Here is a 499,790-nt window from a genome sequence, read left to right on the forward strand (position 1 = left end):
CCTCCAAACTGCCAGTGACCAAGCTGCTGGCGGATCAGTCCTCACATGTACTTAACCCGTTCCTCACTGCAACAGGAGCCAAGCAGTTCTTTTTCTCCTTGCAGTCCAGAATCGAGAAAAGAGCCCCTAGAATTCAAGCACTGGAGCTGAAACTGGGGTCTGAAACCCTCCTTTGACCACAGCAGCAAGAAGGGTGCGAAACCAGGAAGTGGGTGAGGACAAGGAGGTGGGCCAGAGGGAAGACAGAAAACCAGAGCCCCACAGAACACACAACCCAAACCTTCATGGTGCTGTATGGAGGGGTGGAGGGAAAAACCTTTTTTCCTGATCCGGAGGAAGACCTAGGTATTTTGGCACCAGGAGAGACACTGAAGGAGGATCCTATCATTCCTTCCAAGGCATTGCAGGGGAGGTGAAGCACCTGGGCCTAGGTGGCCTCTTCGGGTTGATTTTGATGTGGCAATCCCCATCAGTCTGGATAATGATGAGGCAGGTACAATCTATTTAGTACGTAGCTCCCCAACTCTCCATCCTTTCCCGTCTCCCCTCCAATCGACCCCTCAGCTTCTCTCTACTTTGGGCTCAGCCTCAACTAATAGATGCCCTACGGTTGTTTCTTGATGTTTGACCAAACTCAAACAATAACGAGAAATTTGAAATTTTTGAACCTGAACACTCGCTGAAATATAGAGTGCATTGCTTATAAGTCGCCTCCAACAGAAGGCAGAAGAAATAATACTAATTCCCCTCCCCCAATAGCTCATGAGTCAAAGGTCCTGGCAAGAGGTGATGGGAGGAGTGGCTGAGATGGAAGGGAGGAAGTGGTGGGGAGTTTGGAGATGAGGTCCCCCACGCAAGAATTCAGGAAGGGGGCAAAAGAGCAAAACCCTACTTCCAGGCTCCCCATTTCTCCTTGGCCCCTAGGTAAAATATTTTCTCCCATTTCTCTAGGACAGCTAACAGACAAACACAAGATGAATTAACTCGGCCAATTGAGAGAGAGTAAGCCCCGAACAAGTGGGGTCTATGAATAGCTAAAATTATCTACAAATAAGAGAAGTTGCCCCCTCCCTCCGATTTTTCCTCAAGTGAATCTACCGGTGGGGAAGTGAGCGTTGCTACTTTTGGGGAGTCTGGAAGAGATTTGTTTGTTGCTTGCCTTTTCTGCTTCCCGCGCTGTTCCCGCGTGCAGAATGGTGGTGCTGGGCGGGTGCTCAGCTACAGGGCCAGATCCTAGTTTGGAAAGAAGGGGCTTACAAGTTGGAGGCTGGGTGAAATGGGAGGCTCCGATCCATCCCCCTCTTTCTTCCACACTCACGCGCGTGCGCGCGCGGACACACACACACACACACACACACACCCGCCCCCCACTTGGCCGCTCTGGCCCCCTCCCCCATACCTCTCGAACTTAACCTCCCTTGACTGCCTGCACAGAGCCCTGGGTGCTGGTCTCCAGGAGTGGCGAGTTGCGGGGGAGCAACTGTTCTTGGGCATATTCGTGTGGTTGGGTGGGGGAGGAGTGACGGGTGGGCTTGGTAGGGGGTGGGGAGAGATCTGGAGTTGGAAGGGTCTGAGGTTTGGAGGAGGAGTTTATGGTTCAGACCCGACCCGTCTGAGCAAAGGAGCAAGAAAGGCCCTTCAACCTTGTAAAGATAATCTTAAATTAAAAAATAGACAAGAAAAAAATTAAAGAAAAAGAACAAACAAGAGAGGCTGAAGTATTAACATGTAAAATATAGTGATAAGTCAAATGTTTCGTTTTTTTTTTTTTTTTTCCTGGATCGCTAAGAGAGAAATCAAGGGTAGTAGGTATTGAAGAATACTACTAATTTGGAAGTTCGTTTTGTTTTATTTTGTTTTAAGAGGGGCTTGGAAAAATGACATGGTCCTCGCACTGGTAGCCGGAGAGAAATCGGAGGACGCTGGGGCGCGGGCCTGGGAGGCGCACTTCAAGCGGGACGCGGGGGCGGACTCCGCGGCGCGTAAGGGGTTAAGGCGCTGAGCGCGGAGCCATCTGGCCGGGTTGGCTGGTTATAACCGCGCAGATTATGTTCACGGGACTCAGAGTTGAAGGCTCCTCTCCTTACCGAGCAGCTCTGCGCACCGCCCTGAGAGAGAGCCCGGCGCAACTTTCTTCCCCTCTTCTTTCTTTCTTCTCTCATTTTCCCTCTGCTGGGTAGTGGCTGCGGCGGGTGGGGGAGACTTTGAATGACCCAGCTCACGTCTATCTTTCTCTTCATGTCGACGTCCCTGGAAATAGTCATACGGATGCCATGGTTACTTCTGCCACGGTAAGGGGAGGCGGCGGGCACGTTGGGTGGGCAGGTCCGGGAGTGGGTGGGGGGGGGGGCACGTGTGTGGGGATTTTCCAGTGGGCCAATGCTGGGGGCCCCCAACTCTGCACCCATCCCCACCCCCATCCTACCGCAGGCACTTACTTTCTCTGGCTTGAGCCTCCCCGAAAGTTTGCGCTGGAATCTGCCCAGGCCGAGGCGCAACTACAGCCACCCCACTACAAACACACACGCACACACACACACGCACACGCACAGGCACACGCACACAGCACCCCTCCCCACCTTCTCCTCCCTCTCATCCCTTGGCTGCCCAAGAAGCCGCCCTCAGTCTGGGAAAGTGATCAGGTTTAAGGGACCAGACTTGAAAAATGGGGAGTGGAGGCGAGGGGGAAATGGGGACCCTGGAAGGGCAGGAAAGGGATTCAATAGGACTCCCCACCTCCAACACTTACAACCCCTATTCTCCTTGGAGAAAGCTCCCTGCACATCCTATAACAAAAGCGGGCAGCAGACAGACCTGGCCCGAAAGAGACGAAAATGCCGCCGCCGCGGCAGCTCCCGGCACGCGCCCTGCACCCTGTTAGCCACCGAGCGGGATTTTCATCAGGCCCTGCCACGGTGCTGGCCAGGGCGTGGGGTGGGGTCGGGGGGGCCCAAAGCTCAGAACCTGGACCTTCGCTTCCCAGTTTGTGGAGTTGGGACTCACGCCCCGCGCCACATATTTACGTTGGAGTCCCCAGAAACCTTTTCTCCAAAAGAGCCCTGGGCTCATCTTGGCCAGCTCCCACCCTAGGTCTTTGAGCAGATGTTGGAGTTCCCGCTCTGCCCGCACATCTGGGACCCCGCCACGGTGCGGTGAGCATCAGGGCTCGGCCATCTCTGTCCGTCTCTTCGCAGTTTCTCGGGAGCGAGCGAGTTCTAGGAACTCCAGCGCTCCGATGTGAAAGCTGGGAGACTTGGGGATCCGCGGAGCTAGGTCGGAATTACAAGAACCTACAAGAGACCAAACTGCCCCGTTGCCCCAGAACTCTATTGGATGGATTTTCCTAATGAAATTTGGCACGCTTGAGAACTGAAGGTGCAGGAAAGAAGGGCTGGGGTGGCCAAGGAGCTGGAAGGGGGATAGGGACTCTGCTTGTTGCTTTCGAGCGCGAGTGGGTGCTGGTCCAGGAGGCGCTGCTGCTTTGCGGGAATTTGCTGCGTTCCTCACTTGCGCTTCAGATACACCGCACTGAGACCCCTATGCTGAACAGAATAGGCTAGAAAGGGTCCCTCTCTTGGGAATTGAGCCGTGGGTGTGTTTCCAGGTGAGAAAAACACCCAAAAGACCATTTGGCCTCGACCTCTGGCAGCTGGTGGCAGGTTCAGAGTCAGCGTGGAAGCAGCTCCTAGGGGCGCAGCCCTAGCGAGTGCCGGCTTGGAGCTGGAGACTATGCGCCAGCGGACTTGTTTATGTGTGAGAAGAAGTGGGGACAGGGGCCTGGTGGGGGAGGGGAGGGAACATATAAGGAGTGGGTGTTACTCCCAGAGTCTGATGGAGAACCTGCTCTTTTAGTAAAAAGATGCCCTCTCCCACCCTCTAAAAAACAAGCGAGGAAAGTATGTAAGAGCACTCAGGAAGGGAGACACTTGTAACATAGACGGAACTTTTCAATCGGTGGTTCTGTTTTCACATTTGAAATTCTACAGCTAACAGCCTGCCCCACTCCTGTCTGCAGCTCTTCCCAGACGTGCTTCACAAAGAAAGTGGAGATGTAGAATTTCGGGATAAAAATCCAACTGCTTTTGACTTGATCTCAAACACACAGACCTGGGTATGGCCTTTGGAGCAGGGGGAAGAGGAAAAGAAAAGTAGGCTCCTGTAAATAGTATGAGAGGGAATTGAAAAGTCTTTGGGCCTTTGCTGTAGGGAAAGCATGTAAGATTTTGTGTTGGTGAGGTTGAAGCTTGACTTAGAGGTTGGTTCTGGGTTTCCCAGAGTCTCTCTGTGTGAGAGTAAATATATGGGGTGGTGCTCCATCCTACTCTGCAAGGACTTGGAGGTGTGCAGTCGGGGCAGGGGCTGTTGGATGGGCATCTGTGTGCAAAGCCGGAGATGGGAGCTTGTGAGGACATAGGTGCAGCTAGTGAGAAATCCGTGCCTATAAAGAGTGTCAGAGCTGGAGGAGAGGTGCAGTGTGCTGAGGACAGATGGCTTGTGCATGCCTGCACAGACACATGGAGTGGGTGTGGTGTGGGAGGGTGGCTGTGTGTGGTGCTTGAAAGGTGGACTTGTGTGGAAGAATGGACGCCTGAGGATTACAAAAGGGATGTGGGGGGGTTATTTGAGGAGAGTAGAGTGTGAACTTTATGAGCCTGGGGTGTGGAATTTGGCTGCCATGGCATTTGTACACGTGGGGGTTAGAAAAGTATGGGCTCAGACACTCTTGATGTTGAAAGGAGGCATTGAAGGGAAGGATACTGCTTTGGTCTTTGCTTTTTTTCTCCTGCCTGCCTTCCAAAGAGAATTGGAGAAGGCTTAGAATTAGTGATTATATTTAAGGGGAACCGTGTTTGTGTGTTGGCTCAGGGTGAGGAACAGAAAGGGATGTGTACACAGGAGTAGACTGAGTGGAGGAATATGTTTTGCATGCACAGTAGTAGGTTTGCATGTTGTATAATGTCCTATAACAGCTTTCTTTTAATAGGGGCATTCACTATCACCAATTAATATTGATTATCAATTAAGATTAATGAGATGCCTACTGGATGTTCAGCCTACTTCTGGGTACTGAGGCATGGCAAACTGCCCTGGAAAAAATTCCTTCTCAGGGTTCAACTGGCTGCTGAGTTTTTCCAGGAATGGAGAGAACTCAGTGCCTGTCAAGATTTCTTCAAGGTCCATAATTCAGTTTCTAGAGATGTTTGGGGATCTTGGGGACCAAATAAAAGCTGGCTAGAAATATATGTGTGGCTTTGTAAAAAGGGGCATAAAGATAAAGGATAATATATTCTTTTGTGGGTTGGGAGGGAACTGGTGGATGCCAGTGTTTCTTGTAGGGGGAGTGTGTCTGAGAATTGGAAGGTGCTGGATTCTAAATCAGAAATGCAGGTCCTGATCCATTTGAAGATTTGAGTTTCTGAATGTGTGGTGCCTCCTTCAGAGCAGGAATGGGTCTTGGTACTTGGAGCTGGAGAAGAGTGAAATGTGCTCAGGAAAGATGCGGACAGGGAGTGTTTGTTCATCTTTGATGTTTTCTGGGCTGAATTTAAAGCATGTGTGTGTGTGTGTGTGTGTGTGTGTGTGTGTGTCCACCTGCAAGAACATGCAAGCTGAGGACTAAAGGAACTGGGAGAAAAATCATCAGAAGGATGGAGGGATACATATTCTGGTTCTTGTAAAGGAATTCAGTGACTTTTTTTGCAGGAATTCTGTGTATATAGAGAAGAATGAAAATTGTCTTAGATGCTCAGATATGTATTTTAAGAAAAAAGGTATCGATAAAAGTGAAGCTGTATGTTTTGGAGAGTGAGGGGAAGGTGAAGCTCAGTTGAGGTCATACATTGATATAACTGGTGAGGTAACTGGGTCAGGGAAGGGAAAGAGGAGGCACATATTCACCTTTCTGGACCAAATCATAAGGTCCTTCATTTTTTTTAGGCTCTAATTATATGAGGGCAACTTTATTTGACTCATCAGATTTTTTTGACTCCATGCAATTATAACTGTGTTGTTTTGAGGTACCATCTTATCTTTTAGGAAAATTCATCTCTGTAGGAGACAGATGTTATAGGACTTGACCATTGGTCAGAAGGTCTAGTGGCAGATATTTCAGAGGACAGTGTGGTGCACTGGAAGACTCTCTGCTGGGAAGGAATGCTGTGATTTTAGTCCAGTTCTGCCAATTTGGAACTTTGAAAAGCTTTTCTCATATCTCTGACCCTCCATTTCTCTTTTTGTCCAATAGCAATGTTGATAATGACTCCATGAGAAGGCCAGTTCACTCCCCTTTTCTCCCATCAAAACTTCATGTGTTTTGTTGTACAAAGCTGTATAGTGATGAAATCTAATTGGACACATGTGCTGGCATTTTGTAAGTCATTGTGAAAATGGATTCTTTGCCTCTTCCCTTTTACAATGCAAGCCAGTAGTCCTGATGGCCACTGCGTCTCTGTTACTCACCCAGTGTGTAAACAAAGCTTTCTTTGACTGCCTTAGTTTATTCATTTTCTAACTTGGAGGCAGCCAAACCTAGATTTTTAGTTGATGGAAAGTTGCAATGTCTCCAGTCTACTCAAAAGAAGGAATCACCTACTAGTTCAGAGACATTTTCCTAGTTTTGTTTTTGAACATCAGCTAGGCAGATCACAATGACAAAACAAATGTGACTTTGAGAACAGAGAAAATAGTAATCGTCCCTGGCACAGCCATCCTTTGAATAAAAGAGAAGCAAAGTCCAGTCGCCCTGTATTACTATCAGTGTTTGTTTTCCTTTAGACTATCCGTCCTTGGCAGGCAGGAGCTGCCTGGAAAGACACAGGTCTGGCCTTTGGATTTGTGAAATGCTCATGCAAGTTGGGTACGGCCACTTTCCCTGGAGACAAAGATGGAGACACAGAGGCACTGAAACCTCCTAGTCCTCCCAGAAGTTAGCACATGCTGTCAACTCCTGGCTCAGAGTCAAGGCTCCCATCCTTGAGTTCGGTGGCCATAAATAGTCAGGAGCTAAGCTATTTCCATGAGGCACTAAACCAATTCTGTTGCTTTTCTTGGCGAGATTGGACCAATTAAGTTGATTGGAAGAGGTCACTGCTGATGGGTCTCACATTCCCCAAGCGGGACAGGCCAGCAGAGTTTAATTACATAACATTTCCCATCTCTGCAGTTCTACTCCCAGATGTATCAGATGTTCAGGCCTCTCCTCTTCCCCTCCATCCAGGACGCCTAATTGAGCAGGCGGCAGCGGCTGCAGACTTCCCCAGACCTTTTCCTGAGTAGTTATAGGGTTCCCACCTCAAATGGAGGGGATGTAAATCCATGTGCTGGCTGGAAGTGGAGGGAGGGGATTCCGCCTGACACAGAGAATCTCTAAAACCCACCACCCTGCTTCCAGACTTCGCCAGCTGCTGTTTTACTCTTTAATGAGGCAGACCATTTCTGACGATGGGGATATTGAACTAATGACCGTTGCTAGGATTTGGGATTTAGTATTTAAAATTGACTTTGTTGGAGAGGGACCAAATCTTCTACTGGAGACAAGCTTAAGACCTGTGTAGTGCTGTTGATAAGCTCTGTGTGTGTACTTTGTGCACGGACCGGCATGTACAGAGAAAGGAGAGACCCTGTGTGTTTGTGTGTACACACACGCTGAGGGACACATGAGCCCAGGAGTTGTCCTGGGTGGGCATGAGGTGTTTGCAGAACTTATGTTATGGGTGACAGGTAGGGCATCTGGCTCATACTGGATTGTTGTATTGCTTCTTGCAGGTCAGCCACCTCATGAAAAATTTGGGAGCAGCTTTTTTGAAATCATTTGTATATGGGGATTTTGAGCTTTTAAAGATGAGGCCAGTGTCAATACTACCTCCTCCTTGCCTGGACAGTTTTATGTTAAGATCAAGTCTGGACAGGAAGAAAAAAAAAAAAAAAACTTTTAAAGTACTCACTTCTGAACCTGTGGGAGCACATGTAGATGGCCCAGAGCTTCGTTTTTTGTTGTCATTGATGTTTTTCCATGAAGCAGCCTTTCATTTTACCTAAAAAATACCAAGGGATTAAAGATTACTCCTGCCCCTCCCCCACATGTTCAGGATGCATTTGATGTTTATACCCTGTTCTGTGCCCTGGTCTTTTTCATAATATTGGGGATCACTGAGGTCTGGCCAGGACTCTGGGAATCCTCAGAGGACAAACCTCTGACTATGACTATGGTTTAGCTGGAGATTAGATTTTGAAGTGAAATTTGGTGTGGTCTGTTGTGATTGCTCATTATCTAGCAACATCTCCAGAGAAGACATTTGCCGATCCCCAAATCATATAAATTTGTTCACTCAGGGATTTTGGAAAGAAGTAAAGATCTTGATTGAGCATGCTAAGATTGGAGATACTGGAGTCACATCCCATAAGTGATCTCAGAAAACTCCAGGACAGGTGATCTTAAGCAGCAGGGGGCTTACAGATTTGGAGGTGAAGCACCAGGCTGGGGACTAAGTTCTGTCACTAATTAGACATCTCTCCAGGCTGGGATTTCCCTACCCAAAAGTGAAAGGATCTCAGAATCGCATTCCAGCTCCACCACCTAAGATTCTACTGTATCCCCTTCCTCAGTGCTCATAGGCCTCAATTGGAGCATGCCTTGGCATACACCTATTGAGCTCCTGTTTATTATCTTTGTGGAATGGCTAACTCAAAGGCATAAAGGACATTGAGTGTTTTGTTTTGGCCAAGATCATTCAAGACATTGGCTTAGCCTGCACAGTATGCTGTGTGCAGGGCTGGAAGGGGTTAGGTTTTTGGCTTTCTGGTACACCAGGTGTTAATGATTCAGCTTCTGCTCAAATATCTTTCGGTGTCAGTGTTTCTAAGATAAGCATCCACCTTTTAGATGATTGATGATTATGGTAATGATGACGATAGTGAATATTTGAGTACTTACTGGATACCAGGCATTATTATAAATATTATATGGCATTATCTCAATGCCTTTCAAATAATCCCATTTACAGGTGGGCATACTGAAGTGATGTGAGGTTAAGTGATATATCCATAGTCTCACAACTAAATATCCATATGCTGTCTTTCTCTCCTGAAATCTGCCAGCTGGTTCTGCTTTCTATATTCTGTGATGTCATCCAGATGGGAACTGCTTCGATAGCCTTCTGCAAAGGTTGTCACCCCACAGAGTAACCTGCTCCACCAAAGGTTCTTTTTCATGTGCAAGACAAATGTTTAGGTTTTCTAGCCACCTGCTGGCAAGCATGTGTCAGATCTGTCTTAGCTTCCATCAGCCCCCCCCCCCCCCCCAGGCCCCTTTACTTCCCCTTCTGTTGACAAGGGATTTGCCCTTCCAGAATGTGGGTATTGATTTAAGCCACAATTGCCTCCTTGTAAACTCTATAAGATGGGAGCTGAACATCTGGTTTTGATCCACACGCCCACAAGAGGTGGTAGGTCCTAGCATTCTTGAGCCCTGGGATGAAGATCGCATAGGATCTAAATACAAGAGAATGTGAATGGAGAGAGAGAGAATTCAGAAAATGGTTTCCTTGATAGGCTAGGGAACACACACCATTTAGACTGGGGCCAAAGTTAAGTTGACTTCTAACTGGGTGGTTTCAGGACAGGGATTGCTGCAAAGGACTGAGGTTCCTAGGTTATGTTTGATGCAGATCAGAGCAGCTGTAGAATCCTCCAGCCCTGGTGTTTGCTCTGCATGCTACTTTCTAGGTAGTACCAGAAGTAGGGAAACCAAAGGGGTTCTTGGGGTGGGCATTGCTTTCTTCAGTGAGAATGACTGAAGTTCTTGTTATTTATTCCTGGACTAATATCCCTACTAACACTACCACATACATCAAGACAAGTAATGAGAGATGATTGTGTTCTTCTGCTTAACATATTTGCATTGGGCAAATAACTATGCAACACTAATTTAACAATTATTAGATTTTTAGATTGTAGATGATCAAAAAAATTTTACTTTGTTTAAAAATTTGACATCTAGGGTGACACTTTTCTTCTTCCCTTTGACTTAAAACCTTGGTTTTTGTTTGTTTGTTTGTGTTAAATGATAGCCACATTCTGGCCATTTCCCACACCTCCCTCTCTGCTAGTTTTAAGCCCCCAGTATTTAAAAATATTCTCCCCCTCTGGCTCCAAGTGTTCCCTTGGGGACTATGTTTGAAGTTCTCCATCTGGGATCAGTTCCATTCTGTGCCTCACGGACCTGCTCCTGATGCTTCACAAGGTCCTTACACAGAATTCAAGAGGAAGACACAGCTCTGAAATGCACCTGATTTCACAACACGTGTGTCCCATGGGTGGGAAGATGCCCAGGCCACTTGACACCCAGATGATTTGCTTCATCACATTCCCCACTACAGAGGACTCAGAGTAGCTGTGTGACTCTGAGAGGATCACTTTCCTTCCATGGGCCTCCATCCAAAAGAGTTGGATTCACTAACTGGTCAAAAGGACTCTGCCCATTGTGACCATCCAGAAGTCCTTATGCTGCTCCCTCCACCTCCATGCCCCATCCCTGGGATTTCCAGGTATTCCTGCTGGCCTGGAGGATTTGTGTACAGAAATGTGAAGAGAGTAGAGGAGGAAATGAAGTTATGTGATGCCAGATAAGTTATTGAACATATGGATGAGTGCATGTTTATAAAGTGCTGAAGAAACAAGCTTGCCAGGTTTGTGGCGGATCTTGGATGGGGAGCTGGGAGCATGGGGAGAAGTTTATGTGGGATAAAATTATGGGAAGCTGAATTCATAAGCTAGATCAGAAAGATCCCAAACTATGAGCAAGGAGACCAGATTCCACTTCTAACTCTACCAGAAACTGACGACAGTTGGGGGACATCCCTGAGGCACACACCACCTCCCACTTTCCTCTCCATTAAATAAGAACATTGAGTTACTGCCTTAGATGATTGCTGAAGTCTTTCTTGCCTTCTCATTAAATTATGAGAATCAAAGCCTTGTAGAAAAATCTGGATAGATAAGATGGAGAAGGCTCAAATAACTTACACGTAGAGAGAAATGTCCTGATTGCAAAATGATGGGAGTGGTCAAAATAGGTACCTATTCTTGAATTTAAGATGGCATTGGAGGATATGTTGTATATGCTTTGTTTGGAATGCTTATCCCTCTGCCTTCAGCAGTGATATTAGAATCATCTTTTTAAATCTTTGCTTAACCATTACTTTCCCTGGGAAGCCCCCCTGCACTCCCTCAGAGAACTGAGGGCTCCCTTCCCAGCCTCCCTGTGTTATACCACTTAGCATCCCTATTTTATTTGCATTCCTATCTTCTCAGTAGAATATGAGCTCTGCAAAGAAAGAGATCTGTTCTTTTCATCTTTTTGTCCCCCAACACTTGGGCTAGTGTCTGCCACAGAAATGTGTTGGGTGAATGAATATAGGAATGGCCAGTGAGTTCCTATTGTGCAGCAGTAATAGGACAGTCCCTAGAGATAGGGCTCAGAGAGGAGTGCACCCTGCCAAAGGATCAGAGCTGTTTTCTCTTGTGTCTCTCTTTTTGTCTGTTCCAAGGCTGAGGTCCTGAATGTTCACTGCCTGCTCTCAGGAAAAGCATGTTCTTACTCTTTTTTGAGCCCTCTCTCCCCCATGTCTTAGCCTGCCTAATTTTGCAAATTTGAACTCTTGGTCATGGGAGGAATCTGGTGTCATTGCACATGAATTAGAGTAATCCCTCTTTGGATACTCAGAAAACAGTTTAAAACATGTGTAAAGATGATTTAGCAAGTGTCCTTTTGGTGGCCCTGAGCTAGACATTGGAGAAGATGCAAAGATGAATGAGATGCTGGCCTCAAGGTCTAAGCTGGTAGACAGATAGGTCATGGGGAAAAGGTGAGCCCCATGCTGGTGGCTTTAGTGTTCTTGGATTTCCAGGGCCATCCCAGGGTTAGGGTAATGGATGCTCAGAGCCCATTGTACTGTAAGCCCTTGATTCCACTTAGGGAAAGTTTGGGGACAGATGTGTGGTATGGGGGACAGATGCTGGGCCTTGGAGGATGTGTAGGGGAACCAGCTGATGGGGCACTTTTCAGAAATGTCTTTGCTCATGATTGCAGTCAGCACAGGTGGGGGAGGGTGAGTCCACCTCCTGGCACTGCTGTTCCCTCCTGCCTCCCTGCAGAGTGTATGATCTCTGTGACCACTTCTGACACAGGGACAGACTGCCATCTACTGTCCACTTCTGTCCTCTGAGTCCCTCCTGCTCAGGGAGTTCCTTACCATTTTTTTTTCACATCCTGTTTTCACATCCAGACACCACAGAGAAATAGACATTAGGTCCTTATTTAGTAGTTTCATTATAATTTAGAAGGGAGACTTTAAAAAGCATACCATATCTGTTAGATGGTTTTCTTATCTGCTTAACAAAAGTTTTATTTCAAAGGGACCCCTGGACCTCTCCTGAGTCCTCACCATGTTAGGAACCATGTGATCTAGAATACTAAGAGGTGAAAGGCAAGACCCTACCTTGAGTGGCTTTGCAGTCTCTTTGGGAGTAAGGAGACAGAGACAGTTGGATGTAGCAACTGCATAATAGTATACTGTTAACCAGTGCAGATGAGTGACAGGGACCACAGTGGCTTTGGGAGTTTGGAGAAAGGTCTTGTAGGCTGGAGCGACTGGGAAAGACAAGTGTGGGCAGCCTGACCTAGGTCTGCATTTAGTAACCTCAGTGTTTGGGAAGAGGCTTCTGAAAGCTCTGTGATATCCTGCAACAGGTTCTGCACTGGGAGGGAGTAGGGGGACCTAGAGGGCCTGGGGTCTGGAGGCCTGGTGTTCCTCCTCTCCATAATGGGGTTGTTCTTGACCTCTAGGGCCCTCCCATCCCTGACCTTGCATCCTATTCATGCAGTTGGAGGTGCTTCCTGGTTTCCAGTTTGTCAGGGAGCAGGAGAGCCTTTTAGATCCCATACAGGGAGGACCCCTAGATGTACAGACCCTAGGATGACCACCCTGCATGCAGTGGGAGAGAGAGGACTCCCCAGGGGAATTTCAGGAGTTGTTCAAATATGAAAGGGTGAAACATTTCATGCAGTACTTGTGTGTTCCTTTCTCCATATCCTTTCTAGACTTTCCTTCTAACAGTACATCTTCATGGTGATGGGGGTCAAAGACAGCTCCCCTAAAATAAGTCCCATTAGTGTCCTGGCCTTGGTTATAGCTCAAGTTGAATATTCCTTCATGTTAGAAATTATACTGCCATTGCTGTTTTTTCTTTTTTGAGTATCTGAGACTTTCTTTCACTGCAAAGAGATTTTAAACAGTGCTTTCTCTCTTTTCATGTCTCAGCATTTAAATTACTACAAGGAAATTTATAGGGTGTTTATTTTTTAATGTTCTTGCCTTTGATGTACTCAATGTGTGTATGCCCATGTACACATGTGCACATGTGTGTGTGTTCATGTGTGCGTGTGGGTGTGCGCGCAAGTGTGTGAGTGAGGGGGGAACACTGTGGTGTGTTAGCAAGTCTAGGAAATCAAGTCGAATTTTGGTTGGATTACTAGTTGAGAGACCTCTGCTCATTACTATAATCCTCTGATATTTTCTTTTCCTTTTTGGTTCTTGTTTGAATTGGGAAACATCTTCCTAGTTCTTCTGCCTTTGGTGTTTATATAGTCTTTAGGGACTACTGTATAAAGTTTCCATCTGTGTGCAGAAAGCCTCCGAGTTATCAGGGGACTGTTTGACAGAGGAATGGTCAGAGGGTCTGATTTTTTGTCTAAAAGGGGGAAAAAATGCAAGAGGGTTGAAGAAGGATTCCAGGTATCCATCATACACCTTCTTGTGGTATGATGATCTCTGTGACTTGGGGAAGAGTCACAGGAGCTGTGACAGAGACAAAAGGAAATTTTCCCAGATCAACAGAGGTGGAGGGAGATGATCAGTTTCTAGTAATACACATGGAGCCAACAACCCAGGAAATGACTGGAAAATTTTCTGATGGTCTGTAATTTCATTTATGATCTTTGGTGGAAGTTGAAAAGATGGGGAAGTGAGAATTCCAGGTAGAGGAAGCCTCATGGGAAGAGGCCCCACGTAAGAAGCAGCAGGGCTGAGCCAGCAGCAGGAAGTCCAGATAGATGTTGCCCAGTCAGAACAGCATGGGTCCATGTGCCTTCAGGAGCTTCCTCCTTACCCCAGTGGCTAAGGGAGTTGGGGAAGACAGCAAGGAAGGGACACAGTCACACCTGTGAGCTTAAAAGCATGCAGTATGGAAAATGGCTCTTAACAAATAGCTAGTCAGTGAAAGGACAAATGACTAATGGTGAGATGGACAGAAGAATGAATGAATGAGTATACAACTGGATAGAATGCAGAGTGTGAGCAGTACCCCTGATTGATCTCTCATTGCTCTGACCAGTGCTGGGTCTAGAGGACGTTTTGCCAACTTCAGAGAATAAACAGAATATATTAATTAGGGTGGTTCTGTCTTTGGGAAAACCAGGGATTTAGATAGTGACTCTTAGCATTGAGAGCTGAGAGTGGTTGGCAGTGGGGGGAATCTTCCAACCATTTTCCTTCTGTGCATTTTTATTCTACTTTGATTTCATTCAGGATCATAAAGAAGAAGGTTTTTGAGTTACACCCCAGAAAATTTGAAACCATCTCAGTGACTTGCTCCAGAGGAGGTTTTGTGCACTGGGAGCATTTTTATTTCCCTAGGCTCATAAAGGAATATGGACAGACACAGAAGTTTTTGAAGCATCTGAAGGGCTCCCAGGTTCCTGGATTTCAGCTCCACCCATAGACTACTCCTATGTTAAAGTCTCTCTCACTCTCTATATGTGTACAATAATAGTAGTAGTAGTAGTAGTAGTAGTAGTAGTAGTGTCAAAGTCTCCTAAAAATTACCAAATCTATACTACCTCTTTTGCCAGCAATAGATCTATATGAACAATTTCTTGCAAGGTCACACTGTTTAGTGTATATAAAAGGAGAGGGAGTGTGTGTGACAGTGTGCATGCCATCCAGCAATCTGGGAGGTGGAAAAAAGCTGTTCTTGATAAAGCCCAGTGGAGCGCAAGGTGCATCTCAAAAGCCTGGTGTTTTCTCAAAGGTCTTTGTTCTGACTTAACCATCCTCACCTTGCACTTTGAGATTTTTAAACTCTGGCTGACTGTGGTGTGGTTGCTCAAGATATTTTTCAGGCCAATTAAATTTGAATGTCCATATTTGGGAGAGAGACATCTGTAGTTTTTAAAGTTCATCAGGTGATTCCACTGTGCAGCACAGGTTGAAAACCACTAGCTTACAGTACTATAACTTACTCTGCCCCACTCCCTGACTCTTGGTATCTGTCCCATCCTACCCTTGGTGTACTATGAAAATCCCTCATCCAGTTAAAGATATTCAGCTCATTTGGTCTGAGCCTTTCTATTGCTACCCATCCATCACTGCCTCTGAAATTAGAGACCCAGAAGACAGGTTCTCAGCAGATTCTGAAGTGCTTACCATTCTCCTTCTATTCGGGATATTGGAGGTGAATGGTGAGGTTGAGGGGACAGGAGAGTAGACCATTTTCCATAGGTCATTAATGATGAGTAGGTTTTTTTTTATGTGTGTCATCTCAATAATTCTCTTGATAGCCCACAGAGGCAGGTAACATACCTGGCTGGAGTACACAGTTTGCATAAATGCATACCTAATACAAAATGGCTTGTGACCTCTGAATGATCAGCTTGTGAACGTCGGTTGTCCTTGAGAATTTACATACCCATCAAACAACCTTCTCTTGGGTTAGCTATGGATGAAGGCTGCTGCTTTCTGGCAATCATGGTTCAATGGGAAAGAAAGCACCTGTGTCCTCTCCTTATTCCATGGGATCCAGCGCTACGGTTCAGTTTTAGGGTGGTCCTTCCAAAAGGCCCACTTGAACATATATTTTAACCAAAAGGCCTCCACGTTGAGAAATTAGTTGTTCTTATTATCCTTGCATTTCCCAGGGCCCTGGGAGGACTGGACAGTAGTGGTACGGGGAAAGAGGCTCAGATCAAGACCTGAAACAAGCTATTCCAGCCACATACTCTTGACTTGTAGAATGGACCATATGGAATCATTTCCAACCCTGGGTTCCTTGTTAGCAGCTCTTTAAAAAGATATTACTGTGGATGCTATCAGGCCATGTAGGGGCCAGAAGTCTAGGTTGAATCATTAAGTGTGTGCTTCTGCAAGAGTTTTTGAATTGGGATTCTCTGGACTGTACAGTGGCATAAATGTAGTATAGGAACTATCATGAGCCATGCTAGCCAGCTGTGAAGACTGGATGACAAATTAAAGGGAGAAGGCTGAATTGCGGTACATCCATGATCTCAGGTGAGCAGAGGAATGGGGAAGCATAAGAGACTACTGGGTGAATTGCTTATCGCCAACAGAGACAACTTCTGCCAAAGTTTTCTCTTGTGTATATCATGTAGATGGAACCAAAGTTATTTTTGGCTATTTTGTATCTGCTGCCTTCTTTCCCTCCTCAAACATACAACAATCACCTTCAGCAATGGCTTTTATTTTTTGTAAGCAAGGGACAGTAATGTTTCCAGGAAGTAGGAGGTCAGCAGAAGCATTCATGCTGGACTCTTGATGACTTATTTTGTCTTCTGGATTTTAATGTAGGACATGTTGACAAGGGACCATGGATTGAATAAAAGTTGACTATAGTGTTGAGAAATGTTAGATACAATTAGATACAATTACTCTAAAAGGAGTTAAGAGTGGTTCTTCTCCAGACATACTCCATAAGACTTTGTGAAGTAATTTAGAGCTAATGGTGAAGGAATCAAAACCTAATTACAGTGAACTATATGGAGGAATAATACTTGATCAAGGAAGCTCAGATTCTGTTCCACTTCTGTTCATCCATCACTGATAGTCACAACCTCTGGGAGGCTCTATTTGCTGTTTTGTAAAATAGGAAAATAAACCCTACCTATTTAACACAATTAATGTGGGGGTTCAGATGAGATCTTGCATAGGGAAGTGCTTTGCAAATTTTAAGTTACAAATATATGTTATGGTTTAACCTTGTACTTTCTTATTCAAATAGTACACTGCTCTGCTTCTCAGTCAGGCTTGGAAAATGTTCCCTGAAAAGGTACCACAGGATCTAAATGCTCCTGAAACATTGAGAATATTGGGGGAAATTTCAGGTGGCACCATAAAAAATGGGAAGAAAACTTACAGCTGTGACTGAAAGAACAGCAGTGTATTACTCTGTGTCTTTCTCATGATGTCATCCAGGATATAAGATTCATGGAGCCTCCATTTGTAAGGGGCTGTTCATGGGCCAGAATGTTAAGATGGGTGTGTGCTGGGCAGGAAACATGCTGTCCAGGAAATCTGAGTTTGTTTTAGCGTGGGTTGTCCACTACATCTGCAGAGTAGGTCCCCCGGTTGTTTCCAGCTGTGCTGGCACTCCCTGAACGCAGTTACATCTGCATCTGCAAAACAGATCTTCCCTGTCGCATCATAGTGGATCTGGTGGCAGATCTAATAGCTGACCTCCCCTGCTTTGATGGCTCCTCCTTTTTTATTTTCTTATTATGAAAATCTCCTTGAAGCATCCTTATTCTCATTTTTGTGGGTACAGTGTTTTATGTCTTTGAGATGATTCAATATCCATATTCCTTTCTGATGGCTCCTTGAATGGCTTCCTTGGGTTTTGAGGGTTTTGGTTTGATAAAGTTTGCTCTTTCTTTTCATAAATGCTGGATTTTCTAGGATAGGTCCTGATTATTCTGATTGTCAGCTGATTTTCTGTGACACATTCCTACATATCATAAAGGTAGCTTCTGTGCTTGGCCTTCAGTCTGTGGCTTCCTTAATATTTACCTTCTTTTAGGGATGCCTCAATAGTTCTTGGCAAATGAAAGTTCTGCTTTTTGTTTTTAAGCCTTGGAGGTTATGAATTTGATGTATTTTCTATTGCACACACAGATGTAGTCCAGGGGAAAACTTGCAGTGGGATCTCAGGCTGCCATCTTGAAACAGGAATCTCTTCTAAGTTCTTAAAAATGTTCCTATCAAATGAAAACTAAGAGAGCTAGACCCTTTAGCAAACTGCCTGCCCCATAGTCTGGCTTTAGAGAGAGAAAACTTTCCTTAGCTGTACACTGTTGTAATTTAAAATAGAGGTTCCGTAGCACCAACCTGATTTAAGCGCTATCTTCACCTCTTCTTAGCTGTCGGACCTGGGCAACATCTGTAAGATTCAGGCAGTTTCTGTAAGTATAAAGTGTGGTGAGGAATAGTGCTCTGACCTTTCCCATTACATTGTTGAGAGTCCTGAACAAGATAGAGGAGGTGATTTTCTTGAGTCTGGAACATGGTCAAGGTTCAAAGAATGTTAGCCATTACTGTCCCAAGATTATTGTTTGAATATTATTAATTTACTAGGGAAAAATTAAAGATACAATTACATCTTAGAAAATCCAAGGGTGGGACTCTGAACAGACAAGTGTGACATGAATTTTACATAGTAGTTTAGGAAGATGTAGTTGTCTATGAGGTTTTGGTAGGGTGGGTCCCTCTTAGCTGCCTCTCAGGTGGAGTGATAGCACTTGAGTGTAGAACGTGCCTTTCAGGTGAAAGCCAGCCACTCCACATGTGTACCTTCTTTATCCAAATGCTTAGGCTTTTCTCTAGGAAGCTCCTAAGAGAAGTCCAAACAGTATATACCTGCAAATCCCAGTTGCTATGGACTTTTTTTCCTTTTAATTCCCTGCACTTTCCAAGCCAAATACAAGATTAAACAATGAAGGCCTTAGGGATATCCCAACAGTAAGATTCAGAGCCTTAAATCCTAGATAATTAGATAACCAGTTTTTGATCCAGTATGTTGGTTTTTAATGTGGTAAGTTTTTAAAAATTTGTTGAGGATTTGTTAGCTTATTTATTTACATAGAGGGTCCTGAGCCTGGATATTGTGGTGTGCAAGGTGTCTTAAGTTTCCATAGCAACTCTACATGATAGATATGATCCCCCCCTCTTTACTGATGGGACAATGAGACTCAAGAGAAATTATACCACGTGATCAGAAGCTGGAGCTCTCTAACTCCAAACCTTGGATACTGTCCTTAATGCAAAACTACCTCTTCTCCATTCAGGAGTAGATTTGTCTGCCCAGGTTCCATATGTCCTGCTTTTAAACCACATGCCTTTCTGCAAGAAACACACATTCTCACTTTTGAGATTCTCCTTATTAGAACCTTTATCTAATTATTAGATGAACTGTTTAGTTAACTCCTAAAGGCCTCAAGCTGTATTCTTGCCTTTCCCTTCTCTTTGTTTCCTGCATTCACTGGGACTTTTGTTGGTGAACAATTTTGTTGCTTATGGAAGAAAAGTGTGAATCTACCCAGTAATATGGGAAAATCTCATATTCAAAGAAATAAGATGCAGTAGGAGACTCTTCACCACCTGCAAAGTACAGTCCCAAGATCATTGAACATAACCCACTTTATACACACTTTATGCTGGAGTTTCCTGCCAGCCGGAGACCTTGCTTTTGTGCATGTTGTTCCGGTGCTTAGGATCCTGTGGCTGCCTGCCTTAACTAGGATAGGTGCCGTGGTTCACCAGGAAACCTTCCCCAAAGTCCAACACTTAACCTGTAGTTCTTCACTTGCTACAGTAGGCATGCTCCTGTGTCTCTCTACGAATCTGTACACTCTCTGTAAGGCCATGTTCTAGTCACCTTTATATCCATCAAGACCTAACACAGCATTCAAGCCATCTTGGTCACACTGGACTAGACCCCAACCAAGCAAAGCTTCAACTGCCCCAAGAGTTCTCAGAATTTGGCAAGACGCTTTTCAGTACTGATTGATCTATATTTGTTGATTTTATCTTTGAGGAAAAGTTTGTGGTTGTTTTTGAAATCGTTATTTTACCCCTGGGAAATTTTAGCTAGATAGCTTTAGAAAGGGGTAGAATAAATCCCAATCGGGACTCTAAAGTCTTGGCTTTGAATTTTCGATTTCTAAGGTTTTCTTTTTTTTTTTTTTTTTTAAATATTTTGTTAGTTGTAGCTGGACACATACCTTTATTTTATTTACTTGTTTTTATGTGGTGCTGAGGATCGAACCCAGTGCCCCACACATGTGAGGCAAGCGCTCCACCACTGAGCCACAACCCCAGCCCCCTAAGATTTTCTTTTGGCATTGATATTGACATTAGCCAGAGCTCCCCTACTAGGTAATCCTTACCTCAGTACCCAGAAAGATTCTTCCTTCTATTCAGAAATATTTAGTAAGCTCCTGCTGCATGCTAGACATTTTTCTAGGTACACTAGATATAGTAGCAAACAAGAAAGATTCACCTACCCCGTCCCCTCACAGAGCTTACATTCTGGTGAAGGCCATCCATAAACACAAGCAACCAGGCATATAAATGGAAAGGTTATTTTAAAAATTTCTATGGGAATTAGTGACATGGTGGAAAATAAAACCAAGTGATATGACAGACAGCAGGAAAGAGTGTTTTAGATGGGTATGGTTGGGACACAGCCAGAAGGCTTGTATGGCTGAGACAGATAGGGAGAGAGGCCAGCAGGCCAGATGATGCAGGGCCTTAATGACCATACTCAGAGTATATTTGTGTGATGAACTGAGATGTATGATAGGAAGCCAGAGTTTGTTTGTTTGCTTTGTTTTGTTTGTTTCTCCTCTGAATTGTGATGGGAGATTTTTGATTTGGGGGGCAGAGTATAATATCACCTGATTAATATTTTTAGAAGGTCATCCTAACACATTGTCAGAGATGGGCTGTGGAACAGGGAGTCAGTCAAATCAGATGCCAGTACAATGGGTCAGAGTAATTGGTGGCCTGGACTTGGGTGAGAGCAAGGGAGGGGTTAAGAGGGTTAAGAGGCCAGACGATTTAGGATCTGTTTGGAAGTAGGGCTGGAAGGACTTGCTGATGGATGAAAGGTAGAGGGTGGGAGAAAGAAAGATGTCATAGAAGAGGGAATAATCAAAGTCTCCCTAAAGGATAGAGTGTTGTTCTTGTCTGGCTCCTGAGGCCCTCTAGAAAGAGCTTACTTTCCAATTCTGAATTGATGGCACACAAGGTCTTCAGGCATGGAAAGTAAGAAAGTAAGCATAAGAGAGAGAGAAATGTCAGAATGTTAAGTATGCTTCATTTATCTAATATGAAAAATGAACTCTTCCCACTGACCTAATGGGCATAAACTCTGGTTCATAAAATGCAAATCATTCAGTGACTAGCTTCTTATTGCCTGATATAGTGAGGTATTGTGTTCTGTGCTAGTGAAGAGTATGAAAATGCACAGTTCCTCACCTCCAAAAACTTAGGACAGTGCGTGTAGGAAAAATGGACATGTCCAACTAAATAACACTCAAGATAGCAATGACCAGGGCCATGGGAATGGTACACATAGATGGCAGGTAAAGTTCCAAAGACTTCTGATGGATGATTGATTGATGAGACCCCAGAATCAAGTAAGAAAATTGCAGGGGGTGAGGACAGCACAAGCAGAGGCACAGAGGTACAAAGAAGTGTGGAGTGTCTGGAGCCTGACCCATTTGCGCAGAAGAAAGAGAGTTTATGCAGAACATAGGCAGAACCTGCATCTCTGGGTCACTTCCCCCTTCCCTCCTAGGACACTGTGCTTTGGGAGGTGAAGGGTCAATTGCACCTCCTCATGGCTTCTCTCATTTTTTTCTGTTTTCATTATTTCCCCCTCAGAATGTTCTTTGACTTTTTTGGAAACTCCTTTTGGGCTCTTCTTATCTGTTTCTAGTTTAACACTGTGTTTCCTCTCACGGGGTTCTCCTTTAAAGGTTATAGTACTTGAGAGTCAACCATCCTGAAGGTTTCCTCTGAATTTAGCATTTGGTCTGTGATTTGCTCTTTTGCTGCCATCCCAATCCCAGAAGAGAAAAGACTTACCTGGAGTATAGGCAGGGCTTCAAAGAAAACCGTAATGTTTCCATCTCCCAGGTTTACAGAGTTCTGCCAAACTTGGCCCTATGGGAAAGGGGAAAACCACTTACAAGCTTTCCTTCTTGGTATCAAGGGCAAACAAATCATCTAGCCCCTTCTAGATCTGCCATTTATCAGCTACTGGTTTGGAAACCCCAGGATGATCTGATTGAAACCTCACACTAAGTTATTTAAAACATTCTTGCACATGTGTCTGTTGGCACATGCATATACAAATACATATGTGTATCTCTTTGTGCTTTTTCCTAGCTTCTGATGAGTTCTTTTCCAGAAGGCTGGGATTCAAAGCTTATAAGTCATGATTTCTAGAAGACTTTTGCTTCTCCCCAACCAGGATGCCATTTCTTTCCTCCCCTGGAGAAATGTTAACTGTTGGCCCAGTGGCAGGGCAAGGATCAAATTCACCTTTGTATTCTGAGTCCCTAAAGCCTGGGGTAGGAATCCACATAGTGGTCTACAGTCTGCCTCCAACAGCCTTTGGGAAAACCTTATCCAATCTCATGACTCCTAAATGGCCTCAGAAGTGTGTGGATTCAGAGGAGAGTGGTTTGGTTATCTAGCCACCCCTGGAGATGTGATAGAGAAAATTCTGGCGGAGCAGCGTCCTTGCAGGCAAATCCCAATATCACACCTTTTGCTAAACTCTGTTCTGGAGTGGGACATACCAAAGGAGCAGATACTACTTTTATTAAATGATAGAAGTAATTGATTTCTTGTGAAGTTGGATAAACTCCAGAGTAAGGAAAGTTTTGTTCTTAGTTTTAACCATCTAAAAACTCAAGATCCTGCAGCATGATGGTTGGTTTAATTTTCCTCGTCACTTTGCTTCTGTGATGTCTCAATGGTTGCACCCGTTTCCTATTAACTCCCCATTTTGCCATGCAGGCAAGAAAGATGAATTTAGCTTTTATAACGTTTAAAGAATGGTAATGGTTAATCATTGTTGAACTTGGAACTGTGATCAGACTGTAAATGTGAGCTTTTGAATCCCCACACTACTCCATCACTTCATCCCATTTTGTAGATAAGGCAGCTGAGCTTTCAACAGACTTTTCTACATTGCACCTAAGATCATCTGAGAAATCATATATTTTGATTGTCTAATGCATGATCTGTCTCCCCTTTATAATGTAAATTCCACGAGGGCAGAGCTTTATGTGTATCCTTGCTTCACTGCTACATCTCCTGCACCTGGAACACTTCATGGCACACAGCAGTTGCTCAGTAAATATTTGTTGAATGAACAAGTAATTTGCCCAAGGTTAGATGGCTAGGAAGTGGTGGCACCAAGCTTAGAGTCACTCTTTACTGACTCTGGAGTCTAGGTAGTTACAACCACTATCTCACTCTGACTTTGTTTATTTAAAAATAATTTCCTCCTCTCCTCTCCTCCCCTCCCCTCCCCTCCCCTCCCCTCTCTCCAATGTCACTACTAGCTGTAGTAACTGCAGTACCCCTCTATATGGTAGGGTTATCCTATTCTTCCTCTTTATCACTGTCCTTAAATTGTTAGGTATAGACAACGTGTTTCATTTTGTAATCAGAAACAAGACATTTGCCTCTTTAATTCATGAGTTTGGCTTTTCCTAGATTAAGATTAAGACCAAAGAAGTATCATAGAGCTGTTTGGACCTGTTAGGATTTCCTCCTTTCTTGCACTCAGCAGTGGAAAGATGACCCTAAAGTTTTGGGAGACCTTTTTTAGAAGTAGTTATAGCAAACAGCTTTGTTTTCCGATTGTGCAATAAGTATCTGGTCTAAAATATGTTCAATGTACAGAATTAGGAAAATGTTAAAAAGAACAAGACAATTACCAGAAATTCCATCAGCATTCTAGTAGATATCCTTTGCAGTTCTTTTTCTTTCATTTGTATATGTGTGTGTACATTTCTCTTTTTCAATAAGGGACTTATCATCCTATGTAAATAAATTTTAACTGCCATTTTCCATGTAATATTACATTGTGTGTGTTTCTCCATGCATTTAAATATTCCTGTACAAGGTGATATCCCCGTAATATTCCATCCCGTACCACAGTTTAACCTTTTCATTACTGAGGCACATTTTCATCTTGGTTACAGCTTTTATACTGCAGTTACCATCTTTGACATTATATATAAGTGAGTGGGTGTAGGTATTTATCCTCTTAGAAGAGACTTGTAGAAGTAACCTTTCTGGGATTAAGAAGGTCAACATTTTAAAGAAAGGTGGTGATTCCCGAAAGCTCTGACATCATGGAGTGTGAGAACCTGAGTTGGAGGTTATCACAGGACAGCAGGGAGACCCCAGGGTACCTCCAATGGGGCAGCCTAATGAAGAACGCTGTGCACTATGAGGAAGGCCATCACCTCCTCTTTGCTCCCTTATCTTTTTGTTGTTCTCGTTGTTCTATCTTGATCTTTGAGGCTTATGTGCTTTCTTGATCTAATTTTGGGGTTATTCTCCTCCTGTCTTCCTCTTCACCCATCCCCAGTCTTTCAGCTAAGTGTGCATTTCACATGAGAACTTGGGGGCAGGAGCTAGGCTGCCTGGCCTTCAAATCCAGCTTGATCGCTTACTGTCAGGGTGTCTGTGACCAGGGTGCCTATGCATCTGTCATCCTCAATTTCCTCATCTGTAAAATGGATAACTACCTTATAGGATTGCATAAGAATAAAATGATTATACATAGACTGCTTAGGACAGTGAGACACATAGGAAACATTTAATAAATGATGGATTATTAAATAAATTTTTAGAGAATAAATTAAAAACAGATGATGAATATTATTACTATAAATATTCATATTGTTTTGACTTTTAAAGTCTCTTGCAAGTCTGTTTAACCCTCTGATGTGCATGTGACTTCCTGACAGTGTTTTTTCCAGCCCTCGATACCAGCTCTCTTCCCTTTGGGGGTTTTCCTGTCCTTCTCTCTCCCCTTCTCTAGGAAGCTGGCTGTTTTTCAGAGCATGGGCTTTTCTCTGGCTTCCAGATCTGCCCACATGTGCATGCTTCTCTCTCCCACCCCTCTTGGACTCTCTCCCCTTATCAGTTTATTTGTTCACTTAGGAAGAACTGGAGCCTGGCCGGCAGCTTTTCCTGTTGGCTTTATCTGTGTGCTGCATTGTAAAACTATTCTCTCTGTTACTTAGAAATCTCTTTGATCCATGTTTAGCTGTATTTGTTCTCCCAGCAGATGTTTTGGGTAGTTAGAGGATTTTCTTCTCCCATTTGCCTAGCCTCATGCCTCTTCAGGCCCTCCCCGCACTTGTTTGGGTTCTTTTCCCCAGCTGACCACTGACCAAGGCCATCTGTCAAGAAGGTCTCCTTGGCCTAGCAGCATCAGGAGCAGCCTGGCAACTAGGACTTTCTGAAATGACTTACTTAGAGGTCAAGGGAGGACGATGTTGGGGAACTCTGCAGGGTACAGTTGGAGTTTCCTAGACACATCCCAGGAACTCTTCTGCTCCAAGGTTAACAGGATTTAGCTTGAATTCTGTGACATGGGAACAAAAACTCAGCATTATATGGTGTACTGCAGGCCATAGAGGGAGGCCTAAGGAATTTCAGGAGGACCATTTAGAGTTAGGAAATGAATGAGATTCTTGGGGATACCATAACAGGGTACCATGCATTGGGTGGCTTAAGGCAACAGGGATTTATTGTCTCACAGTTTGGGAGACCAGAAGTCCAAAATCAAGGTGTGGACAGGGCCAAGCTCAGTATGAAGTCACTCAGGAAGCAGTTGCCCTTGCCATTCTCCTAGGATCTGGTTGTCCAGGTAGACCCAGCCCTGATGTCCTCCGTCTTCACATGGCCTCCTTCCTATGTCCTCACCTGCTCTTCTCCCATGCCTATCTGTCCCTGTGTTTATAAGGACACCTATCTCACTGGATTTAGGTCCACCCTAACGCCTTTGCTTAACCTTATTTCCTCATAATCGACATTCTAAGGCCCTGGGGCTAAGACTCCAACAGATGTATTTTGTGGAACACAATTTAACATATAACATGAAGGAAAGACACTGAGGACCTATAGCCCATGAAGTGCAGGTGTAAATAAACAGGAGGAAGAGGAGGAGCAGCAGGAGCCCCTGCTGAGTGGGATCTTATCTACCTCAGCAACAGCCATACCCAGAGAGGAAGGTGTCTCCCTTCCTTGGCTGAGTTCAACCTCTTAAACTTCCAACACAACTCCTGGAGTTCCCTCCCAGCAATTCAGAAGCTTCTGAGAGCCACAGAGAAAGCAGAGCAGTCCACTGACAAAGAATAAAGGGTCTTGGGAAGCAGAGGGCCGAGTTGAGTGTGGAAGGAGTGGAGAGAGCAGGGACAAGAGTGAGTAGAGCCGCAGGTTGGGGAAGGATGTGGAGGGAGGTTCTAGGCAGCTTCAAGTTCTCATCTCAGCCCTGCCCCTGGGCTGCCTGCCTTTGGTCTACACACTTAATTCCTCTAGACCTCCTTTTCTCCATGGGAGAGATTGGGAGGTAAATGGCGCTCTCTAGGATTCCCTGCCTGGACACAAAAGAATTCTCAGTTGGAGCCTAATGTGTGGAGCAAATTGGAGGCCTGGCCCGGCCCCCTGCAGAGAGCACAGCCCCGCCTTCCTGTGGAACTATCTTGGAGCTGGGACAGAGGCTGCCCTGCCCATGGGGGTCACACAGCACGCATCTGGCGCCTGCTAGTGCTTCTTTAAACTGCCCCCACTGCTCCCCTCTGGGCTCCTGTCTCTCTCCACATGGGAGCCTGCTACTCCTTTTCGTGACTCCCATTACTCTTTGACCGCACACATCTGTCTTCGATCGCTGTCAGCTCCGCGAGGCTATGCCAAGCTTCTTGAACGCAGCCCCAGACTGCCTGGGTTATATACTATGTGTCAGCTGCAAGGTGAGAGAAAGATGCCTTCAAGTCGGGGCTGGGGACAGAAGTGCCCAGCCTGGCCCCTGCTCAGACTCCAGGAGGGCTGCCCTCACAGTATAAAAGGATCTTTGCCACCAGGTCACCTGTCTGCCCTACCACAGTACCACAGACATACACCTAGACTAGAAAAATGCAAGCTTGCTCCCCCAAACACACACACACACACACACACACCTCTTTATTTGATGTGCCCCCTGCCCTGTCCGTGCCATCTGGTTTAGCCAACCCGCACCGGTGGAGTGAAGGGCCAAGATTCATATTCTGTTTGTATAGATGATGAAAAAGTGGGTGCAGGGAGGTGTGGCTCAGAGAAGTTATTGCCTTGCTCAAAGCACTCAGCAGCTACACTGGGAACATTCCTGGATGCTGACATGCAGCTCAGTTAGCTATTTGAAGCTTCTTCTGTGGTTGACAGGGACCAAGGTACTGTGAAGGATGCACTGGAAGAAGGGTCAGGAATAAAAGTTAGGATTTAGAATCAGTCAGTCCACACACAGGGTCTAGGAGGGCAGGACCAACTCTGGCAAGCTGGAGGTAATGAAGCCCACCTGCTCTCCTAGACCAGACAGACCTCATTGCTGTGTGAACCTGGAGGATAACCAAGGGGTGTGGTCTACTGCAGGAGAGGCAGGTGGTTCTGTGTCGATGACTTGTTCCTCCAAGTGTCGTGGGAATTCTGCAGTCAGTGACAAGCCTTCAATCACCAGCTAGAATTGACTTTTCCTTAGGAGGGATACTGTGGTCATTTGGGATGGGACAGTTCTTAGTGGTGTAGAATGCAATGTCGGCTTTAAATGCCAGGAGCATCAGCCCTCTTCAGTCACCATGACAACCAGAAACACCTCCATATACACTTCCAAATGCTCTTTAGTCAAACAGTACCAGTCTATTTGAAGATCAAAGAGGTCAGCATTGATTGATGAGTGAACAAATGAAAGAACGGTAGCCTACTTGTTTGATTTTGCAGTGTCCTTGAGCTTTATTTCCTCACCCTCAAAATTGACTGAACACCAGAAGCTGTGCATTCTTCTGCTTTGGGCGGAACCTCACCAATGCTATTTTCTCATCCCCTGCTTGGGGCCAAATGCATCTAACCATCTGAGGCAGGGCTGAAACAGGCTTCTTGGGGCAGGCAGAGACAGGGCAGAGGTGGTCTGCATTCTGTTTGCATCCCTGACTGTGAGCTCTAGGGGCCCACAGCTGCCTCCTCTCTTTCCTTGGCAAGGTTCCTTGGGGTCCGAGCTCTGGCATGAATCTGCTGAGTATCTGGCTGTTGGAGGGGAGGTTTGTGTAAGATTCCCTTCCTGTAGCTCTGTGTATGTGGAATGACAAGGACCAGATTCAGCGTCTGAACTCTAATATTTGCCAAGACTTTTACCAGGCTTCCTGGAATAGACAGGGAAATTGAGCGAGCTCCTTCAGGTCAAGTGATTGGAGCTTGAGCTGACCCAATGTCCCTAAATGACTGCTTTATTACCAGCACAAGGGTGCTGCATGCAGCCCTCAGCTGCTGGTCCAGGGGAGATGCCTGAGGAAGAAGGAGAAACTGCGGAGTGACCGGTCCATCTCCACCACCCACCCACCCGGCAGCAGAGCTGAGGCAGTCTGTGCCTGGGTTTGATCATCATCAAGAGGGGCGAAATAATCATCTCACTCCTTTTGCTACACAGGTATAGAATGACAACAAAGAATAAATTTGCAGTGTTTTGAATTTTAGAAGGAATAGCAACTGTATAATTCCTGGCATTTTAGGAGTTGGGATATGCATGATCAGAAGTTAGTTATTAGCCTAATGCTGTCATTGCCAGGAAGTTCAGGGGACCTGGTGATTCTCCTGCCATTCCTCTGTGCCTCTCCCTGCAGGAGCTCCCTCCACCCCAGCTCCTACCTTATGCTCCTTCTCTTTGCATCCAGACTTCTTTCATGTGGACTCCATTTCCACATTTCCTGTTTGATACTGAAATCTGCCTTCCACCATTGACACAGTGTGGCCCCTTCTCTGGCCTCATCCTGCTTGTCCTTTGGGCTTGCCCCCCTAGGATGTCTTCTTTCTTGAAATTCTTTCTCTCCTTGAGACAATCCCATCATCCTGGTTTTCTTCCTACCCTGTGCTGTTTCTTCCCACTTAACCTAGATGATTTTCTCCTTTACCCTCTCTGTATACTCATGGCCAGTCTCCAACCTTCCATGGAGTGTCTGATGTCTGTATGAGGCAGGCTTCCAAAGACACACATACTTTCAGTTAAGCTACACACCCATATATTCAGCTGCTCCATAGACCCTCCAACCAAGTGTCCTATAGGTATCAATAGCTCAGTGTTCCCCAAACAGAACAGAGGTCCCCTTTGCACTCTAAACCTTTTCATCTCCAGTGGATCATCTCCATTGTTTTCCATCTTAATAAACGGAACCACCTGGTCCTGCATGTTATCAGGTCAGAAGCTTGGGAGTCATCCTCAGCTGGTCTCACTCTCATTCTCCATAATCAGGCAACCCCCAAATCCTTATAACCTCAATCTCCAAGATGTCTCTGGGGTTTGTCCAGATCTCCCCATCTCCTAATCCAAACTACCTTCATCTCTTATCATTCTCCACATTTTGCAGAGCTAACTGAGTCATTTTCTACTGAAATCTTACAGTGTCTCTTCAGTATCTTTGAGTCCTTAATGTGAGTTTCAAGATTAGTCATGATCTCCTTCTTCCCCTTCCTACTTCCCTCCCCAACTCCCCTTCAGCCATGTTGAAATGGATTGTTTCCCAGAATGCACTGCTCTCCTTCTTGCCTTGGAGCCTCAGCACATGCCTTCCCACTACCTGGCCAATTCCTCTCTCTGCCCACCAGGCTTCTTTTGCTGACTCTTATCCCCTTCAGCTTGCATTTGGAGCATCCCCTGTCTTGTGCTACAACCCCCTGCCACATGCTCCCGTGGCATGCCACAGCCTCCCCAATACTCCACATTTCTTACTGTCAGTGACTGCTTCAACACCATTTCTGCTTGATGTTGGACTTCCTGCAGACAGGAAGAATTCCTACTTGTCCATAGCAGGATTTCCGAACTGGTAAAATAGCAGTGCTGGGGCGTGTCCACGTGGGTGAGCATGGCTTGTCAATGTGTGCGCATGTGCATGCATGTGTGGTGCAACGGTGGTGCCTGGCTCACTGTAAATAGTCAACAAATAGCTGTTGAATGAATGGATAAATGAATGAAAGGTGTTTTTCTAGCAGACACCTGGAATAAGATAAAAGACCAGGGCTAGGATTAAGGAAAAACCTTCCCCAGGGTGGCATTATGAATTCCCAGAACAAGTGACTAACCTTCATAAGCTTTGGCAAACATTTATTCCATGCTACACAGCCAGGCAAAAAGTTGAATGAGGATTAATCCCTTCCCACAAGGAGCTTAGTCCTTCTTTAAAAGTCCTTTAAACAAACTCTGAAATGATCTTGGCAGGTAGACAAATTAGTCCTTATTTCATTGTGACTGATGATGTTGAAAAAGGGGGCCCGGCCCGCACACACACATTTGCGCACATGTGCACACATTGACAAGTCATGCTTACCCACGTGGACACACCCCAGAACTGCTGTTTTACCAGATGCAGACCAACTCTTCTGTTGGGGCTCTTGGCATGATGTGGACCCTCCTATTAGCAGAGGATCTGGGAGGCAAATTCAACTCTGATGATGAAATCTGTAGCTTTTCTTCTGTTTACTGACTGGATGTCCCCATTTCTCACTGGATGAGCGCCACTCTGGCACTGTCCTTCTTCCTAAAGTTGACACCAGGTTTGGCTTCCTAGAAAGTGTTCTTTCTGTGCTTAGAATTCGTCTTCTTTTCCTAATCTGAACCTCCAGTGGGATGAGGTCAGAGGATGAAGGCCAGCCACACCCTTCCTCCTTGACCCTGATAAAGTTTCTGCAAAATCCCTAAACCCAGAGGAGCCAGTTCTTGGTGAAGGAGTATCTCAAAGAAGCCTTGGGAAGCTCAAAGCTCAGGGCCTGTCCCCAGGTCCCCAGTTCAGGACACATCTGTCCTTCACTCTCCAAGATGTTGCTGTTACTTCCCTGCGAGGGTGACACACCGACACACCGCACTGCCTCTCCTTCACACTCCTGCAAAATGCTATTTCCTGAATTTTATAAGTGATTCCATCGTCTTCTGGGCTGTTTCTGTATTTGTTATCTTTAGGGAAGAACTTGCATGTTGGATCATTGCCTGGCTGTGAAATTTCATTTCCATTTCTTTACACCTGCAGTTGCAATAAGAGAGAGGAAAGACCAGGGCTCAGTGCATGTCCCAGACCCAGTTTTCAAGGTGCTTTGGCTGTGGTTTCCCAGGGGTGCTGTGGCCCCAGAGCAGCTTTCATCACAGACATTTTGAGGGCTGCATTTCTTCCACTGCCTTTTCTTTTGGGGTCTCTGGCCTCCCATTCCTTGTTCTCCTCAGGCCTGTGAGGTCTGTGCACTTGATGCATGCCTTTAAGTCTGACATTGAAAAAAAAAATACTTGATCAGCCATTCCAGATGCACATTCCAGTTTGCAATATGTCCTACAGGGCCAGCATATCCTCTTGCCATTTCCTTTTTCCTGACCCCACTTCATCACCCTTCCTGTCCTGGGACCTCACAGAAGCAAAACTAGTCTCCATTTCATTATTTCACCCCCACAAAGCCAATTATTCAAGGGATTCGTCCCTTTCCCTGTGCACCTTTCTAGCTATTGCTTGGCATATAGTAAATGCACATTTAACAGCTATTGCCTTCCCTGACCTGGGGTACCTTCCCGTGGACAACAACAACACAAAACAATTGCCCTTGTCACTAGCAGATCCCCCTTACCCCAGATTTAATCTCATTTTTCACAACACACTGGATCAGAACCAGCAGCTCTGTAGGAGTGCATTTCTTTGCCTCAATACCAGGCCCCAGAGAGCATTTGATTCCTTGGAAGAGAGGTATAGGCTTAATTAATTTTTCACTTTTCTTCTTTGAACCTCTTGGAACACACGCATACTCACATTCGTGCACAATTGGGTGTACAAGAATTTTAATGGCAGGTGGTGTTAGCAGTTCTTTTCCTCCTGACACAGACCAGGGTTTTTCCATCTGGACTTTTTAGCAGGACCTAGGAATATTGACTTTCTAACCACTTGGATTTGGGTGGAGTGAGCAGAGTGGAAATGGGGGAGAGGGTTCAGGGGGGAAATCTGCTTATGTATAAATCACATGTGAAGGGAGTTTTGAAGTCATTATTGTTTCAGGATGTGTGAACTGTAATTATTTTTTAAGGTCTTGATTTGCCCAATGAGCATTTCCCAGGGTTTCTGCTCCAAGCATGACGTCTTTGCTGTCAGGGGGTCCAGCCTGGTCTGATACACGTTTAATCACTTTAAAGGGGGCCCAGGGTAGGATCTGGTTTCTCCAGGTTCACAGTCCTACATGTGGTCAGTCCTGCATGTAGCATGACATCCAAATGACTTCAGTGATTAAGACAGTAGAGTTGAAATGAAGAAGAAACATTTTCCCTCTCTGTACAAGGCAGAAAATCACTTTTGGACTACATTGAGCTATTGGCCATTAAACTTGCTCTTTGCTATCTTCAGCTCCCTGCTCAAAGCAGGCAGCGCTGCTTTGCTCAACCTTTGAAAGTGACTTCCCAGCTGCCTCTTCTCTGCCTCTTAACCCTCAAGCCTAGTCCTGCCTCCACTATCCTCTTTCTAGGATCCTGCACACCCTGCTCCCCGCAGCTCCACTCTCCACCCTCCATTAACTACGGCCCTCAGTCAGGAGTGATCATTCCAGAGACTGGTGTTCAATCATCACACAAAGCGTGCTCCCTCTGAGTTTCAAGAATATCTTTCATCTCCAAAGGAACTTTCCCGTTAATGAGGAAGGTTAAACTAGGGCAATTTACACGAAGAAGCCCTTAGAAGGGAACTCTATGGCCATAAGCCATGATGATTCCAAGACTTATTTTGGGGAGGGGGCTAGATATTTAAAGAGAAATGTGAAGTACCTGGAAGACTCAGGGAATGAAAATCAAGAGGATGTCGAACACATTTGAAGGGTAATGTGCATGAGGAACTGTTTAAAAGGACATTGTAGAAAATTGGATCTGTGATAAAGCTTTACAACAGGACAGCCCTGTCCTTTCACAGGATTGATGAGTAAATGCAGCCCTTATTTACCCAATTTCCTTTGCCCACAGTGGACATCACAATCACACCACTCTGTCATACCTTTGTGCGTAGCAGACATCACTCATCAATCACTACTTCAAATCAGAGGGCTTCAAACCTTTTAATCCTTAACACAGGTCTGTAGGTTGCCATATACCAATCAATTTGATTTGGAACTTGGATTGAAACCCACTTGCCACCTCCAGTTTAATGCAAGGAACATTGGGTTTAGAGTTAGAATACCCAAATTCAAGTCACTAATTTAAATAATGACCAATGAACCTATGTTTCCTCCTCTATAATTAGAAACCAATGCTTATCCCAGAGGCCTGAGATAAGGGTTAAGTAAGATAATATATAACATATAGGAAAATGCATGGGATGGTGCCTAGAACTGCCCCTGGCACATTGTACGTACTCAGCAAATAAAAGCAAAATCTGAATTTGAAGTGCCGTGGGCACGTTATGCCAACGCCCACCACTCCCACATATAGAACAATAGATAGTGAGTCTTTCCCCCTCGCTTCTTTTAATGTCCTAAGTGAAGGCAGATGGAGAACAGCTGGGCCCTCTAATTCTCCCTCACTTTAACTTCACATTCTTAAGACTCTTATTAAATCTTTTTCCTGAACTAATATAATGCTCCCTTGTTACCCTGGGAGGGCAGTGTTAACACCCATGTGTTATGACGTGATTGCTAGGTGCACACCACGTGTGTTCATGCAGAGCCATGTGCTACGCCAGGCTGCTTGAGCACTCTGGCTGTCCAGAGCATCTTCACTGTGACAGAGGAGAACAATTATTGATTGTTTTTTCAACTCATTTTCATAATGTCTCTCTTGGCCCAGACAATAGAGAACTGTATGGGAGGAAGCACAGGCTTCTTTGGAAGAGTTTCCACTGTAGTTCATCTTGGTGCAATATCAGAAGAGGGGACAGTGGTCTGCTGGGCATCTCCAGGGTGGTAGATTGGCCCTGGACCCTGGGAAGACTTGGAAGGGTCCATTTTCAGAGCTGTAACCCAGGGAACATTCCTTGAGCAATCAAACTCTTGCAATCATAAATTTACACATCCTGAGATATCAGTGACTTCAAAAGGTCTTTCTCGGATTAAATATATCATATATTTCACCTGTAAATTGGCTCTTTTCTTTCTGCCCTACTGTTTTGTACCAAAAGGGACAAACCGAATAGACCTCTTTTATATGTCTTCAGATTCTGAGTTTTGCCTTGTTTATCCTTTATTCTAATTGGATACTCAGACCAAAGGTAATCCAGGGGGTATTGTCTCCTTCCCTCTGGAATGAAATGCCAGATCATGGCATCAGATTAAGATTCAGTTTAATTAAATAAATGCATATTTAATTTAATAAATGCAATCACCTAAGTGTGTGCTAAACAACAGAGGGGAGGGGATATTGATAGGTGTAAGCAGAGTCCCTGTCCTTACACAGCTTAGAAACAAGTCGTGAGGTATAAATAGATTAAAGACAAGGCAAAATGGAAGAGCTACAAAAGAGATCATCAGGATGCATGGGCGTGGGGAGACAGATGATAAAAGGTAGCCCTGGAGATCTGCCTTACAGCAGGCTATAGATGGATAGGCAGAGAGGGTTGAGGGTGGGAGTGGGGGAGTGACAGGAGGAAGAAACCATGAGAGAGAAAGAGAAGGAGCCCTGAAGGGTGCAGACTGTTATGCAGATGGATTTATATGAGGGGCATGGCCTAAGGGATAGGACTCTTCCTCATGTTGGATTTTTAGAAGAGGAATTCCACTACTACTTAAAGGCACTAGAAAGATTGTGCCGTGGTCTCTTGGCAGGTCTGCAGAATGCTTGGATAACTGCATGGGTGGTTCAGTCTCCTTTCTGTTACTTCACACCATTGGAATGCTTTACTGTGTGATTGTAGTCAAGCGGCTGCCTATCTCTGTGCCTTGGTTTTGTATCTGAAAAATTAGAAGGTTGAATTAGCCCATTCTAAGTCTACAATTTTATGGTGATAGTGAAAAAGTGAGAATAATTTTTAAAATACTTATTTGTATGCTGTTTGAGAAGGAACTGGGGAAGAAGTACTATGTGTTTCCACAGCAAAGTCAAAGATGGGGCCAATTCTGGGTTTGCCTAAACCATGCTTTTTCTGGCTTTTCTGCACTGGCCCAGCATTCTTTGTATTGCTAGAACCCCCTGCAGTAGGTGGACAGCCCCATGTGGGAGCCCCAAGAGATTCTCTGCTGCAGGGACACCAACTTGGAATCAACTGGTAGAACTGGGTTTCCTGAGTCCCAGGCCAGTGACTCCACTGACCTACCTGGTCCATGAAGGGGGTCACAGAAGCGGCTGCTGGAGCAAAGGCTTGGTATGGATCTCACGCCAGCATCTGTGTCTGTCTAATAGGATCCATGCACCAGGACTAGCTACTTAAGAAACATTTATCCTAGAAACTTCTCTTTTTAGCCCCTTGTCAAAACTTGGAACTGACAGGGATTGCTCAAGACCATCCAATTGTAGGTGACAAAGCTGGGGCTGAAAGCAGGTCCCCAGACTCTTGGCCATCCTTATGCCCTCCATGCCTCAGCCCCATTGAAGAACCTCCAGGCCAAGGTGGCCCTGGAAGGGACCCATGGATATCACATGGCTCGGGCAGGCATCTCCAGGCTGAGCCGCCTTTAGCTGGTCTCAGGCACAGGTGTGCACCAGAGCTTTAAATAAAATCCTTGATCCTCCTCCATGCCCTTGAAAGTGGGGTCACGCCACACTCTGTTACCTTTCAGTGCCAAGTTTAGGAAGTTCTTCCTGAATGGTGGACCTAGCTCCGTCTGCTGTGCTCATGGTGAGATGCACTCTGGGAGAGCAGCTATGGTATTCTGCTTCAGCCCAGTCCACAGAGTGGAAATGGAACCAGGGTCTGTCTTGTTTTTGTTTCTGTTGAGTTCTAAAACCATCCTGCCAGGATAATGCTAGAAGAATGTCCTGCCAGCCTCAGGGGTGTCTTTATGACAAGTTCTTGTTCCCTCATAATTCTTCTGACAAATTCTCCTTTTGATCCAGACTTTCCTAGGCATCAATTCATTCCAGAAGTGGTGTGTGTGTGTGAACACATTCACGCTTGAGGGGGGAGACGAGCAGAGGGGAGAAGAGGGGGAAATGGGAACTCTAAATCTGCTCAAATGTGGTAAAGAAATATATCCAGAAAGTACTACCTACTCACCAAAATACTATTTGCTCTTTTTTTTTAATCTTCTTTCCTGGGTAGTTTCCTGTTCAAACTTGAAAATGGAAATTCCTCCACTTCAAAATGAACAGGCAAGAAATGCTGTAGGCTGGGTTTTCCCAGGAGGAAAAGCTGTCTGCCCTGTGACTATAGAACGTGAACTCTTGGTACCAGTAGGTTTTTGTTTATGGGAGGAAGGGAAATAACAGCAAGAACCTGAAAGCCATAGAAATTCTCCAGGCCCTTAGAAGGTGGGGACATGTCACACTCTTTGTTTTGGGATCACTAGAAAGGAAATTTAAGAGGTGTTCCTAGGATTTGCTTTCTGTCACCTGAATGATGGCATTGCACTAAAAGAGAAGTGATCCCCCAAATTTAGACATCTCCATGCCTAGGAGGAAGGAGTCTTCAGTGTTCTGGGTGCTCTTTCTCTATATTTGACTTACCTGACCCTGGGACAAGCTCCCTGGGGTGTCTTCTATTATTGAATTGATTAATTGACAGTGACAAAGCTGATCTCATAAAAACAACACAAAATCTGAAAAGAAAAGAAAAAAGAAACTTCTACTTTAAGTAGAAGCATGGAACCCAGTTTTGATTCAACCATAAACTGGTTATGTGACCTTGGGGTCTCAGTTTCTTCAAATTTAAAATAAAGATTGAGGGTTTCATTGATGTCCAAAGTTCTTCTGATTGCTAAAATCCTGCTCTCTGTAATGACTTTTTAAAATGCCACCATAGTTCAAAGCATGTATTTGGGGAGATCTCCAGGTGAGCATGACCTTGTGCTGTACTGGAGTTCTGTCCTTTGGTCAGGCTATGGTCGCTTTGAGCTGCAAGTGGCTTTGACATAAAAGGATGGAATTCTGAATTTTCTATTTTCTTCTGGGAGTGATTGGCCAAATGCCAGGTTCTTCTCTCCCCCTTCTCACACCCCTCCTCAAATGGTTGTGTCTAAAGAGATTCTTTTGATGCACCCTGCTAGACCTGTCCATTAATCTTGTTTCTTTCAAATCTACACATGATGAGCATCCATTTTTGAATTCCGACAGTTAGAGATGAGGTATGTTTCACTATTGAGTCACCAAATCAGAATGAATTTATTTGTCAGTGTGCAGCAGCAGAGAGATAAACAGATCAATCACTCTTAGTGGCCTTTCCTGTTCCTTTCCTCCCTTTCTTTTTAGGTGTGTCTTTGTCCATCACTGTCCCTCCTAAATTCATCATGCTCTGTACCTTGAACAGAACATCTTTGTTGTAAATCCGAGGGGAGGCAGGGGGAGAATCGGATTCACTTCACTTTCCCAAATGCAGCCATAAAGCCTTCATGCTGTTCCATGCCCCACCTTCCCCCGGCTCCTGCCCCTCCATCCACCAGGTTTTTCCTCTAGTGAGATTTCCTCTCTGGAGGAGTATTTTTGATCCTATTCTCCTTTCCCAAACAAATTCCCCTGGTCCTTTAAATCTGGTTTCAATCAACATAATCACAGTCTGTTCCGTGATATCAACTCTACCTTGATTTGGAAGTGGAACTCATATGCTAAGTCCTCCGCTGTTTTATATATACATGCTTAAGTACATGTATATGGCAGATAATGTTTGTGTGTTACATGGCAAAAGAGAGAGACATTTTCCATCATGCCTGTAATTGCCTTTTATTTCTTTCCAATACAGTATCTTAATGCAGTATCCATTTAAACTGGATTCACTCGAGAGCCCTAGGGGCTCTTTTTACTTTTGAGATTGCCTACCTAATTCTGAGTCAAAATCTAATTATAAAGTGGGGCAGACTCCTTCTGTGCCCCATTAGAAATCTCATCCAAGGAAGAGTTGGATCTTCACATGAGCCACACCTTCCCAGGGCCAGATAGTGTCTCCTCTTGAGTATTTGTTCCTATCCTTTTATAAATCTGCTCTCTTCTTGAGAAGAAAATATTTGAAGTAGTCCGGGGAAGCTCTGCCACAGGGAGACAATGTGGATTTGAACTCGGAAGGGGTGACTTGGCAGTAGATCTCAGTGCACTACTACTGCTTGAATTCTACCCCCGCCTGGTAATTATGCTGACCTAGTTATGCCAGGACATAGGGAAGCACTATTCTAAGAGATAGAGAAGGTTTCCCCTATCCCCAGTCAGCAGGGTCATTAATAGTCATCACCCCTGGAGAGTGGAGATCCTCTAGAACAGAGAAGTCAGTTGAATGGTTGAATCTCTTTTGTAAATCTGTAACAGAAATTTCTGGCAAGTTGTGGTTTTTAACTGCCAGAGCTGGGCACTTAAGAGAAAGAAAAATTTTGTGAATTCCAAAAAAATTTACTATGTGAAAGCTGAAGTATGGAAGAATCAGAGCCTCATACATGAGAGCCATTTTCCCAAAATGCACCAAGGGGAGGGTTGGAGATGACAGCACATAGCTTAGACATTGGGCTCCCTCTGTGCAGGGAGGTGGCGGGTGACACACGTGAAGGACAGCCAGCTGCACAGGAAGCATCTTTGGGGACCCCATCACTGTGTTGGGGTCTGTGGACATTCCCTAGGGCACAGTGATTGTCCTATAATGGACATCATGCTGAGGAGAACTGCACATTCCTTTACTGCTGGCTGTGTATAAACATGGAAGTTTATAATTGACATGGAACTAATCCTGCCCGACTAATAAGACAAAAAGTAGAAACACTAGCCAAACCTTCCTTGAAGGTCATGAATCTTGTCGAATATGTCTGATTCCTTCACATTTTAAAATAGTATAGAAGTAATTTTGAACCATGCATTTTCTTAACATTTAATATTTCCCATTTTTTCTAGACTCATGACATCCATCAATTTTCTAGTGACCCATGTCTTTGACTTAATGAGACAAACAAAAAAGAATGAGAGGGACTCTGTTCCTTTTTTGTGCAGTTACTTGACATCTTGAGAGAGGCTTCTGGCATAGAGTTTGTCATAGAGAGAAAAGATGGTGAGGATTCTTCCCCTTCTGTGACATGAGGACAGGAGTCCTCTCTTATCTCCACTGAGAACAGGAAGCTGGATTAGCTGCCATAAGCTCCAGGCGGGAATGTCTAGTACATCCAAGTTTCATAGCAGGAAAACGCCCCCTCACCCTGAAGATTAATTCTTGAGTCCTGTGTCATGGTCTGGATGCCAAGGCAGAAGCAGGGACATCTGTGTCCCTGGGGCATTCCACTTGGAGTCTCAGCTGTAACCTGAGTGAAGCATTTGTGTAGTTCCTGTTGCTAAATCTCCCTGCCACCTCATCTTCCCATGGTCACAGGGCAGGGAACCATGTCCTCCTCTTCATTTCCTGTCTCTGGACGAATGTGTCCTGCCTTCTCCCAGGTCCGGAGGACCGGAGGTGGCCATACATGGCATGGAGCGCCATCCTTCCTTCCCCTCTGCCTGCTTGCCCATACCTGTCAGTGCAGCTGTAAGATCACCAGACGGTACTCCCCTTACTGTCAAGTCCAGATGCGTGTGCCACGCATGCCCCCAGCCTTGAGGTTCTCTACCTTAAAATACTGATCACAAGATGACTCTGAAGCCCAGATGATCTCCGATAAAGTCTGTTATTTTGAAATGCAAACTGAGAGTCTCTCAGCCACTGATATTCACAGGAGCCGGGCATGCTGTCAACACCTGCTCTGGCTTCCCCACTTCCCCCACCCTTCCTTTTGGCAGTATAAGTTTTAATTCACGTTCCTTTATTTCTGGCCTCCTCTCCTCTCCCCTGTTACCAGATCTTGCAATAAACATTTTAAATAGTTTATTTATCCACAGTGTAATTTGTGTTAATAAACATGGGCTCACTGGCTTTTAGGTCTTTTCTGGCACTAGAAATTCCTCTGGCTTTTCTAGACTGTTTCATGGGTTATTAATGGGGAACAGTCGGCCTTTGGCAACAACAACCCATAAGAGGTAGGGACACCTAGATTCATGTTTCCCTCTGCTGTCCACCAGTGTGAGACCTTAGATACACCACTTTTCCCATTGGGCCTCGGTTTCCTCATCTGACACACAGAGGTACTGACTTGGAAAACTAAGGTAATAATATACTGAAATGTATAAAGTAAAGCTAAAGTGTGAAAGCATGGTCATGTCAGTAATGTGTGTCCCCCAAGAGTGACATTTTGGCAAGATTTTGGGTAAACGGTGGGGAAATCACCAGTACGCAGGGCATGGACTGCTGAGGGGAGTTATGGGCCTTACCAGGAGCTCTCGGGCAGGTCAGTTTATCATGGCATCTTTCTGTAGCCATACTTTTAGGAAGCTCTTCTTTGGCCACAAGGAAAAGGAGTCTGGAAGAAAAACCGCAAGAGTTTCCTTGAAAAGGCTTGGATAGAGGGGAGGACTTCTGGAGAGTCTTGTTGGGTCACCAGGGGTAGATTTCTGGATCTTTGAAGAATTCAGGGACAAACCTCCTGGTGGGAAGCCTCTGCTTCCTGGGGAAGAATAGAGCAAGCTTTAGGCACCTGGACATCTTCTGTCTTGGCAGGTGGTAGAAGGGCTGGGAGAGACAGGAAATCCCATCCCCAGCACAATGAATAATCCCTGCAAGTCTGATGCAGAGGCACATTGTACACAAGACTGAAAACAGGCCAGGGGCCCTGTGTATTGTTAGTTTATACCAGGTTTCATTGTAATAAATAGGAATCCTGGGATCCTGGTCAAGTAAGCATCACCCAGCTAGAAGTATATTTGGCTAATGAGCAAATATAATCGGTACATAATCAGATTCTACAAAAGATTTGGTTCTTAAAAATGTATTAATGGCAATAATTTGAAATTTCAATGCATGGATGACTCTGAATGGAGGTATGCCTGTCTTCCTTGCTGGGCTCACTGCTCCTGGGAGGGGGACAGTAAGGGAGGAAGCCATGCAGTGAAGAATGTCACAAAAAGTAATTTCAAAGCTGGCCTTTACAAAAACAAAACAAAACAAAACAAAAAAAACCTCTAAGCTCTTTTTTGGGGAAAAGAGTAGAGAAAATCCTCGTTATTTTACTTGCAAGACAGATATATACATATATATATATTTTTTTTCCCTCCAAGCTCCCAGCAGCAGAGCTCCTGTATGTATTATTAGTCCTAAAACAGTTCCTTCCCCTTGTTTAAGTGATCTTGCTAAAAACATCTTCCCTCTCCCCAGACCTGAGCCTGTGCCTCAGACTGCTGTCCTCTCATTCTGTCACTGTGAGGATGTCATCCTTTCTTCCCATTGACTTGTCCACCCAGCCTTCCCTAGATGCCTGTACAGCTCCCGGGGAGTGATTTCTTTTCAATCCACACACATAATTGTAGAACTCCTGTAGTGTGAGACACTATTAGGCACTTAGACTGCAGAGATGGATGAAATGTGGGCACTGCTCTCAGTTCCCTGAACTGGAAGGAGGCCCTCCCAGAGCCTGGCCCTTGGACTCTGCCTTCCCACCTATGACTAAGGGACATTTATTGGAGTCCAATACTAGTCTTCTCAGGTCCCCTTGTGATATAGTTTTGATCTGGAATGTCCCCCCAAGACCCACATGTTAAAGGCCTGGATCTCCAGATGGTGCCTTTGGAAGGTGGTAGAACCTTGAAGAGATGTGGAGCCTAATGGGAGCTTTTAGCCCATTGGAGTTGTGCCCTGAAAGAGAACAGTGGAATGCAGGTCTCTTGCTTTCCCTCTTACTTTGCTTCCCAGTTTCCCTGATGTTTTAGTCAGCTTTTTCACTGCTGTGACTAAAAGACCTGAGAAAGAACAAATTTAGAGGAGAAAAAGTTTATTTGGAGGCTCACAGTTTCAGAGGTCTGTCTGTAGACAGCTGGCTAAAGGTGAGGCAGGACATCATGGTGGAAGAGTGTGGTGGAGGGAAGCATCTCACATGATGATCAAGAAGCAAAGAGAGACTCCACATCACAGACACAAAATATATACCCCTAAGATACACCCCCAGTGACCCACCTTCCCAGCCATACCCTACCTGCCTACAGCTACTAGTCAATTAATCCCATCAGGGGGATTAATTCACTGATTGGGTTAAGGGTCTCATAACCCATTTCTCCTTTAAACTTTCTTGTATTGTCTCACACATAAGGTTTCGAGGGACACTTCACATTCCAAACCATAACACATGAGGTGAGCTGCTTCCTCCAACCATGCTCTCCCACCAGGACACACCACCTCCATATAGGCCCCAAAGCAATGGGGCCAACCAACTATGGACTGAAACCTACAAAAAAAGGGGGGGGCTGAATAACCCTTTCTTCTTATCAGTTTGATCATCTCAAATGTTTTGTTACAATAAAGGAAAGCTGCCTTGCCACATCTTGGGTGTTGGTTCCCACTTGCTTTTCTTTGCAGTTCCTCTGTCCTTGTGCCTTCTCTTCTATCCCTAGGAATTTCAAGTCTATTCTTGATCTTATCCCAAAGTAGGGCCAGGAAGTCTTGTTGGCGGAATCATGGTGTAGCAGGGGGCATGTAAGAAAGAGGAGACTCCAGTCCATGAGGGCTTGTGTACATGTTCCTTCCCACCTTAGTATAGATGTTGTCCTCTGTGCATGAGAAAGCTGCCTTTCTCCTTGCCTCTCCTTCCCAAAGTGAGGCAGCCATGCTGCTCTGGATGGTGGACTGGAGCTGTTAGAACTGAAATTTCTATTTGTCTTTGGATATCTGCTATGAACTGGTATCAGTGTAGTGCTGAGTGCGTAGTTCTTCCTTTACACTTGCAGACATGCGCTTCTATAGGTGAGATCTCCTGTGTCCATCCCCCATCTCCCAGGACAGCCAGAAACTCCTTTCCCATCCTTACCCTCACATACACACCCTCAACTGTGTCCCTCTCTGATTCACTCCAACCACTTCATCTCTCTTAACTCTGAATGGAAGTGTGGGCACTCTATAACAAGAGCCTTTGCACTAGAGCGAGCATGAAATTTATTTTATCCAAAGTCTAGCACCCTGGAGAATGAGAAGTAGTGCTAACAATAATGATACCAGGTCAGAAATATCAATGGTCATGTTCCTTGAGAGCTTCATTCATCCCTTTGGTCGAGTGAATTGGAGTCTAGGGATCTTTTATTGAGTTCTGCTATGAACTGGTATCAGTGGAGTGCTGAGATTATCAAAATGCATACAAAGAGAGCTCACAGTTAATTGAGGGAGACATGTGGTGAGTGCTGAGGGGAAGTCTTTCTCAGGGGGTGATATGTGAGCAGGGTCAGATGGATACCAGAAGTTAGGGAAAGAGGAGGAGAAAGGAGATTTGAGGCTCAGGGAGCAGTCAGGGGAATTCTCAGGTGAGAGTACACATGAGGTGTTGGAAGAATTGAAGTCCCCCAGTGCGGCTGTGTGTGCGAGGACAACTGGACATGAGGCTAAGGAGAGAGGCCCAACCAAGAGCCTCATGCCGTCCTGAAGAGGTTTAGCTCCACCTTGAAGGTTGCAGAGAAGAGAAATGTCTCCAGCTGGGGAGTGACCTCATTTGGCTTAACTTTAGAAAGACCATTCCATTCCAGTGTGCAGAAGAAATGATGGAGAAACTGGGAGACGGCTATGTCAGGTCTCAGAAACCATTAACGAGTCTTTGATGTAATCCAGGAAAGAGGAGCATGGGCTATAGAGGCAAGAAGGATGGATTTTGAGAACTAGGAGGAGGCAGAATCAACTGGACCTAAGGATCAATTTGATATGGGGGAAAGGGAAGAGAGAGGACTCAAGCATGATCTCTGGTGCTATCCTTTCCTGAAACAATATGGGGGGGGGGGGCGGTAGGAAGAGCAGGATTTGAGGTAAGATGGTGATTTCAGCTTTGGATATCTGCTCTTGAGATGCCTCCAAAGTTCCCAAGTGGAGATGTCCTGTAGGCAACTGGATCTCCAAGTTCGGAGTGCAGGGCAGAGGCCTCTGCCCAGGTGTGGATGTGGAAGTTATCCACACATGAGCAGGGTGAAGGAGACTGCATTCACCACCACAGAGAAGCTCACCGACAGTGTTGGGGAACCACATGAAACAAGTGAAAAGGTTAGTACTGGCAGTGGTAGGAGGAAAATTGAGGGGAGCTGTCGCAGCAGTTGGAGGAAGAGATCCCCCTGTCCAGATGTGCAGGACGGAAAGAAAACAGAGCCCCTAACATGAGCTCAGTGATATCTGGGGCCATGGGCAGTGTATGTGTGTGTGTGGTGTGTGTGGGGGGGATGTTCATTAAGGACTTGATGCTGGTGGTAATGATGTGAGGGGACAAGGCTCCTGTTCACAAGTAGAGGTCCCTGATGGATATGGTGCTCTTCTCTTATGCAGGCCTAGAATTGAGTAGTTGTAGCTAGAGGTTAATTTTTATTCTCTTTTCCCAAATTTGACAACACCTGGAACATCTTGTAGTAAGGCTGGGAACCCAGTAGAGGGACACGTTGAAGATATGACTGGGAGGGGAGCTCTGATTGTTATGGTGATAAGGAGTAGGCTTCTGAGGAAGTGGGAGGAACAGGTCCCAGAGCGTCAGGGTGGGGGAGTGACAAAGATGACTGCTACTCAGAGGAAGTTAGGGCTATATATATATCCAGGGTGACCACACAACCTGGTTGACCTAGAGCAGTCCAGCTACTGTGCTTTTGTTACTCCAACAAAATTCTTAAGTGCCCCCTTTTGATATTATGCAAGGGCTTGCTGCTTAATGTGCATAGAGGCCAATACAGGCGAACCAAGTTTTTGCAAAAAGAGTTTCTATGAAGGCTGACTGGTGAGGAGACAGGACACATGTTCCCATCTATCTCCCCATCAGTTGGTAGTAAGGGAATATAGAGAGCTGATTGGTTGTACTAGGAATTCTTGGTGGAACAGTCCATACCAATTATTGGGTCCACCTAAAGGTCCTTGCAGTTGTGTCACAATTGAGGAGTTTCTGGTCTCTGTAATTCTGGTCCATCATCAGCTGTTGACTGGATCACTTGTAATCTAGATCAGCGAGGCTCTTGTTCTTCAGGTTCTGCTCAAGGAAGACTTTGGTTCAGCTAGTCTTTAAAGTTCATTTTAGTTTAGGTCCTGGGGTTGTGTGCCTGAAAAAAATCTTGAGTAACTGTTGGAATAGGAAATTTGCCATTTTACGTCTCAGATTCGCTCACTTTCAAAAGTGTACTGGTTTGGATGATGAAGTATCTGGCCACCTTAATTTTACACATTTAAGTAGGTCTGTGACTGGAAACTTGAAGAAGTTTCTGCCTGAGGGACTCCTGCTTGCTTTTTGGTTTGGGGGTTTTTTGTTTGTTTTGGCAAGACTTTTCATATTCTGGTACACATGGCTTGAGCAGACAAGAACTGTTAAAAGGAATAGAAGAAAGACCTCATGTAGGAAAAACAACAATAACAAATTGCTGATCTACAGCAAGGACTGAGCTGACCTTGAGAACTGAAATTTATTTGGTACCAAACAATACATATGCTGCACTTCCCCTTCTGTGCAGGGTGTGTGGGGGCTGGGAGAAGAGATGTTTGAACTGATCTGACAATGGAGAAATGCAAGGCAGATATGACCAGAGCTTAGGGATTGGCTGAAGTGAGGGACCATGAAAATAACTGGGACTCATAGTAAGCTTTGCACAGGAAGAGATTTATTGCAGCATTATGTATGAGAGTGAAGCATTGGAAATAATAGATATCCAACAGGAGGGGGTATCATCCAGTCACTCATGACACCTTGGTATGGAACATTTTATGTTGCCATTAAAATTTTGTCTGGGTAGAATTTTAATATGATGGGAGACTTCTTAGAGTATATTATTGAGCAAAACAAGAAAGTCACAGAATGGTATGTATTAAACAATGTCATCTGTGAAATGCATAGAACAATTTAGCATGTGTTTTACAAAGGCTGGACATAAATATTCCATAAAGATACTTGGAGGAAATGGTAGGCTTCTTTATCAACTTCTGTGTTTTTAAAATGCTTTGTGTTCTTTAATATGCTCACATTACTTTTTTATACTAAGGAAAAATAATCTCTCTAGGAAAATGTATTTAAGGAAAAAATGCTTTGAACATAACAAACTATGCAATCACTGTTTAGTATGATTCCTCAGAAAACCATTTCAAGTTGTGTTCCTTCTCCTTGACCCCATGATGGAGAACATCAGTGCAAGGTCTGGTGCTGGAGAGCATGGAGTTTGGTAACAGACATGCCTAGGTTTTAATCCCAGCCCTGCTACTAGTCATGGCTATAAGAAGTGCACAGTGAGGCCTCAGGCAGGCTCTCCTGGGCTTGGTTTCCTCATTTATCAAATAAAATAGTACACATTCCTAGTCTTTTCTTGACAACTGTGAAACTCACAGGAAGCTCTGAAAACTCAGTCATTTCTAAAGGTTATAGCAAACTCACTGAGCTGCAAAATCTGACCTAAGTTGACATCTTTATTTCACTTAGGTGAATATTTATAATTTTGCAGCAGGAAATTAATGCATTTAATCATGAGATATTACCTCCAATCCCATGGAGGATGTCAGGTATCATACAGGGTTTTAGATAAAAAATTGTAGACTATAGGACCTATCCCAATCAAATCGGATTATGATTGTAGAATTTTTAACATGGTTCCTGGCAGAGGGTAAGTACTCAAGTACAGAGGGGGTGATTTCTTTTCCTTATGTTTCTTACCGGGATGTTTGAGAAGACTGAAGTGTCATATATTATTGGAATTTAGCATAGCATCATTTAAGAGAGGGGTGGAAAAATGGGAACTTACATCAAGAAATTCTTCTGCCTCTTTTCTTCTTCCAGATTTCTAGTCTATTTAGGAATTAGCCAGAGGTAATAATGCACATCAACAGGGCACCCAGATAGTTGAAGAGCTAATAGAAAACTATGTCTTATTCCCTTGGTGAAGACTTTAATCTCAAAGCATATGTGCTCATGATGGAACTATAATGTACTTACAGCATAGTTGCTTCACATTCAGAGGCGTACTTTGTTTTCATCTAAAACTAGTTCAGTATATAATTCTTTAAATTGAAGAATGGTTATGTACTTCTTTCAAGAGAAATTCACAATAGGATTTTTTATTGCAAACTCATAATCTTTAAAATATAATTTGATTCAAGGTTGCATTCAGCCTTTTTGGTGGCATTAATTGGGCACAGACTACAGTCCACCTGCATGGCCATAATGATTACTACTTCTTTTTCTTGGAGGAGTTCAGGCGTCATAAATTCTGTTAGCGTGGTATTAGCCAACTACATTATTAACATCACCAAGGGGAATTAAAATGTATCATGTTATAGGATCAAAAGTTCTACATTCTGAATCAATGCCAGTAATATAAAGGATTTCCAGACCCTTCAGTGAAACCACAGGCAGCAGCAATCCCTTCCCCACCAGCCACATGACTTGCTCCACGTTAGGGTGGAGGTCACTAGCTGTTCTCAGGTCTATGGCCCTGTCCACCTCCTGTGGTGGAATGTGTTGCCTTCACAATGTGAACATAGTATCACAGACCCTCAGGTCTGAAAGAAGCACTTTTGAGGTTTCCTTTAGTCAATCCAGTTAATCTGCTCATTTAGACTGCATGCCTGGGAAATCACAATAGTGTTCTTTGTAATAAACCCAATAGATATCCCTGAAACCAGATGGCTCTAACATTTTGCCCATTGGTCCAGTGGCAGAAGAGCTAGTCTGTTGGCCAGAAATTTGTGCCTACTAGGGGGGCTCAGCCTTCTTTCACTTTAATTCATCAGGTCCTTGTTGGCCCCATGAGCTACACGTCTATCACGGTGTCAGGGCACATTCCTGCACATCCTGGGGTTCCACTTACCCTTCATGTTAATCCATTTATTAGCTCCATATTGCAGGGATCTTTGCCAAGCCCATCAGCATAATTGGGATTTCAGGAGTCAGACCCCCTAATTACATTAGCTGAGTTGTCTCATTAGCCCCCATGCATCATCCAAACCCATCATCAAACGATTTTCCTTTATTATTGTTGCCATTTTCTTAATGCAGGTATTGTTGAGTAGGATTGTTTTTTTTACACCCACTTTTGCTTAACTTGTTGTTTGATCTCCAGAATACAATAAATCTTCAGACTAAATAGAGCCAAGATTGGGGGCAGGGGAGGAAGTGTTAGGTGAGGCTGGGATGCTAACCTTTCGGTTAGAATCAGAGAGAAGTGCATGGGCAACTTGGGCTAATACAGGCAAGAGATGTATATTTTTTTTTTTGTAGTCCAGCTTTGAAAAGAAATGATCCACTTTGTATAAACTGGTGCTTCACAGATAACTGGGGGAAGACAAAAACATGTAACCTGCTTTTTGTCGATGTGGGGGCCTTCTGCCTGAGTTCAGCAGTTGGGTAGAGGGCCTCCACTTCTTCAGTCCTCATAGGCATCTAGAACTTTGATACTATAGGGAGGCATCTTTTATGAAAAGCATAGGCTTAGGAATCAGAAAGCTGGAGTTCTGGTTGTAGTTTTGCCTCTAGCTGTGACAGATTTTAACCATCACTCACTACGCTATGCCCTGGATTTCTCAGTTTTAAAATAGAAACACCCTCTCTTCATAGTTTTCTTAAGTTCTCTCCCCAAAAGCTACAGACAGTGAGATGTAAATTTTAAATCATACCCAACACAGTACAGGTGTTCAATCTGTCATTCTTCCTTTGAGAGAGAGTTGATGGTTCTTCCATGTGTATCCCAGGTGCATCTCTGACCAAGACCTGTATATCTCCTTGGAAATGCTTGATCCTCTCAGGCTGGCCCCTGGGGCCTCCGGTTCACCCACTTGCTCTAGCCTCCTTTTGTAAGGTTGAGGGGTTACCTCCTGCCCATTTCAAAGTGCCCTCTATTTGATCCCTGGAACATCCCTAGGAATGTGAAACCTTCCAAGGAAGAGGAATGACAAGCCATTTTCAGGTTCCCTTGACTAATCTGAAATCATCTCCAGCCCTTGCAACTCCATCCCTCCCAAGGTGCTGAAGCCCACCTTCATCTGACTTTTGGGAACCCACCAAAATTAGTGTGAGGCTGTGCTCTGTATTGATCTCAAACTGTCAAACTCAAATCACACACACACACACAAAGTATGAGAAAGAAAGGAGGGTTGGGATGGTGGTGCCTGGGTTGGGGGTCAGGCACAGAAGTGAGTTTGCATCCACAAAGGGAGCATTGGGAGTTGTGTTGGAAAATTTTCTTCAGCCTTTATTTACCATGGTGGGTCACCTGGTGGGAAAGGAAGACAATAGCATGCTGTGTTGCCTTGCTGGAAAAGCATGCCCTAAGCAAAGAAGGTGGCAAGCTCAGTCAGAGCACTGCTCAATTAGCCCCTGCGCTTAAAGGAGGGTCTCCCTGCAGCTGTCAGCGGAGGGCGGGTGGGAGCAGAGGCCGGCCCACTCTGGGGCCCTTGGGAGGCAGACCTGCAGGAATCCTGAATGGGAGCTGACTTGTGAGGGACAGCAGATTCCCCCTGCCTGATACTGCTCCTTGCGTCTTGGACAAAGGGACCTAAAGGGGGTTTGGGGAAAACTGCTCTGGAGAGAGGCAGTGTGGGGAGACCACGGAGTAAATGATCAGAAAAGTGAGTGCAAACATCTCTTGCAGAGAGTGACCGACATATGGAACATGTTATCCGGAAGGGTTACAGGCTGGAGGAGCTCCTAGGGTTTTTCAGGGGGGTGGGGTGGGGGAGGGGAGCCTTCAGAAACTCAAGGAGCTTTCTAAACAAAAGGAATTTGAGAAGGGTTGGAGAAATAATGAGAAATGCAAACTTGACCCAGAGTTTCTTTCTATCTCCCGGGGCTTTTCTCCTGCCTGTCCTTACATGTTTCCTGTTCTAGGACCCAGGAAAGTCACTAGAGCCAGGTGCCTTGCTCACAATTGGCAGCGCCAGTGGCCTGGGGGGTAAGAAGGACCCCAGAGCCAGCTCACTTCTCTGCTCGAGGGGACCATAGCCTGACTTTAGACCCCTGACAACAGACCCACTCCTGGCACTGAATGGGTCTGGGTGGTTTGCTCTGTTCCCTCACTTTGTACAGGAGCAAACTGATGACTGCAGGGAGTGGCAGAAAGATTCACCCAAGAATTTGCTATGATAGCGTGGAGTGCCGGGAGGAGACCCCAGTTTTCTGATCCCTGCGACCAGTGTGTCATCTCCCCTTTGCAGCAGCCTTCTCCCGACACCCAACACACCACACTCACACCCCCCACGCAGACAGCCAGATACACACAGGCACACCCCCCAGACACATGCATATCCAGATGGACATCCCTCAGACATCCACCACACCCCTGCACACACTTAGACATGCACAGACATGGGCACACACTTACACTCACACTCACACCCACTGGCTGTTTCCCTTTAGCATGTGTATTGTTTGGAGTTCCTCCTCTTCCCAGCCTCTGCTCACAGTGCTACTGGGCATGACCTCAGCCACTCTTAGGACAAGGTGCAGATGGCTTGTTAAGATCATCATGATGGCCTGCTTTGTGGGCCTCTGCAGCACTTCCAGAAAGTTCTTTTTGAAACCCAGTGAAAATGTAAGGTGGTGTGGGAATTGAATTAGCCTGGGGGTAGTGGTGGCCGGTGGAACAGTTTGTAACTCCAGTCTAAGTGCAGACACCTCTGGAGCTGTAGTAGTGGAGCCTTTGTAGGGACAATCTCTCCTACCTTCCCTTATCCCTAGCCAGGTATAAAAAAGCCACCTGTCCAGGGCCTTTGCCTCAGCCGAATGTCCTGTTCATAAAAGCATCTCTCTCTCTCTCTTTCTCTCTCTCTTTCTGTCTCTTCTTTCCTCTGTTTCTTTCTTACACAGACACACACCAGCTTACCCTGAAGTCTTAGGTGGTTCCACACTTTCAGCCAGGCCTGTTAAGGTTATAGAAGCTCAGCTAGGTTCTACCTTCAGATGATTGACAGGACCTGGAACTTCTATGTTCTTCATGCTTTCAGAGTTAAGAAGTTAGTGGTGCACCAGTAATAATCCAGAGATCATTTTAGATCCTCATTCAAGAATTTAATTGGATCTTTCAGAGAAAATTTTACAAAATGTCTTTATTGGCACTCCTCTAATCCCTAGTAGTTTTTTCCAACTGTGGTTGTTTGCCTATCTTTTGCACTATAACAAGCCACCCCAAAACTTAGGAAAACAACTGTTGTAGTATTTCTTTTGATTTCATGGGTCAGAAGTTTGGGCAGAAGTAGGCTGCGTGATTTTTCTGAGTTCACTTGGGGACATTCAGCTGGCAGATAGACTAATCTGGATCATCCAGGTCAGTTTCACTTGCAAGACTAGTGCCTCATCAGGGATGGCCAAAAGACTGAACTGTCCTGGGAACCCTTTTCAACTCAGTGGCCTCTGGACCCTTAGACCCACATGACAGCTCAGAGTTGCATGAACAAGTCCAAAGACATAGAACCTTTTAGGACCTAGCCTTGGAAGTTACATAATATTGATTTTGATATGCCATATTCGTCAAAACAATCATGACTTTGCCCTGATACAAAGGGGTGACCTCTTGGGCTTTGATCCCATTCTAAAAGGGGTCAACAATCCCAAAACAAATAAGTCTCCCAGCACTGTGCTATACGATTCTTAACCAGAAGTGGTAAGGTGTCCCCAGATGGTGTTTAGAAAACTTCACATCATTTATTTTTTTTAAATGGTTGTCACCACGACTGGAGGACATGATAGACAACCTTCCTTGCTGTAGGTGAGAACCTGAGTTACTTGTGTGGGGAGCACAACTGAACAATGAAGACCTGTCCTGCCCAAAATATCAGGTGGCACCCTTGTGGGAGAAAAGTTGCTCTCAGAATCAAGACCCCCTGATAAGCAATTATTCTCCTCCAGATGCAAAGCTAGTTCGTGGAGGAGTTGGCTTAATGAATATATCAAAGCAGGAGATTTTCCAAATGTTCACATTATTTTGCTTGTCCTCATCAACCACAAATACATTGCAACCTGTAAAACCAGAGTCAGAACTGTCTCACCTTCAAAACTCTGGCCAATTTTTAAAAAGAATCCTTGGATTCTTGATTTTCTTTACCATCAGATGAGGAAAGAGGAAAGGAAAAATCTATATTTGAAAAATGAAAGCTTACATAAAAGAGCCCACAAGATGCATGTGGAATAAATACACTTCTCAGCCATAATGAACCAGTGTTGTAGTCTTGGACTATGCGATTCGTCTTTACGTTTCTGAGGACCTGTCTAGAATGTCTTTTCTCTAAAAAAGTGAAAGAAACACTGATGCCAGTAGGGTGCTCACTGCTGAGTGTGCTGCAAGGAAGAGACAGGTGCCTTGGACCACAATGAATTGGGAAGTTGTTATGTGATTTGGCTACACATTTCGGACTGTTGGGTCACACAGATGGGTTTGAATCCTGGCTGTGGTTCTCCATTGATGTGTAAGCCTGAGCAAAATTACTTAATCCCTCTGAGCCTCAGTCTCCTCAGCTGCAAAGTGGGGATAATAATTGTATCTGTGAGGATTAACTGAGATAATCCATGTTAAGTGTTCCACAAAGTCTAGCATATGGTGTGGCTCAGTGAACATTAGCCTTTCTTACAAGGGATCATTACAACTTGTGTCTGTGATTAGAGGCAGCTTTGGGTTTAGCATGTTTATGCCAAAATTGCTTTCAGAGGACCAGCCCTGGGTTGGTTTTTAGTCTTGCCCCGCTGTTAGGAAGTCACCAGACTGCTTAAAATTGGAGTCTGTGTTTATTAAGCACCGGCCACAAGCTTTGATTTGGATGAAAGATTGGTTTTCTCCTGTGTGTACATCTCAGCATCACCACATGAATGGGTCAGAATGGATGTAGAAAATTACCAGCTAGACCTCTATTCTACCTCAGTTTCCAGTCTATAGAAGTGTTCAGGTGAATGATGGTGACCATGGTGAGTGGAGGGAGAGAAATGCAGCAGAGCGAAAGACAGGTGAGGCCCCCACAGTCTTCAGACAGCATGGCTTCCTGGATGGGGCATCCAGACCAGTGCTTCAGTGAGCCGGTGCTCCTCCTAGTGGAAGGAGGCTGGCTGTGCAGGGAGCGGGCAGCGTGATGCAGGCCTGATCATGGAGCGCAAAGGAAGAAGCCCACAGGAGAAGTGTAGCCAAGTCCTCTTGGGCCAAACCAGTGTGGTTTGTTGATCCTGTCCATGCTGGTTTGGGCATTGCCAGGCCAGCTGCAGTCTTGGTTTGGAAGAGGCAACCAGAGAGTGAAAGGAATAGCAGTCCTGCTTTGGGGGTTCCCTTAGCTTCTAACTCTTGAGACATAGTGGCTTTGTTCTTCTGCCATTTTGAAACTCATTCTTGGCTGGGTAGACAAGGTAGATACTTTAGCAGCAGCATCATTATCATCCTTATTTATTCTAAGTATTAAAAAATCAGTTAGCTGCCTACCTTGTGCTAGTATGACTTACAGTGGTACAGCATTTTTCAGGCAAAGGTATATGCCTGAAACCGACTCAAATAAGAAGCATACATATAAAACAAAAAGGTTGACTTGGGGTGTTTTTTTCTGGAGCCAAAGTTATTTGTTAATGCCAATGTATCCAGCAGTCTGTGCATATAAAGCAACTTTCCCTGGTATGTTTTCACCCATAGAGAATGGAGATAACTCAGATGCAGGAAATAACTCAAATCAGAATGTCTGAGACCATGAAATGATACCACTTGAAAATAGACTGACTATAAACCCATCCATCCTCATTTCCATGAGTACCAGACGTGTGTGTGTGTATGTACAAGCCCACGCATGCAACCTTGTGTGCACAGTGGGAGATGAATGTGAATGCCCCAAACAAATAAAAGTAAATTTACTAGATAATACCATTATGGCCAGTGGCTGGATTGACTCAGATTTTCTCCGAAGTCCTTCCTAGTCCACCCTCTGGCCATGTTAGTGGTATGCAAAAGATCAAGTAAATCCAAGTTTCCTGGGGCTCCTGTCGGCATACCAAGCTACTTTCAGATCTCTCTGCCAAGATGGGGCTAAGCCCGAGGGCTCCTTGGCCTGGGGAGTGAGTGCACTACCTTCCGTGCTGGAGCTGCCGGTGCACATTGTTTTGACATGTGCCATACCTTCCATCGCTCACTGCCTTGGGGCCAGAGTTGGGTATGCTTTGAACAATGTAAAAATTCCTCTTCCAGCAGCAGTACAGAGTAAACTCACAGCTTTCTACCTCCATCTCAGTATATACAGCTTTCTTCAGGAATATATTCCTTCTTTTAGGAATATAGGCTCCTTCTCTACCATTCAGGGGACCTATTTATTGTATGGCTCCAGGAAGGACTGATTTTAATACTTCCTTTCTAAGAGAGGTGATTCAACCCTCTGAAGCTATTTCATTTCATTTCATCCTGGAATGTGCCATCTCTTGCACACATGCCCTGTGTTGGCTGGGAAACCGACATCCCCTGAACTTTGAGGACCTTGTCCTGTTTCTGATCTTGGACCCAGGGTTAACCTTGTCAATCAGTTTCTGCACCTGAGTTTCAAGTGTTACACTTTAACGCTGCCTGGAGAATTAAAGTGGATAGAATCTATTTCCCTGGCACTGCTCTTGCCTGTTTGATGCAGACCTGCCCGGTGTCCGGGGATCTCAAATGAGTTCTCGCCAAATATAGGCAGAGAGCGCAGCTGATTTGCTTTTGGTGTTCTGAAAATTTAGAGCATGCTGGTCTGCATCTTTTGGCAGCAGTCACATGACTATGTTCCTTGCCCTCAGGGTTTGTCTGTTTTTGTGCTTCATAAGACAGGAAGTGTCAGGGCACATCCCCCACCCACCACCACCACCACAGTGTGCTAAGAGTGAATGAGATGAAAAACGTAGAACTTGAAGGGAAGGAAGAGGCGCTGTGGAAATCCACCCAGCCCCATTCATGTGAGTTCACTTCTCATTTACTCCTTGTAGCAATTCCAAGTCGCTCCCTCCCTTCATCTTTTACAAGCACTTCCCTCCCTTGTTGGTTTTGGATGCCTCTTGCCCCCAATGAGTCGACCTGCATGTTTCCACTTCGAATCTAACCATGCTATTTCCAGATTGCCAGCCCCCATGGGTGCTGGAGCCTAATTGGTCTGTTCTCACTGGTGTTTGTAGCACCTTCCCTCTGGGCATCATCTGTGCATTTTAATTAATCTGCCACTTTTTCCTCTCTCTACTTCCGGATCATTAATAAAGAGATTAACCCAAACCAGACCAACCCCCCACGGAGAGGCTCCACCAGCATCTCTCTCTCTCTCAGTTCCCAGCCTTGTCATGGGTCAGAACATCTTCATGTGGCCCCACTGACTAATTTTGAAGCCTCAGGACCTGTGATCAGAACAAAGCCAATGTGAATTAATTTGGCAATTAAGATTTGGGGAACAAGCTCAGCTGGTCTTTTATAAGGTCTTAGTTTAATATTTCCACTACATTCCTTTCCTTTTGGTCATTCTACTTTAAATCTATTGCGTTCCCACCTCTCTCCCTTTGCATTCCCTGAGCAAGATATTAGGGTTATCCAGCAGGATGTAGTCTTTGCAGCCCTTAGCATTAGTCAGAGACCATGTCATAGCCACAGAAATTCTCCAGAGAATTAGGCCCTTCTGGATTCAGTTGAACAGTGTCTTCTTTGACCCCAGCCAGAGGACCCAGTTGCCTCCAGAGGATATGGCTGTACAAGAAATAAAGAATTTGCATATTCAGAATTTGGTAAATTTAAAAACTGCTTTCACGTTCGATTTCATGATTCCTCTCTGAGGGAAGCTAAAACAGATCCTTTCTGGCTTTGTAAGTCACCCAGGTTTCCAGGGATGGCCACAAACCCAGGACATGGGTTGGTATATCCAAGTGCTTGGCCCTGTACAACATGTGACTTCTGCAAGGACGGGTGACTTCCAGAGGGACTGCTTTGGACAGTATCAAGCCCAGGAGGGACAGGGGTCAACCAAATTTTGTTTACTCTAATGAGCAAATGCTTTATGGGGAGGAAAATCAGAAGTGGTGGCCTCAAATCCCTAGAAACTCTGCCTAGGACTGAGGCTTCTTGGGGTGGCTCTCAACTTGCTGACTGGCAGCTGTCCTGGTTCCTGGCTCCTGGCTCCCAGCTTGGAACTTGAGCTTTCTCTGGAAATAAATTCTCTAGAATGAAAGCAGAAAAGACAGGCATAGCATAGTATAATCATTAAGAACATGAACTCTAGCACCAGACTTACACAAATCCTGATTCTGTGGCTTACTAGCTAGTTATTTAACTTCCCTGTGCCTCAGTTTTCCCATATGAAATGGAATATGCAAAAATACCTACCTCAGTGAGGTTGCCATCAGGATTAAAGATTTCATGTGCATCAGTCCTCATTCTAACCAGGCCCATAGCATTTTCATTCTTGATCTCATCAGGATAAACATGTACTCCTTACCTGGGCAGCAAAAGGGGTCTATGGGTCCATGGTCAGGAGTGGTGTAGGGAGGCTAGCCCTGGACAGGTGAATTGGAACCCGAAGGAGGCACCCCCATCTCAGCCCATGTCAGGACAGACACAGGTTGCCTTGGCCTCAGATCTTGTACCACTCTCTACCCTGGCTTCCTTTTCCATTTCAGCTGCTTCGTGGATACCCAGAAACCCTCTGTGTGTATTGTAAACTGAGCCAGAAAGGAGGAATCAGAAATTGCTCTCTTTTGAGTATTTTGAGGGATGGTGAAACCTTGTAGGAATGTTGCTCCGGGGACTGAGAAAACACCATATGTGGGAAAGCATTTCTAAGCGAGGAAAACAGCATGTGCATATTGGTCGGGATCTTGGAAAACTCTGAGCAGAGGAAATGGGCACTAGGGAGAGTATAGGAAGGGGGTTTTACTGAGGTCTTTAACAGGTCTTTTTCTAATTATAGCCAAGAAGAGCCTGGGGACCCATGGCCTGCTTCAGAGCCAGGGCCTGTATTTTCTTTGGGAAAAGAAGGCAGAGTTGATTGGCTTCCAAACCCAGACTTGGCAGAAGCCCATGCAGGCCCGTGAGCAGTGCCTTGGGCAGGTCTCGATCCTCACAGGCGCTCATTCAATAAGCAGACATTGAAATTCTGCAGGGTGTGCAGCCCTGTGCTGGGCATGAGGGATCTGTGGGTGAAAACATAATGGTCCCTGCCATCCAGGAGGAGACAGGCTGGCAATACTAATACAGTAGGATAATGGCTTACATGGGGGTTTCTACAAAGGACTGTGAGTACTAGAGAAGTCCCTTTAGGCAGAAACTGCTGTGCCTTACCTGGCTTGAACCACTATTGCCTGTTTCCATTCCCCACTCCAGGGAAATAGTCTCCCAGGAAAATCCCACTCCAGGAGATGGGGTGGGAAATGAAGGTCTTAGTGACCAAAAGAGACCAACTCAGCCTCCTCTCTCTCCCAGCAGGTTCAGAAGCACCCCTTCACATGTCCCTACACTTGTTCCTTACTTTTCCCAGTCTGTGTGCTTCCAGTTCATGATACTTTTCTTCTCCCACAACCAGGGTGGCCAGTCTGAGGTCCTATCACTTATGAGCAATGGCATTTGAGGAAAAGCCTTGTGGAGACCATGCTGGTTCAGATTGCTGCGAGCCAGATGTAGAGAAAGAAATTCTCCAGATGCTTGGTCCCGCACGTGTGCATTCAGCAAGGGCCCCTCCTATTGCCACAGCAAACTCAGGTTCATGTTCAAGTTAACATTTCTAGTGTACACGCTAGGTACTGGTACTGTCCTAAGTGCTTTCATAGGAAGTTCTTTATCAATCCCTCACAGTAACCTGATCACCCACAAGCCACCAGATTTTGTTGAGCCCAAGAACTTAGTTTCCCCTCTCACTCTGTCATTAATTAGCAATCTGACTTCACCACTGCTGCAGACCTCAGTTTCCATATCTATACAAAGGAGGAGGTTGTCTAGATTCTGTGTTTTGGGAAGTCTTGTCACCAACATTCTTGGGCTTGCTCTCTATGAAAACAAAACAAAAAAAACTAATAGCAGATAATCAAAATGGAGCCCACAAAAAGCCTGCAGGGTTTGATGCAGCCTTGCAAATAATTTAGAAACATTCACCAGCCTGCACATGGTGTGGTCCCATTGCTTTTACCAGAGAATCATGGCAAGGTTTTTGATTTGATGGTAAGAAAGAGGATGGATGCAGGATTGGATAGAGCCCACATTAATACTAATTGGGTAATACCCACACTACATAACGCTATGAGGGATGCTTCAATGGCCATTTGGAGAATGGCTGAGAAAAGGCAAAGGAGGCATAGTTGATACTATTGAAGATCTTGGGTGAGCTTTACAGAAAAGTCAGCTTATGAAGAATGAGTACAATTTCAACGAGAGGTCATAAAAGTGAGTAAAATAAAGAGAACAGTACATGCATGTATGTTGTAAAGCTTATTCAAATAGCAAGAAATAGTGATTGAGATTGGAGCATGGGACATATGAGCCCAATCTTACTACAGTTAACAAAAAGAGAAGTCAGGTCCAGAATGCAAAGAACCCTGTCACTTCTCTGTCTCTCTCCTCTTCTTTAAACTGTAGTTAGCGTTTCCCTTATCTATAGAATTGCTACAGCTTGGATCTGGAATGTCTCCCAAAGGCCATGTGTTAAAGACTTGATCCCCAGTTTGGTGTTTTGGGGAGGTAATGAAACTTGAAGAGGTAGATACTAGTAGGAAGTCTTTAGGTCATTGGGAGTGTTTGCTTTGAAGGGGATTGTGGAACCCCGGTGTCCTTCTCTTTTCTCTCCTGGCCTCAAGTGGTTTTGCTCTGCCACGTGCTGCCACACCATGATATGCCACCATAGACCCAAAGCAATAGGGTCAACAAATCATAGACGGAAGCCTCTAAAATCATGGGCCAAAATAAACCTTTCTCTTCTATACGTTGTTTATCTCAGGTATTTGTTATAGTAACAGAAAACCGATTAAAACAAAAATAAAGGCATTAGATTAGATGTTCTTTTTATCTGACCCCTGCCCATCTCCTTGATTTGTTTCCCTATGACTAGGTACCCAGTGTATTCTTACCTTACAGTAGCTGGGCTTTAGAGAGATTAAATATACTTTTTGATAGACTCTCAGTCCCAAATGACTTTATTGTAGCTGTATTCTTTTTTGGCAGGGAGAGAGGGATGGTGATTTTAGTGGCATATATCCCATGTTGTTGGGTTTTTTTTGTTGTTGTTCAAGTTTCATTTTGTTGGTCCTGCAAGACCGCAGGAAATAAAACTTCTCCACCGAGTGTATTAATTATCCCGTGGGAACCATTTTCCTGGGATAATACAATTCCTAGAGCAATCTCTAGGGGTGGGTAGTTATGCTAGAATCCTTCTCTTAGTTTTGACCCTGAAGGAGTCAGCTGTCCAGCGAGTGTTTCCCAGAGAAGGAAGATGGATCCCTTATCACTGAGGCAGGCCAGGAGCCAGGGGGAGGAAATTCCAACACAGTGTCTACAAAATTGCTGGCCTTTGGGGACAAGAGAGCAAGCCAGAATTTCAGACAGACCAGGAAGGAGGCCGTGTCTGTGACCTAGGAGCAGATCTGGTGTTGTGAAGCAGGGCTCCTTTCTTTTTCTCCTGTCATCTTTGTTTATTTCCTCTGTATTTTCCCCCTGGACTTAGTGAAGTCTTTCTGAAAATACCAAAGGTGAACCAAGAGAAGAGTTTTTATTTTCCATGTTTAGGCATCATGTTTAAAAGCAATGATTATTAAAGAATGAAGTGAAGTGGCAGCAATGATTATTAAAGAATGAATACCTCAAGGTGGATATAGGAGGTATGAACCAGGTAGGAACACTAGCTCAGGTACCCCCTCCACCTGAGAGTCTCCTTCTACCGCAAACCTTCGGAAAGTCTGGGCTTTGTTCCACTGAGGGAGAGACCAGCAAGGGAGGTGTCTGGAGATCAGCTCTAGAATTCCACAAGGACTCAACAGGAGCCCTGTGTTGAGGCTCTACTATGGCAACAGAAAGAGAACACTGATAGATTCAAGTGCCGTTTAAACAAGGAGATAGTAGAATTAGAAATAGAACCACTAAAGCAAACACTTTGGAATGAAAACTTGAAACAATCCAAAGGAGGAGAAATGAACCAAGGCTGACCTGCTGTTAAGGGCAAGACTAACCTGTTACAGGGAACTAGTTTTTTCTACATTTCCTTCTTCTTCAGACGGTGCCTTTGCACTGCTGCCGTTTTGAGAAGAGAGTCTCTGGGGGCTGAGCAGTTTGGCTGGGTGGCCTGATGATGCATGTTCCATCTGAGAGCTTAACAGAGCACCCAGAGGCCCTCATGCGGTGTGGGTTGTGGCAAGAGAACAGACTTTACCAGGTTTGGCCTGGCCAGGGGTGGGCCCATTTCTGATCTCATAGAGGCAACTGACCCAATCCCCGGCTTCCATGTGTTCCTTTGAAGACCTCAGGGGCTGGGGTTGGGGAGTCATCGAATTATATTTTTTCAGACAATGATAAATTGTCTGCTGCTGGTAAAGGAATGTAACTACACATTTATATTTCTCAGGTTTAAAGTCTTCAGAGTCTGCCAAGGTAGAGCTGACTTTCCGGGCTCAAGGGATGTTTAAAGAAGTGGCAGGACATCGTCCACGTGCAGCAGAAGGCTGCAGGATAGTGCAGACACCGAATGCAAAGGCAGTCAGTGCTGCCTGTCTAGGAGAGCTATCAGTCAGAAGATCTGGTGTGCATTCCCCAGTGTTTCCCAGGGGTTGGGGAAAGAGCCCCTTCCGAATGTCCAGGGCTTACTTGGGATGGTGGTGCCCTCTCTCTTTCGCCCCCTCTGGAATTCTCAGCCTCAGGTGGCTGGTGCCAGAATGATTTGGACTCCGCTGCTGCAGCCTGCCGTTAACACCCGTTATTTCCTTTTCAGATCTTACAGGTGAACAAGGTGATGTCCATCTTGTTTTATGTGATATTTCTCGCTTATCTCCGTGGCATCCAAGGTAACAACATGGATCAAAGGAATTTGCCGGAAGACTCACTCAACTCCCTGATTATTAAGCTGATCCAGGCAGATATTTTGAAAAACAAGCTCTCCAAGCAGATGGTGGATGTTAAAGAAAATTACCAGAACGTCCTGCCGAAAGCAGAGGCAGCCCGAGAGCCAGAGCAGGGAGAACCTGCCAGGTCAGAATTCCAGCCAATGATTGCGACAGACACCGAATTGCTGCGACAACAGAGACGCTACAGTTCCCCCCGAGTCCTGCTAAGCGACAGTACCCCCTTGGAGCCTCCTCCCTTGTATCTCATGGAGGATTACGTGGGCAACCCCGTGGTGGCCAACAGAACGTCACGGCGGAAACGGTATGCAGAGCATAAGAGTCACCGAGGGGAGTACTCGGTGTGTGACAGTGAGAGTCTGTGGGTGACCGACAAGTCGTCGGCCATCGACATTCGGGGACACCAGGTCACGGTGCTGGGGGAGATCAAAACCGGCAACTCTCCCGTCAAACAATATTTTTATGAAACGAGATGTAAAGAAGCCAGGCCAGTCAAAAACGGTTGCAGGGGGATCGATGACAAACACTGGAACTCTCAGTGCAAAACGTCCCAAACCTACGTCCGAGCACTGACTTCAGAAAACAACAAACTCGTAGGCTGGCGCTGGATACGAATAGACACTTCCTGTGTGTGTGCCTTGTCGAGAAAAATCGGAAGAACATGAATTGGCATCTCTCCCCATATATAAATTATTACTTTAAATTATATGATATGCATGTAGCATATAAATGTTTATATTGTTTTTATATATTATAAGTTGACCTTTATTTATTAAACTTCAGCAACCCTACAGTATATAAGCTTTTTTCTCAATAAAGTCAGTGTGCTTGCCTCCCCCCAGGCCTCTCCCATCTGTTAATCTTGTTTTGTGATCTGGCTCTCAGGAGCCTTTCTGTAAAATCTGTGTACACCAGTACTTTGCATTCAGTATTGTCAAGGCCATGACTGTCGCTTTAGTAAACTTGTTAAAATCAGATGATGTCGGCGTTGTGTATAAACACAGTGATATCCGCCTTCTGGTATATTCCATGTTGGATTAATTAATTAAAAGAACTGTTATGGCCTCCATTGAAATTATACCCTGTAGCTTTGAGCTTAGCATTTCCTCCTGGCCAGCAAGCACACCACCAAGTACTTACTTGTTTTTTTTTTTTTTCTACTCTTGGTCTTGCCAATTAGAATTATGATTTGTGCCAATAACAACGAACCTGGCAATTTTAGTTTTGTAAGTTTCTTTTTAGCACATTTGTTGTTTGGGGGTTGTTTAAGGGTTGGATTTTTTTTTTTTCTTTTTTGGCTTTGGATTTGTTTTGCTTTTGGTAAGTGGTTTTCATCCTTTTAGGCACATAGGAAAAAATTTCTAGATATTCGTAACAGAATAATTTGTGTGCGTGTGATGCCGGGGATCGAACTGTAACAGGATAATTACATGGCTACCCAGAAGCAAACTGAAATGGCTCATGAATAATCTATACACAGAAAATAAATTTTCTCATTATAAACTCTCTTGGCCCATGGCCTTCCCCACTGATCTGTGAGTGGTTGGAAAGGGCTCTGGCTTTGGAGTCAGACTTCAGTCCAATTTCCAGCTCCTCCCTTCTGACCTGATCAACCCTGGGAGCCTGGGTTTCCTGGGGGTCAGAATCTGATGGGGATTCTGGCCTACCTCCCAGGAAACCTGACAGGCCAGTTAAGTACCCAACTCTGAACTTTCCAGCATGGAGTAGGCATTTGAGAGTTCCTTTCCTTCCCTCCTCTTTCTTCCTTTTTTAGATATTATGTTCAACCTTTGTATTATTGTTGGTTGATTTTCCACCTTGAGATATAAGAGGTCCAAACATAAGAGACTTTCTTGGTGCCCACAGAGTCCCAGCAGAGGTCTTTACAGGCAAGGGGTCACTGTGGTGATGGCATCCCCTGTCCTGTCTATTCAGGATGGAGGGGACACCCATAGTGACCCCCAAGGAGTTTGCTGATGCCCTGTCCCATTGAGAAGCAGTTGGAACTCTTAGGGCTGAAGCATATGGGCGCTCATCTCCATTTGCCAGAGGTAAAGGTGTCCACTAGTCTAACACAGAAGCTATCCTTACTGCCCCGAACCCCTGCTCTGTGCCTGAACTGGGTTACCCTGCCTTCATTTAAAGCCTATGTGTGCTCTGTCTTCCTGAGACCTCTAACACTCACCCCTGTAGAGCACGTGTCCTTTATGTGACATGAGCTTTCAAGACAGACTCAGCAAATGAGAGCAGCTTTGGTTAAGAGCATCATGATAAGAGCTTGATTCTGAATGCCCAACGTGGAGGCAGGAAATGAGCCTGCCATGTCCCCACTATGTGCCAGGCACTTTCAAACACTGCCACCATTATTTGCCGCAAATCCTTTGAGGGAGCCATTTGTCATCTCCGGTTTACAGGTGAAGAAACGGAGGCTTGTGGGTTTAACTTGACCATGGTTATTTAGCAGAAAATTGGCGGAGTGAAGAGGTAGATCCATGTTTGGATGATAACAAGCCTCCCTCCCCTTTCATTCATCCCTCTCCCTCCTGCTTCTAGCTGGCAGCATCACAGTTTAACGTGAACACTGCTGTCCTAGAGAATGAAAAGCACAGTTCTCTGCCTGCCAGCGTCTGTAGCTGCTGTTTCCCTGAGCCTACATCAATGTCAGGATAAGCCTGATGATAGGATTCTGGGAGTCTCTTGATGACGCAGGCCCCGTTCTCAGGAGCTCATCACTGGGTGGTGCCTGGTAAGCCTTCCCCTTGGCCTCCAGTGAGGGTGTGGCACCCTCCAGCAGGCTGTGAGATGCTGCAGCTGGGGGCATCTATATACCTGGTGTCTGGATGTTAGACTAGCACTGTGGTAGAGACGATTCCAGTACAAGGACCTAAAATAGGAGTGGTACAATCCAGTTGACAGTGGATTCTGGGATGCTGGAGCAACCTGTGAAAGTGCTGCAGTAAGCTGCCCAGGCTGTCTGTCACAAGGCCGTCCTCAGGGTCATGAGTTAAGGAGCCCATAGATTCCTCTTTTGGAACTTCTATTCCAGAACCTGCCTAGAGGGTCCAGCTGACTGGCTTGAGTGATAGAAGTCGGAGACCCCAACTTTGGAAGGCAAGGACCCTCAACAGCAGGGCTGAGTCCTGGGCCCTGCCTTGAATGCAAGGAGTTTGTCAGCCTGTCAAGAACACGTTTGGAGCAACACACTCCTGGCAAAAATGCAGGTTGGAGAAGACAGTGGACCTGGAGAGAGATTCTGAAAACATTCTCTGAGCTGCAGGCTGTCTGATGGCCCAGCCTCTTCCATTCTGGGTGGCAAGGCAATGAAGCATTTTCCAGCTCCATTTCAGAAACTGCGTTGGCATAAGAGGGAGTTCAGGTGCTGCCAAAGCCAACACGCTAGGCTTCTGGGCCCAGGGAAGAGGCTTCCTAGAGGTTGAAAGATGTTTCAACCACTGTATACATCCACTGTATACAATTGCCATTATGATTGACTGAAAAATAAACCCATCTCTGAGACAGGATTTGGGAGATCCCCACACCTTGGAAGACTGGTGTGTGGATCTCCCAAAATTCCACGCTTTGCTCACCATATCGTTTAGTTTCTTGTTGAAGCTGTGAAGAACTTGACTAGATAAGAGAAAATGGACTCTGAGCCACTGTGTTGCCCACAGCTGTGTGGCCTTGGATGAGTCCTTATGCTAACTTGAGTATCATGAGATTCTACTGCAGAGAGGATGGTGTCTGGACTGGATGGTTCTCAGTTCCTTAATGTCATTGTGGAAAGTCCCACTGGCCACTGATGGGGGCTTTTTTTCTCCCCTCGTCTCAAGTCTCTAAGATTCTCCACATTTGGAGACTGTGAACTTGAACAGGTTACTTACTGTGCCATTGTTTACTTGTCCATAAAATGGGGAGAGCGTCTGTTTGTAGGATTGTTTTGCAAAAATCATCCATTCCCTGGCACATGAGAAACCCCCTTAAGTGTTACTGATGATGATGATGAGCGTTGGGAGAGGGGATTGCAGGAACCCTCATTCTAGAATCTGGTGGGAATTTCTAAACTGGGTGGTAGAAGATTCATCCTGAATCCATCTCCTACTCCACGAGAGGTGGACCTTAGGGTAGTATTTGCCCATTTCCCTTCTGCAGGTCTCTAACAAAACTACTGACCCAGTCTTCTAATAGGCCTTTAATCCTTCTCTGTTTATACACCAGAGAAGGCGGTCCTAATTCTTCCAATAAATTTTGTAGAAATTCCGCCTAGTACTTTTCTGATGTGTGTGTGTGTGTGTGTTGTTTTCTTTTTCAAATTTATTAGACAACTTTGTTCTTGTGTGTGTTCTCCCCCCACCCCTTCTCTCTCCAGGTTGGTATTGATGTTTTAGGGTTTGGCACTTTTTAAGATTTTTTCCCTTTCCCTTTCCCGTGTGTGTGAGTGCATGTGTGTCTATGTGTGCTTTATAGTTCATTTAGTCAATGTAAAAGTCCCTCCACTGAGGCTTGGAGAGACCATCTGCATTTATTTTATCACCTTTGAACATGTGTTCAGGAACAAAGTCCGTGTAGCCAGTTTATGGTCACCTGGAGACTTCTCTGGCTTCACCAGGAAGACGCATCCCCCAGTCTTCAAGCTCTGAGGCCCTGGGTGTGCAAAGCCAATACCAGGCCCTTGGCTAAGCCAGGCCTCACAGCTCCAGCTCTGCTCGACCACACTGCCAGCTTTGCCTCCACGAGGGAGCTGTGAAACTGGGGCGCAACCAACTGCTCGCAACGGCCACTCCTCCCTCTGAACACAGGCCTGAGGGCCTTGGGCATGCTCTGTTCACAAACTCAGTCACTGAAGTCTGATTCAACTGGAACCTTCTCCCTCAAGATCCCCACCCCCAAATCTAAGGAGACCCAAACTCCTTACACATGCCCTTCTCAAGTTACAGCAGGCTGGTGGGCTACTCAAAAAGCACATGTGTTTCACAGCAAGTCCAAGTGCAAATGCTTCTGTCTTGACCAGAGCCCCTAGTTTTTCCCTTGGCTGTGGGTGGAGGTTGGCCCAGCTCAGAAGAGCAGAATCCCAGAACAGGTCAGAAGGACTCTGAATTTCAGTCTATGGATTTGTTTTCTTCAGTCCTTGGCCTCCTGAGTGACAGAGCATGGGGGCTCAAGAAACAAGCACTAATGTGCCTGGTGGGGGGCAGCAAGGGGAAGAAGTAGAGAAGAGGAATGGTCCAAAGACATCAAAATCCTTCTCTTGGAAGAAGTGGCCTCCACGGGTGAGTTTGGCTGGGTTGAATTGTCATAGAGTTCAGTAATGACATTGATGGTTAAATTATAGAAGTCTCTGCAGCAAAAAAAAAAAAAAAAAAAAAAAAAATTAAAGTTTATTGTGAAAAACAGACAAATGAGTTAGACGGCTTTTCCCCTGTACTGTGAGTGGGTGGGTGCTGTCATATCCTAACCATGGATGTACTGCATTTTTTTAAGGAAAGGTAATGCTTCAGAAAGAATGCTCCTGAATACAAGTTTAACCTTCAGAAGGGTGAACTGGGAGCCAGCTGGGAAGCATATGGGTAATGAACATTCTTGAGGCTAGCAAACAGGCAGACCAGGATGGAAAATTTACAAACAGAAAAGGCATCAGGCAGAGTCTGTCGGCCAAAACAGAAGGGGTTGCAGTTGTGGGCCCTCCAGGTTGGTAAAAAAGTGTTAGAATCTGGTACTGGGACTCAGGTTGGAAAACAAGATGAAACCAAAGAATTAATAATAGTCATAATGGTTATCATTTATGGACTGCTTGCTTCGTGTTAGGCACTAGGCATGCATCTCCATGGAGTGTTGTGCCATTCCTGGTTATTTTAACCCTTTTGTGCAGTTGAGGACATTGGTCGAGAGAAGTAACTTTCCTGAGGTCATAAGCTGGTAAAGGGAAGTGCCCAGATAGGGACCTGAGAGGTCTATGGGCCCCAGAAGCACATTGATCTAAGCATTTAAGACAGTGGAAAGGACGCTAAGTGCTTTCTAGGACCCTGGCCACCAGATTTCAGTGGGGTAAGGTGAGTGAGGAAGATATGCACTCTTGGCACACAGGGAGTGGTTATAAGGGTACAGGTACAGTTCTTCTACCTGAGGGCAGAGGCAGAAGCAGATTTTTTGGTAAGGTGTGGAAGAAGAGTGGGGTTCCTATACCACACCTGCCATCCTTTACCCAACACTTAAGACTCACCCAGACTGCGGGAAAGTGGTTATTGCTCCTGCTTGGAAGGTAAAGATTAGTCCTTCTATAATGTTCCTTTGGGGCTTTTGCAAATAGAAGGCAGGAATTCTAGATTTGGACATGAACTCTAAGATCCAGCAATCCATGTTCCCTTATAAGGCAGAAATCTATTTTTATTCATTTGATACTTTAATTTTTTTTTTTTTTGTCTAATGCCTACTAGGTATTGGGCACTATGCCCAACTCTATAGACTCAGCACAAGAGGTGTCATTCCCACTTAGAAGAGCTCTGAGTAAAAAGGGTGGGGCCTTCAGGTATAGCAGTTTGGAGTATCCTTGACAATTTCCATGCCCCGTGATAAGCACCTCCTCACCAGCCAGCTTGCTCTATTTTAAAATAACTCTAATTATCTGATAGAAAGCTTTTCCCTATGTTGAAGCCAAATCTACAGGTTAAAATGGTTTAATGAAGTTATCAAAAAAAGAGCCGCTGCAGGAACCCAGAAAATGGGCAACTAATTGGCTGCCTGGGACAGTCTGGGAAGACTTCATTGAGAGGGTGGCTCTCAAGAGTTGGAGTCTCACAGGGAAGAAGGAGGATATTCCAGACAGGAACAGCCTACAAAAGTGGAGACTAGGAAAGAATGGAAGATACGTAGAGGAAAGCAAAAAGTGTGTCTTAACAAGAAATTTAGGGGACTGGAGAGCAAAGTCAGGAGGGGCTAATTCAAGGCCAGGTAGGAAGGGCTATGAAGTTTGGAGTTTATGGTTTGGGTGCTCTTATTTTAACTTGCAGGAGAATCACCTGGACAACTTGTTAAGACTGATTGCTGAGCCCCATCACCTGAGCCTCTGACTCATTAGATCTGGGGTGAGGCAGGAGGATTTGCATTTCTAAGATGGTCCCAGGTGATGTAGCTGCACACACACTAGGAGAATCTCTGGTTTATTAAGCAATGAGGAGTCCACAGGGTGTTTACAGTGGGTTTTTGTTTTGTTTTGTTTTTTTCTTTTCTTTTTAGAAGATCATTTTGGTGGCAGTTTAATTGAGGGATGGACACAGTGCTGCAGTGATCAAATGAAGGCCTGCAAGGAGAAGGCGTAGATCTAGGGAGTACAACAGATTAGAGCAGCAGATCTGGGGGTGCAATCAACGAGATTTGGTAACCAGTGGAGTGTGGAGGTGAGCAAGGAAGGCGTTAGGAAAATGACCCCACCATGTCTGGAGGTCTAATGGTTCTAAAACAAATTCAAGAAGACAGCAAGATGAAGGATTTTAGATGTCCAGGGTGTCAAGAAAAAGAATAGCCAATAGATAATTGATTATCAAGATAGATATGAACTTAAAAATTATGAAAGAACAGATCTTACTTATTCATAAATAACCCAGCATAAATGAGCCTCTGCATTTACAAATGGGCCTAGACTAGGCTCTTGGAAGCCAAAATCATAAGCTCATTAGCAAATCAGGGAAGGGGAGTCAGGACTCCCTGGGACCTAGGATTCAGGCCTCCATTTCAGAAGGGCTGGATGCCTACCCACAGCATCACTTGGAAGCTCTGAAAAGTGCTAGGAGATTTCTGAGGAGAAGGAAATGAATATATTGAGGCCTGAGGTAGCTCCATCCCCAGGTAACCATCATGACATGAGGCCTTAGCAGTCAGCTTTCATACCAGCATCAGAGACATTTCAGGTTATATTTTGAAGGAAAAGTTCTGGGGAAGCTACTATGGCTTGAGTGTTCATATGTTAGAAAACTAATCCCCAAATTCATATGATAACAGTATTTGTAGATTAAGGGTACTTGAGAAGTAATTAAGATTGGATGAAGCCATGAGGGTGGAGTCCCATGGATGGCACTAATGACTTAAGAAGAAAAGGAAGAGGGACCTGAGCTTTCTCTTTCATACCATGTGACTCCCACAGCCATGTGATGCCACAGGAAGGCCCTCACCAGAGGCTGGCACCTTGCTCCTGTTTCTGAGCCTCTACCTGGTCTCAGGTATTATGTAATAGCAGCAGAAAACAGACTAAGACCCAAGCTGACATTTAAAGATCTTGGTCAAAAATGAACTTACTGCCGCTCTGTTTTCTGGGCTAGAACTTTTCCTGGGTATTGAGTCCTGGGAAGCTAAGAAAATAAAATGTCCTCTCTGTTAGTAAAATCCTGGGAGAAGGCAAACACCCTTTCCATTCCGGAGCTTTCAGGCATGACTCCCTCTGTCTTAAATACTCCTCCTTTGTCCTCAGTTCCCCTCATCTGATTCAAGCCTACTCTGCCTTCTGGTCTTAGTTTAAAAATTCCTTTTCTTCAGGGACATCTCTTGAGTTATTTGTGGTCTAGCCTCTCCTCCCGCATTTTATATTCTCATTGGACCCAGCCTTTTATTTCCTATCACATAACACAACTGAAATTATAGATATATGGTAATTTGTGTAATTACTTTACCATTTTGCCCCAGTTAGCTATAATCTCCATGTGTCCGCAGGTCATCCTGGTTTGAGCCCAAACTTTACCCCAAATGCTAAGCACAGCACCTGGGCTATCAGTAAGCACTCAATTCATTGTACAAATTAATGAATGAATCCCCTTAATAAACTGGGATTATGACAGAAAGAGGATTTGCACCAAACTTCAGAGAGAATGGATTAGCGAGAAGGGCTGTGCTGCTCATTGGCTGTTCAGAAATCTATGATGAACTGGGGGAGGCAAGAATCTCAACAATGTGAACTCATAATGTGCTTTATTGCCCAAAGATTTGAGACTCCATTATTCCATGGGTGAACTATTGAAAGGGGACTCAAATTGAAAGAAAACAACTTTTTTCCATATTTTATATTGATGCATTATTATTGTACATAATGGTGGGATTTGCTACATATTCTTACAAGTAAACAATATAACAATATAATTTGGCCAATATCATTCCTCAGTCGTCCCCCTTTCCCTCTCTTCTTCTGTCTCCCTGGTCCCTTTTCTTTACTGATTTCCTTTGATTTTCATGAGATCCCCCACACGCACCACTTTCTTTTCCTTTTCTCACTCTAGCCTCCAAGTATGAGAGAAAACATATGTCCCTTGACTTTCTGAATGTGGCTTATCTCATTTAACAGAATGTTCTCAAGTTCCATCTATTTTCCTGCAAATGACATAATTTCATTCTTCTTTATGGCTGAATAAAACTCCATTGTGTGTATATACCACATTTTCCATATCCATAGACAAAAACAAGTTTTAAATGTAGTTAAGAAAACCAAAATCCAAGGTCATGAACCAGGGTTATGCTTACACTTCAGAGACAAAGGACATCTTGTATTGATTTGGCAGTCACTCATCCATTCAGCCATTCCTCCATTTCACACACGAGGAATCATGACCCACTCTTCCTAGGTATGGATTAATGCAATGACAAATTTGAACAGATGAGGCTCAGGCCTTCATGGAGCTTACTACCTTGAGGGTATGGCAGGAAAAAATTAAGAAAATATATAGATAAGATAATGTCAGGTAGAAGAAATGTAACAGCAAAAGACAGAGAAGGAGTAGTGAACAGTTTGGGAGGGCGACGGTGGTATTGTGTAATTATGTTTTCATGGATAAAATGCTTGCTGCTGTGAAATTCAAGGCATGAAATGTCAGTATGCCTAAGGGAAGTCAAACATATTTTCCTAGACTGTGAGCAATTAATGGTCCTAATTAAGGCCTAGGATCTTCAACCAAAAATCCAAAGCCAAGCTTTGGCAATAGAAGTGCAAACCAGGCCCAATTCATGAATGAATCACCTCTCTGTCCTTCAGCTGAGTAAAATTTTTTATCAGAAAGCTTGGACACCTAGTTCTCACCATAACAGGCAGGCGCAGTGCAGCCTCTGTCCACAGAGGGACTTTTTACCCTGTCAAACCTGTTCCATTCCAGAGGAACAAGATGCAGTCACTCTCCTGCTGTCAGGGTGGGGCCTCTGGTCCCCCTCCAGATGCTCAAAGGCCTGGGGGAGCAGGCGGTGGGCAGGGCCACTCCTTCTGAATTCCTGTGCCTCTGGCTCCTGCTGGCAGCTGCCCAACCAGATAGATGGGGAGGTTGGCCCAACCCAGGCCTAGGATTTTGCCTCTGGCACCCCAAGGGAACACATCAAGAAAACTACTCAGGTGACTTTCCTTAAGACTGTAGTGAGTTGTTTGTACTCAACAACCCTGAGATTTCTTTCCCCGCAAAAAAGGTTATAAAAGCATTCCTGATTCAATTAAAGTATTCTTGGACTCAGGCTACCTTAAGAATGAGTGGCAGGAATGAGAGCTTTGAGATTGTACAAGAAAAAGGGTCAAGCTGAGTGGGCTTTGGGAAGCTTCAGAAAAGCCACTGGAACTCGGTTCAATCCCAACCTACTAAGCCAGCTAGAGAGGTTAGGCAACCCAGTCAAAGTCACACAGCTAACAGAGGGCAGAGCTGGGATGAGAATCAGATCATCCATCATCTAGTACGGAACATTCTATTATTCCACTCGGCCTTAAGAGGGCCAGTAGAAGAACATTTGCAAGAGCCCTGCAGATCTCACCTGGCATCTACTTTGCCAACCATCTCTATATTCTCAGGCACTTCTCAGAAACCTGGATTTTTCCACATGCAATCTCCAGTCTGTGGTCATCTGACCTCCAGAGGCTGTCTCTGTGGCTGGTATGCAATGACAAGTCAGGCAGCATGAAACCTAATCCCACCACCATATTAATCATGTGACCTAATTTCAAACTTCTATAAAATGGCATTAATGCTGATTCCGACCTCTGGGGTGATAGTGAAAGTGTGTTTAATTGAAACAGGTGGTCTGAACACCAGTGTGTGGCTGTAGGCTGCAGAAGGGTCCTGAAGGCCTCCTCAGGGTCTCCTTTGAATTATAAGGAATTCCTGAGGCTCTCAAGGAAATGCTGTAGTAGCCAGGGAAGACGGAGATCACTAGTAGGCTCAGGTGACAGTCATCTAATTGATATGGTAGTCATTTGGCATTTTAATAACTGGTTCCGCTGGACTAACACCTCCCAGCCTGTCATCTACTCTGCCTATCTTTCAAGGATGTTGTCAGGATAGCAGACAGACACACAGGGCACTTGGCATTTAGAAAGTTCCAGAGCATCCACTTCTGTCCTGAGAAATGGAACCTGAACCTTCAGGCTCTGAGAAGAGGAAATCCAGAGGCCAGACCTACAAATTCTACTGCTTATTGCCACCTTCACTTGAAGGGCGTGTTACTTTTTTCTTGCCTAATTCCCTCCCATGGTAGCCCAAGTCAGTTCTTCCAGTGCTTTTGATTTTTAAGTCCAGATTAAATCTGAAAGATTTTTTTAAACCCTTACAAAATTACACTCAAAATCATGACACCAAAGGAGGTGGGAAGCAGAGGATCCTGGTTTCCATGAGTTTCCTTTGCAATATTTGCCCTCTGTCCTCTTGTGTTCTGCCCCTGCTCCTGAGGGGTTGGAAGGGCACCGGCCCTCTTCTGCTCCTTTCAGGTCAGTTTCACAGTGCGAAACACATGGAGGACCTGCTGGTGCTAGCTCCTGCTTAAGGCTGGTTGAGCTGATTGCTACTAGATTTTTGTAATTTGCTGTCTGCCCTCAGACCCTGTTAGCCACCACAGGATAGCAGAGGTGGGAGAGATACAGTGCACACGAGTGAAAGCCTGTGTTATGGTTTGGATGTGAGGTGTCTCCCAAAACCTCAAGTGTGAGACAATGCAAGCAGACTCAGAGGTGAAATGATTGGGTTATGAGGGTCTTAAATCAATCAGTGAATTAATCCCCTGATGGGATGAACTGAGAGGTGACTGAAGGCAGATAGGGTGTGGCTGGAGGAAGTGGGTCACTGGGGGTGTAGCTTTAGGGTATATATTTTGTATCTGGCAAATGGAGTCTCTCTCTCTGCTTTCTGGTCATCATGCAAGTTGCTTCCCTCTGCTACATTCCTCCCCCATGCTGTTCTGCCTCACCTCAAGCTCTGAGGAAGAGAGCCAGCCTTCTGAAGACTGAGACCTCTGAAACCATGAGCCCTCAAATAAACTTTTCCTGCTCTACAATTGTTCTGGCCAGATCTTTTAGTCACAGTAGTGAAAAAGCAGACTAAGACAGCCTGCTGTGTCCATCCTGAGCCCCGGATGTGAGTCCTGGAACCTGGTCCCACTGCACAACCCCTCCTTCAGCACTTGCTCTGTGTCAGACCCTTCTTGACAGATTGCAGCCCAAACTCCTGGAGGAATAAGACACAAGGTGATCAATGTTTCCATGGTTGTATATTAGGGAACAATGGCTTGCTCTTAGGACAATAAGAGGCTCATCACCTCACCTAAAGGGAGATGGGACAAGGGAGGGGAAGGTTTCCTGGAGGAGATGGTGCCTACAGAGAAATAAGAGAGGGTATTCCAGATACTGCAAAGAGTACCTGAGAGCAAATATATAGGCTTGAGGTGTTGGGACTCAGAGAATTCAAAAGGCAGCACGCAGAAATCCAACATGCATACTGGAGAGCTTGGACAGGTCCCCTGCAGAAACGTGCCATGAGGTCGTAAAGCAGGAGAACAGCTGTCAATAGATGGGCCACCATGGGCCCAAGGATCTCATTTGTCAAGAAGGGATCTGAGCTTCCTCTGCCTGCCCTTAGGTTCTCTGTACCATGTGCACTTGCCCCTGGGTTGTGGTCAGTCAGATCTAGGTCCATCTGGAGACAGAAAACAGATGTATTAGCCCCTGTGTAGATCCCAAGATTCTCTACTATATCCCCTGGAAAGAAGAAAAATTCAAAGTCACATGGAAGGGAAAAAACCTGGACAGGCATCCTGGCAGGTTGGAAACCAGGTTTGGAGAAGGTCAGTGACTTGGGAAGAACTTCTTCCTTTCTCATTCCCCTCATCTGGGTTTGACACATCACTCAGCATCACCCTGGCTATTCACTAGTCCCCTTTCCCTGGTGGGAGGCCCACTTCTGTCCGTGCTTTTTCTATTGCAGTTGGAAATCCAGATGCTGGGTCTCAATCTGAGAGTAACCTAGCCATCCATATTGCTCCCTCCCCTCTTATCCTGTCATGCTTCCTTCTGAACTTTTGACACAGATCCTGCTTCATGTCAGCACATATGTCAGGCCTGGTGAAGGCAGCATCTTCAGGGTGGGTCTTGCACCCTGCACTCATACCACCTACTCCCCTTCTTGCCCAACAGTCAGAGCAGAAAAGCTGCAACTCCTGAGGAGGGTAGGAAGACAGCAGAGGCCTGGCCTGAGGAGCACAGGGCTCCTTGCTGCCCTCTGCATTTCTTTGCACTGGGATGCAGCTGACAAGGGAGGTAGGGGCTCATGCCAAGCTGTAGCAGGCCCACAGCAAAGCTGACTTTCTTCCCTCCCTATCCAGCATTCTAAAGGAGCAGAATGAGAATAATCTCTGAATTTTCATCAAATGTCACTCTCATCAGGCCACACCCACTCTCTACAGTCCAAGATGTGTTGTTGGGTATTTAGGACCATTGACAGTGTAGCCACAGCCTGTGTTCTAGCCTTTTCTCTCTCATGCTAACACTGAGCCCAACTCCCCTGACTTTTTCCCTTTGTCTCATACCTTGCTTGCACTTCCCCACCTCCAAACCTTGGCAGGGTCCACCCTGTGCCTCCATGGGTCATTTTCTGACCCAGCATTCATCCTGCACAACAGCCTCTCACCACCTGGCTCAAAAGTAATGCCAGAAAAAGAGATAGTGCACTTACGGAATCCTGACTCTTGGATTTACAGCTTTCTCCTTTGACAGATGAGGAGGCCAGGCTCCAAGAGAGGCAGTGATTCCTTGATAAACAGTGGATAAACAAGAGAGCTGGCACTCAGACCTTGCCCCAACTTCAGAGCTCAAATCTCAAATAGTTGCCATGAGGAATTTTCTTCTTTTATTCATGAGGAGGGAGAGAATTCTAGATTACAGTAATTAGTACTTCTTGGAGTGTTTGACCCCCACATTTTCTGAAGGGAAAACCTCCTAGAGCTTACTTGGGCTATAATCAGAAGCTGGATCCATTCCTCTTCTCAAGACCAGCTATGTCATTTTGTTAGGTAGAAATTCAGAACCCCAAGATGGCGGAGGCTGGGTATAAGAAGAAAGCCACTGGAGGATATGACAGGAAGACAAGTCATGTCATGTTTATGATAAGCCCCATTACCATGACAACTTCCACCACGGAGGACTTACCACCATGACAACTTTGGCCACAGGTTTTGTTATTTTAAAATGACCAATGGGCTTAATTGGAGAGTATTTTAATTAGGTCTTTTAAAGTAACCAATGGGGGAATATTGGATACGATTCTAATCAAGTATCATAAGGTAACCAGTGGGGTCAAGTGGCACAAGGTCTTCAATCAGGTAGAAATAGGGAAGAGAATACCTCACAGTTCAGCATAGAAGACGCCAATTTCCAGACATCAGGGTCACGAGTTTCTCCCTCTCGCTCCACCCACTCCACTCTACCTTACAGAGTGCTACTTCCACCTTCACCTTCAATAAATCTGTACTTTGTCAGATTTACTGTGTTTGTGTTGCTCAATTCTTTGTTCAGGAGACCAAGGACCTGGACCCCAACTGGGCACCCTGATGATAACCATTTGGGGGGCCCAGTGTAAAATGCAAACATGGGGTTCCTGTTCATAAAGGATTAAGAATTTCAAAATTCCAACAGCAAAATATTAAATGCCAAATACAGGTCCTTCTGCACTCAGTGCCTCATGTGGCCACTGGTCCTAGCAAGTTTCTTTCATATAACAGCTATAAAAGGCCAGAACATTTCTAATTTTCCCTTTCTTTTCATTTCTTTCCTTTTGTTATTTCTTCCGTCATGGAGCTGGGGGATAGAACCCAGGGCCTGTGCATTCTAGGCAAGCACTTTACCACTGAGCTGCCTGTCAGCCCTCATTTTTCTTTTAATATAGTGATTTATCCTAAATGCTCCTTGAATTGCCAATATTCATTAACCAGTCTGTAATCAATGACCCAGTGTTCTTTTATCTTTGTCAATGTTAATGTTTTATGTTGAATCAGCAAAAGCAGGAAAATCTTTTTTCTAATGTGAATGTATAATTCACTCCTTTTTTCTATTGCCTTATATCATAATCCATGCTAGAAGTCATTACTTGTATTGAAAATGCATCATTTCCATTGAAAAAATATCTGTTCTTCTTAATGAATTAATACTACTAGTGTGATCTGAGAGACTTTTTTGTTACAATTTGTTTCTAGATATCAGGAAAACTTCAATCTTACTTCAAAGAAATTTTAAATCCACAGAATCATGTGAATACACAGCCAGGGGGATTCCCAGCGTTTGGGGAGGGCCAGGGCCAGAGGTTGAGGTTTTATTAGCGTTGTGGTTGAGGTTGGAGGCTGGGACTCTGAACTACTAAACCAACAGATCTTTCCAGCTGCACACTCCCCCTCCCCACAGCCAGCAACATCCACTCTTCAGACCCACACTTTCAGCCTACAGCAGAGTGCTGAGAGGAGAGGATGGAGCAATGCACATTTTCTGCAATTGTATGTTGAGAAAGACAGAAACAATTTCCTTGAGCCAAAATGAAGTTGGGCTGGATTACGGCCTACTCTATACATTTGATCTATCAAATCAGGCAAGATTTTCCTCTCATTTAGAGGGCAAGGTTTATGCATTTGTCTTTTCAGAAGTTTAGTCTTTAAAGGTTTGGGTTTTTGTTATCAATTCCACACAGAACCTCTGAGCTCCTTTGGGGTCAGGGAGTTGTTAGAGGTGGGCAGGGGAATCCCACGTGAAGTCCCACAGCATGGCCCTTGGCCAATATGGCTTCATGAGCAAGATGAAGCATTGCTGCCTGTGGGCCTTTGAGCCAGCAGAGGAGCTCCGATCCTAACTCCATCCCGTAGGAACCTGGTAGCCTCGCGCACGCTTACTGCTCAGTTCTTTCCTTTCCTCTTCTGTAAATGGAAGGGAAATACCTAACAGCACAGAGTGTTTTTAAGAATGAAGTAAACTCTTGCTGTGAAGTGCTTGGTAGGTGGCCTAGTGCTTCCCAAGTGCCACTACAGAATCATTCATGTGTTTGTTAAGGGTTTCATCCAGAAAATCAAGGCAAAGTTTGTCCCTGTGCCAGGGCCTCCTCCCCTTGCCTTCCCACAGAGCTTCACTGAGAGATGCCCACTCTGCTCCTCTGGCCTGGCAGGACAGCCTCCTGTCTTCTTGTTTCTTATCTCTTGTTTCCCATCAATGAGGGTGTTATGGTTTGGATGTGAGGTGTCCCCCAAAAGCTCACAAGTGAGACAATGCAAGAAGGTTGAGAGGAGAAAAGATTGGACTGTGAGAGTCTTGACCCAATCAGTGAATTAATCACTTGATAGGGATGAACTGAGTGGTAATTGAGGTGATGGGGTGTGGCTGGAGGAGGTAAGAATTGGGGGTGTGGCTTGCGGTATATATTTGTATTTGGCAAGTGGAGACCTCTCTCTCTGCTTCTGATCATCATGTGAGCTGCTTCTCTCCACCACACTCTTCCACCATGATGTTCTACCTCACTTTTGAGTCCCAAGGAATGGAGCCTGCTATCTGTGGATTGAGACTTCTGAAATCCTGAGCCCTCAAATAAACTTTTCCTCCTCTACAATTGTTCTGGTCAGATCCTTTAGTCACAGCAGCAAAAAAAGCTGACTAAAACAGAGGGCTTCCTGCCTGTGACTCAGCCCCAACTCCTTCCTGGCTGAGTGAATGAAGCAGCTTTACCTGCCACAAAGGGCCAACTAGCAAACCCCTACTGACTATTCCACACTAGCCCTGGCTACATTTCCCAGGCCATCTATGACTGGCAGGAGTCTGCCGTAAAACTTGGCCCAAGATAGGCAAATGTTCACCACCAGAAGGACAGGTCCCGTTGCTTCATCCCAGAAGTCTCCCAGCTTTTATCTTCCAGTCTTGCGCCTGGCCAGTACCCTGTGCCTCCTCAAATTTGGGACTCAACTTATTGAAAACCTGTCCCCTATTATTAGGTATGGTGTATTTCTGAAACTGTGCACCAAAATCAGATGTTCAAAAGCACAGTCATTCAGTCATTGACTTAAATGGCATAGGGATATATTTTCCCAAGGATAGAAAAGAAATTGTAAAATTATATTTATACCAATATTTTTCATGATTGTTGTAATATACTACTCATATATTGAATATATTTGTTTATTTCTGCTACAATTCAACATTCATTCATTCAATAGGTATTTAATGAGCACCTCCTAGACTCAAGGCACCATTCTAAGTGTCTGAGATCCATTTATCATGTAGTCTACATTCTAGTAATGGTGGGGGATGGGCAATAAAAAGTTCATGCGATGAATGAGTATGATCTGCTAGATCACGATAAGCACCATGGCAAGGGGGGGAGGTTAGGGGAGAGAGAGAGAGAGAGAGAGAGAGAGAGAAGCAAGTACAGCGAATCCTAAATGTAGATGGAGGGTGGAGTACAGGTTGAAATTTTTATCAGGAAAACCCTCACTGGTAATGCTGAGTTTTGAGCAATGACTTGGAAAGGAGGTGAGGGAGTAAGCCATGTGGAAATCCAGGGGAAGAGCATTCTGGGTAGAGGGCCCGAGGCAGGAGGCAGGAACGTGTCTGGCATACATTGGAACAGTCAATCATCTTAATTCTGGTGAGCATCTGAATGGGCTTCATGAATCTTCTTTGGGCGTGCCTAATAACTCCTATCTTTTTCTCATTTATATTATGCTAATACGATCTGTGCTTTCTACCCTAGTTTCCTACTCGTTTTTATAAAGCATTAAGGCCAAAATTAGATGAAATGTGCAAAACAACTGTACATACTCTGTGCTGGAGGTGGAGGGTGACCACTGAGGCTGAAGCATGGGCTGGCACGCTGCGCCCCCACGTGGAAGCTTGCAATGTTTGGCCCCTTAGGCATGGGTGTTCCAATCTGGCACTTGGAAGGAAGTCCAGGGGTATCTGCCTTCGATGTCCAAACGTGCATTCTGTGCAAATGGGAAACTTATGAAGTCAGGGACTTCTTGGTGCCTTAGAGAAGAGCTTGAAGGCAGAGGGGGCAGGGTGGGTGCAGACCTGATGGGAATGTGGACCACGCCTGCTTGCTTTCCTCTCTGAGCCAGAGAGGGCTTCCCTGCCTTTGAACAAGAGAGCAGACAGCTCACTCACTCAGGCAGCTGAGCGTATGGGCTGGGGAAGTGGGGGGTTCTGCGGAGGACGAGGTGTCAGGGAGGGTGTGAGCAGATGGCCCACAATACGAATGTGCTTTTGTACGCCCTCAGCCAAGTTCCTCCTGGACACTGGGTGTGCATGTCCTTTTCTGTACTACCATGTTGAGCAGGGACATCTTGAAGCACCCATGCTGCAAGTTCCCAGAGGCTTAAGGACAGGCTGTGGGACATGTGGGCGTCTGGACTGGCGAGCCTGGGAATTGGGGAGGGGGTGTCTGTGCAAGGAAGCCGGCCCACCCCAGTCATAAATGCCATACCCTTAAGGACACGCAGGAGTATTTTATTGTTTCATTGAAAACTGAGCCCCCCGTGCAGCTGTTCTGCCCATGAATTCCAGGGGGCAGGGACATGGCGAGCGGGGAAGGAAGGGAAGCCAGAGGGAAGTGGGGAGAGGGCCTGCTTGTCAAGTCTGTGAGATCTTGTTACCTGGGTTTGGGGGAAATTGGATGCGGTTCCAGGGTTCACATCTTTCTTGCCCCACACAACAGGGCGCTGGCTCCTCTAAAGGCTATGGAGACACAAGGGCCTGCGTGTTTATTCCCCTGACAGCCATGCAAATGGTTTCTGAGCCAACTTTGACAGTCTGTTTTCCAATAGGAAAAAATGTTTTAAGAAACTCTTTGTTTGGAGAGCAAAACCTGCGATGTGTTAGAGGTGACAAGTTAGGCCCTGCTGCAGGTGTACAGGGCTCTGCCTCATACCAGCTGGTCTGTCTGCCTTGAATGCTCTTTCTTTCAGGTGGCCGCTTTGCAGGTCACCTCCTCAGGGCACCTTTCTTGACCAGCCAAGTTAGAACGGTCAGCCCACCACTACATGGCTGGCTTCTGTGCTGCTTCACCCTCTCCTGGCCGTTCTCTTGCCCTGATGTCTTGCGCCCTTTGATTGATCATGAGCATTCAAGCTCCTTGAGAGCAAGGATTGTGTCCATTCTTTTTGTTTTACATCTACCAGCACCTAGAAGATCACCCAGCCTATATCAAGCATTCCACAAATAGATGTTATGTTGAATTAAAAAAATGGCGTTAAAGTCCCAGCTTAGGCATTTTCTTTGTCGAAGAGATGGAGAAAATATACAGTGGTGGAATAGAAGGGAGGTTGAGGACAGAAATCTAAATTAGCAAAGAAAAATAATGCTAATATTTTTTTTCCTACAAGGTCAACCTGATCATAGTCAAAAGCCTTGAAACCAAACCCCACTATGGTTGCTGCCAGGCAGCTTGGAGACCCTTTAATGGTCTGACCTCTGACCTCAGTGTTTGATTCCTTTGAAAATTACATCTCTACCTCATGCAGTTCTGAAATCCCGTTCTCATTTCTAAAATGTTTTTTTTATAACCTAGTAATTTTGACATTATGCTTTGTTTTTGAAAGGGTTGTCATTCCGCCTTTTTAAAGTGAAAAAGAAAAGTGTTCCCGAGTTTTCACATATCTAGATTTTCCTGGAACCAAGAGAAACTGTTTGACCTTGAATGAGTCATTTCTCTTCTCTGGGTTTCTGTTTTCTGCAAAGGGCAGAGATGGTGTTGAGTGATGTCCAGACCCATGTCAGCTAGAGAAAACTGGGAGCTTCTGATGCCCACACCTGGGTAGCATCCACAAAGGGGCTGATCCTCTGATGAGAAGCCCTATAGTGGAGAATTCCTGGGGATTGCCGGAAGTAAAAAGCCTCTTTCCTGGTGCCCATGCCCGTCTGCTTACACCCTGGGGCTGTCCTTCCCCTGGAGTATGTCACTACCATCTACCATGCATCATGAGGACCCTGTGTGACAGAAGACAAAAAGCCAAGTTGTTTCCCAGAGTAAATGGAATGCAAATTTTGGCCCCAATTCTCTACCTCACCTCGTGTCCGAGTCCCTTGCAATATGAGTTCACACTTCTCCCATCGCGAAGTAGAACCTATTCCCCCACTTCTTCAACTTGGACTGGTTTTGTGGCTTCTTTGATTAAAAGAATGTACTCAAAGTATCATTGTGTAAGTTTTAGGCCCAAATTTCAAGAGGCCCTGTGCAGCCCTTCTATTTCTCTTGGACCTCTCTAACTAGCCTGTGGGGGGGATGAAACATCCGGAACAATGCCAGCTGGCCCAGCTGTGGCCATTCTAGAGTAGTCAACAGCCACCAGCCAACCAAGGATCAGACATATGTGAGTGAGTCCCAGCCAAGACCAGAAGAGCCACATAGACCAATCATGCCTGGTTCAGGATTGTCCACTTTTTTTGCTTCACATCAGCAAAATGGTGCAGCTGACCATTCTGTCTTGTGTATAATGATAAGTGGTTGTTTTGGAATAGTTTGTTATGCAGCTGTACCTAATTGATGATATACTCTGGATTTATCTCACAGGTATCCTGGTCCTCCCTTATTATATATCCTTGAGTATTGCACATGTTGGTTCTTCCTGCCTTTGTACTGCCTAAGTTATTTCTTAAAAGTGCAACTTTCTTCCTGTAAGTCCATTATGCTAGCTTTCTGTTACTATAACAAAATACCTGAGATAATCAGCTTAAGAAGCAAGGTTTATTTTGGTTCATAGTTTTGATGGTTTTAGATGTTAGTTGTTGGTCCTGTTGCCTTGGGGCCTGTGCTAAGGCAGCACATCATGCAGGAGAGCACTGGGGAGGAAGCTGCTCACCTCATGGTGGCCAGCAAATGCAAAAAAAAGAAAAAAAAAAAGAGAAAGAGGAAGGGCTGGAGTACCAATATCTCCTCAAGAACATTTCCCCATCACCTAATTTCTTCCCATTAGGCTGTACCTTTTAAAACCTCCACCACCTCCCAATAGTGTCACTGACTAGGAACCGAGCCTCTAACACATGGTCCTTTCAGGGACATTTAAGATCCCAACTATAGCACCTACATATAAAGGCATACAAGCAATCACCTACATGATATAATTTTATTTTCAGAATCTCTTAAAAGCTGGGTGACATAAAGTATCAGCTACCAGGCTCACCGTGGTATCTGAACTTGTGACCAGAAAATCAGTCCTTTGAATAACAATATGCCTTCTACATCCCAGATAGATGAGCTGTCATCCCACCTCCCACCCCAGGGCAGGAGCCATCTGGCAGAGTGGAAAGCAGGTGCAGGGATGACATTTTTATAACTGGGAGAGGACTCCTGTGAGGATGGAGACCTGGAGAGTGCTCCAGCAGAGGACTCCGTGGGGTCCCTGGAAGCACATGGGCAGGGAGCTGGAGACCTAAGGTACATCCACATCTTAAGAGTTTGCTGAGGTTGACCCTGTTCTTGTGCGATCATTCCGTTTCCCTCTGATAAGTTCACATTGAGGAGAGTTGTGTTATGGCTTTGGCAGGCACTAGGCTAAACCTCATGCTGAAAAGGATACAATAAAGAGTGCCTGTCCTCAAGCGTCTTCCTTGTTCATCATCCCAAAGGTGCCGAAAAACACCAGGAGCATGTGCCAATCAACCATTAGATGTGGGTTTAGTTGTTTCCTCTAAAAGGCTGGAGATGAAGTCAGACAAATCAATGACCAACAATTTAAATGGTCAATGGCAAAGATCTGTCTCTTACTTCTGAGTTGATAGTTCTTCAAAATTTCCTCAAATAGCATTTCTCTTTGGAAATACTGATAATATTCAAAGCTAAACTCCTAGTTCCCATTCTTTCCCCACCCCATCCTCCCACATCTTCATCCTCCTTCTATAGTTAAATCAGAAATGTCCCCCAAGAGCCTGTATGAGAGAGACAAAGTATCATTGTGTAAGTTTTAGGCCCAAATTTCAAGAGGCCCTATGCAACCCTTCTCTTGGACCCCTCTAACTAGCCTGTGGGGGGATGAGACACATGGAACAATGCCAACTGGACCAGCCATGGCCATTCTAGAGTAGTCAACAGCTACCAGGCAACCAAGAATCAGACATATGTGAGTGAGTTCCAGCCCAGACCAGAAGAGTCACCTAGACCAATCATGCCTGGTTCAGGATTGTCCACTTTTTTTGCTTCACATCAGCAGAATGGTGCAGCTGACCATTCTGACTTGTATATAATGATAGCAGTTGGCCCTGGTGGGAAGTGGCAGAATCTTTAGGAGGTGGAGACCAGTGGGAGGAAGTTAGGTCATTAGGGTCACATCCTTAAAGGGGGAGGGAGACCCCTGCTGCTTCCCATCAATCTTTGCTTCCCAGCCACCACTAGGTGGACAAGCCTTCTCTACCATGCCCTCAGCTATAATGGGCTGCCTCCCCCCAGGCCCAAAGCAGCAAGGCCAAGTGAGCAGGGACTGACACTCCTGAGGCCATGAGCCAGAATAAATCTTTCCTCTTAAATCCATTGTCACAGTAATGGAAAACTGACTGGCACACTTCCGTTCACCTGGCATTATAGCATGTCTTTCCCACTGTGCCTCCTGTAGCTTTGCCCTCACAGTATGGACAGTTCTACCCAGTGCTCACCAGCACTCCCAACATCACCCCAGTGCAACCCCATCGATACCTCCCACCTCTGCTTTTGCAAACATTTCATGACTAGTTTTTCTTCTTCCATTCTCCCTTCTCCCCTACATTCTATCCTAATCAGTAGGCAGCAAGATCCTGTTCAAACACACATCAGATTATGTTAACCATCAATTCAACAAACCTCCAATGGCTTCTCATCACATTTAAAATAAAATGCAAATTTTTCATCAGCGCCTGCCAGGCCCCAGAAGACCTGGCCTGCTGAGTCACCTCTCTAACCCAGCTCCAGTCACAGTGACAGCATCGCTTCACCTTGAATCCAGCAAACATTTCTAACACAGGTAGGTCATTTACACTTGCTCTGCATTCCCTCATTTATTTCTTAAAATACAACTTCCCTAAGTTCAGCCCCATGTATAAAGGCATACAAGTAATTGTCTGCATGATGTAATTCTGTTTTTCAGGGTATAGAAGGTAAAATTATATCATGTAGGCATACCCTCTGCCTGTGACCTTCCAGATCCAGATTGTCTTGTGGATCATTATTTCATGACATTCTAATCTCTGCTCAAATTCCAACTCTATAAAGAACTTCTTTGTCCTCCACAGCTAAAATAGCCACCGTTACCATTTCCCTATCCTTCCCTCCCTTGACATCCTTTCCTCTCTCTCTCTTTACCCTGCTCTATTTTTCTTCACAGTGCTTCCAACCACCTTATATTATACTGTGTATTTGTTTATCTTCTTTGTTGCTGGTTATGAGCTGCCTGAGTGCAGAGGTCTTGGCTGTTTTATGTGCTACCATATACTTTGAATAGTACTCTTCTCTGAGCATCGGAATAATTAATAGTTGTGGAATGAATACCTAAACATTCACATTAATATTCCTATCATTTTAAAATATCTCATTTTGTAAAATAATCATTAAGTGAATGGGCAAATCCACAGCACAGCTCAAACAACATTAATCTTAGAATTCAGAAAAATGTAAATCAAATTCCATTACACCCCTAATAATCATAACATGATTTGACTTTGGACAATTCACTCTTCTCTGAGTATTTGTTTTCTTCTTTAAATTGGGCAAAATCATCTCTTCTCCACCCCAACCTAAGAGGTGGGTACAAGAGTTACTTTCCATTTTGCCAATGAAATCTAGGAAAGGTAAGCCAGTCTTTGCTGTCTTATAGAGAGGGTAAATTCTGCTCAGAAATTGCAACTAAAGAAAGTCATTCTGTTGATGACTTTTGAAGCAAGACTCCTGCACTTCGTGTTTTTTAGCTCCTGCAGCAGGGGAGGAGAACCCCATTCCAGGCCCCTCCTCTGCTCAGGCTGTCCGCACCCCCCACCCCCCACAGGCAGGGTGGAACTTCTCTATATCTGTGAACAAGCTCCTAGTGTGTGGGTCTCTGGCTCCCTAGGAGCACTTCCAGCCTCAGGATCCCCAAGGCCTGCACTCTCCAGCGCCTTCTGTCAGGCACAAGTAAACAGTTGTTAATGTCTTCCTGGACTTATGTGCTTGAGGTCATCACAAACGGGATCTGTGCAATTTGCACAGGCTGGGGTGCAGACACTTGAGTCCTCCAGGCTGACAGCTGCATGGAGTCATTTTCAATTAGAGGATGACTTGGAAAAGAAAAAAGCAAATCCAGCATCAAAACCTCTCCAGAAGTCTGCCTGCCCAAGGCCTGGGGACTCCCAGGTGGAGCCAGGGCTCGGTCACTCTTCTGCTTGTAAGGAAAGCAGCCAGCAGTGTGCCTGGCCTGGGAGAGAGCTTGTGGAATCAGGCCTGGCTCAGGCTCTATTTCTGGACTGGAGAGGATGGACAGGTGCCTCAGGGAGCTGCCTGAGCCCTGGACAGCCATGCTTTAGGCAAGTCCTGCTTTCATGAGGGAGGCCATAACACAGAGGCAAGCACTTTAGACCCTGAGAAGTGGGTTTAAAACCTTGCCTCCTTACGTGCCAACTGTGTGACCTTGGGTAAGTGCATTCACATTTTTGTATGGACAGGAATCAGAGGCACAGTCAAATTAGGCAAGTTGAGAAGAACATGAAGGTACTCTCATGCCCTGCTATCCATGAGAGATATGTTCCAAGACCTCCAGTAGACGCCTGAAGCCATGCATAGTATCCAATCCCATATAGACCAGGATTTTTTCCTATACATGTACCCCCAGGATAAAGTTTAATTTACAAATTAGGTACAGTAAGAGATTGACAACAATAATAATTAAATAGAATAATTATAACAATACACTGTAATGAAAGTTCTTTAAAATATATGTATTGTTATTTCTGGAATTTTCCATTTAATATTTTTGGACCATGATGGATCACAGGAAACTGAGCCCACAGAAAGCAAATAATGGGTAAGTGGGCAAGACTGCATTCTTTAAAAAGGCATGGCTCTGAGGCTGTGCAGTGCCCTGGGACAAGGACCAGCAAGATCCCATTGCTCGGGGTGAGACAAATGAGCCACTTGCTCTGTATGCAAAACTTAAGGGAAGCCCAAAAACTCAGCAATCAGATTAATAATGTTTAAGGTATTTTTTTAAATTGAAATTTATGTAAAAAAATCCATGCTGGACAATATATCAAAATCTTAATAAAAAAATAGCCTCTGCCATGCCATGCCAAGCATATGGGAACCTGATGCAAAAGGGAAAATATGTTTATGTATTTGTGCATGTTTAATGGTTAATTTTCCCCCACAACATTAGAAGAGTTTTAAAAGCATTGAAAAGTAAATGTATAAAACTCACAACACTATTTTAAATTTAAATATTCTATTTATATCAAAACAAGAATGTACTATAATTTTACTTTGCTGGCTTAAAATGGAAACAAACTCATTAGTACTATTTTTAGGATCCACGTATTTACTTAAGTCATATTCAGTTGAAAGAATTGCTATGTTTGACAATTTCTCTTGACTAAGTGACTATCTTAAATAATTGCTAATCAGCTTCAGTTTACCAAAATTCTTTAGCAGGGCAATATTATAACTGGTATTAAAAAAAGAATTCCCAAGGCCACTTCCAAATTTGTATAACATTACATGAAGTAAAATTCATGAATTCAATTTAGAAGATCCAAACCCAATACTGATTTTACATTATAAATTATTGATACTTCATTTCAGTCAAAGCTATTTCAAATAGAATTTCAGCAGGAGTTACAGCATTAGACTATCTAAAGAGCCACATTAATGACTGCTTTTTGTATAGCAGGTGTATTTGTGGAAAGTTTTCGACAGCGTTCTTATTTTTCTATCGTTAGAAATTTGAGCAACTTTATTTAATTTGTTATCTCTATTTCAAATGTGAAATGGAGACATTTAAAATCTTAATTATCATTTGATATATACAAGTCATATAATTAAAACTCTTTGCTGTGATTCATATATTTACAGTACTATACTTTTTCTTTCACTGATTTCCAAACTAAGAAAGCATATTTATAGCTCTTGCTAAAGTTTTACATTTATCAAACATATTTTCAATGTTATTTCCCCTCTTTTATTATAACTTACAATTCTCACTTGAAAAAGTTAAGGAAAGCAGTACATTTTCAAAGTATAGTTGATGAATTTGCTTCCATTAAAGAGAGGAAAATGAAATTATAATATATTCAATTAATATTTGATAAAATGAAATATTTAAATAAAGTGAGATTTACAATGTTTTTTCTTTTTCTTTTCTTTTCTTTTCTTTCTTTCTTTTTTTTTTTTTTTGAGAAGGAAGTTCATTTTGGTTCAGTTTCAGAGGTTCCAGTAGACGCCTAAAGCCATGCATAGTACCCAATCCAGTCCATTGTTATCTGAAGAAATATCATTGCAGAGGGCATGGTGGATGAAAGCTGCTCAGTTCATGGCAGCTGGGAAGCAGAAATAGAGAAAGAGATTGAGAGGAAGGAGCCAGGGACAAGATATAGTCTCCAAGGACCAGGCCCAGTGATACATACCTCTTATCCCAGTGACTCGGGAGGCTGAGGCAGGATCAATATTTTTTTCAGATAATATTCTGAAAAAAAATAACATCATAAAAACATTCACTGCAGGAACACTCAATTTTCTTGTTTCTTCCACTCCAGTATGGACTTGTAGGACATTGCTACTGCTACATGTTGGTTTAAAGAGGTGGGGAGGAGGTGCTTCCTAGAACTTGTAGAGAGGAAGGGAGGGAGCTGATTGACAGGAGCTGGGACCTCTGCAGGAAGAAGGGGAGCAGGGGCTATCTCAATGTCCACCACCCTTCCTCACATATCTTCTTGCAATTCTGCTTGAGCTGGACCCAACTTATGCCTGAAAGGTTTGGGAGCCCAGCCCATTGTCCAGTGGATCAGCCAGAGCAAGAAGAAAGAGGTTAGAAAAATAGATGTGGGGAGCAAATAGCAGCCCTACAGAACATTCTTGGTCTCAGTGTATCTACTAAAAATTGGAAGACAGTAACTACCTTGCAAAGTCTTCATATGGGGGAAATGGGGTAATGTATATGCCCATTGACTGAAATTGTCATTTCCCAAAATGGAATCAATATTACAGCTGAATGGAAGGAATTAACCCTGCTGGTGGCAAAGGAAGATTGAGGGACTTCTGATTAGGGAGGAGGCATGGATAGAACAGGGTCTTGAGGTCAGTGGAACCACTAGAGCAGGACTGACCTCCAGAAGGAGTCTTTGCCTTCAGAGAGACAGAGTGGTGGGATGGAAGGAAATTGAATTCCTTGACCCTCAGTTTCCTCATTTGAAGAGAGAATTTGATAGTAATAGAGCAATGCCTATCATGTAGGATTTTGAAAGCCAAGAGTGATAATACATGTGAAAGTATTTTGTAAACTATGAAACATGTTAATTTTGTATTTGGGGTGGGAAGGCTGGTGCTTGTTTCATCCTCAAAACAGAAAACCACATAAAAGCTATGGGGACATATTGTCTTCTTTACTATGAAATCAGATGCAGAAAATATTTTCCTTACGTTAGGATGCCATGTGGATCATCCTTGTTTGACAAAATGTTAACTGTGCAGAAGTAAGAAATTGATTCTAATACCAACTCTAACCCTTTCCACTGAGATATTGTATTTTGTCTTTCAGCTTCTCTGGATTCAAAACATTGACTGTGATATTCAACAGAGTACTTTCTGCCTTGGGGAAGATGAAAAGAATCATCTTGGTAATTCAAGATTTTGTCAGCCCAAGTGGCCTGCCCCAAGAGGAACATATATTCAATGGCAGAGTTCAGAAATACAGAAGAATGCAGACACATCTTAAAAAATTCAAGAATTGGAATGGCACATGGAATTATTTTCCAGGGCCTGTTCTCCTGGAGGCGAAACTAGTTGGAAAGATCCCATACTTGGAACCCATTGGCAGAGCCCAGAAGACCCCCTGGGTAGAATCAGAAGAAACTAGAAACTACATGGCCACCCACAATTCACAGATGAAAGATGGCACTTACAGCTGCTAGGTGACCTCAGAGTCCTAGCACTGGTGGCCACAGGAAAAACTACGTGCAGGAATGGGTCTGTGCAAAAGAGATGGAATTGTAGAGAGCAAGGGGATCATTCTGTGGGACTACCCAGTCCCTCTGGACTTGGTTCTTACCCTGAGCAAGCCCCCTCATCCCTTGGCCTCCATAACTCATCTGGATGGTAAGAGAATTGGGCAAGGGCAGGGGTACTCTAATGCTCTAGAGAATAACCTAGGAGTTTCTGAAATTCAGTTTCCCAGGCTTCTTATCTTGGAGGTTCAAAGTCAATGGACTTGAGTATACCCCAGGAATCTGTATTGTTATAAGCACCTGTGATGATTTTTGAGGACACAGCCATGCTGGGGCCCCAGAGCCTAGGGGGTCTCTTGGGTCCTACCAGCACTAAAACTGCACCCATGGGTGAGAACTTCAGGAGAAACAGGAGATAGGTACACAAATTAAATGGATGGGTAGGAGGGAGACAGAGTTTCTTTGGCATAAGGATAGTGCAACTGTGGTAAGTGCAAAGATTGAACTTATTTGTTTTTTTTGTTTATTTAAATCTTATCTTTTTAGCTTCTTCTTTGAATCTGGGTTGGTTTGTATTGATAATATCTTGCTAGATTATCACACTATCTTGACTGTTCCCATGCTTCAGATATCATAATTTGTCACCTAACCCCAATAAAATCCAATCAAAATTGATCTAACGAGTTTACAGTAATATCAGTTCTTGAAATATTGTGTGCACCCTTGGGTCTGCCAAAAATTCCCCTGTGGCCTGAAAACAACCTGTATAAATTTCTTCAATTGGCTGTTTCATAAGCCAGCAGGTATCCCCAGGGGTTGTGTCTTCACATGAATAGTGGTCCATTGGCCAAATGGAGACTACAAGAGCTTGTAGGGAATTGGGCAGGGGTGAAGAAACAGAAGATCAAGGGAATGCAGAGATCCACAGGATGGTCTGGGTCTTGGCGTGGCCCCACTGGGCAGATTGAGATGGGATGCTGCAGAAACTTTATACGTAAGGCATCAGGATGCTTTATACATAAGGCACACATTAGTTAGGCTCTATCCTGGAGACAGGGCGGAAGAAAGGACCTTCATGCAGCAGACAGTGCTCAGTGCCACTGCCCTGGCCACTATTGGGCACCAGGGTCTATCCCTTGGCATAAAGACTGGGGCAGCTCATGTACTGGGGCCTCCTGAGGAAGAGTCTATCACAACCTGCACAGCTGAACCCAAAAGAGGGGCAATGAGGGATCAAAGAAAATGCATGCACACATACACACACACACACACACACACACACAGAGAGATTGATAGAAATCTAGGATTAGGTAGAACACTGCATCCTGATGGAGATACAGTGGCAGAGTTGGCCCAGCAAGTTTATTATATAGGGTCTCATAATCAGCAAGTTAAAGGCTATTGAGGCATTGTTGTTTATGCACTAGAAAGTTACAGGGCTAGAAACATTATTAGAGTTATTTCACTGTTGCAATGCTAAGAGCATCCTGTGGCATCCAGGAAGCCCATTGTTCAAAGTTTCTCTAAGTAGGCAGGCTTGGAGGTTACAGCCTGGGTAGAACATTTGGGTTATCTCACTATGCTCAGAATCCTCTATCCACCTGGAGCTGTCATTAGAAATATAAGCCAAGATTGACCTGACACAGCATCCATGCTTTGCACAGAGCTTTTTGTGGTCAGGGTATCACCATAGCAAACTGGGCTATCCTGACCCATATACTTTTTGTACAAGAAGTTCCCAGTGTTTGCAGGTGCACCACAGCCATGAGACAATCCAGGGTTCTGATCCAGATCACCGTACTCCACAGGAGTCCACTTTGAGGAGCTCCCTTCAAGCAGTCCTATCTTATGCTATCTACTGTCCTATGCTCCTTTATTCTTCAAAACAACACTCCGAAGTAACATGATCCCATTTGATGGGTGAAGAATCTGAAGTTAGAGAGGTCCAAAGACAAAGCTAGAGTGGCAAAGCCGGTGTTTGAATTCAAGTCTATGTGACTACAAAGATGGTGCTCTTGGTCATGAGGCTAATAAGAGCCAGGAGAGGGAGGTTGGCCAGAAACCATTCCCTAATATGTGCCCCAAGACTGGAGCTGGTGGTGGGAAGGGAGTCACGTGGATCCTCATGGGTTTCTTGAGCGTTCCAGACCTTGGGCAGTGCTGGATACACTGAACGCTGGATAGTGGTGGGGTGGGGGGAGGGGGTGATGCTGGATCCTATTCTCTCTCCAGCAGGATACACTTGGTATCTCAGACTTTTAGGTAGGCCTGGGAGAGCTAGAGGAAGTCAGGACTGTGGTGACAAGAACAGCATGGTAGATATGTCCAACCTCACCAGTCTTCAGATAGAAAACTAAGGTTCAGAACCTGCGCCCAATTCCACCCAGCATCAGTCAACATTAACCCAATGTCTGCAGGGAAATTTTACAGTAAAGACAAGTGCAGTCTGGTAAGAAGCGAGGAGTAAGGAGCCTGCTGGAAAAGAATGATCATTTTTCCAGGATAATGATGTTGGTGAGAGTTGATCAAAGTTTGAAAGGTGGAGAAGGACATACCTGGCAAAGAAACCGAGGAGACACAGTCGGGTTGGGGCAAGAATGGTGTGTGGGATGGCTCAGGGATAGAGGCAAGTGAGAGGCCTGTGCTGGATTTGAGCCAAGCCAGGTTCAGATCCCAGGCTGTCACTCAGTGAGCTGAGGGACCATGCATGAGTCCCTCCGTGATTTATCCAAGTCTCTATTCCTTTACCTGTAAAACTGGAAGGAATGACACAAAATTCTTTGGGTTGTTGTTTTGAGAAAAATAAGATCATACACGTCAAGTATCCAGCCTAGTGCTTGCCATGAGCTAGGGCTCCAAAACAGAACTGTTATTAGATAGTTGATGGTGCTGAGATTCCTGGCAGCCAAGGTGAAAGGAAAGAAGAGGCACAGGGATGCTGATGGGGAGTTGACAGTTTTCCTCACAAGGGGACCATAAAATACATGACATGTGGGGGGACTGCCCCACATGGAACAAGACAGGAACAAACACAGGGTTTGCAGCCAGCCTTCAAAGGTGGCCTTTAAAATCCAAGAGGAGCTGGGTGCAGTGGTGCACTCCAGTAATCCCAGCTGTTTGGGAGGCCAAGGCAGGAGGATTGAAAGTTCAAAGCCTGCCTCAGCAACTTAGAGAGAACTTAAGCAATTTAGCAAGAACCTATCTCTAAATAAAACCAAAAAAGTAATGGGGATGTGGCTAGATGTTTAAGCACCCCTGGGTTCGATTCCCAGTACCTAAAATAAAATAAAATAAAATAAATCCAAGAGGACAGAGCTGACTTCTCAGCCTGGGGTTGCTGTTCCTCCACACCAAGGGACTTGGGATCCCCACCTGCCTAGGCTCCTTGGACAGTTTCCAGAATGCCAGGCAGCCAGACATGAGGTCATGTATTTACTGCAGGAAGCCGTGCAGCTGGGGTGGAGAGGAGGGGGCCAGAGGGCTTTGCCATCCCCACGCCCAAGATGTTCCAGAGGGACTTGATTGGAGGCCTTCTAGGAAAGCATGCATTAGGTGCCAAGGTCGGGGGAAAGCCCTGCTGCTCTGCCTTCTCCACTGCTATCTCTGTTTCCTCCTCACTGACCTGGGCCTACTGGCCTCCCCTGAATGAGGCTCCTGGGCTCAGAAGGGTGTTGGTGCAGACAGGGTGACAGGTCTGACAGGCGCCACATGAGAACGCAGGGCTGCTCAAGCCCACCTTTCAGTGACTAGCCCCAACACCTAAGGCAATTGTGACTCCCCAGGAAATGGCCCTGAACGGGAAGCAGAATGTGCCCCCTACCCCAGACACGGCTCCAGGGCTGAGGGGAGAGGCAAGATCAGGAACAGCTGCCCTAGCAGCTTGGGTTATGAGGCAAGGTAAAGTCGTAAAACTATAGGGGCTTCAAAGGTCATCTAGCCCGGCCATCTTATGTCATAAATGGGTAAACCAATGCCCAGAGAAGTGAAATTCTCAAACAGCTCAGTAGAAGAACAGTTCAGTAGAAGACTGGAAAACAATACCCCACAAAGATATCTGCATTTTGATACATGGAATGTGTCAATGCTACCTTACTTGGGGGAGATCTTTGCAGATGTGAACAAATGAAGGCTCTTGAGATGGGGAGATGATTAGGTAGGCCTTGAAAGCAATCACCCTTGTACCTAGCAAGGCAGAGAGATTTGAAGACACACAGAGAACTAATATGAAGATGAACTGAGGTTAGAAGGCTCTGGTTTTGAAGATTGAGATGATATGGCCCCAAACCACTTGACCCTGAGAGAGACAAGAATCAGACCCCCCAGAGACAGAACTGCTCTGACAACATCTAGACTTTGGCCCAGTGAAATTGATTACAGAACTCTGGTCCCTAGAACTGTGAGAGAATAGATTTCTGCTATGTTAAGCCAGCAAGCTTGTAGTCATTTGTTAGAGCAGTCATGAGAAACTCAGAGAGCTTACCAGGACCAGATCTAGCTTGGAGCTATCATTACCCACTAACCTGGTAAGAGGGAGGGATGGTGGGATCTGGGAAGTCAGGGATCCATGCTCTCTCCACCAGCCCTGCTCAAGGATAATGATAGAGATCCACATTTTGGGAGATGTGGGGCTGGTTGGTGAAGAAAAAGCCACAGGAAACTAATGACGAGCATGGGTTCACTTGGTCCTGTGTGACAATGGGAGGGGGAGACCTATATGACCTGGATGGAGGCAGGGCCCTAAACCCAGGCTTCCCACTGTTACCAGTACTTCACTGTGGTATAAATACAGTTCGGGGTATTTACAGTTGACAAGTCTACTGTGTTGCACAAGGCACTTGGCAGTATCACCCCTGGTCCTGGAAGACTCTCACTTCTGCTAAACTGGACAGGTTAGAGGCCTGGGGCACAGAATTTGCAAAAAATCAAGGGGACAGACAGTGAGCATTCCACTCACAAGAACTAGGCAGCAGTCAGTTGCCTTGGCATAGCTGAGAGGTCAATTCAGAAATCGGGAAATCCAACCTGCTTCTGCCACTCGCTAGCTGCTGCACAGCCTTGGGTAAGGTCCTCAGCCTCCGGAAGCTGCAATAGTTAAAGGGAAACATGCATGTGAAAGGGCTTTTGTAAACTCCCACATTAGCTTTGTGGGTTTTTCTAACCAGTTCCTGCTACAGCCTGGTCAAGTCTGGGAGTCGGGAAGGTGAGAAAGCCCTCATGAGGAGGTCCACCTGACTCTGGACAAGTGGAAAATAGCAAAACAAACATGATTCTAGGACATGTACACACACACACACACACACACACATACACACACACACACACACTTCCAAGGAATTGAGGTTGGGACAGCCTGGTCCCTTGAGACCTATCAGTCTAGCAGGGGATACTAAGTATATACACACAGAATGACCTTATTAGAAAGCAACACATTCAAAAGTGCCAAGTGACACAGCCCAGGCTGAACATGGACATGCTCAAGGCCCACACAGCTGGTGCCCAAAAGCCAGCTGAGACCAAGCGAAAGCATACTGGAAATTCTACTGACTTAAACTCCAAGGCCTGGCCCACATGTGATGGAAGTGGGGGAGTGGTGCCTGGAAGAAATGCCTTTCCTGCAAAGGGCAGGGAGCAGGACAGGCGTCTCTAGGTGGCAAGAGAAAAAGGTGGTTCTAGGTTGGTGAGGCTGTGGTCCCCTGAGCATATAGAGCAGTAGTGGCAGTTGTACAGGTGAGAGGCCTCTGCTGAGCTTGGCACTAGCTGGGTGGGATGGTGCAGGGTGGGACCTGGGTGAGGAGGACCCATGCTCCTCTGAAGTACCATCCTGGTGGGACATAACTGTGTCAACACTGTCAGCACTGGCCACTGGGGACAGAGGCCCAGCCTTGCCCATCACCAAGGTTCACATTCTGTGGGTAATATGGGAAAGGGAAGCTATGCCTCACAGAGCATGTTGGGGTCAGGCCATAGCCACACAGGTACAACAGACTGGCACTGTATGGGCTGGCAGCTCTGGAGACTTGCCGTGCCTGGGGGTGGGGGAGTTGAACGTGAAGTATAGAAGTTAGAGTTAACCGGGCTCCTCACCGACCCTGGCAAACTATGCCCCTGCTAAAGCACTCACTGGTTTTATTACACTGATCTTTGTCTACTTTACCCTTGATTCCCCCATCCTCTTCCCCACCCCTAAACTGCCTGGTATACATCTTGGAATAGGAAAGTACTTTCTAAAATACATTTTAAGGACACTGGAAATGTGTAGGGTATACACTTATGCATTTCATCAACATAAATGACATTGTGCAGTGAACTTTCTCTTTTTTCTTCTTTATTTAGTATTATGTTTTGCTGTTGTTGTTGCTGCTGTTGTGATTTTTGTTTTGTTTGTTTTTGTTTTTTGGTTTATTTTGTACCAGGGATTGAACACAGGGGGTCTTGACCTTGAGCCCATCCCCAGCCCTTTTTATATTTTATTTTGAGACAGGGTCTTGCTAAATTGCTTAGGGCCTCACTAAATTGCTGATGCTGGCCTTGAACTCATGATCCTCCTGCCTCAGCCTCCTGAGGCACTTGGATTACAGGCATGCACCACCATGCTGTATCATCTGCTGCTGATGCTGTGTGTCCCTATAAGTCCTGGTTTTGACGGCCACTGCCTTCTCACCTATGCCCCTGGGGATTTGTACCTAGTCTGCATCTCACCCCTTTTTCACATTTCTTGGTGACCAGGGCTTGAATCATAGTGTCAAAGCATAGTTGTACTTAACAATCCCAGATTTTTCTCCAGAATATCAGCACCAGTCCATATTCCTGCCAGAAGTTCACGAATCTTTTTGTTCCCCTCATCCATATCAATATCCTTGACAATTTCATAGATATAAAGTTTTGGGTTTTGCTATAGTTACCAGTGTGGATTCAGATTTTCACTTACCAGCTATGTAACCACATAGAACCAGGTAAGCCACATCTCTGTAACTTATATCTTCTATAAAATGAGATTGTAAATCAGAAAGCCAATAGAATAAGCAAAACCTAACTTTCCTATGTTCATATATGAATACATGACCACTGTAACTCCACATCATGTTCAACCACAAGAATGGGAAGTTAGACTTCATGTATGTGTGATATGTCAAATGCATTCTACTGCCATGGAGAACTAAAAAGAACAAATTATTAAAAAAAAATTAAAGATGAGGATTTATACCTATGTGTTTGTTCGTGAAAATGTGTTGTATGTAAGTACTTAGTAATACTATCACTAGCAGTGTTTGCTGCTGCAACAGTGGTACCATGACTTTTCACTTCAGAGACTTGGTAGTCATTTGGCTTCCCTATCATGAATTCCTTTAGTCATCTCCTTTTCTCACTATTCCACTGGGTTCTCAGGTTCTGATTGTTCTGATTTGTTCTGATTTTCAAGTGTTCGTTGAACATTCTAGGTACTTATCTCTTGCTTATTTTTTATTGTTGCAAATAGCTTCTCTCAATCTGTTACTGATTTGTTAACTTTGACAGCAGTGTCATTTATGACACAAGAATTCTGATAAAGTCAAATCAACGTCTTAAAAAATGTTCTTGTCTTGCTTTTGGAGTATTATTTAATAATCCCTTTTCACCCAAAGTTACAAATATGATATTTATTTCTTTTATTAACATTATAGTTTATTTTTCATGTATAGATCATTAATTCATCAAAAGCCACTATTTATTTCTGTTAAGATAGCTATGCACTTTTATTTTTCTCATTGTAATTCTTCTTTATGATTTTGTGCTGATTGATATACATGTATTTAGGAAAAGAGTATATAATATGATATAATAAGGGGTTTTTTTAGCATTCAGTTATATTGCATTGGTCTCTTTAACACATTGCTGTAATAACTACATTCTACAGTTCAAATATGGTTCAAATGTGTCCCACCCAAATATCCATGTTTTTAAAGGCTTCATCCCAGAGTGCTGGTGTTGGAAGATGGTACAGAACTTTTCAGAGGTGAGACCTCAAAGGAGGTCCTTCAGTCGATAAAGGTGCTGCCCTTGGAAGAGATGCTGGTATGCTGGAATGAGTTCTCACAAGAATTAGTTGTTCCAATAGCCTGAGCCTGTGCTCACCCAGATCTCTGCTCCTTGCCTTGCTGTGTGATCCTTTCTCCCCTGAGAGCTCCATCATCTGCCATGAGGACCTCACCAAACTGCCTACAACGTGCCTGCAACATGCCCTGGAATCTTCAGGATTGTGAGATAGATAAAACTTTTTTCTTCATAAGTAGCCTGCTCAGGTATTTTGTTATAATGACAAAAAAGAAAAAAATGACCAATACAATAAACTACTGTAGGTTTGTGGAGTTCTCATATTTTCCTTGAGTACAATGATCTGACTTAATTTACTTTTTTTACAACATTTAATTTGCAATTTGTGGTATCTCTATTATTTGATACACATTTTAGAATAATTTTTTATGTTTCTCAAAAATTCCTTATTTAACAGATTTACCAGAATTGCAAAGAATTCATAGGTTACTTTGGAGGAAATTACAATAATATAATTGTCCAAGATACATTTCTTCATTAATTTTAATTCTTTCTTTTTTATTTTGACTTTTTTTCTTGCCTTTTGTCTACATGAAGATCTTATGTATCTTTTTAAAAGCAACTTTTAGTTTTACCAATATTTTAATAGACACATTTATTTATATATATTTCTAATTGGGCTTTTTGCAGAAATAATGTAACTGATTTTTACAAATTGACTTTACATGTGTAGATGTTGAACTGTCTTGTTAGTTCCAACAGTTTGGCTCATGGTTATATTAGTTTCTCTATGTGAAGGATTCTACCATCTGCCAAAAATACAGTTTTTGCTATTTTTTCTATTGCTATTTCTCATACTTATTTTTTTTGCCTTTTGAATTGACATGCAATTCTGTATAAGTTGACCAGCCCTAATCCGAAAATCTGAAATCTCAAATGCATCAAAATCTAAAACATTCTGAATACCAACATGATGACACAATTTTGAGGGGTCAACATATATAAACTTTATTTCATGCACAAAATTATTAAAAAGATTGTATAACTTCTATAAAGTTTCTCTGTGGAGAATAATGTTTATTGTGGGATAATTTTTGATATATATTATAAATCAAGTAACGAGATTTCTATTTCTAGTTTTATGGGACATGTAACTGTTTTTACTTACTATTATTTGCAAAAGGTGTTGAAATGTATTGTTTTTTCTGTGTCTAGCAAGATACTCATTTGTTCTCTCCTTAGTCCATTAATTTCATGAATAACTTTGAAATAATTTTTATATCATTATTTCCTGGAAATATTCACTTTGATTATAATGAATTTATTAATTTGTTTATTTGTGCTGGGGACTGAACTCAGGGCTTCATGCATGTTAAGCATGCACTCTATCACTGAGCCTTGATGTATTTTTAAAATACATTAACTATCTTATATTAGACAAAAGTGCCAAAAACATGCATTGGAGAAAAGATAGCCTCTTCAACAAATGGTGCTGGGAAAACTGGAAATCCATAGGCAACAAAATGAAATTAAATCCCTATCTCTCACCATGCACAAACTCAACTCAAAATAGATCAAGGACTTAGGATTAAAACCAGAGACCTTGCATCTAATAGAAGAAAAAGTAGGCCCTAATCGCCATCATGTGGGATTAGGTCCCAACTTCCTTAATAAGACTCCTGTGGCACAAGAATTAAAAACAAGAATCAATAAATGGGATGGACTCAAACTAAAAAGTTTCTTCTCAGCAAAAGAAACAATCTGTGAGGTGAAAAGAGAACCTACGTCTTAGGATCAAATCTTTACCCCTCACACATCAGATAGAGCACTAATCTCTAGAGTATATAAAGAACTCAAAAAGTTAAACACCAAATAAACAAATAACCCAGTCAATAAATGGGCCAAGGACCTGAACAGACACTTCTCAGTTGATGATATACAATCAATCAACAAATATATGAAAAAATGTTCATTATCACTAGCAATTAGAGAAATGCAAATCAAAACCACTTGAGGATTTCATCTCACTCCAATCAGAATGGCACCTATTAAGAATACAAATAACAATAAGGGTTGGCGAGGATGTGGGGGAAAAGGCACACTCATATATTGCTAGTGGGACTGCATATTGGTGCAGCCAATATGGAAAGCAGTATGTAGATTTCTTAGAAAATTGGGAATGGAACCATTTGACCTCGGTCTATACCCAAAAAACTTAAAAACAGCATACTACAGGGACATAGCCCTATCAATATTTATAGCAGCACAATTCACAATAGCTAAATTGTGGAACCATCCAAGATGCCCTTCAATAGATGAATGGATAAAATAATGTGGCATATATACACAATGAAATATTGCTTAGCAATAAAATAGAGTAAAATCATGGCATTTGCAGGTAAATAGATGGAGTTAGAGAAGATAATGCTAAGTGAAGTTAGCCAATCCCCCCAAAATGAATGCTGAATGTTTTCTCTGATATAAGGAGGGTGATTCTTAGTGGGATAGGGAAAGGGAGCATGGGAAGAATAGACAAAACTCTAGATAGGGCAGAGGGGTTAGAGGGGATGTTGTTGTACTTAACAGTGGTGACTGGAAGAAGTGTCTTTCCTTCTAAGGGTAGGGAGCAGGACAGGTGTCTCTAGGTGGCAAGAGAAAAAGGAGGTTCTAGGTTGGTGAGGCTGTGGTCCCCTCAGGTTTTTGTTCTGATTTGAAAGTTCGTTGAACATTCTAGGTACTTATCTCTTGCTTATTTTTTATTGTTGCAAATAGCTTCTCTCAATCTGTTACTGGCTTGTTAATTTTGACAGCAGTGTCATTTGCACTGGGGTTAGAAATGATGGTGGAATGTGATGGTCATGATTATCCAAAGTACAGGTATGAAGACACAAATGGTGTGAATATACTTTGTATACAACCAGAGATATGAAAAATTGTGCTTTATATGTGTAATAAGAATTATAATGAATTCTGCTGTCATATATAAATAAAAAAGTGACAATAAATAAATATCTTAAAAAATACATCATCAGGTTCCATTAACAAATACTCTGGGATGGGGAGGGGTGGTGCATGTGTAGTCCTATATATGCTCCAGAAATGAAAGGAATCTTTCAAATTATCATTTGCCTACTTTAGAATCAAGGTTATTATAGGGGCATCATACAAAATTGGATTGCTTTGTTTCTCTCTTCATCCCAGAACAACTGGCATATGATTGATTTTATATATATATATATATAGTTTGAAGTTTAATAATACTCTCCTGTAAAACTTTTTTTGAGTTTTGAGCATTATTGAAACATATATGAATTTGGGAAAACACATAGTATTTTAATTAAAAAAATAATGATTATCATATACATTTTTTCTTCTACCAGTTGTGCTTTATTTATCAAAATTTTATTAATCATATGTTTTCAAATATTTTTCTATACTAGCCTATAACAGTCTTTTATTGTTTTAAAATCCCTATTGCAATTACTATGTATAATTATAATGCACTAATAATATGAAAAAAATAAATAAATAACAATAAGCCCTATTGTATCTTTGGTTCTTCTTTTTTTTTTTTTTGATCATTTTGTATTTTTTATTTGTAGCTCCTCTTCTTGCCTTTAAAATTTGGATATTTTTTCCAGAGACTTATCAGATATATATAAACTTTTTCACAAAACCAACTGTTTGCTTTGTCAATTTCTGCTTTTTTAGAGTTTCTTTTGTTGATAATTTTTGCCATCGTTTTTATTTTCTCTTTCCTTCTTAGTTCTGTGGGTTTATTCAACTGCATCTGCTCTTTTTCTAACATTTGAGTTTGAAAACTTAGCTCATTTGTTTTTGTTCCTTCTGGCTTTTTGATAAATGTATTTAAAGTAATAAATCTCTCTCAAAGAAGTGATTTAGTTATGTCTCACAAATTTTGATATATGGCACTCTTATTCATTCCTAAGTATTTCATACTTTTCCTGATGATTCCACTTTAACCAAAGCGTTGTTAATTAGTCTTCTTTTGGTTTCCAGGCATGTGAGACTTTTAAAAGCTCTTCTTTTGTTATCAGCTCCTAATTTCATAGTGCTGTGGTCAGAGAGTATACTCCGGGTGGTGATGTTGGTTCTTTGGAATTTAGTGGAGCTTCCTTTGTCACTCAAGTTCAATGTTGACTTTTGAGAATGTTGCATGTGTTCTTTAAAAGAATATGTGCTCTGTTTTATTAGGTGTGAAATATGTGTGTTCAGGCTTATTAAATTGTGGAATTCAAATCTGCCATATCTTTTTTTTGTTGTTGTTGGTGGGATTGGTCTCATAGAGGAGTGTGTTAAAATCACTAAATTTAAAAAAAATGCAATCTAGTACTGTCATGTATAACTAATGAGAACAAATTAAAATTTTTAAATGACTCATTTTATTAATCCAGTAGTTGTGTCGAAGTTTTATAATTTATGTATTTCCAGTCTTTATTATGGTTATCATTGTATTATCTTTTTTATTGTTCATTTTAATGATATATGGTATCTCTTTGCTCCTTTTGATGAAATTTACCTTTAAATCCATTTTGTCTGCTAAAATTGATGCTGTTGCTTTGTTCTTGGTACATGTTTGCATGATATGTATTTTTAAAAAATGTTTATTTTTATATTCTGAGTATAAACAAGGATATTCCTACCACAACAGAAGGACATAAAAATCAATAAAATATGGTCACAGAGCTGCTTCCAGCTCAGGCAATAGAATATTAGCTCCCTGTGTGCTTCTCCTTGATCCAAGTACTCTCTCTTCAGGAAAAGGTAACCCGAATTTTACCCTATGGTTTATTCTTTTTCTTTATATTTTTCATATATTCACGTATCCCCAAATAGTAAATCATACGGTTTTCATAATTTTGATATTATACATATCTTTCTGTAAGTTGAACTTTTTGTTCATAATTATTTTAATGACTCATATTTTATGTCAAAATAATATTAACTCATTAATTTTTACTTCTTAATAGAACTCCACAATCATAATATGATTTATGTATAATGTGCACATATAAAATATATGTTGCATTTTATTTATCTATTTTTCCATTACTGTTTAGCTTTTGGTTTCCTTGGGTTATTTCAAGCATTGCTGTCTTTAAAATTCTTAACTATCTCTCCTCTTACAAATATGTGCAAGACTTCTATCTTGTTTGAGAATTAAAAGACTGAGAAAGACTTGGGTCATAATTGCTGGGTATGAAATTCCTCAAAATCATGCACATCCTCAAAATAATGCAAATAATAGAGTTTCTCAGTCCATGTATTTTAATGTATCTTTCAAGAATTGTTTTTCTCTATTTTGGAAAATTTCATCAATTCTGTCTTCTATATCATTAGTTTTCTCTTTAGCAGTCTAATTTACTATTTAATCCATCTGCCAAATTTTTCATTCTTGGAATTTTTAGTTTGTAAAAGTTCCATTGGATTCATTAGTAAAATCTGATTAACTTCTTCTATAAACTTTGGTCTTACTAATTTTTAAAGTCTAATTTTTATATCTTTAAACTTGGAAATATTGGGGGATGATATTGGCTAAATTATACTGTGTGCATGTATGAATATACAACAATGAATCCCACCATTGCAAACAATTATAATGCATATAATATTTTAATAAAAATATGAAAAAAACAAGGAAACATTTTTTCATTTTCCTTTTGTTATGATTTCAATATCTAAAATATTTTTCAGGTGTGATTTTGATGTCTTTTTTTCTGAGGCTTGATATAATAAAGACAAAAGAAACAGTTGCTGTAGGAGATTTAATCAAAGAAATGGGCTTATTTCTGGGATGGGATTGTAGACATGGAGCTAGAGGGATTAAGCCCAGGAATTTGGCTTAACGAGAAGCACAAAGGCCCCAAGCTAGGGCTTTCTATCTTTTTTCTTTCTTTATGATATCAACATTGAAAAACACAAAATGGGCCAGTCATTTATCTCTCAGACTGATCCTCTGACAAGCAATCATCTTTCAGAATCTGGAATGCTACCTGCTTTTCCAACTTTATTGAAGAACCTAGAAAGACATCAGATGTGTAGAGCCTGAGATTGATCTCATTTTCTATTTGCACATGGAGAAGTTTGTCATTTTCATGCTTGCTATATCTTGCCATACCCTTGGAATTGTACTAGAGAAATATCACATTCTCCCTCTCTGCTAATTAGGCAGCACAAAGAATCAGGGCTCTGAGAAAAAGGAAGATGCTTTATGGGGAACAAAATACAAGTGGAATTGTAAGCAAAACAAGTGAATTGCCTGTCCAATAGTCTTTTCTCCCTTGTCCTTTCAAAGAACCCTAATAACTCCAGCTTTCTAACTTCTGAGTATCATTGCTCTTCAGGGAAGACTATGACAGTTTCCTCATTCTTAAAAGAGATATAAGAAAAAATTTTCCACTACTCTCCAGTTAGGGGTGTCCTGTCTGGATGAGATGCCTGGAACTACTACAGCCAACTTATGACCATGAGACCAAGGAGGCTGAAGAAGAAGCCAACCTGTGGAAGGAAAACATAGAGGTGAGAAGAAAGAGTCCTTGATCTGGTTTGCTCTGTGAACTTCCTGCATTGGAAAATAAATCCCCTTATTTTTAGAAACTCCAGAGTCAGCGTTGTCTGTAACTTGCAATCAAAATATTTGAACTGATTCAGTTTTAGGAGAGAATACTTCAGAATCAGAGCCATAGAATAGAAGAGAGCTAAGAGATTGTCTAATGCCCAAGACTTTCCAGATAAGGAAACTGATCCTGGGTGCATGGCTAATACTGGCACCACCATTAATACTAGATTTGACTATGTGGCTATTTTGGCCAGTCACTGTGATAATTTGACCATTTAATTCATACTTGAAGAATTAATGCATGATTTTACAACTTATTTCTTCTGCAAGAAAAGATTATTCCTTCAACCTGGCCCAGAGAAGACTGGTGGAACAAAGCAGAGCTGCAGCCTTCCTATCTTATTAAGGACAGTAAGTATGGGTAAAAATACAAGAAATTGTGTTTTGGGGAGGGTGATGAGTGTTACTATAGTGATTGTTTCATTATAGTGAAGGCTGATGAGTGCATTAAAGTTAATTCATAATTCATTAATTGCTTTCCCCTAGAACTATTTAAGTTGGGTTTCTGTCATTTTTAGCCAACTCTATTATATTGCTTTAATTTGTTAAAGAAATGACCTTCACCTTTTCCTCCAGAGTTGGAGGAGAGACATGGTTTTATTTATCATTGCATCCCCAGGGTCAAGGTTGTCATGTGCTCACTATATTTCTGCATTTTTATTATTAGGTCCCTACTTCTATGATCAAGTCATTCAAGATAGAAGCAGGGGATGGAGCTTCAGTAGCTCCATATTAGAGTTATTCTCAATCAGTTATGAACAATCCATGCTTCCATCTCCACTAACCGAATCTGTCTGATTACAATTAAGAAATAGCAAAGTGGCTTCAGGCCAAGGAGTTCTGCCAATGTGCCAGAGAATCTGGGACAAAGAAGCGCAAACTGGAGACAGACATCAACCAAGCTTTCTGGGCTCTTCTGAAGCACCCATTGTTCTATATGGAAACCTGACAGTTACTGATTTTTCAGCTGAGGGTGGTTTATTTTGGTTTTCAGATTAAAGTGAATATTTGGGAGCTATCAAGAAGTTCAAACCTTCTGTGAATAACAGATGGGGAAAGATGAGAAAGTTCAAGAAGATAATCAGTGGCAGTGTGGTCCTGGTGGATGGATGATGTAAGAGCTGAGGAACAAGCCCAAGAGGGAGGACCTCATTGGCTCAGCCAATAACCTTGAAGAGGAGTTGGCTCCAGTGCCTTCGCTGTGGTCTGGTGGGCACTAGGACAAAACAGAGAGCAGCACTATCCTCCAGGCATGCCAACTCCAGTCAACTGATTTTTGTGGAAGAAAGATAGGATCAAGCCATGTGCCGTGGTGCACACCTGTAATCCCAGTAATTTGGGAGGCTGAGGCCAGAGGATCACAAATTCAAAGCCAGCCTTAGAAATTTAGCAGGTCCCTGAGCAACTTAGCAAGACCCTATCTCAAAATACATAAGTAAATAAATAAGGGCTGGGGATGTGGTTCAATGGTTACACATCTCTGTATTTAAGTCCTGGTACCAAAAAAGAAAAAGAAAAAAGGAAGGAAGGAAGGAGGGAGGGAGGGAGGGGGAGAGGGAGGGAGGGAAGGAAGGAAGGAAGGAAGGAAGGAAGGAAGGAAGGAAGGAAGGAAGGAAGGAAGGAAGGAAGGAAAGGACACTTCTCAGAATAATGTTGTATAAATACGTTGAACATACCCAAACAGGATTTAAAATGAAAGCAGTGATATTAAAACAGTTATCATGTGAAAGATAAAAATTTCTTTAGTCATGAGTTAGATAAGATTTTGAAGTGATTCTAAAACCAAACATTATCAAAGTAGTGATGAGTATGAATGATGCATTTAGACACCTGCAACAGCTGGCACATGGCATGAAACTATCTGTGAATTCTAGTGATGACAAAGTCAAGGAGCCACTAATGGTAATGTGATTTATTGTCTATATCCAAAATGCAAGGACACTCTACACTTCAGTTAGAAGATTCTAAAAATAGAGATGTACTTTTTTACTTTTCCACATTCTTGCACCCCCTGAATTCTACCCTCAGATGGGAGTCATCATCTTTTGGGTGAAAATTCTGGGTTTAGAGATAATTCACTTGCATTCAAACAAAAATATATAGTCTCTTCATGAGGTCCCACTCACCCTATCAATTCAGAACCAAAAGACCAATTTACTCAGAGTTTGGCTTAAGGAGGAAAGCTGTTACCTGTTTTGTTGCCCTAGCTCATTGTGCCAGGGGACCAGAACGGGCTTTGAATGTGCATGACCTGGGTTAGCAGTCATCACTTCTCTCACAGCATCACATAAAGCCTGGAGGCACCAATGGGACCTGCTCTGTGCTCTCCAGCTCAGTGGGCCTGGGAGCCGTCCCAGCAGGAGCAATGGCACTAATCTCTGCCCCCACCTGTCTCCAAACCCTACCTGAATCTATGTCTCCCACCTTCTCTTGAGTCTGTGAAGCTGTATTTCCATCTGAGGACCATTATGCCCCTGCAGGGATGAGAAAAGTTAAGGGTAGGAGACCAACCTACCCACCTAAGATATGCTGGACATTGATTAGCATATTGCATACACTTTCACCCTAACCCTGTGACATGGGTGATACTGCCCATCTTGAAGATGCAGACACAGAGCCTGGAAGGCTCTAACTATATTGCATAAGGTGAAACTCAGGTTGGTGGAGCCCAGATTTCCTTCATGCAGATTCAAAACTTTAAGCATCTCTTTGAAACAGCTTATTCCAAATTTGAGTAGTTCTGAATCTCCAAAAGTTCTTCTTTATTCCGAGTTTTAACCCATGAAAAGGATTATTGGTATTAATTATAGCTGTATTTAATGACAGAGTGCTCATTTCTTTATGCATTTCATATTATCATTGAAGGTCTCTTAGGTGCAAGCACCAGAGATATAGAAGAGAAAAAAACATAGCCCTTTCTCCCTTCAATCTCACATTCTGGTGGAAGAAAAATAGGGTACAAGAAGTTGTCAAGTAAGTATACAGAATATCAGATTGTTGACAGAATTCTGGAGAACAATAGAATCAACACTCCGTACCTTCAGGTTTTACATCTATAATTTCAACAACCTTGGATCAAAAATATTCAAAAACATTGCATCTGTACTGAAGATGTATAGACTGTTTTTTCTTGTCATTATTCCATGAAAAATACAGTATAACAACTATTTATATAGCATTTACATTATGTTAGTACCATTTTGTGCTGTTTAACCTTTGGAATAGTACCCTGTATAGCAGTAATCTAGAGATGATTTAAAGTATATGGATGTATGTACATAGATTACATGCAAATATAACACCATTTCATATAATAGACTTGAGCATGCATGGCTGTTAGTATCTGTAGTATGTACTGAAATCAGTCCCCTGATGTACTGATCAGACTGATAGATACAACTATTGGGGATGCCCTGGTGGTCATGATGGTCTTCTCTTAGGAAGGTGATATTTGAATGGAAATCTGCAGGAGTGAGGGAGTAAGAAGAATCTCACACACGGGGAAACCATAGCCAAAGCAGGGAAGTTTGTCACAGGACAGTCAGAAAGGCAATGGGACAGAAGCAGAGAGAGCAAGGAAGAAAATGGCTGATATTTGGCCCAAATGCAGCTATTTAGGAACACTAATCATTTAACTATTGAAAAACTTGCATGCTGTTTGATAAACCACCACTCTTCCGAGCTTTCAAGTCCTATGCTGCCATCTGTTTGGCCACATCAGTGCTTCCTCTCCACCTGGTAACTCTTCATAGCCAGCACCTACTGGAGGAGCTCCTGGCAGAGCTGGAAACTTCAGGACCCTCCTCCAACTATACAGTCTGTACCCGTTTAGAATTGGTCAGCATCAATGCTGAACCATTTTGTGCTGTTTAACCTTTGGATTAGTACCCTCTGTAGCAGACAAAATTGGAGAGAGAACTGGGATCCAGGTCAGATGGTGAGGAGGTTGCTCTTTACTTTGAGCAGCATGGAGGCCCCTCAGTAGCTCTGAATAGAGGAGCAGCATGGGTAGCTTCCATGTGCAAATGGCCACTCTGGCTGTGAGGTGGAGAATGTTGAGGACAGACTGTAAGGAAGCCGGGGACTGAAGCAGAGAGATCAGTGAGTTGTTGTACTAATCCTGCAGAGAAGGCAGCAGCTAAGGAGTGTTGAAACTGGTGAGAAGTGATCAGATTCTGGATATAGTATGAAAGCAGAGCTGATGGTATTTGCGGATGGTACAAATGTGGGGCATAAAAGGGAGAGAGAAAAGGAATGATGATGTCAATGTTTTTGATCTGAGCAACTGAAAGGATGGAATTTCCATCAGCAAAAATGGGGAAAACTGTGGGTGGCCTTTAAATCTTTGTCTGTTTGGCACTTTGATGAAAGATGGACCTTTCATACTGAGTAAGGAACTAGAGGGTTGAGATAATTCAAGGTTTTGGACCTAAGCAATTGGAAAGCAAAGGTTGCTATTTTCAGTCATGGGAATCATGCAGGAGGAATCTGGTTTAGGACATATTAAATTTGAGATAAAATTAAGTAGTCATAGAATGTTCAATAGGCATTTAGACACTCAAGTCTGGGGTTTATGTTTAAAACCCTGAGACCGGAGGACATAGCAGTGCACACCCATAACCCCCAGCTACTGAAGCTGAGGCAGGAGACCACAAGTTCAAGGCCAACCTGGGAAACTTAGGCCTTGTCTCAAACAAAAGTATAAAGTATGGGAACATAGCTCAGTGGTAGAGTATGCGGAGGCTGCCAGTGCCTCGCCAGGGAGTCCTTCTTCCTGCCCAAGTAGGGTTAAGCCACAGGAGAAAATACGCCAGAAATAATTAGTGAAAAACAAAAGACAGAGTCAGAATTATAGTTTTGAAGTAGAGGGCCTGATAGATCCAGTCCACACAGGAGCTGGAGCTGGACAATTACAAAATGGGTCCTATGGTTTATTTAAGTGGGTACATCAAAGGCAGGGATAAGGTTTCAGGGGTGGAGTCTTGCTTCATGATGTCTTGCAATCAGCAGGTTGATTGGCATCTTGGCAAGTCACACCCATCTCAGAGAGGCTGTGTAGCTACAGCAGGTCACCCTATCTCCTGTGCTGTGTGGGACCAGGCAGAGCTGAATAGGGTTCACAATGTGTTTGGGTGGTCTTTGTCAGAGAAAATTTCCACTGGAAGTTCCCAGACACCAGATTCTCCTATTCACTAGCTTCAATGCCACTGTAGTCCACACATAGCCCACGGATGGCTCTCAACAGTAGAGGACTTGCTTAGCACATGCAAGGCCCTGGTTTCCATCCCATACTGCTGAATAAATAAAACTCTGAGACTAGGTTAGAAATAATAGAGGAAAAGATAGGAAGAGAAAAAAATTGGAGGAATATATTGCCTTGGGGCAGAGGTAGAAAGTAGAGAAGGAGATAGAGCAGGAGTGGTCAGGGAGGAAGGAGGAAAATCAAGAGGGAGGGATGCCCCAGCAGTCAGATGGGGAAAGCATATTAAGAAGGAAGAGAGTGCAACCCACTGTCCCAAATGCTGATGGTTATTAACTAAGACAATGACAGAGAGCTGACGATTGGATGGAGCAATACGGAGCTCTTTCATAACCTTGACAAGAGTTATTTAGGTCAAGTGGTGGGGACAAAAACTTTATGGGTGAGAGTCCAAGAGAACATAGGAGAAAATTATTCTCAGGGCAGACAATAAAAACTCAAAACTCTTTGAGGGAAATTTGCTCTAAAGAGGAACCAATAAACAGGGCAATAATTGAAGGGAGAGGTTTTTATACATTTTTATATTAATAGGAGATGGTATCCCAGCTTGTTTCTGTGCTGGTGGGAAGGATCCAAGACAAAGAAGAAATTGATGATGGAGGAGAAGAGGGGTGGCTACCTACCTGAGAACTAACTAAAGGGTGGGGTCTGGTATGGCCAGATGGGACCCTGAAGAGCACAGGGAGGCAGATTGTGAAGGCTCAAAGGCAGATGTGGGGCTCAGAGGATGTGGGGACAAAAGAAGAGAGAGGTTTTCCTCTCTAGTTCCTACTTCTCAGTGAAGGGGAAGGATGAGGGAGGAGTTACTGAGGGGTGGAAGGATAAGAGAGACCATGGAATAGTGACCCAGAGAAGTTGAGAATGAGTGGACTGGGGATACATTGGACAAATAGCATAATGACCACAGCAGGATTGGGTGGTCCAAGGTGTCCACATCTCTGGGGAATAGGAGTTCTAGCTTCCTTCCTTTGGAGATACCAATCTGCTCTTCTACAGAAGGGATGAAGGGTAAGGCCAAGAGCTACCCATGTGAATTTGAGCTGGGACATCTATCTTCATCTGTTCTCAGACATGGTGGTGCTCCTGGTTCTCTGGGCCTTTGGACTCAGACTAGGACTTACACCATGTCTCCTCTCAGACCTTCAGAATTGAAGGTTTCTGGGGCCTCCAGCTGAGAGCAGAAGATTGCAGGACTTCTTGGCCTCCATAATCATGTGAGCCAGTTGCTCTTAATGAATCTCTTTCTATATATCTCAAACATCCTATTAGTCTATTTTTCTGGAGAACACTGATCATATATAAACATAACCAGTTGGCCCAGACTTTACTCAGAGGAGACATCCTGGTCTTCCTGTCACTCATCTTCAGTCCCTGTGCTCTTCCTGGAGGAATATGGGATCTGCTTGGGTGACGACAGAGAACTTCCAACCCTGATTTCTACGTTCAGTAGATTGCTGCTGATGGAAAAAGTAGCAACATAGGAAAGGAAAAGGGACCCTGAGGAAAGAGACAGTAGGGGTAGTGGTAGATACAATGAAAGACCAGGAGAAGAATTCAGCATCTCAACCTGGTCTGGAGAGAGCACCCATTGTAGTTTGCCCGGGACTAGTGCATGGCAGAGGAAAGTGTGTGCTTTGGATTCTGGTGCAGATGGGAGAAAAACAGGCTTCACTACTCATAAATTTTGATAAGACACTAGACAGCCTTGATTTCATCTTCATCTCCATCTTTAAACGGAAACCATAAAGCTTATCTTGTAGTATTGTTGTTAGGATGTGTATAAAGCTCTTAACACAGCAAACTCAAAGCAGAGGAAACCACCACCTCCCTGGAGCCTCAGAAGGCAAGCCTGGGGCATCTGTGCTCCTCTCAATGTGGAGAGCAAGGCTGGGTGTCTCCTGGGACCCCCTGCACTCACACCTTCCAATAGTGCTTCTTCTTACCCTGACCTTCAAGATCCATCTTTTCCTCCTCTATTTACAGGCTCAGGAGATATGTGAGGGGAAAGGGGTACAGGCTACTCATTGCCTCTGAAAACCCCTTTTCTTCTTTCCCTCACCCTAGTTTTGTTGGGGAATGGGGCAATGTTCCTAGCAAAGAACTACTTCTCTGGGATCCCTTCCTAAATACCAGAAAATAATATGTAAACCAAAGTCATAGGGTGGGACTTCCAGAAAGCTGTTAAGAAGAAAGGCCAACCTACCTTTATCTGGCAGCCTTCTTGTTTTACCTCCCCGCATTGCTCTCTTTTCCCTAGTATAAAGGGATGTCTAGCACAGAGGCCATCTTGCCTCTGTGATGTAGCCTTGAGGAGAGAAGCCAGAGTTGATACTTCCTCTTGAGTTTGTCCCAACTGTCTTCCAGCCATGCCCCTCCCCACACAATGAGACATGCCCCCATTCCAGACTACTAGTCATATACTCAGTCCCAGAATTGTCTGACTATGGGGTCCCAAACCCATGCGTGGTCTTCCCTGGGTCTGTCTTCCCAGGAATAGGCCATGTCTTTATTGTGTACACCCCTAGGTCCTAGGGTGCACCCCAGGAAGATGGCCAGGCAAGGCCTTTCTGAGAGAATAGTAGTTGAGCAGAGACCCACGTTAAGTGCAGGAACAAGGATGTCATGTGAGAATCTCAGGCACTAGCTCCTCAAGCACAGAGAGGGGCAGGCCGTTCTAAGAAAATGATGTTGGCACTGAAGTGCTGATGGTGGTCCAGAATCCACCTGCTGACTTCCACAGAGGCAGCCACACCACCAGACCTACTTCAGAGTGGCTGTGGAGATATAGCTCCTGAAAACAATCTTGAATCAGATGTATTCTGAAATTAAATTCTAAATAATTAGCCCTTTTCTTCTCTCAAATATTTTCAAGTGTTGCTCCTACCCTTACCAAAGCCATGATGATGGCCTCCAGTGTGTCCTCCTCTGGCCTGGGCAAGACAGTGTCAGGAGCTGCTCTGTATTACTTGTTCTAGTTGTAATCTTGAGTAAATTTATTACAGATTCTGGGTTCAATTGCCCATTTGGGCTCTGGCATATCAGTCTGGGATGAGACCATTGTTTCCTGGCCTTGAGGTATGGGGATGAATACAGTGACCTCCAGAGGAATCCAAAAGCCACTGGAATTATCAGTGTCTCTGAGTCATGTCTCCACAGGATCCTTTCTCTGCAGGAGGGAGAGGGGATGAGAGTGGATTAGGTGGAATGCTTCAAGCTCTGTCTTCATGCTCCTGGAGAAGATTTGTTGCATGGAGAAGACAACAGGTGTTTATTAAAGTGGGCTTCAAATCCATTATGTAGTGCTGAAAGAAACCTAAGTTGTCTTGAATGCAGAAGCAACTTAGCCACTCAGTCTCCCTGGGAAAAGACTCTAGTTGGCTCAGAGTAAATTCAGTAGAATGGAATAGAAGCAGAGGATGTATCTCTAGGGCTTTGAGGAGGTGATGTAGGGCCGCCAGTGATTAGTTCATTTCCTCAGGATCTGATTAGAAACAGTAATTACCTCCTCCTCTAGGAGAGACCAAGATTCGAGGAGGTAGGAGAGGGGAAGAAGAAGGAACCTGAGAAAGTGGAGACACACAAACTTTCATCTTTGCAAAAGTCTTGTCAGGAAATCTGGAAGGTCCTAAATACTTTGATAAAATTCCTACAGAGAAGCCACATTGACGGATGCCCAGTTTTTCCATCTTGGATCTCACTTTAGTTCTCCAATCAAGGCAAAGGTGGGCAGCCACCCTGCTTGTTTCCTTTGGAATGAACTCAGGCAAATTTCTCCTGAGTGTGTTTATCTTGGCTGCCTACAGTGGCTTGAGAGCCTGGCGGCAAGAGGGTGTGCAACTCTGCAATGATTCTAATGCTAGTTTCTGGGTGGGGCGGGGTTTGGTAGAGGGCAAGTGGGAATTGATGGAACTTCCAGGATTCGGCTTCCAGGAATTGGCAACTTTTTAAGTACAGGTATTCAACTGTTTTGTACTCGGTACTACGTAGACGCTACAAATTTCAGGGTCCCAAGGCCCCTGCTGTAAAAAGTATCTGGCCTTTATTGACTTCCAATATTATAGGGAGGACTAAGTTGCCTTAAGGGAGGAATTGGGATAGACTGGGGAACCACTTGGAGAACTTGGGGGCTATTCATAATGGAGTGCAAAGTTATTTCAACATTTTAGTCCCCAGAATGGTCCTGCTGGTGTGTGTCAGAGAGACATCAGTTCTGAATCGCTACAATGTAGCAATAAAGAGCTAGGAGGTTAGGGCATAAGAAAGAAAGCAGGGGCCTGTCACTGCTGTTTTCTAATTAAAGCCTCATAGCCAGCCTAGAATGGTGTTCCTTGTGCTCAGACAACAGAGATCACGTACTCAACGGGTCCACTTAAATATCCAAGTGGAATAACGCAGTCTCTGTATTGTCAGGAAACTTGCTGAATTGGTAATCTGTGACCTCTGTGACACTCTGCATATCGTCTCTGATCTCAGTCTCTACAACTTAACTATGTTGTTTACTCTAATAATAATTCCAAATCTCTTTTTAAAGTGGATGATATATTTTTTTCAAAGCATTTAAGAATATGCTTTTATCTGACCTCTTGATTTCCAAACCACATCCCATTCCCCTCATCTCCCAATAAGAGGAAGAGAAATGCCTACATAATATCTTTCCAAAGATGAATTCTCATTTGAGTTGGTGCCTTTTAATGTGTGTCTGATTCTTCATTTCTATGCTTATTGGGGATAAATTTGGGACTACAGATCTTCACCATTAGATGGAACACATTTTGTCATAAATCCACTATACATTGTTTCTGTTGCTAACTCTCTCAAGGTCCTCTGGCATTTTCAGACAGTTTAATTGTATCCATATGACATCCCTAACCAGCAGTGGTATGCCTAGTGTTACCATCTTGGATTCTAGATGTGTCTTGATGCTCTGAAGAAATCATCCAAAGATCAAGAGAAAAGCCAGTTTTCTTCTGAAGAGAAGCATTTCAATCCAGAAATCTACCCTCCCCCACAAAAAAAACAAACAAACAAACAAACACAAACCTCTGTTTACTTTGGTTGATATTTATAAGGAACCACTCAAGGAAACCACAAAAACCATGAAAAATTAGTTTAGATTAATACATTTTATGAAGATTATGGCCTACCAACTAAAACTTCTACTTGGCCATCACTTGATATGTTTTTAATGGAGTCGGGGCAAGGTTTTCTAAAAACCACAGTGTACTTATTCAATAACGAAGCAAGACATTTGTTTCAAAAGCCAAGGCATGGTAACAGAAGTGGGGTAAAGAAGATAATAATTATTTAGTGAATCCTGGGCAGTGATATTTCATTTGAGTTCTTCCTCAATCATTTACACATCTGGAAGCCCCGTGCCAAAACAGAATTAAGCGACTGTAGTAATGTCAAGAATAATAAGCAGGCAGTGACCGACCTCTGTAGAGGTTACTATATCCCACAAAGGCTCCATTTCCTAGGATATATGCCACCCTCTTAGAACAGCACTACCTGGACTTAGGTTCACTGTTGGCCACAATAGTCTCTGCTCATGGATCGCATGCTAGACATAAACTTCTTAAGTCATTGATGATAATATGCTCATCTTCTTAGATATGTATGTATTACTTTATAATACCATCCTGATATTGGTCTAGTGCTCTATGGCTTACCAAGAACAAACCTACAGAGAAGGCAAGAAAAGTATCCATCTTCCAATGGGAAAGCAGCTCAGTGGGAGAGTTGGGTCTAGAATCCAAGTCTGGCTCCAAAACAGAGTGCATTTTCCACTAGAGTATTCTTCCTCGTTGCCAAATGAGCACTTGTCCCCATGAACATGCCTTCTTTCCCCTTCTCCAATGAGTGGGAGGAGCACCAATTCTGGAGTGGGGTACACTGCAGGCTAACTTCCATCTCTGCTGCTTACTTGTCTCTAGAGCAGGGGCCAAGCCTCTCTGAGCCATAGTTTCGTCACCCACACATGACAGTGTTAGAACTCCTTTCCCCCACTGCACGCACTCTCTCTGCCTGGGCAGACAGGAGGCTGTGGTTTTGCCAGGGCTGAAGTAGGAGGTTTCCTTTTAGGTAAATGTGTAATAACGTGTGCCCTGGTTATAAACCATCCCTCACATTCATCTTGGTTTGGAGGCTGTTTTCTAGGAGGAAGGTAGGCTGATTCTCTGTGATAGTCTGAACCCCCACTATTAACTTCAAATTGGTCTTTCTCAGAGCAGACCTGCCTCAGGGGTGACACCCCAGTACTGAAGGGAAGTCTAGGCTGGAGAACCTGGATTAATATGAAGCTCTGAGAGTTCTCATGGAAGGGCTGGGCTTGGTCCATATGTGGTCAAGAGCCCTCTAAGATTCAGCTCTCTGGCACAATGGAGCAATGGCAATGGGGCCGAGTGTGGGTCATGACCTTGTTATGATCAGCAATATGGTCAGCAAGGGCAAATATGGTGTGAGCAAATGTCGCCAGAGGCTCCCTATGGGGCATTCACCAAAGAGGACTCTCAGTACTCTCCTGGGATCTCTATAGGGCTGGGGCAGGGGAGTCTCTAAAAACTTCCCTTTGGTGAGAGACAAGACCTAATGAACTGGGACAAATCTATTGCAGGAGGCCTCATAAAGAAGATATGAATGACCTTTTGACTGAGCTCTGTCAAAAACTATATGAGTGAATGAGTGACTCATGGGAAAAAAGAAGGATTTGCCATCCAAATTGGTGGTGTGGATCATTCTGGAAAGTGTAAAATGGGGAAGAAAAACCCTTCACAGGAGTACATGAAGGTTGAACAAGGTGACAATTGTACAGTTCTTAGCCCAGATTGTGGCCCATACCCAGTGTTCCACCAGTAATTATCACCAGTGTGCTATCCTGTGTCCCTGTCACATCTCTACGGGAAAGAGTGACACGGGCAGTGAGTGTCAAGTCCAGCAGCATCCCGAGAAAGGCAGGCTGGAGTCTGAACCCCTGTGGGGAAGTCCTCATAGCTGTGTGGAGAGGGTAAGTTATTTAACCTCTCCAGGCTTCAGTTCAGTGACTATTAAAACAAGGGTAGTGATGACAAGCAAATTTACAGTGATCTAGTATAGTTTGGCCTCAAGGACCATTTCAAGGGTACACAGTACTATAAGGATATAGAAACAGTTTGAAGTGGAAGGAAAATTCTTTCAAATCTTAGAGCAGTATAAACTCTATGAGAAAATAATTAAAAATATAAACTCCTTTACAAGGAAAGACATTTGATATAAGTTTCTCCAAATTTGAAAATAATATTAAGATTCATAGGCATTATTGAGTTGGAAGAAACTTTTCTACATGGATATTTTCTATCAGAAATGCAAAACAAATGTTGATCAAACTTGAATTGCCTTCCCTTTTCCTTATTGAAAACATTGTTATGAAAAGGAAATAAAAAACAAATACCCAGCCAAAGATGTGAAGGAGAAAATATTAGAATATTATGTGTTTGGCTAATAAAAAATGAAGTTATTTGTTAGAGAGTTTGTGATACTTAAAATATTAGTATACAAAGTGTATTTTTTTGTCATTTCTATTTTTGTGCTAAATATTCATCTTTGTACCTAATTATATTTCATAGTTTTGGGTACTTTTTCTTAGAAAGTGTTCCTAAAAACTGTAGACACTTCTTTCCCCACAAAGCCAGAATCCGCCCATATTAATAATACAACTTACTTTTGACGTAATGCATATGGAAAAGTGCCCTCCAGGGGCTGCTGGTGGACATGGACAGACTCTTAGGAGGGGTTTCTGGAAGGAAGACAGATGAAGGGAAAAAACTCTGCCTTTTGAAAAAATAATAGGCAATAAATTGAGGCAGGGGAAAAATGAATCAAGAGACAGGTGGATATTGTGATGTCAGGAGTTGGCAGTTAAGAAATCCAAGTTTGAAGTTGATAGGGTAGGGGCTGAGGAAAGTTTCCCAGTGTAGGAAATGAGGTCTGTGGAAAAGAGATGAAGAGGCCTGTTTTAGGGGCCTCATCTGTTTCTCAACTAGCAGCCTCATTCAAACCAAGCAGATGTGGTTCTTGATAGAAGTTGACATATGCTCTCTGCAGAATTCGGTTCAGGCCAACCAGAGTCCAATCATGCTGGGAGCAAACTAGGAGCAGGTTATGATGTGGGATCCATGTCAAAAGAATGCCTCTTCCCCTTAGGGCCTGTGGCTTCATTCCCCTAATTGAGGAAGACGTCCTGCCCGTCCAAAGCTCTTCCCTGTCAGGCTGACAGGAAGAGAGAGAAAGGTGGGGCAATCAAGCAGAAGGTTCCTAATCTGTAGAGCTGTCTTTTTAAATTCCCATCTGGATTCTGCCTTGTAACTTTTTTTCTAGAGATAAAGCTGCAGAAGTCATGGGGAGGTCAGAAGAATAAGTGAGTTCCACTGTGTCTTCTAGCCTGGTTCTGAAGGAATCTGTCCCTGGGGACACTGCCATTCACTGCTATGGAGGCGAACAGCAAAAAAGAATGGGGGTAGGAGGGCCAGATGTGCAAACGGGGCTGCCTTCTGAGGAAACATCTGTCCTGAAGAATGTGTGTGGCTAAACTGAAGAGTGGGTTCTGCTCTCTGGCGCCCTCTGCTGTAGCTGTGCAAATCAGTATTGCAATGGGTGGGGGCAGGAGTGGAAATTGAGGGCAATCCTTTTCTTGTCTGGTTTAGATTAGGGTACCTGAGACACAGGTGGCCAGAGCCTGTGTTACAAAAGATGGGTAGAACGGTAAGGTGAAAGATACGAGTGAGTCAGCAACAGTGGTTCATACTTTTCACCATGGCCCTGTTGTAGGGAATCTAGACTTCATACATCAGAACAGTGAAAGAATGAACTTACCCCATCTAATCCCTTGGTTTGCTAGCCAAGGAATGGAAAATGCTCATTGCAGGTGAAGGTCAGGGCATCACTGGAACAAGAGAGCAGGATTGTAGTGCCACAGGTAGTTTGTGGGAGTCATTACCCCTCTTCCAGATTTATCCATGAGTGTTTCAGTTAGGAAGTTTTTGATGCTGCTTGGATAATAAGTTGGAAGTTAAAAATGAATTATTTCAGGGGAAAGTGTACAGGGGAAAGAGTGACACGGTATTCTGGGAAGAGTATATACCTGAAGTATAGAGGAATAAGACAAGGACATTAAATGTTGAGAAAGAAGATGGTGGCAAAAGTGCACACATTGTATGATCCCATTTATATCAACTTCTAGAAAATAAATATCAATATGTAGTGCCTGGGAAGTACGTTGGTGGCTAAGTTTTTGCAGAAAGGGCTAAGATAAAAAAGGAGGAGGAGGAAGATGAGAAGGAGGAGGAAGACAAGGAGGAGGGCATGAAATTTAAAAGCTGGATGGCCAACCTAGAACGTCAATGTTTTCCTGAAGCAACCAAATCAGCTGGAATCTGTATACTGGAATCCATTCCCATACTGGATGAATACTTTTAAAAGAGATGAAAATGAAGTAAACATACAGATTAAATGTGATCTTCACATTTCAGGTACTTTAAAGAAATTTTTAAAAAAACTGTCATGGAGGCACATCCTGGTGAAATTTCTGAATTATAAGAATGAATTTTAAAATCCCACTAGCACCAGTAACAGGGTAGGAGGATTACAAAGGGATATCAATCAGGCTTACTCCAGAGGCTCTTCCTCTGAAGCCCTGGAAGAGCGTGGATTAATTGCCATAGCCACAATGTTTTGAAAGAAAAGATGATGACCTGAGAATGGTGAATCCAGCCAAGCCCTCATTCCAACATGAAAGCAGTTTCAGAAATGCATATGCTCAGAGAATACACCACTCGCATACCCCATGCCTTAGATCAGACTCTCTGGAAAGCAGCCTCTGAGATGAGACCCACATACCTTCCTTGCAGGAGGTTTCCTGGGGAGCTGCTTTGAGCAACACCTGGGGAGAGGGAGGAAAGTACACTGGGCAGAGGGAGAAATGGAGCTGGGGGAAATTGCAGAAGTGACCTTGGCCAAGCCCACAGGGAGCTCTGGAGCTAGGGGAGCCCTTAGTGGACCTAAAAAGAGGCAGGCTGATCCCTACTCCCTGCAGTGCCGAGAGTCACTGGGCGTTGGCTGCCCCAGGACAGGGACATGTCCTTGGCCCGGCCTGGAAGCTTCCTTCCACTACAGGCAATTTTGAGAGGGTGTCAGTTGTGACTACCACTGGCCATGGGAATGAGGGCCTAAATCCTGAAAGGACTTTGGTGGCCTCTTTACCTTCATCTAAATATTTTTTTCTTTACCTTGAAGGTGTACTCTGGTCAACTAAGGGATGGATTTGACAATATAAAAATGGCAAAGAGTTTTCTTAATTCATTCTTAACCCAAAACCCTGCTTCGATATGTATTTTAATGAAGCCATAAGGTAAAGATTCGTCCTTTATTCCCCATCTTGTTCTCTTGCTCCCTGAAAGGCCTTCCATAGCCCTGTAGAAACTCCTTCTACAGTTTAGAAACTGGGATGTTTACTTTCATTTTTCTTTTTTTAACAATGGCTAATGTATGTACAAGGTTAGAAGATTTTGCGGGGAGGATTAGCTAAACAAAAGACTTCCATTTCTCTCACAGAAAAAAATACAGTGAAATCATGGCCATCTTCTATTATTTTTTTAAAAAGTTGTTCTTTTTAGTTATTACATGACAGTAGAATGTATTTTGACCTATCATACATACATGGAGTACAACCTCCCATTCCTGTGGTTTAACATGACGTGGAGTTACACTGGTCGTGTATTCACATATGAACATAGAAAAGTTAGGTTCAATTCATTCTATTGTCTTTCCCATTCCCACCCCTCCTTCCTTCCCCCATTCCTATCTGTCCAATCTGGTGAACCTCTACTCCTTTTGCCCCCCAACCCCCCACCTATTTCATGACCATTTTCTCATGCAGTAATTTAGTGATGATTTCCTGCATCCTTCAAAGCCTTATTGAGAATAGTGTAACTCCACTTTCACCAGAGGGATGATAGCAAGTGGTGCCCATCCAGCAGGGTGGCCAGGAGGCAGAGAGCGAAGGAAAGTCTCACCTTGTGTTTTTTACTCTTCTTTTCCTCCACCCAGCCCTCTGCCAAGAAAATAGTCATGAAGTTAGTTTATTTCAATCAAGTTGATTCCATTAATTTCCTTTTTTTTTCATAAGGAAAGATTAATGGACCACTCAGTGGTGGATACTTTATCTCCCTAAGCACTTCTGCCTAATAACCAGGACTAGGGCTTGTGGATGTTTCTCAGTACTAAGTCCAAAAGTTAATATGTGCAAAGTAATATCAACTGTTAAGTGAAAAGAAAAAGGCTGATGGTAAATTCTGTCTTGGAGGTGAAAACTTGGGTGATTTAAAGTTTTGCTTTTTTTCATTTTCTTTCTTTTTTTTTAATTTTTTGGTCCTGGGATTAAACTCAGGGATGCTTTACCACTGAGCTTCATCCCCAGCCCTCTTTATTTTTAATTTTTAGATAGATAGGGTCTTGCTAAGTTGGTGAAGCTGGCCTCAAACTTTCAATCTTCCTACATCTCAGCCACCCAAATTGCTGGGATTATGTCTGGCTTCACTCTTTAAATTAGACAAAATAAATATTACTCTAAATCAATATAGGTGGCTGCTTATTCACTATGGGAACACAACTTAAAGTGAAATTAACTATTATTATTTCTGGGAAAGGGGAAGAGGACAATGAGTGATTTTTCTTTCTTCAGTGTTTCACATTTTCATCTACAATAATTCTTTGCATGCTACAATGGTAGAGAACATATTATTTCTGTAAAGAGCCTGGAGAACAAACTTTTATTGTTTGTTTTGCTTTTAAGTTAAGACTGTGCCCACCAACTCTTGACCCAGGTTAAAAACGGCTTTGGAAAGTTCTGTTTCTTACCCTCACCCAACCTCTGCCACTGCTAGGTTGCAGCAGGCACATTTGGAGATCTTGCTAGTAATAAGCACACTCCTGAAATCATCTGGGCCCAAGGATGGGGGCAAATAATAAAATTCCTAATTCACTTGCAGGGGGATAATGGGAGAAAGGTGAGTCTTTTCAGAGCAGAAACTTGTTCATAGTCAGATTAGGTCTCCTTCTTTGTGTAGTGTAGTCCTCTCCAGATGGTTCTGTTTGACTTGGTCACAAGGATTTGATTATTGGCCACCACAAGCTTCTACACCCAGCTGATGAAGGGGAATAAGAATAAAGCAAAAGCCCCATCTGTATGATGGAAATAAAATGGAGCCCCAATCCCACCTCTAATTCCTCTTCCATTCCTTCCCTTTTTCTTTTTGCTGTAACACTTATCACCTTTCTTTTACTTTCCTTTTTATCTATTGTTCTGATCCACACAGGACTTGAGATCCGTGAGGGCAGGAATTTTCTTTTGTGGGGTGATATATCCCTACATGCCTACCACAGAGCCTGGACATAGTGCATGCTCAGTACATACTTTAGAATGAGTGAATCTATATTTATTGGGATAAAGGGGTTGGTGACATAATGAAGTGAGGATAGGTAACAAGGCAGCACATACAGCATAATTGTCACTAAAACAAAGAGATGCATGTGACAGGGAATCCAAGTTGGGAAGACTTGTCAAAGTTGATTATAGATCTGGGGATTTTGAGTGGTTTTCTTTTCATCTTCATTGCTTTTGGGGCTGTCTGAATCTGTCTTGTGAAAAAGTTTTACCTTTATGGTCATATAAAAATGTTCCTTTCAGTTTAAAAAAGAAGAATAAAAGTGGGACCCTGACTAACACCGGCAGCCAATGGGAATGGGGGTGGCTCATTCAGTGCCAAGTGGGCATCTTGGTGAGGGAGACAACCCTTGAGTCTGGCTGGGCACTGCTTCCAGGGCATGTTAACACCCCCCACGCTGGTGTGAATCCCTAGGGGCAACCTCTTGCTATGGGCCTGGACTCTCCATATGGTTACTGCTCTGTGAATTGCAGTTTTCCTCCCATGGCCCACTACTACCTCCAAATGAGTGAAGCCTGTTGTAAGATAATATTATTATGCCTTTGGAATTCAAATCTAGGCTCCAGTGGTGATTGTGAATATTAGGGTGTGCTGTAGTTGCAACTGATTGTAGGATTATTTGTATAGGCTCATGGTGTCTGGAAACTCTGGGGTGGAGAGACCCCAATGGGGTAACAATCCCCCCAAAAGGATATAACCCAAAATAGGGTCTACAAGAAACTTAAGCTTGAAGTTACTGAAAAGCAGCATTATGTCTCTTCCTTCTAGTACTCATTCTGTTGCTCTCTCAATTTTCTTCTTTCCCTTTCACACATGTGACATGACTACCTGCTGCTCTCGCTGACAGTTATATCTATGCCCTGTTGTTCCCACAAGAGGAGGGGCTGCTTTCTATAGCAAGTGTTGGTGGTCAATGCAACCCTATATGTGGCCAGAAGGGAACTAAAAACTGTGGTGGACAGTGCTGGTGACCTGCCATACCAGAGGCCCTCCCCTACCAGGCACCTGAAATATCAGAATAACTCTTTGTCTCCTCTAGTCATCTCGCTTGTGAGAAACTGAAGACAGGTGTGGATGGGGTGGCCATGACACTGGTTTCTGGACAGCAGAAGGGGTCCAGTGAGTGATGATGATCTGTTTGGCCTTTACTTCTAACTATGCATGGAAATCTCACCACAGAGCCCTGGGAAGCTGCTACCAACTGAATGCATTAGCACTACAAGATGTGACCTCTTCACCAGCTGGGGTTTGATGTTAATTCATATATAAAATGTCAGAACCCCTCACCTCTTGAGCCCCATTTCCTGTCTCCTTTGTCCTATCTAATATTTCTCCATTGCACTTATTTCTATCTAAAGTACTATATACTCACTGGTTTATTATCTGTCTCTCTCCAGAGTTGTAAGCTCCCTGGGGCAGGGATTTTTCTCTCCTTTGTTCTCTGCTATATCTTTAGTCTAAGAATAATGTCTGGCATATACTAGGGGCTCAATAAATATTCCTACAAAGGAAGGGAGGGGAGAAAGAGAGAGAAGAGAAGAGAGAGGAGAGAGAATAGAGTAGGAAGGGAGGGAGAAAGGAGGGAAGAAAAGAGAATGAATGACAAGGCACCAAAGACAAGAGATGTATCTTTAAAAAGAATGTGGCCATTTATTTTATTATTTAAAATTGGAACTTGCATAAAATGACAGTTGCACTGAACTCCACACGTCCCTGTGACATGAACTGTAGACAAGACCAGGCTGGACCTTTGCTCACCATTCTCAGGTCCAGTGGCCACAGCAGTCCGCTCTATAACTTAATTTGCATCCACCGCAATGTGTGACAGCCCCAGTTGCCAGTGTCCCAGAGCGGTTTTCTCAGGGTGACAGCAGGAAGGGGGTGGTGATCATGTACCATGGGGACTAGGATGTGGCTCTTGCTGCACTTCTCTCACAGCCTGTGGTCATCTGAAATAATGGTGAAGTACAAGAGGGAGCCCCAGGGGACAAGGGAAGGTTCAAGGTGTCTGGAAACTCTGGGGTGGAGAGACCCCAATGGGGTAATAATCCCCCAAAAGGATATAACTCAAAATAGGATCTACAAGAAACTTAAGCTTGAAGTTTCTGAAAAGCAGCATTATGTCTCTTCCTTCTAGTACTCATTCTGTTGATCTCTCAATTTTCTTCTCTCCCTTTCACACATACTTCGAGACGCCATCAGGCCGGTCCGGGAAGATTCAGAACACGCTCCTGCGGGTGTACAAGTGTGCTCCTGCGCATGCGTCTAGCTGCTGCCACGCCCTCCTCCGCGGTGGGGTGGGATGCGCAGCTCACACGTTGGTGTGCTGGGAACCTGCGGATGCTATGCTGCCTGGCTGGCTTCGGTTGGAGGGTGCTGAGCTGGCAGCCCTGCTCCTCCTGCTCTGATCCCCGCCTCCCTCGCTCTTCTGGGCTGGCTCTTCAGAGAGCTTGAGCTTCTCATGCTCCTCTTTCAAAAAGAAGTCCACTAACAAGCTCTTCTCTTTCTTGATCTGGTCGCTGATGTCTGTTGGGATATCTGGTATCATCCAGTCCACCAGAACACTCAGGAACATCACAAGGTTCTGCCAAAAGCAAGGGAGAGAGGGGCTGAGTGGAGAGGCAGACACGTCCAATATCAATGATGGTGCCTGTGTGTAGCGAGGCTTCATTTGATAATTGGTGGCTATTGCTCCTTCCCTTCAGCAGGGCTTGTTCTTGTCCTCCAATCCTCCAGGTCCTCCCTGCTCCAGAACCTTCTGGGATATGGCCACAGAGTGCAGTGGCCTCTCTAGAGCTGTAACTGTGACCCTTACTCCTTTCTCCCCTCTAGCTGCCTCTCTCTGTCCTCTCTGAGATGGGCTGTTGGTATTTGCATTGACTCCTGGTTTCAGTCTCCCTCACCTATAACTCACATCCACTGCATTCTGCCCTCAGTGCATCAACAGCCATCTGACCTGACTGGGACTTCCTGCCTCCAGCTCTCCTTGATCAATTCTAAGCTTTTGTGCACATTTGCATAGGGCTTCCTTCTTCTGGCTGCTGAGCCACATCCTTTCCCTTGGGTACACAGGTAAGAAAGGGCCATCTTTTCCTGGAAACATTTTCAGTTGAGCAAATGAGTATGTGACAACAGTTCCTGGCATGGTCTGATACATGCCAGCTACCCTTCATACACATTTACCGAACAACCTTCTCCAATTGTGATATTTTTCCCTGGCTGCAGATTTCACATCAATGTAGCTTCACCCTTCTAAGATCTCAAGGCAGTGACTGAGCCCTTGAAAGGTATGTGCTCCTAGGACTCAGGAGGAAGATTTTGGGGACCACCTTCTGCTTTCAGAGGCACCTTAGGTGTCAGAGAACTGTCTCATCATATTCTCTTCCTCAAAGCATCTTCTACAGCATGAGCAATCTGTCACATGTGACATACGGGAAAGAGAGAAGACTCCTGCAGGTGGGGCAGCAAGGGGGATATCTGAGTGGTTTTTCAAATGTATCACCTCATCTCTGCAGAGAAAGAATGGCAGTCTTCTTTAGGTGAAAGACTAGCCGATGGGCTTCTCTACTTCCTGGGCTGGGGTCTGGGGGCAGGATATTTTAGAGTCCTCCAGAGATCTGTCTTCAGGGAATACAAAAGCCTAAGGGAGTCCAAGAGAAAAGGATCTGGGCTTGTGTGCTGGCCCCACTTGAAGACCCACAGGACCCCTAGTGGGAATTGGGGGCCCCTTAGTTTGGAGAATCTCAGCGATGCAATTGGAGCTGAGGCTATTGTCAAAGATAGGAATCACTGGGCTCAGTTTGCTATTCATTCAGGGATGGCTAGATGGCTCTGGGGGCCCTTCCCACCAGATGTCTCAGTGGCTAAACAGCATTAACAAAGGAAGGCCCCAAGAGCATAAGAAGAAAGGCTTAGAACTTGAGCCTTTCTGGGGCTGCAGAAATGAGGTGGGCTGTTTGTCTGCACAGGGGCTGAGACTCTGGTTTCAATTGCCCTTCCCACTTTCCTTTCTTCATCTTAGATTTAAATTGGAAATTATCTCTACCCGGCAACTTACTCCACATCTGTCCGGTAACCTTACTCTGTGTTTTATTCTCCTGCAAAGTCCATCCATTAAAAGAAGCCCTCTTAGGAGTCCTCCTGCTTCACCCAGGGAAGGGAACGTTCACTTCTGCCTGCCACATGTGAAGACCCCTTGTGTCACAGAGTACAGTCAGCACTCCATCTCTGTGGGCTCTTTTGATCCAACTATGGATCAAAAATATTAGAAAACAAAATTGGATTTGTACTGAACATGTACAGTTTTTTTCCTTGTCATCAATACCTAAACAATACAGCATAGCACCTGTTTACATAGAACTTACATTATCTTATCTAGAAATATAGATGTATAGGAGAGGTTGTGTATAGTTTATATGCAAATGCAACACTTTATATAAGGGACTTGGGCCTCTTTGGATTTTAATTATCTGAGGAGGGCCCAGAAACCAGACCCATGTGAATATCAAGAGACAGTACCATGGAAACCTGGAGGTAAGTGGCAGCCAGGTAGTCATGACTCTCTTTATCCCTGTCTCCCGGCTCCTAAGTGCCATTCCTTATCTGAACAACTCACCTGGAAGATGATGACAAAAGCCAGACGGGCAGACAGAACAGACCAGTACTGTTTGGAAAACTCATATGGGTTTGGTGCCCATGGTGGTTCTCGGTAATCCTTGAACCTGTCCAAAGAGATAGAGGAAAGGTAGTAAAAACTCAAGGATTTGAGTATTGGACAAGCTCTTAATTATTAGATATGGGAAATGGGAGAAATTAGACTTGGGGAGGGGAAAATCTATGACCCAACCAGCAAATATGCACGGAGTAAAAGAATCAAAGTCCATAAAAGCCAATGTCAGCCTAGAAATGTCCTTTTCCTACTCGTTTTCCCTAACAATCCCCAGAGCTTCCTCTGGTATCCAAATTCAATTTCCAGATGATCCCAAGAATCATAATAATAACCCAGGCCAGTGGGTCCACCTGGGATCCCCACTATCCTGTGGGCTGAGAGAGTAGGGAGGCCCCCAGATGCCTCCTCTAGAACTCTGTGGCAGCCTGAGGCTCCCTGAAGATGCAGCACAGCAGGTTATCCTGGGCTTCCCCAGCCAGCTTCTTTGGGATTCCAGCTACCCAGAGGGGCTGGCCTTGCTTTCTGACTGCACTATTGAACCCAAAGGAAGGCTGGCTGATCCAGACCAAGTTGAAAGTAGGTAAATTTGGAGTGAGAGGGTCAATAATCAAAGTTGATCAGTATTTCTGTTTTATTAGCCATAATATCTAAAAAAAAAAATGATGTTAGAGCCTAATGTGAGTTCATGTCTCCTTTTCAGATGGGAGAGAAGCCTTGGGTTTTCCCTCACTCTTGCCTTTTCACCCCCATTCTGGAATGATTCATGTTAGAACAAGCTCATTTTCTCAGATACAAAACAAGCCCTATCCTGGAGGAAGATGGGGTGGCATCAGGCCACCAAGCAGCGTGGTGTGGCTGCTATGCAAGGCAGAGTAGGGACTCAGTCTGGGAGGGATGGAAAACCATCACACTCTGAACATGAAGTATGTGTCCATCCCTAAGAAAAGGGCTTCTCTGTAAGATGCATCATTGCATCCCTCAGGCAGGCATCGTTATCTCTGCATAACACAGGAGGAAGCTGACGCTCAGAGCTAAGTTCAAGTGCTTGGCCAGAGTCTCATGGCCAGCAAGATGTGGAGGCAAGGAAAGAATGCATGTCTGGCTGAATCCAGGCTTCTCTCCCATTATCATAGAGTAGCTCACCAACAGCTGCATTGGGGGGAAATATTCATAAATGGGGGCTCTTTTGTCCCTTTCCCTGTCCTGAATGAACCAGCTGCTCCAAAAGATCTATGTAAAACCATGATGGCTTCCAATTGTCCAAGGAGAGATGAGAGAGAGAGAAAAAAAGATGGAGAGGAAAGCTATGCACACACAGAGATAGAAAAAGGCACAGCAATAGTGAGCAATAGAGACAAACTGAATGGCGGACACTGAGCTTTCAACCAGGGTTTGGCAAGAGACCAGGAGCTTCCCCCTTCCCACCCAGCTCCCCCTCTCCTAACAGCTGATCACAGCTGTTGCAAGCTTGGTTTGACATCCGGGTGAAAAGCAAAGCTAACTGCAGCCCAGCAGAGCACCACGGGATTCATCAAATCCATCCGTGGCTAAGGACAGAAGCACAGCCAGCTCCAGATTATCCTTGTTAAGGGGAGAGAGACCTGCACAAATGAAGGAGGGCATTTTGGGGTGGGAAAATACTCAGATTCACCTATCCCCTTGCTGTCCACAGAAACAACCCTACAGCAGAAGGCAATTGATCATCCTCCTCTAGAAACCTCCAGGGAAGGAGATGAGGCACACAGGCAGGCATGGGCACACAAGCGGGCTTGGGCACACGCATCAGTGTGGGCTTGGGCACACGCATCAGTACGAGCATGCGTGCGCGCGCGCGCACACACACACACACACACATACACACACTCCTTACCGCAGGGCAATCCCTTCCCAGGTTCAGCCCAATCCCTCCTGATACCATGAAAGTCCCTTTCTTTTCTTCTCTAGCTCTATCGATGAAGGAACAGCTGCTCACTGACCTTGGTATGAGAGTCACTGCTCACTCCTCTTTTTTCCAGTCTGAAAAGAATCCATAAATAATCTAATTCTGGTTCCACCTCAGCTACTAACTTACCAAAGCTTTTGGAAACGTCACTTTACCCTCCCTGTGTGTCCAAAGCATGTTTTGAATCTAACAGGCACATCCATTTAACTGAAGGTCGGGGGGAAGATTAACAGAGAGATCTGTCCCAAAAACTCTGGTTGAAAATACCTCTATCCAGATAAGCTAAGGCTGCCTCTGTTAGGTACTAAGGGGAAAGCCACACCACGAAAAAGAGCAGTGAAGGATTTAATGAATTTTGCATCTGCTCACATTGTTCTTTCCAAAGCTAGCTTTTTAAAAACTATGACTTAACCTAAGAAGTATATTTAAATGAAAATTACACAAAACATACTTATGCTTTCTCTATACAATGTACTGACCTAGCCTAATCTAGCCTATCCTGTCCTGTTCTTTGAATTGCTGTTTGAAGCCTGGATGGTGGTACAGAGCTATAATCCCAGCTACTCAGGAAGCTGAGACAGGAGGATTGCCAAGTTTATGGCCAGTCTGGGCAACTTAGTGAGACTCTGTCTCAAAATAAAAATATAAAGGACTGTGAATGTTACTCAGTGGTAGAACATCCTTGGGCTTAGTCCCCAATACCACAAAAACAAAGCAACAACAAACATTATTTGTGATCTACTGGAATGATTTTATAACCCATTAATGAACCATGATTCATCATTTGAAAAACATTGATTCCAGTAATCTTCTGCCACCAGGTAAATAATTGGCTGTTTACATGCCAATGTAAGTTCAGATTTCACAATTTTTTAAAAAATTTCATCCTAAAAAGTCAGAATTATCAAATGTTTTCACTAAATAACTAGAAAACACTAATTAAACAAAGAAATAATTAGCTTTAAGAAAAAAAAATACAAAAGACCAGCGGTTAATGGACTTAATCTTTTCCACTACTGGGACAATGGTTTCTGTTGTTCGTTTTGTTTCTAAGCCCAGTGTTCAGCATTGATGAGAGAGTGTGCTTCGGAGACAGCAGATGAGGGTCTGAATGCCATATCCCCACTTTGCTCCTTTGTCCTTGCTCTTGTTTGGTTCTTGAATGTCCCCCAAAGGCCCATGTGCTAAGGATTGGTCCCTAAGGGGTACTATTGGGAGGTAATGGACCTTTAAGAGGTGGGGCCTAGTGGGAGGTCTATAGGTCATTAAGGGTGTGCCTGTGAAGGGGATCATGGAACCCTGTCCCTTCCTCTCCTTCTCTTTTGCTTCCTGGTCATCAAGTGAGCGGCTTTGCTCTGCCACTCACTACGATGTTGTACTTTCTCACAACAAGCCTGTAGCAACAGGGTTAATCAATAAAGGACTGGAATCTCCAAAACTAGAAGCTGAAATATTTTTTTTCTCTTCAGGAGTTGATTATCAGGTATTTGTTACAGTGATGGAAAACTAACTAATACATTCCTCTTACAAGTTACTCAATATTATGAAACCCAATGTTCTCATGTATGAATTGGCCCAAACTTTCTCTCAGAGGTGTTATGAAGATGAAATATCAATGCAAAGAATTCAGCACAATAGAGGAACCTAATAAATATAGGTTGAATATCTCTTATCTGAAATGCTTGGGACCAGAGGTATTTCAGATTTCAGAATTTTTCAGATTTTGAAATATTTGTATATAAATAAGGCACTGTCTTGGGGTAGGACTCAAATTAAACATGAAATTCATTTATGTTTAATACATATCTCATACACACAGCCTGGAGGTAATTTATACAAAATTTTTTAATAATTTTTCACATGAAACAAAAGTTTCACAATGCTAAATTTTCCACTTGTGACATCATATCAGCAATAAAATAGTTTTAGATTTTAGAGCATTTTAGGTTTTAGATGCTAATCTGTAGGAGTTATTCTTTCTCTTTTTATTGAAAGTAACTTATAACTGGCACTTCTTCTGCTCCATGAGGCCAGAGCACACAGACTGCTACTTCCAGTTCCTTCTGGCTTTCCAGGAGGATTCTGAGCACTTGGGTACCAAACACCCAAGTTACCCATGGTGCTGATGAGAATCTAAGGCAGTCACACACCCATGTGGCTGTAGGAGCTTCTCTCAGGACCCCCGTCCAGGTAAATGGCAAAAAACAGGCAAGCCTCAGGCTGATAGGTGGTGGCCATGAGATCCAGGAAGCAGAACTTCTTTCTGATCCCTTCCCATTAGCTCAAATGATATTCCTAGATCTCACCCTCACCTACCCAATCCTCCTTTAGTTTCCTTAAGTGTGAACATTGATTTTGAGGGTTTCTCAAGTCTTCCAAGAAAGACATTCAATAAGGCGACAACCAGAGTGTCTAAAAAGCAAGCATGAACTTGAAGTGGCTATGCCTCTTACTAACTGTAAGAGCCTAAGTAAGTGATTGCACATCTCTGAACCTCAGCATCCTAATCCATAAAACGAAACCAACACAATGGGTAACACAGTGTCAAGTGCATAGAAGTGCATACTTGGGTTCTCTTAGCCCAACCATAAATAAATGAACATGTGTATGCATGTGTATATGTGCTCAATATTAAAGGAAGCAACATTACCTTTTCATAAGACAATACGATGAATTCTGAATGTGATTTTTAGAGTCTTCAAAGGAAAATGGACACATGAGTTCTCCTGGGAGATGACTGAGGAGAGAACTAAGAAAAGAACTTTTTCTTTTACGTATATGTATGTGTATATACAATATGTCATATTGTAAAACAAGCCTGCTATATAATATTTTAAAGGAATCTTTGGAAATTACTTTAAGGCCCTCCCTAGTACACATGAGGAAACTGAAGTACAGAGAGGGAAGAGACACTACTGGCTCAGATGTCCCCATTCCCAACCTCATCTTCATCTGCAAGACGACCAGTGACTCTGACATCTGCCACAGTCATCAAAATACAAAAATCACTGTGAACAAGGAAGGAGCCAAAGCCAGACACTAAGAGTTTGGTCATCAACCATTGGTAATGGCTTTTCTTTTTAAACGAGGTGTTAGTTATATAATGAATCAGTTAGTAAATGTCTTTCTCAACTCTGAACAGTGGTACATAAGGAAATTTTTAAAATATCCCCACTGGAAATGAATGTCATGTTAATGCTGAATACAATTACATACAAAATTTTCATACCATCTGAGTTACTTAAAACTGCCTTCTGAAACTGGCATTTTAGCAAAGGAAAATGGTACAGGCAATTAGGAACTAATGAGAACCATGCCAATCCAGTGGTTGGTAAAGATCAGGAAAACCAACACCTGGAAAAGTTGACTCTCCCTCTGGTGTCAGTATGGAACAGATGTGAAGAAACCATGGCCTGGAAAGGAACTCACCTCTTCAAAGACTTTTCACAGGACCTTGGAATATGGAAGTACTTAGGGCCTGGAGAAAAATCTGGCAGGACCACCTGAGGATGCTGTTTCTGGATGTTCAACACCTCCAAACAGACCCTGTGGGTTGATCATGCCCATGTGGGCTCCTTGAGTTCTGTTCTGGGACCAGATCCCTGGCCATGCCCTGCCCAGGCGAGCTCTTTGCACCCTTCCAGCTGAGCCAGGAACTAAGCTGGCATCCATCCTCCAAGATGTGGTGGCTCTGTCAAATGGTCACTAATCATACCTATAGTGTGATGTTACAATACTGTTTACAAAGCAGCCCTGCAGGAGAAGGGCTGAGGCAAGCATCACTCTAAGAATTCTGGGAATACAATCTCAAAATCTAAAATGGGCAGCCAGAGACTCGTCCTAACTTTTATTGACATTGTTAAGATACCTCTATCCCTAGTGTGGTTGGGTTAAAGCCCAAGACCTCAGTTTTATTCAACTACATTTACCTTTAGAGATCATTGAAAGCTAAGAATAAGAAAGGTCATCATGTTCCCAACACTATTTGCCAGAAAATCAGGGCGAACTTCGCTTCCCACCATGGAAGAAATGATAAAAACCAGCTCTTGGGGCAAGCTGTAGTGTTGTCTCTGATTTTTCATAGCATTTCTCTGTCATAGTCCTTTTTTTTCTTTTTTATCTTGGAGTAGTGGATAGGACCCCATGAGGTTGAGATTTCCCATCAACAATCTTATTGATCTAGGAATTGTAGCCTCCAAGTATACTTATTTGATATATTGTAAATTAAGTGCTGACCCCATTCTCTGAACATCTGCTTACACTTTATTTTTATCTCTTTATTTTTATTTTCATTAGAATCCGATAGCCTTCACACTATGGATAGAGAGAAAACATTCAGGAAAATTCTATCTCATCACTGTTCTCTTAAACCCCTCTGGGGGACCCCATGGCCCTAGACACTCCACACACCTCAAAGTGACCACCATATTCTTGATCTAGTGTTCTTCCAATTTTTCCTCCTCACTCTAGCCCTTCTCTCTGCAATAGTGTTCTCCCTGGACTTCCTTTGATGCCTGAAACCCCCCTTTGTGCCCCATTCTCCACCACTCTCACCCCCACCCTTCTCCACCAACCAGATGCCTTGCTCATATGAATTAGGAGCTCTGGCCATGCTTGTATTCCTCACCCTTCAACTTCCCCTGAATGCTTATGTGCTTAAATCTGGATTGGGTCAGTGGCTCCTCCTCAGGACTCACATAGCTCCCTGCACTCCATTGCAAATTATTAAAGCTATATTTTAATTGCTTGTTTACCTACCTACTCATCTGTTTCCTGACTTATTAAGAGAAGCAGCATGTCCTGTTCTCTATTAACTGAGGTCCCCCCCCCCAATATCTGCATAATAAACCTATAATCCTCACTGGTACTAAGAGTAAGAAATATAATGAATGCTCCCAAAGTCACATTGGTTTGATTTTAGGATGATTTACTTTCTGCAGATAAATTTTCTTGGCAGAAACATAGAATTAAAGTGCACTTCCTATGCATGTACCCACTGATAATTCTGCCACTCAGTGGCAGAATTTTTTTTTTTTTTTTTTGTAAATGGACAAGAGACCAGCCCTGATCCCAGCTACTTGCGTCTACTTGCATGGAAAAAATGGAGACAGACTATCACAGCTTCACACAGGGCTGTAAATCCAGTGACCTAAAGGCAAATTCAAGAGCAGTTCACATGTACCAATAGTGCCTGGTATCCTGGGCATTTGTTGTTAGGGCTGAGTAGTAGTGCCTATTAATCTTGATTTCTCACTACAGTGGATACAATTCAGAGTGAGCTTGAAAATGCAATTGACATTGACTGAAGTAGAGTTGGGAGATAGATTGAATTTGAGCCTACCTATCTGAATAAAGCCTTGTCTAAATTTAGACCTTCCCTCAACTTTCAGTATGGGGGCCATTAAAGTCCCTTCTTGTTCAAGCCAATTTAAAGCACTGATGAATCTGGAAAACACATTCATAAGTGCTACTGAGAGATCTGATGGTCAGAGGGAAGGCACAATCCTATAGGTCCCTATGGCAGATACGTTCTTCCAGTCCAACTAAGGAAACAGTGTTAGCCTTGCTTTCCCCCACGAGGCCCACTGAGCTTTTTCCCACCACACATGGGAGTGGAGGCCTGTACTCCTGGACAGATGTCTTTAGGATCTGTTGCTAGAAACTTCTGTCTTAGAGAACTTCTCAGCTTTCTAAACCTCAGTTTCTTTTCTTTTTTTTTGTAGAATGAGGAGCTTCAATGAGGTAATCTCTGGGTTCACTTCCAGTTATGAAATGATTTTGTAATTCTCACTGTTTGTGCCTGTTTGTTTAGTTAGTGTAAATCTGTTGATTTATTTCATAATCCAGATGCTATTGGAAGATAGCACTAGCACAGACACTCTGTATTATGAAATTAGGCCTTTGGATCTGCAGACCAGCACCATGGACAGACAGTCTGGTATGCCAGCCAGGTAGAGGAGTGACCCCTGGGTAGTGCAGAGTCTGAATTTGCCAGCAATAGGACTTTAGTCCAAGAATTACTCTTTGTAGTCCCAGATGTGAAAAAAAAATCTGAAACATCTAGGCTGATATAAATTGATGAATAAATTTATTCATCTGTTATTAGATCTGGTCCCTAATTTTTCATATTGGTTGGCTAGAGTAAACCCTGAAGTTAATGTGCCTGAGACCAAGATGTTCTTTTATTTAAATCATAGATTGGTAAGGTTGTTTAACCCAGACATCCATCTGAATTGGAAAGACCAAATCATTTTCTTTTTGTGTTCTTCAACTCAGAATATGAACCTAAGCAGCAGCCTCAAAAATGATGGGCCTTGGGTCCCATGTGTCCTAGGTGGGAAAACAAGACAGACATGCTGGGTCACCACTGCTGCAAACATTACAGAAAACACTCTTTTTCAGTGGAGACACCAGCAGCTTTTACATGAGACACTACTGGGGTCTTAGGAAGACAGTGGTTCCAGAGGCTCTTTTCTTGGGCTTTTTTGTTGTTGTTGTTGTAGTTACTATTATTTTTTAAATATATGCAATATGATCTTTGCTCCATGGCTTCAATGATCCCTGTGTGATGGATTTCAGTCACCTCTCCAGAATTCAGCTTAGTGTGGTCAGGAATTAGGATTGACCTCTTGGACTTCATACCATGTTTTAAATTAAACAGGACTGAAATCAAATCCATCATTTGTACAGTAAGATTAGATTCTCATTAGACATGGTGACACACGCCTGTAATCTCAGCAGCTCAGGAGGCTGAGGCAGGAGGATCACAAATTCAAAGCCAGCCTCAGCAACTTAGTGAGGCCCTAAGCAATTAATGAGACCCTGTCTCAAAATAAAAACAAAAATGGGGTGGGGATGTGGTTCAGTGGTTAAGTGCTTCTGGCTTCAATCCCTGGAGGGGAAGAGGGAGGGGGAGGGGGAGGGAGGAGGAGGAGGAGACATTTTCCCTATCCCAGTCAATGAACCCACAATTTCCTGGTTGTATGGCCTCATCACAGATTTTTGAGATATCCTTAAGTCAACCCCTCTCCATAACTGTTGTCACCAGGTTTGTGGTGTATCATATGAAATAGCTCACCTTTCTCCTTTTTTAAAATTATTTCCACCACCTGTTCTATGCTTTAAACAGTTTATGTCTAAATGATGTGGCCACTCAGTTGTTCTCCTTGAATTCTCAGCTCTAGTCCATCTTCCTCTTTGAGAGCAGATCAATTTTCCTAAAACTGCCCTCCATCCCATCATTCATGACCTCATATTAAAATTCCTGTCATATTTCAAGACTTCCCATTACAGATTTCATCCTATCCAAATTCAACAAGGATTTGACTCATACACTATCCTAGGAGTTTCCACATATGCTGTATTTCCTATGTTACATTATTATCTTCCAAACATCCTCATTACTAACTATATTGCTTAGCCCCTAAGTGATTGTCTAATAGCCCCCACCACCATGTTTTGGCCAGTGCTAGAATATTCTCCCTTTCTATCCTACAAATCCCAGCAGCCCTTCCAGGAAGCCTACATTTTCCATTATAGTCCCCAGTAATCTCCCTAACCTCTGAACACTCACAGCACTCATTGTCCATACTGCCTGTGATTCCATATAATTACTGACCAACCTGCCATTTCCAAATTCTTGATGAGGAGGACACAGTTAAATAGTTCGTGGTCTGCTGAATGGTGTCTAGCAAAAGGCACTCAATAAATATTTTCTGATCAATTCAAACTGATTTGTAAATTACTGGTGGGGAGGAACAGGAGACGCAAGCAGGGAGAATGATGTAATTCCAGGTCATCCAGGTAATTAGCTGAATCTATTGCTCCTGGTCTTTTGGGGCCCTCCTCCTCAGGATGAATTTACCTGCAGAACTGAACCTCCTGGTCGAAATGTGAGTTTTCTGGCTGTGTTCCCTCCTTCAGCTGGCTGACGTTGAAAAAGGAGAGGGTGTGGTTCACAAAGCCGTGCAGAGTCCCATTATGACTATAGGAATACTGGTACACGAGGCGGGGGATAAAGTCAGAGGTAACAGCGATGACAAAAGCCTACAGGACGGAACCACAAGCACTGAGGAATAGTCAGGGTGGATGCTGTCTGGATGGCACAGGGCCCATGTGACTGTGCAATTGTCTGCTTCTGGGCTCTCCTTTAAGAGGTGCAGCATGCTCAGGTGCCTGTCCCTGAGCTCATGTGGCTGACACACCTGGCTTTTCCATCTCTGATAAGCACAAGTAAATCCACCTGATAGTGGCTATCAAGAGGGTGAATTATAACTACAGTAGCAAAGGATTCAAGGCCAGACTGAGCCGTTGGGTGCTGGAAGCATTAATCCACCTCTGAGATGTTTGAATTGACATTGGCCAAGCCAAAACATGGTACAAGATATTCTAAGAAAGTCACCCTTCATGATGGGAGAGCCACTTCAATGCAGTGAACCAGGAAGCTGGATGGCCAGGTATGTCTGCCCTGAGGGACACCAGAGAGCCAGGAGCATGATTCCTCTGTTTCCTCAATATGACTATTATCTCTAAACACTTCATAGCACACAATGCAATAGAAGTCGGTTTTTATCCGTTTTACTTAGGGAAAGTAAGATCCAGAGGGGGAGGATAGGTCCTGCGAGAGCTATACACACCTAATGTGGCATCTGGCATATCTAAGTGCTCTATAAATGTCTATGAAGCAAACCAAATGACAAATGAATGATTGCATGTTTGAACATGGAGGTACTTTCTGCAAAGAAAATCTTAAATCTTTTTGGCAGGTGTTTATATTGCATTCTGCACCAACAATTAAGGTCCCTTTAAAAATGTAGTTTAGATATTGTTTTCTCAATGTATATGTGAGTGTGGATGGTTGTGACCATATTTGAGAAGGAATAACACATTTATAATAATCAGAGCTACAACTTACTGAGCACTTGTTTATGGCTTCTCTTTATCTTATTTAATTTCCAGAACGATCCTATTTTGTGGGTACTATTCTGATGTACCAATTTACAGATAAGTAAACAAGCCTTAGAGAAGCCAGGGGAATAAAATTTCACATCATTTTGTACTATAGATAGTTAATACTAAGGGCTTCTATTCTAGTGGACACAACTGCACAACTGCAGACCTGTCTTCCAAATTGTAGTTTATTTCTAAGGTTCAAGATGTCTGCAAACATTCAAAATGCACTGGGCTGATTTTCTCTGCCTCTCCTTGCACATCTCTTATTATTTTCCTGTGTTCTTAGCAGGAACCAGGTTAAAGCCAGAGTCAATGTTTCTCTCCCAAGGCAATAGTGGCTTTCTTGACATGCAGCAAGCTGGCTGATATTTTCTTGGGAGGTGGAACAGGAGGCCCTGCCTGGCCACCATCCATCCAGAATGCGAAAGCAGAGGGGCTGTTGGATGGGGCCCAGCAGGATTTCCTCTGCAGTGTGGACATGTCTGGCAAGGCAGTTAAGGAGGTCACAACAGGTAGGACCCCTCTCCTTCCAGGGCCTATCTGAATCTACGCACTGCCATAGTCCATGGGGATAATTAATTGACAGTTCAGAGGAACAGTAATTAGGAATTGCAGCCTGGGCAATACTCCAGGTATTGTTTAACTCAGGAGTAGAAAAAGAAAGGAAAGAGATGGATAGATATGTAGAATTCTTTCCTCATTATTCTTGGCTCTGAGAAAAGATCTGATTTTGACTCTTAAGGCCAAGGTATATATTCTAATGGGTAATCACCTTTCTCTTAGTGAAATTAAAAAAGAAAGGGCTCAGCTCTGGTGACAGTCTTCTGGTTAACTAAAAGTTAAAAGTTACCATTAACCAGGAGACTGTCTATGAAATAAAGTTGCAAATGGAAAAGGCTGGGAGGAAACACAGGCTGGTTTCCTGCTTTGAAGACCTCAGCTCTTTTGAAAGAGCCTCCCACAGAGCCAGGGGTCCTGATTAAATGCACTTACATTGATGATAACAGAGAACTTGCCGATTCCGGAGAGAATGTCAAACCAAATTCCTAAAAGACAGAAAGAAGGGTGTCTGTCTCACTCCCACCCTTGCCCCAGAGATGACAAGGCTGCAGCTTAGGGTGACGTTTTACAAGCAAGCGACCAGGGGAGGTTTGCAGGGCCCCCAAGGAGTGGGTTTGTCTGGGAAGGCTTAGGTGTCCCACTGTCTGGAAGTTTGGGGGATCACTGGGGTGGATAATAGGGTCTGCAAAGACCTCCCTGCATCCAAGGATGTACAGATGAGAACCTGGAAGGGCGAAGAGGCAAGGGCTTTGCCCAACCTTCTTATTCCTGACACGTGAGGGTGGAGGCTGCAGCCACAGGCAGGGGGAGCTGGACCTGCGGTGGCCCCTTTGCCAGACACATACCAATGTCTTTGGTTCTCACAGCGTCTGGCCGTCTCAGCTCCGTAACAAACTTCTTTGCATCCAGTCGCACTTCAATGACATTGTTGAGGAGGGCAAACACAGGTGCCAAGGGAAAGGAGGCCACAAAGAGGGTGACGAAACCAAACTGGATGACTAGGAGAGAGAACAGCATGACCAGCTTCACCAGTGAGAAGCAGAACCCCTGCACTACGGCCCGTGTGCTCTCTTACCAGGGCCTCCCCTTTCCTCCTGTACCACACTTAAACAGTACTTTCTTCTGAATACCTGCACCCCAAGGCTTACTACTGTCACTTGAGCAAAGCTCTGGTATTGCCAAGGAAAAGTCCTGACTCTCCTATCTGCCACCCTTCACCTCCAGGCACGAAGCCTACTCACCTCTCTCTGGTGGGCAAACTTACTCAGCAAAGAGCCAGAGAGTTAATATTTGGGGATTTGGGGCCGTATGCTCTTGTCACAATGATTTACCTCGGCCACGGTAGAGTAAAAGCTACCATAGACAACATGCAAATGCATGGACTTGGCTGTGTTCCAATAAAACTTTATTTACAAAAGCAGAAAATAAAGCAGGCTGGATCTGGCCTTCGGACCGTAGCTTGCCAATTCTTGAGATAACTTAAAACAACACCTCCCAAATGTGGGCTCTTTTTCCATAACTATAGTCCCTGCCTTTGTTTAGTAAGTTTTGTTCATTCATCACACATTTATTGGGAGCTCGCTAAATGCCAGGCACTGTGCCAACTATTTAAGAAGGCAAAGGTCTGGTTCTGCCTTTGAGGAGCTGGGTTTAGAGGGGGAGAGAGAAATATACACAAATATGTGCAACAGGATATTTTTGTACTTCTTTTAAAAAATGTGTTCCAAGAAAGAAAAATGTACCAGAGGACAGAGGAGAACCTAGGGAGCCAAGTTCTAGTCTGCTCAGGGTGGGGACTAAGGAAACTGTCCATGCATGGTATCTAAGCACCATCTCTAAGGACACCATCTTCTTGTGGTATGCAGGAAGACTGACTTGCAGAGAGCATTCCAAGCCATAGCAGCAATGTGAGCAGCGCTGTCAAGTGGTAGCCTAAGAGAGTCTGATGGCCAGCAGGTGTCTGGGCCCTGCCTGGGACTTCTTGTTTTCCTTGCTGTCAGTCTTCCCCAGCTCCCAGCCTGCAACCCTTGTGCTCTCTCACCTAAGTTACTCATAAAAAATTTCCCTGGGTCTTCTCTATTTACTGAATATAACCCATATTCCTTATCTTGGCATACAGCACTTAGGGTCTGCTCCCAACCTGCTGCTTTAGCCTTATCTCTGAAATCTCTCCCATAGTGATCCTCCTCCTGCTTTGAATCCTCTGAACTTCTCACTCTAGAATTTTCCCTGATGCACAGGCCTTTCTGTTCTTGTGTACCCAGCACCCATTCTCTACTTGGCAGACTCCTATGCATCCCCAAGACCGCTCCAATGCCACCTGCCTGGTGAAGCCCATTACTCCCTCCTCTGAACACTCTCTGTCCTGTGTTCAGGCCTCTGCTGCAGCCACCACTGAGTGCTGTGCCTGACAAACTCACATGTCTATTTTTTTCCTCTGTGGTAAGGCAAGGGCTCTGTATATTCCAGGGCTGAGTACATATTTGCTGAAGAAAACAGCCCTGAGTCTCAGGAAAGTCAAAGTTTAACTGAACTTTTCTACATACTGAGGGCAAGTTATTAAACTTTCTATGCCTTATTATAGCAATTGTAAATTGAAGATAATAAAGTAAAAATAACCACCTAAGAGATTTCTCATAAGGATAAATAATATTAAATATGTAAAGTGTTTAGAACAATGTCTGAGACCTAATAATTGTTCAATAAATATTATGTATTATGTCTAATTTTATTCTTATGGGAATAAATATCAACATGTACATATGGCAGCAATGTATACTGTGTACACATATATGCTAAACAGATGTAAGGTTTTAAGCATAGAATGAAAGTCAGGAGACCTGAATTCTGGACCCAGATGTTTTCTAATGAGCCACAGGCCTTTGGTCAGACCCTTCTGTTTTGGTGGTATTGGCATTTTCATTGGTAAATTGAAGGGACTAATTTAAACTCCCTACTGGTCTGATTTGTTTTGATGCTGTGATACTTGTCCTCCCAGACAAGCTTTAAGATTCTAGGATATTCAAATAAAGAATGAAAAACCAAGACAGACAGACAGACATATATATATATATATATATATATATATATATATATATATATATATACACACACACAAATGTATGTGTGTGTGTGTGTGTGCCCATATACATGCAAAAGAATAAGCCAACTGCAACAGAAATTTCAAGAAAAAATACACGTGGGAACCAGGCATGGTGGCGCATGCCTCTAACCCTTGCTACTTGGGAGGCCAAAGCAGGAGGATCACAAATTTGAGGCCAGCCTGGATGAATAGTGAGACACTGTCTCAAAATATAAAATAACAATTTAAAAGGGCTGGGGAGGTATGTAGTTCAGTGGTAGAGCACTTGGCTAGCATGCGTAAGGGCTCTGTATTGCAAAGAAAATAAAGAGAGAGAATATACACGGGAAACAGACTAATTTCTTTTGATGTGGCCATTTTCTAGGCTCACAGATGTGAGTCAGCATTCTTGCTAATACAACACTGTCCTCTGCCATTGTCCCTGGGGCCCAGTGGATTCTCAGCAGGCTCTAGGAAGCCAGCAGGAATCATTCAGTGGCAAGACACTTACACTAGAAGGCTCAGATTTATCAAGTTTGGGCCGTTGGGATAAGTACTTGGCTAGCTGGTTGGCAAATAGGAATGGAACGAGCTCCCAGATCCAGTTCAAAAATGTAGGTTCAATTGTACCTTTTAAATGAGGTTGTGCTGAGCGATTCACTTTGGAGTGAGGGCTAGAGATAAGGGCAGAGGAGGTGAAGGGGGTGGAATTAGGAAAGCAGAACAGATGTTGGACTGGTTTTCTAAACCTGTAAAACGTCTGTATTTTAGTACATAAATGGATGTACCTTTACTTATGGAGCTCAAAGTTGGTCTCCTTGATTCTAATGAACTCAGTTTAAGAAGGCAAATAATCTTATCACAAATTATTTCCTCCAGCAGAACTATGTAAACTCTTCAAAGTCTTAGTAAGAGTTTGGCAAGGAGACTGGTGGGAATGGAAAGGGTAGTTTACTTCTGAGTGACTGCAAATGTATACAGTATGCCCTCACCACACTCAGGCAAATAGCACTCAGCAATCTAATGTTCTGCTAGGTGTTGTGGGGTGGCACGCACCTGTAATTCCAGTTAGTTGGAAGGCTGAAACAGAAGGACTGCAAGTCCAAGGCCAGTCTGGGCAACTTAGTGAGACCTTGTCTCAAAATTAAAATTTTAAAAGGGCTGCAGCCAAGCTCAGTAGTGTCACCTATAATCCCAACAACTTGTGAGGCTGAAGCAGAAGTATAACAAGTTTGAGGCCAGACTTGCAGTTTCACAAGACCCTAATAAGCAAGTCAGTGAGACCCTTCTTCAAAATAAATAAACAAAAAGGGGTGGGGATGTAGCTCATTGGTCAAGTGCTCCTGGGTTCAACCCCAAATTAAAGAAAAAAAGAAAGAAAAGACAAGAAAAAAAAAAAAGAAGAGAAATCCAACATCCTTCCAGGATTTGGGGAAAATGGTACTTTTCATTATCGCTTCTCTCCTATGAACTCCAGAGGCAGTGACAAACCGCTGTCCTATAAGGATGCCCGTTGCTTTTTACCTTCCCAAACTCTCCAGACACAAGCTCTCTGTTGTTCTTCCTCTCTAAACACAATCATCTTCCAGAGCTCTCTCAGAACTCTCTAATAGTTCCTTTCATTTATTCTATTCCCATAACTAAACATCTCATGTTCTTCCCTATGTCACGTAAGTCTATGTGGTCAGCCCTGGACAACCTCAGGAGCAAAGGCCAGCAATGCTGGACCTGCAGTGAGAGAATACTCCTGTTCCCTCTTCTTCTGGGACCCTGGGGTATCCTGGGCCAAGAAAAGCTCTTCTCTGCAGATGCACTACTGCTGCAGGCTGCCTGCTCAGACGGGGTACCCTGAGCATTTCCAGGATTCAATCCAAAGAGGCAGAAACAAACAACAAGCTTTGTTTTAATCTTCAGGAGAAAAAATATATATAAAACCATAATCTTCCAGCATGTGAATGCCAAATCCAAGACTTGATCTTTTCAGTCAAAGGTCTGAAATACTGTATCAGATGGGAATCCTTCTGGGTTCATTTCACAGGACACAGTGATACCAGCCTTCATCAACTCTAAGGTTTGTTTCTAAAAACAGCAAGTCTCCATTAGGATAAGAGCAACACCGGAAATCCTCCGTGTGCTGCATAATAGAAGCCAGGCTGCCTTGACCAATAACAGATTAAACCTGGCCAAGACAATTAGGGAAGAATCCATAAGTTGATTTTCAACTAAATCTGCACAAAGCCTGTTGTAAAGTGCTGCAGAAATGTTGAACTGGAAGCACAAAAGCTGAAAATATTTCTGGGCATAAACTCCTTTGGTTTTCTCTTCTCACACTCCAGCAGCCAAGAACCTTCTAAAATAACCACCAGTCCTACACCGCCTGATGCTCGAGGCAATTAAAATCCTGAGTGATTACCTGGTCTTAGGTTAAAATAACGAGGAGGAGTGGATTAAACTAAATGGACAGCAAGGACATTCCAGGACAGTCTCCCCAGAGAAGGAAAAGAGTAGAGAAGGACAGGGCTGGTGAAAGATGTTGATGGGACAAAGCTCTGATTTTTCCTCATTTACTTAAAATTCTCCAATGAAAATATCTACTCTTCATTCAATTCGTTCTCTCTCTCTCTCTCTCTCTCTCTCACACACACACACACACACACACACACACACACACACACACACGACTCAGGGCTCATCTTTTCCTTTCCATAATGCATTGCAAATGCCTCTCTGTTTCTGTGACCTGCTCTCCGGATGATCAGCCCAATGACACCAGGGGCCATGTTTGACCTTTTTCTGAGTCCTCATCATCTTCTGCTAGGCCTATTACCACAGAAGCAGATGTTTAAAGGACATCTGTCCCATAAATAGGAACTTATTTTTGCCAGGTGTGAAACACACACACACACACACACACACACACAGGTTGAAAACGTAAAATATGTGAATTGAAAGCATTGTATTTAACCAGGATGTGAAGACAGACACATAAAGTCTTCACACCTCCGCACAGTAATTCTCGTTGTTGTAATCTGTACAGATGCTTTAAAGAAAGCTGGAGTAAAAACATTCCAATTCCACTGAAAACCATAATGGCTCTCTTTTATTCTTCTAACTTTCTATAGTTTAGTAAAAGCAACACATTCTGCTTAGAGGGAATGAAAACTCAGACCTAAAAATGCTCCCTTTTGTGAGCCACTAATGAGCAAGGCAAGGGAACAACTGAGGGACACATTGGTGTGAGTTTGTCTCACTCAGGAGGCAGTTTTTGAAAAGATTCTGCCAGAAACCGTCCATTAATAGAAACACTGGTGGAAAGCACAGCCAGGGCAGGTCATCACTATCTGTTTCATCAGCTCATATTTCAAGGCTCTACCCAGTGACCTCCTTCTCCTAAAGGCAAGGGATGCCAACTGTGCTCTGCACTGAAAGTCTCTGCCATACAAAAAGAATCCTAAGTGTTGATGGACCATGTCAGTAGAAAGAGAGAGGAAAAGGCATGAGCTATAGTCTCTGCCTAGGCCTCTGTGTCCTGGGAAAACAGGAAATATGAGTCCTCAATACTACTATTCACTCACTCACTCATTCATTCATTCAACAAGCATTAACGGAGCACATTCTACATACTGACTCCATGTCCACTGCTAGGAAACAAAGATTATCAATGCTGTGGCTTGAAGGGGTACCCCAAAGCTCATGTGATAGAACTGAATCTCCTGTGCAACGGTGCTAAGAGGCAGGACTAGTGAAGTGACTAGGTCAAGAGGACTCAGTCCTCAGTGAATGGATTCAGGAGGAGACTTGCTGTGAGAGGGGCTTGTAATAAAAGCCACTGGACCATCCTCTTGCAATTCTGCCTTCCACAAATGGGTGATGCAGCATGAAAGCCTTCACCACAAACCAGAGCCATTGCTCTAGGACTTCCCAGCCTCTAGAACCATAAGCCAAATAAACTTTTATTGTTTATAAATTTTCCAGTCTCAGGTATTCTGTTACAGCAACACAAAACAGACCAAGACAAATAGATTACTACGTTATCTTTCCAAGAACTCAGAGGATTCAGTGGGGAAGAGAAAATGTAAGAGCAAACCTTGACAGTGTCATTGAGTTAGAACAATAATGGTGGCATCAACAGGATGTTATGGAGCACTGACAGGAATAACTTGCTCTCACCAGCATATTGTGGAGGCTTTGCAGAATTCATGATCTTTGGACTTGAAGAACAAGTAAAAGAGGTATGTGAATGTTCGCTATATGGTTGGTAGCTAAGATCTTTCCTGCTCCACTAGTCCAAATTCACAGACTACTTAGGAAATAAGGACAATAAGTGGAATTCCCTTTCAATCTGTATGGAGTCACCTGGGGTTTATACAATGGATCGGGCTCCATTCAGAAACCCTGAGAAGTCACAACAGGAAGGGACAGGCTTGAAGCAACAGCTTAAGCACTGAAAGAGGACTGCTTGAAAACCAATGTGAACACAAGGACAAATCAGCAAGGCGCATTTGGCTCTAGTTTTTCTTCATTTCCTCTGTTCTTAAAGGAGACTTGATCACTACTTTTTACCCGAGCCTTACAACAAGATGAGGGAGAACCGAGTTGGTAAGAGCTACTGATTCACCTTTTTGAGAACAACCTGGTGGATTTCCAGTGAAGGTTTATTAAATGAACAAATGAATGGATGGGCTTTGTCACCCCTGTTTACTTTATCCACCTGCAAGATGAGCATGTGTAGGCCACTGAGACATTTGTCCTTCTTCCCACCCACCCACGTGGACTGTGGTCATGCAGTGAGGGAGGGAGGGGCAAGGAACACAGTCATGATTGGAAAGAAGCATCCAAGCCGCAAATCATTACTGAGGACATTTGTTTACTTTATTCCTTGTCCTCTACCTCTTCCCAAAATGTTGTGGAAAAGTCAACACAATGAAAATGCAATTGGGTTTATGGAATTTTACAAGAAGGAAAAAGAAGTCCTCAGATGTAAAAGAGGGCAAAACAAATAAGCAGACTCTGGGGACCCATAATGCAGTGATGATGGAGGGACAAAGTTCACCCTGAACTTCCTCATTGTTAGAGGAGAAATGGGAAGGCAGCACAGTTCTCCAAATTAAAAGAGTTCTCCAAATTAAATTAAAAGAGTGCCTTTCATTCATTCCTCCCTTCACTCACTCACTCACTCACTTCTCCAACACTGACAAGGCATATTCTGCATATCAGGAGCCTTCTGGAGTTAACTGAGGGGCGCCCTATCCAGAGGTAGCCTTGCTTTTTCTCTTAAGCGTGCGTGGGAGGCGGAGCCCCCAGTACAGATAATGCCAATCAATGCCTGGCTCAGAAGCTAAAGGAGACAAATGACCGGGGACTCACCCTACTTCCCAGAAATGTTGGAACAAGACCCTGGATGCTGCCTGAACTGTGTTTAAATGCCATTTGGAGAAGGTGGCAGGTGGCTAATTATCTAGTGGAATGACTCAGTTCATATAAACAGGATGGTTCAGGGAAAGGAATTTCCTGGTTCTTTGAGCCCCTGGCTCATAGCACACACACTTGGAGTTACATGTGACAAAAGATTTGGGCTTTGGTGCTATTGGCTTTGCAGATATTCTGGAATACACTGACATTCAGCCTGGATGTAAATCTGGAAATTACCCAGCATAGTCCTCACCAAAGACGAGTAGAGTTGAAAGGCATCTTGAGTGTCACCTAAGTCATCTCTCCATGGGAAGTGTCAATCCTTTCCCCACTCTTTCTTTGATAAGTGGCCACTTTTCACCTAGTCATTTCTAGGTAGGGTACTCAATGAGCCAGCCCTTTTTATTGTTCTTTATTCTCTTTCTCAGTTGTAAGTCACTGAGACTTTGGGGTACATATTATAAAGCAGTAGTTGTGGACTAATCCATGGGATTATTTTGCCTAAACTTTCTAGATAATTTTACAAGCTCATTAATTGATCATGCTGCTCTTAGGAGAAATCTTAGGAAATCTGCTCTTAGGGGGACAGCATTCCCACAAGCAGTTCAAAACAAGGAGTCTTTGCAGCTTGAGGGGTGGGGTAGACTGTCCCAGTGAAAGCAACATGGCAAGGGGTCTGGAGAACTTTGATGAAAAGTGATGTCTGTGCTTGTCATTTCCTCCTCAAGATCCTCACTATGGAATCATTTGTTCTTTACACTTGCTCAGCAAACATTTAAGGAATATGTACAGTATACCAGACTGTGTGTGTGGGAGGGGTGGAGGTGAATGCTGAGACATAAAATTTGCCCTCCTGAAGCTTCCCTCAGGATTTAGTGACTCTCAGGAAGACAGGCCATCAGTCTTCAGGTGTGAAAAACCGACAATGGTATCATGTATTTATCTGGATAAAAAGGTGATAAAACTTTATCAAGAAATTCATTTGTCACGAAACTCCTCTTATAGGATTACACTCAGGCCTACTTTTTTCTACCGAATTCTGCCTTGTAGGAAAAATCTAACCACTGCACACTGCAAGCGTCCAGCTTGCAGCTCTTAAAGTAAGAGAAGAATCCTTTCTCCTGGGGCCCTGAGGGAGACCCCCTAGCTGGGCTGTGAGGGGCCTGCAATGATGGAGCTTTGAAGCCCCACAGTGGGGTCAGGGACAATGATGATTAATGCCACAGCCTGCTCCTGGCCAGCATTCTTGCTCCCCTCAGAGATGGGGGATGGGAGGCTACCCTTGAAGTCCTTCTTAGTAAGCTCTTCAGGAAAAGGGTTTGATATTGGAGATTCCCTCGAAAGCTAGGGCTCTGGCTGCTCCCCTCACAGGTCTCCCAGCTTAATCCCTCACTCTCAGGTTTCTCTTTGTCTGGAGCCAGCCCATCCCCACAGCCACTCCTGCCCAGAGGTAGCTCCCTGCCCCCCCACCAAGCCCACTCCCAGCTTCCCCTTCTCCTCACAGCCCCTCCCCCAGGCTGCCCAGCCTGGGCCCTACCTCCAGCTCAATTTAGAAAAATGTGAACATAATACATCTCTCCCTGCTGCCTCCCTCCACTGATGACCTGCCCTACCATTACAACTGCTCAGAGTGGGCTCAACGCACTTCCTGTCTGCATGGGTGGTCCTGGGGATCACGGGGAAGGAAGCTGACAGCTGAGAGCTGGGCCAGGGATCACCATGTCAGGCACACCAGAGGGAGCAGGCAGCTTTGGTTTCACTGCTCTCATTTTTGCTCTAAGTCCAAGACAAGAGCCCTTCTGGAATTGGGGAGGTCTAGTCAGTTGGGAAGGAAGGAAGAAACCTCACTCTATTCCTCCACTGAATCCAAAGTTCCTATGGGTCCTGATGCAATTGTCTCCTGGAATGGTCTGGAAAGGAGCTCTAGTCTCAGTTCTACTAATGAGTCATCGGAGTGACTTTAGGCAGCTCACGTCACCCTGGGCCTGTTGGCTTTGAGGTGCATTATCCAGCTGATATGTTTGACCTAGAATGCCGGCACTGGAAGGGACCCTGGAGGTCCCCAGGCCCAGTGGTTTGAAACAACTTTGTTCTTGTCAAAAAGGCAATGAAAAATCATTTTCTTTGCCATTCACTTCCATGTGTGTGCTGAAACTCCCCCAGTTCTCATACTCAAAAGAACCATCTAGGCAACATTGACTCTGTTTTTCTTTATGTTTCCAAAATATCAGGAGTTCTGCCATACTTGTGACATACTGCACAGACCTGACCATAGACCAGTGAGTTACATCATGGCGGTAAAAGAACTCATCCTTTTGTTTAATTCACTGCAAGATCTAGGAAGAAGGAGAGGCCCCCGAGAGATGACATGCCTGAGACCACACCACTAGAGAGGGGCAGAGCTGGGGGATGGGGGTGTAGCTCAGTGGTAGACCACTTGTCTACTATGGGTAGGCAAAGTTCTGGGCTCCCTCCCTCCTAGCACTGCAAAAAACAGAAGGCGGGGGAAAAAAAAAAGAGTTTGAAGCAGAGCTAGATTCTCACTCAAGTCTCATCTGACACTGGAAATATGGGGCAGAGGGATATTGCTCACTTTACCCTGCAATGATATCTACAGGTAAAAGGACTTCTACTTCAAAGGCACAGAGAAAGCAGAAGTGGTGGCATGGTGACACATCACCAAGTGCTATTAGTTTTCCACAGGGATGGCAGAAACTGCTACCTCCAATGAGGTTTTGATGTTTGCTGTGGACTTCAGTGTTCTCTGTCTCACAGAGCCATTTCCCACAGCAGCCATCAGAAGCAGCACAGATGGGTTCACATTACACCTTCTCTTATTTCCCTGGCTTGCCTGTGGGGGGGGGGGGGCGGAGGAGAGCACAATAGCCAGGGGTGGGGGAGGGAGGGAAAAGGCAGAAGTTAAGGGGAGGAAGGGAAGGGGCATGGAAGTGGGAGGAGGGGGCAGGGAAAGAGAAACTTGGTTAACCACCACTCTAGATAATCCACTCACTGGATTATCAGCCCATAAATAAATGAGAATCGGCATAGCATTACTACAAAGTGAGATTCCTTCAGCCTAGATAAGAGAGTTGTAGACAGATAAACACCCTCATTTATGAGGTCACTCACATTTACCCTGTGTGTTCCTAGTGTCAGTGTCGGCCCTGGGCATGGTATTGCTATTCAAGAAGCCTGATGTGGAGAGCAGGCTGTGTCCTGCTCCAGAGTGACTCCACTGTGATTAAAATAATAGTTCTCAGACTCCTATTGTGCTGTGCCAAACCCTGAGTTACTCCATTTTGTAAAGTGGTAGTTTGTTATGAGTTGTTCCATTTTGAGTACAAGTGCCAAAGTAGAATGACTCTATACCTGTTTGTACAACTGAACAACCACTGTTTGCATAACACAACCACACAGGCACAAACGGATAAATTGTGCTGAATACAAATGACTACCTGTGAGCTTCCCAAATTAAATTCAAAGCACATAGATGCATGGGCATATCCACCCATATCAGAAAAACTAGGCCCATGATCTTATCAAGCCCATGGGACCACTGGATAAAACAACCTTCTCACCTGAGATCTATGAATGGAGGTGCACCCCAAGACTGGCTACTGCAGCACACACGTGACCGTCATCAGACCTTATGGTGAATGCATCACAGGGTCAACAGGCCATGAACCTTTGACTTTCTGCCCCCAGGATTCAGGTCTTTGGCTCAGCTGGATCTTTTATTTTTTTTTTAATTTTTCTTGATACTGGGAATTGAACTTGGGACACTCAATCACTGAGCCACATCCCCAGCCCTATATATATATATATATATATATATTTTTTTTTTTTTTTTCTTAGAGAAGAGGTCTGAGTTGTTTAGCGCCTCACTTTTCATGAGGCTGGCTTTGAATTTGCGATCCTCCTGCCTCAGCCTCTCGAACCACTAGGATTATAGGCATGTACCACTGGTTCAGCTATATTTTTCTTTTTGAAATGACCCATTCTAAAACACCCTGTCCTTCGAACCCTGGCCTAGAATAAGTTCCCAGGTCTGACAGCTCTGGGTCCTGAACAAATTCTTTGGCAGGTTCTATCTGGCAACCTGTGATGACTTAATCTTGCAATTGTTATCTGCCTTTGAGGTCAGTGAAGACTTCCAAAACCCTGGGGCCACCTTAACCTTTCTGTAACCTATATCTATCATTGTGTAAAGTGTGATGTGTGCTTTGAGTGTTATAAATATTAGTCATTAAGACTGGAATGAAAGATTTGCAATTTCCCAGCTTACGACTACCAAGCAACCCATGAATACTCAGTGAATAGCAACTGGTGAAAGTGGTGAAGCTTGTGAATTTGTTACTCCATAAATTCTGATGTTGTGGAAAGACACAAACAAATGTTTGTTCTGTTAATGGCATAACTCACTCAGGACACCTGCCCTCAGGAATTAATTATTGATTCTCTTCTTGGACCGTCCCTGCTTCCTCTGAAGTCTCAAAACAAACCTGAGGTGGTAACTGGGTGATGAGCCTCCTTTGTTTGGTCCAGTTTGTGGTTTCTAAAACCCAAGGAAGTTTGGTGAGTGGATAATTATGGGCTGGAAGCAGGAAGAGAATGGGGTTAAGGCTACATTGAGGGGCTAAAGACAAGCTGCAGAGCCACAGCCTCTCGGAAGTCGGCAAAGCCAGGGGAATTTTCTTCCAAGCCAGACCTTCCAGGTGACTGTCTGCCTGCCCATTAGTCTCTGCCACCAGATCCTGAAGCCCTGGAGGGCATGGGCCACATCTGTTATCTGTGTCCCCAGTGCCCAGCACTGGTCCTGACACGATAGCACTGCCCTCAGGATGGTAAGGAGGGGATGCTGCAGAGGAAAGATGTGGATATGGAGTGGAGGTCAAAGCCAAATCTTTGAAGCCAAGTCTGTGGTCCAAGCCAAGACAACCTCAGAGGCAGAGCATTCTACCCTGTCCATTTCCATGAAGGACTTGATTCCTAAAAGGAAAGGTATAAATTAAAACCAGAGGTAACTTGTTCTTTGAAAGAAACCTTGATAATAGACATGACCTAGCTTCACCTTGGAAGATGAAAACTGCTTCATACAAAGAAATATCTAAATATGTCCATGGTGGAGAGGGAGGCCCAAATATCTTGGGATCAAGAGAAGTGGGACTTTTATTTCTTTGCCACTGAAAGCTAGTCACTCAAATATTTTATGGAGCTTTTACTGTGTTCCAGGAAATGGTGCTCAGTGGTGTGCTAAAAAGAACTAAGACAGTCCCTGTGCCCAAAGCACTCACACTTTCTAAAGGGCATAGGTTCAGGAGAAGACAGAAGAACAGAGGATGAGAGAATCAGCAAGTCATCTTCTCCAAAAGCAAATGTGATAGAGCCTGAATAACTCAGTAAGAATTTGTAGGCAGACAGAAGAAAGAGCACAGGCAAATGCAGACATGGTAGAGTCAATTACCCAGATATGCATCTGTGGACCTGTAAGGACAGTTAAACAAGAGTCAGTTCACAGGTGTCCCTGTGTTTTATACTGGGGGATATGAACCTTAAGTCAGTAGCACTAAAGGAGGTAAGATACACACACACACACAAATGGTCTGGTTTGTATTTTACGAAAGTCATCCTATTCTAAAAAGTAAGAAGGAAAGGCAGAAAGAGGAATAGGAAAGGTTATCAGTGATCTAAGAAGTTAGGATACAGTTGTAGTCACTCAAAGGAGAACAGGTAAGGGCTTCAATAGTAATTTAAAATTCTCAGTAGAGGCAAAGTCAGTGCAGGGAAGGAACCATGAATAAATAAGGCTCAGACTCATACCAAACAGGCTTCTCTACAGCTATCGTTGATGCAAAGCTGAAAATAAATCAGAAGAACAAGACAGGATCTATACCAGTCATGGTTGTTCCTTCTGAACCCAGCAGTTCAGACTTCTACTTTCATAAGACAACTCAGATGTGATCCCAAGCGCTTTGATGTCCTGGGTTATGATTCTTATACACCTTGGTGGACATTTCCAGAGTGTAGGAGAGACTGGGGGCCTGGGGCTCTTCACAGTAATTATCTGACTTTCACGTCAAATGAAAAGTGAATAAATAGGCCTTCCCCCTATGCACCTCTTTTCTATTAGAGTTTAACAGGATTTAAGTTCATGACTGAGAAAAAATGAGATTTTTGTCTAATGACTGTGAGTGACAGAAGAAATGCATCTCACCACCCACCTTAAGGGCCCTAAGGACTCAATGTTTGGGTTGCATTTGGGAAGCTGGAAGAAGGCTTTAAGGGGGATAATTGAATTCCTGAGGTAGGAAGACAATAGCGATTAAGTTTTGGATGACTGGAGGGTTTTAGATAAACAGATGACAAAAAGAACCCATTTGAGATTCCAGTCTTTTCAAGTAGGGCCCCAGGGGCTTAGAATTTTCTGAAAGGACAAATATCTCAGAGTATTTATAGCTCATGCTTCTGAATATAATTCTCAGGTGTGTCTTGGAGCCCAGTACCCTCATTCTTTAAACAATTATACACAATCCTAACACTGATGGGCGTACTATATTCTGGACTTTCAGAATGCTTTCAGTCAAAAAGCTTTCTAGATTCAACAGAAATTGGACTCATGACAGTAATAATGGCTAATGAGAGTCTACGTATATACTGTTTTTTAATTACTTTTTGTTTTGAACTGTGGATGGAACCCACAGGCACTCTACCACTGAGTCACACCCCCAGCCCTTTTTATTTTTTGAGATAGGGTTTCACTAAATTGCGCAGGCTGAACCTCAAATTTGTGATCCTCCTACCTCAGTCTCCTAAGTAGCTTGGATTGCAGCACCTGGCTACTTGGTATCCAGCACCTAATTTGTATAACAGTCCTGTGAGGTAGATGTTATCAACAAACCCACAATTTAGATGGGAAAATTGGGTCTGATAACTTTAAGCCTCAAGCTCAGAGTCACATTAGTATTGGAAGTATTGATTTGACTCCCAGGCTCACCCCTAACCATGGTGCATGGAGGTGCAGGAGTGCCGCTTAATGAAGCTTGGTGGACTCTATCCTGAAGCCCAGTCTTTAATTGTACATGAAAACTCCCTTGAAAGGTGAAGAGGAGAGTCTAAAGATAAAAGTAATGAAAGAGACCTTACCCCAGAAAACATCGTCCTTACACTTACATGAAATATTAAGTTAGATAGTAATGTTTCTTTTTTAAAAATATTTTTTTAGTTGTACGTGGACACAATATTTTTATTTTATTTATTTATATGTAGTGCTGAGAATTGAACCCAGGGCCTCACACGTGCTAGGTGAGCACTCTACTGCTGAGCCCCCGCCCCAGCCCCTAGATAGTAATGTTCCTTAAATAATTGAAATTCTTAATGAAATGGCCTAAAGATTTTTTGTAGAACCTAGCTTGGAAAATCCATACATGATCCAGGCTGCTTCCTCTTCCAGATAAGTCTGCATTAATATCTATTGGATATGTTGACTGGATTAATGTCAATGTCACTCTGAATTGATGAAGAGACTGTTCTGGTTTCCAAACTTGTTCCTCCATCTAGGTGCTGAATAAAATTTGATGAATGCGCCAGGTGTGGTGGTATAGACCTATATTCCCAGTAGCTCGGGTGGCTGAGGCAGGAGGATTGCGAGTTCAAAGCCAGCCTCAGCAGCTTAGCAAGGCCCTAATCAACTTAGTGAGACCTTGTCTCTAAGTAAAATATAAAAAGGGCTGGGGATGTGGCTCAATGGTACCCTGGTTCAATCCCCAGAAAAAATAAATTGATGAATGAAAGAATAAATGAATCATCAAATAAATAGCCTGTGTTTCCCCATTTCTTCCTTAGTCTTATGACCCCCTTCTTTGCTGCCTATTTGCCTAAGGGAAATGAAGAATTTTTAGCATAATGGTGAAGATTTTACCATCACTTCCTCTGTCTTCAGGACTGTCTGCTAATCCCAGGTCTGTACTGAAACCTTTCCTATCCCAAACTACCATTTGATTGTCTTTGTCTCATTTGCCAGTCCCTCTTCCTTAGAATGCACTTCTCTGCTTTTATCACTGATATGTAGATCCTTGAAACCAAAGAGGATCTCATACCCAAACTGGAAACCTCTTCATAACATCTCTAATCCACCATCCACCCAGTGCTGCTTGGAAAATGATCCTTCGTTTGTTCATAAAATTATTATTATTATTAACTCATCATGTAAAAAAACTTTTCCATTAATTAGTATATTCATTCATAGTTGATTCCATGAACTTATTTTTGTTTTTCAGATGCACTTGAGAGCTTGTTATGTGCCAAGAAATGTGCCAGATTCCAGGGGATACAAAGACAAATAAGCCTTGGTCCCGTCTCACTGCTCTTTCTAGAACATAACAGACCAGACCAGGTCTGCTGGAAAACAGATACGTGAGCTGTTATGGTTTGGATGAGGCGTCCCTGGAAAGCTCATACGAGATAATGCAGGAAGGTTTGGAGGAGAAATGATTGGATTATAGCCTTGGCCTAATCAGTGACTTAATCCCTGATGGAATAACAGAAGTGCTAGGGTGCGGCTGGAGGAGATGGGGATTGGGGTGTGGCTTTGGGTATATGTTTGTATTTGGAGAATGGAGTTTCTCTCTCTGCTTTCTGATCACTGTGATATGAACTGCTTCTCTCTGCCACACTCTTCCATCATGATGTTTTGCCTCACCTCAAGCCCTGAGGAATGGAGCCAGCCTTCTATGGACTAAAACCTCTGAAATTATGAACCCTTAAATAAACTTTTCCTCCCTTAAGATTGTTCTGGTCAGATCCTTAGTCATAGCAGCAAAAAAGCTGACTAAAACCTGAGCCATGAGCAATAATACCATAATTCAGTAAGAACCCATCAGTGTGTACACTAAATGCAAGACTAGGGCAGAAAAGCTAATAAATAATGAAATCACACAGGACCAACTGCAGGTTGGCCTGGAATGACTTCAGAGAAAGCACTATATGAAGTGAAGCTAGGGATGAGTTTGGAATGTTCGGGTCAACAGGGTGGAATGGGGTGTGCACAGAGGGTTGGGAGTCTCAAGCTTACTATAGACTGATAATTCTTCCATATCATGTGACGTCAGGAAGTAGAATATGTAAGAGTATTTGCTAAAAGGGAGTTTTCATGAACTGTCTTTGTCTAGGTGAACTGGTCTAATCCTTTCGGAAAGTAAATTGATAATATGAATCAAGAACAACAAAATGAACAAATCTCAGCCCAGTCAATCACACCTTTGTAAATCTACCTTGATGAAATGATACTGAATGTGGAAAAGATTATATGCACAAAGATAGTGTATACTGTTTTAGAGTATTAAAATAGGGGAGAATTGAGGAATAAGCCTCCATACCCTGAACTGGGAGATAAACAATGCTACATTTATTAGAGGGACTATCATGAAGCCATTAATTTTGAATATTATGTGACAACTTGGAAGCATTTATTCTTATATTGTTGAATAAAAAAGAACAGTATGTGATCACAACCTTATTTTAAAAATCTTATATATAACAAAATGTGTCTAAGAAATGGAACCAAAATGCTTTAAAAAGTTAGGTTAGAATGAGGGGAGTTTGGGGAGAAACTTTCCTATTTTTACTCTATTTTCAAACTTTCTTATATATATATGGTTGTTTTATTCACTTATAACCTGTTAAATATTTGAATTTTTGTTTGGTTTTGTTTTTAATCTGTGCTGTGAATTTCACTTTAAATTTTGCTGGAAATTTCTTCCACAAATAACTAGGTCTTCTACTTCTTTTTGTTCCTCTTCCCATTACTTTGTAAATATTCAAAATCTAAACACATCGTGGATTTATACTTAGCCATACAAAGCTGTCAAAGTTGAGCATATTTCCTATTCTCTGCTTTCCTAGGACCTCAAGGTCATGAAAATAATCAACACTGACACCTCATACTGTGTCTGTTTAGATATGAGGTGTCTCCCAAAAGATCATGTGTGAGACAATGCAAGAATTTTCAGAGGCGAATGATTAGATTATGAAAAGTGTAACCCCATAAGTGGATTAATCCACTAATATGGATTAACTGGGAGGTAAATGTAGGCAGGTAGGGTGTGGCTGGAGGAAGTTGATCTCTGGGAATGTACCTTTGGGGTTTATATTTTGTCTCTGGTAAGTGGAGTTCTCTCTCTCTGCTTCCTGATTGCCATGTCGTGATATGCTTTCCTCTTCCAGGCCCTTGCACCATAGTGTTCTGCCTCGCCTCAGAGTTGGCTGATCATGGACTGAATGGCTGAAACCATGAGCTAACATAACTTTTTTCCTCTACATTGTTCTTGTTAGAATTCTTTCTGGTCAGAGAGAAGAAAAAGCTAACTAAAACATATAGTTTTCATATGTAAAGACACTCTTTTAAGACCTTCACAGCTATTAATTCATTGAGTACTCACAACAATCCCATGGAGTAAATATTATTATCCTTTTTTTTCCACAACTAAGTAAATAGACACTTAAAAGGTTAACCATTCTCCCAAGGTCATCTAGCTAGTCAGACACAGAGTCAGGAATTTGAACCCAGGGAATACAGTTCAAGGGTCTTTGCCCTTAATCACACAAAGGAAGGTTTGCAATAGCCAACTAGCGGAACAGACAAGTAGCAGGCATGGCAATCTACACAGATAATTGGTGGTGGTGTGGGGACCAGGGGTGGAGGTTGGAGGTATACAGAACTCAAGGATTCCTAGTGGAAGCTTGATCTCTGGCAGTAACTCTTTTTTTTTTTTTCCCTAGGTGAGAGGATGGCAGATGTAGAATGGCAATCTGAAGTATGAGCAGTCACCCCTTTGGAAATACCTGGCTCAGAGTCAGGATGGATTAGAGGTAGGACTTAGCTAAATGTGAAAAGCATGAGAAAACTGATTTCTATAAATTGGGTGGGTCTTGATATTTTCTATAGCAATTGTTCCTGAAGCACACATTATGACTATTTCTTTTCTGATAAGTAGATTAAGGTTAAAAAGCTCAGGTTTTGCCCATAACCAGGGCTAGACCTCTCCTGACTATCTAATCTAGAACCTGCCCCTCCTGCCATCCCTAACTTACATACATACATTCTTATAACAGAATAGAATAAATATCCACTAGAAATAATGAGTAAGGCACCTGGTGCACAGAGAGACATTGATAGCCCCTATTAAAAGTGAATAACCAAAAGGGTCAGGAGTCACTGTGCAAACATAATGGTAGGTGCAATTATATTAAGTATTGAATTACGTATTGACTGATTTTCTTCTGTTGACTCTGATTGATGTTTCTCTATAATCTCTAGATTGAACAAATGTTTCAATGCTGTACCTGGGCTGTTTATCACTGGTGTCCTATCCCTTTAATTCATTAGTTCAAAGCCTTGGAAAAAAGTTTCTCAAATGTCTACCCCAACAGAAGATGAGAATTATTCTCAAGTGGCCAAGAGTTTGAAGGCAGCTGGTCTAAACTGAAACACTTCTCATAATGCAGCACTGGCTTTCAAGCCACATCTGAAATGAGTAGCTTCTACCTGCCTGTACTGACCTGTACTGTTGCCTTCAAGCCTTATATAAAATAACCAGAGGCTCTGCAACTGGAAATCTACCTCTCACCCTTACACAAAATGTCCTCAACGTTTTTGTTGATAAGTGGGTGTGTTACCCAGCCCTGCCTGATCAGAGTAGGGCTCCTTGTCAAAGATGTATATATCCTTGACACAAGTATAATAGGTTACTTTTCTTTCACAGAAACTTGATTCTTAAATTCCAGATTTCACAATTTACCTCTTGATTTTATCAGTAAGAGAAGCTTTGGGAGGAGACCTAAGAGACCAAACTTTGATTTCATGATGAGCAGAGGAGGCCCAAGGGGAAGAAGGCATCACCCTGGTATCATCTATCCATTGGTGACAGCTGCTTTTGTTTTGCATTCCAGGGCACTTTTTGCCCCATGTTTCTTAACTTTCACATGGCACTGAAGGGGACATTGAGAAGCCATGAAACCCACGAAGGAGCAGAGGCTGTCTCAATCATTTCCCCATTCCCTCTATCCCTCTACACAAGATCCCTCGTCTGAACCTGCTTTCAGTGGAAGGAAAGACCATGGGCTCTTACTCATTTCCATGTATTCTGGAGTGAGTCCTGTATATGGTTCCAAGCTATAGTCTAGGTCCCACTGTTCTGGACGTTTTGAATGGTCAGGGTCAGTTTCTCCAGGTTCTGTTTCATCTTTCAACTTCCGAAATAGTTTCTTTAGTTTCCTGGAAAAGAAATGGAATAGTCACCAACAGTCTCTGGAGAGGGTTAATTCTGCAGATAGAAAGGAGGAAAACACTAATTTTGAGACTGAAGCCATCTCTAATCTAAGGACAGATATACAGACACAGGGAGACTACTTTTCTCCAAAAGTCAGCCTGAGGATATCTTTAATGAAGATAATGAAAGAGAACAACCTCCCCCAAAGATCAGTTGCTTCAAACCCAATGAAACTTTAAATTCTTCCTATTGTTTGATAAGCAACAGAGAGTTGGTCCTTCCTGATAAATATGAAGCCAGTCCTATTGCCCAATGGGTGATATTTTCAACTTCTTCCTGGAGAACAGAGGGGTTTTCTAGAGAGTAGAAGAAGGGTGCTCTCTTCACAGGTCAAACATTTTGGGGGTCTCAATAACATGAAAGGCATCATTTCTATTAAAGCCAAGCTGAACACTAGCCACCATAAACACATATGCTGGAATTCTAATGCTCAATGTGAGTATATTTGGAGATAGGGCTTCTAGGAGGTAATTAAGATTAAATGAGGCCATAAGAGTGGGGTTCCTAATCCACTAGGAATAGTGGTCTTACAAGAAGAGGATGAGCTCTTTTACTCTCTCTCTTTCCACAATGTGTGGACATATAGAAAGCATCCATCAGTGAGCCAGAAAGAGCACTCACCAGGAATTTAATCCTTCTGGACTTTGTTCTTAGACTTTCCAGCCTTCAGAACTACAGAAAAACAAACTTCTGTTGGTTAAGCCACCTATCTGTGGTATTTCATTATAGCATCCTGACTGATGAAGACAACCACATTTAATATTTTTTGATCTAGAATGATTAACAAGATAATAATGGTCCAACCTATAAGGGTTGGTAGAAGATTAGGAGACACGATCCTAGCCATGATATTTGGAGACAGTGAGCACTGAATAAATTATATATATATATATATATATATATATATATATATATATATATGGCAGAGGACACAGGGTTTTCATACTTTTCCCAATGCATAGAGAATAAAAAATTGGTGAAAGTGCTAGGTGCCAGTGTTGCTGACCAGCTTAAGAGGAAGTTTCCAGGAGACAGAAGAATTCATAGAACATTCTGAATCACAGCCTTGAAAAGGTCCAAGGGGATTTTGGAGTCCAAGCTTTGTCCTTGGATGGGGCAGGCCTCCCCACCATCTCCCAGTATTCACCCAAGACCACCTAACTTCTATGTAGGTGTAACCTAACATGACCACACACCTCCTTCTATTGTTAGAAACTGCTTCTGTCAGCTAGTGAAAGTCTAATGGTTTAAAGCAGAGCTCTCAGCGGGTCTTAGCTAATATAATTTGAAACAAAGGTGATAAAAGCCTAATCTTTAGTGTAGAATACAGTTGCATAAAACCAAGTTTCCTATCTTTAAAATGAAGAAATAAATATTAACTTGCCAGAGGGTCAGTTAAAGAAGATGAACTATGTGACAAGCTCAAATTAAGACCTGGTACGTGCCAAGAGGTCAATAAATGTATCTATCATTATCCCTCTCATCATCTTCACCATCATCACAATAACATCCTAATCACAAGATTTAAACTATGAGCTGAGATCCATTAGAAGCAGCAGTAGAGCTAGGCATGATGGTGCATACCTGTAAACCGAGCTACTAGAGAGGCTCAGGCAGCAGGATCTCAAGTTCAAGGTCAGCATCAGCAATTTAGTGAGACCCTTGTCTCAAAATAAAAAGGGCTGGGGCTTTGACTCCATAATAGAGTGACCCTGGTTGAAATCAATGGTACTTGGGAAAAACAAACATTTAAAAAATTTTCAAGAGCTTTGTAATGTTTTGAACAACCAATAAATTTTTTTTTTCATATAAAAAATAGCCAGTATGGTGGCACATACCTGTAATCCCAGCAGCTCGGGAGGCTTAGACAGGAGGATCATGGGTTCAAAGCCAGCCTCAGTAATGGCGAGACTAAGCAACTCAGTGATACCCTATCTTTAATACATAGGGCTGGGGATGTGGCTCAGTGGTTTAGTGCCTCTGAGCTCAATCCCTGGTACGCCCCCTCCAAAAAGTCAATAATTCTGTGATAATGAGAAAGTGAGAAAAACTAGACACAGCCTAAAGATGCTGAAGTCAAATTGTGTGGACTAGTTGAGACCTTGTCTGAAAATAAGGACAGAAGGAGACAGTCAAAGAAAATAAAAAAGAAGAAAGAAAAAAATGAATGGATAAAGAAAATGTGGTATCTATACACAATGGAATATTATTCAGCATTAAAAGAGAATAAAATGATGGCAGGTAAATAGATGGAGCTGGAGAATACAATGCTAAGTGAAGTTAGTCAATCCCAAAAAAACAAATACCAAATGATTTCTCTGATTTAAGGAGGCTGATTCTTAATATGCCGCGGGGGATGGGGGGTGGAGGATTAAATGAACTCTAGATAGGGCAAAGGGGAAAAGGGGAGGGAGGGGAAGGGAGGGGGAATAGGAGTAGGAAAGACAGTGGAATGTGATGGTGATCATTACCCTAACTACATGTATGAAGACACGAAGGATGTGACTCTACTTTGTGTACAACCATAGATATAAAAAATCATGCTTTATATGTGTAATATGAATTGTAATGCATTCTGTTGTCATATATAACAAATTAAAATTTAAAAAAAGGAAAAGTGGGGAGAGAAAATTTAGCACCAAAATTAAAATGAGACTTTTCTTGTAGATACCAATAATCAGAAAACTTGCCCAAATCTTTAATAAAGACCAAACAGTGATTTGATTATAAAAAAATTGAACACAGGTGTATATATATATATTATATCCCTATCCACTTCTGAATGAATAAAAGTATATAAAACTAAAAAGTAATGAAAATAGCTTTGAATAAGAAGTGTGTGAGGGTTGTTAATGAGTATCTTAAAAGATGGATCAGATGTAAAGGAGTTAGCAAAGCTGTGGTGGCTGAATAAGTGCCTATGGTCAAAGGTGGCAGAGAAAAGCACACCAACTCATGCTGCAGAATCTCACAACTGGAGGCATCATATATCCCAAAAGGTAAGGAATAAAAACCGGTCACAGCTCTGTTGAAGGAACAGCAGATCCGAATGTCTCTGTACCCAGGTTGCCCAGAAAACTAGGATTCCTAATACTTGCAGAAGGGAGACATTTATTCTTAAGAGAAAATGAACCAGGGAAACTCCAGATCTGAAATAGCTCCAATAAAATCAGGCAGAGAAACCCACAGACAATGGAGTAGGCAACTGTATAGATGTGCACGGAGCGCTGGGCTGGAGGCAAAGATCCGAGAACTGCCATGGAGAGAATGAAGCCATGGCAATGCACACCAACTATGGACAGAGCAGAGGGTCAGCAAAGAGCCCTGAGGAATATCAGACCTTTCCAGAGAGGAAAGTCATCTTAGAAGGAGCTGCCCAGGAACATTATTTAGGGCAGTAGTGCTTAAAACAATTCAGCTCCTCTCTGGAAAGCAGTTAAGGGGAGGAGGAGTGGGGGACAGGAGCCTCCAAAGGAGACAAAAAAGGAAAGTCATGGGAGCAGAAGGCCAAGGCCAAGTCTGTGTGGCAAAGGTGGCAAAGGAAGAGGAAGGAGGGGCTTCAAAATCCTTTCAAGTGTGGATAGGGCCCCCCCCCAAAAAAAATCCCCAAATAGTTCTTATGAGCCCATCATTCCCACAAGTTTTCCTCCTGGATATCTTGGTGACTATTAAAAAAATTAATAAAGTCTCTCTACAGCAGGATTTAAGAGGAATCCTACAAACTGTATAACATACAGATGGGCGGTTTGGAAAATTTAGTATTATGATTCTGACCGTATGATGCACTCGCTTGTTAAAGTAAGTCCTTTGATGTTACCCCTTGTCCTTTTCTTCTGCTATTTTTTCCGTCCCTTTTTAATGACAAGTCTTAGAAACTCTTTGGAAGGCTCCCATTTCCTTCTCTGCCTGTGCCCTATGGGCTCATACCCAAGAAAATGGTGATTGTCACACTTTGGGCCTTCTTGCCACAGGAATCTGGGCCCTAGGCCATCCTATTATTCCATGAACCCTGAACCCCATAAAAGAAGGCAGAACCTAACCATAAATGGGCCAAAGGGGAGGAACATATCAACCACAGGGTGTTGCTCAACACCAGTCATGGTTCAAACTTATTCTTTAAACTTTTGATTCAGGGTCAGACTCCACTGTATTTGAGCAGAACACAGACCTTCTGTGATGTCTTTAAAGAGAGAGTGTTTTATGTCTTGAAATGTTAAACTTAGTACATTTACACAAAGAAAGCAGACAGTTTATAAAATCTTACTAGCTGAGTCCAACCATCTCTTACAACTCTTTGGGGATGTGATCTGGTGCTTTTAGTAAGAATAAGGATGGAAGGACATTTGCCAGTGGAAGTATTGATCTGTCTGTCTGGTTGGTCCATTTCAATGTATGCCAGGCGAAAGAATGTAGCACATGAGAAAGGTGGTATTTATCCTTTGAAAGACCAAATTGAAAAAAAAAAAAAAGCCATCTTTGGATGATAACAGGCCCATTTTAGTTTTGCTTCAAAAAGGAAGAACCATTCTTGGGGATTCTAAGAATGGAGCTAAATTTGAGATCAAATGATAGCAAAGAGTCATGATGTGGTATGGTGTGTTTTAAGAATACTGCACAGTTTTGATCCAAGGTCTATTTTGCAGAGACACATTTGGGAAAGCTGTGGGATAAGGAAAATTCCACCAATGGGCACAGGTAATAAACAACACAGGATCGAATTCTGCCACACTGTTAGCATGTCTGAAGTCATCTCAGAAGGAGCTGCCTATGAACATTTTTCTGGGACAGTTCTGTTTAAAACCATTAGCTCCTCTCTGGAAAGCATCTGTCACAACTGCGTCAGGCCCCGGGAGCCTGGCATTGCGTGAGGAAGGATAGTCTGAGAACACGCAACCAAGTTTTATCTATTATCATTGTGTTAGTTACAGAGATGATTTAAACTACTCAGTTTTAGGGCCTTCCTTAGAAGCATTTCATTTTTCTATCTCCAGAGTCTCTGATTCAGGTCCAGAAAAGAGGACAGGGGGTTGGGGGACGCTGTTGCCTGGTAGAAGATGCCTGAACAGAGGCCTCAGTTGGTTCACAAATGACTGAAGACTGGGAAACAGTATTCTAGTTTGAGACTCTGCTGGGTTGTAAGATTCTCAAGGCCCTACAATTGTGTCATGTTAATTTTTGCAGTAGGCACACCCAGAGTCTACTGAGGATGTCACAACCTCAGGGAGAGAGGTGACTACAGTTGTCTGGACTAATGGATAGAGATCAATTAGACAGTCTTCATGTTTTTTAGAAAATTGTAAGAATAAGAATCAGAAAATTTTTTGCAAACCTAGATGATGAAGCCGGGCCTGGCACACGCCTGTAATCCAGCGACTCGAGAGGCAGAGGCTGGAGGATCATAAGCTCCAGGCTAGCCTCAGCAACTTAAAAAGACCCTGTCTCAAAATTAAATATGAAAGGAGCTGGGGATACGGCTCAGTGGTAAAACACATCTGGGATCAATCCCCAGTAACTCCCCACCCAAAAAATGTCAACGATGAATTAAAGATGATCAGTGTTGTGAACTTTATTGTTATCATGCTTTTTTTTTAACCCCCAGCATTCTTAGTACAACCACCTGAAATTCTTAGTCTTATTTCCATTTTTAATTTTAATTTTCATTGGTGCATTATAATAACGTAGACGAGTGGAATTCATTATGCCATATTCGTACACACACATTAACGTAATTTTATCAATCCATGTTCCCCAGTACAGTTTTCAAAGGTCAAATCTGACCTATTAGATCAATATTTATCTCCTTGCAGAAAAATTTGAAGGGGAAGGCTCTGGAGGTAATGACAAGGTATACTATAATCCAAAAGCCATCAGGCTTAGAACAGAAGAGGAAAAGAGTGCTCCTGAGCGGGATCTTTTCAGGCTGACTCTCTGGACTTGCAACATTTAAAAAGTATCACCAGCCACATAACAGCCCATGACATACAGTAAAATCTTGGCTACCTGGAGCCCCAAGAATGATTTCTTCTTTCTCTGCTGTTTATATATTTTAGATGGCCGAGCAGTTATCCAAGCCGTTTGCCTTACATGACCACGTTGGAGGCAGATTTTTTGAGAATAACTTTCCAATGGTCACATAGTAAGTATGTTTTACAGCTGGATTTAAACTTGAATCTGTTTAGCCACTAAATTTCTGCCCTATAGAGACACCCTATAACTTTTATAATTTACCTGACTCCTTCTTTGCTGTCGGAATCAACTGTCATTTCTCTTTTGACTCGAAAAGAGTCTCTTTTTCATTGCTTATTCCAGGTTTTTCAACTGTCATACATCAATGTACTGTCAAGTGCTTAAATTCTGGATGGAAGGAGTGTAATTAATGAATAATGTACCCTGAGTGGGAAGTAAAGGTCCAGTAATCATAATCATAGTGATTTTATGGACCAAACTCAAAATACAACCTGTAGGATCATAGAGAACTTTGGATTTGGTGGAATCTTTGTTCTACATCCCTAATGTTACCTATGTGCTTATGTCATATGTGTCCTATTGCAGATTAGAAACTGAAATGAGGAAGCATGTTTTAAAATGGAGCGACTTGTATTTGAAATCAATAGAGACCAGCTTCACTCAGTGGAAGAGAGGTTATTGGGATGCTAGACCTATAAGGCACCTTTTGAAAAGACTATAATGCCACCAAGTTTACCAAGAGACGTGGACAGCAAGACTTAGAGAAGTGACTTACCTGTAGCTTCATGAGTTACTATGCAATTTCCATTAATTAAACACACATCAAGTAATAAACAAGAAAATTAAGCCTTCAAGGCAAACCACCATGCATTATTTTCATCTGTTAGGGAGCTGATGGAATTGATGGGTAGGAAATGTGCCAACACACTGTCCAAATATATGCCTGTTTTGTTTTTTTTCTCTCTTACACTCTATAAAAGGCTTCTGGGTCCAGAAAGAATGGGCTAAGTGGTAGAACAGATGTCCAGATGAAAACACGGTCATCTCATGCCTAGAAGCAATCTATAATTCCACCCAATGCAGAATAACAATGCAATGGAAGTGCAGGTGTCTTCTCCAGATGTTTGGAGGGAAATGAGACTTTCCTTGCAGGAGTGGTGGAGGGGCCGGCCACATAGCTTCAAAGGGGCCAGATGTGGCTTTGGTATCTTCTGTGTATTCTCTCAATGTTGGTTCCTAACAAATAGTGTCTCTGTAAGATGCTAAGCTCCTAGAGAACAAGAACCATCTGTTCTTGCTTGATTATCAATACACAGCTTTTGGTCAGAAATCAGGGAATAGAATGAAGCTTCAGTTTCTTGAGACTGGTGCTTTTCTGACTGCTGACTACAGGCTGTTTAAGCAGGGGAAAGGAATGAGGCATCTAGACACTTATGTTCACATCAGTCCTTCTCTAGAAAAAGTGTCTGGCTAGGTGCCACCTGAAGCTGTCCCAGTATGTGGGCAGAAAATAACACTAGGTGTTCCATCTAATTAATGGTATGTGATGGCAAGACCCAACTGGAGAACTGGAACAAAACAATGTTATGAAGAAATGTCAAGGATTGTCATTTCATAAATTACAGCTCCATTTAAAATGGGGTTTTTCCCCAGGTAAACTAAATTTTCTTTATTATAACTTTAGCTGTCTGTTTCTGAGGAAGACTAGAAAGTATCTTTCAGAGAGTGATAGCTCCCATGGTGGCAGGTGTATAATGTAGAATTTTACATGGAGAAAGAGATCGGGCCATATCTCTTCTAGTGTCTCCATTCAACCCAAGGAACCTAGGACTTAGTGAACTTTAAGTGGATTTAACTGGTTTCTGGCTCTTGCCTTTGCCACGTCCCTGACATGTCCCAACATCTTGGTCAAGGAGCTGCCATCTCTATGAGATTTACCTTTTCCACCTGTAGCAACACCTATTGTGGGGCAGTGTTTGTGAGAAGACCAGAGTTAATCTATTGATTGTTTATAAAAAATATCCACATGCAATGGTTTCTTTAAGAGAAATTATGGCAGACCATCTTGTAACAAATGATGGTGATATTTCCTTTCAAGACACAGACTCACCCTGGAAGAAACCCCTCTGCTTTTGAAGCTTCTCAAACTGCCTCCAAATTCTTGACCTTTACTCTGAAGGAGTTCAGATTACATACAGAGCACCCAGTAACTACAGGCTATTTTGTCTCCCAAACTAAAAATCTTTGGGAAGAAAAGAATCATTCCATATATGATTTTTCTTTCCACATTTCAGCCATGTAAGCCAAGAGATGGAGGCAGTGGTATTCCTTGAAAGCCCTCCTGCAGTATGGACAGTGTTATTCCTAGCCATGTAGTTCAGAGCCAGATTCTCTGGCCCTTAAAAAAAACATTCTGGTAGCCACTTGTTAAATTATTTGGCCACTTAAACTAGTCAGAATGATTCCAATGGCTGCAATTAAGAACCCTAAGCAATAACATGTTCAAGTTCAGTTGGAAAGAAAGGAATTAACCAAAGATTTTTTTCTTGGAGGACTTTTAGAACCATTAGTATAATATGCATAGTAAGTTTCTAACAGGGAGATAGAGCATATCACACAATCTTCAACTAGCCCTACAGGCACCCTCTGGCGGTTGCACCCCAGAATGGTCAAATCTTGCAATTGGTCCTCAAGACAGCTGACCCACCCTCTTAGCATTTCCTCTGATTATCCCTGGCTCTGTGATGCTGGCTGCCTTAAAAGGTCCCCTGAAATAGATTCTTCTTTAAAACTACAAAGCAATAGAAGGAAAACATAGAAGAGGTTACATTTTTCTTGGACCTGTAGGTAGGTTTTAATTCGTTCCATCTTTTTTTCTTTGGGGGCCTGCGGTTCAGTGTTTATTTTCATGACCATTTCCATGCAAAGCCTGATTGAAAGAAGTCCTTCTATGAAACATGCATAAAACCATGGAGAAAGGGTAAAGAATCTACATGAAAACAACTCATTCTGTGTTTCACCAACTATTCATCCTTCCCTTCCTGAGATTATATCTTTAACATTTACTTTTCTGAGATTTTTCGAAATGATTCCATCATGCGTCAAACTTTCATACTCATCTTTCCACCATCCTCAGAGACCAAATAGGATTAAAAATATTATTCACTTTAGGATCTGAGATACCTAACTTCTATCTCTGCCATTTCTTCGTTCTGTGAATTTAAGCAAGTGCTAAATCTTTCTGAGCCACTAACATCCCAGGTCAGATTGGCACACAAGGTCAGTGGGAGTGGAATTACTCCATGGGAAAATTTATTGACAAGAAGACAGAGGAAGTAAATAGCCAAGCTAAATGATAAGAGGAGAGACCATAAAAATTGTGCTCAAAGTCTGGTACTTCTGGGCTAGCCTCTGGCAGCAAAGAGAAAGTGAAATTTGTTACTTACGGGACTCCAATCTCAAAGATGTTGTTCTGGATCAACTGCTTCCCCAACATGATGATGCTGAGCTGAATGCAGAGTTCCATGAGGCAGCCCCCTGGAGCACACTGCGGGAAGGAGACGACAAAGAAAGAAGCAGTTAGGTCAAGTGGAGCTCAGAGAAGCAAGGGCCCCGAAATGCTGTGATGGGGATAAAAATGGGGCCGGGATGGGGATACATCTATAAAACGCTAGCCAGACAGGAAACACCAGTGGCTGTACTTGCCTCTTCCATGCGGTAACCATCAAACACATAGACGTAGCTTCCAGGTCTGCCCACAAACCTGAAATCAAAAGGTATGGGAAGAGTTACAGAAGATGGAACGTGCCAGGGCTGCTTGAGGATGTGCATTCTCATCCAATGTCCTCCTTGAGAGTACAGGGAGGTAGCACATCACTCTGGGATAGGCAACCAATTATCACCTAAAACACTAAAGTTCACTTCTTAACCTCTTAACCCAGTCAAATTGTAGTGGACAGAAGTAAAGCTGGGCAGGGGCTAAGACTGAGTGTGGTGTGGAGCTGAGAAGGGGTACGAGGAGTGTGTATGTGTTTGTGGGTGTGGATGTGATCTCTGAGACTAAGCACAATGATGTCTGGAGTCGAAGTGTATTCTCTATGCACCTTCTTCTCTTCACCAGTGTCAAGAATTGAATTGTGTGCAGCTCTTTATTGAGGGCTTATGACTTCCCAAGGAAATCAAGGTTTGACTGACTAAAGTTGCCAGTGGAAATTCCCGAGATCAGAAAAGAAAGAATATCTTGATTTTTTTTTTCTCACTAAAAATATTTAAATGAAAGGAAGTCTGTCTCATTCCCCTTCTATATAGATGATATTTTATTCAGGGATAAGATGACTGGACAGATGGGGAATTAGATAGGTAAAAGCCAGCCAATGAAGCCAGACAGATGATCAAAAGTCTTGCTTATTTAAAATGGCATCCCCTTATCCACCCATTGAAATCCTATTCATCCATGGAAAGCTCCACTTGAATCTTTCCTTATCTGAGGTCTTCTTGTTTCTGTTTATAATTATATGGTTTCACACCCTTTCCTTTCCTTTCTTCTTGTGGTATTGGGAATGGAACTCAGGGTCTCACACATGCTAGGCAAGCACTGTACCGCAGCCCCCCAACACTTTAACACCTCTTCCTATAGCACTTGTCACAGTTTACAGTGGTATTGTTGCCAAGACTATCTCTTCCAATATACCACAGATTTACCTAAACATCAAACACCCTTTTGTCTGAACTATGTGTGTGATTTGCCCTTGCTATCAAATCTAGATAGAAAGCACTAGAAAAATATATACTCATTAATTTCTCATTAATATGGATGATTCCCAGCGTGTGTGTGTGTGCGTGTGTGTGTGTGTTACTGGGAATTGAAACCAGGGACACTTTACCACTGAGTGACATCCCCAGTCCTTTTAATTTCTTATTGTGAGACAGGGTCTTGCTAAGTTGCCCAGGTTGACCTTGCACTTGGGTCTTCCTGACTAGGCTTCTCAAGTAGTTGGGATAATCCTATAATAGGTGTGTATCACCATAGCTGGCTCTGCTACTATACTTTCATTAGAAGCCAAGGGCAGAGGTCCTGCAGAGCGGTTTGTGTTTTGAGTCACAAACACTTATAAAATACTACCCAATGTGAATAATGACAGTTCCTAATAGCACTGCCTGGTTGATGAACTTCCAGTTCTAGGGAAGCTTGTCTAATACAGTTGGTATATGTCTCCTGGGAAATCTGCTTGTAGTAGCCAACTGGCCTGACCACAAAAAGTAATTTATCATAAATTATTTTATTTCCAGATCTATTGTACAATAAAGAATTTATTAGTTTTATCCCTGGTTCTTGAGAGAAGCCCCTAAATCCTTGGAATTTCCAGAGTGATAGGACTGTTTTTCATGGTGGGCTATTGGGACTACACCTACATTCATGCTAATGAGATTACTCAGGATGAAGTCAGAGGAGGCCAGAAAGACTAACCAATTGGTTGGGGCTTTTAGCCAAGTGATAGCATTATATCCTCAGTGGGGGAAGGAAACTAGAGATTGAGCTCAACTACATGGTAAGTGATTCAATCAATTATGTCTAAGTAAAGAAATCCCAATTAAACTTCTGGATACCAAAACTTAGGTGAGCTTTCTAGTTGTTGATACACATGGATGTACCAGGAGGGTGACGAGTCTTACAGACATGATTAGGACCCTCTGAAACCGCAACCTATCTCCTCTCCCATGTGCATGTTTAGATTTGTATCCTTTTACTACAATAAAAGTGTAAGTGTAAATATAGCTCATTGTGAGTTCTGTGAGTCATTCTAATGAATTAATATACCTGAGAGGAGAGTGGGAATCCTGGAATTTATAACCAGTGGATCAGAATTGCTAACATCCTGAGAATCTCAGAGTTAGCATATGGTATATGAAGTGAGGACAGTCTTGTGAAGGACAGTGGCCTTAACCTGTGAAGTCTATCTTAATTTCAAGTAGTTAGCACCACAATTGCATTGCAAGAACCAAGCGCCACTGAGTGCTAGACATGCAATGCCCTCCACTCCCTGCCTTGTCCTCAAAGGAGACACCAAATTCCAGTATAGTTTCCCTGGTTGTCAGACTCTGAAGACGCTAATTCAGAATGATTTACTGCTCCAAGAGGAGACGAAGTTGGAGAACCGGAATGAGGATGTGAGTAGACAATGGGGATGGACTAGCCTTACATGTCCTGACAGTGAAGGACCCAGAATTGGTGACAAAATCACTTTTCCACGAGATACCATTATACTCACCTCCCCTTGAAAAAGGCCACATAGAAGATGGGTGAATAGGCATTGACAAATTTTAGCAAGAAAGCCTTGAGTATCAGGCGCTCTTCAAAAGTCTGTTCTGTTTTTGGAACCTCTACAAGAGAAGACCAAATTTGATTAGAGAGAAATGAGATTTCTCACCTCTCCAGAGTCTTGACCTTAGCCTGAGTCATTGTCTCCCAATTTACTCCTTCCAAATTGAAACCAAGAGACCCATCTCTCTGGCATGTTAGAACTGAATTCATCTGGAAGGCCCAAATATTTCATCAGAGAATCTGAGGCTATAGAAAGCAAAAACTACATTCTTCACTTTTCTCCTTCAACCTCCCTCTTCTTGACACTCAAGCAATGGTTTCACACTGTGCTCCTCAAAGAAGAGCCTGAGAAAGCAGAATTTCCAACTCCCATTCTTTGCTCTGTCAAAGGGAACTCCAATTATACCTGTATAACTTCAGCTTCTACAAGATTTTACTGAAACGAAGGTCTCCAACTAAAACGACTTGTTGACCACTGAACTAGAGCCAATAGGGCAGCTAGGCCTTGTTCTTTTTACTCCTTCTTCATTTTTGTCAGGTAACCATTCATTGGCATGTCCTCTGGATAGGCTGAGACACCTTGTCATCATTTCTCAAATGACGGAGGCTTCTCAGATGAGTGAGACAAACACAGCCTGAGCCTAGGGTCCCCAGCTCACAGGTTACAGCCCTTGTGTGTTCTATCAGGTCCAGGAGTGAGCTGACATTCCAGGATCCTGAGGAGCCCTGAGCAGAAACCCCACCAGTGCCTTCAGAAGACTTGAGACACCTGGGAAGCTTCAGTAGGCAACTGTGTGGGATGCACGGTGGGGACTCTACAGATTGACAAATGACTTGGCAAAAATCAGAGGCTACAGAGTATTAATTTGGGCTGCTATAATGAAATGAAATAACCTAGGTAGCTTATAAAAATCAGAAAATTATTTCTTATAATTCAGAAGGTTTAGAAGTCAAGATCAAGGAAGATTCAGTGTTCGGGAAGGTATGCTTTCTGGTTCATAGAGAGCCCATCATTGCCCTGACCTCACTTACATGGCATTCCCTTGGAATGCCCTTCTCGGATCCATATTCTCATGTACACCACCTTTGCATTCTTGAACGTCTAGAATAAATGTTACCCATAATCTTCTCCAGGAAGCTTTCCCAGATGCCTTCAGCTAGGAGTAATATTTTTTCTGTTTTCTTTTATAGTGTTTATATCTCTCTGTATTAACTATATATATTCATGTATTTTGAAAATTAATAGTAATATAGCTGTCACAATGTCCATGTACACTTATCCAGATCCCAGTAAGTCAGAGATTTAGGAATTGGTAGTTTATTTGGGAGGTTCTCCATGGAAGCAAGGTGAGGGAATGGGATGGTGGGACAGAGAAGGGAGGGAAGACACAGGGTATGCTCATGAGCAGGTTGATGCTGCACGCAACTGGGACTCACAGGTTAATGTTCCAGGTGGTTGGAGCTCAGTTTCACTGAGGACTTTCTAGGGAGCTCTGTGAATTCACACTGAGGGGAGAGCAAGTGGGAGTGCCTCCTGACTGAAAGTCACTGTCAAACTTAGCTCCCTGGCACTTCTACTCTGTCTTATACATGGGCTGAGAATATTCCTAGAACCAGAGAATGTCTGCAGACAGACAGCTATAGGAAGTCATTGGTGTGAATTGACAATGTCTGAAGGTGACCTTTAGAGTGGTTCAAGGGGCTGTGAGTACTGCATAAGAGTGTTGGCTCCAAGCTGCTCCACAGATGGCACTGTACACAGGTGTATAGTTTGCTATGTCACTTAATCCTCAGCTATCTATGTGAGGTGGGTATTATCTTTCAGTTTTATATATGAAGGCCCAGAGGCCCAGAGATTAGAACCTCACTCAAAATCACAAAACCAGTAAGCAATAGAGGTAAGATTTGAACCTAAATCTGTCCACCTCTAAAGACATTTTTTATATTGTATTTTAAAATCAGGATCTTTGACATCAATGTTTGCATCTTATGTTCTCTCTCACCTCCCCATCCTAACATGAAGCACCTGAGAAATGTTTGTCACTGTTGAGTTCACTGATTTCGTGCCTGTTACCATGCTGAGATGCATAAAGCCTGCACCCTGTCCTTCTATGAACTTCACTGAGCAAATTCTTTGTGGAAAACTTCTCACACAAGGTCAAGTCTCTTCCAGATTTAACTAGAAACGTAGGGTGTTATCTCCCCTATCCCGGAAGAAGGGGCTCTTAGAAAAGCCTGCATATCCATAATCTTATTTCCTACATGGCACAGTGAGTCCTTAATTCATGTCAATGCTGGGTCTCAGGCTTGAGTATTTGTAGATAATTAGTAGCAACCTCCTTCTCACTGAACAACTGCCTGCATAAAGATCATTCTTTGGTGGAAATCAAAAGCACCTAACCTCTACCCCAAGTCTTGGAGAACCTCCAAGGTGCCCTTGACTTCTACAGATGCAGCTTGAAGATCACCTAGACATGATTTATGTGTGGGGACCCAGTTGCCAGAGAACACGCCTGGAGACTGAGAACCATAGAGAATCATATTACTTTCTTGAGCATTTTCAACTTCATAAGGCTTTGTTTAGAAAATATTACATTTGGTAAATATTTCTTATTGATTTAAAAAAAATTGACAGTGGAATGCATTACAAATCTTATTACACATATATACCACAATTTTTCATATCTCTGCTTATATATAAATATGTTGACACCCAATTTGTGTCTTCATACATGTACTTTGGATAATGATGTCTATCACATTCAATTATTTTAAATATTATGTTTGGTAACTATTTTAAGTAAATTTGAAATTCATATATACATACATATATGAAATACATATACATACATATATGTATATATACATGTGTGTGTAGGTGAACACAAACTTTAACACTAAAAATCCATCTAGAGTAAGGCCTGTGGTGGGGAGAAGACCCAGGGGACATAAGAGCACACCTGTAGGGGTCCTGCTTGTGTGGGGCCTCCCATGCTCCCTGGGGGAGACTGTGACACAGACATTGGCCTAGGCTCATCAAGCTCCTCCCCTCCTCTTGGATACATACCAGGTAAGGGCAATGTGAATGAGTGGTAGCCAGTGAGATATGAGTGGAAGTGAAGTCTGCCACTTCCAAGCCTTGTCCCTCACATCTCCTGCGAGGTCTTCTCTGTCTCTCTTCCCTCACCTCCCAGGGAAGACTTCCAGCCCCTAGAGCATAACAGTGCCACCCAAAGGAGAAATTTCAGATCTCCCAACTGAAGACCCTCCAATCATCTGGCTGTGACATGAGCAAGAAATCAATCTTGGAGGTTTACAACATATCTACAGAACAGGCTTCATGGCTAGAGTTGCTCAATTGACTAATGAAGGTGGTATTCTGGGATATAAGTTCTGAGACACTAGCTTACATTTCTAAATGAAGGGAAAGGCCCACTCCAACGGGGGTCCTTGGGAAGTAGGGGCAGTGCTTCTGAGCAGGCTGAGAGGTCACTGGGAGCAGCCTGAAAGGCAAAGCTCTGTGAATCTGTTCAGCCAGTGATTGACAATAGGTGAGGAGAAATGTGTGTGAGAGACAAAGTATTTGAGTGTGATACTCTTATCCTTTAGAATAAGTCATTGAGAATTTATTATAACATCCTCCAAACAGCATATCCTCCAAAACTGAGAGAGCAACAACTTTTTGGAGGTCCAAGAAATATTTGCAATAATTCAGAGAGGACTCTTCTAAGATGGAGATGGAGGAGTAAAACAGTATTAGTCCTAATGATAGGAGAACAACAGAAGGAACCTCTAACAAACACGAGCAGGGGACTACTAAGGAGACTCCACAGGAAGAGACAAGTCCCATGGGCTTGGAGGGGGTCTGAGGATGGGAACGCTCAGAGATTCTTTTTCACTATATTGGCAATAGCATTGCCTGCTATGAAATCTGGACAGTATTGTAACTGTATAGGAAATGAAGCTGGAAAAATCTACCTTAGCTGATTGATCGTTTTGCGGTTTTCTCCTTCTTGACATGCCTGAATGGATAGCCTCATAGATAAAAGATCTGAGTGATCTCACACTGTTTCACCAAATAATCATTCAGATAATGACTTGTACTCACCATTTACAGCCAACTCTGCCACTTCTGTTGTTTCTTCCTTAGTTCATGCATGTTAGTAAGTGCCCTAGATCTTAAATTTCTAAGGTCTTTCCTTCCCCTGCTACAAATCTTGCCCCAACAAAGGCCAGTGCCTTGCTGTTTGATTTATGTGCATCAGGTCTTCACTGGCCCTACGATCCCACATCACCTTCCTCAACCTGATCCTTTTTGCCCTTGATAGAGGAAACAATTCTGAGGCCCAAGTGGAAACGCCTGCTATTGATTTCTAAGGTCACTTTCAGTTTAGATCTCATAGCAGTGATCTCTTCTGTGGCTCTTCACCTGATCATTTTTTCTCCCTCCTGCCCCGGCCCTGCCACATACAGTTACAGGCTTTAAAAAAAAAAATTACAATAAACAAGATCACGGAGATACATCTGGACAGGTCACAGCTGTTGCCAGACATATTCTATGAGGTGCAGGTACTGAATAAACGAATGAATGAAAGCCAGGAAAAAATATTTGGAAGAATAAAAAAATTATCATATACCACAATTACATTCAAGGAGGAGCCAGGCGCAATGCCTGTAATCCTAGCAGCTAGGGAGGCTGAGACAGCCTCAGCAACAGTGAGGTGCTAAGCAACGCGGTAAGACCCTGTCTATAAATAAAATATAAAATAGGGCTAAGACATGGCTCAATGGTCAAGGTGCCCCTGAGTTCAATCCCCAGTACTAAAAAAAAAAAAATCCAAAGGAGGGAACTTTCTTTGCTGAGTAGGATAACAGGTGTGAAGATGCAAAAGCAGCAGCATAAAGAGAGCTAAACTTTCCTAAGTAAGAGAAGGTCTATGAAATTAGTTGTAGGATGCAGAAAAGGAGGAGGAGTTGGTGCAGTGGGAGGGGAAGGGCAGACAGGGCAATGAGACAGCTGAGCCAGAGGAGAAATGGGTGGAGACACCCAGTACAAATCTTTATTAGCTTCTTCTGTGAGATTTTTAGTATGACAACTTTATTTAGTTTCCCACAAAATATTCATTAAGATTCATCTTTAGTGAAAGATTCACCCTTCACTAAAAATTCATAATATTCTAGGTTTGCCCTTGTAGGATGTGCTAAAGGACTAAGTCTTACTTCAGGATAGGCACAGGGGCATGAATAGAGACTGTCCACAGGATGCTGTTGTGTCTGGGTTACAAACCAGAGAGAATAGAATGGGGTAGGAGAGATGGAAATGATGATGGTGGAGAAGGAAGAGGAGGGGCAGGAGGGGAGGTGGGGAAAGAGGAGGTAGAGGAAGGAGGGAAGGAAGGAGAGAAGGAAGGAAGAAAAGAAGGAAGAAAGGAAAGAAGGGACTTTCCCATAGGATATTTTTCTTTAAAAAAAAAAAAAAAAGAAAGAAAGAAAAGGAATTTGAGCCTCTGCTCAGCATGCCTGAGACATTCAATTGAAAAGTAACTTAACTACAATTCATCTCTCTTAAATTTTGGAGTAAGGAAATTAAAACCAATATCACCAAAAAAATAAATAATCAGGTCTGAGGGTCTGAAAAATTAGAAAATTTGTCTTGTAAATATGTCTGGAAGGGGATTAGGAAGAGGTATCGAGTGGCACGTGTCTTTAATTTCCTTTCATAATCCCCTTTGAACTGTCTGTACTCAGATCTTCTACTCCCTACAGGAATTTCCTCCAGTTCTCTGAAAAAGAGAATCTGTTGCTTTCAGACCTATTTGCTCCAAATAGAAATGAATGGCTCCCTTCCTCTATACTGATAAATTATGGGCCAGACTATTATTTATTAGTTTTATTTCTAAAAGCAGCATTTGCCTGTGGTTTTAGGGCCATGAGCCACCATAAATAATGGGCATTTCCAATAAACAATTCAAATCCACTTGATAGGCCACTAAATCAGCTGGGTCCCCCCACCTCAGAAAGGCCCTGTGGCCATGGTGTGCACTTGTTGAGCCTTTTGGGGAAGGAGGACCTCAGGGAACACCTCACAGTGAGAGACAATGGAGCTTTGGAATGCTAAAGGCTGGAGCTCCAGTATGGCTTTTGGATCTCCTTCAACAGCCAACACAGGGCACCTCAACTGCCTGTGACAGAACCCGTGCGGCTGAAAACATGAAACAGAGTCCATTTGGGGTGGAATTATGCCTACAGGTTAGGTAGGGCAATCTGCTTTTCAGGCCTGGAGCAGGATCTCCTCACAAGACTCTGGATGGTCTGAGACCATGAGGGAATGGTCTAGTGCTGTGCTTCACAGAACTCCAAATACAATGCTTCTAGAAACCATTGCTATGGGCATATAAAGGAGGAGAGTCAAGTGGTAGCAGTGTGAGTCCACAGGCAGGCAGCCCCTCACCATCATTTATGTGCCCCTGAAATCCCACCTCCCCCAGGAAGCTCCCAAGGTTAATTAGAAGTCATCTGAAGGTTTCATCTAGCTCTCAACCTGTGCGGGCAGATTTCCAACAGGACTGCATCTCAAACCAGAATGGATGATCAGATAGCACTCCCATGATCAGACACCAACCCCCTTTCTTTTAAGGATTAAACCTCGTTGCATTGTGTCATGAAAAAATATGAGTGCAAATGATCCAGCTGTAAGCTGCCTTGGAAAATAATTAGTATGAAAGCCTAAGTTAGTCCCAGGGGCCAGCTTAGGACTCCAAGTCCCCAGAGTTCCTTCCTAATCATATGGAAACAGCATGGCTAGCAAAAGCATACCAGCTGCAGGATCTAAATCCTGGAAAAGCATCCCATCAAAACTGGTTTCCCCAATAGCCCCTAGCCAGCAGATGCATAATGATGGCCAAAAGATAAAGTGAAGAGATGCCTAAGAGTGTATTTACACTAGTCCACCCTGGCTCTGCTCTGCACGGAGGCAGGGAGGGTCTGAGCCTATGTGACTGAGCCCAAGAGCAAAGGCGCCTGTTCTCCCTGCCTCTCCCCCAGGGCAATGGAACTTTGGCAAATAGCACTGTTTTCTGACAGCCCAACCATCTGGTCCTCCTCCATTTGTGTGTGAATGGGTGGGTGGAGGGACTGTCTGAGCCTTGAGTGAGATGCTGCTGCCTTGTCTGCGCCATGGGAGGGAATCACCAGAGGAGAAGCCAGCCAACTGGGTCAGTAGGCAGCCAGCACATTGGCTAAGGGAAGTGAGGGCACCTGAGGTGCTCCTGCTTCCCTGGAGAGCTTCTTAGTACAAGGAACCCTTACAACCAGGAGGATAGCTTTCACCCCAGACTAAGGGACATGTGTGGGCTAGCAGCCTGCTTCACTGCTACCCAGGGATATCTGGACCCTGGGGCATCTCATTTTGAGAAAAAGAGGTTCTAAACAAGAGAGTAAGGGGCGGGGGAGAGAGAACCCTGAGAGTGAGACTGACAGACAGAGGAAGCGATAAAGAAACAGAGACAGAGAGATACAGAGATTGATGGAGAATTTGTCGTGTTCTTTTATGGGCCATCACTAGAACCCCCATGCAGCACCCATCAGGAGCCACGTGCTGTTTAGGCACTGGACTTGGATGTAACATTTGAATGTTCCAATTGCCCTATGAAGACTCTCCCTATGGCAAGGACAGGAGCAGTGGGAGAGCCGGTGTCATTTTTGTAGTCTCAGAAAGTCCCATGACACCAATGGGTCACCTTATAAATATCTACACTGGTCTGGAAACCAAGACACCCTTGTCCCTCAGGTCTTTTTCAGGGAAGATAACCCCAAGGGAACGCTTTCACTTTTCCCCTCGCTGTCTCTTTTCTTTCAACGTTTATCTATCCAGTGATGATTATATGCCAGGCACTGGGGACTCGGAGTACAATGGTGAACAAACCAATAAGTTCCCTGTCATGTGAAGCTCATGCTCTAGAGGGAGACAAACAAGAGCATTTTACAGAGTCATGCATATTAAAGGAACATGGAGAGAGATGAGAAGAAAAGTGGGTAGAAGACTTGAAGGTGGAGTGGTCAAGAAAGAGTTCTGAAGAGGTGACCACTAAGCTATGGCCTGAAGGATCAGGGCCAGCACTGAGCAGCTAGCAGTGTTCCAGGTGTCGATGGCAAGAGGAAAGGGCTGGGGGCAGGATAGAACTAATACTGTGCAGGAAGAGACAGGGCCAAGTGACAGGAGCTGGGAGGAAGTATGGTGTGGAATTAGAGATGGAGGAGGAGCTAGTTCATCTGGGGCCCTGTAGGCTACACAATGGGAAGCCTATGTGACTGAGCAGGGAAGGGATTTGGTGAAATAAAATTTTAAAATCACAGAGAATAAACTGTGATTTCATGGGGAAGGGGGACAAAAGTGGAGGCAGAGAGATGAAGTAGGAGTGGACTGACCAACCCTAGGTTGGAACCTGGGCAACTCAGTCAGATCTAGGATAGATCTAAAACGGAATAGACGATATTCACCAACACTGAATTCTAGTGGTGAACGAGGGAAAGAAATCCAGAATAACACCTGGGTTTTGGCAGGAGCATTTGAATGGTTGATGTTGCCTTTTCTTGAGTTGGAAAAAAAATGAGTGAAAAGTAACAGATGTGGAGGAAAAATTAAGAGCTCCAAGCTGGACACACTGAGTCCTTGGTCCGCTATGCATTTGTCTCCTTGAGTCACGACCCAAGGAGCTGGAGCACGGTGTGAACTGAGAACCCTCCTTCAAGGTATCCAGGTAACTTTGAGGAATCAGAACCTCAGGCAAGTGGGGGTCTCAGTGTCATAGGTCCGACTGGGTGGTTTCCCAAGTCTTTTTCCAAGATTAATTTCTGGTCTTCTAATTTCTGTATTCTATGGTGAAACTCACAAGGTTATGATGAAGAATAGAGGAAAGCCCTGGGCTGGAAACCCAGAGACCTTTTCTGCCAAGAGTTCCCAAATACATGAGTCTATCTTCCTGAGCCTTGGCATCTTAATCTGCGCCCCCCTGCTCCGCCCCGCCTTTTTAACAATAATGTTTAAAACACACTTATTTACAAAATCACTTGATGATGACTTATATAATTTCAACAAATAAAAGTATTTAGTGAAAAATCATGGTATACAATGTACTTGTCTCTAGAAAAAAATGTCTTATTTATAAGTTGAGAAACAAAGGTATTTCTTTTAATTAAATGCAGACTTTAGAAAAGCATTCATTATGTAGTACTGCCATAATAAGAACTGATTTCTAAAGAATTGCTCAAGTACCCAGTGAAATAAAGAAGTGAATTACAATTATTTCAATCATATTTAGAAAAATCTAATGTATTTACTTTCTTCTTGAGTCTTTGCCAGTTTGATCTTTTTGGCTTTGGTGATTAACTTCTCAGTGTCTCTTCTTTTCCTGAGGCTGATTAACCTTGGCCTGTCTATCTCACTCTGTTCATGAACACAAGAAAGGAGCTTGAGTTTCCAGGAATGCTTCCTTTTAATTTTGGTATACTGATATCCTAATTCCTAAAATGGCACTTTCCTTAAGCATTTGCTGTAAAGACCCAGAAAAATAAAACCCAGGCAGCACCAAGCAGAGTGTAAGGCTCAAACACTATTACACTGTATCCAGGAGCATTATGAGAGACTTAGTGGAGAGGTGCCAGTGGGTCACCTGAAAATCCCAGACAAAGCCCTCTTAGAAAGTCAGGGATGGGCATTCCAGCATCACTGGGGGTGGCGGCATCCCCTGGAGTTACCAAGGGCCTCCTCCCCCTGGAGAGGTGGAAATAGTGTGTCACCAGATCTGTTGTGTTTTTCAGGTTGATGAATTCAAGCTCTGTGCTCCTAGGGAGGGTTTCTAGGGAGAGAGGAGAGCCCTTTGTCTTGCTACTCTGTTAGGATCATCTTGAAGATGAAAGGGGAGGTGTGCATATGTGTCCTGATAGTGGGAACCTTGGCAGTGGCAGCCCCTTAACTGACCCCCACCACCACCACAAAGGAGAAGGTCATCCTTCCTTGAAGAGCCCAGAAGTCTGTCCAGGACCTGCAGCATGGAGAGGCCATCTCAGCAGTGGTCCAGCTTTTTCTGTGGGTCCAACTACAATGTGGTAGAACAATGCAACCTGAAGGACCAAGGGCTGTTCACATCTCAGGTGGCTCCCTGTTCAAGTGTGGACATTGGCCCCACCCCTTCTACTATCCAGCAAGAAACAGAATCCAGCTCCAATGGGTCAAAGGACATGATTCTAAGGAAGAAGCTACTTATAGCGGTGAAGGGACAAGGAGAGAAAATGGTATCACTGGAATCTAAAGAGGACCAAGGAGGAGGACTCATCCTGCAGGAGCTGTGATTATGAAGGATTATAGGTCTGCCAGAGATGTGGCAGAGTCAGGGAGAAGCAGGAAAGAGACACCCCAAATTCCCTATCCAGGTGGAGAAGGAATCCAGAGAGAAGAGGTGGCAAACAGAGAATGACCACCATAGCTCCTTTCCTTCCTGGCTGGTCTAGGTCTCCAGGTTCTTAGCAAATTCAGAGGGAAGGAATATATGGGATGTCTTACTAAGAGGAGAGATGAGTGCTTTAGTTATTAAGCAGGAAAAAGGAATGAGTTGTGTTCATAGCAATAGCTCATGTTGGGAAGGACTCCTGAGCAGTTATTCTAAACTATTGTAGGTAGCATTGTTACTTACAATGGTTCATCAAAATAGTATGAACTGCTCTACAAACATGGGCTGTAACCATGATCACGTCTTTTTTTTTTTTAATTATAACAACCTCCTCTCAATAATTTGCACTGACATCATGGAGGGGTCTTCAGACAATGGTAGAATCCCCTGTCATTACATCCTTTCACAGCCTCCACAGATGGGGCAGCCTAGTCTCCTCACCCTATTGCCTGAGGCTACCCAGTGAGTCAGGAGCTGGTGGCAGAGAAAGAAAGGAAGGAAATATCTTCCTGCAGACCTGAATCTTAGGCAAGATTTCAAATTCCCAGCAATCTAGGCATCACGCATAATGTCTCACTCCAACCCATGCTCTCAGCCCCTTGCCTTGGACCCCTGCTCCTGGGCAGGCTGACTGCAACTTCCACACCCCTGTCCAGAGCCCTCGGTCTAATAAAGCCAAGGTTTTCACCATGCAAAACTCCCAAAACACATTGTCTACATTTTATGGAAAATTAGACCCATCCCCATACACCCCAAATGTTCTTTTTTAGAAAGTTTTGATGCCCTGACAGTCATTGGTGTCTTTGGTATTGATTTTTCCCCTTCCTTTTTCCTTTCTTCCCTCTCTTCTCTCCTTACTACTAATATATTATAGCCTTTTGCTGAGGACAGCTTAAAATAGGAAGACATGTTTTACAATCAAGACTTCCTGGTGGAAATTTCTTCAAAACTCCTTTCATTTTTAAAACTTAATAAAGCATGTGGAACCCCTAAGCCTATGAACCTACTTGTGCTTGCAGGCCTTTGAGGCAGGTGCCTGGAATCAGAGCATGTCCCCAAAGCCATCCTCCCAGAATGGGGCACCTGATCCACTCAGTTGTCACCATCCTCTGAGCCATCCGACCACCTTCATTCACATTGCATTTTAAATCTCCTGGGTCCTTTGCCGTATTTTCTTTTGTTTTCCCAGTATATTTAAGATTTCCTGATTCACACTTCCTGCTTAGAGTTGCTTTTGCTATTCTGGGTCTTTTATTTTTCCATATGAATTTCATGATTGCTTTATCTATTTCTACAAGAAATGCCATTGGGATTTTGATTGGCATTGCATTAAACCTATAGAGAACTTTTGGTAATATCGCCATCTTGATGATGTTAGTTCTGCCTATCCATGAACAGGGTATATTTTTCCATCTTCTAAGATCTCCTTCTATTTCTCTCTTTAGGGTTCTGTAGTTTTCATTGTATAAATCTTTCACCTCTTTTGTTAGGCTGATTCCCAAGTATTTTATTTTTTTTTGAGGATATTGTGAATGGGGTGTTTTTCCTCATTTCCATTTCAGAAGTTTTGTCGCTGATACACAGAAATGCCTTTGATTTATGCGTGTTGATTTCATATCCTGCCACTTTGCTGAATTCATTTATTAGTTCTGGTAGTTTCTTTGTAGATCCTTTTGGGTCTTCTAGGTATAGAATCATGTCCTCCGCAAATAGTGATAATTTAAGTTCTTCTTTTCCTATTTTTATGCCTTTAATTTTTTTCGTCTAATTGCTCTGGCCAGTGTTTCGAGAACTATATTGAATAGAAGTGGTGATAGAGGGCATCCCTGTCTTGTTCCAGATTTTAGAGGGAATGCCTTCAATTTTTCTCCATTCAGAATGATGCTAGCCTGAGGCTTAGCATAGATAGCTTTTACGATGTTGAGGTAAGTTCCTGTTATCCCTAGTTTTTCTAATGTTTTAAACATAAAGGGATGCTGTACTTTGTTGAATGCTTTTTCTGCATCTATCGAGATTATCATATGGTTCTTATCTTTAAGTCTATTGATGTGGTGAATAACATTTATTGATTTCCGTATATTGAACCATCCTTGCATCCCAGGGATGAATCCTACGTGATCACGGTGCACAATTTTTTTGATGTGTTTTTGTATCTGATTCGCCAGAATTTTATTGAGGATTTTTGCATATAGGTTCATTAGAGATATTAGTCTGTAGTTCTCTTTCTTTAAGGTGTCTTTGTCTGGTTTCAGAATCAGGGTGATGTTGGCCTCATATAATGTATTTGGAAGAGCTCCCTCTTTTTCTATTTCCTGAAATAACTTGAAAAGTATTGGTATTAATTCTTCTTTAAAGGTTTTGTAAAACTCCGCTGTATACCCATCCGGTCCTGGGCTTTTCTTGGTTGGTAGTCTTTTGATTGCTTCTTCTATTTCATCCATTGATATTGGTCTGTTCAAATTGTGTGTATCCTCCTGACTCAGTCTGGGCAGTGTGAATCAGGCGGTATAGCGATACCAGATTTCAAACTATACTACAGAGCAATAGTAACAAAAACAGCATGGTACTGGTACCAAAACAGGAGGGTGGACCAATGGTACAGAATAGAGGACACAGAGACTAATCCACAAAGTTACAACTATCTTATATTTGATAAAGGGGATAAAAGCATGCAATGGAGGAAGGATAGCATCTTCAACAAATGGTGCTGGGAAAACTGGAAATCCATATGCAACAAAATGAAACTGAATCCCCTTCTCTCAACATGCACAAAAGTTAACTCAAAATGGATCAAGGAGCTTGATATCAAATCAGAGACTCTGCATCTAATAGAAGAAAAAGTTGGCTCCGATCTACATATTGTGGGGTTGGGCTCCAAATTCCTTAATAGAACACCCATAGCACAAGAGTTAATAACAAGAATCAACAAATGGGACTTACTTAAACTAAAAAGTTTTTTCTCAGCAAGAGAAACAATAAGAGAGGTAAATAGGGAGCTTACATCATGGGAATAAATTTTTACTCCTCACACTTCAGATAGAGCCCTAATATCCAGAGTATACAAAGAACTCAAAAAATTAAACAATAAGATAACAAATAACCCAATCAACAAATGGGCCAAGGACCTGAACAGACACTTCTCAGAGGAGGACATACAATCAATCAACAAGTACATGAAAAAATGCTCACCATCTCTAGCAGTCAGAAAAATGCAAATTAAAACCACCCTAAGATACCATCTCACTCCAGTTAGATTGGCAGCCATTATGAAGTCAAACAACAACAAGTGCTGGCGAGGATGTGGGGAAAAGGGTACACTTGTACATTGCTGGTGGGGCTGCAAATTGGTGTGACCAATTTGGAAAGCAGTATGGAGATTCCTTGGAAAGCTGGGAATGGAACCACCATTTGACCCAGCTATTCCCCTTCTTGGACTATTCCCTAAAGACCTTAAAAGAGCGTACTATAGGGATACTGCTACAACGATGTTCATAGCAGCACAATTCACAATAGCTAGACTGTGGAACCAACCTAGATGCCCTTCAATAGATGAATGGATAAAACAAATGTTGCATTTGTACACAATGGAGTATTACTCTGCACTAAAAAATGACAAAATCATGGAATTTGCAGGGAAATGGATGGCACTAGAGCAGATTATGCTAAGTGAAACTAGCCAATCCCTAAAAAACAAATGCCAAATGTCATCTTTGACATAAGGAGAGCAACTAAGAACAGAATAGGGGGGAAGAGCATGAGAAGAAGATCACCTTTAAACAGGGACGAGAGCGGGGAGGGAAAGAGAGAGAGAAGGGAAATTGCATGGTAAAGGAAGGAGACCCTCATTGTTATACAAAATTACATATAAGAGGAAGTGAGGGGAAAGGGGAAAAAAACAAGAGAGAGAAATGAATTACAGTAGATGGGGTAGAGAGAGAAGATGGGAGGGGAGGGGAGGGGAGGGGGGATAGTAGAGGATAGGAAAGGCAGCAGAATACAACAGACACTAGTATGGCAGTATGTAAAAAAGTGGATGTGTAACCGATGTGAATCTGCAATATGTATACGGGGTAAAAATGGGAGTTCATAATCTGCTTGAATAAAATGTATGGAATATGATATGTCAAGAGCTTTGTAATGTTTCGAACAACTAATAATAAAAAAAGAAGAAAAAAAAGATTTCCTGATGAACAAGGACAGCTACTAGACAGTCAGACATCGAAGTGTCAGCAAGGGCACTGAGGCCAGACTCACACTACTCACTACCTGTGACCTGGGGACTAATGTTTACCTCTCTTCTGTTGTCTCTCTGTGTCTCAGTCTCCTCATCTTCCGAATGGAAGTGTTAGGATTACTTACCCCATTGGGGTTGCTTTGAAGATTAAATATACAGATGGTCCCCAACTGGCAATATTTCAACCTCATGATTGTTCCAAATCATACTAAAGAGAAACTATACATCAAGTTTTGAATTTTGATCTTTTCCAGGGTTCCACAAACCACTCAGTACTTTGCATACCATTTTAAAAGGAAGAGGAAGCGGAGGATCAGAAGGAGGAAGAGGAAGAGGAGGAGGAGGATGCCTATAAGGTAAGCCTTTGTCATTCTGATGATTTAATCTAGAAGCCTGCTGCCAGCCCAGAGCCTCACCTCCTGCCTTTGACTAGCAAAATGGAGTAAGGACAGGCCCCCTTCCAAACCAAGCATGACACAGGCCTTTGTTGGCCATGAGAGCCTGTAGTTTTCAGACAGCCTGCTTCCAAATGTGCTGCTCAGAAGCCTCTTGCTTGAAATGCACAGGAGGCCCCTGAGTGCTGACCCAAAGGGGAAGCAAGCCTCAATCTGGCCAACTTGATTTCTGCTTCCTGGTTTCATGCCTTGGCCTCTCACCACACCGAGCCTGTCCTATTTGCCTGTGGGTCTGGGATCCTGATGTCCTATCCAGCTCTTGCTCACTTCCTCCCCCAGGATTTGGATCTTTTCTCTATAACCACCACCTATCATCCCTCCAAAAATTGTAGTGGTTACTACAGACCATTAGGAATGAGGAAAGACCTCATTCCACCCACTCCCTAGAATCCTTGCCCCGTAGATACCAATTCCAATTACTGGTGCTTGCTGAAACTGGCTGCACACTTCGTACACTGGCAGCCTTGGCTGGCCAGGTTCCCTGTCTGACAAGGCTTCAGAGCTTCACCCATTCCCCCAGCTACCTCCAGTTTTTGCACAACCCCATTTCACCAGTGTTGAGCTGCCTCTGTATTTTAGGGTGTTTTGCACCCAAGCTTATTACCACTGTCACAGTAGAAGCCAGGGAGAAAATGGCAGTCCTTATCTACCACTGCTGAGTTGATTATTCACAAGGCATCTGACATTTTTGTCATAAATATTTGGGGCAAAGATGAACCTCCAATAGGCCTGATGCCTGCACCCATGGAGGGATACTCCCAGAAAATTGGTCTTCATCACTCAGCCTTGTAGGAAACTCTTGAGAACTTGTTGGGGTTGTTTACACCAGCTGTTTGCACCTGGTAAGTAAAGCACATTGTCACAGCCTCCTCAACTATCAGGAGATCTGGGGCAGGAAGCCAGATGGGTATTAAACCCAGCGTGAGAATGGCAAAGCAAGCCCCTAAGCCTAGCAGACTTCTCATTCCATTAGGTGGCATTATTCACAGCTTTATGTCCCTGCAGAGGCCTGTGGTGACCCTGAAACCATACCTCAGCCTGCTAGTATACTGGGCACCTGCTTTTGTATGATAATCTCTGCTAGTATGAGTGTTCTTTGACATCAAGGAAAGTTCTGATACCCCTGTTGCAACTGTCAGTTCTATCCTATTGGGACAACTTTGCCATTGTCTTGTTCTTCTCAAAATTTCCTCCAATCCTTATGCAGACAAGCTGAGTCAAAAGTAGTGAATACTTAAATGCTCATGGCAGCCTCTACTGTGACTTACAGAATGCCTAACCTGTGGGATTTCTTGAAAAAAGTTCTTCTTGATTGCATGAGTGAAGAGAGAGATGCATTTTCCCAAAAATTTCCACAAATATGTGCTAAGATCCACCATGAGCCAAATACTATAGGTCATATAAATAAATATAAGACAGAGTCACTACCCTGAAGAGCCTTGCAGTCTGATGGGAGCAAGTGATAGAGACTTGTCTTGCTCACAGGATGGCCACAATCTTCCACACATGTTCCAACTGTTTCATCATTAGGCTGGTTCTAGCCAGTGAAATGTGATCAGAAGGTATGATGATGCTTCCAGAAGGAGGTATCTGATAGCCTCTATAGACCTTCAAGCTCTAATTTCTTGACATGGTGTTCTCCACGGGCTCTATCAGTCTGAGTCACTGAGTGGCAGCAGGCACACTGGACATGTAGTGTGAGCAAGAACACACACTACTTTATATTATGTGGCCAATATTTGAAGACGATATGTTACCCTAGCATGGCTTAGTCTATTCTAATATGGGAATACATGCAAATATGAGCAATAAGATCCAACAGCACATGACCCCCTCCAAGGTTATCCCCACCTGTAGCCTTTGTCTTTGCTGCTCTGTGTTCCTTGAGTGCTCCTTCCAGATCCTTGTGTGGAAGTTTCCCCCCTCTCATTTGGGTCTCACCTACAAAGTTACCACCTTGAAGGCCCTTCCTGACCACCTGGTCCTATACGCAGGGCCCCATCACATCACACATTTCTTAGGCTCTGTAAAATATTCTTCTTTACTGAATTTCTCTTACCACAATGAAAACATCATCACAACAGCGTCTGGACTCTTATTATTGCTGTGTTCCCCAAATAGTGGCTGGCACAAAGTAAGCACTCCAGGAACAACTGATTGATGAACAAGTTGAATGAAAGGTCTATGCCAGAGAGTTCAGAAAGGGAGGAAAATCACTGAGGGAGGAGTGCCCACAGAGAAGGAAGCTTTAAGTGCACTTTATAGGGAGGGTTGCCCAGGGTGGTGATAGCAGCTACAGCAGCATGAGCCAGGCCCAGGGGTGGGAGGTTAGAGAGTGGCCTGGAGTGACAGTGAGTTGAGTGGGTTGGCTGGCGTGCAGCAGGACAGTGAGGGTAGGTGGTTGAGATCCTCAAATCCAGGTTTATATCTGTCATAGGAGCAAAGGACAGTGCTCTGGGAGCCTGAATAGTGGTGATGTCCCCAAATCCACTGTTTAAGAAAGGATGACTGTGTGAGGATTTCCAAAATAGAGGCCCACAGAGAGAGGCTGAAGACAAAAGCATAGAGGTTAAGATGTGAAATTGCCCAACAGGGTGGTGATTCATGGATAGAGGATGGAAAATTATTCATATGAAGAAAGGATCCGTAAAACTTGACCCAGAAAAATTCCCTGCTGCCCAATGCTACACAATTGAGGGATGGGAAGAAAGAGGAACTCAAAGATTCTTCCACTGGATTCTTGAATTTAGTGATCTCCTACTACACAACAGTGCCTTTCTGAGCACTCTGGGAGCATCCAATATAAGACAAACAAGAGCGGCAACCCAAGACAACACCCACATGGTCCCTAAGCAGATACCCAATGTAACAATTCCATATAGATGGTGGGAAACTTACACCAAAATAGGATTTAAAGTATCTGCATGTTAAAGGCAGAATCTGAGTTTGAATCTTAATAAAATTAGGACATAATACTTCCCTTATAGGCTATAGTTTTTATGAAGACAAAATGGGCTAAAAGAAAAATTTTGTAGTTTAAAAACACATTTGAGTATCTTTGCCACAAAGAACAAAAGAATGCCATCTCTTTTCCAGTGTGTAGATTGTTTTCTTTAATGGAGCATGGGGCATTGGCTTAACAAACTGAAGTATCCTGAACTTTTTGGGTGATTGGGAGAGTACTGATAGAAACAGCAGATACAGCTTCACAGAGTAGAAATTGGTATGTGGCCATTTTGCTTATGATTTAGACAAAAGAGTTTAAGGCACAGGGAAGTGTTAGTTAAACTTTTGTTAATGAGTTTCTGATAGTTGATCAATCTCCATATCTCCCATCTTTACAACTAATTGAAGCTGTGTAAGAAAACTCAAATGGAGGGTAAGAAGAAATTTCTACATCACTGACTTCCTCTTTCTCTTTTCCTTACTTCCTGTCCATGCACTCAGTAACCTCCCTTACATTAGGTCTTCCTGCCTTTCTCTATTCTATTGTTTTTATACCCTGGCCTGAGTAATTTTGCAAGCAATATTTCCAGCACATCATATTCTTAGAAAACTCCTCAGTAGTATTGGATTGGGGCCAGGTATAGAGGACCAGGACATTTCTTTTCACTCCTGATATTCCTCCATGTGGAGAGGCATGGTCTCTCCACATGGAGTAATATCAGGAGTGAAAAGCTTGGCTTAGTTTGTCTCCCCATCTCACTCACTTCTCCTCTTCAGTGATAGAAAGTATGGAGGGTGACACTGGCATTCCTTGCCAGTCAGCTGTCTCTGCCCTTCCTTTGAAGCAAACTACCAGAAGAAAGCAAATGTCCTGTGATCTTCCCTGTGCAAAGACTGGTAAAGCTGCCTGTGCACCCTGTCCTGCCGTGGAAAGATAAATCTGTCAGGAATTTGGTACTAGGAAGCTTATCTGGCTTTCCTACAGAGGACTTCCTTCAATGCAGACTTTTTCAGTTTTAAAGCTCCTATCTTGGCTTGTATCTACTTCTGCCTTTGTTTTATTTCTCTCCTGGCTCAGTAATCAAACCAGAAGGATGGTACTCCTGCTCAGATTCACCTTTGAACTCCAGAAAATGCTTCCTGAGCCTGGAACTTAAAGTCTTCCACTGAAAAATAAAGCCCGGTATTGGCCAACTCCCTGGGCCCAGTTTCCCACCCCTGGGTATGCCATGGGTCCCAGAGATCCACCATCCTGGGATACTCTGGCTTCCTGGACATACATCATGCTCTTTTTCCTGTATGCTAAGCTTGGTTCTTTTGTTCCTCTGGCATTAAGATCCACCAAAATTCTCTTAGTGGTCCACGTGGCCCACATGCCACCTACCTCTCTGTGAACCCAAGGGATTGGAACTGTCCCTTCAGTGCCACACTTCCCTTTGTTTCCTCTTCCAGGAACCTTCCACTTCTCCTGCCCACTCCCTCCTTCCTACACACAGGCCCACCCAACACTACTTTTCTGAGCTCTCCAGTTAGGTCCCTCTATCTCCAAGACTCCCCTAAGCCCCCTAAAGTATTCCTGAGTACTCCTATAGACTACTATATAGTAAATTGCCAAACACACTGAATTAAATTTTTTTTCCTCAAGAATCTTAGAAGGAACACAGATGATATTTATAATTATGTAGATACTTAACACAGAAAATACTTATAACTCTTTAGGTCAGACCTGCATTCCAGATGGTATACTGCCTAGACCAACATGGAAGTCAGACATAGGTGCTGCTGTATATAGTCTAAGAGGAAAGGCCATGCTGGGGAAAGTCACCAACATAGTAGCCTTCTGGAATTCTCTGGTCTTCTTGGGAAGGCTCTCTTGAGGAGTTTTATGGAGTGTCTAACTTCTGATTGGTCGGTGAATTAAAGACATTATACCATTCATTCCACTTCTCTATGAGGTGAGCAAGAGGCTGAGACTCCTAGCCCCTACAGTCAAAAAAGAAATCCCCAAATTCAAGAAAGAAAGGTGTATTCAGGCCACCCAGAGTACAATGAGGAAAGGGTCTCGACTCTCAGGCCTCCCCCATCTAATAAGTACAAATGCCAATGTGTGGTGCTCAGGCAACAGCAGGACGCAGCTCAAATGACATGTCTGCATGTTGAGGCCACTACATTTTTCTCACTGGTTTGAAGCTTGGGAAGTTTGATATGTCTCTTTGAAGTCTGCTCAGTGCCTGGGGAATGCATGGATTTTTCTGGGATAGATAAGACCCTCTTGGGCTCAAGTATCAGAAGGCTTTCCTCCACTTTATTAATGCTGCTGGGAAAATGAGGAGAACTAAACTCTATAATTTTCAACAGGAAGCGTTGAATCTACCTTGCTCAAAAGAATAGACCCCATGGATTATCCTTAGGGGATAGTGAGTTCCCTGTCACATGAGGCAATCAACATGGGCCACAGGACTATCAATCAAGCATGCTACAGGAAGGATTCCCATCTTTAGGGAAAGCCCTTTGGTGAGCCCTATAAGAACACAGTTTTTGCACTTCTGCATTCTTCTAATTAAAATGCACTGTGCAAAGCATCCTGTTCCCATCCCTTTTGAGATTTGGAGTCATTATTACTGGATACCTTCCACACATTGGATTGATCATATTCAAGTACTTCCAACACAAATACAGGATTGGCGACACAGTACCAATTTTGGTGAGCCACTTGGCCACAACACCATAGATCTCGTCCAGGATGAGGATGACCACGAGGTTGATGATGACTGCTGTTGCTGTCACTGTCACCCGGACATTGGAGCGTGTGGCTTTGTTGAGAGACAGAGCAGCTGCAGTTGTGATCCGATACACAATGACCCCAAAGACAATGGAGAATGTCAGGGCAATCTGTTCATGGCAAACAGTGAGAGACACACATCAGCAAGCAATTCTTGAGCACCTACTATTTGTTCAGTTTAGAGTACTGTCTGTTACATAAGGTGTTATTAAGCCGCAATCCTTCAGTGCACAATAAAGGAACTGCAAACCCACCAAATCCTTATGCAGAATCCTGAGTGTAGCTATATTTTCCAGGGGAGAATATCTTTAGTTTTAAAGCAGATTCTGAACAATCTAAAATACACACACACATGCATACACATATACACACACACAAATCTGGAGGAAAACTGTGCAGGGTACAACACACCCTGTAATTTCTTTCATTAAGTATGTTTCAATTGACTATATTATTGTTCACTTTTTGAACAATAATAAATAATATTTAAGAATGCATTAAGTGCTAAATAAAGAGCATAGTTGCTGAAAGAACTCAGGGGACCAAGCAGATCTGGTGGGCCAGGGAGTATTTATAGAGGAAGTGGGATGTGAGCTAGACCATCCATGAAATGAAATAGGAAGCCACAGAAAAAGGTGTTTGAGCTGCAAAGGGATGAGCTATGGCTTGTTGGTTACTCAAAAGGGGAAATAAATCAGGAGTGATATTTTCAAACTCAGTCCTCAGGATGATTTCTCTATCAGGTGACTTAAAATGGGAGCGGCATATTTTTCACTTGGTACGTAAATCTCTTGCTGCTGTGTTCCAAAAGGAAATGTACCAGCCACTTGACCTCCAAGTCCCCTATTTCCTATTTCTAGAACTAAGAATAATAAGGGATTCTCCTAGACCTACATCAGCCCAAGAGCCCCACTCCTTTCCTATATCCCCACTCTCCTTCCTCTCCCCATCACAACCAAGGATGGACCATTTACAGGATGCTGTGAGAAGAAAGTGCCCTGGGTAAACATTTCTGAGAGCACAGAGGGAGGAAAGGCAACTGCTAGGTGCATCCTGTGCTCAGAGTGAATTCTAATTTGCTTCAGTCTCTTGAAGCCTTTTCTTTTTTTTTTTTAGCATTTTTTCTGCAAATGAGGCTGTGGGTCCTATTCCCTCTAGGGAACTGGGGACTGTGGCACTGGCTATGGAGGCTAAATGGGAAAAGTAGGGGGAGAAAAGGGCAGGTATAAGTTTCTGAAAGCAGAACCTATGCTGGACTACATGTTCTGGAGGGAGGGAAGAAGGAGAGGGGGGGCTGAGGCTTGGGCAGGGCTTCACAGGCAGTGTGAATGACACTCTGGTGGGCTGGAAATGGGTTGCAGATGTGTCCAGATATAGACACCTTCAGAGCTCCAGAGAGTGCTGGCGATGCTGAAACTGGGGGTACTGATGGCAGACTCAGCTTTTTATCCTGTTGTTATGCTTTATAAATATTAGTATATGCCCTGTGGACCATGGTGTGAGAAAGAAGCCCTTGCTAAGAGAGGCAGGAAGGTAGTGTTCTCTGGGTAAAATGTGTGTGTGTGTGTGTGTGTGTATGTGTAGGGGAGTATAGATGGGGAATACACTTTGTGGGAGGCCTGACTTAGGGTTCAGGGTGGGGGTGGGAACAACAGAGACACCAGCCTGCAGGACAAAGGAGGGACGACTACCATGTGAGTGGGAAGACCTGGACATGACATCACCCTGCTCCAACAATGTAGACATTTCACTTCCTGCTCCTCTGGGATTGTCACCGCCAGACAGTAAGGGCCTGGAAAATGTGGTGTGAGATTCTTTTCCCCCAAAATCACTTTTGCAGTGAAGACCAGTGATGGAAGTATTGATGAAGCAGTGGAGGTCAGGTCATTGAGGAGTGAGTGTGTTGTGTGTTGTGTGTGTGTGTGTGTGTGTGTACTCATGCATGCATGATTGGGTGAACGATGGAAGAAAAAAAAATAGCAAAAACATCCTTTGCTTTAGGGTTTTGGGGTAGGGACATGGAGGACCCAAAGGGGAGGAGATGAGCTGTTGGGCTTCTCTGAAAGGCTGGCTGCTAGAGTCAGAAACAAAAGAACACCCTTCCTTGCCATTCAAAGTGTGGTCCAGTTCAGTTACACCAGCTCGAGCTGATAGAGATGGAAAATCTCATATACAACTCCAGGCCTACTGACCTGGAATCTGCATTTTAACAAGATCCCTATTCAGGTCCAAAAGCACCTCTGTGCTCACTTTCGGAAGCCCGCTTCATCCCTAGCCTCTCTTTCCCTGTATCCCTATCTCCAACACCCTCTCTCCAGTCTCTGATTATTCTTTGCAGCCTTATTTTCTCTGGTCTTTGTTTTCTATCCCTTGAAAAAATCAGGTTCTGAACCTCTCCTTTGCTATTTCCAAGAGCATCTCTAGCTTCTACAGTTTTCAAGCTGGGAAAACTTGAAGAGCACCAACTCAGTCCTGTGATCATTTTGCAGACCAAGAAGCAGGCATTGCAAAGGGAAGGGATTTGCTCAAAGCCACTGGTATGGCTCTACTCCTAGTCTCCTGGATTGTGGTAGGAATTAAAGAATTTTAACATTTAGGAATCATTCTCATATAGGCTTTTGCGGGAAACCATCTGTAAATTACATGAGGATCTTCTCTCAGTATGGAAGCCAGGGAGATTTAGGTTTGGCATTGCGAACTATCGGTGGCTCTCCCATGGGCAATAGATTATCCAATGCATGTAAACTTTATATCTGCTCTGCTAGGAAGATCCCTCATCGTAGCTCTGGAGATGGGAGTAGTAACCTGTTGGGAACTGGACAGCCCACCTTTAACCTTTTTTGGAGAAGAACATTCCATGGAAGGCCTTTGATGTTTCCTGATATAAATAAAGCAGGCACAGGCTCCATTTTGCCATAATCTAGAAGCTCAATCCATCTGATCGGCTTGCCCATCCTGCCCCGCTTTTGAAACTACTTTCTGTGTTCTGTGGTTTTTTTCACCATTCTATTTTTCTTAGCTTTTATTTCTCAACCAGCCCATTCCACCGAGGGGAACCCCATTTCCACCACCAGCATGGGACATGGGTGAGAGGCTTTGGTCTTGTACAAAAGGAAACTGAGGTCCAAGAAGCAACAATCTAATTGATCTAAGGCCTAGAGGGGACATGGCAGAGCTGAGATGCTAAGGGTGCCTTCCTGATGTCGTTATTCAATGCACATCTTCCCCTGCACTAATCACTACAATGGCCATGCAAGATATGCTTTTTATAAATGAGATCTAATGATGATCCAACCCTGCTCTATAGTTCCTAAGTCTACAATCCCACCCTGATATTAAAACTCAGGTCTTCTGGCAAAATCCAATACCATGTCCATTACTTGTGTCTGTATGATATAATTAACTTCATTTATTAAATATAACAATTTTATTGATCATCTATTGTGTAAACCACTGCACTGGGTATATTATTACATGTTTGTGATCAGTCTCCCACAACTATATTGAAAGAAAATTGGTTTGGGGTCACATTCTATGGCTTATGCCGTTTCAGTGTGGAGGCAGCTTGGTAAAAATTTGCTGATTCTCAGCTATGGGTGACCTGGTCACCTTGCATATGATCACATTAGCATAGTTCCTGTGGCCTTTTGTGTTTTAATCCCATAACTTGATCTCTGGGGCATAAAAAAATGGTACTGCAATGTTAAATCAAGCTACAGATCCCAGAGTACTATCTGACACTACAAAAAAGGAAGAAGAAATAGCCTTGTCCCTACACTCCAGGACTTCCACTCTGAAGCAAAGTTGAGAAACCATTGCACACATACAACAGGGTAACCCTAGTAAGTAGCTAATCCGTCACAGGCCTCGCTTGGTTCATGAGCTTCTGGTAAGCTTTCAGCCGAGAGTAGAATAGTCAGAGGAAACCTTGTGGAAAAAAGTTTAAGATAGATTCCTATGGGCTTCTCTGAAAGAATAAGGAAGAGGAAGAACTTTCCAGAAAAGAGAGGAGAAGCATGCAGGAATAAGGCAGAAGCAACCTCTGCTGATCCAGTGGGAGATTGTCCAACCTAGGATACAATGCAGTAGTCTAGTAGCTTAAAAAACAAAAAACAAAACCAAACCAAAAGCCTCAACACACACACACACACACACACACACACACACACACACACACATATATATCATGGCTTTATCACTGACATAAGAAGTTTCCCCTGACATCATTCATTCTAACACATGTCTGAAGCACTTCCTATCTTCCAATCACAGTAATAAGTGTCAGGAATATAGCAGTAAAAAAAATTATAAGAAGAAATACAAATGTTCAATGAACATATGAAAAAATGCTCAATATCATTAGCCACCAGGGAAATGGAAATCAAAACCACAATGAGATTCTATCTCACTCCATTTACAACAGCTATTGTCAAAAAGACAAAAAATAATAAAAGTTGGCAAGATTGTAGAGAAAAAAAGAGCTCATACATTGTTGGCAGAAATGTAAATTAGTACAGACGCTATTGAAAACAATATGGAGGTTCATATAAAAAAAAGTAAAAATAGAACCACCATATGTTTCACCTATCCCACTCCTGAGTATATATCCAAAGGAAATGAAGTTGGCATACAAGAAATACCTACATGCCCATGTTTATTATAGCACTATTCACAATGGCTAAGCCATGGAATCAGCCTAGGTGCCCATCAGCAGATGAACAGGTAAAGAAAATGTGGTATATATACATAATGGAGTATTATCCAGCCATAAAGAAGAATGAAATCCTGTTATTTACAGTAACATGGATGGAACTAGAGAATGCTGTGTTAAAAAAAATATGCCAGACATAGGAAAACAAGCATCACATATTCTCTCTCATATGTAGAAACTATTTTTAAAAGAGTCAATCTGAAAGCAGAAGAGATATTACTAGAGAATAGGAAGGGAGGAGAGCTAGGGTGAGAGTGGAAGAAGTGTGGTTGAATAAGATCAATGCATGCTTTATGCATGTCTGGAAATACCACGTGGACTCCCGTTAATATGTATAACTAACGTGTTAATAAAAATTTTACAACAGAAATTATTCCCTTTGTGTAGTTGATCTTCTAGTGGGAAAAGACAGACAATAACCACATAGATAGATAAAATATACAATAACTCTAATGTGATAAAAACTGTGGGGACAAATGAGTTAAACAGGAATATGGGGATAGTGTGCAATTTAAATAGGGTTGTTGAGAAAGGCCAAGGTGAGAAGGGGACCTCTCATCAAGCACCTGAAGGAAGGAATGAGAGGGAAGGTGTTGAGGCAGATGGTGGCTGGTACAGAGTGAGCAAGGAGAGAGTCGGGTAGGAGATGGGTGGCCAGGAGGAGGGGTCAGCCCTGCTCATTGGCTTCTGTACATCAGGAAATGAGAAGCCAAAAGTTTTAAACAGAGGAGTGTTAGGATTTGAATTAAGTTTTAAAAAATAAAACTCAGTGTGCTGATGATCTGTAAGGGGCAGTGCAAAAGCAGGGAGTTGATGTAAGGTGCTATTGTAGCCATCCAGGCAAGGGAGTAGGAGTAGGTTTCCAATGGTGGTTCCCCAGCCCACAGGTGTAAGTAAATGATCATATTGGGCATGAGGGGAAAGCTCAGGCTTTAGAAGGATATGGCCTCTGACAATAACCCACCTTATAAAGAGAAAGTAGAAGGAAGGGAACCAGAGGAGGGAAGCAGAGAGGGAAAGGGAAAGTACTGCAAAATGAAATTGACCAGATTATATCGTCACTGTGTGCATGCATAAGTATGTAACAATGAAGCCCACTATTATGTATAATTTTTAACAATTAAAAATAATAACAAAAAGAGAAAACAAAGAGTTAATTCTAAAAAGGAGAAAGAAAAAAAACCTTATAACTCAAGAAGATTGGAAAAGAAAGAAAATTCATCTTTGTTCAAGCCGTCTTCCAACATGACAGGGCAAATGAAACGGCAAAGGGATTTTCTTTGCTCTTGTCACCCCATAAAAATTATACCCAACTGGCATATAGTACCTCTAAATCTCTCCTAGTAGCTGTGATCCTGCCACCTTCTGCCAAGGAGCAGTCACAAATGGTGGAGGAAGGAAGGAGATGAGAGATACTCATCTTTATTGGTCTTTATTGAAGTAGGTGCTCTGGGTAGACCATCATTTCCTGACAAAATATTATTCTTTCCTAACCACCACCCTAGCTCCTTGATTTCATGCTCCACACCTTGTTTAGGATAATTGTAAGCTCCTCTTTTTGTTCCTCCTTTTTGTTTCTAGAAGACTGCGCTTTTTAAAAAAACATAAAGAAACAAGGGAAAGATAGTACCAAAAAAGAATTTTTAGCTGGGCACAGAGGCACATGCCTGTCATCCCAGCAGCTCAGGAGGCCGAGGGAAGAGGATTGTAAGTTCAAGGTCAGATTCAGCAACTTAGCAAGGCCCAAAGCAACTTGGTGAGACCCTGTCTTAAACTTAAAAATAAAAAGGGCCAGGGATGTGGCTCAGTGGTAAAGTGCCTCTGGATTCAACCCTCAGTACCAAAAAATAAAAAATAAATAAAAATCTAATAGGTAGGGAACCACATAATTTATTGTACAACTTGGATTATTATCCAACCTAAATTACTTCTGAAAGCAAAAAAAAAAAAAAAAAGAGGTACTATAAAAATTGTCCCAGGTCAGTAAGCTTAGACCAGGCTTGAGGACTGGACTATAAAAGGCTGATCCAGAGGGGGCTACCTGCTTCCCCTGCAATCTTACACTCCACGCCCAGCCCCCACTCACACATCCTGGGCTCAGCACTTGCTCATGGCAGATGGGGAAACCCCAAACATGGCATGATGATCAGTTAGTTCTTGGTTCTGAAAAAGAATCTTGCATTTATCTCAAGATTAGGAGTTGAGTGGGTTGAAAATGGGTTTGGTTTTGTTTTTTAAAGGCAATCACATATTATTTCTAAACAACACACACACAAAATTCCCATCCTCAGTCTAGCTTTAGAAGATCTCTATCGAAGTAAAAAACAACAACAAAAACAACCTTTCAAGATGATCCACCATTGACTTGGTTTTCAGCATTTGTCAGATGGTGGTCAGTGATTTATATGTTGATGAGCTGAAAATGATGGTACAAGGTCTTTTCCCAGACAATAGATAAGCTAGTTTCAGTCTCTTCTTCCTTGGCTTCTCAGTTACATGTGATGCAATGGATTGCCCCCCTCTTGATACACTTTCTTGACCCCTAGCTCTCTCTTAGCTATTCCTTTTCAATCTTCTTTCTGGCTTTTTCCTCGTGTGTTCCCAAACTATAACATTGAACTTTTTCTTCCCTATTTACCTCACTCCCCTGGTGATCTCATGCAATTTCTTGCCTTTAAATACCATCCATAACCTATTATGTCTCCAGCCTGGATGAGAAGCTGAGCTCTAGAGTCACATCCGTTCATGAGAACAACTCTAGAATTTCTCTCCATCCCAGTAAGTGATACGTGCAGCCTTTTTATTTGTTTAAAGATAGAAGCATAGAGCCATGCTCCATTTCTCTGCATTTTATATAACAAGATCAAATTCTTTCAGGTCCACTTTTGAAATGGAACCAGCACCTGACCACTTTTCACTATCACCCCAGCCTGGCCACCATACTTATTGAATTATTGCAATCGCTTCCCATGCAATCTCCCTCTTCCTAACTGTGCTTTCCTAACAACATTTCTCACTACAGCAGAATGACCTTTCTGATGTCAGAATGGGTCACTCCTCTACAAAACCTCTCGCTGGAATTCCCATATCACTTAGGTAAGTCCAGTCCTTGCTGTGGCCTGCGGGGCCCATATATCCTGGCTCCCTATGATCTCTCTGACCACATTCCTTCCACCTGTCCCTTTCTCTAGGGTACTCAGCTCCAGTCACACTCTAGCTACTGCTTGCTGTTCCTCTACACACCAAACTCCACCTACCTCGGAGCCTCTCCCCTCACTCTTTCCTTTGCTTAGAATATTCCCCTAGAATTCCCATGTGACTGGCTCTTTCCCCTCATCCAGATCCCTGATAAAAATCTCTTTACTGAGAACTTCCCTGACCAACCTATTTAATACATGCATATTGTGTATTTTTAAATTTTATTGTGAACATATGGACAAATTCCTTTTACACATATACATGCACACACGGCTGAATGAACAAAGAAAACTCCAATACAACCCAGATCAACAGCCAGCATCTCTGCATGCCCTCCTTCCTATTCCCTGGTACCCAATGCCCACTTTCACTAGCTTCTCTTTTTAGATTTGACCACTGTGCTGAATTTTGTGGCAATCATTTCCTTGCTTACCTTTATAGTTCTGTCACTTGGGTATGTACCCCTAAACAGCAGAGTTAGGATTGTTTCTTTCTGAACTTTGATTAGAATCAAACCACATTTATTCTTCTGTTTTGGTTTCTTTCACCCATGTTGCCATTAGTTTGTTCAATTCCATGACTATGTAGGACTTAATTGTATAAATATACCTCGATTTGTTTATCCATTCTAGTGGGGATAGGCATTTGGATTATTTCCAGTTTGGGGTTATTATAAACAGTGCTTCCATAGACATTTTTTTTGTACATGCATTTTCTGTGCATGCAAATAAGTTTTTCCAGGGCATATACCCAGGAGTGGAATTTCAGGCCATAAATTTCAGTTTTACTAGATAATGCCAGCCTATTTCTAAAGTGTCTTTTGTTAAAAATTTCCACTCCCACCAGCAGCGTATAAAAGTTTCTTTTGATCTATATCTTTTCCAACACTTGTTATTGACAGACTTTTTAATGGCATATTATCTGTTGGGTACATGTGGTATTTTACTGTGGCTTAAATTAGAATTTCCATGATTACTAATGAGATTGCATACTCTTTTCTAGATTTATTGGCCATTTGAATTTCCTCTCTTACGAAGTACCTATTTTTCCAGTTTTTTAATTGCACTGTCCTTTTCATTGGTTTATGATTATTCATGTTTTGAGGCTAATTCTTTGCATTACAGTGTTGTGAAATATTCTTCCATTTTGAAACAGTCATAGTCCCTGATTTCTATCTTCTTCATTCCTATAAAACCAGAAAAACCAAAGGCTAAGTTTGCCTAGATGGGAAATTGTCCTTAAGGTAAAATCAGTATTAGGGCCAAAGTTTATTTCCTTGGTTCCTATTTCCATTTGAATTTCAACCTAGTGTTATTACTATCCTGCCAGTCTTTCAAGGCTTTAATAAGATTGGAAAATACTTTTATCCAAACTTTTTCATCAATTATAGCAAAATGAGATGTTACAAACCCCACCTCTACTAGAGATGGAAGTCTGTTTTACTTATTGTCTATAAACTCCTTAAGGAAGAAATTGTTTATTGCTTTATTCAGTGACTAATAATAATGCCAAGCACATAGTTGCATGCTTTAAGTACTTCTTGAATGAATGGATAAACTCTTGGATAGCAATATGCATATTGTAGGAGGCTTTGAGAGCTAAATTAAACTTTATATCATTTCAGCTTAATACACTGCAACTCACCACATATTCTTGAATATATTCTATATGCTTTATACTTAGGCAACGAGAAGACAACAAATTTAGCTGCTAAGCTTTGACAACTCTGCACTTCATCTGCAAAATGAGAAGCTGAATTAGGTGGTATCTAAGCTTCCTTCACTTCTTAAATACCTGGGATTAGGATGTGGCTCCTGTCTTCTATAATCAAGATGGTAAAAATAATCGCCATTATAATCTCAAACCAGGGTCAGAGGTATCTCTGGCCACTGGGCCCATAAAATTATGATGCTTTTCCAGTCCTAATTTTTGGAATAAGTTATTCCTCTTCCACCCTGCAACTAATGTGTATTCCAGCTTAGAAATACTCTGAGATGTAAGTGCACATTCTCCTTACACAGAGACACTTGAATACTAAATAAATAAATATAATATCCCCATAAAGAGGGACAGGTGTGTTTGTGACTCTAACTTGCTCCTTTGATGTTCAGCTTTCCTGAGGTCTTGTAGCTTAAGTTACTATTGTCTTATCCATCTTGGCTCCTAAGAACGAACTCCTCCCGCTGATCTGATTTGAACAGGAATCAAAGACTCCTCCCTCCTTCAGCTGTCCCTGACATAGCTGAGATTACCCAGGTCTTGCAAAAATGATTTGCCAAACTCCACGGTAGAATACAGGGAAATCAACTCAGCATCTATAGGGATACTGTTACATCAGACTTAGAGTTCCAGCTGGCTATTTCCTTTGGCTTCTGGGTACTGGTCCATTCCACAAATCATCAGAGAGAGCCACCCACAGTCCAAATAGGCTGCCACAGCTCTGCACCCTTAGCCTTCGAAGCAGTATTACTCCTCCACATTCTCAGTCTGAGGACATGGGAAGGCACTCTCTCACAACCCTCTCTATGGAAGTTCCAACTTCAAACATGTGTGGTCAATGGCCTCACTGTTTTCTAAGATCCCGCTTCTCTATGCAGGACTTTGGCTTCACCTTTACCCGCCCCTCATTATTGCTATAGCATAAGAGAATAAAATACCCACAGCATTCACATAACAGGATACACACACACACACACACAGTCATAGCCACATGATCCCTCAAGGGAATTACCATGAACAAGATGGAGGCAAAGTTCATCAAGTAACCTGGGAACCGATCTTTCCAAGTCAGTTTATCTTCATCATCCTGGGAAGAAACAGAAGAGTAGAGACAATCATAAGTCACAAATAACATACTTTGTTCTTAATTTTTTACACATCATTAATCATATGTCACTCTGTACAGATATTTTTCTAGCCACAGATGCCTTATCTTCTATGTCAACAACGGCCCTCCTAATTTTTGTGGTTTCTAAATGAGCTGACATAGCCCAGAAAATGATAGTGAGATGAAGACAAGATTTTATTTCACCCTTACTCTGGTCTCAAGTTCTAGTGTAATCACTCATCAACTGTGTGATGTTGGACATGTATCTTTATATTTTTGACCCTCTATTTCTTCATCTGTAAAGTGGGCACAGTAGTTACACCTGCCCTGTCTTCTGCACTGGATGGTTTTATTTATTTGTTTTCATGAATCAAGAAAAGGAATAGACAAGGGCAGATGCAACCCAATCACAAAGCAGCATTCTCTAAATAGATTATCCTCTAAATAAAATATCAACTACTGACCTCAGTTCTAATAACTATATGAATTAGCCACAATTTTTATTCTTTAAAAAAGCCTGTATATAGTATCATTTTTAATTCTCCAAAGCAACTGTATTATCTCTTTGTGTCAAATGCAAACACTTTGAGGCACAGGTTAAGCTGAGCCATTCAACAGATGTGATTAAGAACCCTACGTTTTCCCCTCAGACTGGGTACAGTTCACCCAGGCTGCTCTCCTGGGATAAACATATTACCCACCAGAGTCCTCTTTCAGCATACTCTGAAGACCCACCCTTCTTTAGTTGGGGGATGCCAACAGGCATGAATCATAAAAAGTTCTGTTGTATAATTGTGGTATACTTAGGGTCCAGGCACTTGCTCTCGATGAGCTACAATTCTGTAAAATTAGAACCAAGACAGCTGTCCTGACTACCACACGTGATTGTTGTGAAGATCTTCTGAAGCCACATTTATGAAGGTGCAAAGCACACTGTACCAGCAGGTCGGCATCTGCAGGGAGTCTGAGACAAATTCAGCAAGGGAGGGCTCCTGGCCCCCTGCTCTGTTTTCTCTCTCCACTGGTACTTTGGAACACACCTGATTTGGCTCTAGCAACAGTGCCATCTAGCATTTGAAAGCCTGTACTGTAAGCTAAGGACCTTGGCCTAAAAGACTCCTTTCCCAAATCCTCTGTGTGCCCGCTCCGTATAGACTTTGGAGGCAAGCACAATGAGGAGACAGAATAAAGACTATATGGTCACTGGCCCCAGAGTCTCACAGGCTAATGAAATAGAGAAGACACCAGCATACCCAAAAGGCAAGAATCAGTCAGCTTGGGAGCGAGGGTTGTCTTAGGAGGGAGCAGATGGGGACTGGAGGAAAGAAATGGTCTCATTTCTGGAACCAAGCATAGGATTTTGCTGGCTTAATAAATGGACTAGAAAGTATTAAGGTTGAAATCATTTAGTAATTAGTATATTGACTTACAGATATGTAAACAAATCATATACTTAGATTTGCATAACTAGGGGTCTCTGGACCCCTAGTCCCATAGATTGCTGCATCATATGGTGAGAACAAGGAAACTATGGTGGTGACCATTCCAAATAGAGGGGAGCATAATCCTATTAGAAATAATTCTATTTCTAATGGGGTTGGAAGAGGACTCACTCATAATCTTCTAACTTAGGTCAGATATCAAAAAGAAGGGAATTTCCTTCATTTTCCTTCAGTATTAATTCTTAGTGTCACTCATTGTTTTCCTGATGTTTCACTGGTGTTTTCCTTAAAGTATCTTGGAAGCATTTTCTTTTAAGTTATCCATAAGGAAAACTGAAGATAGGCTGGTGACTGACAACATCAGTGGGGATTCTGAAGACACCGAGGGGCTCTCACTGAGGCCTCCCTAATTATAATCAAGGTCTTGGTGAATGAGTCTGGATTTAGTTCCACTCAATAAACACGGTCTGAGCATTTCGATAGACCAGGCTGTGGGCTAGATTCTGAAGACACAGTGAGGAAAGGGCTCAGCCTGCCCAGGAGGAGCTCAGAGACCAGCAAGAACACAAGGACAAGGGCCCCAGAGCTAAATCTGATCAGGAAACTGGCATGACTATTTTGAATACAAAGGAGAAAAAAATTAAAAAGCAACTGAGTTGGAGGGTCTCTCAAAGCAACTATATTGAAAAATACTCATTTTGATGTACATATTGTAGTATTTGTTGAAAAATCCTTGTTATGTTTACAGTGATTAGCTTTCTTTTTTTTTTTTTTTTTGGAAGGCAGAGCTTCCAACATACACACAGTGCTCACACATCAAGATACTATCCAAACACTAGAAGCCAAGAGAAAACTCAAAGATTACAGACTGCATTCCAGCTCACGAAATTACTAGTAAAGGGAACAGTGAAGAAAGCAGTTTTTACTCATAATAATCTGGCTGTAACAATGAAAACCAATTAAAACTCCCCAGTCACCAGTACATTGAAGATGTGAAGATTTATGGCAAAATACCCTTAACTTAAGTGCATTCTTCCTAAAAGTCACATCACCAACATATGGGACAGCAGAAAGGGAACTTTCTTGGAAGCAGACATCTCATTCTGAACTCTTAGAGCTAATACTTACTAGGCAAATGAGGTTAGGAGATTCTTAGAACCTGTTTCTTTATCTGTCAAATAATTATATTCCTTTTCTATAAAATATGTAAACTAGTTGTATCCATTACACTAAATGACCATGTGTTTTAAGTTAGTCAACCTATGGAGAGGGCCAAGAGAATGCAAGCGTGCAGAGGTAAGAACTCTGAGCATCTTCCTCTCCTTCTAAGAGATGACAGGACTAGGCGTATTGTTTAGTGGTAGAGTGCTTACCTAGTATGCTCAAGGCCCGGGGGTCGATCCCTAGCACCAAAACAATAAATAAAATGTGGATCACATGAGTGAATGCACATGAGAGAGCTTTGTAAACTGCAAGGCTTATACAAAAGTAAGGTCTCATCAGCTTCATGATTATATTAAAAGCAGGTGATTATGAAGCACTTAGCTAATGTCACCATTGTTCAGGCATGAGCCTAGCTGTTGTCTGTGCTAATTTCTTTGTTTCTGCTGTCTGTGTCTATGTCCCTGCATTATGGGTCCTGCTTATAAGTCTCCAAGCAGCAGGTAGCACAATAGTATTCACAATAAAACCACACAAGTAAGTGCCCCTTTCAGCAAACGTAAAATTTAGAAATAAAATCAATGAAAAGGCAGTAGGTGAGAATATTATCTACACAAATCCCTTGGAGAAAAATGATTTTGAAAAGTGGCAATTATCCCTAAGATTATTTGTCTTTCCATTTTTAATTAAGGAATACTTTACAGATATGTAGTCAAATTAACCTTTGCAAATGTGAAGTTTTGCAAATTTTGATAAATATATAATCATGTAAACATAACAACACTGAAGACATAGAACAATTCTAATACTTCCCGATATACTCCCCATGCCGCTTTCTAGTCTATCTCCTACCCAATCCCCAGAACCTACCAAGATCTGTTTTATGTCCCTCTTGTTTGCCTTTTCCAAAATTTTATATAAGTGTATCCATGCAGTATGTAGCCTGTTTTGAGTCTGTCTTCTCTGACTTAGAGCAGTGCACTTGAAATTCATCCATGTTGTTTTATAGCTCAGTAGTTCATTCCCTTTTATTGGAGAATAGAACAGATTTCACTGTATGGATGTACTTTAGTTCATTTATCCATTTATTACACAAGGGAATGTTTGCATTGTTTCTTTCTCTACTTTATTTCTTTAAATGAATATCATTATAGAATAGTTTTAGATTTAAAGAAAAACTTCAACAATACAGGGAGACCCTATACTCTGCACTCAGTTTCTTCCACAAACACAGAATACTTTTCAAGACTAATGAACCTATATTGTATACTATTATTAACAAAAGTTCACATTTCATTTGTATTTCCTTAGTTTTTACCTAATGTCCATTGTATGTTTCAGGATTGCATCCAGGATGACACATTTAGTCTCCAAGATTCTTTAGGCTTCTATAGACTGTGGAACTTTCTCAGACTGTCCTTATGGTTGATGACCTTATGATGAACTTATCAGTTTTGAGATGTACTGGTCAAATTTTTTGTAGAATAACCCTCAATATAAACCCATTTGACTTTTTTTTGCATGATTAGACTGAAGTTTTGGACTTGAGGGAGGAAGACCACAGAGGTGAAGGACCACTTTCATGGGGCTAGGTGTGTAGCTCTGTGGTAGAGTGCTTGCCTCACACATTTAAGGCCCTGGGTTGATCACTAATACTGATTTAAAAAAAGAAAAAACTCATCTCTAGCAATTGGAGAAAGGCAAATCAAAACTATTCTGATATTTCATCTCACTCCAGTCAGAATGGCAGCTAGTAAGAATACAAATAACAATAAGTGTTGGTGAGGATGTGGAGAGAAAAGCACACTCAAACTTCACTGGTGGGACTGCAAATTATGCAAATTGTGCAACAATATGGAAAGCAATATGGAGATTCCTTGGAAAACTTGGAATGAAACCACAATTTGACCCAGCTATCCCACTCCTTGGTTTATACACAAAGGATTTTAAAACAGCATACTACAGTAACACAGCCACATCAATGTTTATAGCAGCATAATTCACAATACCTAAATTGTGGAATCAACCTAGATGCCCTTCAGTAGATTAATAGTTACATAAACTGTAGTATATTTACACATTGGAATATCACTCAGCATTAAAAGAGAATAAAATCATGGCATTTGCAGGAAAATGGACAGAGTTGGAGAATATTATGCAACGTGAAGTAAGCCAATCCCAAAAAACTAAACTCTGAATGTTTTCTCTGATATGAGGATGCTGATCCATAATGGGGATGGGAGGAGCATGGGAGGAATGGAGGAACTTTAGAACTTTAGAGAGGGCAAAGGGGAGAAGGGGAAGGGAAGGAATGGGGGGCAGGTAGGAAAGATGGTGGAATGAGATAGACATCATTACCCCAAGTGTGTGTGACTCTACTTTTTGTACAACCAAAGACATGAAAAATTGTGCTCTATATGTGTATTATGAATTGAAATGCAGTCTTCTATCATTAAAACAAATTAGAATAAATAAAAAAATTTTTAAAAGACGACTTCCATCACATCATATCTCATAACAAAGGGTATAGGCTATGGTGTAACCATCATTGATGATATTGCCTTTGACTTCCTGGTAGAGATAGGGTTTGTTGCATTTCTCTATTTTAATGTTTCTTTTTCCCCTTTCTATACTTTACTCTTCAGAAAGAAGTCACCATTTGCCGTATTTAAAGGGTGAGGAGTTACACTCCACATTTCTGAGGGCCCAGGATCTACAGATACCTCTAGGTTTTCAATTTAGATTTTTATATTTTGAATATACTTAAGCCAGGCTGTAGAGAAGAGATGCTCAATCACACTAATGTCAAGCTGACACAGATGACTTCAAACACTAAAATAAAAAGAACAAAGATGATAAATGCCAAGTGATAGTAAACATTATGCTAGGCAAAGAACTGAGCTGGGCTTCAATGAAAACAGACTGTAATCCTCTTTCTTCTGGGAAGCCTACAAGGGGCAGGAAGCCAAGCAGCAGCAGCATTACTAGCAGCTTCATCCCCTACCTGACTGCCTCCAGTTAAGAACAAGAGGGTCTCAAATGGGGTCAACCTGGTTTTATTAGAATGTTCACACATTTAACTTATTTGTGAACAATTATTTGGGAGCAATGTCACAGAGAAGGAAAAATGAATAAATTTAGAAATGCAATACTTGGGCCTCATTTCCTCTATCTCCCTATGAGTTCAATTTCTCTGAGCCTTCATAGCTTCATCTATAATGGGACAACTGGTAAACCTGTCCTATTAAGCACTCAAAGGAGAATATCATACATGTGACAGTTCTTAGAAAATTATCAGTTCTTTTTAGAGAGAAATGTGAGACATATTACTTCTGCATTCATTGAACATCAAAACATGCACAGAATGTTGTGTTAACATTAAGTACTGGAGATATATAAAATAGCTCACATTGTTTCCCCTTAAGGAATATCTTAACTAGTAGAAGAAACGAGAGAGATGAACACAAATTGTGATAAGATATGACACATGCAACGTATCATAGAAACAGAAGAGAGAGAGACTACCAGCCTAGGGGTATAAGAGAACACTCCAAGATGAGAGGACATTTTCCTTGTGATTAAATAATGATGTGAAGTTTCAAAGTTTGACTTTTTTCTCCTAAACGTCAAACTCAGATCAGTAGAAGAAAGGGAACAAGGGCTGAAAGGAAGGGAGGGGGAAATGCTGAGGAGTGAAATTGACCAAATTACGTTGTTACATTGTGTGCATGTATGAATACGTAGCAACAAATCACACATTAAGTACAACTATATTGCACCAATAAAAATGTGGAAAAGAACAAAAAGAATGATGTGACTTTTCCAAAACAAAAGGAGGGATGGGGGTATTCTAGAGAAAGTACCAGGTATAAAAGAACTGAAATATCAGAACATATGGTACCATCAAATGGTTCACTATAACAAGAAGAAAGTGTGTGGATGTTATCAGGGTTTTAGGTGGAGAAGAAAGTTGACTCAAGTGCCTGGCAATACACAATGCATTTCTCACCATGATATAAAAGAACAAAAATCAGAACAGAATGATTCTTTTATCTGGCAGATAATGGGCCATCTAATGCAAGACTGGCTGGGGTCTTAGGAAACAAATAATCCATTCCCTCATTTTTCAGATCAGTCCTGAGGTACAAGGGAAGAAGTGATGCTCCCGTGGTTAGCCAGCTACGTATTTTCAGAGAAAACTACAATATGTTCCCTGACCTTTCTGCATAGTTGCTGAGAAATCAAGCTGATTTTTCCAAAATGAAGAATTGCTTCTAGATTTTAATTCTAAATAATATTTAGAGGCATTTAAACCATGAATTATGTTTTAACACTATAATAAATTTGTTCTGATGGTGGTTGGTATTGAAAGCAACTGCTTATTTGCATTCACTTCCATGTTTAAGGAGAAGAGCTAAACAGCTGGCCACCTATTATTTCTAAGCCTTTGCTCATCTGTCTATAGGAATCTCTCTTTTGAGCTGCATGCCATTCAGCCATGCAACTTGATTGTGGTTATCAAGTGCACCTCATCTTCTGTCACACCCTAATCCTGCCACCATCACAAAAAATCAGATCCAGAACATAAAAAAAGGAGGGATGCTCATGCAAAGCTTTGTCATCCTTTATATGCTTCCTGTCAATCTTAGTTCACTTTGGCCAGCTATTCCTGACCCAAGCCTATGAAGGCGATGTTGCTATCAGAACCCTTCAGTTCCTGCTACTCCACTATGCTCATGCTCTTCTTTTTTAAAAATTTTATTTGTTATTTTTAGATATACATTAGAGTGCATTTTGACATATTATACCTACATGAAGTATAACTTATTCTATTTAAGATCCCATTCTTGTGGTTGTACATAATGTGGAGTTTCATTGGTCATGTATTCATATATGAACATAGGAGAGTTATGTTCAATTCCTTCCACTGTCTTTCGTATTCCTGTGCCCCTTCCCTTCCTTTCATTCCCCCTTGTCTGATCCAGTGGACTTCTATTCTTCTCCTTCTTACGCTCCCTTTTTATGGGTTAGCATCCACATATCAGAGAGAGCATTCAGCCTTTGGTTTCCACTCCCTTAACCACTCTATTTTCTCTCAAGCAATTAGTTCTCCCTGGTTGTTTCCTGCTCTATTGAGCCCAGATTGCTGGTCTGTCATTACAGTGATATACAACATCACACATGCTTCATGCCTTATTCTTCCAACTGATCCACACCACACTGTTTTGCATTGGATCAGAACAGTCGTCCCACTTCTCCATAAATAGATATGGAATTCTGAGCACGAGTGAAAAAAACCACATGACTGTGTCAATTGGTGCCACAAAACAGTCACAACCAGCCACGTCAGCTGTGTCCCCATTGCTGCCTGACCATGCTTCTCATTTTTCTTCCACACTCCATCAGTTGTTTCCAAATTGCCCCTTTCTATGAAAGCCCTCTAATAGCCCTTCCCTCACACTCATTGTTTAGCCTTTTATCTTATGAGAATCTCACCTTCTCCCTTTGCCATCTAAAATTCACCTTCAGTCTTTCTCTTCTGATCTTTCCATCTCATTTGAAGAGATGCTCCTCCCCATCTTGACTACCAGTCTTTCCACTTTCCACTTCAAGGACTTTGCTCTCCTTTATTCTTTTCAGACTTTAGCATGCACTTTCAAAACCACCTGTAGGAATTGTGAAAACAGATTCATGGACCCTACTCATAAAAAGCCTAACTCAGTCGATATGTAATGGGGTCTAAGAATTTGCTTTTGTAATAAATTTCTATGTAAAGCTAGTGCTGGTGATGCTGATTCTGCAAGACAGAGGCTCACATTTTGAGAATCATCCTAATTAAACCATTTTCTTTCTGCTGGGTATTGTCATTCAGCCTACAAACACACTATGCAATATGAGCCACCACTTTAATATTGCTTTTGATGTGACTTCCTATCAGCTAAGTGCCTTAGACATATTCCACTTAATTCTTGCCAAATCCCTCACAGTTGCAATTACGATAACTATGCCATTGCTGGGGGAACTGACAATCCCAAGAGATTAAGAAATTTGCTCAACATGAAAAAAGTGCCTATAGAATGGGAGAAAATGTTGGCCAGCTAATCCTCTGATAGGGGATTAATATCCAAAATGTATAAAGAACTCAAAAAACTTATAATAAGACAAAAAACAAATAATTCAATCAATAAATGGGCAAAAGAACTAAACAGAAACTTCTCAATAAAAGAAACACAGAAGGTCCATAAATACATTAAAAAATGTTCAATATCTCTAGCAATCAGGGAAATGCAAATCAAAACTATACTAACATTTCATCTCACTCCAGTCAGAATGACAATGATCAAAAATACAAACAATAATTAAAGCTGGTGAGATTGTGAGGAGAAAGAAACACTTGTTGTACCTTGTTGGTAGAATTTTAGACTATTAGTTCACTCTTGATAGCAGCTTGCAGATTCCTTGAAAAACTACGGATGGAACCACCATATGACCCAGCTATCTCACTCCTGGGTACTTTCCCAAAAGATCTAAAATCAACATATGACAGCCATATTGAGAAGTTTTTATTGAGAAGTTTCTGTTTAGTTCTTTTGCTCGTTTATTGATTGAAGTTTTTTGAGTTCTTTGTATCTTTTAGATATTAATCCCCTATCAGACGATTAGCTGGCCAAGATTTTCTGTCATTCTGTAGGCTCTTTCTTCATGTTGAGCAAATTTCTTAATCTCCTGGGATTGTCAGTTCCCCCAGCAATGGCATAGGTATCATAATTGCAACTTTGAGGGAATTGGCAAGAATTAAGTGGAATATGTCTAAAGTACTTAGCTGATAGGAAGTCACATCAAAACATCATATTGATGTTTATGGCAGCACAATTCACAATAGCTAAATTATGGAATCAACCCAGATTTTCGTCAATGGGTGAATGTATTAAAAATATTGTGGTAAACACACATACACACACATACACACAATGGAGTTCTATTCAGCCACAAAAAAGAAAGAAATTATGGCATTTTCTGGTAAATGGATGGAAACAAAGAATATCATGCTAAGTGAAATTGGCCAATCTCAGAAACTAAAAGGTCAAATGTTTTTCTCTCATATGCAGAAGTTAAAATAAAATAAAGGAAAGGGAGAGGGAAGGATAAGATTACATAAAGGACCAATCAAATACAAATAATAGACAAGCAAAGGAAGTCTAGTAGAATAAAGGAAGGAGAAGAGGGGGAGGACAGGAGGGAAAAGAGGGGGATCGTGAATTAAAATTAATTTCTATGCATATATGAGTATGTCATGATAACCCAATTACTATGTATAACAAAAAGCTCTAATAAAAAAGAGCTTTGCTCAAGGAATAGAATTTACAACTCCAAAGTGTCTAAATCATGTGCCCTGCACTCTATATGTCCCATATTACTCCCTCTGCAGAGCTCTGTCATCTAAAAATGCATAAACCAAGGAAACCAGAAAAGAGGAATATAAGCAAAATCCATGGAGGTTTCAAGAAGGGGACCCAAAGAATCCATTTAATAAGTTAAAAAAAATGTGGTACCTAAATTAAATGGAATACTATTCAGTCACAAAAAGAATAAAAGACAAATACTGCATGATCTAACTCTTATTTGAAATCTAAAAAGGTTGATCTCATTGAAATTGAGAGTAAAATAGTGGTTAATAGAGGCTTGGAGGGGAAGGGAGAAGACACAGGTGGAGGGAGGTTAGTCAATCAATAGGAAGTTAAATGGAGGAATAAATTCTGATTCTATTGCATAGTGGGATGACTACAACTAACAAAAATGCATATTTTTTAAAATACAGAAAATTTTTATATCCTCACCATAAATACAAAAAAATGGAGTTGGAGTCTGCAAATAATCTTGGAGATACTTCATCAGCCTCACCTAGGTCCCTCTCTGTTTATGAAGGAAAGCAGGGCATGCATGGCTCAGGCACCATTAGTATTCACTGAAGCCAATACTAGGCAGAAATAAGATTGTAGTTTCTCATTCTTGTCTTCAGGAATGCTTTGTCTACCATGACTTCCTGCAACAGGGTATCCAACCATTACATCAGGTCTTCTATCAATCTGGAGGAGACGGAAGCCAAATACTTTTGCTAAGCTGGGAACTAGGAGGGTTGGCAGTACTTGGATGGGGTTGAGGGAAATCACTTGAGGAACTCCCTGCTTCCAACAATGACTTGGGTAAACCATGGATGGTTAAATTGCATGACACATGAAATTCATCCCATCTGGTGCCCACACAAGAGGTCCTATGGTAAAATGAGATGGGGAGACTGATGTAAAGTGGGGATCAGGTAGAAGACTACAGATAAGTCTTATCCCAGGTTTAACTGTGTCAGAGAAAGGGCCGCCTAGCAGGAGTTTATTCCAATGTCTTCATCAGGAACACAAGTTCCCAAAGTTGGCCAACTACTTCTGACATTCCTGTGCTGGATGCCTCCATGATATGTAATGACTTGACACAGCTAGGAGGAGAGCTGAATACAAGGAAGACTTGGAAGAGGAAGGGTTGAGAAGGGAGAAACACTGAAAAAAGAGAGAAAATGTGAAAAAAGAACAAGATACTTTTCCAAGCAAGGGTCTTTGGGACACTGTTAAAGATAAAATACAAAAAAAATACAGGCACTCCTAGCTCTGGGAAGAGGTGAGGAACAACAACCTGGTCTTATGTTGCTGAAGGTCTCAGGTTTAATGAACATTATTCACTTGTATGAGCTAGCCATTGTGGACGGTGGACGTCAATTCACCTGGAATTGTGGGTCACCTCTGTGTAATTTCAGTCAGCCAATATCATCAATTCTACCACTCACAGGACGACACATGAGCAGAGATGAGATTCAGACTGCTCTCACTAAATAAAGGAAACCAATTAATTGAAAGGACTTTTGATGTGAATTCTTGACCTGTGACTTCAGGTCATGTCGGTCCTCCACATATATGTTGAAGGGAACAAAGGAGACAGACAGCAAGGCTCAAGGCTGGGGCCAAAAATATGTGAAATAAGGCCATAAAGTTACATTTGAGAAAGAAATGTCCTTTGTTCATTTATCTTTCTCTTCTTCTCCTCATCCCTCTTTTCTCCTTTCTTGCTAGAGCTGGGCATCCCATCAGCTTGGTTGGGAAGGCCAGTGGACCTGAAGGAATATTGCAGTATAGTCCGGTCTGGGGTAGCTGCCAGGGTTCAATTCCTAGCTCACATATTTATTGTCAGTATAACCTCAGGCACATTGCCAACCTCTCTACACCTCCATTTTCTTACCTATAAAAAGAGACTAGAGGTAGTGCCAACAGTACAAGATCGCTGCTGTGAAGATGAAATGGGATACCACATGGAACACACATAATCGGTGCCTGGAACACAGTCTGAATCCAAAACGTGTTACCTAATACCATATCATCACCAGCTTCATCACCATCATTGCTTCACCCACCAGGAATCTAGATCCTTATGTGGATGCAGTAGGTGAAGCTTCTCTGTCAAACGGACAACAAAATCCAAGTTCAGTGCAGTCAATATTTTCTATAGTTCAGACCCAGGGGCTGTTCTTCCCATTCCAAAACCTCATAACCATCCTGTGTGACCTCATTCTGCCATTTGCTACCACCCTTCCCCAGACACACTGACTGATGCTCTCTGTGTTGGGTGAACCTTCAAGACCTCTGAGACCTCTCACAAACCACACCTATTCTAACAGCAGAGATTCCCCACCAACCATGTCTCTCTCCTAAAATAATCCCTCCAGCAGGAAGCCTTCATGTCCTGACCAGAAGAGTGGGGTCAACATTTGACCCTATATCCCCCCTTCACTCAGTGTGTGTCCCCCACAGCTCCTGTCACCAGACATCAGCCCACAAAATGGTCTTGGTTCCTACAGCTCAAGCATAAACCATCTCTCTGGGCTGAGCTTCTAAGTCTTAACCCTGCACATTGTAGATTCAGCCCAAACAGATCCCCAGAGTCTTCTAGAGATAAACTTTTAGGGATAAGACCTCAGTCCAGGAGAGGAATCTTGGCAAAGGGACAGGAGGCAGTCACGTGGCACAGCACCTAAGTCCTCAGGCATGTCTAAAGCCCAGGACAAAACGTAATGTAATTTGTGGCTAAAATGGAAAACATTATTTATTCCTCCCACTGCTTGGATTTTTGCAGCCACAGAAAAAAACACTCTGGCTCCCTGAGGTCCAGCTCATTTACTCTGCTCCCTCTGGCTCCCCAGAGAGCTTGTAGTTTCACCATCTAAGTCTCTCAGCTATCTGTCTTGTCCTCCCTGGCTACTGGTACTGGGATGAGTTTCTCTCCCTTCACTTCCCTAACCCCAGATAGGCTGCCTCCAAAGAGAGTGCCTGCAGCAAGCAAGTCAATCCCTTTCCAGGTCTCCTTGTCTATAAAAGGAGGCAGCTGGATGAAGCCATCAGCACCCCCCCCCCTCCATTGGTACAGTATGTGTGAATTGTTGGTATATTACTGTATCTAGAACATCACACAAACATTTTAAAGCAAATGTTTATAGACTTAGACTACATCCAAACTCTGTGCTGTGTCCTCCAAGGTTTAATATGATCCGGGATCTGGCTCCTCTCACACTCCATCTCCTACCAAGCAATCCTCTGGCTACTCCATTCCAGCCACACTAGCTTCCTTCCTGTTCTTTCAACATACTGAGCTGGTTTCCACATCGAGAACTTTATGGGACTCCTCTCAGACCTTTGGACCCAGATGGGTTCACTACACATTCTTCCAAGGAGGGAATTCTCCAAATCTCCTAGCCCATCCTCTGGACCTTATTATTCTCCATCACAACACTTATCACTACCTGAAGCTATATTGTTTATTTCTTCATTCTTATCTGTATCCTTCAGGAAAACATTAGCTCTCTGAAAGCAAGAGCCTCCACATGTAGTTCACCATGGATGCCAGCACTTAGATCATCCTGTTCCACCGGCTTCATGCATGGATGACTCAGTGAGTCGATGTCAGTTTGGAAATGACAATTCCATTTTGGTTTCCTCATTTTGGTTCTGCTCAATTCTCATAAGGTTGGGATTGAGTACTGGGTCACTGGGTGGGTCAAATCTACTTTTCTACAGTAAAATCCCACAATATAACTTGGTACCTAAAGTTCAGAGGAAAGTGTAAAAGGTTTGACACTTTAAGAAATATAGTCAACTGCATGTCCCATAGGCATGTGCTATTAACTAGGAAGACCTCTGCAACTGTGACCTCGCAGCCACACTTAGCTCCTCCTTCTAGTATTTCTTGCCCCTTTAGCTCAAACAGTATTTCTCAGTCTAACTTCCAGATTTATGTGGGTTCCTTTCCTTATATTTTAGCCCACAAAACGGAGAACTTCAGAGAATCTGTTTGCAGACTAGAAGTTCTTCATGATCCCTGTCTTATTCTTGTTTTCTTCATATTCAATATTTCTAATTCCTACAATTAGTTTTCCTACTAAATAATTATAGAAGGAAGTTAGCGGCTCTGCATTCCTGTCTGCATCTATTCCTCTCTGTACCATGATGGCTCTCTAAGAGGCATCCACACCTAACTCTGCTGAGGGGCTGGAAAAGCTGGTCATGAGCCCTGGAGAATGCAAAACGTAGCACTCAGTCAATGCTCAGGCTACAGACAAGGAGGCGGCCCTTATATGAGGCTGAGGTTGGGATGGGACACTTAGGGCAGTGTCAACTGATCACACATTAGCTGACCAACTTAGAAGTTTTTAAAAAATAAGTTCTACTCTCTTGGAATCTTAGAGGTGAAAGAATCTATTTTTGAAAACGCTTCATGAGTAATGCTGAAGTTCAGCTCATTTTGAGAAATATTCTTCTTCAAGAATCACCCCTCCCTTGCTCTTTCTGCTCCAGGGCCTATATTCCTGTGGCTTGTTGCTGTGTGAACAGATACTCTGAGAGGAGCTCATGGGTAGAAATGAGCTTGGAGACACTTCCCTCAAGCACAGAGTGTGAGTACAGAATCCATCTTGTCAGCTGCACCAATGGCCCAGCCAACTTGCCAACTGCTCCCACCTTTGCCCCTTCCCCTGCTCTCCCCCAACCCTCCAGCTGATTCCAGGGTTGGAGCAGACACTGAGTAAACTTGAGTCCAGGGATACTGTACTATCATGGTAACTCATGGGCAAGAAGTGAAGAGAAGAGCACTGCTTAGGCATCCGCCACTTTGGGAGGCCACATATGAAGCATAGATTTTCAACCATTTGCTTTACATACTGAAGCATAGATTTTCAACCATTTGCTTTACGTACTGGAGCACCTAATTATATTAATTTAGACAGTCACCTTGCATTCCATTAGTTTTAGGGCTTTAAAATTCCCCCTCATGCACAAAGCACCTTAGCATCACCTTATCACCTTTATACTTTAAGCAATGCTCATTGCCTTCCAGCCATCAGCAAAGGTGGCAGTTTTCTCAAAGTGGAAAAAAAAATGACATTTTTAACTATTTTGGTAGTTTTTATTTAAAGACTGCTGCCCTTTGAAATCCATTTCACGTGCAAATGAATAAATCATGAGTCTTGCCAGTACCCATGTGTTCTGGTCAGAAGAGTAAAGGAACATTGTTCATTGTTTTGTTAACACCATCAATCAGTCCTAGCCTCAACCCACAGACAATCATCACTGTTATACCAGGGTGCAGACAGCATACATCCCAAGCAGTGCATGTTTTTAACTAGGGCTACAGAAGAAACTATTTTCAGCAACTTGCAACAATAGCAAACTAGCATAAGAAGCACTGCAATTAGCCTTCACCAGGGTATCTGGTAACACTGAACTAGGGTGCAATGTTTGTCAACTTGTTTTTAGATTCTGTTAACTTAGAGAGAATATGTTGTCCTTCTTCTACATTCAAAATAGGTCAGAACAAATGGGATGGGACTCCAACAAGGAAAGTTGGGTAAAACATGGGGAAATACTTCCTAGATCTTCCCCAAACCTGAGAATACCAGTCAAGGAAGGAGCCCTTCATTATGCTTCAGAACAGAATAATTTCCCAAGCTGGGGCTGGCACTGCCTGTAAACATACCCAGATCCACTATAGTACATATTGCTCATTAACCAGTTCTGAAATTCATGAGGGAGACCGTCCATAACAAGTATCCATCCTTCCCTCATGTATGGTAGGTGAGGAGAGATGATGCCCCAGCCCCTCAGGTATTTTGTTTGGGTTTGGTGCTCTCTATGAAGATGCAGTGGCAGAAGTTTGTGTCCTTGGTATAGGCATGGTTTCACTCACCAGACCCTGGTGTGGAAAGAAAAATGAAGTCGAAGAAAGGAAGAAAAATATAGGAAAAAAAAGAGAGGACAGCTGCTCCATGGGTGAATGTGCCAGCAGAGTCTCTGCCCAGCTTTCTCCTTTCTTACTGTGGCACACAGGGGGCCCAGAAGGAGGCGCTGCACTCAGAGAACTACTGGATACCATAGTATTTACAGGTCCCAGCAGGAGGGTGGATTGGGCAGGATCCATGGAAACAACCAGTCCACAGCTGCTTCTGCATGTATTCATCCACCATCCCATGTGGTAAAGAAGAGAAGGACCCAAGGCCCAAGCCCAGAATTCCAAACCCTTACCGTGCAGGGCTGACTGTAAAGTCCACTGTGCTGTAGTTGCCCCCAGAATTCATCTCATCTACTCCATAAACCACCCTTCTTATTAGCCCCCTCCAGTTCCCTAATCAGTGTTGAGTTCAAAGGAATTACTCTTGGCCCTCAAGAGAACTTGAGATACAATGTCAGGCTTGGTAGGTCAGGCCTCTCAATGCCACTGTGCAGTAGCCCTTCTGCCCAAGAAATTGAGAAAAGGTACTAACAGGTCATTTTCCAATGATTTTATAAGCAGCTGCTATGTTTCAGGAACTGTACTGTGGCCTTTGTGTTCCAAGACTCTCACTCAGTGTCACAGGAGAGACAGATGTATAGTTAGTTAGACTGCAGTGAGTAGCTGTTGTCATGGCCAAGATGTTATAGAAGCGTAGTGTAGGAGCTCCTAAATTTTATATCTTTGGAAAAAATTCAGGAAAATCATACATGAGTGCTTGCATGCACCTGTGTGTGCACACACAAACCCATGCTTGGAGGTTCAGGTGTGCCCCAAGACAATAATCCAGCTTAGTTTAGCTGTGGTCCAAGACCAATTATTCCACCATCTACCCATCAATTATTATATGCTTTCTATATTACATGCACTTTTCAGTATTCTTCACATATCTTGATCTCATTTAGTCCTCACAATAACTTTATAAGAATTATTACTCCTACTTTATAACTGAGGAAATTAAAACCTAGGAAGTTTAGTTATTTGACCATGGTTATATTAGTACATTAGTAAATAGCTGAGCTGGGATTTTAATCCAAATTCGAATAATTCCAATGATCTTTTCTGCATCATCCAGACAGTGTTCTTCAGCAAACTGGATTTTCCAGGTACTTAGTGATGCTCCATATATGTAATTTCTCTTTCTCTCTCTTAGGAAATTTACCATGTCAATTCGGATTAAAGGTCCTGAAAAGTCATATAGTATTCTCAGGTTATTCTATCATTCAATGCCTTATTTAATCATGGAATTTCTTGGCAGAAAACTAGTCAGATCTGTGGCAGTTTGAGAAAAGTTGCTTTATCCCTTACCTGGCCTAGGAGCACCTGCCACCCAGTACTTTGGTTTATTGTTTTCAGCCGCTGAATAATGATTTGACCTTAAGCCCATCGACTTCCGTCTCTTGCCTCTCAGTGATGTTCGTTCTTTCCCTGAATTGCAGCGTGTCTTCACAAAGCAAGAGGATACAGGGGTTTCTAGACCTCTGAGAAGTGATGAATTTGGTCTGCAAGTTACACCTTAAGAGGTGATCACTGACCTCCATTGGCCCCATACAAGGGGACCATCTCATCTTGTTTCTTGGGTCTGAGTCTTACACAATAACTGGCCCAGGGCAAGGGCCCATCTCCAGTGTTATTCAAGTTTCATGCCACCCCCTCCTGCTGTGCTAATGGGCCTCTGCTTTCTAAGCTCTGCCTCTCCTCCCCCAGCTTCTGCATCAGGGAGGATGTCCCTCTGCACTTATTTCCCCATGGTTATCTGCCTGAAAAGAGACACAGTGCAGAACTCACCCAGAGATGGGTACTCTGTGCTCATCAGGACTTCACTTGTGCTCCCGAAAGAGAAACTGCTCCCTGCTCTTCCACCTGAAGCAGCAGGTGACAGTGGTGTGTTCACCTGGAGGAAGGCCACTACCCTGCAGCCGGCCCCACATCCCCATCCTGCCACCCAGGGAGTCAACACACATCATCTCCTCATACTCTAGCCATGACTCACTGCATTGTTGGGAAGTGACAGTCAGGAAATCTGCAGCCTCAGCTACTCCAACCAGGCCTGCTGCTCTGTACCGCAGGGTACAGAGCCACCTCCCTGTGTCACTAGCCTGGGGGATTTTTTCCAATGATTTCAAATTATCTCAAATGCTTAACTCCCAGAAGTAGCTGGAGTTGGCCCCCAGAATTTGCCAAGGGCAGCTCTTTACCTAATGAACAAACTGCACAGCTAAGCAAAAGTACTTACCCTGTCCTTGGTCTCCTCATTCATTTATCTCTAGACCCTGGGCAAAGGGCAGGCAGGGTTCTCTGGGATCTCATACAAACTGGACCAGAAATTATGAATGCTGATTATATTTTGATTGTCTTCTGATACAGAAACAGAATCATGAAGACTGAGGCTGGGAAGGAGAAGGAAAACCTACCTCCCTCAAAAGAATAGGCAACTTGGAAGACAGCTGTCAGAATGGCAAATACCTAATAGAAATGAGGAGACTATCCTTTCCTTCCTTCTATCCTTATTCATCATGCAGTCAATAAACATTGAAGGGAGGGGAGAAGGGAAGGCAGAAGGGAAGGAAAGAGAGAGTCACATTCTGCTCTCTCTAGAGAGAGCCCTCCTTGCTTGAGTCTGAGGAGGAAAATACCAGACAGTTTCCCTAGGGCTGCCTAAGAGTCAGGGCTCACCATGTTGAGGAAGCACTTAAAAGGCCTAGCCTCAGCTCTGCAATTTGCAGGTTGCTAAGGTTTGATATGGTTCCAGTTTGCTCCCCTAAGGTTTCATGTGTTTAAATTTGTCCCCACTGTGAAGCATCAAGAGGCTAGAAACTTCATCTGACTACAGCTTTTAGACATGAAGCCTTGGGAAGGCGATACGGTCATCATGGTAAAGCTCTCATGACTGAACACTGGTGGCTTTAGAAGAAGAAGGAGAGAGACCTGAAGACAGACAGACAGACACATACATATACCCTGTCTCTCACTTTACTGACTGTCACCAAGAAGGTCATGAGCAGATGCAACCCCTTGGATCTCTAGAACTGTGATCTAAATAAATCTATTCTTCATAAAGTTCCCCAGCAAACTGATGTGATTCTGCAATCTGTATATGGGGTAAAAATGGGAGCTCATAACCCACTTGAATCAAATTGTGAAATATGATATATCAAGAACTATGTAATGTTTTGAACAACCAACAATAAAAAATTAAAAAAAAAATAAATAAAAAATAAAGTTCCCCAGCTTCAAGTACTTTGTTATAGTAGCAGAAAGTGGACTAATAAACTGGCTGTGTGACTTTCATGGGCCAGAAGGAAAAAAAATTGTTCAATCTCCTCATTATCAATTGTACCTTGAAAACATAAAATGATTTTCAGAACTATGCTCATTATTCTGTCTTCTTTATATCTCACGGATGAGAAAGCACTGCTAGGCTTTCAAGTAAAGACTCTTTGGTGGTTGTATAGTAAAGAACCATTCTTAACCACAGGGAGGTGTGGTCTTTGCCAGCAGCCTTTGAGAAGTGAGCTCCAGACCCTTGGATCACCTGCCTAAGCATGTGCTCTATGGTAGGGGTTTTAAGCCATGCTATATCTGCTCCCAGAAGGGCTGAGACTAAAGGTCAGCTATTCCAGTGGTATGTGATCTATCCCCAGTAAAAACTCTGGACATCCAGGAGTGGATGAATGTCCTGGTTTGCAATATTGTCACACAATGTTGCTGGGAAAGTCATGATGGCCTGATTCCATAGGGAGAGGACAACTAGAAGTTCCATGTTTTCTTGGACTCCACCCTATCCACTGATTGCCCTTCACTGATTTCAACCTGTGTCTTTTCATTTACCACTACTTTGAGTATAATAGCTTTCAGTGAATTCTGTAAGCCCTTCTAATAAAGTATCAGGCCCTCAGAACTTGAAAATGGTGTCAGAAGTAAGAGTGGTCTTGGGTGGTCAGGCCTAAACTTTCACAATGGCTACTGATTAACAGATTAACAGATGATACTTCCTCCATTGGTGTGTCCATTATTAATCTAGTCATCTGTAAAACCAAACCCACAGACATCCCTAAACTTTGTAGTCAGCTTTTAGAATTGAGTAAATGCAAGCACAAACTGCTACAGTGTCAGGGTGACAATTTGTGTAATTACTGATAATCCTTAATGGAGACAGCAGCTATGAGTTGGCAAACAACCTTCCTCCATGCACCTGTCACCACACACTCATCCCTTCCCACTCTGTCAGTTATCATGCATCTCAGTGCATAGGAGACTATGAGCTCCCTGAGAGCAGCAATTTTTATTTATTTCTACTCTCTGGCAATCAGGGCATAAAGAAACACATAAAGTATTTGATGAACTGAAATGGGTTGTTGATCCTTTGGAGACAAAAGCAGTTGTGATCATGAATACATGATTACCATAACCCTGTGAACAGGTGCTATTTAAGCTGTGAGCTTACATAAAATTTCACAAGTCTCCTGTTCCTCCCTAAGAAGATATTCAAAAGGAAAAAAATATACACAGAGGCAGCAGAGATAACACAGAGCCAAGAACAAATGTGGGAACTGGAAGGCATATTTCTAGTGATTGCTCCAGTCTTTGATGGCTGCCTGACCTTAAATAAGTCACTTGGCCTGAGTCTAGGTCTTCTCATCTATCAGACAGAGGAAAATGCTATGCTCTCTTGCCATCCCACAGAAGTTCTGGGAGATAATAATTATAAAACTCATACTATTATCAGTGCAAATTCCACCAATATTTGCTAACCATGTCCTTTGCACTAGGGGTCCTGGATGGGCACCTCCATGCCATTGTTTCATTCCATGAAGTCCTCATATTGGAGGGTAATAATGAGGGAGCTGTGTGCATGGATAGGTGACACAGGACTGGTCATGAGTTGAAAATTATTGAAGTTGGGTGAGGGAACTTGAAGGTTCACTATATTAATTTCCCTATTTTTGTGCATATTTGAAATGTTCCATAATGAAACATGTACTTAAAGTAGCCTTGGCAACTATGTGGGGTGATTATTAGTCTTCTTAATTTTATTTTAACTATGGGAAACTGAGGCTCAAGAGCTACAGAAACCTGTAGGACCCATGGGATGTTAGAGGCAGAGTCAGGTCTAGCATGCAGGATCCCTACCTTCCATGCAATTTCCTCCACTTCCCAGTTTCCCGGCCCTGGGAGATGATTGTCATGTCTAGCTGACACCTGCTCATTCAGAACCACACCTGTCCTCAGACAGGAACCCTTTCAAGGTTTAGGTGTATGTCCACAGGTGGTGGGTCACTATAAGGAAGAAATAAGGGAAAATAGCTCTCCTCTCTGTTTTGCTCTAGGGACTCCTTTCTAGTCACCATTTCAAAAAAAAATCAAGGAACATAGGAAAACTTTAAGTTTCTTCAAAGTCATTGTCATTATCTGCAAACTTCTGAGGCCTCAAAGGCATGGGGAAGGTATTGACAGATGCAAAAGTATCTACAACAGAGAGCTGACCCTCAGCAACTCCCTCAAACCCACTCAGAATAATAATTTTTTAATTCATTAGAAATATGTTCAAAGAGGAAAAAAATACCATCACAACCCATAGAGGAGACAGAGGTTTTCCCCTCTCTTCTGCAAAGGAAGGAACTCTACTATGGGGGACAGATAGGACTGAGCAAAAGGAGACCCACCTTTCCCTAAGGTTGCTTGAAGGATGTGCCTGTCTGCAGCCCTGGGACTGCAACCACATACAGATGTATACAATTGTTCCTAAATAGCCCCTTGAAGAAAAAAATAACAGGGTGCAAGTGATACCAACAATACTTGAAAACCTGAGATATATTCAACCATTTTCCTTATTATCATCATATTTTGCCAAAGCCCATGTTTTGGAAATCTCTCCCCATCCATTAAGGGAATGTCACCAAATAGATTAATTTGTCATCCTGTCATTTTTTTTTTTTTTGAGGTCTTGCAGCAACACAAAGTTGGCCAAACCAGAATAAATTGGAGGGCTTGGAAAACATTGCCTGGACACCCCTCCACTCCCAGAAACTGCCGCTGGTGCCTGTGGTGTGTCATGGCATATCCACACTCGTCACTGCGCATGGCACTCCAAGAATTTCATCCTGTTGGGATCTGGAAGAGACAAACCTGTCCTGGTCTCTAGGTCAATGATCTCTTCTAAATCATGCCTTGGTTCCCCATGGCATTTCCAGGTTTTCAGAGCCAAGAGACTATCTACATAGCAAAGGCTAAACTCCAAACCATGTCCCCTGCCCTCCCATCCAAGGATATGTAAAAATATGTCAACTTGAAGGCACTGGAAAGAGAGTCAGACCCAAGGCCTATAATTGTGGTCCATTTTTAAGGCATGCTGTGTGTCAGTGCATTCTCGGGGAGGCTGTTCATGGGTATACACAAGCAACTGTTTTCAGGGATAAGGAAATAGAGAAAGCAGAAGAGACTCAGTACACTGAAAATCTCTGCCCAAGGACCTGGCACTGAGAAATAGCATCCATCTAAAGCAAGAGTCTAGAAGTCAGCAATTAAAAAGAGTTTGGGAGCTCTTTGAAAGGGAAATCATCATCAGAAAGAGCCAAAAATACTATCAGAACAGGTAAAGCCAATGTAACTTCTCTTTTGTTTGGAAGTTCCACCAAGTATTACGTGTAAATTTCAGGAGACCTTTTCGTAAATTGAAGTTTAAATAGGTAACAGATTCCTGTAGTTAAAAAATATAATAATGTATCCATGATGAGGAGTCTTCCTCCTTCCTATGCCTCATCTACTCCGTTTGCATTCCTACATCCCCCTTTCCCCTAGGTAACCAGTATTACTAATTTCTTAAAGAAGCCTGAAGAATGTCTAAATAGATATGGAAGCAAATACTAATGTGTGTGCATACTGATTCATATTTTCTATCTTTTGTACACAGAAGGAGGCATGCTATTTGGACTGGATGTCACTGCTATGACAGGGACATGGCAAGTTCAACGCAGAACTAGAAACAGAATCTGCTTCTGTTGGCTTTTTGCCCTGAGTCTTCCCACGGCATGGCTTTGTCCCCTGGGTCTGTTGATTGCCCATATGAGAAAAGACTTACGACACTGTCTGGGGAGCAGTTTGTCCTCTTAAGTAGTTTAAAAATCTCCCCTGGAAATCTTGCACACACCACTCACTTGCTTAGTAAACCTTTTCCTCATAGATCCTGCAAAGATAAACGTTGAGTTCTTTGTTCTTTAAATGACAAATAGACCTTCCTCTGCAAAAGCCCTTGCCCAGAGCTTGGCTCATAGTAGCCACTTCATAAAATAAACACCAGTTGAATCTGAATGATCGCTAAATTCCAGTTTAATGGCACCTGGATTAAGGAGATTCATCATAGAGACGGAGAATTGGCACATTTCAGAGTCAGGCCAGGGATGGTTTACTTTGGTAGCAGAAGCCTTTCTTACGCCAGTGGTCATTTCCTACTCTATTGCCAGAGAGCAGAAATAATAGCTTTTCTAGTATTTAATATTCCTCTTGGAGATCACATGCATTCCACCTCCTGTAAGGCCCATGGATAGAACTGAGCTGGAAGAATAGGGGTCATGTGAGGTCAAGGGATAGCAAGGTTTGGGGGAAGAAATGAGGAATCTGCCTTTCCTACTCCCTTTCTGATTCTCTGAGACAACCTCTTCCCCTTATCTCCCCTGAGATATCCTTACCAACCGCAGCTCCTCCAGTCTATGGTAAGATGGAATCCAGGGAAGTCATGCTTCTTCAAGATGTGACTCAGTCACATGCATAAGAAGGTGATTCCCCCAAGGGGAAAATTATTTAACCAAGATTCCAAAACTGGAGGAGAACTCCCTTGGAATTTGCTGTTTCAGACATAGGCCATTTCTACCCACCACTTCACGGGTGTAGCTAATGGGCAAAGGAGAGTAGAATACTGAAAAACTGTGTGGGCTAGTAACTTTCTAAATGAATCTGCAAAGTATACATCTTTTCCAGGGCCCTGGAGGATCACAATTCAAGTCCCCAAACAGTAAACTGGGCTTTCATCCTAATCTTTCCTTAGGGAGCCAACACAGTCATTACCTCTACATAAACATGTCAGCCCTCCCCACATACGACCCTGGGAACTCTCTCCCAGCCAGCCAGAACTGATGCAACCGAACAGCTCCTGGCAAGCAGCACTGTCTTAAACACAGAAAACGCTTGGCATGAGGCTCCCTCCCGGGTCACAGCCTTCTGTTGGCAGTAGGGGCCACCTCTTCCTAGAATATTCCCTCCCTGAGAGAAGTGCAGAGCTCTGTGAAGACAAGAGACCTCCCCAGATGCCAGTGACCACAGCCCTGTATCACACTCCAGGTAAGCCACCTAAATGAAGTAGTTGTAACCGCTGGGTTTGAATCCCAGCTGTCACTTGATTCTGGGTCATTATTTTAATTCTCTACACCTCCATTAGTTCATCTGTCAATCCCCGTCTCCTGGGAAAGCTATGAGGGATAAATAAAATTATCCTTGTAAAAAGCTGAGTATTGGGTTGGTCACTAATGCTGATAAATATTGTGTCTTTTATCATCATAGTTGCCTCTTAGAACCTATAGCTTGTGATGTGGGAGACAGTAAAGTGAAGGGACAGATGGTCGACTTGCTCAGTCCACTTTGTAGTCCTACCAGAAGATAAGCTTGGTGAGGGCAGGGGGGTATTTGTTATGTCTTTTGTGTTCCCCAAACCCAGAACAGTTCCTGGTCCTAGATAAATATTAACTGAATAAAAGAGTGAATGGGTGAATGAATGTATCTGAGAAGATCGAATGGGAGCCTAGGTAAGTGGGACTCCGTGGGTGGATGTTACACTCTTCCTGCTACCTGCCCACACATACAGTCAGTCCTCCACGTCTGTGGGTTCTGTATCCACAGATTCAACAACCACAGGCCAAAATTTTGGAAAAAATATGCATTTGAACACTGACAGACTTTTTTCCTGTCATTATGCCTCAAGCAACAATATAAAACCTATTTACACAGCATTTACACTGTATTAAGTGTTATAAGTAATCTAGAGATGATTTAAAATATACAGGAGAATCTGGGTGGGTTGTGTGCAGATACTGTGCCATTTTATAATAAGGATTTTGGTATCTTCAGAGGGTCCTGGTTCTGGTTGCAACTCCTCATACCCATCTTCTCCATTGTGATTCCATAACTAGAAAGTATCTTCCACATGATAGAGCAATTTATTAGGTCTTACATGTCTTATAACATTTCTTAGCCACTGGTCTTCTTGGTCTCAGTCTCAGCTTGAAATCAGGCCCTGGAGAGATACTTTCTGGTTGACTGGCTTCTTTGGGGTAAAGGAACACTAGTTATCACTTCCTTTAGATGCCTATATCCCCAATGCCAGGTCTTCTTATAGGAAAAAGGAAGTGAACTAAGCTTTACTATAGAACCTACACTTGCCCTTGATCTCCTAACCTAGTGGTTTCTGCTCCCTATTACCAGTTCTTAGATTTGTCCCAATATTGGACTACAGCAATAACTCTATACTGGGAGTCAGGAGACATGGTCCCAAGACCCGTCACTGTCAATACTTGCTACAAAACTTCTGCATTCTGGGACTCAGTTTTCCTATCTATAAAATAAAGACCTTGATGACCTCTACATTCTCACCTGCCTTGGCCGCTTGTGCAACTCTTAGGCATGCCCCATTATCAAAGTCACAGAGAAAAGGCAACTCTACTTGCAACTGAACCACTTTCTGTCTATGCCCCACTTCAGCATCCTCTTTCCCTTTATTAAATGCTCCTCATTTCTTGCCAGACCTCTCCTAAACAGACAGCTCCTGGACCAAGAGCCACATTGCAACTCCCAGGATGGTACCTCTGTGCTCTGTTTTGTTATCCTTCCTCACCGAGGATGAAATGTACTATTTTCCCAGTCACAGGATCAAGAGCAGACAAAAGGGAAGCAGGGTTGTTAGTAAAGAATTACTAATGATCTCTCCTAGAGGGAAAGGTGATCTCTGAGAACCTATACACTATAGTAAGAAATATGCTTTAGAAAGATGTCAAGCCACAGAAATCAGACCTCATGGACATATGGAGACAAATAAAAGGAACGCTTAGCCATGACCCAGCTAAAAGGCAAACATGCTGGGCAGTCATCTTGTACTGACAGGGGGTAAACACACAAGGACACCATGCTGGTGTGAGAACCATCATGCCAACAGCAAAGCTAAGCATGGCTCACTCTTCAAAATAACTATTGGGTGAAAAACTCAGGTCACAAAATGTACAGAACATATCATTTAATTTACACCTACACATATACAATTGTGCACAAAAATTAGAAGGAACTATATACCAAATTGTTAACAGTGATCAAATCAGGAATGATTATTCTTTGCTTTTTTTTCTTTAAAACTTATCTGCAGTTTCTTATTTTTTTCCCTGCAGTGAAGAAGGGCTATTTTGTAAAGGGAAAAAATATAGTCAGTTATTTTCAAATGCTACTCATTATAAGATTTTGAAAACAGAAATGCTAAAAATAAGAGGTTTTTCCTCTTATTTCCTTTTAAAATGTACTGCAAAGATGATACCAATTCAAAAGAAGAAACATGAACTGCAGGCACAGGAGAAGACACAGGGCTCTCAGGATCGAGGATGTGGTACAGAAAAAACAGGGGGCTCTGTGAAGCATCAGGGAACAGTGGGTGGTTCTGGTAAGGCCTTGGGCACCCACTAGAAAGGACAAGGCGGCACAGAGGAATTGGAGACAAAGGAGAAATGCAAATGATATGCCCCCAAAGGCAGCAGGGTCAAGCTCACCATTTCAGAATATCAGCAAGGAGAACATTATTCTATCCCTAGAGTTTGAAGACTCATAAAGGCACCACAATCCATGTAGAGATTTGAGGAAGAAGAAAGGTTAGAGAACCCTTCCTCTTCACTCTCTTTATCAGGAATGAGTTTGCAGAAAGATAAATAGCAGATGTCCCAGTTCTGCCAGGGCTCCTGGTTAAGTGCCCTGGGTGAGCAGGGGGATTTCTTCATGCCATTGCCTCCTCTGAAGAGCAGAGATCATGAGAGTCTTATCCACCTTCATCCCTCACCACATCCTCATGCCACCCATATGATCCTATTACAGGTCCTCTAACAGCATGCAGAGCAGAGGAGGGCTCAGCTACCTTACCCAAAGGCACTGACCACTACTGAGGATTTACATCTTTCAAAAAGTGCCTCATTCCTGGAAAAAGGAACACTCCTCCCAGCTCCTCTTCAATGGAAAATAAGATCCTCTTCCCTGGTGCTCCCTTTTCCAGCATGGTGGCAATATCCTTAGATGGCTCCGAGCTCTCCCACAGTGGACACCCTTTGGCATCTTGTGGAAGGAAAAGCAGAGTAGACAGTGGAGCAGCCAGTGATAGAGTGTGTGCTTGGCATGTGCCAGGCCCTGGGTTCTAACATCAACACAAAAGATATAAAGAGGAAGGAAGGAAATAAAAGAAAAAGAAAGTGTAGTAGGGTTTTGAATGAAAGGCTCTGAAAACAAATCTGCAGAGTTTAGACAAGATAAGCAGGAGGTAAGATCAGAGAGGGAGGAGAGAAAGAGTAAGAATGTAGATACACCACTTCCCTCCTGTAAGCCATCAAACGGCTCTGCCTCAATGGGGCCAGGTTCCCCACCGAAAAACTCTACTTTTCAGTCTTGCATCAGAGGTAGTGGCCCCTGGATAATTGAAGCTGGCAGATTTTGACATGTTGTTTCCTGGGGTGGCCTTGAAGATGTCCTGATGCTAATTTAGAAAGACTCAGTTTGGAACACTGGCTGCATAGCTTGATCGCTATAAACCCACCCTCTACCAGATGTGACAGCATCATTTAAGTTAGGAATTCTGAAGGGCTGTCCAACCAGAACTCTGGACTGGTGCCTGGCAGTTGGCTCCAAGCCTGCCCATGCTTGGGCTGAAATCCTCAAGGCACCAACTGGGTGGCACCAACGGGGCTCTGGTTTAGGAAGCCAAATTATCAGCCCCCTTTGTGCCAAAGGAAAGACTGACACATGAGGGACCACAGTTTCTGTGTAAAAAGACATATAAAGGCAAATACTGGGGACTGGGGTTAAAATTTTCCAAGTGATTTACGGGAACAAATTGCTGAGGTGGGCTGAACACCATCTTCTGTGTGGCAATCTTCTGTGCTATGTGGGCTTAGATGGACTTATAAATTGGCTGAGTAAATATACCTAAAGAATAATGAGTTACGAAATAATTAAGGAAGCTCCTAGATGGTCTGACACTCTCTTTTGCCTTCTCTGGTTTTAATTTTTGTCAATGTTAAGGACAATAATAAGAAAAGCTTAAATTTACAGATATCACAAGTTAGAAAGAACAGATAAAACAGTGATTGGCAGTTGAGTATTCATGGAGGATCAATAGCTGCCTAGCAAGATTGGCTGAAAACAGGATGGGTTTGGATGGGACCATTGTGAGGACCTATGTTTAGGAGCAGAAAAGCATGTGGGTGAGTTCAGCCCATGTGAACGACAGCTCATATGAACAAGGCCTAGGGGGGTCTCCTGGACATGAGTTCGGCATAAACTAAAAGTGTACTATGGCCTCTAAAATTTAGATAGCACTGACAGATATGTAATATTTGGGATAAATACGAGACTACCTGTACCCACTTTGGTAGATTTTATGAGATATCCTCTTATTAAGAAGGATATTGACAACTAGAAGAGGGTAACCCAGATAGAAGAGGAAGGAAGCCTTGTCAAGTAATGAGCGGCTGAAATAAATGGAGATGCTTAGGTTGAACACTCCAGTGAGGCAGGATGGCTGCCTTCAAGCATCTGAAGAACTGCCTGTGAGGATGGGTCTGCCCCCTCTGGGCAGGTACAGAGAACAGCATGAGCACCCACTGGTGGACATCATGGGATTCCTGACCAAAAAGGGAACAAACTACATTGTAGAGTAGTGAATTTGCCATCCCTAGAAGCATTCAAAGAGAGGCTAAATAAGAACCTACCAGAGATGTGATTTTAAAAAGTTACTAAAACCACCTAAGTTGTCCCATTTGACTCTGGGGCTCTTTAAATTCAGGGTCATATAATGATGGGAGAAAAGAGCCCAGAAAATGATAAGAAGCTGTTCTAGCTTATGGGTGGCTAGCCACCAACTGGTGTTCTGGTGACTGATGAATTAATGGGAAGAGACTCAGTGACAGTCTTAGGGTAGGGAAACAGACAACTTCTTCTAGGCATTAGCCTATGAATGGTAGACATCCTCAGTAGAGCTGTTTGCCCAGGGTCAAGGCCAAACACAATGGAGAAGAGAAGGGCATGTGTTTCTTGTCTAAGGCTCTGGTAAGCAGAAGTATCCTCTCTTCCCCTGACATTGGTACCAGCCATGGAACCCGCACAGAGGGCTTTGCACCAGGGCATGAGCAACTGCTTCACATGGAAAGATAGCCACTAAGCAGCAAAGATAGCTGAGATAATATCAGGAAAACCATGTAGGATTTCAGCCCAGTACCTGGGGTGGAGTCAAACTGTCAACCATCTGACTTCAAGGAAGGGAAGCTATTCCCCTGTCTGGCTTTGGTGACCCTTTTGCAAAGTAAGGGGAGGATGGTAAGATATAAGGTTGATTCCTTAGAGTTCTCATATTTTCTAAGAATTTTATGGATTTCTGGACTTCTGTTACAGTGATAGAAGAATCAGGGTAAGGCAGAGTACCCGTGCTACAGTCAATTTCACACCAGAATGAAGCTAAAGCAGGATATCCCCATAGAAAAGCTCCTTGAGCACAATTTTTGGAGCTGGGGCTAGGCAAGAAGGAGACTCAATGGCTGAGAAGTTCTGACTCCATTTATTGTCCCATCCACATCCCCGGAAATAATGCTAAAAGTGCAAGTTCCATTAAAAGTTAAAGAACCAGTGCCCTGCTGCTGCCCGCATCACTTCACCTGAGGGAAATTTACTCTCCTCTAACCCTCTCCTTCCTCACTCAGCTCCATGTCTCCTCTTCTTACTCCCCATAGACCCCTGTGGTGGCTCTTCTCTCCTCTTTGATCAACAGGTCATTTATTATTCCCTTGCATCTCTTCCTTGACAACCCTGCTTTTCTCTCACTTCTCTGTTTGACCCACAAACCTATACTTTCTTTTGACTAAACCCCAAGAAAGCAGAAGGGTCAGGCTTGGAAGTTTCCTTCATGGGTCCAAAGGACAGGAATAGACTGCTGGAAAACAGAGGGGTATGAGGATAACTAGAGAAAATTATGGAAAGAAAGGTCCCTTGTGGGTTTTTTTTAGCAGCTTATTTTGTTTAAATGAGACCAATTCCTTCTCTTTGATCAAGTTTCCTTTTAGCCAAGGAATAAGGGAGGAATCAGATATATAGAGACACACATTAATATCAATGGTTCTTGAATTCTTTTTTTTTTTTTTGTAAGACTCCTGCCGCTTGTTCTAGGTCCTCTATCCAATCGTTTTAGATTCTTAAATTCATAAACAACGAAATATGCACTGATATTCTGAACTTTTGAGATTTTAAAGGGTTAAATGAATATTTCTAGTAGGTAGAGTTATGGGTCTTAGTTATGGTCTGGAGTCTTGGATCTCTTTCTTTCTCTCTTTCTCTTTCTCAAGTCTCTCTCTCAGATGGGTCTACGTGGGAAATATGGAAGGTCTGTGGTGACAAGGGGAGCTGAAGGCCTGGATAGTGATCCATGGGAGTTGAGAAGCTGTGTTAATTGCAGCCATGACACAGGTAGGAGGCAAAGGTAAATGCTCCTGAGGCTCATGTTATTCAGTTCCATGGAACTTTCTGTCCCCAGCTCAGGTCATGTCCTGCAATCCAACATGCATTGTGAAGAACACTAGAAGAGCCCTATTTGTAAAGGAATGGAGGAGGCCATAATTGGAGCAGGTGACAGAAGAATTCAGCCATCTCTTTCCATCTGTAAGAAGAATTTATTAAACTTCTGCTATGTTTATAGCCATGCCAATTAAAGTGGGGAATGAACTGATGAACTATGGTTCTCCACCTTCAAGAAGCTGACCATCTGATTGATACCATCTTGGAGCATTCAAAAAAAATACTCACCTGAGTGTACTGGGTGCTGTGTGTTAGTTGGAGGCAGATACAAAGACACGAGGACCCCGAGTTGTTCTTTTCCACATTTTGGAAAGCAGAGAGGAATAGAGACCTATATGGGGACCCCACTGGGGCTATGAGACTGTCACCAATATTCCCTAGAGCTGTCCCCTCTCTGTTGTCCTCCTGGATCTCAGCTGTCCCCCTGTGCATTTGGAAGGTTATCTCTATCCTGGATTATGGGACATCCTATCTCCAGCTCTATGCCCTATATATATCATAAGCCCTCTAAAGTCATTATGGTTACTCAATCCCACAATTAAAGAGGGAAAACATCTCAGGTAAGATCCTGAATTACCTTATTTTTGAGGGAAAAGTCAAGTAACGAAGGAAGGATTTATATGTCTCTCTTCCACCAACAAAAGTATGTATGAACCAGCACATATTTTTAAGTTATTAAAAAATATCAAGAAAATTCAATGTACACCTCTTTCCCTCAAAGGGTCTTTAGACCAGTCGAACAGACAAGGCTTAGACAAGTGAAAACTCTAGAAATAAACAAACTAATCAGACCAGATTTCAATAGACATTGGAGGGGACCACTGAGTCATCTGGGTGTTGGTCATATACACTGGATTTTTTTTTGGAAACCTCCATTTTAACATTTGGTCTCATTGTTAGATCACATATCCTCGTTTTCAGTTTAGAAAATTCACTATAAATATATCCAGAGAGTCAAGCAGATGATAAGTATAAGAGAATCTCAAAGGAGAAGAGGGGGAGGATGAAGAGGGAGGGCTCAAGAAGGGCAGGGGAGGCCAGCAAAGGCTTCACGGAGGAGAAGGGGATATCAATCACACCAGACAAGCTAGTATGGTTCTCCCAAGACTCAGTCTCCTGACTACCTCACCTCCACTCTTACTATCTTCTCTTCTCAGGTCTGCACCACATAGGCCCTTCCTCTGCTCACATGTGGCACAGTATCCCAATATCTATAATTCACCATGGCAGATGTGTGCAGGCCCAGGAGGGAGTGGAGAGGGGGAGACTATACGTAACTCCCCTCCACAACCCCACCCCAGTCACCCTCAAAGCACAGGCAGCCCAGCATTTGCCTAGGGGCCCTCTGTGCCAGGTGTCCCTCCCACACCTCCACAAAGCCCTGGGACTCTCTGTCTCCCAATGTGGCACCAGTATCTGTCAGCAAGCTGCCCCACCAGAAATGCCAGCTGCTCTCTGGTTTCAGCAGCTCAAGTCACTGCCAACAGCAGGACCACTGTTTCTCAGGGTGATAAGAGCACAGACTCAACACCTACTCACCAAGTTCCTAAAATGGGCTAGACACAGGCAATCCAACGACAAACCATGGAAGGCCTTTGCCATTGGGGAGTTGATAATCCAGCAAAAGAAACAGATGAGTGACAAGAAGGTAGCATGTAGAGGCTAGACGCTCTGCGGAAAGCTGATTCTTGCGGGCCACGGGAGGTCTGGTGGCCTTGGTTGAAAGTAAGCCAACTGCTCACCTGGCCATATCACTCCATCATGGAGTCTTTCACAATAATTTTACTTGTTCTTGTTCCAACTTTAAAAATCTTCCTCAAAAACGTCACCTATCCCAATGAAGCACATTCCATGCAAGGTCTCTGTGTCCCTCTGAGCATGTGGGACATGACATGCCACCTCAGTCTGTAGATTTTTTTCAGGGCCTCCTTCCTATGTGCCATACTGACTCCCATTCTGACCATGACTCATCTGAGAATAGGTCCATCCTGTTTACTAATGTCCATCCCTCTGGAGATCCCACAAAGGCCAGTATGCCAATAGTGGTTCAGAGCAAAGGCTTTGGAGTCTAGGGCCCTGGTTGCAGACACTGGCTTTCGTATTTGTTAGCTTTAGTATTTTTTAGGGAGATTCAGGCACATTCTCATTTTGGTTTTATGTTTCCCTATGTACATAATAGTCTACTCCCAAAGACGATGTAAGAGTATTAATTGAGATAATATAGGCCAAAGCTCCAATGCTGAGTGAAACACATAGTAGGTTCCCAGGAAAGTTTCTTTTGCTGCCAGATCTATACACCGTGGAGACTCATATGACCAGCCATTTATGTGCCACCTTGGCTTGATTATAAGAAATAAGTCCCTTCTATTCTTGGTCAGGCCAATAGGAGGAAAGACAAAGAAGGCTCCAGTATTTGCTGAGCTGCCCCAGAGGACGGCCTAGCCTTGGCAGAGGCTCAGGGGGCTGCCTCTGAACTTGGCCATTTAGAAGAAAACTGGGAAGAGTGACAAGACAGAATACTGGGCACAGTGGCACATGCCTGTAATCCCAGCAGCTTGGGAGTCTGAGGCAAGAGGGTCTCAAGTGCAAAACCAACCTCAGCAACTTAGCAAGGTCCTAAGCAACTTAGTGAGACCCTGTCTCAAAATAAAAAAGGGCTGGAGATATGGCTCAGAGATTAAGAGTTTCTGGGTTCAATTTCTGATACCAAAAGAGAGTGAGAGTAACAGGACAAAATGGGCGAGTTGCAAGGTATAATTATGACCCTTGGCAAGGCCCCAAAAGTCTCTATGGAAGTGGGGAAGAACGGAGGAGGGGGGCAAGATTGCACAACAGACCACCCACCTCTGCCTTTCAGATGAAGTCCTTTCCTTCACTCCCAGCTCCTCTTTCACCATCCTACCCCCCCCGCCCCCCACCTAACTGAAAACAGAAGAGAGGCCACAGGGAAACCAACGGTAGGACAGACAACTGCAGCTTTTTCCAGCACAGTGGCAATGGCAGCCTTCTCTCACGGGCCTGGCTTCTGGAAATAGCTTCTCTGCCCACAGAGGAGTTGGCCGTTTCCCCACTCCTTTGGCTGGAGCAGCACTCCCCTCAAGTGGCAGAAGAGATCACTCTATTGAGACTGGCTTCTTCCCATCTTAAAAAGGTGGCATCAGACATGCTTAGGAAGCAGGTGAGTAAACTCCCACAGGAGCAGGTCTCGGGGTAGCTATGTAGAAAGGCATGGTTCCAATTCTTCTCCCCTTGCAGAGCCCTCCACAGCCTTCCCCACAGCATCCCCAAAAAATGGAAAGCACACCTTTGCTCTCAGGCCATCAGTCGATTCCGTTGACCCTTACAGGACCACTACTTACATCATCTGCAAGGAATTTCTTAAATTCCATCTGTGTGTGGTGCTAACTAGGTATCCTGGATAGAAAGGTCCAACATTTCCTTTTTGAACTTCCATGTCTACAATTCCAGTTTTCCTTTTTCTTTCCTAAATATTTATTAAGCCTTTCTTACATACTGGATTAATAGACAAAGACAAATTAGACTCAGTTCCTTCAAGGAAGGCAAGTAAACTCATGCCATTGAACAGTAAGTATAGATACAGTCAATTATTAGGAGTAATAAAATACAAGTACATATAAGTACCCAAGAAGCACAGAGGAGGAGGAATTGATCCTGTTGAAGGCCCATAGACATCTTAGTAAAAAGCTGAGGGCCTTTAAATCAGGGCCTTTATACCATCCTCCCTCTGGGTTCTTTGGGAAGCAATTTCTTTGCTTGTTTTTATCACCAAAGCCTGACACAGACAGCCCTTCTGACATAGCCAACTGCTCTTTGGACAGGCAGTGGTATAGGAACACTCTCTTCCTAGGGATTTCCACTACTCATCCCATAAAAACTCCTTATCTCCTGTCCGTATGCAAACAGTGGAAATTCAATTATCCCACTTTGTTGCCTAGGTCCTTTTTTGCATCTACCAAGCCCCACTGTGTGTGTCTGAAAATGTGAATGTTGTGCAGAAATGTTCTTGACAGCACAGGTAAAAGATCCAGGTTCTAGCAGAGGAGGCTCAAGGCACATGGGGGTAGGTGTGCATTCACATGTCCTCACTCTAACACGAATGGAGGGAAAGCATTGGGTGCACCATTGCACGGAGGAGAATGTGAAGGAAAAGAGGGAAGCCACCTAGAAAATATTAAAAAACATCTTAACCAACTGAGTTAAGCACTTGATATGTCATGGACAGAACAGTTGAGAAACATTGGTTTAATCAACTGGATTGAGCTAGGTTACCAAATAATTGGATAAGACACTATCTCTACCTGTGAGATTTATACACATTTCCTATTACACACTCCAATCATTTGCCTTTCCCACTGAATCCTCCCCTCTGTTAGAATCTGCTTGTTCACCATTGCCCATGGCTGCCTGAGAACAGTTGTTAAATAAGTGTGAATGAATAATCTTGAGTTCTTACATCCCATTGAATATGGAACAGAAGGAAGCAAGAATTCAGTATAGCTGCACATGGAGAAGACCACCATACAGGCAGGATTTCTGAGACCCTGGGATATACTTCCAATCAGGCCTGTGCAATTTCCTTGCTTAACAAACTCTAGATCAGGTTGGCATGCATCACTCTGAGGCTCTGGTCAGGTGGGGTCCTGCATGGAGGCTGGGGACATCCAGTCCCTCTTGCATGTTATGGACGCTGGGGCTCTATGCCAAATGCTAGCAGCATGCAAGGTCCTATGCACAAGGCCCTGTTTTCCAAGAACTCGGAGTGCTACACGAATACCCAACATCTGTGAATTTCTACAGCACCTTTCTCCAAGGAATTCAACACACTTACAGACATGATCTCATTCATCCTCTCATTCCCTCTGAGGCAGGGAGGGAACCAGCATGATTACCTCTGTTAAAACATGTGGGGGGAACAAGGCACAGAGATGGAGAGAAACCTTCTTGAGAATACACAGCAAGCCTAGGATTACTGACAAGAAACACAGGAGGTCTTTCTGGCCCCATACCCTGTACCCATTCCCTCTTCTGACTTTGTTTGGACATTGTTTTGAGAGTTAAAAGCACTAAAGGAAGGTACACATTACAAGCAGTGTTGTATTATCATGATGAAAATCTGGTAAAATCCAACAAGACCACTAAAAAATAGCATTAGTCATCGCTCCAATCTCTATTCCTCTTCCAGGTTCCTATTCCAATGATTAGGACCTTGTGGGGAACAGAAATGAAGAATAAAATGAAACCCAGAAACAACAACTGTGGTGGGGAAGGTGCCAAAACTTGAACTCAAATCAGAGCCTGAGCAGTGGGGCTAGCCCATTAATTTTCTTGGGGAGTGGGGATGGCTTTGGAACATGCAATGCTTTGGGAAATTAATAAAGGAAAGGAAGCCTGGACTGAATGGAAGCCCAAGGGTCAAAGACCAGCTGAGTGCTACAAGAGGCCTGGAGCAAGGACAAGCTCACAGAGAGGACCACTCACCCTTCTCTGCTTCAATCAGAGGGCTTTCTTAATTAGTCCAAAACCATGGCTATAACCATCACAAAGGATTTTCTTTCAGCCAGGCATTAATGCCCCAGCTGTCTCTAAACAAAGGCTTGACTCCTGCTCTCCCTTTCAAGGGAGGCTTAGAATACAGACTAATCCTATCTCCTTCTACTCAAATCCTTGGGAACTGGATATAAAGGGCTAAAACCCAAAAGGTGAACATCTCAATTAGACATGCTGCTTTATCCAAACATAAGGGACAATCCAGATTTGCTTAATATTCTGCAAAAAGGTCAAAGTGTGGTGGGGTCTGAACAGCACCCAGCCCATCTACATCTGGCATCCTCTAACTTTGTCCTTCACTAAGGCGAAAATCCTGACTCATCGAGTGACCCTGTAATGTCAAAGATTTTCAAATACCAAGGAATGCTCTCTCCCATGCCTGACATGTTCCAGAATGGTTCACACACCCATCTCCTGGGTCTTTTCCTTCGGTTCTGTATAAGTCTTCCCTGACCAAGGTCATGGCCAAGGTGATCTGGTCTCTCTAGTGTGAAATAGAATGAGGAAGAATAAGGAAAGAGAAAGTGAAGGCAGCAGGTGAACAGATTAGGAAGGTAACTAACTAATGACAAGTTTCAGAAGATTTGTGGAGGAAAACAAATTGCAAGATTATTTTTTTTTTAATTTTTTATTGTTGGTTGTTCAAAACATTACATAGTTCTTGATATATCATATTTCACACTTTGATTCAAGCGGGTTATGAACTCCCATTTTTACCCCATATACAGATTGCAGAATCACATCAGTTACACATCCATTGATTTACATATTGCCATACTAGTGTCTGTTGTGTTCTGCTGCCTTTCCTATCCTCTACTATCCCCCCTCCCCTCCCCTCCCCTCCCCTCTTCTCTCTCTGCCCCCTCTACTGTCATTCATTTGTCTCCCTTGTATTATTTTTCCCTTTCCCCTCACTTCCTCTTGTATGTACTTTTGTATAACCCTGAGGGTCTCCTTCCATTTCCATGCAATTTCCCTTCTCTCTCCCTTTCCCTCCCACCTCTCATCCCTGTTTAATGTTAATCTTCTTCTCATGCTCTTCGACCCTACTCTGTTCTTAGTTACTCTCCTTATATCAAAGAAGACATTTGGCATTTGTTTTTTAGGGATTGGCTAAATTCACTTAGCATAATCTGCTCTAATGCCATCCATTTCCCTGCAAATTCTATGATTTTGTCATTTTTTAATGCAGAGTAATACTCCATTGTGTATAAATGCCACATTTTTTTAATCCATTCGTCTATTGAAGGGCATCTAGGTTGGTTCCACAGTCTTGCTATTGTGAATTGTGCTGCTATGAACATCGATGTAGCAGTGTCCCTGTAGCATGCTCTTTTTAGGTCTTTAGGGAATAGACCGAGGAGGGGAATAGCTGGGTCAAATGGTGGCTCCATTCCAAGCTTTCCAAGAAATCTAAATACTGCTTTCCAAATTGGCTGCACCAATTTGCAGTCCCACCAGCAATGTACAAGTGTACCCTTTTCCCCACATCCTCGCCAGCACTTGTTGTTTGACTTCATAATGGCTGCCAATCTTACTGGAGTGAGATGGTATCTTAGAGTGGTTTTGATTTGCATTTCTCTGACTGCTAGAGATGGTGAGCATTTTTTCATGTACTTGTTGATTGATTGTATGTCCTCCTCTGAGAAGTGTCTGTTCAGGTCCTTGGCCCATTTGTTGATTGGGTTGTTTGTTCTCTTATTGTCTAATTTTTTGAGTTCTTTGTATACTCTGGATATTAGGGCTCTATCTGAAGTGTGAGGAGTAAAGATTTGTTCCCAGGATGTAGGCTCCCTATTTACCTCTCTTATTGTTTCTTTGGCTGAGAAAAAACTTTTTAGTTTGAGTAAGTCCCATTTGTTGATTCTAGTTATTAACTTTTGTGCTATGGGTGTCCTATTGAGGAATTTGGAGCCCGACCCCACAGTATGTAGATCGTAGCCAACTTTTTCTTCTATCAGACGGCGTGTCTCTGATTTGATATCAAGCTCCTTGATCCATTTTGAATTAACTTTTGTGCATGGCGAGAGAAAGGGATTCAGTTTCATTTTGTTGCATATGGATTTCCAGTTTTCCCAGCACCATTTGTTGAAGATGCTATCCTTCCTCCATTGCATGCTTTTAGCCCCTTTATCAAATATAAGATAGTTGTAGATTTGTGGATTGGTTTCTGTGTCCTCTATTCTGTACCATTGGTCCACCCTCCTGTTTTGGTACCAGTACCATGCTGTTTTTGTTACTATTGCTCTGTAGTATAGTTTGAAGTCTGGTATCGCTATACCGCCTGATTCACACTTCCTGCTTAGCGTTGTTTTTGCTATTCTGGGTCTTTTATTTTTCCATATGAATTTCATGATTGCTTTCTCTATTTCTACAAGAAATGCCGTTGGGATTTTGATTGGCATTGCATTAAACCTATAGAGAACTTTTGGTAATATCGCCATTTTGATGATGTTAGTTCTGCCTATCCATGAACAGGGTATATTTTTCCATCTTCTAAGATCTTCTTCTATTTCTCTCTTTAGGGTTCTGTAGTTTTCATTGTATAAGTCTTTCACCTCTTTTGTTAGGTTGATTCCCAAGTATTTTTTTTTTTTGAAGATATTGTGAATGCATTGGTTGTCCTCATTTCCATTTCAGAGGATTTGTCGCTGATATACAGGAATGCCTTTGATTTATGCGTGTTGATTTTATATCCTGCCACTTTGCTGAATTCATTTATTAGCTCTAATAGTTTCTTTGTAGACCCTTTTGGGTCTGCTAGGTATAGAATTATGTCACCTGCAAATAGTGATAATTTAAATTCTTCTTTTCCTATTTTTATGCCTTTAATTTCTTTCGTCTGTCTAATTGCTCTGGCCAGTGTTTCGAGAACTATGTTGAACAGAAGTGGTGAGAGAGGGCATCCCTGTCTTGTTCCAGATTTTAGAGGGAATGCCTTCAATTTTTCTCCATTCAGAATGATGCTAGACTGAGGCTTAGCATAGATTGCTTTTACAATATTGAGGTATGTTCCTGTTATCCCTAGTTTTTCTAGAGTTTTGAACATAAAGGGATGCTGTACTTTGTCGAATGCTTTTTCCACATCTATCGAGATGATCATATGGTTCTTATTTTTAAGTCTATTGATGTGGTGAATAACATTTATTGATTTCCGTATATTGAACCAGCCTTGCATCCCAGGGATGAATCCTACCTGATCATGGTGCACAATTTTTTTGATATGTTTTTGTATCCGATTCGCCAGAATTTTATTGAGGATTTTTGCATCTAGGTTCATTAGAGATATTGGTCTGTAGTTTTCTTTCTTTGAAGTGTCTTTGTCTGGTTTAGGTATCAGGGTGATGTTGGCCTCGTAGAATGAATTTGGAAGATCTCCCTCTTTTTCTATTTCCTGAAGTAGCTTGAAAACTATTGGTATTAGTTCCTCTTTAAAGGTTTTGTAAAACTCTGCTGTATACCCATCCGGTCCTGGGCTTTTCTTAGTTGGTAGGCTTTTGATGGTTTCTTCTATTTCCTCAATTGATATTGGTCTGTTTAGGTTGTCTATATCCTCCTGACTCAATCTGGGCAGATCATATGACTTAAGAAATTTATTGATGCCTTCACTATCTTCTAATTTATTGGAGTATAAGGATTCAAAATAATTTTTGATTATCTTCTGTATTTCTGAAGTGTCTGTTGTGATATTGCCTTTTTCATCCCGTATGCTAGTAATTTGAGTTCTCTCTCTTCTTCTCTTTGCTAGCATGGCTAAGGGTCTGTCGATTTTGTTTATTTTTTCAAAGAACCAACTTTTAGTTTTGTCAATTTTTTCAATTGTTTCTTTTGTTTCGATTTCATTAATTTCAGCTCTGATTTTAATTATTTCATGCCTTCTACTTCTTTTGCTGTTGTTTTGCTCTTCTTTTTCTAGGATTTTGAGATGAAGTATGAAATCATTTATTTGTTGGTTTTTTCTTTTTTTAAGGAATGAACTCCATGCAATGAATTTTCCTCTTAGAACTGCTTTCAATGTGTCCCATAGATTCCGATATGTTGTGTCTGTGTTTTCATTTATCTCTAAGAATTTTTTAATTTCCTCCTTGATGTCTTCTATAACCCATTGATCATTCAGTAACCTATTGTTCATTCTCCAAGTGATGTATGCTTTTTCCTTCCTTCTTTTATCGTTGATTTTCAGTTTCATTCCATTATGATCAGATAAGATGCATGGTATTATCTCTACTCCTTTATATTGTCTAAGAGTTGCCCTGTGACATAATATATGATCTATTTTTGAGAAGGATCCATGTGCTGCTGAGAAAAAAGTGTAACTGCTTGATGTTGGGTAGTATATTCTATATATGTCAATTAAGTCTAGGTTATTAATTGTGTTATTGAGTTCTATAGTTTCCTTATTCAACTTTTGTTTGGAAGATCTGTCCATTGGTGAGAGAGGTGTGTTGAAGTCTCCCATGATTATTGTATGGTGGTCTATTAGACTCTTGAACTTGAGAAGAGTTTGTTTGATGAACATAGCTGCACCATTGTTAGGGGCATATACATTTATGTGTAGAAGGCCGGCTGGCTGCAAAATAACCGGGGGGTGACGAACAACTTGTGTATGTTGATACAGCAGGAGTAGGAGCCATTTATTGCAGGACAGGAGCAGTATTTATACATTCCACACAGCTTATCTAATTAACATAAACTAGATACATCAGTCAACCAATAAGGAATCTCCACACTTAATGGCTTGTTTTTGTTACTTCTCAAACCACTCCCTCTGGCATTTTGCCAGGCATCATCCAGACTTGTTTATGAACTCTAACATTCCCCTGGCAAAATGCCAGGTGTTATTTTGACTTGTTTGCAGACTCTAACATTTATGATTGTTATGTCTTGTTGGTGTATGGTTCCCTTGAGCAGTATGTAGTGTCCCTCTTTATCCCTTTTGATTAACTTGGGCTTGAAATCTATTTTATTTGATATGAGTATGGACACACCTGCTTGTTTCCGAAGTCCATATGAGTGATATGATTTTTCCTAACCTTTCACCTTCAGCCTATGTATGTCTTTTCCTATCAAATGTGTCTCCTGTAGGCAGCATATTGTTGGGTCTTGTTTTGTGATCCATTCTACTAGCCTGTGTCTCTTAATTGGTGAGTTTAAGCCATTAACATTTAGGGTTATTATTGAGATATGGGTTGTTCTTCCAGCCATATTTGTTTATTTATGTTACTAAACATGGTTTGTTTTCCTCTTTGATTATTTTTCTCCCCTTTACTGTCCTACCTCCCACTGTTGGTTTTCATTGCTATTTTCCATTTCCTCTTCCTGTAATGTTTTGCCAAGGATGTTTTGAAGAGATGGTTTTCTAGCTGCAAATTCTTTTAACTTTTGTTTATCGTGGAAGGTTTTAATTTCATCTTCCATCCTGAAGCTTAATTTCGCTGGATACACAAGTCTTGGTTGGAACCCATTTTCTTTCAGTGTTTGAAATTTGTTATTCCAGGATCTTCTAGCTTTCAGAGTCCGTGTTGAAAGATCAGCTGTTATCCTGATTGGCTTACCCCTAAATGTAATCTGCTTCCTTTCTCTTGTAACTTTTAAAATTCTCTCCTTATTCTGTATGTTGGGCATCTTCATTATAATGTGTCTAGGTGTGGATCTCTTATGATTTTGCACATTCGGCGTCCTGTAGGCTTCTAGGATTTGGGATTCTGTCTCATTCTTCAAGTCTGGGAAGTTTTCTCGTATTATTTCATTGAATAGATTGCTCATTCCTTTGGTTTGAAACTCTGTCCCTTCCTGTATCCCAATGACTCTTAAATTTGGTCTCTTGATGTTATCCCATATGTCTTGGATGTTCTGCTCATGGTTTCTTAACAGTCTTGCTGAGCTGTCTATGTTCTTTTCAAGTTGAAATACTTTATCTTCATTGTCTGATGTTCTATCTTCTAAGTGTTCTACTCTGCTGGTAGTATTCTCCATTGAGTTTTTAAGTTGGTTTATTGCTTCCTGCATTTCAAGGATTTCTGATTGTTTGTTTTTCATAACCTCTATCTCCCTGTATAGTTGATCTTTTGCTTCTTGGATTTGTTTATGTAATTCATTGTTGAAGTGATCTTTCATTGTCTGATTTTGCTGTCTGATGTCTTCCTTGAGACTCCAGATCATCTGAAGCATGTATATCCTGAATTCTTTATCTGACATTCCATCTGCTGCACATATTACCTCTTCTAACATTGAGTTGACCTGCATTGCTTGTGGTCCTTTCTTTCCTTGTCTCTTCATACTGTTCGCGTTCCTTTCTTCTTGGTGAAACTGTTGTGCTATTGAATTTTCCCCCTATATATTTATATTGGTCTTGTATAGTTGCAAAGTCTCCCTCGCAGGCGCGGGCAGCGGCTCTGCCCCTCCTCCAATTGGGGCAATGTGCCTACCACGCCGGCAGGCCGCTGGGCCTGTTCTGCCGGTCGGTAGCAGGTCCGCCTACCTTGCAGGCGCGGGCAGCGGCTCTGTCCCTCTGCGGGCCGCTAGGCTTGTTCTGTCGGTGGTCGCAGTTCTGCCTACTTTGCAGGCGCAGGCAGTGGCACTGCCCCTCTGCAGGCCTCTGGGGCTGTTCTGCCGGTGGGTCGCAGGTCCGCCTACCTTGGAGGCGCGGGGGGGAGGGCGGCTCTACCCTTCCGCAGGCCGCTGGGCCTCTTCTGTCTGTCGGTTGCAGGTCTGGCCTGTTCTGTTGGTGGTCACAGTTCTGCCTACCTTGCAGGCGTGGGGGGGGGGGGCTCTGCCTCTCAGCAGGCCGCTGCTCCTGTTCTGCTGGTGGGTCGCAGGCCCGCCTACCTTGCAGGAGTGGTTCAAAATTGCAAGATTATTAAGGGGCAAATGGAGTGGAAGGAAACCCAGGTGGGAATTTCAAGAATAAGAGAAAAAGGAAGATAAAGGTATCCAAAGCAAGATAACTTTAGGTGAGCATGTATTTTGAGGGAGAATGTCATTAAGAGAGCAGAATTTTTTACCTGACTGGGCAGGGGGCAGGTAGGGACAAGAAGATATTGAGGAGTCAAGATTATAAAAAAAAAAAAAGTGATCATTTTAGAGTAAAAGCCCAGGAGTAGACAAGGAGAGATGAGGTCAATCACACAGAGACCACAGAGACAGTCTTTTTCTTACAGGTGGGAATTGGATTCGTTTCAGTACCCTCTTGGTAGGACCTGAGGCCTGATATTCTAAACATGGCCTGGCCTCTCAGCTCCTCACTAGGTGTGATCTCCGTGCTCACCGTGTTGACCAAGGCCCTGCCTCTGAGCTCTCACTGCTGCTGGCTTCCTCTCTTCACTTTCCCTTCCCTTCCCTTCCAACATCACCTAGGATTTCTGAGTTTGGCTGTTTGCCTCTCCTCAAAGACATGCTCACCTTTAATCCAATATGAACACAGACTCCTGCAAGGGGCATCTGTGGCAGTGGGTAGGTTTAAGTAATGACCATCTTACCATAGTCTTCTATCTTCCTTGTGGCTCAGCTTAGGATATGACCTGTTTAGTCTAGAACCCGGTGTCCAGAGCCTAGTAAGCACTTGAGCAATGGTTGTTGAACTTAAGCCTATTTTGCATTCTTCTTTCCTTCTCTGAAACTTCTAAAGGGGAATAATTTTCCCAAAGTAAGGGAACAAAAATATTTCTTGTGCAAGCTGCTGGCATGAGACAAACTTCTACAGTGACGGCCCAACGTGGGCCATGGTGGGGTTAGTTATGGTGTGTATGTTAAAGGCCACTTACAGAAACCAGCTCTCTGTAGACCTTACACAACCTCACACAGCAGGGCAAAGTCAATTCTAAGTGACTCAAGAAAATTCTTGCTCGGAGGATCAATTGACTGCCTGAACTTAGTGATGAAGTCATCCCTCAAAGTAGGCCTCCTCAATAGAACTCACAGGATTGATGGAGACATTGATACACTGAGGGGAAGGTGGCAGGGATCTCAAATACTAGTCTCAATCTACTCCCAAAGTCAGCATCAAAACCATAGCTTTGGAATCACCCACCTCTGAGTTTCAATATTATCTCACTCAGGTTTCCCCTGAAGCATCACACGCTTAATAAAACAAAAGTCAAGGAAGAGTGGGGGCTCTGAAATTAGGGAATCCTAGTTGCTGCTGACTTTGGATCTCCAGGAGGAAAACGAGGCAGGCCAAAGTTCTTGGCCAGTTTTGTGTTAACATGACTTGGCCGGCTCTGTGGATTCCTGAAAGTCTACTTCCTCAGCAGGGTGAAACTCACTGTGGCTCTGTGCCTGGCTTCTTCTAGCCAAGTCACCCCAGGGCAAGAGTTCCAAAGTGTGGTTGTCCAGTGTTCCCTCCTGTCCCAGGGAGACTTGAAGCATTCCAAGTATCACCTGGCCTAGTGACACTGCTTAATGAGAACACACAGGCTGGAGGTGAAAGGGAGTGTACCCACTAAAGAGAAGGGAGGAAGGGAGGGCCTCTACTCCAGGTCTCAACTGACTAGTAGGCTTAGGAAGAATCACCTGCTTTCCATCCTGGGCATAAAATCAGAGGCCTACTGAAAATAAGATAAATCAAAAATAATTTCATAAATTCAGACTGTTGGCATTTATTTCTTGAATACCTACTAAATTCTCTGCACTACCCCACACAGGCAGCCATATGGTACCGAAAAGTCTGACAGAATTCCTGTCTTACAGGATCTTATATACTCAAAGACAGATAGTAAAGAGACAAGTAAATAAATAAGACTACTTTAGGTCACATTGTTGAGTTCTTCATCATCTCAGTCTAACTTTAGACAGACCCAGGCCTCATTTGGGTTATCTCTCTTCACTGTCTATATTTACCCATTTGGTGAGTTTGAAGAATCTCATGGTTCAAATATCATCTAAATGCCAGTGACTATCCACTTGGACCTTGCCTTGAGTGGCCTTTTCCTTATCACCACATGATTGTAACAGATGTCACAAATTAAACATGTTCACAACTAAATCACTTGATTTCTTCCTCCCTCACCAATACTCTTCAGTTGTGCAAACCAAAATCTTGGTGTCATTCTCAACCTTTCTTTCTCATATCTCACACTCACCTCATCAACAAATATTGAGGGATTTGCCTGAATATTTGTAGCCAGAATCTGAATCTTTTTCATCTTCTCCATGGCTACCACCCTAATTCAGGCCACTGTCACCTCCCTTTGGGGCCACTGCGGCATCTTCCTACTGGCTCCCCACTCTGCCCTTGCCATTCATAACCTAGTCTCCCCTAGCAACTGAAGCAAACACTGGACAATGTCAGTCTAAACATGTCGTCCTCTGCTCAGAGCGCCAAATGACTTCACATCTCATTCAGAGTATTGAGAGTATGTCCAGAATCCTCCAGTGAACTGAAGCCTCCATGACCTGGCTCCTGCCTCCCTTCCTTCCTTTGCATCTAGTTTCTGCTCAGAAAGACCATTCACTTTCTCCTCCCTTACTTTGCTTTGTTTTCTTCATAAAAAATTTTACTAATGAATACATTCCATATGTATTTGTTTATTACTGTGTCTCTATTCTAGACTGCAAATCCCTTAAGGGCATGGATTTTTCTCTTTATTTCATGCTACATATCCAGAGAGTCTCCACCCATGCCTGATGCAGAATGGAACTCGGTCAAAGTATGTTGTTGTTGTTGTTGTTGTTAACAGGTACCAAGAGCTTTACAAATATTCTTTCATTTGGTCCTCTCAGTGATACTACAAGCTAGTATTATTATGCTTCTTTTTATTGACAAGAAAAGTGGGAGGAATAAGTCACAGTCCAATACGACAAAGTCAAAGGTAGCAGGTCTGGGATTTGAATCACATTCATTCATGTTGTTTTTTATTTTTTCTTTTTAAACATGAAAATGCAAGTTTACTGATTTATACCTCATTGTTTGAAATTACAAAAACTATTAAACCTATTGAGCTTCATTTTATATCAATGTAAAATGCATAGGATAGCTTTAGTTCATCACTATTTCATTTTGCATGTTTAATTCTTATATATTATTTGATATTATAATTAAATTACATAAATTTCTGGATTTTTTAGAAAATAAAGTATATCATGTAGCTAAATCTATATACCAGATATATATGATTACTTTAAAATAAGCAAGCCAGCTATGCTTAAATGCAGCATCTGAAAAATGATGTTAAAATATAGAAAGCAGGATGGCAAGTGACATCACACTAAAGGAAATAACTTTGGGAAATTCTGAAACAGGAACACAACCATAATATTAGTTAGCTATGATATGTTAATAAATAATATATGACTGTAAACAATAAAGTGGAATTATTTAAACCTATATTCAAAACTTCTAGCTCAACTCTCTCACCCAAATTACCTTCTCTAATAATTTTTTTCTGTGAATGTCAGGGCAGAGTTGTTTTGTTTTAAACAGATTCACTCATGTTTTAGTCAGCTTTCATGTCACTGTGACCAGAATACCTGACAAGAACAACTTAGAGGACAAAAGCAATTAGCTCATTGTTTCAAAGGTTCCATCTATAGTCGACCTTTCCATAGCTCTGGGCTGAGGTGAGACAGAACATCATAGCAGAAGGGCCTAGCAAAGGTAAGCAGCCCAGGACATGACAGGAAGCAGAGAGAACTCTGCTTACCAGGTACAAAATATAAACCCCAAATGCATGCCCTCAGTCACCTACTTCCTCCAGTCACACCCTCTCTACCTATAGTATGCACTTAGTTAATGCATATCCATGGATTAACTAATTAGGTTCCACGTCTAACAGTCTAATCATTTCACTTATGAAGATTATTGCATTGTTTCACACAAGAGTTTTGGGGGTGACATCCATGTCTAAACCATAATGAACTTGATTCTAACACTCCACTAGAGAAGAAATGGATGCCAACAGCCCACACCAATTCCCCAAATTTCCAGGGTGTCTGCTTTGATTCTTTAATAGAGGACTTTTCCAGAGAGAGAGAGAGAGAGAGAGAGAGAGAGAGAGAGAGAGAGATCAATCCAAACAGCTATCAGCTCTATGTGGATTCTCCCTGGGAAAGAATGAGCTACTCAGATCCACAAGCACTTGGTGGGCCAGGTCTCCTAGGGCAATGCTAAGCTTCCTAAGTTCCCCTGCAACACCTGCAGAGCTTACACAAGGCAAGTTTTATGTGCCATTAACTGATGAAACCCCTGGCTATGATAAGCATAGCCAGACAGTGGTTCCAAAACCTGGATCTGGAAATGTGTGGATAATTATTCAGATTTTAAAATTTTACCTCTGGAGAGGCAGCATCATGGAGCAGTTGAGAGCATGGTCCCTGGGATCAGAGACTGCCCAAATTCATCCCTGATTTGCCATTTACTGTCTATGAGACCTTAGGACCTCATTTATCAATTGTTGATTTCTTCTTCAAAGAAATGGGAATAATCATGGCAACTCTGTCAAGGACTGCTGTGAGATTAAATGAGATGGCATGTATAAAAACACTCAGAACAGCTCACAGCACAAACTGAAGTGCTACCTAAGTGTCTGCTGACTAATTGCTCAAGCTGCTAGGCTGCTGCTGGCTGTGGACAACCGCAAACAGATTTTTCTGATATTCCATGATTCTCTGCCCTACAGTTCCTCAGAAGAAAAAGGGAACGGTCCTCATTAAACTCTTGTGTTAGAGTAGAGGGCACTCCAAACACCACTCCCAACAGCCTATTGAATCAACCTCTACACGAATTAGACCCTTTTAACCACGACTTTGAACAACACGCCAAACCAGGCAGGGTTATTTGACTTTGACATGGAACCATTGAATCGCCAAGTTGAAAGGATCTTAAGATCATTGGTCGGCATTCTTTTCAAGCACACATGGAACTTTTACAAAAAAAATAACCGCATTCCAGGTCACAAAGCAAATCTGAAAAGTACCCCAAAAATCAGTATCAGACATGCCACATTCTCTAAACAAAACACAATTAGAAATATCCAAGAGACAAACTTCCCCACCCCCACAGCAATGGAAATGTGGAGACTCTTTTAAATAATTCATGATATAAAAATTCATACTCCAAATTTTAAAATATGGGAGTGCTTTTATGATTGTTTTGCTCACTGATGAATCCGTAGTACCTAGAACAGTGCATGGGAGCTAAATATTTGTTGAATGGTGGGGGGGGGGATGAGTAAATGAACATGTTTTGTGATAAGACATTTATATACTTTTACTAGAAAAGAAATAAGGTATTCAACAACTAAGAACAGCAGAAAGACAAAGCAAGTAAAGACAAAAAATAAGAAGCATAAATAAGATCAAAGTTTGATTTTTGAAAAGACAAATAAAATAGTTTAAACATATATACTAACCAGATTTTGAAAAAGAAAAGACACAAATTATTTAGAATCACAAAGACAATATCATTACAGTTACAGCAAAGGTTAATAACTTCAAAAGATAAGACTATAGAGAATTTCCTACCAAGAAATTAAAAATGCACAAAAATGGATAATTTCCTAGAAAAATATTAGTAAACAACATGGGATCAAAAAGAAAATGAAAAACTAAAAGCACAAAACCATGGGTGGGGGGAGCCTGAAATTAAAATCTAACCACAAAACCCAGCAGTTGGCCTAGACATTTTTAAAATGAGTTTTATCAAACTCTTGAGAAACAAATAATCCTTTCTATAATGTATTCCAGATAATAGAAAAGGAGGGAACACTCCAAACCCATGCCGTGCAGCTTGAACGACCTTGGCATCAAAACCAGACACATAGCACGAGAAAGGAAAACTTTAGGTCAACTTCACTCATAAATGTAGACACAAAAATCCTAAATAAAACCTAAACAAAGCAAATATAGCAATATACCAAAACCAGTACTTGATGACCAAGTTGGTTTTGATCAGAATTACATGTATAGTTTTTAACTTAAGAGTTTATTAATGAAGTTCATTCAGTACATTCCAGATTAAAGGAGAAAAGTCACATGGCAATTTGAATCAGTGCGCAAAAAGCATTTGATAATTTAATTTAAATTATCCTCACAAAATAGGAACAGATGGGAACTCCCTTTAATCTGATAAATGTTATCAACAAAGAAAACACAGCAAAAATTCTACTTATGGATAAATATTTAAAGCATCCATTTACAACCAGGAATAAAATCAGCATACTCACTACCTACATTTCCTCTCCATGCCATACTAAAGACACTGGCCATAGAGTAGAATAAGAAAAAGAAATAAAGGAATTGGAAAGGTAGAAATCAAAATTGTCAATACTTATATGAAAGGTGATTGTCTACACAGAAAATGTAAGAGATACTTGCAGTTCTGGCAGTATGGCAAACTAGATGTGGAGAAGACCACTTCTTAGTACAGGAAATGTACTGAAGCTTATCAACCATGATAAATGACACTGTCTTTAAGCATGGTGGAATTGTTGTTACAATAAGGACTAATTCTAAGTGAATGTACCAATCTATTAGTTCTAAATGAATAGACAACTAATAATAATGAAAAATTGAACTATTAGAGAAATTGACAAATTCAATATTTGACTGTCACCCCTAAACACCAATTATTTTCGCATTTCACTTCTGGTCCATGAGGTTTTGGGGAATTTTTTTTTCAATTTCAAATATATAGGGATAATTTTGGTAATCTCTAAAAATTTATTTCTTCATTAATTGCATGATAGTCAGAGACCTTGATATTTATGGGAAAAATTCTGTGAAATATGTTCGGACTTGTTTGTTCAGACCTGGCTTGGTATATGATCAGTGTTCATAAATGTTCCCTTACAGGAGAGATTCTAATACAACACACTTAGTAAATTGATCATGCAGGTATACAGCATATTTGAGAATAATGATTAGCAAACCTGATATAATAAATCAATAAGGAATACCATATGAATTGCTGCAGAATGCATGTTGTACAAGTAAGTTCTAACAACAAAAACAATCAATATTCATCTTAAGATAACATAATCATAGTAAAAACAGGCCACAGACTGGAAGAAGATATTTTCAATGCATATTACTAAGAATGGATAATAGTCATAATATATAAAGAACTCCTATAAATCAATAGACGAACTATCCAACATAAAAATGAGAAAATTAGAAGACCAAATAGTTCACATGGTCAATAAACATAGGAAAATATGTCTATTCTTACCAGTAACTCAGAAAATTTAAAATAAAATCATCATATAGAAAACAATGAACTGCACTGGTTGATTCCTACTACACTTCATATACAAGAATAAATTGCACATAGTTCCAAGATTCATAGGGAAAAGAATCTCTTTTAAAAATTTTAAAATGCTATGTTGAAATGCCATTTATATTTATCAACTGGCAAGAATTAAAATCTGTTATCAACAAGAGCTGGTAAGGATATGGAAAATAGGAATTTTCATACAATGTTGGTAGGAGTATAAATTAGTCCAATCATTTTGAGAAGAGTTTGAGTAAATCTTGTAAAGATGTGAACACTCTAAGAGTATTTCTATTCCCAGAGAAATTCTTACTTAAATGCTCCCAAACACACGTGTGAGAGGATTCATAACTATACAGCTGATAGTAGAAAAACAAGAAAACGAACCTCCATGCTCTTAAAGAAGAAAGTGAATAAATGATGGTATGTTAATACATGTAATATGATGATTTAGTTGAAATAAAGCTCTAGAATTGCACTTATCAAAACAAATATATTAAAAAGCAAGGTTAACCAAAAAACCAAGCTATAAAATAATATGTACTGTATGATATCATTTATTTATTTATTTATTTTAATATTTATTTATTTATTTATTTATTTAATTTTTATTGTTGGTTGTTCAAAACATTACATAGTTCTTGACAAATCATATTTCACACTTTGATTCAAGTGGGTTATCATTTAGATAAAGTTTTCAAACACAAAAATACTTTATAATACTTTTATACATGTAGAGGCAATAAATACACACAAATGACATGAAAATGGTAAATACAAATTCAGAATAGTGGTAACCTTTAGGAAGAGAATGAGTGGGATGGGAACGTAAGGACTACTCTATACATATGTTCCAATTCTATTTATAATGACATTTTAACATAATTTGATGAAATTAGGATAAATGTTCTTTAGTGAAGCAATGCCCTTGCTATATGGGTATTCATTAGCTTATTCTTTAGAGTATTCTGTGTCCACAAAATAAGCATCTTATCGACTTTCTTCTAACCACCCAATGTTTCTGGGACTATCTGTTCATCTCTGTGGCAACTCTTGATATATTTGATATCTTCCCTAATTGGGGAGCTTACTACAATAGAACAGTATTTTTTCAGAATGCCCAGTTTCTGAGCTGAAAAGGATGAGTGCTATTTTTGGAGTTTCTTTGTCTCAGAGCCCCAAAAGGAAAAAGGTTGGAGGGAGTAGGGAAGAGGGACTCTTTAGCATATAATATTTGCACAATTGCAATTAAATACTTCCAAGAATTACCTACTTGCCAAAATACATAAATGTCTGAGATCCCTCATGGTTCCTGCATTTCAAGACTGCCACAGTGATCAATTACAGTCTGTACCTTCTTCCACACAGTGTGGCTTCTGCCACACTGCCAACCTAGTCATTCACAGCTCAGCAGGTCACACATTCCCCATGTGCTGAGAGATCAACTTGTTCTTTATTTTTTATAATAACATGGTTTTTAAATGGACGGGCATCAACTGAATGCTTTTTTTATAATAATCCTGTCATTGAAAGCTTCTGGTATTTACAAAGTCCTGGAAAAAAACAACCTTTTACTGAACTTTATGAGGCAGCCAATTCTGTCAGTGGGCAGATTTGACAGTGACAAAATTCTTCCCCAAGGAGTCTGAAATCTGTTGTCACTGAAATTTCCACCACTTGGACTTGATTCTGCCCTTGGAAACCCCCAGGATGAGCTTCTCTAGCAAGAGTAAATGCATGGTGTGTGTGTGTTTTCCTACGTACATACACAACATATATCTCCTATACATATTTCCAATTGTACCCTATGTTTTCTGTCCTTTTAGAGAAAAATTATAATTTCTGAGTCTGCCAAGATTCCAATATGAAGGAATTGCAGATAAAGAAACTTTAAGTAACAAGAATTATTTGAAAAATATGGAGACCTAAAGGTGGCTATGTTTTTAAAACATGTCGACTTCAAGTAATTAAAATTGGAATATCACTTGTCTGTTACTTCCAAAAAAAAAAAAATCATACCTTAGGGTAAGGAACACAATTTCACAAACAGATTGTACATCATTATGGTTTTTCTATAGTTAGAATCCAAAAAAGTTTCACTGAAAAAAAAAACAAAACTATGCTTTATTTCCTTAAGAGTAGATGATTTATGAAGATTACTTAGTAGCCACATAGCATATATTTTATTGGGAATGGAGAATCCCCGTTGAGGTTTCCTCTTGGGGGTGTGTTCTGGGTGAATGATACATGGGTAGTGATCTTATGAACAATTATAAATTTAATAGAGATCAAATCAAGCATTAGTTAATGTTTTCTACTCATGGCAGGAAAGGGGAGAAAAAAAAAAGCAGAAAGAGATAGAGGAGGAGGGCAGAGAGAAAAAGAAGAGAATGAGCACAAACCATCCTCGACAAACAGCAAAGGTTCAAGGTGCCGGATTCCATCCCTGGGCTCCGCAGCCAGGAACCATAACTTAGCCTTCCCTCCTCACCCACAGGAACCACATGAAGCTGTCCACACTCAGGGAGGGCCAGGGCCAACCCTAGGTCAGAGGCACTCACTACAGGAGCTGGTCCTCCAGAGGGGGGCACATAATACAAGGTCACTTCTGTCCCAATTCATGCACTGTTACATCTCCTTAACCCATGCCTAATACTATATAAACAAAGATGAATTCCTATAAATTCTAACTCTATTGTTTTTGGCCACTCTGTGGCTTCCTAACTAGATATTAATGGAGTTCTCCATATGCTAGCATAACTGTTGGTTTTTCCTCTTAATTTCCTGATGTTTTAGCTTCTCTAGCCCAACCCTGAGCAGAGAAGGCCTGTGTTTAATTTATGACAATCTCGACTGCCCAGGCTCAAATTGCCTCAGACTATTCCAGCTCCCTATTCCAGCTCCCTTCTGTCTACCATTTGAAATCGATCACAAGCTCCTGTACCTCCTTCCAAAAGACAAATGTTGCCAGGACAATGAGACCCCTGGCTTGAGAAGGAGGAAATGTCTTTAACATTATTCAAGAGTGACACTGTGAGGAAGATTCAGTATGCCATACAGAAAAGGGTGGCCTGGGGTTCAGGGCAGTGCCTTCTTTGCTAGCTCTACAATTGTCTGCCAATTATTTCACCCTGGAAGTATTCTTCAATCTAACTTCCCAGTTCGTAAAGCAATTTAATGCTTGTTACCTCTTTTGCCTCACAATATTTTATCAACAGGACAAATGTAATCACTCATTTCTCTGCTGAATGTAGCTGCCCTTCTCACTCAGAAAAAAAATTCAAAGTTCTGACTAATGAGGAGACCCTTCATGACCCCGTCTCTAGCTACTCTCTGGCATCTTCTCCTTCCCCTCTCCCTTTTCCTCCTTCTGTTACTGTCACACTTGCCTCCTGCTTGTTCCTCAACTACATCTAGGAGGTATATGCTCCAAGGCCTTTGCATATACTGATCTCTCTGCCTGTATGTTTTTTCCCCAGTTATCTATACTGTTCTCTTAGTTCATGATGGTGTCTGCTCAATTTTTATTTATCAAAGACCTTTCCCTTACTCTGTTTCATGTCTCTTTATAGTATTTATTACCCTCTGACACATTATATGTTTATTTGCCTCAGTCATGTCTATCCTCCTATCATAAGAACATAAACTCATTGAGAACACTTTGCTTTGCTTGTTGCTATAATCTGATGGTCTAGAATAGCACCTGACACATAGTAAACAAGCAAGAAATGCTTAATATTTGAGTTAATGGTATTAGCTCCTAAATTATATATAAGGAACTTGAGAATGAGAAGAGTTAAACACCAAGAACATGGAGTTATCAATCCATAGCAATGTTAATTTTTCTAAATTGTAAGTACAAAGATCTACACCCAGCTTAGCCATTTGCCAATCAGGTGACCTTGGGATAATGACCTATGTACTTTGAATTTTGAATTTTATATAACAAATATGCTTTTCAAATTTGCATAATTTTAAAATGTACAGTTCATATTTAAAGTCCCCACCACTGTGAGTTATATAGAATGGGTAACCAAAGTGTCTTTTATAAAGATCAGAAGTCAGTGTGACCCATTTAGGAAGTGGAGAAAACAAGCCTTCCAACCAATCCAGGGTTCTGAAGTTCTCTGTAGATCCAAAGTGCTCCCAGATTTTACCCTTAGAAGATGCTCAATCAACTTTCTAGAACATCAATCCAATTATCCAAACCCCGCCTATTTTCTGGACTTATCTTGGAAATGCTTACAACACTTCCAGCCTCCTCAGATTCCCACTTCTTCCTTTGGACAGACAGTCCTCTTGGAATTTGCACCGCTCTATTTGACACTGGTAAACTGTCTTGGGTTCATTTTATTCTAAATGATACATTCTAAATAATAAGATACTTGTTGATAGACAAGATATCTCAATTTGTCCACTCCTGTGTTTCTAATACCATCTGAACGCCAAATTTACATCTCTGGCCCAGACCTCTGAGCTCTGGACCCAAATACCTAAATGTCTTATCCAAGTGGATATTTTATAAAAACTCTATTTGACATGTCCAAAGTTGAATATTTCCCTCAAGCTGTCCAGTCTCTCATCTCAGTAAATAAAATCACCACCAACCAGCTGCTTACACTAGACATACACACAGTTCTTTCCCTTTCTCCTAGCCAAACCCATGAACTCTGCTCCCTAAATACCTTGCTACTTTCTTATTCTAGAAGATACTATCATCATCTGCTGAAGGAATCCCTACCCATATCCCTGAACATAGTATTACATTCCCCAACCCCTTCCACAGAGCATTTTCACATGAAAATATGATCATACAGTGTCCCTGTTTTTCAAATCCTTCAGTAAATTTCCATTGGTATTAAAAAGAAAGGTCAAGCTCTCAGCCAGCCCTACAAAGCTGTGCATGATCTGGCTCCCCCTTGACCTTGAGCCACATCTGGAGCCACTCTCCCAACTCAGGCATCCTTTCACCTCCTTGACCTGCAAAGCATGCTCCCTATTCTCAGTGACACAGCAGAGTAGTTCAGGGAACGAGCTCCACGTCAGACTGCCCTGGTGTCAAGCCAGGGTTTTGAAGTGCTCTGTAGATCCAAAGTGCTCCCAGCTTTTACCCTCATGGCCTGTGACATCAGATACATTGCTTAAACAATTCCCTTATCTGTTTGATGGGGGTAATAAAGGGGCCAACCTTACATGTCCCATGCCATAAAGATTAAAAGTACTTCCCACAGGGCCTAGCACTTAGTAGGGTGCACAGTACCTGTAGTTTAATCTCAGCTCTTCCCTTCTCTTTCCCTCACCAACTTCTACTCATCCATCAATTCTGAACTGAATATCAAATCATCATCAGAGCCTTCTTTAACCCTTTGGACTAGGCTAGTTTCTTCCATTATGTGTCACTGAATAAAATGATGATAAATAATATTTCCTTTTAATGCCTGTTTTTCCATAGACTGTAAGCTTGCTGAAGGCACAGAACAAATTTGTCTTACTCCCTTTTGCATCCACAGCTCTTAGCAGTGTCTGGCACATAGCAGGTACCCAAAAAATACTTTTTAAGAAAATTATTCAATAAAATATCACTTGGGATCATTTGCAAATCCCCCAAGGCCTCCACTTAGGTACTGTACTTAGTACATGATTAACTAAATCAACGAAGTGTATTGCTCCCCCCAAAGGTTACTGGTTGTGCCCCAGTACCCATTTCTACTCTCATGGTGTTAGAGCTACTGGTTTTAGCTAGGTTCAAGGCTGTCCAGATAAAAACTGTAGACTCCAGCTTCCTTTCCATTAGGAGTAAGCTTCCTAAGTTCTGATTTACTGGCTATGAGTAGAAATAAGGTGTACAAATTCCAGATAGTTACTTTAAGAGGAAGGACAATGCCTTCCTCTTCAGTCTTCTCCCTTCTCAGTATCTTTCCCAAAATATTTTTAATTTCACCTCCTTCCAAGTATTCACACCTCTTCAATACTGTTCAATCAAAAGAGGGTCAAATATTGGACCAGAATCAGGTTCTATCTATTCTAGAATTTGGCAACCAGAGTCCTGCCAGGTAAGTCATGGAGAAGGGCATGAAGTTCCTGCCTAGCATCCTCATCCACTGAGTATATCCCAGGTTTTTTGTTTGCCATTTATGGCTCTGGATTCATTCATATGTTGGCCAGTCCCTTTGAGAACCTATTTCCATTTTCTGAAAGCAACACTTCAGGGCAAATGAGTGAGCCTGTTACCATCATTACTGTCCTCCTTCCTTAGCCTCTCCTCACTAATGGAGTGATCTAACTGTGAAAAATTCTGGGGTTGCCTGAACCTCCATGGACTTGGAGGTGCCCTTGGCTAGCAACCAGAATTAACAACCCAGCCAAACGTTTTATAAAAACAAGTAGCATCTTGGGCCAGAAGGTCACAGGGCTGTGAATTAAACTGCAGAAGAAAATGGATGGGGGTAGGATGAGGGTCCAGGGTTCCAGGACAGTGGTAGGAGTTAGAAACATTATATAAAATAAAAGTAATAATAGAGCTAGAGGGCAGAACCTGAACATCCTTTGTGTTGAGTAAGCTGAGTTGCATAGCTGGAGTTGAGGACTCCATAATAAGGGAAATAATGGGCAGGAGGCCAGTGAGTAAAAATGTTGTTAAGAAGGAAGAAAAGCTGAAAGTGAGATTAGTGGAAATATAAGTTTTCTATGCAGATGCAAAGACTTCCATTAAAACTCAAAAGAATGGCGGCTCTGCTTTCAAATTGGCATTGGTAATAAGTGATTGTCACAGAGAGATGGCTGCTGCATCCAGGACACTAATGGTAAAGTCAGATCTCCATAGAGAAAGGGGTATTCAGGTCTCTTCTCTGTAGTGATGCAGGACAGAGATGGCTGAGAACACTGCTTAATCAATTTCTTTATTTGCTCGATGGAGGTAACAAAGAATCCTACCTTATAAGTTCCATGTTCTAAACTTTTGTGAAGAGTTTACCCAACATTAAGAATCAGTTTATGTAGTCAGACACAGTGACACATGCCTGTAAGTAGCTCAGGTGGCTAAAGCAGGAGGATCTCAATTTCAAAGCTAACCTCAGCAACTTAGCAAGGCCCTAAGCAACTAAGCGATACCCTGTCTCTAAATAAAATATAAAAAGGGCTGAAGATGTGGTTCAGTGGTTAAGCACTCCTGAATTAAATCCCTGGTACCAAAAAAAAAAATCAGTTTGTGCAGCTGGGGATATAGCTCAGTGCATAGAGTATTTGCCTAGCATGCACAAGTTCATGAGTTTAACCTTTAAATCCCTAGCACCACCCCCCAAAAAGAATCTGTTTGCATCCTCTCTTTTCCAAAAGAACAGTCTGATATTATAGGTTGTCTCACAAAAACATAATTGTTAATATGGGTTGTGACAGGGTAGCTCAGAAAGTAAAGGCACTAAACAGGAGCTATAAGTCTCTTGCCAAAGGCCTTTCACATTTGCCTTTCAAGACCAAAGATGAAAACAAGATAAGCCTTATGGTCTAAAGGACATCTTCAAAGAACAGCTTTACTTACCTAGGCCTATGGGAAAGTTTATGGCATATAATTGGGCCACATTCATCATTTGTAAACTGATAGGTAGATAAGAGTTCTGACTCTTAGAGCAAATACCAACCATAAGCAAATATACAAAATCAGGGAGTCAGGGTCATGTTCTTATTAGTTCTGCTTAAAGAAAAAAGAAAATAAACTGAAGCCTAGAGAATAAAAGTAGCATAACTTATATGCATAGGGAACTTTAACTTACCAGTTCCCCACGACTTGATCATCTTTTGAAAGCCAAGCTCTCACTTGAAATACGGAGAATCCAGGCAATGCCTATGCATGCTCAAAAATGTTTTACCACCCTCTTTCAGCCATTTGGTAACTTTAAAAAATGTGCCCACAATCATCACACATTAAACAAAATACATCAGAATGTAGGTTGACTGGATCAAGCTCCTCCTTATGTTTTGTTATATTCTGAGGCCTTCCTTTGGTTATTCCTTAAAATCAAATAGCCTAAAAATGTATGCCTGAATCAGACAAAACTGCATAATCTGTTTCCTTGACTGGACAGGCTTTCTAGGAGTCCAGCAGTCCAAACCCTGCCTTCAAGCATGTCTGTCTGTGTCCAGCCACACTGAGGATAAGTACCTATTGTCAGCTCTTAAGGAGTTATTTCTTACAGTCAATGGAAGTGTCATGCTGAGATACAGCAAGGTCAGGAACTAGAAGCCAGAGGTACAAGGCCAAAAAGACCTGTCGTCAAAGACATTTCATCTTGAGAGAGAAATAAGAATATCAATGAATGTTTAAAAATGTCTATGGAAAAGTTTCTCCCAAAAGGAGAGTATTCAGAGCCAGGCAGACACAATGGTGCACACCTGTAATCCCTGCGACTCAGGAAGCTGAGGCAGGAAGATGGCAAGTTCAAGACTAGCCTCAGTTATTAACCAAGACCCTGTCTCAAAAACAGGGCTGGGGATGTTTCTTGGCACTAGAGCACCCCTACGTTCCATCCCCCCACCATACACACACACACACACACACACACACACACAAGGAATATATAGGTTTCTATGAGATTGTAATAGGCTGAATGGTGGCCCCAAAATGATATGTCTAAGTCTTCAGCTCAAAACCTTTAAATGTCACCTCACTTGGCAAAAAAAAAAAAAAAAAAAACATGTCTTTGTAGATATAACTGAGTTCAGGATCTCAGGGTGAAATAATCATGGATTCAGGGTGGACTCTAAATTCAATGATCAGTGTCCATATAACAGAGAACAGAGAGAGATGAAGGGAAGAAGGTCATGTGGAGATGGAGGCAGAGATCAGAGTTAAGCTGCTGTAACCAAGGACTGCCTGCAGCTACCAGAAGCTGGCACAGGCCAGGGGGTCGTTCTCCCTAGAGTCTTCAGAGGCAGCACAGCCCTGCCTAAACCTTCATTTTGGACTTCTGGCCTCCATAATCATGACAAAAAAAATATTTTTATTGTTTTAAGCTACCCAGTTTGAGATCATTTGCTGCGGCAGTCCCAGGAAATGAATACAAGGACCAGTAGTTCAGTCTGCTCCAGAGAGTGAGGGAGGCCTCTCAGAGGAGATGACAGCAGCCCTGAGTTTTCTAGGATAGAAAAGAGAAAGCACATTCCAAGCAAAGAGATGCACGTGTGCAGAACCATTGAGGCATGACACGGTAAGATACACTCAGAGAGCTTCGAGGCAGAGAGGGCTCATGTCCGGGAGCAGGAGGTGAAGCTGGAGAGGTGGTCATGTAGGACCTCATGGGTAAGGCCCAGAAATTAAAAAATTATCCCCAAAACTTTGGAGAGCATTAGCAGGTTTTAATCAAGACAGTATCATAATCAGATCTGCATTCCAGGCGGACCCCTAATACAATGTGGAGAATGGAGCCTGACAAACTGGAAAGAGATCAGTTAAGAGCCACTGAAGCAATCTGGGCACTAGGCAGTGAGGGCCTGACTCAGAGATAAAAAAAAAAAAAAGGAACACATACAAGAGAGACCATGGCAGATATATGGCTTGTTAGGTGTGGAAGGTGAGATGGAAGGAACAATGTGTAACCCTCCAAGGTTTCTGGCTTGGACAACTGGGTCTTAAGAATGAAGCACATGCATGTCTTCTTTCCTTTTTTTTAACATGTTTTTTAACCCAAACATATAGATATGAGATAAATTTTTGTGTCAAAGTACTTTAAACATTTCCTTCCAGAAATCAGAAGGTGAAGACATGGTTCCTGTTTGGGAAAACTCAACCAGGTGGTTGAGAAAAATGCTAAATCCCCTTTACCCTGTGTGCCAAAATAACCATCTGGGCTGTGATCAACTAACGAGTTAAATGGTGGCTGAGAGGGGTCAGCACAGAGAGGGAAGGCTATGGATCTCCCTGGAAGAAAGGGAAGATGACACAGGGCAGCTCTGGGAAATTGGGAACTCCCAGCTTATTTATGGAGCTGTTGTTTCTAAGGCCCCTGTGGAGTGACTCAAACTGGCAGCCCACCACCTTCTAGATTTCAAGTCACAAAACTCCTCTGCTGGATCCAAAACCAGGAAAACCCAGACAGAATCTCAAATCCTTATAGGGTATAAGAGACTGATGGGGAGGGAGCATTACCATCTCCACCTTTCCCCTCTGGGCTCAAGCTAGCCCAAAGACACTAATCACATTTTCCTGCTGATCCATCTGTGGCCCTCCCTCTGTCTGCCAGCTCCACAGTTCTGCCAGAGAAAAGGAGACAGACGAGGGATGTTAAAATTGGAAGAAGTAAGATCCAATATCAAGATCTGGTCCAGATCTGTGATTTGGAGGAACCTCCCTGCTCCTCTTAGACCTGCTGTGTTCTTTTAACACTGCCAACTATTTAAAGGTCTGGGCCATTCTTTTCACTATCCCACAAGTAGATTATCTGCCCCTTTACCAGATCACTCCAAAGGGGTCTTCACTTGACAAAGGCTTGAAGAAGAACACAACATCATTTTAGCCAAGTTCATTCTAGTCCCTAATCTCTGTTTACACATCTCAGTCTGAATCTAAAGGAAAGTCAAAAAGGAACCTTGAATAAAGAGGAACCCACTCCTCTTCCTGTCATCCAAATTTGCATGAAACCAGGACAGAATAAGCAAGGAGGCTGGAGCTAAGGTCATGGTGAATCTTAACCAAGTCCAAGAAACACCAGCCAAACACCAAGTCTGACAAGTTTGGTGCTCCCACCAGCTTTGTTTCCTGCCTGGGTCTCCCAAAGAGCTAGGCATAGCCTGGAACACTCCATTTATGGATAAAAGCTGAAACAAATATTGAAAATTGGATTTTAATAGGATATCATTGTTACCCGTGTGTAATAGTCATTGTCATTCCTTCTTTTCCCCCTCCTATTCTTCTTTATCTTTATTCTCCTCTGTCTTCCTCCTTCTCCTTTTTCATCTTCCTTTAAAAGGAGATCTCTTTATACTTTCAGCTCTGATTAAGAATTTACCTTTTCAGAAGTTCATAGGTACCCAGTTTAGAGTCAAAGCATGAAATAGTTAAGAACCCCAAATCTAAACCATATATAATTGCAAAACAAAGATAGGAAAATGAATGAAATGCATTCCCAATTCAAAGAACACTCTTAGGTCAGTTTTAGGGTAATACCACATTTTCATGTTTCATAAAGAGGGCGTCAAAGGAAACACTAGGACTACAGAAAGATAAAGCAGCTATCAATGAAGAATTCATTATCAAATGAAAAATGGTATCAAAGCAAAGAACATTATATTAAAGCATTTATCAAGTGCTCTTCTGTGGATTAATAATACTTTCCATAGGTCAACACTGTTTGTGTGTACATGTTATGAAACTGAAGGAAAAACCAGCATCAAAACAAGAAAAACTTTCCCTTTCTGGGAAGTCAGACTGACCCTACTTGTCCTCTAAATTGTTTCCAGAAGTCAAAGTTATCAAAAAGAGTTTCATGCATTTTTGGATGCTCATTTACCAACCGGGACACATTTTCTTGGAGCTAAAACCACAGCTCACGATTTGTCCCACTGATTCCCCTGCCAAAACCCTGGCCTTAGTTCAACTGAGGAAATATCTTCAATGGAGAAGCACTCATGATACATCCATTGCTCCAGAATCATTTTTCCATATTAGTTATGGGGTTGGAATATGTAGAAAGTTCCATGATTCCATACAAGTGACCCACCCATTCCCAGGATGAGATAAGTAGTTCCTGGCCAAAACTAGACCCCAACGCCTAAGATAGTGACTCACCTACGCTCTAGGACATCTGCTCTCCACATTACACATGCAAGAACAGCAAAGGTCTCCTGCTCTCCAAAAGGGGCACCTGAGTTGATGGAAGAATTCTAGGATATGGCTTTAGTGACCTCACCCACCTTCACTTGGAGTCAACAATTGAGCACTAGCAAAACAAACAATTGCATTAGAGCTGCCTCCATATACCAGTCATATGACAAGGGTCATAACTATGAAGTTCCTTCACCCCAAGCACAAAAGCATGTACAATCAGAAGCCCAGTGAATGTAAAGATGCAATCTATTATTTAATTCTCCTAAAATAGTCCCAAAATTATGAGCACAAGTGTGTTCATCACATGTTCAACCATAAGGTAAGAGCTAAGAAAACTATAATATAGCCATTTGATGAAATATGATGCAGTTGTTGAAATGAGCATACTGTGAATGACATTTAATAAGGTTGAGAACTTATGTTCTGAGACAAAGTAAAAAAATCATTACCCAAAATTAAGTATATGTTTTTTTTAACAATCAGTTACTAAATAACAATTGTTACTTTAATGATAATCAGTTATTATAAAAGAGTTTATAAGAACTTTTACATAAATAAAAAATAAGAGATGACTTACTTTTCATTTTTATATGTTACTTTCTTTTTTAGATTTTCTACTTAACACATATTACTTTTATATTCTAAAAAGTAAGCTACTAAATACTGTGGAATTAAATATGGTCATGGCCAAGGTGGCCTGATCCCCAGAGCTGTCTGCTCATTGCTGATTCCCATGATACTCAAACACTGGAGGTAGAAGTGGCAGAGTGGCCCCAGCTCCATTCAACCTGGAGTCTAGTCTCTCTGGTGGTACATATAATATTTGATGATTCAATAAAGACCCCTGGGCTGGTCAACTCCCTTAAAATAATCCAGCTGGCAGAGAGCATTTGGTGGTGTTGGGTGGATTAATTCATTCATGTTTATAGACAAGCTCACTGAAATTCTTGGATGGGAGTCATTCCATGCTAAGGAGTGCAAGTATTCGGCTGAGTACATTTCCAGGGCAAACTTCCTACCACAAATTCACTAAACTCAATGCAGATGCCCAAATCCTGGATAAAATTTATGTAAGTTGGCCAGTGGACTGTGCAACATTATAATAAAAATGAATTGGACATCAAATCTCTACAGCCAATTTAACATCACCACGTCTGGCCTTCCTGGGGAATCATCAAAGCTGGATCCAATGGGCCCAGAGGTGGACAAACCTCAGGCCACTGATGAGGAAGATTTCTTGGCCCTGGGTGGGTACTGATTTTTCCAAGGTTATGTATATGTCCCACCACAGTCACATAAATGGTCCAGAGGAATCATGGAGACCAATACAGGCCCATGAGACCTAGACAGAGCACAAATAAAATAATGGTGCAAAAAACTGTGGATGTGGCAAGAGTACCAGCTCCCTAGAGGAAGAACTGATGTTGGACAGTCTGTGGATAGAGACAGCCACGCCCCCTGCAAAGGTCAGAGCTTCCTGCAGGCCTTGCAGCAGCCAGTTTCTGACAGTGGGAGAAGACAGGTGAGAGGACCACATGCAGAGTTTACAAAGGCCTGGGGTACTGCTCAAGGCCAACCATTTCTCCCCACCCTTCCTACCAGCTGGAGGACAAGTCAATGTTCATTTGTTAGAGAAAATGAAATATCTAAATCTCCCAGAGGCTGTGGAATTGCATTTCAGAGGGTGCTCCTTAACCACACCTCAGGGATTTCAGCTGAAAGTGGAAAAAAAAGAAAAAAAAAAAAAAAAACAGAAATAAGAGATACCCCAAGGGGAGTCTGTTTGAATCATTGTCTTTTAAAGAGGTTTAATTTAAAGAGGTTACAGGTGTGAAAGACAAGTTAAGTCATAGATGGCCTCCTTCCCTGCATTCCCCTGCTTCAGTCTCTAAAACTTGAAGACCATATGAGGCATGAAACTAGCAATATCCCCCTTTTACCTCTCCCATGAAGAGACCTCTTTCTCTTGCCTCTAGAGTTAGCGTTTCCACTGACCCCATTTTCAGTGTATTTTCCAACCTGAACTACAGATCTGACCTGTGTGGAACAGAAGTATCTCATAGCCTAGAGAGACTTACAGAAGCCAAAATAAATGACTTCTCTTAGGTCTATAGATGCCCAATGAGTAACTAAGTACATGATAAAGCTTGCCGTCTCTGTTTTCATTTTGTGCCTGTCTCCTTTATTACCTTAAACTTTGGGTCAGAACCTTGCTAAGCCCTACACACAGTGTTTTAATCAGTTTTTTCACTGTTGTGACCAAAAGACCTGACAAGATCAATTTTAATAAAAGTTTATTTGGGGGATCACGGTTTCAGAAGTCTCATCCATAGACAACCAGCTCCATACCTCAGGGCCTGGGATAAGGCAGAACATCATGGTGGAAGAGTTCACAGGAGGAAAGCAGCTAGGAGAATGGACCAGGAAGGGGGGAGAGAGAGAGAGAAGAGAGAAGAGAGAAGAGACAGAAGAGAGAACTCCACACAACAAAGACAAAATACATATCCCAAAGGCACCTCTCCAGGGACCCTCCTCCTCTAGCCACACCCTACTTGCCTGCAGTTACCACCCAGTTAATCCCTATCAGGGGATTAATACACTAAGGGTTAAAACTCTCATAACTCAATCATTTCAATTTTAAATTTTCTTTCATTGTCTCACACATGAGCTTTTGGGGGATACCTAATCTATACCATAACAAGCAGTGTTCATCTACATCCTGGTAATACGAGGCTTATTAACTCTAAATGCACCTGATCTATGTCATCCCCCTTCAAGACTGAGGCAAAATTTGTAGGGACACTTGACATCAGCTTCCACAGATGGCCTCCTGGAGTGGTGCCTAGAAGTCCCCAGTCATCAACTTTTCCAGGATCACAAGGTCTGATAGATAAACATCCTACACCCTGTGAAGCCTCAACATGTGATGAGGACTCTTCTGGAGTCACTTCGCAGAACCAGAATTTAGAGAATGTTCAAGCAGACCACAGTTTGACCAAGACTGCTTAATTATGCAGACCTCTCCCTCCTGATCAATTCTTTTTTTTTTTTTCCAGTGGAGGAAGGGTATATGCGGAATTGAATCCAGGGGCGCTTAACCACTTAGCCACATCCCCAGCCCTTTTTTAATATTTTATTTAGAGACAGGGTCTCACTGAATTGCTTAGGGCCTTGCTTAATTGGTGAGGCTGGCTTTGAACTTGTGATCCTCCTGCCTCAGCCTCCTGAGTCGCTGGGATTACAGGCTTGTACCACTGTGCCACCTGCCTCAATTCTTCCTCTATTTAAACTTAAAGCTCCTATCAGCAATGCTTGGCCTTCTCAAAATGGCCATATTGTTAAAACTTTCTTTCCTGCTTTTCACCACTACCTTTTCAGTTTGATTTTGGGGACAAGCAGTCAAACCTAGATAGTCCTAGGACTCCAGTCTCCAGTCACACTAGGACTATGAAACATACACTATATCTGACTTTGAATGTTGGGGGCAGGGAGAGGGAGAGAGAAAGAGAGGTGGGTAGGGAGAGAAAGTTCTTGTGTTCTTGAGCTTATAATGAATTGTCAATTAGTAAGTGAACCCAAAGATATAACCCTGGAAACTGGACATCAAATTTCCTCTGTACTTTCCTCTGTGACACTCTCACTTGGGCTTCCCCTTCTAAAGGAACAGGGGGCTACAGGGACACACCTCTTTCCAGGAAGGCTGCAAGAGTAAATGAGGAACACATGGGGAGTCCAGGGGGAGAGGCAGGGAGGGCCCAAGGTTGGCACCAGTTCAGAGTGCTATTTTCAAATGTTGGCATTTGGGTTCATGAAAATGATAAACATGACATGTTTAAATGGCAATACCTTCAGAGAGAGAAAGAACGTTAAGTGTGCTCCAGGTTCTCAAACAGTCTTCAAAATATAAGGGCACTTACTCCCCAGAAATAGCAAGATATCAAATCTTGGCAAGCCTGAGTAAGGGGGAAGAGTTAAAGGGCATATTTAAGAACTGGTAGTTCCTCAATGACCCCACATGATCAAGACAGGGAGTCTAAAGCCCTGCGGCTGCTCAGCTACAACTGAAAGATTTTGACTAGCACCATGTTTTCTGTTTTCTCTCAGATCTGCCATTTTCTTGCTCTAATGCATGATACAGGGGAGTGATCTCTGGAAATATAATTCCCATCTTCCCTTCCCAACTGGCTTTGGCTATACTCAGCCAATGGGAGGTCCAGGTGCAAGGTTGGCAGGTATATATGAAAAGGATGAACCAGGGTATCCCCCAACACACACACACACTCTCTCTGCTTGGTGCAGTAGTTGCAACATCTCCATATGTTCGCTACCCGCTGTGCTGTGCTTTCCTTGGGCAGGGTCCCATCTTCACCATGCAATGTCTGCCGTAATTCCAGTTCATGCCAGGTGTCCCCAGCCATGGGCTCAGTAGTACCACCTCCTTGCTTAGTCTCTGGCTTCCTGCTACTACTTGTCTCTGAGTTGCTCTATCACTCTAGTGTGGCTTGGCAGCCCTTCTGACACCTTTACTAGTTCCCTGAATGAGATTCCACCTACTGGATTCACAGATTTCTGATTTTCTGGCTAGACCTTGACTCAGGCACTTCAAGACTTGGGGACACTTGATACTGACAACATTTGCCCCAAATCTCTGAATCTTACCATTATAATTTGGAATCCAACTTCCAATTGCCAAGCCTATGTATTTCTTTGAGGCTTTTTTTGATGGTCTGAGCCTTCTCTGCCATGTGTTTGCTCAAGGCAGACCAGAAGCACAGGAGATCTCTCTCTCTCTCTCTCTCTCTCTCTCTCTCTCTCTCTCTCTCACACACACACACACACACAACATACACACACACACAGTCATACTTGGTGACTCCAGTGATTGACAGGATCTGGTATATACCCAGCTGTCTCATTGTTATGGTTAGAATATGTACATTCCTCCAAAATTCATGTTGGAACTAAAATCCCAAGGTGATATTAGCAAGAGGTGGGGACTTGGAGTAATCCACCCTCAGGAATGGATTAGTGCTCTTATAAATGAGGGTAAAGGATTACTCTGGTACCCTTTAAGCTTTCTGTCTTCACACGTGAAGACATAGCAACAGGCACCATTTTGGAAGCAGAGAGCAACTCTCATAGACACCAGATCTACTGGCATCTTGATCTTGAACTTCTCAGACTCCAAGACTGTGATAAATTAATTTCTGTTGCTTATAAATCACCAAATGTAAGGTAATTTGTATTAGCAGCAGAAACAAAAAACACTCATCCTTGAGGCAATAAAACTCTAAAGTACACATTCCATATAAGCTTCTAGAATTTTCTAATGAAACCAAGTCCTGATTGCCCACAGGGGCAACCTGACTGACAAGTCACCCTTCATTGGCTGCTTTCCCATTTCTTATTGCCTCATTCTACTAATGGGGTTTCCACCTCCCAAATAAATTCTGCATGTGAATCATTGGCTCAGGGTTGGAATCTGGATGAGTCTAAAGTAAGGAACCATTTTTCTTTTTCTTCCTAGTTATTTGTTCTTCATGAGAGTTAATGCTCAGAAAGGACAGAGTCCATCAGTGATGGGGCTACAGATGCTTTGGGTGATAACCCCTTCTAGAGCATGGCCAAGTAGAACATGGCCGTGGAAGGACAGGGAAGTTCCTGCCTCCTGTATCTTAGGCAATTGTTGTCAGGTCAGTCTCAAGGGCTCTTCTTCTCCATCCACAAAAGGACAACTCCATTGGTTTTGTTTGAAAACTCCTTTTGACCATCATGTCAAAAGGATCACAGGAAACCCAAACACCTTTTGACTCTAGAGGACTATTTTCAACCAGCACTTTTGATTTTCCAGAAGGCTCATTAACAGAGAAAGAGCGGGGAACCTGAAGGGCGTGTGTGTGCTTCCACTGAATTCTAGGGAAGTGAAAAAATCATCTTGGCCCTGATAGCAAAAGACAAATTTAATTTACATGTTTCAGGCCATATAAGGAAAAATCATTTAAACTGCAACAAGAAAAGTCCAAACTGCAAGTCAGTAGTGGCTAACATCGCACACCCCAATGGTATGTGCTGGCCTCTATTAGCAACTATGCTATTCCAACATTCCCAATCACTGAACATATTTGGGCCTTGTGTTTTCTGAGAAGCTATGAGGGTCTGGTCTGAAATACCATCTTGACTGTGCCCAGCTTTAGCTTCAAGCTTAGACTGGCTGCATCTCCTCTCCCACTGAATTCTCATTTTATGGGCTGCCTATCTCTCTCTAGCTTTTCTCCCACAATCCAAGCCTCAGAGCTCTCCTTATTTGTAACTTCTTAATTTAGACCCAGGCCAGTAGAAATGTATACAGTGAGCAGAAGAGAAGGTCTCATTTTAGCCAGAACTTCTGATGCTGAGAATGGGCTGTCAGTTGAAGAGGGCCAGAGCCCCCATTCTGATGGCCTGGGCCACCCGAGGAGTCTCTACTTGGAATGAGTAATTCACAGGCTCCATGCAGAGAGATGTTTATGGACACATTCTACACTTCTCTGGCATCCTTTTCCGTGAAACCTAAACCACCCTGGAGATTTTGAGTAAAGCAAGGATTTAAAAGGATGTTCATGACCAGTAACCTTCAATGCCCTCCTTCCTCCCCCCCACGCCCCCCCCCCACACACATACGTATTCACATACATAAAAAAGAAGAGATGATAAAAGAAAGACAGAAACAGAAAAACAATATACTGGGCCAGATCTACCTTAACACCCAAGAGTCAAGTTACTGGGAGTCTCAAGGAGCAGGTACAGCCCCACAGTTTGCTGTGGGTGTAGCCCAGTTTGCCATCCCAAAATAAATCCCTGCAACTTTGAAACACTATCTTTTAAAGCTTTTCTGCTCTTGGCTGTCTCCATTACTCTTAAATTTTGGTTGAACCTTTTAAGCCATTCCCAAATTTTCACTATGCCCTTAGTGACTCAGCAATTTTGATAGAGTGCCATTAGGGAAAATACACAAAAATACATGATAGTTTATTTCATCCTTAACCCTAATTACTTACTGATAGAATTATGCACTTTTTAACACTCTCCTTGTTCTCATCCTTGCAGTCAGACTGGATGTCACTCATGCTTCGTGTTCCAATTTTGTGCTACAACCATGGCAAACTCAGATTCACTAAGATACGCCAATAAAAGACACTCAGTATTAAAGTTGACCACCTCTGAGGTAATATTATGGGATGTAGAGTTAATGTCAAGTATTGTTGGGCTTCTCTCAAAGATGTTTAAAAATTAATATCACAACTGTGAATTCATTCGGGTACCCTGGGTGCCTTAGGGCACAGTTTGGAAACTATGGTTTGATGAAACCATTTGTCCATGATTTTTTTCCTGTGTATGTGTAAAAAAAATCCATAACCAAAGCAAACATGAATTCACACATGTTCAAAAATACCCAAGAAAAAGTCCTGAAGGATCCAAACCATACTGGTACCTGTAATTATATCTAGGGGGGAAAAAAAAAAAAACATTGGGAGGAGACAGATCCAAGGAGACTTTTACTTTATCTCTATTGTCAGGATTTTTCTCAAGAAGAAATGTTTTTATGTATTTCTTAGGTAATTAAAGAAATGGGCACAGAAGAAAAAAAAACTTTACCTACAATATACTATAAGATAGTACTAAATTCTGTTCAGAGGAGATCAGTCCTAAGCCCCAGTGAAGGAAACTTATTTCTTGAGGTACAGCTGGGACAATGTGATACAGATGGATGTATGCTTTTCATGCACTGAAATTCCTGACAGCATTTTCCTTTCTAAAAACTTTTTCTTCTCATTTTCTACCATAGCAATTCTCAGGAGGTGAGAGTCAGCCAGAATCACCTGTAGCCTCTTCCAAACTAAACCTGTCCTACCATCTTGCCAGAGTCTAATGGCCTACATTTTATTCCCATCACATATTCGTGCTGTGGGTATAGAATGTTTCTTTCGTGTTTGGAGCTGTGGCTTGGAGGCTGCTAGCCAAGAGCTGTTATTTCCCAGACTTTCTTCATGTAGGAGGAGCCATGTGACTACATTCCACCAATGAGGGAAAGGGATACGGAATCCAATTCCAAACTGCAGTCCTTCAGTCCTCCTAAGAAGACACATCTGACAATCTGAGAGGCCTGACCACCCCTCCCCTCCTCACCCCAATTCTCTCGCTCCAGCTCCATCCGTTTCTCTGCTCCTTTGCACGGCCATTTCTCTTGGCTTGAATGTCCCAGTGAGGATGGGACTATAGGTGAGAAATGGAAGCCACTCTATGAGAGACGGAAGAGAGAGGAAGAAGAGAGAGGGAGAGTAGAAGGGAGAAGAGCCAGAGTCAGAAACAATAATTTAGAAGCAAAAGTAAAATAAAAAAATAATAGTCCATAAAATTGTCAGGGGGCAGCCTTCAGGAACAATTCTAATTTGCAAACTATGGTTCAGCCAGACAGTTACACTGTTTCCTTATCTTTATCACCAAATATGAGAAACTCAAGGAGGGAAGGAATCAATACCTTACAATCATTTCAGAGCTGAAACAACCTCCAGCTGCCTGTCTTTATCGGATGAGCTCAGGGGCTAGTCTGAGAACCTAGGAACCAGTCTCCTTCCCAGATGTCCTTCAGCTTGGGCTGGAACCCAGGCTTCCCTCCTGACACTCATTCCTCAGTTCATGCAATAGCATAGAAGAGAACATTGTACCCAGTGATTCAGAAGTCAGCCCTTTACAGTGAGGATCCACAAAACACTCAGATGATTAGTGACTCTGGGCACAGTGCAAATAAAAAGAGTTTAGAAATGGAACCAGGCTCACCTCCACTTGTCACTGTGGAAATCTTAGGCAAATTGAGTCCCTTTCTCTGCCCCAGAATTTCCCTTGGCCAATGAGCAACATTCTTAACCCCAAAGAAAAATTTGAGATAATTACTTAGTCTCTATATTTTTGACCCTGAAGTGGTTATTAAGTCATGTAGTGCCTTCAAAACAGAGCCCAAGGGAACTTTGCTCCACAGAACATTCTGGTAAATCACAGAGGGTCTACATGGAAAGCCTGGACCATGTCCTCCTTGGCCCCGGGGAAGAGCCTCAGACAGGACCCCTCCACCCTGCTTCCCGGGCCTCCCTTCTCCCACACACACTCTGACAATCTCCTGGCTTCCGGTTGCTGTTGTCCCAGCCTCGTCAGAGACCATACACTTATGCATAATTTATTCCACATGTTTGTTTGTTGCGCCTGCCAGAGGCATCTGTCGTAAACGTTTCAATGCCTTAACTTTAGATGAGTTTTCTTTTGAAATAATTGTCCCCAGGGTGGTGCACTGAACAGTAAATTAACACCCATCTATCCCCAGGCCTCCTCTTGGCACAGGCCCCCCATTAACTTCAGTGCGCCCCATAAAACATTCATTAAACAGAACCTTGCAGGCAGCGCCAGGCAGAGAGGGGAGGACTGCTGCCTGCACCCACCCTGGGTCAAAGATTTGGGTGACAACAAGTTCCATGAGGCAACTCCTGGGAATAAATAGACTTTTGTTTGAAAGTCCTTGCAGGGACATGTTTTATAGGAAATGTCTCTTCTAAGACCCACATTTTTCCTCCCCCAGCTTGCTTCATGCTCCCTGAATCTTGACCCAACAGTATGGTTTCCCTCTTCCTTGAAGGCTTGGGTTATCTGACTTCACCTTTGACATTCCAATGCCTCCACCTCCCCGCCGCTCCTCTTCCTTCACACCAGTACTCGCTCAGCAGTTCAGAAATGGTCCGTGTGTATTTGTTCATTATGTTAGTGGCAAGCACACTTGGGCTCTTTCTCAATTTCTTCTCTCTGTTCCCCAATAGCCTCTCAGCTCTCCCAAGCAGGTAGCCAGCTGGCCAGTAATCTGACAACAGGCTGACGTACACTGGACCTTTGTCCTGGTCCTCTGCCAGTTGCTCTCAGATTCACTCACTGTCCTTCCTTACTCTACTCCCATCAAAGGTGTTTTAGTCAGCATTTTCTCTGCTGTGACCACAAGACCTGACAAGAACAACACAGAGGAGAAAAAAGTTTACTTGGGGGGCTCGTGGTTTTAGAGGTCTCAGTCCGTAGATGGCTGGCTTCAAACCTCAGGGCTAAGGTAAAGTAGGACATCATGGTGGAAGAAAGAGGCTCAGGACATGACCTCCAAGAAGCAGAGAGTGGGATGCCACCCGTAAGGTACAAAATATAAAACCCAAAGGTATGCACCCAGGGACCCACCTACTCCAGCCACATCCTACCAACATTCAGTTAATCCCTATTAGGGGATGAATTTACTGATTAGGTTAAGGCTCTCATAACCCAATCCTGTCATCTCTAAATCCTCTTGCATTGTATCACACATGAGCTTTGGGGAGAACACCTCATATCTAAACCCTAACATCAGGGCCCTAACCCTGGAAGCTGTATTTCCCAGAATAATTTATCAACTGACTTTTGGTTACATTTGGCCAATGGGAGGTGCTAGTGAGAGCCTGGAGGGCAGGCAGGGGAAAGTCATGGTGTCTCTCCCAACTCCCTACCTGCATCAGACCTCATTTCCAGAAGCGCTCCTCCTGCTGGGTTCCATCTCCTGGCTCCTGGACTTTGGTAACCTCACCTCCCTTCTTGTCCTTCCAGCCCCAAGAGTGATAGCCACTCCCCACTGTTACTAACCCTTCACTGCTTCACCACCACCCCATTTGCCTCAACATTGCTTCTTCTAACACTTTTGTGATTAGTTCCTCATTATTTTCCCCTCTATTGCTCTACACAGCATAAGCTTTGTTGTTTGGCTGTTCTTAATTAATACAAAGTTTCTGGAAGGAGAAGAGACATGGGTTGGAATTAAAGGGAGCTGAGTGAAATGTCAAAGGGATAAGACCAGCACAGTTGCTCAGTCCTGACAACACAAGCACCTTGCCTCAACTTAGAGCTCTGCCATCTTACATGGACAGAGAAAAAGCTTGCCCTGTAGGGAAACTACAGGAAACCTCCAAATCTGTTGAGGACAGGCTATTCCAGAAAAGGTTTCTTCTGATACAGGGAGGGAAAAAAAAAACAGCCTATTCTTTGATTAATAGTTCCAGACTCCATATTTTTCCTGTGAAACACAATGAATATCTGTGTCTATATTCCTGAATTTCCCCAACTGTCTGTCGACCCTCTTGCTGCAAATTGAGCTAATACCACTCCCTGTTGTCCTCAGTGGAATAGAGCCTCACTCCACCAAAATTTACACAAAACCACTAACACAAGGTAGCAGTTTGTCCCTCACCTACTTTCCAACAAGCACCATAGTCCTTCCTGTCTATAATTTAGGGAAGAAGAACTAAACATGTATTTTTAGGGAGTATATGAGGATCTGTTTAAGAAAACATTGAGAGGTGAAGAAACTCAGGGTTAAGAATACCGCTTTCAAGTCAGACTGCCTGGCACACACTCTGTCCACATATTATATCAAGCAAATGACCTCTCTCCCTAAACCTCAGTTTTCTCACCTGTGAATAGGGAATCAAAATTGTTTTGAGACTTAAATAATACTTGTGGAATCTTACACATATGGAACATTCCCTAAATGTTATTGTTATCATTATTAACATTCCTCTCATTCCTACTACCTAGAAAGTCAATTAGAGTAGTTAAAAGAATAGCCAAATTTATAATGTATAAGATAAATAAGGGTTAGTCCCCAGGGAGATGGGTTGATGGCCAACATTTCTGCACATCAACGAAGAAAACCACTGACTCTCAATATCGCAGAGGCTATAAAATCCAATTTCTCCATATGACAGCTGGGGCAGAAGAGACTCAGAGAAAGGCTCAGCCACCTGAGGAAGCACCATGATTACTCCCTTAGGGTTCTGACTCCTCCTCTGCCAACCTTTAAGTCTTACCATGTTGTATCTCCCCAACATGGATTTGTAGCTGTCACCTCATTACAGTATAGAACACTCATAGAAAGGTTTGTTTTCTAATAAGAGTACTGGATACAGTGAACATCATACTTAATGATGAAAGATTACATTTTTTCCCTCATTCCATTGGAAACAAGACTAGGAAATCCACTCTCACCACCACTATTCAACATTGTACAGAAGATTCTAGTCAGGACAATTAGTTAAGAAAGAGAAAACATCCAAATTGGAAAGGAAAAAGTGAAACAATCTCTACTCACAGAAGCCATGACCTTGTAAATAAAAAATCCTAGGGAATCCATTAATGAGATAAGAAGAAGAAGATGCAAGACCTATACACTGAATACTATAAAACATTGCTGAAAAATAATCATCTAAATAAATGGGAAGATATACCATGTTCATAGATTTAAAAACTTATGTTGTTAAGATGGAAATACTCTTCAAATTAATCTACGGATTCAATTGAATCCCTACTATATTCCTAATAATAATTATTATTAGGAATTATTATTATTATTATTATTTGGAATATAGTAGGGAATATATTATTTGGAATTATTATTATTATTATTATTATTATCCTTCTTCTTTTCTTCTCCTTCTCTTTCTCCTGCTCCTTCTCCTTCTTCCCCTCTCCTCCTCCTTTACTCTTTCTTCTTCCTTACTCTTTCCCCCTCCACTTTTACTCTTTATTCTTCCTTCTTCCTATTCTTTCCTCCTCTTCCTTCTCCTCCTCTCTTCCCCATTGCCCTCCTTCTTCTCCTTCTTTATAAGCTGATCATGAAATTCATTTGGAGATGCAAGGCATCCAAAATTGTCAAAACAATTTCAAAAAAAAAAAGTACAAAGTCAAAAGACTTGTACTTCTCAACCTTGAAATTTATTACACAGGTGCCATAATCAAGACAATATGGTACTGGCATAAGGACAAATATTGATCAATGGAATGTATTTATTGTCTAGAAATAAACTCTTGCATTTATGGTTGAGTGATTTGTATATTAGTGTGTCAAGATAATTCAAAGGGGAAATTTTTTTTTTAACAATAGTGCTTGGACAAGTGAATATCCACATGCAAAATAAATAAATAAATAAATTTGGACTCCTCTATATAATATTCAAAATTTAATTCAACATGGATCAAAGACCTAGCTCTAGGTATTACAACTTTAAAATTCAGGGGAAAACCCAGGAATACATCAATGAGCTAGGTAATAATTTCTTAGATATAAGAAAAGTATAAGTGACAAAAGGAAAAATAGATAAACTAAACTACTTCAAAATTTAACTTTTGGGCTTTGAATAATATCATCAATAAAGTATGAAGATAATCTACAGAATTAGAACATTTGTAGATTATATTATCTCCAAAAAGACTGGTGTCCAAAACATATAAAGAACCTTATAACCTGATAATAGCCAATTGACACATTTTTTTAAGAAATGGGAAAAGAATTTGAATAGACTTTTTTTACAAAGAATATGAACTACCCACCAGCATATGAACATTATTGGTTGTTAAGGAAATGCAAATTAAAACCACTATGAAATACCACTTCACATTACTACAATGAATAAAATTTAAAAGACAGGTAATAATGGATGTGGAAATATTTAAGCCTCATATGTTGCTGGATAGAATATCAAATAAAAAGCTACTTCAAAAACCAGTACAATAGTTCTTCAAAATGTTAAGCATAGACTTAACCTATGACTCTACTTCTAGGCATTTACCCAAGAGAAATGAAGACATATAGTCAAACAAAAACCATGCAGAAGTGTTCATAGCAGCATTATTTATAATAATAAAAATACAGAGACCACTCAAATATCCATCACCTGATAAATGGATAAATAAAAGGAGGCAAATCCAAAAATGGAATATTACTAGTCAAGAAAGAAGAATAAATGAAGTACTTCTATATGCCATGACATGGATATAAAGCTGTCCTAAGTGAAAAAAGCTAAAGGCCACATACCAAACGATTTCATTATTTACATGACAATCCAGAATAAGCCAATCTACAGAGACAGAAAGTAGATTAGTTGTTGCTCAGGGTTTGGAAACTATAGGGTACACAATTTTGGAGGAGGGGGATTTTAAATTTAGATTGTGGGGACAGTTGGACACATCAATGAATAAACAAAATACCACTGAATTGTATATTTTAAATGGGTGGATTTTAAGAGTATAGAATTAAATCTCAATAAAATATTTTAAAAATAAATGAACTTGATATCTTTAAAATTAAAAAAAAAAGACAGCAATAGTCCTTGGGGATTAAGCAGAACTGGATTTGATTACCACATGCCTCCCCACAACTAGCTGTGTGGTCTTGGGGAAGTTCCTCTACCAATCTGGGCTTTAATGGTAGCTTTTTACACTCAACAGGAAGAAAAGTAAGAGAGCAGGAAATACATGCAGCCCCAGGGTTACAATGAAGGCAGAATGTAGGTGACTCTCAAAGGACGAAAGAAGTACATCCAAGGCGACCAGCTAGACTTAGATCCCTAACCCCTGTCTGTACACCAGAAGAGGTGCCTTTCCTAAATGTCACACACACCAGGGTGCCCCAGAACCCTGCTATGCAGTGGGCACTGACCACAACTTGTCCCCCAGGTGAAACCTGCTTCCCTTCACCAGACAGCTGCAATTTGTGCTCCATTGTTATCTCCCATCAATGGCTAGGTTTACAGCAAGAACAGAGGCATTTACAATAATCAAAGAATGGCGGAAATGCAAGAAGGATCCTGATGATGAAATTCTAGGCCATTTTTATCTTACACTGCTGCTCATTGGGAAGGTCATTTCCTCCCAGGGCCTATAAGGCATTAGATGCTTTGAGCTTTGCATTCTCAATAGTGTAATGAAAATAGATGTTGAATGCTAAAACATAAACATATGTATCATTCATAATGCATTCAGATGTTTTTTAATTATTCATGTTTCCTGAAAGTTATTTGACCTATCATGCATATATATCCAAGCAATGTTTATATTAGAACCATGTACGCAATTCCAGCTCTTTGGCATTCCCGTCGATGGAATTAAAATTAAATGAGTCAGTGGTCAATAAAAGTTACATGTGATTTCCATAAAATTATCCATTGTATATTGCTCTTTGGTGGAGGAAGAAGGTTGCATGGAGTTGCCGAAGCTGACAGAACACAGAACGCTTGCTTTCTGATGAAGGCAGCTGTGATGATTAGTCTTTCCTGAGTATGAATTCATTATTTCCCTGAATAATTGGTGGACTTGGATGTGTTCTTTGTCTAGGAAAAAAAATAACTCAGAGGTCCACCCTCTCTATTTCCTGTTTTGTTTTGTTTTGAAAAATGCTGGTATTCTGGGCTCAAAAACACTACACACTTCTGTTTTGTTACTTGCATAAATTTGCACATCAAAATGAATGGTTCCAACTGAAAGGATGCAAAATAAAACGAAATTTGAATTCAAATCCAAGATGGGGAAAAGACATATGTAAAAAACAAACAGATTTTTTGATCTTAACTTTTTTTCAGAAATCAGATTGAAGAAAGACAAAACCACACACATACTCTTTAGATTTCAAAGGAGGGTGGCACTCAGAGACAGGTACTACCAAAGAGTATTCCCCACATACACTTGCACACCAAGAGTACTTACAGATCACAGCAAATTTCAAAGCTCAGAAATGTGACTCTGAAGACATGCTCACCATCACATTCCTACTTTTGGAAGCCCACCCAGAAAAATGAAATGTAAGGAACATTATGAAAAAACCTCAACCAAATACAAGCATGAATTTGCTTCTGTTAGCCTTAAGAGCCATTTCTTGCTTCATCCTTTGATTTCCCCCTCCATTTAGGAGGCAGTGTGACTACTGGTTGGATGCATAGACCCAGGTTAGAACCTTTTACTGGCTGTGTGACCTCTGGAAAATGACTTAATCTGTAGACATACGTTTTTTCCATTATTTTTCATTTACATAACAATAGTACGAGCCTCATGGATTTACTGTGAAAATAAACAAGATAATGTAGTACCCTTAGAATAGTGCCTGGCCTACAGCAAGCCTTCTGTAAGGGCTAGCTGCCGATGTGGGGCTTGTTAGTGGTGATGGTACCCAGAGGAACCAGGCTGGAGACGTTCTTTCTCCCCCAACCTGACCTCTTTGTCAGTTCTCCAGAAGAGGTGCCTTTCCTAAACATCCCGCACACCCTGATGACCCCAGAGCTAGTTATGCAATGGGTATTGACCAGACAGTAAGAACCACCAGGAAAGAAACGGATCCTGTCAGGGAGAGAGCCTGCTACCCAAGAGTTCCCGCTGCAGGATGAGGGGAGATGCCAGGCTCTCACTTGATCCAGTCCCGCATAACTCCCTCTCACAGCCCAGTCTCCCTTCACTAAGACAGTCCAGATACCATGACAACAGGATCTTAACAGATAAAGAGGACAATGAGCAATCAGCACAGCATCTTACCTCATCCTCATTCTCAGTCATATTTGTTTCCAATTTCTGCACGACCGACTTGTCGCTCTCCTTTAGCATTTTTTCTCGAACTTTGGTTTCATACTCAGGCCGGGAGTGTTCCTAAACCAAAGAGTCAGAGAGCAGTTAGTAAACAGGAAGAACGATGACCTTGGCCTCCGGGTTATAGGCAGACACATGGAGTACATCAAAGTCAGGGTTTAGGATTGGATGTTACTGTACATGAACTGCCACACCACACACAATCACAAAAAGTCTAGACCAGGAACACAATGTGGAAGACACAGGGTGAGAGGGGACACATGACACTTTTTGTCACACTGAAAACCAAACCTGGGCACGGTCCTGGGAATGGCACCGGTGTTGAGAAAGGAGAGAGGAAATGTTAACTGGGCAGCTGACACAAAGAGAAGCCATGTGCTTTGCATAGCAGTTTGACAAAGGCAGAGGCATACACCTGGTCATCCCACTAGCTATCCTCAGACCTCAAACTTCCGAGGAGTCAAATCCCAGCTGGAGAAACAGATGTGCCCCCACAGCTGGGAGTTAGGGCAACAACAACACTTCTTCCCCATTCCATTATTCTGTAAGCTAAAATGGCGACCAATAAACATCAAAGTCAACAGTTACCACAGGGAATCTTAAAACTCACTTGCCTGAACCTGTTTCCTGCACGGCATAGGTGAGTAACTCATTGGCAAGTACATCAATGCTCAAGAGACACCGCTGGGCCATTCAGCCATACAGACCTGCATAGTGAGTCACCAGGCATACGAAAGAGCACCTAACTCATCAAGAGAACCATGATCAAACCAAATCAATGCAGATGCTGGGGCAGGAAGATGCATGAGTCACTTCAAAGGGAATTTAACAGTGGACACCTGGCCTCACTGGCAGGCCTTCCCTGCAGCTTCTAGTTCCAGGACAAATATCAAGAGGTATGAGGACTTCACGTTCCTGCCTCATTTACTCCTAGGGATTCGGGCGCTGGCTCTCAGTGGACTTGGCTATTCAGAGAACACACATTTTCTTATCACTGCCTGCATGTCAGAGATTCCAGAGGTCAACAATATAGGCTCCTGACCTGTCTCTGGTTTTCCCAAGTCAAGCCATGATGTTAGAGAAACCATGTAACTAATAAGTATGACAGGACAGTAGGTGACGCTGTTCACAGGCTTTAGAGGGTCCTCCATCTCAGCCAGTCTTCCAGGGTTGGTCAGTCCCACCCCTTCCAGGAGCCCTTCTCTTGACTGTTGCAACATACCTACAGGCTAGCCAGGGTCTCCTCCCTCTCCAAATTCCTTGAGTTTTATAACTTACGCCACACACTGTAGCTCTAGATTACATATTTGTCTCTTATTTCCTAGCTGTTTGGCTTGCAAGAATCTTCTTATCCTAACATAAGGGTTGGCTACCTGCTCTGTATCATGTTGTGTTTCTCACAAACTGGTACCATGCGGAAAACACAGAATTCTTGAAATGCTGGTGAAGTTCATTGGATTCTGTCTCTCACCTTCATCCATTCTCCCACACAGCATTTTCCAAGGTGTGTTCCAAACGAGTTTTAGCTAAAAAGTGATTTTAGCATCCAAAATATTGGAAAATACCGCTCAATGTATTATCTTTCCAAGAGACACAATAAGTAAATTATAAATCTCTGAGAAATGCTGTAAAGATATTTGGTTTGAAGTTTTCCTCCTTGGGCCCTAAAATCTGGTCACTTTCTTTCCTACATTATTCCAATGAAAGATTTTAATTTAAACTCCTGATTGACTGATAGGATGTTTCCCACCAGTCTCTGGTTTTCCAAAACATGCTATGATACCACACAGAGTTTCCTTGTATCCCTCTAGTTATTATAGAGGGATACAGTTGTAGCTGTGGCCCACCTCACCCCATGCTAGGGACCAGTTCAGATCTCTCCTATCTATTTAGAACAAGTCCAGCTTTTCAGCACATGGACAAGAGTCTGAAACTCAAAGCAGAGCCAAGGTGTCCTTCAATCTGCTGAGGTAGATTAGGCAAGGATCTCCCCATTTGCTGTCAAGCAGCTCTGATGAGGTTTTAAAATCCTTCAAAAACTCCTGATAAAAGCAGAATCTAAGCCTGTAAGGACTTTTTTGACACATCCAGCCAAGGGCAGATTAACCTAACCATCCCCAAACACAACCTCCCTGGGTGGGTAATCTGATGTCAACTTATCACAAATACATAATCCTTCCCACCAACTACTGGGAACTATTTCCATCTGGTGAAAGAACTCAGGCCATCTCAGAACCAACCACCTTTGGCTGATCTGAAGAGGTAAATCTAAAGATGCTTCAACAAATGTCCTCAACAAGGAGTTATCAAGCACCTACTACACTCTGAGTTCTTTTCGAGGCACTGGCTACACTACTGCATTGACCCTATAGAGCCAGCCCCTCCTACCATACAGCTCATCTTCAAGTAGAGGAAACAGAAAGAAAGCTGTGCCAAAAAAGAGAAACTAGCTGATGGGGATAAGAGAATAAGAACAACAGAAGAAAGAAGCAGACCAGGGAGTCGGGGGAGGACAAGCTGAGGAGGGTAATGCTTCCTGAGAGAAAAGGCCATGTGGACACTGGGGGAAATGCATTCCATGCAGCAGAAATAGCAGGAATGAACTTGGGACAGGATGGAGGCCTGTGTGGCTGGAAGTTCTCAGCAAGGAAGACAATGACACAAGCTCTAACCAGGAAGGTAGGCAATGGGAAGCCACTGAAGATATCTACAGCTCCATGTGATAGGTGAGGGGTGGGATAGAGAGAGATGGGCAGGCATGAGAGGCCTCCCTACAACAAGGTCATCCAGGGTCCAAAGAAGTCCTTCAACAAGTCCCTTGGTGATGTCCATAAAAACATCCCAACATTGGGACTGTACTGGGTCAGTGAGTGGGCTCTGGGGCCTGGCTGCTTGCCTCTTTCTCTTCTCTCATAAGAAAGCAATCTCCATCTTGTGTCTGCACTCAGGTTGACCAGATGGACTTGAGCCAATGTGCTTGTTCCACTTCTCTGGTGGGGGATGGGGAGTGCAATATGCTGGGGACACCCATGGAAGAAGGACCAAAGATGAAGAATGGGCTTTGGTCTATATGTGTGTTAGCACTCTTCTTCTTCCGAGTAGGAAAGTGCTAGTGAATACCACAGGGAGGAATAACACCTTGAGTTCCAAATAGCTAGGCTTTGGAGTATTTCTGGTACTGAAAAAAGGAATCTAATTAAAATAGAAAAAGCTTCTAACCATGGCTTTTCAGGACACCTGCCTTCCTCTCCCCAACACCCAATGTTATCTGCCTTTCTTTTGTCCCACATTTGGATGTGTGCACTTCGACATACAATGCTTCATATAAGTTCTAGGAATTAGATATAAGTCACACATACCTTTCCTAGCCTGCCTTTCATCCCTTCCCATGGCCTACAGTAGATGATAAGAAATCAGTGACCACCCTGACCTGGTCACCAGCCTGGCCAAAGCACATACGTGTTCCTTTGTTCCTTACTGCATCCAAATCCCTGTCTCCTGCAGCCAACAGGACTTTTCTAGTGATCTTGCTTTTTCTGATCTATACCCCTAGTTTTCCTGGGCTCCTGCTTGCTGTTGTCTCCTCATGGGTGCCCCCCTTTCCCTTTGCTGCCCATTAAAATTCAACCAGTTTTCAAAACCCTGCTTTAAAAAAAGCATTTTCTCTTTTTACATTAGCCAGAAGGAAATTCTCCCACATATTTTCCATTCTATTCTAAATATTTATAGACCAGATATAGGGATGCAACCCTTTGGAGATCAAAGAGATTGTTCCTAAGGTAGTTTCATACCCCATACCAAAATCTGATGCATAGCAGGTACTTAATGGATATGCTCAAAATTGGACTGGATTTTTAGGTGTGCTTGATATTATAGTCCAAAATAGAAATGCATTAACAGAAAAAAGGTTGACCTCCATTCCTCTCTCATGTTGACCCTGGGCTGTCCACTTGTGGGCTACACCAAGCATGCTGAACCAACCAGCAGGAACCTCACATAGAGATCCCATTAGGAACATTAGGCCCCAAATAAAGAAACAGATAAACCCAGTTGTGGTCAGGCCCCTCAGCCTACACAAGAGTTCCTTAGTCACATACCTGAACTTACCATGGATCATTGGGTTAAACAGAAAAACAGGAAATCTGGCTATACGGAAAAAATGAATTATAATTCCACTCCTGCCAGGAACCTGTTACAGAGATTTCAGGACATTGAGTCATAACTGATGCTTCTTTGTGTGCAAGTATGTTTACTTTTCTTCTTTAACAGGGAGATGTTCTGGCTTCTTCAGCTCTACTTAGCAGACACACTTAGCTTATCTCTAGCCCACACAGACTTGGATCCCAGGGTATTTCTTCTGTTCCTTGAAGACATCCTACTCCCTAGAATAAGGAGAGTAAGACCTATTCCCTGTTTACCTCCCCACACGATAAACCACATTCCCTCCTTCTCCCTCCCAACCCACCCTCTCTGTATATCTTGACATATTTTAGCTGAATAAAATGGGACCAAGAGGACAATTATGTCCCTACTAGATCACCCACACCAAACTAATTTCTGTAACTCTTTCTATTGGGAGAACCAGTTCAGGCATTTATCTCTGAGAAATGAAATTGCTTTATTATTCTCTTGCTTATATTCCTGACTAATTTGAATCCCTCTCTAAAGGCAGAATCCATATGGACATTCTTTTTTGTCACAGAATCCATGATGGTGTTAATTTCAGGGCCTATGCTTAACATATAGGATGGGTGGATGGGGTTCAATCAATTGAAAACCAATTTTAACTGAAGAAAATCTACATTATTGCAGATTTCATTCCATGCAACTGTCCTGCAGGCCCTACTATTTCTCAGCTCATCTGTTCAAAGGCAACTGGGACTAATTAGAGCATTAAAGAGAAGAAACGAAATACACTAGACTTGGGAATACAGAGGCGTGGAAACAATACTGAATTGGAGGTTTCATTTTTCTTGCTTATAAAACATCAGGACCACAAAGCCAGTGGTCCCCAGTTCAAGGCAGAGAACATCAGTTAGTGAGGAAAAGACTCACTCTCCATGCAGCCACCTATGGCTCATAGCCAGCCTTTGCAAGCGAGGACTCAGGTAACTCAAAGTGCTTCCTAGTCCTCTAGACACAGTTCCTAGCACTTCGTCCATAATATCCACAGTATTGGAAGTTCCACTCCAATATTCATATTTGCTTTCCTGCCCATGGTGGCATGTGATATCAGTAGCTCTTGAAAGTTGTAATGGTCACCACAGAGGGAGCTAACTGAGCTTGGAAGGGAAACAAGAGGGAATAGAAAGCTAAGTGAGGTTGCTGTCTGAGGAAGGAGGATAACCATGAGCAACCATGACACACTGTCCATCATCACCTCACCAGCATCAAGACTAGGGCACTAGCTCTCAAAAGAGCTGCAAGAAAAGGCTGATTTGTTGATGTCCTTTAAATATCCTCTTCCAAAATAAATAAAATCAGCATACTATCATGACATAGACACATCAATATTTATAGCAGCACAATTCACAATAGCCAAATTATGGAACCAGCACAGAAGCCCATCAACAGACAAATGTATAAAGAGACTGTGGTCTATACACACAATGGATTTTTACTCAGCCATAAAGATGAATGAAATGACAACATCTGCCATTGAATGGAACTGGAGAACATCATGCTAAGTGAAATACGACAGACACAGAAAGTAAAGGATCCAGTGTTTTCTCTCATTTCTCCCAAATGTGGAAACTTGAACTAAATCCGGGGGAAGAAGCAGGGTGGTTGAGGGGAATCCATAAAAATAGAAGAATCAGTGGAGTAGAAGAAGGGGATTGAGGAGCAGGGAGGAAGGACTGGAAAGGAGGAACTGCAGAATAAAAGTCACCAGATTATGCTGCATACATATATGAATATACCACAGTGGAGTCTACCTTCATCTATATCTATAAAGCACTCATTAAAATTAGATAGATAGATAGATAGATAGAGATAAAGGGAAGGGGAAGGGAGTAGAGGTGGGAGTGATGGAAGGGGAACACTTTACCTCTTAAGAAGGGAGAGAAAGTTGAAGTACTGGGGATCGAAATTCACGGAGCAAATTATATTCCATGCATGTATGGCAATGTCAAAAGGAACCCCACTATTAGTATAACTCGAATGCACTAATAAAAACATTTTTAAAAATCATCTTCCCAGAAGACTCAATTCTAGAAGAATCTATCCTTTACCCTCAAGCTTACCTTCCAGTTTCACACACAGAGTTCCACCTCACACCATAGTAGTTAAGAGGTCTTTCTTTGTCCTCAGGTATCAATGGTCTGGCATCCATGCCTCTCCAGTGGCCCTCAGTAGGCCCACAGAGGCATTCTGACACAATCCTGCTCTGGGCTACATAGGAGTGATTCCTATTCTCTGGCTTCATGCTCTCAAGTCTGCCTCTTGCCTCTTGCATCTTATGCCATCTCTTTTCCCAGAGTAGGGTCCTGGTACATATGACTATCCATTAGCCCATGTCTTACAGCTTGAAGGAAGAAGGAACCCTTGAACCTTCAGCCTCAATGCCTATCAACCATGCTCTAGCCCATATAGCCACGCTGCAAAAGCAGCCACTGTTTGACCCAACTAGGGCTGGCTGATGAGACAGCAAACATCCATGGCTATCCTACAGAAGATAGTCTATTTCCAGGGTCAAAGCAAAGCAAGGGCCCAGAGAAGTACACAAGGGAACTCACTTCTTCCTCTTCTATACCAGTCAGGTCCCAGAAATAGCCTAGTCGCATCTGTAGTCTCTTCCAGTTTTCCAGAAACATGGTAGCTTAAAAAGAAGGAAAAAGTTCAATTATTTTTGAAGGGTGGATTCTGAGTAGCCTTTTCACTTTCACCAGTAAAAGGAGGGAATACATTATATAGATTTCACATTTATAAGCTTTCTTTAAATTTTAGCTCACTTCTAGCTGAGCTTCTTAAAATATTCCACATCCTTGAATGGTATGTAGATACACAGTCATGTGTCACTTAACAAGAAGGGGAAACATTCTGAGAAGTATGCATTAGGCAATTGTATCAATGTATGAACATCATAGGGTGTATGTACACAAACAGCTATGGTGTCACTAGATGATACAATCTTCTGTGCCCACCATTGTATAAGTGGTCCTTTGTTGACCAAAACATCATTATACAGTGTGTGGCTATATTAAAGGGACACATTCATACACACCTCTTTCCCTACTTCTAAGTTATGAGGAAAGGATTAGATTTGATCCTACAAAATTAAGAAAAGATGTAACACCAAAAAAAATCAAATAACCCAATCAGTAAATGGCCCAAGGAAATGAACTGATCCTTCTCAGAAGATGATATACAATCAACAAATATATGAAAAAATGTTCAACATCTCTAGAAATTAGAGAACACAAATCAAAATTATTCTAGATTTCATCTCACTCCAGGAAGAATGGCAGCTATTAAGAATATGAACAACAATAAGTGTTGGTGAGGATATGGGAAAAAGGCACGTATATACATTGCTGGTCAGACTGCAAATTGGTGCAATCTATCTGGAGAAAAGTATGGAGATTCCTTGGAAAACTTGAACTGGAACCACCATTTGACCCAGATATCCCATTCCTCAGTTTATACCCAAAGGACTTAAAAACAACATATACAGGACACAGCCACATCAATGTTTGTAGCAGCACAATTCACAATAGCTAAATTGTGAAACTAACCTATATGCCCTTCAATAGATGAATGGATAAAGTAACTTTGGTAGATATACATAATAGAATATTATTCAGCATTCAAAGAGAATAAAATCATGGCATTTGCAGGTAAATGGATAGAGTTGAAGAATATTATGCTAAGCAATGTAAACCAATCTCAAAAAACCAAAGGCTGAATGTGTTCTCTGCTATGTGGATGCTGATCCATAATGGGGATGCAGGGGGAGCATTGGAGGAATGGAGGAACTTTAGATAGGGCAAAGGGGAGAGAGGGGAAGGGAGGAAGCATTGGGTAGGAAAGATGGTGGGATGAGATGGACATCATTACCCTAAGAACATGTATGAAGACACAAATGGTGTGACTCTACTTTGGAGAGACATAGAAAATTTTGCTCTATATGTGTACTATGAGTTGAAATGCATTCTGCTGTCATATATAAGAAATTAGAATAAATAAATAAATTTTAAAAAATTAAAGGAAGATGGAAGATTGAAGAAAATAAAAATGGAGGGATTTGTAGCCTTTTGACCAGCCTCATCTTGCCTATGCATGGATTCTTCCTGAACCTTTGTCAGCATCTCTCTCCCTCATCTCTTTCTTTCTGTCCCCAGCACCACTTCCTTTCTATTGGCCATAATCATCTGATTCTGAGATGATGTAACAGCCTCTTAACAGTTCTATCTGACTCAAGAGTCTGGAGACTCAACTATAGATTTAATCTATGTAGAATAATCTCCATAAGTAGCATTCACTCATTTTTTCATTTGTTCAGAAAAGATCTGTAGAACGTCTACCATCCCAACCCATCTGTCAAGTTTGCCCATGGCTTTTCCAAGGGCATACACAACATGCTCTAGGCAAAGCTTGCTATCTACTACAATCCTAAAGTCAAAGCTGGTCCTATCAGGATTGAACACCTGATCTAGGTTCTGCTGATGGACTAGTCAGAGTCTCTCTTTAGAATATTGAAAAGAAGAAACAAAAAGAGAAGCAGAGATGAGAGAAACCACACAGCACCTGAAAAAGGAGGGAAGGCTCTGGTTTCTGATTACTTCCCCAGCTCCAGTTCCCAGGAAGCCTGGCTATATTTCATTTCCTACATCCTTGAGTTTGTCTCTTGCTATCTTACAATAAATCTTTGTGTTTTAAGCAAGCCTGAGTGGATTTCTAATCCTGCAAAAATAATACCCCCAATTAAGGTATCTGTGATGTACAAAACACTGTTCTAGACATTGTGGGGGAGATGAGGTGAATCTGATACAGATTTTGCTTTCAAGTCATTTGCAGTCTATAAAGATAGATTGTAAACAACTATAATACAAGGCATAAAAATAACAGAGACTTAAGAATGATACAGACAGAAAACTATGGGTATGCAAAAGAGGAATGTTAGCTGTCAGAGGAGGCATGAGTTGGGCTTTAGCCAGCAATGGGATTTAGGCAGTGAAAAGTGGGAGAATGCCAACACTCCCCTACATAAACTTTCAGTGGCTCCTTATGGTCTGAGTCTTCTCTGGATGTCAGGACCACGAAAATCTGACCCACTCCTCTATTGAAATCTCCCACTATTTATCAACACATACCTCATGCCTGCATTGCTGCTAAGCTCCTCACTGTCCTCTGTACCCCCAATTTGTGCAAAATGTACCCTTCTCCTATCCTATCCTATCCTCTCATCCCCAGTCAGTCCAAGTCCCCTCTTTCTCCACACTCATACTGTCCTTTTGGTCACAGCACAAAAGGAAAGGGAAGGAATGTGATACTCCCCAAGGTCATCCCTCCAGCTTTACACCATCCCTGGTAGGGACCTACACAGACCTCACTGCATGCTGGGCTTGACTGCTGTCTGCTATTTCAGGTCTGCTGTGCTCTATCAGGGCTATCAACTCTTCCTGGGCTCATGGTTGTCCATGTTTAACTTGGGCATAGCACAGAACTGGGAATGGCAAACACCTATGTACTAGTTGGCCATGTGATGACTTAAAGCTACATTTATTTACTTGCAACTACATTAGAATACACTAGTATATATGTTTTCCTCCCTTGTATTTGAAGTATTTCTCATGAGTGCCACCTGACCTCTTGACACTGACATTGGCCTGGAGACACTCTGAGATCAGGGGAAAGTCTTTCCTTTACCTATTATTCTTCATGGTGCTGAGAAGAGTGTGCATACAGCAGGGCTCAGAGTGCTGACCAAATAGGGTCTCCATGAGAATAGGAAGTCAGACTGCGGGATCACACGAGAGGAACAAAGCAATAATGGGAAGAGGAGTCATGGGGGCAAGGGAAGGCCATCATGCCAGGAAGAGTAGCTCACAGCTCCTGGGTGCATGCTGTAAGCCAAGAATTATGCTAATTGCTGTGCATATATCTCATTCACCTGGCATAAAAACACAAAAGAGTAGGTATTGTTTTGCACCATTTACAGAAGTGATGTTCAAAGATTAACATGCCCAAGATAACATGGCACCCTGGTTATGAGTATTGATTTTAAGACACAAAGCTTTTTAAGAGCACTAACTTTAGTGACAAAGGATTAGGTCTACATGTACTTGCTACAGAATCCAAAGATGATGAGGAGAAGATTTGGAACATCCATTGAGGACAGTCTGACCTCTAACTTGGTGTCCTTAACCTCTATTCAGAAAAGATTTCAGAAACCCTCTCTCTCTACTTCCTCTTCAATAGGGCTTCACTGCCCTAAATTTTCTTGGAGTTTAAAGCCAGACTGCAGCAGGTGTGCCTGAAGTTTCCTGCAGACTCCCATCCTGCTGACCAGGATGGGAGTATCCTCAAGACCAGTTACATCAAGACCCCAAGTTTCCACAAACTTCATCCTCACTGCCACCAAGACAGCTCGAGTCTCTCTCTACACAGAGCCACTTCTTCCCAGTCTATTCCTGGCAGACCTGGGCCCTGGCCCAGGCCCACCCAACACAACACCACTAATCATAATAATCATGATAATGAGAAGCATTGCTATAATTTTTAATTGTAATTTGTAGGCAATCATGCCTAGGGCTCTTGGCTGCTGTAACCAAATACATAATCACATAAAACACAACAAGGCTGTTAAAAAAATAAAAACCTCTCCAAAGCCAGGAAGCTTGGGCCCAATCCCACCATCTTTGTATTTTACAGGGGTGGAGGCAGTAAATGATTGAGGATTTTAGAAGGGGTGGAGGTATACATCTGCTTATCATGGCTTTTGAGGAAACACAAAAGACACTTGTTGGGGCTTAAACCCATAAAGTACAAGTGAAAATCACAATTCTCTACAAGATATCATGTGTCCTAGGAAGGTTCTTGAGGGATCATGGGCCCAGAGTCATTATGTTTTAGCTACTCAGTGGTGGTAATATCCACAAGATGAATTATTGGGAATTAGGGTTGTAATATATCAAAAAACTAATGTGTATTCCAGGTTCCAAATCAGTTCAAGTGGATCTCAGGGTAATTACAAGATGCCCTGCTTGATGAAGAGACACAGAGCTGCCCATGACCTACCAGACAACAAGTCCAACTTCTCTTAGCTCTCCTGACCCTTCTTGTAGACAATTCCAGAGCTGTATGGCCATTTCCTGCTGTTTACTGTTTCTACTTTTGACTACCCATATGCTCTTGGGAAGCTGTTGTTCTTCCTGGAAACCAGCGTGCCCCCTTGGAAGTTTTCTGTGGTGGCTTAGCCATGCAGGATTTTTTCCAGCTAAGTTCTGTCTCCACCCAAGTACAGGTCCCCACAGGGAATGGAGAAAGTTTGTGTTCCTGTTCTCCCAGCACTACTGAGAACAGACCTCTCCCTCTCCTCCTTCTCACACTTTTAGGGATGTGTGACTCAGGGCCCCATCTTGGCATGTCCTCCAGACCCTGCGGAGGCAGTGATAAATCAAGCGGCTTCTAAAGCAGGATCAAGATCCTGCTGGTCTGTGATCCTGTGGGAGCACTAGGAGCCTGCACATTCAATGATGAGCAAAGAGCAGGTGGCTACTCAAATGGACTGAAACATGTTGACTTTGTCCTTTTGAAAATACACATGGGTGTGTCATTTTAGAAACATTTAGTTACCATGGGTGGTTGTTCCAGGTTAGTTTTTAAGACTAGGAGTGTGTATGTGTGTGAGAGAGAGTGAGTGTGTGAGTGTGTGTGTGTGTGTGTGTGTGTGTGTTTTCATGATCTGATAAGTGTGGCTCAGAGCAAGTTTGTTACCCTGATACTCTTGGGAGGAAAAGAGGAGGAGGAAAGTGAAGAAACTATTTGTTCTTTCCTTCTCAAATCTCTCTGGTGGAAATACAGAAAACACCACTCTGGTACTCAATAAAATCTCTACAGTCTATATTCATGGTGTCCTAAATATAGCATTGAGCCGGGGTCAGGAGGCCAGATCTTAGCCCACTTTTACCACCAGCTAACTCTCCAACCACGGGGGTTACAGCACTACTCTGTGTCTTACATAGCACAACATCTATGATTTTACATGACTAAGGAAATGTGCCTAGAGGATCCCATGGGTATGATAGGTGCTTTCAAATCATGAAATCATACATGAGGCCAGTATGGGGTTGACATTACCGTATCTAAGAGAAAACAGATAAGGTCATGAAGGATATTTTTTATTTTCTGTTCATATGAATGAGTAAAGAAGAGAAAGGAATTGTCCTTAAAAAGCTTCTTGAGATATGAAAAAAAATCTACTAAAGAGAGCAAACTGAAGACTATGAATTGGAAGCCCTTTTCTAAGAACATTCACTGAATGGCCATTTTTAGAGTTTGATAGCTCTACAGAGAGTCCCCATATAAGCTGCATAATGACCCACTTACCCCACAGAGCCATGAAGATGGAGAAGACAACGGTGGCAGGGTTGTCAAACAGGTGGCTGGCCCGTGCAGTCCCACAGGCTGAGCTGAGGTTCCAGTAGTCACAGGACTTGTCACACAGGGGACACATGGTAAAGGCATTCTGCTGGTCACACATCTCTTTGCTGCAGTGGACAGATGTTGGGTCAGACGGAGCTCAGGTAGGGCCCAATTATAGGCAAGTCACTCTCAAAAGATCTCCCATTTCCAAATCTGTGGTTGAGTTTATCAAGTCCATAAGTAAATAATATCAAAAAAGTTAGGATTGGATTGTTCATCTGAGAGTGTTACTCATATTTTGTCAAAAAAAAAAAGAGACAAATGGTCCATCTTTTAAGGTATGGAACTCCCTGTCACTAGATGTATCCCAGAAAGTTAGTGACTGCATGTCAGAGATATTGGGCTTTGAATGATACCCTAGAAAGTTCATTCAAAATGTGTTGAGTTTGTGAGGTTGGTAGCAAGCATCAACAATTGTGAATTAATCACCTGCCTGAAACTGGATTTCATCACCCATTCTTCAAATATGTGCTTTCTTCTTAAACCCTACTGAATGACTCACAGATGTGTGGAATGGGTCACAAGTAGAATCAAACAAGTATGTATGGTTGGACTAGCACAAGCTCTAAAAAAATCCATGGGAAACAAATGTAATAAAGCTGGGTTGGAAGCCCTTTTCTAAGAACATTCACTGCATGGCCATTTGTAGAATAGAGATTAATAACCTCAATCTAATAAGAATTATCATTACCATGAAATAGGATTAGGGAGAAAGAAAAATTCTTCCAAAGTCTAGATCCTCTGGTACTTGGGAAAGAAGCATGAGCCAGAAAATATCAAGTGCCCATATTCTACCCCATTCCAAGGACACTTCTACTTAGTGGGTGGACGAGTATATATGAAATTCCATTCATTTATTAGGTTATTAGGTGAATCCAACAAATTTGGGTTCATATAAAAACTTACAAATAAGATTCAAAGAATTACCAGCACTGTCAGGCTTCCTCAATATCCCTTCAAACCACATCGTGGCAGGAAAATGAATGAACTCATCACTTTAGTGTGTAACAAGTGGATTGTTAAGCTCATGGCTTTGGTGGGGAGAGGGTGGAGAACTCAAGAGTTCATGAAAACGAGACTTTGCCTGTTCCCACAGAGCAGCTGGAACCATGGTGATGGGGAGGCAGGGTATCCTGGGCTGAAAACCACAGTTCTGTTTTCTATAGAAAGAGGCGGCAGAGGGCGCTGCAGAGCATGGCTGACAAGAGGGAGTCCACTGTCCCATGGGGGAGCTGGTGCCCTGTTCAAAGAAGGGCCTCCATGAAACCTGTAAAGTTGAGGAACACTGTGTCCATTTCCCCATCATTAAGAAGTTGAAGAGAGAGAGATTTACTGAGAACTGTCACTTTCTGTCAAGTTCCAGCTTCTAGGCTTCTGTTTTTAATGAGCTATTAAGTCCCCATCAGGGAAAGGCCTTCTGTGTGAGAGAATGGAAACTCTAGGTCTCTGAGGATAAATCCTAGTTCCTCCACTGACTTGCTGCTAAGCCCTCCACTGGCAAGTGTCAATAAAAATGACTCATTCACATTGAAAATATTAAATGGTAATATCTTAGTAATAAGTTCAGCTGTGCTAGTTTCACCTGGGCACGTTCTTATTGGCAAGTACAGAACAAGGTCTATTTTAGTCTTCTGAGTCAGGCAAATGTTCACAAGGTGGATGAGAAGGAATTGCTACTTTCAGAAAAGAAAATGTCCTCTTAGAAAACAGATTTATAAAGAAAATAGTTTGACCATATAAGTTCTTGTAAAAAGCTTTGTTTTTAAGCCATGTCTCAGTGCTGCCCTTCAAGTAAGGACTTCACCTTGTTCAGAGTTTTTTAAGCCAGGACTGGGAAGACAGATAATCCTAGTTAAACTAATCTTAGTTAAATCTAGTCAATGCTAAAAGGTCAAGAATGAAGAAAGTATTAGCAACCAACTTGGTGCAAAGCACTTTGAAACATAAGTGCTGTGTAAATTATTGGTTTTTTAAATTAGAGTGCAGGCAGCTGTCAATCACTTGTACAAAATAGCAGCCAAAGTAGCATGGATTATTCTCTATTCATCTAAATTTGAAGTCGGAATGCTTGCTATGTATTTTTTGATACAAGCGATTTTAACAAAATTCTAGAGATGTTCTGTCTCAAAATGACATTAAAATGACTTTGTATCCCCTGAAAGAGGCTGCCTCTGGACAAGTTGAAGAATGAGGAAGTTCACCAAGAATTGAAATCATGTCTGAGTTACTCACTAGCTATATGAAAAATTCAGATCTCCAGTGAGAAGTAATGGTGGCCATAAATCTAATGGCATATTTTTTCAACCCATCATTTTCTTTAGAAAGCATAGGAAGGTTGATAAATGATCTGACAATCAGTTGAACCAAGACCCTAAAGCAATTGGGGTTCTTAAGAGTGAATCACTGCTCACAAGTTGGGTAAGGCAGAACTTGCTAGCACAAAGTAGGAAGGTACAAAGAGGCAATTATTCAGACAAAACATCTGCTATTAAGGTCTCAGGCCTAAAGTAACAACCTTTTTTACTCCAATATGGTTTGGATTAATCAGCTTTTCCAAAAAATGTTCCAATCTTCCCTATCCATGGAAGTAAGTGCTTAACAAATGAAATCAGTCCCTTGGTAAGTAAAGTTCTATAGATGTATCACATGCACATGGAATTATTACTTACCAACTTTTGAATATATCTTTCATATCAAAGTTATTAGTGTGGAATAAAGGGTGCATTTAATATCACATAAAATCTAAAACAATCCCAAAAATAGTGCAAGTTTTTAATCACATTTAGGAGTGACTGGGCTGATAGACACAGACCCATAAAGAATATGAATTTATTTAGATTCAATATTGGGATTTAGTGAATATTCCTCTGTTGATGAAGAGTGGCATTTTGTGTGTTTCCATCAGGCCCATAAATCTTGGGCTCTTGATAGATATGCAATTATGTTTAAAGAGCAGTCCTTTTTTTAAAAAAACACTTATATATAAAATACTTATTTTTTCTATTATTTTCATCCTTCCCAATTTACCACACTCTATCCTGAGTCTGAAAAACAACACCCAAATTTCAATTTTACATTAGTCAATTTCAAACTTTCTTTACTGTTATTTACAGTTTAAAAAACATAAGACTCCAGTATGCAAATACATTCACCCTTGACCCTCACACTTATATCGCTGAAATTTATCTCAATAAACATTTGTCCTTCCTGCTTGTAATGAATAATAATGTAATACTATCCTATCTCATCATAGTTCATTTAAAAAATAACCCATCGAATTGATTCCACAACCCACCCGTGGGTTGCTCTTCATAGGTGGTAGAATATGACATGCTCTAAGGGGCACAACATGTCAGCAATGATAACAACTGCATTTTACATGTGTATATCCCTGCACATATGTTAGTGGTGTGAATGTGTGGTGTGCGTGCCTCTAGCTAGATATATAACTTTGTAGCATGTGCAGACCGTGGCCATTTCCAGCTGCAGTGGTTGCTCGCCACATGTATTCCCATATGGGGATCCAGGGCACAAGTTCTAAGTCCTGATGTGACCCAGCATGTGGACGCCCCACCCACCACACTGCTTTGTTTCCCTGTGCACACTATGGGGCTTTCCTGTTTTGATCAACCTGAGACCAGACATCTAGGAATCACAACTAGACAAAGAAAACAAGAGGACATACCTAGGCAAGCTCCCAGTGAAGCTACTGAGCTGCCAAGGAGGGTTTGAGCCTTCTGAAGACTTCACTGTTGCAAAAGGTAAAGACTTTAAACCAGGAAGCAAAAAAGTTCACCTCCCATCCCTGAAGACTATTAGCAGTTGGACTTGGACAATTTAGGTAATCTCACTGGGCATGAGTTTCTCCATCTCTAAGTGAGAATAAAACTATTATCATATAGATTTTACAACACTGATCTCTTACGGGATCAAAGAAACTAGTAAATAAAAATCACCTAGCACTATGCCTGGCAAAAGATAGGTATTTGAATATTATTTCTTCCTTCATAATAGATGGACTAGGGAAGGCAGCCCTAAAACCAATTAGAACCCTAATAACCAACTTCTTATCACAAAGGTCCCAGAACTCCCAATCAAGAATACTTGACAGATGATAGTAAAGTTTTATACACAAAATATACAAGCTCTTGTCTCTTACACCAAATTATTTAGCTTTATTCTACAGACCATTTCTATAGAGTGAGAGTGGCAAGAAGAACCATCTGGATCCTGCCTACTGATGGATACATTTTCCTCAACAAGTACAATTCTGGGTCCTTCCTTCAGAACAGCCACTATATCCCCCCCAAAAAATAGTAGGTACTCATAATCTCCCCAGCCTTCTTATCTACCTGGCTACTGGAAGAACAGCACGTTGCTACAGACGGATTGTGCCCATGACCACCATTGATTGGTCCAGGACCTCTACCTAAGACAAACTGAGCCAATAGGACCTTCTCACTTGAGATCCATTGAGTATAAAGCTCTAGAACATTCATGACCTACTAGCAACACTGTTTACATTAAATAGAGAAAATCTGTAGTGAAACCAATAAATACTAGAAAGAACCAGAGTCAGGAGATAAACAGGAGACCCCGTTTATCCTTAGGTCATCCACAAGCCTGCAACTGGGTTCCTTGAAGTCACCCTAGAACCCTTATAATAAAGTCTCTTTTTTTACTCAATCTAGTTCAACTTGCATTTCTATCATTTGCAACCAAAAGAATATTATAATATGCTAGCCATTCATCAGTTTGCAATGCTAGTTCTAAAGATAGCCAGAGATTTACATTCTAAAAATTAGCTAAGCATTTTGTCTCTTGTACTTTTCCCATATATTTTGATTCATTTAATAGTTATTTATTGATTCTCGGCTATGTGCCAGATACTGTCTCCTTTAAGCTTCAACACCATGAGTTAGCCTTTATTATTACTGTTTTATAGCCAGAAAACTAAGACCCAGAGAGTGAACAATCCAGTCACACAGTTAATATGTAACACTGTCATTCCTAAAGAGCTCCTTTCCTTTGTAGGTTGACTCTCTCTCTTACAAGGACCATTCTTTGGTCTATCCCAGCACTGCAAGAGCCTCTCCATGGGTTCTGTCACTTCCTGCAGTTTCTGATTCCTGAACCATCCACTAACCTTCCTCGGTTTTAGAAGATCCTGTTTCTTCACACATTTTATTCCAACAGTGTTTGACCACACAGATATGTGATTTCTATCCAATGCTACTCTACACACCCTACCTTAGGTCTTATGAGAAACTAGAGAAAAAAGTCAAGAAGAGGAAAAAAAATCATTTCTCTGGCATTTTCCTCCCATCTGGTATTATTGACCTGCCCAGACCCTGGCACTGGGGAAAAGGTCCACTAGGAAAGGAAGAGGGTCAAGCCCAGCACGGCTCTGAAGCCATTCCCAGAATCCATAGCTCCCTAATCTCTCTGGAGAGAAGTTACCTGTGTGGTAAGAGAAGGAAGCATGTGAAATGTACTTGCAACTGGAGGAAACTCCAAACTACCAATGTTTTGAACAACCAATAAAAAATGAATAAATAAAAAAATAAATGGGCTAAAAAAAAAAAAACAACATGTGAGAACTGAGCCTTTTTCTTTAAAACTGTCTTACCTGGGAATATCTTCTTCGATAGTTGCACATCCATAAAGAAAGACAATCACCCCAATTACAGAAGATGGGATGAGGAATGATGTATATAACCCCAGCCAGGCAAAATACAGCCCAATTTTTTCTCCAAAATATTTTCTAGGAAAAAAAGAAAGGAAAAGGAAATACATATTAAGAACATCATATATTTTCCTTATTTGTATTTGTTCTATGTCTAGCAGTGGTCAGTGCAAATACTCATTAGTTCTTGTAATAAACACAAAAGGATGTAGGTTACATGGGAAAGGGTGCACTTTGATGCAAAGAATCAACAACTGGTCTGTCTTCTCTGAAATTAACTGTATTCCATTGGAATCACATACAGACACCTGTCTTAGCTGTTCATGTGAAACAGAGGGCTGCAAGAAAAAATCCAACCTTACCAGCAAACTAGAAATATACTGTACTTATTTTATGTTTGGATTACCTCTCTACTGGTGGGAGAGATATGTTGAAGTTATCTGGTATTATTGTTTTGATGGGAAAAGAAAGGAACCGTAGAATGAAGTAGGTCAAATTATGCTATCATATATAAATGTTTCATAGTGAATTCTACCTTTATGCATATCTATAATGTGCCATGTTAAAACTGATAGATAAATAGAAGGAATACCAATTGGGTAGAGGAAGAAGAATGGGAGGATGAAGGAGGGGAAGGGAAAAGGAAGTACTGGAAACTCCATATAATAGTTCATACATGTATGATTATTGAAAATGAGTCTCACTGTTATACATAATTATAATGCAGTAATAAGAACATTCAAAAATAAAATGAAGTTATTTTACCCACACATACACCATAAGTGTTGGCAATTTTTACCAAACATTAATAATACATTATCATTTCAATCTACAGACACCTGCACCTTCTTGGAATCAACTTATAGAAACAAAACACACAAATTGTGTATTTGGACATGCATACTTACATACAGACATACACACACTCCTCAGAAAATCATTACAAGAAATTCAACAAAATATTAGTTATGGTTTCTTTGGATGATAAGATTATGGGTGATTTTTATTTATTTTTGAAACTTCTTTTTTTTTTTTAATTTTTTTTTATTGGTTGTTAAAAACATTATAAAGCTCTTGACATATCATATTTCATACATTAGATTCAAGTTGGTTATGAAACTTCTTTACTGAGGTATGATTGGTGTACAAAAGTTATACATAATTAACTTGTACGGTATGCGGAGATACCTGTGAGCACAATCAGACATTTATGAAATGTATCCTTCACCTCCAAGTTTCCTTCTGCCTCTGCTCTTTTTTTTTTTTTCATTTTATTTTTTTCTTTTGTGTGATGAACACTTAACCTAAGATTTACCCTACTAGGATAATTTTAATTACACAATACACTATTGTTAACTACAGGGTCTAGGTTGTACAAAGAATTTCAGAATTTATGTACTTTCCATAATGAAATCTTTTTACCCTGTGTCTTTCTGTTTTTCCCTTCTTGCAATCCCTGGAAATCACTCTTCTACTCTTTAGTTCTATGAGTTTGATAATTTTAAAATTCTTCCCAGAGGTGAGATCATGCAATATTTGTCCCTTTGTATCTGTTTTATTTCACTTAGCATAATGTCCACCACCAAGTCCATCCATATTGTCACTAATAGCAGGATTTCTTATTTTGTAAGGCTGAATAGTCTTCCACTGTATGTGTATAGATCTTTTGTTTACTCATATATCTATGGATGTACACTTGAGCTGTTTCTACATTTTGGCAATTGTGAATGACAAGGAGGCTATAAACATTTTTTTATTTTTATTTTTTTTACTAATGACTTGTAGGAATCTTCTATTTTTGGATAAAATCTCTTACCAGATGTATGGTTTACAGATACATGCTCCCATTCTTTATGTTGTCTTTCACTCTTTGATTGTTTCCTTTGCTTGTACAGAAGCTTTTCAATTTGCTATAATCAAATTTATCTATTTATACATTTGGTTATCTATGCTTTGGATGTTATATGCAAGAAACCATTGCTATTTCCAATGTTTACCAGCTTTTCCCCCATGTTCTCCTAAGAGTTATATCATTTCAGGTTTTACATTAAGTCTTTTGAATTGACTTTTTTGTATGGCATAAGACAACTGTCCACTGTTACACTTTTGCAAGCAGACATCCAGTTTTCCCAACACCATTTATTGAACATTAGGTAGTATGGACATTTTAATAACATTAATTCTTCCAATCCCTGAACACAAGATTTCTGTCCTTTTATTTTTGCCTTTTAAAATCATTTTTAATAGTTTTCTGTGTGAAAATTTTTTACCTCCTTGAATAAGTTTGTTACTAGGTATTTTTTTCTTTTTGATGCATTTGTGAGACATTTTTTTCCTTAAATTTTCTTTTTAGATAGGTCATTGTTAGTATATAGAAGTGCAACTGATTTTTATATGTTGATTTTGAATGCTGAAACTTTTCTGAATTTGTTTATTCTACCAGATTTTTGGATGGCATTTTTAGGGTTTTCTATAGTTAAGATCAGGTTATTTGAAAAGCAGAAAAAAAAGTTAATCTTTTATTTCCAATTTGAATTCCTTCCATTTCTTTCTCTTAATTAATTGTTCTGGCTAAGATTTCTAGTACCACATTGAATAGGAGAGGCAAGAGTGAGCATCTTTACTTTATTCCAGACTTTAGAAGAAAAGCTTTCATTTTTCATCATTAAATATGATATTATCTGTGTGGTTTTCATATACGTCTTCTATTATATTAGGTAAATTCCTCCTAAATCTAATTTGTTGAAATTTTCATCAAAAAACAATGTTGGATTTTGTTAGATATTTTTCTGCTTCTATTTATATTATCATGTGATTTTTATCTTCACTCTGTTTCTATGAATATTATGATTTAGATATGAGGTGTTCCCCCAAAAGCTCATTTGTGAGATAATGCAAGAAAGTTTAGAGGCAGTAAGAGCCTTAACCTAATCACTGCAGTACTCCACTTGAATGGAGTAATTTATTTGTATTGCAGTAATTTATTTGTAAGGTGCTATGGTCCTCAAATTTCTGGGTTCAATTTATTTGGGTACACTGAAGCTTTATGAACCTGAAAGTACATTTCTCTCCCTAGATTTTGGTAGTTTTCATCTATTATTTTTTTAAATAAACCACCTTCTTCTCTCTCTCTCTCTTCTCTATCTGAAACTTTCATAACACATATATTGGTTCACTTAATGATGCTGTTTAAATCCCTTAAGATTTCTTCATTCCTTTTCTATTTAATTTTTCTTCTTCTGATTGGACAATTTCAAAGGACTTGTCTTTAAGTTCACTGATTCTTTCTTCTGCTTATTGAGTCTGCTACTGAAGCTGTCTCTTGAATTTTTCAGTTCTGTAACTGTATAGTTTAGTTCCAGAATTTCAGTTTGGTTATTTTTTATGGTTTCTTTGTAGAATTTTTCATTTTGTTCAAATATCATGCTTCTGGTTTTGATTTTGATTTTAAGTTGTCTATATGTGTTCTCTTGGCGCTCAGTGAGATTCTTTAATATTATTAATTTTAATTACTTGTCAAGCAGATTGTGGATTTCAATTTTAAAAAGGATCACTTACTGGAGCTTTATTGGGCTCCTTTGTTAGTGTCACGTTTGCATGATTCTTGTGGCCTTCAGTTGGCAGATGTGAATTTTAGAAGCAGTCACTTTTCCAGTTGTTACTGAACAGTTTTATCAGTTAAAGATCTTAATAAAACATGAAAGTAAGAAATTATGGGAAGGTCATCAGCCAGCATGGTGAGCCAGCTAGCAGTAAATGGGAAGACCTAAGCCAAGATCTAAAATTGTATATGCTGTCAGGATCCACGGGTAGGAGTGTTTCAAGAGTGTATGGGCAGATGGGCCTATTGAAAGGGTTTAGAAGTGGACTGGGCTTCTATTCTACAGATGGGTATGGCTGTTGAGATCCACACACAGGTCAGGTTGCCTTTGGCCTAATGGGCAGGCAAGGCTGCTTATAGGTCTATGGGAGAATGGGTAGAGCTTTTACCATGTCTTCTAGTTTGTGGTAATGGGCATGCCACCAGAGGTACATGTGAACAGGATTCTTGTATGATATGCACTCAGAGACAGCTACTTCTGGATCTGGTGGTCTATGGTTGGCTAGTCTTCCACAGGGGTGCATGTGGGTGGGACTGCTATCAGAGGGCACAGGCCCACCTTCTTAATGGAACACCAGCTGGTTAATAAGTTATTAAGAAAAAGTGATTCCTTTCTACCTACTCACATCTTTTGATTCCCAGCTTATATTTAACAAATTATCACACTAAACCTCTAAAAAGCAATTTCCTGGCTGGGCACATTGGCACACACTGTAATCCCACTGGCTTCAGAGGTTGAGGCAGGAGGATCACAAGTTCAAAGCCAGCTTCATCAACAATGAGGCACTAAGCAACTCAGTGAGACCCTGTCTATAAATAAAACACAAAAAGGGCTCAGGATTTGGCTCAGTGGTTGAGTGTCCCTGAGTTCAATTTCCATTACCCTTCTGCCATTAAAAGCAATTTCCTTCTAGATAAATACTGATCATAGATTTCTGGTGAGGAAAAGTACAGTCTACAGAGAAGCAATATACTTCATTTCTCAAGAGCCACTGATATAAAACATAGGAGAGAAATGGAATACTTGCCCATACTTTGATGGAAGGACTGGAGGATAAGTAGGACAGTGTCATAATCTATTTACCCACCATCAGGGGCTGACTTCTACTTAAGATTTAGACAGTTGAAAGAATGCAGTTTCCACTGCCCCAAGAGAAATCTGGAAAATCTGTCAAATAAGTCTGCTGCCATGGGAGAAGGGCAAGAAACTCTTCCACCCAATAAATCCCACAAATAAAAGGCACAAATTGACTATGAGTAGTAGAGGGAGAACATGAATGCTGAGAAAGCCTCATTATTGAGGCTTAGGTGTAACAAGAATTAGTGCTCTGCTCCTGAGGAAGAAGTGGGGACATGGTGAGAGTCCCCTCTACGCCACAGTGGCAGGACGACTTCTGAAAGGTAAGGATGGAAGATGAACAATAAGGACAATTTTTTTTAGAACTTCAGGGCCCAGGAAAATCATAAAGTAGTATCAGGCCATTACTAAAGGAATTTGAAGTTTGTGATATACTGAAAGTGACTCTAGCAGCAACAAAATTTGGACCCATCTCAACCTCTGATTAGACTGATTCAGCTCCCCTAATCAGAGGCATACATATTTCTAGATATAAATACTATTTACTTGGTTCTACTGTCCTATCAGATATAGCGTCTGGCATTCAGTAAAAATTACAAGATACATAAAAAAACAAAATCTTGTGGTCAAGAAATAAGGGAATTAATGAAATTGAAGGTCATTTGGATATTTGCCCAGATAAGGAATTCAAAATAGCCATAATTTATACATTAGAGATGACTCCACCACAAAGGATGAATTAAACACAAAGAGAAAAGAAGTAGACAATGAAAATAATAGAGCAATCAAGAGCTAACAGGACAATATCAAAGGTACTATCATACATATAATTTGAGTCCCCAAAGAATAAGAGAAAGACAGCAGAAGTATTTGAATGCAGTGTGGCTAAAATTTTTCCAAAAGTAATGAAAAGCAACAAATATGAATCAAAGAAGTTCAGAGCACCCCAAGCATAATAAACACCAAAAAATAAATAAAATATAAAGAACTACTTACATAGATTCATCATAGTCAAATTTTGAAAATCAGAGATAGAAAAAGAAAATCTTTAAACAAGCTGAGTGAGGTGGGTGGGGTATTAGAAACAGAGAGGAAAATGTCTAGCCAATTCATGTAGTTGCAGCCAATTTCTTGGCAGAATCTATGCAAGCCGGAAGGTATGGAAAGAATAACAAACTTATTTCAGAATATTATACATAAAGAAAATATCTTTCAAAAAGGAAACAAAACAAACACTATTTCATCAAGTAAAAGCTGAAAGAATTCATTGCCAGTAAATCTACATTACAAGAAATGTTGAAGGACATTCTTTAGTCAAATAAACTAGTTATAGAAAAGATCAAAATTCAAAATTTGAAGTGTGGTTTCCCCTGAATGAATATCATTTTCACACAACCATAAACTCAAAAAATCATTAAGTCAAATCATTTTAAGTCAGGGACCATCTGTAGAGACACTAAACTTCTCTTTCAGTAATTAAGCAAACAAGTAAACATATAAACAAGTAAACATACAAACCAACTCAACCAAGAATACTCCACTTAGCAACAGAAGAAAATACAGTCTTTTCAATACATTTGCACCAAGATAGACCACATTTTGAATCATAAAACCAATTTAACAAATTTAAGAAGTTTAAAAAGATGGAAGCAATAAATATTTTGCTCTCTGACTACAACAAAATTAAACTAAAAATTGACAACAGAAAGAGATCTGGGAAAATTCCCAAATATTTGGAAATTAAACAGTTTCCTTCTAAACCGCCCATGGATCAAAGAAGAAACCATCAAGTAAATTAAAAAGTATTTTCAAATGAGTAAAAATGAAAACATAACAAACCAAAATTTGTGGGATGGCACTGAAATCAGGTTTACAGGGAAATTTATAGCATTAAATACTCACATTAAAAAACAAGAGAGTTTTGAATTCGTAATCTAACCTCATACTGTAACTGGGGGGAAAAGGAGTACATTCAGTCCAAAGCAAGCAGAAGGAAGGAAATAATAAAGCTGAGAGTATAAATCAATAATTTTCAAATATTGGCAACTAATTCAATTGAAAAAGATTGTGCAAGTCAATCAAAAGATGTACAAGAACTGGACAATGTCCCTGGTATAGCCACTGGCACTTTCTATAGAATAGCAAAAACAACAGAACACAGCTCTGAAACAGAAAGGTCTGGATGTGAAACTTGCCTCTGCTATTTCCTGACCTGGAAAAGTTTCTCAACTTCTCCAACCTCCATTATTCCCATTTAAAATTTTATTAGTGTGAAAATTAAATGAGCAAATTTTATGAGAGCATGGTAAACGAACAATAAATGTTAACTGTTATTGATCCTATTATTCTGAAATTCTATTAACATGAAGAACTTCTGTCCATCCACTAACACCACAAGTGAAAAAAAGGGCTACATAATGGCAAGATATTTGCATATAACTGTTCAATAAAGGGAATGTTATCAAAACACATAAAAATTTCTTCCATTGAGAAATAGGCAGATAACCAATAGAAATCTGGGCAAAAGACTCGACTCAAACTTCACAAGAAAGGATATGCAAGTGAACAATACATACAAAAGTGCTCAATTTCTTTAATTAATCATCAGGGAAATGCCAACAAGGCATATTCCTGAGGAGATAGCCCTGCTAACTGGAGGGAGAGAGTCATGTGCTCAATTCCTGCCAAGCCCACGTCAACCTGGTAAGATAGCAGACACACATCTTCCTTCTTGTCCTTACAAAAAAAATTCATGTTTTACTAACCTTGCTGGAATTGGATTAAAGGCACATTTGGTGACCTTAGGCATGTTGTAAGCAGGTACAGGCATTCTGGAGAAAATGTTCTAAGTTTTTAATGAAAGTTCATAATCATTGGTTCTCTGGAAGGCAGCATGGAAATTCCCAGCTATAGTAGAAGCCAGGGAAGCCAGAAAAAACCTCTCCATAGTGAACTGAGTGATAGGCCAATGTAGGTTTTATATTCAAAATTATAAACATTATTTTTCTCTACTCTCAACTCTTTGAGATAATATAAATGAACTATGGTTGATAAGGAACCAGCATTGGAGAAAAAGGGAGGAAATGTAACATTTATTTAGCTTGGACCATATGCCCAGGCCTGAATGAAGGACTTTCTACATAGCATTTCATTTAATACTTCCTGAACATTGTGCAACTGGTTAAAAATTAATGTTGTGGTTGTCTTTAAAAAATTAATGTTAAGATTCAACTATGGTTATATTTAGATGTGCAAGAGTTAAAGTCATCTTGATCTTTTTATGTTTTTAAAAACAGTCTCTTTGGGATAAATCCAATCCTCATTAGTATCTTATTCAAATCTTTTCTAATCAAGGTGTTTCTACCTGTTTATATATCCCCTTTAATGAATGGAAGGACTTGCTAACAGCCATGCCTCCACAGTAGGATAGATAGGAATGGAATGGAATAGAATGAAATGGAATAAAATGGATAAGGTGGAATGAAATAAAATGGAATGGGATGGGATGGGATACAATAGTTAGAAATGAATATAATAAAATAAAGTGTCTCTGTTTATTAGTGCCTACTTTATTCCTGGTATGCTATTGAATACACATTATCTCTGATGGTCCTCACAAGAATCTTACAAAAGGATATAAGGTCTTGGCAAGCAAATGATGTCCTCACATCCTTGTGTGAATGAAAAGGTTCATTTCACAGGAATATAGTCCCATATAATTCACAGGCTTGGAGTGGAGTATGATCTGGATTTCAGCTTCCACTTACCCCCTCAGCCAGGTGTGTGTGGGCCAGCTACAAAATTCACAAGCCTGTGGAAGCCCCAGAAGTAGAACTGTATCTGCCATAAATAAGAGAATGGACCTTACCAGTAAATACCTTGCCTCAGTTAATGAAGCAGTACTGTATTCCTAAGGACCAAAAGACCTTGCTCTTCACTACTATACAACACCACAGAAGCAGGCAGAAATATCTTTCAGGTTAGCATTACAAATGTCAATGGCTGTAGGTTCCAAATGACCCAAAATAATACAGAAGCCCTATTTTCTAGTTTTGTGATTTGTACCCTAAACCCCATTTATGGGAATAGAATGACAGGATATCATAGTAATTCATATTCTTTCAGCTTATTGGTTGCTAGTCTTAGGGTTCCACCAGCCTACTCAATTTTTTTCCCCTATGGATGGCTAGTAACAGTCAAGGTTGATGAAGTAGAACTACTGAAGTAGAACTCTTGATATCTGGTCCACTTAAACCTGCACTTAAACTCTTTCCCACCAGGCTTCTAGATATTGGGTATACAGAAACACAATCCAGTTGCTCAGGATAAAACCATTGAAATAATAATCCTTTACTCTTTTATCAAATTCTATTACCAACCCTTCAGCAAAACCTATAAACTTGACTTGCAAAAATGCACCAAATCCAACCATACCTCACCATCCCCAACAACAACAACCTGAACTAACTCTTCTCCTGTCTTTTCTGAGGCTAATGGGTGACCTGATCTATACCCTGCTTCTATCCTTGCCCTCTAGTTTCTTTGCTACACAGCATCTGGAAGAATACTTTTATTCTTTTGTCAGATTTATCATTTCTCTGCACAAAATGATTGTCTGCACGTAGACTAAACCCCAAAATTGGAGAGAAAGTCTGCATTTCCAGTTACTCTGTGATTTGAGATTCAAGCAGTGGGAGTAATGCTTCTCAGCAAGGCGAGTAAAAGAGGGAATTCACTGAAATTCAACACTGGAAAGAGTCTCTTAGAGACTCAGAAATTCATGTGCATTGAACAAAGAATAAGAAAGAGTACATTGAAGTTGAGTTAGTTGTGACAGCAGTGGCACTGGTTAACTGAAGAGGGCAGGAATAACACAGAGAGAGAAAAAAGTAGACAAATTTGGTACAGAAAAACCTGTAGATAAGAAAAGCACCCTGAATTTAACTAATCCAGAGGCTGCACAGTGAACTGGTGTTTGAAAAGTCCTTTATTTCTAAACTGGCAAATGGAGAGCCAAGGCAGGAGCCACCTTGAGGAGGCCAGGAGACCATAGCAAACACTGTCATACAGTCCTTGCAAGTACCTACTGTGTGGCCTAGGGTGTGCCTAGTAGAATGTGTGTGAAACAGGCACAAAGAAGATCCTACCAAGGAATTCAAGTCGGAAAAATGGAGGAATGTGCTACTTCTTTTCCCTTTGAGTCTAGTAGCTCTTGTAAGCTAAAGAGGATCAGGAAATTGAACAGACAGATGTGAATACACCCAGGAATTAAGCCTGGGATGGCTGTATTTGTGGAGGGTTGGCTCCCCTGCCCTGTGAGTAGAATTCTTGGGAGGCAGCTGAGATTCAGATTCTCATCAGAGATTGACATCGTCCTGGCTCTAGGGTCTGTATTAATATCTCTAGGGCAGATAACACCCAACACAATCTCGAAGGCCTAGTTAGACATAAACCCGAGCTTCTGGAACTCTCCTCACAGAACTCTGTAGCAGTCCTACCCTTGGAGTGCACAGATCTGGTCTGTGCAGACAAAATTCTAATTGAGGGGCTGGGGTGTGGCTCAGTGATAGAGCACTTGCCTAGCACATATGAGGCACTGGGTTGAACATCAGCATCACATAAGAATAAATAAATAACATAAAGGATTAAAAAATGCTTAAAAAATCTGAAGTACTTCCCATTTTATCTTACCTTATATTGGTAAGAAGAGAATCTGAGAACTATTTCAACCAACTTCAATTTTTTTGTTTTGTTGTGTTTTATTGATTACCTTTTTATTTTTAAATTTATTTATTCTAATTAGGTATATATGACAGCAGAATGCATTTTGATTCATTGTACACAACTGCAGCACAACTTTTCATTTCTCTGGTTGCACATGATGTAGCATTGCATCATATGTGTAGTCATACATGTACCTAGGCTAATGAAGTACCTCTCATTCCACCAAAATTTCTGCCCCCACCAACTTCAATTTTAGGTTACTCCAACTGGCAGCTAAGTGAGCAACACAAAGAGGGAGGGGTTAATAATCCCCAGCCCTCCTTATTCATATTCATATTCATTCATTCATATTCCGCCCCCTCAAATTCTCTCTTCTTAACTCAAGAAGAAATGGAAAGAACAGGTCAGGCAGGCATAGGCAATGACCAACCTGATCAACTGTTTTGATTGCCACCATCTCAGTGGAGACAATTCTTTTATTTTTCATTAAGAATTGTTTTTCTTTATTTTTTTCTCTTTTAGTGTTCTTACTGTGCTGATTGGTTCAAGGATATGTAAGCATTTTTTCTCATTTTAGCACTTTTTATGATAGTTATTTTTCCTTGTCTTGTTTTTGAGCATTAGGATTCTTGGTTTGCTAATTTTGATCTTACTTTATTTTGTTTTTGTAATATTGTTTCTCTTCTCTCTCTCCATTCTTCTCCTGCTAACAGACAAATTCTCTTGCAACATGCAAAGTAACATGATGCTTCCCAAAGTCATAATCCCCTAGCAACTAACTCAAGGATTTTGATACAAATGAAATATCAGACAAAAAATCAGAATAATAATTATAAAAATGATCAATTAATTCCCAGAGAACACAGGAAAAACAACTATATAAATTAAAGATGTAAGTATCAAATATGAATGAGAATTTCAATAAGGAGATAGAGATATTGAAAAAGAGCCAAACAGAAATCTTGGAAATGAAAGACATAATAAATCAAGTAAAGTGTTCAGTTAAAAGTGTCTCTAATAGAATAGACCATGATAGAGGCAGAATCTCAAAGTTGAAAGACAAAGTAGTCGGTCTTGGACATTCAGACAGTATTAAAGTAAAGAAAATAAGTATCCATAATCAGAAAATACAAGAACTCTGGGACAATATTAAGAAACTAAATTTAAGAATCATTGTTAATTGAAGAGGGTTGTGAGATGCAGGTTAATGGCATGAATAACCTCTTTGGGAAATAATAATAGAAAATTTTCCCAACCTTAAAAAATGAGATGGACATCTAGATAGAGGATGAATTTAGAATCTCAAATCAACAAAATAAAAAATAAGATCCTCTCCACACACATTATAATTAAAATGCTTAACATATAGAACAAGAATAGAATTTCAGAAGTCTCAAGAGAAAATGTCAGGTCACATTTAGAGGCAAGTCAATCAGAATTATATATGATTTCTCCTCCCAAACTTAAAAAACCATAAAGACTTGAAATATGTTCTAAGTCCTGAAAGAAAATAACTGTCAACCAAGATTACCATATCCAGCAAATCTATCCTTCAGAATTGAATAAGAAATGCAACCTTTCCAAGATAAGCAGAAACTAAAAGAATTCATGATGACTAAGCCAGCACTATAGAAAACAATTAAGGAACTATTTTACACTGAAGAAATTGAAAATAAACCCCACAGCTCACAAATGAACCAATTTCCTGTGAAAAGTGGCCAAGCAAATTTGGGACCAAATTGAACATTAGAAATAAATCAAAATAGCAGGAATTAATAAACACAACTCTGTAATAACACTGAATGTAAATGGTCTCGACTCTCCAACTACAGACATAGGCTGGCAGAATGGATTAAAAACAAGACCCAAATGTATGTTGCTTGCAAAAGACTCCCTTACAGGCAAAGTCAGTCTCGGATTGAAAGTGAAAGGATGGATATTGATATACTATGCAAATGGAGTTGCAAACAAGCAGGGGTAGCTATTCTCATATCTGACAGATTTCAAATCTTTTTAAAATTTATTTCTTTTAATTAGGTATGATGACAGTAGAATGCATTTTGATTAATTGTACACAATAACAGCACAACTCTTCATTTCTCTGATTGTACACAATGTAACATTGCACCATATGTACAGCCATACATGCACCTAGGGTAATAATGTACATCAAATTCCACCATCTTTCCTGGCCCATATGTCCTCCTCTCCCCTCCCTTTGCCCAATCAAAGTTCCTCCAATTTTCTCATGACCTCCCCCATAGTAGATCAGTATCCACTTATCAGAACATTCGGCCTTTGGATTTTTGGGATTGGCTTATTTCGCTTAGCATGATATTCTCCAATTCCATTCATTTACCTGCAAATGCCAGAATTTTATTCTTTTAATGTTGAGTAATCTTCCATTTTATATATATATATATATATATATATATATATATATATATATATATATATATATATATCTCACAGTTTCTTTATCCATTCATCTACTGAAGGGCATCTAGGCCTCTTCAGTTTAGCTCCTGTGAATTGAGCTGCTATAAACATTTATGTGGCTGCATTACTATAGTATGCTGATTTTACATCCTTTGGGTATAGACTAAGGAGTAGGATAGCTGAGATTTCAAGTCTTCAGAGAGACAAAAAGTTCACATAATACTGGTAAAGGGCATAATTGAACAAGAAGATATAATGATAGTAAATATTTATGTCACAAATATCTGTGCACATAATTATATAAAGCACACACTACTTGAATTAAAAGCTCAGACCCAAATACAATAATACTGGGTTATTTCAACATACCTCTCTGATCAATAGATAGGTCATTGTTTTAGATCAAAAGACCTGACAAGAACAATTATAGGAGAAAAAGTGTATTTGGGCTCACAGTTTCAGAGGTTTAGTCCACAGTTGACTGATCCCATAGTTCTGGGCCAGATAGATAAATTCTTATTATTAGCAAATCATATTAACAGCATATGAAGAAGATTGTACATTATGACCAAGTTGGTTTTATCCCAGGGATGCAAGGATAGTCTTAACATACACAAATCAATAAATGTAATTCATCAGATAAATAAAATTAAGGACAAAAGTCACTTAATCAATAGATGCAGAGGAAAGCCTTCAACAAAATCAGTACCCATTCATGATAAAATCACGGAAGAAACTAGAGACAGAAGGAACTTATCTCAACATCATAAAGAATATATATATATAATAAACTCAAAGCCAATATGATAGTGAATGGGAAAAAACTGAAAGCATTTCCTTTAAAATATGGAACAAGACAAGGAAATCCACTCTTAACACTGCTATTCAATATAGTACTAGAAATTCTAGCCAAAGAAATTAAGCAAGAGAAGGAATTAAAAGGGATAAAAATAGGGAAGGAATAAATCAAATTGCCAGTGTTCACAGATGACATTATCCTTCACTTTGAAGACCCAAAAAACTCCAGAAAAGAATGCTAGAGCTAATAAAGAAATTCAGCAAGGTAGCTGATTTCAAAATCAACATACAAAAGTCAACAGCTTTCCTATACAGCAGTAATGAATCTACTGAGAAGCACATCTGAAAAATAATCCCATTCACAATAGCCTCAAAAAATATCTAGGAACAAATCTAACCAAATAGCTGAAAGACCTCTACAATGATAACTATAGAACACTGAAGAGAGAAATTGAAGAAGACACAAGAGGATAGAAATACTGCCCATGTTCATGTACAGGCAGAATTAATATTGTTCAAATGGGCATATTACTGGAAGAAAGATACACATTCAATGCAAAATGCCAATGATGCTCTTCACAGAACCAGAAAAAAAAATAGTCCTAAAATTTATTTGGAAAAATAAAAGACCCAGAAAAGCCAAAGCAATTTTAAGCTAAGAAAGCAATTCTGGAAGCATCACATTACTTAACTTCAAATTATACTATAGAGCTATAAAAACAAAAAGTGTATTGTACTAGCATAAAAACAGTCAAATAGACCAATGGTGCAGAATATCAGACAGAAATAAATCCACACAGATACAGTCTTCTGATTCTTGACAAAGGTGTCAAAAACATATCTTCGAGAAAAGACAGCCTTGTTAACAAATGGTATTGTAAAAACTGGTTATCCATATGTAGAAGACAAAACAAAACTAGATCTTTATCTCTCATCCTACACAAAAGTCAACTCAAAATTGAATCAAAGACCTAGGAATTAGACCAGAAACTATGCAACTCTAAAAGAAAATGTAGGGTCAACACTCCAACATTTATAGGAAAGGTCAATGTCTTTCTTAGGAGAAACCCTAAAGCTCAGGAAATAATGCCAAGGATTAATAAATGTTATGGCATCAAATTAACAAGCTTCTACATAGCAAAGTAAACAAATAAGAATGTGAAGAGAGAACCTACAGTATGATGAAAATTTTTGCTAGCTATTCTTCTAATGAAATTCAAATGACCAACAAATACATGAAAAAATGTTCATCGTTAGCTATTAGAGAAATGTAAATTGAAACTACACTCTAGTCAGAATAGCAGCCATCAAGAATACAATAATAAGTGCTGGAGAGGATGTAAGAAAAGGGGAATACTTGTTCACTGTTGCTGGGATTGTAAACTAGTACAACCACAGTGGAAATCAATATGGAGGTTCCTCAAAAGAGTAGGCATGGAACCACCATATAACCTAGCTATACCACTCCTTGGTACTTATCCTAAAGAATTAGAATCCTATGTTCATATATGAATACATGATCAGTGAAACTCCACATGATGTACAACCACAAGAATGGTATCCTCATTAGAATAAGTTATAGTCCATGTATATATAATATGTCACAACACACTCTACTGTCATTTGTATCTAAAAAGAACAAATTTTCAAAAAGAATAAATAATAAAAGTCATCATACTACAGTGATGCATGCATACTCATGTTTACAGCAGCACAATTCACAATAGCCAAACTATGGAACCAGCCTAGGTGTCCATTAAATGAATAAATAGATAAAGAAAATGTGGTATATATACACAATGGAGTTTTATTCAACCATAAAGAAGAATGAAAGGATGTCATTTGCAGAATGACATTTTGTTAAGTGAAATAAGCCAAACTCCTAAAGTCAAAGATGGTGTGTTTTCTCTCACATATACAAACTTGAGAGGAAAAAAGAAAAGAAAGGCAGTAGGGGGCACGAAGAACATGAAAATCAAAGAGAGATCAGTAGAATAGAGGAAAGGGACTGTGGATGGGAAGAGAAGAAGGAAAGGGGAAATACCCGGGAATGATATTGGCCAAATTATTATTACATTGTGTACAAGTGTGAATATGTATCAACGAAATGCCACTATTATGTTCAGCTATAATGTACCAATAAAAAAAGTCAAAAATAAATAAATAAAATAAACCCCAAATTATTTTCATGACCAGCAAAGTCCTATTTGATCTGGTCATCTTTGGCTCTGTAGTTCCACTAAGGGACCCTCAAACATGCCGTGTCTGCTCTTGCCTGGGGGCCTTTGCCACGGATGTACCCTCGGCCTGGAACACCCTTCCTTAGACCTCCCTATACTTGATTCCTCACTTCCACTGCCTGCTCCAATATCAGACAGACCTTCTCTCATCACCCCACCCCAAATGACACCAATCTTGTCATTCATTTTTCCTCATAATATTTATCAGTACCTAACATGGTTTTCCACATGTATTGTGCTTTGGTCCATCTCCACTGCCAGAATGCTAGCTCCATGAAAGCAGAGAATTTTCCCTGTCCTGTTCACTGCTATATTCTCAGTGCCTAGAACCTGCCTAACACATTGCTGTGGTTTAAAAAGCATTTGTTGAGAGAATGACTAAATTCTCACAAAAACCCCACCAGGAGGTTACTAGGCTGATCTGTTCTGCACATGAAGTAAGCGCAGCTCAGAGAAACAGTCCTGTGTAAGGCCACTTAGCTAACAAGAGAAGAATCCAGGCTGCAACTGAAAGCTGTCTGATTTCAACTTGTACTTTTACCTATGACATATTTTTTTTAGGTGACAGTACAGATGATAAGATAGATTGGAGGCTCTAATCTTAAAAAGCATTATTATCTATTTTCTATTTGAATAAAAAACTGGAAGGAACCCTCAGGACCGCCTTAAATGAAATTCTTCATCGCGTGGTTTATAAAACACTGTGACTTCCAGAGTGGAGTTTACATCAGGAAAGACAGTAAGACAGTGATGGTATCTGTTCCAATTTCTACTTGTAAAAAAAAAAATCAATAGAGAAAGTGATTAAACAGTTTATTAGTGAACAGCATGAGAACTTCCAAGCACATGTCAAGTGGTGATTGGAGACACATGTTCATGCCTAGTTCCATGATCCTTTGTGCCTAGTGGTTTGGGCCATTTTACATTATCTTTATTCTCATTCTTAAATAAGGCTTACTTCTTACCCATAGAATTTTCATATAAAGATTAAAACAACAAGCACTGATGGGGAGATATAGCATGTTAATGTATAATATAAAAATAGTGAGAAAGAAATCCATAAATCTGCCTCTAGATGATATTCACATACATTCATAAATTGCAATGCTGCAGTTTGTATCTCATATGTCCAGTGGTCCATGTGCTAAAGGCTTGGTCCCAGCCAATGGTATATTCTGAGATGGTGGAACCTTTAAGAGGTGAGTCCTAGAGAGAGGTCTTGGGTCATTGAAGGTATTTCCTTGGAGGGAACTGTGGGAACCTTGATCTCTTCCTTTTTTTCCTTATAAAGTGATTAGCTCAGGTGTTTTTATAGTAATTGAGAAGTAACACATCCATCTAATTATTATCAAAATTAGCATATGACATTTAAAGACTTTTCCTTACCAAAACCCAATGCTTAAAGGGAAGGAACTATAATTATCAACTGTATCCCAATGGCTTTTCATTTACTGAGAATTAAAGACTGACCCCAACCACAAGTATAATCTATGGTGAGCCCTTACAATAGTAGCCTAAAGCCTTCTCTGTTAGCTCATCATTTGGAAATGAAAGATAAATATTAGGTCATAAACCAGTTAAATATTTAACTCAAAGGGAAAATATATCAAAATTCAGGTTACAGAGGGGTTTTTTTAATTTGAGGTTTATAGTATGATAAATTTAATCTATTTTTTATACGTATCATTCCTCAAGCCAAAGATGATTTATTTACTCTGCTACTTTAAAAATATATTTTTAGAACAACTTCATTTTTTTCTTACATTATTTAATGTGACAACATAAACAGCAATGTGCCACCTTTGTTAGAAAGGAAATGGATAAGTGACTTTTTGTAGAGTGAGTAGTGGGAAAGTTCACATGTAAGTGGATTTTATAATAAAATATCTATATATCTCTATATCTACAGTTGTACTAAAATCATGTCTTCATAATATACCACATAGGATGAACTCAAAAATAATTCCTGAGGGAGTTCAGGGCACTAAGCCTATTTTGTGAATATGGCCTGTGAGGACACCTTCTCTACTCTGCTGCCTCTGCTCTTGTCCCAGGAGGCTGATATCTGTAGATTTCATCAACAAATCCCTTGGCACCTTGGCTTCTGGATTGGCCAATAGGAGGCCTGAGCCAGAATCAGACGGTGAGAGAATAAGGACAGTGAGGCATTTATTTCCCTCAGATTTCTGGCCACAGAGCCCTGGGCTGGCAGCTGGTGCCATAGCTCCTATCAGAGGCCTCCCCTGTGTGACAGCCCCAGCCAAGGCTCCTCTGGGTAGGGTCTGCACTCCTTCCTTCCTCCTTCACCTTTGGGTTTAGAGATGATAACGATTCCTCCCTTTTCCCTGATCTCTAGGATGCTTTCAATTCCTGCAGTCTCAATTAACAATTTGAATATGTCACCTCTTTCCTGCCAGGATCCTAATACTACAAGGCTCAAAAGTCAGAAGGAGGGGTGGATGTTGTTGGAATTTACTGGTCTGTTCTGATCCTCTCACTTTACAGACTAGGGAACTGAGACTGAGGGAAATTACAAGACTTGTCTAACAATAAAGCAGAGCCACAGTTAGAAGCCAGATCTTGGACTGTGAGAAGATTTATATGAGTTAATTTATATAGTGAATGCTCAAAATAGCACATGATAAAACTCAGGAATTTTAGTAAGCATCATCATCATCATCATCATATCATCCTCGTTATCATTATCAGCATGCATTAATTCCTATTACAATTAAGGAAAAAGGGAAAACACACTTAAAATGCCACAGACTTTTTAGCATGAGGATTCAAAAATTAATAGTAGTTGATAGATGGAAAAATTAAAGTCAAAAAAGTTTGTGTCCAAGGCAGGGCCACAACCTTTTATAACATGAATGAGAAAGAGGTACCAAGGTTTAGAACTTGGTAAGTGAGCATGGGATACATGCCAGCTCCCTTGGGCCCCAATGGCCAGGAACCTTGCTCAGTGAACAACCTGCACAGCTGTCACACACTGGCTCTGGTTCAGGTTCCCAGCAAGTTGGTGTCACTGTTAAACAAAAAATAACTCCATCTCATGGAATTGTTGTGAATGTCCACTGCGAGCCTATGAAAAGTGCTTTGAAAACTCTACAGCAGAGGATTTCAGCCTGAATTACCATGGCTTCCTAAGGCCACATTTTTAGGAGAGGTCAGAGACTACAATGAGACGAGGCAAAATAACTGTTTTGAATTTGCTATTCCCCAATGTGTGGGAGGGAAGGGTGAAAAAAGCTTTCTTCCCTTATGATAAAACATTGTTTTACAATGTTCTAGAGGGGAAAGAAAGGCCAGTACTGTGATGTTTCACAATCACCAAGGAAAGACTTTTAATTTTATGTTGAAAGACTGATGAAGGAGGGCCTTGGTACAAAGCACAGCTCTTACTGGAAACTCACAGGCAATGTTTGTAATAACATTTTCAGAGAACACCTTGGGGGACCCTCAATGACACCTGGGTCAGAACCTAGCCGTTTTAGTCAGCTTTTGCATCTCTGTGACCAAAATGCCCAACAACAACAACTTAGAAGAGGAAATGTTTATTTGGGGCTTGCAGTTTCAGAGATTTCAGTCTATAGACAGCTACTCCATTGCTCTGGCCCAAGATGAGGGAGCATATCATTGGCATAAGGGCCCAGCAGAGGGAAACTTCTCAGCTCATGGCAGAGTCAGGAAGCAGAGGAAGAGAGGAAAGATCACACCCTCAGTGATCACACCCTCAGTGACCCATGTCCTCTAGCTATGCCCCACCTGCTCCCAGTGATCAGTTGGTCCATTCAAACTACAATAGACTGGTGAGGGTACAGCTCTTGTGATCCAATCATTTACCACTAAATATTCCTGCATTAACAGGAGCTTCTGGGGGACACCTCACATCCAAACTATAAACCAGGTGCTCTTCATCAAAACACTCTGAGATTCTACAGTGCATACTTCTTCCTCCATGTTCACCCACATGAAATTGCAACGGAGACATGGTTCTTTCTCTTTCAAATTCACTGTGGGATTGTTTGTCACATTACAAAAAACTCTGCCAGTTCTGTCCATAGGTACTGTATCTCTGCTTTATGAGTTTTCTTTTTTCCAAATTTGCTCTCCCTTCCTTCACTAAGCCAGAAAAGGGAAAAGGTTTTTTTTTTTTTTTTTTTTTTTTGAGCACTTACACTACTTCTTACATACACAGATGGTTTAATCCCCATACTATGCATTAGAAAGCATTCTAGCAAATTCCAGCTTTAAAAAAAAAAAAAAAGCTATACCCCTTTCCAAAGGTCACACATCCAGTTAGCTACCATCTGGATTTCCAACCCAGGCCTATCTATTTTGAGAGCCTTTGATCTCTTCTACTGCACTACTATTTTGCCAATTCCAAATTGTTCTTTTCCACTATTAACTTCGTCATCCTCTCTACCACTAGAATATCATTAATGAATGAAAGAATAGGAATAATTATGTACACACAGGGAAAAAGAAAAATAATCTCACAAAGCAGGAACAATCCTCATTCTTTCATCTTAACCCAAAAGGTCACATATTCTCATATGAGTCATGTTAAAAATTATGGAAGAATAAAGATGAAACACTTCCAAATTGTTTTTTCCAAATATTAAGATGCATTATCCTGAGTACCATAAATCTTTTCTTTAGGAGTTTTTCAAAATAGTTTTCTCCTTATAATCTCTCCAGAGTGGACCTTGATTGCCTCTGAGCCACGTGCTCCCTTACTCACAAGCCTTTCCCATCAGTGACTTGCCCATTCCCAACCACAATCTTCTGGGTGGTGAACAGTTAGCCATAGTGATGAATAGAGGAACATGAATTGAGCACTTTGATATAAAATAAGCTTTAAAAACTGTCAAAACCTACACCAGCTAAACCTGAATCTTGACTATCCTCTTTGGGGTTAAAGATATTCAGATATGCTAATCACGTGAAAATCAATTGAAAACATCTTCCACCAAGCCAATCAGTCCTTCCCCACACCACACAGCAGCACTATTGGCCAACGTATGCCTGCATAGCTCACCTGTCACATTCTAGAAATGGTCTCACTCCACATTGCACCACTGCTTTGGTATGACTAACAATACTGAAATTTTGCACAGCTCTTTATACTTTCCAAAGTACCTTCAGCCACTCTGGTACATGCAATCTTCCTAACCACTCTCAGAAAGTGATGATCAGGGATGTTCAACATCTGGCCAAAAGTCAGATAACTATGATGAGCAAACACTGCACTTCCACCAGGTCTTAGGCCCCGTTGCCTGAGCGTTTTCAACTCTACTGCTATCATGGTATTTAACTAGCTGTACCTTGTCTCCTCAGCCTGACTTCAAGCACCTCAAGGGACTATACATCTTTTTTCCCCACAAGGCTCTGTCCATCCCCAATCCCTGCTAAAGGCATGAATGAATGAGTGAAGTGGACACCTGCTGGGTCAGGTAGTGGCAAGTGGAGGAGAACCTCATCTGAGTCACAGCAGACACATTTAGGAATAAAGCTATCCAAAAGTATTGCCAGCTTCTGTCACCAGGCTCCTAGTTTTCTGGAAGAATCTATGTATGGGTAACCTTTGTATCTGGCAAGCTTTCTCCCAGCATTTTTTAGCTTAAATATTAGAGGGTATGGAACCTCCTTTGATCTTAAACATAATTTTGGTCCCATTTCTAACTTTTCATTGATAGAATTCTTTTAATTATTAAATTTTATTTGTTCTTTTTAATTACACATGACATTAGAGTCTATTTTGACATATTTATACAAACATGGGGGTATATCTATTATTTATTCTAATTAGGATCCCAGTCTTGTGGCTGTACATGATGTTGATAGTTGGTAGAATTTTAACACTACCTAAGGCTTAAGTTGAAGCCGCGTGCTTTTAGATCCTTGACACACATGGCTCCTGAGGTGCAGGACACCATAGCTGGAGGACCACTCTAAGCATCAGGAGAGGAGCTTCTGAATTTGGCAGCCCCCTAGAACTTACCTGCCAGATATGAGAAAAAGTTCACGCTCCCCAGTGTGCATTCAGAACCCAGGGTACCTGTTGGTTTGTGTGCAAACAAATCAAAAATAACTATTTCTTTAAATATACAAAAATAATTGAGGGGAAAGAAATGTGATGGCTTAAAAATAATCAAATGTAAAATCTGACATGAGCTTGGAGGAAATAAAAAGAGCCATCATATACATAAAATCAAGGAGCTTACAGAGGCCAACTAGCTATAGCCTGAGGCACTGACATACACCATGAGTCCTCAGCAACGCAGACAATAAAAAGGTTGGTCTCTAGATAGGAAGTGAGATGTCAGGGGGCAATAACCAGCTATGGCCTCACTAATGCCCCAGATAGAATTGAAGGTTCAATCACTTGTCCTTCACTTCATGTGTAGAATACAGAAGAGACCAAGTCTTCAGGTACAAAGACAGCAAGAGACTGAATGAAAGAGGAGAGCTGTGTCCCAAGGTGAGCTGGAGGCTCTCAAAGCCTGGTAAGTGGCAACACAGGCAGAGGAGATCAAAAGGCCAAGGTAGGGCTTGCCAAAATGGCGCCTAGAACACCCAAACTCTCTCTCCCAAAAAGGCATTCTTATTTTTTCAGGACAAATGCATTGCTAACATATGGATTTAATTCCACTTCCCCACCCCCATCTTCCTCTCCTTATGCCAGAAAAACACATACAGATTTCAAAATGAAAAGGAAAAAACAAAAGAGCAGTCAGGGACCAAAATGCGTAGTATGGTTTTAAGCAAGCTTGGAACATGCTAGGAAAATAATTGTAGCTGGTCAACAAATCCAAATGGCAGTGGCACCCAGCCCTGTCATTAACGTTCACAGCCAGGAAAGTAACTGCAATTAGGTGGGAGCAGACGTTTGGTTTGCCGGAGGGGACTGAAAAGAAATGGCCCCCAAATGTCAAGCATTCAGATGGGAGAGATGACGCATCCCTCCCCTACAGCTTCAAGACCATTGTGTAAGGGAGACTCCACCTTTGTCCTCAGACTTTATCAGAGGTTTGGTGTCCAGCTGTTCTCCATCTCCACTGGAAACGGAACAAAACAGCTTCCATGAGACTGAAAGGAATGTAATTTAGACATCAAAAGGAACGCCCAATTATAGTGCATTCTTATAACCAGGGATATTCATCATACACCTGTAAGTCAATCCATTAATTTCTATAAATTGAGCACCTTCTCTAGTAACACCGGCATTGTGTGTCAGGCACTAGGCTAGATAATTTTAAATATTATTTCCGGTCTTTACAACAGCATAACAAGATGAATATTATTAACCCCATATTATATATTAGGATTAAGAAATAGAGAAATTTATTGAGTTTCCTAACATTAGGAAACAATGGGACTGGCATTCACACTCAAGTGTTTCTAAGTCCATTTTTCTATTCTCTTAAATTTCATAAAGGTTAAAGGATATTCTTTCTATCTCCCCACAAAAAGCAGTACCTCAGTCTACATTTATATAATTGTTGAATGAATGAATAAGTGAGTACAAATAATGAATTTCTCCACTGGTGCTTTAAGGGTATATTTCATCAATTTAAATATAGACACATTTTTCACATCTTAATACCTCTAAACCAGAATGCAATTACCAGAGATGGCCTGGCATAAGGTAATTGGCAACATTCTCTTTTTATGATATTACATGAAATAAATAAGCTACTTACCACCAGTAGATACTTAGAATCTATGAAGATGGTTATCTTGAACCATGACCAGTTCTATATGAAAGCATAATGCACAATAGGCAGTGAATGTCAAAGGCCAGATAAGGTACATTGTCTTAGGAGACCAAGTGAGAGTGGGAAGAAAAATATTTGGAGCCCAGAAAAGTCTTGAAAACAGCAGTGGGATCAACTTTAGATTTAAAAGCTGATACTATTTTGATGGGGATGGAGGAGTGGTTAATTGAGGCATCTCTCAGGAGACTGAACATTTCTTAAAGGTAGGAATCACATTTTTTGTCTGTTTTGTTCTCTAGGTTCCCAGTTGTGCTTTCTTTGAGAAAGAATGGTGGTATCTCCCCTGTGAAAGTATTGAAATGTAAAGTCCAACACATGTGACATTTCTGGTGATTCCTGCCCAAGAGGGGAAGGGTTGAATCAAGTAACTTCTGGCAAATCCTTCTAGATCCAGGATTATGCATCTAAAATATGAAACCTTATTCGTTTCTGGTCTGATTAATCAGGCTGTGCACTGACAATACCAAATCAAGAGCTCAGTCCATAAGGAAACTTTGCCCAGTCCCTTCTATCTAGTCAAGCTTCTTTCTTCCCTTTCCACATTTTTAATCCCTCTGAAATACACACAAACACTGACATTTGAAGGTAAGTTATATCCCTCCTCTAGATTTAAGTTAAATCATCTAAAAAGCCTGTTTTCTCCAGGAATACTCACTCCATGGCTCCAGGGGACAAAGAACTTTTGATAAAGAATTCCTCCAAACTTTCTTCCTTCAAAATCCCACCCCAAAAGATACAACAAACCCCAAACAATTACTGTATGCCTGAAGTAATGAGTGAATATCTAACAAGAAACAGAAGAGTCCCACAGTCTCAAAGACTCTTCTCATAAATTGTGTAATAATTTTGAAGGAAAACCAGTAACCTCAGAGTGGCGGAATCTAGTAGGTATCACCATATTCAATGACCAGAAAAAGGATTCACAGACAACATGAGCCTCCTGCTGTGATATTTCCTAAAGGATGAACATGTATGTCACTTGGGGTAGATCTCTGCTGGGAATGCACTATCTGAGCCCACTCTAGAGGCAACATCAAACAAGTCCAAACAGACCATCTTCAAAAGTTCAGTGTCATGAAAGACAAAGGAAGGATTCCAGATTAAAGGATACTGCTTGGATTTTGAATTGAAAAAAAAAATACATTTCAATATAGGACATTGTTGAGACCATTGAAATTTCTATATGAGTTGTAGAATAGATAATGTTATTGCATCAATGCTCAATTTACTGATTTTGAAAATCATAGGGTAAAAAAAATTCTGCTTTTTAGAAATTACACACTGATGTATTTTGGTATGAAGGGTGAGATGTCTGCCACATACTCTTAAGAATTAAATAATAATGTGTTCATATTATTATTTATTTATTATTATTCATATACATATATGCACGCATTCTTAGATTCATATATAATATTCAAATATATATTCATGTGTATCTATAAAAGTAAATATGGCAAATTGAACAACTGATGAATTGGAGTACTAACAACACAGAGTTCTTTTCGAAGTATTTCTCTGAGTTTGAAATTGTTTCCAAATAAAAAAATTAAAATAAAATAAACAATTTGTCGTGTTTTACAAAAGATGTTTAGCCCATGCCTTGGCCCTAAGCAGTGGTGTCTGATTTCTTAGGCTCTAATCACAATCAACCTCAGAACAAAACACAGAAGCTTCCATTAGCACATCCAAGCTATTAGCACATCAGTCCTTTCTCTGATTTCAGTAGAGACTGCAAGTGAACAAAGTGATAGTTGGAAATAATTATCTGAGCATAAAACAATTAGCAGGATAACCACAGAGAGAAAGTTAATAGCCATGTACGTGGCAGCAGGACAATCCTTCCCTAATAAACACACCAACTGTGAAACTGGGCCAAACCCACTCTCTGCCCTCAGGAACTGCAAGTCTTAAATCAAAGTTACAAGGAAGGGCAGGCAGAAGGGCTGTGCACATTTTGAAGAAGGCTCTGAAAACAAGAATAAATCTGTTCCTGGAAACAGTTCTGGAAGGGAGAGAAGGAAACCGTGATGACTATGAGATACTGGAATAGGTTGCAAGGAGAGGCCAGCGGGCATCCTTCCCTGGACATGTTTAAAAGAGAACACCGTTTAGGAAAATATTACAATGTGTAGAATTTTTCTTTCAAATAGTTCATCATATAAAGTGCGAAAGTATTGTCTTACTTGACTGAAGCTATAGCTCAGATGGCAATCAGGAATGCCCAGAGCCAGGTTTCAGCTCACTCTTGATCTAGAAGGCACATTTCAGAGCAGCTACTACAAGCATTTCTGCTCTGCTGCTATCAACAATCAAAACAGGGGCTAGGGTGTGGCTTAGCAGTACAGTACTTGCCTAACATGTACTGTACTGGTCAATCCCCAGCAAAAGAATAAAATAAAATAAAAAATGATTAATTACTATGCAGAGTGTCAAATATATTTTCAATGCCATGTTGAATGTTAGGAAAGGGCTCTCCTGTGATGAAATCAGAGGTATGGGAATGATAGGGACTGTCTTGACATGATCCCACCCTTGCTTATAAGTATCTATGGAGGCCTCAGGGATAAAGCCTTAGACTATAAACCCTACATGGCCCTGTGGCTAGCTGAGTCTCTGGATTCTGCTTTCCTGACACTAGTTATGAGAATGACAAAGGACTGTAGAATTGAGGTGTCTGCTAGAATTAAATCTTTCAAGCAAGGAGATGGTGGAGAATATAAAAGAATAGTAAGTTGTGGTGTCCTGAAGAGATTTATGAACTACTTTTTTCACACAGGTCAATAAAATATTTAATTAATAACTCACTTATTTCAAAATATCTTCAGGAGTCACCATTGTCAAAATAAAGAATTGTGCGTGACTGATGGCTGAGGTCTGCTTACAGCAGAGGCATGAGGTGTGGTTCTGCTTAAAGGGAGGGGCAGCAGGCAAGATGGTCTGAAGAGATATGCTATATGGTCTCGATCCTTTAAAATTATTGGAAATTGTTTTATGGCTATGAATTGAAAAAAAATACATTTAAATATAGGACATTGTTGAGACCATTGAAATTTCTATATGAACTGTAGAATAGATAATGATATTGCATCAATGTTCAATTTCCTGATTTTGAAAAAATCAGGGAAAAGATTCACATGCACATGAAAAATAATGTATTTGCTGTAGTTTGGCTACAGTGTTCTCTAAACAGTGGCAAATTCATTCATAAATGTTTTTCTAGCCTACCATAGTCTTACTGATTGTCTACTGTTATATCAATTACTAAGAAAGCTTAAATCACCAAATATAATCAAAATATCTATTTTACTTTTTGTCTTGTCATTTTTTTTGAAGATCTGTTAATAGGTACACATATATTTAAGGCTATTGAATCTTTTGTCAAAATAAATATTATCTGTATCTTTGATAATACTCCTATCCTGAAGGCTTCTTTATTTGACATTAACAAAACCACTTCAATTTTCTTTTAATTAGTGTTGACACTAATATATTTTTCATCCATGTTAAAATTAACATGTCTGTGCCCTGATATTTTAGAGATGTTTCCAGTAGGTAGCATATAATTGGGTATTAAGTTTTTTATTAAATCTGACAATTTCTAGCTCTTAATTTTGATGTTTAGGCCACTTATACTTATGTACTCAATATGGTTGAGTTTAAATCTACCATTCACTCTCTTATTTTGTACTTGTTCAGAGCCACTATAAGGTCAAACTTGTTCTTTCAGAGATTATACCTGCATGTTGCCTAATATCTTAAAACAATTACACACACACACACACACATTTCTAGTTGTTTTGGGTAGAAAAGTTAGTCCTATACCAGTCACACTTCACCATGGCCAATGTAGAGGTAGGGAATCTGTATTTTAAATGTTTCTCGGGTGATTCTGTTGTACTGCTAGAGTTGGGAATCATTGCTTTAACCCAAGGGCCCAAGTTTAAATGGAATATTGGAAATGTGGGCTGCTAGATTGGCTATAAAGTAATAAGGGATATTAGGAGCTGTAAGGAAACTAAAGAGTTGGGACTCCAACTAAAAATTGTTACATTTTATGTTTTAAAATATTTCGAAGCAAATTTTAAAACATATCTACTGGCTGAAATCTTCCCTAGATCCATTCATTGACAACATCTGTGAATATTCTCTAGAGTCAACTGACCACTTAAAACGGGGTGCCAGAGCCAAGTGTGTTGGCTCATGCCTATAATCCCAGCAGTTCAAGAGGCTGAGACAGAAGGATCACAAGTTCAAAGCCAGCCTCAGCAAAAGTGAGGTGCTAAGCAACTCAGTGAGACCCTGTCACTAAATAAAATACAAAATAGGGTTGGGGATGTGGTTCAATGGTGGAATGCCTCTGAGTTCAATCCCCAGTACCAAAAAAAAAAAAAAAAAAAAAAAAAAAATTGAGTGCCAGAATAGAGCACCATCTTCCATGGTAAACTGACTGCTCAAGGTGTTGGTTCATCATAATTATCTATAATCTGTATCCCACAGACCCCTTACTTCAGTGTAGGACAAGTTCATGTTTGACATCAGGGAGTTCAGGGAGCTGTGCTCCCATCTCTCTCACACAAAGGCCCACCAAACCAGATCTCTCTGTCCTGCATGGTATTAACAGACTTTCCTTCTGCCACTACTAAATTTCACTTTTTTGGTTTGGGCTCAAGGTTTTATCCTGCCAAGAACATTCTGAATCTTGGTTCTATTATCTTTCAAGGTAACTACTTTAACCAGATGTGTACCAATTCAAAATCTGGTGTGTGTGCCTTCCATTCTCAAGTACCCAGAGCTGGTAAGTAGACCCCAGAACTCAGCTCACTGACTATCACCGGCCAATGAGTCCTAACTTTGTTCTTTATAGTCTCCACTTCCAGGGAACACAGAACTAAAGGAGATGAAATACAAACCAGCAAACCTAGTTCTCAGGAAGTATCATGGCAAAATGCCAGGGTGATGGTGAATTTGTAGTCTTCATATGGATTTTGAACAAACATTTCCATGAATATTTTTGCCATTCATTTCCACAGGTAACAGGTGATGTTGAAATGGAGAGGACAGGGCCACCCTTGAGCAAGGTAGAGAGATCTTCTGTTCTGTTTGGCTCTCACCAGAAGACCCAGCTCTGGTACTAATTAAATGCATGATCTTGACCTATTGAGTTTTCTTTCCTGAGCCTCAGTTTACTTATTTGAGGTTTCTCTCTCAGGAAGCCACTGTCCTCTGTGCTCGCATTCTCTCCCCTACAGGGGTCCCAACCTACTCCTCTCTACTCCACAAGGCCATGCTTTTCAAACCAACATTGACATTTTTCTGGGAAAAGCAGTTAGAGGGAACTTTTATGACCCCTCAAATAAAGTTTATCTTACTAGTTTCTTACTTAAAATTCTTCCACATCACTTTAAATGCTGATAGAAGCTGGCTTTCTTATCTGACTCTTGCCCCACATTTCATCCCATCCTCACACACACTCCTCATTCCACCTGCTACTTGAAACTCCTTTAAAAAAAAAGACTGTGCTTTTTCTCACCCCTTCATGCCTTAATTCATGCTGTCATCCCTGCCTGGTATGTCCATCCCTTATTCTACACTCAACTTATATCAGTTCATGACTAAAAACTTAATTCAGCCATTGCATCCCCAGGAGGCCCCATTTGATGGACTCAGACACCATTCTTTGGTACTGTCAAGATCTCACTGTATGTGTTCTGTCCCACCACCCATCTTGCATCTGTAGGGATTAGCTGACTTATCTTTTTCTCCAACTTGACTCTAAGCTCCTTGTAGGTCAGGATTTTTCGTTACTATTGTCTGAGCCAGTTCCTGTGGAAGTGTAGGTGCTGTTCAGACACTGAATAGACTGAATGCCAAGCAAATTAATGAGTGAGCCAGTCATACCACACAGGTGGCTGTCCATTTCCTCACCAGAGGGGCTGTTCTGTCACACCTGAGCCTACCTCACAACATCCTCGACTCAGACTCAGCATCTTGGAATCGGCTCAAAGTAAGGATCTAAATGTCAGAGGTTTCCCTCATGGGACTCCACACTCTGTTCACTCAGCTTTCTGCCTTCTTTATAAATTCCCTCCCTAAGCAAGGCAAATTAAATGGAATAAAAACTAGGAAATCTTCCTTCCTCTCTTTGCTTACCACCTCACAACCAAGGGGGAGCCACACTCCCAGATGTGCTGCCCAGGAGAGATGCTCTAGTCCCTGGAATCCAAGAAGTCAGGAAAGCCTCCTGGAAAGACATCAATTGGAAAAATCCATCTCTGGCCAGCCCTTCACCAGGCCTCTCCCCTGCTGAGTTTGCTCATTGCTTGAAGTCTACAACTCACCAGTTGTTTATGTTCTTAACCCCAAGTTCAGGGGCATCTGCAATTTAATTTGAGCCATGGGTAGACAGAGCAGTTCTCTGCTGGAGTTGCAAGAGCATAAACAACCTTCCAGACTGAACTCTGCTTGGCATTCCCCAGCCTCAATCCTCCCCTGGACCTATAAATACCTTCTATCGCTTTCTAAGACCACCTCCAGCAGGCCCAGATGGTAATGACTAGTCTCCAAGGCTGGAGGGTGTCACTCAGGATGAATGGAAACAGAGTGGCTAGAGCTGAAAGGTAAGGATGGGATGGAGAGAAAAAGTATTACTGAGGAGAAAGGAGGAGAACATTTAAGGGATCAGGGAGAGAACTAGAGAGAGACTCAAGATGAATTCTTCAGGCTCTGGAGGGTGTGAGAAGGGCTAAGCCAGCCTCTGAAACACCTCTCCAGACAAATGGCTGACTGGGTTCACCTTCACCACCCTGCCATCCATGAAAAGGAGAAATAAAAGAAAGAGTAGGGCAAATATGCCATCAGAATCACTCTCACAGAGTCTGTGTGTTTCTATGCCACCATCCTTCCTGCCAAAATCATCTTCACTTTTGTAGAATCACCCTGACTCCATCTCACCCATCCATGTGGACACTGAGAATGAACAGCCAACATGGGTGAGGAGGATAATGAGGGACAGCAAAGCGAGCTCTGAACAGGGTATGTTGGGATAGGCCTGTTCCCTGTTAAGCTCCTGTGGGAAGCCCAATGGTCCTGCCACTCCATAGAGGCGATCACTGCCACCTTTCACACCACATTCATAACTCACTGTCCACCTACAGGTGGTACCCTTTGTGTGTGTGTCAGCAGGATGCAGAGATAAGACTCCCTGGTACAATGAAGAACAGTATCCTGTGGCAATAAGGCAGAGGAACCATTCCAATAAATTCCCCAACCACCCCACCCCCTTCCCACACACTATCCTCACTTAACTCAAAGCCATTTGGAGCAGTGGTCTCCAGGCTGGACCTCTGGGCCGTCCCAGAGAGTCAGCTGCCCTTCATGCTAGATCCCTGCCATGCAGCTGCCACCCACACTCCAGGCCAGCAGCCTCTGAGATGCCATGCAGACTTTTCCACTCCTCCAGAGCTTCTTAAGTGCCTCTGATACACACCATGTGTCCCAACAGGAAAACACATTCATCAACTTTACAAAATGCTCCAGATGTGATCAAAGCTAGAGAAGCTAAAGAAAACAGAGATGGGGGTATTGGGGAAGTGGGCCAGTTGGGGAAAAGAAGACAGAAAGCCAGGGACCTGGGTGGGAGGTGCCTGACATGCGGGCGAGTCCAATGGATGAAGTCCAGAATCAGGGTCCCGACTTCTGTGTTCCAATCCCTATTTCAACTGGCCTCCCCTGGGCCATCTCCCCAGATCAACTTCAAGACTGAGATTTCATCTTTGTAGAACCATAGAACATTAGTTCTGGGATACTATATATCACCTGTCTAAACTGATTTTTTTTTTAAGGTGAGGAAGGTAACGTAAAAGTCTACCTGCCCAAAGCACCATCACCTCTAATCCCACACATCCTTCTACCCAGGTCACCACTGTCTGCACTTATTTGAGTAGGCTCTACCTCTAACCCCTCATATCCATCCACCTCCCAGGTAGACTGTTTGCATTAAATCTGAGAAGGTTCTAGGGACACAGGTGAAAGATTCCTCATTTGGAAGTTGCCTTAGACATGACACCTCTGTGTCCTAGCCTCCTGAGTTCTGTTAGAGGATTTTAATTCCCCTTTTTTATAAGCCAAGGGGTTGAGTCTAAATGACTTTCAAGAATGCTCTCAGACCTAAGATTCCTAATCTCTCCTTATCCATGGCAGTGCCTTCTTAAGGAACTGGATCCATTTTGTCCTAGAAGTTCCTAGAGTCTTCACTATCACATCTGAATATGTCTGACCATATGCTCCCACAACCCCTCCTCAGGGCATAGTCTGTGCATCTCACCAGAGCAGTCATCCTTCCTGAAAGTATAGCAAATTAGGGAAGGTATTGGGTTCTAGTGTCATACTTACTAGTATTTGGGGAAAGAGATTTTTCTGCTCTGTGCTAAAGTGTCCTCATCTTGAAAATGACAATGATTGTGCTAATAGGGTTTAGAACTGATCCATGAGGTGTGTTTAGTAAACAGTGTCTCACTGATGGTTACAGACATCCCCACTCACACAACCACCACTGATGAACAGCAGGAGATGCTTCAGAGCATTGGATCACAACCCAGGGAGCCTGTGGGTGAGCTGGGATGTGGAGAGGTGAGAATAGGAAGAGAAAAGGGGATCTGGAGATCCAGACTGTCCTCTCTGAAAGAGAACATCACCCCAGACCTATCACCTGACCCCTCCATCTGTTATACACATAAAGTACAATCCCAGTTCTTTCCCAGTGCCCCCCAAAGAACACCTTCAGGTCCTTCAAAAGCAAAAGGTAAATTGATCAAGATCATCACCAGCACATGTAAACCTACAGGAGCCAAATCCTTCAAGGAGGTACTCTTTCCCACAGGGTTATCCCAAATGATTTCCAGAATCCTTTAACCAGTCCCCAAGATGGTCAACCACCTGTCTCTTCTTCCCTCCCCAGCCTCATTAGTCACTGCAGGACTAGTGCTTCAGCTCCCAGGTTCCCTCCGCCAGCAGTAGGGCAGTATACACAGTAATGAACCAGACTTGAAAAGTTCAGATCCTATCTCCAGCGCTTGCAAACTGTGTGACTTCACAGCACTTAATCACCTCTGTGTGCTTCAATTCCCGCTTCTATAAAATGAGAATAGTATCTATCGCAAGATGTTGTTGTGACATAGCAAATGCAAAGGTCTTAGGACAATGCCTGCCACACAGTATCATCTAACTGTAGCTATTATCATAATTTTCCTCATCTTTGCTCGACTCATCTTTGCTCTGACTCAACTACCAAATTTTAATTTAAATGACACTTCCTCAGAAAGGCCATCTCCAACTAGATTGGACTGCCCTCTGTCTGTATTCCCAGTATACTCCTTTACCCGCTATGGTAACCTGTGACACACTTAGGATTAACTATACATTCTCTCTCTTCTATTAGATCATACGTTCCTTGAGGTCAACCAGGATAGGCCACAAGTACAGATTTCCTCGTACAGTCCTGGCTTGCACCTGTTGTTTCAGTGTGATAAGTTGCATTGGCATTCATTAAATGTTAATTTCTGTCTACTTAAGTATACATCCTAGATCCATGGACTGCGCTTAGCCATGTGATTTGCTTTGACCGATGGAATGCTAATGATGGGATGTCGGCATATGTCTTTAGAGACATAGCATGTTTCCATTGCTTTCCTGTGCCTTTATGATTCCCATGGGAGGACCATGTCCCAGGTAGCTGCTAATCTAAGCAGAATGTGAAGCCTGGTGGAGAACTAAACACAGTCAGAATCCTAGAGCTAAACCCTTCTCACATTGGAACAGAGCTTTCCCACTCAATTCTAAGCATATGAACAAAAAAATAAATGACTGTTGTTGTAAGCTTGCTGACTCTGGGGAGGTTTATTCTACAGTATTTATGTGAAAATAGCTAACTAGTATATTTGGCATCATTATCCATAGTAGTGGCTTTCACGGACAAGTGTCCCAAGTTAGAAGTTAAATTATCTAATTTCCCAAGATTGGCATATATTGATGTTGTGCACACTGTAACTCCAGCACCTAAAAGAGTGCCTGGCACAGAGAAGGTGCTCAATAAATATATTGAATCAAACTGAACTACATTCTCTTAAAGCTCTTTCCCAAAACACCTGAGTTTCATCCCAGCTGAATAGTGAGAGGTCTAAGTCTGGGGGCTCTGTCTTAACTCTGTCTTAAATTTCACACTGGCCCCATAGACATGCTCCTGACATTTCTGGTTACCTGATGGACTGTCTGAGGTCTTAACTTCCTTCATTCCCCAAAGTCAAACCCTCAGAGAAGAGTTAGTTTATCCAAATGGGACATGGACCCACAGTATTGGACAAAAGTGGAAGCAGACCCTGCTAAGCAGAACACCCCATTGAAGACCGAACAAAAGTGAAAGGGACAGAACCACAGTAAGAGAATTCTACATGAACTATCAGGTGAGGCTTTCCAGGGACCCAGTGTCCCCTGAGTGGGGCAAACAGACCCCCTTCAAAAATGGCTGATTTACTTCTCTCTTGCAGAGCAGCTTGACTTCCTGCCCCAGGGCTAAGGATTGGGCAGAACATTGATCCAAGTAATGGGTGCCATTTTGTTAGAATTGATGGCAGCTGGAAATTATGCCATTGCTCCTACCCTCTCTCCTCCTGATTAAAATGATCAAATGAAAAGTTCAAAATTCTGTCTTCAACCTACTCTCTCTCTCTCTCTCTCTCTCGACTACATTCAGTTGAATATGGTTTCCAAGAAAGAAAGTGGTGAGGTGATGCCGACTACTCTGAGGCCCGAGTCCTCAAGAGGGTTTCCCAAGTCCCATCTCCAGGCTGAGTGACTAAGGCTGAGGTCCACAAACCTCATTTCATCTGAGCCAACCAGTGTGCCAGGACAGACAGCAATCCCCGGCAGTTATCCACTGTCTACATCTTTTAAGTACCTTGACATAACCCCAACAAGGTTCTAGAGAACAGCAGTCTTCCAGGCATAGATCTTGAAGTTTTTTTCACATTTTTTTTCTTTTTTATGTCTGTGACTTCCAGACTCACAAAATGCTGTGGTTTTCCGTTTCTAAAACAGAGGCATGTGCCTGTGCAAAAAGCCTGGGCGTGCCGGGCTAATTAAATTTAGCTATCTTGCGGTTGTTGTTGTAACGTGTGTTCTGCCGATGTTATTCAATGTGTTAAGACATTTTCTGTTTATGTTGGTTACAGACCCATGTGGTGTGGGTGGAGAACATCACTCCAGGGAATATCATTAGCAGGAGTGGGGAGCTCAGGGGTTCCAGAGACACGTGGCAAAACAGTGGCTCACGGGATCAAACAGTTGGGCCGTGTCCATGGTAACACAACCCAATGCCAGTCTCCGGGCTCCTTCCAGGGCAAGATCAGTCCCTCAGCTCTACCTGAGGTCCTTGACTTCTGCAGACAGAACTGCACCTGCCATCCCACAGCATGGAGGTTTTATGGAGGAATGAGACTATCAGGGAGAGGCAGTGTAGCAGGCCTGTGGAAGACTTGCCCAGAATTTTCCCAGAAAAAGTGTGAGTGAAGAACATCCATGGGCCTACTCATTCTCACTGGACATCTGGGAACCTTCCAGGAACCCTCTGTTCTGCCATCTGCCTAAATTCCAGAGTGGCCACTTGCAAGCCTCTCTGTTATTCTCCATCATCACTATCCCTTTGTCTAGCCCCCTTCCCATGCACAGTTTCAAACATGTCCTCCAGTCATTTCCCTCAGCCCCAGTGCTTTCTCCTCTGCCCTCCTGCCTCAGTCCACTCTTGAACATCTCCATTTGATATCTCCCGACCAAGTGTGCTTTAACCCAAATCTTGCAAATCCCCCAGCCATATTTCAAACCTCTGCTGCAAACCTCAAACCCTTTAAACCTCTGCTTTCTACTTTAAACTCACCTGGGTCATTTTGCTCTAATCAACCACACCAAAGCCAGTCACTAAGGCCTTCAAAACCTTGCACCATGTTGCCCCGGCACTGCCGTGCACAGTTTTGTATTTCCCTGTTGGGTATGACTTTACAGCTCAGTGACCCACATAAAAAGGTTTCTTTTATGAGAACTTTGTGTCCCATCATTATACCCTCAGCTCTCTGTTTCCCTCTTATTTGAGGCATGGACACCCAGTACAAAGCTTGGCATCTAGTAGGCTCTTAATGCCCAGACTGACTCCTGCATTGTTAATAGACTCTGAGCTCTATTTTAAGAAAAAAAAAAATATTTGATAGGCTGGACCTCCCAAAATAATCAAGGAGGGCAAAGGACAGTCCTTGACAGTGAAGGTATTTTGTTGTATCATGCTCATCCTGATACTGTTCTGAGGCCTCTTGTGCTTCAGAAAACATTTCCATTGCACAGGTAGATCCCTTCCCAATATACCATGCAATAGCCAGGCTCTGGGACCAGCTGTGGAGGCATCTTACTTTGTACACAGAGCTAACGGGCCTGGGAATCCGGTTGCTGAAGCTGCAACCTAGACAAAGCAGCAGAGTTTGAAAGAGAGCTACTCCACTGACAAAAAGTAGAAAGTGAGTTGGGCACAATGGCACACGCCTGTAATCCCAGCGGCTCAGGAGGCTGAGGTAGGAGGATCATGAGTTCAAAGCCAGAATTAGCAATGGCCAAACACCAAGCAACTCAGTAAGACCCTGTCTCTAAATAAAATACAAAATAGGCTGGGGATGTGGCTCAGTGGCTGAGTGCCCCTGAGTTCAATCCCTGATACAAAAAAAAAAAAAAAGAAGAAGAAGAAGAAGCAGCAGGAAGTGACAGCTAACAACCTGACACAGCATAGAAGGAGTCAGGGGGAAAAAACATCATAAAAAATAGAAATCAAAAACATGGCCCTGAGAGTGCCATATTACTCCTGCTAAGGACAAAGAGGAATGTTCACAAAGATGACCCCCTCTTATAGCAGGGGTTGACTATGGTCAATGCACCATGCTTACCAACTGATCACACCACAGTTTGCCTGAGGAGATCAGTAATTAAAGGAATAAACACTAGAGAGCTGGAGACTCAGGTAACTTGCCAACAGCTGGGCAGGGCTCTACAGCACCTTCAGCCATAAGGAACAATGGAAATTTAAAAAAATAAATAAATAAAGTTCCTGGAGTCTGGCAAGTCTTGGTTTGAATTTCAGATGAGCTTTCTCTGTATCTTTGGGAAAGCTTTACCTCACTGAGCACCTTGTCCTTATCTGGAAAATGAAAATGCTCACTTTGCAAGGTTGCTATAGAGCATATGGATCACATATATGAAGTAATACAAAGAACTGTATAAAATTCTTCCACTTCAGGGATTATTTAATCCCCTTCCCCAATAGAATAGATAAATAATAGCTCATTTAACCAGACCTGCAGCCACCATCATAACATTTGTGCAACCCTTCATCTATCTTATTCCTTATGGTAATATTGTGGGAGGTAGGACAGATGTTATAGCCTCCACTTGACAGCTGAGGAAACTAAGACTTATGAGAGAATAGTTCGCCCCGGACATTACATCAACCAGAAGCAAAGCTGGAGCTAAAACTCATTCTTGACCCACCACTGCTAGCCTAAAGGAACATCCTGAGACAGGTACCTCGAGGCTTGAAGAAGACACACATGGTCCCTCCACCCATTTTCTAATTTAACAAATGTCAGCCTCCTCCTTCCTCACTTTCTTCCTAGAGTTGAGAGTTTGTATTAGCCTGTCGCTATGGATGTTCCTCAAGTCTTCAATCATATTACTTTTCCTTCTGTGAAATATTTACAGTCCAGCAGTTTTCTCTAGGAGCAATGATCTACGTTGGACATGAGACTTTGCCATAACTTGGGAAATCACTAAGTGATGTGATTGTAATTTGGTTTCCAAAATGTTTTCTGAGAATTTCAAGGACCAGTGATGCTACAAGACATCACATGGATGATTCTAGAAAGAGTTACAGTCACCCTCCCACCATGATCTTTGCCAATACCCCTGAGCCCATCATCACAGAGGATAGTTTGGGAGTCAGTTTTCACCCATGGTCTTTTCCACAATCTTATAGTTACTTTACAAACTTTCTCCATCAGTTTATCGCTTCATTTTTGGGGGACTTCCCAGAAAAGCCCAGTAGTCCCTTACAAACTTGAAGATTCCCCTTTGAACTTAAGCTCCTTGACAGTAGGGCCATACTTAGTCTCCATATTCCCAGCATGGTGTCTACCGTTCACAACATGTACTGACTTCCAAACATGAGGGGAGGGGAGTGCAAGCTCCTCCTCTTAGGAGCCCAGACCAGTAGGTCCCAAGGAGGATGATCACACTGCTCAGGCTGTTAGAAGAGCCAGTGTGACATGAGGAAATGTTGAAAGGCCCAGGAGTGTTTAGGTAGAAGAAAGAAAGCTTAAGTAAATCAGAACTGTGGTGAACACAATCAACATTTTTAAATATTTAAAGGGTTGACCTGTACAACAGGCTTCTGTTAGATTTTTTTTTTCACTGTGGCAAAATACCTGAAATAATCCATTTTAAAGCAGGAAAGATTTATTTTCACAGTTTTAGAGGTTTCTGTCCATGTTAAGCTGGACCGGTGGCAAGGTAGAACATCATGGCAGCTGGAAGGCAAAGGGAGAGAGCAAGAAGAGGCTGGGGTCCCAACAACCCCATGCAATGGCACATCTTCCAATGACCTAACTTCTCCCCACTAAGTCCTACCTCTTCAAGTTTCCACCATCTCCCAGATCGACTAAATGCATTTTGAATCATGAGGTAGACATGAGTTCTTGGGATCTAGTGATGGAATGCTATGATTCAGAAGTGTCCCCCAAAGGCCCATGTGTTAAAGGCTTGATTGCCAACCTGTGACACTATTGGAACATGGAAAAAACTCTAAGAGGTGGAGCCTAGAGGGAGGTAGTTAGGTCATTGGATGTGCCCTTGAAGGGCCTACTGGAATAGCAGCCCCTTCTGTCTCCTCCTGTGCTTCTCAGCCACCTAGAGATAAACAAGCCTCCTCTATCCTACCATGGTGTTCTGTGCAGCCTCAGATCCAAAGCAATAAGGCATGCCAAATGAACTGAAGCTTCTGAAATAATGAGTCAAAATTAAAAATTCTCCCTTTATCTCAGGCATGCTGTCACAGTGATGGGAAGCTGACTAGGGTATTCCTGTTCTGTGTGGCTCCAGGAAGCAGGAGTAGAACCAAGAAAGGAAGGCAATCAGCAAAGTTCTCATTCTCTCCATGACCTCCTAGTGGCTAGATGTGTCCAACAGAGAAACAGCTGTCCATGAAATAAGGTTCTATTACAAGGGAAAAAATCAAGCAGAAACTGGGGAAAGTATCCACCATTCCTTCATTCCAGAGCTGGGCACTGAACTTTCTGACCTATAAAGTTTTACCCACTTTTATGATGCCATGGTTTGTTCCTAGGGGTTCTGGATAACTGAACGTTCATTGCACCCAAAGGCCAAAGTCTACAACTTGTCAATTTTTTGAGATTAACATCAGCTTCTCATTGTCTCTGGGAAATAGGACATGAGTCAAGGAGGCAATGAGCTGATGACTCAGATGGCTCCTTCTTTCTAGATCTGCCCATGGAATGCTGGGTGGCTATGGGGAACGTGCATAGCCTGTTGGTGCCTTGGAATACAATATCTATACCATGTGGCTGACGTTACAGGAAGGAAGGTTAAAAATTTGATCTAAAACAGGAGCCCCATCTATGGAAGGCTGTTGTGAGGCTGAGAAGGCCACCTTCAGAACCTGTGTCCATTGATCAACAAAACCATCAACAGCCTTCCCTGTGAAAGGGTACAAACTGGAGTCAGTGGAGGAAATGGGGAAAAGGCTACTTTGCTAGACATTTTTACACTTAGATTTAGCTTACAGCCTAACTTGCATCCTGAGCTATAAAATGGACCTGAATATAGCAGCACAGAACATTCTCATCCTTGTTTCTGCCTCATATCTACCAGCTGTTGCTTTACTCTGTCTGTTCTGCTTTCATAGCCTCAGAGAGATATTCTTCAGGCTCATGAGTTATTATTTCTTCCCAGTCTGCAAGACATTTCCCAGGTAAATCCAACCCTCAAATGCAAAGACCAATCAAAAGCCACGGTGCTGATTCATGTAGTCACTCTTTAGCTGCCTCTTGAGGATCCAGCTTCCCTTCCTTCCAAGCCTGGACTCCCTGCTAGCTCACAGGACAGAGCAAGGGTCATGGGACATGGAGGCACAGAATCCTTACAAAAGAACCCTGCATGTCAAATACCTGAGCTAACCATTCCCAATCAACAGAAAAGTAGGATCTGGTTTGGGGGTCGACATGATTTTTTTGCCCTCTTTATTAAGCTAAACAAATCCACATAAAGGGCACATATGGTGGACAACCAGAGAAATGAAAAGTTGTGCTGCAATTGTGTATTCTGAATCAAAATGCATTCTGTCATATATACATAATTAGAATAAATAAGTATTATTTTAGAAAGGGTAATTCAGAGTGGCAATTAAGGCACACTCTTTAACTTCAGTCCTACAGAAAGTGATATTTCTGAATCAAGTGCCACCTCTACCAGGAAGTCTTACCTTATTCTGCTAGAAACAAATACTCTTCATCTGTGACTCCATAATATTACACTTGTCCATTATTACAGTCCTTATTGTCTTCGCTTCATCCAGTCTTGCACATAGTTGTCTCCCTACATAACTGCTAGATCTTAAAAACCATAGGCTCCACCTTAACCAATTATGTACCTTCCATATTTCTGAGCAAAGGTATTTGCTCATTGTAAGCATCAGTATTTGTTTATTGCATTAACCTGAATTACCTTTCTAAATCCCAAGGATGGATCCAGGAGAAGACGGCAGGGCTCAGGAAATAATTAATCATGGCTCAATCAACATTTTTCTCTCTGAATTCCCTCCCCCAAATCAGCTATGGCCTGTCCTTCCTAAGAAAGACTGTCAGGAAATCTCCTGGGGAAAATGGCCTCCCCTGTCTCCTTGTTGAAGAGATTTGGATGGGTCACATTTCAGGAGGGTGGATGTGGGCCCAGAGACCAGGAGCAACGGATCAATTCACACAGCCTGCGGAAGGCAATCTTGGAGAATACTGGCAAAAACAATGACCTGTGTCTGGCAATAGAAGGGAGAGCCAATTCCCATGAGGCCAGGGTTCTGGAAGGTTCTCCAGAGCAAAGCTGGAGAGGGATGGAATTTTAAGATGGTGGAGACCAGTAACAAAATGGGTACAGGGGACCACCCAAAGTCTCTTGAAATAATCCCTCCCCATAGATATCACATGGAGCCTGCTCCATGTTCCAAGGCTTCAAGCTGAGACATTTCTAAGAGACTTCAGGACTGCCACATGGATGTGGCATGTGCTTTATTCCTGAAACCTGGTTTTAACTGCAGGAAACTTCACTCATGAACCAAGCATCCCTAAAGGTGGGAATGAGCAAGGGTCAGTACCCTCTCCAGACTATAATCCTGGCTGGGTATAGTGAATGCTCCCCCTGCGTTATCCCCTTGGTGAATTGTCCTAAATAAACAGGTTGAGATCCTATAAAGCCTAGCAGACTTTCAGAACCCACTCTTTCCCACCTGTCACAAGCAGGCAGTGTCAGCTGCTTAAAAATAAAATTGAAAAGTTTTGGATTTGGGGGTGTTTTTGTTTGTGGGGTTGTTGGTTTTGTGCAGCAACAGAACCCAGGGGCACTTTACCACTGAGCTATATCTCCAGTCCTTTTTATATTTTGTTTTGAGAAAGGGTCTCACTAAGTTGCTAAGTTGCTGAGGCTGGCCTTGAAATTGTAATCCTCCTGCCTCAGCCTCCTGAGTTGTTCAAATTTCAGGCATGTGCCACCATACATGGCAAATATTTTTTTAAAAAAGTTTTATATATCAGTTTCAGCAAACTATAGTCAGGAGCTAAGTCAAACTCAGAAGATAAAGTCTATTATTTTGTCTCATCCATAACAAAACCTGTAAGCTAAGAAAAATCAGCCTTTGAGCAGACATTAATTTTAGTGAAAAGATAAGTCATGGCACTGAGAAATATTTAAATCAGACTTGTATAAACCTCAGGTTCCCCCAAGTTCTCCCAGAAAATAAAAGGCTCTCACAGCATTAGCCAGACAGAAACTCACTCTGCTAGCTATGAAGACTCTCTATCCTCTCTGAGGGACTGGAAGAGCCATTTCCCTATATTCTTATTTACAAACTGTTTCTTCCAGGGCACAAGTACTACAGGCTGAAAGCTCCCAGAGGGATCTTCTGAGTTGGGTTGCATTCATACACCTGGGTCCCTGCTAGATCCCTCCCTAGGAAACTCTCAGGCAACTCTCTCACACACACGTGTGTGTGTGCATGCACATGTACACATACACATACATACACACACACACACACACACACACACACACACACACACACAAACACTGGGCCAAGGCCTAGAGACCCTAAAGTTTCTAGAGAAAAGACAGGATACACACTGGAGAGCCCTGTTGGGCTGGGTGAGACTCATCAGCAGTCTCACAGTGCAGCCTGCTGGGCAGGAATGATGGTGCACCTAGGAGAGGCAGGGGTGAGGGGTGCAGGGAAGGGCATCTTGCCTCCCTTCTGTTGACCTTCATCATCCAGAAATGAAGCCCCAAAGCCCAAGATTCAAGGTTAGTCTTTAAGGCCTACAGAAGCTGAAGGATAGCTAGTCCTGGGGCTGAGAACATGCAGACAGACCTCCTACCCGCCAAAGGTGTCAACTGCTCTTGCAAGAGTTTTATATTTTAATTTAAATATTTTTAAAAATTAATTTATTTATTTGTTCTAATTTGTTATACATGACAGCAGAATGCATTTCAATTCACAATATACAAATGGAGCACAATTTTTCATTTCTCTGGTTGTACACAAAGTAGAGTCACATACATATACCTAGGGTAATGATGTCCATCTCATTCCACCATCTTTCCTACCCTCATGTGCCCTCCCTTTCCCTCCTTCCCCTTTGCCCTATCCAAAGTTCCTCCATTCTTCCCATGCTCCCACACCAACCCCAATTATGGATCAGCATCCACTTATCAAAGAAAACATTCAACCTTTGGTTTTTTGGGATTGGCTCACTTCACTTAGCATGAATTCTCCAACTCCATCCATTTATCTGCAAATGCCATGATTTTATTCTCTTTTAATGCTGAGTATTATCCCATTGTATATGTATATATACCACACATCTCCCTCCAGTCAGAATAGCAGTTATTAATAATACAAGCAGCAATAAGTATTGGCAAGAATGTGGGGGAAAAGGAACACTCTTACATTGCTGATAGGACTGCAAATTGGTGCAACCAATCTGGAAAGCAGTACAGAGATTCCTTAGAAAATTTGGAAGGGAACTACCATTTGTTCCAATTATCCCACACCTCAGTTTAATGGATAAAGAGTTTTAAAATGTGCCAAGCAACTATCACAGGGGAGGAGCACTAGGGCTTCAGAGAAGAAACACTATCTCAATGCTAAAATAAGGAACAGAGTGCCCCAGGGAATGGGTGGGAAATACCGTGGCCAGACATTTGCATTAATATCATATTCAACTGTCTAAGATTTCCCCTGCTTCTGTCCATCTTTCAAAAGGGACCACATGAATGCAACTTCTACATGGGCACAAATCACAATAGTAAGTAGCGATGGAGTAAAATAGACACAAGGAGGAGCTCCTGGTGGCCCAGAGGAGGAGCTGCAGACTGGGCTCTGTGCGCTGAGCAAGTCCTCCCAGGTGGTGGTGGGAAAGGAGGAAGAGGAGAGGCAGGAGAAAGAAACAGTGTGCAGCAAGACTTGGAGTCAGATTAGGGAGTGAGAAGAGAAAGAGAGGGAATCACTAAGGTCCTGAAGCCACCGTGATGATGCAGAGGAGGGAGAAGAGGCCTTCAACAGAATCAGAAAAGGCAAGAGGGGGCCATTTGGGGGGCAGAAAGGAAAATGATGAATCCCATCTGGAGCTGTTCCCCACATGCTCCACCTGTTTTCCCTTTACTTATGAAGACTCTGGGCACCTGCTGGTGACGTTCCCAGCTCAGTTTACCCTCCTATGTCCCTATAGACCCTGCTGTTTCCCTCTCCCTCATACCTTCCCTAATGCCATCACTTCTTGTTCCAGTGGCTCCTTGAGGTCAGAAAGTTCCCTATGTGACGGGGTAGACCACAACAACCTGTCCTATTAAGCACCCCCATACACATTACCCAGTGTTCAGTCCTCATTTCCTGCCCAACCAGGCTCAGCCTTCCCTTCCTTGCCCAGCAACCCACTGGCTCCGCCCAGGGGCTGTGTGAGCACCTCAGCATCTGATCTATGAGGCCCTGTGGACAGCCTCCAGCTCCACTCCAGCTCTCTGTGCCCCGTATAGACAGATCTGAGCTGTCCAAACCTATCAGGCCCCAGAGCAGGGCTCTGCTCCAAGGTCAATTCTTCCCTAGCAGGTGAGGCTGCTTTGGTGGCCAAAACTGAATGCATACTGGAACCATTCCTCATTTAGCTGGCAGGCAAATCACCTGAAATCTCTGGGGGGAAAATAGGGCTCTCTGGTAGAGAGAATTTTTATTTTTTTATTCATATATTTAAAGAAGGAATGGGTAGTGGACAAAACAGGTGACAGAGGTGGGTGGCCACTTGAGACCCAGAGGAATAGATCAAAGCCTACCAAGAATGAAGGAAGCTGCCTTGGTGTGGCCCCAAAAACATTCTAGGTGGCCCATGTAGCAAAAAGGCAGCCAGGGAACAAACATGCTGGGTGAGGAGCCTCAGGCACAGACACCCCACACCCTTGCTCTCAGACCCAAACATTGCATTAAAAGTCTTCAGCTGGAACAAACACCTGCTTTTCCCAGTTCCCTGGGAGGGCCACCACATCTTAGCGTAGGAGGCGAGCCTGCCCAAACTCTGGCCCCGGTGCTGCTTTCTTCGTCCAAGAAGCTGGAATTCCTCCCTTTGGACTCAGTCCTCCTGGAGGCTGCCCTCTCACAATTCCAGCCCAGGGCAATCAGCCAGGAATTCTTTCAGTATTTGCAGACTGCCTAATTAGATTATTAAAAGAGCCACAAGTGACTACGTGGCAGAGAGGCCACTATGTCAATCATGAGACATCCTCCTGTAAGCTCAGTCTGCCATCTTTTCCAAATTAGCCTGTTCACCAAGCTACCTCATAGTTTCTTCAACTCAACCTCCCAATTTTTGGCCATGACAACCCTGAAGACCAAAGAAGGAACGTGGCTGATCCAAAAAAACACAGCACATAGTGGCCAGATCTAGACTAGAATCCAGGTTTCCAGACTCTCTGCCCAGCACCTCCCAACTTCCCAGTGTTGCCACCCAACATTCCAGCTAGGGAAGATTGTGACCTCTAGGAGAATATTGGATTTTTTAGGATAGGAGACCCTACTACATTCTAGTAAGTTCTTTCGAAGGAATTTTCATCAATATGCAAGAGAAGCTAGGGCTATCTCCAAGGTGCCAGCAAAAGGACATCATTCTGGGGAAACAGTGAAGGGATAGATTTCAGGATCCAGTCTTTCCTCCCTTCTAGAGAAACTATAAAAAGCACACAATCCCTGTCCAACCAGGCATCTTATTCCCATTGACCTTCCAGATCTTCCCTTCCCTTAGACAATGCTGTGACCACTTGGGCATCATCCAAGGTTCTTCTTTGCTCAAGTATTTCCCTAAAACAAGTTTAAGGAAAAAAAATAAGAGAGACAGCTCTTCCACTCTCAAAGAGGAGGCAGGAAAAGACAGACAATGTTGAGAATCTCAAGACAGAAGTCACGAGATGACAATCAATTGTATCTTGTACTGAACAGTCTCCATTTCCTATCCATGAGACACAGAGAAGAGGATCATACACCCTAGAAAAGCAGACGTCCTCCATTTGAACAACAACAGACTCCCAGGGACTCAAGTGGTTAACAAGCTGTATTTCAGGATTTGCATCTTGAACATCCTCTCAAAAGTCTCCTTCTACAACTTACCTGATGAGGTCAATTGGCTGAAACTTATAAAACACTCCATAGCGAGCCCACTCCTGATATAGCAGCTGAAAAGAAAAATAGGGAGACAAATTAGGGGTAAAGGCAGGTAACAGTTCATCTTATTTTGTTCATCCTAGCAAGTCAAAATTTGTCCCCAAAGCCCAACTTTGAAAAGGCTCATGAACCATCTACAAGGGAGATGTTCAAAGATAGAAGACTAGAGAGATGTCTCCTTCTTCTTCAAATAATAGAAGTTATTTTTATCACACTCAGGGTCAGTCCTGTACCTAATAAGTATAACCTTTCCTTCTTGATTCCCTTGTCTTGCCTAGTCCAGCAAAATGAGCCCTGGAATTTATTATTCACTCATTTGACCAGTACTCATTGAACATTTCCTATATCCTAGGTTCTGCATCAAGGAACTTACACCTGGTGTGGAGAAAGAAATATAAATACATAACATATAAAATTTACAAACACAATAAGAAATAAATCAAGGTAAGGTGTTATGTTAAGGAGGGAGAGGATGCTATTTGAAGTAGGATGGCCAAAGGAGACCTCTCTGAGAAGGTGACATTTGAGCTGAGACCAGAAGAAAATTGGGGAGTGTTCTAGGGAGAACACTCCTCCTATACACATCCCCTGAGACAAACATATATGGTATATCCTAGGAAAAACAAGAAAACTATGTGTAGGGCAAAAAGAGCACAGGGAGGATAATGGGATATAATATCAGGGGGCCAGATCATTCCAGAGGATGGTAGGCTATGCTAAAATCTCTGGACTCTGAAGGAAATCACTGAGAAATTTGTAGCTGAAAGGAGAAACAATCTGAGTTAGGTTGTAGAAGGTTCACTTCGGCTGCTGTAAAGAGAAGTAAGAGTGAACAGAGGAGTAGGATGCTATTGGAATGGTCTGGGTGAAGTATGATGGCTGGAACCACAGGGGTGGTAGGAGACATAATGAAAAGTAATTGATACTGCTGATCAATTTACTGTTGGATTGCATGTGAGAAAATAAGAACTTGGCCTGAGTGTTTGAGTAATATTGATGACATTTACTGAAATGGGAAGACTGTGAGGAAACCAGATTAAGAGAAGCAGACCTAAGAGTCCACTTTGGGATGACTTAATTTGAGATGCTCTTTAGTCATCCACATGGGAATGCTGACTAAGCAGCTGGGTTTAAAAATCTGGAGTACAAAGGGGAGTTCAGCCTGGAAATGAAAATTTGGGAGTTATTGGAGAAGAAATGATATGTAAAGTCATTACACTCTGGACATAATCACCAAAGAAGAAATAATAAATAGAAAAGAGGCCTGATGTCTAGAACCTGGGCACTAGAACATTTTGAGGACAAATAGATGATAAAGAAACAGCAAACAGACAGAAGGAGCAGCTGACAGTGTGGAAGAAGAGCAAAAGAATGTGGGTCCCTGGAAAACAAGAGAAGAAATGATTTCCAAGAGAAGAAAATGACAAAATGTGTCAAATGCTGCTGATGGGACAGGTCCAATGAGAGTAAAGAAGTGGCCACTGGATTCAGCAACTTGACAGTCACTGATGACTTTGATATGAGAGGTCGGGATGAAACTTCATTGCAACACACACAAGATGCTAAGAAGAAAGATACCACAATCAACACCTCAGGCCATGCTATCTTGTGAGAATTATGTAGCAACTTTGGCAAAAGTCCCGGTGGACAAAATCTGTATATCATAAATAAATCCAATATTTTAGATTCAAATATCTGGTCCGCAAACTTCACAAGCAAGCATCCACTGATAAATAATTTAGTAATGGACTACTAGACTTCATTTAGATATCCATGCTGAATCGGTACTCAACAATTATAGACTTATTATAATAAGTCTATAATTGACAGACTTACAATACAGATGTTATGTTGTTGTGTTTCTTAGGCTCCTAACGCATCATCCTTTCTTACACATTATACAGGATTCACAAGGAAGTCTTTCTAGGAGAACCTACTTTAGTCAGGTATTTTGGATATCCAGCTTACAGGAAGCCATCATCTTCACTTAAGAATATATAAAGACAAGATATTAAAACTGAAATAAGAATGTCACTCCTACTTAATGGATATACAATTTTATTGTCATAATATCTCCCAGAAACTGTGAAATACAACCAAAAACCACTCAGATTGTGATGAGGCAAACTACACTCACAGTTACATTTGCAAAGGAGGAAACTCAGACACATAGAAAGTGTGCTAGCAGAATAAGATCTGAATTTATGGGTACTGATTCTGCTCATTACAAAGTGGTACCTCCTAACCCACTCTTATGGATATCAATATGTCTTCCCCCATATTTCAAAAATTATGTTATTAGTGCAGTATAGTCACACATAATATTGGGGTTCATTTTGACAATCATACATGCATGGATTATAATTTGCTCCACTTCAGTTCCCAGCACCTCTTCTTTCCCTTCCTTCCTCTCTCTGATTCCTTCCTCTACTCTACTGATTTTTCTTCTATTTATTCATAGTTTTTAAATGGGTGTTTTACAGATATGCCCAAAGGTGAAGTTCACTGTGGTATATTCATATCTGTACATAGTATAATTTGGTCAATTTCATGCCTCAGTTCTTCCATCATCCTGTTCCCTCTTTCTTCCCCTTTATCCCCTCTCTCTATTGCACTGATCTCCCTTCTACCTTCATGGGATATCCCAATTCTTTCCTCTTGTTTTCTTCTAGCTTCTGCATAAGAGAAAAAAAACATTCGACCCTTGACTTTCTGAGTCAGGTTTATTTCCCTTAGCATGATATACACCAGTGCCATCCATTAACCATTTGCTTGGGCTCTGACCTCTCCTATGAAAACTCTAAATGCTATAACTGCATTCTTCTTTAGGGATGAGTAAAACCCCATTGTGTATATAAACTACATTTTCTTTATCCATTCATTTGCTGACAGGCACCTGGGCTGTTTTCATAACTTGACTATTGTGAATTGCACTGCTACAAACATTGATGTACCTGCATCACTATAGTATGCTGCTCTGATACTCAACAAAGGTGCCAAACATGTACTTTGGAAAAAAAGCCTTTTAAACAAATGGTCCTGGGGAAACTGGATATCCATATATAAAAGAATGTAACTATATCCCTATGTTTCACTCTGCACAAAATTCAACTCAAAGTGGACCTAGAAATTAGACCAGAAACTTGGCAACTGCTAGAAGAAAACAGTTAACACCAGCATATTGATTGGCACAGACACAAATTTCTTTAACAAGACCCCTAAAGCTCAAGAAGTAAAATCAAGAATCAATAGGTAGGACAGCATCAAATTTAAAAGCTTCTACACAGCAAAGGAAACAATTAAGAGCATGAAGAGAGAGCCTGCAGCACAGGAAAACATCTTTTCCCACTGCTGCTCTGACAGGGTATTAATATCCAGAATATATAAAGAACTCAAAAAACCTAACATCAAACAAACAAAAGATAACCCAGTCAATAAATGGACAAAAGAACTAAACAGATACCTCTCAAAGAAGGAATACAAATGGCCCACAAATACATGAAAAAATATGCAACATCCCTGCAATCAAGGAAATGCAAATCAAAACCACATTGAGATTTCATCTCACTCCAGTTAGAATGGTAATTATCAAGAACATAAATAATAATAAATGTTGTCAAGGATGTAGGGGGGAAAATACACTCATACATGCAAATTGGAGAGCAGTATAAAGATTCCTCAAAATACGAGGAATGGAACCGTGATATGACCCGGCAATCCCACTCCTTGGTATTTATTCTAAAGAGCTAAAATCGGCATTCCCCCATCTTCAGTACTTCTACTGCCCTGGGTTTTGGATTTTCTCTCCCATATGCAAACCATGGCTTCTCCAGCACCTTGTTATCACAGTGACATTTTTTGTGGCCCAAAGGGAGGCCAGCCTACATCAGGAGATAATTGGCAAGAACCCCCACGAGGACTGTGGATGTCACTGCCTGCCTCATAGTTCTTAACCTTGGAGCAAATTCCTACCCAAGTTACATGGCCAGCCAAAACCTGAGCCTGAGTATGCCCATTTGTCACTACATTGCAGGAAAAAACTAAAAATGATCCAAGAAACAAGAATGGCCCAATCATCTCCAGCCCAAACTGAGAAGCAAACTCGGAAGCTTCCCCAGCTTGGATTCTGTACCTGTTCTATGAAACCTCCAAAGTCCCTATAGTCAGTGTAGTAGCCACTAAACACAAAGCTATACCTGCAGCTGTGGGTTTAAGCAACGATGAGCCAAGAAGACTGCTTGACTTGATACAGAAGGGCTAGATGGCTATAGAGGAGGAAATAATTTGGCAGTCCCTAAAAAAACTCGCTAGAGCTGTGTACAGAGCACTAAATCAGGGAGCTGGTGCAATAGTCATGCCTGGACGTTCTCGTGGACCTGACCAGGCCAGACCACACACCCTCTGTCACTTGCAGAGGAGCCAGAAAGCGGGTAGAGAAGGCTTCAGACTCTTCCCCCACCTCTAAGAATTTTCAGTCACACATAATTAAGACAGAGTGGATCATGATACACTCCAGACTCCAGGGTCCCAGAAGAGACTAGCCGTCAGTGTGAAGGGAGGCATGCTCTGGAGTCTCTGCCCCATGAGTGTGATTAAAGTGCAGGGGGACAACTATGGTAACTTACAACAGTCCCTTTCAACAACTTGCAGGCTCTAGAACTTTCCAGCATAGCTCTTAGCAAATGTACTTTCTCCCTAATGTTACACCACATCTTCTCTTCAACAACTGGCCAATATTCCAAATAAATCAAAAAGAGGCTACAAGTCCTTCCAGTGAGAGTCACATTGTCGAGGCCCCGGATGTAATTCCAGGCATGTCTGTCTGACCTCAAGCCTTTATGGCAGGAAACAACAACCCCAGCAAGGCCTGTCCCATCTGACAGATCAAAGCATATAAGCAGCAAGTTTGGCTCCCTGGGGGATCATATTTAACAATGGGTCATTGACTTAAGTATTTCTTAAGACTATAAAGGAACTCAGGTGTTAAAACCCTTTGCAAAAACCCTTTACAATGATAGAGAACAGCATGGTGTTTAGGAATCACGATTCCCTCTGCAGCCACAAGCTCCTCAAAAACTAGAGCTAGCACAGTGGTGCACCCCTGTAATCCCAGGAACTCTGGAGGCTGAGGCAGGAGGATCACAAGTTCCAGGACAACCTTGCAACATAGCAAGATCTCCAAGAACTAAGCAAGCTCCTGTTTCAAAACTTTTTAAAAAGGATTAGATATATAGCTCAGTGGTAAAAACACCCCTGGTCTCAATGCCCAGAGAAAGAGAAACTGGGGTAAGATGGGCAGAAAGATATCAGCTATAGGTACCTCAGAAACATCCATGGGACAGAGGTGGGCCTGAATGAAAGAGATTTGGATTCTATTCCCAGATCCTGCAGTGGCCTGTTTAAACATTTGACAACTGACATCAATTTATCTAGGTCTTGACTTCTCTATATAGTAAAACCAAAGTTGTGCAGCATGGTAAGTTATTTCTCACGTGAACCACTGAGGGAAAACACCTGCCTTAGGGCTGAGGCTGTGGCTCAGTGGCAGAGCGCTTGCCTAGTTCACATGAGGCACTGGGTTCGATCCTCAGTACCACATAAAAATAAATAAAATAAAGGTATTGTATCCATCTACAACTAAAAAAAAAAGAAACCAATATTTAAAAATGAAAAGAAAAGAAGGACTGACTCTTTTCACACCTTTTCAGCAGGTTACTTACTAACTCTCCACTAGAGAAGCCTGCTACCTGCAAAGGCTAGAGAACTAGAACCAAGGATTTTTAGAAAGTTCTAAAGAAAGTCAATCACATTCCAGTTGTGGATGAGGAAGCCACAGGGAGCCATCAGAGGCAAGGCACTCCTCAGAAGATGGTGGAAGTCACTTCTTTGGGGTCCTTCAGAAAAGTAGGCCTCTTTGGCAGATGTAGAACTAAGCAGATGCTGGAAGCCAGGTGGCATCCACCTGACCCCAAGTGCTTCCTCTCTTGCTGCTCTGGCTTCTAAGAAGGCAGGAAACCCTTTTTCTCCAGAGGGAGAGAGAGCCTCTTCTTAATTACTTTCCAGGAGGAGTGAGGGAGATTTCCAGTCCCTACCTGGAGCTGAGTCATGAGTCTGCACAGCTTCATAGGCAAGCTGGAGGGGAAGGAGACTGCCATCCTCCAGGGCCTCCAGGCTTGCCTAGAGTCTCACTGAAACAAGCCTGGGCCTTGGGGAGATCATGGAAGCCACCACAAATTGCAAGGAGAGAGTGAAGAAAAAGACTCAGGCACTGTCAGTGTTGGAAGTTTGAGATACAATTACAAATTATCCCGAAAGTCCCCAGAGAGGCCATCGTACAATCTACAAATGTAGGGACCCTTCTCTTGAACCTAACCAAAATACTTCCTGCAGCCCTCTCAAAGAAGAGTTAACTATTATAATGTCAAAACCAAAACTAGCAAATATGCTATATGTATTCCGAAGGTTTTGCCCTTTCTTCTTAAGATACAATGTAGGTACTATTCATATCAACGTCCACATGACTGAAGAATAGTGATTGGGATTTGGACAACAGGTTTTAGTTTTGACTTCACAATCATTTACGAACATTGCAACCAGTCCTCTGTCCTGGCTAGGCATCAGTTTCCCAACTCAGATGGACAGGAAAAAAGCTCTCGTTCTCCCTCATGGCTTTTCTTATCCCCCATCATGACAAAGCTCACTTCCTAAACCATGCCCTGAGCAAAGAAAGATCACTAGCTCTGTCCAGCAAATCCAAGGAAAAGCTACAAAATAAGGTCCTTGTCTTTCAAAGACACTTGTTCACCTTCAAGGAGCATCCTTCTGACCTCAGCTTTGAGAATTTTCCAAGATGCAACTCCATCCTGGCAGGTCCTTCACTATATCTCAGCTCTGACATACTCTATCAAATAGGGGCATGCACCAACATCATAATATTAGCCTAAGCAAAATGTTTTTTTTAAAAGGAAAATATTTTGTTAAAAGGAATTATTGTTGCTGTTTTAACAATAACATCATTCCAAATACAAAAAAATACACATATATTTTGGATGATTTACAATTTGCTTCTGTCCACTAGTGCAGATAACAGAGGGGTATCTGATTTCTCTGATGAGTTACTGTGTATTCCTGGTCTCTGCAGTGTTCCTGGACAGGCTGGGATCACCACCACCCAGCAGGAGATTTCTTAGACAGGCAGTGGGTGGTGATTGCCATTTAAAGGGGAGAGACATGAAATTAGAGTATGGGAGGACAGAAAATGGTTGGGTGAGAGAGGTGAGATGTGGGGAGAAATGCTTCCTCCTTTTCCTTTAAATCTGATGCGAGACTTTTCAGGAAATTAAACACCGAGACTATTAGCATCAGATAGAAAACAGATGAGGTTAAGACATCGAAATACTACAGCAGATTCCCTGGGCAGGCAGAGAGGAGACATGTGTAAGCAATCACAGCAGTATTTCTGGAAAAGACCTTTTATGTTTTTAATACTTAACACTTCATAACAGGGACTAATAGGCAGGATAAAAAGAAGACTGCTCAAAAGGCAACTTGGGGGATGAATGGTTTTCCAGACAACAGAGCTGGGGGAGGGAAACTTCTTGAGCTTCAGTTCCTCGTCCCTCCCACCGGCGCCCACCCTCCTCTGCTCACTCAAGCTGCTGAAGGCTGGGCGGGAGGATGGCATGAGGAGCTCACAGATGTGTCCCCATTAAAGAGGCTGGACCACTCTTTTGAGTGCTGGGCCATGGCTGAGGAGGAGGTACAGCCATGACCCCAGAGAAACAGCAAACAAAATCAACAGATCTAGGTGGGGGTCTAAGGAGAGGGCTGCACGGTCAGGAGCTGTGACTGCCATTGGAGGGACATCTAAAGGGACCACTGCTGTCCCTTAAATGTAACCTCTAATTCCTAGATTCTTGGCATATGAAGTGTGATGAGCCACCTCCTCTCTCCACTTTCTCATCTATAATTGGGAAGTAGGTATATTCCACTTACCTGCCTAGAGGAAGAGAACAACAAAGATCACCAATCCCCTCTCCAATAAAAAGAAAAAGCAACCAAAATGATACGGATAATCATGCATTTTTGGTAGGGACACTGGATTTAAGGGACAATGGTGTTCTGAATTTCCTCTGTGTTGTGTGATCCTGGGCAAAGTACTCAGCTTGTGTCTCGGTTTCTGCATCTGTAAATTAAGGAATCTGGACTGTCACTGTTTCTCCACGGGTGCTCTATTGTCATTAGAGAGTGAGATAAGGGCCTAGTGGGGGACTGCTGGATATATTTCAGGAATGTTGGCATCTCTGGCCGCCCAGGCACTAAATGCCAGGTGTGTCCCTTTAACACAAACAGTTGTGATGATGCGCTGAAGTGTACCTCACATTTCCTAATGCCTGGTGGCCGGTGGCTATGGAAAAACTGTTGACAATAGATAAATGGGTAAAGAAAACATGTAGAACACTTGTAGCCAGTTCCTTACCCGTCTGTAGTTTTACGTGACCAATGCACCCCGGCAGCACAAAGTAGACTTACCTTTCTGTCATTCATGTCATCCCCTGGACTATCATATTCACCCTGTAGGAGAGAAAAAGGGATGCCAGATAAACCAATGGAATTGTCAAAAACAGATGCCAAATGAGAGCAAGTTTTCTTTTTTCCATTTTCTAATATCATCTCTTTCTTTCATTTCTATTTAGAGAAGGTCAAAAACCTGGCACAGTAAGGAGCTGATGTTCCATTTTCTTAGTCACCAACACTTGAAATGTTTACCCTCATAATATCACACGTGAAGATGATCCCTCTCTATGCTTCAGAGGTGAACCATGATGCAATACAATGATATTTTTGAATGAATATCTTGCCTTGCAGATATTCACCCACTACTTCTATAAGTGGTTTTCAACTTGTGGACGACTACTTCAGTGAAGCCAGGAAATATTTAGCTCCAGGGCCAATTGTAATCTGCATTTGCAAGGCTCTGTATAAGCAACAAATCTAGACCACATTTTCTCAATAATATGGATAATGTTCTACCTCCAGTTCTCACCCAATGCTCCACCCACACATTCAGAGACTCAAACAATCCTGTCTCCTCTATCAGTCCCCTCTTCCTGCACCTACCCACAGCAAAAGCGATGGCAGGGACTGTGCCTATAGAGGGGTCAGCACATCATGTAAAAGCCACCTGGGCATGACATGCTCACCCTTGTCCACAACAGGCAGAACTTAGCTTTGTATACACCACAGCAAAGATGTCGGGAAGAAGGTCCCCATCTGAGAACGTCTTGTCTGACCATCTCATTTGGCACCATATCTCAGCAGTCTCACATGGATGGCACTACTATATGACAGATGCTAAAGACATGACCAATGAGATGGTCAGGGAAGCCAGAAGGCATTTAGTTCAAGGGTCACTCAAGTTCTTCATGAATTGTCTTCAAAAATATCATTGCGTTGCAACATTAAGATGTTCATAACATCATTCCCACCAAGGACAGTCAGTGATAGTCCAGTGACAGGCTTCAAGTCTCCATTCATGCCCATTCACCCACCTCCATCAATATCTCCTCCCTTTAATCATCTAGGTGCTGTACCTGTATTTTCACACTTTTACCAAAACCAAAGGCAGAGAGTTAGGGAAAGCTCAAACAAAAACCAGTTCCTTTTCCATCTAGAGTCATCATGGGAGAGATAGGTTAAGACCATGGACAAAACCAAACTGGGCATCACTGTCAGCATGAGTGATCCAGAAACAGCCAAATTGTTTCAATGCCTCTCCTGCCTTGCCTTGCAGATATTCACCCACTACTTCTATAATTGGTTTTCAACTTGTAGAAGACTAGAGAGAGAATGTGGATATACATGGTACTCACATCATGAAGCGGGTAGGCAGCCTCATAGATATTGTTTGCTATCAGGGAGTTAATACCTACAGCAGAAAGGAACAGAAAGAAGATGAGAATAGTAACTCTAGGGCAGGGGTTCTCACCTTACCTCCCCACACTTTTTTTTTATAAATATTAAACCTTCACGTGTCTCCCAGCCAAGAGTCACTGCATTCTCCTCTACATACTTCCCAATCTAGAAGTTTTGTCAAGCTTAAGTTTTTAGTATAAGAATAATGTTTTTCAGTTCCCAAATACTAAGTCCTATTTTAAAATCAAATACACTATCTCAAACTTCATATTCCTCCTGTCCTCAAAGATTCAGATCACTCTAGTCCAAGAAACCTCTACTTCCACCAGTACCACCACAACCATATCATCAGCTGGGAATATGTGTTCAGAGACAGCAGAGGTGTGGTTAAAAGGATTACTATAATTATGATCAAAAGAGGATATGTCAGAGTCTCATCCACACCTTACCTGAGCTCACATTTCTGGCACCTTGCTGTTCCTTCACAGGGCAGTGTTCATATACTGCCTGTGACTGACCTGCCCACCCAGATCATGACATCCCTGAGGTCAGGGGAAGTAGGACAGTAGTTCTAGGGAGCCCTGGGAGTCCCTAAGACCCTTTCAGGGGATTTATGAAGTCAAAACTATTTTTGTAATAGTACTAAGACAATATTTGCTTTTTACTCTCTTATTCTCTCACAAGAGATACCACCCACCCATGGCTCAAGGAATGGACGCATATATAGTCTTGTGCTTTAGAAAATTCTCAGTTTTAACTTCTAACACAATAAATGTTCAACCACAGAACTCACCTAAATAAAAGTTCCCTGGGTTTCCCCAGTAATATTTAAAAGTGTAAAGGTGCCCTGAGATCACAAAGTTTGAAACCTACACCAGGGATTCAGTTTTGAATTCCAACAGTGTCTCATACTACCTTCACATAATAGATGCTACTGAACAAATGTCTTGTCCCTCTAACTTCAGCTTCAGCTCAACATAATATCATTGTTACTTGCTTGTTTCATTCTTGGTTTTATTCAGAGACTATCTGTATGTTCTACCTGAGTCAGGATAGGCTGTGCTGGGTCACTGGCTTCCAGATGGGAGGGATCATGCCTCACCAACACACAGTGCCAGGGATCTCACCATACAAGATCCACATTTGCTCATGGAGAGGGAGGAGGAGGAGGAAGTTCCCGGTACACAGGGATTCCCCTTGTCTTGCACACATTCCTTCCAGAGAGACTGTAGACAGTAGTAAGATGAGGAGATAATTGATTTTGGAGGGAAAGACACATGATATACAAATGCTAAGCATTTGCAAGGCTCTGGATAAGCAACAAAGTTGGATAACAAATCTAGACAACATTTACTCATTAATATGGATAATGTTCTACCTCCCGTACTCACCCAACACTCCACCCACACATTCAGAGACCCAAACAATCCTATCTCCTCTATCAGTCCCCTCTTCCTCAAATTTTGCCTAGATTCACCACAGTTCTAGGATGTAGGATGTCACAATGAGGATGCCACAGGCCCCACATAGGAGTGGAGGCCTATGGGAGGCTGCAGGGGACACTCAGTGCCTGGCCACTTTTCCCATGAGTTGAAAGCTGAGTGCTTGGGTGCTGCTGTGTCACCAAAGAGCCAGCAGTCCTTTTCTGATTTTAAGTTTCCTCTTTGGCAAGAACATAAAATATGCAAAATAATGTTGGGAGGTGAGAGGACTAAAGGGTGAGTAAAGGGAGTACAGATGGGGGGTGCCTGGGAGGTTGGCTAAGCTGCAGGTTTTTTTTTTTTTTTTTTTTTTTAACTCACAAGACTACAATTTCACTCAGAACATCATTAATCAGTTCAAGAGCTCTAACCACAGCAATGCGAAGCCACCCTACAATAATCAAAGGGAGGAGTCCCAAGTTGGGAGGGGGTTCAGAGGAAGGGGGTTAGTTCAAAGCTACAAGACTGCTGTCGACATGGATAGAGGCTGAAGCATCACAGGCAAGTCAGGCCCCAGCTAGACTGCACCCCACGAACTAACCATCCAGTCCCTGAACTCATGCCCTATGGTTGCCATGGCAGCTCTGTATACCATAAAGACAGTCCCAAGACTGCATGGAAGAAGTTAAACAGGTGTTTCACCTTACTTAACTCTTCTGCTTATTCTCAGCTTTTCTTAGCACAGTAGCCAAATGTCTGTAAGCATTAGATTGACAACCTGAATTCCTGGGTCCAGCTGCCACAGCCTCAGAAAGATCTCAGATCCTTGGGAGTCTAATGCTATATACCTAAACCCCCATCTCAAATAAGGCTCCTATGTGCAATACAGCCTAAAGCAGGTAGCTGGATTCACTTCTAGGATATCATTTGCTTGCTATTGTATCGCCAAAAAATCCTACATGGTACCTGGGTCAGAGAGAGCATTTTTCCTTCACTCACATCCCTCAAAGCACTTAGCTCACTGCTGGGAACACAGACAGGATGACCGTCAAGAGAGTCACCAGCCCTTTGGCTATGGTTTTTGTATCTCTTCTTGTTTATCAAGGGCACTGCCCTCCTCACTACTTTGTTCGGCATCCTATGCTGATGAGGAAACATTAGACTCCAGTTGATTAGTCTGCCTCCTAAGACAGGAAGTCCAGACAAATGGTCCTTTGCCTTGGAGCAAAGATTCAAGTTACGAAATCTGAGTTGTCCAAACTCTGAAATCCAGGGCCTCAAATGATGTAAATGAATGTCTCTCTCACCCGTGGCTGTGAACCTCCAGCATGAGACCTAGGTGGTTTCGTATGGGTGCTCCCCATCAATGACTGCTGGGGGAAGGGAGGGGAGACTACATGAAAGAAAGGGGGAGGAGGGGGAGAGTTGAAAAACAACTACTCATCCACAGCTTCATTCTAATGGAGATTGCTTTGGCCTCTTGCTTCACTCTCAGACTTCAGAAACCAAGATTCTACCCCCAAACAAGCATGGAAATCAGTTTGAAAGGAGAAGAAAATAATCAAACGTTTTTTTAAAAAAAGAGTCCTTGCTTTGAAAATTGAAATTCTGATTTTTTTTCCTTTCTTTTCAGCAAAAATGGGTTAATTGGTTCCATCATGTGCTATTCTTATGGCCATAATGGCAACGCTTTCTTCTTCAGGATAACGTCTATATTCTTTGCTCCCTGCTCTAGACCCTGAAAAAGAGAGTGAGGGGGAGAGAGAGAGAGAAAGAAAAGAGACCTAAGCTTTTATCCTATTACTCCTAGAATAATGGGGGCCATGAAGCCATGAACAAGAAGAAAGGGTATAAGGACATTTTCCTTACCCCCTGTCCCCCAAAAGAAGCAGTGCCTTGACTCAAAATATAACCTCTGAGGGACCCTTGCTGATTCCCAAGGTCTCCATGCCCATCTCTCCTTCAAATCTCCAGGTACTTCACACCTGTTGCTTCAAACTCTAACCCCCAAAGAAAAGAAACTGTGCTTCTTTATTGGCCAGCAATAAAACATACCTCTAGATGGCCTGATCTAACCTGGCCCAGCATCACTGTCTACATCCAGAGGCAGCAGGGCCAAGAAACATGACCTTGGTAGGCTCAGGCCCAGACACTGGTCCCTGAAAACACATACTCATCATCCCAAACCCAAAGCCTAGCATTCGGCTTCAGCGACATCTCTGTTTCCTGGACACAAAGGAACCACCAAAGCACAGGGGTTAATGGTCTGCCTCCCAAAGTGAGTCTCATTAAATCTGTAAGTGCTGCTGGGTGACAGGGACTACAGCTCTACTCCCTGCAGGCCAAACTCAAAGGAAACTTTCATCCACTGGGACAGGCACTTAGAGGAATGGTGCCTTACTCCTGAAAACCCATTTGGTTTTGATTCCCCCCAGAACAGGGCCCAGTCCTCCCGGCATTCCGCTTTCATCCCGGCACTCCAGCCGGACGTAAATCTAAACCAGAGCCCCCAGACGGTGCATTTAACAGAGACTATATTTACCCATCACCAAATTGTCTTGACGTGTGCTTAATTACTTAAATGCCTTTAATCCCAAGCCTTTTCTTCTAACAAAATAGAAACCAGTTCAGCTGGATGAATGATAAACCAGATGTTTACAACACACAACATGGTCTGGCTTCGGTCAAAATAATTAAGACATCGTCTCCTGAGTGGGAGGGGGGATGCCCAAAGCATACATTTGTTTAAATGCTCTGACACCACAATGTCCATGAAAATGTAGCCCCATCAATCTGTAATTTTCTGTCCATGAAAAGGCAATAATAACTTCCATATGAAGGAACAAGAAAGGTGTTTGTCCTCATCTGATATGGTCAAGGAGGCTTGGGTTTCTTTCCATGGCAAAGCACGCTTTAAAGTCATTTGATGATGGAGTAAACTTCCAGGGCCCTAAAGGCTGACCTTAGGAAACGTGACATTGATTAAGAAGGCATCACAGGGCTAGACCAAGTTTACGATCACTCACACACGTCCACCACCAGGCAGAACCCAAATTGCAAATATTTTAGTCTCTGAACAATGTGTGTGCTTTAGCCCATAATCTCTCCCTTCCAGGGGGTGAATAAGGAGAAGTTGAACTGTCCCTCCAGAGGGTTGTGGAAGACACCTAAAAAATTAAAATGTAGATCATCACCAAACACCAGTTCACCCCACCTTTTCAAGGTCAGCTCCACTTGCTTTATCTTTGTATACTAATTTTAACATCCTCATCTCCAAGAGAGGAAGGAAGGAGGGGAGGGAGGGAAGGAGATAGGGAGGGAGGGAGGCATTGAAGAGTCTTAGCTGCTAGTGGCTACAACATTAAAAGGGACTAAATGCTATATGTTCATATAGCAAATTTTAGAAAAGCAACAGCAAAAACTAAACCTTTACAAACAGACTTGGTTATCCTTAGTACTTCAGAAAATGAATGGTCAGATTCCCAAGAGGCAGAGCACTTTGCAATATTTTTTAAATTCCCATATGTAAGTAGGTCAAGCAGCCTGCAACTGCCCACCCTATCTGCATTTTTATGTTTATCTTTTTCTTTAGCTAACTTTAGAATTCCTAAGAATCACCTGGGTAGATGGTTCAGGACCTGAGGATCTTGCTTCTGCACATTCTGATTAGCACATCTGGCATGAAGTCCCAGCAGCCGAGGCTTTAACCAGTGCACCAGGTAATTCTAATGCCAATTGAGTGCAACCACACCTCAGCAATGTAACCTATGGTCAGATTATAGAGGATCTATACAGGAGTACAAAGTTTTCTTCCAACCATCCTCACTAACTCATCTGAATCCTCACTTGCATTTTTCCTCCCGCTGTAATTGTCTACTCCATCCTCTCTGAGGTCTGAGGATATCATTTGACCCCAGGTCCAGGGCATAGCCTGGAATCTGCTCTCTGTGAACTTACAGAAAAGTGAGTTCACTGGTTTCTTGGACTCATATGTAAAGGAGGTCACCTGACTCCTCTGAATCACATGGTTTAGGAAATATCAGAGCTAGAAAGGAACTTCAAGAACATCGAGAAGCCCCCATTATTTGATGGGGAGAGAAACAGGTCCAGAGAGAGCATGTGACTTGGAACTGGCACCCACTTCTCTAGCCTCACCAGGCGTGTGCCTACCATCCATTTCCCCTTCTAGGCCTGCCCTCTCCATCTTATATGAGTGGGCTCCCATGGTCTGTGGCTTCCTCCTGTGTTCAGCAGGTCAAGGGGAGAGAGTATTTAGACCCCTGGATTCTGCCCAGTCACCTACACAGGGCCAGTCCTCTACCTAGTTCCCTCTTTCCATGTCCACTGACCTCTCCTTATGGTCCTAGGGATGGTGAGAGGTCTGCTACTATCAACTCTAGATTAGTACACTGTTCCTGAGATTCCTCAACTCCATGCCTAGATCTTTGAAAATGATCTCTATATGTGCATGCCTTGAATTATCCTGAGTGTACTATTTGCTACTGTTGGAATCCTAACTGACTCTTTGGAATTGCTACCATTAGATCTTCTGTCTTATTTGCTGTTCTTGCACGTCTCTCTCTTTCTAGGCACCATGTGGCTTATGTCCCCTTCTCAAATATTTATATCATCTGGAAAGCCTTCTCTGACTACGCTATTTTTTTCAAATTTTTTGGTACTATAGGTATTGAACCTAGAGGCACTTAACCACTGAGCATATCCCCACACTTTTTATTTTTTATTTTGAGACAGGATCTCACTAAATTGCTCAAGCCCTCGCTAAGTTGCTGAGGCTGGCTTTGAACTTGCAATCCTTCTGCCTCAGCCTCCTGAGCCACTGGGATTACAGGTATGCACCACTATACCCAGCTAACTACACTAATTACAATACTCTCCACTCCCATTTCCTCTCTAGCTCCTTTCCTTGCTTTATTTTTTCCTTTCTATTATAAATCCCTACCTGACATATTATCCTTCTTATTTTTTGGTTTATTTTCTGTCTCCCATCACTAGACTACAAGCCCCATGACAACAAGGATTTTTGTCTAACAAACTTCTCTATTTCCCAGTTCTAAAATAGGAATAACACAGTAGATGCTTGATAAATAGTTATTGAATGAATCAATGGGCATTACACTGGGAAGAGTTCAGTTTCCATCTCCTCTGGGAAATCTTTCCCGATAACTTCATCGATTTGCCAACTGATTAACTTACAGAGCACTGAAAAAGAGCCAAGAAACCCAGGTTCAAAATCTTGTTCTAAATATCCCACTGCGGGCATGCCAGTTAATCCCTCTGTTGTGAAATTAGTTAACATCTGTTGAGCCTACTTTGCATGGTAAATTAAAAGATCAAATGAGATAATGAGTCTGAAAGTGCTTTGAAAAACACACAACCATATGCAAGCAAGGATTCATTATTTTGAAACAGAAATATCTTATTTGTAGAGAAATCTCTTACCTGGTTATCTAAGTTCTCATAACAGAACACCCAGGAGCAAGAGAAAATATCTGTAAACAGCCAATACAGATTTCATGAAACCTGCTCTCCCTAATGTTAAATGTACCTTAACCACAGGAGAATCCTCAGACCCTCCCTCAATGCATTTTCACTCTCTTTACCCAAAATTCTAATTAGCATGTTTTCCTGCTTCTCAAACTGCAAAGCAAAACCAAAATAGCAAAGCCTTAGGAGAGAGGTTCCCAGAGTCAAGAATTGAAGAAATCAGAGCAGCATAGGGCAGTTAATTCTAATGACACTCTGATAATTCCTGAGGAAACATTTAAAAATATTTGTTCTCATCAATGCTGCTGAATTATCCAGAAAAGTTTACATATGCACTTATACAGAGAATATATTTAGACACATTCAACATAGAAAGCAGGGACTTTTGAGATAGATTCTGGAAGAATTTCTATACAAGAAGATGTTACTGCAACTAGGAAAAATTACAACACTGACCATATTCCCCTTTCTCTTTAGGTTGGGGTTAAATTTTCAGCTCAACTACAGAAACTCAAGGACTTTATGGTTTGAATATTTTTATTCTATTTTTTCCTCCTAGTTTTGACATTCTATTTCAATTTGTGTTTTTCCTGGTTCCTGTTTTCTTTAATTTATTATTTATATTAGGCTGTTTTATTGTTTTCCTTGTAAGCCATCTCAGAAATTTTGTGGAACAAGGCAGAAATATAAATAAATCAGTACCTACAACTTGTATGTAGTTGGAAGCTTTGCAAAAGTAGACATTCAATAAATACATACTGTCTACAAAGGAAAAAAAGTGATGATACTAAACAGAAATATTGCTGAATTCTTATTATCTTCACTATCCTTTCCATTTTCTAATTTTTGAATTAGATATAATGTGAAAGAATAAATTTTTGTAGGTTTGTCACAAAAATAATAAGCAATGGTGAGGGAATTTATGGAAATAACTGTAATCACAAGTACAATCCTGATAACCTCTTTTCTCTTCATGACACAATAGGGCTCTGGAGGAATTTAACACAACTATAGCCATTTGTGCTTCTGTTCTCCCCTTATAAACCAGAAAGAAGGGCAATAAATTCTAAAAGATCCATATTGTGGATCTTGTTCCTCATTGTTTCTGATCTTCTAAGAAAGACTGACATGTTAGCCAAAGAGCTTATAGGGACCTTGACTTTTATAGGAGGAGGTCAAACCACTTGAAAACTGGTCTTTGGGGTTCTCTGCTGAAAAGTGGAGTTCAGTCATGTGCCCCTTGTTACAAAACTCTTAAGCAGCTACTGTGGAATTAATAGAATTTTAAAGACTTGATCTAAGGCAACCCCTAGTTGATAGCATCCCAAAGTAGTGGAAATAGGGAAATAGGATTGGAGCAAGGATATCCAAGTTCTAGACCTACTTTTGGTGACTGTGACTCAATATTTGACCCTGAACGAGTTACCTCTTCTCTTTGTGTCCATTCACAGTTAGAGATGATAATTCCTGACATATCTACTTTCCCTAGGAGCAATGAAACTAATATTAGATAATTTCTGTTGATATTTAGAAGCATACATGGAAGTTAATTGCTTCCTGATCTGTGACTCCATTCCACTTTACATGTCTATTATACCACCTGCCACATTATCTCATAATTACCTGTATGCAAGTCTGTCTGCATGGCTACACTAAGGGTCCCTCAAGGGTAGAAAATAGTCAAATTCATCTTGGCATCCCTGGGATTCTGTAACATCATTTGACACATAGCAGGTACTCAATAAATGTTTTTCAATGTCAAAAAGGAAATTAACAAATTGTGAACACTACTCAACAATGACAAAATCCTAATGATGTTTGACTTTGAGACAAAAAAAAAAAAAAAAAAAAGCTTCAGATCCTCAAAGGAAAAATACAACCTTCAAAATTAGAGCTAAGGGCTTCCAGGGACTTTGTGACAACCTACAGATTGTCCCCCCAAATAAACTTTAGTTTTTAAGGACTTTCCAGTATACAAAACAAACAGCTGTCTGTTTAATCTTTTAAAAAAACTCTGCAAGAGAGATATTATTTCTATTTTTCATAAAAGAAAGCTGAGTTGCAGAGAAGTTAAATCAGTTGTCCATGAACACACATAGTCAGAAATTTACAACAACTGATGTGGGACTAGCAGGTTTAGCATTTTTTAACTAATTAGCTAAATTGAATCAACTAAATAGAATGTGCAAAGCAGATATCTAGGTGCATTAGTGCATAAAAGATGATTCAGACACATCTCTTGGACTTAGTGTCTTGGGAGTCAAAGCCATTGACATAAATAATGAGCAAGAAAGAGACTGCGTTTGATGGAAATTCCAGTTAGAAGCCATTAAGGGAGAATCACTGGGTCAGTGACTTGTTCTGGGGATGGACAAGAATGAGACTGGGGAGGATGGGTAGGATATTCAGGTAAAGGAAACAGAAGGAGCAAAAATGGAGAGGTCAGTAGTCACATTAACAGGAAGAGAAGTAGGGAAAAAAGAGAGAAAGAAAATATATCAGACAGCAGTGAACATATTGACTTTGAAGTTCTAGTGAACATCTAAATGGAGGTGTCCACTCAGCCACTGGAAATGCTGGTCTGGAATTGGTGAGAGAATCAGGAATAAAAATACATGGTTGCAAGTTCTCTGTATGGTAGGGGGGGAGAGAGAGAGAGAGAGAGAGAGAGAGAGAGAGAGAGAAGAGAGAAGAGAGAATATAGGAGCAAAGAGGAAGGAAAGGAGGGGAGGTACAGGGAGGCACTTGGAGAAGATAACATCTAAAATGTGGAAGAGGACAAAGTCCATGAGGTAAACACAACAGCAGTTCAGCAGACCAGCAGGAAGGTGCCAACTATCAGCAGTGTGTCATCCATCAGAGGAGGTTCAGTAAAGAAGCTTCAGAAGGATATAGAAAGTTAAGAAGAAGATGATGACTGAGAAAAAGGCCATGAAATAGGGAAAGAAGTCACTAATAACATCTGAAGGAGAAATTTGGGTCAAACTGGGAAGGATAGGAGAGGGTAAAAGTCACATTAATGGAATTGAGATGTGGGCTGGTCAATAAGTGAAGGAGAATACAAGAAAACTGAGAGCAGCTACAAAAAAATTATAAAATACATCTCAGATTTCTTGACTCGTCTTGTTGACTGTGGGACAAAATGGCCTCTTGAGTGAGAGCTTCCATCTACCTGTGGAATTGGGCTGGGATAATGGTCTCTGTGCTGACTCATTTTTGCCTCATCAGCACCATGCTCCACACAAATAACAAGGCATGAAAGATTTGAGTTTAAAATGTGAGTGTTTTTTGGAAATCTGCAGCAAGATGAATACATCAAAGCAAACATGAGCAGACATAACTGCCCTTTAAGCACTTTTCTAAAATTCCTGTCAATAATACAAAACCTGTTTTAATACCTTCCCCAGAACTGTTTCCTTGATCTCAAGGCAATTCTTGAGCCCCAAAATGTAAGTTGTTATTGTTGTCATCATCATTATTTCTTAGCTTGATGGCCTTCTCCACTCAATAGACATGACTCTAAATAACACTGGACTCTTTTCAATCAAAGATGCTGCAAAAGCCAAAAACTGGTCACCACAGGGCATATTCTAAAGTTGGTTCTCCCTATGGGCTCAAAAGCTGTTTTGAGATGGGCACCTTAGGAACTGTAAGGTCATGGTCACAACTCAGGATTTCCCCTTGGCCACCAGGTATATCCACAATCCGTCAGCATCAGGGCAGACTACCTTATACTGCAAGCTCCCAAATGCTGAGATTCCTGCTTCCAAGGTATTTTCTAAAGACCCTCAAATTTGAAAAACAAACCACAAGGTAAACAGCCAGATGCCGTGGGAGAAAGCTGAACCTAGAAGAGGCACATTCAGACCCCACCATCCTTCACTGTATGATTAGTTCCTTTTATATAGCGAGCAGGTTGGACTAAAGGCCTTCTAAAATGCTTTCTTCTTAAAATTAAATAAAAATTGGCCATGTTTTAGGTGATTGTTAAAAGCTACTGGAGATGGGGCAGGCGAGGGGCAGTGGAATTATCAGGAGAAAATAAAAGTGCAAGCAGTACAGAGAGAGAGAACCTTCCACAGCCTGAAGAGCAGCCTCGGCTCCACCAAGAAACGGGGCACCCCCTGCTCCTCGGGACCCAGGCGATGCTTCTCCAACTAAGCGAAGGCAGCTCCTCCATGTGGGGGGTGCGTGTCTGCTGTTCCCTGCTCACCACCAAGGGAGCTGTTGAAAGGGCAGGGGAGGGAGGGCTCCTTACCCATCGTGTTGTTGGCTCGAGAACAGGCGGTGCGCTTCAGAATCTCGTGCACCTAAAAGGGGACGACAGCAGAGCTGTGAACGCCTTGACCACCGTGCGTCACCGCCGCCTGTGTGGTGCGTGGGCGGGCGTGGACAGCAGTGTGGGGACCCTGTGGGGGGAGAAGGAAGCCCAGCATGTGCCGAGCTCATGGACCGCTTGTCAAACCCATTCAAACTTGAATACTTTGAGAAAACAAAGAATTTAAACACACACACACACACCTTTGACCTCACTAAAATAAATAAATAAATAAAAGACTATAAACTGACTGCAGTTACAGGAGGTAAGTAAAACACTGAGGCAAGCCCGGAGCAAAGAGCGCTCTGGAGGACTGGGAGGAAGCTCCTCACCCTCAACCCTACCTTAGTCCCTAAGGGAACAGGATTTGACTCCCACGTGGGTACCTTCCTCCCTGCAGGTCCTAGGGAGGTATGCCTCCTACACTAGCCTAGAGCACATGCAGACTGGGAGCACTCAGGAGGCACAGTCAGGTACAGAGGGGCCCAGAGCCAACCCTCAAGGGCTCTGCCTTGCTTTGTCCCCTGATGGAGCCTTCTGGGGAGTCACCCCAAGAGCCCACAAGAAAGTGCTTGGTAAAATGGAAAAGGGCTGCCAGTATATTGGCCAGCGGTATTCTTATTTCTTTAAGTCACTACTGAGTCTTCATTCGGCCTCCCTAATGGAAACATAACCTACACTTCTTTCAGGACTTTCTGCCTTAGAGCATCTCTCACATGGAGGAAAGGGGTGTCCCCTGCAGAAGAATTTTAGATATAGGTGAGTCAGTGTACAAGTAGTGGCCTCTGCCGGGCACAATGGTGCATACCTGTAATCCCAGTGGCTTGGGAGGCTGAGGAAAGAAGATCACGAGTTCAAAGCTAGCCTTAGCAACTTAGTGAGGCCCTAAGCAACTTAGCAAGACCCTGTCTCAAAATAAAAAATAAAAAGAGCTGGGGATGTGACTCAGTGGTTAAGCACCCCTGGGTTCAATCACAAAAATAAAACAACAATAAACAAACAAAAAACCTACTGACTTCCCCATAGGCCCCAAGCCTAAGGTAGGCTATAAAGAGGCAATGACATCTACTTTGGGACAAACAGCTGAACTGGTCAGTCACCAACAAAACGGGACAGGAAGACCTTTACAGATGCAAGGGAGGTCCTTGAACAAAAGTACAGGACAGAGCAGTCTCCAGGATGAAATTCAAGGTTCTTTCTGACCCTTCTCTCAGTGAACTGAGGAAAGGGCAGAAGGGGAAGAAAGAAGCTTCCAGAAGGAGGGAGGAATGAGAGAAGATATGTTACCCCATCATTATTCACATTCCCATATTCTAGCCACAGACCTAAAGGGAGTGGTAAATGAATAACTTCCAAGAGAATGGGGCCCAAGAGTGTTTAATTCTGCTTCTAATACAGTACAGTAATTCAACAGCAATAATAATTAGGAACAGAATTTATATGGCATTGTATTATTTTACAGGCACTTTGCAATTATCGGGTAATCTCCACAACACCCTATAACTCTCCCACAGTCATGGGACCCAAGCCACAGTAAGATTTAATTGGCTTGTAAGAGCATCAAAGAAAATGGGAAGTTCACACTTTTTTCCTTAAAAAGAAAAAAGGAATCATATGTCCATTTTTAACCCTTCCTACAACACCAGGCTGGGGAACCTGAGATGTTTTTCTTGCACATCCTGAAGGCAAGAGTCAAGGCCATGTTTTCCTCTGTACATTTCTCTAGTCACCTGTCCCTTCTTCCTTATCCTTTCTTATCACTCAGTTGGCAAGGAGGTCCTTCTAGGTCTTTATCACTTATTTCTTCTCCAATGGAAACTTAAGCTCTTTCCTAGGATCATTGGAATCACACTTCCATTTCCAGTGTTGTCCCAAGAAACTTCTAGCATGTCCTGGGGCCCTCCCTCTTTCTTTCCTCTACCCATAGGCTTAATGACCTCTAAGTGGTACAGAATTAACTAATGGGTAAATGGAGGTTCTATAGGGCTCACATAGGGCCACAGGGACATATGCTATATGCAGATTTTTATGAGAATCAAGCATCCTATACAATTCAAAACCTTCATGTAAAAGACAAAAAGACTATAGAAGAAGGGCTACAGTCACAAATGTGTGTCTGTTGAATGGGCTGATGACTTTATTCTTGGATAAGTTGGTTAACTAGTATTTCCTGTGATATAAATTCACACCATCATGGGGAATGGAAGGAAGGAAAATGCCTAAAGAACATAGTGGCCCTGCAATCAGGATTGCTTCTAGTCCTTGTTCTAACACTAATAATCGCTAGGATTTTTTTCAATACATGGTTTCTCAGAGCCTCAGTTCTCTCAACTATGCAAGGGGGTCACCTAATTGTTTAAAGTTCCCATCAGCTTTGGCTCTCTCTGTTTTGTGATTCTAAGAAGGGCTTTAGCAGAAATGCTCCTCTCAACCTATAGTGATAGAATTTTTTGTTGGTTTTGGCTTGTTGGTTGGTTTTTTATATTGGGATAGGGAAGCTCTTAGATACTGCACTTAGTTGCTAGGCAACTCCAAGGAAATGATGAGGAGAGGTAGCAGAGAATACCCTCCAACCACATACTCAGTCTTTCCCAAACCCCCTTTCTAACCCAGCACATCCATTTACTTACAATGCGGCTACGAGTAGCATTGTCAAAGAAGGTGTCCTTTTCCTGAATGTTGTACCTGGAGACACCAAGAAAGCAGGTGGAAAACTCATTTCATTACACTCACACTGATACCACTGCTACCCCCAGCCCAAAGCAAACCTTTTAGAAAGCAACACATCAAGATGTGTAAAACTCACACTCTCACACGGTGCCTCTGCTCTTTTTGACACAATAGTTCTGAAAATTCACAGTAGGAATGTATCGTAAAGAATAAATTGAAAAGACGAAAAAAACCAAAATATTCTTTACAAAGTTATTTATCATAAAGAGTATGGAGTTAAAAAGCAATTCCAAAATCAATACAATAGATTATCATTCCACCACTGAAAATTATAACTATAAAAATGTTGTAAAAAGGAAAAGATTATATGATTATTGAAAAATATTGTTTAAAGATAAGTTTTCTAAATAAAAGTATGCATGAAGTATACCTGTGCCTGGATAAAGATAGTAAAAATACAAAAAACAAAACTCTTCATTTTTCAAAAATTCATTTCATTATATTTCACAAAATTATAATTCACCAACACAATTTTTAAAATAAATAAAAACTTCATTTTCTGAGTAAGAACAGACATATATAAAAGCAAAAACTCATAAAAATTATTGCAACATAAAAAAATGTAAATGGTTGGAAAGCAAATATGCTTCCCTTAAATTAAATCCATCATTTTTTTTCAAATTAAATGAATTTGGTTGCTTGAGAGTGTGAAAGATAAGCATATGTATATTTCATCAATCATGTTGATTTCATCTTTGGCACTTTTATGACTATACACATCAAGTTTTAAGGTATTCTTAGACCCTTTGTAGAAAAAAAATGAATCATATAATCATTTTATAAAAAATTAATTCATTTTATGTTCGCACCATCATCTCATCAATTAGATACCAAACTCTTAATTATGCAAGGTTCATGTCTATTCTAAGTTTCATGAATTGCACTCAAAAAAGGCATCCATGGAGTGTTCCCTGTGCTCAGGGCACTGTGCAGGAGGACACATATTTGAATAAAGTGCTCCCAGCTCCCCAGAGCCACAGCCACCACCTGGAGATGTTTGTCTCCAAGTCAAGGATGCAGAGTAGAGTGTGACGCTATATAGATCATGGCTGTGAAAGCTCAGAGGATGGAGAGCAGACTCTTGGATTTCCAGTGGGAAGAACAGAATTTTCTCTAAAGGAAGGTGTTGATGACTGGCCTTGTGAGATAGCAAAAAATGAAATGAATGGAGGGGTGCGGGAGGTGGCTGCTCAGAGGCCAGCATCAGCATAAATGAAGGCCCATGGCAGAGGAAGCCTGGAAGAATCCAGGGTACAAAAAGAGCAGGAGGCAAGGAGCCACCAATGCCAGGTCTGGCACAGCCACTTACAGCCTCATGACCCTGAACTGCCTCGGGAACTCATTTCTGCTCTATACCAGAAGGATAGGTACATCTGACAGGTCACCTCACAGGGGAATAGGAGGACTCACTGAGGGAATATCTGCAAAAGCCACAGCAGATACTTATGTACAGTTATTATCTAATGGGGCAAAGATAGGTGTGAAACACAGAAACTGCTCCATGACTCCCACCTCCTAAAAAAGTCCTCTTTGCTTTTCCAGATCCCTTCCTTGCCTTCTCTCACTCAATTCCTTATCACTCCTGACAGCCACACGTTCCCCCCTTAGTTCCTAAAGCAGAATTAATGTTTGACTGCTGCATCTCTTACTTCCTGACCATGGGTCCCCCTTCCAGATGTTTCCCAAACGGATATTCCTATAAAGAGATTCTATTTTCTCTGGTGGGAATTGGGGACAGCATCTCCTGAGTCAATGAGTACATGAGCAAGCAATGGGAATATACAACTAAGCTTTGTCCATCCTGTGTCTGGTTTATCACATGATGCCAAAAGCCCCATTTAGAATGGGAACTGGGCAGATGGCCTCCCCACAGAAGGTACACAGGTGTCTGATCACTTTCTCATGAGAGTTCTACAGTTCATAACTGGCTGATCCCTGGTTCCCCTTTCATCATGCACAGTGGCCAAATGGCAAATGTTCCCACTGGAGAGATGCCCAGGGACAATCTCACATGGGGAAAGGGAGTCACAGGCACAGGGACCATTTCACTGTGAAACCATTCTTCCTCTCTTCTCTCCCAGAGCTTAGGCACAGAAAAGTACTCAATAATTCCTCCTCCCCATCCCCTCTTGCATGCCTGCACCTGTGGCTCCCATACTCACAGGTACATTTTCTCTCTGGAGAATGGGTAGGAGAGGTTTTTCATCCTGTTGTGACTGTGCTCTGGAACTCTGGGCTGCAGGGGTGAGCTCAGCTTCTGCAGAATCGCATTGAACTTCTTTGCAATGCTGCCTCCTGCTTTGATCTCATACATCTATGAAAAACAAAGCCACAGGTCTTAAAAGGGGGCCACATGCAACACTCAGAGAAGAATGACTTTGTGACCAAAGCTGCTTGGGACACAAAGCTGGGGGTGCAGAGGTTGTGGTGTGTGCACTCCAGATCTGGAGAAATGAGGCAATTGGGAGAAATAAGTACAGTGCTTTTCTTCCCCCATTGCTTTCACAAGGACCCTGTCTTGATTATGTGTACTGATGGAGGTGACCAGTGTAGAGAAACAAACAGAGACCCAACTATCTGTATGACTTTGTCACGTATCCTAAAAGAAAATGCATGCCCACTTAGTTATGGTCACCCTATCCTCACTGGACAAATGCATATAGAAATAAATAGATAACATTAGGTGCTTAACCAGAAGTAGCTTCAAGCTCACAAGAACTCAGCTATATAGGTAATATTATAACCACATTATGATGAGGAAATTAAGACTCTAACAGGTGAGACAAGACAATCAAGGCTGCACAGATACTAATGGGTGACAGAGCTTGGGTTTCACTCAAGTCAACCTAATCCCAAGTCCGTATTGTACAGCTATGCCATGCTTCTGTGACCATCTGGTACCACATTCTTTGTGTTTCTCTCAAGGCATATCTATGTTTAAATGAGTTTGCCTTCAGAATATTAACATTCAATGAGAATCTGTCTGGAGCGGTGCAACACCAAGATAATCATTAATAATCATAGTTTTTTATAAGCACAGAATGCTACTTTGCTACATTATAACTTTTGGTCTTTCTAATTTGTAAATGTAGTAATTGAGGCAGAGTTTTCACTTCTAACGGCAAAACTAATAAATTAATGATGGTCACTTTTTTTGGGGGGGGGGGGTACTGGGGATTGAACCAGGAGCACCAAACTACATCCTCTATCCATTTATTTTGAGATAGGTTCTCACTAACTTACTGAGGCTGTCTTCAAACTTGCAATCCTCCTGCCTCAGTCTCATGAGTTGATGGGATTACAGGTATACAGCACTGTACCTAGCAGCCACACATTAAAAAAAAAAATCCCTTTCAAGATGTAGCATCTCTATTCCCACCCTTCCCCCTGGAATTTGGGAGGGTTTCGTGCCCACTTGACCAGTAGAGTACAGTAGACTATGCCAGCTCCATCCTTTAAAATCAGCTGCTTCTGCCTTATCCCTTGAAGCCCTGAGCCATGCTATAAAGTGTCTATAAAGGAGTTCCAAAAGGATCAGAGGCCCAGGCTTCAAGCTGCCCTACTAAGCATCAGGCATGAGAGTAAAGACCCTTGAACTCCAAGCCACCAAATGACCTCAGTTGATACCATATGGAGCAGTTGGTACCATATGATACCTAGCCTACCTCTGCTCAAGTTCCTGCCCCAAAAGTCATGAGATATAATACAATGAGTGTTAAGCTACTAGCTGAGGTTTATTTGTCATCTTGCTATAGATAACTGGAACAAAAGTCAACATCCAGATCTTCTGACTTGAAAGTCTGCTTTACCATGATAGACTCAAGTTGCTGGAATCTACATGGGCAAAAAGACATGTACAAAATACTTATGAGCTAGGCTGAGATAAAGTACATCAAATATTCGCAAAGAGCTTTGGGGGTTCAAGGGAAAGAGGCAGCACAACCAGTTAAAGAATCAGAAAAGCATTTCCAAGGGGATGCATTCCAGCTGGGTTTAGCAGATGGAGTAAACTCCTTTCTATTATAATTTTGTTCTTTACATCTAGAGCTGTCTTCATGAGTTCATAGTATATTGCACAGTAAATGTGAATCATAATTTATCTAGCTATCTACCCAGCAATGGACATTTATCTTGTTCTCTACACATTTTACTTCATTTTCTATTAAAATTACCTTGTAGATACTTTTAATGAATAAAGCTTGAACGGATATAAGCAAAGACATTGCAGAAAGACAAAAATAAAGCAGAGGAATTTAAGTTGGATTTCAGGAGACTCAATGAGTTTGCCATAGTTTGGACCTTAACTTTTCCCAAAAAGTCCATATAACGAATGGTCTTGGTTGAGGTGTGGCATTTTTGGAAGCTGATGAAACCCCTAAGAGGTAGAGAGGTTTTTAGGTCATTAAGATGTGGGAGGTCTTCAGGTCATTGGAGGTATGCCCTAGGAGGAAATTTGGGGACCCTGTCCCCTTCCTCCCTCTTATTTCTCTTCCCAGTGATGAGGTGAGTGTTTTATTCCACCAAACACTCTGTGTTGATGTGCTGCCTAGCCACAGGCCAAAGCAACAGGGCCAATCAATCATGGACTGAAATCTCTAAAACCATGAGCCAAAATAAAACTTTTCTCTTTGTAAGTTGACTAGCTCATGTATTATTATACTATAAAGGAAAGCTGATGAACACATGGCAACTTTTTTGGAGCATGGGGAATATGACAGTCATGGCAGAAGGGCAAACTGAGGCCAGCAGATGAAGATCCTGCTGCACACAGCAACAAAAATTAAGCAAACAGTCATGGCAAAAACATACCTGTGAGTTGAGAAAATATTTGAATGAGTTTGTGTAAGAAGAGGGAGCCTGTTTTCTGAAATAAGGGGAATGTTTACTTCTAGATGGCTAGAAATAAACTATTCTTCTTAATAAGGGTCTCCTATGTGTCTGGCTCTCAATGTACATAAGTGCTAATCTTGAAGATAGGCTGCAAAGCCAAGAGCACTGAAGGACATCAGCCAAGATCATGCAGACAGTGCAGACCAGTTAATAATCATTGGGACCTTGAGCCTATGTTCTCAACTGCTTTATGCTACTGCTTCATTTGCCAAAATGTGGATATCATGGAGGAGAACACTGAGAAACTTACAATATTTCCTTTGTTGTTATAAAGATCCTGCCAAATCTCTCCTTCACACTCTGCATTGTAAAAAGCTCACCTCTCAGGCATCTCTGGTTCTGGAGGGAAAAGGTGGGAAAATGACCCCCTCATATTGTTCCAGAACATAGCTTAAAGGTTATTGGGGCAAGCACTGATCAAGTACATGCCCTGCACTGAAACTACAGTGTAAACCAAACCCACAGCCATTCTTCTCTAAATGTTATGAATGTGGAAACTAAAGTTTCAGAGCAGAAATGAAGCTGGTAGACTGTCCTCTTCATACCTTGGCATGACAGACTTGAACCAACCAAAGGTATTTCTACTTTGTCCACATCTCTACAATTCCATCTCTGATGTCCCGGTCTAAGGAACCTCAGCTACAGCAATGATTAAAATCCCTATATCTTTTCTCACTTAGAGCTTTTATTGTTTTTTAACAATAAATACACAAAATGTCCAATTAAATTTGAAATGCAGATAAACAATAAACATTTGTTAGTGTCCTATGCAATACACTAAAAAATTATATTAGTATAATATTTTTAGTATAAGTATGTTCCATTCAGTAATGGGGATGTGTTTAAACTAAAAAAAAATCATTGTTTATCCAAAATTAAAATTAAATGGGTGCTATGGTTTGGATAAGTGTCCCCAAAAGGGTCACATGTAAAGACTTCATCCCCAGGGTGGTACTATTGGGAGATGCTGTGGACCTTGAAGAGATGAGGCCTAGTGAGAGATCCTTAGGTCATTGGTTAGTGGCATGCCCTCAGAATAGATTGTGGGACTCTACCTGTCTTTTTTTTTTCTCTCTCTCCCTCCCTCATAGCTTGAGACATGAGCATGCACTCTAGGTCTCACTGCATCTGGGACTGAACCTTCAGAACCATAAGCTTCTGTTTACTTCATAATTAGCTTGTGTCAGGTATTTTATTATAGTGAAGGAAAGCTGACTAATGCACTGGACATCATGTATTATATCATGTATATAACTTATCTGGCAACTGTACCATTACTCACCTCCACACTAGAGCCAGAGTGATATTTCTGAGGCAAAATCTAATCATATTGCCTCCCATAAAAAGCTTTCAATGGTTACCCATTACTTATAGAATAAAGACAATTTTTTTTTAACATAGCCCATAGGACCCCATAGACGTCCCCATATTTACCTTGTCCCACAGTCCTTTGCTCCCTGTTCCTTTGTAGCCACAGGCCTTTTCAATTCTTCCTACATACTGAGCCCTCCATATGCTGCATCTCCTCCCTCTCCCTTCTTAAACTCCATTCACATTTGAGGCCTCACTCAAATGTCACTTCCTGTGAAAAGCCTTTCCTGGCCTCCAGACAAGGTCAAATCCTACCTTCATGGTATATCATGGGTCCAAGTTCCTTCAAAGAACTCAGCACAGTTTTAATTTTTATATTTACTTGAGAGATTATTTGATTAATTTCTAGCCGCCTCCCCATTAAACCATAATCTCCATGAAGGCAGGATACCCCAAATGTCCCGTCTTTGAATGAATGATAAATCTCTGGAGAAACAGCACTGACAGCAGTGGTTATGTCACTGGAGGAGTCCAGGCTGAAGTCTGAGCACCATAAGATGATTGGCCTTGGTGGAAACTAACCCAGCAGGGGAATAACGCCAAAAACCTAAAGCCTCTGGCTGGCTAAAATGCTTCCCTTCCTGTCCCCACCAGGTGCAAAGGCACTCAGGAGCCCAGCACAGCAGGGACCAGGAATGCCTGCATTGAGTTGGTGCAGATTTATGACCCAGCAATTGTCTCAGGGCTGTGTTCTGGCAGAAGGTTAGCTGGGACTTCCAAGCAGTTCCTGAGCCTCAACTTGGCAATGAAGCTCGTAGAACTTGCTTCAAGAAATGAGTTAAAGGCAGTGGGCTCCTGTGCTATGTCTTTAGTGGGACCAGGAATGAAATCTGATTAAATTTTGACCATTTCTTGATGGGGGATGCTCCAAAACATTGGAGGTGATATCATCATCTGCCTTCTGGAAAATGTCAAGGGTGTGAAGTCCTGAATCCCACCAGATACCTCAGGGTAACATCTACTTCATAACTCCAAACAAGATCCTACAGGAACCGTCTCACCAGATTTAGGGTGGAAAGAAGTTTCTCAGACTTCAAGGGCTCTCTGGGGAATGGAGTCAGATACAAACCCACAATAAAGTACGTGTAGCTGTCTCCATGTACAATATCACGACACCAGGTTTGGAAGGCAAGGAACCCTTTTCTTACCTCCATACGTTTGTATGTGTTGCATTTATTTCTGAATAATGAGCAATCATAAGATGATTGGCCTTGGTAGAAACTTCCTCATTCTCTTTTTTAAAACCTGGATAATTCCTACCTCTCCTTCATTATGAATGCTTAACTATCAATTTTCCCAGGAAAGCTTCCTTGCCCACTCACTTCCTATTGTGCATCCTTGATACCCTGTGAATGAATACCTGCATCATAAAATTTTTCATGGTTCACTTCTCTGTCTCTAATTCTTAGTTTATTGGCCTATCTCCCCAAAGGACTGTGGACTTGTAAAGAGCAAGGACAGCTCCCTATGTGCCTCACACCGAGTAAGAACACAGTAAAACATTCTGAGTGAACGGCCTGCATCTTGGTTCTTGCCAATACTAACTAGCTGTGTAACTATGGGCAAGACACTCTCCCCCTTTATTTATTCACCTCTCAGTAAAGAACTGGAAATTTTCCACTCCCTAGCCTGAGAGAGTAACAGGGCCAGATTAGATTTACCCTCTCACCTGGAAAAAAAAACCACCCAGACAAAATACATGAGATGATGGTTTTCAAGATCCTGAACATCGGGCAAAAAGGGCAGTGACGAATCACAGTGATCAATCACACGTGAACCTTGTGATTGCTCCATGTTCCTGCCTTGGGAGGGGAAGAGGAAACAGGGAGAGCCCTGAGTTGAGGAGACAGAGCTATATTTCTGGGGAGACTAAGGAGACTAAAATTCATAGGACAGGGTAACCAAGAGAAGAGAGGGACCCAGAGAACCCCATAATCTGCAAAAGGTCCCCCTTGAGTATTCAGTAGCGTGGATGTGAAGAAATTACCCAAGAATGGAGAAAGAACAATCTAGAAGGACTGGGAATGGCACCTATTCGCCCTGGCCAGATAGGAAAATTCCATAACTCATGGGACACTGGATGAACTCAGGTTTACTTAGCAGGGGCGGCTAATTAACCTTCGAGTAAGCATTGCTCCAGGTACACTTAACAAATCATAAAAGGGGGAACTGGATTAAATGGCTAAAGTACTGGCAAATCTAACATTCTATTACTTCAAATACTTAATGAAAAAGAAACATTTATTCACGGAACAAACCTTTCCAAGCACCTCCTGGAAGTCAGGTCCTAAGCCTGGTGATTCCTTGTGCCAAGTGCTGGAGAAGCACAAGGATGAAAATAACCCCTGCTGCCTGCCCACTGTGTCTAGTTCCTCCATGGGCAGCATTTCACGGGGGACCCTGAAAGCTCTGCAAGGTGGACATGCCAGGCCGTGCGAGCTTCTCTAGCTTTAGAAAAGAGCACTAAGGCTTTGGCAGAGAATTGCCAGAGTCAGTGGTAAAATCAGGCTTGGAACCCAGGTTTCCCAGCTCCTCCTCAGGGCTCTTTCCTTGGACATTCTGCCCTTTGATCTTTGGCAGAGCACCATGAGAAGGAAGCTCCTCCTTCAGCCCCCACCAAACCCAGCAGCCCAAGCTTTCCTTCTGCCTCCTGCAAGGGACCCAGAGAGGCACCCCAATCTCCTTTATTATTATTAATACAATCAGCAGTGGCATTGTTATTACTGTTATTCTTGGACATCAGAGAATTATGAACATCCTCAGAAATGGCAAGACACATGTTAGCCAGCTGTTCCCCATTATGCCCTCCCTGGGTACATGATACACCTTTCATGTGCTTAAAATCATAAATAATTTTTAAAGTATGTTGCTCTTATTTTTTATTCCCGGGCTTAAATGTGGTTCTCATAAAAGTTCACTTTGGCCTCACTGTCATAGTATGAGGGGTTTACTGAAATTTCTCTCTTTTTTTTTTTCCTTACTTTTTCTTCCTCCTTGTCTCCCTCAGCCTCTCCCCTCCAGAGGGGCACAGCAGTGTGGTCTAAAGACTGATTTGTTTCCTCTCTGCATTAAAATCATGTGCTTTTCTGGTAGGCAGAGAAACAAGAGTATAGTGATTTCTATCTTGGATGGTGTACATGACACTATTCCCATTTTACAGCTAAGGAAACTGAGGTGACATAGAAAGTTTAACTAACATGTCCAATGATGCATGAACATTTAGAGAGCCAGTGACTCCAAACTTCAGGGAACAGGTGTAACAACATAAGATGTAAACGATACAATCCTGATGGTCCACAAGTCACTTATATCCACAGTAGCCTAAAAGAACCTGTCCCTGCAGGAAGAATACAGGCAAGGGATAAAGATGGATGGTGTACCTGAGCTGGGAACATGGGTATTAACAGAAATTAATCCAGATTAGCTGCCTTTTTTATTTATTTGTGCTTTCCTCTGCTCCCACACCAGTTCCTGAATCTTTGAGGTTCAACTGTTACTGTTTATGGCCTCTCACTCATCTCGGGAGTTAAGGCTGATCTGAAGATTATCTCATCCCCTTCTCCTCCCTTTTAATTTCAAAAGGCTCAGTCACACAGAGATATTGGGCAGTATAGAAGGTGTACCACAAGTCATTAGCTGGACAAAGACGAAGGTTCTGGAGCTAAAGAAGTGAGGAGCAGGAGAAGCCAAAGATAGAGCAGAACTCATCCACTGTTCTCATCTCTAGTTGGTGCCTGAGAGATAAACACATACAGGCACTGAACCAGGATGCGAGGAGTTCCATGCCACTGAACATCTGTCCTCGCTCACTGCCCATAGCACATTTACCCATGTGAGTGGGTGTTAAGCCATTCACCGGTCAAAATGGAAACAGCAGCAGGAGCCGCTAAGAGCAGCTGCAATCTACAGCCAAAAGGGAGACTTTCCATAGGCACATCAAGGAAAGAGGCCCGCCACTCCCTTCATCCCCACCCGTGCCTACAGGTAAGTTTCCAGTCAGCAGCCACACTGGATGTGGACAGTGGTGTATTTACAAAATGCACATTCTCTGTTGTCTAATTCTGTATTTGTTCATGGTTTATATTTCTGTTGTCAACATGTCCTCTGCACATGAATGAATGTTTGCTGACTTTTAAATTTTGGGATAAAATCCAAACCTTTAAAATTACATGGCTGACAAGGCCCCTTAGGAGACATGCCTCCCGCCTTCCTCCTCCATCCCAACCTCCCCACCTAAATCTGTGCTGTACCCACACTGCCTCCCCTCAATTCCTCTCACAAGCCAGGGGTTTTAGACCTTTAGTCCTGAGGACAGGTCATTCCCTCTTATGGATGGTTCTTACCCACCCTCCCCACCTGCCAAACTCCCCCCAGCTCTCAGGTATCAGCTCAGATGATGCCTTCACCCACACCCATCTAAATGAGCTTCCTCTAGTTGACTCTCATCATACACCACTCTTGTTTATCCATGGATGCCTCCCAATTCAAACTAGCCATACAATGCCATACCAAAGCCCAGGAAACCAGGGAACAGTTATAGTTACTACTGTACAACCAGCCAAAGCATCTGGTACATAATGGTGCCAAATAAATTTCATTGAATGGACAGATGATAGATGGATGGATGGACAGACAGATGGATGAGTGGGTAAATAAATCAATCAATGGATGGATAATGAATATATGGATGGCTGGATCAATCAATCAGTGGGTCAATGGATGAAGATAAATGATGGATAGATGGAAAATATAACTAATCAAAGGGCTAGAGCTTCTTATACTCAACCTAGCCATATCCCAGGTACAACTAGACTTCTTAAATATTTTTTGTCAACTGAAAAGGCTACTAAGAACCAGATCAAGGATGGCTACAAATGGTAAGTGTACTACCAGATGCACACTCGGATAGAGTCTCAGAACTCATCTCAGCATCCCTCTGGCAAGCCACCCAGACACTCCCAGTGGGTGAAATCTGGTTGTGTGACTCATTTGTTCACCCATTGACAACAATGGGCCTGGTCTATATGGGACACTGTTCTAGGTGTTGCATATACAGCACAGCATGATCCCTGCCCTCATGTGTCCAATGCAGTGGGGACACAGACAATAAACAGAAACAAAGACATGACTCAGTATTAAGTTGTGCTAAGTGTTAGAATAAATAAGTAAGAGGAAGGAGAGTGGAAGGGGCTATGTGACTATTTTACACACAGGATGGTCAGGAGAGGCCTGTCTGAGGGAAGGGACATTTGAAAAGAGACTCCAGAGATGTGAGGGAGCAAGTTCTGAAGGTATCAAGACAAGGTCTAACAGAGAGAGGGAAAGGCAGGCAGAAAAACCCTAAGGGAAACAGGCTTGGCATCCGGAGGCACAACAAATTCTGTGGTTCTGTGGTTGGAGCAGAACAAGCAGGTGGGAGGAGCAATGGGGAATTAATTTCTGCTTTCAAGGCAGCAAATACAGAATCCATTCAGAGTTCCTGACATACATTTTGTCATTACTGGCCCTCCTCCGACCAGTAGCCCTTTGGTGACCAGGGCAAGAGTCTAACGACATCAGGCTCCACCTTGCCCCCACTGTGAGTTGGAGTCTCCCATTCCCATGGCTGGTATGAGTGTAACAGCCTCCTGGGAATGTGGATGCAGGTGGGGAGGCGGTGAGGATATGTACCAGTTGCTGAGTTCCACAGTGCAAATATTCCCACCATAGTTAATTCCAAGCTGCAAATGGTTTAATAACCAGTTTTCAAAATTCCTGAAAATTTAACAACTAAATCTTGAGAGCTGTGTGAGCAAGACAGGATATTATGAGGTAAAAACTCTGTCCATAAGCTCAAGTGCAGGCAGTTGACTGTCCCTGCCTGTTTCTCTGCCCCTCCTGTATGCCAGCTCCTTCCCACCCATCCACTGGAGCTGCCATGGATAAGTTGGGACCCTTTTTCCATATTGTTTATGGGTAGAGGGTGACTGTATGTCCCAGTGACTCAGGACAGTCTTGGTTTATTACTGCTATGCTGCATAATTATTACTAACAGTTCCTTCACTCTCAAAACTGCCCCAGTTTGGATGATAGTTTCAATGTTCAGCCTATCCACACTCTCCATTCTTAGCCCACCAGCTGAGAATGGAGAGTCCAGGGACCAGGCCCCAGCCATTCCCAACTGGCATACACTCTCCATTTCAGACAGACAAGACTTTAACAAAGAAAACCACCACTTCGATCTTATTTTTTTTTTCCCATTATAAGTCTAAACACAACAAAGTTAAAATTCATTTCCTATGACATTCTCATGTTTTTAACTTCATTGTCCTTGAACCCTGGGTCAGGCTTGTCCATTCCAAGTCCTGTACATGGTCTGACCAGGCCTGTCTGTATGTCTAGAACATGGTTTTGTGCCATCTCAGTTTTGTCCCCGGAACCACAACACTTAGGTGCCATCAATTTTGATCCTCTCTGATTTTTGAAGATGAGAAGCATTACAGAAAACAAAGGAATAAAAAGTCAAAGCATTCTGCACTTTTTCCACCCTATTTAAATAGTAATCAAAGAGCATGCACCAAAAAGCCCATAAAGATATGAAATGTAAACCCTACCCTCTCAGCTGTGCCTCTATTAAAAACAAATGTTTGAGAACAGGCAATGACAACAAGAGGAAGGCCCCCACCTATAGCCAGCCAGCCCTATGTAAACAGCTACAGTTCTGGTTCGTTTAAAAATTATTGATGATAATAATAAAAAGAATATGTCCAGAGAAGTATCTTGAAGGCTAAGTAGATGGCAAAGACTACATGTTCACTGCCTTAATAAAACTCACAGCTCCTCCTAATCTTTATTTCCTAGATTTACTCAAGTATCACAATAGTTCCAAGGAGTAACTAAATTGTCACCTGGCAAAAAAAGAAGTTGGTCATGGTAAGAAGGGAGTGAGGGTGACTGCTTGTTGAATTTCATAATGACTGCAGACAGCTGTAAACTAAAACATCTATTATTATGCTGAGGGACTCTGCTGAGAATCATGACCAAAAGAAGGTCCTGGGGATGGGAAAACAAGAATTATTTGGCATCACTGGGCCAATCAATCTAGTATTTATTGAGCAACAATTATTTATGGAACACCATGCTATAGTTACATGGAACACCATTCTAAAGTTGCAGGGAACACCTCAGAAATATAAAATATAGTTACAACTCCCAGGGGACTTATGGTACACTTGAAGGTACCCAAAACAGTTGAAGATATTTGAGTAAGACACATATCAACTGTACATTGATTAAGAACCCAGAAAAGGGGAGATCAATTCAAGCTGAAGAAATAAAACAGGGTCGATGAGAGGGTCAAAGTGATCTGGGATGCAAAAGATGAGTAGTATTTGTTTATTCAAGGAAAAATGGAGAGAACATTCTAAGACCAGGGATAAATATTTAAAACACCTGAGAGGGCTCCATCCCATAGGAACAAAAGAGGAAAGTACTCTGCTTTTGACAAGAATCTGTATCAGGGAGCACAATATATGCTTCACAGAGAGACATGGTTTGGGAGGGAGCAGTCCAGCATGGGTAGGAAAACTCAGAGAAAACCCAGGGGTGTTACCAGATTCAGGGATACTGTGAAGCTGCAAATGCAGAATAGGCAGCTACAGGCTAAATGTACTTCCTCACTTATGACTTTGCTTAAACATGTGGCAGACACGAACATTTTTACACTTAGATATTTGTACACAATCAGAATATGAATAATAATAATAATAAAAAGTCCTCCAGTCCCTCTTCTAACATCAATAATGGGAGGGGGTAACAAATTCACAAATTGTCATTTGGTTTATATGTGGGCCACAGCATTTTAAAACTATGATAGGGAATTGAGGGTCCAACTTCCTTACTTTATAGGTAAGAAAACTATAATCCAGGAATGATAAGAAATTGACCGAGATAGTTTATAGCAACAAAAAGTAGAAACTTAAATGTGTAGCCTCTTCCAGTCCAGGATTATTTAATCTAAGACGGAATTCCACAGAGCATGTTCTGCCTAACATTATCTATTAATCACATTTGATATTAATAGGTGTTCAGGAGGAAAAAGGCTCAACAACAAACCATTTTCTTACTGTAAGACTTCTCAGAACTTCTAATTATTCAAGTAAAATGTAATAATTAGTGATCTTGAGTTTGTTCTTGGTAAAAACAGACTATTTTTCTATAGAATACCCTTTGAGAAACCACATCACCTAATACCTCAAGTCCAATTGTGGATTTTTAGTAAAGTAACAGAGCAGAATCATAGCTGTGGAGTCATATAGACATGGTTTTGATTCCCTGGATCTATCTCCTTCAAGCTGTGTGAGCTGGGAAGTTTCTTAACCTCCCTGAGTCTCAGTTTCCTCAACTATAAAACGAGGCTAAAATTAATGCCTACCTCATAGTGTTTTGAAGATAGAAACAAAATAATGTACATAATGCTCTAATCAATTAACCCAGCAACTGGGAAGCATTAACTACATATTAAATTCAATTATTATCTACATATGAACTATTACTACAAATCTTTCAACTTTAAGATACTTAGTTTTGGTTGACATTGTTAAGAGTGATTTTATGAACCTTCCTTCTCAAAGTCAAATGTGAAAATTGTGAATTATTTGAAGACACTTCTTAAGAAGATAGAAGCTCTTACTTAATCAAACCACTAATTATCTCTGAAAATAGAGGTATCAGTGGGAAAATCCTTGTTGAATTGAATAAACAGCTCTTCCTGATATTTGCCATGCTGGATCTCCTTCTACCACCCATGCCATGGTGAGCCTCTCCCAGACCCTCCTGCCTCCTCCAAACAGGAATGTAATGTGGAGAAGTATTCATGAAGGCCAAGGTCATGCAGGAAGATCCATGCACAAAGATCCTTCCTTACAACCCCAAGCCCAATGGCAATGAGTGGAGAGGGCTATTCCAAGTCATCTCAGAAGTTGAAAAGTGGATTCCTAGAATGCAGAGCAAGTCAATGAGCCCATGAGATCCAGATCTTAAATTGCTTGTTTATTGCTTACAGCCCAAAGAAAAGGTGTAGTTATTTCCTAGGGTTGCTATAATAACTTGTCACAAGCTGGGTGGTTCAAGAAATTTATTCTCCCATAGCTGTGAAAGCCACAAGTCTAAACTCAAGGTGTCTGTGGGGCTGTATCCCGTTTGAAGGTTCTAGAGGAAAATTCTTCCCTGCCTCCTGTAGCTTCTGGTAGCCCCGGGCATCCCTGGGCTTGTATTGCCTCACACCAACCTCTTCAAATAGCCTTCTCCTTGTTTCTCTCTCCAATCATTTTCTGTCTTTCTCCCATAAGTACACCAGCCACTGGATATAGGGCTATTCTAAATCCAGGATGATATACTTAACTAGATCTTCAAAGACCCTTTTTCCAAATAAGATCACATTCATGGGTTCCAAAGTTAGGACCTAAACATATCTTTCTGATTACCACTATCCATTCCTTTATGAAGAGTGTTATGGACTTTAAAAGTACAAGTCTTATGAGGATTCATTTTATATACCAATCAGACTGAGCCATGGGACACCCAGATATTTAGTCAAACATTATTTGGTGTTTATCTATGAGGGAGTCTAAGGATGAGATTAATATTTGAATCAATAGACTAAATAAAGCAGATTGCCCTCACCACTGTGTGGGAACTTGTCCAACCAGTTAAAGGTCTAAATAGAGCAAAAGATGTATATGAGGGGACTCTTCTACCTGAGTGCCTTAAGATGGGATAGCAATCTTTTTCTGTCTTTGGACTTGAATGGAAACATCAGTGCGTGGGTGTTGAGATTGCTGACTTTCAGACAAGAAGTCCATCAGCTCTCCTGGTTCTCAGGCCTTTGGACTTGGACTGGAACTGGTTCTCTTGGGAATCCAGCTTGCAGATGGCAGATCTCAGAACTTCTCAGCCTCCATATCACATAAGCCAATTCCTTATAATCTCATTTCTTTATCTCTCTCTCTCTCCCTCTCTCCCGTTTTTCTGGAAAACTTTGATTAATACAATCCTCAAATGCTGTGAAGCAAGAGATGCTGTGGCCCTGGCCAAGCAGAGACCCTGAGGCACAGTAGGTAACATGAGCCAGGGGATGGCCTTCCTGCAAGACTTTTGCAAAACCATAGCTACCAAATCATAATCCCTAGAAAGGCAGGAACATGTTTCTGAAAACAATTTCCAATGATTTATTAATCTTAATGGAATTAATATTTCCTCTTAAGGAGACACTAAAGCTAATTAAAACATCAAGTTTCTTTGCTTAAACTGGAATTGTATCAGGTCAGTGTGGAAACATGGGTTTTCTCAAACTAATTAGAAATCCTTAATGGCAATTTTATGTATTTTCCACGAGTGAAAAGGAGACAATGAGTTATTCTTTAATAAATGCAATTTAGTAGATACAAATATCTCAAAATATGGGTTCCACAGGGGAGATTAAAGTACCAGTGGCATTTCTGCTCTAGTCTTTTAATCAAATAAGCTCATCAGAAATTTGCATATAGTGCTTTGCAATACAGCACCCTATCATGAACTACAGCTTAACATTTCTTCCTCAGTTTTTATGCAAATTTAGCTTAAGAAGTGGCCATATGAAGAACATTCCAGAACCTTATAGGAACTTATTGCTGAAAACATAGTCCCTTAGATAAAAATTATACTTTAGCAACAGAAAAATATTTGCCTCTTCTGACAAATGAGCTACTTATTTCTATAGATGATGTGAGCCATAGTCTTTCCTCTGCTTTACTACCAGAATTAAATGAAATTTTGATTCATGTGCATCATTCACCCTTATTTTTTAATTTCTTTTTTTTTGGAGGGGGGTGCTATTGGGGATTGAACCCAGGGGCACTTAACCACTGAGCTACATCACATCTCCAGCCTTTTTCTTTTTTTGTATTTTATTTAGAGACAGGGTCTCATTGAGTTGCTTAGGGCCTTGCTAATTTGCTTAGGCTGGATTTGAACTCACAGTCCTCCTGCCTCAGCCTCCCAAGGCACTGGGATTATAGACATTCACCACCACTCCAGCCTTATCTTTTAATTTCTACTATCATTATTTCCCCACTTCCCCCAATCATGATTCTTTTTCACTTGTCTTCTTTTCTAAATGATCAATTCACATTCATTTTTTTTTCATTATAACCTATCTTGAGTCTCATTTTGAAAAAAAAAAAAACTAAGATATGAACCAAATAAAGCCAGGTTCATGAGGGCAGGGACCACGTTAGAGCTCACACTTGCTTTCTCTCCCTTGCTCTCTCTTCCTTGAAATGGGTGACTTCAAGCTCTCCTTCCTGCACAGCAGGGCCTGAGCAGTTCTCCTGCTGGCTTTTCCTGGGGACTGCATTGCAGACCTTGCACATGGAACCATCATGTTTAGGAATGTCCCAAGGTCCCGTGCTCTGAGAAGCAGAAATCCCCCAGGATGTAGTCTAAAGGCCATCTGTCCCTGCCTTCCCACAGATTCCATGTCTGGGCTTCTGGCTGCCTTGGCAGAATAAAGAGACAGGGGCTGCAGATGCTGGCTGTGAAGGAAGAGAGAAGGGAAAAAGCATCACTATGAACAACACAGTAATAATGGTGGCTATCATGTGGGGCATGCCTCTATGCCAAGTCTTCTACCCATACCTTCACTGTTCCCTGCTACAGCCCTCCAAAATAATCATTACTCTTGTTTGGGTGATGTGCAGGACTCTTGAGACTGCATTCCTAAAGACGTATAACCTGCTGGAAATTGAGAGCATTTTCATGCACACAAAGGATACATAGGCAAAGTCCTTACAGGATCCCCAGGACAGTGAACAAAGCTGGCAGATTGAGCAAAAGTGATATTCACCCAACCCAGGCATGTCACATGTCTGTTCTTCCAAATTTGGATGGATCAATATGATTTCATTGACAAGAAATTTCCTTCTAATAGCCTCCACTATCAACCCTTCATCCAATCTCAGGCTAATCTAGGGGTTTGGGGAATGTAGATGTCAAGGGAGGAAAAAAAGGGTGTTCATTCATACAAGTAAACAAGTGAAAGAGAAAGAAACATCACTGTTGACTATAATCTAGGAGGAGTCAAAAGCACCTGCCCCAGAAACACCCGTTTCAAACCTTCTCAGCCTGTTCGGGGCCAAAAGGCCAGGTCTTCCCACCCTCCTGTGCATAGACTTTTGAGTGTCCCTCACAAAATTCTGGCTGTTTTGCTGTTGTTTTTGGAAAACAAATGCTTCCTTCCAAGATTCTCCCTCCCAGTTAATATCTATGCTCAGGACTCTGAGTCCCTGGATGCATTACCATGGATTTGTCCAGGTTTGCGATCGACTTTGTGATTTCCTCCCCGTCTTCTCAGTCTCTCTGGACCCTGTTGGGTTATGATCCAAACCCCACCGGCTTGGAGGATGCTTTACTGATCCCAACCCATGCCTCATTCTTCCTTCACATTCCACCCGCTAGAATGCAGCTCTCTGCAAATGTGATTTATTCTCATTTTACTCCCATCCCAAACCCAATGAAAAAGTGAAAATGCCACTGAGCCCAATGCTGGCCCTCCACAGACTACCCTGTCCTTCCTTCCTTCTCCATGCCCCTCTCTTGCTACAGGTACATAAGTCAGCCCACATCACAACACTGGGATCAGAGTTTCAGGTTAGTTTTTACAAACACATGCATCTTACCCAGCATACCAAGCTGTATCCTCCTCATTTGCTTAAAATGCCCAAAGTGAGATCAACTACAAGCCACTGCAATCTATGAGTACACAGAGGACCTGGGGCCATGTGGCTGAACCTGCAGAAGGATGCCAAAATAGTCCACCTGTGTCAAGTCTGGGACCCAGAAACACTGGGGAAAGTCTTTTCTGTTATATCTGCAGCCTGTAGGAGCAAGACAAGGCTTAGCCTCACCCCAGGCTCCCTAATCCACCAGACTCACAGACTGAATCTGTGCTCTGCTGATGGGCTGCTGTTGACATAGGATTTGATCACTGCTCTGAAGTCTGGGTCTGTGTACTCTTCCTGTCACCCTGTGACTATCAGCTCCCTGAGGGCCTGAGCTATTTCCTTAGCCTCAGTGCCTCTCCAAAGACTTTGCACAGCCAGAGCTCCAGCAGTGTTGGCTGCCTATTTGGTCAGGAAGGAAGTTCACTGGGGGACTAGGAATTGAGTGTACACATAAAAATGTTTGAGAAAACAGACACAATGACAAACCCTAGCATTTCAACAGCACTCATTGGATTCTTATAATCACCTAGAGAAGAATGAGGAAACTGAGGCACTGAAAGAGAAAGTAACATCTCCAAATCACACATTAATAAGGGCAAAACAGAGGCTAAAAGTCTGTTTTGAAGATTTGTCCATTGCAGTTTCCATTACCTTATGCCACCAGAATAAAAAGGCAGGAGGGAAACCAAGACATGGCTGCTTTATCATCTGTCCTTGCCTATGTCGACTCATGTACAAATTCAGGTCTAACCTAAACTATAGATGGTCAGTTCCAAATAGCTGGTGTATAGGGGCACTGAACCTCTGAGGGCAAATATGTCCTTTATGTAAAACTAGGTTCTGAAGATCTGAGCCTGTGACCGGACAAAGCAGAGACTAGAGATAGGAATGACTGAGGGCTGAGCCTGGGAATGAGGAGGAGAAGGTGGCAGAGAAATGAGAGGGGCAGAGTTCTGACTGATTATGCACAGAATAGAGAGGGAGGCTAAGGAAGTTGGAAGGGAAAGAGAAAAGGAGAAGGAAAGCCTGAGAGTGAAGGAAGGTTGAGGAGGAGGGCAAAGAGGAAAGGCAGGCTGAGTTGGGGCTGGGCGAGGGTAGGTTCCCTGCCATAAGGATCATCCTTGGAGGTAAAAATGTCATGGGATACAGAATTTTGCTCACCTACTTTCCAAGGATCAGCCAGCAAAGATTAAAACAGAAAACTACATTCAAATAGAATGAGATTAAGAGAACATTAGCTGTTCAGATAAATCAAAAAAGAAAGAAGAAGAACATGTAGGAATTAGAAAGAAAAGAGAAGCAAAAGAGAAATGAAAGGATTGGCCAAGTTAGGTGCCCAACAGAGGGGAGCAGAAGCCTCCACCCAAGGCTGAGAGTTGGGTCGCATTGCCAGGAGACTGGGAGACTGTCAGCTGAAGGGGAGCAAAGGTCCAGAACAAAGATGTGCCTGCATCTGAGAGCAGTGATATTAGGAATGAGAGGACAACGGAGATGAAGCACACAGCAGTGAGACTGAGGAGGAAAGATCAGTGCAGTCCTTGTGGATACTCCAGCAGGCAACACCCCCACCCCACTTACCTTTTAGAGGCAAAACACTTGTAGCTAAAATTCATATTTTTATTTGTTCATTGTTTAATAGGCATTTGTCCATCTGCCATTGAGGTATGGTTCATCTTAATAAATCTTTAAGAACAGAATCTACTGCTTTTTTTCTTTTTAAGCAGGGGATTCATGATGGCCCACTCACATGTTAGTATTTAAGGAGTGATTTTTGATGGAGACAGTAGATCTGCTGGCAATAAAGATGGCATTAGCATAGCCAACAATATAAATCAGAATGGTGTTTGTTACAATTTGGATATGAAGTGTCCATCAAAGACTCCTGGGTCCCAAGTGCAGCAACATTCAGAAGCAGAGATTTGGGAAAGTGATTTAATCATGAGGGCTCTGATCTCACCAATGGGTTAATCCATGGGAAATTTCATAGCTGCACAGATTATTAGAAGATGGTGAAAACTGTAGGGAGTGGAACCTAATTGAAAGGAGTGTGTCCTTGGAGGTATGTCCCTAGACCCTTTCTCTCTTTTTGCTTCCCTGCTGCCATGAGCTGAACAGCTTTCTTCCACCACACCCTTCCTGCATGATGTGCTGCCTCATCTCAGGCCCAAAACAATGGAGCCAGCCAACCATGGACTGAAGCCAAGAGTCAAAATAAATCTTATATCCTTTAAATTGTTTTTCTCAGGTATTTTGTCACAGTGATAAAAAACTCACTAACACAGTGTCGCTGAATGTAGTGGGAAGTGGTAGTACAGAATGCAATAAATATGGACTTCTAGTAAAGGTTGGGAACCTAAAAATCATGGTAATGATAGTATGATGAAGAGAATCCCTGAAAAACTGTTACCACTTCTGAAACAACACTACGGGAATATGAGAGAGACAGAAAGAAAGTGAAAGAGAGAGAGATCATCCACAGAGCACCCACAGTTAACCACATTACCATCTGCCCCAGGACCCTCCCTAAGAGACATCTCAGGTGGTCAGAATCAATCACAACCACTCCTTTCCCCTAAAATGCCTTTTAAAAAAAGTGAAATCTGTAAACACACTTCCTTTCTCTTTGGAGCTGTTTGGTGGATTTTTTTTTTTTACACAAAGAGACATGTCACCTAGGAATTCCATGGGGAGATTTTTAAGTTGTATGTAGACCATTCTAACTGAAAACTACCCGACATATCATCTCTACTGTGTGACTCTCAACCCAGGTGAGCAGCTGAACCTCCTGGTATTTTTCACAATACTGACACCAGAACCTCATTCCATGCCAACAGACTGAAACAAAACCCCAGAGGTGGGACACTGGCCTGAACACGTTGAAAACATATCCCAGATAATTTTAATCAGTTCACCTTCCATTTCATGAAAGAGATAAGTGAAACTCACCATTGCACAATCTCCAGTGATAGAATCAGGACCAAAATAGGTATCCCCACAGCAAGTTGGGTGCTGTTTTCCCTGCACACTGATGACCCAGTCAGCATGGCTTGCCATCTACTCTCATTGCTATATTCACTCTAGAGAAGTGCCTGGCATTTCTGGGACCCCAAGAAAAGCAGGAAAGGAGTTGTGACAGAAATGGAAAATGGGCTATGTTTGGTTTCTCAGGAAGGACAGCCCAGACAGATCTCTGAAATGGAAAGATTTCTCTCCTCATACTTCCCCATCCCACCCATCTCATGGCCACATACTTAGGATCCCCAGGGAGATAAGTGTGATTTCAATTCCACAAAACCCACATCCCACCTGGCCCTAGTCCCAAACTATTCACATCCATCCAGCCCTCAGGAAGCCCAGAACCCAAGAGAAACATTGTCATACTTTTTTGGTGGGAACTTTGATCTTCAAGAATTCTGCCTCTCTGGCCAGCACCTGCCACGGGGCGTGTATCCGGACAAAGATGGATCCCTGGCTTTTATTCTGTAAGGTACAAAGAAGGAAGAAATGGAAACACTTGTAAGGACATAGCTTAAATTCCTTGTTCCCCAACTCTAGAAGCCCAGATTTGTTATTCTTCGGTTTCTGGTTTTGTTTCCTTTAAACTTCATTAGGAACCAGTTCCCTCCCACCCCATATCCAATTCATATGTTTCAGAAATGTGCTCATCAAAAAAACCATAGGGTTGTGTTCCCAAAGTGTGGTCCCTGGAAGTGTAGAGACTTCAGAAGGAAAGAAAAAGAGTTGAGACAATTTTTTTCACAGATTTCAAACATAAGCAATTATAATTTTCACAGAAATTGCTTTACACTCTTAATAACCATTGGTCAGTTTACCACTGGCTAGCATGCAGCAAATAGCCTGCAATTTGTCTTCATCCACATGTGTTTATTATTCATTGTTCAAGTTTGTTTTTCTGTTCTACTATTGCACTGTGTTATAGTTCCAAATCACACATGTGGTCTAGCTAAGCCTAAGAGTCGTGATATAAATAATAATGCAAATAGTACAACCCAAAACAATATCATAAACAAGAATTCTAAGCAGGGCTCCAATGAAAACACAGAACATGAATCTACATCCCAGAGCAAGTGATTGTGCCATGTTGATGTCACTCAAAAATGAAAAGGAAAGAAACTGTGGTGATGAATATTAGAAAATTAGGTTTTATTAACTGAGTAATCCATTTGGCCTTGGCTATTATAAATATTTGTCATATCACAACAGGGATTCATCCTTTTCCTCAAATGAAACCAATTTTTTCCCCAAACACACACAGGAAGAGAAATACTTTCTAATATTAATTTGTGTGTGTGTGTGGTGCTGGGAATTAGACCCAGAGCCTTGTGCATGCAAGGTAAGCACTCTACCAACTGAGTCATACCCTCAGCTGCAATATTAATTTAATCAATTTTGTCACTAAAGAATAAAAGAGGACCAAAACCAATCAGGAAAAACTGGCAAAAGTCTCATTACTGGTGAGACACTTCTAAAACTATTTAACTGCAAGACTCATCACCAATATTATGTCCAGAGAGAAAGTAGAACAGACTGATGGCCATTCCTTCATCAAATGGCTATTGGAAGTCACCATAAAATCCATACAGCACAGTGGAAAGATGTGCTGGCGTGCTGTGTCATTCACATTAGGATAGAGCCACTGAGGGACAGAGTGGAGATCAGGACTCAGCAAGGGTGCCGCACAGAGAGAAGTGCTCCACAGCTCTGGTTCCATTTACCTGCTGAATATCCATGCTCCAGGGAAAGGAGGTTTTCTGAATTTTTTATTTATTTTTTTGGTACCAGGGATTGAACCCAAGGGTGCTCCACCATTGAGCCACATCCCAGCCCTTTTTAAAATTATTATTATTATTTTGAGATAAGTCTCACTAGGTTGCTTACAGCCTCACTGAGTTGCTGAGGCTGGCTTTGAATTTGTGATCCTCCTGCCTCAGCCTCTGAGTCCTGGGATTACAGGCATGTGCCACCATACCCAGTTTACCATGTATTTTATGAAGCAGGATGCACAGAAGTCAGTGCCAAGAAGGAACCAACTCTGTTTACAGCAAACACATGCAGGTGTTCCTTTTGAAAATCATTCCCTGGCTTCATTCACAGAGACCACTTTTGGTTCATCAATAATGCCCTCTGATCTTGGTTTAATGTTAAAAATAATGGTGGAAACCATCTCAACTCACAGCCTCTGACTGTGCCTTTCCAGTGTGCTGGGTAGAGAAACAGGTGGCATGTGGAAGACTGTTTTCCCCAATGAAGGACACTAAGAAGCTACATATGTTTTTGAAGTGAAGATAAAAAGATATTTTATGGAACTCATAATGCAAAGGAAGATTATTTCTATTATTTTTAAGTGTTGGCCCCAAAGTACACAATCTCAGTAAGTCGAACAGACAGAACACATCCCACTTCAGGGATAAAAGCTCATGTTGATAAGGTAGAAGAATGGGCACTAAACCATCCAAGATTTCCCAAGACAAATGTGAAAGAATCACATAATCTAGAGTTTGCAAATACCTAAAAATAATAACAAATGGCCACAATGCACATTTATCAATGGTATATTATGTGCCTGAACTGAGCTAAGTGGTTACATGCTTTAGCTCAACACAATATTCACAACCGTGATGTAAGGCCAGGCTAGCATCATCTCTATTTCTCAGAGCTAAGGAAACTGAGGCAGGGAACATTTAAATGATTTTTCCTAAAGTTATACAGGTAGTGAAATAAAAATACTTTTCAAATCCAGGAAGTTCTTGCTCTGGTGGTTTTCTCCTCTCATTGAAGAGAGACATGCCATGTTACTGACCGTAGTTAAAAACCACATCTAAGAGTTGTAAAAGCACAAACACTCATTTCAGACTATTATCAAATCACAGGGTAGATAAGGAATCTGTACAGCAGCCCTAAGATGAAGCACTCAACCTTCCAGCTCCCAAGCGTGACTTTGTTCTTCTAACAACACATTGAAATTGGCCTTTAGCAAGAAACCTCTCCAGTTTCCAGGTCCATCTCTGGTTGGAATCTCCCAGACTACTAGGCAGAGTCATCGATCACTTGCTGCTTTTCTAACTGCAATTTAAGCTTTTCTGATTCAGTAATAAATGAAGGATAAGAAAAGAAGCCATCTACAAGGTGGACCTGAAGCCCCAGTTCTCTCTCTCATAGCTCCAGAATTGATGCTTTTGGTGAAAGATGGCAGACAGTATCATCCCTTTCACTAAAACGAAATCAAGACATCATTAATTGTAATACATTATGGTTTGTCTTTATTTCCTAATTGGGATGAATGCCTTTTTAACCTTATCTAGACTTGGTGGTTTGAGAGTGTGCCAAATGTCCATTAAGTGGGTGCAGATGTTCAAAGTTTGAGAAAGAGTAGGGACGCCAAGGGTCAAATTCCATGACCTTAGTGGCAGATTTCTAGCTGTCCCCTGACAGTCATTCTCATTTTTCTTTTCCAGTTCCAGGAATTGAACCCAGAGCCTCACACATGCTAGGCAAGTTCTCTACCCCTGAGCTACACCTGCCACTCCTCATTTTCTTCATCTCTGACTAAGCAGACGACCATCTAAAATCAAGAGTACATCTTCCTCACAGTGAGGTATTTCCATAACAGTAATTCTTGGCTGATGTGGTGTAGGTAAAATTGTGAAGCAGCTTCTGTCAGTCTTCTTCAAAGACAGCAAGTAGAAGCCCTTCGTCTTCTTCCCTCCCCTTAATCTCCTGCCTGGAACATGGATATGAGCACCGTAGACTCCGCAGTCAAACTCCAGACCAACAACAGCAAAGGGTCAAGAGAGAAGCTGAGTTTGACCCCATGGAGTATGGTAGCAGCCTGGGACTGCCTCCTAGATTTTTTTATGAGAAAGAAAAAAATTCTACCTCATTTAGCCCATATGAATATAGAGGCTCTGACCATTTCAGCCTAACCTTATCCTAATGCAAAACGGCTTCCCAATCTGGGGACATTAATTTTCTCCAACAAAGCAGGCTGCTTCTCCATTTTCCCCAAATAGAACTTGTTTGAAATGAAAATAAAAGCTGGAATGCCATTTTTGTGGTGCTAACATCTACTCATCATGTTCCTTTCATGTCATGCAATATTGTTACCTTCTCATAAAAAGAAAAACATGCTCTGATGTGAAATATTAGCTGATGTGAAATATTAGCTGGTGTGACTGCCTATGTCTCCTGAAGCACAAACAAATGCATGAAAAACCCTGAGTAGAAACATCACCAAATGCGGAAGCTCTTTTTCACTAACCCAGGGATCTAAAATTGGAGGTTAACATGTGTTAAGAAAAAAAAAAGTTCCGTTGTTTTCTAGGTCCAACTGATGTCCATCCTTCCATTTTTGGAGTTGGATTCTTTCAGGCCAAGTAACTGAATGAAAAGAGCTTGGAGCTTCTGATTCAAACAGATTACGATTTGTACCCTGGGTTTTACAGCTGTGGGACCTTGGGCAAGTCATTTAACCAAATGATCTTGTTTCTTTACCTGCATAAGGAGAATGAGAAACATTGAAAGACTGTTGGAAGGATTAAAGAAAAGTAGGTGAGCATGCTTGTCTTCCCAGCAGCTTGGGAGGCTAAGGCAGGAGGATCATGAGTTCAAAGCCAGTCTCAGCAAAAGTGAGGCACTAAGCAACTCAGTGAGAACCTGTCTCTAAATAAAATATAAAATAGGGCTGGGGATGTGTCTCAAAGATTGAGTGTTCCCTAATTCAGTCGCCAGTACCTCCCCCCAACACACATACGCCAAATTTTTTTCCATCTATTATCTTTTTTTAAATTGGTTTTTAAAAAATAAATGACAGCAGAACGCATTATAATTCTTATTACACATATACAGCACAATTTTTCATATCTCTGGTTGTATATAAAGTATGTTCACACCAATTCGTGTCTTTATACATGTATTTTGGATAATGATGTCCATCATATTCCACCATCCTTGCTATCCCCCTGCTCCCTCCGTCCCCCTCCAACCCCTCTGCCCTATCTAGAGTTTGTCTATTCCTCCCATGCTCCCCTCCCAACCCCACTATGAATCAGCCTCCTTATATCAGAGAAAATATTCGGTGTTTGTTTTTTGGGGATTGACACACCAAAATTGAAGGGAGATAGGGAATAGAGAATAAGGAGCAGGGGGAATGAGGAGGGAAGGGAAAGAGGAACTATTGGGAAATAATACTGGCCAAATTTTTTTGATATATTGAATGCATGTATGAATATATAATAATAAATCCCACCACTATATATAAATAACTATATTTATTAGTACCAATAAAAATATGGAAAGAAAAATGTTTCCAGAATTCAAGGACAAGGTCAGAAGACTTTCTGAAACTGACATGCAAGTTGGCATAAAGTGTGAGATTGGAGGATACAACCCATCCCTAAAAGAGGTTTCATAAATAAATAATGTGTAATCAATATGGTTGGGGGAAGCTCCCAAATCTCTTCAGGCAATTAAGATTAAAGTTTATGCAAAATGAGCTATAACTATAATTTGATTCTGGTCATCAGAGAAAGGAAAATCAGTGCATAAATATTTCTGCAGGAGAGCCCAAGCATGTCCATCTATGGCACACAACCATTCCAGGGGCAAGAAATATGATTTTGCATATTATGACAGAGCAGTTGAAATGTCCCACAAAACCCAGGAAACTATATATAAATATTTGGATCTCAAATTAAATATTCTTTCCTTGGGGTGGGCTTTCTTGTACCTCCGGATTATAGTTGGTCCTCTGCTCTTGCCTGCATAGTTCCTTGCCCTTCTCCTTCATAGCAGTGACCCATCAGTTATCAGTAGGTGTTGACACCTTCCTGGCTAGACCTGATGCTCCAGAAGGATGGAGAAAGCATGTATCTTATTGATTGCTTTGTCCTCAGCAGCCAATACAGTACCTGTCATGGAGTTAATGCTCCATAAATTTTTACTGCAACTTTAATACATATACACCTGGTGGTTCTATTTGGATTCTGTGACCACTTTCCAAAAACTGGCAATCATAGCCCAGAAAGTAATTGGGATGTTGTGGCCAACAGAATTAAACCTAATTTAGTTTTGATGAAATCATTTAATTATTTGTCTTTTCTGAATATTTCTCTCATGCCAATTAACTAAAGTTACTCAAGTCTTCACCTGATCATGAACTTTATAAAAAACTGAGAGAGCTTCTCCAGTCCAATTGGTAGCCCCAAGTCCTCACTGCATTTGCAGTCCCTGCTCCCTGTGCAATTGCACAAACTCATTCTTGTGCTCATGAAAGCCATCCTAAACAGAACTGAAGCTGCATAGACCTGGAATCTCTCTGCCATAATTATCAGCTTATAGAGGTATTGTAACATTAAAGAGATGTATCGGGGATACTCTGGAAAATAAGAGAGACTTCCAGTGTAAAGATTTTGGGTATCTTAACTCATCAAGCATTAGAGTGCTATGGTGTCATCCAACATCCCCATGCTGACAGCTCAGAGTTGAGCCAGAGAGAAATTTCACTGGAGTGAATTGATTTGGCCACAGGACTCTTGAGTCAGAAAGCTCTCCAAGGATACCAACATTTCTCAGAACAAATGAAGACCTGGATCCTTGTAGGGTGATTGTCTGGACTTGGACACACAGCTAAGCACCAGCAGAGCCAAGAATGAAATCCAGGTTGCCTGGCACCAGGATCCATCCACACTGTCCATAAGGGACAGGCAATTCTGCAGCCTCTCCCTTCCCGAAACATTAGGTAGCTAGGGCTGGAGAGTAGAGTGGACTTCTACCCCCAACCGACTCTCTCAGCACTCCTGCTGCTGCTCCAGGCTCTTGTTGAGATTGTGCTGATTGTTTGTCTTCTTGTAATCCAAAGATTGCATGTGGCTTCACAAGACCACGTCTTCCCTCTAGAGAGACAAGAGTGAATGGGAGGCAGCCCCAGCCAAACATTGGAAACTGATACTCCACAAGCCTCCTTCCCCACAGTCCTGCCAAGCCACCTCAGTGCTGACCCCAGAGGCCTCCGTGTACTCTGGTCCCAAGCCCTGCTGTGAGCTGAGAACATCAGCTGCAGCATATCATGGCCTGAGAATGGGACTGTCAGAGGAAGGGCGGGGAGAGGAGCATGGAAGGAACAAAGGGGGAGAAAAGAAAGACAGGCTCCCATAGACTCCTCCAAGATATTACCAACCTAGGTACCTGGGATCAGCAGGGACCAAAAAAACATGGTCCCACAGTGAGAGTGAGAGAACCCCAGGGAACCCCACACAGATGGAGGAGCTCTACCAGGCAGTGCTGAGGTTGCAGCCAGGAAGCCATTATCATGGAATAAGGAGGAGTATGGATAGCCTTGGGATGGAGGTCTTCTGACACAAGAACAGGGATTTATCTGAGATGGGTCTCACAACTGCTTTGCTCAAGGAACACTGTCATCTATCCATGTCATTGCCTTAATCTCCAAAGCCTTAACTTTATTGCAGCTCCAGAAACTCCCAATATACAATGAGGGACCTCCCAGAGACACCACAAGTTGGCATTAGGCACAGGGAAGAACTCCCTGTCAAAGGGAAGAAAGATGAAAACTTGCTCCTGGGAACTTCTTGGGTGAGAGCAAGGAAATCACCTCTCCAGGATGAGGATGATGGTTCATGATCAGCAAAGGCAGAGAGCAGATCCAAAAACTCACCAAGCCCTGTCCCAGACCCTAAAAGACCAGAAATATGACCCTTATTATGAAAAAGGCTTCCCTTAGTCCCTGACTAAAGACTGGAAACTACCCAACCGGAGACTCTTGGAAATGGAAACTTAGCCACTCTTGCCATACTTCTGGGCACCAAAATGGGTGGGCACCCAGAAGAAATGATCTCTGGAACTGTCATCACACTCAGTACTCTTTGTAGAGCTTCTCAGTGCACTCCAGACAGGAGCCACCCAGGAACCACTGCTCAAAGTCCAGCTGAATCAGCAGCAGCAAGGTGCAAACCAGGGAAATGGAACTCAGACCCACCACCACAAGGATTAAGAGAACCTACTCCCCACTTAATCCCTGAGCTACAGATCCCCCTGAGGGCAACCCAGCACCCTGAAAGGATCCACATGGGCAGTCAGCAGCAGAGTGTGACGTGTTCTCTGAGCTTCATTCTACTTCAGAAACCCTACAACTAGAAGAAACAGGGAATATTCTTCACCACCACACAAGATAGGCCACGGGGAGGCCATGGATTCCAGGACCAGAGGACCTAGCCTTGGGCACCAATTCTGTTACATACCAGCTGGGCCATTTTTGACAAACCACCATAACTCTCTGAGATGAAGGAATATTGTTAAAATAACTGCCAGTAATAATACCACTTGCAGGAGGGTCTGGGGTTGTATCTCAGTGGTAGAGCACTTGCCTAGCACTGTGAGACACTGGGCTCAATTCTCGCACTGCATATAAATACATAATAAATAAATAAATAAATAAAGGTCCATCAACAACTAAGAAAATATTTTTTAAAAAAATACCACTTGGAGGAGAGAAGAATAGACTACAAAAGGACATGTGGAAATGTTGGAGGTGGTAATATATTCATTATCTTGACTGTGGTGATAGTTTCACAAGTATATACATTTGCCCAGGCTCAGTAGATTACATACTTTAAATATTTGCAGTTTATTTTATATCAATTATAATCTCAATAAAGGCAGAGGAGAAAGACATACAAGAGTATAAAAGAATGCCACAACTTCCCACAACTTTTTTGTTTAAAAATATGATTTTTAATGAAATGTATTATTTGTTAAATAAATATACTCATTTAAATATATTATATGTTTTTAATTAACAAATATTCAGAAATGAAGAATGATTCCATGGTATCTCAAGATCAAATGAGATTATTTAGGTACTTTGTAAACATGCCCCTTGGCCTTTTTAGTAATCCCACCATGGGGGAAATCACAGCTAAGCCCACTGAGGCAATAGTCCCTGAGACATAACTGAACAAACCAATGTTTCTCTTGGGAGTTTGCACTGCTGAAAGTAACAGACTGATTAAAATCTAGTAGCCAGAGATAAAATTTCTACCAAAAAAAAAAAAAAATCTAAGAATCCGTAGTCCCTGAAGATGTTGTCAGAAAGGACAGGGCCTCTCCCAAAACTAAAGAAGGCTAACCACTGGGCTTCAGGTACATAGAACCAGCTGCAAACAGAGGAGAAAAGGTCATAGATAACCATTTGGAGAAAGCTGTCCTTTCCCATTCATCTCAGTAAAACTATTTTGAACAGTCAACATCCTGCAAGTGGAATCAGATGCTGCAGACTCCAAACTCTGTGTGGGCTTCCCACTCGCCCCCAGCAGGACACTAGGAGTATTTCACTCTGGAAGAAATGGAAGGCAGATGGAGAATGGGCAAAGGATACCCCAATTGGTGACTAGGAGATATTCAGACCACATAGGACCAGTGGGTCCTGGTTGGCCTGGGATGGTCCCAATTTATTTCCCTTGTCTCATCATCCCATCTAGTCTAACATCTAGCACTTAAAAAAATGCCTTGGATTGGATAATAAATCACAGAGTCATTCTAGGGGTCAGCAATGAGCACCACTAAGTTCAACAGCCATCAAATCTATGGGTAGGAATGTCCATTATCTCCTTCATGGCCTTCATTTCTTTGACCAATATGAAAATAGATGCTTCAGAGAGCAGCCTTTCCAAGCATTTAAAGGTCCATTATATTATCCCTAAAAGTACCCCTATCCCAACTCAAAACTTATGATTCTTAAATTGTACTACCTTCTTTCCACTCCTCAAGACACTTCTATAAAACTTTCATGTTATCAGTAATGAACTCCTCACCCCAGTGATGGGCCCCAGCCTTCTCTTGGTGGTGACTCACCTCTCCCCTAAGGAATATCTTCACTATTTTCCTATGATTCAATCATTCCAACATTTTTCAACTCAAAAAGTATGTATTGTGTAGTAACCGTGTGCTCAGAAATGTGCTAAAAGTCAAGGACACACAAAAGAAATAAAAGCCATCATACCATCACACAGTCTTCAATCTTTTTGGAAACCAGATAAATGATATCTAATACAGGAGGAAAATGACAATCATGACTAGGGTTATTAATGTCCAAAGGGACAAGAAAACTAATGAATGGTCATTTGTTCTTTGTCTCCCCTTTCACGCATCAGATTTTTTTTTTCATCTCCTAGATCTCAGTTGTATGTTTTTAGTAGAATTGTTCCCTTCAACTCCAGAGAGAAGGCTGAATAGCTTGCAAACTCACCTCATCCATCCCCTTGACCACAATGATTGCATTACAAGCATATTTCAGAACTCATCAAAACCAACAGGATTCAAGGAAATGTTGGCCAGGGTTTTGGGGGAGAGAAACTTTCTCTGTCAGACTCTGAAGAGGATGGGGCAGTCAATTCACTTGATAAAGGAAAGGTCTTGGCCAGCCAAGGGGTTATTCAGTAAACAAGGGATGAAGTGGACCATACAGAAGGTTAAGCCCAAAGATTTCTGGAGAAGCAGGGGATCTTTGGGGCTATTATTTAAGCTGCTGGATCAAGTCTCACCAGCCCTGATGGTGGGCTTTCTGGTAACCTGAATTTATATGTCTCCTTTGTTGTTTAAGCCAGTTTAAGTTGGTTTTGTATCAATGCAACAAAGAGTTATGGACTAGAGGGGGCAGAGGCAATGTTATAGAGAGTTATACTTTGAATGCCTTGTGATAGGATTTTCACAAGCAGAAAGGACTGTGGATGGCACAGAAGAGAACGAACAAGATGGGCAAAGTTTCAATGAGGAAAGAGCACACATATGGAGACCAGCCTGCCTGAAGCAGAGAAGAAGCAGGAGAGCCAGGATGCTGAGATATGGGCTGTGATGGCCATATTGTCCACCAGGTGGCTGTTGCTCATGAACCTCACAGTAGTGAACTTGATGGATCAACCTGTTACTTTCACCCAGATTCATTATATCTTCAGTGAGATAAACAATGATGAGAGAGTCCCCTTAGTTATAGGACCCTTGAAGAAACGTCTTTTCCTTTCTCAAGAGTGCTCAAGTTAGGAACTTCCACCCATTCTGCAGTGAGACAAACAACAGTCCATCTGCTCTGGAACTGGTCTAGCTGTGGCCCAACAAAATAAAGGAACAAGCTTGCCTGTGACCCTCTGCTGATCATGGAGGCAGGGTTCTGAAGTCAGGGCTCTGACTTTCCTTCTGGGGACCATCAATCCTTCACAACAGAGATCCAACAGAGAGGCAGGGTGGACTTCAGCATGTACAAACAAGCTTTAAAACCTTCCACAAAAACTGATTACATTCCGGCTTGGCAGCACACATCTATTATCCCAGTGACTTGGGAGGCTGAGTCAGGAGGATCACATGTTTGAGGCCAACCTGGACAACTTAGCGAAACCCTGTTTTAAAAAATAGAAAGGCCTAGGGGTATAGCTCAGTGGTAAAGCACCCCTGGGTTCAATCCCAAGTACCAAGCAAGTAAACAAAACTGATTATAAGCTTTCATCAGCTGAAGAACTCTCTTAAAACAATATTTCAAGAGGTTACATGTTTGAATTTAGGAGGGACACAGCCCCACCTGCTCAGCTCCTCTGGAGCCTTGATGTAGCCTCCGTGGCACAAACCTCAAGAGCAGCACCATCCCCTTTAGAAATGGGTGGAGGCTCTCAATTGTCATAGTGGCTGGGGAGCAGCATTAATATTTAGCAGGTAAAGGGAAGGACATCAAACATTAAGAAAAATTATCCTTCCTGATATATGGGACTCCCCTGAGTCTCTATGCTCAGGGAGCTGTTGTTGAAAAACACTTGTGCTGCCCTGCAGACTCATCAGCCTGACATTAGCTCTGGTATTTGCAATTATCACACCAGTTCCCTGCCTCCATCCCACCACACTCTGATTTGAGAGATTTTAAGGTAGAGTTCAAAGAAGTCAGTTTAATAATGAAAGCCACTGAGATAGCTAATGTCTATATCTAGGATCTGATATTAATGAACTGATCAGGTACACTCAGGAAAAGTCCTATCGCTGTGATGAAAATAATAAATAGTGGAATCATTTTGTGGACTCCCCAAAATACCCAGATACGCCCACCTGCCTAGAGTGCTACAAAAATAATCCATTAGCCTAGAGTGGTTTTGGTGACAGGAGAAGAAGTAGCTAGACTTGCTGAGAAGCAGAGTACCTTAAAGAAACTCAGATGAAAATCTCATTCTTTTTCTCCCTCCCTCTATAATCAGGGATCGATAACATAATCCCTCTGAGTTTCAGTTTCCTTTTTTGTAAAATAGGAAAAAATAATAATAATTGAAGCAGCAGTGACCTCACAGAGTTCTTGTGAAGATCAGCGGTAATGGAGGGAAGGCACCTAGCACAATGCCTGGCACACAACAGGTACTCAATGCTAATAATTAGATTCTGCAGATGGTGTTCTCTGGCCAGAGGAATTTGAATTAAAGGGGTTTGTGCAATCCAGTTTCCAGCATCCTCCCTTTTTTCCCAGAAAAACCTGGCTCCTGGGGCATTTTTCCCTATATGAGGTGAGAGACCAGTTTGGAACTTGTCCCCCCCACACAGCCAAAACAGGCTCTTCCACAGCCGTGACCCAGTGCACACACACTTGGATCTAGCCCTGCCTGAGACTGCCTGTCCTTCCCCATAGCCTCTGGTCTGGAAGAGAGGGGTCATCAACCATGCTAATTAAATCTGCAGATGATAACAAACTGGGCGGTGTGCAAACAGCACCAGAGAGGATGGGGAAATAAATGAGAAGGGACCTGGGGAGTTTAGAAAATATGGGACAGGAAATAACAAAATGAGATTCAATGCAGAAGAATGCAAGTCACTCCAACTGGGGGAAATAATTAGAAACATAGACAGAGGAGGGGAAGGAGATGCTGAAAAAAGACTGAGGACATGAGTTGGATAGACACAGGCGGCAAAAGAGTGAATGAGCAAGAAGTAAGAAAGAAAGCTGGGCATGGTGGCGCACACCTGTAATCCCAGCTGCTCAGGAGGCTGAGGCAGGAAGATCGTGAGTTCAGAGCCAGCCTCAGCAACAGCAAGGCACTCAGCAACTGAGTGAGGTCCTGTCTCTAAACAAAATACAAAAAGAGCTGGGGATGTGTCTCAGTGGTCAATTGCCCCCGAGTTCAATCCCTGGTACAAACAGACACACAAAAAGAAGTAAGAAGAAGTGGGGGCCAAGAAGCCTGGAGGTAAGGCCACACAGAGAAGGTGCTGGTCATGACTAAGCTGCTCCCTTATGCCCCCTCCAGCAGAGCCACTCGCCATTCTCCAAGGCTCTCTTCCAAAGACCATCTCCACAGAGCCTCAAGCTCAAGTCGCACCTTCTGCAAGAAGCTTCTTCCAGTCTCTTCACTTAGCACTCACCTATGATAACAGTGCTGATTGTGGGCACCTTCTCATGTCTGACTCTCCTGTCTGCCTCCAGGGGGCAAAGACCTAGCTGTGCAGCTTGCTAAGCCCATGGTAGACTTTCATTAAAAAATGAGGGTTGACGTTATCTCGACTAACATGACAAAGAGTTGCTCTCTCCAAACTCTCATGGGTCAAAAGTGTACCCGAGGCCCCTCTGTGGTTATCTCTGTGCTCTCAACTCCAAGACAATGCCTAGTGCATGGTATCCCTGAATCAAATACATGTGGTATGTTTAGCCCTTACTTGTGCCAGAACACAAAGCAGGAGTCACCTGGGGTCCAGGAGAAAGAAGATAACTAACCAGTTGAGGAAAAATGATGGGGCAGATGCATGTCTCATGTGACAATGGCTCCTCCAATTTAGCCATGACACAGTTGGTGTCTTCTCCAAGACTGTGCTCCCTGAGGCACCTGCTGTCTTTCATTTGAAAACTTCGTGATCAATAAAATAATCAGGAGAATAAGGTATAACTCATGCTCAGGGAATTTGTAGAAGTCTCTCTGGCCTAGAGAGAAATCTAATTACTATCTTGGGTCACTTTCAAATCAATGTTGTTTTAGTCAGCTTTTTCACTGCTGTGACTAAAGGATCTGACCAGAACAACTGTAAGGAGGAAAAGTTTATTTGAGGGCTCAAGGTTTCAGAGGTCTTAGTCCATAGAAGGCTGGCTCCATTTCTTGGGGCTTGAGATGAGACTGAACATCATGGTGGAGTGTGTGGTAGAGGGAAGCAGCTCACATCATGGTGATCACAAAGCACAGAGACTCCACTGTCTAATACAAATTAGATACTCCAGAGCCATGCCCCCAATTAACCACTTCCTCCAGCCACACTCCACCTGCCTCCAGTTACCACTCAGTTAATCCCACCAGGGATTAATTCACTAATTAGGTTAAAACTCTCACAACCCAATCATTTCTCCTCTGAACCTTCTCAAGTATTGAGCTTTTGGAGGACACTCACATCCAAACCGTAACAAATATCTTGTGAAGAAAAGCAGAAGTCCCTTCATAAGTTCAAGAATACCACGGTTCTCAATAAACCTGTGTGTTTAAAGAGATGAAGAAAGCAAATACTAAAAACTTGCTTTGGCTCAGCCTCCTCTGGCACTAGGAAAAACAGGAGGGGAAAGTAAAACATGAACCAACCGTGATGAACAACCCCCTTAGAGAAACTCAGGGATGAGGCTGTCCAAGCCAACAGGCCTCTCCACCACTGTGAAAGCCCACAGTCTGTTCTGCACCTCTGAAGCCACACTATTCCAGTGGTGCTGGCCTCCCTGGGGCAGTGAGGAAGACAAAAGACACACTGACGAGACATAGAGACCAGGTCCTGAAGCCAAGTCTGGCACTTCTCATTGTGGCACCTTAGGAGTGATACACCTGAGCCTTCCCAGAGCTCTGGTTTCTGCTTACCTGTGAACCTCTGAAAGTCCCCTTCCCCTGAAAGGTCCTTGATCCTCATGAAGGGCAGGAATTCTCTCCATACCTCAAACTAAAGAACTTTGCTTTCAAGCATTTGGCTGCAAATATAATGTGATGGGCTGCAGAGTTCCCAGCCTCCTGGAAAGACTCAAGAGTGAGCCAGTGCAGAGACCAAGCCTGGATTCCTTCTTCTTTCCCCCAAGAGTCCCTTCCCTTCTCATATTCTAAAACTTGAAAGAATCAAAGATCCTTACTCAGGGTAAGGCATCACTGCTGAATGAAAAATACAACAGATACCAGCTGCAAATACCACTATTTATTATGCTTACCAATAATACTACTAAGGCTACATGCAGGTGTATAGATCATGCACTGAACAGAAGAACTCTGTTCGGGGGCATGAACTATAGAGAAGGTATCTTTTATTTAAGTATATTTACTATGATAGCATTCTGATAGATAACAGTAAAAAGTCCTGATCAAACAGAAGCAAAGCATTAAGACAGTTTTCAAAAAATATACACTATTTTTTTTTCAAAAACAGCATCTTATTAAATGACCCAAAGACACCATGTGAGCCATCTTTACCATGGATGCTGACCCTCAGAGAAACAGCCAGAGAGAGATGATAGGAGCATTTTATATCCTTACTTCTGCCCCAAAGCAAAACCTATACTCAGGAATATAATCTGAAAAGTCATCCATACAGGTTGTAAATGACAGGAAGACCAAAGCCAAACCAGGGGATATTTACATTTTCTAAAGGATCAAATAAAATAATGATTCCTAAAGTCTGAGTCTTTGTCTTGCTCATCACTAAATCCCAAGCACCCAGGCACCTAGCACAGTGCCCATAACAGAGTAAACACTCAAACAGCCCACTATAACAAATGGAACCAAAGGAAATGTACGGAAATCCAGATGATTTCAGAAACACACAGTGGGTGATAGAAGAATCCAGGTCTCCTGAACTCATCACCCAAGAGATGCACACTGGCCCAGATGGAAGTCCAGCTTATCCTACTTAGAGTCCTTGATGGTCTTCCCATAGCACATGTTCAGGAAAGCTGCATACATGTGTCTTAGACCAGAGAAAGTTCAGAATGTATGGTCTTCTAAGCTCTTTTAATTCAACCTCCAATCAACAGAATCAAAGAAGCAGTGCAGAAACTAGTCCTGGGATGTCAGCCAGCTTCTACTAGGACCAGGCAAATAAAATATGAGGAAAATACATTTTCAGTTACTCCATTGCTCCCTCTCATGATACCCAGCTGTTTTCCAGAGCTCCCCATCACAGCTTCCACTTGCCTGTAGCCTTACTCTGAAGGGTCTATGTCCTGCATATTCCCTCACCTGGGATTACCTGTCATTCAATCCACATCCTTTCCAGGTAAGAAGGCCCTAGGATGACTGCAAGGAACTCATACTGTGACCCCAGGTTTCCTTACTTGGGACTTACCAAGTGACTGTTTTATCCATTGGTGACAATGGCCTTAGAGGCTACTAAAGATCAGACCTTGCCCAGCCATACTGTGACAGGGGCTTCCAGTGATTAATGGCAGACATCAGGGCCCACTAGGAGCCTGTCAGGAGAAAGGGTTTAGGTCCTTGGATCCTTCTGAAGAGGTCCAAATCATGCTGCCTCAGGGCAATTGCACAACTTCATGAAAACTCTAAAAACCACTGGATTGCATATTTTAGAAGGGTGGATTTAATTATATTAAAATACTCTGAGCTATTCATCACACAATACATAAATGCACCAAAATATCATATTGCACTTACAGGATGTACAATTATTATCTGTCAATTTTTTTTAATTATGCTATCTATATCTCCATTTCTACCCACAAAGAGGGCCAGGTTTGTCAGGGCTCTGTGCAAGTTCATTGAATAATATGCTTGGTGTAATAAGAAATGGGCCATGAAACCCGATAACCCTAAAACCCTCTACCTGTGTGACCTTGACAGTTACTTAATAATTCTGAGACCTGATCCACATATGGGTAAAATAATGTCGTTTGCTGCATTATTATGAAGATTCAATGTGCAGAGGTGAGGGAAACCACCCACAGGTGTGTGTGTGGCAGGTGCAAGTGTATCTTAGGTTCCTTCATTGATAGTAAAATCCCCAATGCAAACAGTACCCTATATTCAACATTTGGTAACTTAGGTTGGTCAGCATTCCACCCTTACTTGCAAAGCTACTATAAATGACTGTTTTCTATATTGTTATTAAAAGACCAGATAAAAGGGATGAAAGAGAAGGGATGAGGACTGAAGAGTTCATGGGTCCTACCAGGATCAGACAGAACTATGTTAATTTTTCCTTTAAGTGTGTAAGGCAGCTTGCTTGTTTTTTCTCTCTCAATACACCTGGTGTCCCCTGGCTCTTGAATTTTGGCTTCATGTTCTCTGGCTCTCTTGCTGAGCCAGTTACGCCACTGGCTCAGGGCAACTTTTGGGCCAATGTACAGACAAAAAATGAATCTGGGACTCTGTGGGCAAATACTGTCCAACTCACTTTCCACCATAGCTCCCCCGCCCACTCCACGTTTCCCATCTCTGCCTCACTGGAGGAATTTGGACTGGGGCCCATCCAGCATGTTGTGGGAAGCCAAGGAGAGTCTTCTCACAGCTTAAAGGAACCTGGGAGGAGCGTGTCCTGTCAATTAGGGATGGGCTGAGCTGGAGAGTCCTCTCTGGCTGCTCCTCTGGTCTTTCCATCAACACATCAGGACAAATGAGGTGTTTCTGTCAATCATGGAAGATGCATGGCATCCCAGCTGAATCCTCCCTGAGCGAATGGGGCTGCTGGGAGATGTTCAACACATAAAGAAGCTCTTTGTTTAAGGGTGGTGAGTGTTTTGGAGGAAAGGCTCCGCAGGTGGCCATAAAGCATGTGACCGACAACACGGGAAGCTAAAACAATGGTCCAGGGCTCAGTGGCTCCGTTTCAGCCCTAGTGACATAAGCCAGAGCTATGAAGCAACATTGATATACCCAAGCCCAACCAAGAGAGGCCCATGGAAATCCAGATCTCCACCCTATGACAGATGGGCCAGGCAGAGGCCTCAATGTTCAGTGCTTTTATACACATTCATGGAGTCCCCAGTAAAACCAAGGAGGAACTCACAGACACAGCCTGCCCTCAAGTAGCCCACAGGTGGCAGAACCATCCAAGAGGCTAGGAAAAAAAGAGTAGGATCTGAAGGGCTACTGAAATCTAAAATAGAAATATTTGGATGAGACTTGAGCTTCATAGCTCTTTCCCCTAAAGAAAAAGACCAAAAGGCCAGTATCCAAGGGCTTAACTCACAACTGGAGAAGAGAGCCCTGAGTGAGTCAGAACAGGACTTAGCCCTGATCTTCCCAGCTCACTGCCTAGGTGAACTTAGCAAGTGTCTTCCTTTCCCTTCACTCTTCTTCACTCATGTAATGAAGGAGTTGGGGTAGATGATCTCTGAGGACTTTTCCAATTCCAGAGTTGTGTGTTGCTTTGATTATTTATACAGAACCATCCTTGTTACCACATCATGGCTTTGAGACTATAAAATCCCCTCTATCTTCACAGCCTTCCAAGCTTTGCTTGGTCTCTGTTCTTGAGTTTCCCATCATCCCCAGCTTGTCTGCATACCTGTGTATACCTGTATACCTGTGAAGGTGTACCTATCGACTCTCAGCCTCCTCCAAGTCCCTCATGCTACATGCACACTTACTATGCTTTGTGGCACCCCCTTCCCAATCAGAAACCTCACACACATCTCCAAAGTTCTCCCCCAGTCGGCTCCTCATTCATGCTCCCCTAAATTCTGTGTGTGAGCTGCAAATACAGAAATACCCTAAGGATAAGGATCATGTCTATTCTTCATTTGGCACACTCCCACCTGCTGACCCATTGTCTAGTACAGAGGTTAACAAACTTTTAGGCTTTGCAGGTCACTTGGTTTCTCTAACAACGACTCAACCTAACATTGAATCACAAAAGCAGTTATAAACAATAGTAAGTAATGAGTGTTCCTGAATCCTAGTAAAATTTTATTTATAAAAGTAAGTGGTAGGCTGTATTCAGCCTGCAGGCCATAATTTGCTAACTCTTACTCTAAGGCAGTCCTTACTGATGGACATGTCTTCATCTGGCCTTTCCCTCACAACTGTTATTGTTTGCATGTCTGCTATACTGAACTGTGAAATAGCTCTGTGTCCTCTAATCTTTTTTTTTTTTTTTTTGTCTCTTAACCTTTGAACATGTATGTCTTCTACTGAATCTTATATATGATAGGTATCCAATAAATGTTTGTTCTGTCACACCCCATGACCTAAGGAGATTAACACTAGAACAGACCAGGAGATATCAAGAGGCAGATCAGCCCCAATGGGAGGTTGGCCCAGGGATAAAACCCAGCCACATCAGTGTGGGTTGTACCTGCCAAAGGATGCAAAGAAAAGCAGACTGGCCCATTAGCCTGAGCATTTCTCTTGGAGGGAACTCCGTCTGGTACATCAAAGGATACATCTTCTGATCAAAAGTTTGGACCAGACAGTCCACCTTCTGGATTCATGCCTCTATCCTCTCCCACGCTAACTCTCCCCGACTGATAGCCCTCCAGGGGCTGGGATGAACCCAAGGAGACAGACATCTGCGTGAGCTTCCAGTTCCTTTAATCTGAAGCTGCAGCAGATGCCTTAATATATACCACTCACACATTCATTATGCTTTGCAGGTAACAGAGACTATGCAAACACACCAGACCCCTGGAGTCTCTCAATGCATTTGAGATTAAGTGCAAGGAGAGGCTGTGACTAGCTCAAGAACTCTGCGTACATAGCATGATATGGCAACTATAAAATGCTGATGTGATCTGTTTTTTGTTTTTGTTTGTTTGTTTGTTTTGGGTACCAGGAATAGAACCAAGGGGCACTTAGCCACTGAGCCACAAGCCACATCCCCAGACCTTTTCATATTTTTTTTTATTTAGAGATAGGGTCTTGCTAAGTTGCAGAGGCCTCACCAAATTGCTGAGACTAGCTTTGAACTCATAATCCTCCTGTTTCTGCCTCCCAAACTGCTGGGATTACAAATATGAGCCACCACAACCAGAATCTACTAGTTCATTTCAAGAGCTCAAACAAATCAGAGCTCATTCAGAGGACAGAAATGAGTAAGTAATAGAAATCAAGGCCCCACGCATGAAAAACAGATCTTGAGGTGTTTGACCAACTAGAAAGAAGCCCAGGGCAAAGGTGTGTATGACATTTGGCTTCAAATAGTCTCTGCAGACAGCAATCAGCCTTAGTCACCTTAGTCATATGGTGCCTCAAGGAAGGTCCAGGGCCATCTGAGGAGGAAGTGAATGTCCCCTTCAGTCCACTGTTCTGCCATGGCCCAAACACCAGTCAGAATTATGTTCTAAAATACGATCAAGTTCTTAAAGTATTATTTTAATCCCTTCACCTGAGTTTTTGGAATAAGACCATAAACATACATTCCTTCATGGAATCTCCTTTTAAGTGAAGAGCAAATGATTATTATAGTATGTTGAACAGTACCTCCTGCCAAAAAAAAAAAAAAATCATGTCCATTGAGACCTCAGGAGGTAATTTTATTTGAAGGAGTCTTTGAAGATACAATTAGTTAATATGAGATCATATAGCATTAGGTGAAGCAAGACAGATTAGGGACCCTTGACCCTGCTCCCCCTACCTTGATTAGCCACACTGATATGAGCCTAAGAACCTCCTTTTCAACCCACTCCTTTGCAGGTATTAGAGAAGCTACCTCCTGGAAGTATAAACAGCAAGATCCTGCTTTTCAAAAGATTGCCCAACGATCCTGAGGAACATGCATGGAAGCTCCCAAGTTTGAACTAAAGTAACCTAAGAAGGGAAAGGGCCTGTATAATACCTCATGTATATTACCCACATCTCATACATCTGATTTTAAACCTGGGAATGAGCATTTGTCACATGCCCACTATGCATTGTGTGCAAGGGACAGGAATCTGTCAATCACTCCTCTTTTAACATAAACCAATTCCAGCAAAAAGCCCACCAAAGGCAAAAAAAAAAAAAAAAGCAAAGCACATACAAGCACAGATTCTCTTGTCACTTTTGTGCCCATGGGAAGACATCTTTGTCATATCTGTTCTGCACCCTTGTAGCACATCTTCCTCCAATAAACTCTCTTAGCTACTTCTCTTTACCTTGATGAATTCTTCTCACAACTCATACACCAAACATACCCAGGTTCCATGCCATTAGGGTGGTCTCAAATCCAATGACTGTTATCTTTATCAATAGAGGAAAGAACACACAAAGACATGCACACAAGAAGAAGGCAAAGCAAAGATGGAGGTAGAGATGGCTGGTGGGCATAATTAAAGCCAAGGCATGTCAAAGATCATCAGTAACCACCAAAAGCTCATCACAAGCATGGGTGCATCTTGTTCAGAAGGTACCAACCCTGCTGACACCCTGATCCTGGGTGTCTGGACACCAGAATTGTGAGAAAATAAATTTTAATTGTTTTAAGTCAACAAGTTTAAGGTAATTTGTTATGGAAGACTTAGGAAAATAATATGACTGGTAACTTAGGAATATGATTAGAGCATTTCATGAAGAGGCAGCATAGTACAGTGGTTAAAGGTTGTAATGTAAAGGACAACTGGCTAGGTTCAAATCCCCAGCCAACCATTCACTAGTTGTATGGCCTTGGGTAAGTTATTAAACTTTCCTATGCCTTAATTTTTCTTTCTACAAAATAATAGAAGTATCAACCTCATAAGATTGTTCAAAGTGTTGATACATCTGAAGTGCTAAGAGACAGGTATCTGTATCACAGAATGAACCACTGTGTATTTTAGCTATCACTATAAGCTAAAGCAGACCAAAGAGAATTCTGCTTTTGTATTTTACTACAATTAGTAATATATATATATATATATATATATATATATATATATATATATATATATATGAATGACAGTGTCCCAACCAGATTATATCTGATGTATTCTCTAATTCTTACAATACTGCTATAAAGGAAATAAAATAATCCTCATTTATAGATGAAGAAGTTGGGCTCAGAAATGTTGAAGAACTTATCCAGGATCACAAAGTAAAAATTGATAGAATCAAGACTTGTATTCAGATCTGTTCAGCTTTAAGGTTTTCCCCTTGGATTGGGACCGATTCTGTTCCCCGTTGTATTGCCAGCCCTAGCACAATACCTGGGTCAGACTAAGTGTGCCCAAAACACTTAAATTAATTAATTGATTCACTATAGATGAATTGCCAATATTAGCATTATTGACTTTCTTTTTTATATTTTTTTAGTTGTACTTGGACACAATATCTTTATTTTATTTATTTAATTATTTCTATGTGGTGCTGAGGATCAAACCCAGGGCCTCACACGTGCTAGGCGAGCACTCTCCTGCTGAGCCACAATCCAAGACCCAGCATTATTGACTTTCTTTTAAACTGAATCCAGTATAGAAAATAAATAAAAACCAAACTATAGATCAAGTGAGCCAACAGATTACTGGGAACATCAGGTTCCCAGGTTGATCTATATAGCATCCTATGGGGACATACAAACTTGTTAGAAATAGGATCTGTCGTTACAGAAGCCAGAAGATAATCCTGAGATTTGGCACTCCCCTAAAGGACTACATGGTCTGACAGTATGGTTAGAGTTCAATTTTCCATGCAAAATGGAGTAGAGTAAAGGCATTCCTTCTCAAATCTTAACTTGAAGCTGATTGCTAGTCATTCTCTGTTCAAGCTACCATTTGGTTTGAAGAAAAAAAGGAGGAATTGATTACCAGTACATTAAAAATGATTAAAAGTGTTGCATCCACAAGTATGAAAGGTCTGCATGCATTTGACAGCATTTCTTGATTCTTCTGCTCTTAAAACAGCCTGTTTGCATTTCCTATTCCCCAGATGGGAGGATGGGAGCCATGGAACAGAAGCAGCCACAGGTCAGGACTAACAAGCCAAGTAAGGCCAAGTCCGCAATGAAACTACTTCTTCAAACAGTCAAAACAGCAGGTGAGGATGCAGGAAGGTAAGAGTTGACTATACCCAAACATGAGAAACAAAGCCAGATTCAGATTTCTGGTGGATCTCTAACATGTTGATATTGAAGACTAGTCTAAGCAAACAGGTTACTGTAGCTCAGCTACAGATCAGAGGAAAAACAATCTAGGGGGCTGTATATTCATAAATAGGTACTGATCCACAAGTACAAGACCCATGTGAAGCTCTCACATTATGGGGATAAAAGACAACACCCACACTCTTAAGGATCTCTCTGTCTAGTAGGGAAACAGACATGAAAACAAATAATGTTTTAAGGTGGAGGAAACCAGCAGAATAGAGGAAGGAGATCAGGAAGGGAGGGAAGGGAAAGAGAAGGAACTGAGGAACAAAAAGAATCACATTATATTGTTACGTCATGTATGTGTACAAATATGCAATAATGAATCCCACTATTATATATAATTACAATACACCAATAAAAATCTGGGAAAATAGGAAAACAAATTATTACATTTGTAGTGTACAGTGAAGATGAGGAGGAGGAAACTGAAGATTTCACAGAAGGGACAATGCTAACACCAGCACAGAAAGAGGAGAAAAGAGCGTTCCAATGGAGGGAAGGGCATAGGCAAAGACCTGCAGGCAAGAAGCAGCCCAACTAGGGATTGGATAGGACTGGAGCCTGGGGTGAGTGGCCATGCGCAAATCAGAGACTGGAGAGACTTGTTGAAGACTGAAAAATGGTGGGCGAGAAACTAATCATGAGGATCTAGGACAACAGGCTTAAGGAGTATGAATTTGCCTCTAGGTGCTTAGAAGTCAATGAAAGTTTTCACATAAGGGGGTGGCTCATTCAGATCTGCATCTATAATGATCACATAAAGTACCTATAGAACAACATAAAGATGGTTTGGACCAGTTAAGAGATATTGCAGTGTAGGCTAGGGACATAGATTAGTGATAGAGAGCTGTCCTACCATGCATGGGGCCCAGGGTTAGATCCCTAGCACAAAAAGGAGGAGGTGGGAGGAGGAAGGGAGCAGGAGAAAGAAGACAAAGAATAGAAGAAGGAAGGAAGGAAGGAGAAGTAAAAACAACATATACATAGAAAAAAGGAGTTGTTTCAATAATTCAAGGGAAGACAGTGCTAGAATTAGAAGAGGGCAGTGGGGAAGGTGAGGACATGGGACTAGGGAGGTTCCAGATTATGGAGTGAATGACAGGGAGAATAGTTAGGACAGCCACCAGACAGGTAACAAAGATGGTGCGGGTTTGACAGGGAAGATACTGAGTTCTTTTATGAACACGTTAGGTTTGAAATGTCTCGGGACCCCAGGTATTTATGTTAAGGAGACAGACTTCAATGAGAACACACAGGACAAGTGCAGGTCACATGAGAACTTTTGAGAAACATACGTGTAAGTAGATAACATGAGCCGTAGATGTGGGTAAAATTTCCCAGAAAGAGTGCATACGATGAAGAGAAAAGGAAAGGGAAAAGGAAGTAAGAAAGCTGAAAATGACTTTATGACATTTACCAGCAAATGGATGGATCTGGAGAATATCATGCTAAGTGAAGTAAGCCAGTTCCAAAAAAAAACAAAGATCAAGTGATTTTCTCTGATATGTGGGTGTTAACCTAGAGTAAGGGGATGGGGTGAGGGGAAGAAGAGAGGTGCAGTAGATTAGATAACTGAGAATGGAGGGAAGGGAGGGGGATAGGAAAAGGAAAGACAGTGGAATGAATCTGACATAGTTTTCCCATGTATGTAAACATGAAAACAACACAGTGAATCCCACCACCATGTACATCCGTAAGAATGGGACTCTTAACTAGAATAAGGTGTATTTCATGCTTGTGCAATTATATCAAAATGGATTCTGCTATCATATATAACTAAAAAGAATCAATAAAAAATAAATCACAAATTAAATTTTCTTTAAATAAGAACTCTGAGAACACTAAAAAATCAATGGTGGATAAAGGGGCAAGAACACAGGAAAGAGAATAAAAAGGATGGTGATGGATAAAATAATAAAGAGAGGAATAATAAAAGATCCAGCATCTTAGGAGGCTGAGGCAGGAGGATTGTGAGTTCAAAGCCAGCCTCAGAAAAAAGCAAGGGGCTAAGCAACTCAGTGAGACCCTGTCCCTGAATAAAATACAAAATAGGGCTATTGATGTGGCTCAGTGGTCAAGTGCTCCTGAGTTCAATCCTTCCCCCAAAAAAAGAATAAAATAATGAGAGGTCAAGGAAATTCAGGGAAGAATCATATTGCAAACCCAGAAAACCTGAGGAAGAGAAAATAACAAAAGGAAAGAAGTGGTCAACTGTGTCCAATGCAGTGGAGAGAGCAAGCAAAGAAAGAATTGAAATGGTTTTCTATTCTTGATGAGTAAAAAATACCAAAAGAAATTTAATAATGGAGAGCACATTAGCTTATTTCCTAGGATGGAGTCGGTATTTGGTAAGGCTGGAAGGAAGAAAGTCAGGGCTTCCGTATTGATGACTGATAATTGAGCCCATTGTCTGCTTCACAGATTGTATTTGTGATGGTTCTCACCAGAGCCAGTGAAATGGACAAAGGTGATCCCAGAGCATCCCTTTCAGTAGTTAGACATGTATCTACAGAGAAAAAAGAAATGTATATTTCATAGAAACACAAGAAAAACCTTTATAACTATTCTACCAAGAAGGATCTTCCAGAGGTCATTCCATCTATCCTCTTGCGTCTGGCAGAATGTCAGGAGCAATCTTTAACACATGCCATCTAATCTAAAGAAACCCACGTATGCATGCCTCCAAATCAGACTTTCCAGAAGGAAGGGAGGAGCAAGCATGCATCTACCCTACCATCTCTCGCCTTCTGGCGGGGGGAACGGAAAATCTCGTCATCAGCATAGCTGCTGCCCCTGGAGCCAACAGCACAGCCACAGAGCCAAGTCTCTGTGAAATGCATCAGATCAAACTCAATGATCAATAATAAAATCAACAGCCTTCTCAAAGCCAACAGGGTTGAAATTCAGAAGGGGCAATCCTGTAATTTCTCCCAGGACTATACAGCACACTCATTTATGTGAGATTTACATCCTTAACTATTTCTCTGGATGCAGGCATGATGTTACAGAAGTCAAACCATTTTACGAGGTAAGGGGTCAGGGTCAAGGGAACTAATGATATAACAATTAAAGGGGCTCATGGGCCCCTAGGCCCCCACTCCCTCCAGTTCTAACAGGAGAAAAACAAACCCCTTACGAGGGTTAACCAATCAAACCAGAAAATCCAATAGCCATACAGTTCAGCTGGAAGAATGCTCCGTTGTTAAACAAACAATGTGTCTGGAACACTTTTAGTCTCATTGTTCCATTCCAGGATGGAGATTGAAGCTATAGAAATAAATTAGCAATTTCAATAATGCTCATCCTGGCCTGACCTTACTGGAAGATAGAAACTTCCTGGCTGGAGCAAGAGAATTGAATTAACTCCTTCAGGCTATGGTTGGAGATGGAGGGTGGTGTGGGTTGGTGACTAGGGAAAGCAGAAAAAGAGGATTCCAGCTGGAAGTAACTATTGAAAGAGAAAGATAAGAGCTGAATGGCACTGAAAATGGACAAGGAGACTTTTTCTTCAAGGATCTTAAGAATGGGAAGGAAAGAAACAGGCAAAAATATTGGATTTACACTGAGATTTTATCCAACCTGTATCAGTATGGTCACTGCAGTCTGTTACCTCTCCTATGATCTGAAAAACAAATGCTTCTCTCTCCAACACAAGCCCCCATCAGGGACCCAGGTTCACACAAGGACGTGGTACTGAGCATAGGCTTGTGTTGTCCATGTTACAAATGGGATATTCAAGTGTGGAGAGATTTCCTGGGATGAACCTCCATTCTGGACTTGAGAACCTTCTGCTCTGCTTTATCTTCACTTCTTGAGAGCCACAGACCTTAATGGTGCCTTCAAACAGGCTAGGATCTGCACTTCCCCTCAGAGGCATGGAGCAGGGACAGTGCCAGCTGCAGGTCCTGACCTGCTGGCTGGACAGAGGATATTCACACTTGTCCCTTGGTCAGACATCAGAGGGACTAGTGGCCAAAGAACTAGAGTCATGTGACAAATCTTCTTTTCCAAAATTTGGAGGAAACCGACATCAAAGATGGGACAGACATTAGCTGGGTGGTCTGAGACAGCAATCAGGGAGGAGCAAAGGATGGAGAAAGGACACGACCGGGTCGCCCACATCCCCAAACAGGGCTCTCTTTGTTTTCCTGACTCAAAGTCCACCGCAACAGACTAAGGTCCAGGGAGAAAAGGCAGAGACCTTGATCCAACCGGAGCCAGGAGGCATTGCTTAGACCTCTCTGGAGTCCACAGAGCCACACAGGGCTTCCCAGAGGAGAGAGGCTGGACAGGAAAATTCCAAAGAGGAGGATGAGGTTAAGAACTGGATGGGGAAACAGGAGAGCAAAGTTTGCCACGTGAACAAAGACACCGTCCTGTAGCTCTCCTGCTAGGGGTCTATATAATCTGCTTACCAGGGAGCATTAACCACCCACCATGTTCTCTGCTGGCAACCCACCAACATACCCAACTTGTGTCAGCCTGAAATCTCATTAGTGCCTCCATTTTCCCTTTCCCAGCCGTCAGTTCCCAACTAGGCATTGAAGACTGAGATCAATTAAATGTCTGAGTCTCAGATACAGAGCGTATACCTACTCCATTGGAAATCAGGTTCACCCAGGTAGAAAACACACATCTCCCAGGAGCAGGTTCACCTACTCTGTTGCTGAACCAGAGCTAGAGATGCCTTCTATCTCAACAGTCGCTTATAAATTTATAAGCACTCTGTATAAACACTCATGGAAATACCTTTCACTGTCCGTTTAATATTCATCCTGAGTGACTTTCTCTTGCTCAGTCATTTATGCTGTCAGTTGGAAATAGCACAAACACTTGGGTGAATTTGTGCATATATGTGTATTTGATGTCTGCTCAGCTGTCCAGGTCTCTGGATGTTCTGCACAACTCTCTTCAAGGTTGGAGAGGTGGGTCCCATGGTGAACAGTGTGTGAAAGGAGCCTTAGGCTAGAAACTCAAGCCTGCCTTCCAAGTCCCAGCTCCTCTACAGCCAAAAACTGGGGTTTGGCAAATGCTATGGCTTGAGTGAAAGTCCCCAAAAAGTCCTTGTGTTAAAGGGTTGATACCTAGCATAGTGCTATTGGGAGGTGCTGTGGACCTTCAGGAGCAAGGTTCAGTGGGAAGCCTTTTAGTCGTCAGGAGCATGCATTCAAAAGGGATTGTAAGTCCTTGCCCTCTTCCTCTCTCTCTCCTTGCTCTCTGGTTCATGAGTTGAGTGGTTTTGCTCTACTATACATTCCTGCCATGATGTGCTACTTGGTCACAGGCCCAAAACTAAGGGGGCCACTCAATCGTTGACTAGAACCTCCAAAACTGTGAGCCAAAATAAGTCTTCTCTTTTTAAGTTAATTATCTCAGATATTTTGTTACAGTAATAGAAAGCTAACACAAAAATATACAGTGCCTTCCTGACTTTGTTTTTTCTATCTATGAAATGAGAAGTTTGGATGAGATAACTGGTCTCATGAGTCATTTCTAATTCTGACACGTTCTGATTTTATTTAATGCACTTGAAACAATGCCCTGTATTTATAATTAACCATTATAAAAGCCAACATTGATTGACTTGACCACTGTTGTTACAAATAATTCTGTAGGTACTTTCCATGCATTATCTAATTTAGTCCTAACACTAGTCCTATCAGGTATATAGGAGAATCCCATTTTACACATAAAGAAACTGGGCACAGAAAACGTAAGGAAACCTAAGGTCACCCGAGTAGTAAATAATAGAGATGCGAAACCAGCTGTCCACTTCTAGACCCTGCCCACTCCACTATGCAGTCTCATGGACCCCTAGCAGTAAATAAAGGAAAGGACATTTTTTAATCTGGGCCTCTCACCAGTCAAGGTGCAAAGCAATCCTATGTAACAGCCATGGTGGGCAGTGATTCTAGCTGACACTGTAAAATTCATGAGAGAAGAGGATGAAATTACTAGTCCCTGTTCAGAGCACAAGGGCAGCTCAGTTTCCAAGGTGTTACGCAGGCTGATATGAAAGCCAAGCACAGATATAAAAGCCTGTCCTTTCTTCCCTTTCCCACCACTTTTTACTGCTGCTATCATGCAAACAGCTCAGAAGAGTAGTCTTTGCAGGATGGCAAGGCAGCCTGAAGGCAAAATCAGATCCCTTAGACCCAGAGGCCATCTTTGTCCCAGCCCAGGACAGCTGTACCTCCTGTACCCTCCCCAGAGGTGGTGAGCTGGCAACAGAAACTCAGACCCAGGACACCCCTCCTGGATCCAGGTGGAGGTTCCCTGCCTGCTGTGGTTGGCACTGGGTACTGTGTGCACTAGAAGAAAACCATGAGCACCTAAGTTCTCTAACCTGTGCCCCAGGGCAACATGCTGGGCCTTCAGATGGTTCTAGATCATCTGGCCAGTAAATGAACCAAACAGAAATGAAAGGAAGCCAGCAGGCAGACCCACAGACCCACTCTCTTCCTACAGCGTGGTGAAGAGGGTGAGCCCAGTCCCAGGGAAGGCCTGCTAATGTAGAGCACAGGAGACCCCAACACAAACACGACCATCAGAGCCATGTTTTAAACAATCTGCTTCCGATTTGTTGCAGCCATCCATTGCCTGACTCTACCAGAAAGCTCTACATTCTTGCTCCACTATTTCATCTCCCTCTGGTCCAGTGTGCTCTGGCCTTATGTCAGATTAATATTCCTATCCTGTGGAAACAGACAACATTTTCTTTGGTGGGATTGACCTCTCCAATTGGCCCCAGCTGCCTGGAAGCTTACAAAGCCAGTGGCAGCCACTACCCCTTCCCCACCCCAGGGGTCCAGATATGTAAACACCCAGGGTGGCCCCTGACTCATATAGAAAGTTATTAGGCAGGAGTGAGGCTTTACAAGGTGTCAGAGCTTTCACCAAGCTTTCAGGATTCAAAGCTGATCTCAAGGTGTTGCAGACACAGAGCAACTCCATGGGAAAGGCACCAAAGATGCAGCCCAGCCTATGGTTGCCACAAACTGATGACCAAGGCTGGGCAAAGGGAGGTGTCTGTAAGAATAAAAGCTACTAATGATAATAATAGCTCATATTTAATTTACCATATGTTGGTTACTGTACTGAGAGTGTTAGTGCATTATCCCATTTAGTTTTCTCAATACACTCAGCAAGTAGACACTGTTCTTTTTCCCCACTTTAAAGATAGAAAAAAAAAGTACACCTAAGAAAGATTTGGTGACTTGTCCAGAATAGCAATCAATAAGGGGCAGAGCTATGATCTGAGTCTGTAAACACTGAATAGCATGTCCTGAATTCTGAGGAGTGCCCCCTTAGCACCATGCAGCCCTTAATGAGCTGTGGTGAGAATGATTTTGAGGATTGTCCATGGCTAATTAGGACCCCTGAGCCAGCATATTCTTGCCTTCTGGATTACAGAGCCTGACCACAAATCTATACATATTCAAGAAATGATCCCTCCAGGCTAACCCCAATAGAAGCCACTTTCCCTTTTCTGTCTTTCTGGAGATCTACACTACTTGCCTTATTCTGGGAGCAAGGGTGACTAGAAGAAACCACAGATTCTATTACCAATGATGTCTGGAGTGGACCAGGAGAAATCCAAATAGCATCATGACCTGAGATAGCACCTGTATTGCTGGAGGAGAGGCCCTGGAAAGAGAGTTACTCCCAGGCCCTTCTTGGCCTATGAATCTAAAGCAGAGAGGATAAATAGGCATTCTACAGATATTGGTACACCCATGTTCACAGCAGCATTATTCACAATAGCCAAAATATGGAAGCAAAGCAAGTGTCCATGGATGGGTGAGGAGATAAATGAAATGTGGCGCACATACAATGGAATGTGACTCCATCTTAGAAAGGAAAAAACCCTGCCATTTGCAATGACATCACCGAACCTCGTAGACATCACATTTAGTGGAACAAGCCAGTCATAGAAGGACAAATATTTCATGATTCACTTATATGAAGCATCTTTAATAGTCAAACGCATCTAAGCAGAGAATATAGTAGTGGTTGCCAGCGGCTGAGGGGTGGGGGAAATGAGGAGTTATTGTTCAGTAGGTATAAAGTTTCAGTCACATCAGGTGAGTAAGCTCTAGAGGTCTGCCATACAACACAGTACCTACAGTTAGCAAGATGGAATCTTGCACTTTGGAATCTGTTAAGATGGTATATCTCATGTTTATGACAAAAATAAAAACAAAACAAAACAAAGAACACAAAGAATCTTTGGGAGATGATAGACATGTCTCTTCTACCAATTGCAGTGATAGTGGTATTGTGGGTGTTTGCATATATCCAAACTCATAAACTGTACATATTAAATGTGCCCATTTCTTTGTATGTCAATTATGCCCCAATAAATTGGCTTTTATAAAAGGAAATTCTGATACATGCTATAACATGGGTGAACTTTGAAGACATTTTTCTAAGTGCAATTAAAGGACATGGGAGAAAAAGTACTATATGATTCCACTTACATTAGGTACCTAGAGTAGTCAAATTCATAGGGACAGAAAGTGAAATGGTGGGTTCCAGGGACTGGTGTTGTGGGGAGGGATGGGGAGTTAGTGTTTAATGGGTGCAGAGTTTCAGTTGGGAAGATGAAAAAGTGTTTGGAGATGGGGCCCTAAGCAAATTAGCGAGACCCTGTCTCTAAATAAAATATAAAAAGGGCTGGAGATATTGCTCAGTGGTTAAGCACCCCTGGGTTCAATCCCCAGTACCAAAAAAAAAAAAGTCTCCTGGAGATATGGAGATGGGTAATAATGTTTGCCCAGCAATGTGAATGTTCTTAAATGCCAATTAAAATGGCTAAAATGGAAAATTTCGTGTTAAGTATATTGAATCACAATTTTTAAAATATTTACAGTAAATGTTATTTTTCAAATACAATAATAATTAAAACTTGTGCTTAGATCTTTAAAAAAGAAAACAAGCAGAGAGGAAAATCCACAGATGGAAAGGAACCGCAAACCTCAATGAAATGTAATGACAGGTTCACTGAAATATGGGAGAGTGAAAGTTAAATCTTCCAATATTAAATTATTTATGTAAGTAACCCTACCTGACACAGCAGCACCCTCAGTAAAAATGTATGATTCGAGATCACTCACGAAAGGGCCTGACACCAGCTCTGAGCAGCCACCTCTCCCCACGGGAGTCTGGTCTCTAGGGTTACGCCCCCCAGGCCCCACAGCAGTACCAAGCCAACACAGTGCCAAGCACAGAGAGAAACGTCCCTGGAAGGCTCGACCTGCATACTGCTAAGTCACGGTTTCTCTCTTCAGTCATTTTCTTAGTCATTCAATTAATGTTTTGGACATCAATTGTTTTAAGCACCATGTGAAGCTCTGGAAATGAAACAGGAGAGGAAGGAAGGAAGGAGACACTCAGGAAAGAGACAACAAAAAAGCTAACTTTTCTTTGAGTACTTGCAATATGCCAAGCACAGCTCTAAGCTCCTTATAAGTATTATTATCCAAAGTACATGTATGAAGACACAAATTGGTGTGAGTATACTCATTCCACCATCTTTCCTATCCCCATGCCCCCTCCCCTTCCCTTTGTCCTATCCAAAGTTCCCATGCCCCTCCCTCCATTATGGATCAGCATCCACTTATCAGAGAGAACATTTGGCCTTTGGTTTTTGGGATTGCCTTACTTCGCTTAGCATGAATTCTCCAACTCCATCCATTTACCTGAAAATGCCAGAATTTTATTCTCTTTTAATGCTGAGTAATATTCCGTTGTGTTTATATACTACAGTTTCTTTATCCATTCATCTATTAAAGGGCATCTTGGTTGATTCCACAGTTTAACTATTGTGAATTGAGCTGCTATAAATGTTGACATGGCTGTGTCACTGTAGTATGCTGATCTTAAATCCTTTGGGTATAGACCGAGGAATGGGATACCTGGGTCAAATGGTAGTTCCATTCCAAGTTTTCTAAGGGATCTCCATACTGCTTTCCAGAGTGGTTGCACCATTTTGCAGTGCCACAACATTAATTTTTTTAATTGCTTCGTTAAAACAATAAAATATCAGAACCATGATTAGCTTTTATTTTTTTAATAGCTAAACCTGTGATGTATGGTCACAATGGTAATTCTTAAGTCGCCTTTCAGTAATTTGGAGGTAGCCTTGACTAGGTCAAATTGGTGGAAGCCACCACACTTGGGCCCCGCCAACTGATGGATGTCTTTTGACAACAGAGAGTCAAAATGGCACCAATAAATCATGCTAACGCCACCATTTTCTGAATGCAGAAAATGAGAACCGGGAAATTGATTGTACATGTGCAAGCCACTAATTACTTCACCCTGCCTTGTTTCCAGTCACATCCCCTCATGCCTCAATCCACCCTGCTTCTTTATTTCATACATACCCTAAACTTTCTCCTTTGGAGGCAGATTTGAGACTTTCTCTCCTGTTGCCACACTCTTGGCCACCTTGCAAATAAACTCTCTTTTGCAAAACTTGTCATTTCCGTGATTGGCATACTGTGAAGCAGGCAAAGTGGCCCTGATTCAGTAACATAAGCAATCAATCACATTCCAAAAAAGATACCTGCTAAAACATGGGTCAATGTGATGAGTGTCCAGGAGCCAGGTGGAGGGATCAGGACAGCTCCTCAAGGATGTGACTCCTACAATAAGTATCTTACAATCTCTTTGCATTCAGATCTCATCATATTCCAGACTCTCTCTTGGGAGGACCAGGTCTCCTCTGCTCCACAGCTCCCAGTGACACTGACAGTTGTGATAAGCTGGCCACCTAATAGACAATCAACTTAGGAATGAAAAAGAAGCATTCCCAGGCAAGGGGAAATGAAACTTTTTAGGTCAGTGCCTGAGAAATAAATCCTTTTTTAGGCAGAATTAACCTTTTATGCTTTGTATAATTTCTCTCAGTGCCAAGCCACTCTGAGGCTTTCCCACCCCCTGGTGGCCTGGAGGACTCATGACAGTTTTATGAATAGTGCAGGCCCTTAGTTCACAAAGGACAGACAATCTGTGGACAAGCAAGGGCAGATAAACCAATGGAAAATAGGACTCATCAGATCTCTGGTTTGTAGCCCCTAGAGCTTAAAATTCCGCTCTTTCTTTTTTGCCCAGACCTGCATCTTGGGAATACCAGTTTTACCCAGAAGTAATAATTCCCACCAGTACTGAGTCTTTGGCAGTATGGAAAATGTCCTCCAGGGACCTGGGGAAAGAAGCAAGACCTCTTATGGCCACAAAGTTCATTCCTCTACTATGACAGTCACTCTGAGATGCTGGCAGGCCTAATGCTAATCCAGAGGCCAAGACAGAATATGCCTTCAAGCTGTCCCAGCACCCACTGTGGAACAAGACTCTACCCAAAGCCCTTTGGGACCCCATTAGAAGAGGGGTCCCACAGCTCAGGACAGAGATACACATGTCAGACTAAATGAAGAAAATGCTTTGTCTGTATAAATTGCCTACATTAAAGTTGATTATTCTTCAGCCACCCTATTTTTTAGGATTTTCCTAGACACATGGGGATTTCCTAGAGATCTAGGAAACCCAGGGATTCCTTACAAGACCTTAGCTTAAGACTAGGGATTGATATTGAAAAACACAGAATCCCCATGCTCAAGATAGAAGTGAACATGATCTTTACTTATGTTCCAACTTAATAAGGTCCATAATAAAGGGATGTATGAGAAAGAGCTGCAGAGGATGGGGAGGATTCTCAAGAGCACACCCAAACTAGCACGCAATCAACTGAGTCTCTGTTGGACTAGTAACTTGCACAACTGCCCACAAAAGTTGGGCATACATCCTTTCCCTCCAGTAACTCTTCTTCTCCAGCATGAAATGTCCATTATGCACTCCTAGGCATGGTTACCTGCTGCTTCCTTCCTTGCAGTGACACAGACACCATGGGCCTTACCTCATTTCACTCAGAACTTGGGCCTCCTGACCCACTTCGTCCTAAGCATTTGCCTGTCTCCTTGCATTCAGACTTCATCACACCCCATACTCCCCATCTGTCCAGATGTCCTTTCACACTCCTGGTAGGCTATGCAGTACACTTCTCTTCAGACTCCTTCTCTTTTTGTGCCATCATAAGATTATGTACCATTGTCTAAATATCATTTTTATAAAATTCTGATTCCTTTGATGCACATTTAGATAATATCTACCTTGTCTCTGCTTTCTAAAAGTCCATCTGCAGAGTATAGTACATAAATATGACCACACCCCATGTTCTATCCTTTCATTATTGCCAAGGTGTTGTGGACATTGGGAATGCCTCTTTTGTCAACCAGCTTTATCTTGTTATTCAGAATTAAGACTACAATGTAGTTCCTCTTGTTATCTCCCCTAGAGTATGGACATAGCTTACAAACAAAACAATTCGAGAGTTACCAGATGTCCCATTATGGTTTGCTTTTAAAATACATACTTAAAGCAGATACTGTGGAAATTCCCCCAACACATCTTTCAGTGTAAAGCATCAATCATAGTTCCTGCTTAGCCAAACTATCTATAGTATACTGTATAATACTTTATTTCATTTAATCTCCTCACCTGCTCAACCAAAGGATTTCTTTCCACTGCCATTTCTCTCTCAGCTTGTTAAATATCAAGCACTGGGTACTTAATGTTTTTAAAGTAAGGAATTTGATTTTATTCTACCTTGGATGAAAAGTTTCCCCATCTCTAAATCACAGTAGATAATGGGTCTCAAAATGTGTTTCTGAGACAAAAAAAAAAAAATCAGCATCATTTGGGAACTTGTAAGAAATACAAATTTCAGAGTCACCTGAGACTGATTGGAACAGAAACTCTTCTGAAAGCTGAGTTTGAACAAAACCCCAAGGGTTAGTCCTCCGTGAGACGGTGTAAGCATGTTGCCCTGTGTCTTTCCCTCCAGATGCAGCTACAAAACCAAATGTAATGTATGGATAAGTTATTTGAGAACTCTTAAAAGTAATTAGTATTAAGTCAATTAGGGAAAAAAGGAATCTGAGCTAACATCAAACTGGTGAGAAGTTTGGGCACTCTTTTCTTCCATTATACTCCAACTTAGTAGACTCAAGGAAGTCCAAAACCTAGAAGTGAGCATCAGCATAGACAGAGAGAGCCCCAGAAGCCCTCTAACTCTGGCTTGAGAAATTTTTTAAAAGTATTAAGAGACAGTGTAGAAAGCCACCATTGTTTTCTCTAATCTTTTATGCTCTAATCCACAGACAGACCCCAAAAATTCTGAGATAAACTCAGGAACTTTCTCTCTGTGCTCCCAAGAGGTCAGCAAACCTCAGTTGCTTCTCTCCCGTGCCCCCATCACTTGGCCATTGTGTGATTTTGGAGTATGTGGCAGGGGAGGGTAAGCAGATTCCAAGGTTTATGGCTAAGGGATGAACTTCCCAGGGAGCTTTAAGGTTCTAGAAAGATCACACAGAGGAGAGATCTCTAAGGGACCCTATGGATACTATAGTATATCACACAGTATAAAGCATAAGCTTCGTAGTTTAAGGTTGAACTATGTGGTGTAGGTATATCCAGGTCCCAAACTAGCCATTTGGTAGCATCTGCAGGACAGATCCAAATAGCATAAAGCTTTAAAAATGAAACTGATATTGAAAACACAACCAAAAGCACCTTGGTCATAACTTGCAGAGTGAACCCAACCAGATCAATTGCCTACTAACACACAAACAGGATTTAAATAAGACCCAGAATTTCATAATAATTTTGAAAATGGTCAGGATAAAACTTAAAATTACTGAGCCCACATATACATGAAAAACAACAGAAAATATGGGAAAAGACAATCAACAGATGTCAATGACAAGCAAACAAAGATATTGGAATTATCTGACAAATACTTTAAAGTAGTTATTAATATACATACTCCCAAAGAAGAACATTCTTAAAATAAATAGATTGCTAGGGATGTTGAACATTATTTTTCATATATTTCTTGGCCACTTGTATTTCTTCTTTTGAGAAGTATCTGTTTAGTTCTTTTGCCCATTTATTGTTTCTTGTGGTGGTAAGTTTTTTGAGTTTTGTATATATTGTGAATATTAATCCCCTGTCAGAGGAATAGCTGGCAAAGAACTTCTCCCATTCTGTAGTCTCTCTCTTTATATTCTTGTTTCCTTTTTAATTTGATGCTGTCCCACTTATTGTATCTTGGTTCTATTTGGTCTTATTTCTTGCACAAGTAAATGCAAATCAAAACAACATAGAGAGTTCATCTCCCACTCCAGCCAGAATGGCAATCATCAAGAATACAAATAATACTAATCCTGGCGAGGATATTGGGGAGAAAGGTACACTCGTACATTGGTGATGGGACTACAAATTAGTACAACCACTCTGGAAAGCAGTATGGAGATTCCTTTAAAAAAAAAACTACAAATGTAACCACCATATAACCCAGCTCTCCCACTCCTCAGTATTTATCCAAAAGAACTAAAATCAGCAACAAAATACTACAATGGAACAAATTAACACTCCATGCTTGTTTGATTATGTCAAGATGAACCCCAACAATATGTATAACTATAATACACTAATAAAAACAAATAAACAAACACATATCCAGCAAAAAAATAGAAGACAAAAAGAAAAAAGGGAACCAAATGGGGCCTCCCTCAGTGTCTGCTATGGTGACTGGTAGTGGCACCAGGGCACCAGCAGCAGTGACAAATCAGATAGCAGTGAGGCAGACCATGGATGTTCTGCTTGAAATCTCAAGAACTTTGAATACTGGCCAAGATAAGGAGACACTAGACAGTGTGTGAACAAAAAATTAACCCAGAAGTTTTATGAGCAGTTATTAAGGAACTATGCAAGGCTATTGAAGCACTAAAGGCTGCTGAAAATATGATAAGCCAACTTTCCGGAGAAATCCTGATGAGATAGATCAAGCTCATTTGGATGGTACTGTAGTCAAGGATGTACAGTGAACTTATTCCACGAATCAGTGTAGAAACATTTTCCTTTTAAAAAGAATTATAAAGCCACAGCTTTATAAGTCTGTGGAAGGTGGCTTATACAGAGAACTATCAAATGTGTTTGCATCACATCTTACTCACTATTTTTTAAATGGCCCTAGTGTTTTGGCATTGATGTTTGTTTTATGTATTCCCTATTTATAGTCTGACAGAAAAGGCCTAGAAAATTAAAGCTATCAGATGTGCACATCTGCTGTGCCTGGTTGAAGTATAGTGGAATCCATCAGTAGAGATGTGTCTGGTTATGACTTGTTGACATTTCCATTATAAGCTTTAATTTTGAATTGTTTGTACACAATAACTGGTAGATTTTATTGTATCAGGCTGGAAATTGACTGGATTTTAGCCATCACTTGTGAATTTTTATTTAAATACTTTATGTATACCAGAATCTTGTTTTTAAAATATGAGTATAGAAAATAATTCCTTCTTATAATCTGCTTCTTAACAGAGAATATTTAGCTTTTAAACAGTTTGGGGGCAGTCAGTAGTGTGATCTGTATCATTTTTTTATTGACTGAAAAGTCAAACTTCTAGAGACTTAGATTTTAGTGCTTAGCTTAGTATTATTTGTAGTTTGCATCATTTACATTGAATGAGAATATTAGTTGAAAACATTTTCCTAAGTTTTATATTCTATAAAGAACTAAAAAATAATGTGTAAAATTAAACATCGTCAACATTCAAAATTTCTTTTTACTTTTATGACACAAAACTAATTGGCATGCTTACCTAATAAATAAAGAGTAGATGTTTAATAAATTACTAGATAGGTGGTGTGTTTCAACAAATATGTAATATTTTCTGAAGAAATAAGGATTTCTAGTCATTAAACAAAAAATAGTGAAATGGAATTATGTCTAAAGTCATTTTGTGTGTCATCATTATTACTCTTAAAGTATTAATTCATCAACATGATGATTCAAAACTAAATTTTAAAAAATTTAGGATGGTATTGATTCTGTTCCTATAACAGAATCTCAGTGGAATTATTTTTTATAAGACTAATATAAATTTTTCTTTATTGTTTCTTAAATTTTAGACTTTGTTGGACATCATTTAAATGATGGTACAGGCATTCATTCTTCAGTAGTATTTTTTAACATTTTATTTTTTAGTTGTAGTTGGGTACAATACCTTTATTTATTCATTTATTTATTTTTATGTGGTGCTGAGGACCAAACCCAGGGCCTCACACGTGCTAGGCGAGCGCTCTACCGCTGAGCCACAACCCCAACCCTTCAGTAGTATTTTTTGTTGTTCAGACAAGCTGATAAATCTTATTAAAGATTGTTAAAGACAAATTTATCATTTTTCTCGAACTGAAAAATGTGTATGTACTTCTAAGCCATCAGAGTTGATAGTTTTACTTGTTTTATAAATTAAGTTTTACTTGTTCTATAGATTAATTTATCTATATATAAGCAAAGTAGGAAAATACATTAGGAAAGAATTATGTTTACTGAGTTCTTTTTTTTTCTTTTAGTATTTGAACAGCTTTATACTTATCCACTAAGGGAATTTATCATCTCTATTTCCCTCCAAATAATTATACTGTAACAGTTCAATGAGTTCTTAATGGTCATATTTCTTGAATATTTTTTTTGGCAGCACTGAAAATTAAACCCAGGGACAGTCCACTGAGCCATATCTGTCATATTTATTTATTTATTTATATTCAAGACTGGGTCTGGCTACATTGCCCAGGCTGACTTTGAACTTGTGATCTCAGCCTTCAGGATAGTTGGGATTATAGGTGTGTGTCACTGCTCCTGACTTTAAACACATCTCTTTAACGCATACTTAAGTAATATTTAAAGAAATAAAACAAAATGACACAATTCCAGTGTTGTGTATGATGTCTCTGACAAAAATAAAATGATTTTGATGGTATCCACACGTATATTTTTTAATTTAATATATGCTTCTGTGAATTCAATTGTATTTCTGTAGGTTGTCTATAAATATTAAGGTGCTTATTATTATGTGTTGAAGACTACTTAAAGATAGACTATGTAATTTACAATTTAAACTTGAGATATAAAACAGAATACTTTTCCCCCTGGTGGTGAACGGAGACAGCTATATTAACATTGTCTCAGGTGTTAAAACAAAATTGGCAATTCAAGTAAGTGTGAGATGATATTTTTTTTCTATACTCAAATAAGAGCTTCTTTATGAAGTAAATCATTACTGTAAAGTTTAGATACATGTTGTTCAAATATGCATAAGTTTTCCAAAAATTTAATCAAATACCAGTGTTAAATAATTAATATTTAAAATTATTAAAAATGAACCAAATGGAAATTTTAGAACTGAAAAATGCAATGACTGAAATTATAAGTTTACTAGATGGGCTCAATAAAAGAACAGAGGCAACAGATGAAAGAATCAATACATTTAAAGAAATGAGTAGAAATAATCTAATCTGAACAACCCAGAGAAGCAAAGTTTAAACATTGCCAACATTCAAAATTTCTTTTTACTTTTATGACACAAAACTAATTGGCATGCTTACCTAATAAATACAGAGTAGATGTTTAATAAATTACTAGATAGGTGAACAGAACCTCAGAATCCTATTGAATAATACCAAAAACATCTAACACTAATGCCATTGAAGCTCCCGAAGGATGGAAAAATGAATACAGTACAGTAAAAAATATTTCAAAATACAATGGCTAAGAACTTTCTTAGTGAAAGACATAAACCTACAGACTCAAGAAATTCAGCAAACTCTAAAAGGCTGAATTCAAATAAATCCTTGCCCAATCACATCATAATTCATCTATTGAAAACTAAAGACAAAGAAAAACATCTTGAAAGTATCAAGAGATAAACAATACATTATTTATAGGGAATATGATTTGGAATGACGACCGATTTCTCATCAGGAACCATGGAGGCCAGAAGGTAAGTAAAACATTTGAAAATGCTAAAAGAAAATAATTGTCAACTCTGAAGTCTTTACATCCAGACTGCTCAGATTAACGAAAAAATAAGAAAATTATTGATAATACACTTGTTCTGAAATAATTGAAAATGAAAATTCTTCAGACAGAAGAAAAAAGTACTGAAAGGCAACTTAGAATATCAGGAATAAAGGAAGAAATACAAAAAAAAATGGTAACTGAGAAAATAAAATATATTATTCTTTTTTATTTCTTTAAAATATGTTTGACAGTTGAAAAATAAAAATATAATACATTCTGATAGCATTTTCAACTTACATAACTATAATATATGAGGCAACTAAAGCAGGGGAGACTTATAGTAAGTTTTCTACATTCTACCTAAAGTAGTTAAGTTTATTCTAATAGACTAAGAAAAAAATAAGTATATCTTTTATAAGTTGTAGGACATACCACTAATAAAATCATACATAGAGATGTATTAATAAATAAATTATCCAAGTGATCCTGACAATGCTCACATTTAAGAACTGGTAGACTACAGGAACCTTAACTCTAATTGAAATGCTGACTCATATTCACTTGTGACACTGAGTGAGACTCCAGCTTTAAGAGACACAGTGGATAACTTTGGCCTAGAAAGGGTGGACTATGATATGGATTGGAGGAATCATAGAGCTTAAGCAGTGAGCAAGTCAATAGACACTTCTCTGTAGTATCAATACTTTTCTGTTCCTCATTCCCACAGATAAGTGAAGGGGCAGCTCTTTCATTCCTCCTTCTCTCCCCAGGACTAGTAATCAAGGTTGGAGATTGGACATTTGCACCTCTGGGTTTCTAAGGATCACCCATGTTCTGTGTCTTTGATGGGAAAAGTTAAGGGGTTTATTGTGTGTCTGCATTCCGGTTGTTGTGGGAAGAATTCACTTGCTATTTCTGTGCCTTTGTTTTCCCATCTAGATGATCAAAATGAAGATGAAAATAGGATCTCTGGAGATGACAGATGATTAATAGGAATTTAAAGTGAGATGATAACTAACATCTTACAGGGATAATATCCATCTCTAAAAACAGTATAGAAATTTACAGCAGTAACTCAGATTACTCTCTTTTGCAGAGAAGAGAAATCATTTCCCCTATTAATGATTTTTAACAACTGAATCTCAACAAAATCCCTTGTTTGAAGACCCAACTGGCTGGGATACACAGAGAAAAGATGGGAAGGTTTAAAAAACTATTCATTGAAAGAAATAATTCAGTAAGAGATCACTAAAGAAAAAAAACTCTAAATAATCCAAGGTTTAGACCTATAAAGAAAATTCAAACTGGAAATACACATACTAGAGCTCTCTTACCATAAATAAGGCATCAAAACATTGAAAATAAAAATCACCTGAAGAGTGACTGCAAAACAAGAAGAGGGCTTAAGAATGATCTTTGAAGAAGTCCAACAATTAGAAATCAGAGCAGAACAACTCAGCCCAGAGGAATCAACTAGAGAAGCTGTAGGGAAATCAGGAAAGCACAGTATCACGGGAGGTAGGCTTTCTAGGTGTGCTGGATGATGCTGAAGACTCACAGAAGCTGAGAACTAAAATGTTTCTGTTCACTTTAGCACCTACGAGAGGACCCTGATCATCTGTGCAAGAGCATCTGGGGCAGAGCGGTAGAACTGGAAAGTAGATAGGAACAGGCTAGGTGAGTGGTAATGACAGGGGAATTGTTAATAAGAATGACTTTGGAGAAATTCTGTCAGATATCCATACCTATTATAAAGTGCACTGATTAAGACGATGACGCATTGGCACAAATAAACCAATGGAATAAAATGAAGTGCAGAAGATGACCTACACAGAGAAAGACACCTGATTCCCGACAAAGGTAACTCTACAGAGCATTGAAAGAAAAAGGTCCTTTAATAAGTGATGTTGGATCAACTGGATAGCCAAGAGGGGCAACAATTAACCTTGACTCACACTTCATTTCACACAAGAAACACAAGGAGGAGAAGTCATCAATTCTATGAGGATTATAGACCTACATGTAAATGGTTAACCAATAAAAGTTCTGGAAGATAACATTAAAGAATAGATTCATGACTTGGATAGGTGATGATTTCTTAAACAGGACACACAAAGCCCTAATCATAAAGAAAAAGACCAAGAATTTGGTCTAAAACAAAATTCTGTCCACCAAAAGACATAAGTGAAAAGGAAAATCACAGAATGGAAATAAGATATTCATAAAACATGTATTTAACAAAGGCTTGAACAAGAATACGTGAAGTACCCCTTCAAATCAATAAGGAAAAGGCAGATGAGCCATTTATTTAAATGGTCAAAAGACTCAAGTAGGCAATTGTAAAGGGCTGGGAAAAAACATGAAAGATTTTCATCTCATTATTCATTACAGATACCACTATTAGACTGCTTAAAATTAAAATAACTGAAAATACTAAGTGTCTGTGGGATGTGGAGACACTGGAACACTCATAAATATAAATTGGTATAAACACTTTGGGAACTGTTCAGTAGTGCCTACTAAAAGCTGAACATAAACTTACCATATGACCCAGCACACCCTTTAGAAATGCATTCACCCAGACATGTCAAAGAAGAGCCATAACAATGCTATTCATAATTGCCTAAAACAAGAAACAATCCCAATGTCCATCAACAGTAGAATGAATGTAGCACATTTTACTTACCCAAACAGCAAAATGCTATATAAACCACTACTATACACGATATAAATGAATCTCACACACTTAATGTTGAGGGGAAAAAAACAGACCAAATACATACTGTATGTTTCCCTTTGTGCAAAGTTCAAAAGAGGAAAAGCTCATCTGTGATGCTGGAGGCCAGGATAGGCACCCAGGATAGGGTGGGTGACATGACTCGAAGATTCCGCAAAGTTTCAAGTGCCCTACCTCTTCATCTGGGTGGTAATTAAACACATGAGCACACTTAGTAATATTCACCAAGTTGTACAATTGCCATTGGTGCACTTTTCTAATATACATTGTACTTCAATAAAAGTTTTTTTTTTAAAAGCCTAGATATGAAGGAGGGGAACGTAAGTCCGTGAAAGCTGGAGAGGGTAGTAGGGTTAGAAGAAGGGTTTCTAAAAAAGAGATTGGGCATGACCAATGAAGCTGCAGCCCATAATCTATGGCCAAGCTGGGACTTCACAGTTCTCCCCAGCACAGAGGCCATGCCTAGTAACTGCTTAGCAAACCCAGGGATTGAAAAGATCATCTCTGGGTGACACTTCCAGTTAAGTGGACTGACAAATCTCTCTTTAATAGTCTTTTCTAACCCTACCTCAAAGGACTAGACACCTGTGTGATTAAAAAATTCTAATAACCCAGACAAATAGCCCATTTGATTTCCATCTTCAGAGAGGAAACAGAAGCAGCATTTGGGTGAACAGCTGCCTCCACAAATCACATGGCTCCTCAAAGACTGGGGATCTGAAGACTTCAGTCAGATAAGTCCATTACATAGGCTCTGCCTAATCCCCCAAAGCCTCGATTTCTATAAAATGGGAATAATAATTTAATAATAATTACTACCTATTTCACAGCAGTCTTTTTAAGAAAACACAAGTCTGCATGTACTCAGGTGACCAATGAATGTCCCCTTTCTCCTGCCTGTTCCCTGAGGAAGTAGAAGGTTCTTAGAAGAGAGAAGCAGCTCTGCTTTTACAGAGTTCTGCAAACCACGGATGTAAAGCTCCCTCCGATTCCAGACAACCGTTCTTAAAACCATGCAGTCTCTTGTTGTGGAATTTGCCAGTCTAGAGGACAGCTAATCCCTCTTCCTTTGCACAGCGGTCATTCGGATCGTTCACATGGGTCTCTGTGTTGCTCCATGAACTGGGTCACACACTTTTCCCAGATCAGGGGAAGCAGGACAGGGAGAGACGTGGACAGAGCAGCACAAGTGTGTGCGTCTGTGTTTCAGGCTGCAGCTGTTTATTTCCCCAGATGAATTTTAAAATCACTCCAAATTCATCAGCATCTTCTGAGGCACCCTGCTAACAAGCAACATGTTCTACACGGAGAAGTTGTGGTGGGCAGGAAGGAAGAGAACCGGGGAGGGGGACAGCAGGCGTGAATTCAGTTTCTAAGCCAGTTCCACCTGCCACCCAAGTTCTGACAGTCTCTCAGGAGCAGTAATCAACTCTCCTCGCCCCCCAGCCTGGATCTCAATTTAATCATAGTCAACCAAGAGCATGGTGGGGTGGGGGAGTGGGGGACAGGACACGACTCCACCCAGCTTCACCTAGCTCTGGTGCAGGGTATAAAGTGTGGGAAAAGGCAGGCACAATGAGACAGCCCCTTGAAGACAGGGTTGTCTGGATCAGGCTTCCGTTTCCAAGTCCCTCGCCAACCCCAGAGACCTCCTTTCCATGCCTAATCCTTAGCACCCATCTAGAAGGCAGAGGAGAATTCAAAATGCTTTTGTGAACTTCAGTTACGGAACTTCTACAGGCCTCCATCTGTAAAATGAGACGTGAATTAAAGACTCTCGAAGGGCCCTTCCAACTCTGACTTTCTGAGTCATCAAGGGCTTTACAATAAAACAAAGTGGGGGTGGGGTGGGGGGCGAAAATGAACTCTCTCTTTTAGAGAAAATGAGGGAAGCGTTCACTCTACCTCTTCATTTAACTTGTGGCCTCTGCCAGAATGGCACAGCATTGGCAGGGCCCCTTCCCAACGATGGGTCCCTGGCGGGAAGTGACCAAGTACACAGCACAGCCCCCACCCCCTCATCTGGCACCAGGTCACTTCATCTGCTGACTATTTAATTAGAACTGGTGATGGCTGTTTGCAAGGCCAAGAGGGCAGGAAGGCGTCTCCTTGTTCTCTGCTCAGGAGAGCCAGAGAAAGCCGAACAGCTGGGACAGGTCTCCGTCTAGGTCATTCCCCCGCTAGAAGCACTTTGATGGCTTTTTGTGCTCATCAATTCAGACGTTCTCCTGGGGAAGGCCTTGGCTTCAGACAGGGTGGGGCCCGCTCGGCAGGGTAACTGGCTTTCCCCTGTCCCATCCCATCTCTATCCACATTTCCACCCCGAGTAAGGCTGCATCGGTGGTTGCAAAAGGGACCTGGAGATGTTAACAAACCCAGGCAGGAAGTAACAATGAGCAGATTCAACCTGGAAAAATGTGGCCGATGCATCTGGGGATAAATAATCAGAAACACAAATACTCAGGTGGGAGGGAGATGCCTGGAACAGGAAGCAGCCAGACAGCATTTGGACAGGAGCTTGCAATGTGATCTAGTGACAAAGAAATTGCTGGGGGATTCGTGAGCAGGACGCATGGAGGTGATACCCCAAAGAGAACACGGAAGGAACAGGGGTGGAGCCAAGCAGCTGTTCTTTGCCTCTCTGGAGGCCAGGACCAAGTGGACCAAGAGGCTGAGATGGCAGCAAGAGAGGTCTGGGTCAGACTCTAGAAAACATAGGCAATACTATCTTAGGTGATGGAGATGTCCGAAGGCCTGGCACAGGGGCAGCCTATTTCAGAGGTGGATGGTGGGCAAAAAAAAAAAAAAAAAAACCCTTCAGACATCTGAGGCAGAGGAGTGTGTGATTCTGCAGAATGTGGAGCACTGACAGGCTTCTAGATGCCCACAGGAGACAGGAGATGGAAGAACCCCAACCATTAGAAAACCCTGAAATTCAAGATGTGGGGAAAGTCACGTGACCTATCCTGAGTCTGAGAGAAAGCTGAGAAAAGAGCTCTGATCTGCAGACAGCCAGACTCTCTCCTCCCCACAGGAAGATATTTTCTTTTTTTTTTTAATTTTTTTTAAGTTTACTTTCTATATTCTTTATTTTATTTATTTATTTATTTATTTTTTAATTTTTTTAATTTTTTATTGTTGGTTGTTCAAAACAGGAAGATATTTTCCAATCCTCCTGTTGCTCCATTGCCTGAGACACAGGAGCCTCAAGATGAAGCTCTTGAGACAAATCTCTACGTACATTAGACCCAGCGGGGCCAATCAAATACCTGCTATCTGACCTCCTCTTTGCCATCATATAGTTGCTCTGGAGGGATTTAGGTTAGACCTTAAGAAGAACTTCCCTCTTGAGTTTTGAAACACTGCATGAGTAAGCAAAACAGCCAGTTTGTAAGTCTCTATTTCTAGAGTGGGTTTATAGGCTGGATTGTGCTTAGAGTTGTATAAAGAGGAGGTACCCTCTTCAACCAAAGCACAGTAAGAAAGTCATAGTTTTACCTCATTTTAAACAAATTTGATACCTGAAAGTTCAGGTTCAAAAAAACAGATAAATCAGGTTGATTGATCATGAAAAAGGGACTCACTATAACAAGCTACATTAATACACTTTAATTTTGATGTGATTTTTGTAAATGGTGTTCTGCAAGTAAGCTAGACTTGTAGCTCAAATCAGGGCACAAAAAAATGGATGACTTATCCAGGGGCCCAAAAATAAAAGATCTCTGTGATTCCAGGTGAGTCTTTCCTGAGACCACCCACCCTCCTGGGAAGGTGTCTGATGTGGGGTCTAACTTGAAGAAATTCCTAGGGACTCTAGAAAGAGCAAAGGGAAAAAGCAGCTGTCCTGCAGGCGGGGTCTCTCCGGGGCACCTGAGCAAGCAGGCAGGCTCTGGAGTCTCGCCCTAGTCCGTGAGCCAGGACAGGAGAGGAAGGAGGAGTAAATAGCATAGAAGATCACGTCTAACTCAAGGGTAGGTCATCCTGGAGGCCAGAAATACAGACAAGTTTTTGATGGGGCTTTGGGTTTGAGATGAAGGAACTAGCTTCTAACATACCCCAGTGGGCGCTGTGACAAGCATTATCTCACTTCATCATTTGTTTCCTTAGCAAATATTAAGCTCCCTCTGTGTGATGTGCCAGTCTTCTTCAAAATAACCCAACCCAATTATTTTTACAGACAAGAAAACTGAAGTGATCTGAGACATCCTATGATTTGTACAAAGATTTGCATCACTTACTGGCTGAGCTAGGATTCAGATTCAATCCAGCATTTGAATGGGGTTTTCCACCAGAACTTTCTCCTTCGGAAACCCTCCCTCGCTCCACCACCCTTGGTTCTAGTCATTACAGCAAGAGAGTTAAGATGTGTATAGATACACATACAGATATGGATATATGCACACAAACGCCGAGGTCTATACACACAACTTTCAATTACCCAAAACCATAGAGGTGACAGTACAGATAAGCCATAGCCTGGAGGGAATTACATTCTGCACTTGGGGGAGGGAGATCCCAGCATATCTGTGTAACTCCATCTGGCTTAGGCTCGGATTAATGACTGAATTAGCTTCCATTTCCCCAGCATCCTAGCAGCAGGAGGGAATGACCCAGAATGCAAGAAACAGGGGTAGATTAAGCACTTGCCCTCCGTAGTCAGCCCCTGCATGGAGAAAACCTGCATGTTTATGTGGGTCATCTTGTATGACCCCCCAGCAATTCCCTGCCACCTGTTTTCTTCTTTAAACACTGACCTCCCCGAATATGCCCTCCATGTGATCATCCTCTCCTTCATCCCAGGGCTCACATGAGCCTCTCGGCACTTAAGGGGTGTTCCATGCTAAATACTGCCAGGTTGATAACGGCATTAGGTGCAATGTGAGCGGCTTATGGAAGCCGAGATAAAGCAAGGGGGGGGGGGGCGCTCTCAAGGGCCATGACCCTTGCAAAAGGGAAGAGCCGGCCAACATGGTATGGTTTCCAGGACTCTCCTCCACCTGTCAATGCCTGATACACCATATACTGATAGCTTTGATCCCTATTGGAAATGCAGCTGTAGCAACAGGGCCAGACTAAGGAGTCTGAACAAGAGACCTGAGCATGCCCTGGAAGGAGGAGGGGAGCATAGAAGAGGGAGGCTGAGCACGCCCAGGACAAATGTCTCGGCCCCACCATTATCTCTCCTGATGCTCAAGGGCAGGACTGAGCAGGACACACTTCCAAGGATCATCCCAGCCCTGTTCCCAGTGGGCTGACATTCCACACTGGCTATTTTGTCCTCCCTGCCAGAGGCCCAAGGAGACTCTGGGCACCACACGACCCTGACACTTCACAGCACTGGGTGATCTCTCATGGCTTGCAGTGTGGTCCCCAGCCTCGCCCTCCTGGGAACACTGGCTGCCTCTCACCCCTGCCAACTGGCTCCAGGTCCACACAGTTGTCTCAGGGGTAGTCCTGAGCAGATTGAGCCCTCCCCACAAAAACAGCCTGTGGGTGATTAGAAGCTATTTGCAGAGATCCAGCAGCTCCTCACCCCACAATCTCCCATGGAGTCTGACTGGAGTGAAGGTCAGCATAACAGAGGGAACAAGCAAGAAGGTTTAGTAGAGAACAGTCTCCAGTTCAGAGCTCTTCTTTCTGGAGGAAGTGGAGTCCCCCTGCCAGAGAACCCCTGAGGACAAGCCAGGGGTGGTGGAGACCGCTCCTGACACAAGTCCATGGGAAACAGTGTCTGAGGATTTTTTGCTGAAGCATTTTATAATCAGATCAAGGAGACTGGACTGACGTGAACACTGCCATCATCAAAGCCATGACAACAGTAACCATCATGCCCCATGGAATTAGGTGCCGAAGGTAAACAGGGAAGGAGAGACGTGGAGAGAAAGGAAGGGTGGGAAGACAAAGAAGAACCCGCTAACGACCCTCAGTGCTAGACTCTGGTGACCCTAGCAGGTCACCAAATCTCTGTAACATTGGACCAGAGGACAACCTGTGCCGGGGCTCAGTTTACCCACAGGTCTCCTGACCACCAGCCCTTTTCCTCCTCTCTTCTGTCTTCCCCCGTCCTTTGTCACACCTCTGGTTCGGTTTTGCTGCCGTCAGCCCTCTCCTCCAGTGGGCGGCTGTACGGGGGCTGCAGAGGCTCCAAATTGTTATGGTATTTTCTCCCCTGATTGGAAAAGGAGATACGAGAACCAGGCCAGTGCTGCTACTGAAGAAGTAGGACTAGGAGAGGGTGCACGCTGAGAGACGGGAGCAACCTGCTGAGCACGGCTAAGGAAAAGACAAGAGGGGCTCCCTTTCCTTTGGAAAGCATTCCCACCAACCCCCACACCTGGGACCTCTTCCTTCTAGAACAACTCCGCAATGCACTGTCTTTGCTAGAGGTTATGTTTGCGTCGATTCAATAATATCGAGTATGTATTATGTGTCAAACACTGTCCCCCAAAATTAATACAATACAATCCCTATCCTCAGAGTCTTCAGTCTATCCAGGGACAAGCATGGCTATAGATGCGGTACTAAGCATTTTGGGGAGGTTGCCCAGCTGTGAAATAAGGGCAACAGATTATGGACAGGTACAACATAGTATCAAATGTTACTAATAAAATCATGAGAAAGGAAAGTCTCTTTCCAATTATCCTGCAAAGATTGAGTCTCAGTTTGATGGCAAGGCCTCTAAGACATTAGCTAAGCTCCTTAACAAAGAGTGAACAGGCTCCAGCCTCAGACCCTCTACAGCCAACAGTGTCTGGCTAGAAATCAGCAATGTCATTTGCCTCTGTGTGTTTATTTTTGTAGTCATTGTCTACTTATCATCCAGTGATATGGGTTCTTCATTGTTTGGTTTTTTTTAAAGTACTCAGAATTGAACCCAGAGGTGCTTAACCATTGAGCCACAACCTCAGCCCTTTTAATTTTTTTTGTTCGAGACAGGGTCTTACTGAGTTGCTTAGGGCCTCTCTAAGTTGCTGTGATTGGCTTTGAACTTGCCATCCTCCTGGCTCAGTCACTGTGGGTTTTCCATTTCTGATAGACACAATATTCCCTTTCAAAACAAATTTGTTTCAAAAGTGAGCCAGATTAACAAAAGTATTCAGCAAATAATGGTACAGACAGTAGCAAATGGCTATGCCTAAAATCATGACACTGGTAAGCAACGATATTCAAAATCAGAATGATGGGTTCCAAATTGCTGAAAATTGTAAATCCTTTTGCTCAGGAAACAGAGAAAGAAGCAATTAGAATATGTGTCTTGAATAGTTAACTCTCTGTTGGTGTTTCTCTTGTTTCCCAACTAGATGGTGTGCCTCCTCCTTTGGGGATGCCTAATCCATTCATTAGACAGTTTCATTCATTCCGAAAATGAAGAAAAGTCAACTCAGCTCCTAGGGTGGGAAAAAACGGAAAATTAAAGCACAAAGGAGAACAGGGTGAAGGAGCCAACTTGGGTCTATAGTTGATGAAGTATTTTATCCTTGGAAGGTATTGGCTACTGATCTCAGGTAAGAAAATGGACCCAGCATGGCTAAGAACCTTACACAAAGACATCAGCGAAGCCAGCTCTTCACTCTCCACACCTGAAGTTCTTCCTACTGTGTCACACTGCTGGAGAAGTCCAGGTGTAGAAGGACAGAAGTCACCTCCCAAAATAACCACTCGTTCTTGAATCTTCCGCAGCACAGCTGGGACACCCAGACCCTACTCACAGGCCGTGGTCTGGGCGCGTCCTTCCCAACTCCACAGTGCATAGTGAGAACAGTACATAGCAACACACATAACACTGTAACCACGGATGGGCAGTGAGTTCAGGGAGCCAGCAACAAACCCATGCAAACTCCAAGGGCCCCAGGGTTTCTGTTCTGAAGCCTTTGGGGGCCCCTGTGTTTGCATCTGACAACAGAAAACAAAACAACAGAACAGCACACTGATCAAATCCCACCCCTGACTTCCTATTCCTGAAAAGGTGCTAAACCCCATAGGCCTTCTCTGAGGCCTGAGCAACCTCGACCCCACAAAGGCCTGTGGATGAGCTAAGTGTAAGTTCCCTGGGCTGCAAGAGCTCTGAGGGAAGGAAGGAACACAGCTTGGACAGAAATAGCCTCAGCCAGACAGACCGCAGCCCTTGACACCAGAGAATAATCCATTCCTCAGTGGAAACCCAGTGATCACCTCGTCCAGACCTGACTCTGACCCCTGGACAGCTGGGCTGGATAGAGAGTCCAGCAGCTGGCCACATCAGAGTGGAACATAGCAGATGAAACTGCCAAACCCGCAACGCCCCAGGACTGGGGTTCACATTCTGGGAGGCATCAGAATGTGCAGGATTCTCTAAGAGCCATGAATGACAATGTCTATCAATCTTGCTGGGAAGATTTACATATCCTCTGATTTTATTTTAATTTTTATTTATTTATTTATTTATTTATTGGTAGCGGGGATTGAACCCAGGAGCACTTAACCACTGAGCCACATCCTCAGCCCTTTTTATTTTTTATTTTGAGACAGGGTCTCAATAAGTTGCTTAGGGTCTCTCTAAGTTGCTGAGGCTGGCTTTGAACTTGCGATCGATCCTCCTGTCTCAGCCTCACAAGCTGCTTGGATTACAGGCGTGCACCACCTTGCCCAGGTATATCCTCTGATTTTAGCTGAATCCCTGGGCAATTCAAGAGGGAGGAGGGAAGGCAGGTTCTCCAAAGTGCACCTGCTCTGTTCTGTACACAGTGACGTGGCTGACTCTGCCTGCTTTCTTCCTTTTACCTCCATTCTAACATCAGTTTGTTTTCTCTTACAATCACAGTACACAGACAAGGGAAGGCTGGAGTACATTAGGTGACCCATAGCTTGTGTTGGTGGCCTGGATGTAAACAGAAGCATTATCACCCCTAGAGATAATGTCACTCCACAGCAACCCTCCAATCCATTTGCCCCTTTGTTCATCTAGAACAGGAGTCAGCCTTTCAAACAGCATGCATCGTTCAGTGCTGTAGGTCACAGAAGGGCAGAGCAAGGGGCCTTGGAGACACACAGAAGATAGCAGGACACCCACAGGTCATGGTGTTCCTCACTAAACCCTTTACAAAGAGCCTTAAAATAGCAATATGCTTAATTCCAACATTCAAACAAGAAACAACTTAGAAAAATCTATAAGAATATGTGATCAAAACAAAAATCACAACCTGAACTAAGTTGTGAAGTTAAACATAATCAGCCAATTCCACATCTTTTCCATGAATGTTCTTTCCCTTCTCCACTCTCCTTCTTCCCCTCTATAAGTACTTACTGGCAGACAAGGAGTAATAGCCAGGGGGTGGCAGAGCAGAACCTGGAACCTGCATATCCAGTGCTCAGCTCACTCTCAGATTGGGTCCAGTCATAGCAAGGACCAAACCACAAGTTTCCAAGTGCAGATAGTCATGCTGGCCCAGTGTGGCAGCTGTAGTGAGTAGGAGCTCAGCTGATGCCAAGTGACCCACAAACCAAACCCCTGCAGAGAGACAACTCAGGAGCCTTCTCTGAGCCAGGCAGTTCCCAGACAGCAGCTGGGGTTGTCCCCATCTGGTCTCTCTTCACAGGCAGCCAGGCAAGACTGCCACCAACTGTCTGAGGCCTCTCCTAGGTTTTGCGAGATATGATCAAGGGTCTCTATTTTTGAGCCATGGAACCCTAGGACAGACAGATGGAACACATGGACCACTTCTCAGAAAGCTTTTAAATGTATAAAATAGCCATGAAAGCTAACAAAACAAAATTTGTACTTATCAAAATTTTAACAAATTTGTGATAGAGTAATATTCTTACTTCTTTATCAGTGCATTAAATAATAAGACCTAGCAGCACATCTAAGAAGTGTCCTAATTTGAAAGTAGAGGAGAATGCAAATGTTTTTGAAGGTATGTGCAATGACTACAATATGACAAATCTACATGTCACTTCCATAGGTGACAAAATCATAGACACTTGAAATACTATAGGATTTTGTCTACATCCTCATTTGTGATAACTGCTAAATTTTAGTTAAATGTTAATGAAAATAAAGATGCAGTTTCCTACCATCCAAGTTTATGAATTCTACCCCTGAATTCTATTCACAAAAATCATTAAGATTTATGTAAATCAATGGATGTGTAACTGATGTGATTCTGCAATCAGTATACAGGGTAAAAATGGGAGTTCATAACCCACTTGAATCAAAGTGTGAAATATGATATATCAAGAAATATGTAATGTTTTGAACAACCAACAATAAAAATTTTTTTAAAAAAAGGAATTTCCTTCCTGATACTGATATCCTCTGAACTAGAACATTGGCTCTATCTGGGTCTTGAGCCTGCTGGATTCCAATTGGAACTATACCATTGGCCTTCCTGAGTCCCCAATTTGCTAACCTATGGTCTTGGAATTTGCTGGCCTCTATAGTAATGTGAGTCAATTTCTTATAATAAATATTTATCTGTTTTCTCCAAGAAAAAAAAAATCATTAAGATTTAAGATTTAATCATTAAGCCCTGTTGCTGCCACATTGGTCCCAGGGTCATCGGTGACAAGATGAGCAGGGGTAGCAATGAGACCTTTCCTGCAGTGAAGGGGCACTTAAGGCTGAAGCAGCCCCAAGCACCACCTTCGACATCTATCAAACACCAAACAGATCCACCGTGTTTATCTTCACACCAGAAAGGGCCAAAGACTCTGCCACACCCCACAAACACTTCGGCTAAACCCTCTAAACGTGCATGGTCCACACTGGCATCTCAGCATGCTGAAGGTGATCAGATAAGGACAGGGAACACAGTCCAAATTCCCCTCTGTGGGGACCCCCAGCATCTGGGGTAGGGACAAGGAAGGTGATTTAGCCAACAGCTCTAAGGCAGGGTCAAGACCTCCTCGAGTCACACCCCCCCACACACTCCCAGGATTCTCTCCACAGCACTTTTAGACCTCATCATGTGATTCTCCCCTATCAATTCGGCCTCCCCTTGAAGACAGGGACCATGTCTCTTTTTCACTTCTGTGTCATCTCCCAGCCCAGCACCTGGCTCCTAAGAGGTGCTCCATAAATCACTAAAGCAGAAGAAAGCAAGCCCGAGAATGAGCCTGGCAGGTTCCTCCCGGTAGCGCTTTCTCGTTCCTTTGCCATTGTAACGACTGCCCAAGAAGCCTCAAAGACCTGGAATTTTCAGGTGACAAAACAGGACTTCTTTCTACATGTGTGTCTCAGAGCCCAAATCATCCAGTAATGCCATGAAGAAGAATGATTGGCAGGACTGAGACCAACTGTTCCCAAGTCTCTCTTCACCTACTACAGAGGCTGCTGTAAATGCATGTGGGAAACAGGAATGATACTCAAGATATCTGACAACCAGCACAGCACATAGTTAAGGCAAGAACAGGTCCCAGTCACCAACACCCAGTGTGGTCATAGCAGGAACACCAGGGGATACCAGCTTTGCAGGAAGGTAATAACTGAGCTACAAGGAAGACCGACCTAATAGAAGGAAGTTAACTCCCTTGACTAATGTGCTTACATAGGCTTCCTATCATCAATGGTTAATTTGATTAAGGCATTAACTAGCACCGTGACCACATGCAAGTCATATCTTCTCTCTGGATTTCAGTTCCCACTCTCGATGAAATTGAAAAAAAAATTTACCTCAAACCTTACAACTCCAGGGCACTGTGATCCCATTTTTCTCATACGTATCATGTATCTGTTACCAGACAGACCCTGGTAACAGGAAAATCAGAAAAACACACAGCCAGTAGAGAAGGGACCCAGGCCAGGTCCCTTAGCAAGACAATTGTGACTTCACTGATCTATGCCCTCTGGGATCACAGGATGGGACACGGCAAATCAAAGCCCAGAAACTTCCTTTTACCCCCTTTTGAGGGATCCTGCAGACCACCAGAAATGCCCATCCATAAGTGAAAGATGATGGACATAAAGGACTTGAAAAGGGACCCACCCTGCCTCTCTTTGCCTGCTTTTCTTGACTAGACCCAAGTGCCCAATTCCATTCAATTCTTGGACAATGCTTATTTATCTCCATGGCGGAGTGAGTGGACAGGCAAAACACCCCTCAGGTGAGTTATTTTAAGCAAATATGAGGAGTAGGAGTTGGAAGAGCTGGTTTCAAGGCCCAGCCATGCCTTTCTCCAGCTGGATAAAGTACTTCCTTTCCCTAGACCATGGGAAGGGTCAATAGCTGCTCTACTTACCTCAGTGGATTTGCTAAAGTGAACAAATGAGAAGATGGAATGTTTGTTTATATCATCATCATCATCTCATTAGAAAAGAAAATAGATACTTACCCAGATTTGGGGGACTTGACCCCTTCCTTTCTTTCTCCTACCTCCCACCCCAGGCTGCCCAAGTCCTGCCCTCTGAAACCTGATCCTGCCTGCCCACCTGTGGCTCAGCTCTCAGCTCTGTGGTCCCAAGGGCAGGGCTACAGGGGCTGTCTTTGTTGTGTTACTGAAGCTCCCTTGGGGTAGAAAATAGATAGTTGAGAAGCCCAGGGCTCTAGATGCTGCTTGGGGGAGGGAGGTTAGTGGGACAGGAACACATCCAAGACCAGAGGGAAATCATCACGTTCTCCCTAGTCATTAGGGCATGTTAACAGCAGTGTGGCTGCTACCCACACTCACAAAAGTGTGGCAGCCGTCACCAAGGAGCAGTGTGGACTTGGCATCATTATAAACTCACGTATCACTTCCCCTGCCTTTACTATGGCCCCTCCACCCCACTCCTGAGGAGCACAGAGACTGATTTTATATGGCGTCAACGCAGGCCTCGGGACGCCCATCCCATAGAAATACACCACTGCCCTCACTCCAGCACCCAATGGTCTGCTTTCTGTGGATGCCCCAGGCAAAACAATGGGCATGAAGACTCCAGGGGATACTGTCACCCTAAAAGACAGAACATCAGGTTTTGCTAAGGATTCGAAGTCCTAGTTTCCTCTAGAAAAGCAAAGTCAAAGCAAGAATTGGGCATTCTAAGAGGAGGAGCTGGTTAGACATGAGCTCTCTAAGAACCTAAGAGACAGAGGCAACTCTAAGGGCTGCACCCAGGAAGCTGTTTATTATACCACATAAGGGGAGATGTGCCCAGATTGGCCTGCTGCTTCTGAGAGGCCACAGAAACCTCCAATAGGCCCAAAAGCCCAGGGCCTGGTAGTTCACTGCTCTGGCACTATACGCTTCTCTGGAAAGGGAGGGCAAGGTATCTCATATCTCCTCCTTTGGAAAAATACCTCCTGGCCCCTGCAGAGAACCTCTGTGGATTTTGGGGAAGGAGGAATAGGAAACTCCTACAAAGAGCCTGGCAACTCTCCCTGGGACGAGAAAAATCCAAGGAGGTCTGAAGCTCAGATGAGATTCAAATCCCAGATGGATAACTTAGTAGCAATGTTACCTTGGCCAAGTCACTTAGCTTCTCTGAGCCTCATCTCCTTAAAGAGACTGTAATAACACCTACGTGTAGGATATGCGTGAAGACTAATTGATCAAATCCAAGTAATAGCAAAAATGTGTCTTAGGAAACACACAGAAGATAGTAAAGTCAATTTCCGTCCTTAAAACCACACATTAGGGGATCCAACATGGCGGCCGGCAAGGAAGCAGCACTTTCAGTATCTCCACATTAACCGGATCAGAAACACCCATTAAAACAGCTACATTCTACCTACTGAGGAACTTCTAGCAAAATTCCGCTGAAAGGAGACCTGCCAGGAAGTAGTAAGTTATATTAGAGGTGACAGTTGGCCCCAGACAAGTGAATCTTGGCCGGCCGCGGGCGCAGAGGTCCAATCCTGCAGCCACCGCCCAACCGGCTCTGCAAGCGGCCACCGGCGGCCCGGGGCAGTGAGAAGGGTCCACGCCTGGCCCAGGAGACGGCTCCCGCCATCCTGGCTCTCCTGGCAGCCCCGCTCGCTCGGTGATCCGCCACCCCGCCCGCCCGGCTCTTAGCCACGAGGCCACTGCCTACCGGGTTCTACAAGCGGCCCCCGGCGGCCGGCGCGCCGAGAAGGGTCCCCGCCTGGCCGGGCAAACGGCCCCGCCCACCCGGCAAACGCCCCCCCCACCCGCCCTCCCGGCTCCGTTGGCGGCCCTGCCCCCGGCCAGCGCAGGCTCGGCTCTGCAGGCGGCCCCGGCGGCCCGCGCAGCTAGAAGGATCCCTGCCTGGCCTGGCAAACGGCCTGTGCCCTCCCGGCGCTGATAACGCCCCGCCCACCCGGCAAACGGGGCCCCCGCCCTCCGGGCTCTGCTGGCACCCCGCCCGCGGCCACCACCCCAGGCTCTGCAGTCGGCCCCCAGCGGCCCTGCGCTTCCAGAAGGGTCCCCGCCCGGCAGACAGCCTGTGCCCTCCCAGCTCTGCTAACGGCCCCGCCCCCACTGCGAACGGCCCCGCCCACCCGGCAAACGGCTCCCCCCCTGAGACGGCATGAAGGAAATCTAACCAAGCCTTTATGAAACAGCGAACTGGGAACTAAAACCAGAGATTGGGTCAGACCAGAGACAAGCCAGTTCCACCCCTCCCTTCGGACACTCCAGCAAGGAGGCAGGGGCCCGCCATTGCAGAGAGGGGAAGTCACCAAAGTTCGGCCAAAGAGATTCCTTCCCAGCGGAATCTACTTTGGCAGGTGTGTGACTCCCACCCGCATCAGATACAAACAACCGGGAAACTTCAAAATCTCTCCGTGGGCGTGACTGTAAGGGCCAAGGGACTCCCGACCCCCAACTCCCAATACTGCCAGTGACGTGGGCGTGACTGTAGGGGCGGAGGGAAGCAGAGAAGACTCCCCACCCCCAACTCCCCCAACCGCCAACTGAGAGGGCGTGACAGTAGGGGCGGAGGGAAACAGAGGACACTCCAGACCCCCAACTCCTCCTACTGCTAGCGGAGTGGTCGTGATTGTAGGGGCTGAGGGAAGCAGATGGGATCCTCGACCCCCAACTCCCATTACCACCAGTGGCGACACCAATGGTCTTAGCCGCCAGACTCCGAAGGTGTGCCCACCAAAGGGGTCAGGAAAAATTAAACTATTGACTCCCAGAACACAGCTCCACAGCACTGGGGCTTAGATGAATGACAGAGAGAGTGCTCAGTCATTAGGGAAATAGAGCACCCAGAGGTGCTGAAAGTGTAACCAAATCCTTGGAGAACCTCCTCTGGTGCACAGGACCTGGCTGGCTGGCAGGAGGAAGGGGAGGAGGGGCCGTAGAAGTGAAACGGCTCTGGACCAACAGGATTGAGAGACTCCCAGGAGCCGCCTTACAGGGATTGCTGTTGACACATTGAGGGCAAATCTCAGCCTGGAGGGCACAGCTTTGCCTACGGGAAGAGAAGAAAATGGATCTCTAAGACCTAATTTTATTTCTTATTTTATTTTATCTTTTCTCTCCCTTTTTCCCTCTTTCTCTCCCCTTCCAAGTTTTATTGTTCTTTCCATTCTCCTCTATGCTATCTAACTCCCCCTCCTTCTTACTTTTCAAGAGCACCTTCCTTTCCCTTCCCCCCAACTTTCATCCCAAGCATTACGTCCTCCATTTCGTGTAACTGTCTAAATGCAAACAGGTGAATGTTTCGAGGCTGTCTATAGTGCTCCTAAATACCTAGCTACTACCAACACCCTGATCCAATTGACGGTTAGCATCCCCCTTCAGTAGAGCAATCTTCTAAAGTAGCCAAGACATACTAACCCGTATACCTTCATAGCACCCAACATAAAGTCCTAAGAACAAAAAACAAATCACTATATGCATACAAAATCCGGAAGCCCTTTATAAATTGAATGAATCAGCTCTAAAGTACAATAAAGCCCAACATCTATAGGCATAATCTCCCACCACAAAGGAGAAACAACAGATATAAACAAAGCCAAAACAAATGTATAGGAGAAGGCAGTTACAAAGCAGTCAAATAGAGCTGGAAAGTAACGTGAACAACATGAAAAAACCAGGGAAAAAAGGAGTACAGATAATGCAGGACAACTTAAATCTACAGGAGGACCTAGAAGCATCAGAAACATGGACAGGGAAAGAAATCAAGGCATACCTAACTCAGATGGAACGGAATTTTAGAGAAGACATGAGACAGCAAATCCAAGAATTGAAAGTATATTTTGAAAACCAACTAAACAAACAAATACAAACTGCAAAGAACGAGCTTTACCAGGAGATAGAGATCTTAAAAAAAAACCAAACAGTGATTTTAGAAATGCAAGAAACCATAAACCAGATTAAAAATGCTAACGAGAATATTACAAATAGACTAGATCAAGTAGAAGTCAGAACATCAGATAATGAAGACAAAGTTTATCAACTTGAAAAGAATATAGTCAATACTGAAAAGATGCTTAAATCTCACGAGCAATCTATCCAAGAGATTTGGGATTTCATCAAAAAACCAAATTTGAGAGTCATTGGGATAGAAGAAGGCACAGAGATTCAAGCCAAAGGAATGGACAACCTATTGAATGAAATAATCCTAGAAAACTTCCCAGAGATGAAAGATGGAATGGATTGCCAAATCCTGGAAGCCTACAGGACCCCAAACATCCAAAACTGTAATAGGCCAACTCCAAGACATATAATTATGAAGATAGCCAACATACAGAACAAGGAGAGAATATTAAAAGCTACGAGGGAAAGGAGGCAGATTACATTCAGGGGTAAACCAATTAGGTTAACGGCTGATTTTTCATCACAGACTTTGAAAGCGAGAAGATCCTGGAACAATGTATTTCAAACGCTGAAAAATAATGGATTCCAACCAAGAATACTGTATCCAGCAAAATTAAGCTTCAGATTTGACAATGAAATTAAAATCTTTCACGATAAACAAAAGCTAAAAGATTTCGCAGCCAGAAAACCAGCACTGCAAAGCATTTTGGGCAAAATTCTACAAGAAGAGGAATGGAAAAACAGTGCCCAAAACCAACAGCGGGAGGTATCTCAGTAAAGGCGGAGGAAAACAACCAAAAAGTAAAAACTAGCCAAACTAAAATAAATAAATAAATAAACATGACTGGAAGTACAAATCATATTTCAATTGTAACCTTAAATGTTAATGGACTAAACTCACCAATCAAGAGACACAGGCTGGTAACCTGGATCAAAAAAACAAATCCAACAATATGCTGCCTTCAGGAGACTCATATGATAGGAAAAGACATACACAGGCTGAAGGTGAAAGGTTGGGAAAAATCATACCACTCACATGGCCCTCGGAAGCAAGCAGGAGTGGCCATACTCATATCGAATAAACTCAACTTCAAACCTAAGTTAATCAAAAGGGATAAAGAAGGACACTATATCCTGTTAAAAGGAACTATTCACCAACAAGACATAACAATTATCAATTTATATGCACCAAATAATGGTGCAGCAACATTCATAAAACAAACTCTCCTCAAGTTCAAAAGTCAAATTGACCACAACACAATAATTATGGGTGACTTCAACACACCGCTCTCGCCATTAGACAGATCCTCCAGACAAAAGCTGAATAAAGAAACTATAGAACTCAATGACACAATCAATAACCTAGACTTAACCGACATATATAGAATATATCAACCATCATCAAGTGGATACACGTTCTTCTCAGCAGCACATGGATCGTACTCAAAGATAGATCATATATTATGCCATAGGGCAACTCTTAGTAAATATAAAGGAGTGGAGATAATACCATGCACCATATCTGATCATAATGGAATGAAACTGGAAATCAATGAAAAAAGAAGGAAGGAAAAATCCTGCATCACATGGAAAATAAACAATATGTTACTGAATGATCAATGGGTTACAGAAGACATAAAGGAGGAAATCAAAAAATTCTTAGAGATAAACGACAATTCAGACACAACATACCGGAATCTATGGGACACAATGAAAGCAGTTTTAAGAGGGAAATTCATTTCCTGGAGTTCATTCCTCAAAAAAAGAAAAAACCAACAAATAAACGAACTCACACTACATCTCAAAACCCTAGAAAAGGAAGAGCAAAACAACAGCAAATATAGCAGAAGACAAGAAATAATTAAAATCAGAGCGGAAATCAACGAAATTGAAACAAAAAAAACCATTGAAAAAATTGATAAAACTAAAAGTTGGTTCTTTGAAAAAATAAATAAGATCGACAGACCCTTAGCCATGCTAACGAAGAGAAGAAGAGAGAAAACTCAAATCACTAACATACGGGATGAAAAAGGCAATATCACAACAGACACTACAGAAATACAGAAGATAATTAGAAAGTATTTTGAAACCCTATATTCTAATAAAATAGAAGACAGTGAAGACATCGATAAATTTCTTAAGTCATATGAGCTGCCCAGATTGAGTCAGGAAGACACACACAATTTAAACAGACCAATAACAAAGGAAGAAATAGAAGAAGCCATCAAAAGACTACCAACCAAAAAAAGCCCTGGACCAGATGGGTATACAGCGGAGTTTTACAAAACCTTCAAAGAAGAATTAATACCAATACTTTTCAAGCTATTTCAAGAAATAGAAAAAGAAGGAGCTCTTCCAAATTCATTCTATGAGGCCAACATCACCCTGATCCCGAAACCAGACAAAGACACTTCAAAGAAAGAAAACTACAGACCAATATCTCTAATGAACATAGATGCAAAAATTCTCAATAAAATCCTGGCGAATCGAATACAAAAGCATATCAAAAAAATTGTGCACCATGATCAAGTAGGATTCATCCCTGGGATGCAAGGTTGGTTCAATATACGGAAATCAATAAATATTATTCACCACATCAATAGACTTAAAGATAAGAACCATATGATCATCTCGATAGATGCAGAAAAAGCATTCGACAAAGTACAGCATCCTTTTATGTTCAAAACACTAGAAAAACTGGGGATAACAGGAACTTACCTCAACATTGTAAAAGCTATATATGCTAAGCCTCAGGCTAGCATCATTCTAAATGGAGAAAAACTGAAGGCATTCCCGCTAAAATCTGGAACAAGACAGGGATGCCCTCTCTCACCACTTCTATTTAATTTAGTCCTTGAAATACTAGCCAGAGCAATTAGACAAACAAGAGAAATTAAAGGCATAAAAATAGGAAAAGAAGAACTTAAAATATCACTATTTGCGGACGATATGATCCTATACTTAGAAGACCCAAAAGGGTCTACAAAGAAACTACTAGAACTGATAAATGAATTCAGCCAAGTGGCAGGATATAAAATCAACACGCATAAATCAAAGGCATTCCTGTATATCAGTAACAAAACTTCTGAAATGGAAATGAGGAAAACCACCCCATTCACAATATCCTCAAAAAAAATAAAATACTTGGGAATCAACCTAACAAAAGAGGTGAAAGATTTATACAATGAAAACTACAGAACCCTAAAGAGAGAGATAGAAGAAGATCTTAGAAGATGGAAAAATGTACCCTGTTCATGGATAGGCAGAACCAACATCATCAAAATGGCGATATTACCCAAAGTTCTCTACAGGTTCAATGCAATGCCAATCAAAATCCCAACGGCATTTCTGGTAGAAATAGATAAAGCTATCATGAAATTCATATGGAAAAACAAAAGACCCAGAATAGCAAAAGCAATTCTAAGCAGGAAGTGTGAATCGGGAGGTATAGCGATACCAGATTTCAAACTGTACTACAGAGCAATAGTAACAAAAACAGCATGGTACTGGTACCAAAACAGGAAGGTGGATCAATGGTACAGAATAGAGGACACAGAGACCAATCCACAAAATTACAACTTTCTTATATTTGATAAAGGCGCTAAAAGCATGCAATGGAGAAAGGATAGCATCTTCAACAAATGGTGCTGGGAAAACTGGAAATCCATATGCAACAAAATGAAGCTGAACCCCTTTCTCTCGCCATGCACAAAAGTAAATTCAAAATGGATCAAGGACCTAGATATCAAATCAGAGACTCTGCACCTGATAGAAGAAAAAGTTGGCTTCAATCTACACATTGTGGGGTCGGGCTCCAAATTCCTTAATAGGACGCCCATAGCACAAAAGTTAATAACTAGAATCAACAAATGGGACTTACTCAAACTAAAAAGTTTTTTCTCAGCAAGAGAAACAATAAGAGAGGTAAATAGGGAACCTACATCCTGGGAACAAATCTTTACTCCTCACACTTCAGATAGAGCCCTAATATCCAGAATATACAAAGAACTCAAAAAATTAAACAACAAGATAACAAACAACCCTATCAACAAATGGGCGAAGGACCTGAACAGACACTTCTCAGAGGAGGACATAAAATCTATCAATAAGTACATGAAAAAATGCTCACCATCTCTAGCAGTCAGAGAAATGCAAATCAAAACCACCCTAAGATACCATCTCACTCCAGTAAGATTGGCAGCCATTATGAAGTCAAGCAACAATAAGTGCTGGCGAGGATGTGGGGAAAAGGGTACACTTGTACATTGCTGGTGGAACTGCAAACTGGTGCGGCCAATATGGAAAGCAGTATGGAGATTCCTAGGAAAGCTGGGAATGGAACCACCATTTGACCCAGCTATCGCCCTTCTCGGTCTATTCCCTGAGGACCTTAAAAGAGCATACTATAGGGATACTGCCACATCAATGATCATGGCAGCACAATTCACAATAACTAGACTTTGGAATCAACCCAGATGCCCTTCAATAGATGAATGGATTAAAAAACTGTGGCATTTATACACAATGGAGTATTACGCAGCACTAAAAAATGACAAAATCATGGATTTTGCAGGGAAATGGATGGCATTAGAGCAGATTATGCTAAGTGAAGCTAGCCAATCCTTAAAAAACAAATGCCAAATGTCTTCCTTGATATAAAGAGAGCAACTAAGATCAGAACAGGGAAGAAGAGCATGAGGAAAAGATTAACATTAAACAGAGACGAGTGGGGGGAGAGAAAGGGAGAGAGAAGGGAAACTATGGAAATGGAAGGAGACCCTCATTGTTACACAAAATTACATATAAGAGTTTGTGAGGGGAAAGGGGAAAAAAAAAACAAGGGAGTGAATTAAACAACAGCAGATGGGGTAGAGAGGGAAGATGAGAGGGAAGGGGAGGGGGGATAGTAGGGGATAGGAAAGGTAGCAGAATACAACAGTCACTAATATGGTATTATGTAAAAATGTGGATGTGTAACCGATGTGATTCTGCAACTTGTATTTGGGGTAAAAAATGGGAGTTCATAACCCACTTGAATCAAATGTATGGAAGATGATATGTCATGAGCTGTGTAATGTTTTGAACAACCAATAAAAAAAAATTAAAAAAAAAAAAAAAACCACACATTAAACTTGTTTTAGTCACCTTTTTTACTGCTGTGAGTAAAGGACCCATCCAGAACAATCACAAAGGAGGTTTCAGAGGTCTCAGTCCATAGACAGCTGGCCTCATTTCTTGGGACTGGAGGTGAGTCTGAACATCACGGCAGAAGGTCATGGTGGAAGGAAACAGCTCACATGTTGATCAGAAAGCAGAGCGAGAGCTCTCCCTTTGCCAAATATAAATATATACCCCAAAGGCACGCCCCCAATGACCCACTGCCTCCAGTCACATCCCACCCGCCTTCAATTACCACTCAATTAATCTCATCAAGTGATTAATTCACTGATTGGGTTAAGGCTGTCATAACCCAATCATTTCACTTCTGAACCTTTTTGCATTGTCTCACACATGAGCTTTTTGGGGGTCAATTCACATATAAACCACAACAAAACTCTAAAGACAGAGAATTTCCCAAAGTTACTACCACCTCATTCCAAAGACCCTAGAGGACAGATGGTCCTATCAGCTGTTTAATCAGGTATAGAAAAGTGTTCCTGGAAAGGAGGTGAGAATGGGCGTGATGACAGAGGTCAAGAAACAGAGGCTGCTGGTTTTAAGAAAGTGAGATGCATTCCTTGGACTCAGTGCAGTGATTTGGGTTGAGGTGAGAGATGCCCAGGCTCTGCCAGGTCTACAGGGTCAGGATCAGGTGTTAGAGACAGTCTATGATTTGGGGGATGGGTTTCCTTTCTGCTGAGAGAAGGATTTGGGTCCCTCCTGGCTTCCCACCTGACTCCAAGTGGGGAAGGAGATCTTAGCCTCTTGAATGGAGTGTGGTCCTGGGGCCTCCCAGCTGGCACATTGTCCTCTCTATGCCTGAACCTGCTGAAATAACCCATGTGCCTGCTGCAGATGCCAGACCACACCACACAATGCCAGCTTCTGCTGTCAGTTCTCTAAAGCCCAAATCCCAGGAACACTAACCCTGAACAGGTGCACACCTGGCCTCCTTTTCATTCCCAGTGTCAAAGACCTTACTGCCCGAAAAGATGGAATTGTGAACCATGCCTGCTGGAATTCTAGGGCCTAAGGGCAGGGGAAGTTCATGCCTCAAAGTGCACAAACACCTCTCCTGGCCTCCCACATGCATGGCACTGTGCCTTGCTCTGGAGGTTCCCCCACCCCGGGTGGTACCCATGCATCTGAGCCTCTGTCTCTGTCCTGCTGGCTCTTTGGGTCAAGGCAGGAGGTTTGGAAGACAGTGGGAGGAGGTGGGAAGGTCAGACCTCCCAGAGCTGTCACAAGAGGCCCATTAAGCTCACCCTCTCTATAGCCCCAGCAGGACAAGAGGAGACTCACTCTGGAAGCTCAAGCCTGAGCACACCTCCTGAGTTGCTTAAACTGGCCTCCCATTTGGAAGGGCTTCCTATCTCCAAAGAGATGGCCCTCAATTATATAAATTGGTAGTAAGTAAGTGTTCAAGTGTCTTTGTCACGCATAAGCATTTCCAGGGATGTCTCCAGTGAAATTCTAATCAAATGGTCAAAACTAAGAAAATATAGAGGCACACTGTAGCACAGTCATCTGATAAAATACAGAAACATCTTTAAAATATGAATGCAGACAATATCAATACATGGAAATATGCACAAAGAATGAAAAACTAAAACACCAAAGGAAAGTACATACCAATTGTCCTCCTGTCAAAAGCTTGCCCAGATATCAACCAGGGTTGGAAATGAATTCTGAAATTCAAAGTTTGGTGGGTGCAAAATTATTTTGACCTAAAAGGCTAAGTGAATAATTTTTAATGTGTCTCTGACAGAGACCCATTTCCTCTCCATTTACCTTAAAGTCAAAATGAAATCAGAGCCTAAAACCGCCCCGCCCAAAAGGTGGGGAGTCCCAGCTGAGCAGATAGGGCTGCACCTGCTCATCAACTGTTGCCAGCTGCAGTCAGGCAAAGTCCCCCTCCCATGCCCCCACCGCTGCTCAAGGCCAAGGCCAACCCCATTGACATAGAGAAGAATTGTTGAGAACTTCACAGGCCCCAGCTGATGGATCCCCAAACAGTGTTTGGCACAAAGACGGTGCTGAGGAAGGGAGGGAAACCAAGAAAATCATGGAATGCCAATCCTGAAGGAGGTGACAATCCATTTTCAGCTCTGTTTGGGTTGACACATCTAAGCTCCCTTTACTATTAGGAAATGACTCAGTAAACTCCGGTGGCTGCAAACTGCTTTCCCATTAGAGATAATGGATGGGATGTACATGCAGAATGTGAAGTGTCTGAAAATCACAGTGCTGAGAGGAAAAAAGGAAACAATAAGCTATAAAACAGAGTGCTTTTATGTAAATTTAAAATACATACAGTTCTGAGAAACTGTCACCACTAAAAGGAGCCTAAGAGAACATGACTGCTAAATGTAATGAGGTGTCCTAGCTGGCATTCTAGAATAGAGGAGAGTTTGTTTTAAAATTCAGGAGCCAGGCATGGTGTAATCCCAGCAACTCAGGAGTCTGAGGCAGGAGGATTGCAAGTTCAAGGCCAGTCTCAGCAACTAAGTGAGACCCTGTCTCAAAAATAAATAGGGTTGTAGGTATGGTTCAGTGTTAGGGGGCCTCTGGGTTCAATTCCCAATACCATAAAATAAATAAAAATAAGAAACTAAGGCAATATGTACAAAGCATGGATGTTAGTTAATTATAATGTATCAGTATTGGTTCATTAATTGTAACAAATGATCCATACAAATAAATGTAAGATGCTAATAAGAGAGGAAACTGGGAACCAGGTAGGTGTATAGGAACTCTCTGTACTATTTCTTTTCTTCTGTAAAAATAAAACTATTCAAGGTAATGATGTCTATTTTTAAGATGAAAAACAAAATTGCATACAGCAATAACAGTTCTATACATTTTCCAGAACCATGATGCACTGGAATGATTGCCTGTGGAGGGAGTGGGCAGCAAAGAGTAAGGGGAATGTTACAGAAACAAGCAGTTCCTCTGCAGATCAGCAATAATAATGTGCCATGGTCAAGAAGGACAATTAACTCTTCACTGTGAGGTTCCACTACCATCATAATAATTACGAGGAGGGGCCTGGGGAGACTGCACAACCTGGAACCCTCATAAAGGAGAAGCGTTTAAGTGGGCCTTGAAGTCAGAGGTGGGAGCTGGGAGGGAGGAGCCCTGAGTGGTCATACACAAGAAACAACAATCCAGGACATGATACATGCCCCCTCTAACAATAGTCAGCCTCAGAGCTACCCTGTGCCCTCCCGATTCCCAGCCAAAGCCAGGAATATCCAGGAGCAGCCAAAGTGAAACATGCTAGAGAGCAGGGAAGATCAACAGAGATGCTAGCAGAAATCGTGAGAGGGACCAGGACAGACCCATTTGAATTTTAAATTTGTAGTATAAACATATCCCCCATATTGAATAGGGCATATTCATAATAACTTAAAGAAGTTATTCTTTTTTGTGGGGCGGGGGGCACCAGGGATTTGAACTCAGGGGCACTCGACCACTGAGCCACATCCCCAGCCCTATTTCGTATTTTATTTAGAGACAAGGTCTCACTGAGTGGCTCAGCATCTCGCTGTTGTTGAGGCTGGCTTCAAACTCACGATCCTCCTGACTCAGCACCCCAAGTCGCTAGGATTACGGGCATGCACCATGGCACTCTGCACGAAGTTATTCTTTGTTGTTCTGAAATTCACATTTAACTAGGCACCATGCATTTTCATTCACCAAACCTGGCAACTCTAACAATAACACTGACTCATTGTTACTAAACATTGTTATCTAAATACTTTATTTAGTTGTCTTGTCTCAGCTTCCTAACAACCCAGTGAAGAATGTATTATTCCCTCTTTACAGACAAGCAAACTTCAACTCAAAAGGATCATGTAACCTAGCCAAGGTCCCAGGGCTGATAGAACATATATCATCAGCCCTCAGAGACCACCCTCTTGAGCATGACACATGCCATTTTCCAACTGAGCCCTGAGCAAAGCCTTGACCTCCACTTCCTGAGACCTCACAATAGGCAGATAGACTGCAGTTCCCACAGAGGTGGTGGGAGCCAAGAGCTCTTTGCAGAACCTCAGAACATACCACTACCTTGAAGAAACCTCACCAGAACTCCAAATGGAGGCACCAAATAAGCTCTGGGTTTCAAAAAGTAAAAATCAGCAACCCCACAGCGAGAGAGCCCACTCTGCCTACTGGAGGGAATGCCAACCCCAGAGGAGCATCTCCTACCTGAGAGGTCTGGATAAGCAACAGAGGTTGGCACCAAAAGGACATGAGCCCAGATGCATGACATCTACCAGGGGACAGAGAAAGAAAGGAATGATCTCTGGGGGTCCCTCCCAATTTGAGGATAGTATTAACTTGAATCTTACAAAATAGATTTCAGATGAGAATAACAGCTGAACCTTAAGCATAATACCTTTTAAAATAATTATAATGAGCACTAATTGAGTACCTACTATGTACAAGACATTGGGCTAAATGTTTTCATTGCCCCATCTAATGGTGAGAGATGTAAAAACCACCATTCAGCAAGGCATCCATTATTTTGCAGATAAGGGGACTGAGACTCAGAGAAGCCACTCATTTATTCAACTAACATTTATTAAGCATCTTACTATGTGCCAGACCCTGTCTTAAGTGCTGGGATGTAGCAGCCAACTAAACAAGATCCTTTCTTCTCTGCTTTCATGGAGCTAGTGGAGACATAGATAGATAGATAGATAGATAGATAGATAGATAGATAGATAGATAGATAGATAGATCATGTTACTTTAAATAGCAGGGATAAGTGAGGTGAAGAAAAATAAAGCAGGAGCAAGGGACAGAAAATGACAGGAGTGAAGATATGTCATCAGGGGTACTTAGAGAAGATGTTTGGAAGGAGATAAGATTGGAGCTGAGACCTGAAGGGAAGGATGAGCATACACAGATCTGGACAGAGGGGACCCCCAGCACAAAGACAAGGCAAAGATAACCTAGCCACAACTGAGAAAAGGCTGGTGGCTAGGAATAGAGTGTGGGTCGGTGAAACAGGTAAGTGAGGGATTTGGAGGAAATAACAAAGACAGATCATTTTTAAACCATCAGTGTGGATAAATGGATGGACAAGTGGATGGATGGATGGATGGGTAGATGGAAAGAAGGAAGAATGGATATGTGGGAGAAAGAATTTCCATGGATTCTCTTGGACTGTCTGCTGACCAGAGGTGATGTATACATAGCTTACAAGTCGGTAAAATATGTCCTATCAGTTCCCCAGAATGTCCTCAACAGCTCCTTCGGGGAGCCAGAATTGACACTATCCTTAGTAAAGGAGATCCCTTTATCTCCACAGAGGAATTTAGACCCAAAGTTCAGCAGGAAAACCAGGTCTTCATCCCAAGGAAACATTATGGAGAAGGCTACCAGATGAGGCCTTTAGGAGAGAGATTCCAGAAGCAGAGTCTTGCCTTCAGTCTGTAACCAGGCCAAATCCCAGGGAGGAGACTGGTACACCAGGGCCATCCCACTGCCACCTGGAACCACCTAGGCAGCAATACCAAGACCTTGGGCAAGAAAATCTGGTTTTTCCAGGAAAAAAGAAAGAAAGTGCCATCTTCCAGGACAAAGCCAAGGCTCCCTGCAGGTGGCACTGACTACCAAGAGCCCATCCGCCCAGAGGCTCTTGCCTTGGACAGCCTCACCTCCAAGTCCTTCTCAAGCTCCAGCCCAGCAGCCATCAGGTTGTGCTCAAACTCCTCCCGCTGCTCCCTCTTCTCCTCTTCCAGGGCATGGAGTGGCCCCAGCTCAATGTCACCGGGGCCCCCAGCGTGGTGTTCCTTGTTTGTCTCCCCATTGGAGATGACAGCCAGCGAGTGGCCAGGAGAGCCTTGGCCCAGGTGTGCCCCGCGTTTCCGGTAGTGGTAGGCGAGCACATAGTCCACCTTCCTCTGGTTGTCGTGGAAGTGCATGCGGCTCAGACGGGCCTCGGAGGACACAGGCTCGTTGGCATCTAGGTAGTTATTGATGACCTGGCCAGAGAAAAAAGGACAGGGATTGTGAGTTCCAGTGAGTAAAGGGATGAGTGTGGAGACAGCTACCCTTGTGCTCAAGACAGGGAAGTAGACTAGGAAGCAAGTCCCTCAGTCCCAGAGGCCCTGACCGCCCCAGTGCAGGAACAGAGCAGCCTGAGACCATCTGTCACACAGCCCACACAGCCCTCCACCCACACGTCTACAGTCTGGACATCAGTGCTTCACACACACTCCACCATCCTCGCACACAGATATCACCTCCACAGACTGCACACCTAGCAGCAGCAGACCCCAGCACATCCACACTGCCCCCCCACCCACACACCCACTCCTGCATGTGCACACAGTCACCTCCACCTACATCCCCCTGCACCGCCACTTCTGCACACATGTGAAGGAATCTACAAATACACGCATCTCCCCTCCACGTGTGCTGTGACACACCCACACACACTCACCTCCCTTCAGATCTGCACACTGGCCTGCAAACACTCCATGCATTCACACACAGAGAGAATACTCACAGGCAGGTTCTCTGGATCCATTGGAACAAAGGCCAATTTCTAGTCACCTGGCCCCCCCACAGGAATTCACTCGACACTCTGCCCTTCACAGGCCCACATCCTCTTCTTCCTCCTCCTTTTCAGTCACTGGTGAGGACCCTGTCAATGACAGCAGCCAATGACAGCAGCAGGAGGAACTGGCTCCTTCTCTCTTCCACTCCAGACTGGGAGGTGGAAAGAAGAGGAGGAGAGAGAACAAGGCGGAGCAGGGCTGAGACCTGCCTCCCTCCCTTGGGTGTTTCCCTGTTTTTTTACTGGTTTGATACCCAGCTGCCTCTGCAGCCACCTGAGAGGTCACCCAGGCAACCAGATGAAGTGCCAGGCACAGGGGAGAGGCTCAGAGTCACAGAGGCAGAGAAGACAGGTTCCTCAGGCCTATGGGAGGAGAGCCAGGGTGTCTGCAGACTGACAGGTGGGATCACCTGGCCTCCCACACCTCCTTTCTGGACCCTCCCCTAACCAAGAGAATCACTGTTGCTGGGAATTACCTCACTTAGAGGGAGGAGAGAAAAGGGCCCTAATAAAAGCCCAGGGTCTCACACAGGTACACACACCAGCCCCAGCTGGAGGATCCCCCAGGTGAGAAGCTCCCTTGGGGCCTCTGTTGGGGTGGGCCCACTCCCAGTACTCACAGAGCTGCTGTGGGGGCTTTCTCCACCAGAGGCCTGGCCAGAGTCTCTGCTGGAACTGCCCTGTGGATTCTGGGTCTGGGGACCTGGCACCTTGAGGTACTGCTGTCCATTTTGGGGGCCCTGGCACCCTCTGACCCCTGTCCGAGGGCTCAGCCTGCGTGGAGAGCCAGGGAGCAGAGGGAGATCTGTGAGAGGGAAAGACAAAGTGACAAAACAACTTCAGATGAGGGGAAATGCAAGATATTGAGAAACTGAGGCACTGGGGAGGAAAACCACCCACGGCCCTAAGAAAATGGCTCATGTTTTCTTACAGCCTTAGTGAATCAAGTTCACATTGGTTACAGAGGAGTAAAATGAAGTAGGAACACACACATACACACACACACACACACACACACACTCCTCAAGCTGCCATCAGGAGCTCCTTCCAATCATATCTCTTCTCTGGGGACCAGGAGGCAGTGTGCACGCAAAAGGGATGGAACCCCAGGGCCTGGTGCTTGTTAGGCAAGCAGTCCACCCCTGAGACACTGTCCTTAATTTTTCCTTTGGAACATGGGTTTGGCCATGGTGTCCACTATCTGGGACAAGAAGAAAGAGGTGGCAGTATCAGGCAAGCAGTATCAGGGGAGGGGTTCAACTGTGTGAATTGATGACAATGGCTTAGGCCTTAGGGCTTCACCCCAGGAAAGCAAGGCCAGCAGCACACCCCCATGGAGAAAGCAAGGACACACAAAGGGTGGGTCTACTTGGGGCAGAGGCATCCTCTGGATGGGGGCCATCCTCCACAACTCTTGATGGGTCCTCATGGACCTGCTGCTGCCTAAGCCAAGACCTCAGAGGCCCACAGTCCTTTCTCAGCCCTCCCTGAGTAAGCTTTCCAAAAATCCATAGTGAGAGAACAGGGCTTTTTCAGAAAATTCCTGATATTGCCTCCTGGAGGGAAAAGACCCCTATAGGAGACAGAATTGTGGAATGTTAGAAATGGAGGGGATGAGAGATTAAACACTGCAGCTCCACTTTGCACAGAGGAGACATGAGTTGATCAGGCTCAATCTAGTCCCACATCTGAGAAACACTTTGTAGCAAAGCAGCATGCCAGTGTACCTGGCCTTAAACCTTAGCTTTGCTACTCAGTAGCACTGTGACTTCTGAGCCTGTCTCTTTAGCTGTAAAATGAGAATCCCAAACTTGAAGGATCCAAGTGAGAACAAAAAGAAAAGAATACATTCAAAGCATCCAGATGGTATGAACCAATTAAAAATAAGTAAATAAATAAATAAAAATAAATGACCTTTAATAAAAAGCATCCAGAACAGCGATTAGCCTCTGAGCAGGCAATAAAAGGTGGTGATTATAATTATTCTTCCTATTTTCTTTTTTAAGCTCTATGCAAGCAGAAATAACACCTTAGACATCCAGCTCTTTCCCAAGCACCTGCTGAATGAATGAATGGATGGATGGAGGAATGAAACAACAGAAAGCAGCTGTGCTGGGTTTCTTGCAACAGCTTTGGATCTGTTACTGACTTGTGCAGCAGCCCCATCTGTGCTCAGCTCTCTGCTGGACAGTTCCAGGGAGCATAGAACATTTGGTCTCTGCACTTGAGAAACAACCTCTTTGTGAAGATGGAGCTGCATGCTGGAAACGTAACTGTGACTAGCAGGATAAAGTTCCATAACTTATTCCTGTAGCGTGGGCTCTTGTCTGTATCATGGGCAGGAAGTAAAAGCACGCAGAATTGAGCCCAGAGCTATTCTTGAGGGGTGGTGGCTTCTGAAAACCAAGGCAGGCCAGGAAGGCCCTCCGCAGAGGGAGAATACAGAAGGACAGCACTGGGCATGCGTGTTGGCAGGGCAACAGGGGTCTTCCACCTTAAGACACTAGAGAGAGGTTTCTTGCCTTGGGCCTTTCTGCATGCCTATTCCCCACCTGGCCCAGGGCAGAACTTGGAACAGAAGGACTCTTCCCTACAGAAATCCTCAAAACCTCTGTTCTGCAAAGCCCAAGTGTTAGAGTCTGTAAACAAGTCTGGATGGTGCCTAGCAAAATGCCAGAGGGAGTGGTTTGTGAAGTAACACCAGCGAGCCATTAAGTGTGGAGATTCCTTATTGGTTGACTGCTGTATCTAGTTTATGCTAATTAGATAAGCTGTGTGGAATGTATAAATACTGCTCCTGTCCTGCAATAAACGGCTCCTACTCCTGCTGTATCAACGTTCACAAGTTGTTCGTCACCCCCCGGTTATTTTGCCGCAGCCGGACTGCGGCACCAAGGCTGTCTAGATACATAACTGGGCAGGTGATGAGGATGGCACTCAGTCTAGAACCACCCTTCTTTGGCAGCTGTCTTCAGCTGTGATTCAGGGTAGCTCACACTCAGAGGCAAACCAAAGCTTTGGTCAGGCTATAGTGCATTAGCCACCTGCGGCTTGAGGCTGACATCCCAGAGCCCCTTTAGCAATCCTGGCCACTCCTTCTGCTTGCTCACTGCCACAAGTCTCACGGCTATCAGAGGACTGCTTTCATGGTAGCCTCTCCACTCCCCAGAAGGTAGAGCACAACATAGTGTTCATCCATCCTGCTCCAGAAAAGCATTTCAAGTGATATGGACACAGATGTGGTAAGACGAGAGAGCTGGCTTGCACCATGAGAGAAGGCTAAAGGGGGTGAGTGCAGCCTGGCCATCAGAAAGCATGGGCCAGATGGTCAAATGCCTAGAGGACTCCTTCAGAAGCTATAAGAAGTGCATTGAGGTCAATGAGAAGTCAAGGCCATTGTACACAGCATGGGTTAACCCCCTGGAAATAATCTTTCATTTGCCATTCTTGCTGTCCTGAACAAGAGATCCCTGAGTGTTCATGGCTATGGCTATCATGAGGGCAGAGTGTGCTCACCCATCTCTATATTAATTAGATGGATTTCCCTAAGGCTCGGACCTGGGGCCTTTCTTTTTTTTTTTTTTAATTGGTTGTTCAAAACATTACAAAGCTCATGATATATCATCTTTCATACATTTGATTCAAGTGGGTTATGAACTCCCATTTTTGCCCCAAATACAAGTTGCAGAATCACATCGGTTACACATCCACATTTTTACATAATACCATATTAATGACTGTTGTATTCTGCTGCCTTTCCTATCCCCTACTATCCCCCCTCCCCTTCCCTCTCATCTTCCCTCTCTACCCCATCTGCTGTTGTTTAATTCTCTCCCTTGTTTTTTTTCCCCTTTCCCCTCACAAACTCTTATATGTAATTTTGTGTAACAATGAGGGTCTCCTTCCATTTCCATACAGTTTCCCTTCTCTCTCCCTTTCTCTCCCCCCACTCCTCTCTGTTTAATGTTAATCTTTTCCTCATGCTCTTCTTCCCTGTTCTGTTCTTAGTTGCTCTCTTTATATCAAAGAAGACATTTGGCATTTGTTTTTTAAGGATTGGCTAGCTTCACTTAGCATAATCTGCTCTAATGCCATCCATTTCCCTGCAAAATCCATGATTTTGTCGTTTTTTAGTGCTGCGTAATACTCCATTGTGTATAAATGCCACATTTTTTTTATCCATTCATCTATTGAAGGGCATCTAGGTTGATCCCAGAGTCTAGCTATTGTGAATTGTGCCGCTATGATCATTGATGTGGCAGTATCCCTATAGTATGCTCTTTTAAGGTCCTCAGGGAATAGACCGAGAAGGGCAATAGCTGGGTCAAATGGTGGTTCCATTCCCAGCTTTCCCAGGAATCTCCATACTGCTTTCCATATTGGCCGCACCAATTTGCAGTCCCACCAGCAATGTACAAGTGTACCCTTTTCCCCACATCCTCGCCAGCACTTATTGTTTGACTTCATAATGGATGCCAATCTTACTGGAGTGAGATGGTATCTTAGGGTGGTTTTGATTTGCATTTCTCTGACTGCTAGAGATGGTGAGCATTTTTTCATGTACTTATTGATTGATTGTATGTCCTCCTCTGAGAAGTGTCTGTTCAGGTCCTTGGCCCATTTGTTGATAGGGTTATTTGTTATCTTATTGTTTAATTTTTTGAGTTCTTTGTATATTCTGGATATTAGGGCTCTATCTGAAGTATGAGGAGTAAAAATTTGTTCCCAGGATGTAGGTTCCCTATTTACCTCTCTTATTGTTTCTCTTGCTGAGAAAAAACTTTTTAGTTTAAGGAAGTCCCATTTGTTTATTCTTGTATTTAACTCTTGGGCTATGGGCGTCCTATTAAGGAATTTGGAGCCCGACCCCACAGTATGTAGATCGGAGCCAACTTTTTCTTCTATCAGGCGCAGAGTCTCTGATTTGATATCAAGCTCTTTGATCCATTTTGAATTAACTTTTGTGCATGGCGAGAGAAAGGGGTTCAGCTTCATTTTGTTGCATATGGATTTCCAGTTTTCCCAGCACCATTTGTTGAAGATGCTATCCTTTCTCCATTGCATGCTTTTAGCGCCTTTATCAAATATAAGAAAGTTGTAATTTTGTGGATTGGTCTCTGTGTCCTCTATTCTGTACCATTGGTCCACCTGCCTGTTTTGGTACCAGTACCATGCTGTTTTTGTTACTATTGCTCTGTAGTACAGTTTGAAATCTGGTATCACTATACCTCCCGAATCACACTTCCTGCTTAGAATTGCTTTTGCTATTCTGGGTCTTTTGTTTTTCCATATGAATTTCATGATAGCTTTATCTATTTCTACAAGAAATGCCGTTGGGATTTTGATTGGCATTGCGTTGAACCTGTAGGGAACTTTGGGTAATATCGCCATTTTGATGATGTTGGTTCTGCCTATCCATGAACAGGGTACATTTTTCCATCTTCTAAGATCTTTTCTATCTCTCTCTTTAGGGTTCTGTAGTTTTCATTGTATAAATCTTTCACCTCTTTTGTTAGGTTGATTCCCAAGTATTTTATTTTTTTTTTGAGGATATTGTGAATGGGGTGGTTTTCCTCATTTCCATTTCAGAAGTTTTGTTGCTGATATACAGGAATGCCTTTGATTTATGCGTGTTGATTTTATATCCTGCCACTTTGCTGAATTCATTTATTAGTTCTAGTAGTTTCTTTGTGGACCCTTTTGGGTCTTCTAGGTATAGGATCATGTCTTCCGCAAATAGTGATATTTTAAGTTCTTCTTTTCCTATTTTTATGCCTTTAATTTCTTTTGTCTGTCTAATTGCTCTGGCTAGTATTTCAAGGACTAAATTAAATAGAAGTGGTGAGAGAGGGCATCCCTGTCTTGTTCCAGATTTTACCGGGAATGCCTTCAGTTTTTCTCCATTTAGAATGATGTTAGCCTGAGGCTTAGCATATATAGCTTTTACAATGTTGAGGTAAGTTCCTGTTATCCCTAGTTTTTCTAGTGTTTTGAACATAAAGGGATGCTGTACTTTGTCGAATGCTTTTTCTGCATCTATCGAGACGATCATATGGTTCTTATCTTTAAGTCTATTGATGTGGTGAATAACATTTATTGATTTCCATATATTGAACCAACCTTGCATCCCAGGGATGAATCCTACTTGATCATGGTGCACAATTTTTTTGATATGCTTTTGTATTCGATTCGCCAGGATTTTATTGAGAATTTTTGCATCTATGTTCATTAGAGATATTGGTCTGTAGTTTTCTTTCTTTGAAGTGTCTTTGTCTGGTTTCAGGATCAGGGTGATGTTGGCCTCATAGAATGAACTTGGAAGAGCTCCTTCTTTTTCTATTTCTTGAAATAGCTTGAAATGTATTGGTATTAATTCTTCTTTGAAGGTTTTGTACCGCTGTATACCCATCCGATCCAGGGCTTTTCTTGGTTGGTAGTCTTTTGATGGCTTCTTCTATTTCTTCCTTTGTTATTGGTCTGTTTAAATTGTGTGTGTCTTCCTGACTCAATCTGGGCAGATCATATGACTTAAGAAATTTATCGATATCTTCACTGTCTTCTATTTTATTAGAATATAGGGTTTCAAAATACTTTCACATTATCTTCTGTATTTCCGTAGTGTCTGTTGTGATATTGCCTTTTTCATCCTGTATGTTAGTAATTTGAGTTTTCTCTCTTCTTTTCTTCATTAGCATGGCTAAGGGTCTGTTGATCTTATTTATTTTTTCAAAGAACCAACTTTTAGTTTTATCAATTTTTTCAATGGTTTTTTTTGTTTCAATTTCGTTGATTTCCGCTCTGATTTTAATTATTTCTTGTCTTCTGCTATATTTGCTGTTGTTTTGCTCTTCCTTTTCTAGGGTTATGAGATGTAGTGTGAGTTCATTTATTTGTTGGTTTTTTCTTTTTTTGAGGAATGAACTCCAGGAAATGAATTTCCCTCTGAAAACTGCTTTCATTGTGTCCCATAGATTCCGGTATGTTGTGTCTGAATTGTCGTTTATCTCTAAGAATTTTTTGATTTCCTCCTTTATGTCTTCTGTAACCCATTGATCATTCAGTAACATATTGTTTATTTTCCATGTGATGCAGGATTTTTCCTTCCTTCTTTTATCATTGATTTCCAGTTTCATTCCATTATGATCAGATATGGTGCATGGTATTATCTCCACACCTTTATATTTACTAAGAGTTGCCCTATGGCATAATATATGATCTATCTTTGAGTAAGATCCATGTGCTGCTGAGAAGAACGTGTATCCACTTGATGATGGTTGATATATTCTATATATGTCAGTTAAGTCTAGATTATTGATTGTGTCATTGAGTTCTATAGTTTCTTTATTCAGCTTTTGTCTGGAGGATCTGTCTAATGGCGAGAGCGGTGTGTTGAAGTCACCCATTATTATTGTGTTGTGGTCTATTTGACTCTTGAACTTGAGGAGAGTTTGTTTTATGAACGTTGCCGCACCATTGTTTGGTGCATACAAATTGATAATTGTTATGTCTTGTTGGTGGATGGTTCCTTTTAACAGGATATAGTGTCCTTCTTTATCCCTTTTGATTAACTTAGGTTTGAAGTTGATTTTATTCGCTATGAGTATGGCCACTCCTGCTTGCTTCCGAAGGCCATGTGAGTGGTATGATTTTTCCCAACCTTTCACCTTCAGCCTGTGTATGTCTTTTCCTATCATATGAGTCTCCTGAAGGCAGCATATTGTTGGATTTGTTTTTTTGATCCAGGTTACTAGCTTGTGTCTCTTGATTGGTGAGTTTAGTCCATTAACATTTAAGGTTACAATTGAAATATGATTTGTACTTCCAGACATGTTTATTTATTTATTTATTTTAGTTTGGCTAGTTTTTACTTTTTGGTTATTTTCCTCCCCCTTTACTGAGATACCTCCCGCTGTTAGTTTTGGGCACTATTTTTCCATTCCTCTTCTTGTAGAATTTTGCCCAAAATGCTTTGCAGTGCTGGTTTTCTGGCTGTGAATTCTTTTAGCTTTTGTTTATCATGAAAGATTTTAATTTAATTGTCAAATCTGAAGCTTAATTTTGCTGAATACAGTATTCTTGGTTGGAATCCATTATTTTTCAGCGTTTGAAATACATTGTTCCATGATCTTCTCGCTTTCAAAGTCTGTGGTGAAAAATCAGCCGTTAACCTAATTGGTTTACCCCTGAATGTAATCTGCCTCCTTTCTCTCGTAGCTTTTAATATTCTCTCCTTGTTCTGTATGTTGGCTATCTTCATAATTATATGTCTTGGAGTTGGTCTATTACGGTTTTGGATGTTTCGGGTCCTGTAGGCTTCCAGGATTTGGCAATCCATTCCATCTTTCATCTCTGGGAAGTTTTCTAGGATTGTTTCATTTAATAAGTTGTCCATTCCTTTAGTTTGAACCTCTGTGCCTTCTTCTATCCCAATGACTCTCAAATTTGGTTTTTTGATGAGGTCCCATATCTCTTGGATAGATTGCTCGTGAGATTTAAGCATCTTTTCTGTGTTGACTATATTCTTTTCAAGTTGATAAACTTTGTCTTCATTATCTGATGTTCTGACTTCTACTTGATCTAGTCTATTTGTAATATTCTCGTTAGCGTTTTTAATCTGGTTTACGGTTTCTTGCATTTCTAAAATTACTGTTTGGTTTTTTTATAAGATCTCTATCTCCTGGTAAAGTTCGTTCTTTGCAGTTTGAATTTGTTTGTTTTGTTCATCTTCAAAATATACTTTTATTGCTTGGACTTGCTGTCTCATGTCTTCTCTAATATTCCTTTCCATCTGAGTTAGGTATGCCTTGATTTCCTTCCCTGTCCATGTTTCTGATGCTTCTAGGTCCTCCTGTAGATTTAAGTTGTCCTGCATTATCTGTAATCCTTTTTTCCCTTGTTTTTTCATGTTGTTCACATTACTTTCCAGCTCTGTTTGACTGCTTTGTAACTGCTTTCTCCTATACATTTGTTTTGGCTTTGTATATCTCTGTTGTCTCTCCTTTGTGGTGGGAGATTATGCCTATAGATGTTGGGCTTTATTGTACTTTAGAGCTGGTTCATTCAATTTATAAAGGGCTTCCGGATTTTGTATGCATATAGTGATTTGTTGTTTGTTCTTAGGACTTTAGGTTAGGTGCTATGAAGGTATAAGGGTTAGTATGTCTTGGCTACTTTAGAAGATTGCTCTACTGAAGGGGGATACTAACCGTGGATTGGATCAGGGTGTTGGTAGAGGCTAGGTATTTAGGAGCACTATAGACAGCCTTGAAACATTCACCTGTTTGCATTTAGACAGTTACACGAAATGGAGGACATAATGCTTGGGATGAAAGTTGGGGGGAAGGGGAAGGAAGGTGTTCTTGAAAAGAAAGAAGGAGAGGGAGATAGATAGCATAGAGGAGAATGGACAGAACAATAAAACTTGGAAGGGGAAAGAAAGAGGGAAAAAGGGAGAGAAAAAATAAAATAAAATAAAATTAGGTCTTAGCGATCCATTTTCTTCTCTTCCCGTAAGCAAAGCTGTGCCCTCCGGGCTGAGTTTTGCCCTCAATGTGTCGACAGTCTCTCAATCCTGTTGGTCCAGAGCCATTTCACTTCTACGGCCCCTCCTCCCCTTCCTCCTGCCAGCCAGCCAGGTCCTGCTCACCGGAGGCGGTTCCCCAGGGATCTGATTATACTTTCAGCCCCACCGCGTGCCCTATTTCCCGAACGACTGAGCACTCTCTCTGTCATTCATCTAAGCCCCAGTGCTGTGGAGCTGTGGTCTGGGAGTCAATAGTTTAATTTTTCCGGACCCCTTTGGTGGGCACACCCTCGGAAGCTGGCTAAGACCTTTGGTGTTGCCTCTGGTGGTAATGGGAGTTGGGGGTCGAGGATCCCCTCTGCTTCCCTCACCCCTATAATCACGACCACTCCACTGGCGGTAGGAGGAGTTGGGGGTTTGGAGTGTCCTCTTTTTCCCTCTGCCCCTACCGTCACGCCCTCTCAGTTGGCGGTTGGGGGAGTTGGGGGTGGGGAGTCTTCTCTGCTTCCCTCCACCCCTACAGTCACGCCCACGTCACTGGCATTAGGGGGAGTTGGGGGTCGGGAGTCCCTTGGCCCTTACGGTCGCGCCCAGGGAGAGATTTTTGAAGTTTCCCGGTTGTTTGTATCTGATGTGGGTGGGAGTCACACACCTGCTAAAGTAGATTCCGCTGGGAAGGAATCTCGTTGGCCGAACTTTGGTGACTTCCCCTGTCTTCTATGGCGGGCCCCTGGCTCCTTGCCGGAGTGTCCGAAGGGAGGGGTGGAACTGGCTTGTCTCTGGTCTGACTCAATCTCTGGTTTTAGTTCCCAGTTCGCTATTTCATAAAGGCTTGGTTAGATTCCCTTCACGTCGCCTCCTGAGCCGGGCGGGTGGGGCTGTTCACCGAGCCGAGCGGGCGGGGGGCCCCTGGGGCCTTTCAACACTCTCACTCTTTCCCTGGGTTCTCTAATCCATCCCTGAGAATGTCATTGCCATCTGTGACTGATAATTCCCCAGTTTACTTTAACCCTTGCTCTCTCCTCTAGACCCCAAGTGCACACATTGCCCTGCCTTCTTGGCTTCTATACTTGTATGTTTCAGAGTCCCTCAAAGTCAACATGCCCAAAAGCAAAGTGGCTATCTTCTCCCAACAGGATTCTTTTTCGGGATTCCCCATTCCTATCAATGCTCCATCCCACAATCAGTTCACAAGCCAGGAATCTAGGAGCAGCCTTGATAACCCTCTTCCCTAATACCCTATATCCAATTTGTCAGTAATCCTATGACTTTTACCTCCTATAACGTGAGCAAAACACATCTGTTTTGCACTTCCATGACTCCTACCCTAGTGCCAGTTCTCACCCTCAGCACCTGGATGAGATAATGGCATCCTAACAGGTCCTCCTCCCATCAACCTTGCTCCCTCTCACTGTTCCCCATAATGCAGCCAGGAGGTTCTTATAACATGTCAATCTGGCCAAAACTTCCTTTTGTACAGAATCTTCTGGGGCTTCCCACTAACCTTGAGCTGTAAGACCCTGCCCAATAAGGCCCTGCCCACAGCCTCACCTCAGTACTCCCCATATCTTGCTGGTTCCAGCCATACTGCCCTGCTTTCAGGCACCACACTCCCTTGTAGCTCAGATCTTATACATGTTTGTCCATTGGCCTAGAACACACATCCCCCTTACTCTTTGTCTAGTTGTGGGCCACCTATTGTTTTGATCATTAGAAAATTCCCAATCCATCCACCCCCTTCACCCTCAGAGGGATCTTTTAAAATTATACATCCTTTAAATCCATTCCTCAACTCAAATATTTCCTTCATTGCCAGAGTATAATGTCATTACTATAAAGTAAAAGGTGATCCATATACAGTCCACTTTCCACATCCACAAGTCCCACATCCTTAGATTCAACCAAACATAGATCAAAATATTTGTGGCAGGGGTTTCATCTTAAACATATACAGACTTATTTTTCTTGTCAATATTTCCTAAATAATATGGTCTAGCAACTGTGTGCATAACATTTACATTTTACTAGGTATTATAAGTATATGGAAATAATTTCAAGCATATAGAAGGATATGCATAGATTCTATGCAAGCACTGCACCATTTTATATAACGGGCTTGAGTACCCATGGATTTTGCTAACTGTGGGAAGTCCTGGAACCAATTGGCTCTGTGGATACCAAGGGATAACTGTATTCTCCAATTCTGTCCCCACCTGCTCTCCTTCCCATTCCCAATGTCTCTGAAACTAATATGTTTCTGAAAATTCTTACTTGCTCCATTTATAGATTCCTTGAAGCATTATGATGAATCCACAGATACACTTCATAAGGGGGCCTACACTTTTAGAGGGTGGGGAGGAAATGAAGGGGAGGGCAGTGTTCTGATCTTGGCCTGCTATTTGGAGGCTCTACAGCCTGTCTCAGAGTGGTCACAAGTTGAAAGTCTTTTCTCAGGCCAAGAATATAACAATCAGTAAATCTCAAACGGATTTGGGACTGCATGGGGATAGCACAAGGGCAGGTGCTATGGCCAGTGAACAAGCACTGGGTCCAGTTCTCCCTTCCTACTCTACAGCTATTACAGGACTCACAATCAGCACCCTGAGCCAAAGGCAAGCCCGGGGTACCCTTGGATCCTAGTCATGATGTTACTATAATTTTGGAGAAAGAATATATTTTCACTGAGCTTAGATTTTAATTCTATGGTTGGAGGGTTGGTGGGGTGGGGGGTCATTATTGTATCCTTTTTTTCTAGGGTGAGTAGAATGATACAGCAGGAGAAAAGATTAAAATTCCTTGGGAGTATATGAGCTATGGAAAATGCAAGGAATAATTATCAAATCCTCCTTCAAGGCACAAGTGCCTGTCCCTTCATCTGCCTCTTCCTACGCTGATTTCTCTGCTTCATCTAGCTGCTCTGCTCCAAGCTCCGACCTTCCCTGTCTCTCCTACCTACCTACCTATTTTCCATCCACTTCCTCCTGGACATTTCCCATTCTAGGTAGGAGGAGCACTTGTTATCCACTTGCTGATCCAAGGAAACTGATTTCCTGCTCCTCCAAGACCACCACACAGATTTTTATCCTCTACATTCTTAAACTATTTTAGATCAGTGTCCCCAGGGAGGAACTCTGTCCCTTCTAGTTGGAGACTACTCCAACTTTTCACACTTAAGAGAGCTGCAGGTTCCTTAGATTGCTCTACAGAGGCAGATGAAGAATCAGCAAGATCAGAGATTTTAAAAGAAGTAAACATAGGCTAAAGGGAGAGGCCTGAATCTCAATGAAAAAACAGGCAGAGCCCGTTTCCAGAGGCCTCTCACGGCCTGCCCTCTCACTGCCTCCTTCCCAGAGTTTGTCCAAACCTCTCCCCAATTTTGGTCCCACCTTTTCTATCCCTCCACTTTCCCATTAGTTGTCGTGGTCTTCGCACACCCATTCCTTCATTTAACTACAGGTTATCTTGTCCAAAAAGCTAACTTGCACCAAAGTGCAAAGAGCCCATGCTAACATCCTCCAACAATATAAGTGAAAATTAAAACATGTGTAAGCTCTACAGATGTCACTAGGCCCACACACTAAAGGGGACAGAGGTCTTAGTCTGAAAGTATCATCCCTGCTGCACCATGAAGCTGTGAGGCAAGAGCTCTGTCTGGGTTCTTCAACTCATGCTGCGCTCGGACAGCTTGGCAGAAATCTTCAAGTTCACTACACAGGATTAGAAGAAAGAGTCTTTCGAACAGGGGAGAAAGGAAGGAACCTCTCCTTGCATTTACACTGGAGGACTAGCAAGAATAAGAAAAAGCTTAAGCAGTAGTTATGGCAAAAGAGACCAGAAACACAGTCAGGAGGGAGGCACGGCCATGCTGGGCAAAGACAGGCAGGAAGTGGGCTCACCAGGCACGAGGGTGAAGGGCAAGGTGAGTAATCAAGTCCTAGGAGGTTTCCAGGGCCTCCCAGAGAGAGAACTGTGAGAGGAGGTTTCTGGAGGGAGCTCAGGCAGCAGGGGTTTCCCTCAGAGTTTCCCTCTTGGCATTATTATTCTCACTGATAACCACTAGTGAGTGAAATACAAGGGGCCCAGGAAAAAAGAACAGATTCCATCAGCACATTTCAAGGCCACTACTTCCAGCAAGACCAGATAGGCCCAGGGCTGCTCTGGGGGAGACAGAGCATCTATAGTCTCCCAGATCAAGAATGAGGCAGACCCTCTTGGAAGCCTCAGAGAGAACTTTCAGATTTGAAGGCCTCACCCTGGAACCCTTCTCAAGTACAGATGTTCCTGACTTATGATCAATATATTTACAATTTTTCAACTTTACAATGTTGTGAAAGCATACCCACACAACCATTCTGTTCTCACGTTTAGTATTCGACAAATTACATGAAATAGTCAATGTTTTGTTATAAAATAGGCTCTGTGCTAGATTATTTTGCCTAATACAAGCTAATGTAAGAGTTTGAGCTCATGTAAGGCTGACCAGGCTAAGCTATGATGTTTGGAAGGTGAGGTGTATTAAATGCATTTTTGACCTACGATATTTTCAATTTAAAATGAATTTATTGGGATGTGATTCCATTGCAAGTCAAGGAATATCTATATCCTAGAATCCGTGGATTTCATTTCATTTAGAACCAGTATTTATGCTGAGTCTTGCCTTCCTTTTCTGTAAGAATTTGACCTAGGTCAGCCAAAATTTGAGGCTCTAGGCTTACAATTTGGACTCAGTGGCTCTGCTGATCACCCCACTCCTTACCCAATAGGTCTTGCAACTTCCTCTGCTTCTGAATGTCATCAAACTTAGTAGAAGGATGACCCTCCAGTTCCCTCCCACAAAAGAACAATTTGTGGGGCTGGGATGGAGCTCAGTGGTAGATCACTTGCCTAGCATGCACTAGACAGTGGATTCAATCCCCAGGACCATCAAAAATTAAAATAAAAAAAGACTGAAGATATAACTAAGTGGTAGAGCACCTGCCTAGCATGTGTAAGGTTCTGAGTTCAATCAACAGCACCACATACACACACAAGAAGAACCATTTGCAAATCTGCCTCCTCGCCCCTACTTATCAAAGTCTTAGCTCAAAAACAGCCCTTTCCCCTCCCCAGTCCTCAACATTCCTTTCCTGATCATGACAATGCCACAGTTTGCATCCTTACCTCATACCTGGAGAGAAGCTAACTGTCCTCCCTGCCACTAACCCTGCTTCCCTCCCATCCTCAGCTCACACAGCAGCTTGAGTTACTGACCATGTTACTCCAGCCCAACAGCTTTCCACTCTTCTTGGATCAGGACCAAAACCAGTATGGCAAATAGGACCTTTGTGGTCTGGTTCCTGCCTACCTGTCTAGACTACTCCTTGGCTCCACCCTCATTCACTCTCTGCCTTACTCCTGCATTTTTGTCTTTCCCTGTGTTTCACTCACCATCACGTTCTGAGCACACACTTGGCCATTCCCAGGGAGGGTGGGGTATTGCATATAATGTTTCATACCCCTTGTTCATTCATTCCAGAGTCATTTCAACTGCAAAGCATTGCATAAAACATTGGGAAAACAGGCCAAACAGAAAACAATCCTTTCCACCAAGCCCTAGGTGTTTCCAAGAAAGAAAAATTAACACAGAAGGAAGGCAGACCAATGAGAAGGCAACTTTAGGAATGGGAAAGGAGCCAAAGTTGGAGTATAAACAAGAATCTATAGAAGCCAAAGTCCTTAGTTCTTCCTAGAGCTATCAGGAAAGGCCCCAGAGAACATGAACTTTGAAACTCATCTAGAAGAAAGGAAGAGGCATCTGCCAAGGGGCAAGGAAGGTGGGAAGATTCCAGGGAGAAAATCAGTCATTTGTCTAGTCCTGTGCAACCAATCTCTGGGATTGACTGTTTTGAATTATTGAACTTCTGAGAATGAAGACTTACCCCCTCCTCATGCTCCCTTATCACCCAGAGTTCAAACAGGTGGTCACTATGTGGTGGGGCTGGTGGGCATTGAAAGTAACTCCCTGAATTATAGTAAACACTTCTTAATATGACCTATGAGGCCCTTAATAATCTTTCTTATCAATCTTTCCAGTATCTTTTGCTCAAGCACCCCCCCCCACACACACACACACACACACACGCACACTCTTCAGGGAGAATGAACAACTTACACGTCCCAGAAGGTGACCTGCTTTTTCTTATCTTTGATCTTGGTATTGTTCTCCTTTTTACTTCCAAACATCTCTTCCCAACCCTGTAACCATCCCAAATCCCACTGTTAATATGCAGGGCTCTTGATTTATGACAATATTAAAGGATTTTAAGCAGCAGTGCAATGAAATTAATATTATATTATAAGGAGCACTCTGGCTATAGTGAGGATACATGGAAGGTCAGAGGAAGGATGGATAAATGAGTGGGCAGATGAAGGGAGGGATGAACAGATGGATTAGTAGAAGGGTGGATGGACTATGACTGGCTAGATGTAGGCAGGGGTGGATGGATATATGGATAGGTGGGTAGATGAGTGCATGGGTGGATGGATGGGTACTTGAGTAGATGAATGGATGAGGAGTGGGTGGATGGGGTTTTGGTGCTTCAAGTAAGGGTCATAAAATTCCTGAAACTTTTATGGATCTGGTCACAGTGCTGCTATAAAGTGTCCATTGTCTGCAGGCTTACAGAACAATTTGGGATTCAAAGAATTCTATATCTGATTTTTATGTTTCTCTACTGCCTAATCCTCCATTGAACAAGAGCACTCCCGTGTTTGTCAGATTTCTGCTGTTCTAAAAAATACTTGAGATAAATCAACTTTAAAAGAGGAAAGGTTTGTTTGGGCTAATGGTTTTGGAGGTTTCCACCCACGCTCAGTAAGCTCCATTGCTTTTGGCCTGTGGCAAGGTAGCACATCATGATGGGAGCATGTGGTGGAGGAAGCTCCTCACCCAGAGTTGGCCAGGAAACAAATGAGAGAGAAAGAAGGTTTTTGAAGGGATGAAATAACCTAAGTTCTTCCGACAGCATCTCACCTCAGTGTCATAGGCTGGGGCCCAGGCCGTTAACACACAGGCCTTTAGGAGACATTTAAGACCAAAAATTTAGCAACTCCTCTTTAGCCAAAGCTACTCTCAAACTTGTGCCTTTGCTCATGCGGTACTCTTGCATGGAATGAATGTTCTCTCTGCCTGCCTAAGTCCATTCAGCTAAAGTATTAGTCCTATGCTAATCCTTACCTAAATTCTGACATTCAGAAAATTTGCCTCTTATATCCTTGCATGCCTAGCATAGGACTCTGGATACAACAAGGAGTTGGAAGAGATATAGGGAATTAGGAAATCTTTCCTTTTGAGTCAGTTTCGAACAGGATAGATTTCTCTGTGTTGAACTGAGCATAGAGCTTCCCTAATAACAACTAAACACTAGTACTATGATGGTTTAGATGTGAGGTGTCCCCCAAAATCTCACATGTGAGAAAATGCAAGGAGGTTCAGAGGAGAAATGATTGGGTTGAGAGAGTCTTAACCCAATCAGTGAATTAATCCCCTGATAGGGATTAACTGAGTGGTAACTGAAAGCAGGTAGGATACGGCTGGGGGAGGTAGGTGTTGAGGGCATGGCTTTGGGATATATATTTTGTATCTGGCCAGTGGATTCTTCTCTGCTTTCTGATCATCATATACTCTTCCACCATGATGTTCTGCCTCATCTCCAGCCCTGAGGAATGGAGCTAGCTCCAAACTGTGAGCCCCCAAATAAACTTTTCCCTCTCTACAATTATGCTGATTGGGTCTTTTAGTCACAGTGGCAAAAAAACTGACTAAAACAAATACTTAACACTTTATATGCACTTGGCAGTATTCTTAGCAATTTACAAATATCAACTAATTTAATCTTCATACCCTAATAAGGTAGACATCATTGTCATCGTGTTACTCATGAGAAAACTGAGGCATTAGAGATGTCATGTAAAGTTGCTCAAGGTCACTGGCATACTCACAGTCCACACTTCTAACCACAACAGTTAACAAACGTGTGAAAAGGAAAGGGAATAGCTCATATAAGTTAGTAAGTCCTTTCCTGACATTTCTCACCTCTTTAAAAGGCATTTTCACAAATTACATTAACATTCAATATTCAGACCCAAGATCCTAAAATAATAAAGACCAGGGATATATCTCTCCTTATGCCAGTACTGTGATAGCCTTGTGGTATGTTGAATTGAAATCAGGAAATGTGAGTCGAGTTGTATTTGTTTTTGTTTGGATTTACAGTTTCTATTTCTCTACAAAATTCATTTCAAGAAGTGCTTCACTCAATGACAAAATCTACTAGCTGAGACTTGAACAAGATGTCCAAATGAAACTTACTCATTGGCAGCCCATCCTACACTTTAGAGAGCGACTGATGAGATTAAGATGTAAGTGTCCCTCCTCGTATGTCATAAGAAAATAGCCCGCCTACACCATAATTGATCAAAACTATTTTGTTACCTCACTAATTATAACCTGTTTTGTAACAGGTTTGCTCTGTTTTCTCTTTTGTTGACATGAAAGAATGTGATGATGCATTGGTGAACAAAATGTAATCCTTCCCCCAACCCCTGCCACATGTTACACACATGCATGCATGCGCGCGCACACACACACACACACACACACACCATTTTAATGAAGTTGACTGATCCCTGAAAATACTTGTGGGTCCTTCATTGCCCTCCACCACTCATAAGCATCTCCCATCTCTAACTGTCACTTTCTCCTGAGTGTAACCAAGTCTGATGGTCTTTTTCTTATTCCTGTCTCTCCAAAGGTGGAACAGGTATCTGTTTCCTAAAATGAACTGGGGTTGTGGCTCAGTGGGAGAGCACTTGCCTAGCATGTGTAAGGCACTGGGTTTGATTCTCAGCACCACATATAAATAAATAAATAAAACAAAGGTCCATCAACAACTGAAAAATATATATATTAAGTAAATAAATAAAATAAAATGAACTGGATCTAGATCGAGTTAAAACCTAAGACAGCTCTTCCAATCATAGCTCCCACTCCAGGCAACTGAGTGAGATGTTGGTGGTTACAGAAGGATTCATTCAGAAGATATGAGGAATATTAATGATCCTGAGAATTTAAAAAATATCCCAAATACACTTATAACCTATAGGAAATTGTTTAGAAAATTTTATTATGTTATAGCTTTGTTGTGTGACATGAATAAATTCATATAATATAGACAATATATAATATAAATATAATATAATATAAACTTAATCTGCTAGGTTGTACCCTCCTTGAGAAATAATGCCTGCCAAGTTCAGCAGGGTATCCTAAGCCCTGAGTATGGAGCCTCACACATAAAATACTTTAGGGAGAGGGTAAGTACCCACTTGTAGCTAAGAAAAGGGGAAATCTCAAAGCAAGCATAAACTAAGATGGTAACACCATGAAGAAGCTAGGAGAATTGTTCATGAACACATTGAAACACCCAGAGACTCCCATCATCACTAGGAGATCCACTAGAGAGACTGGAGATCCCATAATAACGGGTAGGGAAAAAGCTTGAAAGACACAATTTTTAAAAATTTTTTCATCACCCCACCTCATCTAGATTTCTGTTGCCTCACCAAATATATATTGTTCTTACTTAAAACCAAGATGTGTCCATATTTGAGCATCAGCGATCACCACATCCCAAAAGACAGAACTAAACAAAGTAATTGAGGAAAAGAGAAACAGAAGTAGACAAGAGCCCTTCTATAAGAAGAAGGACCCCGCTATGGAAAGCCAGACTTAAAGTACTACAATTCTGCAACTGGATAAAGACAAATGGGAATATAGAACAGTTCTCAACCTTGAGTACATTGAAATCACCTTCAGAAGATTAAAACACTGATGTTTTAACATTGAGTTTCCACGCTCAGAACTTCGGATTTAATTTTTGTGATTCTATTGTACAATCAGGATTCAGATTGAATCTACTAATTGAATCTACTAATGGAAGCAAAATGGTGAACCTAGATTTAGTTAAAAGATCTTGAAATATCAGAAGAAAGAAGCATCATCTAAAACTTGAACAAGGAAAGTTTAGGATGAATGCAACAAAGTGCCACTTAGAACAGCAAAGAGGACTATTTAGAACTGGAGGGCTGCCTTAGAGTGGAGGTTAAAAAGGTGGGTGGATTTGTATTTCTCTACTGACTAAGGGTGTTGAACATCTTTTCATGTACCTATTATCCATTTGTATGTCTTCTTTGAATAAAAGTCTGTTCAAATCCTTTGCTCATTTTAAAATTAGGTTATTTGTCTTTTTATTGCTGAATTGTAAGAGTTTTTTATATATTCTGGATTAAAGTTTTTATCTGATATATTATATACAAATATTTTCTCCCATTCTATGGGTTGTCTTTTTATTTTATTGATAGTATCTTTTGAAGCATTTTTAATTTTTATCAAATACAATTTGTTTATTTTTTCTTCAATTGTGCTATAGTTTGAAAATTTGTGGCCCTCCAAAATTCATGATGAAACTGAATCCCCAATGCGACTGTGTTAAAAGATAGAGACTTCTGAGAAGCAATTGGGCCATGAGGGTTCTGCCCTTGTGAATGGATTGAAACTCTCCTAAAAGGGCTTAAGTGAACTAACTAGACCTTTTTTCTACCTTTCCCTCATGTCCATCATGTGAGGACAAAACAATAAGGCACCGATCATCTTAGAAGCAGACAAGCCCTCATCAGACACTGAGTGACATTGCTTTAATTTTGGATTTTTCAGCATTCAGAACTGTAAGAAATAAATTTATTTTCTTAACTTCAGACCAATATTTCTAATGAACATAGTTCCAAAAATTCTCAATAAAATTCTGGCAAATCAAATATAAAAACATATCAAAAAGATTGTGCACCATGATCAAGTGGGATTCATTCCAGGGAAGCAAGTTTGGTTCAAAATACAGAAATCAGTAAATGTAATTCATAATATCAATGGACTTAAAGATAAGAATCATATGATCATCTCAATAGATGCAGAAAAAGCATTTGACAAAATACAGCATCCCTTTATGTTCAAAAAACTAGAAAAACTAGGGATAACAGGAACATATCTCAACATCGTAAAGGCTGTCTACACTAAGCCCTAGGCCAACAGCATTCTAAATGGAGAAAAAATGAAGGCATTCCCTCTAAAAACTGGAACAATACAGGGATGCCCTCTTTTACCACTTCTATTCAACATAGTTCTTGAAACACTGGCCAGAGCAATTAGACAGACGAAAGAAATTAAAGGAATATGTATAGGAAAAGAAGAACTTAAATTAGCACTATTTGCTGACGATGTGATTCTATACCTAGAATACCAAAAAAAATACTCCACCAGAAAACTTCTAGAACTAGTAAATGAATTCATCAAAGTAGCAGGATATAACATCAACACCCATAAACCAAAGTATATCAGTGACAAATCCTCTGAGTAGGAAATAAGGAAAACTACCCATTCACAATAACCCCCAAAATAATAAGATACTTGGGAATCAACTTAACAAAAGAGGTAAAATATCTATACAATGAGAACTACAGAACCCTAAAAAGAGAAATCAAAGAAGACTTTAGAAGATGGAAAGATCTACCTTGCTCTTGGATAGGCAGAATTAATATTATCAAAATGACCATACTACCAAAAGTACTACACAAATTTAATGCAATTCCCCTCAAAAACCCAATGGCATTCCTCATAGAAATAGAAAAAGCAATCATGACATTCATCTGGAAAAATAAGAGACCCAGAATATCTAAAGCAATCCTTACCAGGAAGAGTGAAGCAGGTAGCATCGCTATACCAGACCTTAAACTATACTATAGAGCAATAGTAACAAAAACAGCATGGTATTGGCACCAAAACAGACTGGTAGACCAATGGTAGAGAATAGAGGACAAAGAGACTAACCCACAGAATGACAATTATCTTATATTAGACAAAGGTGCCAAAAACATGCGCTGGAGAAAAGATAGCATCTTCAACAAATGGTGCTGGGAAAACTGGAAATCCATATGCAACAAAATGAAATTAAATCCCTATCTCTCACCATGCACAAAACTCAACTCAAAATGGATCAAGGACCTAGTAATTAAACCAGAGACACTGCACCTAACAGAAGAAAAAGTAGGCCCTAATCTTCCTCATCTGGGATTAGGCCCCAACTTCCTTAATAAGACTCCTATAGCACAATAATTAAACCAAGAATAAGCAATTAGTTTGGAATCAAACTAAAAATTTTCTTCTCAGCAAAAGAAACAATCTGTGAGGTGATCAGAGAGCCCACATCCTGGGAGCAAATTTTTACCCCTCACACATCAGATAGAACACTAATCTCTAGGGTATATCAAGAACTCAAAAAGCTAAGCACCAAAAAAACAAATAACCCAATCAACAAATGGGCCAAGGACCTGAACAGACACTTCTCAGAAGAGGATATACAATCAATTAACAATATATGAAAAAATGCTCATCATCTCTAGCAATCAGAGAAATTCAAATCAAAACTACCCTAAGTAGAGAGAGAAGATAGGAGGGGAGGGGAGGAGAGGGGGGATAGTAGAAGATAGGAAGGGCAGCAGAATACAACATACACTAGTATGGCAGTATGTAAAAACGTGGATGTGTAACCGATGTGATTCTGCAATCTGTATACGGGGTAAAAATGGGAGTTCATAATCCACTTGAATCAAATGTATGAAATATGATATGTCAAGAGCTTTGTAATGTTTTGAACAACTAATAATAAAAAAAGAAGCGATGCGAAATTCATGTCTAAAACAAGAAAAAAAAAACTACCCTAAGATTACATCTCACTCCAGTCAGAATGGCAGCTATTATGAAGACAAGCAACAAAAAATGTTGGTGAGGATTTGGGGGAAAAGGTACACTCATACATTGCTGGTGGGACTGCAAATTGATGCAGCTAATATGAAAAGCAGTATGGAGATTCCTTGGAAAACTGGGAATGGAACCACCATTTGACCCAGCTATCCCTCTCCTTGGACTATTCCCAAAAGACTTAAAAACAGCGTACCACAGGGACACAACCACATCAATGTTTATAGCAGCACAATTCACAATAGCTAAACTGTGGAGCCAACCTAGATGCCCTTCAGTGGATGAATGGATTTTTAAAAATGTGGCATATATACACAATGATTTTACTCAGCAATAAAAGAGAATAAAATCATGGCATTTGCAGGTAAATGGATGGCGTTGGAGAAGATAATGCTAAGTGAAGTTAGCCAATCCCAAAAAAACAAATGCTCAAGTGTTTTCTCTGATATAAGGATGCTGACTCATAGTGTAGTAAGGAGGGGGAGCATGGGAGGAATAGATGAATTCTAGATAGGGCAGAGGGGTGTGAGGGGAAGGGAGGGGGCAGGGGTTAGCAACGATGGTGGAATGTGATGGACATCATTATCCAAAGTATATGTATGAAGACACGAATTGGGTGTCAACATACTTTACATACAGAAATATGAAAAATTGTGATATATATGTGTAATAAGAATTGTAATGCAAAAAAACAAGTACATGTATAAAGACATGAATTGGCATGAACATACTTTATATAAAGATATGAAAAATTGTTCTCTATATGTGTAATAAGAATTGTAATGCATTCCACTGTTGTGTATTTAAAAAAATAAAATCAATTAAATAAAAAAGAAAATTGATTAGAAAAAATAATAATAAAATAAATTTATTTTCTTTATAAATTACCTAGTCTCTAGCATTTTGTTAAAGCAAATGAAGGGAAACATTATACTTTCATTTTAATATTCAGAAGCCATTGTCTAAACAACATCATGATGATTTACTCCTCTGTTGTCTTCTAAGTTTTACAGTTTTAGCCATTACATTTGTATCTATTATTCATTTTGAGTTAATTTTTATGTAGGACAGGAGGAATATGGCTGTCCAGTTGTCCCAGAATCATTTCCCCATCTCTTTATCCATTTCTTGGCACCTTTGTTAAAACTCAAGGTCCACTTCTGGAATCTCAATTTTATTGATTGTTCTATATGTCTGTCCCTGTAATACCTTTGTGGTGTGTTGAGCTGAAATCAGGAAATGTGAGTTTCATTGTATTTGTTTTTGTTTAGGTTTATAGTTTCTATTTCTCTGAGTTTCTAGATCTTTTCACTCACTAGAATCATACTTATCTTACATTTTTAGAAAATATTTATGTTAGCTGCTTTAAAATCTGATAAATTTAACATCTAAGCTATCTTAATATCAGTTTTATTGATTTCTTTGTCTTTTTATTTCTACTTTTATGGTATGTATTTAAGGTGTATAACATTATGTTTTGTTATACATACAAACAGTGAAGTTATTACTAGAGACAAGCAAACTTACAAATTCATCATCTCACATAATGACCTTTTTATGGTCATAGTATTCTCTTAGCACATTTCCAATATAAAATGACAACACTAACTATAATAATTACACTGTACAATCTATCTCTACACCTGAGTAAAGTGTATCCCAGATAACTAATCAGTGTGCCCTTTGATCTATAGTTCCCCATTTCCCCCATCACCACCCCCCTCACCTAGTAACCACTTTTTTGTTCTGTTTCTATGTGTTGGATCTGGCTTTATTTTATTTTATTTAGATCCCACATATAAGTAAGATTACCTAGTATTTCTTTCTTGGTCTGGCTTATTCACACAGCATAATGCCCTCTAACTTCATCTATGAGGTTATGGATGGCTATCCTTTTTAAGGTTGAATAATACTCCTTGTATGTGTGCAAATGAATATACATACTCACAATTTTTTTTGTGTATCCATTGATGGACACTTAGGTTGTTTCCATACTGTGGTTATTGTGAGTAACATTGCAGTGAATGTGGGAATGTAGATATATTTATGGGGCAATGATTTTATTTTCTTGTGATGTCTTCAGAAGAAGCATTGCCAGCTCATGTGACAGCTCTATTTTTAATTTCTTTAGCAACTTCCATACTCTTTTCTACAGTGACTGCACCACTCTACATTCCCATTGAATGGTAGCAGGGTTCCCCTTTCTCCATACCCTCATGAACATTTGCTATCTCATTAGCCATCCTAACAGGTGTGGGTGGTATCTCACTGTGGTTTTGATTTTCATTTCCCCAAGGACTAGTGATGTTGAGCACCTTTTTGCATACCTGTTGTCCATTTTTACATCTTCTTTGGATACATGTCTATTCAGGGACATTTATCTCTTTTTAATCAGGTTATTTGGGGTTGTTTTGCTATTTGAGTTGTGTGAGTTCTTTATTTTGCATATTAACGTCTTAGCTGACATATAATTCACAAATATTTTCTCCATCTCTGTTGGCTGTCTTTCCGTTCTGTCTATTGTTTCCTTTGTCTCTTTTTCATGGATCATTTATTCTTATTACTTTGCAGGTCTAGTGAATTTTATGGTATGCTAGACATTGTGAATGATACAATATCTTTTCCATATCAAGAGGATTAAAACAAAGTTTTAAAATTTCTAGCAGGAAGTTCAATTACTGGCTGATTGTTCTGAGGTAATAGGGTGTTTTGTGGAAAATCCAAGGTATTTTCTAAGACTTTTTAATATGGTTCAACCTCTAAACTGTCTCTTCCCTGTTGATCTTTTAGGAGCTTGAACTGAGAGCTTTTTAGGGAAACTCTAGAGTAAATTTTTCTCTAGTGCATCCTAAAATGGCGCCCTGAAAAGACATTCACAAACTGAAGGTAAAAGGATGGGGAAAAACATACCACTCACATGGGCCACGTAAACAAGCAGAGGTTTCCATCCTAAAATGGAGCTCTGAAATCTCAGCTGTAAGCCTGGAATGTTGGGACATACTAACAAGGTCTTGCCACTCTGGCTGGGATATAACATCCCCCAGCACTGTTTGACCTCTAGCATTTCTGTTCTGATCTCAGTTTTATAGAACCTTCTCTCCACCAAACCCCATATATCTCATTCTATGCATGTGAAGCCTGACACTTAGTCAAAGATTCATCAGTGGTCCCCACAGAGAACTCTGGAGATCTTTGTTGATACAGATTCCTCCTCTCTTGTGTCTCTCCCCATAAATTACAACCATCTGTTGCTCCCAGTTTCTATCTCTGCCTCCTCAGTTCAAAGGGATGTCCTTCTATTTGGAATTCAGAACCCTGGGCCCTAGTCAATGACAGAAACTCACAAATTGAGCTCTTAGAGCTCAATTTGTGAGTTTCTGTTCTCTCCAGATTGTACTTCTGTGCTGGTAGTTATTCAGTACCTGGAAATGATAGATTCATATATTTTGCCCAGTTATAATTTATGGCAGAATGCCTACTTCATTACCAATTATTCCAACATTGCTAAAAGCAGAAGTTCTTGCCAGTCGGGTTTTTAATCAGGGATTTTGTGAGCACAGAGCTCCAGGTGTATATTATTGGCATGGGCCAGAAATACCACTAGTATTCATTCAGAACTGATCCTCTAGGATATGGGTATAGCTCAGTGATAGAGCACTGGTCTAGCATGTTCAAGGCCATGGGTTTGATCCCCAGCACAGGAAAAAAAAAATTAGTTCTCATACTTTGGAAAAGGAACCCTTTTATTATTTTTAAAAAGATAAGATCCCAACTTTAATTCTGGTCACAAGGGAAAGGTAAACCTGCAGGCAAAAAAAAAAAAAAAAAAACCAAAAGACTTTTTATTTTAAAACAATGTTGTGGCTCAGGAGGCTGAGGCAGGAGGATCACAAGTTCAAAGCCCACATCAGCAATTTAGTGAGGCCCTAAGCAACTCAATGAGATCCTGTATCTAAACAAAATGCAAAAAAAAAAAAAAAATGCTGGGGATGTGGCTCAGTGGTTGAGTACCCCTGAGATCAATCCCAGTACCAAAAACAAACAAACAAACCAAAAAAATAAAAACAATGTTGTGTTTGCTCAAGAATATGCAGACTCAACATAATCATAGCTCTAGAATTCACTACCACAAAGCACAGGAGAGAGGACTTTGCCCAGAAACCTCCCTGCTCATCTTTCCCCTTTTTAATTTTTATCTATCCAGTCACTGAGCACCTAATATGTTACAGACTATAGTAAATGTCAAAAATGAGTGACATCCAGTACCTGCCTTTGCCCGACTCTCCCTACCTAGAGTGTACAAAAGTGTGAGGGGATGTTGTAAGTCTGTCAGATTGGGAGAAATTAGGGGAAGGTCCTGTTGAGCAAGATTGAAGTAAGGGTATTTGACATGGATGATACCTCAGAGGACTGAGTTACTGTATTCATAAACAGAATTATTTATTATTACCCACATTGATAGAGAAGGATACTACAGAAGTTAAAATAATGCTGAGCTAGCTGATATAACAAATGCACTGAGACATAAATAATGAGCAAGACATAGCAATGTTCACTTCTTGCTAAATAGTCCTGGGATAGTTAAGGGAATAGCTCTTTTCCATGTACCTTTTCAGGAACCCTGGGTGATACAGGCTCTGCCAATTTCAACTGTGACTTCCACAGCAGCCCTGTAAGTTATCATTCCAGTTATCTGAAGGGGGAAAGAGTGTAGAGCTGCAAGCACAGAGGACTTCTATGGGCCAGGAACAGAAATGGCATATACCACTCTGCTCACATTCTGCCAGCTAGAATTTAGTCTTGTGGCCATACCTAATTGTAAGGGAGTCTAGGAAATACACTCTAGCTGTGTATTTAGGAAAAAGGGGAGAACCTGGGATTTTGATAAGCATTTCAAAAGCATATGTCATAAAGACTTATCAAAAATGGTAAGTTAGTGTGACATAGTCATATTTAATTGTACCATATTAAAGTTACAAATTTATCCATAAAGGAGGTGAGGGGGAGCATGGGAGGAATGAAGGAACTTTGGATAGGGTAAAGGGGAGGGAGGGGAAGGGAGGGGGCATGGGAGTAGGAAAGATAGAGGAATGAGATGGACATTATTATGCTAGGTACATGTATGAAGACATGAATGGTGTAATTCTACTTTGTGTACAACTGGAGAAATGAAAAAAATGTGCTGTAAATGTGTACTATGAATTGAAATGCATTCTTCTGTCATGTTTAACAAATTAGAATTAATAATTTTTTTAAGTTACAAATTTACATAATTATCTCCTTAAGTATGTTCTAAGAACTTCAAATTTCAGCACCCAAGACAAGGCAGGGTATGTAATAATTGCTTACTAAACAGTTTTTGAATGAATGAACAAATGAATGGTGAAAGAATAGTTTGGATCTTAAATGTCTCCCAGAGCCCATGTGTTTCATGCTCAGCCTGTGCTGCTATTAGGAGGTGTTAGAACCTTTAAGAGAGGTGGCTTTGTAGGAAGTCTTTAGGTCACTGGGGCATGCCCTTGAAAGGGATTATGGGACCTCAGCCCCTTCCTTGTCTTTTCTTTTGATTCCTGGCCAGGAGATGAACAGTTTTGCTCCATTCATGCCTGGAATGTCAGGACATACTAACAAGGTCTTGCCACTCTGGCTGGGATGTAACTGCAACATCCCCCAGTACTGTCTGACCTCTAGCAGTTCTGTTCTGATCTTAGACTTGAAGAAACTTCTCTCCACCTAACCCCATATATCTCATTCTATGCATGTAAAGCCTCACTCTTAGACAAGGACTTATCAGCAGTCCCCACAGAGACCTCTGGAGATCTTTGTTGATACAGATTCCTCCTCTCTTGTGCCTCTCCCCATAATTTACAACCATCTGTTGCTCCCAGTTTCTATCTCTGCCTCCTCAGTTCAATGAGATGTCATTCTATTTGGAAACCAGAACCCTGGGCTCCAGGCAAGTAGACCTGCATGATGTGCTACTTCAGCATAGACTCAAAGCAACAGGGCCAACTGATCATGAACTGGAATCTCCACACCATGGGGGAAAATAAAACTTTTCTCCTTATAAGTTGTTTATTTCTGGTATTTTTTATAATAACAGAAAGGTGACAAACATAAATGGTGAGTTTACAGGACAGTAGTAGTTGGCCAACAGATTTAGTTGCTTCTTGAGGTTCTTCCTAGAATGTCACATATCTGTGCTGTTAGTTTAGAAGAAGTTGCTTGCCTTTCTGTTTGTTATGGCAGGCAGACCTGCCTTCAGGTCATCAAAAACTATACCAAATCTTGTAGGTACAAGTTAACTAACTACATTTTGTGACATTTGGCATTTGAATTTACTTAGATGTGTGGAACTCACTCCTACCCCTTCTGATTCTTAAGCGGGTACTGTGTTCAAGGCTCTAAAGTATCATTTAGAAGTTGGGGAGCCAAGCTGAAGCTAATGCAAGTGGAAGGTCCTACCCCTGATTGAGATGCACACCACTTCTATAGCCAGGAAGCCAAAGCACATTCCTGGGTTGCCAGGCATGGTAGCTTCTCCTCTTCTCCAGAGATAGGCTTTTCTTGCTCCTGGATTCATGTAAAACCAAAATAACATACAACTTCACACCTATGGGGATGGTTGTAATCCAAAAGTTGAACAATAACAAGTACCGTTGAAATTGTGAAGCAATTGGAACCCTCATGAATTGTTAGCAGGAATGTAAAATGGTATAGCTACTTTGGAAAGTACTCTAACATTTGCTGAAAAAGCTAAACATACAGTTACCCCAGCCATTTTTCTCCCAGATATAGACTCAAGAGAAATAAGAGAAATAAAAACATACACACAAAAAAATGTACAAAAGAGTTCCTAACAGCATCATTCATAATAGCCAGAAAGTAGAAAGTCAAATTTTATCAACTAATAAATGGATAAACAAAACATTATATATCTTTACAAGAGAATAGTTTCCAGTCATAAGAAAGAATGAAGTACTGATACATGTTACAATATGTGGCTAAACTTTAAAATCATTTTCCTAAGTAAAAGATCCAGGCATAAATGCTACATGGGGTATGGTTCCACTTACATAAAATGTCCAGAATAGGCAACTGCACCTGAAAGAAAGTTTATTAGTGGTTGCCATGGATTAAGGGGATATGAGAAAAGTTAGTGACTGCCAGCGAGTATGAATTTTCCTTTAGAAGGATGAAAATTTTCTAAAATTAGATTGTGGTGATAAGTGTACAAGTCTGTGAATATACGAAAAATCACTAAATTGTATTACACATATCAGGTGAATTTTATGGTGTGTGAATTATGTTAATAAAACTGTTATTTTTAAAAATGGAATTCCTAGAAAATTAGAATCACTTAAAATAATTCATTGGATGAACTTAACAGCAAACTGGAAGAGGCAGAAAAAAATATCCATGAAGTTAAAGACAAATCAACAGAAATTATCTAATCTAGAGGACAGAGAACTAAAGGTTGGAAAAAATTTCACTGAGCCTCAGGAACTACTGGAACAATATCAAACAGTCTAGCATACATATGACTGGAGTTCCAGGAAAAGAAGAGAATGAAAATAGGTCAGAAAAATTGTTGAAAGAATATTGGCTGAAATTGGATAATATACAATAACTTTCAGATTCAAGAAGTTTAGCCAACTCAAGTGAAAAAAAAAAAGAAATACAAAGAAAACCACACCTAAGAGGAGGTACAGGTACATGAAATTGACCAAATAATGTTATATGCATGTGTCATACAAATGTGTCACAGTGTATCCCACTATTATGTATAGTTATAATGTATCAATTTAAACGAATTAAAAAAGAAAGCCACACATAAATGCATCACAATCAAACTACTAGAAACCAAAAATGAAAATAAAAGCTTGAAAGCTACCAATTTAGAAAGAGATTACACATGAATAAAATAATAATATTAAAATATGAGTTAAGGTTAGCTTCTCATCAAAACAATAGAGATGTATTGAGAGATTCCTAGAGTGCTGAAAGACAAAAAAAAAAAAAAAAAAAAAAAACCTGCAAGACATTAATGTACATCCAAGGAAAATATCCTTCAAAAGAGGTGTTGAAATGAGGACATAAGCTGAAAGGATTTGTCATCAGCAGAAATGCACCTCAAGAAATACTAAAGGATGAAGAGAAATGATGACAGAAGAAACATGGATGAGAACAGCCTCTGAGGAAGTGTCATGAAAAAGATTGACAGTCACTGGTCTAAATAGACTACTAAATGGTTTTCTATACACCATAAGCTACTTCTTTTCCAATTAGAGTTTTAACTCATTAATTTGTTAGGATATGAATCTAATGGTCTGCAAACAATATTTAAAAAATAGACTAGAAAAGAATAAAACAGAAATTTCTCTTTTCAAAAAAATGGAAACAACATAATAAATCTTTTCTGATAAACAATACTATTAATAAAGCTACAGTTCATTATGTTGGGCAATGTCTTACACAAGCATCACTACAACATTCTTCTTAAAGTTTAATGTTGATGAACTAGTTACTTCTTTTAAGATAAATGAGAATGATATAATTTATTTCTTTTCTGACCTGGCCATCAGAAAACTCACAAATAATTTTTTTCTCAATTAATAGCTATTTTTAGTTTAAGTTTTCTGATGTAAAAATATGCTCTCAAGCCTGCTTGGCCTTGATCCAACTAAACAAACCAACCATGATGATTCCAGGTTGGAAGTAGTGTAAAGGTACAGCCTTACCTAAAATATGACCCCAGCATTTAATAATCTCTTTCAAAATTAATATCTCCCCACAAAGCCCCAGTTCCACCCACTTTTCCCATTCTGAATTACTGGCTTTTATACTTCCTCCTAATGACCTAATATAAATAGAGCAAAAGCAACAGGGTGAGTTGCTGTGGGAAATATGAGGTCCAGGGTCAGATCCAAGATTGAATTCTGGGTTCATCCTTCAGTGATTGACATATGAAAACAAGAATATCTCTTAACTTTTCTGAACATTAGGTTTCTCTTCTCTGAATCGTTCATAATACCGATTCCCAAAGTCAAGGTGAAGCAAAAATACTAGCAGCGTCTAGTACAAAATAGATATTTGATAAATAGTAGTCTTCCCTTTCCCTAATTTAATGCCAAGAACGTATGACCTGAGCTACAAAATCATGCATGGTCTGGCTCACTTTTACCACTCACCCTCTTGATCACTTTGCTTCAGCCACTTGGCTTCCCGCTATTCCTTGGACAGCTCATGCACTTTCCTGTCATCTTAGAATCCTGGAATCTTTCACCTATACTTCTTTTGCTAGATCATACTCCAGATATCCATGGTTTATTCCTTCATTTAATGCAATCTGTATTCAAAATCATCTCCTCAGAGAGGACTAACCAACAGATCAAAAATACAGAATGATTCTATTTCATCCTAGATTCCCATCTCCAGTAGTTAAATGTCTGTTCTCCATGTGTTCTAGAATGTCATCCACTGGCTGGGACAAGCTTCTCTTAGCCAGCAGAACAGGTCCACAGGATGGTTAGATTTCCAGAAAATCATTTTCTCATTAGAGAAAAGTCATGCTTCACTTTAGATTTTATGAAAATAAAAGTTTGAAAGCTACCAATTTAGAAAGAGATTACACATGAATAAAATAATAATATTAAAATATGAGTTAAGGTTAGCTTCTCATCAAAACAATGGAGATATGTTGAGAGATTCCTAGAGTGCTGAAAGACAAAAAAAAAAAAAAAAAACTGCAAGACATTAATCTACATCCAAGGAAAATATCCTTCAAAAGAGGTGTTGAAATGAAGACATAAGCTGAAAGGACCCAAATGCCTCTTACCCTCTAACCTTATCCTATGATAAAAGACAGAAGGCACACAGAGAAAGGAGACTAGAACCTGGGTTAGTTCCTAGCTCCTCTTACAACCTCTTCAATTAGCAAACAAAATGGGCCCAGGGCACAATGAGGCAACTCAGCAAAAGAGGTTTTGGGAAAGAACCTTTTCAGGGCCTTAGTTCCCAAAATGATAGTGTATGGCAAGACAGAGGAACAAACAGACCCTGATGTCCAGCAGCTGGGGCACACTGACAGAAAGACTGGGCAAAGGCTCTGATGTCTGGTCCCAAAGACAAAATGCAGACAGGTGGAGAGACCAAGAGTATCAGAATAATCTGGAAGAGCTCTCTCACCTTGCCTGATACCCTCACACCACCACTTGCCTTTGGGCTGAGATCTTTACCTGGTTCAATGGGACCTCCTGCCCCAGGAGGGTCCACATGGTCCCTTGGAGTATCACCTATGCAAACAAAAGCATCAAGACTACCACTGACACCTACCCTCGGTTCATTGTCCATGCCAAAATACTGAGCATCTCCCTACTTCATGGCTTTCTCAAAAATTATCAGAAACAAGACACCCAACAAAATCCCACTCCAGGTAAGTTTAGCCCTGCCCGAATGCATCTGTCTATTCACTGTAATTTTGAAGGTGCAAAGTAACATCTTTATCTCCAAATTTACTACAATCTACTTTTCTTCCAAGAAACATCCCTGGGCAAGCAATTCCTGTGTTTTCCCACACCTGGTGTAAAATGACTAATATTGAAGCCCTTTATAAAGGTGGGTTTGACTAAGGACTGGATCTGTGAGGCCACTCTAGGGATGCTCTATCTTCACCAGTCTGCTACTGAATTAAGCCTGGCTAGCTGTTTACTTCCCTCAGACTCTCTAAGCAAACGTCCCAAGAACTGTAACAAACAGAGGCAAAATTATTGAGATAGGAATAGGGGGGAAAATCCCTGTGAAGTGGCCACACCAGTCCCCTGCCTCCTGATCTCCCTTCCCTCTCCTTGATGTGCGTGAGTCTCAGGTGTCCCTCATCTTCCCTGCCGGGGAGGATAGGGGTAGGTTTCTCGCACCGCGATTCTCTTGAGGTAACCAATTCCGAAGGCTGAGTTAAATGCCGTCTCCTTCGCCCCCCCCTCTCCTAGAACACACTGAATACTCAAGACCAGGGTCCCCGGCTGGGGAAACTCACCGCGCAGCCCCGGGGTAGCCATGGCGCGGACTCATGGGAGGCAAAACCCGACTGCCCTGCGACCGCGTTGGCTTCTGGACAGGCTTATACCGCCACGGGGCTAATTCCATCAAGGCTCAGCTCAGTCTGGACGTGCCCGCCCCTTGCCTGCTGCCGCCTCCGCCTCCCCCTCCACCCCTCCCGAGTCACCCGGCCTTGCGCAGCGCAAATCTGAGCTGTTGCTCTCCCTGCTGCGCCCTGGGCGCACCAGCGCTGGGAGTGCAGTCCCGCGGTGAGGTTGAGTCCGGGACAAGAAACCAAGAGGCAAGACGATTCCCGCTGCTTTTGCTTCTAGACCCAAGGAGGCGCTTTGCAATCTGGTTTGGCGTGGGAAAATTCAGCCAGATTATCTCATGAACCGTCTAGTTGATTAGTTTCCAATCCTGCCAGCAAAGCGTCCTTCCAGCAGCCCCAAAGAGTCATTCACTATCCAGAGATAACCAGGGATGAGAATGAGAGCCTCCCCCTGAACAGTAGTGGGTCCCTGTTGCACACCTGTCCTCACTCTATCTCGCCACCAGCTATCCTCGCTTTTCTCTAGATTAAAGGAAGAAACTGAGCTAGAGATGGGGAATAGGTGTACCTGAGACATGCATAACAAGAAAAACGGCAACAAGAGGCAGGGAGAAGGATGGGTTTTATAAGAGTTTCTCCGTGGGATCTAGGACTGGATTAAGGAGGATTGTGGAGATAAATCATGGGATCTCCATTCCCAGAAAATAAAAGGCGTGCCATCTCTAGGATGGTCTAGGTGCCTGGCCATGGGCTGAGGGATAGAAAAGGAGTCAGCCAAAGGGCGATTCTAGATTGTGGAATCTACAAGATACTCAGAGGTATCTAATTCATTAATAAACTAATTCATTAATATCACCAGCCCCCCAAAATGAAAAAGATTATGTTAGTGTCTAGTGTGCTATTTGTGACCACTGACAATAACTCTGAAGAATTTTTCCTCCTTTACTAATAAGGTGGCTAGTGATGAGAGCTCCACACTTTATAAATGAGAAACCTGAGGCAGAAAACAGAAAGTATAAGAATACAGAATGAATCAAGGGAAGAACTGAAGGAAACAAAAGATATTATATCCCACCCTGGGGGGGGGGGCCTTTATTTCACCCACTCCAAGTAATAAAGGTTGATATTCATATAGGAATTTCTCTTCATCAGGCAGGCTTCTCAATGCTTTACCGAGAATAGTTATTTTAATCCTAAAATAATTCTGTGAGATAATTACTGCATTGTGCCTATTTCACAGATGAGGAGACTGCAGTATAAAAGGTCAAGCGACTTGCCTCGAAGAGGTGTGGTAAGTTCCAAGCAGGCAGCCTGCTCCAGCATCCCTGCTCCTAACACTTTGCTATTCAGATTGTCTGTCTCCCAGACAATACCCTTTTCCTGTTTACTTCCAGGGATGCCTCTCCAAATTGTTTCAATCTCAAAAGGATTGGAACACTTTCTACCACTGCTCCCTTATCCATTCCTTTTCTCCTCTCCCTCTAGTCCCTGTAAACTTCTCCCTTGAGACTCCCCCTAAAACACAGGCCTTGGGGGACTGTTATCTCATTTGTTCTAAGGGTAAGCATGAAACAGGGACCTTTCTAAAAAGCCTGCTTTGGCTTTTCTTCTTTTTATTAACATTTATTTTTAAGCTGTGGGTGGACACAATATCTTTATTTCATTTTTACACAGTGCTAAGAATCGAATCCAGTGCCTCATGCATGCTAGGCAAGTGGTCTACCTCTGAGCCACAACCGCAGCCCCCCAATTAATTACCTTGATGGTGATAGTTTTGGCACAGGATATTAAAAAGTATTTGGCATTTACTAGGATGTTTCACTACTAACAAAGTTGAAGGTTGCCCTCACCCAGGAGGGTCTTTTATAGCTCTCCTGGTTTTGTTTTGTTTTGTTTTTCTTGTGATGCTGAGGATTGAACCCAGAGCCTTGTGCATGTGAGGCAAGCACCCTACCAACTGAGCTATATCCCCAGCCCCATTTTATAGATATTCTATAGTTAGTTCTTCTACAACTTCTCCACTATGTGAAAAGTGCATATAAATATGGAAATCATCTTGTGCTGTCTGGCTTTTATTCTTAACAGTGAAATGCTATGTCAGTACCTATGAGAAGTTCAGGCCGTCGAAAAACTGACAACCTATGCTGGAGAGACAGCTCCCTGCCAAGCAGCTGCCTCCAATAACACCCTGTCCCCAGGTAAAGTGTTAGGCGATCAGTCAGAAGAGTGACAGTTAATTCCCTGGATCTAGTTTCCTCCAGAGAGAACTTAGAGGCCCCTCAAAGTTGGGGGGTCAGGGGATGGGTAGAGGGATGACAGCCTTTGAATTATTGAGTAGTTATACAAAACTTCTATCCTTTCTTCCTTCCCTCTTCCCCACTAAAATCCCCACCAAACCAACTCAGCACAATCTATTCCATTTCCCTGTGACTTGGTTTCTCTTGAGGTTAGTTCCAGGCAGTAACAGAAGTGGCAGAAACCTAGGAATGCAGCAGTCACTAGTTCCCATGATAGCAAGGAAAGAATCTTCAAGCAGCAGAGATCAAGATCATGTGGCTCTGGTGCAGGGGCCTGGGAATTTTTGTGTAGATGTCAGAGCACTGGGTTCTGAACCTGGCCCTGTCATTGGGCAGTTATGCGACCTTTGGAAAGTCACTTGAATTCTCTGAGCTGTTTCATCATTTGTATAGCAGTGGGGGAAAGACCATGGATTATATGATATCGAAATTCTTTTCAGCGCCAACATTCAGTAATTTCAATGAGTTGAGTCTCTCCTGGGTTGATTTGGAATGAAACTAACTTTTCCACCAAATTTCTGTGGCACACCCAGGATATTCCCTTCATTCTCATGGGCACCCTTTCCCCAACCAGAGTCTCCACCATCTTGCCAGCATGCACATGTAAACTTTTTTTAATAAATTTTAAGGAAAGATAATCTTTAGTTGAGAGTGCCCATGCCAGTAAGTAATTTGGGGACTAGGTGATACTTGGTGTTATCTACAGCTATTCCCACTAAGGCTATCTGGG

General features: G+C 42.1%; 2 protein-coding genes and 2 long non-coding RNA genes across 6 annotated transcripts; 1 reads left to right on the plus strand and 3 right to left on the minus strand.

The window, feature by feature from the left end:
- Positions 1–1,829: 1,829 nt before the first annotated feature.
- Positions 1,830–20,417, minus strand: LOC114104902 (uncharacterized). Of its 2 annotated transcripts, none has more exons than XR_003584906.2 (4): positions 20,348–20,417; positions 18,174–18,245; positions 7,944–8,033; positions 1,830–2,250 (listed from the first exon to the last, which is right to left on the minus strand). It is a non-coding gene; the product is annotated as an uncharacterized lncRNA (long non-coding RNA). The 2 variants fall into 2 exon arrangements; XR_003584907.2 differs by having other exon boundaries at positions 18,174–18,225; positions 20,348–20,396.
- On the plus strand, positions 2,212–62,122 carry Ntf3 (neurotrophin 3). Its single transcript, XM_027951213.2, has 2 exons — positions 2,212–2,291; positions 61,106–62,122. The coding sequence occupies exons 1-2, from the start codon at positions 2,274–2,276 to the stop codon at positions 61,898–61,900; spliced, it is 813 nt and encodes a 270-aa protein (XP_027807014.1). The 5' UTR covers positions 2,212–2,273; the 3' UTR covers positions 61,901–62,122.
- A 3,956-nt stretch (positions 62,123–66,078) lies between these two features.
- On the minus strand, positions 66,079–75,540 carry LOC114104913 (uncharacterized). 2 transcript variants are annotated; one of them, XR_003584910.2, is made up of 3 exons: positions 75,182–75,540; positions 73,871–74,146; positions 66,079–66,570 (listed from the first exon to the last, which is right to left on the minus strand). It is a non-coding gene; the product is annotated as an uncharacterized lncRNA (long non-coding RNA). The 2 variants fall into 2 exon arrangements; XR_003584911.2 differs by lacking the exon at positions 66,079–66,570 and having other exon boundaries at positions 73,723–74,146; positions 75,182–75,257; positions 75,456–75,540.
- Positions 75,541–124,337: 48,797 nt separating this feature from the next.
- Positions 124,338–463,271, minus strand: Ano2 (anoctamin 2). Its single transcript, XM_027951164.2, has 24 exons — positions 463,251–463,271; positions 462,397–462,723; positions 392,040–392,138; positions 371,820–371,971; positions 369,558–369,612; positions 366,868–366,919; positions 355,641–355,696; positions 354,301–354,342; positions 345,715–345,779; positions 299,979–300,113; positions 294,254–294,414; positions 288,439–288,521; positions 281,651–281,761; positions 202,765–202,839; positions 192,039–192,234; positions 171,207–171,318; positions 168,643–168,700; positions 168,384–168,484; positions 158,770–158,915; positions 138,996–139,148; positions 138,583–138,635; positions 136,502–136,683; positions 126,642–126,747; positions 124,338–124,610 (listed from the first exon to the last, which is right to left on the minus strand). The coding sequence occupies exons 1-24, from the start codon at positions 463,269–463,271 to the stop codon at positions 124,338–124,340; spliced, it is 2,814 nt and encodes a 937-aa protein (XP_027806965.2).
- Between the last annotated feature and the right edge of the window lie 36,519 nt (positions 463,272–499,790).

The sequence above is a fragment of the Marmota flaviventris genome, chromosome 3 (genome assembly GCF_047511675.1).
Source record: "Marmota flaviventris isolate mMarFla1 chromosome 3, mMarFla1.hap1, whole genome shotgun sequence".
Taxonomy (NCBI): domain Eukaryota; kingdom Metazoa; phylum Chordata; class Mammalia; order Rodentia; family Sciuridae; genus Marmota; species Marmota flaviventris.

What these genes read in the sequence shown, in the direction of transcription:
- Ano2 (XM_027951164.2), bottom strand. Translation starts at nt 463,271, where the DNA reads ATGGATCCAGAGAACCTGCCT. An exon ending in TCCAGAGAGAAAATGTACCT is followed by an intron (nt 369,613 to 371,819) that starts GTGAGTATGGGA and finishes TGGTGTCTCCAG; the next exon opens with GTACAACATTCAGGAAAAGG. An exon ending in ATGGTTACCGCATGGAAGAG is followed by an intron (nt 168,485 to 168,642) that starts GCAAGTACAGCC and finishes TCCTTCCCGCAG; the next exon opens with TGTGCTCCAGGGGGCTGCCT.